General features: G+C 37.4%; 12 protein-coding genes and 5 long non-coding RNA genes across 38 annotated transcripts; 13 read left to right on the top strand and 4 right to left on the bottom strand.

Moving 5' to 3' along the window:
* Positions 1 to 1626: 1626 nt before the first annotated feature.
* Positions 1627 to 6066, top strand: LOC139982615 (serine/threonine-protein kinase pim-2-like). The gene is made up of 5 exons (XM_071995930.1): positions 1627 to 1740; positions 2427 to 2526; positions 2780 to 2891; positions 3507 to 3890; positions 4561 to 6066. The coding sequence occupies exons 1-5, from the start codon at positions 1701 to 1703 to the stop codon at positions 5305 to 5307; spliced, it is 1383 nt and encodes a 460-aa protein (XP_071852031.1). The 5' UTR covers positions 1627 to 1700; the 3' UTR covers positions 5308 to 6066.
* A 2148-nt stretch (positions 6067 to 8214) lies between these two features.
* LOC139966802 (neuron navigator 2-like) lies at positions 8215 to 320584 on the top strand. Of its 15 annotated transcripts, none has more exons than XM_071970193.1 (29): positions 32659 to 33031; positions 35495 to 35599; positions 183749 to 183866; positions 185684 to 185736; positions 201829 to 201901; positions 203580 to 203761; positions 204754 to 205237; positions 213566 to 213706; positions 214874 to 216932; positions 251131 to 252711; positions 252996 to 253158; positions 254385 to 254513; positions 298112 to 298331; positions 300540 to 300682; positions 301432 to 301449; positions 304091 to 304251; positions 304790 to 304940; positions 305549 to 305678; positions 306119 to 306166; positions 306483 to 306583; positions 308162 to 308263; positions 308391 to 308559; positions 308918 to 309089; positions 309805 to 309915; positions 310373 to 310546; positions 311015 to 311330; positions 312120 to 312320; positions 313188 to 313215; positions 316395 to 316534. In XM_071970193.1, exons 1-28 carry the CDS (start codon positions 32909 to 32911, stop codon positions 313203 to 313205), a joined length of 7446 nt encoding a protein of 2481 aa, XP_071826294.1. In that variant the 5' UTR covers positions 32659 to 32908; the 3' UTR covers positions 313206 to 313215; positions 316395 to 316534. The 15 variants fall into 15 exon arrangements, with proteins under 15 accessions (XP_071826328.1, XP_071826309.1, XP_071826294.1 ...); XM_071970184.1 differs by lacking the exon at positions 313188 to 313215 and adding an exon at positions 314351 to 314439 and having other exon boundaries at positions 316395 to 316532; XM_071970200.1 differs by lacking the exon at positions 316395 to 316534 and adding an exon at positions 314351 to 314439.
* Positions 205762 to 383879, top strand: LOC139966892 (ras-related protein Rab-21-like). Of its 2 annotated transcripts, XM_071970364.1 has the most exons (8): positions 205762 to 205773; positions 365173 to 365417; positions 372127 to 372186; positions 373189 to 373296; positions 376205 to 376268; positions 377400 to 377454; positions 378446 to 378534; positions 380273 to 383879. In XM_071970364.1, the coding sequence occupies exons 2-8, from the start codon at positions 365289 to 365291 to the stop codon at positions 380407 to 380409; spliced, it is 642 nt and encodes a 213-aa protein (XP_071826465.1). In that variant the 5' UTR covers positions 205762 to 205773; positions 365173 to 365288; the 3' UTR covers positions 380410 to 383879. The 2 variants fall into 2 exon arrangements, with proteins under 2 accessions (XP_071826465.1, XP_071826456.1); XM_071970355.1 differs by lacking the exon at positions 205762 to 205773 and having other exon boundaries at positions 365115 to 365417.
* On the bottom strand, positions 240685 to 248178 carry LOC139966876 (serine protease 23-like). The gene is made up of 2 exons (XM_071970330.1): positions 247736 to 248178; positions 240685 to 245501 (listed from the first exon to the last, which is right to left on the bottom strand). The coding sequence occupies exon 2, from the start codon at positions 244917 to 244919 to the stop codon at positions 243789 to 243791; it is 1131 nt and encodes a 376-aa protein (XP_071826431.1). The 5' UTR covers positions 244920 to 245501; positions 247736 to 248178; the 3' UTR covers positions 240685 to 243788.
* LOC139966796 (metallophosphoesterase MPPED2-like) lies at positions 325480 to 361930 on the top strand. Its single transcript, XM_071970160.1, has 7 exons — positions 325480 to 325850; positions 328320 to 328501; positions 348125 to 348271; positions 351962 to 352190; positions 355221 to 355336; positions 356563 to 356817; positions 357222 to 361930. Exons 1-6 carry the CDS (start codon positions 325840 to 325842, stop codon positions 356814 to 356816), a joined length of 939 nt encoding a protein of 312 aa, XP_071826261.1. The 5' UTR covers positions 325480 to 325839; the 3' UTR covers position 356817; positions 357222 to 361930.
* A 550-nt stretch (positions 383880 to 384429) lies between the features above and the next one.
* LOC139966861 (TBC1 domain family member 17-like) lies at positions 384430 to 412129 on the top strand. 3 transcript variants are annotated; one of them, XM_071970308.1, is made up of 14 exons: positions 384430 to 384605; positions 391564 to 391656; positions 392655 to 392772; positions 393320 to 393539; positions 394533 to 394644; positions 395141 to 395455; positions 397145 to 397248; positions 398268 to 398362; positions 399678 to 399749; positions 400062 to 400285; positions 401489 to 401588; positions 406421 to 406518; positions 407003 to 407119; positions 408912 to 412129. In XM_071970308.1, the coding sequence occupies exons 1-14, from the start codon at positions 384585 to 384587 to the stop codon at positions 409098 to 409100; spliced, it is 1878 nt and encodes a 625-aa protein (XP_071826409.1). In that variant the 5' UTR covers positions 384430 to 384584; the 3' UTR covers positions 409101 to 412129. The 3 variants fall into 3 exon arrangements, with proteins under 3 accessions (XP_071826409.1, XP_071826400.1, XP_071826419.1); XM_071970299.1 differs by having other exon boundaries at positions 384432 to 384605; positions 393317 to 393539; XM_071970318.1 differs by lacking the exon at positions 399678 to 399749 and having other exon boundaries at positions 384434 to 384605; positions 393317 to 393539.
* Positions 384615 to 391543, top strand: LOC139966903 (uncharacterized). 2 transcript variants are annotated; one of them, XR_011792790.1, is made up of 4 exons: positions 384615 to 386852; positions 388070 to 388180; positions 388423 to 388503; positions 388712 to 391543. It is a non-coding gene; the product is annotated as an uncharacterized lncRNA (long non-coding RNA). The 2 variants fall into 2 exon arrangements; XR_011792788.1 differs by having other exon boundaries at positions 384615 to 388180.
* On the bottom strand, positions 410980 to 425003 carry LOC139966885 (GDP-L-fucose synthase-like). Its single transcript, XM_071970343.1, has 8 exons — positions 424838 to 425003; positions 420821 to 420990; positions 419944 to 420058; positions 419367 to 419569; positions 418596 to 418729; positions 417413 to 417624; positions 416101 to 416200; positions 410980 to 415539 (listed from the first exon to the last, which is right to left on the bottom strand). Exons 2-8 carry the CDS (start codon positions 420973 to 420975, stop codon positions 415484 to 415486), a joined length of 975 nt encoding a protein of 324 aa, XP_071826444.1. The 5' UTR covers positions 420976 to 420990; positions 424838 to 425003; the 3' UTR covers positions 410980 to 415483.
* A 4687-nt stretch (positions 425004 to 429690) lies between these two features.
* LOC139966917 (uncharacterized) lies at positions 429691 to 434391 on the top strand. The gene is made up of 3 exons (XR_011792791.1): positions 429691 to 429847; positions 431124 to 431313; positions 433947 to 434391. It is a non-coding gene; the product is annotated as an uncharacterized lncRNA (long non-coding RNA).
* A 1021-nt stretch (positions 434392 to 435412) lies between these two features.
* LOC139966926 (uncharacterized) lies at positions 435413 to 471614 on the top strand. 2 transcript variants are annotated; one of them, XR_011792795.1, is made up of 3 exons: positions 435413 to 435506; positions 468692 to 468881; positions 471533 to 471614. It is a non-coding gene; the product is annotated as an uncharacterized lncRNA (long non-coding RNA). The 2 variants fall into 2 exon arrangements; XR_011792796.1 differs by lacking the exon at positions 435413 to 435506 and adding an exon at positions 467440 to 467652.
* On the top strand, positions 452729 to 457223 carry LOC139966912 (struthiocalcin-1-like). The gene is made up of 3 exons (XM_071970388.1): positions 452729 to 452887; positions 454261 to 454441; positions 456906 to 457223. Exons 1-3 carry the CDS (start codon positions 452778 to 452780, stop codon positions 457116 to 457118), a joined length of 504 nt encoding a protein of 167 aa, XP_071826489.1. The 5' UTR covers positions 452729 to 452777; the 3' UTR covers positions 457119 to 457223.
* A 1331-nt stretch (positions 471615 to 472945) lies between the features above and the next one.
* Positions 472946 to 477659, top strand: LOC139966921 (uncharacterized). The gene is made up of 3 exons (XR_011792792.1): positions 472946 to 473089; positions 474353 to 474542; positions 477215 to 477659. It is a non-coding gene; the product is annotated as an uncharacterized lncRNA (long non-coding RNA).
* A 1024-nt stretch (positions 477660 to 478683) lies between these two features.
* On the top strand, positions 478684 to 483927 carry LOC139966932 (uncharacterized). The gene is made up of 3 exons (XR_011792798.1): positions 478684 to 478821; positions 480085 to 480277; positions 483487 to 483927. It is a non-coding gene; the product is annotated as an uncharacterized lncRNA (long non-coding RNA).
* Positions 483928 to 484974: 1047 nt separating this feature from the next.
* On the top strand, positions 484975 to 503681 carry LOC139971950 (calcium-activated chloride channel regulator 4A-like). Its single transcript, XM_071978810.1, has 8 exons — positions 484975 to 485850; positions 489098 to 489407; positions 489779 to 489911; positions 495965 to 496133; positions 501300 to 501429; positions 501771 to 501880; positions 502789 to 503016; positions 503496 to 503681. Exons 1-8 carry the CDS (start codon positions 485593 to 485595, stop codon positions 503679 to 503681), a joined length of 1524 nt encoding a protein of 507 aa, XP_071834911.1. The 5' UTR covers positions 484975 to 485592.
* LOC139966962 (calcium-activated chloride channel regulator 1-like) lies at positions 502771 to 513144 on the top strand. Its single transcript, XM_071970484.1, has 9 exons — positions 502771 to 503016; positions 503809 to 503995; positions 504288 to 504394; positions 504654 to 504777; positions 505532 to 505647; positions 507767 to 508058; positions 509102 to 509305; positions 509848 to 510096; positions 510687 to 513144. The coding sequence occupies exons 3-9, from the start codon at positions 504356 to 504358 to the stop codon at positions 511097 to 511099; spliced, it is 1437 nt and encodes a 478-aa protein (XP_071826585.1). The 5' UTR covers positions 502771 to 503016; positions 503809 to 503995; positions 504288 to 504355; the 3' UTR covers positions 511100 to 513144.
* A 249-nt stretch (positions 513145 to 513393) lies between these two features.
* LOC139966952 (uncharacterized) lies at positions 513394 to 523318 on the bottom strand. Of its 2 annotated transcripts, XM_071970461.1 has the most exons (4): positions 520744 to 523318; positions 516744 to 516887; positions 514922 to 516148; positions 513394 to 514087 (listed from the first exon to the last, which is right to left on the bottom strand). In XM_071970461.1, the coding sequence occupies exons 1-4, from the start codon at positions 520919 to 520921 to the stop codon at positions 513930 to 513932; spliced, it is 1707 nt and encodes a 568-aa protein (XP_071826562.1). In that variant the 5' UTR covers positions 520922 to 523318; the 3' UTR covers positions 513394 to 513929. The 2 variants fall into 2 exon arrangements, with proteins under 2 accessions (XP_071826562.1, XP_071826570.1); XM_071970469.1 differs by lacking the exon at positions 516744 to 516887.
* Positions 523319 to 523472: 154 nt separating this feature from the next.
* Positions 523473 to 539989, bottom strand: LOC139966935 (solute carrier family 28 member 3-like). 2 transcript variants are annotated; one of them, XR_011792811.1, is made up of 11 exons: positions 539829 to 539989; positions 537025 to 537177; positions 535813 to 536099; positions 532603 to 532744; positions 531707 to 531898; positions 531254 to 531415; positions 529950 to 530206; positions 528987 to 529155; positions 527395 to 527571; positions 526023 to 526150; positions 523473 to 525188 (listed from the first exon to the last, which is right to left on the bottom strand). XR_011792811.1 is itself a non-coding variant. In XM_071970435.1 (11 exons), the coding sequence occupies exons 1-11, from the start codon at positions 539868 to 539870 to the stop codon at positions 525121 to 525123; spliced, it is 1830 nt and encodes a 609-aa protein (XP_071826536.1). In that variant the 5' UTR covers positions 539871 to 539989; the 3' UTR covers positions 523473 to 525120. The 2 variants fall into 2 exon arrangements, 1 of the variants encoding a protein (XP_071826536.1); XM_071970435.1 differs by having other exon boundaries at positions 526023 to 526203.
* Between the last annotated feature and the right edge of the window lie 12376 nt (positions 539990 to 552365).

Consider the following 552365-nt stretch of genomic DNA (forward strand, 5'->3'; position numbering starts at 1 on the left):
GGTACAAATCCATCATGTATGTACAGAAATCCCAAATTCCTGTCGACTGACTGAACTCAAAAGAAAAAAAAAAATTACATAGAGGAATATAAGAGTTGTAAAAACTTATGACCCAGTATAGGTAAGTGGTTTACAAATGTGCACAAGTCGGGGGAACATTTGATATTGTGTCCCCTCTCTCAAAAAGTGGGGCACATGTCCCCCTCCCCCTCCCCAGGATTGACGCCCATGGGTATAGGCACTATGGGGTAAAATGCACCCACCTCCATAAACAAATGTTTGGCGCCCTCAACTCCCCCTTCCCAATTGAAATTTGCGATGTGTTCAGAAAAAATATCAGAAAGATACACGACTCTTTCGGCTTCTACTGGCAATAATTGAAATTCGTCTTCTTCAAAAAGTCTACTTGTCTGAAGATGATAAAAGTTCTGGAAATGATGAAAACCGCAAAGCTTCAGGTGCATTGGCCCCCTTAACCTCGATCGAGCCGACAGGGCTCCGCGATCGCGCCCATGGTGCCAGCTTGCATTGCCTGCATCATGTGGTGCCTAAATGTTGCATTCATTTTGCTGGGCCCCCTCCCCACCCCACCTACAAATGTTCGGCGACGATAAACCTGCAATTTCCGTGTTTCTATATGCAGTTACTTCAAAAAAGAGCAAGGGAGTAACATACAGCTGAAAGATTTGAAAACATTTAAAAATGACTGACCACCATACTTCATCGGGTGAACGAGCTACCACTACATGTGTGAGGTCTAAACTGCTGGTCTGTTCCCATCACGCAAAGCTCCTAATCCTTCTTCCTGGGAGGGGGGGGGGGGGGGGTTGAAGATAACCAGCACAGCCCAGCCGTTTATGAAGAGCTTTTGACACAAAACTTCATATGTAACAGAAATACACACACACGGACATCGTTTTACCCCTAACCCATATATGGACCCTACCATGGGTTACACCTCGAGACTCATTACTCAGAAACATTAACCGTCATCGTGGAAACGGTTGATATGGCAACCGAGATGACTTACCGACTCCAATATTTTATCATCTCTATCGGAGTGATGAGATAACAAAGAGTATGGATGAAAGAGTATGGAATAACAGTGTAAAAACAGTATTGCTGCTGTCGGGCACAATATATATTGTTGCCACCCAATAACGCCATATAAGTACAGCTATGTTGATATGAGTGTATGCAGAAGCCGCGTACATAGTAACCAAGCAACGGGTGCGCATGTTAGATTTAAGTCTAGATATGTTACAGCGCGATACAAAATCGAGCGCAATATACAAATGCGCGACGTATAAGCGACGAAGGGGCCAGACGCCGTACCTTATCTCTGCTCTGCCCACTGTACAACGGCAGCTCCATGTGTGTATACACTCAGATCTGGTGTAGCGCAATACGATATCTTTGTACGCATCACGCAGAAAGTTTCTAGACGCAACACGTACAAATCAGCTTCGATATATACATGTAACACTATGTAGATATTTGCGCGCGTTCTAAGGCATCGTATGCGCACGAAAACACTAATTTACATATGTGACGAAATAAAGGTTGTGTACCTTATCAATGACAACAACAACATTCACATATAATCACACAGTATTATACGCGTTTTGCTATACGACTGTTACACACGTACTTTCGAAAGCTTCTTGAAATCTTCGGGTTTTAATTAAAACATCATCAGAATGAATCAAAAAATTACTCTTGATTTGCTTCGCTTGGCTGGTAAGTATGTATAACTTTGTGAATAGCCTCTTTTGTTTCCAATAAAATGTTAAACTGATTTTACCAATCAACCAGTGCAAAGAATTTCTGCCTGCCCACATATAAAAAAAAAACCACAAACAACGTGCAATTATTAGTTAATAACAATAATAGCATATGCCCGATTCTTATATACAAAGTTGATTAGGCAAGTCGTTGGGCCAATAGCGTTGCTCCTTGGTAAAGTAACGTAATTTCTCGAACATTATCGATGTGTGATATGTAAGTAGCGAACGTTATCTGTTCTGCGCATTCTCACTACATGCATGTGTAACGATGCAAACACATTCATGCAGTTATAGCCTGTTCTTAATATTTTTGACGGGTTGTAGGCGGGATTTTACGAATTAAAATTAAGGGTTGTGGATGTTGGTTCGTTGACCCACATAGGTGGGGTGGGGGGGGGGGGGGCTGGTACACCAGAAGAAAATTTCAAAGCTTACACGCCAAATGGTGCATTCAGAGACTTATTTAAACTATAAGTTTGGTCTTTAATTCGGTCTAAACGCGAGTTGGTGCTAATAAATACTTTTGAATGGTAAAACTATCCAGTTTGTACGCCAATGAATGAAAGACTACAACATGATACGACAATGGCTTCATTTTACTTCATCATTCGTAAAATAACCTTTAAAATCCTTTTACAGGATTACTTGGCTTCTGTAGAGACTCCAAAAATCGCCATGTTGGACGAGAGATAGATTCAGTGTTTGATACACTGGCCTCAGATGTTAGCTCTTTGTTAAAGTAAGTATTTGACGACACAATGATAAGAGACACATGTGTTGTAGGATTATCAGTCGTTTATCAAGGACTCGGACCGGTAGCTGTGCCTACCCCCTCCCCCCTCCCCCTCCCTCTCCCCTCTCCCCCAAAATGTGTCTATTTTATTAGCCGTTTGGGAGTTGTTCTTCACCAAGATCTCCGTCATAATAAGCCAAAGATGATGGTTGGGTTTGAGTCGACTCTAATCTGGAAATTATTTCATCATTTATTGCAGGAGTTATCAGGAGATTGAAGATCAGAATCTCAAATTGAGACAAGACCTTCGTTCCTGTCGTTGCCGAGGAGCAAGGTCCACCCACAATGGACCAAATGACAAGAAAAGGAAGGTATGTTGCTTATGTCTATATAATCGATTTGTAAAATATTCAGTGACCATCTTGACTTATCATGGTTTCTATGTGATTGCAAGGAAGGAAGAATATGCATTTGGTGAACAGGAGCGCAACCACGTAAACTTTGGTGGTGGGGGTGTTATCCTCACCCCTCCCCACTCCCTCCCCGCTGGTTGACAGAATATTGCAAAATTCTTAGACAGATATATAACATGTATTTGAGGTACAACCTAAACAATCGAAAATTCTTCAACATCGTTTCAAAAGTTTCTGGTCATTTTGTAGAAATGAATTTCTAATATCCATTTGAATGGAGTGTTACTATATATTGAACAAATAAAGTACAGTTTTAATGCGATTTGTTCGAATGTAGTCAGTATACTGTCGATAGTGTAAGCCAGTCTTATAATTATGGCAACTTTTATACCTGTATATGCATTCTCGATATTAATAGTAAGCCGGATACGTAACTCTAGTGATAAAAAGAAGTATCACCAAATCACCAACGCACACGCCCTCCTGGACCCCTTCCCCACCCCTTCCCACCCCTTCCCACCCTTTATGTGTTTTTGTGTCAAAGTTTAACACATTTGATGTTTGTCTTCACAGAGGAGACATCAAAGCACTTCATCCTCTGGCCGAAATTACCAGCAACGTCACAGCCACAGGGCTGTCGTAAACGCCAACGGCGGGAACTCGAGCAATGGTAGCAATGGTGGTGCTGCTGGTAACATAAGTGGTGCCTATGGTTACGGCAGCGTTGCTCGGACCAATGGCAGTAACAACCACAGTCACACAAACGGTAACAGCAACAGTAGTGGCTCCAACTCTAGTTCCAGTCACCAGATAGTTGTGCCACATGACGTCATGGTCAAGGCGCAGGCGGAAATGCGAAAAGCCGGTTACGAGCTTCTTGATCAGCTTGGACACGGTGGCTTTGGTTTGGTGTACAGAGGACGACCACTGAACAATACTCCATACACCCCAAGTCAGGTAACTATAAATATAAATATATATATATATATATATACCTATATATATACATATATATATATATATTTATATATATATATGTATATGTGTGTGTGTGTGTGTAACAAAGGTTTTTTCTTCGACGTATTTGCCATACAGTATATGCTAGAAATCAAATAATGGTCAACCGTGACCAGACTTCAATAGGCACGTCCCTCCCATCCTACCAAAGCATTTCCTCTCGCTGAGAGGATTTAGTTATCTAATTTAACTCTCCTTTAATTAAAGTCTCACAAATATGAAATGAAAGGCTTCAATCTTAAGACGAGTGAAAACTTTAGACATTTTTGAAAAATTTAGAAATTTAGCTTTTAATTTATAGCCTGCTAACATTTTTGAGTCAACCCTGACAACAATATTTGTTTCATATCTTGAACATTTTTGATGTAAATTACTAAAGTGCATTGTCCGTTGACCTAAAATACTATAAAGCTTTTTAATATCACGATAGTATTGGTGTCACTTGTCAGGCTTTCATGGCTTTTGTATAATCTCAATATAATATGATATCGTCACACTTTGCACCCATCACGTGACTTAATATAATTAGTTCGCATCATACCACTATATTTGGAATATCTTATACTTGGTGTAACACTGGTTTAAGAGTCTGTATTCGTATCTTTTACAGGAGGTTGCCATCAAGTTCACCAAATGCAGTGATATTCACTTATGGACCACTCTTCCCAATAGCCCCGATCAGATACCGTTAGAGGCAGCAGCTCTTGTGGCTCTGGAATCTGTAACCAGTGTTGTGGACCTTCTTGGCTACGGTAAAATTTCCTTAGGCAATGATGACGTCTTCACTCTTGTGATGGAGAAACCAGCCGGTTGCCTCTCGTTCGCTTCATATTTAAGACGACAAGCACCGCTGACTGAGTCTATGGCTTTCTTCTTCCTCGAACAACTCGTTTCCATAGTGATGGCTATCCATCGACTTGGCTGGGTACATGGAGACCTGAAACCCAGTAACTTGTTGATTTGTGATCAAGATCAGCTGAAAGCCATCGACTATGGACTAGCCAGGGAGGTCGTCAATGATCAATGTATCGTACCCGCAGCTGGTGGTACATTGTTATGGAACATACCTCCCGAGCGAATAAACGGAGCGTACGACTTGGTCAAGTCTACAGTCTGGTCTGTGGGTGTAATCTACTATTGTATGGTCTTTGGAAAACTGCCATTTCCATCTCTTAGGAAGGCAAAAAACAGCCCTCTAAGATGGCATCACAACATCTCTAGTGGAGCTAAATTTATGCTACAACGTTTATTGGATCCAGAACCGAACAGACGAGTGGCAATTCAAGATCTAGAACAACTGATCCAGACAAACGCTCCTCCGAGCGGCGTCCTGGAAATTCGTAGACTGCTTAATTAATCAGCCTCGGCTCCATCAAGGAGAGAAACTTTGAGATAATTGACTCAATCTTCTATTATTATGTAGTAGAGGAGTACAATGCACGATGGTGGCCAATCATTGTTTTTCCTAGTGGATCGAACAGAATAGGAAAGATTTTGAGAAAAGTGACTCATGATCCTTTGGAATATGTAATAGTTGAGTGCAATGCATATTTGGAAATAATCTTTGCTTGACTTTTGTGAAAGAAAACGGAATTTAAGAACAGGAGAGTGGTTCTTCAGGATCTATAACAACTGATCCAGACACATAGTGCTGCAATGCATCTGATAGCCGAGCCTAAGGCTTGATCCTCCGCGGATCAAACAGAGAAAGAGAGAGAGAGAAAGAAAGAGAAATATTTTGAGATAATTGACTCAATCCTTTTAAATTATGTAATTGCTGAGAGAAATGCATGATGGGAAATAATCTTTGCTTGTCTGCTCTGAGAGACAAAAGAATTTATGAACAAGAGAGAGGTTCTTCAGGATCTATAACAACTGATCCAGACACACAGTGCTGCAATGCAGCTGATAGCTGAGCAAAAGTTTGGATCCTCCGTGGATCAAACAGAGAAATAGAGAGAGAGATTTTGAGATAATTGACTCAATCCTTTGGTATTATGCAATGGCTGAGTGGAATGCATGATGGGAAATAATCTTTGCTGGTCTGTTCTCAAAGAAGAGAGTGGTTCTTCAGGATCTATAACAACTGATCCAGATACACAGTGCTGCAATGCATCTGATGGCTGAGCACAAGGTTTGATCCTCCGTGGATCAAACAGAGAAAGAGGGAGAGAAAGAAAGGAATATTTGAGATAATTGACTCAATCCTTTTAAATTATGTAATTGCTGAGTGCATTGCATGATGGGAAATAATCTTTGCTTGTCTCCCCTGAAAGACAAAGGAATTTATGAACTAGAGAGAGGTTCTTCAGGATCTATAACAACTGATCCAGACTCATATGTGTTGCAGTGCTACCTATAAATTAGCGGAAGGTTTGACCCGCCGTTGATTACGGAGATATTGACTCAATCTGCTATCTATGAACTGGTAGTAAATGCATGACCAAGTGCATCATGGGAAGTAATATTTCGTAAATACCTTGTGGTTATTATGTTCACCTGAATGGTGAGTTAATGTGATACAAACATTGCCAATGCATTCTGTACGTGAATGCAAAATAAATTAATTAATGAAGTAAAAAAAAACTCGTGTTTTTTGCGTATAATTTTGTTCGTTTATAAATGTCAGAATTGTGAGGGGAGGGAGGTAGGGGGGGGGCAGTTTATAGCAGTCTTTCGCCAATTAATACAGCAGCAGGAAAAATTCAATTCGGCTGAATATGCACGTAACTATGGACAATTCGCATTTACGTAAGCGTAAGTACGCGATTTACAACGACGCGGAATCGATCAATTAATAATAATAATAATAATAATAATAATAATAATAATAATAATAATAATAATAATAATAATAATAATAATAATAATAATAATAATAATAATAATAATAATAATAATAATAATAATAATAATAATAGTAATAGTAATAATAATAATAATAATAATAATAATAATAATAATAATAATAATAATAATAATAATAATAAAACATCAATCCAGCCACCACCAACTCCTTCATGACACGCCCTCTCCTGTTATAAAGAATAAGTTAGCACACTCCATACAAATGCCCCGTTGATTTACGTCAAAAGTCGTGCGGTCTTTGAGAAAATCTACGTTTGCTATTCGTTGCACCCTCAATTTTTCGTACCATGTACGTATAAACAGGTCCCAACTTTTATCTGAGAGAAACAAGGATATTCATACTGGAGTTTGATATCAAATGTCTGGATTGTAGTCAAAGATGCTTGTCAGTGGCGGAAGCAGCCCGTCAAAAGTTTTCTTTCAATCTTAAGTGTGCCACTACAAGGGTTTAAAGAAACACATCTTGGTTTATAAAAGTGCCGAAGAGCATCATGTGATCATCTTTTTCTTTATGTTATCAAAACATAACCTACTGTGTGGTTTGAATGGGCGTGAAAGAGCATTAGCAAGCTGATAAAACTTTAGACCACTTTGGGTCCTCCAAGAGAAGCACACGAAAATGATTTACCGGAGTCAGTAAAGAGGCTTGTTTACAAGTGACGAAAACTTTGAGTTCTCATAAATAAAACCCAGTTGGGACAATTTTTTTTTCTATACTGTAGTGTCATGTCCCACTTCAGAGCACTCGTATTGTCAGTACGAGCAGTATAAATATCATATTTCTATCAAATTAAGGTTAGGAACTGTTTGTACTGTCAATACCAGTGCTCTGAGAGCATGATATTGGAGTACATTTTAGAGAGATATTATCATTAGGAAATTTTCCCAACTGGCTGAGCATTTTTCCTTAAACTGGATATTCATTGTACGTTTTGCATATTATTTAAGTTATGCTGTGTAGCTGAAGAGCTGTTTAATTAATGCTTTGTTGAAAAGAATTCGTGTTTGCATAAGATGTACACTATCAAGTAGCTCTACTAGTACTTGGTTCGTTTAAATTTATCCTGCTGATATATAACATGCCTATATACTACTTAACTGTTGCTTGTTTTGAAATAATATTAATTCGTGAATTCTCGACCTATTTTATATTCTTCCCATGTGTGCGTGTGTACATCGTGTCATTGAGCCACCGTTAAGAAAAGTAGAAGATTTGGTCAATTTGACATGCGTGATATGTCGAACAGAAATTTATAATATTGAAGAGCGCCACGATTATTGAAAGTTTCCGTAACCATGCAATCGCCCTACCGTCAAGTGTTTACGCAATGAAATATTTTAAAGTATTGTGTCTCTCGTGCTTTCCCTGATCCCGGGTTAGGAAAGATTCATTGACCAACACCATCTCTTTGCTCCATTAATTCTATCTGTTTCCAAACGAAGGGCTATCATAAACCAAAAATTGAAGGTAGGTAACATTCTTACATTCTTGTCCTAGCCTAAGTCACATGCGGTCCAATTCACAACGTTACATTAACTTTATATTATAGGCGTAGGCCCAAGTTAGGACATAGAATAATTATTAAATATATGTTGATAAAGGGCCTAGGCTAGACCTTCCTGCGATTATTGCAGGATGATGCATGAACAGGTGTAAAACGCATCCAGAAATAGCATTATACACCAGTGAGTACAGTTAGTGTTGATTTGAGTCGTTGCACCTATGCTTATGTGAACAGTTGCAACAAGAGAATTCTCAAGTAAACAGTTAAATCTTGTAGTTATCATGGATTTAACATGGAAGGTATTTGATCAAATTGTTGCCACCTAGGCATATGGGAACAGTTGTAACAAGAGAATTCTCAAGTAGCCTAAACAGTTAAATCTTGTAGTTAGCATGGATTTAACATGGAAGGTACTCAATCAGATGGAAATAAGTGTGAACCAGCACTTGCAACAATTACTTTAGTTTGGATAATGATGTTTACTGTCACTTTACACATGTTTCTTGTACTGTATTCCAGATCATTATGGAGTCATTGCTGTAATGCAAGGCCTAGGCATTGGTAAGTCAATTGGTGTTTATTAAATGTCTTTTAATGGTTCCATTCCTTTGGATCACTGTTCCCAGGACATTTGAACATTTTCTCCTTTGCTGAATCAAAGCCTCCATTAACTTATGATACTAACGTTAGGCCTATTTTAGTTTCTATGTTTGCTTCGTATGCCATAATATCAATATTAGAAATGCAGTGTTTGATGCCAGCATTGCTAAATGAGGTTATCGTTGTTGCTGAACACCCTCCCCCCCCCCCCCCCTATGGTTAGTGTCCTTCAGGCTGAAACCATGCTTTCTCAAACATTTTGATCATGATTTTGCCAACAGTTGTTTACAATAAGGGGCTGGCCCCCTATGATAAGTATGTTTCAAACTTAAAGGGGGTACAACAAAATATATATATATATATATATATAAGGCAATTATATAGCGCCATAACTAAAACGATATTCTATGTCTATGGCGCTTTACAAGGAAGAAATAAATCATACGAATAAAAAAAAACAGCAACAAGACAGAAAAGAGAAAAAATAGGATTACTTAAAGGCCTTATTAAAGAGAACTGTCTTCAGAGCTTTCTTGAAAGAGAGAAATTTGGATTGATCAGCAACCGAAGACGGCAAGTCGTTCCACAGCCTGGCCCCAGTAACAGTAAATACACGGTTGCCAAACTGTTTTGTGCAGGTGGCGGGAAAGTTTAAAAGAAGTAGCAGATATACTTCTTATACGGTATGACAAAACATGCTTAGTAAGCAACTAGTTAACACAAAAAATCAGGGGCCTGTTTATTAATACATATATGATAAATCAAACAAAGAACCTTGAATGTAATGTGTTGCTCAATGGGGGAGCCAATGTAAAGTGAAAAGACAGTCAAATTGTAGGTTTTGAGGAAATCGACGTAGAATTCACAAGATGCTGAAAGGAAATGAAGATAGATTTGTCTGTTTAAATGGCTAACATATGTATACCATAATTTTTTTCACTCAAGCACTCTTAATTAAAGAAAAACTTACCAAAATTTTAGGCTCTTCCCTATGCTACAATTTCAGACAAAAAAAACAGGTCAGAAATGGAATTCCTACCAATGTTCTGGTTAATGCCCTGATCTCAGTGATAGCAAATATATGCAGGATAACATGGTGTCACTGAACTCATCAGTAAGATGAAAAGTCCCCACATCAATCTTTGAAAATAAAATAGGAAAAGACTGGACAGGTCTGGAAATAACTTCTTTATGATGCATTGCAACTTTGTCAGTGATAAATTGGTATTAATCCTCTGATAAATTCCTGCTTGTCATTAACTAACTACAAAGAAAACAAAAAAACGGACAGAACCAAAAAACACATACATGTGACAGATTATCAGAAATAATAAATGATTGGATTAATATTTAATAATTAAGCCTGGATGGATGAGCTGACACCATTATAAACATTGCGGGGGTACAAAACAGACATGTGCCTCAGTACATGACAAACCAAAAGAAGGGAAACAACAGACTATTTCATTATGGGAATGTTTGATTGTGAAAAGTTTTCCTGGCAGTTAATGGGAAGCCATAAATGGGCCTCCCCCTCCCCCCCCCTCCCCCCCCCCCCCCCCGAATAAGCAGCCACTCATGGAACTTAACCCACAAAAGTTTAGTGTTCTACTTTGTAAATTTCTCTCCATTTTCAAAATGAAGAACTAGTACTAAAATTCATTCACTAAATTTTAACCTTTAAGACGTAAACAATATTTCATTGAAACATTGGGCAATTGGCATAAAGATTCTCAATATCATAAATTGTGAAACAGTTTGTTTAAGTTTTCATTTGCAGTGCAGCAGTTCATTTTATGTCCATTGTACAGTAACTTGTTTGTTGTCTTTCTATGATAATACCCCCAGACAGATAATCTAATCTGAATAATATCAATAATTTAATCTGATCTGAATGTTATCAAGCATCTCAGAGGAGTATAGAGAGGGTCAGGTAACAGAGGTAGTGGTGGGTCATAGCCAAAGTGGAATGGTAGGGATAAGGGAGCAACCTTAGTGTCAAAAGTATGGATTAACTAGATAAATAGAGAGGATTAAGGTGTATACAGTTAAGCCTCCCCCCTCTCCTTCCCATAGTCAGGATTAAAACTAACAATTAACTTCTACCTTCCAACACATTGAGTGGAGGCTTGGATAAAACATTAAAATTAACTTGGGTTTTAGCTTTGGGTCGGGGATGTATATATATATATATATAGAATATTTAGAAACAGCTTAATTGAATACATTCAACCGTTACAAACAATTAGCTATTATCTACTTTTAATGAACTGCAATCACACCTCATTTGCTTATTTACATTTTGTTATTAAATGGACAAAGGTTATTTACTGATAGATGTCAAATTGCCGACTTATCAGTGCTTTTAAGATACCACACGACACCAGCTGTCCGGCATTTCTCCCGTTAACTAACTGCTGGTAAAATAACAAAGAAGTGACGATACACGACGAATGAAACAAAGGGTTAATTATGTTGTACTGTTATATATGATCTACATGTTCAGCATTCTCATGTACTTTGCAACTGGACTGATATTATGAGTGAAATTGGACTTAAATTTGTGGGTAAGTTCAGTGAATTTTTTTCCGTCTAAGGCAGTACTTATAGAATGAGTTCCATCTTTTTTAAGTATCTGACAAGCATAACTGTGACAGAAAGAAAGTTTTGAAAAATCATTTAACCATTTATGTGAAGTGATGTATAGTCGCGTCCCCCGATATCATAAATATCTTAAATCGAAGTATAATATGAGAGTAAAACATACGATAGATTATACCCAAAGAGAGGCATAATTTTAGTCTAGATAGAATTGATACAAAAATCACTTAAAAATATTGACATATTTTTGCTTGAACGGTTCACTCGCACCAAGGTACTGTCTAGTGTACAGGACTGTGCACTATACTGTCCATAAAGTTATGACAGATAATCTTAGGGTTAACATACTGTATCTATAAAGTAAGAATGTTCAAGAGGTACGTTACAGTCTGAACCATGCAAAAATGCTAAGATACAATTTTTACCTAGATATTAATTTATCAGAATTGGTACCCAAGTTAATACCAGAAATGTTTACATACAGTGTAAATATAAAGAAACATTGTGTACCCGATGCAGATGGGCTAAGGTATGGTAGTTGTAACTATGATTTATAACCCAATAATGCAAAATGTCCTCATATCTAAATATTAAAGAACTAATGTAGCCGGACACATAAACCATTCCAACATGCCAAGTTCTGAAGAACCCTGAATTGTATAAATTTATATCCCAGGTATTTAAAATGTTTGCATGTCTCAATTATAAGAACTACTGCGACATAACAGTACAGACATATTTATGCCATATGTACTATGAAGTCACCTTATATTGATGTTCCAAATGTGTTAAATGTTTGCATACGTGTGTTAAAAGAGAACTGTTGTAATATAAACTATGGAGATATGCCATGTTATGTATAAAGTCTATACATTTAATAACATTGATATCCCTGTTATATGTGTATTAAAATGTTTGCATGTCTAAATAAAAGCTCCCAATACTTTATTATATTAACAGATATCAAGTATATTATATGCGTATTCGCAAATTTATTGATATTTCAGATGTTTGCATGTCTAAACAATATAAACCATGCTGACCTGCCAAGTTTTGTATAGTGTAAAAGTAAGTTGGCCTGACGTTTCGATCCTAGCAGGATCTTCTTCAAAGGCTACATGACAAGTAACAGTAACAGAAGGGACAAAAACACGCACAGAATACAGACAGGTTAATGAGCATGGTGAACACAAAGAGATGTAGACAAGGGATGGAGAGAGGAAAGAAAGAAACCAATAGGGGAAGAGGAGAGGTAAGAGATAAACAGTGGAGGGACAAAGAGAGGATTAAGGGAAGGGGATAGGGAATAGAGTTTTGTATAGCGATGAATTTATCAAAAATGGTATCCCACTTATGAAATATGTTTGCATATCTAAGTAAGCGCAATTGTAGCGGCTTCTTAGCCTAACATATATTCAGACATGTACCAAGTTATTTAAGTCTTGACTCTTGATATCATAATCTATGTGTTTTCATGTCTAATTAAAAACAAATGCAGCCTAATATACAAACTATGTAGACATGCTGTTATAATGAGTAACTATGAATTCACATTCTACAGTTGATATCCAAACTACAACATTTTTCCCGCAGATATCCATTTAATAGAATTTGGTAAAATAATATTAGCCATTCAGACATGTATGCCAAATTATGTATAACTGGATTTATTGTTTAAATGTTTGAATAAAAATATGTATAAAATAAGGAGTTGACTTTAATAAAGGCTATAAACCATACATACATGTCAAGTTATGAATTCATTAGATTTATTACATATGCCATTTGTAATGCAAAATGGTATAAGTGTATTAAATAAGCCCTATAATTTTCATAAAGGATGTAAAAAAGGATGTAGCCAGGGGGGAGCAGGGGGAGCGACAGCTCCCCCCCTTTCAGTGTCGATTTTTTTTTTTTTTTTAAACTGTCGTTTTTTTAGCATGGTATTTTGTCAGTGCTCTTTTGATCTCGATTGTAATCGTAGTAACATTCACGCCTACTGATTCAACTACTTACTTAGTTTGGCAGATGCAATTAGCTAAATTTAGCTTTTTATCAATTTTATCAATTTTAGCAAATTTAGCAATTACAAGCCTACAGTTGGCCACTGCGTTATAAAATACATATTGCCTACCTAACCGCACTCTATGGAATGTCACGAACTGTATGCACAACAACGTCGACAACGTTCGTTCAATGAGTCGTCCTAAGTTGTTGCACGAACAGCATGTTATGAAGCTAAGCTAGCAATCGTACGTGATACGCACTTCCTATAAATAATTATTACACTGCTAATACACTGCGATAACGATATTTGTTTTTAGGCCACTGCATATCTGGCTGTATTACAAAATATGAAAGTTTATATTGTCCATCAGTTAAGTTCGTCAAATGTATTAAAGTCCAGACATTGGACAATAAACAAGAATCATTCTACTGGAAAACTTGTAAAAGAGCACTATGTTTGTCTTTCTGATATATTATGTAAAAGAACATGTAAAAGAATTTAAACAGGAAACAAAATCTGCTGATACTGATATCATATGATCAGGGCGTAGCCAGTATGTAGCACGATAGTTTCATTCAACACTCTACCTGCCGAAAAAGACTATAGGATCCGATCTTGTCAGTTTTTTAACATGTAGTTAAGAACCCGTTTACGCAGATAATATTTCAGTTGAGAAAACACTTGAGAAATTTGCATCAGATGGCAATCGTCGGATAGCTCTCGCCTTCTCTTATTAGGCTAACTTAAACATTTACTAGCTACAGTTGTATCAAAGACATTTCTGGACTATCTTTGTATAGATCTACAAGTATCAGAAGTTGAAAGGTAAGACTACTCTGTACATGTACCTTCAAGGGCGGCGGAACCGGGGGGCACAGGGGGCAAGTGCCCCCCCACTTTTCCTCAGGTTAAAAATGTGCCCTTTTTCTACATAAAACTTGTACTCTTGATCACCTTATTAGGTCAGCGATATTTCAGTAAGAGATCTAATCCTAATTTAGAACTATCAGGGGCGTAGCCAGTATGTAGCACTGTAGGCCCGGGCCTACACTCTTTGGCCAAGTTATCTTTTTTATTAAAACACCCATAATTCAAATCCATAAGCTTGCTGGACGAGTTTAAGAGTCTAGACAGGAAATACTATTGAAATGAACGTAGCAAGATTATGGCTAAATTAGGTGACCTATTCTTCTGTCATCTAGGCTGTCATTCATATCGCGTGCCGTTTCATTCAATACTCTACCCTCCGAAAAAGACTAGGATACGATCTTGTCAGTTTTTTAACATCTACTTAACCCGTTTACGCAGATAAAATTTCAGTTGAGAACATTCCACAGTCAAATAAGCCTATCGTTGATTAACAGACTTTATATGTATAGAGCTGCAGCACTTTGTTGCCTGTTGTTGTCACGATCGGCGTTCCAAGTTCCAACACAGCCTTTTCGATAAACATTTACTAGCTACAGTTGTATCAAAGACAAATACTGGCTATGGTTGTATCAAAGACATTTCTGGCCTATCTTTGTATCTACAAGTATCAGAAGTTGAAAAGTAAGACTACTAAGACGGGGGGGGGGGGGGGGGGGGCGTTGATGGAGTGATGTGTATACGCAAATAAGATAATACAATAAGATTTATAAAGGGTACTAAATATCAGGCTGCATCAGTCCAATCGAATTTCTGCAAAGTGCCCTTTGACGTCGGTGCCCCCCCCCCCCCCCCGAGATTAAAAGTGCTTCCGCCGCCCTTGAGTTACTTGCTAATTTTAATACATTATGTATTATTGAATTACGTACTATTTTAACTCGTTTGTTTTTTGGGTTTAAAAGTGATATTGAATGAGGTGTCTCAAGTTAGCAAGAGGCCAGGGAACCAGAATGAACACTAGTGAAGGGCCGTTTCCGGCCATCTGGGGGGTTTGTAAAACCAAAAATTTTCTTGTACGCTCCGCGCCAACCGATGGTGGCGCTCCGCTCAGATAGTCGTGCCTACAACTTTGAAAATCCATATCAATCGCAAAAAGTGCTCCCCCCCTTTCAAATTCCTGGCTACGTCGCTGAGTGGCGTTAGCTAGAATTTTTGGGGCACCCGCTAGAGTTTCTCGGATATCCGGTACAAAAGTGAGGACTGGGTTTCTTTGCACTTACTTTCTTCTCAACTGCCCTTGACATTGAGCCCCCCCCCCCTTTAATGTAAAAACTGCAAAGCTCTACCTAGATCTTTCTTACTTGACTGACAATCGTTGGCTCAAAATGTCAGAACCAACCTTTGGGGGCTTCTGAATATCCGGGGCCCTGGTCAGAAAATACTTTATCCAGTATTCGCATTGCAAAGTGCTATACAAGTGTTAAGATGTAGGGCAGTTTTTTTGTACACAGGGGAACATATTATTTTGTAAAGGGACAGTCAGAGGCTTCAAAGCTGCTATATAATAATAATAATAATAATAATAATAATAATATTTGATATTATATAGCGCTTAACACCAGCGATAGGTCTCAAAGTGCTTTACAGACATTTTATTACCCCTTGTCAATGATAACCTGTCTCAGAGACAATCCCTCCAGTCGGCAGCAGTTATATACTGCGCCCAATGACAAGTTACCTCACAGGTACCCACTTAACCCCTGGGTGGAGAGAGGCAAGTGAGATAAAGCATCTTGCCCAAGGACACAACGCAATGAACTAGGCAGGAAATCGAACCAGCAATCCTTGGATCACAAGTCGACGCCTTAGCCAATTGGCCACCAAGCTCTCAAAACTTTGAGGACTAAATGATTCCTTGGCCCTGGTTTCAATAAACCGTCACAACTCTATATTGCTACGCCTCTTAACTTATAAAGGATTTTAATATCGGAATGGATATCCACAGATTATGAGTAACGACAAACAAACGTGTAAATAATAGTGTTTACACGGGTCCAAAAATCGGGAACCGGGTACCCGAGGGCCGTTACCCGTCGGGTATCCGGGTACCCGGAAAAAAATTTTTACCCTCGTGTACAGTATCACGATTTTCAAGATATTACATATTGGATGCTGTAATAAATGCATTATATTCTCTACTGACAATGTTTTCATGTTCAAATAAGTTAGTGTAAGATAAGGTATAAAACCTCCCTCAATAATTTTTATATGCTTCTGTTTCTTTCATTAACTTGTTAATAAATAAATTATTTAATTATAATTAGCATTACTACTAACATCGCACTGCCGCCGCTGCTTATGCTAGCTCGTGCACGTCTATTGGATCAAACCATATAGATATCCAATTTAGCTCTTAAACAGTTTTTAATACTACTACTATCTATTGTGCAGGCCCAGGGTTCTCATTAGCCGCGAGATCGCGCAATTTGATCGCATTTGGAATAAACGATTAGTAAAAAGCCAGTTGCGATTACTATTTTTTAGTTATCCAGTCTATAATCCATAAACATCGCGTAAAATTTCTTGTCAGCCTTTCCTTCTTTGAAATAAACGAATGAATAAATAATAATTTCTTCCGCATGGTAGCCTAACACCACACTAAGTCAATGAGAAATCTAGCTAAGCCTAACCATCTGTTTGTTTGCTGGAGATGTGACGCAGTTATAAGACATCCATGGAATACTTTCGTAATTGCTGTTACGTTCGACCACATGGTTGCCTAACACCACACTAAGTCAATGGGGGCAGTTTAGCCTAGCCATCTGTTTATTAGCTGAAATTGTGACGCAGTTATAAGATATCTATGGAAAGCTTTTGTTATTGCTGTTATCTTCGAACACGTGGTAGCTTAACAACACTAAGTCTATGGGAAATCAGCCTAACCATCGGTTTGCAATTTTTTTTAAACAATCACACTTTGCGTAGGCCTATGATTCGGGTAATAAATTAGGAACCGGGTAGTATCGCGTCGAACAGGCCCCTTCGTTATTGCTGTTATCTTTGACCACATTGTAGCCTAACACCACACTAAGTCAATGGAAAATCTACCTAACCATTGGTTTGCCAATTTTTTTTTTTTTTAAATCTCACTTTGCTTAGGATTCGGGTAATAAATTAGGAACCGGGTAGTATCACGTCGGGCGGGTACCCGGGTACCCGGATAACCCGTGCAAACACTAGTAAATAAGAAGGTGCATGTCAAGATGGGAGGGTAGGTGCTAGGGGGCAAGGGGTATGGTCGGGGTTAGAGGTGTTACATTACTATGAATTTGGATTGCACTGTCATGTTTTCATATGTATATACAGTGTATATGTTTAGATAAATGCGCAATGAAAATAAAAGCATAGCAAGTGTTGTATTATCAAGTTACATTTGTATTGATATCCAGGTGTGGTCAATCTTATTAAATGGTGTACCTGGTCACTTGTATTCAAACTTTATTGCTTGCTTGCTTGTTGACACCAGTTTTTGCCTTGATACTCTTGGCAAAGCTCAGGTGGCGGTTGTTTTTGTTGTTGTTGTTGCCAGAGAAGGGGTCCATGTGGAGGATGTTTCTCCTCCCATCTGCATTTTTAGTTTGTCATATGACTAATAGTGCTTAGTTGCAACACTTAAATCATATCTTAAAACTCTTGGAACTATGTAAGGTTCAAGACTTTCCCACCATTTTACTACACATAACAGGCAATTATTTTTTTTCTTGTAAATATATGACGACTCTCTAATACATTTTGGCCCCATTGAAAAGGGTTGTGAACCCGAGTTTGAATACCCCGGGGTGTAGGTGGATTCACATCAGGGTTACATCAGCTGAACAAACATATCAGTGAGGTATACCTGCATGCATAAATTATTATCTTAATTCTACAACATATAAAGATCAGAAAAAAAAAGAAAAAAAATCAAAACAATATAACCACAAACATCACTTTTGTGTTGATGATATGATCTGTTTTGTATTGATGATATAATCTATTTTGTATTGATGATATAATCTATTTTGCATTGATGATATAATCTATTTTGTATTGATGATATAATCTATTTTGTATTGATGATATAATCTATTTTGCATTGATGATATAATCTATTTTGTATTGATGAAATAATCTGTTTTGTATTGATGATATGTTTTTGTATTAATTATATATGTTTTTTGTATTAATGATATAATCTATTTTGCATTGATGATATAATCTATTTTGTATTGATATAATCTACTTTGTATTGATGATACAATCTATTTTGCATTGATGGTATTAATCTATTTTGTATTGATGATATTATCTATTTTGTATTGAAGATTTAATCTATTTTGCATTAATGATATAATCTATTTTGAATGGATGATATAATCTATTTTGCATTGATGATATAATCCATTTTTTATTTGAAGGTATTATCTTTTTTGACTTTTATTTTGTTCAAACACATTTCAAATTCATAAAATCCAAATAATAGTCTTTAAACCCCCTTTTATTCAAAACTCGGAAGTTTATATTTCAAATATAATACTTTGACATTTTGTGATGAATAGAAGAAGATGAAGATGAAGAAGAAGAAGAAGAAGAAGAAGAAGAAGAAGAAGTAGAAGAAGAAGAAGAACAGAAACACACACACACAGAACACCTTCTCATCCACTCTCATCTATACCCTCCAGTACAGTAGCATCCAAGAAGACTACCTCGACGACGACACTCTAGAATGCACTTTAACGATGGTTTTCTAGCACGCTCTCGTGATAAAAGGCCGAGAGGAGGCCAACCAGTTCCGACGAAGTAAACACTCAGAACTCGGAAGATTATATACAGTTAGCATCACTTTTCTCCGAGGGGAAATGTGGGTGACGCCTTCGCAGCTCTTTTTTATTTTTGGGCGAGTGATGTTAAATGCCAAATTTGAGACGAGGGGGCCCACAAGAATCAGATCTTTCGGTTCGCAATTAGTCGGCAAATCGTACGGAATAAGCGAAGGTGCGATCAGACTCGAGAGAAATCTCGACTCATGGTGGATGATTTATACAACCTTTAAATCTTTAAGGAAAGAAATTTTCTGCAAAATAATGCTCTGTGACAAAGATGTCTAAACTATGAGAGAAACCTTTGATCGATTTTGCAAATTGGGATCTGACAACAAAATTTTATATTCATGCCGGGTAAAAATTTGGGTTTGTATTATAAACGCAAACAAGCTTGCTGCTCAGGTAATGACACTGGTCTTTCCCTGTCGAGAGGACTTATTTGCACTTCTAAACGGGAGTGTTTCATTCTCCGAAGACGACCAAAGACAAATAAAAAAATACAAGAAGGAAGATGCCAGTGGAAATGGAATAACCCGCAGCACTTTGCATAGTTATTAACCTTTTGTCAGTGTCAAGAATATCGTCTAAGGTTTCCAATAGATACACAGTCATCCTTGGAAGATGATTTTCGGATTCTCTCATTGGATACGGAACGACTACGTGGTAAATGACTCTGCCGCTATTACATTACTGCGGTAATTAAACGCTCCGCTTGAAAAGCATCGGGGAGTTGTCAAACCTAACGGCAGGTGGCGGTAGAGTAAGGGTAAACAGGCACACAACCGTTACGAGTCTGGCTCGTAAACAACGGATGGAGCATGCAAAGAACACCGTACTGTGTAATTAAATGAGTTCCTCGAGAGAAGGAAAAATTAATTTCCACTCTAATTTCGGATTCCACTAAAACTATCGGATTATATCGTCGTAGTGTCATTGCAGTAGTTAACGGATTGTTATTTAAATCGCACAGGAAATTAAGTAGATATCGGGATGAGGAAGGTAAGAGATTTTTATATATTTATTGTACTTGACTCATTTATTAATGTAACAACTTGTTAATTGTATTGGTTATAAAACATGAATCTTTCATTTGGAAGAAATGATATTTTCAAGTTAAAATGAAAAAGGAGGCTGTTTCTGATATGACTTGTTTGATCTTGTTTCGTTAAACCCCTTTAATAACCTTGCTCCTTTCAGAAATGTTTTTTTTATAATGCTAGCTTCAGTGACCTGTTTTAACGTAGCAACATATGGTGCATAGTAAAGTGCATTATATATAGTGATAAGAAGTATTTTATCCAATGTGAATTGAAGTTCATTTATTGATTTAATTGTTGTTTTTGTGTATTTATTTTCTGATTTTGCTTTGACTACTTTATTCCTTTTATTACTCTGTATCTTATATCTGTACTTAAGAGTTTACTATAGTCCAATGTAAAGTGCTTGGAGATATTCTTTGATGTAAAGCTCATCGTCGTCAACATCGACAACCACATCGACAAGATAAATAAGTTGAAAGTCAACAACAAACTTAAATGTATGTATTTATGTATGTATTTTAGATCCTCCTGCAAGCAGGAACTCGCGAAGAAGAATCATTAGCTCATCCAGCTGACTGAAGTCAGTCTCTTAGATTCATATTTAACGTCCATGATTATGAATTGTTAATTGTCAACAACTCTGTAACTGGACGGCATATACATTAATCTTGGAGTGACTTGAACTGGGGACCTTATGATTGGATGGCACCGGCGTTAACCACTGAGCTAACACTCCTTGTTTACTTAAATAACCTTGGTAAACCCGTAATAATGGTAAACCAGTAATCACCGTCATTGGTCAGAGTAAATGTGTGCATTTTCCTCTGGACTTCTAGGCGACCCTTCAATTTCTCCCTACTTGTGAATAGTAAGGTTTTAATATATACTGATAATTCATATTTATTGTCCTTACATTGATAAAACACGCATATCTATACATGGCCATTAAGGGCTCCCGTCTCAAAAAGAATAGCTGCAGCAGCTGCAAGATCCTGCTCTGCTAAGCATGAATTAAATATCAAACAATAGGTATTGTCTTTGCAGACCAGCAGTGTGATCTATTGTGTGAAACTACAGTGCCTATTGTGTGAAACCACACAGCACAAGTGATTCCATCCTTATGCAGCCTGGCTGCAAGATACTGCAGCCCCCTCAGCATCTTACTTTGGACATCCTGCTCTGCTAAGCATGAATTAAATATCAAACAATAGGGTATTGTCTCTGCAGACCAGCAGTGTGATATGTTGTGTGAAACCACACAGCACAAGTGTTTCCATCCTTATGCAGCCAGGCTGCAAGATACTGCAGCCCCCCTCAGCATCCTACTTTTGACATCCTGCTCTGCTAAGCATGAATCAAAAATCAAACAATAGGGTATTGTCTCTGCAGACCAGCAGTGTGACCAGTTGTGTGAAACTACAGTGCCTATTGTGTGAAACCACACAGCAAAAAGTGTTTCCATCCTTATGCAGCCTGGCTGCAAGATACTGCAGCCCCCTCAGCATCCTACTTTTGACACTCCTGCTCTTCTAAGCATGAATCAAAAATCAAACAATAGGGTATTGTCTCTGCAGACCAGCAGTGTGACCTGTTGTGTGAAACTACAGTGCCTATTGTGTGAAACTACACAGCACAAGTGGTTCCATCCTTATGCAACCTTGCTGCAAGATACTGCAGCCCTCCTCAGCATCCTACCTTTGACACGATGCCTATTTAACAAATTTCATTGATTGATAGTCTCACCAGGAGGCAACTAATAGTACAGTATGACCTTTATGAGTAATTAATGAATCAATTAATAAAGCAGTAGAGTTTCAATTATAGAAGGCCAGTTGTTATGGTGATAAAGTAATTACTCAACATCTTGTAAATAGACCAACACATCGACGGCACTATACGCATGCACGGAACTGTTTTGGGATTGAACGTATATTACTTCATTTTGAATGGACTTTATATCAGACTCGTTAGTAAGTAGTTAATCCGGGACCCATACTCATGATCAAAGCTGCCTGCAATGTGCTCAAAACTTGTCCTCGTGGAGTTACACAAGTTTGTTCTCGTACTTGATACTAAAGCCTGGTAAGATTTTAAATAGATTTAAAAAAACAAAAAAAAACAATAAGTGTTAGCTTAGTGGTTAACGCCGGTGCCTTTCTATCATAAGGTCCCCGGTTCGAGTCACTCCAAGATTAATGTATGTTGTCCAGTTACAGAGTTGTTGACAATTGACAATTCATAATCATGGACGTTAACTATGAAACTAAGAGACTGACTTCGGTCAGCTTGCGGCTTTGATAAGCCAATGATGGCATCTTGGCGAGTTTCTGCAGGAGGGTCTAAACTACATACATTAATAGCTGTACTTGTATGTAGAGCCTTGTACTCATAACTCGGTAGGCATAACAAGGGTAGTTCTACTTGTACTACTCACATGCATGATGGTGCTGTTCTCATAGTACAAGTTTGCTATGAAGAGAACCAAACTCATGGTCTCCCCTGGTATTGATTTTGTGATGTGAACTCTCTGTTTTTTGCGACTGCCTCACAAAATTATTTCCAACATCGCCGCCTCCTCACTGTCTCAGAGAAGGATGAAACAATGCAATTGGTTGCAAATCTAACTTTTGTAACCCATGCCATCATCTGACTTTGAAAAATTGGCTGTGAACTCTAAATTATAGCAACAAATAATAAAAGTTCTTCTGGCTATTTAATTATCATAGCAATGTTATCTAATTTATTGTTAGGATGATTGACATTAAGATATTTAAGAACATTTTCTGGGCCCATGCCACCAGACAAAATAATAAATATGCAAAATTGAAATATGCCAAAATGGCAACTAAACTGCAGTATGAGGTATCATACATGAGTAACATGTTTATGCCATATATGTATCTGTCTCAAAACACCTATAAAATATGTAATTATATCAAAAACACTTGAAACAATCTTGAGTGGCATTGCTAACCAAACTGAATGCACAATATAATTTATATTGCTAGTACATGATAATACAACATACTATACTGAAGGGAGATTAGGGAACGTTGCGGGTATTCATTATCTGTTGGCATAGCACTAGCCTCAGCAATGTATCGGCGCATTCCTCATTCAATTTACTCTACAAATAAAATAATCCATAAATCTTATTTCAACCCTGGTGAAATTTTTTTTTTTCTTTGAGGGGTTTAGCAGATGTGGAATAAAACATTAATAACTACTTATCTCATAGCACAATGTTTGCGTTCCTTTAATGAGATACACGAGTCATTAAGAGCCTGATAGTCCTGGCGCCAACTTGAGTCAGTCACTAAACCTGGAGGGGACATTTGATATTGTGTGCCCCACCCTTCAGAAAGTGGGTGGGGGCGATGTGCCCCCTGTCCCCCTGTGATAGACGTCCCTGGTAGTTATACTAGAGTGTACTAACTATCAATGAAACATATGCAGTTCATAATCCTTTTTGATAAAGGTGAATCATGCACTACAAACACAATCATGTCCATTGGAACTTCTACGTCTCTATTGATACTAAATTATAGTTGAAGAACAAAATAAAACAGTTTGATTTCTTTTTAAGGAATGCAACGGTTCTAATCATTTCTATCAGACCATGTATGACGCAGAGAGCTGAAAGGTTGTAAAAATAGGGGATGAACATAATTCATGGATTTAATTGATAACATTGAGAGGTGCAGAATGAGAGGGGATGGATAACTAGCCTACATTAATGACATTGTGTGCAAATGTATATACTGCAGGGCTGTTAAAATGAGGTCCGGTAGTGTCGTCATATTAAAGTGGTATATACTTAGAATGATGTCTCAAAAGGTTCCTTATCAAAGTTGAACTCATATTAAAGTGGTAAAGTTATTTAAACAAATATTTATATTAAAAATGAGGTCCTGTAGGGTTCCTTAATATTCATGTCATCATATTAAACTGTTTTATGGTCATTATTATTAAAGTCAAAGTCATCATAAAGTAGGTTAGCTATTAGTATGAGGTCCTGTAGAGTTCAATAATATTCATGACATCATGTCATTTAAGGGTTTATATAATTAATAAAAGAGGTCCTGTAAGGTTCCTTATTAATGTTCAAGTCATCATATTAAAATGAAATCCTGTAAGATTTAATCCTTATTAAAGGCATCATATACCAGGTGATATATTGTAGTATGTTGTATATAGTATGTAGTGATGTATATGTAGTTGGTTAATGCATGTACAATGGTTAGCTGTGTTTGATAATATCCCCAAAGTTTGAGCATAATTACTGATGACATCATCTTAGGCATTTTAGGTTTTATAGTGGGATGGGTGTGTACACTCAAATACTGTCTATATTTGCACCAGTGGTGTATTTAAGAGGGGGGGGGGGAGAGGGGGGGAATGGTCGTGAGTAGGGTGTTCAAAAGGATCAGTCAATGGATTTTTGTACAATTCAGTCATGGCAGGAATGAAACCACAACTATGGCCCAGAACACACTTTCATAAATGTTCATGCCTCTCCATAAATCAGTGGGGATAATTTTTCAGAAGTTGCCACCCCCTGCTGTCTCCCTCTCCCTACCTTTGAATCATGCATATTGACATCACTATATCGACATGGTCAAAAACACTTAAAGTGTTCATTTTAATTTTTTCCTCCTCTCATATTCAAATACTCTCTTGCCCATCCGTTGAAATTAACACGTACTTGTCGTCTGATTTTGCTACAAAATATTTTTGATGAAATAGATTTCTATCATTTCATTCCTTAAGTTACCTATCCGCCTACATTTCAGGAGGTTAAGTACTCGAGGGTTCCCATTATTTAGTTCTGCTATTTTTCATCGGTAGTCTTGATGAAACACTCGAGTCTTCTGCTTGAATCTCTGCAGCATGTGTCAGTTACGTCAGCACCGAAATACTCGTCTCCGCTCCATTCACACCTCATCAACGCCGTCGTCGTATCACGTTTTTATCAGTCCCGTCCTTATCACCGGTCACAGCATCATCATCATCTTCATCTTGGATGATTGATGAGTCTTTCTCCCTCAGGTCAACCTCTCCATCCTCTTCATCCTATTCTTTATATCTCGTTCCCATCATCTCGTCAGGATTTCCCCACGTCTTTACACTCCTCTCCGTGGTTTTTTGTTTATGTGCATTAATTATTCTCACGAACGCAGTTTGCATCGGTCTCGCCACCCGTAAGCAAAATATACACGACGAGGCAGAGGCCGACGATCGATGCAGTATCTCGTGCACCATGCGAGTTCTGCCGTTTGTAATCTCTCTATCGGCGGCGGTTTTTTCACGGTCCGTATGCATCGCAAAAGTTGTCCGGGATGACAGCATCTCTTTTTATTATTTTCTTTTCCCTCGCACCCGTAAATGGATAGTTTTATCATCTTCGTCTGTGTTAGGTAGGGGATGATGAAATTATTCAGGTGAACTTTGTTTTTTTCTAAATTTTGAGTGAGGGCAAAAATTTTGTTTTTTTTTCAATATGAAACAAACCAAAAATATTTGATTGCAATTTAGGAAAGGATGGAAAGAGATTGGTGTGGAATATCTGACAATTTACTTGTTGAATTATGTAAATTTTTAAAGTAGATCTGAGAGCGGAGTGCACTTGCCTCTGTGCTTTATAGTCGCTGAGTTTGTCAGTTAGTCCACACGGAAACTCACCGGAACGAACGATGGAGAGAAAAAAAACAAATAACGTTTGAGCAAAAATATTGTTCGGGGTGTTTTGGGAGGAAAGATGAATTAGCCAGGCAAATGACCTTATCAAAATATATCATTTAATGTAATATTTCCCTTCACATATATGATATGAATTAAAGGAAGTTCTTTCCTTTGCCTAGCATGTTCGGCTTCCCTGTCTAGTTGGTAAAGGTTTGAGCCCAGGCTTTAGTTAGAATCCTGGTATTAAATTTGATGTCTAGGTTTGTGCCTTACTTTGAATCCTCATCATTGCAAATGGTTCAGGCAGGATTCTGAGGGGACAGGCAATTACCGTCAGGCCATACTGACATCACTGTGGAGGGTTCTACTAGGTACTATTAAAGCCTAGAACAGACTATATAGTTTGTATCGTGAAATGTGAGAAAGAAGTATAGGCTATCACAGTCTTTTAAGTTGCATGCTACATTTCATAAAACATGCACAAACTGATGCCCATCCTGATAGTGTAAATCACATCTCTTTATGTTTTGACAGGTTCTTTACAATTCCATCATTATAAGGAGGTAAAAGAAGAAAAAAAAATATGGTTAAATGATTTGAACAATTAAGCAAAAGATAGAAAATTTCTGCTCAGTGTAATATCAGGGTTTCTCTAATATAGATACACAGCTGAGCATTACGTTCTGCCAAATTTGAAATATGCAAAGAAATTTTTTGGTTAGGGATGGGATGGGAACCAGTAATAAACTGATCTTTCCAGCATTTTGTTGTGATCCCTATTCAGCCATTTCTTTCCAGGATGGGACGGTTGGGATGGTGGGGGAGAGGGGGAGTGGGGGTGGAGGAGTCGGAAGCCACAGTACCTGGCTTACTGTGTCACTAGGGATGACAGTCCAATTTTGATTCCATGCAACCTGTAAAGTGGTAGAGGGACATGGATTTTCAAGAGTAAATTATCAAATCAGTTTTGTAATATCCCAGTCAATTTTTTAAATCCTTTGTTCATTTTTAGGTCAAAAGTTCTTACCCAAATCAACTTCTGTCACTGTAAGTTCCCTTTATGGGAGGGAGTAGCTGAGTTGTGTGTAATGTTATACTTTAAATTTGCCATTGTAAGAAGACATTTTGGGGTCAACCAATATTGTCAGGGGTTTAACCATCCTACAGAGCTCTAAAGCTTTGTAATTTCCGAGATCAAACAAAACTCCTTCCCCCCCTCTAACTCCCTGTGGACTTTGGCATCTGTCAAAGCACTGTAAGATATGAAACATGTAGGAATTTTACCACACATGGTAGAAGAATTTTGAGTCTCCATAGATGATACATATAGATGATACATAAATATGTTTTGGTTCGTAGCAATTCCTCGAAAGTAAAAAAAAATGACTACATTATGAAATGACAGCTCAGAAAGGAACCGCTCTGACTTCCTGTTTCTTCCTAACTTGATGACGTTTTCTAGATAAATCAAGTTTCAAGAAGACATAAGCTCATCTTTATTTGCAAAAAGGAGGTGGCAATGAGTGAATATAACTGACTAGGGGGGGGGAGGTGGCATTTGTTAAATGGCTGCAAATGGTTGCCTGAAGATGAACTTATTGTTAGTAGTCTTGTCTGAGCAGTACTGCAAAAAACAAGCCGTCCCTTACCTATATCATTGGCATCCCACCCAGTGCACATCTTCATCCCAAACACGGTTTCTCACATGCTCCACACTCTCCCACATTATGTGGCAGATTTCAGATTCTTTTCATTGCATACATCAGTATGAAACACTCAAGTTTCTATTCATTCAACCTCTCTACATTCATGATTTTTTCAAACCTAAAGGGAATGGTAGATTTTATCTTCTAAACAGCTTAAATGTCTATATATTGTAGAAAGGCAACACATCTTTACTAGTAATGTTACCATGACAGTGTGTTGTTGTGCTCTCACAAGGAACTCTATCATCCTTTAATCCTCTCCTGTAAGGGATGATCCCTTATCCTCCACCCTCATCCCTTGAGTATCACTTCCCCTTATGTCGTTTCTCCTATCCCTCATCCTTTCCCTATCCCCCCATCTTTCCCTACCCCCCCCCCCCCTAACTCTCCATTTTCCTCTTTCCCTGGTTCCATGGATTCTAGGCAAACTGGATCAAGGGTAAATGACACGAACAGCAACAAGGTGTTTAAAACCATGGAGCTATGAACATCTGTTTATAGCTCCATGGTAAAACGTAACCCCAAAATGTCCCTAACAAAGTCCACATCATTTGCTGGTGGTAACTTAATAAATCAATCCCTGTCAAAGATAAGGAGATTAAAACAGATTTTATAGATGGTATATTTTGCTTTTCATCTCTGAAATGAAATAAGAACAGATTAACTTTCCTACCAAGTTATTTTAAAAATATCCCACATCAAAAGGTCTATAGATGGCAGTGCTTTGTAGATACCTGCAGGGGGGGTTTTCTAGGGTATCTTCTTGAACTTCATTGACCCTGGGTGATTACTCCTATTTGCTCACGACAGACACCTGGGGCTTTTACAAGCTAAGGTGAGATGAGCATGTAGATTGCGCTGTGAGATATTAGTGGCTGTCACAAACTGCGAGGTGGCATATATATGTGTATATATATATATATATATGTGTATGTACAGGGGTGTATCCAGGGGGGGGCGCAACAGGCGCGCGCCCCCCCTATTGGCCGTCACCAAAAAAAAAAAAAAAGTTTAGCAAAAAAAAAAAAAAAAAAAAAAATTGATGACGACCTTTATGTGAGATGTCGGTGATCGCTTAACCCCCCCCCCCCCCTCCCGTATGCTTTATTTTTTGTTTGCCAAAAAAAGGTTCTGGCGAAGTTCGGCGGCATAATAGTTTTAGAAACATAGATGGTAATTGTGTTTGTATTATCACTATAAACACTAAATGACATGCCAGCCATACTAAATTGTGCATTTTGTGTCCATATTTACTGGAAATGTTGCTTATTATTAAGGTCGAAAAATGGATCACATATGGCCATGGGCGGCGATCCTGGGTGGAGGGGGGATATATCCCCCCATGAAAATGGGTGGAGGGGATGTAATGCACCATATCCCCCCCCCCCACCAAATGCCAGGGATAAGAATATTTTCATGCCTACATTTATGCATCTTCGTTAATGTACGGCTCTTTTTTAACTTCATTTCTCGCCTACCATAAACGCAGTGCGATCTTTTCAAATAAAGCGTCTTTATAAAGCAAAAATAGTTGACTGTAGGCTTCATTGGCCCTATAACAACAAAATGTATTATTGCGCCCACGGTATTGATATAGTACATATATGCACCCTCATAGTATTCATATAGGCCCTATAGTAGGCCTACACACGTACATGTTCCCTCGAACAGCTGAGAATCTCATGTAACCAGGGTAATGCTTAATACACGTTTCACCTGGATGCCCTAGCAATCGGTACCTAGGAATGTAACTATGTGTAATTGTGTATTGCATGTGTATAGGCCTATAATAGCCTGCATGAGGCATGGGCGTCAACAGGTAGGGGACGGGGGGGAACATGTCCCCCCCACTTTCAAAAGTGGAGGGGATATCATATCATTTGTCCCCCCCCCCACTTTTCAAAGCAGTTATTAAAAAAATCACATGCATATGCGCGATTTTCTATCACAATTGATGAGCTGATTCAAGTAGAATCTAACTTAAGAATCATTATCAATAAATTGCACTGGAAATTAGAACAGTGCTTGGCCCTTTATCCCCCTTCCTCCGATATTCACCCTTCCCGCTTCGTCCGAGACCTCTGATAAAAGTTTGTGCGATGTTTGAACGATGTTTTAGAGTGTTTTGTGGAAGCACCCCTTCTCGCCAGAAATGGAATTCCCCTTGCCCTACACTGTGAATCAGAGAAAACGACGCATTTCAACTTGAAAACAAGTCGAAGACCCCACCAGGAAGGTAATATCATATATTTTAGGCCCTACAGACAGTATTCTGCCTGTATGCAGGGTATTATATGATACCAAACTACCGAAAATATTTCGTTTGAGATGGACGCTGTGTAATTCGTCTCCCTTGGTGTCAGAACGGCATCTTTCTACCAGTACTTTCTGTCGGAATTTAGTTTTGTGAGACAAAATTTCTCCTCACAGATCTGGTTCTGATGTAACTAAAAACGACTCAGGAAGGCCGTCTCCTGCGATCTAGGTCTTATGTACCCAAAATTTTCTGGTACGCTACGCGCCAACCAATGGTGGCGCTCCGCTTAGATAGTATAGTGTCCCCCCCACTTTCTGAAACCTACTGACGCCCATGGCATGAGGCCATTTTCTTCATCGAATAATATAACAGAGCTCTCGAACATTCTAACGTTGCGCCTGAAACAAGATTGACAGGGGCAATTTTCCCAAAATAACACCCGAAATTAAAAAAAAAAGTATTTTGGATCCTAATTATGAGATATTTCGGACATGACATCCCTATTTTAAAGTTGGGTATATGCCGCTTGGGAACCTCGGGAAGTGCCGTTTCCGGCCATCTAGAGGGTTTGTTAATCCCAAAATTTTCTTGTACGCTTCGCGCCAACTCATGGTGGCGCTACGCTTAGATAGTCAACAAGGTCATATCCCCCCCCCCCACTCAGAAGTACGGATCGCCGCCCATGCATATGACACCATTTTGCATTTCAGCCCTTCTTTGAAAGCAAAAATTGTACACCCCTCCCCTTAGACCCATCCCCCAGGACGGCGATCATGCCTGGCGCCCCCCCTATTGGAAAATCCTGGATACGCCCCTGTATGTATGTATATATATATATATATACACCTGTCATATTATGATATGTTAATATATTATTTTATTCTTACATGGTGTGTTACATATGGATATACATATATATATATATTATATCATGATGTAATAACTACCATTTATCATATTATGATATGATATGATAATATATTACTATATTTAGTACACATGTGTATTAATACAATTTGTTTGCAGTCTATCTCAGAGTTACTAATGTAGATGGTTTATAATTATATTGTTATATATGTGTATTACTTTGTATTGATATATATTATATCATGATGTGTTAGTGATATGTATGTACATGTATGTATTCTAGATCCTCCTGCAAGCAGGAACTCGCGAAGAAGCCATCATTGGCTTATCAAAGCCGCAAGCTGACCGAAGTCAGTCTCTTACATTCATATTTAACGTACATGATTATGAATTGTCAATTGTCAACAACTCTGTAACTGAGCGACATACATTAATCCTAGAGTGTCTCGAACCGGGGACCTTATGATTGGAAGGCACCGGTGTTAGCCACTTAACCTACACTCCATATTTTTTATGATAGAAAATTTAAAATCTATAGTATATTGAACATATGCATAAAAATATAATTGTTGCTGTTTATATATCAGTGTGGATAACAGATGATTTTCAACTATATTCTTATGTGGTTATATATTATATCATGGTGTAAGTACTGATAATTTGTCATTATGACATGATATGATAATATAAATATATATAGCCTATATACGTAGCCTATATGTAGCCTATATCTATACTATATAGTCCACATGTGTGAAAATATATTTGTTGCTATCTTTATATCAGTGTTTCTAATGTAAATGGTTTATAATTATCATATTGTTATATGTGTGTATTACTTTGTATGGATATATATTATATCAAGATGTAATTACTGATCATTTGTCATATTATGATCTGATAATATATATAAATATCTATAATATATAGTACACATGTGTAATATTATAATTCTGCTGTCAATATATACCAGTGGGGATAATATAAAATTATATTCTTGCAAAGTTGTAACTATTGAATAGATATATATTATATCATGATGTAATTATTGATATTTGGTCATATTATTTATGTTACAGTATTATTGCATAATAGAATGTAATCTGGTTTTATGTATATTCCTATAACTCTGCAAGTTGTGGAAATTGAAGATTGTTATTGCTAATATTGTGCTTTGCTGTATATTTTTTTCGTGATTTATTGATATATAAACAACAGATTTGCATGTATGATAGACACATGCAGAATTATACCCAACAGTCTTTCTGATCAGGCTAGAACTACGATAATTGTTATCAGTGTATACTTAATTTTGGAGGTATACATATTAAAAAAAAATTATGGTCAGTAGAAGTCAAAGAGTTATGTGTGTTCCTGCCTATTTTTCTTTTTTCGACATGGCAAATTTCATTGGAGGAGCCAACCCTCCCCTCCCCCTCCCCCTCTCCCCCTCCCCCTCCCCCTCCCCCTCCCCTCTCTCCTCTCCCCCTCCCACTTCCCATCCCATCCGGGATGACCTGAAACTCAACATTTACATTTCAGACTTTTCGTTGCTCATACATCAAGATGCGGTCGACTCTAAAGATTTATCAAAACCACATCTGCAGTATTCTGCAGTATGGACGTATTACCATACATCAGACAACCCACGATTTACGAACACTGCCTCTTCAGTGCTAGTATCAAAAATTATGATATCTATCATCTGAAATAATCTTATCAGATGCAGTTTGCAGTTTAGATCTACCAGTGCCATGGCAATAAATTTGTAATATGAAAGCTGTTGTACATACATGCCTGAGTGTAGAGAAACTCTAATACATGTGTAATACATAGGTGAGCTTCAGATTCATTATGAATATTTCTCTCCGACTGTTCAATTCGAGACCCTCCACATAGCCTCATCGTATCTCTTGGGAAGGACACAGAATGAGGGAAACCTTTTTACAAAACTGTCACTAGAATCAATCACATTGCCTCTTGGAGCCAGCATTCGATCCTTTCGGAAACGTAACAGACCGTCTTGGCCGTCGTCGTCGACTACTGTTGGATTCTTACTTTGGAATATTCTATCGATCTAATTTTGTTTTCTTGGATGTTGACGGTGTTTTCATGCCTGCGTATCTCGTCTGTCATCCTTCGTTTCCTTCTTCTTTTTCTTCTTCTCACCGTTGAACGGCTAAAGTGCGTCAGCTCTTGTACCCTATCAGCAGTCAAGGTGTGTTTCACAGATGTTATATACCTTTCCTAGCTATCTCGATTATATTCATACATCAGCCACATTAATAATTATGTGCGTTGTCATGATTCGAGAGGAATCGGTTAAACCTCTCTAGTCTCAGAGCGGAATTTCGTAACACCTGTGCATTGGATTTTAGTGTGTGAATGTCGAAAACGATTTTCCATGCCAGGACTGTAATATTTTGTAAGACAAGTTGTGTTTTTATTTACTATTTAAATGAGGTCAGGAAATTGTAACAATTTTTTTTTTGTATCTTGTCTTGTGAGAAATCCTTTTAGTGTGTATTCTAACATAGCAAAACACTTGAAACATAGTACTGTAGACTGCAGTGTACCTAATTGACTTCTACTGCGGGTGTCATCTGTACATCTGTTGTACCAGCTGCCAGAGAGGTGTTAGGGCAAGGGAAAGGAGTCAGGCGGGAATTAAGGAGAATAGATTAGGGTCATGAGGATGGTAAATGCTGTGGTGGGATGGGTAGGGGGCCGGGGGAGGGGGGAGGGTTGGAGCGGAGCCATGGGAGGGGAGAAGAAAATGGTGTGAAGGATCCAGAGTGTTTGTTTGGACTAATTCCTAGATAGGCCTACACAATTGGTTGTTAGGTTTGTTCTTTAATATGTCAATGTTGGTCAATCTGTAACAATTTAATGTATCAATTAGTATAATTATGATTGCAGTATGAAGAACTAAGGTTATATCTATTGACCTACTCAACAGAGGTAGAGGTTGGGGAGAGGAGGAAAGAGGGGAATACTTCAATTGTTCAAACCTAATAAAAACAGCACAAATATCTGCTGATTATGGATCACTAAGATGGTTGTCATGGAAACAGAATCAGGGAGTGAGAGAACTGTGTCATTACAAAAGTTTCCCACCATTCATGATCCCTCTGGTGCTGCCCTGTTCATTTCTGGGGACACATAATATAAAATAAATGGCCATTTTTTGTTCCATTATGTAGGGTGCTAAAATTTCTGAGGGTCCTTTCTTATACTTGCAAGCATTTTATTGACTTGGCTACTCTCTTGCACTGGATGACATTAGCCTGTGTCACAGTGGTGATAAGTCCTGTTTGCAAATGTCATGATCACACAATGATTGCTCATCGCTTAATTAGCAGTGCTGGTCTTCATCTTATAAACATTGTCCACATTGTAAGCCCCTAAAATGATCCAGTAATGAAATGCTGTATCCTTTTGCATTACTATCGAACTTGTTTTATATTTTTCTTCTTTTACCAAGGAGTCTTCTACTCTGTTAAGCCAATTCAGGCTTAATAGAAGACCTCCTTTCACATTGTACTTTTATTTGTTTGTGATGAAACAAATAAATAAACAAACAAACTATTAAACAAGCTTTTTTTTGACATGTTTGGTCAACAATTTTTCTAAACCTATCAAAAATTACTCTTGATAAACTAAGATTGCAAATGGTCATTATAAATACTAAGAAACTCTTTATCTCCCCGCGTTTTTTTTTGGACCGAGTAGAAGGGGTTAATAAGCAAATTGAGTTTGATAAAGTCGGTCCATTTCTTGTCGTTTTATCGCCCCAGCGCGTATGTGACAATAATATTAATTTCATGGGAATAGAAAGATGAAACTTCATTTTTACTATAGCATTTTAAATATTTACAGATTTGCATCAGCTTAAAATTTTTTTTTATTTTTTATATAGGAATGTATCAATGTTGTTCAATTCTATATTAAGGTACATATCTATGTATAGAGAGATTAACACAATGACAGATGGCTGTCATGAACTTTTCCCCAGCGGATCTGTTAGTCCAACATCACCCTATAATCCATGTCATAACAGTGTCTTTGTATAACATTTCCCTCAGACTCAAACATGGTTGCCTAATAACCAAGAACAGATGGGGGAGGTCATCATTAGGGTAAACATAACAGATGGACCACCAGTAAATGGCTTCCAGTAAGGAATGTAAAGAACTTGAGCGATCTAGCTGCTCAATATTGAAGAAGAGAGGAATATATGGTCATCACATAATGTGCATAAAAGCAATATAAACATCTAAACAGTATCCACAAAGCTGGGGATGGGGGGGGGGATGGTGTGACCACATACAGGCCATTGCTCACAATGTTATCTTCACAGTAATGATAGATATTGCGCCGCGTAACCACAGGTGAAAATGTCAACATGACTGAATTCTTGTTCTGATTCCTGCGATCTCAATCTGAACCTGTTGGGTGGGTTCAGGGCGGGGGGGGGGGAGGGGTTGGGAGGTTCATTGCTGTGGAGCAAAAAGATGCTTTATTAAACTATCAGTGAGAACAGCTTCACCCCAGTCCCATGCTATTACTGTACCAGTGATTTACGATCATTTATCAGATCGACGACAATTGTCACTTTTCGGTCTTAGTTGCTCGCGTTTGGTTAAATAGTTTTGAACACTTTCTTTGTTTTTATCATCAGAAAACAGCAGGACAAATGGCCGCCCAGGCCAGAGGGAGTAACCGGAATTCCAAGGCATCGCCTATCCATGGAGTGATACAGTACACGCCTCAACAACAGAAAACTGTGAGTTCATCATCTCCATGTGGTTCTTGTGTTTGGTGTTTTTGTCATCTTTCCTATGTGTATGTGTGTGTTTGTCATTGTGAACTGGCATTTACAAACTAAATCATCTGTACGTATCATACAGAGACTATATTTGAATACATATTTCGTCCCATGGAATAACTTAGTAAACTCGCAATCCACCTGGTTAGTGCACGCAAGAGAAGTACATCCACCAGGGACCGGGGAGAACGCGGCCAGTGTGTGTTGGGGGGGAACGGGAGTAGATGTAATGGGACAGGGGGAGGAGAAGTATTGGATTGAAGAGTTGGCAGGGCAAGATACATGGGAAGCCAATTATGCAAAAAAGGGTATTGACATATTTGTCCTATTATAGAGCCAGACTAAAGAAGCTATAGCTAGGTTTCCATGGTGACCACTAGAGTGACAGTGGCAGTTGCTATAGGCTCTGGAAGAGTCAAACATTTTGATCTGAATCATGATTTTTCATAAAAAATCAGGTTCATGTTGTTGTGTATCTTCAAATGTGTAGTGAGTTAAACATTTATGATACATTATGTATCATGTGTTATAGTGTGTGTGTACAGTAAAATATGTGTAAATCATGTAATTAATCTGTTTCAACTCTCATTTGCCTACACTGTATTTAGTCTCTGATAGCAGACATGTATTGAGTCCTCATCTGTATTAATATCATTAATAACATAGTTACCCTGTACTTGTACTTGCTCTCCTGGATTTGTACCTGTTCTTCTACTCCGGGCAAAACTGTAGCATATATGTGTATGTATACTCATGCAAGAGTACCCATAAATGCATTTTCTGGCTTGTAAAGCAACAAGGCTTGTACTTGTTATCACACTCACGTTGTAATACTTGTAAGTACATGACTGTCTGATAGACTGTAATGTTACAAAAGTGCTGTCTGTTTGCGCATATTGTACAGGCAATTCCAAAATGAGGAAAAAGTTAACCAACCGAAAGAGCAGTAATTTTGTTTGTTTCTTGTGATTTCTATTTGTGAATTTAGGTCATGAACCAAATAGAGAGACTGACGGGAAATCTCATAGGACAACTAGTATATTAATACATCTTTAATACAAAAAGTCACGAAAAAAGGATATTTAAAGGGACTGTAGAGAGGAGTAAAAAATAAGTGTCACTTCGTGGTAACAAAAGACAGTGAAATAAGACATTCATTTGGTCAGTTCATGTCATCAAGGACACTTCGAAACAAACGCATTTTACAAAATTATGAATAAACTTGCAAAATAGATATTTTTGCAAAACTGACAAGTACAGTTAAAAGGAAGATCATTTTGTGTAAATCTCCATTACTAGATCCCAAGAAAGCACTCGGGTGAAATGATCGAAACTCTGATGCCACGTGTCACATGATCATTTTCATTTACCCTGGTTGATTTTTGTTTTTCAACCTGTCATATTTAAGCACACTCTGTAAACACTCGTCGAGTGTTGACTGAATTATGATTAATATTGTGTATTAAATACTGTATTATGTACTTAACAGTGAACCCACAACTACACCCACGGACCTTTGTTTTACGATACACGAGACACTCATGTTCTCGACTGGGGGCACGAAATGCTTGACTAAATCATTCGCTGTCAGTTCATGCTGGAGTGAATCATGTTTTTTTTCCAACATCACTGTCGGGAGAGTGTAGGACGTGTCTTTTAAAGTTTTGAAATTTACTTCCAGTCAAATTTGTACTATGTGTATCTAGCAGTTTCTATGTCACTGTATAGTCCCTTGATTGGGAACAATCAAATTGTGACTTTCAAGAACTGTTGAATAAATACAACTTTTCATCCTTGTTTGTAAATAATAAACAGATATATATATATATATATATATATATATATATATATATATATATATATATGTATATATAAAATGAACAAGTTACCAGATCACATTCGAACATGCTCTAAACTTTCTACATTCAAAAGTCTACTTAAGACCCATTTTTGCCAGTTTGTTCTTTTGTAAATTATTCTGCTTTCTTTGTAAAGCGCCTTGAGCAGTGACTTTTGTCTACTGATTTGGCGCTATATAAGTCTCATTAATTATTATTATTATTATAGTAGATATCAAGTTAACTAATACCACACAAATTGTTTTAAAATATATTACAATAGTCAGTATTGATGATGTGCACAGCACCTTATAGTCACTGTTCCTAGAATTGTACAATCACTAATAGATCACATCCATAGTCATATCAATGACTCAGCTCTCATGCCATTGGTGGCATCGACCGACCGTAGAAGTGGATGGAGAATCTTGCCGGTATCCCTTGAAAGGAGCTCTTTTATTTTAATACTGATGAGGGGGAAAAAAAACAACATTATAATAAATACCATATATTAAAGTGCTGAATATCATGAAATAAAACATGCTCAAGAGCACTGTACAAAAGAACCAATACCTGGAATATAAAATTACCAAACTTAAGAAAACCTAAAAGTAATAACAACAGCAGTAAAAGTAAAAACATGATATAAGACAGGGAAACCACAATGAAGAAAATAAAAATAAAAATATACATAAAAATTGGCACAGTTATGTGAATAAAACAACGAATAAGATTAATGCCCATACTCAAGCCTAAAAAGATAAGTTTTCAAATGCTTCTTAAAAGTGTTAATAGATGTGACATTTCTCAAGTTGAAGTTGTTATTTCTCTTTGATGACATTACTTAACCATTTGTATGGCTATTTACCAAGGTGCACAATAACTGGTTGAAGTATATAGATAATAATTAATAGTATTCACTATTCAGCTCTGAGACAGAGGAGGCCAGGGCTAGGGAAGCACAATAATCCTCCAATAAATTTTCACATCAAGGATTTTCAAGTGGACATGGTGTACCCACGGGCAGCAATGTCGACACTACTGAACATTGGTCTGACTTCTACCCCTCCTACTCCCCCCACCCCCACCCCCACCCCCACCCCCATCCCCATCTCTCATCTCCCACAAGTCTCAAACGTGTCAGGTTTGAAATGCCAAGGTTAAGGTTAAGGTTAAGGTAGTAAAACTTGGTATAGCGCACATTAACTGTAAAAAAACACTCAATGGCGCTGAACAAACAAAACAATTATCAAAACGATTTCTTAAATAAATGAGTCTTTAAAGCAGCTTTAAAAGTTCTGATGGTCTTTGAATTTCTTGTGTCGACGGGGAAAGCGTTCCAAAGTCTAGGGCCAGCGACGCTGAAAGAGCGGCCTGCGAAACAATTGCTGCGTGTGAAAGGAACCTTAAGAAGGATGCCCTTTGACGAGCGTGTTGAACGACCAGGTGTCTTAATTTCCAGCAACTCGGACAGATAAGCTGGTGCTGAATTGTGTATACACTTATAAACGAGGAGGAGGATCTTGTATTCGGCACGGACATTGACGGGGAGGATGTGCAGCTCCTTCAATGCTGCGGAGGCACTATCATATTTTGATCTGCCGAGAATAATTTTAGCCGTGTAATTTTGGATCCATTGTAGGGGATGAATTGTGGAGGCCGGGAGGTTGATAAAAAGACCATTGCAATAGTCCATATGTCAAGAGCATTCAGTCAAGATGATACTGTGTAGCACTATATACTGGCTATTTTTGTTCATTTGGCAATTAGTAATTAACCATAAATACTAAGCTTTCAGGTCACTGGATGGAGGCTTGCATGGTAAGGGGGCATTTAGTACACTGCAGTGTTTATAAAAGCTGTAGTACAGTCCGATGCAGACATGTGCAAGATATGCCCTTATCCTAAGGTTAAATAAGGCAAAATTATGGTTATTATGTATTTGAAGAGTACCTATAATGTAGTAATTTTTACACACAGTGGTCCAAATGCAACTGTCCTCAAATTACTGTATATTTAAAGCATTATGTCAATTAGTCCCCTCCCCACCCCCACCCCCACCCCCGACAAAACTATGCCACCTCAATACCTAATCAGTAGGCCTATATAACATTTAGGTAACATAACATTACAGGTTAATGGGCCATTGAAGAAGGGCACATGCCCCATGGAAAGCTCAACCATAGAAAAGCCCAGAACAGGAACACAAAACATTCGTTTCTCTATAATGCATATTGCCGCATGCCACAGATCTCCACAATCTTTCCGTTTCTTTCATTATCAGTGATTCTCACCAAACTTTTTTTTTTAACCAAAATTTGCCTTGTAGGTTTTTTAATCTTCCTTATTTTGTTGGTGAGCTGCCAAAAGTTGGTAAATTGTTTTCAAAATATTTATGTAGCCTTCCAACCTTCTCCCAAATCTTCCCAAAATGTCAACAAGGAAATTTGATATCCTTTTCTGTCAATGCTGAAAAATATGGGTACAGAAGAACTTGACTACATTCAGGACTGCCAAAAGAATTTGATGGAGGGGAGGGATTATCTTGTTTGCCATTTGATATCAAAATAAAATATATTGTGAAGAGAAAGTGAAAATTATTTTCTTGCACTGTGTCAACCTTTATGAGTTTTTTTTTGATATGTCAGGAATATTGGAAGTTATGTAGGGCAGAGTATAGACAAGGCTCATCAGTTTCTCAGTGTTTCCAAAAGAACTGGCAATGGTAAATGCTACTTAGGAATAGCAGGTGGCAGTGATCAATATTCTCTCTCCCCCCACTTCCCCACTCTCCCACGCAGGTCCCTTGCGCTGTTCAACCTTATTCGTGTTCAGACTTCCTGCAAGTCTCTTCACGTAGGCCTAAACTTCGATGGTATCACATCGTGGAAACCGGGGGCCTCTCTCACGTCTAACGAGGGTAAGGCATAAATCTTGTTCGACTACAACCTCCAGCGACCCTCCAGAAAATTGATGAGTAGGTGGAATCGGTGTCCCATTTCTCAATACTCAAAATTGATGGGATCCCTTCAAATTTTATTGATTAGATAGTAATAAAATTTGCAACATTCCCAAGTTTGTGAACTGGTGCAATAAACCGATTTGAGTAAGATCCAAAGTCTTGCACAACCTGCTTGTGTAGGTGGCTTCGTACACATCATCACCTAAGGGGTAGGTGATAGGCGAGGGAAGGATGGGTCATTGATTGTTTGAAATACGTTATCATCATTTCACATGACATTGTCAACATGTTTTTCTTTGGTGGTGACCATTTTACCGTAGGCAGAATTGCTGATAAGTTTTGCTGTATCAGCCAAAATGCTTACAGAGGTGCTTACAGCTTTATCACCATCCTGGTTAGCACCAGCTCCCCCCCCCCCCCCCCCTATCTTCTACTTCTGGACTCATTGATTGGTTTTTATTTTGATTTAAGTAATGGGGCTATGTCACATGAAGACAAGAGAAATGTCAACTAATGATTCTGAAATTAATAAAAACAAAAAACCCTTTGCTTCATGCTGCACTTGTCTTTAATACTATAAAAAATATTTGGAACAAGATTTTAAAATACAAAGAAAGTAATTTCAAAGGAAGAGTTATTTTAACGTCTATTATTCATCTTTTATATTTATTTATTTGTTTGAAATTAATAATATATTTTTTTTTAGGACACACACCATTGCAACTTAGATCATGCATATAGCATGACAATCTCAATATTTTTGTAAAAGGAAAGTGGACTTGTTGTCAAACATTTGGCTGCATTAAATCCCCGGCCTATAACAAATTTAACTTGTATATTCTCATCTGTTAGACTTTAACCTTTGAAAGCCTTTCGGTTTAAGGGTTTTGTCCTTTTTGTTTTATTTGCTTGTTTCGGGATTCCTCCGTGAAGCTTTGTCTTAAAGATGAGAGATATGGACAGTCTACACATCTTGTTTTAAGGCAGAAGATCTGTGTGATAGTACTGTATCTACAGTATAAAGAAGGCCTACTGTAGGTTCACGATGAGTAAGCAGTCACGCGTACATGCATCTACAGAGAATTAATTCAGCGACTGACGGTCTGTGACAGTACTCTCGGTGACAAATCTTTCGAAAGTCGATTCGTGTCCGTCGAATCTAGATACATGTACAAGAGAAGGACGAGGAGGGAATTTGTGATAACGGGAGCAGTTCGGAGGAAGTTATTTATGGGCTGAAGGGGTCTCACGTTAAAACAAGTTATTTATAGTCTAAACAATACCTGAGTGACTACGTAGGAAGAAAGCAGGCTTGAAAGAAACCAAGAAGGGGAGATAAACACAATTAATTTCTCGAGTTGTAAATTATGACCGGTTTGTTTCAATAATTTAAAGCGGTCATTGGTCCAGAACGCTCCAGTTGTGCTTAAATAGGTAAAACATATATAATTGCTGTCTTTCACTCGTAAACAATTATCATTACGTTTGATCTCTTAAAGCCTTGAAAAGGTCTTTCATTAGCTACATGGTATCTCTCGCTGGGGAGTTGACACATATTAGCCATTCGTGGCACCTCGAAAGGGTCTGTAAAATTCTGTGTGAGTTAGCCATCTTTTGAATTACGAGATAATGTAGGCATAAATTTCTGGTTGAGAAGAAATTACTTAAATAGCGATGACGGCAAATTTGTATGTATTTTTTTTCTGATTGTTTTCTCGTTTACGACCGGGTCTTGCTCTTTGGTTTACTGTACAGCAGTTTCGATTATCCAACCAAAATGCATCAAAATAAAGAATGACCTTGAACTAGTTGTAAGTACATTGCAGGAGAGATGTGAGGGTTCTGGTGTAAACAGAACACTCGTGTTTGGGCCAGTAAAACTCCCTTTAGGTGGATCCACTATTCTTTGTATGTATTTAGATCCTCCTGCAAGCAGGAACTGGCGAAGAAGCCATCATTGGCTTATCAAAGCCGCAAGCTGACCGAAGACAGACTCTTAGATTCATATTTAACGTCCATGATTATGAATTGTCAATTGTCAACAACTCTGTAAATGGACGACATACATTAGTCTTGGAGTGACTCGAACTCGGGACCTTATGATTGAAAGGCACCGGCGTTAAGCACTGAGCTAACACTCCCTAGCGATTTCTGAATGATTTCAGAATCTCCAAAGTGATGGAGGGTGATACCAATTTACCATTTTACCTATTTAAGGGTGCTACTAGTGGTCTACCAGAAGATCTCCAAAAGCTTGATTGGGCACATCCTATCAGATATTTGGGCCCCTCTGATGACCCGACGACATTCAAAATTTGCCCTGGTGATGATATGGAACGATGCAATTCTTACTGTAGGTTACTGAAACAATGGGTTCTAATAGTAGTTATATGTAGTGGAAAAATGCAACACCCGAGGTACTTTATGTAACCATAGCAATCAAACTCTATGGATCCTCTTAGAAATCATATATCTTGAAGTTCACATGGCTATTTTTTTTTCTTTTCCTGAAAGTATTCACTGCGGCCTGCTGACATATTATTCCGTAAGTTAGACCCCACTGTTTGTTTAGCAGGGGCAACCACTTCTATTCTGTTTAGATCGTGGAACCTAAAAGCCGTTTTTTTATTTACTTTAAGAGTACGATGCTATTCCCCAGAGAGTACAGCCTCCCTTTTTTTCTTCTCATTTATTACTGCTCAGTACAATTCTGACACGAATAAGCCTTTTAGGATCACGTTACCAGATGAGTAAGACTTAGATATCATTCCGTTTTCCCGACGGATTTGTCAGATCTCAACATTTCAGCGGACACACAGCCGTGAATCTTTGGACAGAGGGAGGAAATTCTTGCAATGTTAAGCGGCCGTCAATCTCATTCAAGTCACAGACTGTCTGGAGAGGTGTGAATGTCTTAAAACCGCTCAGAATTTTCGTCCCATTGCCGAGAGGGCTTTCAGGTTCTGCTGCCGTAATTCTCGAAGATAACGGAAATGTTAGTCTAGGAAATAAAAGTGGGAGGTATCATTGAACAGGAAATACAAAAATATCATTCAGGTTTATTGACAAACGTTAGGGTAATTGCACAGACATGATTAAGAATTTAAGACCCATGGCTTATGTAAGCTGTGGAGTCATGTTTGCTTGGGTAGATCAGTTTTGGTATCCATGCTTAGGTGACTCATAGATAGGGATGAATTTTTCTAATTTTGCTTTGGAAGGAAAATGATTGAGTCAATTTTTTATTTTTTAAAATTCTTTGTGTCTTAAGTTCTTATTTTCAGCAAATATTACTATGAGGCTGATATACGCCTGAACGGAGAGTAATTAACTGATCTGTGTTGTAATTCAGTAAAATGCCAGGAAGAACTTGGTGTTTTTTAAGCCAGTAGAATGTTTAAGTACTAGCAGTTTTGTATAAAATATTATAAAATGTTTATAATAGAAGGTTTAAGTACTAGCTTTCATGAGCAAGTGGCTAAACTTACTATTGCAATTGGTTTTAAGAGGTGTTTATTGATAGAGTGACACAACTGTTTCACAAAGAACGTAACTTTTGTAGTCCTGAAGAATATCCATACGTTACTACTTTCATCGATTTCATAGTTCAAGCAAGGTTTTATGTGCATTTTGAGCATCGATAATAGGTGTGTGGGGGGGGGGGGGGTGTCTGGTGGGTCCTGATTCAGTCCTCATGGAAGATCCTGGGTCATGGTATCAAACTTTAAAGGTCACCACTGGTGTAAGACATGTAGAAAGGACATCCATACGTAACTATTTATGACCTTAAAGGGGGACGGGAAGGGGGGGGGGCGGGCTAATATAAAGAATTGACATCGGTACTTTATTCTCCATCTCTGTTGACAAGTAATTTAAGGGAAAGATTTTGCAGTCAATTTCCATTGTTTCATTTTACTTATATAAGTTTTATATGTGTAAAAGTAAGTTGCCCTGACGTTTTGATCCTAGCAGGATCTTCTTCAGAGGCTAAATGACAAAAAGCGTACAGTAACAGAAGAGACAAAAACACGCACATAATACAGACAGGTTAATGAGCATGGTGAACACAAAGATTTATTAAACAATCAATTTTATATATGTATATAAAAAAATTGAAATTATTTTCTCGTGAAATCCCTTCCCTGCAGTTGTCTGAGTTGTATCAAATGAAACTGGGTTTACTTGTGATGCCTGGTTACAGGGTATGCAAGGTACCATGGCTTCTGACTAGTCCCCCCCCCCCCATAAAAGAAATGGCTATATAGGGATGGCCACCAAACAAATGTTTCCCGATGTCCATCCTGGTAAGTGGTCCACATCCCCTTTGAGAAATAGTTGTTGGGATAGTGAATAAAATGTTATCGTATCCTTCATTTTCACTTTTTTAACAACATTTGTAAGTGCAAGCTTTAACTTTTTGTATTTTTAACTGTAAGCAATTGGAAGAAAGTCTGATTTCTGGGGGGGGGAGGAGGGGAGGGCGGGGCTGGTAGGGTAGACATGGCCATATCCCATTCCCTATGGCTATAAGCCTGGCAGTGAGTCAAAAGTGGATGCTTGCATGCAACAATACTCGATAGTTTATTGATCCAGGAGGGGGGCTGAGTGCGGTGGGTGCAGGGGGGTGTGGATCAACTAAGAAGAAGGTGGAGCATTGCAGAGTGTGCCCGAGACGTGAATTTTACTTTGAAAGTAACAAAATAAGTGAAGTATTACCTTGTCAATATTTATTAATTTTTTTAATTTTCATTAATATATATATTATTTGTTGTTACTTTGTTCCATATATATATTCCTAAGGAAATAAACTTTCATGACAGTAGGGGGGGGGGCTGCACCCCCCTTGTCAAGGTCTCCTCTCTTGGGCTCTTCCAAATCTGACTCACCCTCCCCAAAGATGGGTTTAATCACAACTGAAACCCAATCGTGCAAATTATCTCTCTGTAAAGTGGTAATTGTCAGAGAAATTATCCACGGACATTAAAACTCGCCACTTTGGCAGCCGCAGGCTGCACGGACTGTCTCCCGATAGCTAGAATCGAAGAATTTAGCAGTGTCGCTATGGTTACAGGCTTGCACCGTCTGCTGTGAATCACAGCCGAAGGAAGAAATCTTGTGGTAATTAAATTTTTCATCCTTGAATGAATTCGATTATATATCTAGTTAGACAAAGCTTCCCGTCCTCATAATCTTTGCGTGACAGGACTATTAAAATTCTCAATTTTCTAAGTTTGTTATGTTTGTCTTCTCTCTTCAATATTTGAATAAATATATCTTGTTTTTCCAAAGATTAAATTGCTCTCCTTCCAAACAAAGTTTGGAAGGATTGTAGCAAGGATGAGATGTCTCCTACCATGATCTTTCTCAGAAGAGTCAACATGAAAAAAAAAGAAGAAGGTGTTTTGAAAACAGAAAACAAAAAGAAGAAATATGAAATTATCGAAACGTGTTCTACAATTTTATCTTCTTTGCTTATTTAGACTTGTTGCTTCTGAAAGTGATTTATCCTGTATCGTTTGGGGCGTTTATTGTTTTTTTCAAAATTGATTATATAGATGACTGTAAAACCAATAATATACAAGATAGGGTAGACCTCATAAACCTCATGTATGATAAGGTTTTTCTTCAGGTTATTCTGTCACATAAACTGGTAGTTGAATAGCTTTTACGATCAAAATTGGCACTGTGCCACAATACCCAGAGTTCCTGGTATAATGGTTATAGATAACCATGGGAAGAAAGAGAGGGCGAGTAGGGGGGGGGGGGGAGGAGGTGTTTGTAGGTTTGTTGTGGATACCATTTCTAAGCTGTCATCCTGATATAACAGGCCTGATGTAGCTTTAAAAAGAGGAAATTCTGAGATTTGACAATAATACCAAAGGTTACATCTTTAAATGATAAAAATTTGGAATAAATTTTGTCTGTGTGGGTCAGAATGTACTTCATTCCTGATTCCTCCCTAACCCTTACTTATTCTTTCCCCTCCTCTCCCCTCCCCTCTTCTCACCTCCCCTTCCCCTTCCCCTTCTGTATCCTTATTCACCTTGGCTATGTTCATTTTCTCCTTTCTTGCAAAATGCCACTGAAATATGTCTTAGTGTTCTGGATATAACTGAGGGCTAATGTATCTATGGCTACATGCAAAGTAAAGCGTGAGGTATAGTCATTGGAGAGGACGGTAATACAGAAAACTGAAGAGGACAGTAATACTGGACACAGTAGGCAACTGTACATGTAGATTTTATTGAGGATGCTAATTCTGCAGGGACAGTGTAACATTAGGAGTACAATATTGACCAATGAGCAAGTTACTTGCATGCACCATTGGTAAAAGGCAGATGGGTCCACTAAATGGGAAGGGGAAGGGGGAAGGGGATCAACAAACCCTTGGGAAAAGAGTTTTAAGAGTAGGTTGGTGGTTCATACCCCTACCCACGGAAATAAAATTAGTTGAGGGAATTTATTGGGGACAGTAATTTGACAGGACGGTAAGACACCATAGAATACAATATTGGCCAATGTGCAGTTCACTTGCATGTTCTATGTGTAGAAGTCCTCAATAAAAAGAGGATTTGTAACAGTGCTTTTAGTTGCAAGAGTGTAGTCACTGAAAGACATGATGAGGGAAGGGGCGAGGAGGAGGAGGAGGAGGGGACAGGTAATCAGAGGTAAACTTAGGGTGAATGAAACATCCGACAGAACGTTTGCACCCGTACTGAGTACTGGGACATTTGGAAGTCTAGTATAGTTCCTAGTACAAAATTAAGTACAGTTTGTACTCGTATAGTTCCTAGTACAAAATTAAGTACAGTTTGTACTTGTGGTTTAGATCTTTGTACTTAAAAAGAGAATCCTATGAGTACTCATTATCATGCTCATGTACTTGTATTACTACCAGTCTGTCGTATTACAAACAATTCATGCACATGCCTCTTGGATATAATCCTCTCGAGGGAATTTGCTCCTAGCCCCACACCCCCTCCCCACACCCCTCCTCACATCCCCTCCTTCTAAGAACAAATTTGGAGCTCTTGCACATGACTGTTTTTAAAGATAGGACACTATGACATGGCAGTATGACACGGTAGTTTGTTCTATAGTGACCCGCGCACACAACATCCGCCAGGCTTGAGTTCAGTATACATAGCAGCATTATGTAGAAGGTTTGAAGTACTTAATTAATGGTTATGTCAGCATTGCTCCTATAAACTGTATTAGACAAAGAAACAACTATGGTTCCCTGATGATACTCTGATTAATTGTTTTACCTAAGAAAAAGGGGGGAATTTTTCATCAGATAACCTTTTAAGAGGAATCTTACTCCAAGGTTAAGTGTATTTTTGACTGAGGAAAGAGGCCCTTATTCAACTGTTGAAATTTGATATCATGTTCTATATGCTGTGATAGAGATGTTGATGATTAAAAATCGTACCAAACGTAAACTTGAAGCCAACAGGTGTGATGTCATAGGTGAAGTTTGCTGTATTTTTTATACTATTTTTTCACCATGGATTGGATGGGTGGCCCTAAGTTTACCTTTTAGAGTGTGTCAATGTAAATAACTACTGAATTAATATGGTCTGTTGATATTGTGGATGTGGTGCATCCAAATTGTAAGTAGAAAGTTGGGTTCAAGCCTTGAAGAACCACAACCCCATCCCACCCCAATCCACCCATCCCCACTCCACCCCACTCCCAACTCCCACTCCCAACTCCCAGCTTAAAAAAAATTGTTAATGAAGGACATCACACTTGTTTGCTTCAAATTTACTTTGGTTATACAGAAGGTTAACCAATTGATAAAGGTTCAATATCTTGAAAAATTGTACATAGGAATTGACTGGAATTTCACCAGGATGCTTAGAATAATATATATATTACTCTTTCTTTAGTCAAATATGAATTTGCCCGGTTCTTTAATGGTGGGCTGCCTTTTGCACAACCTCAGATTCTAAGAATTTTTTACCGTTAGAATTTCTCCAGAAAAAGTTTTTTTTTTTTTCCATAGAAAAAGTACCTGCGATTTCTGACCCTTTCAAAATCTTTCCAAGTTTTTAAAAGCAATGTATAAATCTGCTGGGGAAAATATTTTGCAACTTAACGCAGAATTCTTGTTTAAATTTGCACGTGAGTGACCGACCAATAGTCAACTTTATATCGTATTTAGAGGTGACATATACTGATGAACTTCAGAATTGAATCTATAGAAGTAGTACATGTATGTCTGTCATGGCCCAGTGCCAGCAATGCATACTCTACATAGGTTTATGTTTTAATTACAATATGATAAACCAAGTAGCAGTTCAGTAGAGAGTTGCATCATGGATGGATGGCCACGATACAGCAGCCGGCAGCAGTGATGGAAGAAACCTGCTCAACTGAAGTAGATTAGGCTTGATTATTTATCCAGATACACTCTCAGAGGCTTCTCTGAGTGTTATACATAGCTTAATATTGCTTTGGAATGCCAGTGTGACAGGTATTAAGATTATGATCAATGTTGTGGTGGGGGGCCCTGGCCTAGCCTCCCATAGCTTTGTTTTAAATTTATATAAAGACAGGCCCGGAGTGATCGTACTCTTCATCAGGGGTCGGATGCAAGGATTTTGTGGGAGGAAAATTAATCCCTACGTTGCTGTGGGAGTACTTTGCGACTAGAGTACTTTGCGACAATTTAATATCTATTCATAATGTAGTTAATTGTCAAGGATAGGAGAAATAGCGCCACTGCCGAATTGTTCTGTGTTCACCACCTGATGCCCTACATCTCCCCTCTCTCCCCTTCCCCCTCCCCTTCCCCTCCCCCTCTAGCAAATGGAATTTGAAGATACACAACTCCTCTACTTCTACAGACTAGATGTATTAGAATTTGATTTACTTCCAATTTGCCAGTGTTAAGTTTTTTGAATGAAGGAGACACCATCGGTGAAATGGCTTGGTGCTCCTCCCATGGGTTCAGCTTCCATCAACAGCATTCTGTTCCCCTTCCAAATGTTACTCTAGAATGTTACTTTAAGAATAAATTGATGATTACAGCAGCTTCTCAGTGTACTAGCCTAATAGTTAAAGTTAATCCATGTTTTAAATCTAATAACTCAACCAAAACATTCTCTTTTAATGTCACATATACAACAGCGCATCCTTGGATGACATTCAACAGCATTTGTCCTCGATAAATTTGCATTGCACAGTAAACATCTGACTTTGAGGCCATAAATGTCTTATGCTTTTTCCATCGAGTGTTGCGTTGTATCTGATGGTCTGGTGTATTAGCCTTTATAGTCCAGCCACTTGCATTGATGAGCCACATTTTGAGAGGGTCATTTCTCAAGAAAGTAAAAGTGGTGTATAGGAATACAACCTTGAATGATAGCAATATTTTCTATGGTAAACAACATATTAACATAAATTTTTACCCACATTAAAATTAATTTTGTCCCAAATTAAGTCATCCTTAAAATGCATAAATCTAATAGGGTGTATGGTACAAAAGAACCTTCCAGCATATATAACACATGTTACAACGATTACCGAATAGTTTGAATAGTTCAAGACAAGAGTCATAAATGCAGACAATTTTCCCTCTCCGATGATCGAAGTACGTGTGTTATGGTTTTGTTGATGATATCACCGTTCACTGGCAGCTGACTCCGATACCAAGCTCTACTGATTATTCTCCCATGAAGCATCCTAAGAGCCTGTCACAGTGTTATTGATAGTTTTGCATTAATTACCACTTTGTTTCCATGGTAACAGAGAAGTAAAGCATGGCATGTCATCCCAAGTCCTTGTACCATATCCCTCCATTTTTTGTTTTGTTTTTTGTGACCCAATTCTCTAACCCTAGCTGCATGCTCTGATTTTATGTGGAGTTTCGTCGTCGTCTGCCTTCTGGTCTATCTTCCTTTTTTTTTTCCATCTGTCTGTCATGTATGACACATCAACGTGATCCTTATTAACCATGGAACTAGATTACATCACTTTATCTCCCCTCCACCCCCCCCCCCTCCACCCAAAAAGAAAAGACGAAAAAAGAAATGAATGAATGAGAGATTTTTAACAGCCATCTGGAATAAGCGCTGACGAAATGTAGGTTATATTAGCAAGACAAACAAAAGAAGGATCGCTAAACACCTTAAACCAATAAACTAAATCTATACAGCTATACAGCATCAATTAAAAAAAACTGGACAAGGTGAGGTTACTTGAGGTTGAAGAAAAGGGAAATCCATTAGGCAATTTCCTCCAGACTTCTGTGGATTCGCTCATATAGTTCTCATCACTGCGGCGGTTCAAGAACTGCTCGAAGGGAGCACACGAGTAAGAACAGAACACAGCAATTAAGTTCTACTCGATGCCGCCAATATTCCTGCCTTGAAGTGAAGGCAGAAATAGGGAAAAGGAAAAAAGAAAATTGCTTTTTATCTAGAACGATGATAAAATCCCAAGTCTTGAGTTCACTGCATGAAGTTTTTTAGTCTCGTGAGGGGGAGAAAAAAAAAATTGTTGATTAATAAATGACTGTAGTCTGTGTAGAGCCTATCTGACTACATACAGTACATATGAGACCAAGAAAAATGAAAACCAAAAATAATTGGTTAATGGATTTTACATGTTTTAGTAGTCCCAATTGTTTTTTTTTTCTTTTTTTTCCATACTAATTATTATCAACATGCAGCATTTGAAAATGATTAGGTTTCAATATATCTTTTATCAGGGAGTTGAACTCTATGGTTGTACACGTTGCCATACAAAGTTGTGACAGAGCCGAAGGTGAAAAATAGAGGGCAGTAGATCATTTTAAGTTCAAGAGTTGTAGCATATATACTCATTTTATTTATTCATTTTGAACTTAGAGCAGCTTGAGGGTTCCATTTGTTTCCAGTTCTCTCTGGAGAAGAGCAACTTCAGTATTTATAAGATGGATGTTGAAGCAGACCTCAGAGGAACGCTACATAATTGCCTTAGGTTAATGAAGTCTGGTAATTAATTCACATCGTGCATTATTTAGCTGAAATAAGTCTCTTAACAAGAGAAAGATTTTTTATTAATTAAACATAAACAAAAATTGAAAATAAAAGAAGGGAAAACATTTCAAACATTTGTAATAGAAATAAAGCAATTATATTATTTCTTTCTTTATTATATACTTTTTAAAATATTGTTAAAGTCTCTTCATATATTCTTTTTTGCAATGGAGGTTGGTGGGAAGAATTGTATCACCTTATTCTCTTTGCTTTTTATGTATCTTCTATTAATTAATTCCAACTTGGGCTTATTAGCTGAAATATTTTCTGACCCTCCCAAAAAAGAGGGCAAATTCTCTCCCAGAAAAGGAGCCAACCCTCCTAACCCCCCCCCCCTCCCCCAATAAAAAAACAATGAGCATTCATTGTAGTAATAGCTCAAATTCTTTAATTTGTTCTTATCGCATTTATCTTTTCATCAAGACAGTAGCTATGTGTCCAGGTCTGGGTCTCCTCGTTATCCAAGGTTTATTTGGGAAGAAATTAATACATTTCCCAAATATTTTGCTGAGGTGTCCAACGTGTGACATATTTTGGTGATTCATGTTATTGGTGAGGAATTAGTAAGATACCTTCTGGTTATTTGAAGAACTTAAAATAAGATTTTTTTTTTTTAAATGATTGGTTGGTACTGGGAATATAATGGAGACACTAAAATATGCCAAAGATATTGAGCCCAATTGCCTAAAATTGAATGATTCTTACCATCTTTGAAGTGACAAAAAAGGGATTTGAAAAAAAGAAAAGGAAAAGAGATGCCCTCTGTTCCCATTTGCGAAGTTGTGGTGTTCATTCCCTCCATTTCCCTGAAGTTGCCGAATGTCTCAGCGGCAATAGAGGGTCGTTCAAAGAAAGTCAAATTATCTTTTTGTTTTCTTTCGATATTCAAACACTCGTAAAAATTATCCACATCCCTCCCAAATTAACATCGGCTTCTTAAATCCAATTTCTTCTCAAAATAACGTTCTTTCAGGAGATGGTGAAGTCTGCCGCACTGCTTGGAGATGTTATTGTTAGGGACTATATTTCAGATTTTTATTAAAAATGGAATTGACATTGACTTTACTTAAAGCAGCTCTTTACATGATTAAATTTAATAGTGCTTAAATATTCTTTGATATTTAATTAAATACCCCCCCCCCCCTCCCCGCCTCAATTCAGTATCTAAGTATTAAACTCCTAGGAATAATGCAACTAATTTATTTTGACTAATAAAGCTTGATATAAAAACTTAATTTGCCATCTATTTTGAAACAATCATACTTTTTGAAAATTTCCTGTTTGGTTTTTGCATGTTATTCAGCAGGTCCACAAATTATGATGACTGATTCACGACCCAGCAGAACCCCCCTCCCATCCCCTCCACCCCACAGAATCATGCTCAGTATGTATTAAAGGTAGATTAAACTAGTTGTAAGTCTACTTGGTGTTATAAAAATAACTTTAAAACATAACTCAGATGATTGCAGTTCCAAAAACTGTAGATCTTAATTTTCTGATGTCTGGAAAATTCTTTAACCCTCCAAAAGATTTTCAACACTCAGTTAATTTTTTTAAAGATGTAGGAAATTTCTGGAAATGAATGAATAGAAGGGTTTAATTATTCCTTAAATGATCTTCATTTGGTGATGAAACAAAAAGTCACGTTGTGTTTAGCTTGATCAATCGCGACCCTGACATATTTGAGTACTACTAGCTATAAACTTGTTTAATTTTACCCCAGAAATTGTCGAAGAAATTCAAATGGCCGCTTTAACAGAGATAATTGGCATCCAAACCACACGGTAAACCGGTGAAGTGGGAGGTACCCTGGAGTACACAGCTGGGTATAACATTCCATCTCCAGTGAGAAACATCAAGTTCAATCAAAATAGAGATGGTATTTTAGGCAAATATTTTTATGAGATATTATTCAACATTAGTACTCTTTGTGTATGTATTGCAACACCCAAGAGTGTGTTTTTCTTTCCGGATGACACCCCTGAGGTAAAAACCAATTTGTTGTATAGAATTATAATACTTTGCAAGGTGCTTTGTGTACTTGCAAGGTAGACATATAAGCAAGTGCAAAGAAATATCTGGTCCAAGTGATAGGCAGTTGGTTTTGGTTTAATATTCTGGAGAGGAAGTAAGGAAGAATTGGGAGTGGGGGAGGTGAGGCGGGAGGTGAGGCGGGAGGTGAGGCGGGAGGTGAGGCGGGAGGTGAGGCGGGAGGTGAGGCGGGAGGTGAGGCGGGAGGGGAGGCCTTTTGTTCTGAAAGTCATCTTTGACCTTTTTTTGCCTTTCTTGGGCATTATACCACTAAAAAAAAAATGTTGAATATTGATCTACTATAGGTATGTTCCGTCCCATTACCATAGTACATTCTGTGGACATATGTTAAATATATACATTCAGTACAAAAAAAGCATATTTTTACATGCTTTTCATGAAATCACAGAATTCAGTTCTCATATAATTATCAGTCACAGATAGGATTGAAAATTTTACTCCAAATTAATAGTTAGAAATTTTCTATCTATTTAACCATTTGCGCTGTGTGGGGTGGCTATAAACTAGCCTCGTGGTAAATCGGACGTTCGTATATCTCGGACAGAATGATTGAGAGGAATACAGTAGCTCCACTTGCCCTTTCTGTTCTTAGTTTTCCTTCTTGTTGATGCTTTTTTTTTTGATGAAAAGAGCTAGGTCATTGCTCCATGTTCATTGGGGCTCATCCTCTTGTTGCCACTAAAGTGAGCCTCTTGTAAATGTCGTTGTTAGATGTTACTTGCCATGGAAATCTTTCAAGAATCCCATCGACTGAAGGATTTCTTAATGTATGTATTTTAGATCCTCCTGCAAGCAGGAACTCGCGAAGAAGCCATCATTGGCTTATCAAAGCCGCAAGCTGACCGAAGTCAGTCTCTTACCTTCATATTTAAGGTATATGATTATGAATTGTCAATTGTCAACAAACTCTATAACTGGATGACATACATTAATCTTGGAGTGACTCAAAGTCGGGACCTTCTGATTGAAAGGCACCTGTGTTAACCACTGAGCTAACACTCCCACACTTAATAAATGGATTCAAAGGTTTAGAGAGATACCAACTATTGTTCATCAATGATCTGTTTGGCTCGAAAACTCGACAAAATCTTTACAGATTTTCTTGGAGAATGAAAGGACCCAGAGATGTGTACTTTAGTTCCCAGGTATTCAGACTGAGTGTCTCGACCCTTTGTAGAGACGCCAAGATACGATATTCTAGAGCGTTGCCAAGAAATTTGGAAGAAAAAAAGTAATTGACGGTATTTTGTGGGGGTAGAAAATAGTCTCTGAACAGAGATTACTTCATAACTTGTAAAATACAATGTCATTTTGGATCTAAACATCCTTAATCACATTTAAGAAGTGCTATAAGGTCAGAGCATCACCTGCTGCACGTAGACCCCTTCCCCAGGCCACAAAATCAGTACCTGGTGGGTCGCCCAAGATCATCAAGCTGAAAATTGGGGTCACGCAGTTAAAGAAACTTGAAATATCAGCTGTTTAGATGCTATAGAAAGAAATTGCATTTTATTATAGCTAGCTGGAAAGTGCTGTATATAGCAAACATTTCTTGTTATTTAGTAACTATGGGAATTACAATATCATAGAAATTTTACTTGATGCAAATTGTTCTTTTATTGGCATAACTCAGGTTACCTATCTTTTCCAGAAATCTTTAGTTAATAGACCTGCCAGGTGTCAGAGATGGAAAAACAATGTTTACATTCAGATATCCCCCCCCCTTCCTCCCCTCCTCCCCCTCTTGATACTAGAGAATTTCCTAATTATTTTCCTGTACACGTCATGATATTGGCAGGTCTATTCAGTACCCCTTGAAATTAGGTATGATTGATTTAATATCCCCTTCCCAAGGGATGCTGAGCTTTTTCCAATGTCAGGAAATATCCTCAGACAAAGGTATAAACAATACTTTGAAAAAGGGATGCACTTGTCAAGAACGTTGATAACTTTACCTGGGCCTCTCAGATTAAAACGGCGGGGGGGGGGGGGGAGGGGAGGGAATAATTTATCACAGAGTTGTGCGAGTCCTGGCTTGATTATTTGCAAGTACTCTGAGTAAGTTCCTAACTTTTTACTTATTTTGGAACAATTTCGTGCAAAGTTCCTGTGAGCAGATGATGAAGAGTTCTGGAAGGCAAACATACTGTCAAAAGTCCTTCTTGGGTGGCACTAACTACACCACCTTGCAGCACCTTGTAGGACCCTGTAGCACCATGTAGCACCTTATAGCACCATGTTCAAATTCATTACAAATGTTATGACAGCTGGCACTACTTGTTATTTGGGGTATAAGAACTCAAGGTAGCAGTTAACTGTATCAGGTGGCCAAAAGAGTCCCCCCAAATCGCCCTTAATCGATTATAAGCTATTGTTTCCATGGCTACAAACAATACCAAGATTTCAGGTGGTAAAGCACATATCTTCAAAGGCTCTATACATCTTCACAGTGTACTTCTTTCTCCATCTCTTAAACACCTCCCCCTATGCAACCAATACTACTGAAAGTTTGATGCAAACAACATAGAAACTCTTGAGAAACACTGAGAAAAACACACAGGCCATTTATTTTTCATGATCATTTTTGTAAAATTTATAAACTCAAATACTGCCCTCACTCACTTGGACTTCATTTGCCCACGAAGGTTTAAATTGCTTGATGCCACATATCATCATCAAGTCTGTGTTGTACAGCATAGTATCATGGACAGTGTGTAAAAGAGGGATTTACCTGTGATTTGTAATTATAGGCTGTATGCATACAGTATACATCAGACATTTATAAGGCTTAATCCTCTTACAAGAATTCTTTTGCAAGGATTTTTAAAGGAACTACTCTGAATAGCACTGGTGAGTTGTATATCTTTTACAGTATATATATTGCTTTTACTGATGTTAATTTTTAAGCGCCTGTGTCTTAGTATGTTGAATCTATATGTATACATTATATGTATGCCCATATATCTTGTGTTACAGCCTTGTAGGGTTAGTTGCACTAAAATGCAGTAATATGCACGGTTGATTGGATCATGGAGGTAAAAACCTCCATGATTGGATTCAGTTTATCTTGGGTCATTGATATTTATGCTCAGTAGAAACTGTTGCATGTAAAATGTGCAGTAACTTGGTAATATATATAGATATAGATATAGCTTGATCTGATTTGTTTGGAAAGAATTTGCTATTGTTGGCTGTTTGGTTGAGACCTAATTTTGTGTAACGGGGAGTGTTGTATTGTAATTAATTACATGGGGTGCCACCTAAATTTAAATTACTAGGGTTATCAAAGAAGGACTAAATAAACAAAAAAAAAATATGGGGTATCAGGTCTGTAATTTTAAAAAGATTTGAAAAGTTAGGCAACAAAGAATGACGGGGGGGGGGGGGGGGGAGAAGCTCTGTAGGGAGAAGGGGCATATCTGTTTAATAATTGGGAGGGGAAAGGGGAAAAAGTTCTGTGGGGGAGAAAAGGAGGATATGTGTGTTTGATAAGGGGAGGGGAAGGGATGAGGTTGGAAAGTGGATATGTGTGTATTCTTCTTCTATGCAAACTGATAATGATGGAAATGATTCCATGACAGATGGTAAGGTAATGGGGGTGGGGGAAGGAGGGGGCTGTAGGAAGGAGCTGTAGGAAGGTTGATACTTTGGATATATGGTTGGAATGTGGATGTGAGGGCTCTCCTATGGCAATTGATAAAACTTTCAATGAGTCTATAACTAAGGAAAATGGATAGAGAAGGTTGGCAGAGAGGGGGGGGGGGGGGGTGTCGGTGGTCTGGGATTCGATGTTTCTTCACAGTATCGGAATGTTGGAAATTTCATATTTCCAAGTCTTGATTCAGATAGAATTCTGGACATTGCATGAGAGATTTTTTACTGATGTTACGTAATGTTCTGTATATAACTGTGTGCAGGCATAATTTGTCAACAGGGTCTTGAATATAAAGTGCACATACTGTATATATATGTTATTCGTGATATTTATAATGATTGCAGTGGTGGACATTTGCATACGTACTGTACAGTACAGAGGGCGATACGGTCTCGTTACCATGGAGACCTCCCTATACCGTACTTTGCTGTTAAAACTCTGTGTATTGGCATATGTGACATATATGTGTCAACACTACAAGGAAACACACAATATACCACTATCGGCCAGGTCCAGATCATGTTATCTCATGAATGTTTAACTTTTACCCCATTTAAAGTTGTGAATGCTGATAAATACCCTTCTGATCCAGCGCAATACATACTTGGTGTAATTACATGTGCAGTATTTGCTCCCGGCGGGGCCATTTTGAAGCCTATAAAGCACTTCTCTCCAGAATTAGTCCAGTATCAGGTAATTAGATCGAACGCACATATGGTGAGATATGCAAGAATGCGTTCGAGTTACACTTCATTTGTCGTCGCAAGGATTCGAGAGAACGGTTTGGCGAATCAGCGATAAATTTTTGTAATCGTCTTCCTTCGGTATATAGGCATTACGATATTGCAGGGGTATCCATGCATGTTGCCAGAGGATTGGTTGCCATGGTAACTAATAGCAGAACACTCATCAACTGTCATAGCAGATAGCTTTTTACTTGTGATTAAAATACTAAATATGAAAAAGAAAAAAGAAAAAAACTTTCTGGCTATAAAGGAAATTTTTTCAGAATTGGATGGGAATCAGGAACGAATTGACTTTGAAGCCGGTCGATGTTCACGTTGTGAAAAAAAAACCAAACATGAATGAAGCTGAATGTTCCTAATTTAATCAATCCCCCTTCTTGAAACTTCCGGGAACAAATTCCAGAAGTTACCTCAACAGAACTGTGACAAGCTTGTCAAACGATGACAGTCCCAGATGTGAGCTCTATCAGGCTTCCTCCCATGGATGCATGCATCCTGCTAAATTTTAATATTCAACTTTATGACTTAAAAGAAGACAATATAATACCTCCATTCAAGAAGTTCAATATATATTAGCCTCCTAGAGTTTAATGTGTCATTAATCCGTAATGGTATTTCCATATGTGGGTGGGTGGTGGTGTCTTACACACACAGGCATGGTAAGAAAGAATCCAGTGTCCTTATTCTATTAATCTTAGAAGCTTTTGTATTCAACCTAGGAAAGAGGAGAGAGAAAAAAAGTCAAAGGTGATGCTTAACCCAGCCACAGTCATATAGAGAGGTGGGTGTACTTATGTCCCCTGTGGCATGGAAGTGAGATTTTAAAGAACTCTAGTGTGTCCCTGTTAACTGGGAGAAGCAGAAAACAAGGAAGAACCACAGAATGGTTTCTTGGAGAAGAGAAGGTGATTTGGGTTAATGGAATGTTTACATTTACTGGTGAAGTATGTGTTTATATGGGATGATGATTAGCTTCCATCATCAGGTATTGGGCTACATCAGGATTAATGAATTGAGCTACTGTTCCAAGAATTCCAAGAAGGGGAGAAGAAGCATTGACCCTTGCTATCATATTTATTAAACATCCAAAATTGTTTAGAATGAGTTTTAAAACACACATGTACTGTATACACACCACAGAGGTTATTACAGTTCGTGGGTTTATGGTATTATAATCAGGCAGTCAGTTCTACAGATGCCTAAGTGACCAGGAATGTGGGAGAAGCATGCAAGGGTTAAATGGATTACAACTTACACACCGTCCTCGGGTGGGTTCTGATTCAATATTTTAAGTGAAATTTTGAATATTTTCAATTAAGAAAGTCATTTCAGATGGGGAAACCATAGATCTTGCTCTTGGATGAAAAACCCACCTTAGTATGACCCGGCCGGGGATCGAAACCCAGATCTCCCGATTGCTAGGCCTCATTGCTTCAAATGTCACCGCCTTTATCCACTCGGCCACAACACAGAGCTCTAGTGTTTGTAGGTTGCACTGTTGCCCACAGTATTGCATTGTAAAATGCAATGCACAGTGGACCAGTTGCTATAGTACACAAATGTCCAGTGCAAAGATGTTTATAGCAGTTCTTTTTTTCAACAGGGACCATTTTTGTAAAATTAAATTTTTAAGTGGCACTTCATTAACTGCTACAAAAGATATGAACAATATATGATTCCCCTGAATTAATTTCATATATTCATTATGACCTTGTTTGCAATATGACCCTATAAGAGCAAAGAAACTAAAATGTACAAAAAAAGACATCCTCCCCCCCCCCCTTTTTTGCATCTTATTTTTAAGTTCTTCCTTCCTGCTTTGGTGGTTGACAAAAATTTCATTTTGCAAGCAATGTCTTCTCTCATTCCCACCTCTCTTCCCCCTCCCATCCTCCTTTCATCTCCTCATCAGACCAAACTTTTTCTACCGTGTACCCCAAAAAAAAAAAATGAAAAAAAAAAAAAAAATGGTAGGGGTTGGATGTGTGTCTTAGCATGGCCACTTTAAAGGGGTATCCGATTTTCAGAGATGTACAGTAGCAGATTCATTTTGTGGATAAAACCCAGTGAAATCACTGGTTTGTACTAGACTTTTCTCTTTAGGATATCCATGCATTTGTTTGTATACATGTTGTATTCAAAATATAGTGGTTAGCTGTCCTCACACTTTGTAACCACTAGGGGGAGTCCCAACAAGCCTGCTGGTCAGCTAGCTGCTGACAAGAACCCCATATCTCAAATCTCTTACATACATACAGTAGCTTAAAGTTACATTAGTCGAATGCACGAATCACTGAACAGGACACAACAGAGAAAATGTGTCAGGACTCTTTTAAACTTTTGTGCTCTTTTATACTTACCATAACATTTTATTTGTACATTTTTAAGTGATTTCGGATAATGGTTTAACATTAGATATATTGAAATCATCTTAACATGAATCAGGTGTACATCCTGTAATAGTACTTAGGAAGGGAGACAGAATGCTAATTAATGCTAATTGCTCAAAAACTAATTGTTTTTTTTTATCGGTTAAAGTTAGGGATTGGTAAAATAAAGTTTAATGGAAAAGTTTTATCTCGGTGTCCAATTTTGTCACTCTAGCCTAGTTTGGGTCAGCTTATCCACTTTCAGCAAATTTGACCTCTAGGTTTGAAATGTGGGAAGGATGCAGGGGAGAGAGGGGGGGGGGAGGTACACAAGTTAGACCATTGTCCAGGGGTATGGAAATTGCTACCTCTTGTGGCACCACACTCACTAGAAACTCATTACTGTGAAAATCATTGTGGCCTCCATTGCCCCACCCCCCTCCACACCCCTCAGCGGGTGCCCTGACTTTAACAGACATCGTTGTGGACCAGTTTTCAGTGCTCTAAAAAAATTGTTATTAAAACTTTTCAACAAGTTAATTCCTCCTGACTGGTAGTCTGACATTTTGAATTTATTCCTGGGCATCGAATCTGAGTGATAGAAGGCGACATGAAATAATATACATGTTTTGGAGAGGAGAAATACTGTTTGAGGGTGACAGTATAACGCTTGTTAGAGTTAAGGGGATATTGAGTGACCATTATTTGACGTTATAGCATATTTTGGGCCAGTACAGTACAGGTTAGTAATATGATCTATTTTAATATGAGACGTATATATTCTTCCAGGAACAAGCCACTTTACCTCTGTCACGCTGAAAGGAAGAGGATGTTAACATTAGTCATGTTTTGTTTCAGGAGACTTGAATCTGATGGATAAGCTAATAAAAACAACCAAACCCAGCGGGGTACAGTAGATCTGCTTCCAAAAGCAACTTTTGTTTATATAGTTTTACAAAATGTTATATCCAACTCGTGGGTTATCAAATTTTTGTCGTTTTCAAAAAAGTTTATGCGGACAACAGTGAAAGGTCATGGGTAGTAGTTTACGGAGCTAAAAATTTGCTCGCGTTTTCATAGCATCATATTCTGCTAGCATATCCAGAAACTATAAGGGTTTATATGTACTAGTAACCTGCTCTGAAAGAATTTTAATTTTTGGTGGTCGTTCTCCTACAAGGACGGCTTAACGTTTTACCTCGAGTCATCTTATTGAAGTGTTGGAGAACCGCACGTTTACCGTCAATGTGCAAGGAAAAGATTCGACGAGTTTACGATACAAAATAAAACAAAACTGTTAGCAAACTGCTTATCCACTAAAGAGCCTGTGTAAGAGAATTTGTAAAAGTAAGTTGGCCTGACGTTTCGATCCTAGCAGGATCTTCTTCAGCTCTAGGCTAAAAAATCAGTTTAAGATATGTCGGAGGCACGTGTGTAGAGCGTAATTTTTCATCTCTGTATCGTATTACCGAATAAAATGCTTCAAGTGTGTATGTAAAAGTTGTTATAGTATTATTGGACCTGATACCAGCTGCATTGCAAGAACTACCATTGCTGTAATGTATGTACACAGAGTTACAGACACAGTGGACTTTTAAGCTATCTGACATTAAAAAAAAAAAAAAAACCTCACCCTAATGACTTTTGCAAGGCAACCAGAATTTTTATGTATTAAAAGCTGAAAAGGAAAACAGTCTGTGGTTTCTTTGCAGACAAATTGCCCCATATGGAAGTATTCTAAAGGTTGGTATTTCTTGCTCTATCATATATGGTCCTGTCTGTAAATGTATATCTTGTTGTCAGTGCAATGTCCTAATTTATTGACAATGTTCTGTGTTTGCCATTAACCTTTGTCGTATCTAATCATTTAACACATGTACATGGGTTTGGGTTTATCCAACTATCGTCTGCCTTCTTGATAGATATTTCGTCCAGAACGAAGGGATATTAGTGACAGTTAAGGAGAACTTAGCACGCAAAGATAATAATGTTTATTTTGGATAATAATATCCAGTCTGAAAGCGCAGAACTTTGACTAATATTTTCAAGCTTTCAATGGTTAATGTCTGTGGCAAAACAATCATTGAAAGTACATCATTTGATCTTGGAAGAATCGACTCGTCCTTTATCTGCTTCTCTAATGAGAAGGTGAAGAACTTTGGAAGTGTAATATGTTGTTGTTTTTTACCTTCCATCTTCAAAACAAATTATCAGAAAATCAAGAGGGAATGACTTTTTGAAGTTCACCAGAACAGATTCAATTTCCCAAAAAAGTTAAACAGGGAGAGATATCGTTGTTTTCATACCTGAAGCTAGGCTCTCTAACTGAAACCAAATTCACTAGCATCACTATAGTATAAAGACTTTGAACCTTTAATACAATAATAACAATGCTTGCCTGCAACTTTTCCAATATTATATATTTAAGAGAAAATGGTAGGGATGGAAATAATTTATCTGATTCTGAATAATTTTGAGTGAACTTACCCCAAAATAATTCCTTGAGTTTTGAGCTATACGTGTACATCTCCAATACACGTTTACTCGATAAATTTGCTTAATTGTTACAATTAAACCCTTTTTTAAACTTCTTTGGCTGATATTCGAGCCATTCAGAGTTTATTTTCTTCTTGTATACATTTTTAGACAAGACCTTTTCCCTACAGTAGTCTGTAGTCTCCTCTAGCAGCCTTCCTGATCTATTTTAATCCTATCTTTAACATTCTCAATAAAATTTAAACCGTAGTAAGTTTCTGAAAACAATGCCTTTGGAAGACTCGGTCCCCCCTGTGAGTTTGTCTCCAGACAAAAGTACTTACAAAAATTACTTTAATTATGATCGTAAGCTCAAGCCCCCCAAAAAACAGAGATGGAGAAAGAAAATTAGAAAAGCAAAAAAATAAGAAGAAGGATAACAGTAACTAACAACTTAAAGCAGAATGGCCTTGGGGGTGTAATTGCAAAGGTCTGTGGAAATCGAACATATGCAGCTCACTATTTAAACTGGGCAGTGAACACATTGATACAGTTTTACAGTACTTACAGTACTACGTGTTTTGGACGTGTTTTGGACGTCGTGTTTAACTAATAGTTCTGGCCACTTGGACTCTCTTTACATAGTTAACTTTAAATTTTAATTGTTAAAGTGTTTTTCTGTCCTAACATTATACTTAGCATCACTGTGAGATAACAGGCTTGTAAAAAGATTTTCAGAAAGTTTTACTTGATATTTTATCAATTTTATAATATTAATAAAAAAAAATAAAGGTTAGATTGTTAATAATACCAACTTTTACAAATTTTACCCCTTGAAAATTTTCATTTATTTGCTGGTTGATTTGTGTCTATAAGTTATTTTGTATAATATTTTAGCGCATATTTTTTGTTTATAAGTTTCTGTTAAATTTAGCTCAATTTAGGTACTTTAGGAGTTTGTAAACCTCCCTAAGGTTGAATGGAGGTCATGTCAAACACTTAATTGATAGAGTAGCTCCAATTTTATCAGGAATTGTCAGTAAACTTGGTGACCAAGTGGGGCCTCTTATCCATGAGATCTCGAGGCCAACCAAAGGGTGAAATATGTGAACAGAAAGTAAAATTCTGGTCCAAATACAGAGTTGCACGGTTTGTACACACATTTAGTACATATATATGAAGTGGGAAACCTTACTGTTACTGTAGAATGTTACGACGATTTATTGTTGACGTTATTAAAGCAGACTCTTTTATACTGAATTTATTACCGTATACGGTCAAAGCGATATATTGGATGGTAACATAAAGAGAGGCAGGATACCTGAATACATTGTCTGTAGCTTTAGTCCACCAGAAATGATGACATTAGAAATAAAGTTGGAGGTGAAACAAAACAATAAATTTAATTTGCAAATATTCTGTATTAAGTAATAAATGAGTCCCACTAAGCAGAACAAAAAGAGAAGTTCACATTGTAACCATACTGTATATATCTTAATGTTAGAATGAGAGTGTGATGCAATGGTTTGGAGGCAAAAAATCATTGTCGATGTATTTGTGGCAAAAAGTGGCAAAATGTCTTGAATGTAAATTAATTAAGTACTTCAAAAGTTGCAAAGTATAATGCCATCTTTTAACTTACAGTAGAAGCATCCCTTTAAAAGTTTCTCAAATGTGAGGGGTGGGTGGGTGTGGTGGTGGGGGTGCCATGGGGGTGGGGACACCCTCTACCCGTAGGTCCCTTTCCCAGTCCAATGGGAGTCTCGATCAAGGTGAAAATTGGGGTCACCAAGCAAAAACAGTTTGAAATACCAGGGTTCTAAGCATTATTTGTATCGCTTAGAATAAACTGTCCAAGAGTAAAGAGAGGGAAGGGAGAAACATGGATTGGTTTTTTTGCTGATACATATATAAAATGCCGATCAGACCCATTTACTGAATTACAAGTAATGATCTGTGACATTTAAACAAGCTCTTGAACAAGAAGGATTATATATGCTAACACCGGGGGTTATGATAAAATCCAAAGACACACGGCCGTTTATACAGGATACATTTGCATCCAACCGGTAGGCGTTGAGATTATGTTCCTTAGTCATCTGTAAAGATACAAGTCCAGCAGCCGGTCGGTCTCCATTACAGGAAGGAAATTGTAAATGTCCCAAAATCCTGCAAAAGCTAAATAAACTGATTGCAAACCAGGAATTGATAGAGCCAGCCATACATACAGTATAGGCAGAAAGTTTGTAGAAACAAACTAAACCCTGCCATGTTATTGCCCCCTTCAATTAGTTTATTGAGCAATTAAGCCAGTTTGCAATCTGAATTTTCGGACTATCAGAGGATTCTGATGACCCACTCGATCCGTTAACGACAGTGGACATGTAATATAATCAAGTTTGTTTTACTTGTTAAATCTGGTCGATGCCATTCTCACGACCCGATCTACTTTAGGAAAGGTAAAGTGGATACCGCGGAAACAATTGGTGTACCTGTTACACACATCTGTCTGTCAAGACTCGAGAGAAATACGCAGTTCTAAGGTTCGACTTGAATTAGGTTCAACTCGAATTTGGACTAATTTGCTATATTATCAAGAACATTGTCAGAATTTTACAAGTTATAATCATTTTGTTTTATACCTTGCCAGAGGCAAAAGGAATATATGCAACGTTGATGTGATGTGATGATGTGTATGTGTGCATGTGTGTATGTATGTGACACTTGCTTCATGTAAACGCAGTAACTCAAAAAGTTAATTGTGGATCAACTTCATAATTGGTATTTGGATCCATCTTATTGAGTACAAGAAGCCTAAATATTGTTTTTCTGTGAAGTTCATACATGGTCATTTGGGGTCAACAGCTCTAGGTCAAAGTCTGAAAAGTAAGTGAACTCGATAACTCAAAAAGTGCATCTTTGTTGAACTTCATACATGCATGCAGATTCAGCTTGTTGAGTATAAGAACCCTATTGAAATTGGTGGAGGTCGAAGGTCATTTGAGATCAATCGTTAAATGAATATGTGAAAAATCTTGTAAACATGATAAAGCAAGAAGAGTATCTTTCTTGAACTCTATGCTTAGTATGTAGATCCAGCTTGGTGAGTACAGGAATCCAAGTGCAAAATTGGTAGAGAACACAGGTCACATTAGGTCAAGGTATCAAAGTCTGAAAACCTTATTATTCATATTTTTACCAGGATGCTAAGTATTTATATATGTTCTCCTTTTGTTTTTGGAAATTTTTAGATATTTATTTTCCCTCTAGACTATATCCTTTTAACTAGCAAAATTTTGAATGTGGTCCAATGTGTGCTCAGCTGACTATATATGGTCACTGTGTGTCAGATTGCCATCAAGTTTAGCTTTTTTTTCAGTCTCAAAAGATTAATGTACAAAGATTATGACAGTTGTTAGGAAATGAATTAAAGAGCAACGATCAAGTTCAAGGACAGGCTTACATAAGTTGGAATGGATCCAAGACCGGAATACAAGACTCTTAATAACTTCATCTTGAAATGTCGGATTAAGATGGATTTGGAAACAGGAAAGTCTGAAAGCTTCACACCGTACCCTATCCAAACTTTAGCATCTGTTGCATTCTACACCCAAAAATAAGAAGAGGAATAAATGAATAGAAGGAAAGAAAATGGCATTTTTGTGAGCTATGTATTACCGTCATCCAAAGGTATATATACCATCTATATGTACAATGACCTTCACATGGTACAGTAGTTAAAACAAACCTTTTTATTGTTATTTTATACTTCTCTGGAAACTGTAAAATTGGAAGAAGAAGAATAAATGGAAAAAAGGAAAGAAAATGGCATCTTTGTGAGCTATGTATTACCATCATCCAAAGGTATACCATCTATATGTACAATGACCTTCACATGGTACAGTAGTTAAAACAAACCTTTTTATTGTTATTTTATACTTCTCTGGAAACTGTAAAATTGGAAGAAGAAGAATAAATGGAAAAAGGAAAGAAAATGGCATCTTTGTGAGCTATGTATTAACCGTCATCCAAAGGTATACCATCTATATGTACAATGACCTTCACATGGTACAGTAGTTAAAACAAACCTTTTTATTGTTATTTTATACTTCTCTGGAAACTGTAAAATTGGAAGAAGAAGAATAAATGGGAAAAAGGAAAGAAAATGGCATCTTTGTGAGCTATGTATTAACCGTCATCCAAAGGTATACCATCTATATGTACAATGACCTTCACATGGTACAGTACTTAAAACAAATCTTTTTGTTGTAACATATATTATATTTATCTGGAAATAACTGCAAAATTGAAAGATGAAGACTCGAACAACTTATGAAGACTGATGGGGGGGGCCCGGGGGGGGGGGAGTGTTCTTTTCTGATAACTTTTGAAGTAATTGAGAGCACAGATGTAGGTGAAGGGCGGTCGATCTAGATGCTTTGTAGGACTGCATGGATTCGAGAATAGTAAAACAGGACTGTAAATTAATCTGGAAGATCATGTGCATCCATGCAGACGGATTAGTAATGTTCAGGAAGTTATATGCCACCTCACTGGAACCGCTGTCTGCCACGAAGAAGAAGAAGAAGGAGAAGAAGAAGAAGGGAAAATAGTGTTTTGTTTTTATGATATGTGTGTGATATGTACATGCTATTTACATGTCATATAATGACCTTCACCTCTTCCTTATACTCATAGGCGTAGGAGCCTAATTTGATTTGGGGGGGGGGGGGGGCTGTATCGACTTACCCGAAAAATATAACCAACATGTTAATGTGCATATCATATAGGCATTCATCGGTTATTACATCACATGCCAATAACATACAATCATTTTCCGCGTTAACTACCCTTCCATATTGGTTATAATTCTTGGGGAAGTCGTTACAATAATAATGATAATAATATAATAAGTTTAACCATTGAAAAACACATTGCAAATTATTCTTCTTTCATTAGGTGCCCGAAAAATTCTCAGCATATTGCCTAAATTTTCACAAACATTTTTGGTTGGGGGGGCTGCAGCCACCCCCCCCCCCCCCCCCAGCACCCCTGCCTCCTATGCCTATGCTGTATACTGTAGAGTAAAAACCTAACAAAACAAACCCTTACAAAACTTAAGAAATTTATCACAAGAAGGAGAGATATAGAGAGAGCATTGACAAAAAAAAAAAAATAAGAAAGGGCAAGGCAATGATGAAACTTACCTAAGTTGTTATTTAAATTATTTAAAGTTTATTGAAGAAAGGAAAGATCGACGGTAGATCAAGGATAGTTGATCTATATCAAGATGGATCTGAGGCAGGAATGTAAAAAATCATCTTAATTAGAGTATCTGATTCAGATGGATTGCATGTTAGGAAGATCTCTGCTACTTATTCTGTCTCCTCCTACATGTTTAAAGGGTGTGAAGACTCGCGCAAAAAGAAATGTCTAATGGCGGTAATCTTACCAAGTTTCGAATGAGGTGTAACAGAAATGTTAGACACCACCATCGATCCCAGAAAAAAAAACACACAGCTTGCTACCGTCGGTAATTAGACACTAGTGTACAGTCAGTACATACAGCTGCGGTCAATACCCACAGCACAGTGTATAAACGATACAGCGATGGACATCTCAGGTCCAGCTAAAGATAACAAGGTATCACGTTTCATTACTGTCTGCATTTTGTAGCGACACGAACAAAACGTCACTTGCAAGCAACCGAAAGTTAACTTTTTCAGATGGCCGCATGTGGTTTGGGGCGAGTCTTCAATGCCTTTAAATGGAGGTGGGCGGATGTCTAGGAGAGGAAAAACAATTTTGGGGGTCCAATATCTCTTACTTGTTATAGGCTGAGTATTGAGTCAAAGGAGTCGAGATGATCTCTGGAATCGTAGAATTTCCTTCGGAACAAGAGAAATGGGACAAAGGTCATGGGGCAGCAGATGACGCTTAATTCTCAAGCAGAAGCCACGACTTCTGTCTAGAGCGGAATTATTCGCAAATATCTAACCGTATTAAAAAATAATGAAATTAAGCTCATTTAGCAGTCCTGAATTGTTTTCAATAATCGTAATTAGTCTTTCAGAGATTTTCCAAGGTACTTCTTACAGTACGCTGATAAAATATTTATTCCAAAAGCTGCAAATATTTGTTTTTTTACAAAATGCAGATTTTTTTTTTCGTGCAGTGAAAACCCTCCCCCATCTGTTTGCACTTTATTTCTCTGGAGGTAAAAATTACGTTTGTGACGATAACGACAAGCAACCAGCTTTGAAATCTTGTGCAATTAATTTTTAATCTGCTCGTACTTTGAACAAGGTCGGTGGGAATAGGAGCAAAGCGTGAAACTTGCTGGCTGAGATAATGAAGTTTGAATAAATTATTACTGTCATGAATATTTATTAGATCAGACTAGAGCTGTTATATTGCATGAGATGTACCAGAGCTAATGAAATCTGTAGATTTTTTTAGTTAAGCATCTGTGTGTTTGTTTAGAAAAGTGAATTAGCTAATGGAAAATAAGATAGATGAAATTAAAGTTCACTTTATACTGTACAGTATTTAGGTCTGTCAGAGTTGCATTGCATTGGCAGTCCAGTTCTCAGGTTGGATTTTATTTAAAGTTAGGCAACAGGTTAAATTTTACAAAATTGTATTTCAAGATTTTAAAATTTCAGGACATGTAAAAGCATACAAAGCAATAAGGCATTTCCAAATGATAACTAATTCTAGGCGTTTTATTTAAAGTAATGTACATAGATTGGTCATATGAAATAAGAATCCATTCTAAGCTCCTTTAAAGCAATCTTCAGGGTTTTATTCAACTTTTAAATTTATTCTGTAAGAGGTATGTATACACAGCATTGTCCATATGAAGCAAGAACATCAATATTCTAAGCTCCTTTAAGTCGATAGTTATGGTTCCATTTTGTTTTAACACATATCCTGTTAGTTGCATACTAAAACACTGTCTATATGAAACACACGCTAAGCTGCTTTAAAGTAGCTTTCAGATTTTTAAATTCAGCTTTAAGAGTCATTTTATAAGAGGGATACACAGCATTTCATTGAAATGAATATTTTGTAGTCAACCTAATTGAGTGCATTGTTTTTACTAGATTTTGGTACAGAATAGTTATCTAAACTATATTTAAATTAACTAAGAAGCCTCGTTAAGTAACAACTTAAGATCTTTTGTCCAGTAGAGCATCAGCAGCAGCATTCATTTGTTCTTTATAATCAATCATGTACGTCTTCAACAGCTAAATCTTTAGCCATTGTTCCTAGTTGGTTCAGATTACTGTTACTCAGACTATTAACTGAATCTTTATTATAACCTGTAACGTATATTTTGAATAGTAGTACCAGTAAATTTTGGAACTCACTCAGCCAGCCCCCATACCTTTTATAATACCTTAAGGCATCTTGAGTACCTTGCAAAATACATTTAAGGGTCTTGAGCAACCGAGAAGGAGGTGATTATTAAAAGGCTTGCTTAATTGAGAGATACTTTCATAAAAACCAGGCTTAAATTGAAAAAAAAAATCAGTAGGCTTTGTTTTATATATTGCCTAAAATTGTTGATAGGTTTAACTCGGTATCCATTCTGTTACTTGATCTATGCTAAATCATAGATAAAGGAAGCCATAGAATACAAATTGCTGGTAACTAGGTAGCGAGCAGTGAAGTGTTTTGACTGTTATGTATGTTGGGTACTATATCGCAGACCTAATTAACGCCTATCGTTCACACTCAGCATTCGGCATACGAAATGGAGACATTTTTTACATGCTGGTCCTGATATTTACACGACACACATTGAGGGAGAATGCACAGGGACGGTAACAAGCTGAAATACCGTACCCAGTGATTTACCAGGTAACTTGTCAATCACCGTATATGGTTCTCTTAAAGGGACATGGGCTGAATACGTAGAAGGTTACTTGGGCTCCTGGGAGAAATTTATCAAAATATTGATGAAGTCATTGACAATAGAAGAAGGTTATGGTATGGGTTGTACAGTAGCTATTTACATCTACAGGCTATTGAAATATCTATCATCTAAATGTTAAAGTATTTGGTCGATCCTGATGCGCTGCAAAGTGAAAGTAGATAGAGAAAGTGTTAATTAATTTGAGAAAGAAGCGCAGGGTTAAGTGCTGCATGGGAGGGGGGGGGGGTTTGGAACTCCTCACATCCACAGTCCACAGACACAGATGTAGGACCGACAAGTTAATTTACTTCACTGCATCATCTTCTAAAATGTTTATAAATAGTGGATATTACTTTGAAGTTTGTACCCTGGGATCTTGACTGCCAATGTATGTCCCTTTGTTTGTGTGTGTCCCTTTAAGAAAATAACTGCAGACTGTAGACAAACTTTATAAATCTTAAACCTTTGATTTATCAAACATATTTTGACTAATTATTTATCTAACGGTGCAAACATAAACAGGGTGAAAATACCCCATTCATTGATGTGACATAAAAGGGATACCGTGCTTTAAAGTAGAATGCAGGAACTGGATATACGCATCTGACATCTGTCCGAAATTTTTTTCTGTTTAGAGCTCAATCGTGAAACAATATTTTCCTTTATGCCCACTCAATCAATCCCTGGAGGTAAACATTTGTGATAACAAATGCAGGAAGTCTTTTAAATTCCTGGACAGCCTCAATAGTCTCTTTTACCAATTAATAGCATTTATGATAATGATAACTTTGTCTGGATTTTATCTTATTATTTCTTCACTTCAACTTGTCCAGATTTTTAACATTGATATATGTATTGAATATGTTCTTGTTATAGCTGCAGACAATTTAAGGTTAGATTGTGTTTTTATAGTTCTGAGGGTGTTTCTTGAAGCTGAATGTAACATTTGTTATAATAAATGTAGCAAAGTCTTGTAAATTCCTCGACAGCCTCTACAGCCATAACAGAATTATAATAATGAAACCCTTTGTCTGGACTTGAGTTTATTTCTTCACTATTACTTTCAGATTAAATGTTCTTTGTTAGATGCAGACAATTTAAAGTTTATATTGTGTTTGTATCATCCAGAGGGCGGCGGTTCTTGACGCCCGAATGTTAACCATTTCTTTGTTAAAGGAGACACAAACCCAACCACGATGTGACAGAGACCTTTGTGCTAAACAACCCCCCCCCCCTAACAGCTATTAAAGAAAAATCTCCATTTTGGAGATATCCAAGTTTATATGTCAGTGTCTGGAAGTCATCATTTGTATAAAATAATGAGAAACTGAAAATGATACAAACAAATCTGTTTATGCTTTTGGAGAAGTGTTGTTTTGAATTTTGGGGGGGGGGGGTTATTTATCATTAACATGTGAAAACCTTGGGACTATTCCTTTAGGTGCATTGTCGGTCAATTATTCATATACGCTCCCCCTTTAAAAATGCGAGAGAGCGTTTTAGGGGAAGAAGTGAGCAAAAAGTCATTTTAATTCTGTTTTCTTTCCATATTACTGGGTCAAAATTCAACAGGTAAAGCAGAAGGGCTTGACATGTTGTGTGTTTACATAGGTAGTGTTAGGGTTAGATGCTTCTGCAAATTGGCCTAACATGATCATTTGTCTCCCCAGACCAGGTGGGCTGACAACATCAAGGTCGGAATCCGAAATTCAAGTAGGAAATGGGAATTATTTAGAGATATTTCATTGTGACTCTCTTGGGAGCGAAATAAGGGACTCTTTGATTGCTTGAGGATAGACACGTCAAGAGGAATCTTGAAATATTTTAGGAAATGAGTTTTGACATTGTATTGATAAGAGGACAGATTCACTCCATTTAACAGGGTTTTATGGTAGGAAAATAGTATTAAACAAAAATTTTGGAAAATTAGGTCACTTTATTATTTATGTGAGGGTCAGGGTTCCTACTTTTTCCGAAACATGTGTTCGGATCATGTGTAATTGGACAGAATCTGTATGGATGGTTTTTTATTGTGGTCTATGAATATGAATATATGAATATAAATATAATGAATATAAATATAAAGCACTCTTTTGTGAACATACCATGGAAGGAAGATTTACCAGTAGAAGAGAAGATTTAATTACATTAATAGTTACATCGGTACTCAACTACCCCCCACCCTCCCTATCCTCCTCCTTCACTGTGATAATTCACATTAATAAAAAAGTATACTGTAGCACAAGTTATATCTTAAAAGGTAGTTTTCAAGTATTCCCTCTCTTTCTCTCTCCCCTTCCCCCCCCCTGCCCCTAGAAAAGATTATTGATATAGTTAGGGATTACAAATTTGAATTTGAAATGAATACTGCAACTGGTAGTGCCGTGCACCAGGTATAGCTGCTACTCTCTAAGCACACTACTTATAATGTCAGGTATAGGCTAAGCTCTGGTCATCACTTTAACTATGACAGTGTGGTACCTACATCTATCTCAGCTAGGTCATTAAAGAAATCTGGTTTTGGTAAGGAACAAACTCAACATTTTAATGGTCAGCAGTATTAATCTAAAATATGCTAAAAAAGTAAAAATATAAATTGCTGATTTCTCATAATGAAGTGATAATACTGAGTTGAGGAAACTACTGTACTGTATACTGTAACATATTAGGAGTTATTAGCAGAGGTGTTGAGAGCTGAGTTCATATCCCAAGGCTCCAGTTTTGAAACATTATTCTTTATGTCATATTTCCCAGCCCTGGCTGCATTAATTTATGCTCCCCTCCCACAACCCCCCACTAGTCAGGCCTGGTTATTTCATGCATCTATTGGGGGCTATACTGTAAACCCCGCTGCTTTTGACATTTGACATTTTTATAAAAAAGTTACTTTGCACATGCGAATGTAAATTTCACCAATTTGGGAAGGAGAAGGGGGATGGGCGAAAGGACTTTTTCGTTCTTCCTTCTTGTTGTGACTGCGACGATCTACTTTTTACTGTAAGTATTAAAATCTACATTGGGCTCTTTTACGATCTAGCTCACACAACCTTACATTAATCACTATAACGACCGTCGAGTACCTAGACAAACGGTGCCGTGGCGAGTGAGCACCGACGCCGAGCGGGCATTCCAACGACAATTCATTGGTATTTACTTCCAGCTGTCATCCCCAGTCACACTACGCGCAAAGCCAAAACGGACGAGAGAGTCAAATTGAAGTTAACGAAAGATATCGGTCCTTATTGAACTCTATCGCACGGGGGTCGTATTTTCATTCTGACTGGTGCGTTGTTTGATAAACATTTTGAAATATTCGGGTCGTGAGTAATTTCCATGGCAGTACAATAAAGTACAGGTTCTTGTAACAACACTCTGTGAGTGGTACATATTTGCTTTGATAATGATTGAACTGTTGCTTGCTTCAGATTTATGTAACTTTTGTTTATAAGGGAAGGGAGGGATCAGGCGCGTAGCCAGGAATTTGCCAAGGGAGGGGCGAAACTGTAGATTCGGCATTGCAAACTATCTAAGCGTAGCGCCACCATGGTTGGCGCAAAGCGTACAAGAAAATTTTGGTTGAAAATGCCCCCCAGATTGCTGGAAATGGCACTTCCCAGGCCTTGTAAGTTGCATCTAAGCATTTTCTCTTTTGAAAATACTAGCGATAACATAAAAACATTAAAAAAAAATATAAAAAATATGCTCAAGGGGGGGCAGCTGCCCCCTTCACCCCCCCCCCCCCCCCTTAGCTATGCGCCTGGGAGGGATGGGGGAAGGGAAGGGATGGGAATGTCTTACAGCTTACTTACAGCTAGTAGAGCAGTGATTGTAAGTTTAAGAAAGTGCTGAACGGAAATACAAACATAACCATCATTATTGATCTACGTATGCGATAGAGATAACTGTCATGAACAACTCCCCCCCCCCCCCCGTGCTGCCTCACCCCAGCCTCCACAGTCTCCACAGCCAGGAGACACAAGGCAACTAGCTATCATATATTGGTATTACTGTCATGAACAAAGTTACTCAAACCTTTGAGCAACATCTTATTCCATCTGGGAGATTTATTATTCCTTCACAGATGAGACTTGATCAAGTCTAATAAGTGACATCAATTGTGGAGCATCCCCCCCATTCCTCCACTTCCCCCCTCCCCCTACCCCTCTTGGCTGCTCCATTATCTTTTTATAATACCATATTTACTTTACCAGTTTTAGCTTGTTTGGCAATATGCACAGAGCCGCATGGCCATCCAAATCAGGAACGCTTTACATTCGTTAACAACTCTTTGGGATCAGCATAAATTACCAGGTAAATGTATGAAGCAATAAGTCCACAGGAGTAGATAAATAAGCATTTACTCTCCCTTTCCTTTTAGCAGTCTTCCCTTACACCATTGCCCCCCCCCCCACCCCTATAGAATGCAAAATGGTGGACCCAGAAGGTGTAAGAACTTTATACCTTCTACTATTATACATACGTTGGAATAGATTTCATGTTGTTTTCGTTTGATAAAACCATATTTTGCAACTTTTCAGTTTGATTGCTTTAGGTTAGTTGGAGAAAGCATTTTACAATTTGGAAATAAGGCTTTAATATCATGCAATTTATTTCGAAGGCTTCCGTTTGCTTTGAAATGATACAGTTGTTACAGTGTATTGTAGAAAAGAATTGAAATCAAATAGTTGAAAGTTTCTGAGATAATTTATCAGTGATAAAGTAATGGGATCCCTCTATGAAAGTTATAGGCAGAAGACAATACCTACATTGTACTGAGGTTTAATGTAGGGTGGTGACCATGTATTTATCCACCTGCCCTTTATAAACATTGTTCCAGTCGATTCTCTTGAACAAAGGATTTTGCCAGCCGGAGTAATGCCCGTGACCGCACCCATTGACACTTGAACCAATGAAATACACAGAGAAACAAATATAATATTGTTGCTATCGCCGTATATGCATTACCTTTTGTCGTTATCCTATGAGGTGGAAAATTGCACCTAACATAGAAATATCTAAAATAAGTCCCTCCATTGATAGTACTTTTATTGTAACAGGTTTTTGATGTAAACAAGTATTGTAGAGGAGACCATGACTGTGCAGTTTGATCTGGCTGATGCCTAGCAACTGTGAAAGTTACTTCACTTACCTATCTTCTCACTACCAAAGCACTCTTGTCTTGACTAGTGTTCAACCGATTAACCTAATCGGAATCGGAATCGGTACGAATATTGCATAATCGGAACATAATCGGAATCGGTAAAAATTACGTGGAATACCAGTTATTTCATACCGATTATTCAAAAACATATGGAAGGTGAAAATATCATTATTCAAAAACATATGGAAGTTGAAAATATCAACTGATGTATTAGGTTTGTTCTTTTACTACGAAATATTAAAATAAGACACCCTCTATGGGTCTTTCACAGTGTATACTTTCATCAATTTACGCTGCCAGGGTCGCCGATTTTGCTTCCCTCGTGGTTAGTGACTTCAAATTTCTTGGCACAGTAGGCATAGCAGCAATACCAATTTCGCGAATTAACGAATGTGCTTGACAGGGTCGGAAATAAGCAGGAGCGATGTGCTAAAAAGCCCTCCTAAAGCACAATTACGAGTGTGAAAAAGAAATATAAGAAAATCACCCTCGTTATATCAGGTGTCTGTGTAAAATTAATTGTGACATGCGTTTGCTTTAGCTAGGAATTGCAGTTGCAGCGCGAATCGCGCAAACAGTTTTCACATCCTGCATCAAATTTGAAGCAGTGCGGTAGGGTCGCGCACAATCCCCGGGAAGTTACCGTGGAAAATTACGGCGTGCACGAAGCAATTTCAGTACCAGCGAAAATAACCTAAAATCCTCACAAATCTCCGACCACATGGTAGCCTTACTTCACACTAAGTCAACTGCATGGAAATCTAACCTTGCCATCTGTTTATTCGCTCTAGTTGTGTCGCAAATAAAAAATAAAATTATCCACGGAAACTGCAATCTTCGACCACATGTTAGCCTAACAACCACACTAAGTCAATGAGAAATGTAGCCTAACCATCGGTTTGCAAAAAAAAAAAAAAAATGCGTAGCAAGCTTTCAATTTGCTGGAAATCGGCATTTGTTTGGAAGGTACTGTAAGTGATATGTCTTATAGAGGGAATGTTATATTTTATATTGGAGTAGTTTCTAGTTGTTATTATTTCTTTACATCAATCTGGTATTACATTTTAGAGTAATTTTAAACAAGTTACGATGGTACAATTTGCTTTTCAGTTTGATTGGCCTAAGCTTACGTTTTCTAATTGAACCTGAATAGAGTTAAATAGGTAACGAATAGGTATGTTTAACTTGAAGTTCGTAACATTTCTATTTGTTCATAAACAGTATAATACTGAAAATAAGTAGAAAATAATGTCGGAATGAAGGCAAAATGTCATTGAAATTTACACTTTGGTAAAGATTGAAGATGGATGGTTTGTCTGAGATACTTTTTGAGATGGATATTTTAAGTAACTATTCTTAGCCCATTGCAAGCCATTAACAGGTGACATTCACGTCGAGGTGGTTAGGCCATTCGCTTAGCACAGTACTGACTAGGTGGGATGTCATATTTCCGTATTTTGGAAATTTAAAAAAAAAAAACTTTTTTTCTTTCCGAGAAACTCCAGAGGTAATTTGGTACATACAAAATGATACCTTAGAGCCTTGTATAACAACGAAGCAAAAGGAAACAGGGGAAAATCACAACAATTATTGTTTCTGTCAAACTTTATTGCCGATTTCGTATATACGGGATATTTTCTCATTTTCAAATAATCGGAATCGGAATCGGTACGATTATGGAAAAAATAATCGGTAATCGGTATTTTCTGTTATGCATAATCGGTTGAACACTAGTCTTGACAATACACATTGTTCTTCTTTGTTCTTTTAAAGAGATTTCCTATCGTAGTAACAGCCAACAAAACCACAGGTTAAAGAATAAAATTGTTTCAAGGAAGAAAGCAAAGTGGATCACTTTCTCTCTTACTTGTAATTTTCTTTATAAACAAGAAAAGTAAAATACAAGCAAAATGTTCAAAAAACAAGAAATATCAAACAATTGCAATTTTAAACCAAGATCTGAAATAATTTGTAAATCTGACTTCCCCTAATTTTTGGGTTTTTGTGCTCTCTCATAACCTTTTCTGTACCCCACCCCTTCTACACCCAACCCCTCATGTACCATATACCCATACCTCATGCATTGACTGGCTTTTGTAGTCTGCGTAATTGTTTTGATAACTCGTCATCTAACCAGAGCGAAATCCTAATGCATCATCGTTGTCGTGCGCATCCAGCATCCTTTGTTACCACAGTGAGAGTGTCACATTCCCCGCCAGCAGGACAATAATCATGCCGTCTCCTCGTACGAGTCCGAACCTTCAGCGTATCAAGTTAACTCTGGACTTACTTCTCTCTCTCTCTATCTCTTAAATGTCTGTAATTGAATTCTCTCTGATTTTTCTTTCACCCTCTTCTCTCATTTCTCTCTGCGTCTCGATGTGTCACTCAAGAACCCCGATTCCCCGGGGAAGGAAATTTCTCGCACATTCTGTGACAAAACGAGCAAAACACTCTTCACAAAACGGAGAAATTTATCCCCACTTAATCTCATTTTCCCCGCATCTCATCACCCCAGCCTTTTGTCTGAAACTGGTTTTCTGGAGAGGGATGAGACATACATCTTCCTCGGTAGGGCTATCGTTATCCTCATCCTCATCCTCATCGTTCAAAGAATCTCTTTCTTCTTCCCTCGGGCCCCCCCCCCCAAAAAAAAGAAAAAAATGAACCCCACTTTGTGATACATTGACTTGGCTAGGATCCACTTTAACCCAGCTATGAACTGGCTAAACTATGTAAATACTACATAAACACATTGCTCTGTATACAAAGGGAAGGTATTAGCGTCAGTACCGTGATACAATGTTTCCTTGAACTCTCTCATTATCGTCGACGACGACTGGCACGTGTCGTCTGTCGAGAGTGAGGGGGGCATTAATTTGATGACTTCTCAGCTCGCGTCAGTGTGTGGACGTTGCAGGCTATTTCCAGCTCTGCTAGACATGTATGGCTCAGGCTTGACTTTGGGGTTTGTTAATCCTTTAAGCCTCTACCTTTTGTGGCCGAGGAGAATAAAATAAAAAACAAAGACCAGGGTTTTTGGCTGCGAGCTGGTTTCATAGATTCAAGTGTGTTCCAAGGCTATTATAGTGACATTGCTAATATACATATATATTTTTTCTTCATTGATATAGATTGTGGTTTGTTGTGATTTATAGGTGGTCTGTGTAACTCTTTTGTGAAGCCAAAAAATGCCTGGGAGGTGTTGGGTGGTTTTTCTGCCATTTGGTTGATAAGTGAATGGAAAGTTGATGTGGATTACAGACTTAACAACGCCACTTGAAGATATATCATAATGCCTTGTGATATGATTCATAAAATTGTGAAAAGTTTACATTGGAAGCCGATGACCTGACGGAAAGGATGATCGGAGAATTTGCTCGCTGTCGTTAAAGAACGGATTTTGAAGGATCGTGTGATTTGCTTATTGACAGAAATTAAGCCTGCTCAGTAGAGTTGATATATTTTATCCTCTGGATTTGTACCTACATTGGATATTGGATATAGGATATGTGCATGGATATTGGATATATCCATTGTACAGAGTACACACGGTCAACGACTTGAGACGTGAGTAACATTTATATGTGTAATGATATTCAATGTTAAAAAGATCTCCTATCAGGCCTCGAAATTCAGGCTTCTGGACTGCCCCATGAATAAGCCTGTAAGCCTGTAACTAATGTGTGCTTTAATTCAGGAATCTGTCAGTTGAAATTTGGTTAATTTTATCCTGTAGATTTTTTAAGTTCAAATTGCATTTTTTACAACTTTAGAGGCTAAAATTATGCAAAAATATAAGCATTTACTAACTCTTCTTTGTTTAAAACTCTGTTTATTAAAGCATGCTTGAGTTCAAATTGTCTCATTATTTATAGTATGTTTGTAGATATGTCACTAAATTACCACCGAGTTTCCTTTTCATTCCTTAAAAGTATTTCAACTGCATGCAAATTGTGTGAAAGCTTGTAGTTCTTACCCAATGTAAACATCATCGTCGATGGATATTGCACAGTGTTGACTCGGTTTCACAATTGACACAGAGAGGAGATTTATTAGAACCGAATTTTGCCATTTTTCAGACTGCATTCGGCAAAATGGTTATGATCAAAACTTTCTGAATTCTTAAAAGTCATTTGAAGAGCTGGTGAAGGCTAAACAAACCATCTCAGTTTGTTAATTTGCCCTTCCAAAAAAAAAAAAAAAGTATTTATTTCACCACTATCCAATCTTGCTCTCTGCAAAGACAATATTTACAAAGTAGATGATGGCATAGCAAATACAGTAGTTCGAGGATGACCTTCCAGGTCAAAAAATATATGGGATATCTTGTTGGACTGCTAAAGTCCCTATCACTCCTGTAGTGCTGTAATGATATTACGATATCATTTGCTTTAAATCGATATGAACTTTAGCGTAAGATAATCGTTTGAAAATCTCACCAATAGATATCGATTAAAAATATAGTATTTGACACAGTGTGTCACAATCGTTAACTGCCAATTGCCGATTACCTACATTTCACATTCTGGACGATAAAAATATAAGGCTTCCATATGAGCTAAGGGTTAAAACCCCAAAGTATCGTAAACCGAATATCGAAAAACGTCGTCAAAACAACTGACCAACCAGAGTATGCGACACTCTCTAGGACAGCATGTTTAGCCCTGTTAGCACTCGTACCTGGTTGTACTGTGTACGTTTATACAGAAGACACTATTGACCCCGGGTCACATATGTAATAATTGAAGAGCATTTTTACGTACAAATCTAATTCATAACTCAGTGTTTCACTATTGTTCTTTCCGGATTTATAATCTTGTCATTTGATCAGGATAAAACATTGTGTTTTAAGTGAAAAAAGCAAAGAGCTTGATTCGTGGCTCTGTGTGAAACTCGGAGCATCTCTGTGTTTGCTACAAATATGTTATGTATGTTCTCACATATGCAGGCCGTACTAGCTTATAATATTCACAGCACGTACTCCCTCACCTCATAAAACCTTATGCGCATGACCGTATTAACCTCACTTTAGCATATATGAATTTTTCTCTGTACCAGTCTACAATCCAATCTGTATCATAGCTTACTCACTTTTTCTGCTTTCTACACATTAATGTTTGCTTTTGAATGTGATCTGAAGATCCATAGATACAAAAGAACTGACACGTCACTTGTTCCCTCTATCACGGTTTCTTTTCGAAATGTATTTGTGTGTATTTTAGATCCTCCTGCTAGCAGGAACTCGCGAAGAAGCCTCATTGGCTTATCAAAGCCGAAAGCTGACCGAAGTCAGTCTCTTACATTCATGTTTATCGTCGATGATTATGAATTGTCAATTGTCAACAACTCTGTAACTGGACGACATACATTAATCTTGGAGTGACTCGAACCGGGGACCTTATGATTGAAAGGCACCGGCGTTAACCACTGAAATGACAATAGAAATTCGTTGGTTGACTTCTACCAAGATTGGCGGAGCAGTGTTGTTAGCTGAGGGCTTTTTTCTATAGAAAAATAAAACACACATGGGAGAATTAGGGAGTATATAGTCATAGAAAGTGGTGTGTTGCGCTCAGTGGGTGTTACCTGTGCTGGTTTATCCATAGAGAAAACAGACCCTGTGGAGAGGGAACCTTGAAAATACAAGGGGTAGGTGTTAAAGCCCTCAACATTACACAGAAAAACAACATATCACACAGTCAGATCAATTCTATATACAGGACAATATGGTAGATGCCAGCATGGTAACACTTGAGTGACCTCAGAAGAAGAAGGCTAACAAACCTGTCTACCTGTCTTAGTGTATAATATTACTGAAGTACACAAACGATATGGACTGAATTAGCACTGCTACTATATAAACTGGCCATTTAGAAGGTCATGGGCAAACAATAATAGGCTTGGTGGAACAAGGTCAATTAATCTATTTAGTGAACTGGTAGGTAGGTGTCTTTGGTATACAAACATTAAATTACAGGTGTGTGTGTATGTGTCATATGACATGGTGTACTCATCTAGGGTGCTTTTACATTAGATCCGGATCAGATCTCGACGTCAGGATCACTGCTGTAGTGTAAACGCAGTTCAGATCCGTATCTGATCCTCCTATTTTGATGCTGGCAGAGACCAGGATTTGATCCAAACTTCTAGAGAATCCATATACATGTGTTTTGTTGTCTTTTTTCTTCAATTCTTAAGTTTGTGTCACATTAGGATTGTTTGAAATAGAACCACAGAGTTTGTAATTAAAAATTAAAAATTTACTTTAATTTAAATTTTTTAGGCAATTGAATGTTCAAAGCAAAACTCAGAGGAGGATCAGAGTAGAGCCGGAAAAATTACAGGTAAATGAGAAATCAATTTATAGTCGTTCTTTGTTCGGATACGTACTACGCTATGTATATTTAACCTTCCTCGAGACCCGTTTCTTTGTTTGAAAAGTCGATTTCACCCACCGCAGGACAGGAGATGAAACAATTACCGATCAGGGGGAGGGTTGCTTTAGTAGAATTGGAGCAAATAAAATCGACACTATTCACACAAACTGACAACCTTGATTCCAAACACAATTACTTCATCAAATATTGAATTCTTGTTTGTACTACATAAAAAACATTGAAAAATCACAATCCCGCAAATAACCCTTGGAGGCATTCGTCAACGATTACCGCGAGCATCCAAACTTTGTGGATTATCAATTCGAAACCCTCAGAGCCATTGATCCGCGGTTCGTTTCCATATCTGATGGAACGACAGGACAGAAAAAATTTGAATTCGCAAGTTGGCTTTAAAATCAGTTGATATTTCAAAGTTTTTATTTTAAGCTCTGCTTCATGAAACAGCGAAGCGATGCCTCCTTAGAAAGAAAAAAACCAGTAAGAAGAAATAAAAAAGAGCGAGAAGAAGAAGTGGGGGTTGAATTCCGATGGGAGGAAAGTAAGATTTATATCCACAAAGTACAGAAATTTGAGAAGTTTTAATTAAAGAATAAGGAAGATTTTGGCATAAATTTTGTTGAAATTTTTTTTATGTGATTTGAGATCTTACTTAAATTGCAAGTTCTGGTAGGCAATGTTAAATTGATGTCCAGCTATGGTAGGGAATATGGAGGATTGATTTATAACAGAGAAAATTATTGCAACCAGGGGGAATATAGACTAATGAGGTTGAGGCAATTATGCAGTATTTATTTCCCTGGTAACAGAGAGAGAGAGAGGGATTAGAGGATATGCTCCCAGGGCCCAGGGGGATATGCTCCCAGGGCCCAGGGAGTATGCTCCTAGGGCCCAGGGGATATGCTCCTAGGGCCCAGGGGATATGCTCCTAGGGCCCAGGGATATACTCCTAGGGCCCAGGGGATATGCTCCCTGGGCCCAGGGGATATGCTCCCTGGGCCCAGGGGATATGCTCCTAGGGCCCAGGGGATATGCTCCTAGGGCCCAGGGGATATGCTCCCAGGGCCCAGGGCATATGCTCCGAGGGCCCAGGACAATTATGGTACCCCAGAAAATGTGGGATGAAGAATGTACTATCATTTTCATAATATTCTGTAATCAAGAGATTTGATGGGCAGGTGACATGATTATCTCTGGGCCAGTCATGCAGCCTGCCTCTATCTTACTTCCACTGGTACTACCCATATATATTTTATCTTTGAGATTTTTTTGCTGTTTAAATCTTTAGTTAGATTAAAGGTGACCAGTAGAGCTTGTCTGTCTAGATCTGGACATCACAGGTTGAAACTGTTCTAGTTTAAAGCGGTTAAATTACAGCGTTAACAAGCAGTGGAATCATTTAATAGTATAGGGACCTCTTGCCATGGTACTCTTCTAAGCTGCCCAAACTGACCCGATCCATTGAGTTGTAAGTACATGTGTGTGTGTTTGTACATATGTGTTTGTGTGAATTATTTTGTAGGTGTTTTGAAGTATGCAAGGTTTGTGAGAATGTCACAGTTGACGAGTTACATGTTTTTTTTTTTGTCGTCAAAGTAAAACAATTTTTTTTTAAATTAGTCTGTCTTTCCTAATTAAGTTAATGGGAACGTGTCAACACAATCGTCTAGTTTAAACATTGCCGTACAACCCAATTGCATCTGAACCATGGACATCTGGTGTTGAATTAATACATCCAAGAATTGAGTATATACCTTTCTACCAAAATTCCTACTACAGCTCTATTTTCGACAGAGTTGTTTGCTAAATTTGAGCATTTTAATGAATGCTGCTGCATGCTGCACCTAGCATCGTTTTTATGCTGGTAGAAATATAACTACTTGAATAACAACTCCTTTCCCGGTAAAAGGGTGGACTCTCCGACTGTTTTATTTCTGTTCCACAAAATGTCGCTGGTTGGTACAGTCCATGTGGTAGGTTTTCGCCATGCTGGATGGCCGCATTGCTGCATTGCAAAAAGGTTAAGTCCATTTTCAATTAGTCCAAAACTACTGTATGCATGTAGCAATTTTGTACACAGAATTTATCATAGAACTATACCATTTTCAGTAAGAAATCAAGAAACCTGAAAACCTTATTTTTCCCCAAAAAACAGTTGTGGATATTCGGGGAATAAATTGATTCTGTGTATTGCATAGCAAACTGCTGTAATGTAAAGTGGGCCAAATTGCTACACATTTATGCAAATTTCCAAGATTTCTATTTAACTTTACTGGTACACAATATTTAAATCGGTTGAATTTAATCAATTTACAAATTAAGTAGTTTTACTCCTTGTGATCATAGGATGCAAATTAAGTACTTTCTCTTCTCCCTAGACTCAATCTGACTTTTCGATTTCATTTCCTGCCAGACATTGAGCAGTGTTATATTTTGCAGCGAGCGAAAATGCATGGCTGCCGTATAAATGCTTGTCGAAGTCTGAAAACATGCAGATGAGACCATAATTTGCATTAAGGATTATTTCTAGAACAATATGGGGTTGACCTGTAAATCACCCACGATTTTCAGAGGAGGGGATCTGTTGTAATTCATGTCCTTACAGATCGACACCTGCAAGGAATAATTTATCCAGTATCGCATCACCAAAAATATGCTAGATCCAGATTGGTCAAGTTGCTATATATAAGTGTAAAGATGTATAGCAGTTTTCTACAAAGGAATCAATAGTATTCAATGTATGTATGTATGTATGTATGTATGTATGTATGTATGTATGTATGTATGTATGTATGTATGTATGTATGTATGTATGTATGTATGTATGTATGTATGTATGTATGTATGTATGTATGTATGTATGTATGTATGTATGTATGTATGTATGTATGTATGTATGTATGTATGTATGTATGTATGTATGTATGTATGTATGTATGTATGTATGTATGTATGTATGTATGTATGTATGTATGTATGTATGTATGTATGTATGTATGTATGTATGTATGTATGTATGTATGTATGTATGTATGTATGTATGTATGTATGTATGTATGTATGTATGTATGTATGTATGTATGTATGTATGTATGTGTGTATGTATGTATGTATTTGAGATCCTCCTGCAAGCAGGAACTTGCGAAAAAGCCTGATTGGCTTATCAAAGCCGCAAGCTGACCGAAGTCAGTCTCTTAGATTCATATTTAACGTCTATGATTATGAATTGTCAATTGTCAACAATTCTGTAACTGGACGAAATACATTAATCTGGGAGTGACTCGAACCGGGGGCCTTATGATTGAAAAGCACCAGCGTTAACCACTGAGCTAACACTAAGAGGAAAAATTCAGAGACTTTGTAAATGCTACACAAACATTAAACCCTACCCTATAAGTTACATTCCCTGACTTATCTAGTTGAATGATGTTGGTTTAATTTACAGAGAATGTAGACCACCAAATGGTTATCGTTGGAAATTGAAGTTTGTGACGACAGGCACCTGCCTGCAAGTACGGTGTTGGTTTTCTCCGGAGTATATATTGACCAAGTGGTTATTAATGCAAATCAAAGGTACATGTTTATCCCAAATGTAGTATATTGTTACAGGCATAGAGTGTCACTAAAACTTGATCCTAAGAGAGTGACAGCTTAGCGGTCTCAGCAAAGTATTCACATTTTCTTTTCTGAGGCCACAGGAAGACGACGACGTTCAATCGCTTCCCAAGCAATTGATTATTGATCCGCGCGGATATACATCTTAATTCCAAAGTAAGACACCGTGTGAAGGAAAGGTCGCTATCGACAATTTCTCGAGGGGGTTGCAGAAATGCCTCCATGTTGTACTTCGTTCATAATATACGATCCCAGAATGGCTTTAGATTTAATAAAGTCTTATCTAGTAGAAGGTCAGTTCCCCCACAGCGATCCAACAATGACCTAAATTTTGAAATCCTTCTGATGCCGTCGAAACGAGCCCTTAAGTATGTTTTTGTATACGTTGATGCTGAAAGGGAAGATTAGTTCTTGAGAAGAAGAGGAAAGTAATAAAAAACTACATGCATCAAGATGCTGACTGAATAAACTACTTATAACAATATAGATCGGCCCAGTGTTAGAAATAACTCCTCTTGGAAAAATGTCAGAAAGACATAATATATTGGCCACAAAATGTCAAATATTTTACTAATTTTGCTGATTGTCAATGTACAGACTGCTCACTGAACAGATATATACTTTACTTACTTTTAAGTCAGTTCATGCAGTTGTAAGTTTGTGGCAAGCGTTAAGTATTTAGAAGTTTATTGGGACTTGAGGTACAATTAAACTGCACGATTGTGAGAGTGGTCATGTTTCTTGGGCACGTTATTATCAGTGCGAGGATTTATGGAAGTCCGGCCTCTATGCTTTTTTGCTTTTTCCCACCCCCACACTTTTCCCCATCCCCACGCTCTTTCCCCATCCCCATGCTTTTCCCCACCCCCACGCTTCTCCCAGATGTGTATGCATTATCTTCTCCTTCATGGGCATTTTGTTTTATACCACCTCTATGCTTTTCCCCACCCCCACCCCACGCTTTCCCCACCCCTACTCTTCTCTTAGATGTGTAGCATTATCATCTCCTAAATGGGCATTTTGTTTTTATACCACCAAAATTGTAATCGTTCTAATAAGGATTCGTGTCAAAAAGAAAAGCTGCAGCAGCTGCAAGTTCCTACTCAGCTAGGGATGCCTATTGCAGTACCTGTTGTGTGAAACTACATAGCACAAAAGATTTACATCTGTGCAGCCTGGCTGTAGTATACTGCAGCCCCTCAGCATCCTGCCTTGACACAGTGCACTGTAGACTGTTTGAACAATGCATAATATAACTTGAGCTTGTTTTCTACAGTTGTGCATGAATAAAAACTGTTGATATTATTTGCTGCAATCAACAACACAGAGACATTTTCTCGTTTACTTGATGCATGGCAAAAGTTGAACTAAAGCCAAAATGGGGGAAAAAGGATTTAAAAAGGATTCTATATCATCTCCATCCAAGCATCATCAATAAATTCTCAACCCCTTCTCACAATATTTCTCCTCCTAAAAACTAAGAAAAGAAGGACGAGTAGAAAACCGCACAAGACGGGGAAACAAAAAGAGTAGCTATATTTTGTCATCTCCACCAAACTCAGTCTGTAAATTTGGAGACAACAATTCTTGAAGGGTGTCAAGAAACTGAGAAATTGAGCAAATTGGGAAAGAAAATGTCAATTTGGCTCGAAGAGAAACGAAGAGGAATGAAAGAGACAGCATGACGAAGAGTTTTGGGAAACGGACGTGAAAATGACAGTTGTGTAAAACAAGCCGAAGACAGAGGGGGGGGGGGGGGGATGAAGGTTGCGAGAGAAACGTACATTTGTGTGTGAGCAGAAGAACCTCAAAATTGTGAATGAAAAAAAAAGTAAAACGATACGCAGTAGCAAGGATGTCAAGAGAATGCGGAAGCCGCTAGTATAAAAAAGTTGAAACATTTTTACAGAATGAATGAATGAGATTTATTGCAAGGATGAGTATAAGAAATGGGAACGAGAGGGAGGAATATGCAATTAATTGAGGGGATGGAGCCTTGGGGATGCTCTGAAAATATCAAATGTTTGAAAAAGGTCAGTTCTGGGAATGCTTTAGAAAGCACTGTTAAGGCATCATGATGTATTTCAAACTAAGAAGGAAGGGTGTACATACTGTTTATATACGTAAGTGGCTTGGTGGCCAGATTTACGGTATAAATTTTTCATAATCTATCTGAGACACCCAAAAGTAAGCTAGAACCAGATTTTTGCACCGAACTAGCACATCTATGAAGTTGCGTACATTTGTACTAATGCAGGAAACTGTCTTTCTGCTTCTTGTATGCGATAAGTGTATCATATCATATCATTTATATCAATCATATCATATCAGTTATATCAATCATAAGGTCCCCGGTTCGAGTCACTCCAAGATTAATGTATGTCGTCCAGTTACAGAGTTGTTGACAATTGACAATTCATAATCATGGACGTTAAAATTTGAATGTAAGAGACTGAGTTCGGTCAGCTTGCGGCTTTGATAAGCCAATGAGGCTTCCTTGCGAGTTCCTGCTTGCAGGAGGATCTAAAATACATACATAGAAGTGCTCATATCAAGTTGCAGTGTAACGAGTTGTAACGAGTCACTGTGTGTTCGCTGAGTCAACCTAGTCAAGTCAATTGTCAGTGATTTGTCTGACTCGAGTAGAGTGGAGACTATCGGCCTGATCGAGTCAGGATACTGTCTCCGTCGGGGAAAGGGTCGACAGACTTGCTCAAATCACTTCATTATGACATTTAGTTAGTCAAGTCCATACGACTCTTGCAGTACAATACCGTAAGTTGATGGGCCACAAACTTTATGAATGAAAAAGACTTCAGTTTTGTTAAGGTTTAGTCGCTGACATTGATGGGAGCAGAACATGATGGGAGCATGTTTTTTTTTTATATTCTATTGGGTTTGCTACAATCGTTGAACGTTGGGGACATGACAACATGGCTGCACTTTAAACCACTTGACATTTCTAGCTTCCATCACTGGTATGTTTTACCCAACATACTTTGCTTTGCAACTTCTGAATAAGTTAAATTCTCTTTAGGACTCACAAATTGACAAGAATGATCTGGTAGCTGAAGTTGATTGCTTAGGAAAATTGAAAATTTTCTGAATCTTTAGGCAAAAACCACGTCCTCGTAGCATAATTTGTATCGCAAAGATATAAATTTGTGATATTTGGTAAATTATGCATCTGGCAACAGTAGAATTGATGATGTCTTCAGGGCACTTCAGCTGAAAATGTCTTTGTTTTGCTTTATAATTTGTCCATCATTCATCATCCACAGAGGAAAAACAATATTTCTACAAAAAAGGATACATTGTTATGAAGTTCAAAGTACTGAGAACTTGGACAGAATAAGCAAACATCCCAAATGTATCAGGTTTCTAAGATCAATCAACAAATAGATTATAAAAGCCTTAGTAAAGCTTTTGAAGAGCAATCCCCCTATAATGTGATCAGACTTCCTGGTGTAGTTGAGTCAGTCTGTTGAGTCAGGGGTTGGGGGGGGGGGGGTGGATAGGGAAATGGGGACCGAGAAGTTTGGTTGGTGGAAGTCTCTGTAGTGGAACAGTGCGATGGTTAGGTTTGTGATTTAAGTGACTTGGGCTTTTGTAGCTTTGTGCTCACAGATCGAGAATATTTTGAAAAGAAAGGCCAAGATGAGATATTGTATTAAAAAAGATAACGAGATCAAAACTACAGCATGAATGTTTCTCGAAAGGTAATGAGGACGGTATTGAAGAACTTAGCATGCATAGACTCCAGATGTGTGACCAGATGAATTCACTTTGGCTTCGGCTTTGAGTACAACGTTTCTGTATGTTCCAGTGTTGGACGAATCTAAACCGTAATAGTAATCAGGTATCGACTTTGCGATCCACGTTATAGTCAGTGCCGACTTTGCAATCTGCGGTCCCCTTCACAATTTTGCAAGGTGGGTAAGAGTGACCCCATAGTTTTCCCTCTTGGGAAACCAGAGACAAACAAACAGTCATTAGAAAATCCTTTTAATTAACTGTTATACTTACAGTGTGTATGAATCTAGTCCTCGAAGTCAGAGAATCATTATGTCCTCCATTCTGCCTTCCGGTCTTCTGACTAATATTCGATAACACCCTCATTTCTCAAAAATGTAATATCTTCACTGGATGTTGTTTGACTACAATACTTATGATTTAATCTCAACTCTATAGCAATTGGCCTGAAATGAGCCTAAACTTTATAACACAAGAATCTATATGGTTCTCATTCCACAAGGCAAGATTGAAGGCAAGATTTATTGTCTTTATAACCGACTTTTTCCATCTGTGGAAGATCGAGTCCCCGGGCTCTGACTGTTACAGCGAGGGAGCATACATGTGCTTGTTTAGATACCTAAGCAATTAATCTTATGTCACTGTGAAATGTGGGTATTTATTTTTACTTTGGAAGGCTTTAGAAGTAAACAGGACCACTGTTCTCCCATGCAGTCCATCCAGCTGTGCTGGACAATGTTCGGTTGTAATGTCTAATATATTAATGGGTTAATACTTCAAGGTCCCTATTATGGCCATCATTCCTGTTTGTTTACAATAGTTTATAAACAGAACATAACTCAGAGTGGTGTTTTTAATTCTGTGAATAGGCTAAAAGTATGACAGGGGATTTTTTTTCTGTTGAATAGTATATTTAGAGAGATGATAATTTATAGTTTCGGATGTAGTTAAAAGTATCAGTGAATGGTGTTTAATCTCTGACTGACTATGCTGTGTTGATGTACCCCTGGATGGACTCTGGCTTGTGAACCATAAAAGGTTTAGACAATTTATTTTACCCCAGTCTAACCTAGGGAAGCATTTGGGGGGGGGGGACTGGGCGGGGCAGGCGGGATTTTTTGTAAATACACCTGCTGATGGGGATTAAACCATTTAAATAGTTTTTTTGCAGTTTTTATTAAGTTTACAGAGTATAACTTGTAACCCAAATAGGGATTATGAAAATTGATGAAAATATTAATCACACCATGTCGTAATAGTTTTGTCACCAAAAGAAAGCTATAAAGGTGTAAATAGTGCACTTTTTCGATCTTTCATCATTTTGTTGCCCAGGAGACACATGTATATGTTAGCATCAATCACATGTGAAAAGCAAACTTGAAATGTTGGCAATTTTTATTTTCCACGTTTAAATAGTATTATTCCTTGAATTGATACTTGACCAGCAAAGCTATAATGACTTACAATACATCATTTGATATATTATTTTGCATTTCATATTGCTGGAAAATTTCTGAAAAAAAAAAAACAGACTCAAGAAGCTGCTTTAAGACAAGGGTGCTAGCTCTAAATTTTCAAACATTTTTCTGATTGCCTGCTGATAGGAAAGGGAGGGTGAAGGAAGAGATGTGGGGCGGGGAGAGGGGGTGGGAGGAGAGGAGAGGAGAGAAATGGAGAAAGATGAAGGTGAGGAATGGGACTGAATTGGTTGAGGGAGAAAAGGTTAAATAGTTCATGTATTTTGTTTTTTGTTCATTTGTTTGATGGTATCAATGCTACATCAATGCTTTCACAGTATATACCATTCACCAATACCGGGGTCGTGAATATTCATTGGGAAGTGTTTTATATATATAGTACTGGACAGTCTATTGGATTTGATCCATTGTACCGTTTGCCATTTCTCCTTCTTGCCATTAATTTTACTCTTCTGTTTTCTGTTTGAATACTGACTTCATACTTGTAAATGTCCTTTTCATGACGGTATACAAAACAGTACAAAGTTCCACACATTAGTTTCCGTTTAGAATTTCCACAAGGATCAACGTACCACTTCCAATTATCCTCCTGTTCGTCTCTCCGTTATATCCCCCCCGGCGACTCGTACCACGGTCTAATTTACAGCTAACGGCAAAACTTCCACTCCACGGAGGAGTAAGACAAAGTTGTAGACAATGTTTGTGCAATTTACAACTTTAATCATTTTCGTGTTAATTCACTGTAATGCCAGCTGCAAGGTTCAAAGTGGACAAAGACACTCACTCTGGGACCTAGGCCGTCTGAGGTTCAGGTTAAATTAACGAGGAGGAGAGAGACGGTTGAAAACGGTTAAAACAACATGGAATCCGTAATATTCATGAATCTCTTTAATGGCAGTCTGGTTACATAAACATGTCTGATTTTGAACGAAAATGTCTGAGTTTTTCTGTAAAATTTCAAAGTGAGTCATGTCACCGCTGGAAAGTTTCTGTTTCAGTAGGGACAAAGGGAGTTCCCTAATTTGCGGTTGTATGGTCCTGGTTTTCTTTGTTTTACTAAGTACTGCATGAATATCGGTGTTTAAAACTAATCATGTCACAGTTTTGCTTTGTGCTATCGGAATTGGGTGTCATAGGGGAGAAGAGGAATTAATGCATGGGTGGTATAGTGAAGGGATGAAGGTCGTAAAGGGAGGAGAGGAGATATGAGGTGGGTATGGAGCCTTGAGGAGAGAGACCTTGTGGACGATGTGGGTAGAATAGAGATGGATAATGGAGAGGGGTGGGGGAGGGGGTGGATAGGGAATGGGGACTGAGAAGTTTGGTGGAAGTCTCTAAAGTGGAATCGTGTGATGGTTGGGTTTGTGATTTAATTGACTTGGGCTTTTGTAGCTTTGTGTGCATAGATTGAGAATATTTTGAAAGAAATGGCCAAGATGAGATCTAGTAATAAAATTGGAATAGGAAGCTATCGGTGGCCTCTGGAGGAAGGATATGAGTGAAATGTCGGGTCGGAATCTGTAGGGCAGGTGGGGATTGTGCAGGATTTAGTGGACAGAGGGACAAGGCCAGGTAATCATGCAGCTAGGCCTCAAAATTCAGGCTACTTTAATACTGGCTATCTTTTCAGTGGATTTTGCCCCTTTGTAAAGAAAGACAAAAATAGAAAGGAGCACTGGCATTTGGAGGTATCTGATATTATGTAATTCTAGGCCTGGTGCAGGTTGGGAGAGAATGGAGTAGGGGGGCGGGGGTAAATCATTCACTATATGATAGAAGATGCCGGTGGTAGGATGTAGTTAAAAAGTGTTAAAATCTTCAATAAAAATGGATTGAAACACGGAGAGACATTTAAAACCAGCTGTGACTATATCCAGGGCTTGCAGTTTCAGTGCTTGACCAATCAGACTTACCACATTTTTTGCAGACTTCCTTTTTGCGTTAATTCAAGAGCTGGCGAGCTTTCGTTATAGTTTCGTTATACTAGTACGGTATGGTACGGTCGGTTTCAGAGAGATATTGTTTTTTCCAAATATTTACTATATATATTCATTGTTTTTACTTTTGTATCGGTTTGTTCAGACACATCCTGTTCTGCTTCAGATTCAGGATGTGAATATTATTAAAAGCAATACTTTGTATTTGATTGATAGTCTGAGGGAAATTTTAAAGTTTTGTTTATTGATCTGGAATCAATTATGGTTGTCAGTGATCTTAAGACTACCTACTCTTTGCTTGAATAATAATAATAATAATTATAATAAAACCAAAAAATACCCTAAATTCCTTTACCTTCTGAAATGATATTTGCATAACTTTCCAACTTAAAACAGGATGGGACTTTATAAATGGAAAGAAAAAAAATATCTTCAGATTTATTACAGGATGTGAATTGCTTAAAGCAAACGCCTTGTACTTGCTTGATAGTCTTGAGGCAAATTATAAGTAACTGATCTGCTAGATCTTGAATTGAATTATGACTGTCAGTGATCTTAAAGGATGTAAAGACTCGCGCAAAAAGAAACATCTAATGCCGGTAATCTGACCTAGTTTCTAATGAGGTGTAACAGTAGTGTTAGACACCATCATCGATCCCAGAAAATACACACACAGCTTGCTACCGTCAGTAATTAGACACTAGTGTACAGTCAGTACATACAGCTGGGGTCAATACCCACAGCACAGTGTATAAACGATACAGCAATGGACATCTCAGGTCCAGCTAAAGATAACAAGGTATCACGTTTCATTACTGTCTGCATTTTGTAGTGACAAGAACAAGCTAAACACAGGATGGCACTCTATAAATGGGACAAAATATCTTGGGGTTTATTACATAATTGCTTCGTTATGCATATTTTATAAGTGTTTTGATTAAAAAACAGTGAGTTTTACCTTTTTGAGCTATCAAAGAAAATTGCTTAACTTGACTCATTGTTTTTCATTAATTTCTATATTTCTAAGTAGGTTTCGGTTTCAGATAAATGGTTGGCTGAATTTATAATTCTGCACCTGGCGAAATATGGTTTCATTTTTGATGGATTTGAGAGGGATGTGATACACCTTCCTATCTACACAGGCAGGCTACTATAAAATGTACTATTTGATTCATTGTCAGTATAGAAGCACAGGGAACTTGTTGATTTTATAACTTAATGACCGTGGCTTAACTTTAAAGTCACAGTTTGTATTGAATTGTATAAAAAACCAGAACGTTAGGGAATTTTATTTTTTATTTGATCAGAATTTACAAGATTAGGCCTTTTTTCTTTCAAGAAATTTCTTTCAAGAAATTGCCCTGTAGGGTAATTATTCTAGGCTCTTTTTGGAACGTGGCTAAATGACTGCATAACGTAGGTTAGCTCACAGACAATTTTAACCATCGTTGCAAAGTTCTATTTATACAGTACTCAAAAGTATGACCCTTCATTAATCTATTAGAAAACGTCTCTTCACTTTTTACTTTCCCAAGAAAATGAGATTTAAAAAAAAAACCAAAATATACACTAAAACTAAGTTATTGGCACCGATCACTGTTTTGATTTGGCGTAGAATTGTTTTGGTTTTTTACCGTACACCTGTAGATCAGCGACTTTTATGCTCGTCAATTCTAAGATGCAAAAGCATCCTCGGGTATCTTGACAGCTGGTGACAAAGGTTTATAAGCGATAAGAATCAACCTGGAATGAAATGTCATCGTGATTCATTGTCAATCCAACGGATGATTTTGTAAAGATTGGAGCAGGTAGTTAAAATTCGTCCCCTTCGAGCGACGTCTCACACTGGCCTGATTTTTCGAGCTGTCCGTATAGATTTGTGATGGGTCCGAGGGGGAATGCTAATGTTTTCACTTGTTCTGTAACATTGGTTCATTTCCTGATAAGGAATCTGTTGGGGTGAAACTTTGTAATAACTTATTGGTCAATTCTTCGATATATTTCAATTCAAGCCGTTGTAGATTCTGGGGAGCATTCTGTTAAGACGAAGATGATTCCATATTCTGAATTGAGAAAGGGGTGTGTGTTGTGTTACGTTTGGAGTCTTACTCCAAACTGCATAACCAGTAAAGTATATAGTTATTAGATTGTGGGGGAGGAGGGGGTGGGGGGAAGAGGATGGATTGGGAAAGGTATTGGGTAGAGTATGGGATAGGGTGGGTAGGATAAGTAGCAGTGCCATGTGGTGATGAATATGTGCAGGGGAAACATGAAAGAATCATTATAAAAACATGAGAAAGCAGGTTATTGAGAAATAGTGTGTTGATTTTGTTTGGAAGCAACATTCGGTAAATAACCAGAAAGTGTACATATGTCATCGTTGATATAATATGGTTTTTAAGTTCGGAGGGGGGGGGGGAAGGGTTCTAGATTGGAAGGGTATGGGGGTGTTGGAGGGTAGGAGAAAATAGCAGTCTGTCTGGTTAGGAATTTGTAAGGGAGAGAAGATGAAGTATTTTGCATTGTACAGACATGTATATTGATTAATCAAGATCATCATCAAAGTAACAACCACTATAGAATAAAATCCAACAGCACATTTAGCAACAAATTATCAAGAACGATTAATGATTTACACTTAATAAAAAATTAAAAACATAAACAGCACTAGACAATTATATCCGATTAATAATATATTAACAGAAGGAATATCTGGATTATAAGGAATTTCCTCAATTTCCCAAATTTATTGCTTTCGATGAGGAAATTTACCCACTCACTCTATATAGTTCTTATGAAATTTTTTTTTCTTTTGCGTTCAAATTTTTTTACTTTCCGTAGTCATATTCTACCTATTAAAATGAATTCACGTAATTATTCCGTCACACGTGGCATTATTTTGCAACGTACGCGGAATTATATGGCCATTGTTCAGAATTTTTTTGTCACATGGCCACATTAATTTTTAACTTACTATATGTTATTGATTCTATTGTATTTATGGTATGACCATGAAGTGGAAAGAGCTGGAAAGAGATACAGGTCGTATCGCCGAAATATGCCAGCAAATATTGGAAACAAGGACACTCAGGTAAACAATGGAACTCCCTTTGAGTCATAGATAAACTACAAGCCCCTGACTAATTGTTTAGATGATGACTCATCACTACCATTGTGTGGAGTTGTTTTCATTTGGGGATATTATCTGGTCTGGTATTTATCTGGGCTACAACAATTTTGCATATCATATTGTTTCAGTTCCTTGTTTGAGTGAAAGTCTCATATTTGGGAGAGAAAATGTTGTTATGTAGGAAGGAGACACATGGTGGTTGTGTTTGCAACTTGGTTGCTGCATTTCCAAGAAAAAAGAAAGAAAATAAGGACACAAGAATGAAACAAAGAAGAAAATTAACTAATTAATATCCATTGGTGTGTTGAAAAAAAACAATCGTTTTTTTTTTTTAATTTTTTTTTTAAATTTTTGTTTTTTATTACCAAGGATGGTTTCTCAGTTGATACAATGCTTATCAATGCAAGATATTTGTTCCCATGGCAACATGTGAGGACAGGAAACTAGTTTTTGTCTACGTAGAGTTATAAGTGTTACTCATTGTTCTCCAAACAAAATATTTTTGCGGAAGCAAAGACGTTTGTGTAAATTTAAGAAATATATAGTTGAGTTGAATATATGAAAATATAGATGAAAATATAGATGAAAATGAACCAAAATGACAAAACAAACAGAGAGACTTGTACAACATTTTGTTGTTGACTTGCTAGCATTCTCCTACATCCTCTATAGATTATATAAAGCTACTATAAGTAAAGCCTTCCTTTATACCACGGCAAGCTTTTACCAGATCCCAAATCAAAGGACTTTGCCGCAGAGGTATGTGGGTCAGCTAACTGCTTTAAAGTGATTTTTTAGTGCCAAAGCTTAAAGAGGTAGTATATGTGGTACATTAGGTTTATCGAGGGTAACAATGCAGTTAGTAAGGATGAGAAGTTTTTCCCCTACCCCATTCTTTGCTTAAAAAAGAAAGAAAAGATGAAATTTTCACATGCAGAATCTAAACATATTGAATCTCTTAACAATCTTAATACTAGGTTTCAGATCCTAGTGGCACTATGACATCACTATGACATCACTATGACATCACAGATTTACAAAAGGACAGCTGCTCCCAGACATGACAATTGAACTAGGATTTCTCCTCTCCTGAAAGGCACAAGATTTTTCTTAGCTGTTTGGGGAAGTAAGATCTTCATGACGTTTATCTCCATCACTTAAACCAAAATCATTATGTTAGCGTTTGTGTCCCCTGCGAAAGCAACTTGAAATAGACCTGAATTTTGCTTTTAACCCTGGTCAGTGTTTACATGTTTTCGGTATGTACGTTGTAACTGAAATTTAGCTCAGCCTGAAGCATAATTGTTGTAATTGAACAGAGTTCAGTGAATTAATACCTCCAATATTTTAATAATTGGGTCCGGTGACATATGGCAATATGTTACATTTTCAGCTTGACCATGCTTTAATCAGTAGAAAGATGAAATTCAAAGATCTGAATTTTCTATGACTTGTCAGGTCAAGCATCAATTTTTCCTCTGTGGAATTTAATTTAATCAAGTAAAGGACTTAATTTGACCTTGTAAGTTGTAAATCAGCTCTGTACTTACAACGGTGGTTAAGAAAAAGTTTCCAGAAACATGTGTGTTACTTTTGGAAATAGGTTGTCCAATTAACAAGTGTTGACATTAAGTGCATGGGGTACCCTGCTAGATTGGTAAATGCACTTAATATGAAAGAATTGAATGCCTGATGAGAGTAGCTTCTGTTAAGTAGGGGAGGTCACGTAAAAGGTGTTTGGGAGGAGGAGAGAAGAGGAGAAGAAGGAAGGGAGGAAGGATACATGGGGACGAAGCCAGATGAATGGAGATAGAGAGGCAGGGAGGTAGTGATGGAGGGGTGGAAGGAGGAGGGAGAGGAGAGAGGATGGAGGAGTGAGGAGGGAGGAGGGAGGAGGGAGGGAGGAGGGAGTGGTGGAGGGAGGGAGGGAGTGGTGGAGGGAGGGAGTGGTGGAGGGAGGGAGGGGTGGAGGAAGGGAGGGGTGGAGGAAGGGAGGGAGAGGTGAAGTAAAGTGGAAAAGTTAAGCTGAGTGAAAATGGAGGAGTGCATGGTGAGATCAAGAGAGGTGTTGGGTGGGGGTAAAGGTATGCAGTAAGGAAAGGGTATGGGGAGGATGAGGGAAGTAGGAGGAATTATAGAGCTGAGGAAGGGATACCACATGGAGTGAAGGCCTATGTGCAATTTGATATTTTAGTTCTGTACAGGGATTGTATGGAGTCGAATAACACGTTTGCATGGCATTTTAAGCTTGAGTCTTTAAGTTTGATCAATTAGCTACTTCAAATATAAATTCAATCTTGTAATATTGTTGTCTTAAATTCCGTCCATGCATTGTTCTTTCCCGCTTAATTACATAATTAGAGGTTTTAATATTATTTTCCAACTTGCTAATCCCCATTTTGTATCATGTTTGTATATAGAGTGAAAACAAATTGTTCAAATGTTACCACAGGTTTTATACCATGGTCTGTGTCAGGGGGCCGGGAGGGGAGGAGGGGAGGGAAGGGGAAGAAATTACACTAAAGAGCCAAAGCAATGTTTAACTAGTGATGTAGAAAGTATCTGTTCTTTTGGATGTAAAGGCTATTCTACCCTATCACTGCTTTTCAATCCCTTCAGAGAGAAATATACTTAGCAGTTTGTTACCTTTATATTATCTTTTACCCATGACTAAAGCTGCAAGCAAGTAACATCCTTAATAAACAAAGAATGCTAGATCCATTAATTAGAGTTTATGAACCGGCTCTTAAAGTACGAGAAAGTACCAGGGATTGTTTTTTATTTGGATCGTTCATTTCCCCCCCCCGAACAAAACAAAACAACGGCAGTCACTCACATCGTGTGAACTCATCACGAAAGATTTATATACCAGGAAGTAAGACAACATATATATTTCGTCATCGATCAAGCCACGGTGTTAAAGCACAGTAATATTTACCGGGGTGGAATTTCACTTAAAAGTTTGTTAACATTAGAGAATGTAGAATAACGGTTCAGAGTATAGGTTCAAGGATGTGTTATTTAAACAAACATTCACTTTGAAACGTGTCAGAACATCAAAACTGACATTTTGGCAAGATGCTTTTTTTTTTTTGGTGTTTAAATTTGAACGTTTAGAACTTTAGATACACACTCATAATTAATGTTTACGATCATCTGTTAAAGTGGCTGAACCACACAGTCTACAAAAAGACCGTGTAAGGTTCAGCTGCTGAGTATGGCACCTGCATACAAAACAATTGGATGTTTTCTATGATGGGAATTAATGGTGTAATTATGCGGATTATATTTCCCCTTTACAGTAACATTGAATCCCAGTTTTGTTTGTAGGAGTGGTGAGAGGGGTGCAGGTGGCTGACAAGGGATCATAACCCTGCCAGACTTCAGATGGGGTGCGGATGAGGGGGGGGGAGGAGGTTGGGGAAGGCAAAGGGGAGCCCTTGTATGAACTTAGCTGCGACATTGTGATATTTTTCTTGGTCTCTTGGCAGTAACGAATTGCCTTTTCAATTTGGTTCTTAGCAAATCTGGGGATGGGAAGGAGTGGATAAATTATCCCATTAGTTCCCAATTACTATATGTTTCTGTTGTTGCATTTCATCCTTTGATACCCTTATGTTAGTTATGAGAATATATATACCAAACATAAATAACTATATCTTACAAATTTATCAGTCTTGATGCAGAAACTGCATGTCCAGTGCTCAAGTATTGCTATTTTTTGGTGAAATTCTGTGTTAAAAATTAATCATTTATTGAAACTCCAATATGGAGAAATTAACAGAAAAAATCAAATATAATTGTATCGCAATAACTGAAATTATATTTGGCATGCTGGCAGCTTTTACCACAAACACACAAACCCACACATCCCAGCAAATGGCTGTGCTTTTCTTGCAGCCTGCTGGAAAAAACAACAGTTTATCATCTGTCCAAAACAAATTTTGTGTCAGAGGTTATCTATATTCTTGGGATAAAATATGGCAAAGTAATTGTAGAATACCTCAGACGCAGGAAAGCAACAGTTTTGTGTTGGTTTTTTTGCAGAAAATAAAGACATTATTGAATACCACTTAACTCAGAAAACATTTTTAATGGGATTTTAAACATGCAGTATAACATCTATAGATGCCACATTTCACTTCAAATCTGCTTTAAATACATTAGAGAGTTTGTGATGATCCAAAGAGCATTGTAGCTGAGAATTAAGCCTCTTTGTTTGGTAAATAAAAGCAATAATCTCTTCTGAAATTCTACTGTGTTTTTAATTTACTTTTTATTATTGTTTATATAGCACAAGTGTATACTTTTAGATGTATTTGTACCATTTCTTAATGCAGTCTATACTATTTATGTGCAACACAAAAGTAAATGCCACACTGAACTGTTGCTATGGTAACCACATGCACTGAATTAGTAATGGTATCAGTTGCAAAGAGTATACACACATACAGTATGACTGTACAGTGAGCTGTGATATATATGCGGTACATACATGCAGTTAACACGCAGTTGGTTATAACTATAATAATCAGATACTAATAAAACTTAATTGCATTGAATATTTATATGATCTTGTACAGATGTTGGTATTTGATGAATAATAATTAATCATCGGTTTGTAATATAAATGAACAAACCTGAACATGTATGTACAACTCAACATCAATATCTATGTTAGGTTTCATTGTGCACACAGTTTGAGAGATATATTTTGAGAACTATGGTAGTGGTGGAAATTAACCCTGGTTGTTGTTGTGGTCACTCCTTCACCAAAATGGGTGGGTCCTTGAGGTCAGGCTTGGTACCAATCTAGGGTAGCAATTAGCTTTATACAGTGAAACTTGGGAGATTGTACTTGATGGCTTACTTTTGACTATAGATAAGATGCGGGTGTCTTTCAATCATGAGGTCCCCGGTTTGAGTCACTCCAAGAGTAATGTATGTCGTCCAGTTACAGAGTTGTTGACAATTGACCATTCATAATCATGGACGTTAAATATGAATCTAAGAGACTGACTTCGGTCAGCTTGCGGCTTTGATAAGCCAATGATGGCTTCTTGGCGAGTTCCTGCGTGCAGGAGGATCTTAATAACATACATACATACATACATACAAACAGTTAACTGGACGTGAAATATCCCTTTAAAGGTAGTCAGTATAGGCCACAAATTATAGCACGCTATAATTGCTAGAAGTTTTCAAAAAGTAATTTCGTGGAGGTCTTTACTCTCCAAATTGGTCTCAGACAATTTTTAAGGAACACACAACATGACTGAATGTCCCAGTGAGGAAACTTTCCTCGAAGGTCGTAATAAAAACAGTTTAAGAATTTTGACCAAAGGTGACCAAATTTGAATATCTAGCATATTTGTGGCCAATACAGCATACCTATAAACATACTGCAATATCACGTTATCAAACACAAGCTGTGTGTAACAGAACCCCCCCCCCTCCCCTCCCATATTTATTCTTTTATAACATTTATTTAGACTATCAATTTTCATATCTTGGAAGCATTTGCTATTCCATGCATCCTTTTTTTCTCGTTGATGTGAACCTCCCCTGCCCTCCACCTTTTCTCTAGAGGCTTTTTAGTTCTTCTCTGGCCAATATATAAACAGTAATAAAAAATATAATTATATTTTAAACAGTAGTTGCTAGTGTTTGTGGAGAACTCTGTGACCTAATCTTGAGAGAATTATGGTCGCAAAGGGAGAATCAAGTCCAGCGATTGGAAAATGAAATATTAAATTTGGCTGCTGATTCACTGAAAGGTTTATTATCTCCCTGAGTATTGGTAACTTGAAACTGACCTCACAAATTTTCCAGGGATCATCCATGTAAGTACAGTACCCTAGCTACTGTACTAACTGTGTCGATGTTTATAGCACACTAAGATGGCCACTAGTGTGATGACTGTCCATACTATGTATGTATGTATTTTAGATCCTCCTGCAAGCAGGAACTCGCCAAGAAGCCTCATTGGATTATCAAAGCCACAAGCTGACCGAAGTCAGCCTCTTACATTCATATTTAACGTCCATGATTATGAATTGTCAATTGTCGACAACTCTGTAACTGGACGAGATCGATACATTAATCTTGGAGTGACTCGAACCGGGGACCTTATGATTGGAAGGCACCGGCGTTAACCACTGAGCTAACACTCCATAACACACCATACTGGTAATGTTGTGACAGATATGTTGTGACAGATATGTTGTGACAGATATATCCATGTTGTGAACTCCTTGATATGATAAAGTAGAGACATTGACCAGGGGGGATAGGAGCTGGGGGGGGGCACTGGGGGTACTTGCCCTCCCACTTTTTCAATTGACATTGACCCTTGTAGGGGTTGCCAGTAGCATTATGGAGGAACACCAGACATTCTTAAATATTGCCATTTTGTCCCATATTCAGTACATTTGTTGTGTGTGATAGTCTCATTCAAAATCTGTTGTTGACAGTTTTCGAAAAGCTCTTTTTTTCGTTTCCGAGATAAACAGGTTTGAAGTTTTGATAAATCTGGGAAACTCGTTAAATATGTGCAAACTACGATGTGTTGCACTCATCAAACTTTTGTATTTCAGGCCTTAATTGGTTAACCCCTAATTACGAGCCCACATATATGAATTATGTGATGTTCCTCTTTGCAAAGAAGACAATAAAAATATGTATATATTATACATATATATATGCCCTAGAGTAACCAATACTTCACTGTAGCAAATATTCTGATGGTAACATTGATGAACTGAAGAAGTTTGGATGTTTTTGCAACCCATTGCAAACCCATTGCAGTTCCAGCCAAATACTACATACATACTACGGAAAGCCAAGAAGCTCCACCAGAAAAATTATTCTAAACGATACGTTCATGTAGTAATAATTATTACATGAACCAATATGTTAACATATTTGTTGTTGATTATGTCAGTCTTTAAGTTGCAGGGTTGATGGAAGTGGGATGGGGGATGGAGTGGGGAGAAGGAGTGACCTCACTGTTTCCTCACGGCTAAGCTTCTTGAGTGATGTTTCTCTCGTTTCAAACGAGAAAGCGTTATCATCCAAACGAGGAGTTTCATTTTAAGATGTTTATGAGAGAAATAAGGATGAACTCCTTGTGATGAATAATGACTTAGAAAAACCCCCTTAAGGTTTGATGTAATTTGACAATTTACAGAGGAGGCAAGCATTGGATCTTCTTGAATTATTAATCGAATTGTAGTCAGCATGTCTGCTATAAGACCGTTTTTTTTCACCGATGTCTTATTGGTTTTCAAATTGAAGTTTAGTGGAGTTTTCATGCCTTCATTTCAAGTATGCACAGCTCCGAATTAATATCCAATAGCTATTTCGTAGGATGTGACTTTCTTGTATCGATATGATCAATCATCAACAAAGATGCATTTATTCTCTTTCTCTCCAGAGAGAGGAGGGAGAGAAACTCAAGGTCATTTTCATTAAGGAAGGTGACAGTTTTTTTCCAACTTCAGATCCCCCTTTTGTATTAGTTGAGTGTTGTGATAATTACAAAACTTGTATTGTAATATTAACATGGGAATTAGTAATCAGCTTTGTAACTTCCTCCAGTTGAAGTTAATACAAAGCTTGCTCAAAGTATGAATTGCGTTGGTTCGTTGTACTAACTCTGCAGTTTCTAGTAGTCATAATTATATATTATGATATTTATATTAATATTATTACATTTAATTTAGTGATATTAATATTACCTTTCAAAAATATATTAAAATATATATAAATATATAAAAATTTTGTCGCTTTTTAAAAAAAAAAAAGATGCTCTTCAAGAAAGGTAAGGACCTGAAATTGTGGGATGTAATAATGTTGAAATATGTGGGATGAAAACTTTAAATTAACTCGGAATGGACTATTTGATGGTATATCTTGAAGTTTGAATTCTGATACTAAGGATCTGGCTTCATGGTAGATTAGTTTCTCACTCCATCAATTGCCAGCATATTTGGAGACAAAACAGGGATGATCTTTTTGACTAGCTCAACATCCTCGTAATTTAATCATGAACATTGTAATACTTATCTTATTAAAGGAGAAACAGACCCGGCCATCGGTCTTTGGCTTTATTAAAGACGGAGATCTTTGTGAAGAACAACTCCCTCAAACAGCTTAAGGAAAAGAAACTTGTTCCATTTGGGAGATCTTACAGTAGTTTTAAAGCTGTGTCTGAGAGCTCTGGTCATGTTGTAAATCTAGTGATTTCATAATGGTTCATGGATCCTTTTTTGGGGGTTTTTTCTTTTCATAATTTTCAAAATAATCAAATTTAAAATAGCGATGAATATTAATTTTTAAATACAATCAAAATATAGTTCAAGGGGCCCTAGACATTTGGAATTATTTAAGTGGTGCAGAGTTAACGGTCAAAGGGATCTGTCAGATGGAACCAAAGAAATAAAAAGATTATTTTTCAGGGCATGATTGTGTAAGTTCAGGAGTTACCTCGCTCAATGTTTTGAAGTCACACTCCGTAATCGTGACTCTGACAGGGTAAACGCGAGAGATGTTAACAGCCCGAGGTAAAGAATAAACTTGGATTCACGTCAGAGATGTTGATTAACTTTAGCGACTGCACGTAGTATAGACTGTCTGAACGAGCAATTACTAGAGACGTTTTGAACTCTTATTAAATACCGTTGGAAAAGGCCACCCCTGCAACTGTTGCAACTTGTTAGATATAACGCTCTCTGATGTTTACCATGGCACGGACAACAGAACAGGGTCTTGAACTCGGATTAAATGAGGTAGATGCATGCTGGGATAGCTCTATGCAACGACACCCTTGGAATAGCTGTCTGCAAGTTTTCACTTCATTTGTGAAAATATTACATAATTATTGCTTCTTCTTTTTTAAATTTTGTTTTTTTAGTACAGTCGTGATTAGTTTTGGAAGATATAACTGATGATGACAAATTTATGGGATAATAAAGTTCCTAGAAGTTTTTCTTAATTATGTCAGATGGTAAAAGTATGTTTAACAGCTGTAACAGTCACTGGTATAACTAGCTGGTAAATGTAGGGTTAACAACTGTATTAAACATGATCAACTAAAAGTCCTTTTAACTTCAAGAATATACTACCAGTTCAAATATCAAAGCTAATAATAACAACCATACTATACCCAAATACCAGTAGCTAATTAATTTGATATATATATATATATATATATATATAGCATTCAGCCAATTAGTCTTTGAAACGTTACTACCAACATTGAGCATAAATACTCAATTGGATGATAGTTGGGTTCTCTGCTTGTGTTATTTGGTAATATAATAATATAATAACTACACACTGGATCGTTTTAGCACTGCGCCCTCGCTCCCTGGGCATATAACTTATTAAATCACAAAAGGGATTTGGGGATGTAATTTATTTCCTTACCCTATAGACATTTATGGTCCAGAGAGCTCTCTGTGAAGCCTGGCAATAGTAAACTATTTGTACTCAAGAAACTGTTTTCTCACCCTTCTCTGTCTCTGTTTCCCCCCCATTTATTCTCCATTCCCTCCCTTGGACGCCTCTCCCTCCCGAGATCCCTTCCCCTCTCCCTTCCGTTTTTCCCCTCTCCCTTCCGTTTCTCCCCTCTCCCTTCCTTTTTTCCCTTCTCCCTTCCGTTTTTCCCCTCTCCCTTCAGTTTTCCCCTTGAATTCCATCCATTTTTGCCTCTCCCTCCCTATCCTCTCCCTAAATTCTTCCTCCTAATCCCAATCTCCTTTCCTCCCCCCCCCCCCCCCTTTTTCCTCTACTTTGGTTGTCCAGTTTCATGCTGGGTGAGATGCTTGTAATTGCATATATATACTGTCATGATATCCCTTCCTCCATGCATGTTTAATGGTCCCCCTGTATGTTATATATATATATATACTGTAGTAGTCAAACGACTCATGACCTGACCTTGACCTGACCTACCTTAACCTGAATCTGACATTAACATATGATCCCCCTATTATTATCATAATTATAAAACAGGGAAACAGTTCACCCGTAGCGTCAGTCAGTTTCCTTCCAAAATCTCTGAATATTTTTCTCTCTAATGGTACTGGGCCGGGCATTGCATACACTAGATGGATAGACAACCGATGTGTGGTATAATTCCAGAGAAATTTACCTAGGTCTCCATCATGTTAAAAGAATCAAGAGATTGCCGTCTCTACTAACAGCAGAGTAAACAATCACGTCAATTAAGGAAGTCATTAAGCATAGCGTTAATTAGGTGTGAAAAATCAAACCGATGGTCAACTTCGCATGGAGTTCTTTTAAATTTGATGTGAGAAAAGAAAACAGATTTGAAAGAGTGTGTTAGGTATTTATAGAACGATCTCTGCTTGTTCAAACACATTAAAGGGATTTTAAGGGTCAGTTCTCTTTTGATTGCACTTTTTGTTGAAGGTTTTTACATTTTTATAGGTTTACATTCTAGACAATTCATTTAATAGGTATTTATTTATGAAATGAAGCAACAGATTATTAACATTCAAGGTTACCTTCAAGTACATACTAGCATGTTATAACCAGTTACATACTAATACGAATGACTTCGAGCGTAAAATGTCGACGTTATCGATTTTTAATCGTTTTGTTTGTTTGTGTAAGTTTTATTTGTATGGTGCTGAATAGAATTGCAGGGTTTCCCCCCTGCCATTCATTTTGTGAGGTGGCAGCCTCTCTGTTTACTGGCGACCGCATCGCAGAAATAGTGCCAGTATCGCCGCCTCACTGTTTCAAAGAAGGAGTAAAAGTGGTGATTGCAATCTAACTTTTGCAACTCACGCTATCTTCTGACATTGAAAAATTGGTTGTCAACACTAAATTATAGCAACAACTAAAAGTTCTTCTGCCTATTTTACATAGCATTGTTAGGATGATGGACATTAGGATGTTTATCAACATTTTTCCGGGCAACCATGCCCCCAGAACCCCTCCCCCTCCCCCAGGTATACTCATGCCCTCCAGTGTCACAAACCAATGACCTGCCTCTCACAGGAGAAATCCCAGGGGTAACCTTGGAATAGTTATGTAGGGACAAAACCTAAAAACATTTGAAGAGGGCTATTATCTACTGTAAAAACAGCTGTTTTATATGTAAAATTATGTATACTTAGTTTAGAAGACTGGATGTTTCAATCCAAGCAGGACCTTCTTCAGAGGCAGATCGACCGAAATAAAACAGAGAAAACCAAAATTTGGGGGAAAAATTACTTTTTTGTTATTATAGTGTGATTATTTACCATACAAAGTAATACCAAAAAAATTCAAGTGTTAGGGATTGCTATACAAAATAGTACCAAAACAAATTCAAGTGTTAGGGATTGCTTTAGATTGTATTTGTAAATGGGATTTTATAATGGGACTTTAAATGGTCACATGTTACATTTAACCTTGTAAATACTTCAGTATATCCAGGGTAGTACTTCAACTGTTGTTGACCTACTTTTATAGTCCAAGTGTCTTGAATCCAAAAGCACTGCACAGATGTTATCTGAAGTTGATCTCTATAGGAAACAGAACTTATGTTACTGACCTAAAAGTAATATTTTTCTAGTGTTTTATAGTAATCAGAGTACACTTTAGACACGTCTTAGAATGACCAGATTTCAAGAAATATATTATTACTTGTATATGTTTCTGACTTTTTAGATATTTTAGTTAAATTCCTTCATGTGGATCTAATTCTGGCTTTTAGTTGCAGTTTACCAGTCCTCCGAGACAAAAAATATATATATAGCCGTATTGTGACTTCTTGTCATTTACACTTTTGTACATAAACATAGTGTAATGTCTTCAGAATAATCACTATGTATTTTTTGACCAAAACAGTTAATTTAGTGTTCTTATATTTCATAAGAAAAAGTGATAATAAAAGCTTTGTTTAGATTTGCATACATGAACAAAATCAGTAAGCCTTACAAAATCTGCTGTTGAAAAGAGAAAGTTAAAAAAACAAAACATTTTAAGGCTACGGCTAAAATGAAATATTCTTTTGAGAAATTGGTATAAACTTCTTCCTAAATCACAGTTAACAAGACAATAGCAATAACTTGTCCAGATTCACATTGCAAAAATAAGCTAATACAAATGTGCTATAAGCAGCATTTTAAGCCTAATTTAAATCAGTTGTTAATATCAGTTTTTAGAGCAAACAAGACTTTTGAAGGTTTTTAACATCTGTTGTGACAGAGTATTTATTTATAGTGGGAAGTATTTTGTATTATGTAAAGACAACCCACTGCTACATAGTGTGTACTTTATAGCTTTCTATGATATTTTCAAAGAATTTGCCATATAGTTGGGAAGAAAACATGAATTTCACGAGTATAGGCTTTGAAATCTTAAAATGAAATATTTTTGTTTTTCATAGTATTTTAATTAAAATTTTTAAGTTGATTAATTTGATTTCGCTCAATTTTGGAATTGCCATTAAAAAACTTAAGTACCATCAGAAACTATTACAGTGCGTTAGATTACCTGTAGTAAAGTTTCTTTTCATATTAAAGGAAATGCTGAAAATTTTTGCAATTTGGTTATTGAATATGAATCATACATACAAATATTTTTGAGGTACATATTGTTTGTATGTCATAAAATCTTTCATGTCAAAGTCAGAAAAATCATCTTAAAGGTTTCATCGTCTATTTACCATTAGTTCAGAAATGTGTATCAGTGACACAGTTGTGATCACATTATAAGTTGACAATATATGCAACTGCAAATTAGTGAGAAAGTCAAACATTTGTGATTCATAATCACATTTTCTATTCTTTTGTTTTTTGTGGTTACGAGGTGGTAATCTCTGTTTAAGCTGAGTTGAAAACCTGTTTGCATTATTTGGATGATTTGCTGTAAAGTAGTTGTTTCCTGTGACAAGCCTGACAGACAATACCTCTTATTGTTTGATTAAAATCCTTCCCCCTATCCTGATATGTATCTTTATTTGACCACCACAAAGAGACTGACTGTTTTTCCAGTCTTGTCAAGAGCCTGGCAAACAGATCATTTGTAAAATCTGACAGAGATGAGCTGAGGATGGCACCAGTCAGTTAGTTTATTCATGTTCTTGCTGCTGTAATGCATAGGAGTGTTTGTTGTGGTTCAAGTACTGGTTGGTGAGTTGTATTATTCAATCTATATATCCTATATATTACTACTATATTGTCTAAACCCTCCCTCCGTATTCACTCTTATTTTTGGCTGTCTGATACACCAATTTTTCTTATTCCTCATCTTGGCAACCTTCCAGTTGCAGATGTTGTCACCTGGAGAAGGGGGTCTTCTGAGAGGAGATGACCCCTCCCCCACCCCCAACACTGCCCCTTTAAGCAATATTGATAAATGGTTGAGGGTACTTGTAACTGGCAAAATGGTTTTCTTTTTTTTCTTTGAAAAGTACTTTTTGTTCAGGGTTTCTCCAATATATTTTTTTTCTACTAATGTCAATGTTGTCATCCCCTAACAATTGTTTGGCGATCCTTATGGGTGGGGACCCCCCCCCATTACTTTATGAACTTTAAAACCCAAGGTTTGCTTTGATTATATTTATATGTTGTTGCACTGATATTTTACCTCTACAGTTAAGGCCTAGCTATTCACAAGACATTGTTTCTGTTTATGTGAATTTTTTCAATGCATCTTTGAGAGAATGAAACTTCCAGAATAGAAAAAAACTTAAGCACTTTGAAAGGTCTAGCAGGGGGCTCGGATCCCCGGACAAGGGTTTGTGGTTGCAGGAGGGTTAGGGGTCAGACTGGGCATTTTTCAGTCATGTAGACATGTCCACATGAAACTTATTGTTGAGAAAATTATTGCAGAAGGAAGGGGGGAGGGGGGGGGGGAAGGTGTGATAAGGAGAAAGGTTAGGACGTAAAGTTGCTTTTGTGAATGATGTATACTTAATCAGTCCTGGTTGTTTGTGGTACCCTTTCTAAAATGTTTTTATTTTGAAATATTATTTTCAACTTTTGAGCTTTGTCCCATTCATACCAGCTAATTGTTGCAGGCATATAAGTCTTTTGATGAATGTTGTAAAGCACGTAATATGTGGAGAGGGTAAATATGATGAAATTTTTGCCTTTTGAGAATAAGACCTCTTTTTGTGTCATTTAGCTTCTCTTTTCTTTTTAGCTCTACTCATTGCATCTACAAATGCATTTACACAAAAACATTGCATGATCAGCTACCTCTTCTAAAATCTTTTTCTTCAGTTTGTACGTTTTTCTTAAAAATAATATGACTTCTGTATGTAATAGTCCTCATACCGGGTTTTAACGTAAATGTCAAAGTCATCAAAATTTTTAATGATGTACAGGCATAACCTCGCCTCGATGGAAAAAATGTTTCGATACCTCTCATATCCAGTACTGTACCTCAAACATTTGTATCAGGCTAAAGACACAAGGGAGTAGGTATCTTTTTATCCTTCATGCCACGTCAAAACTATCTTACCGCCAGGAGGATGATCCGCGACCGCCTCCTCTCTCACCCGTCACACATGTCCAAAAACCGAGATGAAGCGGTGAAAAAAATCATCCCTGTATTTAATTTGATGTTAAAGAACCCATCCTGTCATTTAGATCCGAATTTGAAATGACAGCAGCTAGGCAGCTCGACAAAATATCTATCTTCGATACCTTTGAAGTTTGAAACAAGTCCGATTTCAGTCTTTTTTTTGGTTGTTGTGGTTGAGATTTTTCATCTTGAAAGGAAGTTTTTACCTGCTTACCTGCTGACAGTGTAGTGGGAGGCATGAAATGGGGTACTTAATTTGTTTCAATAATTTGCATTGACGTTACATGAGACTGTTGACAGAATGAGAGTTTTAAATACGTTGAAGAAGTATAATACTAAAGTGGTCATAGTAGTGAGTATGAGAGGTACCGTACTTAAGTGAATGAAATATGATACATATTTCGTTAGGGGGGGTAGGGGGGTGATGATTTTTCATCTTTTTTTTTTGTAATAAATTTTACATACTTCCCGTGGCATTTTATTGAATAATTTGTTGTGTGTGTGTCATGTTAAAGTGAAGATGGATTAGTTTACTGCATTTCTCATCTCCTCATGGTGTCGCGTCACCACCGATGCGTAGCTATGACCTATGACCTATGACCAATTTCTTTGTGATGTGTTCGTGTAATAGAACATAATTTAGATGCATGACATTTTTAACATGCACAAATGATGTTGATTTTTCAGAGTAGGATCCAGTAAATTTTGTTTATCAATTTAGCTAACAAAATAGTGTTTTTTGGGGATTGTTGGTTTGAAGAATGTAAATCGGTGAATACTAATTACAGGACTATTAGCATGACGCAAACATCGGGGAGAGTGTGAGGAGGGAAGGGTGATGGGAAGGTCCCCATTTAGTTTCAGAGTGCTCAGTGATATTATCAAAGGGGCACTTCATTTCAACACCACACTGAACATTGGGTCCAATTACCTCTATCCCCTTCCCTCCCCTCACCCCACAGCACTATTGCAAACCTGTGTCTGGGTTTTGATTAGGCCTTGACATCCAATAACCTCTACCCCCTCCCCCCCTCACCCCACAGCACTATTACAAACCTGTATCTGGGGTTCTGATTAGGCCTTAACATCCAAGGTGATGCCACCATTATGTATGTATACATGATAATTAAAGCTGCAAAATTAATCGCAATATGTGAGGTAACTTTGTGTCAGTCTGACCAAGTCATGTAATATTAACACATAATTGGATGCCAATCAATCTGGCTGAGAGATCTATAGTCACAACCTTTTAAATGTTCCTAAAGCAACATGTTCAAATAGTTAATCCTCTAGATAAGAAAAATTTGTGTCCCACACAATTATTTGTAATGCTTCAATGGTCTTTTATTAGCCTCCATTGGCTTTCCTGGTGATATCTTTCAATAAACTAAAGTAATAGGGGCTCAATGTTTCCGGGTTCATTGTCTTTTTCTTTAAACCTCTCTGTGTGGTAACCATAGCAACAGATTGTGACAAAGTCTCATGGCGCTTTAAAGTCCGAGCATTCCAATCATATTTCACACATTATTAAAGGTGAATACCCTGAAGACCAAAATTTATACAGAAATAATAACCTGAACAGAAAATAAGTTGATACAAATGTTTTAATATTCTGCCTAAAGCCTGAGTTCATTATCAAAGAAAATAATCTGCTAAAACAAGACCGATAATGGAAAACAAACAAATACAAATAGGAAATGTAGAGAGAGAGGGAGAGAGTCGGAAGAAAATGAATGCAAAATTTTGTTCTTAAAACGTGTTGTTCCATTTCAAATCATATTTCTTCAGTAATATGTTCTCCATTTCAAATCATTTCCTTGTGCTTAGTAGAGAATCAGAAATGGAACCCCGAGGAAATCACATCTATTTCTTTTTGTCTTCAAAATAGATCTTTTATAGCATCATTAAGTTTCCTTCGCTGTAGAAATGAAAGTTCACGATTGATGAGTCTGTTCAGAAAGCCAAGGATCTTATTCAATATTTCATTAAACCACAAAATACTCATTTCTGATTCTTTCTTTAAATATTCCTTTCTTCATGTAAACTCTAAATGACACTTTCTGAAAAGGGCAGAATTAAAATGACAGTCATCAAGCTTCAGCTTGAATTTTTTTTCTCTCATTGCCATGGCGATATAGTAAGTGTGTTTTTGGCTTTACTTGTTTGCTAACTTACAGTGTAACAGTTTATTGATAGTGACATCAAATGTACATTATGAGGACGAAGGAGATAGAGAGAGAGGAAGGAAATATCAAAAACCAGAAACCTTTATTTTCTGGCGACAGGAATGAATTTCCTGAATAATTTTGCATAATATCGATGGGTAATATAATCTGTTATATTTTGTAATCGGTATATTTGTCAGTGACTGGAATCAGTTTGATACAAAACTACATTGGGCACTTTACATATATATGATGTCTGTATATTGCCAGAAGATGGAAGGAGATGATTGATAAATTTTTATAGTTACAACTGCAGACAGACTGGCTGCATCTGGGGGATGAAAATAATTCATTCTGTAGAGACTAACTGATGAGGGTTATAGCTGGACTTAAAGGGGATGGATGTGATCTGCTCGATAATTTGATTAGGAGGGAGGATGTGAAAGAGATGGCGCCAGACGGAGACGAAGACAGATGGAGGGAAGGCTGTGGGAGGGGCTGGGAGGTTGAAGGGGAGAGGGTAAAGGTGGGAGAGAGATGGGGAGAGTACTGCGGGAGGGGTTGGAAGATTGAAGGGGAGGGGTGGGAGACGGATGGGGAGAGTACTGCGGGAGGGGTTGGAAGATTGAAGGGGAGGGGTGGGAGACGGATGGGGAGAGTACTGCGGGAGGGGTTGGAAGATTGAAGGGGAGGGGTGGGAGACGGATGGGGAGAGTACCATGGTAGGGGCTGGGAGGTTGAAGGGGAGAGGGGGAAGGCGGTTAACTCAAGCTTGAATTGTTACAGATGGTATCAACAACATCATCAACAAGAAAGGCTTGGTGTAAGCCCATGGTCACCAAGATCAACCATTGGCAAATACTAGACCAGATTCAACCAAAGTTGTTAATTGTGATGTACCTACCATATCCTCAAAGCGTGATTATTTTATTGTTGAGATAGGACCTTGACTTTTACAGGGTGGTTCAAAAACATGTTAGAATTAAACATGTGTAAGCAATCGTATAATCTTTATCTTTTAGTAAAAAGAAATTTTCCCTCCTAAACTCGTGAGTGCAATTAATGCTCTACAAAGCAATCAGTATTTTGCCTTAAGTTTTTTTTTGTCGTCTGTGAATGTTTTAAAAATTGATTTTTCAAAGTTAAAGGTAACCGAATGTGCAGTTAATTTGAAAACATTTATGGAGTTTATGTTTTGATACATCGGTGCATTTTCTCTTTTGCCTTCCTTTTTTTTATCTATTAATAGCATATAATGCTGATTAATCTAATTAATCCATTTTTATCGTCATTGTCTGGAGGATGGAGACCGAAACATTGATTTTCTTAACCCTCAGACAGGCTGCTATGAATTAGGAGATGAAAAGATGCAATCGAGTGAAAGAGAGATGCCCTTGATTCTTTGTCTCGTATCGGTAGAACCTTGCCAGGAGATTGCGAGATGATAGCAAGAGAATATAAGGACATCTTTGGTTGTAATCCATAACCATAGCTGGTGTTGTAAAAATATTGTTAGTGAAAAACAATAAAAGCTTAAAAACTTAATGAAAAGTCACGGTATACTTGTTTCTTTGCTGTCCAGTGGCAAATTAACATTTACAACTAAAGGGTCAGTTTTTGGTGGCCATTTTTATGTCATTCAAGACGGCACCCAAACTGACACCAGTTTCAGCACTAACAGTTGTCATATTTTGTTGACACCTAACTAAAAAGTTAGGTCACCTAAATAAAAATTATATACTGATGAAAGTATTCATATTCAAATTAACCCCATGGGTTCTATTACATAAACAAAAATTATCTTGTAAAATTAATTTATTGCCTGAAACTTTGCCATAGTCTATCCAGAAATTCTCACCCAAATATTTTAAAGTTTGTTTACAACAGAATTCTATCAAAATGTATCCACAAACTCTCACCCAAAACTATTTTAAAGTATGTTTACAACAGAATTCAATCAAAGTATATCCGCAAACTCTCACCCTGGAAAAGATTGTAAAGTGTGTATACAAAAGAATTCTGTGTTTTTTTTTTACTGTTTTATATAAATAGTTTAGTCAGTTTAGTTACATGGGAATTCTACAGTTCTTTTGGAATCAAAGTCATAGTTTTGAGAAACTACTTCCAGAAATTCTAAGATGATGTCATCTGGCATTTGTACATTGTTTGAAAAGTGTTAGCAGTAGGCATTCCCTTTAAAACAGTATTATGCAGTTTGTCTGGCCTTTAGATAATGGCGTGGATAAGTTATAATTCATTCTTTAACAAGTTTTACACATCTTTAATTATGAGATAAAGAATACGATGTTTGATGATAAAAAAACAAAAAACATTACAACAGAGAATTAAAAAAAATCGGAATGTACATCTGATATGATATATGTCGAATTAAGTTAGAGCTTTTTCAGACGTCGTCGAGAGGAACCAAATTTAGAACAAGAAAAGGTTGCGAAGAATTAAGAAGCTTAATGAGATGTGGGACAGATTGGATCCTCTCATAAGCCGAGCCAGTCCGCGTACTTACGTTGGTTCAGGTTTTGATTACGACAAGTTAATTAGTTTGGCATTGATATTTACCCCTAGGCTAAGCAGTATGCAGTGAATTACACCTTCACAGTTTGCGAGGGTTCCCGTTCGACGAGTCGATGCCTTAGATTAGTTTCGAGAAATACTGCGCTGCGACATGTGGATCAAGCATGCTGTGGGTGCATAAGGAAGTAAATTACATTCTTATAAAAGAGAGCGATTTCTGTTTCTGCTTTTCCCGGGACATCTGGGATGCAGAATCCTTGTTTGACGTCAAGTCATTCCAGGAGTTAGCGGTCCAATTTGGTGGCATATATCCGGTTTCCATGTTTTAATTTGTCATTAACAGGACCGACTAGGGTGCCCTTTAAGTCTCGTAACCAGAAAATAAGACCAGTTGTATTTTGATTATCTTCTGTGCAAAGTGTTTTCTTAGTTTTAAGACATTTGCTTTTCCTCTTTAAGTATTTCATTCTAAAATGTGGAGACTGTCTTTCTTACTCACTGAGGCACATGCAATAATTGGCCCCCTAAATATAAATGGAATGATTAATATGATTGGCTTCATAGTTGGTTAACATGGGTTACATGCATTTTGCAATGAATCCCATTGATGCCCAATATACAGGGGAAAAAAAGAAGGAAAAGGAAAAAAACACTACAGCCTGAATGAAAATATCTCTTTTGAAGGCATAAAATGATTTCTAGTTTGTAATAGGTAATGTTTATGGCAGTTTTAGTACGGGTGACCATAATTTTACTTGCTAGCATATGCGTGGGAAATATAGCCAATTTACTTCCACTTCATGACTGTACATAGGAACATTTTTAAGTGTTCGGCCTCTGAAAAATAGTGAGAAACGTTATATGTAAACAGAATTGAGTTAGTAAATATGATTGATGGTGACATATATGTTACTTTATTCTCAGTCATACCCCCTCACCCCCCCACCCCTCCCCTGTTTGGAAAGTATTATTTATGCTTTGTAGCTTTGTGGAAAATTTGCAAAAGAAAGTCGAAAAATTACATGAACAGTAAATAGAGAATTGAAAGGAGTAAAAAGGCTTTTAATATGTAAGAGATGTTTTTAAATTTTGTATTTTTATGATTATTTAGTTATTTATCCCTTTATTCTCAATTAGTCATGTGATGGTACTCCATTTGATACACTCAAAGTGAAAACCATTTTTAATACAACCTGAACTGATATACATATCTATATATATATAAATAAATATATATATCCACTCGTTAACGCCTACAAGATTTGAAAAATGTATCGAAGTGATTGTTAACATTCTTTAGTAAAAGTTTTGGTAGATAAAAGTTTCCTAAATCTTGAAGCAACTGAATTTTTAACAATTAACACAATGTTTTCTTGCTGCCAGGTTTATCTCAGAGAATAAGTTTTTTTTTTAAAAGAGCAAAGAAATGTTTGTTTATATATTTCCCAGTCAGGGCTCCTATGGGCTAGTCTCTGTCATTTTATTCTCATTTGTCAATTATTCAGTTACCAGAACTAAAACAAAATATATATTTATGATACTCGGGCGCTGTTCATTTTTTGGACTGAGGGCGCTGTACATTTTTTGTATAGCTCCAAAGGTCAGTGATTCCCAGATGGAAAGTGTGGATAATAGTGTCAGTGGTCCAGCTTATCAGTTTACATGACCTATTTTAAACAGGCATGAACCGGTTGTGTGTAAACAAAGCAATGACATAGATTTGTACTTTATTACTTTTCCGGACGATGTCGGATCGAGTCGAAGAAACTATCATTGGCTTATTTTCACAGTTATTACTTCTTGATATAACCAGATCAAATGGTTTAGTTACCTTCTTATTTTCTTTGTGTTTCGTTTTTCATACGCTCAAGTTGTAACAGACAACCTTAAATCACTCAGAGCAATCCAGCAGGCCATTCTTGTTCGTGTCCAAACATTTACCGCATAGCTGTTATGTATTAGGTTTGTAATCAAAGATCTCAACTCTATGACCCATTTTTTGCCTTAAAAAATTGTTCTATTAAGGATGCACGAAAATGGGATTTAGCTATTACGGGAATGAGTCTAACCAATTTAGGCATTTCCTTCCAATAGGTCTGGTTATTAACTCAAGGGTAGTTCTGTGGGATTGTCAGAATTTCCTTAAGTGGTAATAGTCTCATTATGAGGGCAGAAGGGGGTAATTGATGAACCGCCTATGCGACTTACATTAATGCCTATATTGCTACCACAGAGACATACAGTGATCACATTTAAAGATTCTACAAGCAATTAAATCCTGGGATGATGAATTTTACAAACTTTTACAAGGACATTTATCGGTTTTTTAATGTTTACCGTCTTAACTTTTACGACACACAAAACAATTTTTGTTTGTATGCAGGACGACGAACTAATTCAAAGTCTGTGGTAAAGTAATTTGTAACATTGTGTTATCTGCAAATAGGAGTCTGAAGAAGAGATGTCAATGTTAAACCATCTTGCTACTGTACTTCTCTACCATATTAGTTTTGCATTTGGTCGGTCTTGCCTATGTCAGGTGCTAAAGAGGCAAATTAGATATTTTGGAGAGAGAAAATGAGAACGCATACTTCACAGGGAGAAGTTATTACGTGCAGTAATTTTGAAGGATCTAAATTTTCTCTTCATACGATACTATCATTCCTATATCTACCAAATCTAAATTTGTAACACCCTTTGCACTTAAAGAGCAATCTGACCATATTTTGCATAGCATTGGGATGTAGGATTAACGTGTTTCCTCGTACCTGCTACACATAGAATTAATATACCATTGATTTTGGTGGGACCGTACAATTTGTAACTAATTCTGCTGACAAAATATTACTATCATACACAAGGGCGTAGGAACCGGGGGGGGGCTGGGGGGCGCCAGCCCCCCTAGTGAAAAATATGGAGGGGCGGAAGTATCATTCCGCCCCCCACTTTCGCAAGTCAGAAAACCCCTTTTTCATTTCCAAATGAGAAAAAAAATCTCATTTGGAGCACCAAATTGCATCTAAGGCCAGGTGAAAATGCAAAATTATTTACAAAATGGAGTGGGTGTTGAAGTGTGCTATATTGCACCAAATTGCATCTGAGGCCACCTGGAAATGCAAAAAATTCCAAATGGGAGGGGGACACCCCCTCCCTTTAGACCCCTCCCCCTGGCCGGCCATCAATCTTCAGCCCCCCCACTCAAAAATACCTTACTACTCCATTGATCATACAGACTGCTCCAGCCACAGTATGCATCTCACCAAGTACAATAGGAAACCTTAAGTGCTTGGGATAGAGGGCGCTCTTAGAGAACTGTATCGGCCAACTTTCAATTTTCCACGAAACGGTCGATTAAATTAATGAGTGAACACAGAGTGACTCGGCTTACGGGAAGGAGAGAATATATCGATGACGGTGTTGAAAGTAACCGATTGGACGATGTGTGTAGTCTGTATGACATTCTCCTGTAGATAAAGTAAGATACAGTTAAGAAAACTGTGACTTCAAGCACAATTCGTGAATGGCTTAGCAAGACAAAATTGAGTTATGATTTTGTTCTGTTTTGTTAGTTGTTGTACATGCAGATTTCAAACTATGCCTGAGTATATGGAGAATTAGAGACTGAGAAAAAGCTGTATATCTAGATGGAAATTCTTGCTGTGAAAAGTAAACAGAATATTTTTTGGGTAAAGAGAAAAAAGGGTAAAAGTAGCAGTCTGTCTTGCTTGTGATATTTTGATCTGGGTTGGACTTTTCCTAGGATTAATCGTTGCATTTTGCTGCTTTTAATTCTGAAGAGTCAAAAAATGGTATGTCCTTCCTTAGCGTGGTGAAGAAGAGAAGGAGAGAAAATGGTTCGTTAGGTTAGGCTCTCTTCAAGTTCCTGTATCCTTTGCAGGGTTGGGGATTTCAAGCAAGATTGCACCCCATGGTCCTTATTAATGATTTCATTGAGAGGATAGTGATTTTGATGACAAATAGCAATGCTAGATGGAAAGAAACAAAGTGACTTAATTGGTATAGCAGGATTTTTTTTTTTGGGGGGGGGGGGGGGAACCACAGAACTGTAATTTATTTCAGTATTGTATGAGATATCATATTCATATTCAAATCTATAATCACATCAAATCAAAATCAAATCACATCTATAATCAAATCTATTCAAATAAAAAATAATCAAAATATCATATTTAAAATCCTCAAGACTGAGCTCATAAAAAATGCAAAAGCTTAAGTTCAGGGATAACGATTAATCTTAAATCGGTGACGAATATTTATTCCCCTCATTCGACTAGGATCGTGTAAACCAATCAGTTGGTGCAATTAACTAACCTGGGTATTTGGGAATCAAATATTATGACTGTCGATCAATCAATCAAATAAATACAATCAGTAATCAATATTTTTATCCTGTAGCTATGATGCTAACCAATAAGGACAATTTTCTAAATATGCTAACACCACTCTATCCTGTCCGATCATATCATGCTTCGAAGGACTCGTACTGACAGTACAAACAGTTCCTATGAACCTTCATCTGATAGAAACATGAATATTCATAATGCTCGTACTGTCAGTACCAGTGCTATGAAGTGGGACATGTTAGTATAGGATAGGGAGAAAAAAAATCACAACTGGGTGACTGTGTTAGGATATGGTAAGCCATAAGTCATTGGAAGTGCTGTAACAACACGTCCTTGGAGTTAATAGGAACCGATCAAAAAATCAATATTTACATCCTTATTTGTAATAACAACCATTCAGAAGTGATATTAATGTCCTCTCTGTGGTTCTGGTAAACCATCATGAATTATGGGAACTCTCTTTAATAACAAGGGTAAACAACACTGCATATTACCATTGGCGTCGTTCTCAAAGTGATGGCCGCAATAAAGAGCAACCAACACCAGAAATATTAGAAACAAACATGCGTAGGTCTTCCTTAATTTGAATATGAGAGGAAGTATTCTGACTGAATTACGTATGTGATTAAAGCTTGCCACACATCATCTACTCCTCAAGGGCATTTACATTGATAATAACACATAGCTATAGGGTAGTAGTTGAGCTACAATAGTTCAAAATAAATAGGATTAGTTTAGCACTGTGACTTGAATTTAGCATCTTGAATATACATGTACTTGCAAGTTGTAGTTGCTGAAGGAGTTGTGGGGAGGAGGGAGGAAAGGGGGGGGGGGTGTTAAGGAAGGTTTTGTGTTGTGGTTTGGTGTTGGGGCCACAGTGGGGGGGGGGAGAGGTCGGGAGGTTGTTAGTAGGTGTAAGTATGTTTTGGCATCCAGAACTTTTGAAACAATTGCCCCAGGATTGCAATTACACAAATTGGTGTTTATAAGAAAACAAAATATGTTAAAGGGATTTATAACACTTGGAGGTATAGGAAAAATTTCTTTCCTCAAAATGTAAAAACAAATATTTATTTATATGAGAAAATAAAAAGAATATTGTTGTGTTTCTTGCAAAAGAGATTTATAATACATGGAGGTAAAGCATTAATTTCTTTGCTCAAAAGGCAAAAACAAATATATATATTTATAGAATGAAATAAAAGAACATTGTTGTGTTCCCTTAATGTACTTGCAAAAGTATGTTGCTGAGGCATTACAGTATTTCATACGGTTTCAGTCAATCCTATGCCCCTTCCCAGCCTTTCTAATATATGTTGATAATCCATACAGGTTTACCTTGAGCAATAAATTACAATGGTTTCAATTATTCGTTGTCATCATTTGAAAAGTTTTAGAAAAGAGAATATGATCAAAAGTGAATTTGTTCCTTCTGACTTTCTTTCTGATCACTTAAAATATGGCTACTTTATTTTATATTTTTAATTGGTTAAAGTATGCCAAAGGGAAAATTTTATTAAAGCGAGGTTAAGGAAGTCTTGCAGATGAGTAGTTTTTAAGAGAATCAGTGAAAAAGATAATATTTTAAGATGTACGTGCAAAAGTGACTATTTTTTTTCCGACTCTCTGATCAATAAAATATGGCTACTTTATTTTATATTTTTAAATTGGTTAAAGTATGCCAAAGGGAATTATTAAAGCGATGTAAAGGAATGTCTTACAGACGAGGAGTTTTTAGAGAATCAGTGAAAAATATATTATTATTTTAAGATGTACGTGCAACATTCATTTGAGTGACAGCAATGAAAACAAAAGAACAGGTAAAATAAACAGGAAAGAAGGAAAGGCAAAACGTTGCGGTATTAAGGTACATACATCCGTGTCATCACAAATGTCAAGAATTTTTTTTTTTTTCCAAAGTTCAATGACAGATAATGAGAACATTTTATGCAAGATTAGAGAAATCCATCTCTCTCTGCAGCCAAACGTGATCCTTCGCTGCAAGTTCCTTGTCTACCAGGGTTTTGCTCTCGACCATTTCGAGCAAAAACATCAACAAACGAATTTCCGCTTATAACGGAGTATTACTTCCTGTACGAGATTGGACTACTTTAGTAGTTCAAGTAAATTTGCTCATCTTTGGAATTTCAGTGTCTGGAAACCAGAGCCAATCCTCCTAACCTCATAAGAAACCCGGTCTTACGTCTGTGTGGTCAGTCCATGGTGAGGTCATCGAGGGTCACTTTGTCGTCAATGGGTTCTCTAGTCTGTTATCTGGTTAACCACTCATGGATCATTTTGTCACCAGTTCTGTGGACCTCATTTTTAAGGATGGTTTTGCTCAAAGATTGTGACATTTTGGAGCACAAGGAAATTTCAGGGCCTGAATTTTGATCATGTTAGTTAGTAAGTTGAATACAGCCTCTTTTTGCTCCTTGAACCAAGAATTCCATACCAAGTTTTACTTTTACTCGAATGCAGGATTCAGAATCTGTACTAGCACCCTCTGTCGGTCGTTCTGCCGTTTTAACAACTTCATGGTTTCGAATTCATCGTCATTACAGGGATAGCCAGGTACTGAGTTTGAGAAGGTTAGTTGAAAATGTATAAATCAGCTATTTTGTTTTCCTTCATGCAACAAGTAATTTGAATAATCTGCACATTTTCTCTTTGTCGAGAATTTTCATGAGACTATTCCGTGTTTTTACAATCAGTAAAGATGTGTAATATAGCGCCTTCTTTTAACGATATCATTCTGGTTTTATTGTTGAAAATTTCATCATTTCAGAATCATTCTTTCAATGAATAGACATGCTGGTACTGTTATAAGAGGTATTGATAAATTGTAAAACATTTTGCGATTTTTTTTTCCTTCTTCCAATAAGAAATTGCATTATGTGACTTTGCAAGACTTGCATATTACTGAAAATCAGTTGTAGCGCCCTCTATTGGTCATTTTAACTATTTGCAACATTTCTTCATAATTTTTGCTATCATCTAACTAAAGATAACCAGGTACTACTAGCCTGACTGTGAGAACATTAATCAATAACTTGAAAACACTTTGCAGTCTCTGGGTAACTACTGGAAGAAATTGCTCACTCTGGTAAGATGTTAGCACTTTGCAAAATGCATTAATCTGTACTAGTGCCCTCCTTTTAATGTTCTTGCTGTTAAAATAAATTTGAGTATGTTGGAAAGCAATTTGTGTGCTATATATTGAATAGCTTACGAGTTCTGTGTTAAGAATGTAACGATAGGGGGATACCGTAGGTAGGTAAACAGTCTGTTACGAGTTTGGTGTCTCCACTTTGATATCAGTCCCCTCCCACCCTTCTCCACCAACCCCATTCCTCAACCCCATTCCTCTACTCCATTCCTTTATGTCCTCAACTAAGCCATGTCAAATAGCTGTTTCCTTGTAACCATGGTCCCTTTATTATAATTTAGTGTAAAGTTTGTCTGCAACATATATTGTTAGTGCAAAGGGAGTGGGGGAGGGGATGAGTTGATGGAATGAATGGGTTTGCAGAGATGCCAACCAGTACGATTTTATCGTATTTAGTACTATAAAACAAGTGAAATACGATAATACGATATTGCCTCTTGAAAATACGATTTTTCATCTTTCAAAAAAAAAAAAAAAAATTTTTTTTAAAGGAAGCGGAATCGCATAGAAACATGTACAAGTAACGCCCCAAACCCTGACAAACACGTTGAACAACGAGCCTACATGGGCGGGAAATACGCGGAATCGGCAGCTTTACAATTTTTTCATTAAATGTTAATGAAAAAGCAAACATTTTACTTGCCCGTTCTTACCAGTAAAACATTTTTCTGACATTTTACTAGCCCGAGGCCAACAGGCCAGTGGTAGTGTCGAGTTTTCGTGAAAGTGTGATTTTTCTCTCCAAAATCTGATTTTTTAGGATATTCAGTCTGTTTTTTGTGTCAAGAGGTTGGCATCTCTGGGTTTGGTATAGGTAGGCAGTAGAATCCCTGTGAGTAATCAGGTCACTCATCCAGAGTCTATGCAAATCAAGTTCTTCAATACTGCCCTCATTTCCTTGGGACAACATTTCATACTGTAGTTTTGATTAATAACCCAGGATTAAACTTTGATGAAATTGTATATAACAGATTTGTGGCTTTTAATTCATAAACAGCCCGGTGATTATGAAATGGATTTACTTTTTGGGGTAATTAGGACGCTTTTGCCGATGAGTAATGGGACTAAGCTAGATCGGAAGAGTGACCTTTGTGGATGCTATCAATCATATTAAGGTTAATTTGAATTATGAATCATTTTTTCAATCAAACTGTTGCACTTTTCATTTGTATCGTGGGTAGAGATATACTTAAATGTCTGAAAAAATTAATTAGTGGTATCTAGTATAGGATATATGACATATATTGTAAATGTACTTTAGGTGCAGACGATGCACTCTGTGAAAGTGCCATGAAATAATTATTGCCATGTGGATCTGAAAATGAATTCCTTTTATGATTTATGGCATCATTATTGTCATTGCCCTTTATTCCAACGGATATTCCAGTGTTAGATTCAGTGATGATGGCTTAATTTAATTCCTTGGAATTTTTTTCATCTTTAGGTGAAAATTACATCCTCAAATCAGTTTTTATCCATAGTGAAGATATCAAATATTTCAAATTGTTGTGATAGTTTGTGAATGCATCTGGCAATATTTGGCAGAATGAATGATGTCATCACCGTGGCAATTGAGTTGATATTTTATCTTATTTTTTTTGGCGATATGTAAATCATTTTATTCCAAAGAGGAAAGTCATATTTTGACAAAACATTGATGAAGTTCTAAATACAGTGATCATGGAAAGGTATTATTAAAGCAAAAAATTCCAAATGTATTAACATTTCAAGGATAAATCAATAAGAAGAATATAATAATCAAAATTAAAATGAAGCAATTTTACTCAAAATGTTTGAGAAAGCATTTGATGAAACTAAAATGCACCCCTTCTGAACAATTGTTTTCACAAAGTGAATGGTTTTATTTACCATGCAATTATAATTACTTTCACTTCTTAACATAATTTATCACCTGGACACCACTTTGCATAGTTACCTTTCTGTCAGTCACATTAAAAGTTTGACATGTTTGTCAAAACTTTAGCAAAAAAGAAAAGGAAAAACAAACAAAAAAGGTCACTTTCAGCAAATTATTTGGAAAGAAATTGGACTTGAGTCAAATTAAAGAATAAGATTATAACAGGAATTGATCTCAGAAAAGGAATTGAAGTTGAAATTGTTTATAAAAATTGACTCAAAACTTTGATGAAAGCAGCTGTTTTACTTTTGGAAGCTTACATGGTTGCATGAGAGGAACAGAGGAGGTTTGTATTTGGGGGGAATCATTCACAACGACCAGCTGCTTATTAAACTGTTTAAACTTTACAAAAGCTATTGTGTTCGTGGCCTCCACATTTGCGTGCCCTTGGCTGCAAGACTTTGTTACAGTTTTAAGTGTTCAGGGTCCTTTTCGTTCTTCCTTTCATTTCTTGCATTGATAAATATCGGTTCAACTTTGTGTTTGCATCAAAGAAGCAAAAGTACTGTGAACCCTATGGCCTATTATATTGTACACTTTTATGGCCATGACTTGCAAGCAAGAACTTTAGCACTGCTACATCTGTAAAAATGTCCAGCTGATTGCCGCCGCTCAGGGAAATGTAACTATACACTTAAATTGCAGGCTTAGTGCTAATTTTGGTCTAACACCCAAATAAAAAAAAAGAATTAATAAGTAAACCAACCAAAGAAAAGAAGAAAAAAAGAGAAGTTCAGCATACATGTTGAATGTGAAATATTGTTATGCGATTAGAAGTGTACACAAAGATCCATTCCCATGTAATTGGTTCCTGGGAAGCATTGATCTTGTATACCAGGTTGTTCACCTCCGTTTTAACTTGTATGTATATATATATTAGATCCTCCTGCAAGCAGGAACTCGCGAAGAAGCCTCAATGGCTTATCAAAGCCGCAAGCTGACCGAAGTCAGTCTCTTACATTCATATTTAACGTCCATGATTATGAATTGTTGATTGTCAACAACTCTGTAACTGGACGACATACATTAATCTGGGAGTGACTCGAACCGGGGACCTCATTAACCACTGAGCTAACACTCCATATAGATATGGTGTATTACTTATATAGATATGGTGTATTAAATATGATGTAAATGTAAGTTTTTTCAATTCTACGAGAGTAGATGTGAAGTGTAATTTCCCCTCTCCCCCTCTCCCCCTCTCCCCCTCTTCCCCTCTTCTCCTCTTCTCCTCTTCCCCTTTTCCCCTCTTCCCCTCTTCCCCTCTTCCCCTCTTCCCCTCTCCCCCTCTCCCCCTCTCCCCCTCTCCCCCTCTCCCCCTCTCCCCCTCTCCCCCTCTCCCCCTCTCCCCCTCTCCCCTCTCCCCCTCTTCCCCTCTCCCCCTCTTCCCCTCTTCTCCTCTTCTCCCCTCTTCCCCTTTTCCCCTCTTCCCCTCTTCCCCTCTTCCCCTCTTCCCCTCTTCCCCTCTTCCCCTCTTCCCCTCTTCCCCTCTTCCCCTCTTCCCCTCTTCCCCTCTTCCCCTCTTCCCCTCTTCCCCTCTTCCCCTCTTCCCCTCTTCCCCTCTTCTCCTCTTCTTCCTCTTCTCCTCTTCCCCTTTTCCCCTCTTCCCCTCTTCCCCTCTTCCCCTCTTCCCCTCTTCCCCTCTTCCCCTCTTCCCCTCTTCCCCTCTCCCCCTCTTCCCCTCTTCTCCTCTTCTCCTCTTCCCCTCTTCCCCTCTTCCCCTCTTCCCCTCTTCCCCTCTTCCCCTCTTCCCCTCTTCCCCTCTTCCCCTCTTCCCCTCTTCCCCTCTTCCCCTCTTCCCCTCTTCCCCTCTCCCCCTCTTCTCCTCTTCTCCTCTTCCCCTCTTCCCCTCTTCCCCTCTTCCCCTCTTCCCCTCTTCCCCTCTTCCCCTCTTCCCCTCTTCCCCTCTTCCCCTCTTCCCCTCTTTCCCTCTTCCCCTCTTCCCCTCTTCCCCTCTTCCCCTCTTCCCCTCTTCCCCTCTTCCCCTCTTCCCCTCTTCCGCTCTTCCCATCTTCCCCTCTTCCCCTCTTCCCCTCTTCCCCTCTTCCCCTCTCCCCCCTCCCCCTCTCCCCCTTCTCTGGTATGCTGTGTATTTGAGTAATAACACCACAGTCTCATATTTGATACACTGTTTCAGGTATTTGGCTTAATTTGCATATAGTATTAGCCATTATATCATTATCCTAAACCTGAGTCAATGACCCTTGGGTAATCATAAACAATTTCCCTTCAAAAACAGGGAATTAATATTGAAAAAACATCATAGGACTGATAATCCAAGTTATGCAAAAACGTGACTTTTTAGTATTCCTCTTCAAATTCTAGAAAGTAAATTTTGCCTTTCAATTGATAAGGCTTCCTAATAATGGCTAGAAGTTTCCAAAATTAGTTTACTGGTGATCCTAACCTTGCCCCCCCCCCCCAGGCTATTTAGGAGTGGTGTACAGTGTTTAAATTATAGATGATTTTCTCAATTAGGTTTAATAGTAAAATACTCTGATTTAGACAGTAAAAGTGAGAGGTTTTAGTTTGAAAAAGCTGACCATTCCCCCCCCCCCTCCCCATCTTTCTAGCATATTATAGGGACCGTATACAATTAAATGACCTTTGTCCAGCAGCTACTCGTTAACCATACTTATATACAGTGGAAAATTACATCCACACAGAAGTCTTCCCCTTTCCTCCCCCTTCTCCTTTGCTTTGTCTGGAATTTGGCCAAATATGTTTAAGCTCATTTGTTGTTTCTAAAATACTTTTAATATGAAATCATCAAGTTTGGCCCTTCTAATCTATTCTTTCGTTAATCCTCTTTGTTTGATGAGAAGATTAGTGAATCAGGGTTATTCATATTTTCCATTGTTAGTGTATTATAGTGTGTCATTGACACCTTCCACTTACAGCCCATTCACTGTAGCAAATAGCACAATTTAACCTATTTTGTTAAAAAACTTTTTCTTAGTGTTTTCAACACCCCTGTTATCACAATGGACTATTCTTGTATTTAAGTGTTATGAACTTGTGAAGGATAAATCTAGTCTTTTTTGAAGACCTGAACCCATGAGAACCTGATAATGATGAGGATTAAAATGTTTAATACCTACACTACCCTCCTCTTCCATCCTTCCCCCTCCCCCTTTCCTTCCCCTCACATCCCTAACTCTGACATTGCTTCATGTTGAAAACCTTATACCATTAGCACAGAAGATAAAACTATCGATTATTCTTGTAAAGTTTTGCATTGAAAGTTATAGAGCTCTGAAAATTTGGTCGATCCAACTTTATAATGGGGATCAGCAAAAAATATAAAAGCCCAGTTTGTGGCCAGTCTAAAATGACAATGAGTCACACTCTGCTACAAAGTTTATGAAAAGTTTCTCTAACAAAGTTTTTGGGTTTTGAAAGATGAAACACATTTCAAATCTGGATTTCATGAGAGAGAGAGAGAGAGTGAGTGAGTGAGATAGAGAGAAGAATTACAAAAGAAAGAAAGAAAGTGAGAAGAAATGATTTAAACTTTATAGGAAGAACAAATAAGGAAAGAAGTATAAGGAAGAAGGTTTGATTCTTTCTATTTGTGAAGGAGGAGGCTTTTTTTATTCAAGGATTATGACTGGTGAAGAAGAGATTGATGATAGCAGGAATCCATTGATTCTTCTTTGTGATAGATTAAAAGGAAAGGTAAGTATCAAAGTTTGTTGTAGGAGTTTAATTTACAAAAGAATCCATGTTAATATACAGTCTTTAGATTGTTACAGGTTGATACAGGTGGAGGTTATTTTGGGGTAGCAGTGATTGTTTATTTGCAGTGCAGAAGGAGTAGAGATACAGGAAGTGTTACAACTTCATGTCACATGTTAGTTTGATGTATAACTGGATGGAGGAAAGGATAGATGGCATTTGCATTTGAGGAATATTTTGTCAAAATGGAGGAGGAGGTTGAGGAGGAGGAGGGAGAGAGTAATAATGTTGAGTCGAGCGTCGCTGGTCATATTTCTGAGGTATGTTAAAGGTAGAGAAAATAATTGACATAGAAAAGGTACATAGAAACTGATCTGTAAACAGTTTTGTAAATTTTTAAACACTTTTTTTTTTAGTAAAGTGGTACCATAATTGCATATTGACCATAATTTTGAATATGTTTAACAGTGTAACTATTTTTAATTCATTGAAGTGTTTTGCAAGTGCAATTGTAAAATGGAGATTGCATGTGTGTAATATTCATGAGCTTGGGCTTACAAAGGAGGGAGGTTGGGGGGGGGGACATAGGGGGTAAGGGTTGGGTTAGGGGTTAGAGGACTAGGATGGACAAATGTTAATTAATCCCAGAGACTGTTTCAGGCAAACATTGGATAATAACGTATCTAGAAGATGCTAAGCGGTTTTTCAATTTTTGTGGCAAAATCAGAGGCTACAACCACAGGGGCTGTGTAAATAAGGGGAGCCTGGGTACATAAACGGACATGGGAAAATATTGAGGGGGCCCAGGAAAGTACCTTCATCTTTCTCCTTTTCATTCACATTGAGTCAGGCAAAATAGAGAGCTAAATGGGGCCCAGGATATAATTCTCCTTGGGGCGTGACCTGGCTCTCAACGGCTCCAACCCCAACCCCCAAAGTAAGGATTCACAAGATTGTTAACCATTTTGTAAGGTATGATTTGCATCCAATTCCCCCCCCCCCTTTATATATAAAACCTATCAAGCAATAACCATGTTTAACTGTTTTTGCTCTTTGCTGTTTATGTTTGTTCTGAAGGCAACATTGCAACTGAGATTACTGAAGTTAATTTGCTGGTTGCATATTATAGAAAGTGTTCAAAATGACATTTTATTTCAGGGATCCATTGTCCATACAGATATTGATATGTTTCTAAATTAACAAATTCCTATCATAAATTCATAATAAAATGTCTTTTTGGTTGATCCTGTTTCCATAAAAAGACAATTTTCTCTCTGGTTTTCCAAATGAACTCTTAGCTCTTTTGGCAACATTGTTCAAGTATAGCGCCCTCTTTTTTTAAAGAATATTCAGGTTTGGTGATTCAAAAGCCATTCACCACCAGTTATTAGGATACAATAATTTTTAATTTCAACCGTGAAAAGTTCATTACGAATTTGAAAATGTTAAGTAGGATAGCGTGGATTTTAGAATGGAGATGAAAGGGTGTTAGTGAGGATTCTGGAACAGTGGGAGAGGGGTGGAATGGAATGGGAAGTGGGAAGTGGGGAGGGGAGAGAGGGGAGAGCTGTTGGAGAGGAAGGAAAAAGGAGCTTAAGGTTGGTGGGATGTCAGAGACTTATCACAAAGGTACATTCCTCTCTTGTCTGTCTTCTATACCTACAGTATGCACTCGTATCTACTTACTGGTAGCTTATAAGTATAACAACTACAGTATTAACATTCTTGCACTGCACTTCCCCCCCCCCCCCCCCATGCCCCTTTACAAATTTACTATCCCAACAAGTAGAGTAGGGGTTGTCTCTATATTTGGCAGGTTATCATTGACTAGGGTAGTATTGTGATGTGCCCTGAGCACAGTTATCAGTGGATATGTCTGCACTTTATAAATCTAAATATTATTATTACTAGTATGAGTACAGAATAAGTATATATCCTTGAAAGTGTTCATGTTTTTATGTGGGTTTGAGCTTTATAAGTTAAATTTTGTTATCTCATAAAGTACATTATAACCTATCATGGAAACTCACTGCACCGTCTATATTCTCTTTCATTAGATACCGGGGTGAACTTGTTACGAGGTCATTTGCTTTGTCAAAAATAGTGCATCAGCATTCATAGTTCTCTTCATAGTCTCACATAACATTTGAAAAGGAAAACATCAAATGCCAAAAAAAAGGAAGAGATAAATGAAGAATATGCGTAATCTTTTTGATTTTCATTCGAAAAAATTAAGTATGATTTATCATCTGAAACGTAGTGACTCATCATCGGTCTCAATGGAGTTGTGCCGGTTCAGTCGTGTCGTCTAGTTTGTTTAATAACCAGTGACATTTATATCTGCTCCGAGAGAAAGAGTATACATCGAGTTTACTCTGTAACGAAGGGAAAGTCTCAGCGGGCAAGCACTATGTAGTTTAACTTGGGTCACTGAGTTTTCCAGATATCTCTGAATAGTGAGAGAATGCAAACCCAAGGTGTGGAACTGGCCCCCGGCCAAAAAAGGTTTTTATTGATAATTTATTCATGATGACATTGGTGGTGTGGTCTGTGCCAATGTTTGAATAAATTAGAATAGCTCGGGTGTTTGGGATTTCCCATTGAGGGAAACTGGAATGTGCTGTATTGTCTTGAGAACTTATCTGGTTACTTAGAAAGAAACTTTGGTGATTTGCTGGTCAGTTTTCTACAACTGCTATATACTTCTGAAAATCATATTACAATTATTCAAGCTAAATCCCCCCACACCCCCCTCCTTCCTTGATTGTATCAACAATTATATGAAGGTTCATAGGTGAAACTATCAGGCAAAATATAAATATTAATTAGTGAAGAATTAATGGCACTTTGCTTTGATTTTAGTATTTGTTATGAATCACATATACAGAAACAGAGATGACATTTGTTTACATTTTCAAAATTGATTTTTTTTGCTCGGTTTAGAGAAATTAAAGTAAAAGGAATTTTAACAACAGGTGTAAATATCGTACCAACAGTTTATCAGGAGCAGCCCAGCTGAACTTGCATGTTTGTGTGCTAGTTGGCCTAATTTACTACCCTTATATGGCAATGTGTGAAATGTTGTAAATCCTTCAGCGTCCTTGTTTGACATGGAACAGTAGTTAAGTCTTCAGCTTTCCTTTGCTCCTGTTATCCCATCATGTCCACCTGCCTAGCGCCCTCTTGCACAAGTTTTATATGCTATGGAACCCGTACCTCAAAAAGAGAGGGCTCAGTACAGGTTGTTCAACCCTCCCTAACCCGCCAACACCAACTCAGCCCCTCCCACCCCCTTCCCCTTCCACTCACACATAATTTGCAAAATAATTTAAAATTGAACATTTTACTGTGTGCTGCATCAGTTGCAGATAGTCAATTTATGTTTATCCCCCCCTCCTACCGGTCGCCCTCCCCTTCCATTCCTTAGAATAAATTAGCAACTGCTGTATATGTAGTTGCATGAACTATTTTATGTCTGTTAAACAGAAGCTAGAAAAATATTGGAAAGAATAAAATACAAGCATAAGAATTTATAAGAAAAATGCATAAAGAATATGAAATTGTCTTTGATTAGTTTAAAGGAGGCATGAGGAAAATTACCTTTTGTGAGCATATATATATATATGTTTATATATACACATACACACACATATATATACATATATATATGTATGCTATTTTAGCAATCTACTGTATGACTCATTGGTACTATAAGCTCATTAATATTCATGGGAGTAGTGATACTTAATCTACCTTACCAGTCATCCATCTGCAGGTATACTGTCAAGGTGTTGAATCTGTCACCTTGTTGTGAGTCTGTGCAGCTGAATCACCGTGGTAACGGTGGTTTAAGCCATCTTCTTGTGCAGTATATTCATGTATGATATTTTCCCACAAAATCGTTATGTTTTGTTGAATCCATGTTTGATAGACCGAAAAAAAAAAGAAGAAGGAGTAAGCGCAGTTGATTGGATTTCTTTGCATAATTAGCAAGACTAATGTTGGTCTCATTTGAATTTAAGTTTGTGTTTTCTTTGTCAAATGGGCTGGCTGGTGGTAAAAAAAGCTTGAATCCCAAAAGGAAAGGCAAATGTCCCTGTAAACATACTTCTTAATTTTAGTATATCAAACATCACACCCACAAAAGATGAATATTTAAGCTATTAACTGAAAACTTAATTGGTCCTCAAATGAAAAATAAAAAAAAAATGACATAAAATGATTTTGTGGGACACATATATTAAAATATGTTCAATGAATGGAAAATTATGATGACCTTTAAGAGAAATGTTTGCAACCACATAGAATATGACATATATATAGATTTGGTGTATAGGCCTATTGCTAAAGAATGTCACAAAGTTAATACAACCCTGCGCTTTAGCAGAGTCATCCTGTACATAGTTGGTGGCGATCCATCTATTTCCCAGGTTTGAATCTCATTCTAGCTAAAAATGTCTTAGTTCTTTGCCTTGTTTATAATTTTCAAGTCAGGTTTCTGTTGTGAAGTTTACCTACTGTATGCACATGAAAGGCCAAATTTCTCTTGAAATTTCATGCCTATTCAAGCTAATTTCTGAGTAGAATGGAATTGAGATTGTAATGCCAGGTTACAGTACATGGTATGCATGGTAGTGTTCCTCAACATTTTCTGCAGTGCGTAATGTACAAAACTTCTCATTGTACATGCATCCTCCAGGCATACTTGTCAGATACGTAGACATTTGGGTCTAGCTTATGAATATGCAAATCTATGCTAATTATGGGGAAGTTCATTGATTTAGCCTAGAAATGTCTATATTTAGGTAATGTGAACCTTTAATTTTCAACAATTCTTTGGAATGATTTGAAAATGAATGTGTTAAAGATGTCTAATTACTGTCATTGAGAAACCTACACATGAAAAGATTGTGAAAAAGTGTAATGAACTTAATATCTTAAGTCTGGCATGGTCTGAAATGCAGGTATTTTCCACAACTACTACAAATTCAACAAAAAATGCTCAAGTTTCAAAAAGCATTACTATACCACCTTTGGAACAGTTCTCATGTCATTGGCTATATACTGTTGTTGTGTAATTTAGAGCTAGGGTAATAAGAACATTTAGGAAAGTGGGTAAAGTCCTCGACGATGTGGGATTAGTGGGCGCAAAGAATGGTAATGCTTTACTTCTAAGGTTAAGGAAAAAAGACGTAATTAGACTTGAGATTAGTTAGTATTATTGCTCATTAATTCCCAAAACTGGTAAGGTTTAGGGGGTGCAGAGAGCTATTAAAGTTAAGAGAATTTGGGAAAGAAAAAAATATGTTGATAAGATTTTTAGCATGCCAGAATTTTATCAAAAATTGCTATAAAGGGATGATATTTGAAGTCCTCCCAACAGGTACCAATTATTATGCCATGATGGTTCTATAGCTTGTGGTATTATCTGGTATACCTAGTTCCCCTCTCAACTAGCAGGAAATGTAAACATAATTCATGGAGAGGTGTATCCAATCGTGGCCGTAATTATCCTCAAAGGTTTTTATTTCTCACGGAATGCAACCCGGTTCATCTTCGTAGCCTTGGTTCTCTTGAAATTTGTTTGATGATAGATTTCCTGCTTGTGTAATTGACAAGACCATAAAAAAAATTTTTTAAAATATGACAACTTTGCAAAATTGTTGGTCATTGATGACAACTACAGATTATGAAGTGCATGAAGTGGATATAACTATAAATATGAAGTTAGTTACAGCCAAGTTTGGGGAGGGGAAGAGACGGGGGGTGGTGCGAGGCAGGGCAAGGAAGGTCAAAGGAAATTTATATTATGCTCATAATCATTTCTACAGTTTGTTTGATATGAATTCCAGAGATACTGTAACTTACCACGAGAAGGCTGTGTTTGTGAAGGGAAGGGGAGGGGGAAGGGGCAGTGAGTATATTCAAATAAATCAAATAATACAGACGACAACATATCATATTGGTTGCACTGCACTATCTACTAGGCTTTGGAAACAGCAAAATCTGTAACATGCCGTAACCCTAGTAACCCTAGCTACAGTTATAGGGTAGTAATCTCTCAAAATTACGATCCTGGCTCCCGGTTTCTGTATTTTGAAAAAAAAGAACAAAGAGTGATTTCGAAAGAGAACAGTATCTCTATAAAGTCTATATTCTGCTGGAATCTGTATTATTATTACACTTATGATCATCTGTATGTCTCCTTCTATGGTAATCTAAACTACCTGCTGGGCCCATTAACGGTGTCAAAACTGTCACATCTGAGGCTGCTGCGGGACAATTTATAATCTAAATGGGAGGTTAGAATAAGTTTACTACAGGTGATAGTCATCCAATAAACTATGTAAAGGCAACACCAATAAAAGAGATGAGCAGTCACTGTGTTTTATAAGGATATTTAGGCTGTCAAAGAAGAAACAAAGAAAAATTCTTAGATGAAGAATAAAAGTGAAGAGGATTCCATTTGACACTTTAATGGGTGTGCATGGGAGGAGCTGGGGCAGGTTTCTTACCAAAGTGGGCTACTGTATATAAAGAGGTTAAACTTGTGAAACGAAGACGTGTGCAGGAATTGTGTTTGAATTTGTGGTAACAAAAAACATTCCTCCCCCCCACACCGATACATTAAGTTATGAGGTATGGGATATGTGTGGAATTTCTTAAACAAAGGGAAATCTGTAAATATGTTTATAATTTGTATGTTATTATTCTCTGCTTTTGTGTATAAAGTTTCAAGCTTTTGTATAACTTTTCTTTTGTTGAATTATAGATGTGGTTTTTTTTTAATAGCATTCTCATTCACTTCATGCCACATTGATTTCCCATTTAGGAAGTTATCAGATTGCAGAATACTACAAACTTACAAAGCTCAGTGTAGAGTTCAAGGAGGATAAAATATTAGCTTTGCAAGTTAGGTATTAACCCAAACAAAGAGATGTCCTTCAAACTAGTTGTTACAAAAAGTGCAAATTTCATTCAAACTTAATCATCATTTATTGTGCAATAAGTCGAAGTTGAATCATCTCAATTATTGATCCCCTCCCCCTCCTCCCTCCCCTCCTCACCCTCCTCCCTCCCCTCCTCCCTCCCCTAAGAGGTCCATGTAAGAGTTTTGGGGGTGTTGTTGGTAAATCTGGTGTAGGTACAGCAGGGTCTGTTAAACACCCTATGGACAATTTTGAATTCTATTAAGTTATAGTCAAAACATATATCTCAGGGTACACCCATCTCTGGCAAAGAAAAACTAAATAATTTTCCTGACCCCAGCCCAGCCATAGTGTGGCTTAGGTCATAGGGGTCATAGGTCAAACTGCATCTTTCAGCACTATATTTGCTTGCATAATACAGAAAGATACGGAAGAATGATTTCAAAACCGTTTCCTCTTTCTCATCATGTGCTTTGTCAGTAAGATGGTAGCTATCGCTCTTCGATGTGAAGATTATTCTTGAAGTTCCATAATCACTGCAACAACCTTCTTCTTCTTCTTCTTGTTTTTTTCATATCTGTGGTGGTGGTTGCTTAGCAACCTTCATTGTTTATCTGACCTGTCATTTGCACATTATTAAGATAAATTTGTTTAGAAATAGCTTCAAATTAGCTAGGATGAATTGGACAGGAGTTTACGATGAGATGACGAAGGTTCGTGCTCTCAGTGACTAAATAGATATTTAGTGCCGTGAAATTTGATATTAAGAAATAAGCCTGTCCTTATAAGGATCAGAATACCTTAAATGTAAACATCACAAAAAGCACCATGACAAGTTTGTAAGTGGGAAAAAACGTTGAGTGTGATCTTCACCATCAGGATTTATCTTTTTAATTTGTAATTTGCTTTCAATTTTGAATACCTTGAGTTGCAACTTGCCACAACCTGTTGGTACCGATTAATGCTGTTCAAAGAAGGGCTTGGCAGCTGAAAGTATGCAATAATAATGAAATGACCTTTCACCCGAAATGAAATCATAAATAAAATTGACACAAGCGTACAAATTTATCCATACAGTAACGCATCAAGAAATATAAAATACAAAACTTATCAAATTGCCTAAAATCTAGTCCAAAGATGAAAAGCCTTTTTCTCTTTCTGGGGGGGGGAGGAGGGGTGGGGAGGGGAGGGGGAAGGGGATTTACAGAGGAACCGTGAAGTTTTTTGTAGGAGAGAAACTTCAGAGAAGTCAAAATGGCTATGTACATAAAATTTGAACAGTGCACTATGTCATATGATAAGAACATGTTTATGTCTTAAAAGAGGAATTTCACAAAATAAGCGACCCGAATCGTTACCAAGTACCAACAGTTATTAATGTGAGTTATTCCCTCACAAGTATCCCATAGTTACAACCTTGGTCAAATGAAGCAATTATTAAAATGTTGCTTAAAGTGGGTAATGAGTATAAAATACTCCTAGTGTACAGTAACTGCAAATACTTGTTTATGATCAAACTCTTGATGGCAGTTGTCAAGTTTTACAGTGAATTCAGTTTACTAAATTAATTTAGGTCAGACTAGCTTTAAAGGATTGAATGAAAAAAAATATATAATATACTAAAATATATTAAAAAAATCAATTGTTCTTTCAGGCGTGTTGAGCTAGCTTAAACCTCTAGCTGTGCAAACTAACGGTCTCACTAGATTACCTAAGTAAAAATGTTGCCCACTAGATACATCAGAATGGTCACACTTGATACAACTGACAGTTCACACTTGATATAACTGAGATGTCACATTTCATATTGCTGAAAGGTCTCATTTGATACATCTGAAAAGTCTCACTAGATACACCTGGAATGTCGCACTAGATACACCTGGAATGTCTCACTTGATACAACTGAAAGGTCACTCTTAATGCAACTGAAAGGTCAAACTTGATACAACTGAGATGTCACATTTCATATTGCTGAAAAGTCTCACTTGATACATCTGAAATGTCACTCTTAATGCAACTGAAAGGTCAAACTTGATACAACTGAAAGGTCGCACTAGATACACCTGGAAGGTCAAACTTGATATAACTGAGATGTCACATTTCATATTGCTGAAAAGTCTCACTTGATACATCTGAAATGTCACTCTTAATGCAACTGAAAGGTCAAACTTGATACAACTGAAAGGTCGCACTAGATACACCTGGAAGGTCACACTTGATACAACTGAAAGGTCACTCTTAATGCAACTGAAAGGTCAAACTTGATACAACTGAAAGGTCGCACTAGATACACCTGGAAGGTCACACTTGATACAACTGAAAGGTCACTCTTAATGCAACTGAAAGGTCAAACTTGATACAACTGAAAGGTCGCACTAGATACACCTGGAAGGTCACACTTTCAACACCTGGAATGTCACACTTGATACAACTGAAAGGTCACACTTGTTACACCCGATGCTTGCTGATACAATATGTTCCCTCTCTTAGAGTTGGGTATGTAATATCAAATTGGTGTAAAACAAGCTTTACCGGCCACTGCTACAATATACTGTATGTACACAAAGCTATCCATCACTGTTAATGGCAGGAAACAATAAACAATAATATGCTTTGCCAATTCTTTGCACCTTCAACAGACCTAGCTGTTATGAAATACCTTTAGATAGAGATCTCTGAGATATATTAAAATATGCCATCCACTAGCTACTACTGTACATGTTTACAATATTGGCAGTTTGATTTTTCTAAGAGATACAGCCAGTCAGCCCTGAGGACATACAAACTTCATTTCAAAGCTAACCAACCAAAAATTCTTCTTTGATTTTATTTATATATTTTTTCCCCTGCCAATCCATGTGTGCGTGCTTATAGTCATGCCTGTTTGTATTATTCGCTTTGCAAGACATACATCCCTAATGTAAAAGAAGTACATGTGTTATTTAGGTCCTTGTTGACCTGTCGGTCGAAATTCTGACAGCTTCAGGCCAAGAAACCAATTTCCAGCAATTTAACCGACTGTTCCTTGCGTGCGGACGTCGGTGAAAAACACGGTCCACACAGAGTGATTATACACACAGGAATGGTTTAGTTTTTAGATCTCCAATTCATTAGAATACTGTTGTCAGGGTGATCGATTTTTCATGAGATTATTGTCGCCATGGTAACTAAGGCTTAAACTTTATTGTCTTTTTTTATTTTTTTTAAACTCCAATTTGGATAACATTCCACTTGATTTACAACTAATTGAAGACTAGTTTATAGGAAGGATCTTTTATTGTAGAAAATGGACAAGATGATGTTATGAAGATTTTCTGTTGACATGTGATGTATGCATTGCTTTAAGTCATTTTATTTTTAATTAAACTGTTGGAAACCTCAGTATATTGAACGAGAACCAACATTCCAAATTTCAGGATGACGTATATCATTTCCTTAATCTTCAAATACAGCTGTACTCTATGAATAATTTACTGTTGGTGCTTACGTGTCGTACTGTCATTTTATGAGATATATGGTACCGTAGTTCTAAGGGTTAAAGTTGTCCTATTTAAATCTTGACGTATTATTGTTTAGATGCACAGATATACACTACACTGCACGGATACACACTACACTGCGCAGATACACACTACACCGATATACACTACACTGTGCGGATATACACTTCACTGCACAGATACACACTACACTGTGAATATACGCTACACTGTGCGGACATACACTACACTGCACTGATACACTCAACAAGTAGTGACCAGATTATGCAATTTAGGTAGATGACCATCCCCAAGGTCAAGGGTCCTCCAAACTCAAGTGACCTAAAGTTGTTAACACTTTCATGCACCAGGAACCAACACTTAATAAGGAGGAGGGCGGGGAGTGGGCGTGGATATTGCTATGAGGCCGTAGAGAGTGACGGATGTACTTGCGGTTTTTACCCAGATTTTTATTTAGGAAGATTTCAAAGAAGGGGGGTCCCTGTGATGTCCTCACGGAAAGATCACAACTGGACTTTTTAATTTTATGCATGTTTCTCACAAATGTACGTCACAAATCCATCTCACAGTTTGTGTGAGATGTTAGATGTATGTATGCTTTCCATTGCATGTAAAACCAGGAACACTACTTTCTGAGCTCAGTACTGCATGTCATTCCCCCTCACCTCCCCCCCCTCCTCCAAAAAGATACAGACTTTAATTCCTAATGACTTACATTTTATAAAACTGGCATACATGGTAATGAGCATGGCATCTAGGACCTGATGACAACACAAAAATTTCTCAAAGGGAAGTGACATCCCTCTCCTTAGATCTCTCCCCTTACATCCCCTCCCCAGAAACGAAAATTAGCCAACATTTGTGTCTTTCCTCCTCCACCCCAACCCCCCTCCCCCCCAAAAAAAATATATATATATATATATATATAATAGTTTAAGATAATTTTAGCTCTTGCTATATATGGGGCATGTTTACTCAGGTCATATTTTGAATAATATTATTTTAATTTAGGTATGAACCTGTCCCACAATTTCAAGTACAGTTTATACTTTTAAATTTAAGAAAACTATAAGTTGACATCTGTTGAAACATTCAGAAGCAGGTAAAATCACCACTCTTATTGATGTTTAGTCTCCATTTACAAATTGTCTTGTCCCGACAGGAAGGATATCACATTAAGCATTACATCATTGACGTTAATATATCTGTCTGTGCATTACAAAATGACAGACAAATGTCAAAGAGGGTACAGATTAAGAGATAAGGCTCATCCTGGCCTCCTGGGGATCAGAACACCGGTAACATGGTTTTTTAGCTCCATTTAATCCAAGTAATTTATAACCTTGGACTAACTTTTCTTTAAGAAAAAAAAAACTGGCCTTGCTGCATGCCTGGTAAATTTCAGCTGATGGAGTTTTGCTTTCCTCATTTATGTGGTGTCATGATTTTGGGAGACCACATAATGGATCTAATTTCCTCCTGCAAATGCAGTGCAGTGTCTAGAGTTAAATCTGTAAAAATGCTTATTTCTTAAAAAGCTGAATATGCAATAAATTGTCGATTTTTTTAAAGAGCAAAATATTCATTTCGCTCCAAGCAATTTTGTTTAAGTAACTTAAACTATTTGAAATTTTTAACGTTTGTCCAAAAAGGCCAGTCATGTATAAATGCAATTAATTCAGAATTTGGCCAAATTGCAGTATATTAATTAATATGGTATTACTCTTCCCCCTTTTGGGGTAAAGTTTGATCAACATGCTGATTCTGTTGGCTGTAGCAAAAATAAGATGTTTTTTTGCAGATGGTTAATCAGCACCCATTTAGTATACTTTCACTATGAATAAGGGTGAAAAAAATGTGGATATTTTCAGCTTTCCTCTTAAATGTATTTAATCATGAAAAGTATCAGTCGCTGGGATGGAGGACGGTCAAATATTTAGGATTGAAAAATTTGTAAACTGCTCATCTTAATTTTTCTTTTCGGTGAAATTTGAACTGTTTATGGATATAATCTATCAAAGCACAAGAAATGCTTTTCTTGACAAATTGATCTCTCACTGAGCTCAATTTGCCAGCCATCATCATTGATATTTACCGTTCCAGTATTCAAACTTCTGTAGTAGTTTCACCAGCAGTCATCCCACCCCTCCCCTATCTTGTACCCCTCTCTCCCCTCCCTCAAAACCCCCCACATTTCATGTCATCCCAAAGATTACACCGACCATCCTTATCCCAGTCGTACGATGATGAACTTTCGCTCTGACGATGAAAAAAACCCTCACCAAAATTTGTTCTTGAGTTTCTCACGGATGTACAGGTAAGCTGCTTCTGGCTCATCATTTAGACGTTATACCAGTGATTCATCGCAGCATTCAAATTGGCATTTTAACTAGCTTCCACTGCAGTTAGGGTAGGATGCGCATTAACACCATTCCACCTGTCAGCAATCGCCTCCTCAGAGACTCCTCACGCACCCTCGACTCGTTACCGGTCAGTTCCCATCAAATTAACCCGCGGACAATTCATCTCCCTTATATTTCCAAACAGTGTATAGGACTATGTGCAGTATATCCATAAGGCTACGTATCCCGCTATCCTCATAAATATTCCATCGTAAAGTGAACCCATTGATTTTTTTTTTTCTCACCATTTTTTTGCTGTGTGGTAATTAATCCCCTTGGCCTGTGATTCTGCCTTGGCAGTTTTTGGAAGGTCTATTATATTCCGGCTACCAATCCAGCGTTCATAGCACGCTGTACGTAGACACACACCACCGTGAAAAATGAGAGAGAGTGAGATATAGAGTGGAAAAGACAAGTAGTGAATTCACTGCCCTATGACAGCTATTCGTTTAGTATTGCGATCTCGGCGTATAGCTATATTCCTGTACATATTGGCTCGCATTTAAGTGGATTTCTACCGACTAACAGAGCATGCGAGATGAGATATCAGGAGTGAGTTTTAGTACGATTTTGGACAATTTTTGTTTCTCCTCGCAAACATCTGCTGATGATATCATCTGTTTCAAAATGTCTGTCCGGTCGGTTTGGTGTTCTTTTTCATTCCGAATTTGAGCAAAACATTTTCGTTGACTGATTGCAATGGCTGCTGTCGCCCGAGGGGATGTTAGATTGGACTAAAGAGAAGCCAAAATAAATGTAGGAGAAAGAAAAATGATGAGTTTGTTTGATCCAAGTATGTGAAATAACAGCATCGGTTGTGAACTCTTCTGTATAACGTGACTCGTACTAAGACAAGGAGGATGTAGTCTGTGAAGAAATTTGGGGAAATCTATTTTTCTGCGTTTTGTTGTTGTTTTATAATTTCTTGCTTTTTTAAGTCGTGGAGTTGTGAGCGAAAGAGATAGAGAGTTTCACTGCAATGGCAGGTGTAATGCTCTGGAAATGGGATTCGAATAATCACAAGATTAAACAGGTGAGTACATTACTACACAGTATTTGAATAAATGTGGAATCTGATCAAATTACGCCTCGGAAAAACTTAAAGGTATCACTTTTCATGAGATGATGCGCTGTAACGTGTGTATGGGTATAGGTTTATCTCCAATTCTGTGTCTGTCAATGTAATGTTCATTGCTATCTGTGTGAGCACTATTTACACGGATATTTTTATCGTCGTCATCGATGTTTTTTTCCTTTTGTGTTGCCACGGTAACTTATGTTGCGTGATGAAATAATTGGCACAAACACAATCATTTGAATATTGATTGAAACATGTGTCCTAGCTAGTATCACTTATATAATGTAACAGACTGTACATAAGAGCAAAATTCCATCGTATGTTTTGGCTGTTAATTGTGACAAGGACCTACATTTTCAAATAGAAGAGTTGTCAAGGATCTAAACTTGACAAGAAAATAAATTTGCTTTGAAAATTGGAGATGTGACCGTCTGAAAGTTTCGGTGTACATCTTAAACGGTCATATATAGTCTGCCCAGAGCTACATACCTCTAAACTGTAGTAAATGTGTAGTAAGTGTGCGCAAGGGACTTCCTGTTGAAGTACGACCTAGATTGGGTTCTCACCAGCTTCAGACTTTTTATTTTTCCAAATTACGTCGTTTTAATTATTGTATTTGAAGGCATTTACTGGTTTTTCAGTGCGAATTAAGGAGATTTTTGTCTTTAATATATAAGTTTGTATAATAGTATTTGTAAAATATGAACAGAAATTTAACAAATTTCACTGTTGAATATAGAGTGACTCTGTTAAATTGCATTACATCACAATTTATAATCATTATGAATATTTGTTCTATAATAAGTAATGAGGAGGAGGAGATGGAGGTTGCCATGGGGTCTGAAGGTATGAGGGAGGGGGAAGGAAGAAGGGGTGGGAGTTATGACAACATTTTAGCATGACTTTGGTTTGTGGTGACAACCTGAAACATTCCTGAAATTGGATTATACGAGACATTTTCTGTCCCTATCTATACATCAAAGCAAATACGTCCAAATGTTACCATGGTAACTTGCTTTTGAGGCAATTAACGATGTATTGTAATGTCAAATACAGGATATATACTGTAGGATTTCAAATATTGTTCAAGTGTATGTTTTACAACAACAGGAAACTTTCCTGAAACTCTTTTAGGCTTGATCACAAAATAGGCAAAAAGCCCAACATTTTTCACATTTTTTGTGTTCTTTGGAAAATTTTAAAAAATTGCGAAACTTTGTTCATATTGGGTGTTCACATTGGGGTCATTCATATCATATGTAGTATGACCATGCAGGTGTGTATTAGACAAGTATATATATGTCCAATGGTAACCCCATATATTTGATGGGAGGGAAAAGGGGGGGGGGAAGGGAGGATTTGCCAGAGATTAGTGGAGAAACAAGATACATGGAAAGGAGGGGAGGGAGTAGGCTGTGAAGGGATGGAGGCTTCATTTGGGGGGGGGGAGATATATGGGTAGCACCCTGTTTTGTTGAACCAGGGGATGTTGTCATCCCCTCATTTACCTAGCTATCGCACTCCCAATTGGGGAGAGATTTCCTGTAAAGCAAGTCTTTTTTTGAATTTAATAGTAAATTTATTTATAAACCAGGTATCATCTCCCGATAGATTCACCTGCTAGCTGTAGGTGAATATTAGTGAATAATATGAATATTCCGTAACAATTAACTGAATGGTATGCTTTGTCCAGACCGAAAAAGGTCAAAGTAACTTTTAATAGCCTCAATACCAGTTTTATTTAACAGCAATTCCGACAAGTTTAACGACATTACCACAATACAATCGAAGCTGATTTTGATTCAAAGTAGACAAGCTACCTGTAGGATTGCATACGTACGGAGTACCACAAATGTCTTGTCAGCTCGTCCGTGGCTGTAGCTAGATGTATTCAAAGTTAGCCTTATTAAAAGTAACATGCTTTCTTCAAAGGTAAGTTATCAAAAATGAATTTTTATAATGTGGATATGAATCCAAGAAACTAAACTTACCTGTTTTCTGTGCTCAATTCATGCATCCTTGCTGAAGGACAGACAACGAGTAGAGTAAATAAATATAGAGACACATTCAGCTACCTTTATCAATCATGTTACTTCTGTCGTACATTTCTTTGGTTGTGTATGATGAGAAAGCTTTCTAGAAAAGCTTCTGAGATGTCAAGAAAGTAGGGCATTGCTAAGGACAAAATGGAAATTTTCTCCCAACTGATTGCTTCATTTTTTTTCCTCTGGGCAAGTTACGGGATGGGTCAATATGTTGGGTAGGGTGGGGGCGGGGAGGGGGTGCAGATCCTCTTCTTATCCTTCTATTTTCTCTTTTATTTACATTTACTTAAATTGTAATTAATCATGTTATGGTCGGCTTCTTGTAAAAGCTGTATGATTTGTAATAGACACTTCTGCGTGGGATATTATATCAGGTTTTTGTAAACATTGTCAAAAAAATGAGAAATTGGAGTAGATATTGCTGTACCATAAATAACAGGTGTGTCCTTACATTGTTTAACTAAAAGTAAAGTTCTATAATTCCTTCTATAATTTCCGTTCCAATTTCAAATCTTTTCATCACTTCCTGGTTTTTAAAGGTAGTAGCTTTTTAGTACAATGACCTTTCAGATGTAAATCTGTGACGCATTGGTTTTCCTGATCGTAAGGAAACATCCCTTACAATGCATAAAACGCCGGGTCGGTGAAATCATATCAAATTCCAATCCTTCCCGATTGTATATTTTGGAAAGGAAAGGGCTACGGTGACGTCCTGATAAGGTTTCCTTCTGAGAATAACAATGAATCACATAATCATTTTTCGCCGAAATTTGATGCTGTAGTTACTGTTTGTACCAACTGGGAATGACTTTCAGTCACAAGTAAATGTCATTCACACACTGGAGTTTTCATTCTGTGGGTGGAATTTTATTTAAGGAATTTTATTTTTGTGCTTATTTGGTGGGGTAAGTTGCTGATTTTTTTTACAAACTTTTTGATAAATTTGAAACAGTTTTTAAGCAGCTTCATTTTAGGGTCTCACAAATTGCACTTATCAAAATGATGAATACAATGCACAATGATTTGTTGACTGTTGTGTTATCACAAATACCACAATAGATTTTTATCATACGAAGTATACCAGATAACCAGAGTATTTCTACTACAATTTTGGACAAGAAGCAAGGACTTTTCTTTTTTCATGCGTTGGTAAGATTTTGGGGAAGTTTCCGCTGCATTTTACTATTCTCACCTCTCTTATTTTTATAGTGTATTACTTCTTAAGTCATATCTTACACTAAATTTTCTTGTTTAAAAATCCTGTTCAAATTTGCATCGTTACAAATGTGGAAATGAATAATAATAAATTCAGTTCAATAAAAAGTCTGCCAATTCAGCCGCTCATCGAAAAATGACAGAAAGAAAGAAAACAAAATTTGTTTTGTTTTTGTTGCCATGCTCATCTTCAAGAAGCATTTTGATTGAAATTCTCGCATAGAAAGTATTTTCTATTAAAAGGATTGTCTGATGGCCCAAAGAAAAAACCTTAAAAAATGATAAATAATTTTCCAAACATGTTGCCAAAGAATGAGAAGCTAATGTTGCGTTTGACAGAGAAAAGATTTTTTAATGTTAAGGATGGACACTTCCAATATGATTTGAACAGTACAGAATGTGACGTTAACTATGCTAATGCATGATTGCGACATAACCCGCGCTCTGTACAGTACCTACAGTAATCACAACAAAAACCACGTTTGTATACAGATTAATTTCTTCCTTAATTTTTGGTGAAATTTCTTATAAATTAGATATGTTTTCAAAAACTCCTAAATTCGCCACATACAGTATGTAGTAGATCGGTGGTTTCGTGGTCTTTTGGTAACACAAGATAAGTTTTAACAGCAAACTCTTCGTTGTTTATACGTCGCGCTATCCAGATCCAACGCAAGGAATGTTCGCATGTAGGCTACAGTAATCACAAAAAAAAAAAAAAACGTGTTTGTATACAGATTAATTTCTTCCTTAATTTTCGGTGAAATTTCTTATAAATTAAATGTTTTCAAAAACTCCTGAATCGGCCATATATGTAGTAGATCGGTGGTTTCGTTGTCTTTGTGTAACACAAGATAAGTTTTAACGGCAGATTCTTCGTTGTTTATACATCGCGCTATCAAGCTCCAGTGCGAAGAATGTTCGCATGTGTAGGCTACTCTAACGTTTACAATCGGACAGTTCTGCGAAGCCAGAAAAACCAGATTTCTACAAGAAGAAAACGTCGAATGGGGACACTTTTTACATGGTTAGAAAGAGAAAAATAATAACTACAAGGACAATGTATCAAAATCTTCCACCAGACAATTCCTTTAACTCTGATTAACTATGGTCTAATTGTATAGCATACTTTCTGAATGTCCAAACTAATTTGTATGAACTAATAAATTATCTCCAGGGAGTGTGCTTGAATTTGCAACAAAATCTAGAACTTATAAAATGAATCTTTGCATGAATTTTGTTGACCTATAAAACATTGTATAAGGTTAGAGGGCCTTAATTACATTTTTATCTCATGGTATATACAATAGTATATGCAATAGTATTATGCAGTAGTATATGCAATAGTATATGCATAGTATATGCAATAGTATATGCAATAGTATATGCATAGTATATGCAATAGTATATGCAATAGTATATGCATAGTATATGCAATAGTATGTGCAATAGTATATGCATAGTATATGCAATAGTATGTGCAATAGTATATGCATAGTATATGCAATAGTATATGCAATAGTATATGCATAGTATATGCAATAGTATGTGCAATAGTATATGCATAGTATATGCAATAGTATATGCAACAACAAGATCTACAAGGGCAGTCTACAATAAAAAAGTAGGGATCTCCCTATGCCCCATCCCCTTTCTAAGTTTTGTTTGATTTTTGTAAGAAGAAAAATGAGAAAATCCCTACTTGAATCAAAAGGTCTAGGCCCACTATTAAACTTTTTTTTGCAATAACCTTCTCTAAGGTTTTTTTTTGCAATAGATAAGTTATCACAGTTTTTGCTATCAAACATTTTTTCTCCCCCTTGCTCTTTGGCCATTTTTTGAAATGTCACAATTTAGTGGTTGAGAAGAGAAATAAAGTCAGACCCATTCATTTCATCTGTCCATCGCCAGTTAAATTATTTCACATCACTCTGTGCGATATTTCTGGCAGTTCCTACAACAACATGCCAACCGTTTGTCTCGTTTGTGCGATCCCTGACTGTGTTTGAATGAAAATGGAAATGCTCTGTTGGAGACTAAAAATGAAAAAGTCTGCACAGTTTCTTATTTTTTGTATATCTCCATTCGGTAACATCATCAATCCTTTCAAATGTGCGCCTCTATTGCGAAATATCCTCCGTCGAATTAACGACAATCATCTTGATCCAGTCATATCCAGTCACCGAAGATTCCAAACGAAAGTCGTCAGGGCCGGCAGAATTCCGTGTGCTTTATCTCTTGATTGCCCCAAAACTGAAATCATTTCCTGCTAATATTTTCTCTCCAGAAGTTTTAGTAATTTTCATCTTTGGATGAATAAATTACAGATGATTGATCTCTGGCAGTCAAACAGCATGAAAATCTTGGGGCACACACATTTAGTGTCATTTCTCTTTGTACTAAATACGTACAGCAAAGTGAGAGAAAGATGGAACATGTTATGCATCTAAAATGGTTGGGGAACTTAGAGGGGGGAGGGGTAGGGGGACCATAACAGAGAGTGCAGTATGCTTTGTTTTATATTCTTATCTCCAAAAATGTTTCTTTTTTGTAAAGATTTAATTTGACTTCCTTAAATATGGGCCTTGTAATAAAAACTTAGGATTTGTAACAAATTATATTAAAAATATTTTTCTTTATTTTTTTGCAAATTAACTCTGTCAAATTATTTTTAGAGCGTCCCTAGGACCATCTGCCACATAGTTAACACCTTTCGTCAAAAGAACAGACTTTTAGTGAGTCTATCCTTGTACTGGTCTTCTAGTATCAGTGGTCTGATATACTCATATTTTCCCCCAGTGGATTTTTACACAATAGTAACTCAGGTATCTTGGAAACCTAGTATATTGTAGGTACTATAATTAGTACCAAATGGTACTCTACTTGTACTCATGCTGTTGTACTCTTACTGTATTATCCAAGTCTGATGAATTAGATGTCTAATGTACTTGTATTTCCCCCCAATGGATTTTTACTCATTGTAACTCAGGTACAGTATCTTGTAAATCTAGTATACTCTACCTCCTGTACTAATAGTACCAATGGGTACCCTACTTGTACTCATGCTTTTGTACTCTTACTGTAATCCAAGTCTGATAAATTAGTTGTCTAATGTACTTGTATTTATCCCTAGTGGATATTTACTCGGCAGTAACTCAGGTATATTTTGGAAGTCCAGTGTACTGTAGGTACTAAGAGTATCAAATGGTACCCTGCTTGTACTCATGCTTTTGTACTCTTACTGTAATCCAAGTCTGTTAAATAAGTTGTCTAATATACTTGTATTTCCCCCAGTGGATTTTTACTCGGCAGTAACTCAGGCATTTTGGAAATCTAGTACTACTGTAGGTACTAATAGAACCAAAGGGTACTATACTTGTACTTGTACTAATGCTGTTGTACTCTTACTTTCTCCAAGTCTGATAAATTAAGCTGCTGTTTAAAATATACTTTCAGTTGTAGTTTTGTTGATAGTTTGGGAGGCAGAATGAGGAATTCATTGCAATGTACCTCCAGGCAACATCTAAAGACCAAACGATTACAAACGGTTCTTAAAACAAAAGAAAAATGTATGACTTATGAAAATACGATTTTAAATCTAAAAGCCTATTACCCCTGAATCGATATGTTACCTTTCAAATAAAAGATGAAATTTTAAAGCTATCCGATTTTTAATACTTTAATAATTAATGATACTTCTGCCGGTCTAATCATCATCATCCTTAAATTTTTCATCCTTCTGTATGTATTTACTATTAATACAGTCCAAAGTCTAAAAACCACTTCTGGTTTTCTTGGCTTTTTGAACGGCAATATTTTGTATTCCTGCGTGACCGCTTCACTTCTGTTAATGAGTCCTTCATTCTCCAGTAAGCTACTTTGTAATGAGTCTTGTTTTTCTACTTGAGTCAGGGGGGATGGCTTATTTTTTTTCTTCTTCCTTCTCATATTCCATATTTCTTTGCTTTTTATTTTTTCATAATTTATTTTTCATTTTTTATATACCGTGTTTCTAAGGAGAACACGATGAAGGTTGTTCGTGCTACGAAAGGGATTATGTTACAAACATTCTGCCTCCGGAACCCGCACGTTTGATTTACCTGAGCCACTCGAGTTTTTTGAGATGATAACTCGTCGTGTCACGTCGTTTTGTTGCTTCTTCAATTTCCCGAATCAATCTGCTCAGTCTATGACCGAAATCCCTGGTGGCGAAGGTAGAACAGAGGTTTTATGACCGGCGTGCACACTAATCGACAAATCACCCATAGGGTAAAGCTTGCCGAGGGTACTCTGCAAGTCGCATTACGCTCTATGTGACTCACGTCTTGGTGGAGGTCACGTTCAAACTCACCTTTTAAGAATTAGCAGCTGTATGAAATGGAATAATCCCCCCATATTCCCTTCACAGATTAACTAAGGTATTGCTAAAAGCATCAACATGCGTGCCCAATAATCTCTCATTATTTTTGATTCTATATTTTTCCTCCAGTGGTCTTTTTTAATATATTTTGCTGGTTGATATACAGTAACGGTCATGAAAATTGAAAAGTAGTAATTTTCATCTTTTTACCGCTGAACATTCTTCAAAATAAAATAAAACTGTTAGCAAACTGCTTATCCACTAAAGAGCCTGTGTAGGAGAATGTGTAAAAGTAAGTTGCCTGAGTAGCAGGATCTTCTTCAAAGGCTAAATGACAAGAAACAGTAACAGAAGGGACAAAAACACGCACAGAATACAGACAGGTTAATGAGCACGGTGAACACAATACAGTATACTAAATATTATAATCTACAGTAACTTGTCCTTTTGACTGTTTGCTGGATAAAAAATGATACAACATCTATTCTAAATATTATGAATCCTCGAAAGCAGAATCATCCCTCTTTGTGTAATGTACAGGACAACATGTGTCACATCTGGATGGCATGATTATTAAAACTTTGTAGAGAAAATAACTGCTCTGCTATTTATTCTCAGATGAAAACCTGGCACCTTTCAGCGTTTCTTGTCATTTCTGTAAAGTGACAGGGTGTAACAAAAGGACATTTAGTATCGTCAGTACACATATCGAATACATCGTGGGTAGGGATTGTTACTGTCATAGCCTCTGGCTGTTTATTAATAGTGGATCATGTTGCCCATGGCGTTAACTCATTTGGTAGAAAATGACAAGGACGGCTATCTTGTCATCTTTAGAAAGAAAGGATTAATTCTAATAAAACAATTTTTTTTCTAGGGTGATGAGTTTATTCTTTAATAGTTACAAGCTGCTTCCACATTTCATATGTTCAAATTATATTCTTATTTAAACTGGGCTTATTTTATTCAAATTAAAGGTTGAAATGGACCACACCTTTAAGACTACCTTAGAAGGTTTATAAAGTCAACCCTAATAATTGTTAAGTAAGGAAGTTAAATTAATGGTGGCATCGAATTTTGTTTTCAATTTGTCAACCAGGGTCACTCTGTCATAATGCTTTTCATAGTATTACATCATAGGGATGTGTAATAATCAGCTGTTATTTGTTGATATGACTGTTTGTTTCTCTTTGGTTTCCCCGAAGGGTGAACAATGGAATCACTCTTACCTACCTTGCAAAATTTTGAGGGGGACCTCAGGTTGTAAAGTCTGCAATGACTATAACGTGGATCGCAAAGTCGGTAATTACTATTACCCTTAGATTCGTCCAACACGGCAACATACAGAAATGCTTTACTCAATGCCAAAGCCAGGAGTGAATTAATCAAGTCACACATCCGGAGTCTATACATGATAAATTCTTCAATATCGCCATCATTATCCTTTGGGAAACATTTCATATTGTAGTTTTGACTTTGAAATGAGAGAATGAAGTGGTCAAAGCTAATAAACCAAGGTTATTTATGGTTAATACATAAAACAACAAAAGCAAGGAGCCGCCTCTTGATGTTAACTGATATTTATAAACAGGGCTACCCACTCCCCCCCCCCCTCAATAATATTGACAACAATTCTCAAACAGGGCCCGATGAACCACAGCCAGCAATTTAAGCACCTCTGCTTATTAATGCTTCAATGACTTTTGGAGTTTTGGGAATCTCAAAGCTATATCAGGATCCCTGCAGAAGTCACAATTAGGGTTACATGTAGGAGAGAAAAGGATCCCAAGAGTTACATTGATTGATTATAAACAAAAGGTTAGGAAACCACCAGGATTTAGATTATAGTTGATTGCCATACAGTATAACCATATATTTGTGTCTATTTGTGCTGTAGTGAATGCATACACATTTCCACTGTATAATCGTATAATAAAGGAAGTTACACATACACCGTTGACTTGAAGCAGCTGATCATGGAACACAATACGTATATATCTATGAGTTGTTTACCCCTTATTGCCTGTTGTTTTGTAACCTCGATGTGTTTATTTATCAGGAAGTGGTTGATGATGACATCACAACTGTATTGCTATTGTATGCATGCTGATTGGTTTAATATCTGCTTTCATATGACATCTCACATGGTTTGCTTTTTGTCCAGAAAAAAGCATTAAACAGTTGTCTGTGACTATACCCAAAATGTCCCATTGTCAAGTTATTGAATTGTAAGTTGGAGTTTGGAGGGGTGGGGGGGGGTAGGGTGAGATGGGGGTGAGATGGGTGTGGGAAGGGATGAGAGAAGGGATGAGAGACAGGGTGATAGATGAATAGAAGGTATGTGATTAAGGTATGGGGATGTGTATAGAGGGAAAGGAATGGAAAGGGATGGGAGTCGAGTGGAATATAGGATTTAGTGAGAATGGGATATGGGACTTAGTGAGAATGGGATAGGAGGAATGGGGTGGGATATGGGATTGGGAGAATGGAGGATAGGGGTGGGATATGGGATTGGATATGGAGTTATTGTGGGATGGGATATGGGCTGGGGCTGGATGTGGGATGGGACTGGATATGGGATGGGGCTGAGGAACAGGTGGGATGATGATATGGTATCAGATGGTTTGGAGTTAACCTTTGATAATAAAAGCATCTCCATTATATAAGAAATCAACCAAATTTCAGTTGCTTAATGTCTCCATTAGCATACACTGTATTTCTTAAAATGTCATTTTTTTTTCATTTCTGAAATAAAATGTTAGCTGCAAAAGAGTGATAATGCAGAGTGATTAATCACTCTACGATCTCTCGACAGATCTTTGTCTGAAAACGTATTTTTGTCATCCTTGAGGTCTTAATACTGCAGAAGTGATTATAGCACGCTATACATACAGTAGCTGCTACGATGCAATGACTAATGACTAATATTAACAAGTTCTTTAAAAAATCAAACCATTTATCAGAACCTCATCACCGCCATGACTAGTCGACTAGTTCTAATTAACTGCACTCGTATTTAAAAACCTGGTCTCTGATTTTTCAAGGCCAACATTACAATAACTGTATTGATTGAGTTGTTTGAGGGCTTTACGTCGTTAGCAGAGACTTTGCCACTTGCTAGAATTTTTGAGGGCACACTGTTTTGAGAGAATGCTGCCAGGTACAGCTGCAGATATGACATACTTAGGCTTTAATGTTTGATTATTCTGCAGATGCTAATTAAACAGGGATGGAAACAGCTACTCAAGCCTTTATGATACCTGGAGGCGGGGGAGGGGGGGGGAGGGGGAAGGAGAAGCACAGAGTGCAGACATGTTGAAAGCTGTTTTTGAAAGTGGAGTCATTGTGTAAGCTTGCGGTGAAGATTAATTCCATGATAGTAATAATTTGTACATTTATATACATATTTATAGTATTTATATTACACAAGGGAAACTACTTGAAAAATAATAATTAGGCAAGTATGAGTGTTATTAAAGGAAGACATGAAAAGGGATAAACTCATGTTGTATTAGCTGCAGTCCATATGTAGTAACTTGTCCCCATACAATAATTAATGTTATCTTATGTAACGTAAGTACAGTTACATGGTTTATTTGTTTGTGCAACCTTTGTTTTATTGCATGCATTGTTTATTATTTTTTTTCTTTTCTTATTGCCTTTGTACGGGGGGTCTGCTTCGTAAGAGCCTCGGCTTTCTCAGACCACCTCCACTTGTCGCATACATTTTCTTCTATTATTGTGTATTATATTTTGAATGTGGAAACAAATAAATGAAATGAAATGAAAATGCATTATTACGTTGGTGATACAGGTTTTGGATTCTTTAAGGTTATAAAGAAAGAATTGAATTGTGTGTAAGGACATTAGGCCTGTTAATATGTCATCATAATTGTGCGCTATCTGTAGGCATGTAACTGAAGCCCACAGGACACTTATCCAAAAAAATACAAAAATACAAAAATCTATAAAGTATAAAGTTGACTGTGATGAGTTCAATATTTTGACTTATTAAACTGTTTATTCATATTTCATCATTTGACCTAGTTCTTTATATGTGAGACTGTGGTTTGTGTGAATGACAATTATAAATGTTAACCTTTGTCTAAAAATTTTCCCCCTGTTATCTGGGAAACATTTTCCTACTAAATAGCACAAATTCCAAAAAATAAACCCATTTCCTATTTTTTGTTTTGTTTTTCTTTGTTCAGAAAAGAATTCTCAAATCTTTCAAAATTGAGGTCTATAATTTTCAGATCAAATGGGCTTGGGTGCAAAACCAGCTTTTATTAAAGTGGATCATCTCTAATTATTTCCTCCTCCCCCCCCCCTAATGTTTTGTCACTCTTCATTTTGCCTCACAATACTTCTCCATCGGTGTTAAGTGGAGATACCTCTTTTAGCCAACAATAATATCTTGGCGGATGACCTAAAAATATTATGATTCGGGCAGGATATTTTCCAATTAGAGTTTGCATTTAGTAAATTTACAAATTGTTTTTTAAGGTTTCTTAAAACTCCCATCTTTTATTTATTAATCTTTACTCATCCTACCAGCTTACAATTCCATTCATATCATAATTGAACTGTCTAAAGTCTAGACACTAAATATGCAGGCCAAAGAACCTGGTTTTGTAGTTCAACACCCTTCTTTTTTTAAACTTTTAACAGTATTTTCCCTCAGTTTATAAATTTATGGTCAATCAAAGTTCAATTGGCAGTATAATTAAAAGTTCTGCTCCATTTAACCTGGTCCCATTTTCTTAATCTCTCCTATTTCCTTTATTGTTGTGATTTTGTCCTTCAAACCACAAAGGGTAGGTATAGAAGTTGATTGTTACCACAGAACAAAAGAAGCTCTGTGGATATTTGGTTGGAGAAGAATAGACCAAGGTATTGTTAAGATGTGTGTAAAGACTATATGTGTGTGTAATAACAGGCCATTGTTTATTGGCTTCCCTTGGCATTACATTAGAGAAAATTATTTCCAGGAAATATTAACTTTCTGTATCTTACCTTTCACCACCTCCAATTTGTTTGTATTTGCTGGAGGTACGCAGTGACTCAAAGTCCACTTGTATTTGCCTTGCCAGCAACCTGCCCCAACTAATTTAAAAAAAAATTAAAACATGATGGAATTAGAAATAAATAAAGTAAGAGAAAGAGAAAAAGGACAACCACAAAAGCATCTCCCTTAATTTACAATAAAATAAAACTGTTAGCAAACTGCTTGACCACTAAAGAGCCTGTGTACGAGAATGTGTAAAAGTAAGTTGGCCTGACGTTTCGATCCTAGCAGGATCTTCTTCGGAGGCTAATATTACAAGTAACAACGTGATTTAAAAGTGGATATTTTATTAAAAGAATTACTAATTTCACAGTTTTCTTATCAGTTTGCCTTTTAGGAAGATCCTAGCAGGTTTGAAACATCAGGCCCTCTTTACTTAATACACATTTACCTATACTGCAGGGTTTTTGTATTAGATAAGCAGCTTGTTAACAGTGTTTCCTATCTTTTTCCCCTTTTATTTTTATCAATTGCAAAGAAGTAGGGTGTAGCAGGTGATGATGGTGTGTTTGTGGGTCTGGTATAAACAACCTAGAGGTGTGAAGATTTCAGATTACATGGAAACTTCAATAATCAGGGAAGAACACAGCAGAGAGATTTATGAGGCTACAGAAGCTGCTTACCAGTGCATGGGCAGCTTTGTATGAGCTGAAAACCTGAACCACTGACAGTTTGTTTACAAATAAACAAACCATGTAAATAAATAAACAATAATGTAAGCAAGGATGTTACCCTTTGATGTGGGGTATTAGGACATTGTGTTAAGTTAGAGAAGTGACAATCCTTGGAGGCCAAGGAGCTGATGACAAGGGTCTTGCATATTTCTCAGATAACTAAAATACCAAGTAAAGGACATTTGGTTATATGGTCAAAGGCATTCTGTCAAACAATTTAGTGTCCTGAGGAGAAAAAGCAAAGCCTACTGCCCTAATGGTATACCGAGACTTGATGATCATATTTTCTGAGCAGCTTTGCATTTGGTCAGTAATTTTTGCCAAAAGTACAGAGTATTACTCAAATTAAAACCTGTAATTGAATCAAATAGGAAATTACCCTTGTAGATTAAGTCTCAACAAATGATCTTTAATGAAAGAAGAAGTATTTAATTAGATTCAATTAACCGTCAACATTTTAATTGCCAAGACATTTGATAATATATAGTTAAATGCATGTTAAAGGAATGTAAAAGATTTCAAACTTTGTTATTTGAAATGTGAACATGGCATGAACTTGTGACAAACTTTTTCACTCTTGGGTTTGACTGTGGAGGGGGGGGGGGGGTGAAGGTGGTGTAGGGCTCTTCAAGGAGGGATGGATGAGAATTAGCATTAATTGGGCAGCCTTGCGTGTTGTATGTGTTGTATTGCAGGTCATTAATGATAATTATTACGGAGTACTTTATCACGCCATGTTAGTAGAATTAACATAAATTTTAAGTACCAAATATTGGATGAAAAAAATATGAAATTGGTCTGACATTTTTATCCTAGCAACAATTGATCTTCCTTAGAGAAAATCCTCCTAGATGGATAAACATTTTGTATCAATATTTGAGAGTAATCACATTGTGGTCTGCACTTATTTGCATTTCCTAGGAGTATATATGCTACCAGACAAAAAAAATCACAAATATCTGGGAAACTACCGGGATCACCAAAGTGAACAGGCAAATGTGTTACAGAACTTTATAAGCTGTGATGCAAATTTATGAACATAACCTTATATACTTTGCCTCTTTGATATTTAGATATTGATTCACTGTTAAACTGTACTCTTTGGTGTAATCTTATGATCTGTTGTTTGCATGCTTCATTTACTCTGTATTAAACAGTTTTTGGTATCAAGACGGCAACCTTTCCTGTTTCACTGATTTTAACTACAATTTCTCAGAAATCCTTGAGATGTCTTTTCACACAGTTTGCCTAACACACACCAATAACCTGACTCATAGTGACACACACATGTGTTCATGCCTGTATTGTATGTTTGAAATGCTGGGATTTCTCTCTATTAAGAAAAGTGCTAGGACTGTGTCTATGAATTTAAGTAGAATTGTGTGGATTGAGTTAGGTAGAGTAAATGATAAAATCATCTCCAGTTCCACAGTACAGTATTAAACCAGAAATAAGGTGAGAATTTTACTAAATTTCAGGACAGGTTTTAAGTTTAAAAAAAAGTTTATTTTTTTAGTATGTTCTGTATAGCATTATGATGATACTTTTCAAACTTTGACAAACTTGCTTTTCTATTAAAAAAAATTGGGGGTGGAGAAAGGGGGGGGGGTCATTGTGGGATGAGCAAAAAAATGTGTGTGATACTTTCGTAAACTTTATAAATCCTGAGCATAAAATCTTTTTCAGAAAACAAAAATGTGAGGTTTGGCTGGTAAGGTGCTAGGCATTATTATGTTTTATTTTGTTTATATTTTATATTTATAATTGTATTTAATGGGGGAAAAAAATGAAGAACTTTCCAAGAAAATTTTGCTTGCAATAGAAATTTCCCAAATTGAACTGAGATTTTTGATACTTAAAAAAATAAAGATAAAATTCTTCTCTATCTGTTGTAATTTAGAGCTTAATAAATATTAAGGTCATATTAAAGTGATAAGATGAAAAACAACAGTAACTTCCATGATGTGCGGCATTTACTCCTATGCCTGGTGTTTTATATAGATTAGGTAGTTCTCTCTGCACACAGTGCTGTATCTGTATCTTAAAGCAGAATCCCTTAAAGTAGCATTCGGGATGTGCTTACAAATGTCCTATCACACAAAGCAGTAAATTTGCTACATTTTCTATTTTTACAAATAAATTATGAAAACCTTAAAACTGGGATGAATACCTCTGAGGTCTTTATTGTAATTTTTTCCTGTGGGCCCTATACATGCAATAGAAACACAATAAAATACCATAAAATATCATCTTGGAATTTCTGTCATTCAGAATATGTTTTTGTAATTAATCATTTTTTTGGCTAATATTGCAGTCCTCGGAAGATAAGGTTAGTCTCATGTTGTTTGATACTGATTAAGAACTGCTTTAAATCATTCAGAATGTGTTCCTTTAATGATATTGTAAATCCTGTAACACACGCCTCAGTGTCAAGATTGATAGGTTTAGCTATGAGTCAAATCCTGGGAACACTCAATTTTACATTTATTTTAATTTTTAATTTCTTTTTATGCTGTTTGACATGATAATCCTACTAAAATGTAGATTTCAAAGAGATGGATTTTGACATTTTTAATATCAAATGATAATATATAGTTAAAGTAAAATTTTGGTTTGTCATTCTCAGTGTTTTGTATAACTGAAAAAGAAGGCAGTGAATTTAAAGGAGCTTAGAATGTGTTCTTGTTTGATAAAAGGGCAATACCGTGTATACCTCTCACAGGTGTAAGTCTCAAAACTAATGAAACCCTGAAGGCTGCTTTAAAAGAGCTTATAATGTGTCCTCTTTGATATAGATAATGTTGTGTATGTCTCATATAGCACAACTCTAAAAGCTGAAAAGAAACAGTGAATGCTTATTTAAAGGAGATTAGAATGTGTTATTGTGTGATATAGGCAATGCTGTGCATAACTCCCACAGGAGTGAGTCTTAAAGCTGAATGAAACCCTGAAGGCTGCTTTAAAGGAGCTTAGACCGTGTTATTGTTAGATGCTCAATATTGTGTCCATATATACCTCATAAGGAGATTTGATTGAAGCTTAGCATTTTCATTGAATATTGCTTTAAATGGTTGAAGTTTCTTCAGGCAAGTCATTTTGTCAACAATGGTTTGTGGATGTTGTAAATCTTTGAGCGATAAGGTAAACTATCGCTTTCAACCAAAAAAGCCATGAATCACAACCGAAAGCGCTGGATACATTTCACCTCCAAGATCTTGGGAGATTGCAATTAAAAACTAAAATCTGTCAAATAAAAAAAGAGAAAGTTTCATATAAAAAAGATGATGATGACATCATGTTTGTTTGATCACTTGTGAGTGGTTTGTTTTAAAGTTACCGATGAGTAAGAATATTTACAGGTTTGTGGCAGTACTTAGACCATGCTGCCCAGGTAGTTTGGTAGTTTGTTCACGTCTTTGAGAATGCAAGGGGATCGGGATATATGAAGCCAACCTCTGACCTTCCACACTTGGGGAGGGGGGGGGGATGTGTGGTGGACCAACATCGAATGTAGTGGTATATATTCAAGCTGCGTCCATTTTATTTTTCGTATTCATATTTTAAGGGGTTTTGACATTTTGTTACTTAAATTTACTTAAATCTCACTTTTTTCTTTATGTAGGAATTCCACTGTAAATCTATATTATTTTTAAAATTATTCCTTCGTATTATATTTTTTTTTATATTAATATCCAAGCTGTGTCAAGTTTATTCTCCATATTCATATTTTAAGGGTTTTCTCAATTGTTGTCATAATAATAATGATATATGCAGGTGCGATAAACGAGCTGGTTAAAATACTGCGCATCTGTCTAGTTATGACATGTGTCTTACTGTCTGTCTGTCTGTGGTTATACAGAAGTGATGATGACCAGTAACAGGAGGTTTCGGATCACATGAACGCCCGAGCGTTCACGCTAGGATCTGAATCGCTCTTGTGTGGTCAGCATCCTCCCCTTAAAGGGAGATGATGATGATGGGGTTTGATCCTGAGAGGTCGACTGTTCACACTAGGATATTGATCCCCTTGCGATGTCTGATCTTCCCGCATTTTCTAATGTGAACGAGGCTTATTCATAATACTGTTTGGCGAATGCTTCATAGCTGTATGTTTGGTTGTGTGGAGGGATTTACATTTCTCTCTAACCTAACCATGTATTATTGTCACATAAACCAGATAATCCCTTAATCCGACAAACAGGATCTAATGTGTCTAAAACAACTTGACTATTAATAATCGGCAAATTATTAAATGGTTAATCCAGAACTCGATAAGATCTTTTTCTTTTCATATTAAAAATGTAGACAATTTTTTGCCTAAATTAAAAGACAGTAATTTAAAGCAAGTACACTCTGTTTTAATAATGTATTCATTCGCACACATTTTAGAGTAATACAGCCATAAAACTGTCTGCCACTTTGAACAAGAGGACATATTCAAGAACCTATACTCATTAATGTTAATATATATGCATTCACACTTGCTCATTAGCATTGTATCATTCACTTGATTTTGCTTCAAATAAAACCTTGGAAAAGTAATTAGATTGACACTTTCATATTTCATTTTAATTTATTTCTGTCATTAATTTTGATGACATGATTGCATATTTGATTCATTGAAGTTTATGTAACATTTTGATTGCTTCAAATTTATGTACGAATTATAGAGTGCATATAGAGGGCACTGTTTAGTATTGTTGTCCTTCATCAGTCATTGAAATTTACCTCCCATTGTCAATTGAACATTCTGGAATGCTACCCTCTTGTTCTGACATTATTACACTACTATTGCATCGACCAATCATATAAAGTGTCACTGCTGTTTCTGTGTACCATTCGGCACAATTGGAAGCTTGCTAATTATATTGGTGTGACACCTTACATGTGAATCCCTGGTTACCATAGTTACTGGAAGGGACCTGTTTTTTTTGTCATGCAGTTTGTTGAAGCTTTTATTATTATAAGATTGGAGTAAATTAATGAATTCTTCTGTGACAAAAAAAAAAACCCATATGTGTAGGATTGCACCATTATACCTGGAGGGGTAGATGGATGAGTAGGATAGCAGGTTGGAATTTTGTCGACATTTTGATCGTGAAAGATTAAGATATGAGGAGAGCTGGTGTAAGGGTAGGGGGAGGGGACACAGGGAGAGGATGGTGGGATGGTTAGGGAGGATATTCAATATCTTATGAACTAAAAGAAATTTAAAATTATACTTCTTTCCATAGTCCTAGTCATAAAATTAGTATAATAATAATAATAATAATAAAATAGTACTAATATAGCGCGTTCATCAGCAACGCTGCTCGAAGCGCTTTACAGGAATTTAAACAATTAATATACAGGAAACATATGAGTGGCTTCATTTTACTTGCAGATGTCATGTTTTTACTCCAAAATTTTACTAAGCCACCAGAGGAACGAAAACAAACATTACAATGTTGTCTGTTGCCATTGTAAAGATCGAACGAGAAAATGTTTTCACACATTCGAAGATGTGTCTATGCTCCAGACTGCTATGAAATCTCAAGGTGAAACATTATGAGATCTCTGCTAGTACGTACGTCGCTTTTAATTCAGATATTCGGATCAATGTCGATACAGCCATACTCACCTACCAGTTACCTGTAAATACCATGCAATATGCAAATTAGAAAGAAAATGGCGATGCAGAGTTTTTTTTCCTTGAAAAGTGGTAATGTTTGGCAATAGGATTTGGAAAATGTTTAAACGAAATGGGCGAGTGATATAATCTTATTACCATTCCTTGTCGGTATGTCCTTTCATCATCTATATGTCAATCAAGCCTTCGCCATGAATTTGAAATCGAAAGTAATGAAAAAAAAGAAAGGGAGACAAACGTAATTTAGAAATATATGGAGACTTTTAGATATGTTGTTTTGTCCTATTCATTGATCTGGACGAGTGTTTGTGTGAAAACTATGAAGCATCTCGCATAGAACAAAGTAAAATCAATTGGTATTTTGGAAGGTCCGTAGCAAATAATTCTCCGTATTCTCAAATTCGCGCGTTGCCGTGGATTTTGCTATTGTTCGAGTATCGACTCAAAAAATACCTTTGTGGAATGACTGACAGCGTATGCAATTTGTTCTGAGCTGCAAAAAGCCAGAAAAGAAATAAAAATAATAATAAATAAATAATATAAAAAATGATATCATTTTATATACAGTAAGACAATTTACTAAGAATTGTATCATTTGGATCGAAGCGAATTAAGTCTGACACGTTAATCGGGCAAATTTTTAAAATCATGATCGAGTTTTAATAACAGATGGCTGTTTTGTTTTCTTTTTGGAGCAATATCCTGATATTTGAAAAATGAGACATCTGTGAGGAATACGTATCTGTTTGTGTCATTTTAAAATGGATTAGTTTTTGCTTGTCACTTCAAAATCTGCAATATTTGAGTTTGTTAGTTTCCTTTGGATAGAACCAGAATAACATTTCGCATCTGTTTTGGGGGGAATATTTTATATTTTACCGCAGAAGATCCAAACCTGATAACGGTGTGGAGTGACGTTGTAAAGAAAGTCTGTAACTAGTGTAACTAATTGTTCATTGATACATTTAATAAGGAGTTTGTGGTGTATCTCCTATCTATTTATTTCTGTAGTTACACCTCCGATGATATCTGTAAATGTTTGAATCAGAGTTCCAACCTTAAAATTCATCCCTTCATCAGATGTGTTCTGCCGGAATTTCATGAAACTGTCTAAAAATATTTTTTGGAGAAAGGACCAAACTGAGGATTAAACTGGACACATATATTCGGTGTTTTTCACTCTCTGTCGTAGTTTTGATATCTTTTATAAGTCTCCGATCTGTCAAGTAAGATGTAGCTCCGATAACAAACTGGATTGAAATTGCCGCAAGTGAAAAAAAAAAAACGAAAAGAGGGGATATAATAAAAAAAAAAGGGAAAAAAAGGCTATTGCAAAGGCCACCAGAGGAATTTACAAGTTCTTGTTTTATGACACTACTTCACATAATTTAAGAGGTCCTTTAAATGTAAAGTTGACATTTGGATAAAATTTATGACATGTGTATCACTTGGAGTGTTGACTATGGGTTTGTTGACTAATAGGTAAACATTGCTACTTCCTTTACAACTTCTGACTGCATCGAGATATGTTTTAGATATATGCTCTGTGCTGCATTGAGAAGTGTTTCTGAATATTATCCAGGGTCAACTTACTTGAAAAGACTTGTAAAACTATCTGCTGTAAAATATTCAGTGGATTCGGATTTGGCCTGTAAAGATCACAGACGCCTTATTTGGTAGGCAGTTTGAAGGAGTCCACGTTAGTGAGATATCTGAATATGTAACATTAACTCGAATGTAATATTTATTCGAAGGAAATAACGGTTTTTAATCGGTATGGAATAACACCCCAATGCGATTGAGGTATGGCTGTTGCAAGAGCCTCTACGAAGGTAAACAATATTGAATTATTCCTGTTTCTACATTTTAAAGTTTGGGGGAAGGAGGGGCAGGGAGGGAGGGCAAGGGGAGGGAGGGGAGAAGGGAAGGCAGTGGAGGAGTAGAAAGAAAAGGAGAAGGGTTGATTAATGGTAAATATGATGAGGGGTGTTTTTCTCTTATTTGCCTAATCTCCTCATTCCACCAGTGGCAGAGATTAAAACCAGGATGGTATATTCAACTAGTTGCATCAGGTTGCTTTCAAAAATTCTAATTTTAATACATTCCTATCTCACCAAATATACACTCACAGTGTGCGTGTGTGTGCACAATATTCCGTACAAACATTCTTTTCATCCAGAAAGGTGCAATTAGCTGGTAATTAATTATTCTTGTTACCAGTTAACTTTTTTTTACAGTAATAACAAACATCTGTCTGTTAATACCACGATATATTCATTTGCTATAAAGTGGTGTGACAAAATAATAAAATCAATTTTGATGTGTTAATTTTGGGAATTTTGTCGATGTAAAGTTGTAAAATTGAATGCCTGGTATTAAACATAGAGGCAGCATAGAAACAATTAACAGCAGAGTGTTGACGAGCGGTTACTCGAAAGTTCCAATTCTTTCTTCCCTTGGTCTGTTAAATCTGCTATATACACAATTGAAATTTCACAATTCGTATCTATATAATATATATATATATATATATATATATATATATATATATATATATATATATATATATATATATATATATATATATATATATATATACACGACTGTTTATCCAATAGTCGATGTCATATCCTCGCTTTCTTCCATTTCAAATTAGTCCGACAGAAAATTGATTATTTTGTAATCATCTGGGAATAGATTTGTAATCATTTGTCTTAAATTGACCAATAAATCACCCCAACAGATTTAACTCCCTTATCGTAGAATGCCCAAGCCCTCCACGACGGACGAATAATGATCTGCCACTTGAACTGCAAAATTACTTTTCATTTTTTTGGCAATCAAACTAGTCTCTCTCCCCTCCACGAGATACAAACAAACGATATCTTCCAATATCTCATCTCAACTCAGGGCATCTTTCCATCAACTTCCAGCTGACTTGCCTCTGCCTGTTACCCTTCCTCTATATATTCCTCCAAGACTGACTGGAGACACCAGCAGTATAGTAACACATATCGGCAGGCTCATCCTGCGATTCCTTCTCTCTCTCTGTCTCCTGTTTTTTTTTTTACTTTTACCGCCGTAAACACATAATTCATCTGTGCGAGTAATTTGTCAGCTAAGCCCTGAGCCTATGAATGAATTTTGCGGCTCGGAGGGTGAATCTTTAGTAGCTTGGAAAAGACCGACGATAACGTTTCGTTCGTTTCTACGACGAAAGGGCTGTTCAAATAGTAGTGATCGAGGGGTACTAGTAGTAAGAAGGAGACTATTAGCAGAAGAGAAGAAGGAGGAGGTGGAGGTTTGGGGATTATAGCTCGGATGTAGTCATGGTGGTGGATGAGAGATCGATTCGAAAATGGCTAGCAGAGTGGTGGACGGGAGGTTATACTCCTCGCCGCAGATCGGCAGAGCAGGGAAAAATCATAAGAGGAAGATGTATGCCACTCCGGGCAAGAAACAGGTACCTGTGTGTGTGATTAACACATGTATTCACTGCATATATATTTATATACTGTAGGGTACATAGACCGTAATACATATATTGTTATTGTTCCCATCCCAGTAGGGAAGCTGGTACAATTTTTGCAGTTTTGGTTAAAAATATTTATTTTTGTAGCTGGTCTTTTGGTGATATATCAGATAGAAATGCAAGTCAACAGTTATTTTGTTTGTCTTAAACCATGATTTATTATTATTTATATATGTGTATGGAAACTTTATGCATCAGATGTATAATTAGTTCCGTCTCTAAAACAACATGTATACTCCATGGAGTATTTGTAGCAGTTGTTCAACTAATGTAGATTAAGTTGTACGGTAATGTTAATTGTGGCGTTCCAAGCATGTCTGTAACTAAGTACTTCGAAAGTTGTCACGTGACCTATGATGCAACATTTTCTTGGAATCGTGTATGTACTGTATATGTGAGCCAAGATATAACTGGCATGAATATTCATAATATAATACATTAGATTGCCAGATACTCCTTCTTAATTGGTATTTTTTCCCATTCGAGTCACTTGTATAACTGTAGTTGCATGGGATGTGACCTATATGTACAGAGATTTAATATCAGTACGTTAGCAATTTTAGTCAGGTTTGTGATGATTTAAATGTTCTGCCTTTGTTCATATACTGAGTCATATTTTTAAGTGGTAATTTAAAAAAAAAATACACTACATTTGATATGTGAGGAACATATTGATTGTAATGTTATATCACACATGGTGATATAATAATTGAGATTTAATGAAGTTTTTTTTTCAAACAGACAGTGACTTTTGTTTTTTTGCATGCAAGTGCAATATGAACTTAGTAGTAAATTAGCTACTGCTTTTGTAGGTACATGTATGTTCCTTTGGTTCATGCAACTGAATTTCATAGCTAAAATCTTCGATACATGTGTAGCGTAAAAAAATACAATACGCTAGATACATTTCTATAGTACATGGTTCTGTCCCACATAGTCCAATTCATTACCTTAGGGTCTTTAGATTCGGATATCATGTGCTCGCAGCGTTACACATATTAGATTTGCAAATTCCTTTCTGGTTTTCAATGCAGCTGTAAGGATTTTTTTTATAAGATATCATATTCATTGCATTGCATATATGAATATATGAATAATAATTAATATGACATATAGTATCTCTGAATCACTTTAGAAGTATACTTTTCAGTTGAGAAGGCTATATGGCAAATTTCTTTTGGCATTGAAATGAGGTTTTTGCAATTCTAAATGTGTTATGCATATTCATAGGAAATACAAGATACAACGTTGCATTCTGGGAATATCTCATGTGACTTTTGTACGTTCATAGACATGGGGATTATTGCTAAATTTGTGATGCATAAACATACAGAAGAAAACCGTAGTAAAAATATGGTAATTTATGAAGTGACTGTGTACACATAAAATCCAAGTTAATTTTCACATCGTGTCACATTGTCTATAACACAGTATAAGTAGCAGCCGTTTTATGGGATGAGGATGGGCTGCAGGGTATTGTGATGTGGAGATAGTTGTTGTTAAATAAAACAACCTGGATGTATTTTGGTAGACTACTTTATTCTATAAAATTATTCATAAAGCTTGAGTTACGTGATAAGTTTCCATACAGTGATATACTTCTTTCAGTGCTGAAACTTTCACTTTTGGGTAAATATTACAAATTAAACTCCATCAATATCAAAAGAAGCGATAAATTTAATATTACAAAATTTGATTCAGTTTGTTTCAAATTGTTAGACCTTGATTGCAACAAATTTGTTCTCATCTCCCCAAGTGATTTACAACAGACAAAACTATGAGTTATATCACCAGACGGTGTGTGTGACCCTTTTCTTCTTAAAATTATACCTATACATGCGCCCCTGGCTGGAGAAATTCATCCAACTTAGCACAATTCTGCCAAAAAATTCCCCAATCACTTGCGGTTTCTTGACCCCTTCTCTTTGGAAATTGATTGGAAAAACTCTGTACTCGTATCGGGATTCCTTTTATTGATTTTTCGCATGGTCTGTAAGAAAATTGGACAAAGTGATCTAACAGAGATGGAATCTTTCTTTTGTGCCAATCCGTTACCGAGCCTTGAGGGCGAAAGGGTTGTAGCAGTTAGATGTAGAGCCTAGGACATCAATTAACTCCCCCCCATCCAGATATAAAGGGGCTTCCCCTTCAGGCAGTTGATATAAATGATCCATCTAGCAAAAAGTGCAAATAAGTGATTTTCCAGCCGTTGGAAGAGTTTTCTTAGTAAATATCACCGAACTGGATTTTCTTTCATATTTAATAGTTCGTAAAACTATGATATTTCCAACTAGCCCACTGTATTGGTTTCAACACTATGGGGAAGTATAGGCACTATTAGTACGTTCAGGCTGATACGATTATGTTGGACTCTCGTACGCTGTTGTGACACGAAGAGATTCAGTGAAATATGGAGAAGCGAGAACAGGTAAATTAAAACAAGATTTAGTCTGGTAGCGGTACGAAGTGTGAAGTCGTAATATTTATATGTTGATGAAAATGTAGTCATAAACATTCTACGTTTTGGTATATAACAAATTAAAAATTAAAAAGATTGCATCGACAGATTAGTAAGGACATAATCTTTCCTATATTGGAAAGTGGTTTATTACATGACTAGTTAAGTGAGATAACTTTACTTGCTAAACTGCAATTTAACATTCCCTTTTTGAATATATTATGATGTAAACAATGATTTGTCATCAACAGTTAAATTATAACAGTATACTGTAGTAAGCATAAAGTCCAAATAGCTTGATAGTTAAATTTAACCTGTATCCACTACTTTGTGCTCCAGCTATGACCTATTGTATTATATTATTATATTTATTATTATTATGAACTATTGAGATAATTGCTAGGACGTAGGGGTTAATTTGGTGTCATCGTGCACAGTGTTTGTTTACAAACACTCACTTTAAATAGCTACTATATGGAACAGTGTACAGGGGTAGATGCCGGATTTCATAAGGGAGCACAAGTGGCATTAGGGTTGTTGAATCTGATTTCCCATTTAGGTGGGGTATGCATGGGACCATACCTCCCCCCCTCGCCCCAGTAAAAAAGCATTTGTGCTTTTTAGATACTTTTTTCAATTTTATGTGAAGTTGAGAAAGGTGCGGGTTGTGGGGGGGGGGGGGGGAGGAGGGTGATGACAAACACCTCTACCGGATGGATCCATACCATAGTAGAACAGTGCATCTAGATCAATCTATGGCACAGTCTGATCGTCATTATGCACCAAAAATACTCAGTGACATAAAAAAAAAGGAACCTGATGAACAGAGCTGAATTTTAATAACTGTAGTTTGTAACAGCTAGGGATACACTGTCAATATCATGTAATATGCAGAGAGAAACCTTGAACACTAAACTTTAATGAAGGAGCTGTGTGTATCATTTAAATTTTACCCACAGGTTGAAAAACTCTTTCACCGTCTTGTTCACCACATTCTCTGTGGCATTTTTATTCTCTCTTTGCTTCTCTGTGAGATTGATATCTGTAAAATTAAGAAAATCTTTTATACACCTCTGGGCTAAAGAAAGTGGCATTTGGAAAAATGTCTTTTTCATATAGAATACGTGTGTCAATTCAGAAGGTATCTGTAACCAATAGACGTATCATAACCCTCGCAGGATGTAAAACACTGTTCTTCCAATGCTGGAACAAAAACAAACGAGCCACAAGCAGTTAAGAAATTGATACATACGAGAAATAGGATATTGGATAATTGAAAAATGGTTTTAGCAAACTCTTCAACAGCTTTTTCAATGTTGACGTGAAATTCCATCGTGAAGCACAGAGAAGATACTTCCAGAGGGGGAAATGTGCTTCTAACTGTTTAATTAGATTGTGAAGTAAATAAAAAACACGATTGCTTGTAACATTTCACCAGATATAATGTGAAACCTAGTTTTGCCAAAGAGAGAGAGAGAGAGAGAGATGGATTTATTCGATCACATTTAGTCTAGTACCTGTTTAAAAGTGAAGTATATCTGTGACGAGCAATGCAATGGAAATGTAAAGTTTGTCGCAATTTAATGCCGAGTTAGGAGAGAGGTTGCAAAGAAGGAATGGCAATAGGCTAGCTTAGTTGTATAGCAAATGCGAAATGGAGGCTTAAAAGATGTATTAAATTCCCCCCCCCCCCCCTTTTTTCAGTTTATTTGAACTACTTAAGTGTGTAAATAGCTAAGACTGGGAACAGTTAGTATCAATACATACAATACATACATACATCAATACATACAATACATACATACAATACATACATCAATACATACAATACATACATGCAATACATACATACAATACATACATCAATACATACAATACATACATGCAATACATACATACATACAATACATACAGGAGAGCTGAATATATGCTAGATGGTTGCTAAGGCAGAGCTAGCTCCCCTCAGTTGACAGAATTTAGAGCAAAAGATCATGTAGAACTCTGTGATTTCAAAGAACGTGCGTGCTAAACACTACATTGAGGCGAATTACAGGGAAAGAGAAACAAAATAGTAAATCAAAAAATTGTGTGTAAACAGCTGCTTATAATGTCACATTAACTGGCAGGTTAACACAAATCAAACAAAAACTTCAGTTTATCATAATTAAGTCATAAAGATCAGTTTATCCTAATTATGTGGTAAAAGACAAAAGAAAGCAAGTAAAAACAAGATTCACATGAACAAAATCGAGGGCTCAAAGCAAAGATTTATTCTTTCCCTCAGCTACAGTATTTACACTACAAGTTGATATATATATATATCTATATATATATATATATATCTATATATATATATATATATATATATATATATATATATATATGTATAATATCATGTAGTGCAATCCCTGCTCACAAACAGCAACACATTCTGATTTGTCGAGTGCACAAAACTACACAATAATCATGCACGCATTGCTGATAACGAACTTTTCAACTGTTTGATTTCCATAACTGCACCCACTTCATGAATATGTAATGAGCAATTACATAGAAACAGAAAACGACCTATTTAAGCCTATGTATGTATGTATTTTAGATCCTCCTGCAAGCAGGAACTCGCGAAGAAGCCATCATTGGCTTATAATCAAATCCGCAAGCTGACCGAAGTCAGTCTCTTACATTCATATTTAACGTCCATGATTATGAATTGTTAATTGTCAACAACTCTGTAACTGGACGACATACATTAATCCTGGAGTGACTCGAACTCGGGACTATGTAATGTGGCAATTTATGTAACAAGTACTTATTATGGTAGATATATACATACTGTCAGTCATAGTACTAATGATGTAATATGATATCACTCATCACAGAGCTTTGTGTCTGTCGGTATCAATTATGTTCATGTCGACTGAAATTGATATCATAGATCAATACCGGCAGCTGAGAGACCCGAGGTATATGTCTGTATTCATTCATGCGCTTGAAACATTTGATGTCATTGAGGTTTTTTTATTCGTTCAAATTACTTTTCTTAAGAATTGTCATAATTTGGCAGTATGTTTAGCATCGAGCAATATAGATTTTGTTCATTTTGGGTCATCAATAAATGTTTTTCAGTACATGCATGTTAATTGAGAGAGCTGAGAGGGATAAAGAGAAACATGCTATTTAATCATGATAGAAAGCTCAAAAACCCTTTAGTTCTTTGAACGGCCGGCCTAATCAACCATCTTATGATGAATTATGAATGATTGTGTATAAATATTATCCTCGCCAAAATTTTATTATAAATTGCAAAGTGCTTAGGAAAGCGGTGCAGTCATAATACTTATATAGGTAATGTTGAGGGTAGATATCTCACCTTTGGGATTAATACAAATATATTCCAATTTAATGAAAAATGAGTTGTTTGTTCACTAGGGTATTGTTCCATGACATATGTCTGTTGATGATTAAATACCTCCTGGTACGAGCTATGTATATTAATGTATATATATATATATATATATATATATTTATATATATATTTATATATATATATATATATATATATATTTATATTTATATATATTTATATACATATATATATATACCTCATGGTACGAGATTATGTTTATAGCATGTACCACAGACACTACATGCATGTGGCAATTAATGAGTTCTGTAGCTTTGTGCATTTAGACAAGTACCAAATATATGTGCACAATATATCATCCGAGCAAAATGCAAATTATTTTGATATTTCTGTGCAATGTGGACTAATAATGGACAGGGTTTGACTCATTGGTCTCTGAGGTATAATACCTGATGAATAATCATCCTGTGGAAAAGGTAAAATATTGTTGAATATTCCTTTTGTAAATTAGCTGACAAATTTTGAAGCATTCTCATTCAGACATTTTTTGGATAATTCTCTGCAAATTGGGCTAATTTTGCACAGGGATTGACTTAGTGGTCTCTGAGGAATAATAATATGTGATGAACATTCATACTGTGCATAATGTAATTTATACACATTAAATTGTTCTATGCAAAGTATAACATTAGTTTTTGACAATTTTATATTTTTATTTCTATAAAGACTAAAAAGTGACAAACTTCCCATCAAAAAAAATATAAAAAGTTTTGTAGATGTTCTCTGAATTGATCTAACCATGAGTTGCCTCAACAGTTAACTATTTTGAGCTTGTGAAGCCCAGTTTATTACATAGACGTGTATGATATCAACACACTTCATGTATACTAAAGAGTGAATCTCATCAATAGGATGATTTAATGGTATGTCATAGAAGGTATTTCAATGAGCTGCCTGCACAATCATGTCAACATGTCAACGCTGTGTGGTGTAGAGTATGATAATAGTGCCTTGCACCCTGCCATGGTAACTGCTGGCCACAGATATGTAATAACCTGATTGGATAAGACTTGTATAATGATGGTCTGTATACTCATTCATACTCTAACATAACATAGCTGCCTCTCCTTGTCTCCGTGCTAGTCATCATGGATTTGTACTAATGTTTAGGCCATTTTAGAAGTCTTGTACGCACACTAACAGTCACGTACTCATACTTGTACTTGGTTTCAGTTGTTTTCCGCATACGTTTCTTTCCGCTGATTACTTTCCGCTGAAAAAATTCTTCTGTGGAAAACACCTCTTTTTTCACTTTCTTGTATACTATATTTTTCCGCAATTTTAGTATACCAAATTCAGGCAGGATGATTAAAATAACATGAGAAAGTATCAAAGAACGTCGATAAAGGATGGTTAGACTGAGTTCATGTCAGAAAAGTTAAGCTGCTTATAATATAGAGGAGGCTTGGGGGTGTGTAATTAGGGATTATTAAAGAAGTATGAGGCAAAAGGACGCCCGCGTTATGAAGGATTGACTATCTAATAAAGTATTAAGACTGCGGTCTGCGTAATGATAGTTTAAAAAAAAAAAAGTTGTAAAAGGCGGTATCTTTGATTTTCGCTGGAAATGGCTGTATAAGTAAGGGCTGTTTTAATAACCGAACACGCATTTTGCACCACCTTTCTCACAAGTTACATCTAAAATCATGGCCGATTTATCCTGTTACAGTTAAATCCTATCTTCTCCATATTCCTAAATCATTCCATGTGCCTAATCAATTCAGTAAGTTATTCTGTTCCTCCAAAAAAAAAATGTTACTTTCCGCTGAAAAAAATGTTGTGTTCCGCTGACAAATTTGTTTGCGGAAAACACCGTTTTGTTTCAGCGGAAAGTAACGTGTGCGGAAAATAAATAACGGTACCCCTTGTACTTGGTTTACTAGTACTTATGCACATGGTACTCATACTACAAGCCTGCATGGCTTGGATCCTTGAAGTAACTAGAGTAACTATAAATAAATGAAGAAATCCTTTGCAATCCAATCTTCCAGTTTCAGACAATATACACCCAACCATTGTTGACATTGGTCCACACGTGAAAGAAATTAACTGTGAAAAACAACAGAGAATTCTTAAATTCATATTGGGAGATATCCCAGATTTTAATGATCCTTCACACACAAGGCTGGAGACTTGATCAAGTCTAACTATGACATCATCAAGATGCATGTGGTTTGACTTTATATGTATTTCTTATACAATGTTTATTTCTTTTTGTCTTTCTGTATAAGAGATGGGTTTTGAAGATACTGAATGTTAATACTTATATTGAATATGATAATATGGTCTATAAATGATGTCATTAGTTTCAGTTTCAACAGTCACAGGTAACATTCTCTCTTGATAAACAAAGAGGAGGTATTAAAAAGGACTTCAGCTTCTAGTGGCAATGTGACATCACCGAATTACTGAATGACAACTTCCAGTCATGACTTTTGAACTACAAGATATTTGTCAAAAGAAACAAGTTTTTTTTTTTTCGTAGCCATTTGGAGGAGTTAATTGTTCATCATGAAGGTCACAGTCAGAAAGCTAAAGAAGATGGCTTAACTTTTTTCTTTGTATCTCCTTTAAAATGAATATGAAATGGAAAACTAGGTATTAAAACAAAAATGGCTCCCTTTTTTCCTCTTTGCTGCAAAATTAATTGTGAGGGATTCCCTGCTTCTTTATGTTATTCATCTTCCGCTTGGTCGTAAATATCATCCCATGCATGCTCTCCAAACCAAGCTCCATTTCGGATCAGAGATTATTCCGGCAATAACAATCACGTAAACAGAGACTGCAACTTAATGTTTCCTCATTCAGGTTGTCATTTATCGTTTGACTATCATTTGGAACTTGGCTTCGTGCCAATTACGCACCAAGATTTTTCCCTTCATATACTGTCACTTAATTCATCGGGTTATAGCGTCGTAGCAGTAGATTTCAGATCATCAGAGTGATATACTGTGCCCAACCTAACCACATAAGGCTATACTATAATTCGATTGAGGCATTATAGTCTTAAAAAGAAATAAGTGGGTAAAATGCTATATGTAACCTGCATGTTATAAAACTGTTAATTTTTAATTGCATTTTTTTGTATGTTTGTATTTTTTTTTTGTCTTCAAAACTTTCAATTTTTTGTCAGTATTTTCATGAAAGGCAAATTTCAATAACTTTTGAATTACCAGTGTACCTTTATAGCAACAGTAAACTATTCCCTGTAAATCCATAGGTAAATATTGGACCTGCATGTTAAAAGTCCCATCAATTAATCTATACAGTTTAATGATCCATGAAGGGAAATGAAAAATGAAAGCTAGTCACTGTTAGACCTTTTCTATCCTCTAAATTACTCCAGTTTATGTGGGTTTAGGCTTTACATTAACTCAACTTGTGTGACTTTAAATACATGGTATTTCCTATACAAACTTTAAAATGTCATCATATATAGATCTGTGTTCCTCAGCATATATTGTCAACAGCAAATACAGGCACAAACTCGAGACGAACGCAATCAATCGTAGGTACTCCAAATCTAATGGATTGATTGATTCCATAAATATACAGAAGACTCAGAACTATATTCAAAGCTTGACAGATGTTCTGTTACCATGGTGATAGATATAATGCTCTTTACAGGCAGTGCTATTTGGGGAGAATGTTAGTTTTTAAGAGACATGGCGAATGTATGTGAGGACTGTTATTGCTGTCATAAGTATATGTTCCATATACATAAATGTAATTGTCAGATAACATGAGTAAATGTTTTGATCTGTATAATGTAAGTTGAACGTCTGCCTTTGAAAACTTTGTGTCCGTTTATCAAGACAATATCGTCTTTGATAGGTGATGTATACAGTTACCTTCAGATAGATGTGATGACGTGAGGAGGATGGAAGAAAGGACCTTAAGGAAGGCAGTGGAAATTTTAGTTGCCATTCCCAAATTGAGTTTCTGTGTGCATAAGCTTTGAAATAATTTGGACCCTGATTAAATCATTTTCCTTAACACCATTGACCAAACTTGTCACATTTAGGACTGGATAATAGTTTAAGATATTTTCCTTTAAAACAATGGACAAAAGTTTGCACATTTGGGACTAAATCAAATTTCAAGCTATTTTCCTTTAATAACGATCATCAAAGGTTACCAGATTTGGGACTGGATCAAATTTCAAGTTATGTTTAATCGACACAATTTGCACATTTGGGATTGGATCAAACTTAAAGCTATATTCCCTTTAATAATGCCATTGACAAAAGTTTGTACATTTGCAACCGGATCAATTTTCAAGCTATAATGTTCCTTTAAAATGTTGACTGAAAAGTTTGCAAACGGCAAATATGACAGTTAGCTTAATTGAAGGACTTTGAGATCTCATTCAAAATTCGGTGTGTTAGTTTCAGCGCGACAGGCTCGCCGTCGAATGTTACCATAGAAAACATCTCGTAGATTGCTAGCCTTCTTTTACTGATTAGCAATCGAGTTACCTTGGCAACCGTTGCTCATCTGGGAGAGCAATGACATTGACAGGAAATTTTCAAGGCATTTTTATCAATCAGTCGTGTGGAGTAAATAAGAGGCTAAAAGAGACATTCGTCCAGGAGAGAAGGTTTGGAACATTTGTTGAAAATTCGAAAAGAGAAGTAACATTGCTGTTTAAAAACAGAAGAATAAAAGCTAAAAAAAAGGATAAAAAGTAAAGAACAGGGGGGGAAAAATGAGAGAAAAAATGCCATGATTATTTGATCAGTGGATATACACATACATTTTGCAAATGGCTATAAATAAACAACGTAAAGTGAGTGAAATGAAAGGTTTTGTACAAGTTTACTGGCTTCGGGTTACATGATTGCTTGTTGTAAATTGATCAGTTTTGCCTTTAAATATAGATCTGCACTCGTTTTCGGATGCCTATCAGTAAGAGGTGTCGCTTTGCCATATATAGAAATGGAGCTACGTTCAGCTTTTCAGCTAGGTAAAGAAAAAATCAAAAACAAATTGGTAATTTCACTTTACTATCATGGCATAACATGAATGAAAAAATCAGTGTGAATGTGACTCAACCTGATATATTTTAACCAAAATAATCATAAAAATGAAAGTGAGAAAATGATATTTTTAGTATACAGTAGTCAGTATTTTTTCAGATTTGGAAATTGTTGTTAGTTGATTGTGCTTGTGCTACTACAGTAGTTGCATGTGATATTCAACTTTTTTTCCATGTTTTTGAGTAAAATTATAGAGATTGTTCTCTTAATCCCAATTCCATGCAGGTGCGATGATATGAGTATTACTAGATTTTGTTTTTTATAGCCAAGGTTTAGTAAAATTATAATTTAAGTGTACTACTCCAAATACACGAATGAAAATAAACTGACAAAGGTGATGAAGCAATAACGTTATGCATGGGTCATCATGTGTCAAGCAGCTCCAATAATCCTCCGTTTGACCAGCTGTACAAAGCTGCGCAATGTGTACATTAAAAAGGAATATTTTCACATGAGTTTTTGTAACTTAAAAAGAAAAGGATTCATTTATACTGAGTTTCTTTCACTTTAATAGTTGACTTCAAAGTATAGATTTTATATTTATAATTTTATTTCTTATTATAAGGTAGTTTACGTAACAACAAAGAGATGAAAAAGCCGCCCCTCCTCCCTCCCTATTCCTGACGTATTAGCCGGTAACGCCATTATCCCTCATTTGGAAATTCCTAAAATTTTGGGGCAATTTTAGCAAAAATAGCAGAATTACTTAAAGAGACTATATAAGTTTCACGGCCGATAATGAACTTTTCAAATATTCATATCTCGATCTTTTCTCTATCAGAGACATCGTTAGAAGAAAGGAAAACGCAATAATTTGTTTACCTGGGTATATTTAGGAAACACAGCAACTTTCCATTTAAATTGTGAAATGAAACCATCAGCCTTTCCAATTTAGAGATGGAAAATGGTTTGAATGGAATTGATTTTATTTATCAGATGGAGTACAGTCAGTGGGAGCAATCTTTTCATCTTCCAGTCTGTGATAATTATTTAAAGCAGAATAGGCCGCAAATCTTCATCAAAGCTGGTGTTTGCATTGTAAATCTTAACGGAGACACTTAAAGGATAAACCAGAAGAATATTCAAAATGATAGCATTTGTCTTTCCGTTCTTTGCCGTAATGCTCTGTTGACATAATGGTCATCCGATATGCTGCTAATGGCATGGGTCGTAGGTGATAGCAAGGGGGGAAAAAAATTGTTTATGCGGTGAAGAGAAGTTTACATTTCCAAGATGAACGGCCATAAGCCGTAAGCGTTTTTTATGCTCAGTTTCTGAATGCGGATAGCCTATGTATAACCGTCGATTCCCCGAACGTCCTGATCGGTAATTATAAAAACTTGTATGGGGTATCCGTATCGCCATGATTTATAGCCAGTTTGGATATTTCTTAAAGTTGTTGTGTTGTGCGTGGTCCAAGTAATAGCTGTAGAGGAATTTGAAAATTGAGGTAGCGATGAGGGTCTCTTTTTAAAGAATGTGCATGCTAACATATGACACAGCAATGGCATTGCAGTTTTGCTTGTAAAAAGAAAAAAGGTTAAATAACCAAATGAAATACTTTCTTGTGAGGTTCCTTTCACTTGAAAAGGTCAGATTGGGAATTGTTTTAATAGAAGGAAGAGTTTGGAGGATGCAGTTGATGTGTATTGAGGTGTCATCTACATAGTTTTAAGTGACAGCTATGGTTTAGCTGGAGCAAGATTTGGAATGGGGTTGGGAAATAAGGAGGGAGTGAAGGGGTCTGCTTTATTCACTTACTAAACGCTCCCAAGTAGGTTTGTTCATCTGATTAACTGGTGTACAGTATATAGAATGTGACCAGGCAAAAAACCGTTGATCACTGAATGGAGTCACACATATCTTGCTGACATTTACCAGCATTTCTTGTAAAAGCAAATTAAGAGGGAATTATTAGTTTGATCAACAACAAATTGTTTTTTAGTAATAATGCGTTCAAATTTAGCCCAAATACTTGTATAACAGTTGGTGAATTATATGCTTAAAATCAACAACCATTAAGTGCCATAATCTTGTTTAATATTAGATATTTCTCAAGCCTAAGTTGTTGCCTACAATGTTGTTGCCTAGTTCATACCAACTGTGTCCATGTATCAATAATGACCATCTTAATTAGATGAGCACTGAGTGATACTTTGCAGTGCAGTGGACTAAGCCTAAGTTGTTGCCTACCATGTTGTTGCCTAGTTCACACCGACTGTGTCCATGTATCAATATTAATGAACATCTTAAATAGACGAGCACTGAGTGATTCCTTGCAGTGCAATGGACTGTCTCCGATTAATTAACAAGATTCAGCACCGAGGAGTGAATTCCATCTCTTTGGGTTCAGAAGGTGGTTTCCTTCCAAGTTTTCTTCTTTACTTTTCTCTTTATTCCTTCTTTCCAATGACTAAGACTGATTGACATTTCTAGGCCTCTCTCTAATTCTTTATTAATGAAACCGGGATGGCACGGAGGTTTACTTTTAGCGAGATTGAGTAAATGTTAAAACTGTTCATATTATGTACTTAGCAAAAAAGCTAAGCAAATATGGAATAGCCACTGTGTTTATATGAGTGATTTTTTGAAAATATATTTTTAGCATTAATTAAGGGCTGAGATATTGAATTGGGAGGGAATGGTGTTATTTTGTAGTTGATTACCAGAAAAAAGAAATACTACTATGCAGTAATACAGTGTCAAATTTTGCTCCTCTTGAAATTTGAGGTGACAAACCATCGGGCCTCGTTTCATGCATTTTGCGGCTGGTTCTGGATATGTTTAAAGTCACATGTTGTATTGTTCATGGATCTGCAGGAGGAACATTCCGCCATGCATGATGTATGTCATCACTGCGTGTTTGATGTAATAATATGACATTACCCTGTAGATTTGCACTACAGTCGGAGTGTGAGTACATTGTAGGATTCCCTTTGGTCTGAGTACCAGAACAGGTGCGTATCCAGGGGGGGGCATTGGGGGCGCGCGCCCCCCGGGTAAGAAAAAGAGGAGAGAAAAAAAAGAGAAGAAAAAGGGAAAAAAGAGGGGAAAAAGAGGAGGAGGAGAGGAAGGAAGGGAAAAGAAAAAGAAGAAAGAGAGAAGAAGGAGAAAAGGAGGGAGTAAAAGAAAAACGCGAAGACACCGGGAAGAGAAAGAGGAACAGTGACATCATTACAGCGCTGAAGGGTAGCCAGTGACGGATCAATGATTTCGTAAAAGTGTGCCTCACCCTACCCCTTACACCGACAACTCCATTTTTTGACGTTTCCATTTTCCTCTCTCACTAATGATCTATATATATACTATATATGGTCTATCATAACGCGTGTGTAGAATTGTGCTATGAAACCAACTGTGGCTGGTCTCGAACTCGACCGTGTCGTCGGGAAACATGACGCATTTTGGGATGGGGGCGACCGCCCCCCCCATTCAGCATTTTTTAAATAATATCGCTAAGTAATTTCAAAAAAGAAAGTGCTTAGATGCAACTTACAAGGCCTGGGAAGTGTCATTTCCAGCGATCTGGGAGACATTTTCGGCCAAAATTTGCTTCTACGCTTCGCGCTAACAAATGGTCCTGGGTAGTGCCATTTCCAGCGATCTGGGAGGCATTATCGGCCAAAATTTTCTTGTACGCTTCGCGCCAACCTATGGTGGCGCTACGCGTAGGTAATTTGCCTACAGGCTTCGCCCCTCCCTTGGCAAATTCCTCGCTACACGCCTGTTCGAATTTGTAACGCAAACAGCAGATATCACATCATATCAGTGAGCATGAAAATGGCGTTCCAGGATGAAAATCCTCAAAACTGTCCGACTTGCCTGAAAAAATAACCAAAAATTTTCGCGCGAGAAGCGCGCGTTCAACGTGTCAATGTCAATATCATATAAGCAAGCATCGGTTATTACATCGCATGCCATCATGTACCGTATGGTCCGTTAAAATTGCGCAGTATACCGCGGGATGCTAATGTAAACAACGACATGTCTCATGTAGATGTATAAAAAGCATGGAGGTCCAATTATGTCAAAAGTTTCTTTTACATTAGTAATGGCGAATTAGGGGTTGCACCCCCGCCGCGCAGTGGCGGAGCGTCCATACGGTCAGGGGGCGGATGCGCCCCCTGACGGACTCAAATGGACTGCTGGCGCCTTTTTCAGCTCTTTACCTCTTTTTACTTATTCTAGATTATTGACTTTTTTATTGCGCTCTCATCTACTTATTGACATTTGTCACATTTTGTTGGTGTAATTTGGCGATGACACCCTATTCTTCGTTTATCTGCAAATTAGCCAGGCCCTGAAAGGGTCATTTCCGGCGATCTAGGGAGTATCTTTACTCAAAATTTTTCTGTGCGCTACGCGCCAACCAGTGGTGGCGCTCCGCTTAGATAGTGTCGAAAGCGCCCCTACAGACCATTCTCGCCCCTCCTGACCAATACCCCTATAGCTCCGCCACTGCCGCCGCGCCTCCTACGCCTATGTGTGTAGTGTTCGGTTTCGGAAATATCTGCTATTTTTTCATTTCCTTCAACCAAGTTTTATAATAGCCGTTATAAGAGGTTTAATATTTGTACACCAATAAATTAACTGTGTCTGAATTTTCGAACATTTCTGACCAACATTCTGCATCACACTTCCCTCTACTCGTGCAATTTTGACCGGTCTGTTAGGGGTTGAAGGTAGTTTTTCTATATTGGTTGTCCATAGATGAAATTTTGTACAACATTATGGGTATGTTTTGAAGTGAGTTTATTCACGAGAAATGTGAATTTTCAAATTCTGAACAAATTGGGGCTTAAAACCTTGAAAAGTGGGGCTGACGGGTATTGTGGGCCGCGACGTAGGATCACCTACAAAAGCAAAGACCCACAGGACATGCGATCAGGTCGAACATGACGTGTGCCGGGTTGACAATCTTCAAAAAGGTTATGGATGGAAAAAAAACTATTAGGAAATACTTGGTTCTCAGGCCAAAAGTGTACATCTGGTTGGTCATTTCAAGCCCGAGAAGTGCCGTTTCCGGTGATCTGGGGGGGTATCAAAACCAGAAATTTTCTTGTACGCTGCGCGCCAACCGATGGTGGCGCTCCGCTTAGATAGTAATTCGCGCCCCCCGGGTTAGAAAATCCTGGATACGCGCCTGCAGAATGAGTACAAGTTTCTAAGGGCAAGCACAAATAATTATATATATTATACACTAGTGAATATGTATACTAGATTTCCAGTATAAAGTACAGATCCACAATGGTAAGCACACGTACAGAGTAGAAGTACAGGTCAAGTTTTAACAGGATTTTTTTGTTCTGGTCATTCCTAGGACAACCAGCTCTTTCGGTCTGGTTGTCCGAGCAGCTAATTTGGTCGTCCGATAAAATGTAGCAGACTCATCAAATAATAGTCAAATATGTTCACTTGATGAAAGATGTGTAGGTGTGGTGAGTATAGACATACGCCAGCTTTGGGCCAGTTAAACTCTCCTTCGAGTGGATCATAGGTCTACCACTAACTTTGTTTTGATTTCAGTATTTCCAAAGTGATGGAGGAATTGATTTCTCCAATGTCCTTGGGAGACCTTTACTTTTTTAAGCCCGTATTGGCTTTTTAGAGGACTTCCCTCCACATTTACATATTTAAATTATGATCTGTGGAAAATCAAATAAACAAGCAAGCAAACAATTAATTTATCATTTTACATATTGGACAACCTCCAATGGACCAATGCTCATTTTGGTCGTCTCGTCCTCCGAACATCTCCTCGGAAGACCAGAAGACCGTTAAAAATTTGCCCAGCTATATAATTTGAGAGTCAGTATAGAAACCCTGTACAATTCTGTACCCTCTGGACTGATGACTAATCCATCCCCCGACACAATTAGACACTTATATTCTAGCCAGGTTATGTCATCTCTGTGTCCAGTGTGACTTTTATTGCTTGACACCTCCACCAAGAGATGTGAAAATGTCCACCTCAGTGACAGCATGGTAGCTCTAGAATGGCAGCCATAGATGTTTTATTTCTGCATACTTCCTTGCTTGGTACTGTCACTCAGATGTTTCAGACCTCGTCGTCGAGGAGTAACGTTAAACTGTGTATGTATATATATATATATATATATATATATATTATATATATATCTATATATATATTATATTTTTATATCTCTGAATAAAAGTCCTTATACTTTGTAAAGAAATTTTGCCCCAAAATATTTCAAGTTTTATTATAGATATATACATATAAAGTATACATGTAAACCTAATGTTATCTCTAAAAGCTTGGCCTGTGCATGTAATTGTAATCTCTACAAGCATGAGCACTAGCTGTAATTGTTACAATCAATCGAGTGAGTAAGCACACTGGCATGTGTTATCATAGTCCATTCATATATCGTCGAATCTCTGAGTGAGTGTCTTAATGGTAGAATACTCTTTACTATACTACCAGTATAGAAACTATGTTACCTCGCGTGAGAGTTCGGGAAAAGAAAAAAAAACAGAATGGGTGAATCACTAAGTAAATCTATTAGTTGAAGAAAACCAGCTCCGAGCTTGGAGCTGCCGCGCTGTGAACGAATCGAGAGGTGTTTGAACTTTTTGAAAGCTAGAGATGGATTCTGTAGCATTTCATTGATGAAGCCATTTTATCTCTCTCTTTTTTTATTATTTTAATCGTCTTTATTCACGATGTGACTCTCAGCGTTAGCGTGTGTTCGCAGCGCTCTTGTTAGAAAGCCACGGGGCTCGTGAAGGTGTAGTGATGTGTGAAATGTTTCGTTGGGAGAGAAATTGGTTTGTCAGGAATAAATACCGCGGTAGAAGAGTTAAGATAATTATTGGGATTGTACTGTACCTTATATGCTCCATGATTCAGTACATGATAATACACAGTAGCTATACCGTTGAATAATTGTAAATGGTACATGGTTCAATGTTGGAGTTTTGCTTTAACAACATTGGCAGTTTAAATGGTCGTCATTCATCTTGTATAGTAAAATGGGGCTAGTTTTGTTAAATATTCTTGCTGTAAGATTTAAATATTTAGATCACAAGATTATTATAATTGTCGAAAGATTAAGAGGGAAGGGGGGGGGAAGGGTGCGGAGAATTAATACACATACATGTGCATATACCATCATAAACGAAGGATTACAACAAATTTAAAACAAATTGTGATTACAGATGGCATTCTGTTCAGTGTTTTAATATCTTTTTGAAGACAAAGTGACTTATTGGACAAAATCATTAAATTCCAATTTTACACGATTTTGTTCTCAATATTTTCTTGTCCTCTCTTTATCTTGGTTGGTATTTAAGTAAAATTTGAAACGTATGTCAAGTGAAATTAAAAAAATGAAAGAAATTCTAAAGCAGAGAGCTGAGTGGACAGTTGAAAAATAAATGTCAATGGAATGAAAAGAATTTATTGCTGCAAATGAGATTGAAACCAATTAACCCAGAATTATACACTCTTCTAAAAGAGCTATATATATTTCACCCTAAGTATAGTGACGATCTTTGCTATCGCCGGGCACTCTTGGATCAAAATGTCTGCATTGTAACTGCTTCTCATGATTATTTCTAAACTTATTTCAAAAGATTTGTAAATAGCTGAACATTTCATGAGAATGTGCTACAAAATATACTTTTTTTATATCGTTCTTTTCTGTTTTAAACTTATTTCTTTGATTATTTTTTAATTCTGATATATTAAAGATATGATTAATAACAGACTTGACAATTATTTTTTTTCTGTGCCATGAATATGCAATATGATTTGTTTGCGGTTGTAATATGTAGTGGTGTACATCTTTTGTGGGTCTAATTCTTAATTGGTTTATCTTTTCTTTGGTTTTCTCAGATATATACAGACTGGGCCAACCACTTTCTGGAGAAGGCTGGTAGCAAGCAGGTTATAGCAGATTTACAAGTTGATGTTACTAATGGGGTTTTATTGGCCAAGGTTATTGAAGCTGTCAGTAAGTACATTGTCAAGTTATCATAAAAAGGTGTAGATTAGGTGTGGGTAGGGGGGTGTAGATTGGGTGCAGCTTACAGCAGATTTACAAGTTGACCATCACTAATGGGGTTTTATTGGCCTAAGGTTGTTTAAGCTGTTAGTAAGTACATTGTGAAGTTATCATAAATGGGGTGTAGATTAGGTGTGGGTAGGGGGTGTAGGTGGGGTGCAGCTTACAGCAGATTTACAAGTTGACCATCACTAATGGGGTTTTATTGGCCTAAGGTTGTTTAAGCTGTTAGTAAGTACATTGTGAAGTTATCATAAATGGGGTGTAGATTAGGTGTGGGTAGGGGGGTGTAGATGGGGTGCAGCTTACAGCAGATTTACAAGTTGACCATCACTAATGGGGTTTTATTGGCCTAAGGTTGTTTAAGCTGTTAGTAAGTACATTGTGAAGTTATCATAAATGGGGTGTAGATTAGGTGTGGGTAGGGGGTGTAGGTGGGGTGCAGCTTACAGCAGATTCACAAGTTGAGCATTACTAATGGGGTTTTATTGGACTAAGGTTGTTCAAGCTGTTAGTAAGTACATTGTAAAGTTATCATAGAGGGGTGTAGATTAGGTGTGGGTGGGGTGCAGGTTATGTGTGGGTGGGGTGCAGGTTATGTGTGGGTGGGGTGCAGGTCATAGCAAACAATTTATAGCTTAATGTCACTGACAGGGTTTTATTGGCCAAGGTTATTGAAACTGTCAGTATTAGTGCATTGTTAAGTTATCATAGAGGGGTGTAGATTAGGTGGGGGTGGGGTGCCGCTTAGGTGTGGGTTGGTGGGGTGCAGGTCATAGCAAACAATTTACAGCTTAATGTCACTGACAGGGTTTTATTGGCCAAGGTTGTTGAAGCTGTCAATATTAGTGCATTGTGAAGTTCTCATCAATGGGTGTAGATTTACATCTGTAGGAGGGGTTCGTATGACATGGTGGATAACAACAATGGACTTTGCTTTTTCAACTTTATTGTTTTCATCTTGGTACAGGTATGGTTTCGACTTTATGTTAAGTGTTTGTGATGGTCACAGTTTATAAAGGATTATTGCATTGTATTCAAATTTTGAATCAACCTAATTTTGAAGTAAAATTCTGGAGGGAAGTCTTATAAAAAGTTACAAACATTGAAACCTTATTTTTTCTTCTTTCATAGTGTACCCCTATCTCTTTTTTCCCCTATCTCTTATTAAAAATCATAATCTATTCACAGATTATCTTTTACACACTATTTGCTTGAAGATTATGTAAGACTAAAATGTTTGCTGTAGCAGAAGTTTGTGTTTGACAATTTTTTTTATGCTGAAGTTTGCTATTAATAACAATTTTTTGTTTCAGTTGACCTCCCTCTTTCTTTGTCTTATTTAAAAAAAATATTTAAAAAAAAGCATTACTCCTAGACTACCCCTTTAACTATATTTGGTTGAAGATTGACTAATTCAAAAGCTAAAATATTTGCTTTTTGTACAAAGTGTATTGAAGAGAATTTTATGGTGCTGCATTTTGCACAAAACAATTTCATGGAAAATCTCCAACCTTATGTACATGTATTGTTAATAAATGCAGGCTATAAAACTGCTCATTTCTACAATTATATATATTCAATGACAGCCTGATTGACTCATACAACGATGAATCAGAAACAGGACAGTGCAAAATCTGCCATCACAATCAGATTTTTTTCTTTTTTGATCAATCGTAGAGATGGGTTATATATATTGGGTCCTTTAGTGATGTTTTTGTCGGTGATTAAGTAAAAACTTGTCTTTTCGTTTTTCTACATTTCAGTCGACGAGAAAGTCCCAGCTGTAAATGGCTCTCCACGCACCAATACTCAAATGGTAAGTCAATTAGTTTTCCTTTGTCACATGTACAGAATCGGTCTGTCAAAAAAATATTAGTGAATAGTTTACCGTTGAAAGGAAACTATTTATGACAACGATTAACTGTAAACTGCAGGTAAACACTGCGTGCTAGTTAAGTGGGAAGATATGTTTCTTTTCATTTCGAGTGAAATATTTCGTGCAATCGTCGCAAGACAAAAGAACCGAATCGGTACGGTAAACAGAGTTAACACAGTGCGGGTGGGTGTCCACATGGCAGCTGGGTTGCACCAATATATTGTAAACCTGTAACCCGAAGCCAGATGTGTGAAATCGCCCGGAGCCATATCGGACAAAATAATCGAAAAGGTTTGTTGTTTTAATCATTTTGCCCTGAATTTGTGCTTGTGACAGTCGTTTCTACCATGTAAAGCAGCTAGTATGTATAAATAAATATTCCAGTCAGAATACATGGTAGGGACAAAGGTAATTAAAAATTTGTTGTCATGTTGTTTTTAAACACCATGATCTTACTCTCTCTCTCCCTCCTATGAAATGGTCTTGATTTTTTGGCATGGCGCGACCTGTGACTGTTTCACTTATCGGAATGACCGCGACCTCTCTTTCTTATTTTTGATTGGGAAGGTTTTTTTCTATGTTTTAATCAGTTTTGTCTGGTCCTTCGTCACCTTTAGTTCTCAGCGAGCTTGCTGGTAAAATTGGATTCTCGGTTTTCTTTTCTTTGTCGTGTTACGTACAAAAAGTCATCAATGTCGTGCTCGTGGTGAGGATCTTCACCTCTGTATAGGCCCCCCTGTCTGTCCTTCTGAGATGTATAGGGATATTATGTTTCAATAACTTGAGGCAAGCACATATTTATGGCAAAAAATTTGTCCCGTAAATGCCGGGCTCTGGACCCGAGTTTAATCTTCGTTCCACACCGAGTTAAAGCCAATCACTGAATAATAAATGGCTCCAACGAAGCGAGAGGCACGAATTAGGTCAACGTCGATCGTCGTCAAGATCGTGAGGAATTACGACGTATCGTCCAGAAAGATTGGATGAAATATTACGAAATATGACGAAATATAATAATACCGATCACAGTAGATTGCATCTGTTGACGTTTGAGCAGGGATCAATTTGGACCTCTCAAATTGAGTTTCAGCGGACAATTTAACGAGTCTCTCTGTTACTCGCCGGGAGTCCGTTCAATACGGACGGAGACGCGGGGTATACGGTTCTCACTCTCGGGAATCGATATCGATTCTCTGAGATTGAGAGCTTCTTAAGGCTGTTAGAGAAACAATCTCAAGTTATTGAGCTGTCTACTTAGCAGTATATATTGAAAGAGACACATACTTGAACGCATATGGTCATACTAGAGGGGGGGGGGAGGGGGCGGTGGAGGGGTGATCTACTTATATAGCAGCAGATCCAAATGATGAGATAGCATCCGATATTATTAACAAAGACAAGGTTAAAATAATTGATCTATTGAAGTTATCTCTTACAGGGACTTTTACCACGATTAGAATCATCATCTTTCCCATCACATTCTCCCCTCTAGATACTTTCTGGCTTTTTGGTTGTCCTCCTAAATGGGCTGCGATGCCCGTAGCTACCTATAGCCTCTCTGCACCGACTACAGCTTCAACTTACTTAAAGAGTAGAACGACTGAACCATGAATGATACTTAAGGCAATAGGCGATTGATTTCTCCAACTTAATATAGAAAATATGTCTCACTCAAGTTGTGTCCCAATGTAACTACGTTTAAGGGGGAGGGAGGGTGGGGGGCAAAGTGGAATGGGAGGAATAATCCAACCTCCCTTCTTTAGATCTTTTTTTTTTCGTGGCTTTCATCTGTCTTAGTCCTTCTTTCCCCTTCTATTAATAATGCAGTCAATATAATTAATGGTTTGATAATATCTATCTTTCACAATTCTTGTTCATCTTCTGGAAAAGCCCTCCCCATTCCAAACCTCCACCCCCTCCTTCCCATCCTTCCCATTCCTCATCCTCACATCCCTCCCAGCTGTTGGAGGCGGTCCCTCTTTCGTCCATTCACCTATGACCAGGATGCAGTAAACTATTCTAGACTCCCTTCTACGGGTAGTGCCACAGGAAGTGATTTCAACTTATCTTTAAAATTCTCTCTGGGTCTTCTTTTAATGACCCTCGTACTCTCAAACAGTCTTTGTTTTTGTAGTTAATTTGTTTCCTACTCTGTCTTTGTTAAAACAATTCATCCCGGGCTTGTTTGAATAGCCAGAATCTTTAATCGACAGGTCACCCGGACTATAAGACTGACCTGTTAGGAATTCGATCAAATCACTGACCGTTTGAGTTTTCTGTAGAAATTTCGAACTGGTTATAAAAAAGTTTGAACTATTCCCAGGAAATTAGGCCGAAGTTTGTCTTTGTGCAACCACAGATATTAATTCATTCACCTCTAGCTGCATAGAATTTAGATATTTACAGCAATGGAGGGTCTCGCAAGAGGGTGATATAGAGAGAGCTATTAGCTGGTTTGCATGCAGAAGGCTGGGCGATTATTTATGTAAATTACATGCAAATTAATTGTGGCATTAATCACTAATTTTGCCAGTTGAAGTTCACCAGTGACTTAATAACATGTGAGTACGTACATTTTCAAACGTAATTTTCTTGCTGGTTCTGAAGTTCTAAAGTTCATTCAAGTGTGAGTAATAAGACCAAAAATAGATATCAGTGGATAAAAAAAACACTTTGAAGGTTGATCAAAGGAAAATGGTCGTTGAATGTTGAGTCTTTAATTCTGAAGCAACATATATTCAACCTTTCTAACATATTTGGTGCCAGGTACTGATGATCTGAAAAAAAGAGGCTCTTGCCTTGGAAAATTATAATTGTTTCTTAGGGTCCCTAATATCAGCAGTCCACAAATTTTGAGGCTTACGACCGGGGTGCTTCCATGAGGAGCGAACCACAACGCAAGAGACACTGCCACCCATCAGAATCGATGCTCAGAATGTGTGTGAGTTAGCTTGGGCTATGGACTTTGTTCAAGAAAATATATATCCTAATTGATCTCTGTTGGAATGAGAAAACTAAATAAATGTTTTGACATCTCAAAAAATCACAGGACTGGCACTGAAATTATATTTCGTGGACAATCATCATTGTGCAAAATTTTAGAACCTTTTGCGAAATTCTTACTTAAAAACTGAATACAAACACAAGTTAAACAAAAGTTTTGACAACTTGAACGAATAGTGAAACAGGTTTTTTGCATTTATTTGGCAATTTGATAAAAATCTATGAGTTTTTCTCAAAATAAGACTTGCGGTCGATCAAAAGTAAAATCCATATGCTAGATTTTTTCACCAGATCAAAGATTAATTATTGAAAAATAATAATGAATAATTCACGACGATCTTGGACGTGATGTTGCCCAGATACTCGTACCACCAACTGTCAAATTGTCAAACATTGACATGAGTAATGACTGCCTCAGATCACATGATCCACATCATTATATCAAACTTGTATCGCAAAGTATATATATATAATAAAAAAAAATTAAAATGTAAAAAAAAATTAATAAATTAAAAATGAGTAACTTTGGTCAAGAAAGTGGCTTTAAATGAAGAAGATCAACAGTGACAGTATACAAAACTTGTACTGAGTGAGAGGAAAAGCTGGGCCTTTAAGCTTTCAAGCTGCGTATCAGTACATAGATAGAAAACGTGTAGAGACTTTGATTCAGTATATACAGTTATTCTGTGATGAAAAGAGTAGGTCACAAGTCACTGTGACCAAAGAAACAGGTGACATTCCTGTCCTCTCCAAATACCTCCTCATCTGCCCCGAGCATCCCTCCTGGCCTCCCAATCTTCCGGACCCTTCCCGGCACCCTCTTCTCACGTTCTGCTACATTCTCACCTGTTCCGTTGGTATTCATTAAGGGTTGCGTGTGTAGGGAGGGCATGTGATGAAAATATTTGTTTGTACCGCTGGTTAAGCCTCCCGGACAACTTCTGCCAGTTTCGGACGGTATCTCAATTAAACGTCAATACAGGGACCCTTAATTTGCCATTTGGGAAATACCTGCTACAATATAGGGGCTTAAAAAAGAAAATTCTTTCGTTTTCTAAATTTGTGAGGAAATTATGAAAACATGTCTTAAAGCTATGATTTTGCATGAAATGACCAACACAGCCGCCCTTTGAAGAAGAAATAACTGCCCAGCTGGGGTTTTACAGTAGATAACTTAACCACCCAGTCATTAACCTTGAAATCCAGTCACTCTGATATCATTGACAGTATTGTGATGTCATGTTTATATAAAGTAAATTTAGCCACTAGCCATTTGGACAATATCTATATTGTAGGCCTCATCCATCCAGTAAAGCCATCTTGTTAAAAATAATATTATGATTTGAAATCAACCTTTATAAACTTGCTTACATATTTGATACCCTGCTGGTGGAATTATGACAACATCACCAAAGTTTAGTTTGATGTGTGATCATGCCAGAAGGGTGTTTTTTTACAGAAATGAGAAAACCTCCCTCTTTCGAAAAAGGCTACATTTTAACGGAGGCTCTAGTTGTTTTTGCAGTACGGGTTTAATCGATGGTCAACTATGCCTTAAAAATGAAAAATATAAATACGATGCAGAAATATAATACCGTCTTGAATTGTACGAACGACCGATCTCTCATCGCTACTCCTTGCGTGGAAGTTGACTCGTTGTATTGGTACTATGCAACTATGTAATATGGTACTATGCATGGTACTATGCATGGTACTATAATACTATGCATGGTACTATGCAACTATGGTACTATGCAACTATGGTACTATGCAACAGTGTTCAGGAAAATAATCAATTGTGACACCACCCACAACAAAATAGAAGAAAAAATGTTATTAGACCACCAAATTTAGTAAGCTAGACACAATTTTTCCTGCAGTGCATTAAAGGGTCATTAGACAAGCAGGGGTGGTGGACTTAGGACTTTAAATAGGAGGGGGTGTACGGAACGTGAAGTCGCTAGAGCTGCCTCCTATGTGGAGTGGGGGGTGGGGGGGGCCAGTGGGATACTCCTCCAGTAAAAAACAAAAATTTAGACATGAATTCTGGTGCATACTGAGGTATATTTTGGCTATAAACTAGGTCAATAATTGGTCAACATGCATGGTTTTGCTAATAACTACTTTTGATGTTTTTTGTGTGGGTTTCAAAGAGGGAGGGGTGAGGGGGAGGGGAAGTGTGTGTGCACTTCCAACACTCCCCTTGGATCTGCACCTGTTAGAATATAATCGAATAGATATATATGTTAGGTATAGATCTACACACAATCAACCGTGTGTCACATGTCACCCAGCTGTCACCCTGCATTAGTCACAGTGACACAGAGCCTCAATCCAACCCAGAATGCAACTTTCATAATCGTAATGCAACCGTTTGCCATAAATAGACCGGCCTCCATATACCACAGTGTACATGATCTGTTTTGTGCCTAATCTATTTGCTATCGTCAAGGTTTATCTATACAGATCTCCTTACCTAATCGTATACCACCGATGCATTTGCAATTACCTGCAGTCCACACAACCTTCCTCCCGAAATCTTCCCGAAGATGTTTAAAAAATTATTTTAAAAGATGGAGGGATCATGTTTCCACCCTGACTAGAAAAGATTATTAGATTTCCCAGGGAAGATTCTAAATTAGGTGTTACACACCATTGAGCTCTCACTTCAGATAGATGCCAACCAGTCCAACCCCATCTACACAAACTGTAAGTCAGTCATTTTGGGCGATAAATTGGATTGAATCGTGTGGTAACATTATCGGTATAATCAAACTGTGTTGCCATGGTAACTGCACGGTTCCAGTTTCATTGTCATCATGTGGGGCTGTGCAGTTCAGATGCAAAGACTTCCCAATATGAGATACATATAACATTGTTGGATATATAGCACCTTATCTCACTTTGAAACAAACAGTCGCCACGACGACCATGACGTAAGGTATCGATCGCTTCACCGGTTTTAATCTCGGTGATTAATGTAATTGTTACTGGCCACATATTCCCAAAAAAATTATCAGGAAAAAAAAAATTATTATGTGAGGACTTCATTTTCTTTGAGTGTTAAATTGTACATATATGTATCTATATTGGCTTGATGATTGTGTAAGGCCGTGCAAGTACTTGACAGCCAGCTAGCTAGGGGCAGTAAGGCATAAATTGTATGGGAAGGATCATTATTGAGATAGCAACTGAAAATTCATAGACATTTGAGAGAGACCTTTTACCCTTGACTCAATTGGCACATTTATTACTTTTTTTTTTGTATAAGGTCAATATTCTGCAAATTTGGCAAAACAACTATGTTTTAATTGTCTTCTTTCTTTAGTTCATTTTTAAGCGATGGTGAAAAAATTTAGAAGCATATTATAGATTAATATACTGGTTGACCCTGTCCAGTCATGCAGATTAAAGTATTAAATCAATCCCAGAAAACTGAGAAAATGGAAATGTTGGGAGGGGGGTTGGGGAGGGAGGGGAGGGAGGGGGGCAGGAGAGGTAAGCAGATTGAGGATTTTTATCAGAGGGGGCTGGAGGTGCATGGTTTACTGTAGGTGGGCAAGCGATCAACATCTATGCAGCTGAAGTTGTATTCCCTTGGGTATGCGACTGTCCACTCTGACTATTTACTTCTAGACATTCAATTTTTGTTTGCTTTCTATTAAATCATTTCAGGTTTACAGAAAAATCCAAATTTATTTCCATATGACTTAAATTCTCTCTTGAACTAAAACTGAACTGTAGATCAGAATGCACAATTAATGGAATTAACTTAAACAAGGTGCATGACTTTGTTTAGAGACAAATGGACAGAGAATATTATGTAGTATAAAATTGGTGAATGAGAATTATTGATTCACATATTGGGTTCAGTACATTTGTTGATCATAATGTATAGGTCTAAGGATTACCAAATGAAATGGCAGTGTTGTCTACTGATAAATATAACAGGGTCCTTAATTTTTTTTTTAAAGTTTATTTAATTATTTTTTTAATGACAGATTAAGTCCAGAAATCACAATACGCTTGGCAGTAATATCAAAAAATGATGCAAGTGTATTAAAGCAATTAACTCAGTTCAATATAGCACAAGCACTTGTTATCCTAGGGTTTAATACTGTAGTTAGTTCAAATTCTGTTTTAGCCAAAACTCTCTTTTGTTTTCAATTTTGCTAAGATTATTTTCCCTGTCTGTAACATTGTTCATTTAGGCGTTGTATCAAAAAAAAAAAAAAAAGCTGCAACATCCTTCACAGCTAAAGATGAATAAAAAATCAAACAATAGCTTGCATATCTCTGTACACCTGAAGTGTGTCTATGGTGTGAAATTACATAGTACAATAGATTACATTCTTTTTGTCTTTTTACAGCTTGGCTGCAAGATACTGCAGCCCTCTCCTTAATAATATTGATACACAATGCATAATCAAACAATAGCCGACTTATCTCTGTACACCTGCAGTGTGTCTATTGTGTGAAATAACATAGCACAATAGATTACATTCCTTTTGCAGCTTTGCTGCAAGATACTGCAGCCCTCTCCTTAATAATACTGATAAACAATACATAAGACTGAAGATGTAGAAACTTTACCGTGGTAGTAGTAGTGAAGGGATGCTGCAGTTAAACTATTATTTTTGCATTATGCTGTCTGCCGTTCTTTTAATATTGGAATCTGAAGTCCTTTTTGTTCGTTGGTTTTTACCAGTTTTCCTCTCATCCTCTCTCTCTCTCTCTGTTCGTATCTGGTAACCGTGGAGACATATCAGGCATTGCCTCGGGAAAGAGACGCATCTCCACAGTCGTCAGGCCTCTCAAAGCACTTTATAGGAAATGATTAGATTGGTAATATGCCACATATCTGGAAGTAAAAAGGCGGTGTGCCTCTGCCAAACCGTTGTATATACAGGCTACCGGAGGAAACCTTAATTTGGTTTAAGAATATAAGCAGAAACATCCCCTCCCCCCCCCCCAAAAAATCATAAAGGAAATCATGCATTGGCCGAGAAACTCAAAATGTGAAATTCTATTGTTAGATAATTTGCTCATAAAGGGTTAAATGATGTATTATTGCTCATATTCGACTGTGAAAATAGTCTACTCAGACTCATCGGTTGCCTCAAGGAAGAAACTGATAGGCTGAGAATCGTGTTAAACAAAGCACGTCGGGTCAAATTTCCAGCATCGAATTCGACAGCAGACGAAAAAAATGTACAGGCTTTTATAACTTCTCAGTTTGCACTGTTAACGGTCGTAGAAAAAAAAGGGAAAAAAGGTTTACGGAGGTCCGACTGATACGCTGTCAACTAAAACATTAATCACTGTTGACGTTGTAGTTCCAGCGAAGAAAAGAGCACTTTTTAGCCAGAAATTGTCGGAGAGTGCCTGTCTGTACGATTCATTGAACCGCAGCTTCCCCCCAGAGGCTAAGCTAACGGCACCAAAATAGGAATTAGATCTAGCCGAAGAATTGGGGAAGGAAAATGCCGAGATAAAATGCGGAGACTAACAGCAAAATGCCACGGCACGCGACCTGAATTGAGCTTCTTCGTTCTCTCTTCATTCTCTTGTAAGGAGAGACGGGGTTGTCGCAGGAGTTGATTGTTTTCCGTCGGACGACGACAATGCTTCGCTACATATCTGAACCGACGGTCTGGCCGTGATGAATGGCGTGGCTGTTAGGGCAGTTAAAGCAGATTGAGTAATGGGTGGTGACTGCCTGGGCAAGAAACCCAGTGGGAGGGCATGCATTGGGGGCATCTTAAAGAGAGTGAATTAATTTTGTATCTGAGAAGGTCCGTAGAGGGGCTATGCGAGGAATGAGCTCCCGGGATGGACGTGTGTGTTATGCCAGGGGATGATGGTAATTGTATAAAGAATTTTTAAATGGCAAGTGCTGTACAATACGTGTATACAGACCCTTAATATGTATAGCTGTGTACATGGGATGCACGCATACCTTTATCCACAGTAGCCAGCAATCAATATTCACTTTGTAAGTAGTATACAGAGAAGGTACACGTCGGGTAGACAACTTTTTTTCAGGCCTCATATAGATAGGACTATACTCTTGGATCGGATCTAGTTCTTCCACAAACTATTTTTCAGGATTAGTTCTTCGGGATCTTTATTTGTAATTCAGAGTTAAAGATAACTTTGGTAAGTTTTCTGGAAGCAACTTTTCATCTTGATTTTTGAAAAATAAGTGACACTAAATTGATAGATTAAATCCCCAAATAATGTAGGTTCTGCACATCAATAGAGCTCGACTATATGTAGGTGAGAAGTAACTAGCAACAGCTAGTACACCGAGAAATTAGCCCAATTAACCTTGCATTAATTGCTCTTTGTACTCTTACGAGGAAACATACTGCCTAGGCGACAATGTTTTCAGGATCTCGTTGGTTATAGGAATAAGACGTTTTTCATGAATATTCATTTGGTACAAAAATCTGTGTGAGAGAATATTGGTAGTGAAAGCAACTCGGAGAGCCGATTTGGCGCCAGTTAATACCGACAGGACAATTAGAATTTTCAAAGACTATTAAATAGGCAGCTTCTTCTTTTCTTTTGAGACTGGCTTTTTTAAGGTTATGTGATATTTTCTTGCTAGTCTGTTCTTGCTAGTCAAAGGTCCCTCATCCATAATTTAAGAGCCATTACAATGGTTGTTAATCATATAAGACTGGGTAACAGTTACACATGGGAAGATAAATTTTTTGATAACTTGTTCGGAATTGCAGCCTCGTTCACATTTTAAAATGCAAGTGGGGATCTGTAGCTTTCTTCTCCCTCGATCAAAGCAATAAAGCCGATCCCCGACTCGTCCACGTTGGAGCAAGGCTGGTGGATCTACGTCGAACAAAAGAGCATCAACCAATCACAGAAATGTCAGGATGATCGTGTACGAATAGACTAGCTAGTTACAGCATATTAATAGCACTCGCCCTGTAATTTTACTGTATGCTGAAGTGACGAAAGAAAGAATTTGCAGAGATCTCGAGTCACATGATCCCCGAGTGTTCACACCACCATTTCGATCCTTCGTGTCGGTTCAGGATCCTCCCCTTAAAGCAGGGATGGGCAACCTTTTTGAATGAATGGGCCAGATATAAGGAGTGACAAATTGACTGGACCTCATCTAACCAACGACTAGCTGTTGATTTCAAACCTTTGATTCCGAGGACTTTCAAGCAATAGGTGTTTGTGTACTTTAGAATCTGTATTCACAAAAACATGATGTCAATACAGTACAGTTGATAATTAATGGGGATAATAGGCCTACCTGACAGCATCATTAGTGCCTATAAATTCTAAGCAGCTAGCTAGTTTTTTGTGATGATGTAAAATAGATTGATTTATTTTCTTTTTCTTGAGAAATCTCACAGGCCGCAAAAAAATCACTGGCAGGCAGCATTTGGCCCGTGGGCTGTAGGTTGCCCACCCCTGCCTTAAAGGGAGGTCACCACCGCGGTGTCTGATCCTGACTGCAACCAATCAAAACACACACTACATTACCCGATCCCCCGTAGCCTCAAATGTTGTCTCAAATGTGAACAAGACAAGCCATGCACTATTTATAAATCAACGACAAATGACAGGTTTTTTTGGCCATAGAATGATTGCCAATTCTTCTTTTGCGACACAATTAAACCTCAGATAATTAAGAAGGACATTTTTGATGGATCATTAATATAAATTACTTTTGAACTTAACAGACAGACTGAGAGACAGAGAGGGAGAATTAGTTTATTATTCTATACGTGCTCATAAAAATCATGTGACATTTAATGAAATGTAACTATATTGTGCTGATTGTATTCACTTTATTTATCATGATTGGGTTTATTTTTTTTATTATTTTTTCCAAATTGCAATATGCTGCTTTTCGATTGATTTTCCAAACCTCATAGGATGCCTCGTCATAGCTCAACTTAAAGGAGCATTCAATATATGATCTTCGTCTAACAGACGTTTTTTATTCGTACAATACTATGTTAAAAGTCACCCAGTATTTGTCCCTATTAACTGCTATAGCTCCAAAAACTTCATGACAATTTTTTCACACTACATTTTCCCTGGAGGTGGAGTATATACCTATTCCCAAATGGAAGTGAATGGTTAACGTATATATGATTTAAGGACTGATGGTAAAATAATTGTTGAATTTGCACAATTTGTGGCAAGACTGACGAAGTTCACGTAGGAAAAATTCCAAATGGTAAAATTGATTGGGATTTATTTTGAAAGAATAAAGGATATGTTGCTGTTTACCTGGATTCGAACCTGTCTCGTTTAGGATCACATGTCTTATGCTCCAGCGACTGAGCTACCCAGCGGTTTGTCGGGAGCAATTTATGAATCCATTTGAAGAGCGTGAAAGGGGGGAGATGTCCTAGTCGGAAGCCAAATTACCTTACCTTGCATACAGAATAATCATGGGATCCCATTCCAGTTTCATTTGATACAACCCTATACAGCGGCTGGAAGAGGTATTCAAAGAGAAATTTAGCTTTGCGTGTGTAACATTTAGATTTATGATAAAATAAACCAGGAATGAAATGCTGACTGCTTGGAAAAGGATGAAAAACCAATTTGAAAGACTTGCAAGAACTCCAAAATAAAAAAATAGTAAAACAAAAAATAGTAAAGCAAAACAGAGGAAAATAAGGAACTTGAAAAAATGAATGATAGCTTCTTTACCCAGGTCCACATAATATTAAATTAAAAAAAAAAAAAAAACCCATGCGCACCTTACATACTGTGTTTTGGTTTAATTTTGATTCATGTCATGCATAGTGGAATTTCTATCGTAGGATGAGAGATTGTAAAATTGATGAATTAATGCTACTGGTGCATTACTCGTGGTATCCATGCAAAGCATTTTCCCAAAATTCATTTTCCTTTGCCGGTATGAATAATGCGGTACCTCTTGCATTACTTTTGGATGCTGCACCCACACGAAGGTGTGAAGGGCTGGCTGCTTTAATCGAATCAAAAAACGAGACGAAGCTGGGATGGTTGTAACCGGACTAGGGAGCTGCCTCTCGCTCAATCAGATCGTATCAAATTCTTTTCCAATGTGATTGATCCAGAAAGTATCATGTTCGTCGAATAGTACAACCGTGGGTTCAACGGCAGGGCACGTACAAGGGTACTTTAATAACTTCGCAGATACGATATTAAAGGTATAGTCGATCAGAAACTGAATCAGATGGACGAGATGCCTGTCGTTTTGATAGATGTATCTGATACTTAGATGTCTACTTCAATTTGATCTGAAGAGATGATTTGGCAAGCTCTAAATCTCAAAGTGTTTTTTTTTTTTAAAGTAATGAAAAGTACAGAAAAATCGACATTTGACTATAAAATTTGGTTGCGGGACATCATTTTTCCGTATTAGACTAAAATAGTGGAGCACTTGGTATCATAAAGGTGTATATAAATGAATGTCAAAAAGTGGAATTTCTCTTGAAATACCTTCCCTGCCACTTTCTGGGTTTTATGGAATGATAACTGGGGTATGATCCCTGGTTACACATGATATTCAGGATACTGTGGCTTATCCAGACCGCCACAAGCCCACAGCAAAGAAAGGGCTATATAGGGGTTTGCCACCATCTTATCAAGGGGCTGGATATTTAAGTTGGTAGAGTGCTGCATGGGCTTGTTAAGGCAGAAGTCACTGTAGTTGCTAATCCTGTTCTAGTCAAGTATATTTCTTATTAAACACTCTGTTCCATAATAACTGTGTAGTTAATTAGATGTGCCAATTAATTGTGCCGTGCATGGGGTTTATTCATTAAGATTAAGGGTTAAATGTAGTACAATTATGGAGAATGTTTGGTCTGAATATCAAAAGTTACATGACAGGTTGAAAAATACACATAGCTTTAAGACTGATTATTCGATTCTAACTTGCCTTCAGAAATGTCCATTTCCCCCCTTTATCGTAGCCTCATCGTTCAACAATTCAGGTCTCTCGTAAAACTAAGACTAAAATAACGCCTGTCGCTTTCAAGAAACGGTTGTGAATTTACCGACTGTGAAGTTGACTGTAAATTTTGTTTTGGTTTTTTGCCCGAAATCTTGTCATTTTGTTGATGCTGTGGGCCAGTGGAACGATTGATTTTTTATCTCGTCGTACCGCTAGCTCTGTCTTTCCAATTTAAACTGGAGTAAACCCATGCCATTATTGATCAGTGATCGTCTCCAGCTATAATTGTTTCAAGGCCGCACACAGCTTTTACCTCGCCTGGTTAAGTTTCCATTCTCTTACTCTCGGAATTCCTTCGAAATGCAAAAATGAGGTTATTGGTGCACACGAAATTGCGAGTAACAGCCCTTCTTTTTTGCCGTCTTCGTCTGGAGGCGATATCGCACCGTCATGCATAAGAAACACAATTATCCTCATGTGCCTGTAAATTACAAAAACTTTTCTAACCGAAAAGGAAAAAAAAAAAAAAATGTCAGACAACTTTGAAAAAAATAAAATAAAAATAAATTCTTAAACGTATTACATTTCCATCGATGTGCGAGAAAATTGGAGTCTTTTCTTTCAGACAAAGCAAACAGGAAAAAAAAGCGTTAATAATCGTTCAGGTTTAACCTTGATGCGATAATTTTAACAGAGTAATATCTCGTCCTTAGGGGTGTAAGACATAGTTCAATAGGCACTTTCATATTTATGAATGGGGAGGGGCCACCGATGCGTTACAAAACTAATATTTGGTGCGAGGTGGAATCACCATGGGTAGGTGATTTCCGATGAGTCATACTCGATCGAGGTGCATAATTTGGCGTCATCTCCCGAGAGCTAGAAGATTATCTTAAACAAAAGGAAAAGGATTATGGTTAATTGGATTAAAAATTAGACTCTAACTTTCGATAGGGACTTAATCCTCCCATATGCTTTGCTCAGTGTTACATATGGATTTAATGCTGTGAATACTCAGGATTAGATTATTTTATTTTATCCCCTTCTGTGTGTGCAGAGAGATTTTCTCTTTCTGGTGGAATATATTGAATTATTTTAAATTTAAAGGTGAACAAACACATACAGAAAATGTTTAGGTCTATAGTAGGTGTATGGAGCAAAGTACACTGTACATGATATAGTTTGAAGTTGTACTTCATAGATGCGAGTTGCATACACATTGTTTATTTATCGTAATGAGCACAATATCCAAGATCTGCACAGCTGTACGAGGGTTGAGTACTTCTGTTGCAGCCTTAATTCGGTCACTACTCTTTGGACATGCATTAATGAACGCTGTTCTGTATTCAGTATGGACTGTGTGTACTCAGTAGTTTGAAGTTTCTTCATGAGTCAACCCTGTGTAAGAAAATATGGTGTACAATTAGTGACATCACCACCAACTTAAGGATGGACATAACCTGTGGAGTAGGTCTATCTTGCTGGGGAGGCCTAGGTTTCTGATGTCGCTGATTTCAGTGATTTGTTCCATGTAATGTAATAATTCTTTTGCTCTTGCAGTAAGATTACTATGTTACACATATAACGTTATTCTTTTCTACATCCCTCCCTTCGCTTCCTATCTTCTCCCCTGTCCTTCCCATCCCATCTTGTCCCTCCCAATATCTTCCCTTCCCATGCCATTCCTTTCCAATCTCTCCCTTTCCCTTCCCTTCCCTTCGCATTCCTTCATGCCCTTTTCACTCCCTTTCCATCTTATCCCATCCTGTCCCTTTCCCTCCCCCTCCCTCCCATCCTATGCCCCTCCCTCTCCCTTCCCTCTTTCCATGGATTGCTATATATACTGTATATAGATATGAATATATCCCTCCTATCGTACCCGTACCGTGCATAACTAATCCAAAGAAGGTTACAAATGCCTCGAGTCATCATCAAGTATTAATATGCTCACCAAAATCAGGGGTGCATGTACCTACTAAAAATAACCCTGACTGTAACACACGCTCTGAGCTCTGCTCTGTCCGTGATTATATCATCCAGGAGGGATGAGTCACTCGATATCAAAGCCAGGAATTTAATCAGGAGGTGTAAATGTCTGGCATCTCCCTCTCCGCTATTCCTTTAATTGCTCTCATGTTAAGAGGTGACTATGCTTTGCCCAGGTTCCGACCTCATTCTTTTCTTTCATTTTTTTCTTCCTCGGATTTTTTTATCCTTTTACTATTTTCAATTATTATTGTTTTTGTGTTCTAAGAGGAATGTGGAGCGGTGACTTGGTATGAGTGGTCATACAGCTAAAGCTATATATATTCATTGATGAGTGCTGCAGTATTAGTCGGCATTAAGTTTCATATCGCTGGCAGGTCAAGACTGTTGTGTTCTTAATCCAATAATGATGCATGCAATGCGTGCATGCCTCAAGTCATTGTTTTCTGAATTTGTCATATTTTAAAATGAGACATAATTCATTTTAATCCTACTCTCGTCATGATATCGAGTCAGTTATTAAACAAGTCTGGTTGACTTTTTATGAATTTCAGTTTATGAAAAAAAATGATATGCAAAGAATTATGGCAATACAGTTAACAAACAAAAATGCACTTTTTATTTTTTTTATTTTGTAGGATGCTGGTCATGTTATTTATTGTATTTATATCTTTTTATAAATTCTTATCTCGTCGTAGCTGATAGTGACTACTTGCCAGCATAAAAATTCAAAAAAATTATAATTTTGGGTATTGATTTGAGAATTTTTGCAAAGACAATGTCAATCATGTTTTTTTTTTCCAAAAGGGAGAATTAATGCCCACCATAACAGTATTTCGATTTCTTTTCTATTTGGAGGTAAGGGATGGGGGGGGGGGGGAGAATTGGAGGTTATAAACCAGATCAAATGTATGATCCAAAATGATATTGGCATTGTAAATTGAATATTGATGCTGAAGAAAAGAGGCCCTTTAATACGATAATTTTTTTATAAATATTTTTGTTCCCTTGAAGTTGGCAGCAAATAACACTTGGTATCTTTGCAGTAGTTTGGTCTTTCTTTCGTGATCTTCCACTAAATGTTTGTTTCTCTTCTCATCCAACAGCTTGAGAACCTGGACAAATGTTTACAGTTTTTAGCCAAGAAAAAGATCAATGTTACTGGAATAACAGCTCGACGTAAGTACCGAAGCTACACCTAAGTGTGTTATCATCTTATGAAAAGGGAACAATTCTTTAAGAAAAATAAGCAGAAAGAATTTGCGCTCTTATTCAGTGCGTTTATACACTTTTTTAGCACAAATTCTTGGATGAAGAATGGGCATCACATGTCGTCACTTGTTTGTTCTGGCGTTTGTATAGAAAGAAAATTATATTAAAAAAAGGGAACTAAAAATATGATTTTGGGAGTTACCTAAAAACAATTGAGTAAGAGGGAAAATAACATAAGAGGGAAAATGAAATAAGAGGGGAAATAAAATAACATAAGAGGGGGAAAAAATAACATAAAAAGGAAAATTAACTGAAATGAAATTTTTCATTACAGGAACACTGAGTCGAGAATTGAATATCATCTTTAAAATTAAAATGCATATTATAGCATAACCTAATAGGAACTGTTGTTGTCATGTCAACAATAAAAAAAAATTTTTTTTTTTTTTAAAGAAAATAAAAAAATTAAAAATTGTGTTGCAAACTAATCCTTGATGTAGGTAGTATCATTGTTGCACTGGTATTCGGTAATGCTTGATAGGGAAATATGTGATACGCTTGGTGTCATGGGGAACTTCCAAACTATGGCAATTTTTGTGGCCCGATGAGTGTCTTTATAAATTGACTCACTGTGTTGTGAGCGAGAACTAAACAGCTGTCCTTAACAGAACAATGGGACATCGGTATGTAGAAATGGTGTTTTTATGCCTGTTAGAAGGAACCAGGGTTATGTTGAACACTTTAGACAGTGCTTTCCTGTTTGACTAAAGTTGTTAAAGTAAATATTTGCAATTTGAACTTCATTGGAAGTACCAAAGTAAGTCACATGAAAGGTATACTTTTTTTGGCATGTACACATATTGCTCAATTTGATCAGAATAAGTTGATGGTGGAACCAGTTTGTGAAGAAAAGTGCCACTGCTTGGCAGGGTTTCCCAATGTGATTTGAGGCAGTGACGACATCAGGAAGAAGAAGCCATGTGCTCTTGTAAACTGATCTAATTTAGACCTCAGCTAGTCTATAAATAATATTTCTTCACACACCTACAAAAGTTTGTAATGTTTCGTACAGTAAGACGTCAAGTAATATAAGGTACGTATGGGATTGTTATTATTCCGGGCAGTAAAAGTACTAAATGTAAGCAACTAGTATTAAAGTGAAAATAAATGAAAGAAGCCTGTAGTATTGTACTGAACAGGACTAAGTATGTTGCAACTCAACTTTCTGGGTTAAGTTTTGAAATATTCTGGTGTCTCATTTTATGGCACTTTTGTGAGGTACGCATGGGGGGGAGGGGGGTTGGGGACAGGGTGCAGTGGGAGGGAGAGTTTCTTATTAAGTTTTGACAAAAAGTAATGTACATTTTCATGAGTGTTTGATTATTTACACTATACAACAGAACAAAAAAATAATAATAATAATAATAAATAAATAATTTTAAAAAAAATTGAAAAAGATTATTTAGGCCATGAAGAGTGAATGCACCATGAAACTTTATGAGAAGCCACGTGACTAATTAATAACCAAATAGATGATCTCTAGGTGTAAATTAAGGGGGGTACGGCTAACTATTTCTGAAATCTGAAGCATGTACGAGGAGAAGAAACAACATTTCGCACCTCTTGTGTTGTTTTTATCCGGCAGAGTTACGAGAGGGAAATCTCAAGGCGGTACTAGGTCTCTTCTTTGCCCTGTCCAGACACAAACAACAGCTGCAGCAGGAGGACCAGGCCCGCAAGAAAGCTGCCAAACAAGGACCGCTCAGTAGCAAGGCAAACCACTCAGCAATACCTCAACAGAAAACAGCCTCTTCTTCCACGGAAAGGGTGAGATGTCTCTGCAAACATGAACAGACATGCTTGGAGCATTACATGTATAGTGGGGAAGGGGTGGGGTGAGGGGGAGAGAGGTAGGCTAGATGAGGTGAAAGAGGAAGGGGATGGGGGGAGGAAGCAGAAAGGGTGACATTGCCAAATATACTTGGAGCACTATATGCATAGTGGGGGTATGTGGGGGGGGGGAGAGATAGGTTAGATGAGGTGAAAGAGGAAGGGGAGGGAAGGAGCAGAAAGGGTGACACTGCCATGAAGAAACATACTTGGAGCATTACATGCATAGTGGGGGAGGGGTGGGGTGGGGGAAGAGGAATATGTTAGATGAGGTGATAGAGGAAATTTTAAAGGAAGAAAGGGTGACATTGCCATTGTCAAACATTCCCGGAGCATTATTTGCCTGGTGGCAGGGTGAGAGGGTGGGTTAGGTTACATGAGTACAAATGAAAAAGGGAAGGTGTGAGTGGGGTGGGAGGGGTGTGAAATGATGGTGAAAATACTATGAGAATGTCACAAAAATAGGACCCTGGTTTTTTGGGATTGCTATAGTAACAGTAGCTAGGAGGGAAAGAGGGAGGTGAAACAGAGTGTTGGTTGGCCAGGGAGCAGAAAGTATGGATTTTTTTGCCACAAAACTATAGGTCATGAGAATACGTATGGTAGCTTTGAAATGCATTTCAGAATATCGAATTGAAGAAGACGGGGATCCCAAGTAGTAAGAATGAGGCTGATAGAAAAGGAAACAAGATCGGATAAAATTCGCAAGGAAGTGAGTAGCAGGGTTTGGGGCATGAGTCAGGAAATGGACGTAAGAGTACCACTGGCCTGAATCTCAGGAGAGATATATTGCTACAAAGTTGTGTGTGGCCAGCAGGAAAGAGCTTGGGACAATAAGGTAAAAGAATGCGAAGAACTCATGCGGGAAGTTTTTGTCCATTTTTTGATTTAAAGTGTTTTTGAAGTATTTTTGTTTCTTTTTCTTGCAGGCACCAGCATCCTCAGGTAGGCAAGTCTCACGACGCCAAACAGCTATCCCATTATCTTCCTCCAGCCCCAAATCAACGACATCCTCGTCTTCCTCCAGACCTTCCATTCCAAGGGCCCAGTCCAGGCCCTCCAGCCAGCTCACCGGAGAGCTCAGCGGGCTACGGACGCCAAGCAGTCGGAGTTCGGGCCCAGGTCGATCCAGGCCGCCCAGCCAGTCATCTCTATCGGCGGCCGAGGTTGGTTCATCCAGATCCTCAGGTACCAGGTCGACCAGTCAGGGCAGGTCCTCTAGGCCGAGCAGTCAGATCTCTGTCCCGGGGGACATCGGCGGTAACAAGACCAACAAGACCAGGTCGCCCACCAGGACGTCCAGACCGACGAGCGTGGTATCGGAGAGCGGGGGACTGAGGAAGTCATCGGCCGGAAGAGGTCAAGTTACAGGGGGGTTGCAGAGGAGGAAAACCTCTCTAGCCCAAAGCTCAGGTGAGGATTTGAAAATTAAGCGAAAGGATTAAATTATTAAGATAAAAAACTAAAATACCTTCTAAGATCCTAGATACATGTATCAGACGATCGTTGCGAAAGTAGCGTCGGAATGCAGAGAGATGCTCTCCAAATCGGAGACAGGAACCAATGCCACCCTCGGTCGGTTTTAAGTTTCTGTCGGCTCTCGTCCCGGCGTCAGGATATGGCCGTTCACTCTTGAAGTCGAGGAAGTTTGAAATTATTATTCAAGCTGATGCTCTCCAAGTCTGACTCAAACCTCTACATGACACCACCATCCTGATTCTGACCTCAAAAATACGTTTGAAAAAAACGCAACTGACTCCTCAGGCTATAGGATTTTTTTTTATTAAATGAAAAAGTTAGTAGAAGCCGTTTTTTTTAGGATTGGATTCAGTTAAACTGCTTGCTTTGAGATTATTTACCAAACACTTTATCTTTTCTCACAAATAATAAGCAATAAATGTCCCCCCCCCCCCCCGTTTAGTCAATATGGCCAAGCAACTAATATTTTATCTAAGATGTTTTGGCATAAATTTTAGGGAACACAAACCCAACCGGCATCTTTCAGCTTTTATGAAAGAGATCTTGCGAAGAACAACTCCACGAAACAGCTAAGAAAAAATCTTACTCCATTTGGGAGATATATCCTAAAAAAAAAAAAAACAAAGAAAAGAAAAGAAATCCTTGTTTCCACTACAGAAAACATGAAGAAATATGAAGCACAGGTGGTTGAAGATGATATCATATTTAGGCTTGATCAAGTCTTCAACGTAGTTTGTTAAGGAACATTACTTTAAATCTTTGCTGTCTACCGAATGGAATACGGTTCTTTTCTTAGCTGTTTTGGGGCAGTTTGTCATGCCATTTATAATAATAATAAATTACATTTATATAGTGCTTAATACAGCATTTCAAAGCGCTTTACAAAGTAGGAAAGAGACAAAGGAAACCAAGGAATCAAACAGAAATGTTTTAAGTTGTCTCTTGAAAATACAAAGGGCGGGAGAGTCATATCACACGGACCACTGTTGACGGTTGGATATCTCTTTGCTTTATAATCTCTGTGTCTTGAATCAAGAACGAAAGGACAAACAAACAAACAGACAAAAGTACATACACACGTCAAGATTGACGTCAGGGTTGACTATTGGTAAACGGTGATGAGAAATCTGATCAGTATGAATTATATGATTAAATATGTAAGGGCTTTCGTGTAAATTGCAAGAACAGGAATGAAAACAAATACAAAAACACTATCAGAAAATATATCTGTGAATATCTGTGGTTTGTTTATCAACCGTCACATTGAGTAGAAATATTTCAATTATACAGACATTTTGCCACGACTTACATTTGTTTTGGTTTTCATTGGAGAAAGCGCGTCTCCCCCCTCACATAAAATGGACAAATTATCATGGCAGAATAAAGTAAACAAACAGAAGTATGTGTGAGGCTGTTTAACATCTATTTTCGAGACCCACTCGAAACATGGTGTTACCAACAAAATTGCCACTCTAAAAATTCATATTCTTCAGTTCCTTGCACTCATTATTTATTTTATATTTAAGGTCATTCACCCTCTCATTGTCTGTGTCTTAGTCTGTCTTACCGTCTGTACGTAACTCAAAACTGACCGGAGAAAGAAAAAGAAGAGAGGTATTAGTTTGAGTTAGCCCTGATGGGGGCCACCCCGAATTAAATCTTCGTCGATTTATCCTTCGCTACACATAATCATCAATATTCACTTCAAAATTTGAAAGAGGAAAAAGAAAAAAAAACTGTAAAATAAAGAAGGTACCCAAGTGGTCGTGACAATGAGTTAAAATTATCCTCCAGCGCCCAAAATTTGGTACCCCAAGCGAGCCCCGTGTTAATAGATGGGGAGTGCGTAACGCGATAGCTTCGCTCGGAGCAGCGGAAAAAACCCCGAAAGAAAGGCTTCTTCTCGTCCGCGGTGATGGAGGAAATCAAAAATGTCATTTCCTTCCCCCCCCCCCAAGAAAAAAAGATAACGCTCGATTTATGTTCCTCGTTTGATGTCATCGAGTGAGCTTTAATTCTTAAACGGGGCAAAAGATGAATAAAAAATACAAATAAAACAAAATAAATATGACAGGCATGATCAAGGGGATTGAGAAAGGCTGCCTAATGTTGTCAATCTTATTGTCAGGATTGATTTGGGAAATGTTGAGGATTTTGTCAGAAGTTTCACTGGTGATGTCCCTCCGGTGGGTTTTATAGTCCCATCTAATAGGTGTTAACCATCGTGCTTCTGTGGCGGATTGACTTTTGTGTGTGTGTTTGATCGTTGTTAATACGAGAATGGAAAAATCGGGGAGAAAAAATATCAAGCTCTGACTTTGTGTTTCATGTTTGTAAAACTGTTTAGGAATGTCTGAGACAATCTTTTAGGAGTTATGTAGGATATAACGATCGTGCAAACATTTCTTTTTATTATTATTAAAACAATAAAGAATCTAGATTACCGGATTGTTATTGCTCGTATTGCAAAGGAAGTCTGTTCTTAGAGATCTGTATCGTATCCATAAGAGATTATAAATGAATGCATTGAGGAAATCCCTGTTTTTGTGCTCAGGTGATCATGCAGTTTTTCGAGGAAAGTTCACTTGAAAAAACAAAAACAGATCATTATTCGTGGAAAGGTTTTGGTGTAAAAGGAAAGTTTATATTGCCATGAAATAGGATGCAATGCTTTGAAGCAAAATACTAAAAAAACAGAATAGTTTGACGAAGGAAGTTATGGTAGATTTTATAGAGGGGGGGAGGGGGTGTTTGTCTTCCTGATTGGTTACTGTCAGTTTTGTTAAAATGCTTCTCAGCGTGTTTCACACCGTTGAGTCAAACCCCTCATCACTACCTTTAATTAAGTTCTTCCAAATCATACAATTCAGAGGTTGACCCCCTGTAACTCTGCCTGTAGGTAAAAGTGATGTACAGCTGTGTTCATAACTGTGTGTATTTTATACTAATGTCTAATAGATGACAAACCTACTACACGGCTTCGATGTCTACTTCACCTTTCCCTCGGATTTATTCCTACCACGCTTTCATCATTCTTAAAGAAGCAGGCAATTACGTTGCTGATTCTCTTACAATATTAATCTTTAAAACAAAAAGAAATAAAAGAAAATCATGTTTAGACTGTAAAGAAAAAAGGTTAACTCTCAACTTTGGTATTATTTAAAAAAAAAATTTAAAAAATGAAAAAAAAGAAAATCATGTTTAGACTCTAAAAATGCATTGTTGCTGATTGTGCCATAAGTGACAATTTCATGTGCTATGTTACACATGCAACATAATGTAACCTGTAACATTCAATCATCAACTCCTACTAATAATCAGAGAGAAGACTAGCACATTAGACTTACCCTAGTCACGCTGTCTGAAAATAAAATTTAAAAAGAAAAAAAAATAGGTTTTCAAACCTACAAAGCTCCTGTGTGACTTAGAATGGCTTTATATCTAGGTCTCTGTGGCAGTATTTCAGAAAGAGGGCAGTATTTCATTTTCTATGTGGGATAATGGTATTTTTAACAGTTTCCGTGTCCATATGCCCCTGGTATTCAAACTTTCTTGCTTTGTGGCCCTAATATTCACCTTCATAATCTTGGTGACCCTCCAGTGGGGTGGGGGGGGTTGGGGAGTTTTTACTTTGGGAAGGAGAAAATGGGAAGGTAGTTCTCCCTCCCTTTAGTTTTAGTATGTAATTTAAGTCATTAAGAGTTCTAAGTTCCAAAATGATGTTATTTCGAGCAAATTTTGAAGTAATTGATGTTAAAAAAAATTCATATTTTATATCTTACTAAAACATAAATATGAACTGCACTTTCGTGTCTCCATACTCGCTAACAACTGTTTACAATTTTAAACGGGAAAAAAAAAGGTTAACTCTCAACTTTGATATTATTTTAAACTGTAAACTTGCTGTGTTGGGTTATCCTTTCCTGAAAGGTTTATTGATTGAATTCACCCTTCCTTAAAGGGTTAATAAATGCGTGCAATAAAAGGTATAAATACTTTTACATTAAAAGTTAAAGTCTGCAAAAATAAAATAAGAAACATACAAAGAAAAAACACCCTGAAAACGATGGTTAAAGCACGAAACTTGAGAAGAAATGACCAAAGGTAAATCCATTCAACATATAAGAATTTGAACAGTCTGCAAAATAAAATAAGAAACCTACCCCAAAAAACCTGAGAAAGATGCTTAAAGCACGAAACTTGAGAAGAAATCAGAAAAGTTAAATCCATGCAACATATAAGAACCTGAAAAAATTAACAAACCTAAAAATTGACAATCATCGTTAAAGTTCTGTTGAGTAGTTCTCAAAATAAGATTTCAATTTATCAAGCTTAAAGTGCTGGACATCTTTGTTTCCACCAAATAAATATTATTAAAGCACTGATTTATGATTCTAGTCAACTCTATAAGTGTTGTCGCCCTAACATTTATGATGTAGAATGTTTGTTTTTCTTGCTTCTTCTTCGTCATCTTCTGCACTATTTAAATTATTTTGACAGTTTTAAGAATAATGAAATGGGACTTTCTTATTAGGCAATACTTACTCAAATGTACCAAAAATCTACCCCAAAATATGAAACGTTTTTTTTTTTTTTTTTTTTTGAGAAATGTTAGACAGCAAATGTGAGAATCTGAATATAGAGGGCACTCTTTCAAAATTGTTAGCTGGTGATCTGGTGTTGTTTATACCTGTATCATTACTTGAAAAAAAAAGGTTTGGATTTGTTTGGGCTATGTTACTTCCTGTGTTCAGTCTGTGTTTGTTAGTGAATAATGAATGACCCAATTAGGAGAGGCTTGATGAGTACTCTCGTTACCGACCATTCAATTATTAAGACTGGCACTTTGTTAAATGAAATCAGGAAGTTTATAAAACCATGTGAAGGTGTGAGATAGAGATCAGGATATGGGAGTAGATTTATATTGCTTCTCAGTAATATACAGTGGGTTTTTGTAAACACTTCAGTTTAATTCACTGTAGGGTGTAGATTAACAAGGGCTTGTTTTTGCAGCAGAGTGAAGCTGTTGTTTTGTGAGTGGCATATTTAGGACATTTAAAATTAAGAAAACAGAGAGGGCTTAAGAAAACTTTAAAGTTCAAAGGACTAGCTGGCGTGGAGAAGATATTTTTAGGATGTTCTCGATTCGGTATACCTCTGCGTAAAACCCTGCATTTCGTATTTTTCACGTAAATGTAAACTTTCTTCTTCTTGTCTTTCTTCTTGGTGAATTTTGGAGAGGGATTCTTTCCTTGAAGTGGACAAGGTTGGTGAGATCGAATTTGACTACTTTTGCTGGAGAGATTGCCTCAAGGGAATTTGGCTATGAATAACTATAGAAGTGCTAGTTTTATTTATATTTTCCTTGATGGTGGCAAAATTCCAACACTATTTGTCTGCATAAAGTCCTCCTCTAAAATATTAGTGGTCTATACTGTTATGTCATCAGCATAGTTTATAATTTAAGCTTAACAGAATTTTGGCTACATACAAGGGAGAAAATAATGCATTTTTAGATACCTTCTTGAGAATGCTTAATTTCAAATATATTTTCTAATTTCCATTGTTCCATAACAAAACATAAATTTACTTAAAGAGGAGGAAAAATTATTGAAAATGTTTACTTGTTGTTATTTTGTTTCCAAATTACAGGAATGTCTTACACCTTAATTGCATTACAAATTCTTTGTGATGGCCAAACATTTTAATTCTTGGAATCATTTCATAAAACACCAGAGCCGTTGTGGTTTCGTAACCCCTCCGTTCTGGCATCCTCTCGAATATAAATTCTCTGTGGTTTTCCACTTTCACGACACAGCCTACATACAAAGCCAAAGTTACTAATAAACCAGATCTATACATTCAATTATCACATACTTCATACTTTTATCTCGCAACCTCAATTTCTCGCCGTCTGTATATTTTATACATATTTTTGTTTTGTTTTGTGTCCACTGGAATGTTTGATGTGGCTTCTAGGACCCAGTCAAGTGGGAGAGGTTAGAAATCCGAGGTGAAATTCAATGCCCGCAAACGGATCTTAATGGCTCAAGATTGGCAGAGAATAGCTCTGCCAAAGCTTTTAATTTACGAAGTAGCTCATGTTTGCCTTTTCTGAGTCACTTTCTCGACAAATGACTGGTTAATATCCTTTGTTTGAATTTATCGTCGGAGAATAACATCAAAAGGTTTCAGTGGGAATTCCTTTTTTTATATTTTTATATCCCTCAGTCTAGACATTAAAAAAAGTATGGTCTGTGGAATTAAATGATAGTAGCATTTTGAGGAACTGCAGGGAGGGAGCATTATTCGAGGCTGAAATTGAGATTGGTTATGGATGGGTGGGCTTTTCATTTTGGGGTTCTTCTTTATTGAATAATGGGAGAGGTGTATTGAAGTGCCATCTTGTGTTTTTAGCTCTCTGTTTTGGTGCTTTGTATCGAAAATGGGACAAGCTTCCTTAGTTGGAAAGTCAGGTGAGTCATCTCATGGAATGATGGATAATTTATTCTGTGGTTCCTGAATTTTTCTGGTTATTTTCATGAAAAGTCCGGAACACGGTTAAAATACTCGCTGTCCATTGGTTACGGATTTTAAGGAGGAGGATCTGGTCTTCGATTGTGTTTTTTTTTTAAACCGCTCCTTTTGTTGAGGAACCAATCTTCCTTTGGATGAAAAGCAAAATTTCCTTGTCACTTGAGGAAGAAAGGAGTGTTTTTCTTTTTTCGAACGTTCTCCGATCCCGAGACCCTCCCTGAGTGCAAAGGTCATATGCCGTTGTCATTGACGATGTAGCTCCTGGATCTTACTCACTGCTATTGATAACTTTCTATCATTCTCTTTGCTTTTCTCTTCTTTTCATGTTTGTTTCTTTGTAAAGTACTCTAAAAGTGTCAACTTAGAGGACTTAAAAGGATCATTGTATTTTCTAGATTGTTTGTAAAGCACACAGATGCATCCCGCGTAGTGCGCTATATAAGATTTTATTTACATTTACATCATTAATTATCATGAAAATTAATAATAATATTAGACTTTGACAACAAACCTGCTGCCTAGAGGTTTTGTCAGGGGTACATTAGTGTTAACTAATCTGAATGTAGAGATCAAAATAGGAACAATAAGGCTAATACAAAGGCAAATATAAATATTTTTTTAGTTTATTAGGTTATATTTTGAAGTAGGAGTTTTAATTTGATGATATGCCTATATATATATATATATATATATATATATATATATATATATATATATAGTTTAATAAGTAAGATTTTGGTTTAGTTGAAAAGGGTAGATTGTTGATACCACAATCATGTGTAGTATCTGTTCTTTTCGAGGGCAATGGTGATACACACCCAACGATGATCACATGTGTCACAGTCCCGATGCAAGGGGACTGGGGTTGAGAGCAGATCAGTCGTTCGGTATTTTGGTCTTCGTGCCCAGGTTCTTTCCTGGGTGACTTTTCTTAAAAGGTATCAAGTAAGATGAAACAGGTCATGGCTCTGCCTTTGGAGTTAATATTTCACATGGATGGAAGGACAGTTGAATGTTTCATGGCAGGTGATGATGCTAATATGAAAGCATTTGTGGACTGAAGGAGTTTTCAGAATGGAAATGGAGTCACTAAAGTACTTAGAAATTTAATGTTCATATTGGTGAAACCATCCAAGGGGTGTTCTTTTCTCTTTTTTAATAATATTGGAAAGGCTTTTGTAGAATTGCTTGAAACTGTCAAACAGATCGGTGAAAACAGTCGCTTTGATAACATTTTGTACTGTCCATACAAGGAAATGAGCCCCATATGCCTGCATCAGTTGGTGCTAACCCTTGTCAACTACCACTGTTTGCACTTTGATGCCAGTTTTACCATGGGCCGGCCGAGCAGTCATGTTTTCTGAAACTGGCAAACACAAGCAAACTCACTTTAATGTTGCATTCAATTACGACCGGAAGTCACCACACTATTATTCCTGCCTCCATGAATATTAATTTAATCACTTTGCCGGTACAGTATTGCTTGTATAGCAGTGACAGCAACATCCAAGCCCAGCCAAGCAGTCACGCTTTCCGAAATTGACAAGCAAGCAGACTACGAAAAATGCTGGCTTTTAAACAACTATAGTAGAAGTCAAATCACTATTCCTGCTACTGTGGATATTAAATGTGCTTTGCAGCTGGCCAATTGTATAACTGACAGCTTTATCCAAGTCTAGCCAAGTAGTCTTACATTTTTCTTCTCTGCATGTCTCGTCTTTTCAGGTTCCATCAGCACCAGGAGCTCGGCTTCGTCCGACATGAGCAAGATACCGATGAGAGGGGGGTCGCCTGGCCCAAACACCAATCAGAACAGATTGAGCACGGACAAGGGCCGAATACCATCCTCAAACAAGAGTTCTCAGGGTACGTTTGCCCAATTTAAGAGGGCGAAACTAAACCCGACAATATAACCTTTGACCTTTCCTAAAAGGATTGATTATTAGTAGTTATCTCTGTATTCCCTCCCCTTCCCCCTCTTTTCCACCTATCTCCAAAAATTGATGTTGATGAAAGCATTTAGACACTAATTGTAAAGTCAGGATACCACTGTGTAGACAATTGTCTGATATCGTAATCTATGCCGGGGCGAAATCTTTGTTTTTTCACTCTCCCTTCAATTTTTTCTTTCTGTTGATATTTTAATTGTCAAAACTAAAGGAATTGTGACTTTTATAATACTAGCCCCCCCCCCCCAAAAAAAAAAAAAAATTATCATTGCACATCAATACCACTTTTATCAGAGAATATTTTATGACATATAAATAGAAAAGTATAAATTTGTGTCCCAAGCAGGTTTGCGGAATCATTCGTACAGTCCGCCTATCTTGTCGTCTTTCCAGCATGGGATGCGGTATGCCATATAAAGAAGTGTTCCAGTGGCATAAAAATATAAATGCTTAGCCATTTGAGTTACTGAAAATCGATGTTGGATATTCTAGAAATTTCCTCCCCCACCCTCCTGCCCCTCTCTATGTAACTGAAAGATCTATTTGGCTACATTTTTTTTTTTCAGTTTTAATTTTCACAAGTCTTACAATACAGAAAGACCTTTCACCTCAGAAAATTGAATGTAATGTTTGTATTTCTCCGTTTGTGAAGTCTGCCTAAATACCACCATTCCTGTTGCAATTTCATTTCTTTTTGACAAAATTTGAAATTGCTGTCCTTAGGTGCCTATTCTTTCCTATAAAGGATGATTGCAAGGGGGGGGGGGGGTGGTATGTTTACACCATACCGTGACAAAAACAAGTTATATTTCAATTCTGAATGATGCTTAATTCAATCATTCTTTTTGCAAATCGATGTGAGCATGAATAAAAACTTGCATTGCTAGAGGTACCCTTAACTGTCCTGACATGTTGGAGTAAAATGCCACCAGATTTTGGGACAAATTTTTTCTTTATTATTGAATAAAAACTTGCATTGCTAGAGGTACCCTTAACTGTCCTGACATGTTCGAGTATGATGCCACCAGACTTTGGGACAAAATTTTCTAAGTCTGAGTTCAACCTTTCTCGTTTTTTCTCGCAGGTCTTAAACCGTCAGGTGGGAAACCACAACAGTCTGGAAGTGCACCGCCGGGCCAGAGAATTGGGAAGCCCACCTCTAAGCTTAAAGCACCCACCTCAGCGGCAACGAAACAGGCGGCAAAACCGGAACCACCGCAGAGGACGACGTCGATGAGACAGAGCCAGGCCGAGATGGAGAAAGCTCAACAGCAGCAGCAGGCCGCCAAGGGATCTATGCTGACAAAGCTGAAATTATTCTCCGACAAGAAGGACGGCGAAGTCACAAAGTCGTCGGGCCTCAAGGCTCCCTCTGCGGACTCTAAGATCCCTGGGACCATACCGGCTCCGACGGCCGACCCGCCAGCGGCCGCCTCTACCACCCCGGTAGTAGCCCCATCGGCAAGTCAGGGCAGCAGACTGGCCCAGCCCAAGAGCGGATTGAAAACGGCCGCCGGAAAGGGCACAAAGTTGCAGGGACCGCGGAAGAGCGGCGACTTTTCCAAACCGGGATCCAAGGCGATAGCCGCTCCCAAGAAGGCCGTGGTTCAGAAGAAGTCGGAAATGCCGGAGCCCCACGCGTCGCCTTCCCGCAGCGCCCTGAAGGCAGTGGCTCAAAAGACGATAGGAAAGGCCTTTGGGGGCGGGGCGTCGGCGAAGACGAAAGAATCGCCAAAGACTGTTCGCAAGGCAGAAAATCCACCTCAGGAGTCGCCCACCAGCGACGTCGCGATCTACTCCGACACGGGGTACGAGTCGATGGATCGATCGAGGGACGGTTCCCTGCCCAAGAAGGAGAAAGGTCAGGAGAGTTCGGACGATGGTTATCTCAGCGCCAGCAGCATGCAGAGGAAGTCCAAAATAGGACTGAGCAAAATGATAACACCGGTGTCGACTCCTCCGACCGCAAGGTCAAAGCTGAAACCACCTCAGAAAGGAGCGGATGGTAAGTCAGGACTCACGCCACCGAAGGTCATCACCAGCATGGCGAAGGTCAGTAAGGAGATACCCACCCCCGAGTCCTCCCCGTTCCAGCGTGGAGGTGTATATAGTACCTTCCCCTCACCCGCTCCGGGGAAGGGAAAACCCAGTGCAATAACCGCAGCAGAGGCCCCGACCTTGAATAGCGTTCCAGAGAAGGCAATAGATAAAGGGAGCCCCCTCCCTGCTTCACCGAGCCATAAGTCGTCGCTGCCAGCATCTCCCAGCAGGATACGGACACCGGCTAATACGGCCACGGTCGCCCCCTTCAACTACTCTGGCGGGAGGACCCCCAATTTGGACGGGGAAACGACATCTCCTCAACCGGCGGCCGTGTCGATGAACACACAGATGAGCGTGTCGTCCACGACCAGCCAGTCGTCGGATAACAGCGTGATCTTCAAACAGAGGAGTCTCGAAGACGAGGTATGTACCACAGAGTATGAAAATGACAGAGCCATCACTACCTTTGGTACCCCAAAGCAACAGAAGACCCCCAAGGGTCCTCCCCCCAATGGCGTATCCCAACAGGGCAGTATAACGGTCATGACCGTACAGAAGGACAGAGCCTCCTGTACGGTCAAAGAGACGACCTTCGGGGACAGCGTGACCACCCAGGTGAAGCACCCGAGCAAGAAAGGTGGGAGCGCAGATCTGACCACGCCCGAAATCGATCAGTACCTTTCCAAGAAGTCTTCGCCGGTCAGGTCCAAACACGGCGGCTTGACCAACGGCGGGGCCCAGTCCGGAGCTTCCTCGCCGGGACAGAGGCGGGTTCACCCGGCCATGAGCAAGTTTTACGGAGGACCCAACATGAAGCGGACCTTCTCCAACAGGTCCCACCTGAGCGACCTTCAGTTCTCTGACCTTCAGTCCCAAGAGGGGAGCGAGTGCACCTCGGAGGACACCAACACCGGTTACCTCAGCGACGGAGACATCCTGCACAGGCACAACAACTACGGCGAGCTGAGTGGTTACATGAGCGAGGGAGGCAGTACCCTCTATGCCAGGAGGATGGGGACTCTGTTCAGGAGTGGGGACGGCATGGCGGCCCTGAGGGAGTACCTGCAGAAACCCATGGAGATGAGTGATGACGACGAAAGGTAGGTTCTTTTGTCTTTTAAAAATATGGAGACGGTTGAGTTTTTAAAATGCTAATTGCGATGATGTATGCATTAAACAGATATTCTGGTGACGGGATGTGTTACACATATCTTAAAGAGAAAACATTATTTCATAAGTGTTGGTTGACGACCCCAACGCAATATATCCCCCCGCCCCCAAATTCAAAGGTTTGGTTGATGGAATGTAACCTATTATGACAGGCTAAAAGTTCCCTTTCCTCTGGGAGGGGATCGCAGTATTATGTGATGTATATTATGGTAGCTTCTTTCTGATTAAATGAGATTTCCTCATGTGGACAAAGGATTTAAATATTAAGAAGTCAAACAAACACATTTACAGCAAACATGCCATCATGACATCATTCCCTCTGATCAATGCATTCATTCACAAATTTGCATCTTCACCATACAAAATGCAATGAGGCTGATAGAAATTTTCAGCAATTTTGTTGAAAAAAAAAATCTCCAGAATATGTCTTTTTATATGCCATTTCCAAAACTGGTTTATCCACCAAAGAATCGTTTGTGACGATAGCAAGAAATTTTCACACACCTCCAGGGTTACTAAATTGATAGGAACATGAAATTTTTTAATTTGAAAGTCATGCACATCCTCTATGGTGGACATATTCTGCAATAGAATAGGTTCCAAGTTTGAACAGATATTCCCTCCACCCTTTCCCCCACCCATATCCTATCTTTAAAATGGTTATTAAACTTGCTTCACACATGCCATGAATGTAATGTTAGTTTCTTTCAATGTTTTTTTGTGTGTGTTTAGCAGCTGTGCCCTTATCCCCAATAAATTGGCTGATAGCCTCTAGATGACTTGTCCCCCTCCCCTCCCAGGTTAGGAACCACTGCTTGAAACTATAATGATTGCATGCACTGAAAAGAGGGCGCTGTGTAACAACAACTAAAGTTTGCAATATTCTTGGACTACTAGGCATTCTGGCGAGAAAATAAGAAATCGTTGTAGGATTATTATTTTATTGAGTCACGGTGGAACGAAAACAGAGTAACATTGCCTAGAAGGGGAATTGGCAGGCCAGAAGATGGAGATGAGAGGAAAGGTTGCTCTAAATTTATAGAAAGGCAGAGTGGTCTACTACCTGATAGATATTGAGTAGCAGAGAAAGGGATTTGAATGATCTACAATATTTCTGATGGAATCTGACAGTAAACTATGTCTCTGTCATTTATTGTTGAGGTCCCCAAGTTTTGACAAATGTGGGTAGTACATGTTGGTATGTGGGTGTGTTTGCTGTTGTTAACTAAATTTCAGTAAATGTGCAATCAAGTTGCAGTTTAACCGTCATCAATCACCACGGATACATGTTTGGGGCGAAAGTAAAGCCCTAGAAATTTATGGATCGGGATTAGTTCGCCCCCATAAAAATGATGACAGAGGTCTCCAAGGGAAAAGTCTGGGCAACAGGACTATAATGGAATACTTGTTTTGACCGTTTTGAGGGGTACAAGTTTCATCTCTTGCATATTAGTTCAGTTATTACTGCAAACCACAAAGCCAAAGGGTCAGTGCACTCCCTTAAAGAAATTATTTCTGTCCTTTTCCCCCTCCCCCACCCCGTGTCCTTCAGCATTGAGGGGGAGGGTTAAAAACTGTCTGGCATCTAATATTTTGGGTCTATTTTTCTAAAAATTTCCAGCTCTAAACCTTTGCAGAAAAACTTGCCCAATTAACATAATAATAATAAGAATAATAAATTACATTTATATAGCACTTAATACAGCGTTTCAAAGCGCTTTCGCAAAGTAGGAAAGAGACAAAGGAAACCAAGGAAAAAAAGAAACTAGGAATCAAACTGTCTAGTAGTGGCAAATTATTTGAGAGGGAATAATGCTGACCATACATAAACTCATAGATACCTGTATTTCCAATATGCAAGCAGTAATAAATTGTTTAACAAAAATTGTACGACCCCTCCCTCCCTCCCCTCACCCCATCCCTCATATTATCCTCACCCCATCCCTCATATTATCCTCACCCCATCCATCCATCCATCACATTAACCCAACCCCCTCCTCAAATCCATCCCCTCCAAAGTCTCCCCAAACAGACTAAGAGAAGAAGAAAAAAACATGGCAACAAAAAAAGCCAAGTTTATTCACCTCTCTGATATTCTGAACAATTCCAAATATTTGAAATACTATTATTGTGAATAGTAGTTCCCTGTATATTAGTGTGAATAGTAGTTACCCCATAATTTGTCCCTCTTAGTGAAAAGCTATCAGGGACACCTTTGATGGATGGTGGTTTAGAAGGAAAGAGGAAGTCTTCATAAAAAGGAATTCTTCTGAATGAGCTGTGAGACTTCTTTTGTTTTGATCATAGCAGCAGGCTTTCCCTGAAACCAATCATATAGTTCTTGGCTTGGCTTTGACTTGGATTGAAACATAAATCACCATTAGAATCCCTTAAGGTTCTATTCATCCTAATCAAATCAGCTCACAGGGCTTAAAATATCTCATTTACAATTAAAAAGAGGGGGTAATAAAAAGGAAAAAAAAGGGAAAAAAAATCCCAAACAAAGAATAGCCTTGATAGGGTGGACATTGCTGTGGCTTTTGCAGGCTGTGTTGCTCCAAGCAATTGCAAAAAAAAAAAAAAACGTCTGGTTCATTGTAAAGGGAAAGAGAAACAGACCATGGGCAATATCTATTGAAAGAACAGAATGGGTTAGGTTTCTATAGTTTGTAAGTGATAGGCTAGGTATCAGTGGCAATGTGTATGCAGAGGATTGAGAAGACCAAAAAGGAATGTGTTGATACTTGAGAACCTCAGAAGAAGTTAAAATTGTGAGTTTTGTGACAGTGTGTTATTGAGAAAACGGTCAGTAGTTAGTAGTTTTTTTTTTGGCAGAGAGAAACAATAGCATTATGCATCAGTCATTGGGATAATATTAACACGAATATTTACTCGCTAAATAAACTCTTGGAAACCCTTGGAATATTTTAAAAACAGGATAGGTGATTTTGATGTCGGTATTTTATCCTTCCTTCGTTCTGAAGAAAAGATTTCAAACTCTGAGCAGTTTGTGAGACTTTGGAGTGATGTGTTTGTTGTTGGTAAGTGTTAATTTGGCAGCAGTGCTTGATTACTGTAGTATTACTGTCTGGGAATTACTTCTATGGTGGGTCACCCCCTTCATAAAATTCAACTGAAACACTTAGTTACTAAATGTTTGCATAAGCAGTTTTCAAAGATCTTGTTAGCCTTGTATTTTGTGCAAGCAGAGAGTAGGCAATATCCAGCATTTTCATTGCAGTTAACTCCTTTTTTTGATTGATCATCTTTTACTTTGCATGGGGGGGGGGTAGGGGGAACATTGTTGCTGACAATGCATTCCAAGGTGTTACAATCACCACATCAGATCCAATTATTATATATTATTACATATCTATTTTAAGAAGCTTGTGTTGAGGGTTGTCAGAAGATCATCAAACATGAAATTATAAATAGATAGGAGCCTGCTGGCTTGGGAAGCAGACATTTAAAGAGATTTTTGGTCTCTCAGAAAGTTATTTTCAGTGGAGATTTATGTATGGTGTTCTGAAGGTTAAGTCGCCTATTCCCTCTTGTGGAATTTGTCGAGTGTTTGTCTTTAATACAGGAATAGGAATTTAACTTTGTTACTTTGTAATTCTGTTGAACTTCTCTTTATGGATTACCAGTTAGTAGTATACAAACACAGAATTAAGTTTTGAAGTTAGTTCTGCTGCTCAATGTACTGTAGCTATTGCAGTAGAGGATGGAGGTGTTGCCCTGTAAGTATTTGATGCCAACTCACATTCGTGGGGGAGGGGGGTGGGGGTGGGGAACGGTCTGTTGGTGGTCCTTCCCTCGAAAATGGAAAGTTTGGGACATCGGATGGTGCATTATGAGGCATGTTTTATGGCATATTTTATAAATTATGAATATAATTATGAATTGTATAATTAGGTCTAATTAAAGTATAGTGCTGATAACTACTTTAGAATAATTGTGTGAAGTTCAAGATGGGGGTGGAGGATGGATGCACTGCCCTCCCCCCCCCCACCCGCTCACCCAACCTCCCCTGGAATTGTACCTGTGTTTGTTGTACTGCAATCTGTTAAAACTGTCAACAGTTTAAAGAAATTCAGCTCCTCGGCAGATCTATCTTTCGTCCTATGAATAACAATCACAAAAGAGTCTGTTTTGGACGTTCACTGTTGAAGGCATTAATTGCAATCTCATCTCAGCGGGATGGTTCACTGATTCTGTAAAGATTAACAGCTAAATGTACCCCATCTTTAGCTTGTGGTCTGTCTAATTCCTTTCATAATCAGTGAGGTGAAGCCATCAATAGAGGTGGCCCCTTCTTTTTTGCCATTTTCCTTTGCCTTCAATGGAAACCAAAGGGTAGAAATATTTGGCTAGAGGTATAAACAATGTGACTGTTACATGATCTGACCAAATTAGTGATGGAACAGTTTGAAGATCTATGTTATTGTTAATGGTTCTTTGTGTAAAAGATCACACAGGGCTAACCTTCCATGGGTACAATGATGTTTTTCCCTCTCTGACTGGGTTGGAATTTCTGTTTTTTTAATGTACTTGTTGCCTGTATAGAGTCACATTACATATATATAGTGTGATGTTCAGGCTTTGAGGTGAGCCACAACATTCCATCATTTATCACATTTTGTTCATGTGTAAGTAATGTTCTTAGTAGATCCAACGTGAATTTTTTGTACCATGTAAAATGGAATTATATCAAGTTCTTGGTTTTAATGATATTTGCATGGATCATGGCTTGGTGGAGTTTCTTTAAAATAATGGACTTATTTTAATTGGTCAGTGGAAGTTTTTAATGGCCGGCTAAGGACGGGATCGAAATAAATTATCCAAGTGACCTGTTTTTAGATCGACGAATGAACATGCACTATAGAGGGTCACGTTGCGTAATAACGCCTTTGTGAGGAATCCGTTACCAGTTTTTCACTTTCTCTGATCGATTGAGGAATAACTCACTAAAATTTCACCATTTTCGGTGATATTAAAAATTTGTATCCTGAAAGAATTAATTTTGAACATCCAGTAGATCCTATTATTAGTGATCCCATCATGTGATGTTTCTTATAAGGTGGGATCCATGATTTATCAACAACCTTCTAGAAATGCCAAAGGTAAGTGCCAAATCCTATCTGGCAAGGTTAGCAGTGCAGGTTTCGATGGTAGGCATTCTATTCTGGGCAAACCCTTTCAGAAAGGGATTAAATTTGTGTAGTGAAACGAAAGGCACCACTTTGATGTTACTAAAAATTTGTTCAAAGGCTTGCAAAAGTACCACAAGTCGTACTGGAAACATAGGGTTCTCTCAGGGGCTATGAATGTTTATGAAAAATGAATTATTCTCAATCAGTTCCGTACATGATCTGAGAAGTCCTCAAGGGTACCGTTGTCATTTTCAAATTTCTGTGATCATTTTAGCATATCTAGCAATTTTTGGAGAACATTTTACAGTCGCCATCCAATTTGCGAAAGTATGAACAGTGACGAACAGGTATATTTCTGTAGCGCTATATATTAGTCAGAACACTGGGAACTCTTTTCTGTTATTTTGCTTTGCTCCAGTTTAATCAATAAAAGCCAACAAAATTAAATATTGTGCGACCATTTCGCACCATCCCGATCTCTATGTTCTAGCCATGCATCCCCCACAAAGAGTGCGCAAAACCGTAGCACACGAAACAACACGCTAAACAACAATATGCAATGATGGCTGTGAAATGGTGCAATAAAACAACCGAAATACATTATACAGTCTTGTACGAGTCTCTCTGCATGACTACTTTTCCCTTTTAACGATTTTGCTCTAATTTTTTGACAAATATGCCCCCTCGTCGAGATGGGTGGCTCTCTTATTAATGAGAAAAACTGATAAAAAAAAACCAGCCATACCTTCAAAATAAAAGTAAATGTAAAAAAGAAAACAAGAAAAACGTTCTATAATACATTTCTGATTCATCGGTGCACTCTTTATATTTATTGTCGATTTCTGACACCAACGTATATATATATATTTACCGACGTCGCCTCGGGTAACAAATCCCTGCCTCATTTTCAATGAGAACCAATTATCTGTTTACTACCGTCTCACCTGCCACATAATGGTACGACCCAGCCCTCTCTTTTATTCTCTCTCTCTCTCCCTCTCTTAATGCAAGTTAATATCACATCGGTGTATGCTATTATGGAAACAGCTTGGATGTCGTCGTAGTAGGATGCAGTAGCGTGTGTCATTATTGTCAGCTACCACCGTTTTACACACGTGTGTTCTCTTTAGTTTTGTGTCCAAGTGGTAGTAGTACTACACCACAGTGTTTTGTTAATTAACAAAAGGAGATAGGTTGCTTTTATCGCGGTGCTTTGTGTAAATATTGATAGCGACATATTGGGTCTCCCTAGATTTTCGGAGGGTTGATATTTTCGGAGGAGAGACGATATCGTCTCGGATTAATATCGGATTATACGTCGTAATCATTTTTTCGGAAGAGGACAGAAGTTGGTGAGTAAACAGGAAGCTTTTCTCTTTCCAGGCATCATGAAAAACAAAACAAGAAAAGACGACAACAACAACATTAGATGGGGTATATGATTAACTCTGCATCATAGATCAATGGTTGTTTTTGATTGGTTCAAATTAGGGTTGGTCATCATGATGTCATCACCCTTTGACGATGCATATTAATTTCTTTGTAAACAAGAACTTGCACGAGTTTACTGTTTTAGTCTTGTTAGTAAAAGAAAAATATTGACACAGTAAGTCATGCGTATAGTTAATGTACTGTTCTGCTGTTAGCACACTTGTGTAGCACTAAAAAAAAACACATAACAATAGATGGAAAGTATAGGCGTTCATGAAAATGCCAACAGTCAAAACGATAGAATTCAGCTCCATGCAATACACATGTTAGCTCTTATTTCATGTTTTGGTGGACCCCGTGAAAACCAGCCATTCACGATTGGTCACCAGTTTTCTGCAAATTTCTCCCAAACCTGATGAAAATTAACAACAACATACGGCTTTTGAATCATCAAACATTTATGTTTTCTCCACAAAAAAAAAGCAAGAAGGTCATTACTGATATTAATAAATAAAAAAAAATATTTTGAGGATAAAAATTTTTCCAAATTAATTTTTGTCGTCAATTTGAGTTCATTATAAGCATTGACATATACAGTACAAGGGTTGACATCAGCTTTGAGCAGCATTTTGGGAGGATTTTCCAAATTTCATCGTCATCGTCACGTAGGGCTCCCCACTTGTCACAAAGTATTTGATTTGAAACTAACCATGAGCAGAGGTGAGAGAGAGAGCAAAAAGTACTCAAAATATTCATCTCGTCTGGTGGGAGTGACTTTTAAGTAAAAGTAATCAGAAAAATTAAGACTTAATTTCACTTAGTCTTTTTTTCCGATTTATAATGAGAGGAACTTGGCAAGATGCTCGTTCTCGGCAGAGGACTAATTTCCTGCATCTTGTATAATGCTACACCCAAATCTAATTACAGAGCAACGACGAAGAGGTGTCCATTAGTAAATAGATGCACGCACATAAAAGCCACACACAGACTAGATTGTACTGATGTACAGTAGGAGGAGAAGCCTGACAAGTGAGATGGGGAGGTACGAGATGCAGGGTGTGGGGGTAGTGGGAGTAGTGGTGGCGTACTGTAGCTAGGTGGAGGGTGTGGAGAGCTCCGAAAATTGTCAGGAAGTTGTTGTTTTTTTTTTTTTAGAAAACAGGTTTGAGCAGTTCTCTGCCTGATCTCTCCACCCCATAGAAAAGTATTCCCCTCCCCCTAAAAGAAATGTCTAGGTATCCCCCTGGGAGATGGGAAGGGTTTAATTTTTATCTCTTCAAATGGGGGGATACTTTAGCTGTCTTTGCCAATCACTCCAGTGGAGAATGGTAGTGAGTGGATTAATTAGGCATAGTTTCCATTGGATCGAGTCATGAGCACTACAAACTTAAGAATTCTTTTCACATGTGTTAATGTGCACAGTTCACTTTGAACATCAGTTTGAACGAAAACATCTGGGTTTATAACTTATACCAACATGAGTCGGTAATGCAAGAACATAACACATGTGGTGTGCTGAGTAGTCCTGACGTGTGTGGCTGTGTACTTTACAATTGCACTCAAGCTGAAGGTGAATGTGTTTGGTATGTTCATGGAGGTGTTATGATATGGCTGGCTACTCAAGTTTGAGATGATACAGGTTTGTATCTCATTTCAGATTTGTTAATATAGCAACTAGCCACAAAATCATTCTTTACTTGCAAATTCTGGACAGCTACAGTAGTAAATATTGTAAAATAAATTGTGAGAAAATAAGTCACCATAAACATGAAGGTCTGCTATATCAGATTGGAGGACCAGCTTTTGATATAGAGGTACAATACTCAAGTACTTTAATTTATACTCGAGTTAATCTGTATGCTCTACAGTATATAAACTCAAGTGTAAGATTACTATAGAAATAAAATATACAAAATTTTGTAGGAATGTTATAGGAATGATAAAGTTAAGTATGTCCAGGTTGAACACCAAAAATGGCAAGAATGAATGAAGTATAAATGTCCATACTGAAAACAAATACAAATACTCAAGTATCATGTCCAAACAGAACATCAAGCGTATGTAATGAAACCAAATATTTTCATACATGGAGAATTGGAGATCATCAAATCATCATCACTAAATTGTAGAATCAGCAATACTCAAGTATGTCTACACTGAATGCTAAATACAAGTATGTCCCAAGTGTATAAGTCTACACTTGGCAAATTAGCAGTAAGTGTAAAACATGTCCACACTGAAAACAAACTACCCAACCATTTATAGGACCAGCAATACTCATGTATGTACACACTGAGTACTATATTTATACAGGCACTCAACTATATGTCTACACTTACCAAATTTGCACTACAGTGTACAAACAATGAATTCTTAAGTATTATTTAAGTCCACACCGCCGGTATACTAAATACAAGTATATAAGTACACATCCCCACATTCATTTAAACATTTTATCGTGTAACATCAAATTAGAAGTTTCTGAAAAGACCAAAAAGTTTCTTGGCACACAAAATCGCAAAATTTCTTATTTTGTGGTAATTATTTTTTTCCCCAATTAACGTTTATATAGTTATCTTCAAACTAAAGATCTCTGTAGAATCTGTCCTGGCCAGCAGCTGTACAAACCTTTCGTACACGTTGGAGTTGTACACACCGTGGGCGGGTATATGTTAACGAAAAGTCAATACTGCAAACTATCATAGAGCACTTGCACTTCAGAACGCTGCTGCAATTTATTGATCGTTATTGATCTGAAGAGTAATTATTCTAATAGTCACTTTGTGTTTACAACTTTTCCATTGTCGAGGTGTCAACGTGAAGTTGGCTTTAATTGTGCCAAGGTTCGTTACCAACACATTTACAATATATCATAACATATGTGGTCCTATTTGGCAGCCTTGCAAAGCAACAGTGAAGGTCAGTTAAAAATTACGTAGCTCCATCGTTTGAGGTCATAAGTATTTTTCTCCAAAATGTTAGAATGTCCGATACTGGTCATCCACGCTCGACCGTTTACTGCCACTTTTCAAGTATAGATATCCATGCACACTCAGACATTGAATTGCCTGCTTTAATACCTCTCAATAATAATGTCAAGGAACAGAGCCTCTTAGGAAAGTATACTCTTGAAAACTTTTGAGCTAAAATTTGAGGCCAAGGTTTATGGACTTTAAAGAGAGGATACAGTTTTAAGCCTCCGAATGGCTACTGTAGATATGCTAAAATGGCCACAATGTTTCAGATCCGTCGAAACACATTTTAAGCACATGTCTTTGAAGGTTCTGGAATGTTCATTTGAATGATATATTTACTTTTGTGTCTGAATGAACTTTTCTGTTCACATCTTGGTGGTATGCAGAGTCACAGACTGAGATACTGTATGCAGCATTTCACATAATTCAGTTCTATCAAGAGATGATTCGTACTGTATTACTTCACTTTGTAGTCTCTTTTAATTATTTCCTTTAATACAATGTATGTATTGTATTATAACCCATTTATCACAATTTATATTCAATCACTTTATATAGTACAATTCTATGAATACCACACAAAAGGGAGCTTTGTCTTCAATAAGATAAGGGATGCAGTTAAGGAAGGAGAGAGGGAGAGCAGACTCGGCTAATCCTTCTTCTTTCCTACCCCTCCCCCTCCCTACCCCCACCCCTCCCCACCTACCCCTCAAGCAGAATTTTGACATTGTGACAAATTTAGACTTGGTAATGAATCGATTTTGAGCAAATTATCTTTTAAAAAAGCTGACAACAGCTAGGACATTCAGAGTAACTGCTAGGCATCCCTGTGATGTACAAAAAAATTTGTGTCCATAATGATTTGGTACGGAGACAAGCTGTAGTACAGTAGATACTGGGTGAGCGAGGTGAAATGAAGTTTTGTACGTTACAGTAAACCCATCATGTCCCGAAATATGTCCCAGCTCCTACGATCATTGTTTTCCTTAAGGTTCGCATTCAACGAAATAAACCAGTTCAGCTTACAATTGTATCCGTTCGTAATTCATCACACATAAGTGGTGACGTCAGTTGCCGGGTAACTGCCGTTGCTTTCCCCGTATGAAGCCCCCCATGACCGGACTGAGTGACTCTAGGTAACCCCGGGAACGTAAGCTATTAATCCACATCCAAGTCTATCGGTGTAATCGCTCGGGTCGTGGACGTTAAAAACGTAAAACCCTCAGTGGAAGCCTCATGTAGGGTTAACAGATTCCACACATTCTGTGGATGCCAGCACTTCAGGCTTTGCCAATGATTGATGCATTAAGAACCCAAAGAGTTCAACTCCTCGCAGTGTGCAGTAAAATCGCTGTAAATCTTAATCTCGATTACACAGTCCAACAGAAACGTTTTTACTGCAGAATTTAAATAACAATGCTCCGTCTGCGTGATAATTGACCATGTGTGTTTGAATAGCAAAGATTTGTTTTTGGACTTGCTATAAGTCTTTGGGCCTTGCTATAAAATGATCTGTCTGTGTGATAATTGACCATGTGTGTTTAAATAGCAAAGATTTGTGTTTTGGACTTGCTATAAATCATTGGGCCTTGCTATAAATCTGTGGGTCTTGCTATAGAAGTCTTAATATGTGACAGGGAGTCTGGTTGCCTTTCATAAGTTAATCTTTGAAAAATGATACATTCTATTAGGCAGTACATTAAATGTGTAAAAAAATGTATCATAATTGTGACCAGTTTTAGACTCTGTAGCGTACGGTATATCTTTATGATCGTTTGTGAAATTACCCTTACTCCGTGTTCTGCAAAATTGCAGCGCAACTCATATGTGGGCCACATTTCTGTGATTGGCAGGATTTTTCAGATGTCTGAATATTTACCTACAGTTTTCGATGATTATTATTATTATTATTTTATTAACATCAAGTCTCAAGCTTGCCTTCATTCATTCTGAGCATTATTTCTAATGGTAGGGGTGTGGTGGGTCGTAGCTCATACCCCGTAGAAGTTCTTTGGTGGATAAAAGTTTGGAGACCTTTGATGGCCAATGAGAACATATTGAATTAAATTTAATTGCCAAATGATAATTGTAAAAGTTTGCATGGGTAAACTGTTATTTATTTGACATAATGTCAGTTATGCTTTTATGGCCATATACTGTACCTATTTAAAACTACCATACATGATACTGATGCATATATGCTTAGTGAATGTTGGGGGTCTGTGTACTTTGTGACCTTATTTACTCTTGTTATTATCTTGTTGCCTGATAGCGTTGCCTGGTAGAGACTTAATTAAAAGTGAATGGTTTCAATTTACTGTATGATGATAAATGAAGAGAATGAAAGAGACTGATATTTAATAGATGTAATATTAAATTGTCATGCCCGCAGTCAATATTTTGTAATATACAGCCAGCTCTGTATACATTATGAATACTATATAGTTTTGAAGCAAATACCAGCTTTATTCACGTCGTGGAATATTATTACTTAATGGTAATACCAGATGCATATATACATGTACAGTAGCATAAACGGAGACTTTTACTATTATATGGATATCAGCTGTGAGATATATATATATATATATATATATATATATATATATAGATATATATATATATATATAGATATATATATATATATATATAGAGAGAGATATATGTATAGATATATATGTGTGTGTATAAACACGCTATTCCATTGCGTTGCAAGTTACTCAGAGTTTCACGCACACATATACAGTTCTTTTCACGGCGGCGATCATCAGGCATGTATTTATATTTATCTATATATATATAAGTATATATATATATATATATATATAGATATATATATATATATACATATATATATATATATATACATATATATATATATAGATATATATATATATATATATAGATATATAGATATATATATATATAGAGAGAGATATATGTATAGATATATAGATATATATGTGTGTGTATAAAGTTACTCAGAGTTTCACGCACACATATATAGTTCTTTTCACGGCGGCGATCATCAGGCATGCATTTATATTTATCTATATATATATAAGTATATATATATATATATATATATTTATATATACATATATATATAGATATATATATATATATATATATATGAGTATATATATCTATGTATATATGTATCTATATCTATATATAGATATGTAGTTTACAGAAAGTACTATATATGTATATATATCTAAATATATATCTATATATATATATATATCTATATATATCTATATGCTTCTATATGTATCTATGTGTGTTTAGACAGTACTACATGTAAGATACGCACATAGCTATAAACATAGCTATGTGTGAATTGAACAGTCCGTAACGACAGCTATTTTCGCAATAATATTAAGTCCTCAGATTTGTACCTAGATTTAGAAATAAATTGAATATTATTATACTGTACATAATCTTTTCTTTTAGAATAGCATACAATGCTCATGTTGGTATACATTGAGGAGTAAATATGTGATTTTAATCATCAAAATTCAACCATTTTGATGTGTATTGTATACAAAATTACTTTGTAAATTTTTCCATGAAGCTGCAACTTGTAAATGTACATGAGAAAAAAGGAGATTCCAAAACATTTTCAAAACAATGGGATGATCTATCTGCAAAACTGGGATTAATAGCAATTCTGGGATGATCTGTACTGCAAAATAGGGATTATTTCAACAGCTGCTGCATACTGTATTTGCCTTTCTGATGCGATTGATTTAGCTTTCATTTTGTTCGGATGTTTTGTGTGGGTATGTCTGCGTGTGTGTGTTTGCATTTTTTGAATGGAACAATCACTGAAGCAATTGTGCTTACCTTTTAATGCAAACAACCATTGATAAAATATCAGCTATTTAAAAGACAGTTCCATTTCTCGAAAAGGGAATGGGAAAAAAAAATTGATTTGTGGCAATGAATGGATGTTTCATATGAATGTAATGGATCTCGAATGTGTAAGAACTTGTCGCTTAGAGATCTATTTTTTGGTACCCGAAAGACGGATCTGTAAATCGACTGAATTGCTAATTGGGATAATTTTACCCCGACCCCGCTGCTTAACTCTTTTACCTCCATCTTCCCCAAAAATTTCAAAAAGACGCAGAGAAGCGGTAGCTGATCTCGTTAGCGAGATGGTTGTTTTGATAAAGCCGAAATTGCCTTTAGGCTGTATTTTGGTTTGCCCGTTTTGACGAGAAGAGGAGAGTCCATGGGTTCTGAAGTTAGGTTTTTTTTTTCCAGTCGGTCAATCTTGCATGACATGGATGCATGCCTGCAAGATTGTGACTGAAAAGTAGCACGTCCCAGCTGGACGTCGTTAGCTGTACAGAAGGAGGATGAGGAGGGAATATTTGTAAACTGTGCGTTTCAGCTGCCTGGGAAATACTTTGGGATAGGGTGTGGTGGTTAAGCACGATGAAGGAGGCCATGTACAGGAATGGGGATAGGTGGAGGGGTGTGGGATTGGTAGGTGGAGGAACTTGGGGTAAGGGGGTGGGGTATTGGGAGTAGAGATAGAGGGTCAGCCAGATAGTGTCAAGAGTAGAGTAAATTTGACCTTAAATTGGAGGTATAACTTTATGTAAATGACTTATAAACTTAACAGTTAATTATAACCTTGAAAGATCTTGGCTGTATACTTTTGACTGATCTGTTTTGAATTTGAATTTGAATTTATTGTCCACAATCGGAAATTTGTTCACATTATTTTGGCATAAAAATTCATATGGTTAAGACATATAGTCTTTTCAATAACTAGAGCTGGATCAAGATCTGTTAGATGTCAAGACCGCCTGTCGCATAATTTATAGTCAAAAGGGATCAGAGAGTAGCTGCTAAACAGATCGGGACTCTTGCAGATGTTTGCCAACTCATCGGAAGAATGGTGCCAGAATGATCTGCCATTACTGTTTCATGTACATAAAACGAGTTGGTTCATTCTTGTATCTTTGCTATTGCAATAATAACAATAATAATAATAATAATCAATGAGACTTGTATAGCGCCAAATCAGTAGACAAAAGTCACTGCTCAAGGCGCTTTACAAAGATAGCAGATTAAATTTACAAAAGAACAAGTGAAAAGATGGGGGTCTTAAGTAGACTTTTGAATGTAGAAAGTTTAGAGCATGTTCGAATGTGATCTGGTAACTTGTTCCAGAGATAAGAGCCAGAGTATTCGAAGCTTCTGTAAACCATAGGTCTTCAAGCAAACTCGATGAATACGTGCATTTGCGACATGTGTTTTCTGAATAAACTACAGTACATCCCCATACAGCGATACTCTGCATTACATACTTTGACGCAAAAGTGGCATAAATTACAGAATAGCTCAACAATTCTTTGTGATGTAAAGATCAAAGACCACGAGACCTTTTCCATTTTATCGTGCATTCTGCTCATGCCTCACTCACACTTATGTGTAACAAGAAATGAATTTTCCCCTCCAACACCAATAGCTAAATTCAATGCAATTTTAATCACATTTGCAAATTAGAAATTATCAAATTATGACTGAAAATTAGGCACTGTGTCTGTTACTATGGCGACCAGCCTCGATACGTGTGTGTGTGTTTGTGTGTGTTGTTTTTTCCCCCCTCCTTTCACGTTTGAATTATTAATTTGTGACTTAATCACCAATTCGCGGTACGATTGAACTGTACACATGTAGCAAGCGGCCCATTGTGCTTGGTAACCATTTCTACGGTATAGTTCATGTCTTCCGTAAGTATCGGGTTATTACCGATCTAAACGTCAAGTGGAGCAGAAAAATTACAGTTTTTAACAGAAAGTGCTTTGAATTTTGACTGGGTATAGTGAGGTAGAATCAAACTAGTGTCTAAGAATTGGACGATCTTATTCTCTTTTTGGTTTCGATGATAATCGTAACCTATGCATTCATGATGGCGTATATGTGTATGTGTGTGCGTGTGACATGTGTGTGTGTGTTTGTGACGCCCATGCTCGTAAACAGGATGTTTAAATTATATTTAACTTTGCTGATTCAGTCAGAAAAGTCGAATCTGTAGAAGTCTGGCAGCATGGCAAGAGGTTCCCTGACACACTGAGTTTCTTTCCCCTTCCCCTCCCACTCCCCTCGCCACCCCTCACCTCCCCTCACCTCTCCTCACCTCTCCCTTTCCCAGGATTATTGTAATGGAAAACCTCTTGAAATATGCTGTAAACTTTACTTTGGAGAAACAAACAAACATTGCGTAGTACAGAGTGCATTTTGCATCAAATTTGAGCTTTCGAGATTACAATTAACCTACTGTACGCTGGAATTTCTGCCTATTATATGCATCAGATAGACTCTAGATATGACTGATTTACTGGTATCCATGCAAGTATAAAGTTAAACTATAGTTTGGTGGTGTTCTTGCATTGAGCAGTCCGCGTGTGCTCGTATTGTAAGTGATTAATACATCGTTCTTAAAACGTGAGTCATTCTAAATCCAACAGCCATAAATAATGTAGAAGGATAAGGACAAGATTCGTAATTCACCTCATTTGGTCATAGTTATTTTCTCAAAATGAGTCAAGTTTTCTTTTATTTGTATAGTTTTTATTGTGCAGTGGGGGGGGGGGTGAAAATAGAAGAGTCTGCTTGAAAAATACTTAAGCAAGAACAGCAGAAACGGTTTGCTCATTGCTGGAGGGTATTAACTCTCAAGATGTACTATTGGGAGATGAACAATAAAAGATAAAAAATTTGGAATCGATGAAGCTTTAACGTCAGATGAGAAACAACAATCAAAAGGCCACCAGGTATCATTGTAGATACAACATTTTTGAAAGATACATGTGGTTAACGTTTGTTCAAAAGTTCATTCGTGGAGGTGCCTGTAAAATATATATATATATATATTTATATATATATATATATATATATATATATATATATATATATATATATATATATATATATTATGCTCTGTAGTTATTCACGTCCTATTTATAAATATGCACTTTTATGTATTTATACTGGATTTTTAATAAACTTGAAACATGAAACAGATCTATTTAAAGAGCGACATAAAAATTCTCGACTTTAAAGACACAGGGCAAAAAATTTAAGATGTTGACCATGCAGTGTCATTGCATGCGGTAAACACAAATGCAAATAAATAATAAATTAATTAATCTGCAAAATGATAAAAAGTAAAAAAAAATGTGAAGAAAATAAAGAAGTAAATATTTTGGCTTCATACATCAACTCACCCAATATCCTTGAACTGGTCTTACACATGTGGTTTATATAAACCCTAGAAGTGCCTGCCTGTAACTACATAGTTACCGAAGTGACCAATCAAAGTCTTGTTTGATACAGGGGGTAAATAATCATCACATCGTCAGCTCAGTTTATACTGAGGATGCTTTGTACTGCAGCATAGCATATACAGTAGGTATCCCATCATACACCAAGAGTTCAGTTAAGTTCAGTTAATATTTCGCATATACATAGACATACAAAAACAGTGCAGTAATTGTTATATAAAGGATACTAGAAAAAACATAAAATGTTATCTAAACTAGTAACCCTAAAATTGAAATCGCGCAATTGGAATCACACACTATATTAAACTGCTGCACTATATAATATCTTGAGGAATGCAAGTTTTAAGCACACCAGGCTACAGCACCCCTTAATCTCTCAAGGAGCTTGAATTTTAGCATGACTAGATTTTTGAAAAGATGAGGCCTGCCAGAACTGCAATTTATACATTCGCTTGCAGACATGGGCAAATGCATTTGAGTAACTTGCATGGACATACAAACCCAGTTTGTGAACGTCACCTTACGTTATAATAATATGAACCCAAAGCAACATGAATCTCTCTCTCTATCTACGCTCTCTCGCTCGTTCTATGTACAGCGAAGCCTGAAAATTATCCACTGTAGGACAATCTCCTTAATCATATACTTAGTGGATAAATAAGTAGGATGAAAAAACTGACTAAGATAGAGTAGCCTGTCATCGTACGTCTTTACTTCCAACCCAGTTCCCGCTTTCGTCCGGGAATCGATTTTCTACGACGGTCATTCTCTCATTTTGACAATTCTTCGTTATAATCACTGTCAAGATCAAAAACAGCCTTCGGGCTTTCTCTTTTCCACCTGGCCGCAACGGACATGTCAGTTTTGATAATTGTGACTCTCATCTAGGTCAATCGGGTTTTTTTCCTCGTTCGTTCGTCCTTTTTGTCAAACTCGGCTGTTCAACCCGAAAGAGATTCATGCTTCCTCTGCCCGATTTGTGTAACTTGTAATTTTTTCCGGTTATCTTGTTTAAATCTGACACTGTACAGTACTGTGTTTTTCTGTACCTTTCGTGATTCACTCTCAAGGTAGCTTAGTGTCTTTTGGTCTACAATTTTGCTAAAAACCTCCAGAGTATTACTACAAAGTCAGATTGCAAATAAAATCAAACTTACTAGATCCCGAGTTCCTGGATGTTTTTTTCACCAAAATGCAGTTAAATGTGTTCAAAGTAGAAAACTTAAGTTTGATATTGTGAGCCTCAACATATCTGGGACTTGTAGATTCTTGGTCATGTTTTTAGCCTTGTTTCACCTGAAATAGCTCTGACCCCTTTCTTTGTGTTGTTTTCACTCAGGACTGCTCTAATTTTATTATCTCATGTTTAGACCTATTTGTATCTTGTAAAAGGGGTTTCCATGTTTATAAGCTTCTTGTGGCCTCTCCTCGGTCTCTTTCTCTTTAAAATTATCAGGTTCTGTGTATTATTATGTTGTTTATTTCAAAGGTGACTGAAATAAAGTTCTATGAATGAATAAATGAATATCTAGACCCAGCCACATTTCATATTAATATGTCATACAGTCACACATGCAAGAAACGAATGGACAAACAGGTTGGAAAAATTTCCAAGAAAACTGTCTTCATTGTCCCGATATGAAAATGACCTGACTAATAAATATCAAAGCTAAAAGGACGACACAATGGTTACGGGAAGATTGGCCAACCGGTTTCTGGCTTGGAACCGGTTTGCTACCGGGTCGGAACCGGTTTGCTACTGTGTCAGAAGCCCACGAAAGAGCTGCAAGGTTTATATGCAGGCTGCACGGCATTAGTTGGCTTCCATAGCCATAAAGAGGCGTCGAATGTGCCACTTGAAAGAATCTGTTGTTGTTTCAAGCCCCCCCCCCCCCCCTCCCCCTATTGGATCACAGAGCCATACTCCAGTTCGCCCCCAGGTTACGCAATTTTAGTATCGGATAGCAACGAAAGAAATGTAAATCAAGAACAACTGGGAGGGCTGCTTCAGATCGATACTAACTATTGTGAAGTGGTACTATAGCTTACGTCAGACCTAGAGAATTTTATCTTTCATTTATAGTTTAGCAACAAGAACTAAAGATCTATATAAGAAAACTCAAGAGTTTGAGAAGTTTGAACCTTTGTCGAGGATTGTGTTTAGCTTTAATATGCCTATAGCGCCTCCAGTTGATTTTCTGTAGTATATATATATATATATATTAAAATTGTAATTAGTCGGAAAATCAAGAACAGTGAAAAAACATATATACTGTGTATATATATATATATATATATATATATATATATATATATATATATATATATATATATATATATATATATACAGTATATTGATAGATGATTTTCAACCTCTTAGTCTTAAAATCATTCCATATGAAAGGCTTTGAAGTTTAAAGTACTTTGAAAGGTTGTTTATTTATAGCAACTTGATCTTTGAATGAAAGTTAATCAGTGCAGCTGGCTGGCTTTTATTTTGGTAGAAGAACGAAATATATTTTTATCCTGGAGTCGATCAAGTGTTCAACCTGCAGGGTCACACGTTACACAGGCTTGAGCAGTTGAGCATTAATAAGAGTTGGTCGGATTACACATGTAAGGACAGAATTTTAAGTGGGAGGAAACTTGCCATAAAATGCTAAATTGGAAATTTATCTTGTGATATGTATCTGCATGGAGTAGGATGCATACAGTACAGATGCAATATCAATATTATGGCAATTGCAATGTAAGTACTGTAATATTTTAATTTTGTTCTTTTCCTAATTTTGAAGCAAAATATTAATTGAATTACAGTGTAATTGGTAACAGTAGACCAAGCCTTGGTTCTCCTCTGGCCATCCTTCTTCCTCCCCTCCCCCCCCCCCCTCCCTCTCATCTCCCTGGACCTTAGAGAAATGAACATTCATAAATGACAATTCTCTATGAACCAAGAAAATTTAGACAAAATAAGCAACAAGAAAGTTCCAGATGTGTGAATACGAATATAGATCCTTGTGGGTAAAATGACATGTCTGTAACAGCTCTTTTCCTTACTATATTAAGTAACCAAGTTATAGCTTCACGACAGGGAAATGGTGTGGTACATCAACCTCCCCCTTCCCTACCCTACCCTCCCTCCCCGATTTGACAGATTTGCTGGAAACAGGTCATTTGTCACTTGCTAAGAAATCTATATATTTACATATATATATGTCAATAAAGATATATATATATATATATATATCTGTTTGTATGGTATCTTAGAATGTTATTGATCTATGGGTTTTACATGTCTTTAACCTAAATCAAATATTTCTGTCTCGGTAATATTTCATAGGGTTATAGATTTGCTGGGATTACCCCAAATTAATTAAACAAAAAATTAGAACTGAACGTTACCATAGGTTGACCTAAAGCCAATTTAAGTTGGGGATCATTTGCAAAGGTCGCCCCCTTTTGTAAAGTCAGTTATGCATGGCTGCCCCCAAAATAACCCAGTCTTTGCAGTCACTCACACACACAAAAACAAAATTGTCAATCTTACTGTGTTATATTTGTGACCTATAACAACTAAGAGCTCATTGGGATTTTTGCCTTTTCGCAAGTCTAGCTTTAAGCAAAGACTATATTTTCTCAATGCAGGGGTTCTTTTGTTACCGTTTATTGCTTTTATCGCGACTCTGTTTGCCTGTGTGGCGGATTGGCATTCAGTTGCCAAAGAGCCATATAAAAATATTTGAATACTTGTGTGAACACTCCTCTATGGAGCTATGCAAGTTTTGAAATGTATACTAAACATGTAGTTATGGGATTCTCTCAGACATTTTCAAATTTTTTGGTGATCTGATCTGCAACACAAGACCGAGAAATTCAGATCGGCCAAGCCGTTCACTTTGTGATCAACTTCAGTCAATCGTGACCAAGTTTACCTCACTCGGTCAGGTCGTGATCGAGTCGTATTGTGTTTCGGAATTTCGGGAAGTATGGAATTTTGTTGTGAAAATGACTGCTTATCGGAAAATCAGGCCAATCTACTGTTGCCTTATTCATTCTTGGAATTGAAAGACCTGTTGTGATTTCTAAAGTTTTCGAAAAGTTGTAAAGCTTTTCATTTATACTTTTCAAACTTGTTTGTCAACTGATTGAGTTGTCCTGATAGAGGTAAGGTTTATTAATAGTGGTTATGACATTATATACTAACTGCATATGCTGGGTGTAATGGAGTTTTGACACTATTTCACCCTTCACTGGCATGGTTTTTTACCTCTTTAATAGTTAATCCTTGTACAAAAACCTAAACACGCTGCCAAAAGACCACTAGTCTTACAAAGGGATATTTGTTGACTCCAGTTTTTAAAAATTTGGACACTTCAGCGAGCCTCCCTGAAGTAATCGATGGGAAATTTTTCTATGGTGTTCGCAACATGCTCAAGAGCTGTTTCATTGATGGACGTATCTGTCCCCCGTTATCGTTTGACATGACTCTCAAGGACCATGGCGACGAGGACGAGGAAAGGAGGTCCGTAGGAGATCAGACGTCCGGTAGGAACGGAGCAAGTGGGACCAGTGGAGGAGATATGGCCGGTGATACCGGAAGAAAGTTTGGAAGAGATCTGATTAAACCAAGAGAAGCCGAGAGTGTGGAAGAAGCAGAACTGACATTTGAGGAGGAGTGGGAGGAGCAGGAGGAGGAGGAGGCAGACGATCAGAAGTATCATCCAGATGTATATCAGTCGTCAGGGTTACATCAGGACATTTCGGAATCACAGGTCAACAGACGGCGCATGGTTTTCGACCCGGGAGATACAGGGAGGTTTTCTCCTTCCAGGCATAGCAGGTATCAACCCTACCCTTACGATAGTTCGCAAAGAGAGATTCAATCAGGTCGAGAGCCTACGACATCCCTTAAGGCACAGTACACTGTCGAACATCTGCGAGGCCTTCACAGGGAGTTATCCGAAGCCGAGACCATGCGCAGATGGAAAACCGAACTCGATTTGAAAGTATCGCGGCAGAATGTGTCCACAGAGAGAGATGTTTCCTGGAAGCAGACAAAGTTAATGCCATCTTCACCGAACGATTTGCGCAGACAGACTTTCACGGACGGCGATCGTCCGTCTCTCGGGACCCTCCGACGAGAGGCTCTCACTCACGACGACTTTTCTGGTCGAGTGGATGTACATGATGACGGCGTAAGAGAGAGGAGAATGGATAATCAGATTTATAGAGTGAATCTATCAGAGCATTCCTCTGATGAAGATAAGGTCATCCTGCCTCCGTCTCTCAGATTAGATCCTCATCCGCTGGACAACGGAGGGAGAAGACTCGTCTACCGAGATCATTACAACTTGGGATCTTTAGTCCGCCGAGAATGCGATAATGAAAGGGTTGAGGGCATCGGCGACGCAAATGAGTGGAACATTATCCCCGGTTATCAAAATAACCCCGATGGGTATCTGGATGACGAAGCTGCGTTACGAATCGATGAAGAGTTTATTAGAAGGTCAAGGGAATTGCAATGTAGCAGAGAGACGGACAGGTACGGACGGATGGATAGAGGCAAATGGCAGAGACAGCAACAGGGAACAGGAGGAGGAGGAGGAGGAAGAGGAGGAATAGAGACTCCGTTATTATTAAATCATGTGACTACAGAAATGATGAAGATGCTTCCGACGAAAGATAAATCTGTAAGTCGATCCCCAGAAGGTGGCCTAGATAGTAGAGAAACTCAAAGAGGGAATGGGGAAAGAGATTTCAGGACCCCAAGGCCCTTACAAAGCCATGTTAGGATGAGATGTATGCTAGAGAGATTGGCAATGACATCCCCTGGACCCGCGGAAGATGGTCCCGCTATGGCCGAGGAATTCTTGTTTGGATATCGCAAGTCTTTCTCATCTTACAGTGATCGGGTAGACCCGGATCGGGGGCGTGGCGGGTACAGGGAGCGCCCATACAGTGATATGGACGTAGACCTGCTGGATGGGGGGCGTAACGGGTACAGGGATCACCCAGATGTAGCAGTATTAAAGATGAAAATTGAGGAGCAAATGCATCAGTTATCTCTGCTACAGAAGGAGAACAAAGACAAAGGTCGTCAGAGTCACGGTCTAGGATCCGGAGCTCGGCGTTACAAACAGATGGATATGGAATTTGATGATGGAGATGATCCTGCGGATCAGAGACCATTGCATGACCAGCCGAGATATATAGTGGACGCCTACTCACGTCACTTCGAAATAGACATCGAAGGGGACATGGATACTGGACATATCGAGAGTGAGAATCCCTTTCCAGGAGTCAATCATGATGATGAAATAGTGGAAGTAAAAGTGGGAGGGGAAGACGAGAAACAACTGGAGAACGATGACAACGATCCAGTTGCTGCAGTAGCGATCGGTCGTGCAAAGAATAGCGTTAGCAGACAACAATCCCCGCATCGGCGTGAGAGGTTTGAGAGCTATTTAACCCAGCAGAGGAGAGCCAAATACCGTAGAATGTCCAAACGTCGGAGGGCGAGACGGAAGATGAGCAAGAATCGATTATCAGCTCTGGACCAGGAGCGGCATCCTGGACTAATTCCTACAAGTGTATCTGCAGACGATCAAAACTGGACTGATCGCAGTGCGACACCATCAGAACGCTATTTCTCGGAAGGAGCCGAGCAGGGTGCTAGTGATTGGTCCCATGGTCTCCTACCTTCGACCTTTTCACCTCTCTGGAGGTCACACGATTCTCTCGGTTCGTTTGAAGTCGCGGTCAGCTACCACGCTGAGTAAGTCTTGTTTCTTTTATCAGAGCGCAATCAGAGAACAGGATTGCACAACACTTTTATTGATTAGGTTTATATAGAAGGGGGGGTTGGCAGGGAGGGTAGTGGTAAACAGATCAGCAGTAAGCAACTCATGTAAAGAAATAATTTTAGGGAGTGATGGAGACATTATTCCTACGTTCAACAACAATTTCACTGTTATCAGAGTATCGAGACTGTAGCAATGTGCATCTGCTAAAACCTCCACTTTGTTACAGTTTCGATCCTGCTAGGATCGAAACGTCAGGCCAACATACTTTTACACATTCTCTTACACAGGCTCTCTAGTGGATAAGCAGTTTGCTAACAGTTTTATTTTATTTTGTACCAGTAAAGTCGGTCATTTGGGACAAACCTAAGCGAGCTAAAGTATCGACCATTTAATACAGTATCAGACCAAAAGATTAAGATTACAGTCAGCGACCAGTTGTTTATTCTGTAAAAGATGTAAATTTAATTTGTGTATAGCTCCTTGCGAGTTAAAATGTCCAAGCCCTTCTGGGTAGTAGAAGACGTGACCAATTGCGTATTAAAAAAGATAACTTAAAGGTCATCAGTAGGTCATCAGTAGATTGCCCACAAAATATACTAGAAAGCCAAATAATGGTCATCCATGTTTTTAATATGAAGCATTTTTACTATCAAGTTAAAGCCATTTATTATCTCCCTGTGGTGTAATACTCTTCTAATTATAGGTATTGGCTTGGGTGGGGATGTGGGGGGGGGCTGTACTGGTGACTTTAAAGAATACCTAACCTGTTCCTAAATTCAGTCCACCAAGTTTTGCCGTAGACATCAGATTGGGTATATGTGTCGTGGAGTTGTGAATCGACCAAAATGTAGTACATCCCCTTTTTGTTTAGACTCCAAATTTCGTGGGTAAGATTGTTGTCCATGACTGGCCTTTAACAGGTTAAATCAAATGATAGTAGCCTTGTACAACTGTTTGAGCAGGTTTTCAAATTACATGGCTTTATTTTCCAACTTACTGTCTACTGCAGAAGAGAAGAAGTCCTTATATACTGTATTTAGATCGTGACTGTTTCTCTTAATTCGTACCCAACCATTTTTTTTAAATTTTAAGAACAATTTAAGACAAACAATTGAAGACCAGACTGGGAAATAATAAGCTATATAAAACAGGTCAAAGAAAAAGAAAAAAAAAGAAAAGAAACTTTAAAAAGTGACAACAGATTGTGTTTCTTCTTTAAATTATTGTGAAATGATGATCATCAATCATTTTTTGTTGCAAATTCAAAGGAAAGTTTTTAAAATGGTTCTTACCAACAACAATTACTTCTACTGTACCTTCACCCATACAGTAAGCCTAGGTTGGATTTGTTAGTTAGTCAACACACCCCTTGTTGCCTAGGTAACCAAGGGCAAAGCACTTTGCATGGTCTTGTGTTCCAGTCAACCATGAAAGCTATATTTGGTATTTGAATTTGCATGCATGACCAGTATATGTAATATTACATATTATATTACTATGATGTTGACTACTTAGTGTATATATATATATATATATATATATATATATATGTGAGATATATATATATATGTGAGATATATATATATATATATATATATATATATTGAAATCGAAATGAGTTGTAAAATCCAGAACAGTGAAAAAATTTCCAGTCTCCACCGGGATTCGAACCCGGGCCTCTTGCTTATATGCGGACACCCTAACCACTAGGCTATATATGGACGCTGATTGTATGTCCAAAGGTTGAAACCAGTAAGGAAGGTTGTAATTCCACTGTAGGCGTTTGTCACCTGTATCGAACAATACTAGTTCTGTTTTGGTGAGACTATATATGTCCTACACTTAGTAAGAAAGGATGGACGAGATGGGCACAATTGCCAGCATGACCCAAACCATCAGAAGAATAAAAAAGAAAATCATTGCCATTTCATCCACTTGTTTAAATATGACTTTGAATACCTGAAAGAATATGACCATATACATTTAAAAACCTTTGCATATTCTGGCAGATTATGGCATAATCTTTATGGTCACCCTGTAATTTCTCCATACAGTGTGAAAACTTCATGCAAATGACAGTCATAGTCCCAGTTATTATAGAGGGCGCTATTTACTATTCTAGTATTTATTATTCTACATCCTTCTGCACAAACAGTATATATATGATAATGAGTCATTGTACATGTTTCTCTGTTGCAAAGGGAATCTCAGCATGCCATTTCTTGTCAGGTGAAGAATCCATTGTCTGAATTCTACCCACACCTGTTTGTAGAGCTATATAGTATACAGCGATACAAAAAATGTCAACAGAAAACAAATTCTAATGGTAATGATTGGTCTATAAATAAGAACTAATTGCCAAATTAGTTTCAAATTACATGTGTATTTTATACCTAACAGCTAACTGCATACATGGCTTTACTGCACTCCTACATAGCAACACAATTAAATGGTTATCAGTATTTGGCCCCTCACCCCATATATGCTAGAAAGCTAGAAAGTCAAATAATGGTCACCAGTGCTCAAATTTAAACAAACATTCTACTGCCACTGTCAGAGTAAGTTACCACCCCCCACCCCAACTGAGATATTTAAGTCTCTATTTTAATACTTGTTAATCTCCCTGAATAAGTATGTGGGCCAGAGCGCCTGTAGGAAAGCGCATTTTAAGACTTCTAGCAATTTTTAGCCTGCTAACATTTAGGGCTAATACTGAAGATCTTCAAGATACATTTCGGGTAGAATATTAGAAAACTTATCAAGCTATAAATACTATACACTAGCATCAATTTGCTTTCAAAAGCTTTGTATGGACCAAATTGGTTTCTGCATCCAATTAAACATTATAGAGCAAAACCATAAAAGAAGAAGAAGTAGTTTAAGGAAAGAAATGTCCATGTAGTCCTTTGCTCAACCCTTAACAAAGTGAAAGGAGGTTCTTCCTCATTCTGACGTCTTATCTACATAAGAAAGATCAACATATTTGTTCCTGAGTGAGGTTTTGATCCGTAGAAGATCCACTTGGGCTTGTGGGTGGCAGGGATTTGTGGGTTAGAGGAAGGTTCGTCACTAACAGCTTGTTAATATCTGCGAGGATGTCAGTGAACAGTATTTCAATCATTTGCTCGTCAAACACGGGTTGGATATGAGTCCCTTCCCACAGCTCTCTGGGTCATCACTCACCCAGAAGCAGATCTGAGCGAAGACCAGTGGTGTGATCCGAAGATCCTTCCCTACGGCCGTCAATTCCTCCACCCCGGTCACGTTGATCCGCTGCTGCTTGTTCGATTTGACCGCGATGATCTTCCGGTCCCAGTTTTTCTCGGGACCCTTCCAGAATCGGAAGTACATCCCGGCACCTCTCGCCTCCGCGGTGGCGTCGCACCGCTCGTAGATGTACATCGTAGAACTCTGTTCCATGTGGCAGTATCGATACATCAAACGAGGCTCCCCTTGCCGGTTCAAACGCTCGAAACTCGAGAAGTGGATCCTGTTCGGTCTGGACTCTTCCAAGTCGGCGTTACCCTCCAGACCCATGCAGCTATTGAAGTGAGCATTGCTGACCCTCAGAACGGCGTAGTTGTATCTGTTTGAATCCAGACGCCACCGCCAACCGTTCGGTACGAATACCTTACTGACGGTGTGCCAGGTGATCGCTCTGGTCCAAGGTTTGTCGCCCTCTCTGGGATCATACGCCACATCCTGGTCGTACAGACCCACCCGTAACTTGTCGACGGTATTGAGCAGATCGCTACCGTCGTGAATGCACTCGGCGGCGGTCAGGATGTACCTGTGTCCGATGACGGTCCCCGAGCAGCCCGGATGAACCTGGGCCACGGTGTTAAAGGGAAACGTCCGCTTCTGTGTGGGACTCAGTATTATTGATCGGGTGTCGTGGCGGTAGAGCGCCCTCGCGGTTCTCTGCCTTCTCTGCTGTTTCTTCCTTCCCTTGGTCTTCTTCTTCCAAGCTAATGCTATGCTGGCTTCAGAAGGATCCAAGATGAAAGATTTGAAACCGGACTGAATCTCGTTGCTGTAGACCGTGTAGGATAAATGTTTAGAGATTCTTTCGAGTGCCTTTTGAGATTTCGGTCTGATCTGAGATTGAGCTTCTTGATAATGTTGTTGTTTCAGTTTCGCCTCTTCCGTGAATGGGTCTTCTTCGATTTTTCTGTCGTCCCCGGAGGATTTCAAACAAAACAGGGCCATCAGCAACATAAGAACGATGTAAAGTCTAAGTACCGCCATCTTAAATAAATAAGGAGTGTCCTTTGCACAGTCTGTAACAGCAATCCTCACCTATGTAGTAGCACTTCTGAGCTTACCAAAAAGAGACCCAGAAAGTTTCAGTCTAACACAAAATGAAATGTGTTTTTTGTAGAACAATTTATAAATTCCGAATTTTACAGAAAGTTGTTCCATGGACTTCCAAATGACATTATGTAGCCAAACGTTATGCTAGGATAGGATTAAGAAGCTTCCTGATGAGATTATTGCCAAGATATCGAGAATTATTATATTAGAGGGAGAGAACAGACCAGAAAACAAACTTTCAAAAGTGCTCTGTTGAAATCGGCTAGTGTTTTGAACTCTGGGATAATACAGACCATTGACACAGAGTCCTGTCAATCAGAGTGTTAGATGTCAGGCAGAGCGTTAAGAGGTGTCCCTGCAATGTCCAAATCACTGAATCGAAGATGAGTTTGACGTCTGTCAGCAGATGCGAAAAGACTGAAGTCCAGCAAGTTTGTTTATTCCTTATTGACAGAACAAATTTCAAGGTATAATCCAGGGAATGACCGAAACTCGTGGATGGCTTGGAAACCAGTGCTGACAGAGAGAAAAAATTGATTAAGCAGAATTGAGTAACTTGAGGAAAACAGTACAATTTATAATGGAATTAGGATAAGGGAGGGGGTAAAATTGAACCACGGTGTGAAAAAAACCACACTTTAACAAGGTCGAGTTTTTTAGCCCCAGAGGGTTGTTGCACAGGAATGTCTGACCATGAAATTACCCTCTCCGCGGGGATGTCAACTTTCGAAAGTTGATCAAACTTCGTGGATATTTCGGAACGGGAAGGAAATTGAGAGAGACAGTCAGAAAAAAACACAAACATGTCGTTTTTTTGGCCATCCAGGGTGTCATGTCAAAGGTCGTGTAGACAACCGTTTGAGGAATGCATTTCTTCCTGGAGTATTTCTGCTGCAGCAGGGACCGAGCTACTCGGTGCAAAGTTTTATTAGATTTGTGTCGGGGTTAATCAATCTGTTTGTATTTCAAACTAGTGTCTTTTCCCTGGCATGAGGTAATTTATCATCGGGCCGAACCAGGGCTCAGGGAGAAAACAAGGATAGGAAGTGATACACTGTCAAAAAGTGAAAGTATTATATAAGTACATATAAGATCAACAAACTGTGATGGGAGAGTAGAAGAGTTGAGGATGACAAAATAGCAAGGAAATATTCTTTAAAAAAAAAATACCTGTGGTAAATTATGAACTAAAAATATCACAGGGTTTATAATATTAATTTCTCAAATTATGGGTAAATTTATATAAATTCCTCTGAGTACTTTCACTTCCACTTTAAACCTCAGAACTAAGCTTCTATAAGAAAGTATTCTTTATTCTTAGTTGTCCATAGCAACAGGAGGTTTGGATTTTGTGTGTGTGTGCTTATGTGTGTGTAAACAGCTAAAGGTTTAATTTTTTTTTTTTTTTTGGTATGACCCATATGACACAAAAAAACAAAAAAATTCAAGAAAAGACAAGTGTATTTTTCTACGTTCATGTACCCTTTGGATTAACCCATTGTTTTTAATGCTTTTATTCTTTAATTGAAAACAGATGTATTTTTTATGTTTGAAAGGCACGCTCACCATTTTGTAACATAAGAGGGCAAATGCGTGCCCTCCCTAACCCCTCGCACCAGCTCCCCTCTCAGACAAGGAATGTCATTTATAGATTTGATAAAGTTTTAGATGTTTCTTGACATGGTGTTTACAGTGCTTTCAGACCGACAACAGCTTCCGATAAGTATCAAGTTTGCTGGAACACGCAGTTATCCCTCGCATGGGGGCATTTTTTATATTCTTCTCATTACTTGCACTATTTCATAATTGAGGCCATTGTAAATAGGCTGAATATAAGGTAAATAAGTAGATGAAGTGGTTTTTCCATCAACAGATTAGTGAAAGTAACCCCCTCCCTCCTGTTTCCCCATCCCCCTTTCTCACCCTTCCTGTTTCCAATAAAAATGAAGTGGTAAATTGCAACAAGCACTCTGACAGTTTTGACGGTAATGAAGGCAGGCCTGCATCAATCCTGATTTGACTTACAAGCCGACAATAATTGTGGCCTTCTCTGTCACATCAGATGGGGCTGTGTTTAGTCTCAGACTTATTTCAGACATGTATTGTAACCATTTTATTATATCTATGATGTAATCATTTAAAAAGGTTTTTTTTTTGACTGAAGTATTTTGCATAATATTAATAAATATTCAAAATCCTACAAATGGACATTACTTTGACCCCCCCCTCCCACCCACATTACGCATCACCTGTTCATTTCTATAGTTCATTGCATTCCAGCTGAGAATGAATTCTGCTTCGAAGTCTGTTTACATCATTTAAAATCTTTAGTAAACTTAATTTTTAAAGTTTAGCTTTACTTTAAGCATGCAATGAATATTGGCAAATATATGTCAGGATCTGTCGGTAACAATCCCCCCCCCCCCCACTCTCCCCTAACTTGGGCTTTTTAGTCAAATTGCAGTTGACAAATTTCCATGTCATAAACATTGTATGTAAAGTGCCCAGACAAGAACTTGTTTAGAACTTAGTATTAATTAATTATATAATTCTTATTTAGCAATTCATTTGGTAAAAAGTGTCACAAAATTTCTGTCTTGGAAATTTCTGTCTTTGATTGGGAAGTAGCTTCACAATGTCATATATAAAAAAAAAATCTATGAACTAAAACTTGGTAAAAATTTTTTTTTTAAATAATAGTTATAATAATAAAAATAATAATAAAAATAAATAAAATAAAACAAACTTACCAGTATTTTCAGAAAAGATGCCAAAAATGTAATATTGTCCAAGAAGCTGCAAGTTAGTAAATGAGGTATAGTTTGCATTCCAACATCTTTAAACGGATAAAAGGAAAACGGGATCGATGCAAGTCTGACGGTGTCTGGATCATCGACCAATCAGCTTTCCCCCAAAAAAGAAGGAAAATTTGGAACCAGTATAAATCACGACAGAAAAAGAGACAAGTCGACCCCCAAAAAATCTCTCCTGCTGACACCGAGGAGAACTATTTGGAGGATGTTCTGAGGCAACGGCAAACTGCAGCTCACGAATTGATCTCCTCGGCTGGGAATCATGTCTTGTAGTAATTTCCATTTATTTAGCAATCACTGCCCGAGGGGTGTCTGACTGTCAAGGACGCCTTGACATCCAGGGTTTCTAAAAAATACCCTTTAAAGAACACGTAACTGAGGTGTGCTTATCTAGGTGGATGGGGGTGAACCTTTGGGAAGGAGGGGGGTGGGAGGGGCAGGGGATAGGTGTGGTATGATTCATGGTGGTAGATAAGCCTTGCTTATCCAGGAGGATGGAGTGAGCCTTTGGGAGGGGGTAGGTGTGGTATTATTCATGGTGGTAGACAAGCCAGGAGAAGTAATGTACACATTAAGGTTAACCACAAGGGCTGGCATAAGTGAAACATTGAAGGGGAAAAAAATTGAACCAATTTTTGTAACATTTCCCTGCTATTTTGCTGGATGCAAAGGAGAATGTGATCAACAAGTTGGTGAGTTTGATAAATCAGCAAATTAAAACAAGTCCAGGAGCTTAGGAGGTTCTGTGGTGACTTGATTCAGGATTTCAAGATTGTATATGGTTTTGACAATTTATCCTTCACTGACTTTTTCATGATTGCTAATAGTAGTCATGTACCAGAGTCATTGTCTTAAACTCCGAAAGTCACAAAGTAGGATTAATATTCGGCATAACTTATAGGGTTGTGAATGAGTGGAACGGTTTGCCTGCGAAAGTTGTACTTGCAAGTAATGTGAATGGGTTTAAGAATGCTTTGGACAAGCACTTTAAGTATTGTAATCAGGTCTGAGTGTTTGTGTCGTCGGTTTTTTTTTCTCTCTCCTGTAGGGTCCTTCTTGATCCTTTTTTTCTACTAAACTAAACTGAACTAAAAAGGAGGGGATGTGGGCCTGGGGTCATTGAATCCTACCCCAGAGAAAAGTATCAATGGAATCCATCTCCCCACCCCCCTCCCACCCCAGCCATCTCAGTCAAAGAGAGATATCTGTGTCATTGTCACCTTAAGTTTAAATCTTGATGGTTCAATCCTTCCTGTTGAGATTTCAATAAACTAGAGTAACATGTTTTCATGTACCCCCCTGACCTCTCTCCTACCCCCACCCTGTCTTTGCCTTTGAGTACTGTGGGATTTGTGTCAAGTGCGGGGCAAAAGTACAGCCTGGAACGATCTCATGATCGACAGAGCCAGGGTTACCTCTGACAGATATAACTGCTCAAGTGAATGATGTAAAGCCATCCTCCCTCTCCAACCCCTCCAGCAAATGAACAAACAAACGCAGTCATACATTGTTCATTTACCTCCATCAAAGTGTAAAAGATTATTGCCTTTAGCAGACATTCAGAAAATGTCAAACAACTTGCTGCTGGTCATATCCTTTTTGTTTTCCTTATGTTTATTTTACTTTTCTTGAGAGAGCTCTGTCATTCAATTAACAACAAAAAAAGTTCTGTTTTAGGGGTCATGTGATGACATTCAACCATGTCTGTATTTTTGTTCAAAATATGCTTTCTCAAGTGTTTTTTTTTTCTTTTAAATCAAATTTTTAAGTACTTTTGAAGGTTTAGCAGCTTCAGACTTTCCAGACTAGAAAGTTCTTGTTTTACAGACACAGCTAAAAAAAAGTAAAAATGAAAAATAACAAGGAAACAGAAATACATCAAAACCATCTTCTTTAATGTTTAGGAAGTGGTGGTGGAGGTGGGGGGGGGGGGGGGTTGGCTGGGGCATGGGTTGTTCAGTCAATTATCAATGGACAATTCTCTCCATTCCTATTCTCCTAACCAGTGAGTTAATAGCCTGACCCTTGACATTCTATGTTTGGCTTGTTATTAATTATTAATTTTGCCCAAGAGCATTGAAATTTAAGCATTTAGATAAACCCTATAAACAAGGCCATGACATTTCACATACTATAAAAAAAAAAGCAGAAATAAAAATAACTTTTTTATGCCCTGTTTGGTCTTTAGCTGTATATTTCTATACTTTCGACCAGTTGCCCATCCAACTGAGAGGTCAGGGTTTAAATTGTGAGGGGCCTATTATTTGAAGGGATCCTGTTGTGGGGTTAATACACAGCTGCCTATATAGTGAATTACAGCTGTATGGATAGTTGCTGGCCATTCTCTTTTAACATCGGTCGACTGTTTATTTTGCTGAAATATTATGTGCACACTTTCATTCAAATTAAAGGTAGAAGAATCATTTTAAAACCAAAAACAGAATTGATGATCAAATTTGAGAGAGAATATTTTGATTTGATTTGATTTATTTGATTTTCCACAGATGATAAATACATAATAAATATATACATATTACAACCTGAGTCAAGGGCATTTCCTGTTTGCATACACTGTACCTAACTTTATTCAGTATCACAGAGATCAATTGAAAGAACAAATTATGGAATCATATTCACAGAGGAAAATATGAATATTTTTGCAAAACAGTTGCATCATTCTGTATGAAATTCTCACTACAGAGAACAACATTGACAGTAAAACCTTGCAACAGATATCACATTTCAAGGATAAATCAACAGAGAGTTTATACTTAGGGAAGGTATAGCCTTTGCAGAACATTTGCTGTTATGACATGACAGATCACTTAATGTGATGCTCTAGCTCCCTCAAGGAATCCAGCTGGGAGCTGCTTATCCAAGTAGCAGCTCCCTGAATCCAGGGTTCAAGCCTGTCAAAAGACGTTACATTCATTCCATCACATCTGAGTTGATAGACACAAGACATCATCTGAGGTGGGGTTTTCAACTAACAGTGTGGAATATTGTTCTCTTTCAGATGAGGGTTACATTTTTTTCTGGTACTGGAATATCCCTTTCATACTAATCCCATTTCAAGGGTAATCTCACAGAGAGGGAGAGATAAACATATATATATCACATAGTTTTACATTGGAGTTGCCAGGTCTTCAGAATCTTAGTATAATGCCTTCACAAAGAAACTTATTAAAGCTTGGCCATGTACCACTAACTGTGATACATCTAACACATGAATGGTCTGCTCTGACTATTAAATGTATACAACTATTATTGGTATCGTTCCATTTCTCTACTACGGATGCCCTAACGTTCCTTCTTTTCCATTTCTCCGGCAGTATCGACAGCAGCTCCATAAGCAGTGGTGGACTGAGCGACACCATCAATGAAATCAGCACTGACGACAACGTCACCGGCTCCTCCTCAAGGAACTCCTTCGAGTCCGCCAAGAACTTGGAGATCTTCTCCGATAACATCCAGTTTGAAGATTACGAGCTGGACGGGCTGGGAAAGAACGATGGCTATGTGAGTGACAGTAAGGTCAAGGTACCCCGGTACCTGAAAACAGGCAATTCCTACGTGCAATCGAGGCGTATGTCCTCCAACGACACCAGGCTACTGAACGATAGCGATCCAATGAACAAGGTCGAGTTACCCAAGGGGGGCGGCGGCGGCGCATCGGGTAGAAATGCCCCGCCACCCCCCAACTGGCAGAGAAGCCTGGATAGGTTGGCAGCCCGCCAGAGGCAGAGAGCCAACCTGGGCTTGGTGAGAACAGACAGATTGCAAGATGGCAAGGAACAGCTAGACGGCAAAGGGCTGCCTCTCAGGGGTAAAGCGACCACACCCACGGGGAGGATGCAGGGCGGGTTCGGGTACCGCAAACCCGCCGGGTACTCGAGTAAATCGGGACTGTCGCCGGCGGGACTAGCCGCTCAGAAATCCATCAAGGACACGATTGACAAATTAAGTTCCAAATCGAGTAAATCCGAAGCGGGTAAGAAGACGTCACCTTCTGGGCTGTCCAAGAAGACCAGTCCGGGTAGCGGTTCTCAGTCCAGACTCAAAGCCAACCTGGGAAAGTCTCCACCGTCTAGTGTATGGTTAAAACAGAACGGTGCCGCGGAGGGTAAGACGAGAGTGTCCGGGGGAGGATCGAAACCGGGGAGCAGGAAGACCTCCCCGATTAAGATGGGAGTCTCCCAGAATGCATCGGGAATCGCCGAAAAGAGCGATCAGAGCCGAGACCCGAATTCACTGAAAGGTCTGTTCGCTAGGAAAGGTAGTGACCAGAGCAGGATGTTGAAAAAGGACACCATCATATCTAACCCTCTGGCGATGGATAAGGGACACGGTACCCCCGGTTCCATGAGCGAGACGGACACGTCGTCCCTCAGCAAACATAGAACTTCGACGGCCGAAGGTTACGGCCGGTTGCAGCTGGACGAGTCCCGTTTCAGCGGCTACGTCAGTGACAGTTATACGACCAGCAAGGGTCTCGGTGGGTACACCCCCATGGGATTCCGGCACGACAGGTACCGCACCGGCGGGGGCGGTGGGGGCCATTCCTTCCTCAAGAAAGGTCCCGAGAGCGCCAGCATGGAGTCCCTGGAATCTAACACATCCAGTGCATACTCGGTCGCCAGTCACGCAGCCAGCGAGATGGTCGGACCTACCTACGGGTCCGGTCTGTCCTCCAGCATCTCGAGAAGCACCAGCCTGCGGTCGTCTCTCTCGGACAGGACCTACAAGCCCCCTCTGTCGCTCCTGGAGAAGAGCGCCGGTCAGGTAGATTGGCTGAACGGGTCCTACAGTCAACGTGGCAGCGACAGGTCATCGGTGCAGCTGTCGCCTACGGAGTCGACCACGTCCCACCCTCCGATGAACTTCTTCCCTATGGCCAGTATGGGAACGCAAGGGTGAGTTTTTGTCTTTCCTCCCTCACAGATGATATTAGATAGCTGGAACTTTTGTGAAAAGGGACTGATTATTACTAGGCGAAGACTATAAACGATCATTACAAATTTATGTGGCAAATATCTCGTTTAAACTTGGCTCTTATGTTAACAATAGCCACCGAGAGTCTTGAATATATTTTTCTGAAAATGTTGAAAAACTGGTGCACTTGAGGCATGTATGACCTTGTTCTAACCTTTTCTTTTGTGTTTTTATTATTTTTTTAAATTATTTTCTTTTCTTACAGAACTCAACCACCGAACCTCAGTCGTCATCTGCGCAATGGATCTCTTTCAATGGATGAGAGACAGAGGGCAGCACTCAGCATATGTGCTCTACTCAACGAAGGAAACGAGGAGTTACACGGATCCACCATGTCATTGCAGTCAGCTCCTTCATTCTACAACTCGGTGAGTATAGCGGAAACAACATTTTGTGGAGGTCAAATGTCATTTGGGGTCATCAGGGGTCAAATTGTGAAAACCTTGTAAACACGATATCTCAACGAAGGAAATCATGGGCAGACCTCTAATTTAGTGTGTAGAAGTACCACATCGAGTTAAAGAAGCCGAATGTTTTTGGTGGCGGTCAATGGTCATTTGGGGTCATCAGAGATCAAATCATGAAACCCTTGTAAACACTCACTAGACATTACAGATTCATGAAGAAAACTACTCAAATTACATCATCGAAACCACAATGCATTTTGGCATTCTGGTTTCTTGTTTACCCGGTCTATTTCGTATCACAAAGCACAAAGCCATGCTTGCTAACACAACAGCCTGTGATCCTGATACAACTTTGAGATTGGAGATTAAGGGAGGGGGGTTGGGGAGAGGTGGGGAGGCAGGGGGTAGACCATTGTTTAGTGGGGGCAAAATGACCACCTGTGTTAGCATCATCTTTAAATAATTGCTGGGAAAATTATTGTGAGGTCTTGTCTCCTGTTCCCCTCCCCTCCCCCTCCTCACCCCTCCCATTGTTGTGACACAGAAAGCAAAGATCCATAGCAGTACTATTTTGTATTTTATTTTTTAGCAGCACAGAACTTACAATTTTCAGTATTCCATGGGAAGCAAAAGTTCTTAAACTTATATAAAACTGCTTGCTATTAAAATTTGAACAATATTTAACAGACTCACTGAAACAGTCAGAAGTACTGAAACTGGCAGTTTGTCAAAGATTTCACTGTCTAGTAATGTGAATTGAGGTTTGCCTGAAAAGGTCATCAGTAGTAAACTGTTTTCAAAAATGTGTACCTTCTTGGGAGTTTTGACCCTCCCAATTACTCCCAGACCTGAGGAGTGTTACAAATAGAGAGTCAGATGTCTCGGTGAGTGGAAACAAAAATTGCTTTTAAGGATTCCAGTCCTGTTTGACACTGGTTGTTGTTAAAAATTGCTCAAAAACTGATCAGTTTAGGTTAAATTAGAATCCATATTTTCTAACAAACAACTTATAGACTGACACTATCACTGAGAAAGCATATAAAAAACATTTCTTGGATGTTAACATATTGTGTGAAATGAGTCTATTTATGCTAGGTAGATATTTTTGTCTTATCTAGAAAAAAGATCAATGCTGAAAGATATTTTGATGTTTATTAATATTTTTTCCATTTTTCTTTACCCCTCAGATGACCCCCACTGCTTTCCCTACGGGTAGACCAGGGGAGAGATCCGCTGCGGAGATTGAACGCCTGAAGCGGGACCTCGAGAGGGAACAGGACCGGGTGAGCACCTTATCCAGGGACCTCTCTGCAAACGTGAGTAAAAACTTGTCGGTTAGATACAGGCGGGCTCGGATTACAGCAAAATATTTGCAAACAGAAAAAAGGGAAGGAATGAAGATGTTAGACCTGAGGATATAACTTGTAATAGTATCTGTAAAACATGTGGAGGTACATCACCTGTAACATGGCATGTCTGGATATGTGATAATGATTCACCAGGAAGAGGAAGAGGAGGTGGAGGAGGGTGTTTAGTCTGGAAGAGACCCCCCCTATCAAATACCTGGGAGCCTTGTTCCTTTTAACCTTACTGTATAACAGAAGATAAGAGGTGATAAAATCCTCTGCTTGGTCCTTCTTAAGGAGGGAATATCCTGCCTGGTATGTGAGGAATGATGAAATTGTTGTGAGAGCTTGCTGTGATGGGAGAGGATGGGGGGTGGGCATGGAAATAGGGGGGAGGAGAGCAGGGCAGGGTTATGCCTTCTCTCTCTCTAAGACTGTCTTGTATCTTGAAAGTAGTGCCTTGCTTTTGGCGTAGATCAATTTTCTCTTTCATTCGCTACCGTACAAAATCTCCTAAATGTACATTCCGTTAGGGTGAACTATTCTGAGTTTCTTTACAACGGATGATGAAAAACCCTTCAAACTGTCATATAGCTTCTGATTTTGACTTTCTATCTGTGACTGAAAGTTGATATTATTAGGTGTCCAGGGGAAGAAGTTTCAGAATCCAATTGAAATGCTAATTACACGCTTTTTTACATGCTTTTTGAAGTTCGTTTAGGAAGCTGCATTAAGTTTGAAGAATTCTAAATCAACATTTTTTTTGGGGGGGGGGGGTATAAATCACAGTCAAGCAAATATCTCAGACTTTTAGCATCCCATTGCACAGATAATTGGTGGGGGGGGGGGGGGGGATGCGGAGAAGCAATATGTAAGATTGTAATACAGGATGGCAGACATTCCTTTGACTTCACCATGAAAGCTGAAGTAAAAATAGGATCAAGGACCATTCTATTTCAAGTCAATTTGAACCTTTTGTGTTGTCCCCCTCTCCCTTCCCCTAGATTGAATTGTCATACCCTTTTCCCAAACAGCACAGGGCCCCCCTGACACAGGGGCCTGGGGGATCAAACTCCCCACAATCTTCATAGCAACGATTTTTACAAGTGCCCTTTACCACCACTCTACATATTGGGCTTACTCCTAACCACTTGTTCCCCGTCCCTCTCCCCCATCTCAAACCTGTATCCAGGGTCCTCCACCCTGCTAGGGACTCACAGTGTCCACGTTTGCAGAATATAATGGAGAAAAGCCTCTCACCTTCTTTTCAGTTCTTTCTGTTTAATGTCTTTTCGGTTTGATGGTGCTCGAAAACAGCAGACCGAGAGGCGTATAACTCTACCTAGATCTGTCTGTCTCTTTGCAGTTCTCGCATAATATCTATATTTAAATATGTATTCTATTGATCTTACAATTCCAGACCAGTAGTACAGCTTCCCTGTAAAAATACCCCCAGGGTTGCCTCTTGAACCTTTAATCGAGGTACTGTCAGTGGGAAATAATCTTGTCGGAAATGTGACATCCACTTGTCACCAATTATCAACTCAAGATCCATCAAGATGGTGGACCGGTTGTTATGCCAGAGGATCTGGGGGTTTTTTTCTGTTTTTTTTTTGGCCAGAAGAAGATGAAAACTTCTTTTGTTTAAAGTATAACAGCAAGCTGATGTTATGGTGCTCATTGCTGATTATTTAGGGTGTTAACTCTCTGCCAGCACCACCACCCCCACCACAACCTAAATTTTCCTTCAATTCCCTCCACATGTAAATATAAATGTATGCCTCCTGTAGTACGATGTGTGTGTTTTTCTTACCCTCGTAATTCCGTCACAATTTGTTAAGAATAGTTATTGGTATCTAGCGCCCTCATTTCTGTTCACATCTGTTCACACATACCCTGTGTTAAATATATAGAGGGTGCTCTTCAATAACACTAACTCCAACAGAGTGATTACGCAGAGAATCAGAGGTTGTAAGGAAGGGGGTAGAATCTATGTTGAGCATTGATATTTATAACAAAAGGAACCAAACATGGCAACTGTATGGTTACATTTGACTGTTAAATCAAATCATAAAGAGGAAAAAGTAACCCTAAACCATGCCAAACTAGTTTGGTTCAATGCATGTAAAAAGCACCTTGGATTCTCTGAAAGACTTAGAACCTTTTTCCTTTTTTTTTAAAGGAAGTTATATATAGGGATATATTCATTATGTTCAAGCTATCAGATCAAGGCGTTTCTCCTGTATAAATATTTCTCACAGAGCTTCAAGTGCCGGAAGAGAGGTTTCCATGGTTACAAAAGAAATCAGCAAATATTATCAGGTTAGACTTTGGAAGTTGTTTAGCTTGTTCTTACGTGTGCAATCTTCTCTCTTAATTGGACTCCCCGTAGTGCAGACTCGTTGGAGAAGCAAATGTTTGGGCGATGAGAATCACGTACATACGGCCATCTTTCTCACTCTGTTTGCCTGTCAGGTTTTGAAGAGATTGATTTCCTGGTTTAGGAGAAAGAATACAGTGTTGTTTGTTCTCCTGTTTTAATCTTAGCAATTCTCTGTTTCACAACATTTGGATGAAGCTTTGCGAAACACACCAGCTGCGTGTAGGAGCGCACGTCCTGTTTGCGTCACACTCTGATCCTAACAGGTGAAAGTCCAACAAGTACATCAGCACTCTGCATTCATAATTAAGAGAAGGTGGTGTACGTGTGTGTTTGTTTTTTTCTGTTCGTCATTTTAAAGCAGCTTTCCCTATCAATACTTGATCCACATATCAGATCGTTATAGCTCCACAGGACTGGTCGCTTTTAATACAACAAACATAAAATTGTCAAAGTTTCCGATTTGCTTCATCCATGAAAAGTCTATGAAATAATCTGTCAGGGTGACAAAATTTCTAGAATGGAAGAGAATAATTATGAGGATAGTCTAGAGAGAAAGTTGACTTTGAAAATAATAAAAGAAGTATACACATATACTGTACTATGCCCCCTGGTGACCTTCCATGCAATTCCTACATTTGCATATTCAATCGATAGTTAGTATCGAAAGTTGAAATTATCACAGTCTGTAACACAAGTGAAAACTTGTAGCCAACTGCTTCGACGTCATAGTAGCATCACGGAGAGGAAAATGTCTTATTTTACTTATTTTTGCACTTTTGACATTTTGACCTTGGATTGGACAGGGTCCCCGAGTTTGCTTTTAGTAGATGTAGAAAAAAGAAATAAAAAATGTTGGGAGAACTTCTTCATTGAAACAGTTGCAATCTTATTTTGAGTAGTTCTTTGAAGCTTGCTCAAATTTGGAATGGTTCTGATAATTTTACGTATTTTCACAACAACAAGATCTCTGTATATATTCTTTTCTGAAAAGAAATAAGACATCAAATTTTAAATTTGATATAAGTGATAAACCTTGGTGGCATTGTGTCTTTCTTCTTGCCATAATCTCGTTAGAGGATCATCAAAACCCACTTGGCACAACAGGTTTTATTGATCTGCTGTTTGTCAGATTACTTGCTCTTTTTCACCTTTGTCACCCCCTGACGAATAATGGACTAATCCTGTGTGTGCCAACTCTGAACCAATAGTTGGTGAAGTTGCCTGCCTTTGATGTATGAAAGTCTCTAGGAACAAAGGTTGTAGGATCGGTTCATTTCGTGAGTAGGTGTGACAGTCATTTGTTTAACGTCAATAATTTGGGTATCACAGCTGAGAAAGAGGCCCTTTGTCAGGTTATTAGTATAAAACCAATATTTGCTTTCTACTCCCCAGTACAAATGTAGGTAGTTGGTAGTGACCTTTGGGAGTATTTGTGGTCATAGAAACTGTCCACAGAACTGACTGGACTGTGCATTGTTAGTGTGGATTTAATTTAGTGTGGTAGCAATCTTACATGTAGAGTAATATATATATATATAATATATAGATGTATATATGTTCATATTTATAGATATATAAATTTATTACATGGAATTGTTCATCGGTGCCTGAAATTAGATCATAGATTACGGAAAACATCTTGGCCTGTTTTGATGTGAGAACACACCCCCTCTCCGTATGCCACAGTATCTCTCGAAAGGGAGAGATCATCGTGGAGAATAAATCTGTTAAGAGAATTAATTGCCTCAATTAGCGTGAGTGGAAACATTGAGTTAGCAGAAGTCGAACATTCACTGAATTGGAAGGAATTTATCGATCAAATTTCTCCAAGGTACTAACTCGCGTCTTGTTCATTCTGTCTCGTAGTGTTTACAGAAGAAAGACCAAAGGTCGCCCTTTTCTGGATTTTTTAATTTTTTATTTCTTTTAGTGCTGGTGCGGGTGATACCTTAATCGCATTTATCAAGTCATGTGAGTGTCGGTCTCTGACGCTATGCATTCTGTTACCGAGATTAGAACGAACAACAGCAAAAGTCGTCCATATTTCTCTGAGTTTTCGTTGACAGACGTACGTTGGATTGATTTTGAGGATAAAATATACGAAGAAGAAATTGGATTGTTCGGGGAAAAAAATTAAATTGTCTAGCGCAGTCCAGTTTCTAGTACAATTGGATGTGACAATTTAAGAGAAAGTTGACATCTTGTGTTGACAGTTGATGTAGGATTTTTGGAAAGTATGTTTCGCCATGAGGGATTGGTAGTTTTTTGGGTTATTCTACATATTTTTGATTAAATTTTTCATTTATGATTGAACTTGAACTACAGTGACCCCATGTCACAAAACATGATGGATATTGTGATCTCTAGAATTGGAAGTTCTATGTAGTGATAAATTTAGAAGTTGTTTCAGGTTTTACATTTGTTTATCCAATCAGGAGGGGGTTTCAAATTTACATTTGTTATCAAATCTGAGTGGAAGAATATCCTGAACTTGGAGAGAATACGGATTCAAATGTAGTTCCATGATCCTTCCAGAGAACAAATCATCTGGAAATTCGACATTTGTCGTGTGAGGATTTGACAAGCGATAAATACTGGATTAAAAAATGTAACAAGATTTAGAAATTGGAAATAAGATGTGTCACATTTAGCTTGTATGGTGAAGAGGCGGTGATAGGACATGAAATCAAAAGATAAAATATTAGAAATACCAAGAAACAAAAAACTTTTGCTTACATTTGAGTTCATGTCCATTATTCAGTAACATTGTAGAGAGAGAGCTAGAATTTTAATACTTGTAATTGCTGACTGTTTTCTCGAGAAAAATTTGATGGTACGGCTTCCTGGGTGATGCAGAGGATTTTACTGTGATCGTTCCTGTCACTCATACTATTTTGAAATATAGTTTGGAAAATATAACTTCCACTTTTCTCTTGGACTGGTCAAGAAAAGCTTAAGAGTGTAGCAAAGGAAAAGCAAGACATTTCTATCCTGTGTAATATGAAATCTGCTTGTTAAGTTGTTTTGTACTTAGCCAACTATCTAAAAGTAGAAAACTATATTGAACATTTGTAATTCGGGTCAACCAAATACTACAAATTAAGTTGGGCTTTGATATAGTTCAGTTGAGTCATGACATAGTTCCATTGAGTCGTGACGTAGTTCAGTTGAGTTATGACGTAGTCCAGTTGACTTGTGACAGTTCAGTTGAGTCGTGACATAGTTCAGTCGAGTCGTGACATGATTCAGTTCAGTTGAAGTTGAGTTGAAATACGGACACATTGAAAATGGATTGGAAGTTGCATTACTCCTGTTCTACTATACCAGAAGATGTGGTTTGTAACTTTGATTCTTTGGAAAGAAGGAAGAGATATTCCTGTCCCGTGTCGTACGAGGTAGGTCCACCTCAACAAAAAAAAACAAAATATAGAATTTGGAAATGCATTTGAATATCTATTGTAAGCTTAATTGATGATTATTGTGGAACATCTTTAACCTTTGGTGTGGGGAGGGAGAGATGGTGGGGAAAGAGGTGATGGTGGGGGAGGGGAGGGGATGATGATGTAGACAAAGCTTGATATTTGACAAAACTGAAACTTTGCTTTCAGCTTGGCAAGCTTTATAAAAGAATGTGATTAAAATTGCAAAATATGACTACAATTGTAATTAGATGGTGTAATGTTTACAGCAAAATAGTTCTCAAATCATTTAGGCTTGTTTGCCCCCCTTTTGTCAGAGAATAATTAGGGAATCCTCCAAGATCAGTGGAACAACAGCATTGTGATAAATATCATTTTATTGAGTTTTTATGACATGTGTCTGGTCTAAACATCCCATGCTTTTCATCTACAGTAATTCAACTCAAAGAAATTCTACTGGCGATTTGTGAGCAATTTGTCAGTGAGCTATATCAGAATGGTCATAAATAGACTTTGACCTGGTAAAGAAAGAAAACCCCTCTGGACAAATTTGTTTACATTTTATAAATAATATCTCTCTAGTATCCATAGAAATCATAACAAGGATTAATAGCTGTCGCATTTGAAAAAAGCCGGTCAATATCGGCCCATCCATGCGGTAATCTGCTACTTCCTAATAACTTATAGAAACTCAAATTAGCAAATTTATATCTTCTTCTTATCGGTTGGGGAGAGGGAGGGTGGGGGGTGTGGGGTTTGTGGATATCAGCTACATAACAAATTGCAAGATCCTTCCTTAATTATACTAAATTTAATTGTATTAAATGGGAGGAAAAAAGTAATCAGCTCATAGGTATAATAGGGTCCTAATATGTCACCCTTGCTCACCCACCCGCACCCCCCTACCCTCTCTCTCTTCGAAGAAATAAACTAAAGCTACTCATGGTTTGTGTTATATAACGTATCACTTGCCTTCGCCGTACCGTAGGTTTTCGGAATTGAGTAGTCCGATTTAAAAAATGCCTTCGGTTCTTTTAACTTTAAGATGGAGACTACCCCGCAGTATATTTAGTCTGATGAATAGATGAAGACAATCCAGCAGTGACATTTATCCCTATACCTAATTATGTGTCTTTGATTATATTATGATGGCAACACTTCCAAAACGTTAAGAAAACCACCACAGTTTTGCTCAATTTAGCATGATTTTTATAAATCTATTGTTACTACTGTAGTACCCAATATTCAGTTGCAGTTTATGATCTCAATTGTCTAGAGAAATACTTCCACCGGGCTAGATAACTTTCAATTCACAGCGCGTACTCCCTCACCTCGTATAACCGTATTGAATACCTCGCTCTAGCATCTGGCAATTGTTTGTGTGTGTGTATGGCCATCTCCCTTCTGTAATTGCCATCCTCTTGAGCAAGCATTGCTCTTCTCATATTGCTCTTGATGATCCTTATCAATCTTCATCATCCTTCACCTTTTCGTTGCTCTTGATTCACCAACTAACTGTTCATCATCTGGTCAACATTTTTGTGGTTCTGTGTTTGTGCCGTCTGATCTGTTGCCATCGGCAATCACAATTTGAAGAAAATACTGGGTATAATATTTGGTCAATATTGTCCAAAATTAGCGCCTGAGTGTGCGAATTTGCAACTCCTTGATGTTTTGAGCCTGTCTTGGAATGAAAAAAAAGTATAAAAGATAAAAAAAATCCTCCCCTGTGCTCATGAGTGGGTACTGGTTCTATAACCTGGTTAATCTCCTGTCAACAAACTGAGAGCAAATAAAAGAGTAAAATTTTATGATCAGTTTTCATAATTAACTCCCAGGAGCTACCTGCCAATTATTTTGTTGTCCCTCCAGAAGTGGTGACCAGTTTTGTCATGGGTATTCTAGGGACTCCCTAAATGCCGATAATAACATTTTTGGGGGGACACAGTTTCCAAACCTGGTCAAATGTTGTACCTTAGAGGGGTTGATTTATACTGACACTGTGCTTCCTAAACTGGTTAATATGTTTGACCGGAGTTTCCAGGAGGTTAACAACCTCTGATTTGAGTATCAAAGCAACAGCAAGTTTTGAACAAGTAGTGTTAGAATGTGGCCATTTGTAAATAGTCAAATCTGCTATATAAGGTCATCTTTATTTTACCATATTTCAAGTTCATATTTGTAAAACTCTGCTTACTTTAGAATTTTCATAATAAATAATACAGACCAAAAATGTGATCAAGATGCCCCTGTTTAGATCCCCTTACTGGAATAATCTTTAGACAAGGATTAAGAAACAAGGGATAATGCTCCAATTGCAATGCTCAAGATTTTGGTCCATTAGGAAAAATGTTTTAAGGGTCAAAGTAAGACTTCAGTTGATTTGTATTTAAATGTATCAATCCAAAGGTCTTTGTAATTGAACCTGGATGGAAAAGCTGCTTTCCTTCCTACTTGCACAGTAGATTTTCTTGAATAGCACCCTCTATTTTAGCTGTTCAGTCTTGCTAAACGTTCTTTCCCATTAGCTAGCAATAGAGAGTTACACATGTATTTATGGTACTGGATGTCAAAGTCTGATAGCGCCCTCTAATTTGCCTGTATTCTGAGTTGGAAGTTTTGTGAGTAGGAGCACATAGTTTACCATCACAGGATCATATTTTCATGGCATAGGTGACCATGCAGCTAGCTACATAGAGTGGCACATGACTTGGTGTTAAAGCATGGGGTTGTCCAATTGCAGTATACACTGTACCTTCTTCTAACTGTAAAGTGTCCAAATTTTCTTCTGCCCATTATTATGTTGTTTATTTCAAAGATGACTGAAATAAAGTTCTATGAATGGATGAATGAATGAAAAAAAGTGACAAGGAACCCCTCTAAAAGTCATTACTCCAACTATATTTAATTCAAAAATTTAGATCCCCCTTCCCCAACCCCTGATGATATGGTACCATCTTGGGCCCTGGGTGTAAAGAAATGGTCAGTAATAACAACTAAACTATCATAATTTTCTTTTAAACTTCACTCATAAAGGTTTCCAGCTTAGGTTTGTCTTTCCTTGTTTGTGTATAAATATATTTAGTGTGTGAACCCTCAAATAGTCAAGGATGTATTTAACTTCTTTTTTTTTACCTGGGGAGAGGGGTTGTTGTTTTGCAATGGGTGTGGATGGAGAGGGGCATTGAAAAAGACTTTGGAAAGAGTCTCATAAATTGAAGAAAAAGAAAAAAGAAAAATAGTAAGATGAATGTTTGAACGTGCTTTCCCCGTTGAATATACCCCAGTGGTAGAGGGGAAGGAGTGAACCTAGGACAAAGTTAATTGGGGCGACAGGGTGCATGGGTGGAAAATTGCACTTTTATAGCTGTTTTGAGACTCTCAAAATATTCTGAAGGTCATTTATAGCAAAGTTCTCTTTCATTCCCCAGCTGCAATTTGATCAGAAACCTTCCCCAATATATATTTTGTTCCCCTTTCATATGCCTCCAGTTTCGAAGCCTCGGTCATCCATTGACATAAATATGCTCGAATGAAAAAAACAATACATCTATACCAACAAGATGAACTCTTGTTGTCAAAAAAAAAAAAAACGAAATAAAGAAGGGGAAAAGAAAAACAGAAAGTTAAACTTTAATATATTGCCGCTTTTCTCGATAAAGATTCTTTAAGTATTCTACTACTTGAGGCCATATGTTGATGACTTTACAGCTTTATTGAATGTCTGTCATGCTTGAGATTAGATTATACAGTTCAAATGTACTCTCACAATGAAGAAATCATGACCCCTTGCTGAATGGGATCGATAAAAGATCTTGATTGAAAGACTCTTAAGACATCCCCTCGAAGGGGGGACGCCTCTCGCCGGTATCTCGCCTACGTTGCGGTCTTACGCTTGTTTTGAACTGGCAAACTCCGCTCTGACTCAAAAACAATCTTTAACCACGCCGTCCGTCCAGAGGGGAAGGCGGGTCGTGGAAAAATTGTTGAACAAATTCACAATGAATGGTTAAGATTATTAGCCTACAAAAACGTATATTAGAAGTTGCATTCTCGGCTCTCGTTGGATAACTTTATCGATCGTAGCTTAAATATGTGACAATGACTGCTTGCAAAGACGTTTCGACTGAAATCTCCAAAATTTGTGATGGCAATTTGATTAAATAGGGATGTGTGATCATGTGTCACATTTTGAAGTGAATCATTAGGGAAAGGGATGGTGGTGAACGGGGGGCGGCAGACGTTTCAAAGGAATCGCTGAAATTACATTATTATCTGATGTTAATTGGTTTCACACTTTATTCTTCGCACAGCCTTATCTTTATTTTTAATCGATTCACATCTAGTAGCATTATATCGGCAGATGATCGTTTTCTACTCTATGCTCTCAACACCATTACTTTGAGATGTGAATGTTTTTCCACATGGCTTCAAAAAGTTCCCAAATGCTGTTCATTTGCAGTTCAAATCATTAATTTCTTATTTCAAGTTATGAAGAAACTTTTTCATATTTGTGATTGACTTTAATAGTAAAGTTTTTCACACATGGTAAATACAGTGAAATATGATGTATCCCATATCGCATTGCAAACTGCTATGCAAAATGAATTACAAACTGCTATGCAAAATTTACAAACTGTGCAAATATGTATAGTAGTTCTTGTACACAGGAACCAGGATGGTAACATTCAGAGCCCTCAAAACTACTACGCAAAATATGGAACACAAAATGATTCCTGGAATATTGTCAACGAAAAACATTACAAAGGTTTCTGTACAAACAGATGTATTAATAGAATCAAATGGGAATTATTTACCACAAAAATAAAAGTATTACTATAGGTTAAATTTGATAAAATTAATCAAGCTTTCATAGTTTATTGTTCAGCTAGGTCATTGTGCCAGTCATATCTTAGATCCATACTCAGTAATTTATATATTTTTTTATTTTGGGGGGATAAATTTCACTGAAACCCTTGCCTTGATGAGGGGTGATATTCCACAGGATTTTGATCTTGATAAGTTAATAGCGGAAGAGAAATCAAATTAATAAGGTCAGTATTGAACTAAATTTCATCCAATAGAGAGTCTTGTACAGATTTTGTTGGAAAATGTGGCCAACCATTGTTGCATTTCTTCAACATATCCCTGCCCCTTCTCTGGTTTTCTGTTACTTCTTCCCCTCCCCCCCCCTTTGTTATGTGCATTAATCGCCTCATATCCTCCACTCTTTTACCCATCTAGCCTTTTCGAATCTTGCCTTTGTCAAAAAAAAAATTTACACTTGTCTGCACCTCAGGTCGGCCAGCAGGTGATGGCACACTTTTACCTGCTATATGTACATAACATATGGAACGGTATTGAAATTCTAACAGATTCAGAAAAATGTAAGTGTACTGTTTGTCGCAGTACTCACACAATAGGATTTGAATGAATAAACACCGCATTCCAGATATTGTATAGGGGACCCTGATTTCTTAGCGCGTAATCTAAACAAAGCAAGCCGATTTAAACACATTCCAATTGCTGACAACATACCTTATAAGGATACTTAGACAATAGGAGAGGTATTTGCCTATTGTCATGCTCGCTCTGATAACGTGTTTATTCTTCAGACTATGTCATCTCTCTCCTAGGTGTCGGATTACAGATCATAGGGCGGGGTACCTTTCTATTTTACACTCTAAACAACAAAAGTTTTAAATATTCTCGCAGAGGTATGTGTCCCCATTGTGGATAGAGAGCATCGGGTGGAGCATCTTTACGTCTGAGCAGAATAGTAGTATGGGATTAAAAAATTTGATTACCGAAGCCATTTCCAATTCAGTCCAACTTGAGTTGGGCATAAGGACTTCTTGAAATTTTCTCAAAGTATAAAAAAAAAATAAAAAAAAAAAGTATCGAAAAGAAAAACAAACAAGAATAAAAGAAATTTGCTGTCAGGTGCAGGGAAACTGTTTAGATTTGGTTTTGCAAAATAGACAGAAAAATGTGAAAGAATTCTGGAAACTTTGACTTTTATGTAGCACTGATAAACTTTTGAAATTTTCTCAGAGTATAAAAAAAATATATATTTCGAAAAGAAAAACAAACAAGAATAAAAGAAATTTGCTGTCAGGTGTAGGAAAAAATTTTAGGTTTGGTTTGCCAAATAGACAGAAAAATGTGAAAGAATTCTGGGAACTTTGACTTTTATGTAGCAGTGATAAAATCTCTGCTAACGCCATATGGGCACATGATTATAACTCGATGTTTTGTAAATTGTCCTATGCATAGTCCACACACCTTTTGAACAAAGAGGAAAAGAAAGAAAGGTGTAAAAGACATTGTTTTGATCTCATGCTTGGTAACCTATGATTGTGTCACCACAATAATGACTCGCTATCAATAGTTTAGAGGGTTCATCGGTTCATAAGTTTTGTCTAGTCACTTTAAGGTGTCATCTTTAGGCTAAGTTGTCATGACAACCATTCCATTTTAACTTGTCTTATTATGTGGGGGTGTGTTTTGGTATTTTTAGTCTTTGTTATTTATTATTGTTGTTAATCCTGTTTCGGTTATTGTGGGGAATTGTATTTATCGCCGAGGCAGAACCTTCACGAACCTACATAGTTCAATGCCGACTTTTATCGAGTCAACTGCAGTACGTCCAACCACAGGCTTTCCACACCAACGGGGTTGTCCTGCTGTTCAAACGTAGGTAGTCAAATTTATTATACCCCTGGTATCTTGGCAATAACATATAATTTGCAGGGAAGATCATTTCACAGTCAAATTCTCAGCTTCTGTTTAGGTTTGATTCTATTTTTTTTGCGTGATATGTTTGAACACAGAGGAACGATTCAGATGTTTGCACCCAGGGCAAACTGTTCCAAGCAAAAGCACTGTTCCATACAGTATATACACGTCATAACAGAGGCATGGCTGGTTGTATATTGTCAGTCACGTCTGCTCAATTTCAAAAGAGTTTTTATTAACGTAGGTCGTCGTAATATGCAAAGCTGATAACTGTTCAAAGGGCAAATTGATTAAGGGTGACTGCTCGTTGTGCAGACCTGAAAAAAGAAAAAAGTATAAAATTATATGTGGTTCTTGAGTTTGTGTGGTGAGGGGCAGGCAGATCCATATATACCATTGTGGGCAAACACAGTACGCCGAAGTGTGTTTATAACCAGTACGAGGGAATTAGATAAAGTTGACAAACAATTGACTGGCGAAGGGTAAGTAAAATATGTTTACGCTGTCGGTCATATTTTTCGTCTTAATCTTATGTTGATACATCTGTAAAAGTTGAGTCACAAATAGTTCACAGCCCACAGGCTGGAGTTTATTCAGAATTGTAAATTGACAGGCATAGATCGTTCTGTAGAATTTTTAAGTCCTGGATCGACCTCTGGGGCCGCCTCCCAATTTGAGCATGGTTTTACAATAAACTTGAAGGTCTCCAACATGTGTTACTTGCTTTACGTTGTAATCCACAAGAATTATTGTTCGAGATATAAACTTGCTGTCTCACATATCATGCATATCTGCTACATTTGTCACTCTTCTTAATAATGAATTAAGACCCCCCGCTAGATGTAAATTGGCCAATGCAACAAGGTGCAAAAAGGTCACATGCACTCTTACTGACCATCTTTGGGAGCTTTTTAGCATATGATATGCTGAATGACTTTAAGCCCTGAAGTAATAGTTCCTACATTTGTCATTCTTGTGGGGGGGGGGGGCAGTCATTTACAAGTTCACTGTAACAGAAATAATAGTAATAAAATAATTAGATTATAATAGATTAACTGAAACTGAATTACCCGGTTATGAATGCTTTCATTTTCCCTTTGGCTGGGCATGTTAAGCCTAATGTTCACAGTAGAGAACTCAAGGAGGATCTGAACCCGAAAGTAAAATCAAGATCATAGGGTGGACGCTGGCGTATTCAGGATCAGTCCGGGTTTAGTCTTTATTACCTATCTGGGGGAAAGACAGGATCCTGATGCTCCCTTGCATTCACAAATGTAAACAAGGCTTAAGAGGCCTACTGGTGAGGTCATTTACTCATTGGATTTGTAGGCTAAAGGGTAATATTGCCTTACCTAGGATATGACCCTGGATTAATTTATTACCTGGTCGTTAGCAATGCGGGAGCAAAATATGACACTTGTCGACCTGACGGTAAACATTTGTATCATCCATTTACGATTGTTTGTTTCTTTGGGTGACAATTACCGGCAATCAGCAGCTTGTACAATTGGCCCCACATAATACTGTAGCATGTTAACACTGTAGGGTGTTGAGGGAAATCAAACATATAACCTAGAGAACAAGAAATTCAGTGTTTAGTCTCCTGTCTGCATATATCTGTATGGTTCAGAATCGTGCCAAGACCAAAGCTTGTTGCTTGGGACCATTGGATCTGTCGGGGATGTGAGATTTTATGGTGAGCCATGTATACATACCACCTGCCCTGCTATCCCACTCTACTCTTTCCCCCTCCCCCTCACCCCCCCTCCAATTGCTCTCTGATTGAATCTAGCTTTTCTCCTTGCTATGCATGCCCTTGTCTCTGCTGTAGAAATTGTGTTTGAGCCATGAGAATGTCAAGAAAAGAATTCCAGAACCGCAAAAGTCAGGAACTTCCAAAATTTGCTAGAAGATTTATTATTGACATCTCAAGACAAACATGGCCACAAATACAATTTATAAACACCCCTTCATGATGAAGTATGAATGTATGTATGTATGTGCATAAATTTTGTGTGGTTTATTATATTTTTAGTAAAAACAATTCTCTAACCACAAAACTCCTGACTCCTAAAGCAAATTGATGGATTTTGTCAATTTGCAAAGTTCAAAATTTTGTTTACGGAAGTAGTGCTTTTGCACCGAATATGTGCGCAATTCTATCCTGCATATATGTTGATTTTACAGCTCACAAATCTGGTTTTGAGAATGAGGAAAAATGTGGTAAATTGACTATGTCGAAAGAAACTTTTAATCTAATTAAAGGAGATGATAATTAATTAATGGCTGAGGAATTTGTCGTGGTGATCGCCAACCGGGCCCTTGTGGGAACCGTATATACCCAGATATATCAGGTTTAGTCTTCTTGATTAAAAGATTAATGAACTGTCAATTGGACACAAACTATGTTACTATCTGCGGTAAAATTTAATTGGCTATCACTAATTGCCTAAACGTTCCAATCTATATATCGAGAGGTAAATTAAGAGAATGCCTGCGAGCCAGTATTAAGATAGTCCGTATAATTATACCCATTAAATTGTCTGTCTGGAGTGGTTTCCCCCGGCAACCTTCTCTACTTTATCGTCACCTGTTTGAAATCGTCGTTCGGATAAATGGGACGGTTAGCTTCTGAGTGGATATACGTCCGATCTCGTTAAAGGGCATCTCTTGTGGTCGGACTGTCGAACATTCTTTCATGGTAGGGTTACTCTAGTCAGACTCGCTACAAGGTTTAACTAACATTTAACTATACTGTACAGGCTAGAAATGAGGTCATTTAGGTCTACAGTTGTCTGGGGGGCTGATTCTGGAATGTGTGTCATGATATAACCAGTGCTAGTTATAAGCATTCTTATGCTAATGACAAAGATTTAAAGGAGCTTATCAATTTGTCAATGATGTGTTATCTGCGCTCAGATTACAGTATCATATATGATAGACAATGATAGTATCTCGGTTCAACTCAACGTACAGGATGTAGGTATTTCCAGGCCCTGTGGAGGCCCTGTCAAGGCCCTGTCGAGGCACTGTGGTCTAGCTACACAACAAAGGATATATAGTGAAGGTCTGTTAATTCTTCTTCGGAATGTCAAAGAAGACATAAATACCATACTGCTTACTACGACTTTAAATCTTTTACTCTCTCTGTTTATCGTTTTGTATTTTCAAGGTAGAACGACGTTAACAGTGTTGATATCTGAAACCAATGACATCATTAGGTCAATGTTCATATGGTTCAATATTTTAAGATTTAGGAATTTGGAAAAAAAACCTTTGCAAAGCTGCTTAACGAGTGCTCTGTCAACTTCCTTGATATGGTGCAACTTGTAATGTTAATTTCCTACCAGATATCAATTGGGAATGTCCCTGGAATTGATAATCCTCTTGTTGAAAGTAAATGAACAACAGAAAAGTGACTGGGGAGTTAAAAAACAAACTTTTTTAAAATTGATCTGTATTTCCTTAAAGCTCACTTAAAAATTATCCCTGTTTACAAGTTTTTGTGTTAGACATAAAATCCTGCTTCTCTTCATTAGTGGGAAAACCAAGATCTTAATTATAGTTCTCTATGTTTTATGAAATAGGGAAGGGGAACTATATATTTTATGAAATAGCTGGAAAGTGGACGTTGAAACAGGCAAAATATTTTCAAACTTGAAATATTTGAAATAAATTCCTAGTTTCACAATTCCCCAAAAAGGGTTATTGTTCAATTGTTCTTATTTGAATCATGTTTTTGTTATTATTATTCCCCTGCTTAGTTTGGAAAGTGGTAAACTTACTTTCCTGTGGTTTTGTTGTTCCACAAAAAATACCTGCCAATAATTTTTATTAAAACACAAAGCACTTAGGAATGTGGTAGTCGGATAGCACAATACTGAAAAGACTGTTTTAGGCTTTAATATTGATTAGAGCTGAAAATTGGAATCCACTAGCAAATTTTTGTTCCTCCTTTTCACATGTAACCAATTTACCCTTCTATCATGACTATTCTTAATCTGAATCTGAAAGCAGTTGCCTTTCAACCCACCAACCCCCCCTTGTTGTTTAATATTGACCCGGTCAGACCAGGCACCCGCCTCTCCATATTCCCGGTGCCGAGGATTTGTCGATTTGCCGCCCTGGCAACTAACGATCATCATCATCATCCTAGGCAGTCTGCATTCTGTACAAGGTGGTAGTGGTTGGCGGTGTATGATAACAATAAACACACTCACTCACCCACTGCATGCAGCAGTACATTGTGTGGTGTGCTAGCTTACATTGGTTTAATACTTAACAAGCCCAGTCAGCCTTGATGCTAGCAAGCACAGTTGAAGCATCATGATGGAAGATTAGATTTACATACAGCATTGAACTCAAGCAGTGCAGACATTCCCATGAATAGGCCAAATCTCTCCAAGGGATTAAGCTAACTTCTGTTTGGTCTACGGACTTTTCTTTTAAGTACGTACTCTCCACAGGTTAACTTTTTTGTTGGATTTGTGCTGATGTAGCTTGAGTTCGTTGGGGGAGAGTTTACTCGGGGATGTCAGTGAGATTCGATCTTTTAATAGAGATTGGTCAATACAAGATTTCTGGTTTCCCGAAACAGAGCATGTCTCGCTGTTCTTGACACTGTCAATTTTGAAGGAGGAGTTGTGTTTTCTTGTGGACTCATATCAGAGTGATAAATTTCTGTCATTTAATTGACTCAGAAATTTTTTTTTTCCCCCATTACCCAAGTTTTGTTGCGAGTGAATATACTGGCGTTTGTTGGGGGTTTTTCGTTTTGTTTTCTGTTGGAAGGTTGTTTTGGCCAAAGCATTTCATAGACAAGTGTGTCGTATAAACTAATCAATATGCCAGTCGGAACAGAATTGGATTTCCCAGAGAAAACTTGGGACGAAACCAGCATGGTGAGTGTAGAATAATCTTGTAAACAGCGACCGATTCACATGCTAGCATGCAATACTATTGTTCTGAAATATTTTAAAAACTAACAATATAATTGTTATCATAATGTATCATAATTGTACTATATTATACTATATGCAACAATATTATATGTTTTATATGATAATATTATGATACAATATTATTGTATGATACTATGTGAATCGAGTGGGTAACAGCTGGAGGATGCCAAAAATTTGGCAGATGCTGACAGTTTTGTTTATATATTCAGTTAATCAAAATGTTTGGTACCGTTAGAGAAGGTGTGAATTTTGTTTTTTCGGTGTTGATTTTTTTCTCTTTGTTGGTCACCAGTATAAGGCTGTAAGCTTTTGTTTATACCAAAAGTACATATAGCTGGCCAGATGATATGAATATTAATTTATAAATTATATTTTTCTTACTTTTTTTTGGGTGGAGGGGGGGGGGGGTTGTTTGCATGTTTGTAATGTCTAGAAAATAACAAAAGACCTAATAATTGACATATATAATGAATGAAATTGTTTCTGGGAAGATAATGGTTATATAATTTGATTGGGAGGGTTGGGGGGAACATATTTTTTTGAACTTCTGGAAAACTGTTAATGATTGTGAATTAACTTCTTTGATTAATGAGTTATTTTGTTAATGGCACATTTTTCGTCATTATTAACGGCGATTAATCCTCTCGACTCGATCCATGCAATAATAAAAATTACCTAATTACTCCCAGTTCATTGTTCAATGTTGGATCAGTTTGTTCCAACAAATTTTGTGGACCATATTAAAGGATACCACCAAGAATGCAAGAATGTTCTCCAATGCTGTTTAAGAAATCCTTCGAACGGTCTCTTTGGTAACAGCTTTTTCCAATATCATCATCTCATATGATCCACGCACCCACTGCTACGTTCACATCAGAAGGCCGCACCGGTTTGATTTTGCGGACCTCTTGCGGAGTTGAACAGCGGGTAGGCCTAACACCTTGCCTGTAGGTAGTAAGATGAACCAATTGATAAAGGCTACGGTGAAACTTTTGATAACATGTGGTGTCCCTCCCCCTTGTCTGGTACAACCTGACTACAAAAACAAGGTTCAATTTTTTGGGGTCTTTATATATGTTAGATTTAGTCTAACATGTGTTTTGCAAACTTTTAAGACCAAGGTTGCTCCCGATTTACATAAGACTGGCTCATTTGAGACTGGCTAATTTTGTCTCAAGCAAGGAATTGTGGCATGTTGATTTGCCAATTATATCAGTTACCCCTCTAGCAACTTTTGGAATTGATGTTTAAACTTGGGGGTGTGATTGTGTGGAGGGGTAGGGGGAGGGAGGGAGTGATGGTGGAGTGTTATATCCCATAATATTAGTGTCTGTCACAAACCTCCAAAAGCTTTTCACACATGCAACAAAACTTTTGGTTGCAAAAATTGCAAAATCAATTATCCATCAGCTAAAGGCACTTTCAATTCGTCAAATGTTTTCCTCCAACAAACTTTGTAAATATATGATGCATTGTAATTGAATTTATGAAAACGATATGACTGTATTTGACACATGTAATGCATTAATATGCATGTTTTACCTAGTGAAATTGCTGTCCCCCTCCCCCACCCCCCCCCACCCATCCCACTCTTAACAAAGTTCAAGTACGTAGTAGTTTTGAGCAAGTTTTATTGAGCAAGTTTTATTGAGCATGTTTTATTGAGCAATATGATATATAGTGTATAATATATTGGTAACAGGTTGATCTCTGTGTTGTGATTAGTTAAAACACATAGTATATATGACCTATGATGTATATTATCCCAAGTTTATCGTGATTCAGCTATATATACGTTCTGGCTAAAGTGCACACTGTGCAGTTAGTGAATATTTAATTATATATATCAATTGCTGGTATCATGCAGAAACACACATACTGTACATACCCCGTCTTTGTATTCTATCGCTCAGAGGTTATTAGATTGTAAGCTTTAAAATTTGTTCCATCATTGCCATGTCATCCCAATATTGGATTATTCATAATCTAAACAGGAACCTCGATATTTAGTCAACAAAGACCTATGAAATCCTCTTGGATTGCAAAACATATTGCCTGATTCTGTTAAAACTGATATCAGCTTTAAATGATATAAATCAGTAAAATATTTGTCTATTCTGAAGTTAATGTGCATAGCATAATTGACTATTTATACAGTACATATGGGTTAAATGATACCCATGTTCATATTGTATGGCAGTTTGCCAGACACGTTCCAACATTCTTCGTCACAGATGTAAATCATGGTGCAATCGTTGCCAACTTACACTGGAACATGAAAGAAAAGAAAAAAAACCTCAGTCTTTGTTAATATTTACAGTAACAGGCGAGGTAATTAAATAATCTAACGTACCAGCTGTTTGAAACAAAAGGGAGGAAGGCTTTTAAATTAGTTTTATTTACTGTAACATGTGATTTTAATAACATTTTGAAACTTTGAAAACATTTCCATGCTATCAGAAATTTGCGTCTGATTTGTTGCATCAGTGAACGGCTAATTGATTTAATGAATCGTTAATGTCAGTCTGAATGTACCCTTTCCATCGTGTCGTAATTAATTTAACGAACATCTTCACAGTTTATCTACGGTCACAAAGCTTTAGTTTTCCTTTACTACACGAAATAATCATTTTTTTTTTTGGGGGGGGGTGGAATAAACGCTTATTAAGTTGCAGTTAATTATACTGTTGAGTAGTCATATTGAGACTGGTACATTCAGTCGTGCCCTGTGGCTTTCATGTATTAATACATAAAAATTCCCATAATGTTAGTCAAATGGGAAAATTTAATAAAGGACTGAAGAACTTGATCAGGCGATATGGTTGAGTTTAATATGAAGAGGAAGAAGGGAAGTCAGATTAAATTTTAATGTTGAGTTTTTATCTCGAATGGGAATTCCTTCAAATTTACAAATATTTATCCCATCTTAAAGACAGACATTAAAAAATATCAGGAGTTGTGATTTATTTTTACACCTAAAATAAATATTCTTCAAATTAAAGTATCAGAAATGAACTTTTGAAGAAGAAGAAATACCTTAGCCAAACATAAGAGCTATCCTGTCAGAGATGATATAGTTAAGCCAGCTGCGAGTCACCAGTTTCACTTCTCCTAATGTTACATAATAACCCTATTCCAGCCCCACCCCCCCTCCACCGCAGAGGCACTCCAAATTAAACTAAATGCATGGTGCGATATTATTCGTTCGAGATGATCGAAGGCTATAAGATGCCTTGATCTCGACTCCGAGTGCGACAGTATGTAATCAGGTGATAATCGTCTCAAACATTTCCGATGACAAATGACAATTCACATCTCTACCTCATTTCTGAGATGCAGCCGTTTAACACAACATTTGTACTACTGTATAGACATAACGTTCCTCTGTCATGCCTTGTAGACACAATGTAGCCCTTTTCCAGGGAGTGGGGCACTAAAAGGCAAGTGTTTCAAACTGCCTGACAGAAAAGTTTGGCACTTCTTTCACATCCTTGTTAACTTATTTTGATTTGCCTTTGTCTTTTTTTTAAAGATGAACATTATTGCCCCTCAAACAAATTGATCAACCAACGAAGCCCTTCCAATGACCATATTTTTTTTATTTTATTTTTTTTTTTATTGTGCCCCATCACTTTCTGATGTGTAAATTAAACTTGGCCAGACTACCAGATTTTATGAAAACCCATCTAGGCATTATTTTTTAAAGTGAGACATCAGTAGCGATATTTCAAACTACTTGACAGCTGAGAGGATGGTATGGTTTTGTTGCCTCTTTCACGTCCTCGTCGAGGTGGTATTGATCGTCACTCGTCCTTAAAGACGATCAGTCTTGCCAGATGTATACGGTATTTTCAGCCGCCCGAGTATTTTATAAAATGACAAAAACAATTTTTGTCTCCATCCCATATATCGGATGTGTCAATTAGACTTGGCGTGTTCACTGTATACATCTATTACACGTTACCGAGAGTGAGACATCAGCAACATGTCCAAACTATTTCACAGAGGAATGATGTTGCGGGCATCTTTCATGACCCTGTAATGTGGTTTTGAGTGTCACTACTCCTTAAGATTATCAGTTTTACTCCCTGAATGTGTGAAATGTGACTCTTAAAGCAGTTTGCCCTCAGTGAGGTATTTAAATCTCCAGGTCAACTCAAGCTATGGTAATGACTCTGGTGATGATTAAAATTTCTTCCAAGAGATCATTGATACTCTGATGATATATACCACCATTTTTGTGAGAATATGAGGCAAATGCACCAATTTTAGCAGCTTAAACAGATTCAACTTTGTTCTTCAAAATCAACCTAATTTGTCCAATTTGGGGTTTTTTTTGTTTTGTTTTTTTTGTTCTGTCTAGACCTAAATTGAAGAAATCTTTTGATTGTCTGCTATAATCATTTTCTGGGATTTTCCATCTGATCTAGATGACTGCAAAACATGATCTGTTTTGTATAATTCTCAGATTGCTGGGTTGTTTTCCTTGTTACCATGACTACCAATGTCATATGGTGAATACATTCCAACCATTGTTACGAACCACCTTGACATTTTGTCCTCTGTTTCTCAGATGTCTGCGATGATATCTATAGTCAAAGGGAGTCTTCTCTCATTAGAGTGCTACCATCTGCAATGCACCACACCTTGTTTTCCTGGTTGTGAAGGAGTACGATTTCACAAAAACAAGAGGGAACAATAAGCCATCTGCTCATAGACATGTATCCTGACAAACATGTTTTGGTTACAGTTAATTCACAATCGGGATCTCTGTACTTTTGGGAACCGAAATAATATACTTTTATATCTTGAGTGTGTTTCTAACTAATATATATAGATATATATATATATATATATATATATATATATATATATAGATATAGATAGATATATATATATATATATATATATATATATATATATATACAGTATGTGAAAGTTTGTGTAGGAATATGTTGTAACATAATACATGCAGTGTTTAATTTTGCTGCACCTGCAGTCACAGCTGCTGCACAGTGAAGTGAATGAGCTTAACTTGCTTAATTGGATTTTTGTTATTACATTGTTATCTCCTCTATTCACAAATTCACCTATAGAACATAACTGCATTATGCTGCATCTTAAAATGTTCCTCCTTTGTTTGTACCAGACAATGAAAAGGCCTACTTGACCTCACCCACTCACCTACCCCCCCCCCCCTATATCACAGCAACACAGCTTCTGCATTATTATCTTCCAGTCTCCGTTCCTGATTGTACTGTTTAAAGAAGAAATCAATATTTGTTATTGATCGTGTTCAGGGTAATGTTGTGGTAGAGGATTAGCTATTTAGGTGCACAAACCTCTGATAATAGCTGACTCATAGAGCAGACTATAAAGAAGACCAAACCAAAGTGGTCAGGGTTTGTAGAAAATGCAATGCATGCAACAGTTTGTATTGATCCCGCCATCGGAGGTGTTGTCGTTGTCCATTAGGGTTCTCGATAGCCGGTTCGTACAAGGGGTTTAATATTTCACCAGTCGTGGTCTGTATGTATATTACATTACATATTCCAAAGAGCAAGCTTGTAAGAGATTTTTACTGCCAGAAATTTTCAAGAAGATGTTAAAGACAGAGAGAGAGATTTATACTCATGGGGTGAGTGTCTTGTATTGATTCTTTCGAATTTTGGTTGATATTATTTTATCAAATTCGGTTGATATTTTATGTTATACTGTAAGAAGACTGAAACATTTTAATTCAATTTTGACCAGAAAAGGAACAAGAAAAGGGATTTGAAGACCTGTGACTTTTTAATAACTCTGGCTGTTTATAGGAACACTGTGCCCTTGAGGGAAATGCTCATTAATTTGTGCTTTTATGTAGGAATTGGGAGCTTTTGGTTTTGCTGAATTTTATTAATATCAATAAAGCTTTAAAAAAGAAAATTGACAGTGAAAATTATGAATAAATTTTGAAATCTATGCAAAGATGTTTATACTGGCTGGAATGGGATGATGCATATAATTGCTGAGTGACCACAGGATTAGAAGTTGTGTACTCTCCTTTCATACTACATAGGAGTGTTAGCTCAGTGGTTAACGCCGATGCCTTTCAATCATAAGGTCCCCGGTTCGAGTCACTCCCAGATTAATGTATATGTCGTCCAGTTACAGGTTTGTTGACAATTCATAATCATGGACGTTAAATATGAATGTAAGAGACTGATTCGGTCAGCTTGCGGCTTTGATAAGCCAATGAGGCTTCTTCGCGAGCTCCTGCTTGCAGGAGAATCTAAAATACATACAAATACATACATACTACCTGAGCTATCCAGCCTTTTGCCATAATTCCCAACATTTGATTGAGGTTATTTTCATAAGAGTGCAATAACCGTGAAATTGTACGGACAGGTAGGCAATTCTGGTCGTATTCGTCTGTTTTCTGGACGGTGCATGTGAGGGTGGGAGTTCTTTGGTTCATGAGCCTGTGAGCCTTTCATATCTCAGGTCGTAAGGGTACGTCCGAAATGAGAAAGAAGATATCTGTGGATCAGAGATCATGGTCTCTTCAGATTGGTACCTCTCATGATGTAATTTAATTTTTTTTTGTACAAGAGTTATTTTGGAAAACTTGTGGGTTTATCTGAACCTGTTTTACCTCTCTCCTATTGTTTGGTTTTTGGGGTGTTTCTTCGCTCAACCTCATTCCCACGGCGCTTAGAGAAATGTTTTTCTCATCGTCTTCTTCAAAAATGATAAGAGCGGTCACCAAAGCTTCTTCCGTCAAAGGCTTTCTATTTGCCGCAAGTTTACCCCTACAGGGACCGAAGCGGTGTCAAGTTGGCGATCGGCTATTGTTCCGGGGTGGACCAGGGGCACACAATCTGTCAGTCTTTCTCAGTTCCTCTATTGTCATAAACCGTAATATCATCGCCCTAAAAGTGACAAAGATGACGGCTTGGTTTATTTGTCTTTGCCATGCTTTTGTACAGTAGCGATAAGAGCGGAGTAGCTGCTCAAGGAAAAACAAGAGGTACCTACCATGATGGAAAAAAAACAGCAGCAAAAGAATGTACAAAAGCAAAGTCGGACACAAAGCTGTAGATCGAACCTGGAGGGTTTTGGAATTCCTTATGCAATATGGATTGTTTTTCCCTCGACAGATTTATAAAAAATATGTCTATATATTAGTGCACAAGTAACTTTATAGATGGTATGTACTATATATGAATACCTCAATCCACCTTATATATATGCCCCCTTCCCAATTACCATGCATGTCCTCCCCAAAATGCCTCTTAAAACATTTGCTAGTTGGTCTCATACTCCTGAGCTATTTTTTACACTGGCTCAAATCTAGTTCTTTCAAAGTTCAAAATTATTCCAGTGTTTCTGAGAAAAAAAAAATTGGGGTGGGAGGGGGGTTGGGTGAGGGGGTTGTATAGGAGGAAAGAAAGCCCATTATAGTTATTTTATCGGTTGCACATATACCGGAGACTTTACGATGTACAGATATAACATGTTTTCTACATCATATGTTGTACCTCATCCCCCCTCTTTGATTAGGCATCCAGGTGCCCCATTACTTTGACATACACCTGTTCTTACTGCACATTATAGTGCTGGTATATCACATCATTTTAATATACCACTGCTCACTCCCTTCCCAAACATAGCGAACATTACCGCAGTATAAAGTATCTACTTCCATTGGAATAGGACTTTAGTCTGTATGGTTGACTTCCCAACCATATAATTAAACTATTTATAGGCTTAATACAGCTCAATCTTCCATTGGCATCAGCATCTCTTCATGATAAACATTATATACCTTGTCACTGTAAGACAAAACTAATGTACACATTAATGTAGCCTATGCATAATGTGAATTAAGTGTCATGCAGTGAGCAGTCTTGTTCTTTCTGTATGTATATATATATATATATATATATATGCATGTCAGAGCTCACATGACTTGTGTATCACTTAAGTGCACCCTCCGTCCCGTCCTGCTCCCTGGAAAAATAAATGAGAAATGGCATCCTGGTCGGGAAGTTAACTAAACTCTTTGTGCGGGAAGTCGTATCAGATTAGCGCTGAGTGAGAGAGGCATGTGGCTCGGGTTTTTTTTTTTTCCTTTTTTTTTTTTAATCAGTAGGTTAAATAGGTATCAAAGACAGAAAGAGACTCAGGGATCGAGATGGTTAGCAGAATAGAATGGAGCAAAATTCCAGTGGGAGCAGTTAAAGTGCAGTGCCCTGCAAAAAGACACGCTACGGCCCTACTGGGACATCTTGTGACTAGCTTTTATGCGGTGTTTTACAAGATCGTTTGTCCTTTACCTCGACGCCATTGTAAATACCGAATCAATTAATTTAGTGAGCAATTTTGAAGAGGCAAGGGAGATGTTCAGTTAATTGACATCACTGTTAAATTTAGAATTACACAAAAATATGCAAGAAGAAATATGTAGCTCCCCTCCCCTCCCCCCCCCCCCCCCCCCCCTTCGCCTCCTCTTCCCATACCTTGGAATTGATTAAACAAAGGAAGGTAACAAAACCTTGGTGAATTGTGTCACCTTTTGAATGCTCATTTCTCAATGCTTGGACAAATTACTCATTTGCAATCTCTCATCTCTTCCCTTCTGCCCCCCCTCCCTCCCCACCCTCCCCCGCCCTCCTAGTGAAGCTGGCTGTCTGTGTCCTCACAAAGCTTTAGTCATAGTCTACAGTTCAATGTTCCTTTGTCAGCAATCATAGTGCGTCACTTTAAAGATGCTGATCTGGTAATTGCTATCTCTCAACAAGTACGTTAGGATATCATTCTTGATGGAAGAATGTTCATTCCTGCTTTATGCATCTTTTGAAGAGCATATATATATATATATATATATATATATATATCCCCCTCTCAAAGGGGCCTCGTCTCTCATGCTATGCAGCCATCTCGTAAAATGAATATGTACTTGTCTCAAGCGGTGTTGTAACATACACCCGAGACATGGAACATGGCCGTACCTTGGAGCGCCGAAAGCCAAATGTTTGCTTTCCGTCTCTCCCAACAACAAAAAAATGGGAGAATTAAAAAATTTAAAAGACCCCCCAAAAATTTATAAAAAAAAGGGAAAAAAAAACCCAAATTTGCTGCACAATGGTATGGATGGATGAATCACATTCTGCCTGACCGAGGCTTTGCGTTAATTGATGAGTCATGTTCGAGCAAATAAGTGGACAAAGATACGAAAACGGCTGGAGAGATAATGGGTACGATCTTCTCGAGGGCTTCATCAGCCACCTCCGTTTTGTGGTGAGGAGAGAGAGGCTGGTTGGTGCTGCGACTGATTAATCATGGCCCCTGGGATGAGCTAGCTCTGGTTACAGTCACCACTGTAGGTAGTAAGGATGAGGGAAGGAAGGAAGAAAGAAAAAATGAGGTAAAGAGAAAGGAGAAATCACTTCTACAATGTACATTGCTCCTTGCAGGCATGATGGGGAATTTCAATAAATCACAGATAAGAAATTGTTATTTAATAGAGAAGCTGGGACTGAACAACTTCCTTAAAAAAAAATATTTAAAAAAATCAATTTTTTTTTTTTTCAATTTTTTTTTTTTCAATATTTTTTGGGGGTTCGTCGGTATGTTAGCTTTTATGAAGTATGGTGTTGTGTAGTCCTAAGTTGTGACGATAGGAGATTGGGGTAGGATTGAGAGTATGCCTTTTATGGGTTCAAAAATTGACTACACGACTGCAAAATGTGGAAGATCATTTTATCGTAGAAGTATAACCGTTGAACGAAGAAATGATCGTAATGGAATATGGTTAAAATAGTAAAAGTATAACTTTGCATCTCTTTACACTCAGGGTTCCACCCTCCTTGGCTCCAATCCCTCTTATTTCCGAAGGGACTTGTTATTATAAAAACAAAAAGTGATTGCTGTAACAGAATGTTTTGATTGTCTTTTGAGACTATATTTCATCTAGTCCTTTCTTATTGGCTAGTTTTTGTGATAATATCCCCGAGTCCTTTGAAATTCGATTACGCTGTTGCTACGCTAGCTCTTTGCTCTACTGTACAGTATACATTTGTGTTACTTAATTCTTTCTGTTCTGCAATTATTTTTTGCCAGAGAGCTGCTACTGCAACGACGACGCACTCCTTGATGTTGTACATATTAAATTATGAACACTGGCAAAATAATTGCACAAAGTTGAATTAGGAGATTTAGGGGGCTTGTAGTGTGAGTTTGTTACCATAACAACCATGCGCTCCAAGTTCACCAGAAACACCATCTAATCCTTCAGGCTGGGTGTATCGTTTCGTAATAGGATTTTTTTCATTACCTCTGCTTTTTCCACAAATTATCAAGGTGCCACTTAAAGGAGCATGCCAAGTTGACAAGAGTTCAGATGAAGTCATTTCGTCTAATAGTTAAATGTGCACAGTAGTGCAGAGCACATCCAGGCCCCATGAGGGGGGGGGGTTGCTGAGTCAGAGTAGACTGGTGCTTAGTGGGCTGGTGTCTAGGGCCAAGTGCCTGGGAAATATGCTAGAGGCCTGCGAGAATATTCGCGAGAGAAGTAATAGTGCATTCTCATTATCATAGTAATTATAACTTTTTAGGGCAAAATAAGTTGTGCCTGGTGATTTTATTTAAAGAGGGGGGGGGGTGAGGAATTGACTAGGCATTCAGAATATCTGAACTATATATTATTATATGAAGATTTTTAATATTTTGTTGGGTTTTAATGGCAGATTATTTGTAATTTAATACTGAGGAACAATCGTAGTACCTTTTACATATGGCATACCTTTACTGAGAAAAAGTTAATTTAATGCCATTTGTTAACAAACTGTTTTAGTCAATTGTATCAGATTACTCATCCTATCGTTTAGCATATCAATCTTTATTTGCTTCAAGTTGTGTTTTTTCCTCCTAGAAAAGCTTTATTTTCTTTGAACTCAATCAAGCAGTTCGATCAGATTGAACTTAGGCGATGAGATGCACTTTTTTGTTTTTTTGTGGCAAATGCTTTAGATTTCTGCGAATCAACACCCAGACAAACCAGCCACAAATCAATAAGGACTTTACTTGTTTGCACATATTTTTTACAATTTTTTTTTTCTTTTAAAAGCTAAGATTGACAGGCAATTATTATGATTCAGTGCGGTTTTACAGGTTTTGATGCTGAGGAGACAAAGGAAGGTCAAGGCCAGTGGTTTTTATGCAAATATTCATGTTTTGAAATATTTGGTTTAGTCCAGAGGTGATAGCGTTACCTTGGAATCCAGGTGGAATCTTAATTATTATTAGCCCCAAAAAATCGGGTCGGGATCGAGACAAACAACCTGGTAACTGCATGTTTTTGTCATAATTTTGGTTAGGGCTATGTGTGTATAGAATCAAAAGTACAGTAGTTTATATACAAAGAAGCATTTGTTTCCATGCGGTGAGGAGCTCTGTTGTAGTGATGTATATGGAAGTGAGTTGGGACTGTTCTGGGTGTTACAAGTAGTGCAGTTAGAACCAAACCGTTCGGTCATTTAGTATGCGGGTAAGCCGGAATTTTGGAAAAACCTATACGAGTAACTGGACGAATATCAGTCTTACAAGTAAAGTGATTGTGTGAGTTATACATTGCTGTTTTTAATTTGTCAAACATATCACCATAATTTGTTTATACTATACTTAACATTCCTCTGATCAAGGGGAAAATTAAAAATGCAACCATTTCATGATGTTCAGAGGTTTGCTATAGAGGCATTTCTGTTATGTATCCTTCGTTGCAAATAGAACAGTTCAAAGAAGTGCAAATCAATTTTGAGACGGGTATAACAAATGCTATTGGTGTGAAAGAAATGTCCACCTGTGCTGTGGTGTTGGTGTGAGCTTTGAAGTGGTAAACATATATATACTATTTGCATTATGACCTGTTTACAGTACTCAAATCGGCAGCCAATAAAAAAAATATGGGTCATCTGGGATAAGTCGAAAGTTATCAATTTTGGTTTGAAGTTTCCCTTTTGTCAATTTAGTGTTTACAAGATTTGTCCGCCCTTTTTTTCTTCCATTTTGGGGTATTTTGGTCATCAAAGCCCAAGGGGAAAATTATGTTTATTGATTAGCTGAATCTGGTCAAGAATGAGCAGGGTGAGAAACTGTCTTGTCCGACACGCTTTGCCATTTGTAGAGGCCACTAAAAGGAATTAATTAATATAATTGACACGTATGAATCATTTCACACTTTACTTTATCAATTGTGAAAGTGAAAATTTCCCCCTCCTCCCTCCTCACCCCCCCTCCCCCTCAAAAAAAAATATAGGAAAATATAGAGACAGGAAGAATTTTTCTCTGCTCTTCATTGTTTTTGGAAATAAGTGGATGGACATTATTTAAAATAATAGAAAATTTGTCTCAAAGCAATGGAAAATCATCTCATGTTGATGGCTTAAGTTTAAAGACCCTAAAAAAAATATCCATAGGTATTTTTTATCTTTTTTTTTATTTTCATTTATTTTTATTTTTATTGTCCCATTAGCTGCGGGGAGAGGGGGGGGGGGGTAAAACCACACCAATGAAAGATTTCTTATTAAAACACATAGAAATTATTGGTAGCAATATATAGCAGAAGCTGCTTCAAGAAATGAAACTGTTTTATATGAATTCTCCTACTTACAAATTTCATCAAAAAAGGATATTTGTTATGGCACTCAACTATTTGGTTTAGGGGGGATGATTTTTGTTCAAGAGGGGCTTGAGTATGGAATTACATCGAAGAATGACTACGACACTGCCGTAACAGGCAGGGAAAAACAAAACTAGAACGTCGACGAGGTCATTAACCGCCTCGTGTCTACAAACATCGTCGGCAAATGGGGGGAGGGAAATACCTGCAGTCGAGAGGAGTTTCATTAACAGGGTCTGACGTTATAACTCAAAGCTCGTCGACTTTATGTGTCGCGATATTTGTAAGGACTTGTACATAATAATGCAAGAAGATCATAAAATATCATCCGTTCGTAGGATTAGATAAACAATCTGTATTATTAACAATGCTCTCGACAGGGTCTCCCGGCAGCATTTATGACTGAGTCATGTGGTATAGGATGGCAGGCTGGCAGCTTCGTTTATGGACCAAAGCTATAAAAAAGAAATAGGAATTCATCCAATTGTTACTTCTTAGAGAGTTGCAGTTTATCAAGAACTAGACTAAGTGATGTCATGTGATAAATGTTGTATCAAGATTTACTGTGATATTTAAAGGTGATTTAAGCAATGAGGGGTATAATTGCCAAATCAAAATTTTATTGGGAAATAATGGGGCTTTAAAGAATTGCAGATGAGGAGGAGGTCAAGCAACCATTAATAGGATCTCCTAGCTCATTTTCAGGTTCTGGGAAATTGAAAAAAGATCATAGTTCATGACTAGTAGAAACAAAATGCTCCTGGGGTTCTTCTGATCCCATGGAACAATTATATCACTGGTTCCCCCTTTTTGAAATCTTCAATTTCCTAAAGTATTTTATGAAAATGAAGAATATCTTGTTCTTTATCCCACATTTTCCTACCCCCCTGTCCCCTATTTGACCTGTACCATGGAGCTGTGTTCACCCCCTCTCCCATTCCCCCTCTTGTCAGGCCTGATTAGAGAATGAACTTTGACTGTTTCATGAGCTGGCTGGCCCTACAGATTTAGAGAAATGGCTCCTCTCGATATTTTAGCATAAAGGCTGCCGGCCGATTCATTCTCCGGACATTTTAAACTGGGTCGAAAAAGGTGGCGTGATATGCACTTCTTCTCTCTGCTTTTTGTTCCACTAACAATTGAAATCTTTTAGAGAATGAGAGACCTATATAATAAATGAAGAGAAGTGTGGAATAATGTAATAATAGATTGGATGGTGTAGACTCCTTCCTACTTCTGACTTGTCAGCCATGGTAATTCTTCCTTTTATCTTTTAACCGCCCCCCCCCCCTTCATACTTCTAAAGTCTGTCGCCATGGCAATCCTCTAAGCCCTTTAATCTGCTTAACTTGGGACTGGTATTGTTGTCCAAGGCTCCAAGCCCCCTTGTCAGTCTTAAAGTGCTCATTTACTGTGAATAGTCGAGCTTAGAGGATTAATTCTGTGCCAGATAGTTAAGGCTTCCAATGAAGTGAGAATGAGAAGATTTACATTCTCTGCAGATTAAATGCTCCAAAAATGATGCAATAATGTGTGAATTCGAAGGTGCCCAACCGAATCGGTCCATGCGCATAAAACGTTCGATAAATCTTTCTGATAAATATTGTAATAGACTGTCGAGTGGCCTGGGATTTGTTCGAGTCGTTAAATAGCGTGATTGCCTCAAATTCCAAAAAGATTACGATCTTTTTCCATTGCAAAGTTATTTCATCTTCCAAACTTTACAATATTAATATTCAAAATTTCAAATTACATGTGAACAATGGTACTGTAGAAAAGTGGGAAAGAAAATGTTCAGAGTTATATCTGAATGTCATCATGAATCATTCACCCCCCATGTAGAATAAATTTAAAAACCCAAAAAGTACTTAAAGGACAGTCTATGACATTTTCGAATCGTCCCGGTCGTCGTTACTAATATCACGACGATGTCTGAAGATCAAGATAGAACTGTGCACCTCGAATCCCTGCGACGTATGCATGATCTATATAAAGGCCCTCCAGTTATGATTTGCACCAATTTGGAAAATGAATAAATAATTACTACTGTTTTTTTGGGGGGGGGGGGGGGGAGAGGCTCAGAGGAGTAGCAAAAATTAGGGCAGAGACTTACCCTGTGCAGTTAGTGTAAAGTAATGGGAATGAAAACTGGATGGCTCGGGGCAGCGAAATGCTCCGACTAATTAGGTGGTTTTAAGGGTGCTCCTTAATAACGGTGATGACAATGATTTCAAGATGACATTCCAAGCCTTCTGACCACATCTCAATGTGATAGGGAGCGTGATAAATATAGCCTCGACCCGGATAGGTTCGCTATGTCGGAGTCCTCGCAACGGTGGTATGGAGCTGTTAGGAAGAGAAAATACATTGCAAAAATTAAAAACCAAAAATTTTTGAAGAAGTGGTGAATAGTTTCCATAGGGGGTGACAGCAGGACATGGCACGACAAGCTATTAAAGGGTCGAAGGCTCCTAATTTTCATTCTTACCGTAGGGTATGACCGCAAGGACATCCGTGGTCAAAAAAATACCATCAGAACAGGGCCAATCGCCTATCACTTCTTTAGTGGTCATAGGCGTTAACGACTTCAATGCTGGAATATGTGCAACTGAGTCGGGACAATCACATGATCCATTTACCTATTGTTACTAGAAGCCTAGCTTCTTCTTTTTTTTCTTTTTTTTTTGGAGTCTATAGCATTCCTTGGTAGATCTCTTCACTGTATAGGTTTTCACTTATCACCAGACAATTTGAAAGGCTAATTATCCTGTTCTCTTTGAATGGAGGTATAACATGACAGATTCGGCTATTGTGTCTCCGAGGACGACGTTGACCTAGGAGTAAAATAGTGGGGCTCGTAAGCCGATCAAGGTTAACAAACCTTGAATACCGGTATATGTATATGTACCTTCTTCATTCTATTAGGATTATTTAAACAGCTCAGAGAAATCGACCACATCATTCTGGTTTTAAGAGCGGGCAAGTGTAGGTGTTGGATCTTAAACAAAGGATTTTATTGGGTTTGCTTTGTAACTGGTGAGTGTGCTCAATCTCTGTTGTCTTTTAAGTGTGTCAACTTCTCGTAATTGGAAAATTTCAGTAAAAGTTATGTTTTGAATTAGTGTTCTTTAGTGAGAAGAACTTTCTAATCCAGAAATGATTTGTCTCTCTGTACCAGTGAATAATATCTTAGTAAATTTTCAATATGTTAACTGACAACTTTTGTGTAAATGACATAACTTGTCGTTACTAATATCAAATGAAGTATGGTTAAAAGTAACATTCAGGGTTTCATGTAGCTTCAGCGTTAATTGAAAGAGAATAATTTGAACTTCCAATTAGAAATCCTGCAAAAGAAACTTGACCAAATGCAGTCTTGATGTGACAATATTTTCTTGTCCTAACTGTCCAGCTGTCAAGAAATTAAAAAGAAAACATATGTAGATTTCACCTGAAATTTACTTTTCTCTTTTCATTTTTTTTTTCTTGGTTGATAGTACCGTTTAGGCCATAATCATGTGACATCACTTAAAACAAGTATTCCCACATTATTTTGTCAATAACCAATTAAACGTTGTCTCATTCGAAGCCGTGACACTGGAATATTCACAGCACGATTTTTGTTCTTGGCAGAATGTTAGAAAGAACTATAAAATAGCTGCTAACTGCATGAGGGGGAATATGCGAACTTGAAATATCGTACTGCTAAGGGCCATTTGTCGGATTAAGTTGGAATTAACGATAATTAAAGCCTAAATCCCTCGAGGAATTCCAACTCTTTGCACCCTTCAAGAGTCAGTGTCACAGTCAGCAGTTGTCGTTAGAAACAATATTGGATGGATTTTTTTCTTCCTCTATGAGCTATTCAGTCTAAGGGTGGAATTTCTACCTTTTGAGTTTTATACTAAATACTGCTTTTCCTTTCAAAACTGCTTAGTAAATTTCTTTGTGTCAGTTTGAATGTAAATTATCTATTATTCCCCCTATCCATTGGCATTAACCCATTGGGCATAGTACGTACACTTGACTTGCATAAATCAGTCCCGAGTGTTACCATAGCAATAACACGGGCAATCTTCCCTGGAGGTTCTCGTAGACTTGCTTCAAGTAGGTTGAGAGGTATTGAATCACAAATTCATCTGGGCTAGAAGAGGAAAAATAACACGGCATCAGATTTCAAAATTCAGTCTGAAATTTTTGAACCCCTTCGTCAGTTCATCCTTTCTATGTCTGTGTCCGTTCGTATTATTTTCGGAGGAGGTTTAAAGCAGGTCACTTCAAAATTAAAAGCAGAGGAGGAAACATACACTCTGTTGCTAATTGTGTGGAAAATTTAGGTGTATAGATTTACATAGGGTGAGTCACATGTCTGTCGTTAATGAATGCAAAGACTTGTAAATCATGAATGTTATACCGGATTGGTAAATTATTTAACACCATAGTTTCATGACTAATAATTATTTGTGGGGGCAGGATGGGGGAGGGGGATTTTGGGATGGCGAGGGGTCCGTCGGGAGAGGTTAAAGCACGTCGAACATGTGATAATTAAAGGTTTCACATGAAAGTTTGAATTTTTAGGGAGACCCTGAAATGGTTTTGGAGAATATGCAAATGAGGCTTCATTTTAAGCATTGCAAGTTTGGATAGTTTGTATGAGAGCAGAAAGTCCTGTTTTTTTTTGGGGGGGGGGGGGTTCTGTTAAAAAAAGAAACCTTGGGGCAATGTTAAACAGTTGAGGCAAGGAGATGGGGGTGAAGAAAACGAAAATCCCAGTTTCTTACAGTTGATGTGTAGTTGTGACAGTCAGATCCACGGGAGATATGGGGTATCCCGTGGAATGTTGGGATCTAGGTTATGAAAACTAGGGAAGGTTTCCATGCCAACCCTGTTGCCAGCAGTTACCATTCTTTCAGTATCCCTGGTTCAATGCACTACCCACATGGTTCCAATACCCCTCCTTTAAATGCAGAAAAACAAACCTGGGGAAATTCAGACAGTTGGAATTCCTAAGGTTTGCATAGTTATATATATCATATTTGTACAACCCCCCATTGGCGACATAAAACCTTCCAGGCGTGACATATAAGTGTGCCATCGAATATATACAAAATCTATTATTATCCAATAAACCCATACATATCAGTTCAAATAAGGCATATAGTTGGAATTGAGGAGACATCCCAGGGGTACTGTAATATGTTAGTGCCACCTGCTAGTTAAGGTTAGCATTTGTAGGCATGTATACTGTGTCAAAAACTTTGTTCATTTCCTGTTTGGAGTGGTGAGTGGAAGAATGACAATATCCAAGATACTATATAGTGTTTTATTGTGAAAGGTTTTTTTTTGGAACAAACTGAAGAAATAGAGAAGATCTTGTCCAGGTAAAAGCATTTCAGTTTGTTCTCTCTATTCTGACCTATTCTGTTCCCATTCGCTGTTTTATCGTGTTTTCACTTCATTTGAGATTTCATTTTGTTCACCATGTTCTGTTATTTCACAAGAAAATGGACAAGGGGAAAAGTAACCAGTAAATGATAAACAATGGAATTTGTTTTAAAAAAAAAAATCTGTGCTCTTTTTCATACTTTATTTTACCTGATTTTAACCTTTCTGATATATATATTAATATATATGACCATGTAGTCTAGTTCAGGGTTCTCATTGGGCAGACAGCAGCCCAAATCCGGGCCACAAAGGATTTCACACCCGCCTAAGGACTATAATCAGCCGGCAAATAAGGTAGCACAATCTTGTACCCTGCCCCACTAGCATTTGACTGTGTGCACCCCCTTAGGGCATACCATGCACATTGCTCTGCTTAGATGTATTGTAGTGAATTTTTTATACTTTCTGGCCCATTGCTCCAGCTTATTTCTTTAATTCTCTGGTCAGCCTCTGCATGGGCGGCGATCATGGGGGGGACGGGGGGGACATGTCCCCCCCAATATTTTTGTTGGGGGGGATATAGTATCTAATATCCCCCCAATATTTGGTGGCATAGTTTTTTTTTAAGCATATGTTTTGTATTTTTTTATGATATGGCTAGTAATTTCAAAATAGAAAATGCTTAGATGCAACTTAAAAGGCCTGGGAAGTGCCATTTCCAGCAATCTGGGAGGCATTTTCGGCCAAAATTTTCTTTTGTGCCTCGCGCCAACTTATGGTGGCGCTAGGCTTAGATAGTCTGGGTACAAGCTTTGCCCCTCCCGTGGCAAATTCCTCACAAGGCGCCTGTTTAACTGTGTCACAATATGTTACTATAAATGACCGAAAGTAGTTTTTACTCTTTTTTCGAAATGAATAGCTAGACGGACCGCATCCGTAATGAAATTTGGTTGGAATCTTGTGTATGAGTGTAAGTACGTACAATCACACATATGATCCACATCGATATGGGTTCACTGGGTTTCCATTTGGCCTGTTTCCTACAAGATTTCTAACCGCAGGTGCTTAGCCAAGGGAGGGGGGGTGAAGGGTGGAGACCGCCCTCCCCCTCGAGCATATTTTTTTGGTATTTTCTATGATATCGAAGTTTTATAGTAGCCGTTATAAGAGGTTTCAATATTTTTACACCAATAATTTAACTGTGTCTGAATTTTCGAAAATTCTTTGAACAACATTCTTCATCATACTTCCCTCTACTCGTGCAATTTTGACCGGTCTGTTAGGGGTTGAGGGGGGTTTTTCTATATTGGTTGTCCATAGATTAAATTTTGTGCAACATTATGGGTATGTTTTGAAGTGAATTTATTATTCAAATTCTGAACAAATAATGGGCTTAAAACCATGAAAAGTGGGGCTGACGGGTATTAAGGGGCGTTACGTAGAATTACCTACAAAAGCAATGATCCACAGGGGATGCAATGAGGTCGAACATGATGTGTGACTGGTGACAATCTTGAAAAAATGTATGATGAATGAAGAAAAAAATCTATTAGGTAAAACTTGGTTCTCAGGCAAAAGTGTACATCTGGTTGGTCATTTTCAAGCCCGAGAAGTGCCATTTCCAGTGATCTGGGGGGCTATCAAAACCAAAAATTGTCTTGTACGCTGCGCGCCAACCAATGGTGGCGCTCCGCTTTGATAGTAATTCGCCTGCATCCAAGCAAATGTCCCCCCCAATATTTGAAACAGATCGCCGCCCCTGAGCCTCTGACATAGTTAATGTAGAATCTCTGGTGGTTAGGTACATATGTACTCGACATGTCTCAATAATTCTAATAATTACAGTATAACAGTGTTGCTTGCTTCTACAGTACTTAAGAGTGTTGCTTGCTACTACAGTAATAACAGTGTTGCTTGCTAGTTGCTAACTACAGTAATTAACAGTGCTGCTTGCCACTTTAGCACTTAATAGTGTTGCTTTTCACCATTACAGTAATTAACAGTGTTGCAGTGCACTACTACAGTAGTGTTGCTTGCTACTACAGTACTTAACAGTGTTGCAGTTCACTACTACAATAATTAACAGTGTTGCCTGCTACTTCAGTAGTTAACAGTGTTGCTTGCTACTACAGTAATTAACAGTGTTGCAGTTCACAGTTACCACACATATACAACTATGCTATTGTATAGTGTCAATGTATTTATCTCTCCATGTTTTTGTTGTGCTAATCCTCAAAGTACAGAGTTCATTGCATTCTCTGGCTCACTGCCCATTTAAATTGGATCAATTATTTTCTGGGGGAATAGTAAATAATGACTGGCCTTCCTGGAAACAATAGTAGCCAATTGATAGATGCAATTGTTTATAAATCAATAAATAAATTCTCTTAAATCCCATCACTATTTGATCTGAGGGTCACTGACAATAGACACGATGAACCTAATACACATTAAGGTGTAGTGGACAAGTGTTTGCTAATAGGATGCAGTCAGTACAGGTAAAAACCAGGAGACCACCTGGTCCTGTAAACATGGCTGACAAAGCACTACCCTCAGGTATTCATGTAAACATAAAGATCTGCAATATTTGAGGTTAGCCTATGCACTGTTACATATAGTCCGTTGTATTCATTAATATCCTAGCTACCGTGTGTAGGGTAGAACTGCAATGGAATTTGGGGAATGCAGCTTTTCTTTTTTAAAGAAATGTTTCTAACTTCCTTCTAGTATCAATTACCAAATTTTAGAACCCCATTAGATCACACATAGAGAACTTTCACACTAGATCCCAAGCGAGGGATCTCAGCGATCAGTGATCCGGATATGATCCTCAGCTCAAAGTCAAACTTCCTGGCGTGAAAGTTCTCCCTTCTTAATTCTCTTTTTGAGGAAACATGAAAAATCAAAAAGTTGTAGACATATATACAAGGAAAACTTGATCTGATGAAATGCAATTCATTGTAAATGTTGAGAAAAGACCTTGACAAAAAGGGAAAGAGTTAAAGTTTTGAGTGGGAAGAAAGTGTTCAGGACCTCTCTTGAACTGAAAAGTAACAGAATTGTAAAAGAGTTTCAAATATTTCCCCAAGAATTAGCATAGATGAGATCTAAATATAACAATAACACTGTTTAAAATAGAAAAAGAAACCAATTTCGAAAAACCAAAAGGTAAAGATACCTCGTAAGAGCTGTGGAATTTCCATCCCCTTTTGTCGGGCTAAGATACTTGTATTTTTCCTTTTCAATGATGGTCAAGAGAGTTTTAAGAGAGATCTTCTCTCAAACAATCAAGGAACCAAGGTAAGATGCTTTTGAGAAATTTTGACAAAAGGGTGACGGGATTTGATCATTGAACCGTGCAAAGGAGGGGTGGGTGTGATGGTTCCTCAAGCTGCTTAAATTGAGATTGATTCTCTTTTGAGGACAGAGGGGTTTAAAACATTGTACTGGCTTCATCCATTATTCTTTAGTGTTTCTTGCATGGAGGCCGGAGACAATCAGTTGGGGTGACTGTCTTTTATACCCTCCACAGAGAAAGTCAAGAAAATCACTATCTGGCTGCTTTGGAAAGACTGAAGGAGAAAAAAGTTGTGAAAAGTTTGTGGTTTTTGTGGTGAGGCAGTGATTTGCCACCTGTGACAGAGTTTGTAGTTTTCAATGATATGTGTAACATTTTCTTTCCAAGGAGGAGAAAACTTGTGTGGATAACATTATAAACTGTAACAAATTTATCTTGTTCGATGAAACTTGATTGTGCAGTTGCTCCGTTTCCTCTTCGTATTTTGGGATGGAGATGGGACGCTTACAGGAAAATATCTGATCTTTGAAAAGTTACATTTTCTGCTGGAATTTGAATGCGATATTATCACTTATTCTAGCTGACAAAGTGTATATATGTTGCTTGACTGATCTAAATTGTGAGGAGTCCACAAAAATATCTTAAGGGCTTCTCGGACCTGTAGGCTTAAATATTTTAAGGATACCATAACGTAATAGAGACCATAAAAGAAGAGAAAAAAATTGTGGTCGTTGAAAATTTGCAAAAGAGAAAAAAAAATACCAAATATAACCAAATTTCACGGAAAATATTTCCAAAATTAACCAATTCCAGAAAACTTGTCCTATAGCCCGAGAGCAACAATCCAGTGGTTTTTCATGAGTAGGGAGGAGACTTGAGATACATCCTAGCTTGCCCTGGAGGGTCTTATTCGTTTTTAAGATTGGTGAGACGGGTCCAAGCCTCCAAGGGAAGCCATGTAGTATATGCCATGGATTAGGAACAGTTTGTTAAAGGCCAATATCAGTGAGGGTTTTAACAAATTAACTTGAATCAAACAGGGGTCTTAGCTTTCCTAAAGATGGACTAAGCCTAGTGTAGATCTTAAAAACAAATTAATGTGTTGATTTTGATCTAAAGCTATCCTAATGCCTGGTATAGGGGTTCGTATTACCAGGACAACCAAGTAAGACTTTGGTATCCGAGTGTCTCTGGGACGTTTAATTTTTAAGACCGTGTTTGTTCGTTTGAACGGTGCACAGCTATCGCTTACTCTAACAAGAGTCTGGAAAAGGCTGTATAGATTAAAAGAAACGTTCAAGCAATCTGCTGTATTTTTCGGTTGGTGTTGTACTTCCAGTACGGTGTGTTAGTGGGATTATACAGCCTATTATCTTCAGTGGATTTTTTGTAGAGGAAATCAGCTTTTTGGAATCATCTAGTTCAAATACTTTTTTTCAGAAACTTGTATCTGGATTCACTAATTTAAGGACACAAAGTTTCCATCATTGCACAAGAGTTGGGAAGATATGAAAGCTTGATCGATTTTCAACAGAGAAAATGTCATTTTCAGTATAGACAAGATTTGTGCTAAACTTAGGAGGTCATCTGTCTGTAGACCACTGTATGGTCTACATATGGATGTTACAAACATTTTGCAAACGAATATTTGAAATAATTGAATTACAGAAAATTTATCAGCAAAAAGTAGGGGATTTCCTCTGTTGTTTTCTTGTTTTGTTTTGTTTTGTTTGGAGACAGAAAAATTTTAATATGTGAATGTATCAAAAGTATTCACAATTTTGCGATAGGTACATTTTGATAGCCATTGACCAATTGGCATTCTTGATCAATTTTCTATACGAATGTTGATGTAAGTTGTAGCACCGATGTATGACACATTGGATAGCCACTCTGCCCGAGGGCATAAACTCAGTAATCAACACACTCGTTACGGCCAAAACTATCACGTAACACAACCGCCGGCGAGGTACGGCTCACTAAATTCTTTCTATCGGAATTACTCTCTCGACTCTATCCTGGAGGAACGTGAGGCCCGCTTTGGTAACGTAAGTGATTTTGAGATCTCGGCAGAGAGACCCGTCTCGTAATTGTTATTTTCTTAGCCAAGTGGATGTTGTTAGGTCACGGAATATACTCTACACATTTGAAATACCGTCGATGGGGGCATTGACATGTGACATGGTCCATTTAATGTTGTCTTGATCCATCTATGGTAGATTGAAGTCAGTAAATTTAGGGATAAATGTTAAAAAGGTTTCAAGTTAGTCATCGAGTATTGTTTTAGTAACTTAGCAAAAAGTATTCACAAGTAAAGAGGGAGAGGAAGGTTGCTGGGGTTATAGGGGGGTTGCTGGGGTTTTAGAGGGTTTGCTGGGGTTTTAGAGGGGTTGCTGGGATTATAGGGTTGGAGAAGAGGGATAAGACTAAGAAATAATAAGCTAAAACTGTTTCAAGACAACTAAACGAGTCTGCTTCTCGAAGCCCCCTGCCTCGTCAGTCGGGTGGAAATTAAGCCAGCCTCCAACCAGGGAGTTGCCCATGGCAACTCCCTGCTCCAACCGTCTTTGTTCACATAGCCTATACACCAGATTGTGTTATATTGCTTGATGCTATCATTTAAGACATAAGCATTACCCAAAAAGCCTGTACCTTTACTTACATAGTGCACATACATAGACACAGTGCACCCCTGAAGTTGAACCATGTACCTTGGTTATTTATAGAGTTTTTCCACCGCCCTTTGAATGATTGATATCATGTACTTGCTGTGTTTGCCAGTTCTCTGAGTCAGCTGTGTACACCTTCCATCCGTGTGAATCAGGTGTTTGTCTAAGATTGGGTTCCCTACTATCGGTTCTCTCTTCCTGTTTGCTCAGAGCCATTGTCTCCGCAGATTATCTCTCAGATATCAGTTTCTCTAAGTGAATTTCATAATAGTATGTTTGTTAAATCTTATGTTCATGTTGACACCATGGTTACACATACTACCTAATTTGCGAATGACTTGATCAAAACTTGTAGTGTGCATTACTTGCTTCTTTCCACATTAAAGTTTGGTTTATTTTGATTAATTTTCGTTAGTGTCTGCATTCTACCAGACCAGGGGTTCTCAATTGTCAGACCATGGGCCAATCCAGCCTTCTCACACCCCCCCCCCCCACCCCTCTTCCCTGAAAGATTTCAATCCTGCCCAAAAAAGTAAAAAACAAATCAGCCCACAGTCTTGCACTAATTTGTAAGGAATAAAGGACCCTTCTAATGCTTGAGGGTTGAGCCCCCTTATCAGCCTATACCATGCACATCGCTCCATCTAGGTATAGTTAAAGTTTTGTTATTCTGTTTTGCTCAGATTGGTCTAACCAATGTCTCTCTTGGGCCCTCTTAGAAAATAATAAACAGCCTCTGTATTATACCAGAGACTTAACTCTGTCTGTATTTTCGCCCCTATCGGAACGCTTGCTTTCTTTCTTCGCTCACCACTTAATTCGAGCGTGCCATTGAAAACCTGGTCTATTGGACATGTTTTTGTGTTTTAAGTTAATTCAGTCTCCAGTCCTGGTCCTTCCAGATTGTCACTCACCTCTGGCCATGGTCGGTCCCGTCTCCCTTTTAAGACTTGTAAAGATGTCTCCCTCGAGATTTGTTTTTCCCCCTCAGAGTTGTTTGTTAGCAGTGCCTAGCTTAAACCCAGTGTGGTTTCCCATTGTTAGGCTGCACTTGACTCTACCTCTATAACCTCTCTTACTTACTGTCTTTACTTTGGGCCCAATATTTGTCTCTGATTGCTTGTATAGATTGCTCCTTCTGATTGGTCGAATTAATCCTTGGAGGGGTATTTTTGCTAAGGTACAGTACATCTGGTACTAAAAAGGGATCCATTAAATAGGGGAAAGAAGGAGAGGTAGGAAGGCTAATCCTTTTATTTGTATTTAAAAGCTAATATGTGTTTGTGTGGTTGAAGTTGTTTTGTGGATTAATCTTAAGATTGAGGGCACACTATGACCCACTATATACTCCTTCATGTGTGATGTACCAGCCCCCACAGAAGTGTACATAAATTTCTAACCCCCCTCCCCCCTAGAGAGAGATTCTTCACAAATTTTAAAGAAATGTTCCCCACTTTCCCTGTCTCTCCAAATCAAAGCTATGTTTTCAGATTTATTAGTTAATTTAAAAATACAAAAAAACATGGAAGTATTGAAATTATGGATGTGCTGTCAATTTGATGACTTTTTTTTATGGTTTTTTAAGACAATTTGATATTGATGTGTTTTGATTTCAGAAATACACCATTGACCAGTCTGTCAATGACCTCGTCCTGTGATCTTCACATTTTAAGTAACGTAAATCACAATGTAAAGATACCATCGTTCCGTAATCTGTTTATCATTCGTTGCTGCTTGCTTTCAAAGATCTTTGCTTCGGTCTCGTGGATGATGATTTATCCCAGTAATAATAAAGTCTAGACCGATTAAATTACCCTTCATGCATCACTCGATTTATCGCTATCAATATTTACCTTTTACATCGTATTAATATTTATTTACTGCTCAGCTTTATGCACGATCGATAATGATTTTTTTTTTTTTTTTTTTAGCATACGATTTATTTTTGAATGATATTGGATTGTCACCTGTCATTAATTATAGTCGATTATGATTTCTTTTTCGTTTGTCTTATGTTTGGAGTTTTCTTTTTCCGTTCTGTTTTTTAGGCTCACGTGGTGGCAGTGTTTGAGCAGAGCCTGACCGGGATGACAAGTCGCCTGCAGCAGTTGACGTGTAGCACGGAACAGAAGGACACTGAATTACAAGACCTTAGGGAGAAGATAGAGCAGTTGAAGATAGCTCATACGGAAGGGAGAAACGGATCCCTACGCAGCAATGGTACGGACCTACTCAGGAAACATTCGATAGGAAGCAAGGACCAAATTTGTAAGTCATTTTATGACCGTCCTCACAAACCGTCATGATGATTACTCTCCCTCCCCCCACCCCCCACCTACTTACCACTTCCCTCCCTCACTCTAAAAAAGGGAGTGTTAGTAATGTGTCTGTTACTATTCCTGATTTTAAGATACCCAGCTTGAAAATATTCTACATCTCTGTAAGGCTCCTTGAAGGCTAAGAGTGCAGGGCCGAAAAGTTAACATCAATCCATTGTTAACGTTACCTTTAATAAGTCAGTTAACATAAATTCATTGTTGAATGTTAGCTTTAATAAGTCAATTAACATTAATCCATTGTTGAACGTTACCTTTGATAAGTCAGTTAACATCAATCCATTGTAAACGTTACCTTTAAAAAGTCAGTTAACATAAATCCATTGTTGAACGTTACCTTTAATAAGTCAGTTAACATTAATCCATTGTTGAACGTTTCCTTTAATACTTAGTCAGTTAAAGCAGCATTTTGCGTCCTTTTCTATGATTTTTCTCAACCTCACTGATTCCACTTTGCCATAACGACATACATAACTAGCTAATCTATTTATATTTTACTTCAAGTGGTGGCATAAAAGTCGAAAAAATTGCAACTTTCAACTTTGTTGTTCTCCAAGATATTTTCCGTTGGGAACCCAATAAACCTCGCCCATAATATGAATATTTAAACACTACGAACGTCATTGACAGATACGTAATATAACACCAAGCTTGATTTGTGTACAGTCTATATGGCAGTTGTACCAGGGAGTTGCATAACAACTCCCTGGTACAACCAACGCGAAGTCTTGAATCTATTTTTAGCAACGGCTCATAACTAAACCTGCATCTCTGATTGGTTGAATTCAAACTAGTGGGTTTGGCGGAATTGTATGCGATTAATTTTAACTGTGAAATTTGTCGAGGACACTCTTCTCATTTATCGACATAAATCGTTAATTACTCGCTAATTAACGCTCTTGGCAGGGTGAAACTTGGATGGTATCTTAGATTGCTGTTTTATGATTGATACATGTAAAATAATCGATGCACATGTTAAAAAAGTGGAAAAAAGCGACCCAACGCAAAATGCTGCTTTAACATCAATCCATTGTTGGACGTTACCTTTCATAAGTCAGTTAACATCACTCCATTGTTGGACGTTACCTTTCATAAGTCAGTTAACATCACTCCATTGTTGAACGTTGCCTAAGTTAATAAGTCAGTTAACATCAATCCATTGTTAAGCGTTACCTTTGATAAGTCAGTTTACATAAATCCATTGTTGAACGTTGCCTTTAATAAGTCAGTTTACATCGATCCATTGTTGAACGTTACCTTTAATAAATCAACCATTCCCTTTTCTTTCAATTTCGTATAAGCAACAGAGCATAGTTGGATGACATTCCACTACCATTTGTCCTTGAGTTGTAGCACATCGTAATCATGTCTCTTGAAGGCTGTTAAAGAGTTTTCCTACAGAGTTTTGTGTAGCATGGAAGGAACTGGCCTAGTGTTATCTGTGTTAGACTGACTAGTCCAGTCACTTTTATTGATGAGCCTCCCCCACCCACCCACCCCCTTCCCCCCACCCACCAAGTTTTAGCAGCTCATTTCTTAAACATTAGGGTGTGGTAAAGAACAGAAATATATCCTGGACAGATCTAACGTTGTTCTTCTTATAGTCTATAAGATATCAAAATTAATTGTCACCCTTTAAATTTAGTTATAACATATACACACGTATGTTAAGTACAGTATATATATGCTACTGATGGTTGAGTAGCTCCTTAAACCGTGAAATGGGAAGGTCAATATTGTGTGGGTGTTTGTGTTTGTTGAAATACTTGTTTTTCAAATTCATATACGAAAAATTCAAAGGGTACATAACTTGCAACCAATTGATGAATTTATTGATCGCTCGGGTACGAAGATCCCATATTCTAAAGAAAGAATTTCCTGACAAAAAGTTTGAACAATGCTTGGAAACTTAAAAGGTCATCATTATTGGTTCCAGATTCTAGCATGCTAAAAGTTTGCTAGAAGTTTTCAAAAGAACTTGGCACTGGTCCTTCAATTTTTATTTTTTTTGTGGGGGGGGGGGGGGGTTAAGTATGAAGTGATAATTCTGTAAATAACCAGTATTTTCTATCTGTTCATGAAAGTAGAAAAATTCTTGGATCTAAATTTTTCTGTTTTTCTCCTTTCGTCTTCTCTACAGTGGGGGAGACCAGACTGAGTCGCCAGACATCTTGCGAAAGCATGTCTAGTTTAGCGAGTATGACCAGTATGTCATCAGCTGGATCTGCTATGACTGATACTGAGACGTTAGACTCCAAAAACAAGAAGAAGAAGAAAAACTGGGTGAGTTTGTCCATCGTTGTCGTCGACGCAAATGTTTCCTTTAGCTTTAAAGAAGTATTAACATCTGTGTTTGGTGTTTATATTCCACTTTCTTGAAGAACAAAAAAGTCCTGTACAACAATGCTGCACTCTTATTCACATGCCTAGGAACGTTGTTGCCGTAGTAGTTATTTGTGAAAATTTTAGATTAGCTTTTGATGAGAGCATTTAAAGGGCAAAGCTTTCCCAAAAAAATGCTGGCAAAATTAACGTGCAAGTTTTCCTCACTGCCGTGGCTTTCCCCGTAAAAAAAAAAAAAAAAAAAAAATGTACTCTTTAAGCTGTTGCACTTTCTGGCATCCTCTTCCCCTTTCATAGTCTCTCAATCTAACAACCATCTCTTTAATTCAAACCCCGCAATATATGAAACCGCATGCCCTGTCCGTTACCGAATAGAATTTGGAAAAACAGAAAAAAAAAATCAGCCTGTTTGTGTCGTCCATTTTATCTTTGTCACCGACGAGGAATAATGACTTTAGTAGGATGCCGGTCAGAATGGATATGGTGTCACACCTCCCTCATACGGTCCCAAGTTTAAAACAGAACTTAAAAAGTTCCAAAGAGCTGGTTTGACAGACTTAACACTTCCTCAACTTTCTTAAGAAAATGGTGGAGCTGATTCCCTAATAAATGAATTGGACGGCACCTTTAATATTTCTTACTCTCTCTTCTTTCTTGTTTTCTGCTGATATTTTGGGATCCTTTTGTAGGTCTCATCTAGCGAAAAGGTATTTCCAATAACTTCCTTTGGAATGAGCACATTTTGTTTTTTTCCTTGAATGAAGGAATTTCTTCACCTCATTTGTAATCAGACCTTCAAGTTATTATTACCTTTGATTTACAGAGTTAATTACAAAAGCCTTAACCCTAGGGAATGCTTCCATTCTTCTTCTTCTTCACATTATTATTATTATTACTATAATCCACACGACTGTGAGTTTCTCCTGCTTGTTTTTTACCTGGGAGTATTTTGCCATCTTATCCTTTCTTTCTCTATCCTTCTTATATATCTCTTCCTTCAAACCCCCCCCCCCCTCAACCATGTTACTCGACATGCCGTGTCCAATTCTTACATGCATGTGACGTTTAAAAGTTTATACAATTTATCGTTTATTTTGAGCATTTTGGGGTTTTTTTACTGACGTTTTTGCCAGTGAATTGCTTGTTCTTGCATTTGTGAGCACTGTTCCATTGTATCCACTTACTCATTGTTAACTTGGATTGTTCGATTCCAGATTTTGGGTGAAACAAGACTGCAGACTTTTCTAGTTGTTCTATTTGGCATGTTTGCTTCACATACAGTATTATGTCAAGGAAGTAACACGTTTCTTTGTCCCTACCTATCTTCGTTTTTTCCATTTCCGTGGCATTTTCTAAAGGTGATTTTAAACTTATTTGTAGGATCAGTTGAATATTAAAAGTGACTGGGGTACAAAGTCTAATACCGCCTCTGTCGTGAATCATATTTGAACACATACACACTGATCGAACAAAGCTTACTAACGTACCTGCCAACACACACTGATGATCAGAAAGAAGAGAAAAAACTAGCCAGGGCACCTCCTTCCTTTTGTGAACAAATTTCAGAAACATGTTTATTTGTTTCACTCAATCAGCCGAATATGCGATATGTACTCTTGAAACATGTCGATTTTGTGAATTTAATCCCTTTAGCATGGTTTTCTGTTCGAAATTGTTTTGTTAACTTTGATTTGCATGGTTAATGTTATTCAGGTGTAATGTCCGTTGTTCCTTTCAAGGGTGACAGTATAGTTCTACCCCCTCATCCCCTCCCCATCTATCCCCTCCCAATCTACTCCCTCCCCATACACCCCCTCTCCCATCCACCCTTTATATATATATACTAGACACTAGTAGACAGGTCCAATCAATGGCTGTAATTATACATCAACGTCAGAGAGATTCTTGTGAACCTATTGGTGTGTATCACCGTCCCACCTCTGCCTTCCGAACCAACTCCCACCACCACCCACTTTCCCACCTCTTGTGGCTACAGGAGTTGAATATATATTAATTTCCTCTTTTGAACTCGAATGGAATCTGTTCATCCAAACATTGCCAGTGGCACTTGACCCATAAGTGTCACCCATATGAGACGGTTTGCGCATTTTCAAGTTAGGGAGAGAACCTCATTCTTCAGGTAAATCCTCACTCCGTAAATAACCACCGTCTCGGCGAGGGATATAAGATTTTACCTTTCTCAGATTGGATTTAATATTTCTTCTCTGAAATTTGCAAAACTTGAAAAAAAGATGCCCCCCTGTCAAGTAATGCTTCCAAGACAAACTCATCTGACAGAAGCTGGTCTAGAATTTCACAATTTTAGCCACGCACTTTTAAAAACCAAAAAAAATATGTCCCAGTGCCTTAAAAACATCTACTGGCTAAAATCAAGTTCCCAATGGCATTTTCCTGAGTTACAAGACAAATCTGTTTCTGTACGGGCTTACGAGAGCAGCCCCATAATACTGGTTGCTGATAGTAAGCAGTGATACGTACAGATTATTACTGTATATTTTGGTACATAAGTCATGTGGATTCTTTGAACCGACGACTGTTTACAGACTCGCCAAGTATTTAAGTTCCTAATGTCTACCGACAGGGAACTGCAAGCACCTTTTCTTTCTCTACCCACGGGACGACAAACTTCGCTGGTAATTTGGCCAGTAGAAAGCACAAGTTTAGAGGCCTGATGATAATGTACAGACATAGACTGTCAGAAACAGGAAACTACGCCATGTTAATTAGTGATTTATTCTTGCATTTCGAATGGGACTATCAGGAAGTTCAGAACTAATAATATCAACAAAGTTCCATCTGCAACGCTCCCAAATTGCTAATGACTTGCACTAGTGTAACTTCCAACAATAGCTTGATTTGTCTTTGTGAGTTAATGAGCTGTTAGGGTGGCAGTAAATGTATTTGGCCATTTGTTTGTGAATTATTTTGACTTAATTTGTGTGTGGGGGGGGGGAAGGGGGAGGAGGGGGTGTGGCAGAGGGGTTTTTTCTATATGGGATAATCACATACACTCCCTCTCACACTTCTGTAGACTTCCTCCGTGGTATTCATCTCTCTATATTTCATTTTCTCTCTTATCAAAATGTGAACATGTCTCTGGGAAGTTTTTGTCTCTGTTCTTTAAACAATTCTGTGGTGGCGATGAAAGGATAATCAGCAGTGGTGTGGGGAGGGGGGGGATAAACATGGCACACTCCAGACGGTCTGGGGGTACCCCTGGTTGTTACCTGTGATTTTTATTTTGTTTGTCACTTTTTTCCTGTGTGTTTTTTTGTTCCAACTTCCGAACTTTAAGTTAACAACATTTTTTTCTCTCTCCATTTTCAGATTCGTAGCTCCTTCAGATCAGCTTTCGGTCGCAAGAAGAAGGCCAGTGGAACCACGACAGATGTAGAAGACTTGGATAACAGCATGACGTTTGTCAACGATAGCTTGTTGGACGCCACGCCACCTCCGAGCCAGATGAAGCAGTCCGCTTCCACATCAGCGTAAGTAGATGCTAATTTATTCGGATGAACTTTGAGATGGTTACGGATCAACAGTCATATGAATCTGTAGTTTACATGATGTCTGCCAAGGTTTGATAAAAAGATTGCCAATTACCGCCAGTTGAATCAAAGTTGTTTATATCTTTCATAAATGTAAACCTGACTGGGGATGCATTTATTTATTTATTTATTTATGATTTTATTTTATTTATTTATTTTATTTATGTTTTTATTTTTATTTATCTATTTATCTATCTATGTATCTATCTGTTTATCTATCTATTTATCTATCTATCATATATTAAACATAACTGGAACTGTATAAAGTTCCCTCTGAAAGTATAAACTTGCAAATTTAAATCTATGTTGGTGACTCCAAATCTTGTTTTGTTTTAATGTTTTGTTTTTTTAATTTAATGATTTTGTTTTTTCAAAATCTGATGATTTTGCTGGAATTTTTTTTCCAGTTGGAATGTTATTATTATTATGGTAGCTATAAGATGTTTATGATTCTCTCTTTCTCTCTTCTCGCCTTTAGAATATATGATTCCGAGCAATCCGAGGAAACAATCACAACCCTGAGGCGGCAGCTGAGAGATAAGGAAGGAAAGTTAACAGATATTAAATTAGAGGCCTTGACGTCACAACACCAGTTAGACCAGATGCAAGAAGTGATGAATAAAATGAAGGTTAGTAAAGTCCACAATACTGAGGATAGGTTCATAGAAAGGTAGTATGAGTATAATATTAAAGATAGGTGCAGGGAAAAGTGTACCATTAACACTGTAAATGTTAGTATGGGAACAATACTCAGAAAGAAACACGAAATGTTAGTATGATCATGAGGGTTAGTAAAATCCACAATACTGAGGATAGATACAAAGAACTGGAGTATGACAATAATACTGAAGATAGATGCAGGGAACAGTGTACCATTGACACTGTAAATGTTAGTATGGGAACAATACTCAAAAACATACACAAAAATGATAGTATTTTAATACAGTATCATGAGGGTTAGTTAGTATATCATCAGTACTGAGATGCTAGTTACAGCAAAAGTGGTCTGAAGGCGATAATTGATAGTAGAAATGGGAAAAATTACTTAAAAGTGAGATAAATAATACCCAATATTAATATCACAAATCTTAGTATCAGAACAATACTGAGAATAATGAGAATTATATATAGTACTGTAACATAAAGCTATTGGATTATTAATATATTATAAGTTTCAAGCCATAATTCATACTATTTTTGTGATTACTAGTCCTGATATTTTCTCCTCCTTTCACAGAACGAGATGATGGTCCTGAAGCAGGAGAACGAGAGATTGCAGCGACAGGTCCACACACGTAAAGATAACTCATCCTTAAACTCTCTCAATTCAACAGGGTCTTCAAAGCGCCTTAGTAGAGATTCCTTAGGTAAGTCAATACATTTTGCAATCGTTTCCTCATTTCTCTTACTACCAACCGAAACTTGACCTTCCTAAAGGTGGAAAAATATTGTATAGTCTCGCACTGTGCATTTGCTTAAGATTTACGACTGAGCAAGAATTTGCCCGGTTTACATCACAGCGGCTAAAAATTGATTACAAATTTATAACTCTGCTTTAAATGTTGCTGTTATATGTGTTAATGTCATTCCTTGCACACTTAATATATTTTTGATTGTATTATATTATTTTGCATTGTATTATATAATATATATATTATAGCTTATATTATATATATAGATATATATTATATTATGGTATTATATTATATAATATTATATTATATTAATTATATTATATTATATATATTTATATACATTCCTGATAAACTATAATATTGTTACACATAATTTTCTTTTTCTTCCATAGATCGGCATCGATTAAGTCTCAATTCAGATCATGGTAGTGGAAGTTTAGGTGAGTCAGACATATAAATAGGGATGCATGGAGTTGGGGGTATTTTTGGGGACGGTGGGGGGGTGGGGGAGTGGGGGAGTGTCTTCTACACATTTTTTGCCTTGGAATTTTGAATCAGTGCCCCTGCTCCTTTCAACTAATTCCAAACCTGAAAAAATTACAGCAACAACAACAACAAACATTTGTTATAAAGAGTACTGTGAAACAATGAAACTTGCCAAACAAAGAAAGAGAATTAAGGCAAAAAGAATAACAGTGATAGGTGACATAAGACAAAGGAGCAACATTATAACATGATCATCATTCTATTCCGCAGACATTTTAATCGACGATAATTCCGGCATGACGAGTAACTCTCAGCGGATAGTCGTCACGGTCGTCATGGGGAATACGTCGTCGTCCGAGGGGGATAAAGAGGTAAGGAGAGGATTCCAAACAGATACATGTGGCATTATTCAAATATCCATGCATACCTTGCCAAACTAATGTTGACAATCTTTTGACAAAGGAAAATCAAATTTGGTTTTGGTTTGGTCATCCAGCCCCATTTACTGGCCCTGATTTTCGACTCATAACATCTAGTTGAGCTGTCGATTATTTTGAACTTGATTCTGAGACGAAATAAATCCAGGAACTCTGTGATTCTACTTTCATGTAGTGTATTACTATAACTTGAAATTTTAATGAAAGAGAGTAGTAACTCTTTCACTAAATTTATTACTTTATTATGAAATAACTCCCAAAAATAATCGCCTGGATCATGCAAAAAAACAGATCAAAATTGAGGAGTCTGTGTTAGGTTATGAAATGCGAGTTGGTTAAGATAGTCTGCAGGCAGGGAACATGGACAGGCTGCCGTAAATGTCACACCGTTGATGGTAATCTTGCCTGCCGGTCTGTCCTCCATCCCAGAGATGTTGTTTAGATTGTCTGTCAGGTAGTAGTTGTGTGTGACTGGCTTGGGGGCAATTTTTATCACATCTTCTTAGAAACTCAAAACTCTGCCTAGCTTATCTGTACAATGGGTAATTATCAACAGATGACTGTGTCATGTTGACCTCGGGTCACATGAATGTGTTTCAAATGGGTAGCTGTTGCTATGTCGATTGTCAAGATAAAGAGATACCAGACAGATGACTCACACCTCTGGCACTTCCAGGCAGAGCAGCCGATCCATTACAGTGCTCTCTGAGGGGGCTGACTGATTCTCATCTGCGTGATTTACGACCAGCCTTTCAGCCATGATTCAAAAAAATTAATATCTTTCCTCCATTTTTTTTTTTTTTTTGAACCTGGGAACATTTTTTTTATCATTTTAGAACCCACCCCCCCCCTTTACTGAGTTTTGCATGGCACCCAGGAGTTTACTTTAATACTATCTGGAGAATTAACTAAGTGTCAGAATTTCTTAAGGAATCCCAGTTTTGCAAGAGTTGCTGATAAATAATTCTACAGGACTGCTGTGCTGTTTTGACAGGGAATTTGATAACAGTTTTAAGGACAAAGATAATAATATAAAAATGTAATACTATTTTAACAACACCCTGGGTTACATCAAGATGTAAACAAACAGTCATAGAGGATTAAGTTACTGTTTGAATGACTTATGTGACTTTGTGGAATACAGAGGGTTCTTTTTAGCATTTTGACAGAAACAACTGTTTTGGATATGAAACCGCATTTCTATCCAAGAATTTATCCCGACAGACGATGATGGAAGTTTTACCACATTCTCAGATACTGGTGGCAAACTGAATTAATTTAAAGCCAATGACAGAACAGCATCATGTTTTTACCCAGCATGCATTGCTGTGAACGATGCATTGGCAGCTATTTGTATCAGTTTTCATATCGTTTCTTCTTTTCTTTTTTTTGGAGGGGAAATGAAGGGGAGAGGGAGGAGCCTGATGCATGTATATCTTAAGTATTGTTGAGCCAAATTATTCTCATGTTTATTCATCATTTTCCCTCATGTTTATTCATTATTTTATGCAGGCATCTAATGGCAAATTAACAGAGGTAATGATCGGTACCATTGGCATCAGCAGTAAGACCAACTGGGATGCACTCGACAGTGTCGTAAGGAGAATATTTAAGGTGAGAAAGAAAATACTGAAAAAATGCCGAATTTAATCGTACGGACGGTCACTCCTTATATCTAAATTGTAAGAGGTCGATAGATCTTAATTCTAGTCGTTAAGTTAATTTTTTTTTTCCCTTCCAGGAATATGTTCTTAGAATCGATCCAATGACAAACCTGGGTCTCAGTGCAGAGAGTGTACACCATTACATCGTAGGAGAGATCTCGCGGACGAAGGACGCAGACCCTCCAGAGTTACTCCCCTGCGGATACCTCGTAGGAGATAAAACATCTATCACAATAGCATTGAAAGGTAAGTTGGGGAGGGGATAAATGTCAGCATATGGGTGGTGTAAAAGAGGTCACACAGGTGAGGGCCAGTAGGAATGATATACTATGTGTAGGTTTGGAGAGTGGGGGTAGAACTGTGAGGGTGGGGACCTAGAACTGTGAGGGTGGCAAGTTGGCAATATGCCAAGTCCACTCATCCCCTGCCCCACCCTCTTCTTCCCCTACCTAGAACAAATTCTTTGTTCAGCCATCAATCTTATTTCTCATTACTAACATATTGATTGATATTCCTCCTTAAGTACTGCCACAAAGTAGCCTAATAGGAAAGTTACTTGTTCGATCAAGAAATGATTTCACTGTTTGTTTCATATTCGCTACAGATTACAAGAACAACAGCTGCGATGCCCTGGTATTTGAAACCCTGGTCCCCAAGCCAATCCTTCAGAGGTATATATCGCTACTGCTGGAACACAAGAGGATTATTCTCTGCGGACCCAGTGGTACGGGCAAGACATACCTGGCCCAGAAGTTAGCCGAACACATAGTACAAAGGTAAGTTAGCCAACACATAGTACAGAGGTAGGCTAGCCAAACACATAGTACAAAGGTCAGTTAGCCAAACACATAGTAAAAGGTAGGCTAGCCGAACACATAGTACAAAGGTAGGCTAGCCAAACACATAGTACAAAGGTAGGCTAGCCAAACACATAGTACAAAGGTAAGTTAGCCAAACACATAGTACAAAGGTAGGCTAGCCAAACACATAGTACAAAGGTAAGCTAGCCAAACACATAGTACAAAGGTAAGCTAGCCAAACACATAGTACAAAGGTAAGCTAGCCAAACACATAGTACAAAGGTAAGCTAGCCGAACACATAGTACAAAGGTAGGCTAGCCAAACACATAGTACAAAGGTAGGCTAGCCGAACACATAGTACAAAGGTAGGCTAGCCAAACACATAGTACAAAGGTAAGTTAGCCAAACACATAGTACAAAGGTAGGCTAGCCGAACATTTAGTACAGAGTTAGGCTAGCAAAACACATAGTACAAAGGTAAGTTACCGAACACATAGTGCAAAAGTAGGCTATATTCAAATTGCCATTGATATGAAGGGGGTATGCAGTTCTTCGAGTTAAGGAATCTGCTTCCTGCCTTCTTATGTGTGCTTGATAAACAGATTATTTTACCTTTATTTGTTTCAGTCATAAGTACCATTGCAGTTTTATCACTAGATTACCCTACTTTTGTCATTACCTTTTCCTTAGGAGCGGTAAAGAACCGAACGAGGGTAACATCGCCACCTTCAACGTGGATCATAAATCCGGAAAGGATCTGCGTCAGTATCTTACACACATTGCCGATCAATGCGAAACAAAGTGAGTGGCCAGAATTTCTCTTCCTTTTTTCCCGTTTGGAGCAAAATCTAAATTGCTCTTCAGAAGTACTGTAACATGTCTATATATTCTCTGTTGTCTCTGTTGAGTCCTAATGCCATCAGAAAACTTTTTTTTTTGTTTATTTATTCTTGTTAGGGTTAAGATAAGATTTCCTCAAAATGTGCATGAGGATTAACTTTTGAAGTACAACACTATTAAAAAGTTATTTTGAGTTATTTTGACTGATCAATATAGAGCTTGAAAGTGTTTAATTTACAACCAATGAAACAACTTGTTTCCAAGGTAACTGTCCTCTTCCTACTAGTCATATGCAGGTTCTGAGGTAGTAACATTTTGCTTGGTTTTATTTGTTCTTAATAGATTTGAATAATAGATTTGAAAAAGAAAAGAAAATTAATTTCTCTCTTTTTACCCCCCCCCCTTTTTTTCTCTGCAGTGCCTTAGATTTGCCAACAGTAATTATCCTTGACAACCTGCACCATGCGGGTTCCCTCGGGGAGATATTCACGGGGTTCCTGAGCTATAAGTACCACAAGTGTCCTTACATCATCGGTACCATGAACCAGGCCACTTGTCAGTCCACCAATCTGCAACTTCACCATAATTTCAGGTAACACTTGTTGGCACTATTAAAAAGGAGCAAAAATTTTTTTTAAAAAGGATTATATTATTGTTTTGTGTTTGTGGTGGTTTAGACTAAGTAGTTCAGAAATTTCGTAGTTTGGTTGCTATGTCAACAAGGATTATGATGATGTAATCCGGCCAGTTTTTTCCCTGAAAATTTGAAGCAACATGAAGTGAAATGTGCTCTTGGTATGTTCCAATGGTTTTTTCTTTCCGCGGAAATAAAAGTCTTGAATCTTAAACAAAGGGTTACCCGAGAGAGCCGTTTGGTGAAAAGCCATCAGATGTGGTTGTTGTGACCACAATATTTCGTTAGCAATTCAAAAAACAAGAATTACCTTATTTTTCAATGCTTCATGGGTTTGGCAAATTGACAATCATAAGCACAAGAAAGCTTGGTGTTCGGTAAAGTGTTCATTCTTTGAAAATGTTTTCTTCTCCCCTCTCCTCATAGGTGGGTGCTTTGTGCCAATCACATGGAACCAGTGAAAGGGTTTCTAGGGAGGTACCTGAGGAGGAAGCTGATCGAGACGGAGGTCAAACACAACACCAGGAACAACGACCTGAATAAAGTCATCGAGTGGATGCCAAAGGTCTGGCAGCACCTGAATAAATTCCTGGAGACGCACAACTCTTCCGACGTCACCATCGGCCCCCGGCTGTTCTTGCAGTGCCCCATCGACTTACCAGGGTCTCAGGTCTGGTTCACAGACCTGTGGAACTACTCCATCGTGCCTTACTTGCTGGAAGCTGTAAGAGAGGGTTTGCAGGTACGAATAAAAGTTCCAACCTATACAGGAGGGGTCAAGGATCAGATCGAGACCATCTCTACAACTCTCACATTCCCGCCCCCCCCACCCCTCCCAAACCCCTTTTAGAAGTCTTTATTTTTTCTTAATATCTTATGAAACATGGGAATGTGTTATTCTTTATCTCATATTTCCTCTGTGCCACTGTATTGATCTTAGATTCTGGGAATGTATATCCTCCTTCCCTACCCCCTTCCCCCACCTCCTGCCTTGTAATCAGGTCTGCATCTTTGCAAGTGGGTAAAGGGGGGGAGGTTTAGATTATTATATTATATATTAGAAAATTTCACATGCATGGTTGCAATTGATTGAAAAGTGGTTATGTTGGAATGAGTTTCTTCCCAAGGATCAAGGGTCCATCACTGTAAGCGACACCTTTCAAAGCTGCATGCTGGTTTTCATTCTAAATTTTGCAAATATATTTTTTCTTACATGATCATATTGTCTAGCATATTATTAATAACAATAGTTTCCTTGTTGTCATTAAAGTTGAAATAAAAAAATTAACATTTGATGTCGTACAAAGTCGTGAGAAGCACATTTGACTTGATTTCCTTTCACTTAGACTATGTTTTTTGTGCAAGAATTCTGTTATTTTAGTTAATGAGAGTTGTTCTCGTTCTATACAGTCACTTTTGTTCATTCTATGTAGCTAATCACCTTGGTGACGATGCACAACCTCATAAATTGTTGTATTGTGTCTCACTCTCCCTGTCCAAACTTGTTAATCTATTTTGTTTATATCTGTAGCTCTACGGCCGCAAAGCATCATGGGAGGATCCGTCGGACTGGGTGTTTGAGTCTTACCCGTGGACCTCGTCAGGCAGCCAGGAGACCTGGCCCTCACTCCTCAAACTAAGACCAGAGGATATCGGCTTTGACGGTTACAAGGTGCAGGGTACTAACAGTAAATCAACAAAACCTCAGGGAGAGGTTGAGGGCGACCCACTGGTAAGTAACTTAAAGCCTGCCCTCGGTGAAGGGGATCGTTAGTGTTACTACAGGATAGATAACCATGGGTCTGTACATTTGGGAATAAGAAAGTTTTTGGGCAGTTTTGTTGATAATGAGAGGTGAGTAATTTCTATAGCAGAATAGGGGCTTTACCTCCATTGCCTCTCTTCTCCCAGGTGTATAAATGGGGACTTGGGAGGTAACTTGTAAATATAGTTGTTTGCGCCGGTTTGTGACTGCACCCTATGGGAAGTCCCCCGGGGGACACATGGTTGTGATGCACTGTGGTGCCCCAGGAGAGATTGATTGAATTGTGCACACTTTAGTGTGTAGGTGTGACATGTTACCAATGACCAGGGTTAAGTTGTTAAGTCGTGTGAGAGGGCCTTGGCCCTGAACAAGACTGTAAACCTAAAATTATAAATTATAATTATTATATAAAAGGGCATAGAGGTGAATTAGGACGGATAGGTGGGGGGGGGGGGGGGGGTGTAGGTGTAATGGAGTATAAGTGTGTATGCCAGATGTGTGTGTGTGGTGGTTCAGACTCGTTTTAACTGAGAGTAACTAACATAACCTAACTTACGATAAGTGTTGTAACATGCCTGTGTGGTAGAATCGTTACAGCTTAATCCTTACGGTTTTCAGTAGCTGTTTAGACAGTGTCAGGGGTTGTTGCACGACATCTGCCAGTAGTCTGCCTGTGGTAACCGTAGTAACGGCTTGCTTCTCAATGCACTGTATTACATACCAGATCCTCTGGTTTGACCTGTTTTTGGACCTCTTTGCTCCACTGACATTATTAGAATGTTGATGTCAAATGAAGCACTCTTTACTTTCCTTGTTTTTGATCAATTTTTGTAGAGTCCGATATTTGTCTGACCGAGCCGAGGTAATTATCTACAAAATGAATTGAAACCAAAAAATCAGAGGAAGGGTTGCACTGAATCGCTTTATAGCTTGCACAGAAGTTTTGAACAGTGGCGTAACTGTAGAAGGATAACAACCCCCCTTACCCCCTCTCTACTCCTGACCCACACCATTTGAACTCTGGCCTCCTTGACCTTCCTATCCCTTAACTACCAAATATTTTTTAATTTTTCCATATCTTTCTCTTGCTTCCTTTGTAATGATCGCCAAACAAATTTCCAAAAAAAAATACCACCATCGTTTTAGCAAAATTGTTAAAATGACTGGAGCATGTCCACTTTAGCTGGGCGGATCCGCTCACCTTCATACCAAAACATCTTGTTACGCCACTGTCACGGATGACTGCTCATGCCAAGTATGGCTAAATAAAGCAAAAACAAACAATATGGCTGCAGTTTGGACACAAAAAAAAAACAAGGCAAAAGTTGAAGGTGAGAGAGAGATACAAGACCTTTCCTCTCTCATCTGATGTTTTTGCTTTGAGGTTGGTGTCATGGATCATTAGTAGAAAATAATTAGCAAAAGGTTAAGGGATCTATTTACCTTTGCTGGACACTTTTTTTTCTCTCTTTAATATGAGGATATCTACTCCTTGCATTTATATATACATATAACAACCTCATGGGTGCTTTGTATTTAGTAGTGTCAATTCACAGGTTATATATATATATCAAATAAAACAAAATTTCCAAATATTTAATCTGCTTTTTACACCAGCTTTATTAGTTACATACTAACTTTATTTACACCCTAGTCTTGTATTATCTCATATGTTATCCTCCATCCTCATGTATTTGTAGTACGGTAGGGAGGAAAAATATCAGACTCACCCGATTACGCTTTTCTTCCGACTCTAATAAACTAATCGAATCGCCGTAATTTTTCACAGGTGATTTTATTTTAAAGTTTGCTTTCGTCCCTCAAGTTATTACATATCTATATAGCATCCCCATCCCCAAGATGTTTAGTTAATAAAGATATCTTTCTCACCACTCGGCCGATATCTAAAACCCTCCCCCCCCCCCAATATTATATTTTTTGGGGGTTTGCTGGTTTGAGGAGAGGGGTTTATTTCTCATCCTCTTCATTCTCACCAGCTGAGCATGTTAATGCATCTTCAGGAGGCGTCGGGTTACTCCAGTCCGCATAGTTGTGACAGTCCCACTATGTGATCGTATCGTCATCGGTAGGTTAGCATCTTCGGATGACCTCAAAAATCGGGTCGAAAGTCTCCTTTCGTCTGAGCATGCTTTTCGTTTCTTCTGCTTGAGAATTCCCCCCCTGGATGTTCCCACCCCTCCCCCTCCCTGTTTTGGTGCATCGGTTCTTCTCAAGGTCGTTTAAATTAACCTGTTTTGTGCCTCTTCCTGTCCGCTTTTCCCTGCTTCATCTGTAAGATTTGGAAAGATCTGCCTACCTCCACCACCTCAACACACTCTGTCTCTCTCTTCTCTCTCATATCATTTCTCTTACTAGAATTTTCCTTGATGGTCATTCGTGACATTGCTTTAATAATATTTATCACATTTTGGTGATGCATGTGGATGTTATAAAACAAAAAAACTTTGGATTTGGATTATTCATTTCAAACATTTTCAAACATTTTACAAGTCTACAAGAATCACCTGGCACATATTGTCTACTGGGTAGGCGGCAAGCAGAGACGGATCCAAAGAGCAATATTAACTTCAAAATATTGATTACCTTGTCGGTCATTATTTCATATTTTTTAATTAGTCTTTTTTATAATTCTATGATAATATTTTCTGCTGAATACTTGCATCATTCTTCTAAAGGTTTCATGTCGCATTTTGCCTCTTAATAGATAATATGTTTTACTGCAGGGGTTCTCAATTAAATTGCAACAACGGCCAGAGAAAAATAAAACACTGGTTGGGACCAAAGGGGCCCGATGGAATCAGAGATTTCACTTTACCTTCAAGGGGTGCTCCTAGCCTGGAGCTTAAGGGTGTGATAGGTTTGTGACTTTCTTTAATGGTGAGATTGAAATCTATCAAGAGCCAGAGTCGGCCCACAGGGCCCACTGGCCACTTATTGAGAACCCCTGCTTTACTGGTTACATGTGTTTTTGTTCAATTAACTGGATTGGCATGGTTGTAATTGCTTTCATAAATGGTCACTTGTTGTTTCAACCCAAAAGTTAAAAATTGCTGAACATTTTTCACATAAGCAATTTTGGAATATTCACACATTTCCAGACAATCGATGCCAAAGAATGTCGTCTCAAAGGATGAAGCGTAATTGTAAAAATGAGGGTAAAAAAGCTTCAACCAAAATTGATCAGTTTTTATGGCTTTTACATCATACATTGTACTATTGTTGCATATGAGCAGAAGTAAGCAGTTATGTGTAGATGTCGATGTATAATGCTTGATGTGTTGTGCAAACGGTGAGTGAAGGAGGTATATTTATATCAGTTGCTTCTTCGTCTGCACAATTTTCCAAAAAAAAACATGTTTTCAATTTTGTATTTCATTGTGCAGTTTAGTGTCCTTTCATCAAGTTTTCTGTTTGTAATGTAATGTAAATAAAATCTTATATAGCGCACTACGCGCGATGCATATGTGCGCTTTACAAACAATCTAGAATATACAATAACAAAAAAAAGTAAATACATAAAACAGTAAATACATATACAGATATATTCAGGAATATGAGATCGAATATGATTAAAAGCACTTGTGAAGAGTAAAGCGATAAAACAGATTGACTACAAAATCTACAAATTGAATGCTTAAAAGTGAAAATTGCAATTGAAGCTAGAACCTAAAAAAACCCAACATGTCAGAACATCATAAAATCAAAAAAATCCTAGAAACCATCATTATAGTGCTCTTGAAAGAGATGTGTTTTCAGGTGTGACTTGAAGGAAGTGAAGTCTGTGGTCATGCGAATTCCGGGAGGCAGCTCGTTCCATAGATCAGGTACGGCGACCGAGAATGCTGTAGGGCCATTGTGCTTCTTGTTATTGGTGTTGCGAGGAACGAGAGTGAACGGCTTAGTGCGAAGGGCGCGTTTATCATTCGTTTCATTAATTCAGACCTTTTTCAGTACTAATTATGCAACTTCTCGTCGTCAGTTTTAAGATGTTTCTTTCTCTCATTCCATCTTCATCTTTAGTTTGATATGCTGATGAGATTACAAGAGGCAACCAACTTCTCCAACCCCCAGAGCTGTGACAGTGACACCAACAGCCTGGACAGCTGTGGAAACAGCACAGAAGACCTGCTGGTAGAGTCTGTCATATGATTGGTCAATGAAATGGACGATGTAGATTCCGATAGGTCCAGGAAGTCACATGACCACAAGATTCGGTCTACGAGGGGAAAAAAGTCGTGAGCTCGATCGCGCCAGATTGAACTTTGTCGATGAAAGTTATCATGGTTCTACCAGCAGAAAATGATTACATCTGGACAAGTCGACAACCGGAAATATTAGAAGCTCATTTTATATTTAATACACTGTGTATTCATAGGCCACAGAAAAAAAGTAAACAGAAAGATACAACATATAACTTTGATCTTCAAAAAAATAATCGTTAGTATGAAATGAAGCTTGAACACGAGAAAAGTTGCAAACTCGTTCCAAGATCGTGATGAGAACTACAATAAGAACAGAATGATTGCCATAAAAAAATATGGTATTAAAGAGGTATTTGGAAAGAGAGAAGGAAGGGTGGGGGGGGGGGGGGTGTGAGGTGGGTAGTTATTGGATCTCTTGTAGACAGGGGACATGCAATTATCATGTTGGCCACATATTTTTTAGTACATATACCAACTATGAAAAAATTGATAATTATCCATATCTAGTCCAAAATATGTCCAAGTGATTCCTGGAAAAAAAAGTAAACAGCAATAAATTGCCAGTCAAATGAAAGAGTCAAAAACTCTAATTTGTCTGAGTCAAAAGTTACTTCTCCAAGACTTGATTCAGTCTCGAATCAATTTAAAAAATTTGTAATTTTTTTTTTTTCTTGATGAAAATGGATCTACAAGATTATTGAAAGAAACTGGAGAATACATTTATTACTCTCGCATCTGTTTTCATACAAAATAATAAATTGAAGGTTGACTCCATTGAAGGATGAAGGCCAGTTTCTTAGTATCAAAGCCGATTGGTGCTTTTAATGATCATAAACTATGCAATTCCTATGGCACCAGAGCATTTCCTTGAGGTCACAAACTTTCTGTTTTTTTAGTTTATCTTTTGCACCAGTCATGGATTACTATTACTTAACAGCCATATGTTGCGAAGGCCATTTTCTCTCAGCTGGTGCCAAACACATTTTTGCATTCGTCAATCACTTTAGAGGATGAAAAATCATCTGTATTACCCCCCCCCCCCAACCACCCCTCCCACCAGTGGAGGTAAACACCTAAAGATTTGTCAGATATGATCAAACCTGCTCTCTCTGGTGTTACTTCCTCCTTCAGGGCATATCCACCTGATAGGGACATTTGATTGTCTGCTTAGGCCCTCTGACAACAAAACATACTCGGAAATGGTCACACAATAATCAGCAAGATATCTTTTCAGGCATCAATAACAATAAAACTTTCAGTGATTAATTTGAAAAACATCTTGATTTTCAGCTAGTTTGTTTTAACCGTAGAGAAAGGTTTAAGAGATATGAAACATTTGAATGCAAGCAATTTCTGTGTGACTAACACGATTCATAATAATCGTAGAGACTGAGTACAACCACAGCAGGTATGTGACACTGAATGGTAAATAGTATAATATATATATATATATATACTGCTTATAATTGAAGTGTAATACTTGATTTGTAAACCTTCCATTTCATAACACAGTTTAATATCAATGTTATTAGCCGTCGTCTCTTACATACCGGAGGGTTCCTCAATATGTCTGTTTTACCTAATAGGTTTGTTTCTTACCTGTACACAGTGAACTCATATTCTCTTTATTATATTATCATAGAGATATAACCTATTGTGGCATTTGTGTCCGCATCATATATATAGATATACATACAGTACCACAGTCATTTGTACCACAGCAGTCTGTGTAATGTGTACTTTTCTTCTGGGGCATAACCATCTGTTATACTGTAGGATCTTTTGGTATCAATGAGGGATTGGATGGTCATTCACTTCACTGTATGAGGAGGCATCAGTAGTCAACATGTGAGAAATTTATTTGGTGAAAGTCATGTGACCTGCATGAAAGGGTCATCAGGGGAAAGTCATGTGACCTGTATGTAAGGGTCATCAGGTGAAAGTCATATGACCTGCATGTAAGGGTCATCAGGTGACAGTCATGTGACCTGTATGTAAGGGTCATAAGATGAAAGTCATGTGACATGTAAGGGTCATCAGGTGGCAGTCATGTGACCTGTATGTAAGGGTCATCAGATAGAAGTCATGTGACCTGTATGTAAGGTTCATCAGGTGAAAGTCATGTGACCTGTATGTAAGGGTCATCATGTGAAAGTCATGTGACCCTCTCATGCATATCTATGCATATTGTTTTGTATTTGGATTTGATCTTTTCTGTTAAATTACCATATTGCGTATCAGTTGTTTTTTTCTGCATGTAGAGGTTCTTTCGGGTGGGTCGTACACAAATCTCCGATCGCCAGACACATAGTCGACGGGCGACCTTCTTTCTTTTGAGTTCTTTATAATCAAGGCTGCCGACTCAGTGAGCATGCCCAAAGAACTTGCATCGATTTTGCTTTTTTTTAAGGAACTGAAATGTGCAATCGAGAGGTTATGTTTTATTACGTTGCTGCAATGTTTTATGTATTATATCAATGTTGAAAATCACTCTCTTACGAGCTGCAAATATTTTATGTTGCATGGAATCAGTCAACGATTTTGTTTTCCTAGAATTTTAAATGGACAATTTTTTTTTTGTACAGTAATTAATTAGTGAATGTTTCTTAAATCATATGGAACAACTTTTTTCCTTTTTCCTTTTTTTAGACTTCACTTGCTTGAACTGCTGTTTGATTTAGGTCGACATGGTTTGAATTGTTTTTATACAAATTCTTAACAACATTTGAAATATTCTCATCATCTTGTCTCCATTAAAAACGATGATTGTTTTTGTCAGCAAACATTTAAATGGATGAAAAAAAAAAGTCTTTGCGTTTTCATAGATTTAAAAGCAATACGGTGTAAAAAACCATATTTGTATGAGAGCAGTTTTAATTCCATAAGAGATTTGAAGAGTTGTTTTATAGAGTTTTGACATCAGAATGGAAGTAATTTAATACTATAGCGGGTTCCAAGGATGGTGTCGTTCCAACACCACGTAAAAAAAAAAAAAATTGGAAAGAAAAAATAAAAACCGTGCGAAATGAGCTTCCATCAATTAAAAAATATAGAATACAAGAAACATATCTTGAAAGTCTTTGCTCAAATTTTTCATTTATGAACTAGTTACTGGGTATGTCTGGATATTATTTTTTTCCCCCAATAAAGGGAACGAACGGGTAGGGGCAATAATTGTCAAACATTCATACGACAATAATACAGTTTGCCAGATTGCATCTTAAACCTTCAGTCCTAAAAAGGCTCTTAAAATATACTAGAATATTACTTTGACCATGTAGGCATTAATAAAAGAATTAAAAAATTATTTAATCAAATCTTTCCATCGAGGGGACAGCAGAAGCTACATAGAAACCAAATTTTTTTTTTTTTTTTTTTTACATCTATAGTTGGTCATTTTTCCCAATCTCAAGCCTTTTGTCGGACTAATCACAAAAAAATATCTGATTAAATATCATTAATAATAACCAGTATTCTTAACCACTCGAAATCCAAATTCATTTTCGAAGAGTTTATTCCAAATAAAAGGTCTGGTGATTTTAAGGTATTACTTTCCATGCTTTGTTTGTTTGGGGGTTGGGGAGGGGAGAGGGGGCTTGAGAGACTAAAGGGGAGCATAAGTTCTCCTACTAATTTACATATTTGTTTCTCTCATTCTGTCTCTTCTGCAAACAATCATTCTTTCAATCTGCTGAATAGCCAAGTGGTTGGGTATCTGAACTAAAGGGATAGAGAGGAAAAAAGTTTTTTAAACAATGTCACCAATATCCCTTTCCTTTTTTGGGGGGGGAGGGGGGATTTATATACTTTGGTACAATCAGGTCATTTTTTATAGGGGATGTCATTTAGAGGACAGTCCTGTAAATTTAGAGTACTTTTGTATGATTGTATTTGTTTACAAGTTTAGATGTAAATAAAACAGTATTTATTGCCTGTGCCATTTTGAAATTTGTCTTACATCATGTACAGTCATAGAAAAGAGAAATATATAGTTTCTTGGGAATTCAACTGGAATTTGTTTTTTTCTTCTTTTCTTTATTTATTTAATCGTTTCCTTGCCGAATGCAAAAGGAATCTATGCGATAGTGATGGTGTGCGTGTGTGTGTGTGTGGCGCAGCTTGTGAACACGATATCTCAAGAGGTATGAGGGATCTCATACTTGGCATGCAGATACCCCATATTGAGTACAAGAACCTTATTGTTTTGGTGGAGGTCAAAGGTCATTTGAGGTCACCAGAGCTCCAACTGTTAAAACCTTGTAAACTTATCTTTGGTAGTGTAACCCTGAGGGATCTATAGTATGTGGATCCCCATGGACTTCTGAAGAATTTTCAAACATTCCTCCCTTTCTACTCCTTCCCCCCTCCCCCCACCACCCCCCCCCCCTTCACAGCTTTCCCTCCTCTATACATTTACTGCTCAACCACTTAAAATGGATCATATCCAGTTGACAGTGCAGCAATGCTACTGGAAATTTTCTGATTTTCTTTCGATCAATACCACATCCTCCTAGCATTTTCAATTGCGAAGATATGACGTTTTGAAATTTGTAGATAATTTAAGAGAGCATTTAAAAATGTCTTGTCTTTCAGACAACAGGGTGGAATCTGTTTCTCTTCAATGTATGGTGTAGATTGTGTGCCCCAGTATATATATATATATATCCCTTACGAGAATAGTCGAAAGGTTAGTGTATGTGACAAAAAACTTCTTATTAAACTGTTGAGAAACATTCCCTGAAGGTTCAGGGAGGTGTAGGTGTTTATAGTCATAAGCGAGAGAAACCTTACCCTTGGCAGTTATTGCAACAAATTGTGACTACCCCTGGCACCAGGCGCATAGCCAAGGGGAGCATATTTGTTTTGTTTGTTTTTATGATATCGCTAGTAATTTCAAAAGAGAAAAAGCTAAGATGCAACTTACAAGGCCTAGGAAGTGCCATTTCCAGCGATCTGGGAGGCATTTTCAGCCAAAATTTTCGCGCCAACTCATGGTGGCGCTACGCTTAGATAGTTTGCAATGCCGTATCTACGGCTCTGATAGTTTGCCTACAGTTTCGCCCCTCCCTTGGCAAATTCCTCGCTATGTGCTTGCCTGGCACCTTGAAGAAACATGAAAACTGTCGGAGAAAAATATGCCTTATCACTTATTATATATTGCAACAAAGTGTTAAACTCAATAAAACACACACAGAAGACATACATCAGTTAAGTAGGTGTGCACAAGCACTTCACTGAATTTCGAATTTTAATGGATGTAATATGAGAAAGACAAAGGAGAAAAACCCTATCCTAATAAAATATTAAGGATGGGAGAAACGTCCTTTGAGAATCCAGAAGATGCATGATGTACAGGTAAGTGCAACAAAAGTTGAACAGTTTTCATAGTGTATAATCTGCTCTCCCTCACATCATTTCCATGTAAACCAGAGGTTCCCTAACTGGGGTGCATGAACCCGCAGGGGTGCGTAAGTCCATCCCAGGGGGTTCGTGAGACGTTTCTGAAAGTCAAAACTAGAGTACTTTTTGTTGAACTAAAATCTGATATATAATTTAGTAATGTACAAAAGTCGTACCTATCGACAAACTCTTTTCGCGTTCCATACGCATATGTTGCCATAGTAGTACCGTACCGTGCATGTGATAAATAACTGAATTATGAAACAGACACAGGATGCATGACTTTGGTGAAGTTGATGTACGCATGACAGTACGTTGTAAAGATAAAGAGCTGATCTGATCTTGAAGTTTCCAAATAAATATTTGTTTATCTCTTGTTTTTTCATTACAATATTCATGCATTACACTACGAACTTGATCTTTTACGAACCACTGTTATGAGTATTAAGAATGACCCAGATCATGTCTCGAAAAGTTGGGGGTTCGTGGACAACTCTGGCATCCACAAGGGGTTCGTGGGAGGATAAAGTTAGGCAAACCCTGATCTAAACTATACTTTGTGATTGGTCAAGTATATTCAACTGGGTGGTATTATAGTCGTTGCTAACACTTCATTCAAAATTTCATCAGGATCAGGGTATGAAAATGATGATTCATCCGTTACTGAATATTTTACCAATTAGTATACACTCCGTTGTGAAGTAGCCTTCCATGTTACATACAGCTGTTTTCATTTTATAGTTAAGTGTGTGCGCAAAGTGTGTGAATTTACATCGTTTCAAATAGTGTGTTGGCTTTTCAATGAATGATGCACTATACATTTTCTATCCACAACAAGTGATATGTCAATTTTATTGATTGTAAAACCCTAGCTTAATATGTTTATTTTCAATGTTTTGGGCCGGAGCTCATATTTTCCCTTGTAAACTTCTCCAATTTGGGGTTTACTTTAGAGGTGGCCTTGCAAGGTTTTAGCTATCACACCATTTAAAAGTGGAGTGTGTACAGCCAGAAATCTATACAATTCATGCAGTGCTCTAAGTGTCACAAGTTTTGCGTTGCTAAGGGAAAACAACTCGTGTTGTCCATTTGCTTCTCTTGTCTATGTATATTGTGTGCAGTCTTGAAAAGCTACGTGCCTAACAGTTGCCGTTTCGATTCTTTGAGAGAAATTACTCCAAATGGCCGGTTTTGGTGTTGACAATTGCGATAAACATTGGAAAAAATATACCACTAAGCAAGATTCCATTGTTTGCGTAGCTTCGCTAGGAATTGTGATCTATAGCTATGAGATCAGACATATTAATGTTAAGTACAAATTCAAGGAGTATTTATAAAATTTAAGTACTACAGTGTAACACGTCACATGACCCTCTTTAGTTGGTTTAGTATTTATTTATTGATATTGCACGTCTCCTCCAACATGCGTCACATTTGCCGAGCTCAATGGTTGGTACGCTTTCCATACCATGTAGGACTATACCATTTGGTAATAAGTTGGCATACGTAAGGGATCTCAGTCGTTTTCTCAAACATGATTGGTACTATATAGATTTATTGGTAAATATTACTAGACACATAAAGAGGTGGTTTAAAATTGTTAATATCACCCGACTACCAACACGACGCACAACATACAACGTTCAGTATAACGACTGTGAGATTCTACACAAATACGATACAGACGAAACAAATGTTAGAAACACCCCTCTCGTAATAGTGGAATATGCCGGTAGACATGAAAAGTTGATCCCACTTTCTTACCGTGTCCTCATTGACATAGTCGGTCCAGGTTAAATTGTAATCCAATGACTGCTCGATTACTACTACCAAACCTAAAGTTAATAAGTCTAGGCCCAAATTATAGCACGCTTTAATTGTTAGAAGTTTTCAAAAAATACTTTCCTTCAGGTCTTTACTCTCGAAATTGTTCTCAGACATTTTTAAGGAACACACAAGATGACTGAATGTCCCAATGAGGTAAATCTCCTCGAAGGTATCATAAAAAACAGTTTAAAAATTTTGACCAAAGGTGACCATAATGATTTGAATATCTAGCATATTTGGGCCAATACAACATACCTTTAAGACTAGTGTGACGTTATATGGCAATGGCATGCAGGTTTCTGAGTCTGTACCCGGCATTGGTTTCCAGCATATATTGTTATCTATACTATTATACTCGGCCTGGTGGATTTGTACTCAGATTTTCAATAGAAGAATAGTAACAAATTCAAAAGTTTGTAATCTTTAGTCATGCTTAAAGTCTTGAACTCCTGCTAACGTGCTCCTTTTTCAAGTATTTCAATTGGCAATTGGTTTGTATTCCTCAATCTAAACGGTTGAATTGTTGGGAAAAGGAATGAATTAACGTCAACCCAGGGGTGTCGATCCGTTTATTGGACTGGAAGAGTAAGCTTACATGAATGCACATACACTTGATCAGAACCATACACAAATTGAATGTAAGATGTATCTCCTTCTACTCCCCACCCTACTCCCCTACCCACAAATGAGTCCAGTGTTGTAGGATGTAACGGGTACTTCAGGGGGGCAGGAGGTAGAAAACTGCATGGTGGCCAGTTTGGGAATCTTCCCAAGAAGAATTTACATTTGTAGATGCTACTGTGGCCCAGGCGGATTAGCTTATCTCAGCATTTTGACTACTTTATCTGAAACTTTAGCCCTTGTCCTTAACGTTTTGACAGTTTTTCGGAATCTCATCTTTTTTTCCCTCTAAATTACATCCTACAATTAAACCGAAATTGCTCATTTTTATCCCAAAGTTTTATTATTTCAGTTTTCAAATGTCCATTTCTTACACTTTTTTCTCAGGCTAGATGACAAGTCACTTGTCATTTAGCCTTTGAAGAAGATCCTACTAGGATCGAAACGTCAGGCCAACTTACTTTTACACATTCTCCTACACAGGCTCTCTAGTGGATAATTAGTTTGCTAACAGTTTTATTTTATTTTGATTTTTTTTTTCTCGACATTACGAAGTGAAAATTCCCTTCCCACTCAAATAAAGCAAGCCGTATTCCTGGAAAAGATGTCTTGCTCACTTAAATCATACGATACGCAAGATTTGTAATACTAAATCCTAACAAATGCTTGCTTGTTTTAACAGCATTTTATGTCTTACAACCTTTTTGCAACCATAACCTTTCCACGTAACTACCTACGCGCGAAGTCGCAAATGTACGTATCCGGTTGGGCATGGCAAGCAAATTACAATGAATCGGACATGCCTAGTACTGTGGCCCAAACCGGACAGTAGACATAAAGTAAAAAATATTTTTGTCAACTTTTTATCACAAGTCATGATTTTGTAAGAAGAAAACGTGACAGTTTTAAACCTGAAGTTAACCTTTTATCTCGAAATTTCAACTTTTAGTCTCTAAATTCGGATTGAAATGCTATTTCACATGTCCCTTCTGGGCCACCGTGGAAAGTAAGATGCCGCATATGCGCTGCATGTTTAAATGCAATATTTTATTAAAGACCAAGCTTGACATGCATATTTTGAGGACTTGCAGGTCATTGTCGTTGCTGCACTTACAATGAACAAGGATAACGCTACTTCGTAATCTTCGACATTTAATTTCACTTCAGGATCGTAAAGAACGTTAAGTGTGTACGTTTACGCGAAGTTATCGCTAAAATTTTGTTAATCAAGTGTGAGGATTGTAAAGCACCGTGGATGGTCAGATCATCTGTAGTGGATAGCTGCCAAGGAAGTTATGCTCACGCTGCACACCGGGTGGTATATAATAACACTGGAGGAATAATTTACAGGCAGTTGAACGCTCTCGAACAAGGATACACGTACGCTTATAATAAGTTCACCTGCTGAAAAGACAATGTCGTTTCGGTAAGCTAAATTTTAGTAATAAATATTGTAGCCCCAGTAACGACTGATTCTAAAGTGTGCGCGTATATCCGATTAGGCTATACCATCTGCAAAGTAGCCTATTCCATAGGTTCTAGTTATATTGTACCGTAGCGCGCCAGTTTGTAGGTGGGACCAGGCCGTGCCTAACTGGTTAGGTGGACTTGACCTTTAGGCTTTAGTTTTACGAGACTTGAAGTTGAAACTACTGATAGACTAGCCTAGGCTTCACAAATTTTCAGTAATGTTACATTAAATTAGAACACAGAAAAGACCTAAGTAAGGTTAGCTATAAAGAAAAGTTGCGGTTTACTATAAGTCTAAATAACATTTTGCCCTCGACCTTAACTTTAAGTTAACCTAGCCTAGGCCTAACTTTATTTAGAAATCTAGCAGTAGCAGTATCACATTTAAGATTGGAGTTAAGTATTAATACAGTCTACAATTAAGAGCACATTTTAGCAGCTTAAATTGATTAATCAGCTTTTGCAAAAGCAACAGAAAACAGATAGAATTTAGAAAGTACTTGCCTACCAACTAAAATAACATATATTGCCATTATTGGCTGATAGGCCCTATGGTTTCTCAGCAGGAAACCATTAAAGTTACCACAGAAATTCTGAAGATCTGACCAATATTTAATGATAGTGAGAGAAAAGAACAAACATTCATTGTATTGTATTGTCATAAAATCATGATATTTGACCAGAAACTGCCTCATTTACCCTACTGCACTGGTTATTTGTTAGGCAGTAATTGTATCTGATACCTTTTCATTAAAAACAAACTGAGAGACTGGATTTCATTCAAAATGTGTATTACCCAATTAAGCCTTAGGCCTACTGGTCACTTTAATATGGTAGGCTATGTGTGAATACATTAATTTACTTTTTCCTTCAAATTTTATACAACATAATTGTACCAATATAACTTGTATGTATGTATTTTAGATCCTCCTGCAAGCACTCGCGAAGAAGCCTCATTGGTTTATCAAAGCCGCAAGCTGACCGAAGTCAGTCTCTTACATTCATATTTAATGTCCATGATTATGAATTGTCAATTGTCAACAACTCTGTAACTGGACGACATACATTAATCTGGGAGTGACTCGAACTTGTGAAGTAATAGATAAATAATAGATCAATTTAGTATCTATATATATGTCTTGCTTAATAGGCTGTACTCAGTATGCCGTCATAATATATTCTGGATGCAAATCATTTTAATTTCAAATGGCAACAGAGATAGATAGCAATAAGGATGAAGGAGTTCAAGCAAAGACCTGCCATTTCTCTTGAGGAATAAACCCAGATTAGCAATGGTTACACTAGTACAGTACAGTGAGATTATATGCTTCATAACCCACAGGATTAACATATATCCTTATATATATTGCATGCATTCCTTTACTATGAATATTTTAAGATTGTGACCCCGAAAATGGAAAGAGATTTCAAACATGGAGAAACCTTTATATGAAATATGTATTTGACTGTCTTTTTACAAATTCTATTTGAAAGGTAGCTCTAGTATTTTCGACAAATGTATCAAGATAAAGTTCTTTTTTTCCTATCCTATTTATTGGCTCATATTACATGTAATTGTTACAACAAGTTTTTTGCTGAACTGTGACTCTCATGCTTAGCAAATATCAGAGACAATATTTTCTTTTTCTTGAAAATGAAATACCGTCATAATTACTTCACTAATTCTATTAAAACATACATGTAACGTTATAGACTGTTTCGCTTTGTTAAATGAAGTCTTTCTACATGTAGTAAGAAGACAAACTTCAGTCGAAAAAAGCTGGACGTAGCCTCTGGTGGTCTGTCGAGTGAGTTCATGTCTAAGAATACAGCTGTCACTTGCTCAGCTTCTTCAATTTCAAAACATCCACTCTGCCAAAAAATTAATCAATAGAAGTGGTCAGTAGCAAAACACTCTTTGAATAATATTTTAAAGGCATTGAAGACTCGGCCCAAACCGTGTGCCGCGACCTGAAAAAGTTAACTTTCCGTTGCTTGCAACTGAAGTTTTCTTCTTGTCGCTACACAATGCAGACAGTAATGAAACGTGATACCTTGTTATCTTTTATCTGGACCTGAGATCAGGTAGTTCCATAACAACTCCCTGCTGAGATGTCCATTGATGCTATATACACTGTGCTGTGGGTATTGACGTAGCTGTATATAGTGACAGTACACTTGTGTCTAATTACCGACGGTAACAAGCTGTGTGTATTTTCTGGGATCGATGGTGGTGTCTAACACTTCTGTTACACCTCATTCAAAACTAGGTCAGACTACCGGCATGAGACATTTCTTTCTGCGCTAGTCTTCACACCCTTTAATATATTGTATTGCTGATGTCTATTAACAGCTTACAGAATGTTTTGTAAAATACTGTAGGTACTAGCTTACCCAACGCATTTACATCATTTTTCACTTGCAGTCGTTTTCTGAAAACTCCTGGCGGGGGTCGATCGATCGGTTGCCCAAAGTGTCAAGACGGCATATCTGAGGTGTTGGTTGATCCAGGTACCACCAACCCAGATGAAGCCTGGCAAAGACTCTCCTGTAAACACAGTGTGAAGGAAGTTGAACCATTTGACCCATCATCACCTAAAGAAAAAGGTAAGCTGCAGCAACTAAGTGGCAAATAAAAAGTTCATTTTTTATAGGTCACCCCTCCCATCCCCCCCCCCTTGACCAACAGAAGCTGTTTTCTTTACAGCAGAAAAGTCCAAGTTTACCCCCATGTGTCAATTAAGGCCATGGGTGTCCTGGATGATGTTACGACTGATAACCCCCTGGTCACATGTCACACCCAACCAACCACCCAACCAACCACCCAAACAACCACCCAACCAACCAAATGTGAGCACCACATCTGCATCCCATAATGTAATAAACAAATCTGGAATAGCACAACAGACTAGATCTATATATCTTTAAGCCTTTTTTTTTGTTAAGGTTTAATACCTTGTACGTGCAGGGAATAATTTATTCGGTATCGCATACATGATGAAATGTACATAATAAATTGCTATACATGTGCACAGATGTACATAGCAGTGTTTGTGCACAGACGTACTGCACCATGTATACTATATTGTAAGGGACACATGCAGAACCTTCAAAACTGCAAGATACAACCGGGCGTAGATGGGTATTGAACTTTTTTTGCCATCAAGGGGAACATGTGACGTATTGGTGGCCCGCCAGTGCTCTTAGCTGGAATACAGGTCTACAGTAGAGGGGGGGGGGAGGTTAGTCCATCTCCTTAACAACTTGACCATGGTGTTGTCATTGTTCTTGTATAAAACAATTTAATACTAGGCTGAGCAGAAAACAGCACATTAATTTAAACCTCACAACGAAGACACCTGTGCTCTTGAAGTTTGTGCTTTTCCACAGTAATTATCTTTAGTTATCAGAATTGGGTGTACTGTAAATACATAACTGTTTATAAATAGTTCTCTTTTAATTTCTTTTAGAGACCAATTTGAAGGAGAAAAGTACAGGTAAACGTCGGCCAGAATGTCAAATTTATTTTAGATTTCCCAGCGAGCTGTTTTCGTTTCGATTTTGATTTTTTAAAGTTTTCAAAAAATGTACACAATCGGTTGTTAAGAAAATTTGTAAAGATATTGCAACACAGCTCATTTCATATAGTCACCATCCTTTACACCTGAGGTGGTCAGATTGACCAACATGTATACCTATATATATTAGTGTGGAGAAAATAGTTGCTAGTCATTTACTATCTAATTTCAGTTCTTCAAATTTGAGTTTTGCAGCCGATATAACTAAGTAGTAGAGTACATACATATTCTCCGAATTAGTTTTAAACCTAAATGTTGAAGATTGAATTGCATATTATTTTTCAGAGAGAATTTCCATTAAATATTTTTTAAGTATTCTGTTTGAGCATAAGCATGCAGTTTGGTACTTTGCTCCTAACTGTAACTCATGTCAGAGGAATTTTTCTGGCATACTGGTTACCAAGCAACATCGATCAGCCATTTGCCAGCTAATTATGCATTGCGACCAAGCTCCAAAGTGCTACAACATAGTCATTTTCACAGTATGTATCACCACAAAGGACTGAAGACCGTGGGCTGAACTAATCAAGTCATTAGGCCTGTAATGAATAAAATGATTAACGTTTGGCGTAAACCTAATGAAACCGATACCAAAGCTTTGGCAAGGACAAATTTTTTTCTTTCGTTTCTGATTTGATAGACAAATGAAGAAACATAGAGTTTGCATGCATCAATCTAATTAGACACTTCATTGTAATTGGCAGTGACTCACAAGGGTGACTGCGTTTAATTTGTGATATATTCTACATACTGACACTGTACATCTCAGAGTGCTTTGAAAATTATAAAAATTGGGAAGAATGCTAAGTACTGTTTTCTTTGAAGTCTCCAAATGATTGGAGAATGAACCGTGTAGGTTATTTGATGTACTTTGTAAGAAATGTCACAAAGGATAGATCCTGGGCACAAAAAAATAAATAAATATTGATTCACTCTCAGTTAACCCCAGTGCCATAACGATGAGACTGTAACCATCATAAAATAATTTAATATGTATCTTATCGGAAAATGCTGTTCCAAACGTGGCAAATTTTGGCTAGATAGAACAAAAGAAAAACTTGCAACTTAGATGAGTGTAAAAGTAAGTTGGTCTGATGTTTCGATCATAGCAGGGTCTTCTTCAAAGGCTGAATGACAAGTAACAGTAACAGAAGGGACAAAAACACGCACAGAATACCGACATAAATTAGTAGACAGAGATTAGTAGACAAGGGATAGAGAGAAGAAAGAAAGAAACCAACAGGGGAAGAGGAGAGGTAGGAGAAAAACAGTAGATGGACAAAAAGAGGATCCTCCTCCGTTGTCTACTGATCCCCTTACATTTATCTCTTTGTGTTCACACTGCTCATTATCCTGTCTGTATTCTGTGCATGGTTTTGTCCCTTCTGTTAATGTTACTTGTCATTTAGCCTCTGAAGAAGATCCTGCTAGGATCGAAACGTTAGGCCAACTTACTTTTACACATTGTCTTACACAGGCTCTCTAGTGGATAATCAGTTTGCTAACATTTTAATTTTATTTGAACTAAGATGAGTGGCAGTTTTTGTACACAATAACCATATCAACATATTCTATACGAGACAATAATTTAGACCCCATTGTTCTGCTACACAAACATTGCACACTACACTAAATTATTCTGTGTCGTCATGATGGTGTGACATCGAGCAGAGTGTCACAAATCCATTGGAAAGTGAACAGATAATATAGACAATCCCTGTTTAAAAGATGAGCGAATGCTCTTTTATATATGTATTGTGGAATCTGAAAAGAACTGTTACTAAACACATGATATAAACCCCAAAAAATGCTGACATTTACTATTCTCCTTGTAATTAATATCTCATAAATCAAAACATTGTAGGCTGAATAATTGTAAAAAAATAAAACAAAACTCATAAGAATTACTGATATTAATTCATTTTGTTTCACACTGTTGCTCACGCACCTTCAAATTGAATTTTGATTTAATAACATTTGCAGCTGCGTCGCATGGACAAGTACATGTATGCAAGTTTCAAAATCGATGCGAATTAAACGTGCAAAATAAGTGATTTCAAGGTTGAAACTTATAAGTATTTATGAGCAATCAAAACATGATTGGGATTCTACCAGTCAAAATGTGGAAGATAAATAATGAATATTCATAGGACTGAGGGACTTAATGTAAACTCTAGATTTATAACGATACGGTAGATCTTCAGTTTAACTTGTCCAACTACTCTTTACATCATTGGCCTTCAGCAGTAATTACCCTTAAATTACCTACATAATCTAGTGGAGGAGTAATGTGATTAATGTAATCATGTGTAGTCTATCTATGTTTATTATTTTCTTGGGCAAAATCGTCAAGGTTATAATATTAAGCAGTTCAATTTTCGAGGACTGCAGTGCTAAATATATTTCCAATAAGAATTTTCATATTTTTACAGTACGCATGGTGGGACAAAATGAAAGTGTACGTTTCAGTTCTGAGGATTCACTGCTGCTGCTGCTGCTGTTTTGCCATAGTCCTCATAGAACTGTCGGCATTCTCTTGTTTGCCTTTGCTCTTGCCACGGCCATTCCTCCATCCGTCCACTTCCTGATGTTATCGATCCATCCTGTTTTCCTACGTCCTGGCCTGGCCTTCCCTTCTACTTCTCCTTCTACTGTCATCTGAATTAGGCTATCTGATCGGCGGTTCCAATGTCAATACATGGACAGCTTCCTCTTCCTTAACTGGACAAGTAGACCTTCCTCTTCTGAAACTCCTACCTTTGGCGGATCCAAGCATTTGTCTTTCTATCTTTCCAGTTGACCTGAAGCATTCTACGCCACACCCACAGCTCAAATGATTCTATTTTCTTCATGTCATTCTGTTTTAATGCCCAACTTTCTGCACCATAGAGAGCTACACTCCACACAAGAGATTTCACCAGCTGTTTCTTCAGTTTCAGGCTGATCTCTTTTGCCTTCCACAATCCAATTAGTTGGCTGGTGGCATCTCTTGCAATTGCCAACCTAGTACAAATCTCTGGTGTAGAGTCTCCATCAATCCTTACCATTGAGCCAAGGTATTTGAAGCTGTCTACCTGGTTGATTGCACTTCCGCCAAGAAAGATCTGTTCTTTGCTACCATGAACCATAACATGAGTTTTGGCTGAGTTTATATGGAGACCAAAGGTGTGGCTGCATTTCTCCAATTCTACTGCTTGCTTTTCCAGTTCCGTCTTTGAGCGTGCAATCAGTGTGGTGTCATCAGCATAGCGTATATTCCATATTGCTCTTCCACCAACAATGCTACCCGATCTTTCATCTAGTGTCTCTTTCACCTGTCGCAAGATGGCTTCACCACAGGCATTGAAAAGCAAGGGGGACACAATGCAGCCCTGACGAACTCCTTTCTCAAATGGAAACTGGTCTGTGTGGTCATCTTCGACTCTAATAACTCCAGTAGCTTCTAAGTATAGTCTCTCCAGTAGCCAGACTAGGTGTTTATGCGTGCCATAATCCAAGAGAGTTTTCCACAGGACAGCATGGTTGACTGTGTCAAAGGCTTTGCTGTGATCAACAAACATCAGCCACAATTGTTGATCTTGTCTTTTCACTGTTTTCTCAATGATGTTACGTATGGTGAGGATAGCATCAGTTGTCCCTTTGCCGGCAACAAAACCAAACTGCTCCTCAGCGATCTGCGGCATTACAAAGTGTGCTAACCTGTTACGAATAACTTCCAGCAGCACTTTAGAAGCGTAGCACAACAAACTGATGGTTCTATGCTTGGAGCAGTCCTGTGTTCCTGGTACCTTTGGTAGGGTAATAATTTCAGATTGTGTCCAGTCGCTTGGCCAAACACCAGTCCTCCAGATGTTATCACTTATTGTTTTCATGGCTTGTACTACGGTCTCTCCTCCTGCCTTTATCATTTCTCCAGAAGTCCCATCCAGACCAGCCGCTTTGCCAACCTTCAGTTTCTTTATGGCTGCTCTAATTTCACTTGGCATAACTTCTGGTTCCAGTGCTTCTGGTGGATGTTCATCAGGAGTGTGCCCTGGTATGTCTGAGCTAAAGAGTTGTGTGCCATACTCTAACCATCGGTCTTTGATCTTATCGGCTTCATAAAGCATATCTCCATTCTTATCCTTGATACCAATGCCTGGCTGAGGAGATCTCCTCCCACTAATCTGCTTTATCAGCTGGTAGGTACGCTTGGTATTTCCAGACCTGAATGATTGATCTGCCTCAGCACTCAAACCAGCCAACCACTTCCGTTTTGCCTTGCGACATACTGTCTTGACAGATTTGCATAGGTTTCTGTAATCTGCGCCTTGAAAGTTGGTTATCTTCGCTTGTCGTCTTTGGTCAATCAAGTCTTGGCAGTCTGGGTCATTTATCCACGGTTTCTCTGTCTTCCTTACAACCAGACAATGTTCTTTTGTTGCTGAAGTTAGTGCATCTGCCAAAACTGGCAATGTGACATCCTTGCCTTTTAGATGACCTTTGACACTGTATTCGAATGCAGCTGCAGTGACTGGATCTTTCAACTGTTCCAGATTTAGCTTGAGCTTCTTGGTAAGCAGTTTTTTGTTGTTCCAACTGCGTCCCTTCAGTTTCATCCAAACTAGTTGGTGGTCTGAACCACAGTCAGCACTGCGTAATGCCCGGCTATCCTTGCATTCTCTTCTGTCACGTAGCCTTATGGCAATGAAGTCAATTTGGTTCTTCCATTGACCTCCAGGGGAGCACCAAGTATACAACTGGTTCTTTCTGTGTTGAGAGCAGGTGTTTACAGCAATTAATTTGTTATCACTGAGCCAGTCAAGGAACATTTGCCCCCGGTCATTACCTTCTCCGACACCAAACTTTCCACAGGACATGTGCTGGCAATTTGCACCAATTTGAGCATTGAAGTCTCCCATCACCACAAGACGGTCTTTCTTTGGACAATCATCCACTACCTTTTGCAACATTGCATATATCGAAAGCACCTCATCATCTTCTGCCTCAGATGTTGGCATGTAGACCTGGATAATTGTCATTGGCCGTGGCTTTGCATTGAGACGGATCACAATAATTCTATCTGAAATTGGGTGAACTTTCAGTACCGTTTTGACAGTCTTTGGTGCTACAAGGAAACCCACACCTCTTTGGTGAACTTTGTCATCGCCTGTGTAGTAGAACATCCATCCATTTGTATTCACCTGTCCAGATGATGTCCATCTAACTTCTGCAAGCCCTAGTACATCCAAACTCAAACGCTCTGCTTCCATGCGGACCTGATGTAATTTGCCACAATCATTCAAAGTACGGACATTCCATGTTGCGATGTTCAGATATCGTTGACCTCTACCAGAAGTTGCCTGAGAAGTATCAGAACCATGCCTCTCAAATGAGTTTAAGCGTGGCTCGTCATTGTATGTCTCAGAGCTCCTATCTTGAATTGATCCTTCCCCAGGAGCTCTAGGAGCACGGTCAACCCTGGGGGTCCTAATTGCCGACTCCATAACGTTCTGTTCATTATCATACATCATTCAAAATACAAGAGAATTTTAGACTAATAATCCGCTGGGACGTCAAACCGCTACGGATGCAGCTGGCCGGAACATACTAGCAAGTACAACCGCCCTTTACTACATGCACACCTACTGCTGGTGCTGCTGCATGCCTTCAATACCGTAGAACGCCAATTCCGCCATGCAGACTGCTCCCAACCCAACCCAACCCATGGGCCCGCTCGGTTTTATGGCGCCGACTGACTCGCCAGTCACATTGTAGGTAAAAATGGCTTCTTGTGCGCTTTTTATAGGACGTTGGCCTGGGACTGACTAACCCCACACACAGCCTCCCCACTCTGCCTGGTTGCAGTTTAACGTCATACCCATGAGGATTCACATGAACTTTTAATTTTAACGAACAGAGATCACAGGTTTGGAATAAAGGAGAAGTCAGATTAATGCTAAGTGATGTTGAAATTGTTGCCTGTGGTGGCACTATGTGTGTGTGAAATAGCTGTTGTACAAATAATTGGAAGGGGAGGGGGAGAACTTGAAGCATAGGCCCTCCTCCCCTGATGTCATGAGATCAGTGTATGTAAATGTTTCTAACCATTGTAAAAGAAGAATTTATGATGTAGTACTGCAAATCATAATTGGCAACGGTTTGGGAACGACACTAATTAAAGCCTCACTTCCCACCTGCCCCTCCCCCCCCCCCCCCCTTTCTGCTTGTGCTTAGGAGCCCTTAATGGACATTCCATATTAAAAGAACTTTCCACTCTCTTTTAATTGGTGGCTTGAATTACTATTTTATTCTTCATTAATTAGCATTCCAACACAAACATTTAAAATTGCCCACACACTGGTCTAAGCATTGTCAAATATTGCACACTTCTACTTAGACCCATCCCCAAGTATTAAAGACATTCAGCATTCACTTTGAAAATTTTAAATCGACACTTATGAGTTCTGCTTTCCTCTAGTAAACTTTTAAAAACTTGGGAAAAGTAACTTTAAAAAAATATCAATGCAATCACCCACAGAAAAATGTCCAGTGTAGGTTGACGTCGGTCTGTAGAACTTAACAAGTATATTTTTACCAGTGCTGTATGGCGCGAGAAAGCGGAATATATTACGTACAAATATATATATGCTGTACTTGCAAAATATATACATGGTTAACTTTATTATATGTTTCTATGCCGAAGATATATATATTCTCTTAGAGAAAAATTAAATATATATTCTCTAAGAGAAATATATATATATATATATATATATATATATATATATATATATTATCTAAGAGAAAAAAAATATTCTCTAAGAGAAAAAATATATATTTTCTACGAGAAAAAATATATATATTCTAAGAGAAAAATATATATATTTTCTAAGAGAAAAAATATATATATTCTCTAAGAGAAAAAATATATATATTCTCTAAGAGAAAAAATATATATATTCTCGAAGAGAAAAACATATATATTCTCTAAGAGAAAAATATATATATATTCTCTAAGAGAAATATATATATAAATATTATCTAAAAGAAAAAATATATATATTCTCTAAGAAAAAAAATATATATATTCTGTACGAGAAAAAATATATATATTCTCTAAGAGAAAAAATATATTTATTCTCTAAGAGAAAAAATATATATATTCTCTAAGAGAAAAAATATATATATTCTCGAAGAGAAAAACATATATATTCTCTAAGAGAAAAATATATATATATTCTCTAAGAGAAATATATATATAAATATTATCTAAAAGAAAAAATATATATATTCTCTAAGAAAAAAAATATATATATTCTGTACGAGAAAAAATATATATATTCTAAGAGAAAAATATATATTTTCTCTAAGAGAAAAAATATATATTTTCTACGAGAAAAAATATATATATTCTAAGAGAAAAATATATATATTCTCTAAGAGAAAAATATATATATTCTCTAAGAGAAAAAATATATATATTCTCTAAGAGAAAAATATATATATTATCTAAGAGAAAAAATATATATATTCTCTAAGAGAAAAAATATATATATTCTGTACGAGAAAAAATATATATATTCTAAGAGAAAAATATATATATTCTCTAAGAGAAAAAATATATATATATTCTCTAAGAGAAAAATATATATATTCTCTACAAAAAATAGAAAATTGAGTGAAATGCGCCCTGCACCACTGACGTAACAGTTTACCTGCCTTACAGATTTCAATAGGCACTAGCGGTAGATCGCAGGAAATTTGAGCTGTGCAAATGACTTTCCCACGTTCGTTTCCTTTGCAAGATTTGGCAAACTGCTTACGTAACACACCGGCTAACGTTCCAAACTAATAACCTTGAAATGTGAAGAAGTGAGCAGTTACTGTTAAGCCGGCTAGTTACGTACGGTACAGAAGGCTTCGCTGTCGAACGTACCGTAATACAATCAGGGAGTTGTTATGGAATAATCCCTGGTACTATCATGTGCAATGTGATATCGCAAACCCACTAACTATGAACTGCATTAAGATTCTGAGCAAACATGTGCGTTTTATGAATGGCCAGTGTCATGAACAGGCTGGTCACTGCTGAAGTTACTGAACAACTTAACAAACATCTTGGTCAGCACTTACAGAGCTCCGTACTTTGTACAGCATATATATTTTTTCGCACAGAATAGGTCTTGAATGTTAGAGAATATATATATTTTCTGTACACACAATAAAAATATATTTTTGCACAGAATATAATTTTTCCTGTAGAATATATATTTTTTCTGTCTCAGAATTTATATATTTTGTTAGAGAAAAATATTTTTCTGTCAGAGAATATATATGTTTTGGTACTTTGTACAGCATATATATATTTTTCGACCAGAATATATTTTTTCGCACAGAATAGAATTTTGTTGTTAGAGAATATATATATTTTCGTACACACAATAAAAATATATTTTTGCACAGAATATAATTTTTCCTGTAAAATATATATTTTTTCTGTCTCAGAATTTATATATTTTGTTAGAGAAAAATATTTTTCTGTCAGAGAATATATATGTTTTTTAACAAGATATATATATATATATATATATTGAAAGAAAATATATATTTTTCTCTTAGAGAATATATATTTATATTATAAATGCTTTTGTGTCAGAGAATATATTTTTGTAGAATAAATATGTCTAAAATGTATTTTTGAAGTAAACCATGTATGTATTTTGCAAGTAAAGCATATATATTGTTGTACATAATATATTCCGCTTTCTCGCGCCATAGTGCTGCAATTCAGTTTTCTCATCTTTTAATCAGAATTAACTCTCCTCTCTTTAGCTTTGAGCCCAGATAGTACCAGAGGAAATGGATGTTTTTCCCTTTTTCGTCTAAGATATAGCACACTGTGGTATTCCCTCTACACCAGTTCCTTTTTTCTTTTTCTCATTAATTATTGACCTCCGTGCCTTTACTGAATTTCCTCAATGTACCACGCATCCATCCGCTCTCGTGGTTCATTTACAGTACGTCCGTTTTTTATCTTCAACACATGAGAATGTAAACCTTCGATTTGCTTTAAAGAAACGCTCTATAAAACCATGAACATAATATGTGGTTGCATCTCATGTTTCCTTCCATGTATTCCATCCTACTGAAAGAGATGCACTTAAAGCAACTGTCTGCTAACGATTCGATTCTTTATACTGCATATTTTCACTAATTTTGGAGCAATTTACCACAAACATCCCAAATACTGCTTCATAGTTCATAATAATGTTTAAAATGATGATAATGATGATCATCCAAGCTTAGATGGCAGGATTGAAGAGGTATTTTCGACAAACAAATTTATATTCGTTAACCACTTAACTTTACCAACATTAATGAATTCATTCAGTAAATGCAAAGCTTGTTACCCCAGACAATGTTAATTGCAACTAACCACATGCCGAAAGCAAATTCAGAAATATTCAAAATATATCCCTCATTGGTTGTAATGAAAGCCCATACTCAAACTTACTGTAGCTTACTGTGTAAGTTCTGCATTGTCATACTTTAAGAACGAAGCAGACCAACGACCCACAGTCGCCACGAATTTTAACCAAACATTTTCAGCGCTGCATCGTATTTCAAGTGCCCTGCCGAAGGCCTCATACTGCGGGAGGTGACATTTTTCTTGCATAATTGTAGTGCTATCGAGATTTAAGTGTGTCACTTCATATACTTCCGTTAAAGGCAGGAGAAACCGTAGTGGGGCTCAGCAAGGGAAAATAAAGCACACATACATATAGATACAGCGCATCTGGATGACAAAAAAAAAAAACAAGCCAAAACTGGAATTTCTGCAGGGCAATTTATGGAGTTTTGATTCTTAATTTGTAAGGCATGAATTGCTATATGAGGCATGTATCAGGTGGAAGGTGTTCATGAATGTTTATAGTAGTAGGCAATGCATGCATGCATAATTCATTAGGAGAAAGCGGATGATGATGGTGATGATGATTGTGATGATGATCATTATGATGATGATGATGATGATGATGATGATGATGATGATGATGATGATGATGATGATGATGATGATGATGATGATGATGATGATGATGATGATGATGATGATGATGATGATGATGATGATGATGATGATGATGATGATGATGATGATGATGATGATGATGATTATCATGATGATTATCATGATGATTATCATGATGATTATCATGATCATGATGATCATAATGATGATCATGATGATCGTGATCATGATGATGATGATGATGATGTTGATAGTGATGATGATGTGATGATGATCATGATCATGTTGATCATGATGATCATGAGGATGATGTTATGATGATGTGATGATGATCATGATGATGATGAATGTTGATGATCATGATGATGATCCTGATCATGATCAAGATCATCATGATCATCATAATGATCATCATGATCATCATCATGATCCTCATGATGAATGTAAATGATCATGGGCATGATCATCATCATGAGCATGATCATCATGATGATGATCATGATGATCATGATGATGATCATGATGTTGATGATGATCATGATGCATTAATTGTTTATCTGTAATTTTCTTAATTAAAGCATGATCCACAGGTGGTAGTAAGAAACTTGTGGGATGTTTGCAGCTGTTGTGTGCTGGTAATTTATAAATATCTTTGCTTTCTTGCTTACCTGTCCCATGACAACTTTTACAATCCCACTCTATTATGTTTGTAGATTGAGCTGGTAGACAAAGAAAATTCTATTTATAATGTATCTTTCTTTTTTTTGTAGCAGCTATAGGCACATTTCCATATTTGTTCCCTAAATTCATTTATAACTCACCCCTAAACATAATGTTTTAAGTTTGTACAGACTTCTACAGACACAATTGTATTGCGGTGTAAATAAGTAACGTTATTTTAAAGCCATAAATAGTCTAACAAGTTTTACTATTGAATTTCGTGTTGCATCCGAAGAACTGAATGGTCTGTATGTTAGACTACGTAACCCAGCCACATTGATTGATGGGCCTTAGCAGCTGATTAAAGGGTTGTTTCTCAAATATTAAAAGTGGCATGTACACCACCTAAGTAGATTGATAGCAATTCGTTTCAACCATCTACAGCATTCACATCAAATTTAAAGTCATTCATGAAAGTACAGTTAGTTTCTTGAGTTCAATTTTTTTTTCTTTTTCTTCTTTTTTCGGATGCAAATTCTGATACTCAACTCAGTTAGCATTTCGTCAAGTTTTCCAGAAGTGCAGCAAAAGTAAAACACAACAAAAATAAAACATATTTCCCATTTTGACTTTTACAAGTGATTAATTTACTAATGTACCAATCATGAAAATCAGTAGTTTCTGAAATGTTAATTGATTAGGAAATCAACATTGATTGTAACATTCGGTCCTATGTACCACAGACGGGCAAAATGCTGCCTAAATTTCCAAACGTCTTGCCACCACGAGATTTTCAAACCCTTACTGATGGGGTCTGCTTATCTCTATGGTATTGAATGGGGAAAACATGAAATATTTACAGGCCCTATTTAGAATAATATTTGTGATACCCTGTATTCCAACCTACAGTATTAACAGATGGACAAATGTGTATGAATTAATTGTAGAACGTCTTTAACTTTCATTTGACTATGGGGGTACAGTGAATACACTGATTATTGTTATTAACTGTGGAGAGGGTACAAATTCTCACTTTGGCCGGCTGTCAGATCAATTTCTTGCTTATCCTTATAGTCTACACTACACTCTTTTTCCCATGTATATATATAGCAATTACTATATCTTTTAGGCATATATAGTGCTCAATGTATAAACAGAGCATGTATAGGTTGCAAAAGAAGTGAGATCATTATTCAAATTTCACGTTCTTCGAACGATCATCTCCTTATAGATTGTCTTTCGAAGAACGTGAAACTCGAGTAGGTGATGTCAATTTTTTTGTCACCTACATATATGTACATATATACACACACACAAGCTTGATTGGAATTGCAAAGATGTGTTATACACTGTGCATCATGACAACTTGAGGTTCCGCCTGATTTGTCATATTCAGTGTCATGCTGTCACCCTGGTACATATACATTGTATAAAGGCTTGGAATGATATATCAGTATGACACGAAGTCTAGAAAATGAAGAGTAATAATAATTAAAATTAATCCAGGGAGATTCCTTTGGTGACATTGTTTGCAGGAATTTCTGCAATTTGTTGTCATAACATTATATCGATTGCTATAGCTGTGAGAAATGGGTATTGGGTGGTATATAATTAGGCACGTCCTAAGTATTTAGTACTGTATTGATGATACTTATTGTCTTTGTACGGGGGGTCTGCTTCGTAAGAGCCTCGGCTTTCTCAGACCTCCTCCACTTGTCACATACATTTTCTTCTATTATTGTGTAATATATTTTGAATGTGTAAACAAATAAATGAATGAATGAATGAATGATAGGTAGCCTGTTAAGAAATAATGATTGTAATATCATTTCAATAGCTATGATATATAGGTGAGTGTGGAGTGGGGCAGGGGGAGGGGGGGTATTATATATAGAGGACATTCATAATCAAGGGCAGATAATGCAGGCAATAACATTAATTTGCCTTTTTGAGCTTAAACGTATGTCTATAAAAGCTAAGTTTAGTACATGAATGCCTGGAATATTGTTTTGTGTAATTGTGACGTAAAATGCTTTTCATGATGTGTTCTGACAAGAGAATTTATACATCAATATTGTCCATCTTCATGCCGGGATGTAAAGGCAATGTTCAGTGATGTTGAAATTGCTATATGAAAATCAGTGAGCTTGATGTTACAATTATTAGGAGGGTCATGGCCCACCCCTGGTCACCTGGTGTCACAGTACAGTATATATCTTATTAGAGCTAGCCAATCAGAAGTCACTACAGTAATTACCAAACCAGCTGTATCTATAGATCTATTCTAACCATCTTTGGGGAGTTTTTAATGTTCGGTTCATGTCCTGGAAGCACAGAGCTTACAGTTAGCTCTGGCACCTGGGAAATTACATAAATTTGGAATTTCTACTTGATAGTAATGACAGCACAGGAAGCTTTAATAGAGCACCATTCATGCATGCTATGTACATTCCAAATTTTCATTGATATAGCTTTTCATATATATATACACATGTACAGTAATTAACATACAATCAAGCTTAACTGGTATTTATTTTACCTCATTGGTCGTATTTTGTGGGAATTAGGTATAAATTAAGGTTATCAATTGAATACACTAGTATACTGTACTGTGGCTTCTGACAGGCAGTACCACTGAGCTCCCAGGGGGATTTTTTTTATATTATAAATGGATTGACTCTCAACTGCCACACTGGCCAGATAACTCAGTTGGCAGAGCACAGTTCTTGTTACCTCAGAGGTTAATACAGTAGTCCAAATCCAATTGTTGCCAATTATATCATTTTCTAATTTTTTTTTTTCTTTTTTTAATATTTTTTTTTACAGTTTACACAATTGTTTATTTACATGAAAAGGGAGCTACTGTAATACACATTAATGTTTTCATCAAGCTTGACGAGAGAGACTCATATTACGAGAACACAACCAGCTATACCAGTGAGTTCAATAATTGCATAAATAACACTATATGTAATAACGTGAACAAAGACAAAGACCGAGCTACAACTCTTCCACCTCCCTGGGAAGAATCGTTTGATCATGTAGTACTTACCAGACATCGCAACCAAAACTGTGCTGCAAATTTGAGCTTATAATGTGTGAGAATTATTATTTACCTTGATGCAAAGAGAGCATTAATTGATCAGAAGGACTTCTGAAGTTACATATCATATTATTCAGTTTTTCCATCAAAGACAGATTGGTTTTTCCACTGGATAAATTCGTTTCAACAGATGGAAGTAATCACCATGCCTCCGTCCGTTAACAGAGCCGAGCTCTGTCAGCCAGCCAGCTTATATTCAGTGACGAATTCGAGATTTTTTTTGTCTCGAATATGCACACCTTTCATTCCGTCTTGACATATTAATGTGCAGGTCTCATGAATGTGAGAATTCTGTTAATGTTATTATAGATCTATGGAGAGTTGGGGGGGGAGGGGGGGAGGGGATTGCAATGGATCACGCGTGAAATGCCAAGCTCTTAGAAATTAAACGTCCCTTAAAGTAGCTTTCTGCCTTTTCTTTGTAATTAGTTTCCTGAAATATTAAATGTTCCTTAAAGTAGCTTTCTGCCTTTTCTTTGTAATTAGTTCCCTGAAATAGTCCTTGATTATTAATCTAAAGATCTTGTTGCCAATTAAAGATACTTTTTTGTCATAATTGTGTTGATGATATGCAAGAAGTAGACTTGACTAGAAAATGTAAATAAAATTCACTCTTTGAAGTGAAACCTGACAAGTCATGCATGCTATAAATTAATGAACTTCAGTACTATGGGAACCTTTAATCACAGATTTACGATATCCAACATAAGAAAGCTCCTTTAAAGTGTTTGATGAATCCTGTCAAGACATTATTGAAGTTAAGGAACAGAAGTTGTATCAGATGATATGACAAGCTATTCTGTAGATCTGAAATTAATTGTCTCCCCAATTGTAAAGCAGATAATCATTTTACTGTCATGGCTCCTATTTTAGCGAACGAATGCAAATTTTAACAGTGATGGAGATGAGAAGAAAAGCAATTAATAGTGACTGCAGAGAAAGTAAGGTGTTTTCCCCTCCGGATTGCTTTCTTGGAATTTGGATATTTGGTTGAAAGCCTCGATTGTTAGAATGCTTTCAATTTTGACGGTCTTTCTTTTTTATGATATTCTATTGCGTGTTAATAATCACACAAATCATGGTTTTTCTGCCCATCAGCAGAGTTCAAGGGATTGAAACTCAGACGATATAATACACCGCTTTGTTTATCCAACACAATTAACCTGGAAGCAATGGACAGACAGACCTGTGTACTGACCTTTCTGTTCATAATGGTACATTGGTATGTCAGGATGCTGGAGTACTACGTAATGTTTGCAATCACTGCAGTATGCCTGCTTTGTGGCACCACTACTGTTGGCATCATGCAATGCCATTTCATTTTTTCATTTATTTATTTATTTCCAGTATAAATATAAATACTAAATATAAACAGGACATCAAAAGTGAGTACGTAATAAGAAATATTATTTTAAAATGTTAGTGTACAAAAAAAAAAAAAAAAATTAAAAAAAAAATTAAATTAAATTTTTTTTTTTTTTTTACAATATTTATACAAAACGTATAAGTGCAGCTGTCTACAATAAATTATCCAGATTACCGTTTTGTAAAAAAATAGCAGCACGATAAATAAAGCTATTTCTATACACATTAGTTCTGTATTTTGGTGTTATTGCTTTGTTTCTCAAATTTACACATAGTAGTTTCTCAAAATAAAGAGTTAAGTCTGGCCATCTCATCCTCTCTCTTAAATAACGTAGCAGAGCAAGCCAATCGAAGGACACATTTAACAAAACAAACACAAAATCAAGTCATAAGATTTTTTTTGCTGGTAGTTGAATCTGTGACTATATACAAAGTCCAGCTATAAGTGTTCACTGTGTGCAGCCTACATATATATTTTTTTGTTGTTCAATATTATGTTTCAAAGTTTTATTCTCACACATGCGCTCATTTGATATATTGAATGGACCATCACGTCTTGATAAACAAAGGACACAGTGTTATTGTCCGAACTTTTCATTCACTGAATCTCTGCGAATGGGATGAAAGTTTTGCCTCCAATATAGTATATATATTACCATGACTGTGTGATTATTAACTCTACACAATAGTACTGAGAAAAAAGTGCATATAGTTAGGGATTGGTTTTGTTCGTGTTTATAATGGATTGCATATCGAGACTTAATTGGTTCGGCTAAAATGTCGCAGCTGTAGCGTAAAGCTGTAGATTTCAAGTCGAGATAGAGATTTTGCAGAAATATGTAATTAAAGCTGGGATTCGTATGCCAGGTTTAATCATCTGAATAAAGTTTGCTTTCTGACTGTATACATTGGCTACAGCTTAGTTGCTGCCAAAGTACATTGATCTGTATACATGTTGACGTAATATAGGAGGACAGCCTGCCTGGGTATATTTATAAATTTTGATCAAATGGGTGTCCTTTGCATGACATCTCAGGGTACCGTAGGTTTGTTATAGATGAGATAATGTCATCTTCCTGGACCAATCAAAAGCTATTTAAAAAGGCCAACCCCTAAGCTGCAGTATTAACGAAACTTTGAGATGCGCTTTATGAGTGCAAAATAAAGGTACCCGCACATGTCCATGCAGCTGTCCATAAATTGATCCGATAACCAACTTTGCAGTGAAGATATATAGCCCCCACTAAAGTACTTGAAAATGGCTTGAAATCTCTGCTGTGTTTAAAACAATACAATTATGGATGCTCGAAAATGAATCAAAATTCTCTGCTCTGTTAACCTGTACAATGAGTTCTTGAAAATGGGTTTGAAACACTCTGCCCTGTTTAATACCAATACAGTGGATGTTTGAAAATGGCTAGAGATGTCTGCTTCATTACATATTACAGAGGAGCTTGAATATGGCTTGAAACTTCAGCTCCGCACTCATACATCAGTGCTTTATTTGTGGACTGACATCGATTCTGTTACCACAACAACAATAAATTGGAAGGAATTGTATATATTGGAAGAAACAATTTTATCTCATGTTTTGGTGAAACATATTTTCTGCATTTATAACCAAACTTACATTATCTGTTATGTTTCAAGTACCTCAGCATTTATGTTAAGGCATACTGTCAAGATTCTGCAACATCCATACCCTTGTACATATCCACAATCATGGTCCCCAACATAGGTTTGAGGTTGCAGGGAGTGAGGAGGGGGGAGGCATACACCAGGGATCAGAACAATGTTCAGTCGCGGTTAAATTACCACCTGTGGCAGTACGATGAGAATCATTGGTGTGTGTCAAAGGTCCTGGGAATTACCAATCCAGTGATTTCTTCTATTTGTGAGATCTAGTAAATTTAATTGCTTTAGTGCTAACGTCTGCCAATTATGATTGTGACACCCCCAATACCATACATACGTACACTCCTAACAATGTCAGGTGGATATATCCTTGTGAATTTGTTCATGCCTTTCTCGACCTTACCAAGTTCAAGTTAGCAACGAACTTCATCGTAGTCAGCACGCACACACACACACACATACTGTACTGTTATAATGAACAGTTCATCTTCTTTGGTTGTCCAGTAATGGGTCATTGGTGTGTACTGTACATCTGTGCGGACTGTAATTCTTCACACAATTTTTCTGTGGAAGGAGGGGGAAGATATCAGCAAACTTAGGAATTTGAATTGATATAAATTAAATTTGATAATTGGAAAGGGCACGCACGTTAGCATAAGAGCAAAATCAATATTGGTTTGCTGGCTGTTTTCAATTATGTAAATGGAGTTCATTCGACATTTATCTCGTGTACTGTTTCTCAAGTTGTGTAATAAAACGTTGGGCTCAAATATAGTGCAGTTTAAATTGGTATGGCTTTGGTTTTAAAATGGTTTACACAATCGAAACTGAAATGTAAATAATGAAGTTCTTAAGCTTGACTTATCAAGTTTTTACTTCAAGCAGGAAGGAATATTTAACGTTCAGTTTCTTGTTGTGTTGGTAATTTCTACTGTTTGATATTTATTCAACCTTGGTACAGGGTATTTTGCAGCTGCTGAAAGCTTTTCCCTTGGACAGGATACCTTAATAGTTAAAGGGTTAGTTTATGTAGAAGATATGTTTAAGAACCAAAAAAAAAATTGATTGCTGTTTGTAAACAGCAATCAATTTTTTTTTACTAATGTTTCTATATAGGTTTCTAATATATTCACCATTACAATAGGCTGAATCTCTGGAATGCTCCTTTCAAAACTAAAGAGATGAATTGGCTAATCAGTGCAAGCCTAATTAATTATGTTAATGTAAGTAGGATTCCTATTATAACTTAACTCAAACATGCTTTCTATCTTCATATTTATATAACGCCCATGGATAGCATTCATGAACAATCAAAGGCGTGTTCACTTTGCTGTTTTTGAAATATTGCAGGGAGTGATTTTTCAAGAAACCAATGCAATTTGTCTATAGATGAATTGGTGATATCGACCTTTCGGAAGAATGGAATAACCTTCTGCAATGTCACATCGACAGGTCAATAGTCAAAATTATTACCATCGAGGACTGGGTTGGTGAGGGGGAGGGTGGGGTGGAGGGGTTGGAGAGGAGAATGGGGATATGGAAATAATATGTTACACGGTTAGTATTTCTTTCACTTTTTGTTGATCAAAACATTTGAAGTCAAATTTGGAAGCAGGAATATGAAACATGTAATTAACTACTCCTTTACAATGCAGAGTTGCATTATTTTGCCATGGCACACAATGTTCTTTTAATTTTTGCTCCATCATACAGATCTATGAATGATGTGCTAGAGTTGTTGGTATTCGTTTGTTTACAGTATAGACAGCAAGAATAATATTTGATTATTCTACCTCTCGGTCTTCTTTTCTCTCACTCTCTCTCTTTCTTATATCTTAAATCCATCTTTCTCTCTATCTTATATCTTAAATCCATAGGTTACACTAGATTTGTCTGCATCTCAGATACCTTCTCCAGGACAGACTACATGCCTGCCATTCCTGACGGTGACGTGCTATTACACACTGGCAATTTCAGCAACCTCGGTATTCCCAGGGAGGTTGAAGCGTTCAACGAGTTTCTAGGTAAGCGAAGGCCTGCACTCACACCCCTGGATTTAAACACTAATACTAATTGCATGATTCCCGCCGCCACGCAGCCTCCACTTTTTAGGACTTACAAGTTCACATCGAGGAGCAACTCATGCAGGGAGCTCGTTCGGCATGTACGTACACAAAGAAATATAAGATTAAAGGGGGGGGGGAAGAAAAAAAAAGTCAACAGGACAAAAAGAAACATCAGCTTGTTGTGACTGATGGTCTGTTTCGGCAGTCAGATTTAAGTCCCTGGGAATTAGTGTATAGCATGCTGAATATAAAGTCATTTATAATTTGTAACTTCTGAAACCTAGTTTTGTTTGCTCTGATGTAAAATTCTAAGAGTCTGTCATATTTATGGGGAAAAAGGGCGACTTGTGATATACTTGCAATTACAGGCTCGTGTCTTTCGTTTCGATGCAGAACATCTGTGTCACTAACTGCGAGGTTAAAAGTTGAAAATCCAGGACATGTATGGTTTATTTAATATGTAGATCTCTGTCTTTTGTTTTGATTTTGTCCAGGTGGAAGTGAGGGGGGGGGGGAGGGGGTTGAGTAGGTTATACCCTCGATTGGATTTCCCTGAAAATCAAGGGAGGTGTATGTATCCTTGTTGTTTCTTTGTTTTATTATGTCCTATATCTTTGTTTTTCTCGTTTTGATCTGTTCTATCCTTTTTTTTCTTTCCTGTCTTATGTTGTGATTTTGTCGAGGTGGAAGTGGGGGGGGGGGGGTGGGGAGGGGAGAGGGTTGAGTAACTGATACCCTAGATTGGATTTCCCTGAAAATCAAGGTAAGTGTCTATATCTTTATTGTTTCTTTGTTTTGTTTTGTCCTATATCTTTGTTTTGGCGTCTTTTATCTATTCGTTCCTTTTTTTGGGCCCCCTCAGCTTTGTCTTTGTTTTGTTTGATACTCGATACTTGATACTTGAGTTGTATAACAGAGATTTCGAGTTTGCTTTCTGCAAGTTCATGTCAGAGAAGCTGAACGGCAAACTTTTGAAAAAGGTTCAGAAATTCATCTTGATTTCTTAGTAAATGAACTGACCCTGTTCTCTAGAAAAAGCAGATTCTAAATTGATAATTTGAAATTGGAGCTGATTCTTATACTAGTATCTATATATATGCTTGGCCAATAAAGTAACTCGACTCTCAGTAATAAAGAGAATTGGCTCCTGCTTCAGAGTCGAATATCGATTTTTTTTACTCATGAATATTCAGAAGAAAGTTATTCCGCATGTCATCTTCACTGCAAGACAATGCGCAATTAAAATCGACTGTTCCTCAACTATTTACTTCGCTCCTCGCTTACTTGTCTCCTCACAACCTCTGCGGACCAGGCTAAGGTTGTGAGGAGACAGGTAAGCTCGTCACTTGTAAATATCTAAACCAGTAAGTTTTATGATATACGGCTGATCTTGATAGGTCAAGCAAAACTTACATGGATTTAAAATCAAACAGTTGGACAAAGCAGATGTTGCCCAAACACAAGACTGTGGATCAGGTGACTGAATTTGAAAATTCTTTGCCAAAATATTATTGTATGTGTCAAAGTATTGTATTTAGGAGTGTTAGCTCAGTGGTTAACGCCGGTGCCATTCCATCATTAGGTCCCGAGTTCGAGTCACTCCCAAGATTAATGTATGTCGTCCAGTTACAGAGTTGTTGACAATTGACAATTCATAATCATCGACGTTAAGTATGAATCTAAGAGGCTGACTTCGGTCAGCTTGTGGCTTAGATAAGCCAATGTGGCTTCTTCGCAAGTTCCTGCTTGCAGGAGGATCTAAATATTACAATACAATACATGATGATGGACTTGAGATGGCACTTGAAATTGCTACTCCTACAGGGAATAATTTATCCAGTACTGTCACATCACAAAATCCTTTGCAAAATGGGTCAAATTTTTACACATGTCCAAAGATGTATAGCTGTGTTTTTTTTTCTCGTAGGAACGGTATTATTTTAGAAGGGACAGAGTTCAGAGCGTTCGTATTAACTGCGACACAACAATTCGAACACTATATTATTCATGTCCTAAGGCCGTGGGTAATGAACTCCAAAATGTTAAGATTTGCCCAGGCCTCATTTTGATCATGTAACATTTTGTTGCCTAGGGTGCATGGTAACACAAAACCACAGTACCATGTTCTACAGTGTGACAAAAGAACATCCCAAAACTGCATTAAGGACCGAAAAATGGATTAGGTGCATTTGGGATCATTAATGACGAATCCTATGATAAATAAAACAAAAGTTTTTGTAACTTTTTTATTTCAATGAGGAAAGAGCTTGAGTAAACAGTACTCACAGAACGTCTCTTAAATAACTGTTTTTAGATTCTGTACCTGTAAGCGTAACTTTCCGTCTTTGATCCGAAGTATTTTTTACAGGCTTTCGAAGATTTAGATATTAACATTGCCCATACATATCAGTCCTCCCCTCAACCAATTGACAAAATGTGCACTGCAAATGTCACTCTTGGAAGACGGCCATGATGCATCTATTAGCATTATGCATCGTATAATTTGTCAAGGAATATTCAGCTAGCTGCCTAGCTTGCTAGTCTTGCTTGTCAATGCCTTGGCATCCAGCACAGGCTCCAGATATATATATGTGTGATATACAGGCACCTGGGCTGTATATGCATTCTCTCATGGTAGAATTGATTTTGACAGAGAAATCAATTTCCCTGGGTAAACTACCTTGTAGCTTATGGCCGGGTTGGGAAAGAGACGTGCAGGTCGTTTTTAACCATGTGACATTGTACGACGACGAGGATTTATGTGTTTCCAAGTGTCCAATCTAGAAGCTAACAAACACGTACATACATAATTAACCACGAAAGTCGATCTTTCCTCAACTTTCTTGCAATTTGACGGAGCGTAGTGAGTTTGAGGCCAAAGCACAAAGTAAGATTGCTTTGATCAAGCTTGCAGGTATTAGCAACGAATAATTCATGATTCTTATCAATTCTAAATAATTCTCATCTATCTTGATCACTCTCACAGTTAATATACTGTAATCCCATGCAGAAGTGTTTCTTTGTCGTATCATTAATTTTTAACTTCATTTTATTTACTTCACTCCTCGCTTACTTGTCTCCTCACAAACTCAGCACTTTCGTTCTACGGCGCCTTTAATTGTCACAAATTTGTTTGACCAACAGAAAAGAAATGAAGATGTATAAAGTTATAAAAGGAAGTAGCTAAGGTGATAACGTAGATCATTGTCAGATGGTTTTAAGTATAAGAATTTTACGGTTCCTCTTGTAGACATTTTAAAGGGAAATTGGATTTGAATAAAAATTGATGAGTAAAAGTAGCTATTTAAATTTGAATGGTTCTTCTGGTAAATCTACTCATGAGAGGAAGCTTTGTGCTCAACAGAAAAGGAAAAAAAACTTGAATTTACTATTTTCAAGATTACTAATGTTTGAAATCATACGGCTTGCTGCATTGAACTAGGAGGGGGACAGTGGTGATGGGTGGAGGTGTGGGGTGGAGATGGGATCGGGAGGGGGGGCTAGCATTGAGGGTTAGTACAGTACAGTATAGTAGAATTGGGTTTGTATTAGTTTGGATCTATTTAGCAAGTTTTAAAATGTATCATGTCGGTACAATTATCAAGATACATTTATTTTATTTTTTTCTGTCGCTGCTTTTACCTACAGGCAAGTTACCACATAGGTACAAAATTGTTGTCGCTGGACACCACGAGGTGACCTTTGACCCGCAGTTGATGACTGACCGAAATAGTCACGTATTCATTAGTTTCGCTGCCGCTCTGGAGGAGGTCGAGGAGGAAGCGTGGAAAGATAGCAGACAAATGCTGACAAATTGTACTTATTTGGAGGATGAAGAAGTTAAGGTCCAAGGCTTCAGAATCTACGGAACTCCTTGGTAAGAAACGAACCCCCCCCCCCAGTCCAATCCAAATCTTTTTATTGTTGTCCATACTGTAATTAGGTAATTACTCCAAAAATGTGTGTCAGTACTATATGGACTCTAGATACTTAATGCTTTAGCCTTCTTCAGATCTGAGCATTAATACGAGGGCGCTCTGAATTTACTTTGCTCCTCGCTTATCTGTCTCCCCACAACCTTGGTTACAGTTCCGTACGAAAAACAATCTGGGAAAAACCAGACGACTAATTCATGTTTTAATGTCTTAATGCCACCTGTTCACACCTCATACAGATCTGTACTGTATATACTGCATGGATACATTGGTACATTGCTTGCTTAGGCAATACTGTGGTATTGAATTGATCAAGGGGTGGCATAAATGGTGTATGTTAACATCGATACACCTCTTGTGGTTGTCAATTAGAGCTGATATCACATTAGATCTGATGTCACATTTTGATTCGGAAGAGCTAACCTATATCAGGACACGAAACATTTCAGATTTAGAGATCCACCTTCCATCTTGGTCTCTGCCTAACGGTTTTACATGTGGATCTCTGAGTTGGATCCAGATCAGAAGTGTGTTTTTACCCTATAGACTAAAATTGGCGGTCCATGTTGAACTCGGATCGGGATCAAGTGTTCTATAAAAACAGGCCCAGAGATTTGAATGTGCTTGAATAATTTTGTCTGACTTGAATGCAGTGACCCTTCTTAATATATATCAACTAAAGAGTAAAAAAAGAATCCTAAAACCCTTTTCCATTATCAAATAATTTTAGTGATATTAGACCTTTGACGATCGTTTTTGACAACTTTATTTTGCATATTTTTTTTCAACGACACCTATGTACCCTTAAAATATGTTAATGAATTAAACTCTTTTTTATTATTAACATTTATTGACATTTTACTTATAGGAAGAAATATGTGTGTGTGTGTGTGTATTGTTCAAGAATAAAAGAGAAAAAAAGCAGACAAACAGTAGCCAGAGAAAAACTGTGTAAGAATTGATGGTAATTAAACTAATAGTTACAACGTAGATACAAAATGATCCTTAGTGACTGAGTTACCATCAAATTTGTCAATTATGTGGTAAGAGAAGCTCAGAGTTTCATCATGAATAATTCATGTCTGAAGTTTGACGTAGGATGTGAAGGATATCTGTACCCTTTTTTTTATTAGTGACGTTTGAAGGAATTTGAAATTGGAAAAAAAGAAATTGAGACTATACAAATTTATGTCATTTTCTTCCTTGTTCTCACAATGGCCTGTCAGATATATCCTTCATTATAGCAAACAATATAAATGAACTTTAATGTAATGGATCAAACCAGAATAACAAAATATAAGAAATGAATTGCTTAACATACAGTATGTGGTATAGGCTTCTAATAGCTACTACTTACTCATACAATGAAATCTATGAGTGTTAGAAAGTTGTAATATTGAGGCTTTTGAAGATAAATGAGGCTGAAATAGAGTTTGATGTTAAGGATGACCACCCAGAAAACATTAATTAAGCAAATGTTAAAACTGATTTTAATATTTTAATCATTTATAATTGTGTTAGTAACCCTTCTTAATATATATTCAACTAAAGAGTAAAAAAATAAAATAAAAACCCTTTTCCTTTATAAAATAATTTTTAGTGATATTAGACCTTTGACGGTCATTTTTAAAAACTTTATTTTTTCACCTTTTTTTGCAACAGCACCTATGTACCCACCCTTAAAATATGTTAAAGAATTTAACTGTTTTTATTATTAGTTTTTAGTTACATTGTACTTATTAGAAATATATGCCATTTAATAATTCATCTTGTCTTTTGTACTAGCATTGGAAACAAGCCAAATGGGCATTTTTACCCCAGTTTACCCTGTTTGATATATCTGGATTAAATTTCTAACTAGCACGTTCATATTTGTTACTTGCTGCCAGATCCGAATATGGTCAGCTGATCTTCACTACTTGGCCAGCCAATTTATATTTATATCTCTAAAGAGGGAAACATATATATACATATATACAACAAGCTGGCAGATTTGAAAGGCATCCGATGTTGTCCTTCAGATAGTCAAATAATGAACACTTCATTATATACAACAAGCTGAATATTTAATTATCTCTCTGTACGATCATCAATGTCTTGGGTAATTCCAATGGATGCCAGAATGGCCAGGAATTGAAAGTACCTTTTGAAGCTTTTAGCAATATTTAACCACCTATTTTATGACCAAACAGTTTCACATTTGTCCGAGCTTTTAGGACAAAGTCAATGTATGTGGTATTTCTTACATTGATCTGTTTGATATGTCCGTACAGTATATCGATTGGACTGTCACTGTTAACTATAAAGAAGAAATTCAAAATTGAAGGATCTTCAGATTTAAAGATATACAAAGTATTGAGGATGAGCTTGAGAGAGGCTTTTGAAAGTTAGTTTCATCAATCTTTTGATGCTGTAATGTGCTAAATGATGTTAAAGCAGTACCAGGGTTAATCAATTAATAATATGTAGTTTAAGTACCTATAACAGTGTGTGTCATTAAAATGGACAACTTTGTTTGATTATAATCAATCATTTTAATTGCTTACTTAAGTAAGTTTAGTTTCCCAGAGGTCACTAAGGTTACAGTTCCTCATTTCAAACCCCACCCATGCAATCATCATGCATGGATAAATTAACACTGAATTTTACCAAACTTCCTACTTTGGATGGAAAATGTTCACAGATTACTACAATAAGTCAGCTGGCATATCATTTTCTCTTCTCCAAATTCTCTCCTAATTTCACAGCTCATGTCGTATCTGCTGTTCTGTTATGATGTTGCCAGATACTTAAGTACAGTTTAAGAGTTCATTTCTTTCCCACAGGATAATATATATAGCTTTGCATGCATCAAACCATTTCAATTCTATGACTGGAGATCTACCGATTAAAATTGGTCCTTTTTATTATAACCTCACTTTTTATTTTATTTGATAAAGTCTGTCACTTTTCTTCAATTATTTCTTTGACAGGACTCCGGGCGCTGGCGACTGGGCATTTACTTTAGCCAGAGGTCAAGCATGTCTGGATAAATGGGACAAAATACCACATGGAATTGATATCTTGTTGACCCATGGTCCACCACTAGGTAAAGCCCAACAACTGGGTCCACTTATTTACAAAGTACTCTTTGAGTTTCTGCAGATTAGATTGCCCTCTTAACCATGTCTTAATAATATTTCATATATTACATAAATCATGTATTACATACCAGATAGCATACTACATCTATCCATATGTATTGAAATACATCATTGCATAGCATACGTTTTATTGTATCATAGCATATCAGATCGTACTGTACAAGCATATATTGCACATCATTATTTCATATATCACTTCATTCAGTATCATTTATCACTAAATATACATATCCTAGCATATCATATCAGATTATATCATATAATATCATATATCATTCCTTTTTCCTTTTTTATATCATAACATATATCATATCCTAGCATAGCATATCATACATCATTATGTATCATCTTATTAGATGGTATCATATCAAACATCATGGCATATCAATTATCCTATATCTTATCATATATCATATCATTACATATATGTCATAAAATAAAGTATGTCATATCTTAGCATAAAATACATCATTACATTATCATAGCATGTAGCATATCATGTATGAGATCATATCATTGCATATCATTATCATATATATTCTATATTAAATACCATAAATTATTACATTAATGTCATCTGTCATATAGTTTCAGTATAACACACATTGGTAGCAGAAGATCCCTCTACACTTAGTTTCTTCTGTTTTTGTCAAATATTTTCTTGCAATTGTCATAATTTGATTAATGTGTAAATAATTAACTTTTTTGCATTTTTTATTTTAATTCCTTGGTTTACTTTATACCTTTCGCAGTGCTTTGTTGTTGTCCTTCTCCTCGTGGACACCAACTTTTATAAACAACCTTTGTTGTTTTATTGGTGCTAATTATATCACATGTATACTTGTTGTTATTTAATACCATACTACTTCACACAATATTAATATTTAGTGTATTGAATGGGAGGCAGTATCTTATATACCATTTTAAAATCACACTACACAATATTAACTTTTAATGTATTGAATGGGAGGCGATATCTTGTGTACCATTTTAAAATCATACTACCCAATATTAAGTTTTGTGTATTGAATGGTAGGCAATATATCATAAATACCATTTTATAGTCATACTATACCCAGCATTAAATTTTACTGTATGGAATTGGAGCTAGGCAATGTATCACATGAATACCATTTTAAAGTCCATTTTCGCCTGTCGTAACTTACTCCAGGCTACTGCGATCTCGGTCAGGACGCAACCCACGAGGGGTGCGTGGAACTACTGAACACAGTCCGCAAGAGAGTCAAGCCCAAGTATCATGTGTTCGGACACATACCGGAAGGTCATGGCATCACCTCGAACGGGACCACAAATTTCATCAACGCTTCCATCTGTACAAGGAATTACAAACCAGCCAATCAGCCGATTGTGTTTGACCTTCCTACGCCGAAGGTCCCCACAGTGGAAGCCGAAAGTTCTGTATGAGGTCCGTGTTCTGAAATCTCTCTCTTCATTCGTTACTTTTGATAAGATAAAGATTATGCCATATTGTGTATGGCCATGACCCTTACCGCAGAGAGGGGAGGGAATGGGGAAAGAGGGGTTGGGAGGTACCACGGAGACCCCCGATAATTTCCACAGCGGCAATTTGACGACATGGGCGTACGGGCCAACAGAGACAGGATTGATTTCGTAACTTTTGACATGGGCAAGAAATACAATAGTTCCCACACTTCCTCTCCCGCACAAAATAAACTTGAAGCAAACAGTTTATTATATATATGTCATAGATGCACACAATATGACAACAGACCTTTTTTTTATCTTTTTTTAATATTTTATGATTTTTCTGAATTATTTTCGAACTAATGCTTTCTCATTATTTTAAAGGTTTCATCATGGCCATCGGTCTGATATCCTTGGCAGCTAAACGAGGACCAATCTTTTGCAGAATCTTCTGTTTATGAAGGCAACACACCAGCTAAACGATAAGGAAACATTATAAGACTTTATGTTTCATATGTGATGAGTCGCTTGAAGGAGGAGTCATTCTGCGCTTACTACATTTTACCATATTTATAGTCTAACCGTGCTCAGAAACGGGGGATTGCTATATATGCCACTGATAAATCTAACTAATATGTTAAACACTTACATGAAATGTATAAACCATTGGCTAGATGCAGTCTGGATTACAAATAATGTTTTGTGCTTAACAGGATGTTCTGGTGGCCACAAATTGTAACATTTTAGCGCATCTTATAGGGCAGGATATTCCACGCTATTAAAATTAAAATAGAAAGAGAGAAAAAATGTAGCTCAAATAGCTTGTTGCGAACTAATGATTGATTGAACGTAACTTTATTTTGACTGGCTATAAGCTATTCTTCAACAGCAGAAAGTGGATCAAAGTAAGTTGATTATGATGTCATTATGCATGGTTTTCTTTAAAAGCTTTTCCTTTCATATTTTTTAGGATTATGATTTGAAATTATATATGATTTGATATGAGAAACATTTAGAATGTTTGCTTAGCTGTCAATATAATCATTGTGGTTACATCTTCTTCAAAATGCACATTTTTTTTTGGGTAGAAGTTAGTAATTTTTCTCTGTGGATAAATGATTTTAAACATCGTCAAGTGTAAACAGAGACATTTTCAGCTCAGTGACTTTGCCATGATGACATCATTCTTTGTCATTGTTGCCAGGTGCTTGCACAAAACATAATACCAAATTTGACAAAATTCATATATTTGCAGTACAAAGTGCTTTGAGAAATATAGTTTTGGCATGCAAACAAAGCATCAGCAATTTTATTAAGCAGTCAACTTCTACCATCATGATATCTCTTTGAAGAAGCCCTGGGTTATGTACTAAAGCATTGTGGAAGATTAAAATGAGGTAAAGAAGATAATATCTATAGTTAAAGGCATTGAAGACTCGCCCCAAATTGCGTGCCGCCCTCTGAAAAAGTTAACTTTCAGTTGCTTGCAAGTGAAGTTTTTTTCTTATTGCTACAAAATGCAGACATTGATGAAATATGATACCTTGTTATCTTTTATCTAGACCTGAGATGTCCATTGTTGCTATGTACACTGTGTTGTGGGTATTGACCGTAGCTGCATGTATTGACTGTACACTAGTGTCTAATTACCGACGGTAGCAAGCTGTGTGTGTATTTTCTGGGTTCAATGGTGGTGTCTAACAATTCTGTTATACCTCATCCAAACTAGGTCAGATTACTGGCATTAGACGTTTCTTTGTGCGCGAGTCTTCACACCCTTTAAGGTCCACAAGTAATTAAGTTTCTCTATTTATGATGCAATATCTCAGAACGTTTATAACAATGATCTGTGCGGCTTATTTTTTAATGTGAATGTATATATATATATATAGTCAATGGATGACTTGACTTAATAACAGATTTTGAGGATGTTGTTGTTATTGTCTAGAACTGTGGTCCTCAAACTGTGTTTTACAACCTAAAAGAGATTGGTTGCAGAAATTATTTGGTGGATGGTGAGGAAAGAAAGAAACACCAAAATATTCTGTGGAATTTTCAAGAAAAACCCTTTATTACATGTAGATCTCACTGTGCTAGATGAATCACATGCCTATTATTGCTATAAAACTATATGTCTGTATCCCATTCGTCTGGTCAGTCGTGTGTGGCATTTTACCATACAGAGGCCTTCCGTGCATTAATTAGCCGAAGGATATGCATGATTGGGAAACCGAGGTGGGCCCATATTTTTGGAGACAATATGTTGCAAGGGGGAGGGCAGAGGGGGGTTAATGCAGATGAGTGAAAATGAACTTATAAAGGTTACTTTAAAGTACTTTCAACTATGAGACAAGACTGAAATTAGTCTGGATGAAAGGTAGTGCTCAAAATTATTAGTAAGGGCATGCTTTAGAATGATCATGAAGGGCGAAATTTAACCTGTTGTTTCTCGCTCACCAAGTTACTAGAAAATTTGTCTACTTTTGCCGTTCTTTATATGATGTGCTGAAGGCTTGAGAGTGTATAGCAATGATCAGCAGAAAATTACTTCTGTAAACTAAGGTTTTTGGTAATTTAAGTATCGTAGTTCAAAACATGGGACCAATTTATATTTCCATTTTGATCAGTTACACCACTGCATGCGACCAAGCTTGGAAATGTTATAATGTAGAGGAGGGGGAGGGTGTGGGGGGGGGTATATCTTTCAGTAACATTGACCTAAAGTTCTTCTTTTAAGCTTTTAATTTCAATTCCATTTTTTGTTTTTGCCTTTTGGGCTGGGCTGGATTTACCATCTACCCCCTTTTTTATGTTAATGAAAGGTAGAGAGTCAGTCATACATTAGGTTAATTGTTTTTACTGAAAACCTTCAAGCAATGCAGTTTTGGTGGTTTGTGCAATATATGGAAGTGGGACAAAGGGGCACTGACATCCAGTAATATGTCATTTGTCTGTTTGTTAGCTTCTTCGTTCGTTCATGTCTTAATTCATTACCTTTTAGAAATATGTAAATAATTGAAGGAAAAAGAGATTGTCATGATAGGTTTAGCCTGAAGGAAGAGAGAATAAGTTATCCATCATGTAGGCCTAATTATAAGGTGACCATACGCCCCCGATTTTCGGGGACAGTCCCCGATTCCAAGTGTCACTGAAAATGTCCCAGATTTAATAAGCAGTCCCTGAAATTTTAAAGTACGACATTTTATTCACAACAGATTTAGACATGTCGCACAATCTACTGTCCGCCCTTGCCCGTTAATTTTTAAGTAAATGTACATTTAAAAACCATAGATGTACACAAAATACCTCGCACAGAAGATCGCAGAGATGGAAACAAGGACCACTATAATGTAGGGTATGCCTATCTTACTATATATGTATACACAGAGTAATGTACAAGTAATGAAATTGAAGTTGTGTTACTCCTGTGCTGACCTTTAGGCCTACTCTTGGTTATGACATGTCTGTGCTCTACTAGACTAGGGGTTACCCCTCCATTAAGACCCCTTCTCCAGGCTATACACTTCACTTTCAACATTTTTGTCCCAGATTCCTTTAAAAAAAAATATGGTCACCTTACCTAATCATGAAACAGTAATATCCTACTGAGATTTATGTGAGAGTAGGAAACCGACTTTAAAACAAACAAAAAAGTCCACTGAAGCAATTCACAACCAAGATGACCCACCTGAACCCACCAGTAGTCCTCCATCATAGACATGGGTGGGATTGATGGTTAATACACCTCTGCATGTCACAATTCATCCCTTTAGATTTTTATCTGTTGAGAATGGTTTTGTGAGACTGAGGCTATGAGTATGAGATCCTCTGGAAGTCGAGAGCGGTACTAATAACATTGAGAGCCCCCCTTTTTTTCCCCCCATGTTAACAAAATCTTACATCTAGATGATGCGTTTCTATAGTAACGACTGCCTGAGGTGAGATGTGAGGTAGAACATTTTAAGACCTATAGTTTCTGGATGAAAGATTCTTTAGTAGGATAGAGTAAATTTAAATTGATCACATTGAGAGGAATTTGACTTTTTTTTTATTGAGTCATTGTATCCATGGTTACACCATTATTTAAGTGGTTTACCAATTAATGTCTTAATTTTAATTTGAAGAAACTGAAGTAGCTTTGAGACTTTCAGCATTTTAAAGGGACACAAGCCCAACCATCATATTTGCATAATATTCGGCAGAGATCTTAGTGAAAACCATCTCCCCACCCCCACCCTCCCCTCTCTAACCAGCTAAGAAATATCTCGTTCCGTTTGTGAGATTTACTCGTTTAATAGCTCTGTCATTTTGTAAATCTGTGGTGTCATAATGTCACTAGGATCTCAAAGCTTTTGCTCTCTTTGCTTCTGTGAAAATGGTTCAATATTGTAGATTCAGCATTTTGCAAAACCCAATTACAGAAAATAAACATCGTAGCAGATAAAGACAAACAGCATAAATTGAATTCCGCGTGGCTCAAATGATGTCATATTTAGACTTGATCAAGTCTTCTGCCTTGAGTGTGAAGTAACATTAAAGTTGTGATACCTTCCAAATGGATTAAGATTTCTATTAGCTGTTTGGAAAAGTTTGTTCATGACAATTATCTCCATCACATAGATCAATAAGGATGGTTGGGTCTGTGTCTCCTGGCTGTGGGGTCAGGGGGGGTTCATGACAATTATCTCTATAATATAAATCTGTGTCTCCTGGCTGTGGGGCAGGGGGGGGGGTCATGGCAATTATCTCTATCACATAGATCAATAATGATGGTTGGATCTGTGTCTCCTTGACGAACCACGCAATGAATCACACAACACAACACCGACATAATTTAATTCAGAAGTGGAAAATAGAAATAATCCTGATCAGTTTTTCTTCTTTCCTTTTCTTTGTGAAAGGTGTGTGAGAAATATCAAAATTGAGTTGATTGTCTCAATTTCATTACAAAAGATACTGAGAAGGAGATAAAATCAAAGCCAACCAGTGTTCAGCTATGTTAGAATTTATGGGAAAATGCCAGCTTTAATGATGCATGTCCATTTAAATTAGACATTTAAATATATACATGAAAATAAAATGTCTCAACCAGATATTTATGGGTTGTTTCTTTTCTTTTTTCATCTTTTTCTTTTTTCTTACTTCTCTTGTTTGTTTCTTTTATTTGGTTAACTTAATCAGTTTTGCCTTTATTAAAAGTGATAAAAGCTGGAAAAGTCAAAAATAACAATGCAAAAAGAATGATTTAAAATAAATTCAACAAACTTAATTTTGGCAAGTTGTAGGCCATTAAAGAAACCACTGCTATGAGTCCAGATTGTATTCATATTTCACTTTACATTATTTTGAGAAATGAACCTATAAGCACCTAAGGCTCATCAATTAAAGTGACTGAACTATGATAGTCTAAGACAGAGACCATTTAGGTAGGCTCGGCAGTTGCAACAATGAACTCAAGAAAGAAAGCAAAGGAGTGACTATTATTACTTACAAAAACATGTTACAAGGCATTACTAGATTTGTCAAGGATAAAGTAAAACGAACATTATTTTTTGAGTTAATAGATTTTATAAAACGAAGGGTTATCACCAAAATATTCCTTTAAAGAAATAAATGAAAATAAAGTAATATTGTTGAAGAATTTTCAACTGAAGTTTAACTATGCTGTCCACACATTTTATGTGTTTTCACACTAGAACATTTTGTATTTTGTAATATACTGTTAGTGGGCGGGGGGGGGGGGTGTATGGGCCCTTTAATTTATTCTAGGGGTCCACCCCCCCCCAGAAGTATAACATGGTTGCACCCCTGATGTGAGTCTTTGATAAATGAGGCCGTGATCGTATATATCTGCCAATTGCAAACCGCTCCCCTATGTACGTCTACTGTAGGCTTTATTGAGGAACAACCTGTGAAATGGTTTCAAAGCTGACTTTTCCGGAAAATTAAGAGGGCGGTATACTCTAATGAATGGTCTTTTGAAAAGCGATAGAAATATAAAGCAGGTTCGGGGATGCATATCAGTGAAATGAGCTAAACTTAAGTTTCAAAACTTTGGAGGGGAACATTTACAACGGAACATCTTTAAAACAGATTTAGTAATAGAATAGTTCATACCAAGATATGTATTCCGTAACTGCCGTTTATTGATCTATCCCCATTCATTCTTCTCTCCCCTTCCCGTTACCCCTCGCCCCATCCTGACCCATACATCCCGTATGCGAGTATCATGACCGTGAGGCAACTACTGTGACAGATCATAGAATCAAGAGTTTAAACGTACGCGTGTTTAAACGCATAAAACGCATAAAAAAAAGGTTTATGGAATTGTGTGGCGCTCTTCTTCTTTAGAAATCACGGTTCCCTCTGAATTTGGAATAAGCCACGAATGAAGAAGCAACAATACCCCCAACAAGACAAAACCAATCTCACAACTTCAAAGCAAGGTTACTCTATTGCTTCTAAAACTGACAATAATGATGAACGAAAGTCCACTTAGGCCTGCTTGGTTTAACTTTATGAAATGGTAAGTAGGCCGAGTAAATTCAGAGAACGTTATAGACTACTCCAGCATATAGGCTCAGTACGTTATGCGATTTGGGGATGGGGTACGTGGTGTGGGAGGAATCGAAAAGATCATTAACCATAGAAGGACGAACTTGACACCGGTAGAATGCCTATATGTCAAAGTTCAAATGAGTAGAATTAGAATAATGTGTTAAGGAATAAAATATATCTATAGCAGTCAATACTTTGCGACAAAACAATATAGAATCAGACACACTAATTATACGCATTAAAATTCTACTCCTGGAACAAGAACGAAGGCGATAACTCCTGAGGGACAGAAGAGACAAAATCCTCGCTCGCATGTATTCATAGGATATGTTCTTGTGTGTGAAGGATATATTCGCAAAGAAATGTCTTCCTTTTGTTCAGGAAAATTCGTATTCTATCGGAAGCCTATAACCGTCTTAAGGTGAAACGAGATGAACTATACGGTTTTGTTCGTGTGACAAGACATTGTAACAAAGTTTATTCGAGCCGTCGAATTTCGGGAATAAATATATTTTGACGAAATTTGCCAAATTGTCGAGTTGCGGCGTTCCAGAAGAATTTGAGATTATAAGGCTACGGTGGACTAGATACTACATTTAATTATGAAATTAGATGTTTTATCACGACTAAATTCGACAATTTTCTCGGACCGTGCTCCCAAATTTCCGACTTGTATAAAAGTTTTACAATGAAAACTCAAAATTCCTACTATTTACTCGAGAATTGGACTTTCTGCTTTTACTTTTTCTCGAATTTTCTGCGATATGCAAAGTATCAATTTCGACAATTTATATCCCGAGCAAACTTTTGACTGTGTCACTTCTGAATGTTCCAATATATTTTGTCTTGTATGAATTTTTTTTATTGTTCCTCACAACCTCGATTTTTTTTATCAACTCTTTGTCTGACTATCACCAAACACAGTTTACGTTATCTCAAGTTGTCAACTTTCCCTGAAATGATTATTTTTTGCCCAAAAAATGTCGTCGTTATACCGTTAGGCTATGTGTCGAAAATTTGAAATACATATTTTATTTTGAAATTCCGTCCTTGTTTTGTTATATTATCAATTTCATTTTATTTAAGCTTTCTATTTTCATTATTACTTAACATTATGAAGTTTAAGCACAGCATGTTCTGTCGAGTTGCTGCATTACATAGAACTAAGGCTACACTTAAAGAGATGGTATTATAAGGTGAGGGGGAGCGCAGAGGGACGTCCCTCGAGCAGTTTTGTGATAAGCCTCAATTAAAATGCAGAGGGCCCCTTAGAAGTGAAACATACTCATTTTCCATTTTGCAATAAAAAAAGTACACTTCTGTAGAAGTACCCTGCTGTTGAAGCAATAAGAATTTGTGTAAACAAAGTACACAAAGTTTTCCAGCAAAGAAATGTGTACTTATTAATTTTTCATTCAAATACTTCAGTGCGTTTGAGGTATTGTAAAGAACCCACAGATGTCGGAACGGTTTGAGGTGAAAATTGTACTTTGTCGGCCTTCGCATCAAGATCATCTACCCGCCGACGTGTGTGCCCCTGTTGCCATATTGAACCCTGTTCCGTCGACGCTTTATCCACGAACAGAGAAAGCGCTGGTGGTTTCGGGTGATATACTTCAATCACATCATGCCTTTACAAAAAGCCGAAACCGTGTTGCCATCATCATTAGCATTCATACCTTAGAAGGGTGACCAAAACAAGACCTTTGGATATAGGCTAGACATTGCCTCTGTATTATATTTTCGTATGCGCAGTGTAATGCATCACTAATATTTTCGGAAACGTCGCTCGCAAATTGATGGTTTTGTGGTGGATTGTAAACATACAAGTCATTTGTTCCTCGTCAGTTTCTTAAGCAGTTTGATATATTTGAGAACAAACAGATTTTGAAAATGTCTGCTTCCAGTTCTGGGGCTAATTTCAAGGTGGTGCTTCTCGGTGAAGGTTGCGTAGGGAAGACGAGTTTAGTATTACGATACGTGGAGAATAAGTTCAATGACAAACACATAACAACTCTTCAGGTATATGAAGCTTGAAATTTGACGTTCGTAAACTCGTAGAATGTCAACTAATGTCTCATAATGCATGCATGATTAATGAATTTGATGTTCACCAGACCAGCCCCTGCGAACGTGGTGGTTCATATTCACTTTCGTATAACTATTATAACATAGCCTAATGTTAGGCTATGGCCTTTTGCGTGTTGTTCCAGTGATTCCCATAGGTAGTAACTAAGGCTAGCCTATGTTAGATCTTAGCCTAACTTAGGCTGCTATGTTACTGATACCAGGCTAGGCATAATACTACAAAACTATAGCCTGTCATAATTATTCCCTCTCTCTTCTTGCTTCATGGGTATGTCATCCAGGTAGGCTACTCTATGCCCACACAGGTAATAACAGTAAGGAGTGGTGCATGTTCATATAATTATAACTAAATGTTAGCCCTAATGAGTATCGTCTATGGGCCTAGTAATAGTCTGCCACTGTTGGACACCTTCCTGAAATGAAGCTCCGTCCCAGTAAACAAACTTGAAAAATGACCAAGTTCACTTAGCCACCATCTTGGTGTGGAGGTAGGCCTACTGTCGCAATTAATGTGGGAAATCGTGCATACTGGTAATTTATTGTTGAGTGCATATAGGGGAGAGAAATATTACATAAGGCCACGAGAATGAAAGTTATAGATTTGTGTCCGGACTTTTTTGAAAACACATGAGGCTTTTTTTCATTATTCATTATTCATTATTTACAACTGCGCATGCGTAGCTATCTACATAAACCGTTCACGCAAGTGGTAATGGTATATAAACGACTTCAAAATACCATGTCACAGTAGGGGAGAATAAAACCCTGGCTTTGAAACACAACTTCTACTACTGTAGTACTAGGCTAGCTGGATGGGGATGCATTGAATTTATAAAAATGTTAAAATACCGGGCTCCTGTCTGCAATATGATGTACACAACTAATGATAGCCTTCATGACTTGGTCACTACAGTGCATTGACCTGGAACAGTACGTACGTTCGTAGGCTAGGCCTAGATCGACTGCTTGTTATCCTATGCTTTAGCATTACATTGGAGACGATCAAAAACACCGCCGAACATCGACCAGTGAATCGTAAAATTTCACATTCTGATCATGCCATCCATCAATATTTGTATATCGTATGCAATGTCAATAAACTTTGTTATAGTTTAGCCCTTTTATTTCAACAATTCGAGTCTTCAAACTATAGGTAAGTATAAAAGATTGACAGGATTTCTTACGTTTCGTTCCACGAGAACAATGCATGGTATCAACGCACGTGTGCGCGTGGAGACATTGCGAGAATCCGATGCGCGGTTGGAGCGATTTGACCTGTGACCCCGATGACGCCGCGACACTGGCAAAGCGATGATACTGTTTTCATAGCTGCATTTATGTGATAAATAGATCGCCTTTCCGCTGTGCGCGATTTGGATTTTTTTTTTTTTTATAATGAAATTGTTTGTAATAATGAAATTTTTGGAAATAATGAAAATTTTCGTGCGGTAGCTTTTCAGGCATGCGGGCGGTGGACGCAAATCTATAACTTTCATTCTCGTGGCCTAAACATGGTTTGGGTCGTGAGAATGAAAGTTTTACATTTGCGTCCACTGCCTGCATGCTCTGAAGCCTCCTGCCGAAAAGTTCATTATTGTAGAAAAACATGTATTATTTACTGTACATATAAACACTCTCAATCAGAAAAATTCAAGTTTTAAATTATGAACAGTTATAAAGGGTATAGTTAGTTCTGTATTTATAACACAGTATGTGTATGCAGTATACCATCACCAACAAGCTTCGATCTTCACTAGCAGTTAAATACATACATATGAACCTGTAGATTGCAAATAAATCGTGGAAGAAGCTCGCTAGAAATAAATGGAGTTAGTACTTAGGCCTAGTGCAACTCAAGTTAGGTTTAGGCCTTCTTCCTGTAACTTCTCAACAGTAATTGTGTCTCTTCTTTATTTTCCACTTTGGTTCAGCCAATATGATGAGCTTTAGATATTTTTCTTTTTGCTAAGTGGATATTTTTGCCTCAAAGTGATTCATCTTTGAAACAAGATCTACAAAGCTCATTCCCTTATTGCAAGTTACTGTACCTCCCACCCAACCCATGGAATGACCTAACAGTTGAGGAACTACTGTATTAATGCAAAGCTGCAACTCATTCGGTTGATATTGAAGGATATGTATTTTTAAATTGTTTCACATTGTTGCAAGCATAAAGTATTAAAGATATGTACAACACTAGACGTGTAGGAACTTAGCACAGATTCAAGCACACAAGTTTGTTACAATCCTCAGGTAATAAGTCAAGGTATTGCTCTGCAAAGAACAACAAAGTGGAGTGAAACCTTTCAGTTATCTGGACACGGTTGAACCTAAAGTTGTCCAGATGTAGCAAGAATTCTCCTGAGTTTTAGACTAGTAATGATTTACCTTGCATTGTACATACTGTACGTAATAGCTTGTCTCCACGATGTGACATATGGTATGGTAACATAATCACACTGATGGCTTTTGTACTAGTTGCAAAAACTATTCAGAGGTGTTCCATTGACTTCTATCAGGCATTTTTTTCTTCGTCCGATAGAAATTCATCATCCTTGATTTTACTTAAACTTGCCTTTTGATTGTCTGTACATTCAGTAGTAGGTCTTATATAATGTGAGGCAGAGCACAGTAAACCTGGTCACTTTAATATCTTTTGAATATTGCTGGGGAAAAAATGGCCAAATTTGCTCTTTTGTTTATTTTGATAACAAGCTGTGGTATTTGTGGATAGACACTGAAGGTGCTGGAATGTAGTGATGTTAAATGTGCAGCAACATTACACAGAATATGAATGGTTTTATGGTAGTTGTGAATTATCCAGCTGTGGATGAACTAGTTTTTACTGTACTCTCGAGATGATGGAATGGTAGTAGATTAATGATGACAAGACTTGCCTAATCTCTTAATCTGTTTTGAATTATTTAATCTGGATAATCCAGGATTCGGATGAAACAAGGTTTAACCATACCCTCTCCAGTTGATAGTATGATAGCAGATTATGTTGGTGATGACAAGACAGACCATACAGTTTCTAAGAATGTTGACATGGTGCGACACCTACAATAAGACAGCTTCAAATGTCTCCTTTATATGCTTCGCAGTTAGTGAACTAGATCAATGGACATCATGGGATGCCTGCAAATGACTTTTCATTTATATTTTGATCTCGTCACTCATAATCTTACTGTACTGGTAATTACTTCAGTAGATATGTAATCAGTGAACTTCATAGTTCAGAATCAAGTTAGACATGCTCAAAGTCATCTAATCCAGTTTTGACAGGTTTCCTACAATGACGTTATTATGATGAGGTACTTCTTATCCACAGGAATTAGCCCTTTCGCAAAGAATGAGTGAACCGATACAGGCATCATGTTTTGTATAGTGTTGACTACATGCAATACGCCTGTATTGTATCGTGTAATTGCTAATGTACATGACAGCTGTCCATGCTCTGGTGGTTGCACATGTCGGAAATGTGAAAGAGATGACTAATAAGCCATGGTGATATGCATCAGAGCATCGATATGTTTGTGTTTATGATGGAATGCAACATATCGTACATGTATTACATAGTAAAATGCCATGCAAACCAGATAACTTGCTATGCAATTTGCAAAGGTTTTTGTACACGGAAACCATATAGCACTTTAATGTGAGACAAATTACAGTGCCTTTGAAACTGCTACACAAAATTTGACCGCTAAATTATTCCCTGGACTGTACTGTATATTCCTCCCCTTTATAATATTGTCAATTGGCCATGGATATTTCAAGCCTTGTTTGAGGATCACATACTGTTGTGCCCTGTCAATATGTTCTGTAGAATTATTATCTAGCCATGGATGTGTTCTAGCTCGTTGGAGATACAGTAGAATAATTATCCAGTGTCCTTTGTCATGGATCATTCCATCAATGTTCTTACAATTTTTTTAAATAGTAGCACACATCCTTCGATATACTGTATGGAAATCAACATTGGTTGGTCTTTTTCTTTAATGTTATTTTTTGGCCAATAGAGGATAACAATCTACAGAGACAGTAATTTGAAAATGTTTCTTTACACTTACTGACATCAATAAGGTTAAATATTACCCCAAGAGTGAATCACTCATGATTATAGATGTGAAGTTTTTTACTGGTCACTGATAATTCTGTTTATATAGGGGAGAAGCTTTTCAAAAGTCAGGTAATATGAGGGATTAAACTCACTTCCAAATCAAATTGCAATTCAGAAGAAGTTTTTGAGTTTACTTACTGGAATGTTCAGTCCTTCAGCTGCTTTAAAACTGTAGCTGTTACGCAAATTTCTTTTCATAATTAAACTGCGGTACTTACAATGTTCTGTACCATGGGCCTATGTTACCAAACGATTGTAACCACGCACAGTAGATCCCTTAGTAAGATCGATGGCTATGCCAATTAATTTTATGATTATTATATCGCTCTGTCAGATTTCACACAAACTAACCAATTCCAATATGCAGCTTTTAACATCATGTAAACAACGGTGTACCCAGAGATGATTTTCAAATGTCATTTATCCTATGCTATGTTATTTCCACACTCAATTACACTAAATTAAACTTGAGCAGACTATGGTGGTAATATGTAAGGCCATACATGTAGAAGTGTTCAAAAGTACAACATACCCCTGACCTCTCACTGGATAGCTCATGTGTTGTTCATGGCACTCTCCAATTTTTCCTTAATCATGATAATCTAGGCATTTAAGAGTGAGTGTTGAAAGTTTTCGTCAAGTGCTGGGATCTAAGAATCTGTACTCGCCAATAAACAGATTTCCTATGTGGTAATAGAAGGCTTTACCAAGGTCAAACATTTGCTTTGTTTCCCCAAGTTTCGCACGTCACATACTTCCATTCATCCTCTTCAGCATCCATAACCAGGGAAAAACCATGTTTTGTTTTGTAACTCTCAAAACAGATGTCTTCATGTTCCCTTTGGCGCTCTTCCTGTGGGAGAATGCTGGAGCAATTGATGTTAATGCCAGATGGAGTAGGCCACCAGCTAAGAGTCTTTTTGTTTTGACAATGATTATTGTGTTGCCTCTTAGGAGTTGTGTTAGTCATGGAAGTAGTTCCTTGATATGACCTTTGATATGACTTGCATTAGACTAAGTAGACCAGCCACTTTGATCGATGAGCCTAGTTTTAACTGAAAAATAATTAGAAAGGAAACAGGATATTATGAAGTCACTTTTTATTAGAGGCATTTCTCCTGGTTTGCGAAACATTTTAAGCTATATTTCAAAGCTATTTTAAGCCATTTTAAGCTACACTTTAAGCTACACTCCAGGCTGGGTTTTAATTTTTTAAGTCCCTACTGTGAAAATTAAGCGTCTTTTTTTATCTTTCCGGAAACAACTTCCCCGAAAAGGGAAGCCTCCACAATGTTACATTAAAGTTTAATCCACCATTGACATAACGAAGTTGATAATGACCTTTCTGAATAGTTTAAAATAGATTTAGTGATCATCTCTGAAATCAGAAGTTTAGTCATGTGCTAGAAGATGTGACAGGTTACGTATTTGCTAATATTAAATTATTAACCGCGTGGAAAAACTTGTTAGTGTTACCAACAATATTTAATTTTCATTAATTATTCTCTAAAAGTAAATACTAATGTGCTTTTAACCTTTCTCGAAAATCTGAAATCTTCTATCAATGTCTAGTCTTGGAAGTGAGCTCTCAGCAAAGCATTTGGATAACAACTGATTGCCAGGGTATAGAATGAACTGAATCACCATTGTGACAAATGTGGCCAAAATGATTTAAAATGTCCATTTTGATGGTTGTGTGTGATAAATACAGGTGTGAAAGAACTTAATGGGATGGAAGATTGCTTTATACTGTCTTAATTACCAGCCATTTAATGAGCAAACTTTGCATCGATTACAATCTTTGATTTGCGTGATATCCTCATCATGCATCTAGAAAATTCTCTCTAAATCTGTGATCAAAGTACAAAACCTGTGTTAATATCTGAATGTGTCATTTCTCTTGTTGTTTGTGTATCCATTCTCCGTAATCATGTCGTCATTTCATCTCCGTGGAAACGAGGAACGGCGGCACTTTACCGAACGTTTTGCACAATTGGTCTTTTGTAGTCCGGTGTCAGTTAACGTATTAACCCTTCAGAAGCATCGAAAATTCTCTGATTTCCCTGTAGAATTCAGATGATAACGAATGTAGACTTGTCTTTGAAGCAAAACTGTCCAATTTACAATTGTAGTAATTGTTGAGGTCAGGAAGGATGTTTCTGTCGTTATCAAACGTAATCGGGTATTCTCCAGCATCTAACCTTAAAGCAGGTTGTTTTTTGGGGGGGTGGGGAGGCCGGGTGAATTAGCATTTACTCTTCTCTCTTCTTTGTTATCTTAAACACTACAGTACACTGTAGATTTTCTCTCTCTTTGTAGTGAGAAGTTTTATAATCAGATGTTTCATCACCTCTCGTAGTCCCTCCTCGTTAATTTTTCGGTAACTTCTCTGTTTTGATTGAGTGTCCTTGTTTTGTTCGTTTTCATTTGTTTGAAGAATCACGAGTAAACGATTGAAAGCCTCCTCCCGCTGATTCAACAGCTGATTTTTGTCTTCTGCTATTTCATTTCCTCTTGCAGGCCTCGTTTCTCAACAAGAAATTAAACATTGGTGGCAAGAGAGTTAACATTGCTATTTGGGTAAGTTTCAGACGTTGGTGTCGTTTCGATCGCCAGATGCTTTCGTAGTTAACCTCTTTGATTTATAAGGCTGTGCATAAAGTTTGTGCCTCTAGTGGAGGTAATTTTTATTCAGCCATGAATATCTCTATGTGTAAGAGTAAGTTGGCCTGACGTTTCGATCCTTGCAGGATCTTCTTCAAAGGCTAAATGACAAGTAACAGTAACAGTAGAGACAAAACACATACAGAATACAGACAGGTTAATGAGCATGGTGAACACATATAGACACATATAGACAGAAGAAAAGTTAGTCATGTCCTTCCTGAATGTTGAGCCCATGAAGTTGAATGGCGCGAAGGTGTTGAATCCACAGCCTCTCTCTGCTGATTCGTACTAGGTCAGGACGGCTTCCTAAGGATTCAATCCCCTGTAGGGACATGTCGTTAATGGTATGGTTGGGAAGGTTAAAGTGTTCTCCAACTGGTGTCTCAGTCTTCCACGTTTTCACTGTGGATCTGTGACCATAGAATATCTCTACTCAGGAACATGGCCATGACCAAATAATCACTTTTCCTCTGAGAGTTGACAATATTAGAATTGAGAAAGTTAGAAAGGATTGGATTTTTGTTACGATTCACTGGGAGATGGGGGTAAAAACAATAGAGTCTCATTCAGGGAATTCAATTTGTTGGTGGACTCTCCATTTGCATGAATTAACTATATAGCTAGATAATATTAAAGTGGACACAAGCCCTACCATAATCTTTGGCTTGAGTGACAGATATCTTTGTAGAGTACAACTCACCCAAACAAGTTAATTGACAAATAACTGTTGGTTTATCAGCAAAAGTGCCCATCTTTCTGTGTCCAGTGAGATCTACAGTTGCTATTCCCTCGACAGGTCTTGCAATTTCCCAAAGTCTTCCTCCTTGACTATAAATGTTTGGTTTAAATATGTTTAGAAAGCTCTGTGTTGTTATTTAATACCTGTGCACCCTTATAACGCATTTTATTTTGTAGGACACAGCCGGACAGGAGAGGTTCCACGCTCTAGGTCCAATTTACTACCGAGACAGTAACGGGGCAATATTAGTCTATGATATCACAGATGAGGACTCATTCAGTAAGGTAAGAGGAAAAGGAATGTTGGATGGTTTGGAGGGAACAACATTTATGGCTCCTTGATGATACCATGGCAATTACTTTACTCCTATCTTACCCGTCTCTACTTAAAACATGTACTGTACTTCCTCATCTGTAACATTTAACACAATTGTTTTTTTTTGGTATTGTGGAATGCAAAAAGAATCTCTGCGATCTTGATCTTGTGTGTATGTGTGACACCTAGTTTGTATGTGTGACACCCAGTTTGTATGCGTGACACTTTGTTTGTATGCTTGACACCTAGTTTGCATGCGTGACACTTTGTTTGCATGCGTGACACTTTGTTTGTATGCGTGACACTTTGTTTGTATGCGTGACACCTAGTGTGTATGCGTGACACCTAGTGTGTATGCGTGACACCTAGTGTGTATGCGTGACACCTAGTGTGTATGCGTGACACTTTGTTTGTATGTGTGACACTTTGTGTGTATGCGTGACACTTTGTGTGTATGCGTGACACCTTGTGTGTATGTATGACTTCTTGTGTGTATGTGTGACACCTTTCCTTGTAAACTCTCTAACTCAATTAGAAAAAAATTGGATTTACTTCATACTTGGGACATGGATCCACTTAATTGAATTCAAGAACCCTGCTGTTTTCTACAGAGGTCAAAGTTAATTTGAAGTCAACAGAGTTCAAAGTCTGAATACCTTGTAAACTCTAACTTCAGAAGTACAGCTTGGATAATCTTGGTCCTTGGTACACTATATGGATCCACCTTATTGAGTACAAAACCCTATTGCTTTCTACAAAGGTCATTTAAGGTCAAAGTCGGTAAACTCTAACTCCAAAGTACAGCTTGCATTAAAACATGTGCTTCCTCATCTGTAACCTTTAACACAATTGCTTTTTGCTTTATTGCTTTATTGCTTGTGGAATGTAAAAGGAATCTCTGTGATTTTGATCTTGTGTATATGTGTGACACCTTGTGTGTATGTGCAGGGAGTTGTATTCCAACAACTCCCTGGTATGTATGACACCTTTCCTTGTAAACTCTATTACTCAATAAGACAAATTTGGATTGACTTCATACTTGGGATATGGATGGTCTTAATTGATTCAAGAACCCTAGTGCTTTCTACAGAGGTCAAAGGTCGTTTGAGGTCAACAGAGGTCAAAGTCTGAATACCTTGTAAACTTTAACTTTGAAAGTACAGCTTGGATTATCTTGGTATCTGGTACAGTATATGGATCCACCTGATTGAGTACAGAAACCTTATTGTTTTTAGTGGAAGTTAAAAGTCATTTGAAGTCAAAAGAAGTCACAGTCTGAAAACATTGTAAACATGATAACTCCAAAAGTAGAACTTGGATTTACCTCACCCAATACATGTGGAACCACCTAATGAGTACAAAACTTTCGGTGGAGGTCAAAGGTCATTTGTTGGATGTCAACAGAGGTCAAAGTCTGAAAATTGTTTGAACATGATAACTCAAAAGTTAAACTTGGACGAACGTCACACTTGTTTCTTGGATCCACCTTATCATACATGTATAAAAGAGCCCGTCTACGCATAATTTACAGTAAATGTTCTCACACAAAATTATAACATGGGGCAAGGAATCACTAAGCCTTGTGGATTTCTGGGGGATGACTCCCAGATCCCCCCTCTTAAATGGGAGTCGCCTTCAAGGATCCAAGGGCCACATCCTTAGCCCCTGCCTACATCAGTCAGGGGAACTTTTGGACATGCTGCATCCCCCCCTCCCCCCCCCCGTCAACTACCTATTGAAAACCTGCTCAACTTGGGTAGTATACCTTGAAATACTGAGATCAGAAGAAGGTACTGTAACAATGCTTCCATCTATACAATAGTTTAACTATATGCACACTTAAGAACACACACACACACAAACAGGTCCTTTAATCTACTTAACATGCACTGAGCAACGTACTCCCAATCAATTGCCCTTTGACCTTACTCATTAAGATGTTACAGTAAACATATACACTGTATGTTCAGTAGGAATAGTGGCACCTGGCAAAACAGTAGTTCTGTTTGGCTACGACTCACGTAAGCCTAATTCATTATTAGTTATACTACAAGGCTTACATAAGAGTTTGAAGTTTCAATTCCATTATATGGTATTTATTACAATCATTACCTGTGCAGTTACTTCTAACTTACAGAATAATTGTAACTTTTTGTAAGAATGATTTGGTTTGTGCTGGAAGGGTCTACCGCCAGTCTGTTTTCTGCAGTTGGCCGAGTAGTATTTGAATAATTTTATCAGTGACCTGTGTACTTGAGGGAAGATGAGGACATGATGAGAATTGAATTGGGGGGGGGGGGAGGAGGTGGGGAGCAGAGGTGGGATTGGGGAGAGCTATAAAAGTTGTATCCACCTGGGAATGGTGTCTTGAATAATAATATTATCTTGTCGTGGAGAGCGATTGTTAGACATCTTCAGTTTGGCGTAGGTGTGGCAGATTGGTGATATACGTCAAGGTATTGAACACAAAAAGAAAAGAAGAAAGAAAAAGGAAGAGAGATTTTATATGACAGACTGGGTGTTTGGTGAATTTGAATAAATTAATTCAGCTGTGTGTTCTGTTGGATTTGCTATTCAGCTCCAATACCCCCCCCACCCCTATAATTTGTTTCTTTAAGACGACAATTAAAATTATGTTCTATACAATATGTTTCTGTGGCCCCTACCACCAACCTTTCCCCCCCTTCCCTTCACTCCAAACTTTCTTCAAATGCTTTGACTTTTGAAAAGATACTCTTTGGATTGGTTCACTTTGAATTGCCCAACCCCCCCCCCCCCCCCTATCGTAATTAGCATCTACTTGCAGTAATTATTGTTGTTATACCTTTGTTTTATTGTCATAAATTTATGTACTCTCTGATTGTTTTTTTCAAACAGGTTAAAAACTGGGTGAAGGAACTCAAGAAAATGCTAGGCAATGAAATAAATTTATGTATAGCAGGTAAATTTTCCTTTTGATTTCTGTTTTTGATAATTATTCAAAGACAAAACCGCATCTGTCAAGTTAAGCAACGTTCTTAACAAGTTTTAATCATACTCGGGTTTTGGAAAAAAGTAGGTCGCGTAGAGTCTCATTTTCTGTCAATCACCTCAAATTTATAGTAAGGGACCAAAGGACGGCTAAATTTCATGGTAACGGAATAAATGAATCAGTAGTGGAATTTCTTTACTTTTAGTCAACGGTCCGTGAAAGATGAAAATCATATTTTTCCATAAGATGACCGCATTTTAGTGCATGCTGGGATAACTTAGCGGGAAATATGATTCACAGATTCAAATGTTCAAGATTTGTCAGGATAAAATGATGAACGTTCTATGGCAGGGGTGGGCAACCTACTGCCCACGGGCCACATGCGGCCCGCCAGTCATTTTTTTGCGGCCTGTGAGTGAAAAAAATCAATTTATTTTACATGATCATCTAGCTGGCACTTAGACTTTATCTGCACTAATGATGCTGTCAGGTAGACCTATTAATTATCAACTGTACTGTATTGACATTATGTTTTTGTGAATACAGGTAAGTACACACACCTATTGCTTGAAAGTCCTCGGAATCAAAGGTTTGAAATCAATGTTGCAGGTCGTTGGTTAGGTGCAGCCCTGTCAATCTTTCACTCCTTAAAGCTGGCCCATTCATTCAAAAAGGTTGCCCACCCCTGGTCTATGGTGTTCACTTCCTCTTAAGAAAAGTTATTCTGTGGAACATTCTAAAATGCAAGTCAATACTGGTGAAATTGTTGGGTCATCCATGGGATCTCATGATTTTATCCAGTATCGCAAAAATGCTATGAAAGATGGTCCAATTTACTATACATATCCAAAAGACACGGCAACTTTTTTTTTTGTTACACAGGAACCAAAGTATTTTATAAGATACAAAATTCAGAGACTTCAAAACGGCTCCCAGAAAATGTGCGCACTCAATTATTACTGTAGCTGCTAGATAAAGAGAAATTGTCTAGTTTGTTAGAAATATGAAAATTATACTCTTTTGTTTTCATTTCGTGGAAATATTAGAAAGGACCAAACAGAAGATAGAAGAAACAGTTTTGTATTTTTGTTTCCTCTTCAGGTAACAAAATTGACCTAGAGAAACAGAGAAACGTCACTGTGGCTGATGCAGAAGAGTAAGTTGGCAACATATATATCTCAGTGTTGGATTTTCAGGAATTTGAGAAGGTTGCCCGAAGAACTACCAGTTTCAAAGACTTTCAAAGATTTGGTAGTCCTGCAAAAAACTTTGTAGTCCTTCCAAATTGAAAATGAACACAAATAATACAAAAGAAAATTTAGCGATAGTACCTGTTTCCTTATTAATTACCCGAATCCTACACAGTGTGATTTTTTGTTTGTTTTGCAAACCGATGGTTAGGCAAGATTTTCCATTGTGTTAGGCTACCATGTGGTCGAAGATAACAGCAATAACGAAAGTATTCCATGGATACCTTAACTGCGTCACAAATTCAGCGGAATAGGCTAGATTTCCCCCATTGACTGTTAGGCAACCATGTGGTCGAAGATAACAGCAATAATGAAAGTATTCCATTATAATAATTATATTTAGGCTCAATAATTCTTCAAAGCCTTCATTTTTTTAGGTCGTCCGAAGGACTACCAAGAACACAACATTTTGAAAGATTTGGTAGTCCGACGTCGGACGACCGTGAAAATTCTACACTGTATCTTATGTCTGCATTACTTTGTTGTGGAGTTGGTTCTGTATGTAGGATGGAATATTCATGAAAAGGACATATGTCTGTTTTGTAGTTACCCAAAACGTTAAAAAAAAAGGAGAGAGTTTTAGAAAATAGAAAAGAATTAGGAAAGAAAGAAAAAAAAAAGAGAAAGGAGAAAAAACACAATTTTTAAAAACAAATCAGATTGAATGAAGTAGGGACCCTAGTAGGTGTTTACAATATATCAGTCACTTGCCTATTGAATGCATTGTTTGCTGGACAAGGTTTTTGGAGATATCACCCGTTATGCAGCAGTGACGTGTCTTAAATTACTTGAAGAATATATGTGATTCCTGAAAGGTCTAATGTTCAATTGCTATGGTGAAAGGTATCATCGTTGAAGTTGATTAATGGAGGATGTATTTTTTTCATTTCTCATCAGATATGCTCAATCTGTCGGTGCTAAGCACTATCACACATCAGCTAAACTGAACAAGGGAATTGAGGAAATGTTCTTGGAACTAAGCAAAGGTAAGGGATAGTCTTCATTTCAGTCTTTAGTTAAGGGATAGTCTTCAATTCAGTCTTTAGTTAATGGATTGTCTTCAATTCAGTCTTTAGTTAAGGGATTGTCTTCAATTCAGTCTCAGTTCAGGGATAGTCATCAGATGAGGGATAGTCTTCACTTAAGCCTTCAGTTAAGGGATAGTTTTCAATTCAGTCTTCAGTTAAGGGATAGTCTTCAATTCAGTCTCAGTTCAGGGATAGTCTTCAATTCAGTCTCAGTTCAGGGATAGTCTTCAATTCAGTCTCAGTTCAGGGATAGTCATCAGATGAGGGATAGTCTTCATTTAAGGGATAGTCTTCAGTTAAGGGATAGTCTTCAGTTATGGGATAGTCTTCAGTTATGGGATACTCTTTAATTCAGTCTCAGTTAAGGGATAGTCTTCAGTAATTAAGCAAAGTCCTTGAACACCATTCACTTTTCTTCCAAGCTGTCCTCTCTCAATTTTAAAATCAGATTGCTAGTGCATTGCAGGTGCCTTTGTCTACACTTCTCCCTTCCTTAGCTCCCTCTTTCCCTACCTCTTACCTTCCCTCCTCCTTCCCTTCCCTTCCCTCCTTCCCTTCCCTCTCTATTGCATTCCCTTTCCTCCCTCTTCATATTCATAGAGATAGGGGAACATGTTTGAAACAAAAGGAAACAAACTCTTGGTGTCTTTGTCTACACTACCTTGTTAATACAGATTTTATATGATGCCATTAATATTCACCACAACCAATGTAAGCAGAGAGGGTGCAAAGGTTGTTTGCTCTGTGACAGACTTGGAAGTTTTATGTATTTTCCATCAAAAACTGAGTGCTTAAGGTTTAAGTGGTCATCAGTCATTTTCAAAGTAGAAGTTTGTCTTGACTTTTGGCCCCATTTTCAGTACCACTTGATGCTCAAATTCTATAACACATTACAAGGTTTCCTATCAAATAACGGAATAAGAAAGACCAAAATTTTGAAACTTTCCTGTTGTTGTTTGTCATATTGTAGGTATTAAACATGTTTTTGCATGTGATAAATAGTATTGAGATAACTTTTCAGGACAAGGGAATCTTTTAATCTAGAACTGTTTTAAAAAAAAAAAAATTTAGAACTGAACCTTCAATTATTTGCTAACCAACATTCATTTTGTTGAACAATTTTTAGAAATGTGTCTTACTTTGATAATTCACAATCAAACCCAGATTAATACTGGGTTAGATAAGCAGAGTGACTGCAAACAGAGTAGGGTGAGGGTAAGGGTAAGGGAGGAAATGGTGGAGGTGGGTGGGGGGAGGGGTTGGTGGTGGTGGGTGCATGTCAGAGTCTAAAAAACTGGCCAGCACTCTGCCATTTGTTTCCTTTGCTTTGGAATATTACAAGTCCTGTCCAGTTCACTATTTCCTAGTTTTTTTTTCTAATGGTTTAAGTTTTTCAAAAAGAGAAACATCATATCTGTTGCTTGTCCCAAATCCTTTATATATGCAAATGAGGTCATACATAGGTCGATCTGCTATGACTGTCTTCCTCGATTGGCTAATTGTATTCAGCCATCAAACAGAACAAATTTTAAATTCGTTTGAGATAGTTAACTCTTCCGACACCATCTGCAGTCAAAATAATGAAATATCGCTTTTGTGGCTGAAATGGTTACTATTGTACACTATCCTATATTCTTCATGGGTTACCGTGGGAACACCTCCATCATATTTTCTTTCCCTCTCTGTCTCTTACCAGATATGCTCGAATCGAGCTCCTCCGATCTCTTGGGTGGCGGGTCCAGCAGTGGCAGCAACGCTCGAAAGTCTAAGACCGTGACCATCGTAGACGATGAAGCAGCCAATGAGAGCTCAGGAGGGGGCGGGTGTTGCTAGGCGTAACAGAACACGTCATCGGCTTGGAGTCTGATTCCAAATCTTCCGTCGTACGAGGAGAAGAATTGGATTGAATCGGGGGAAACCATCGATGTATTTGTTTCCCCGGAGCAGAAATGATGCTTGCTATGAGTCTTTCTGTCTGTAGTTTAAAAAAAAATTCTAAAAAAAAAATTGTAGGAAAGATGAGGAGGTATAAACAGCCTCAGGTTTCATTTACCTGTCTGGTTGTTTGATTGAAATTTGAGAAATAATTATTGATAATTAGTTAATCATTCATGCAATTGATTGAGGATTGCTAAAGTTGAAGCATGAGCCGTTGAAACCCATCTCTGATGTGGTGAGGGGGAGGGGGAGGTGAAGGGGACAGGAAATTTGTCTCTCAAGATTATGAAAGGTTTACTGTAGGTTACAGATAATTTTGACTCACAGTGAGTACGATATCTGACGTCTGTAATTTGAAAGTCTATGGGTTGTAGGTGTAAATACTGAGCAGCAGTTTCATCTAGTGGATGTAATGAATTTATAAAGCTGACCGTGATCCATTGATTAAGCTTAAGTCAAAGCCGGACTGATTTCTAAGGATACTCCAGTGTTCTGAGAAATGTTAGATCGTAGATGTTGTCAACAAGACAACCCAGTATTGTTTACATAGAGTAAAGGCTCTTAGTGTTGGCTTGTGTTGCACCTTGTTAATCATAACTACCTGCTACCGTAGGCAAATGAGCGAACGGATGGTTCTGGGGTCTTGAAACAGGCAGTGGCTTCTGTGCTGCGGACAAAACTAGCACTAGCCGAGACTACAGAGCAAGTCGCCGCCCTTCACCATGTCAAATCCTCAGGTCCTTGATTGTCCAGGACCAGCTGTATACCAGTACCGAACCAGTAAGCTTGTAGGCCAAACAGCCTGAGATTCCAGGTTGTCCAAGAGAAAACAAGAAAACTTTCTTTTAAATCAGTCCCATGAGGTCTGTCGATTTTGCTTGTTGTACAGTTTTTTTTTCGCCCTTTTTCTAGGGTATTGTCATGATATCTTCAAGTGCATGTAAAAACTTTCATGAAAGTGGATGTATGATTCTTATTCATAGCTAATTTTTTTTTTATTATTAAGTGTTTAGCTTCAGTCTATTATCGTATTTTTCCTAGATTCTAAATATTCAAGAAAGAGATTGAAGAGAAAATGAGTTTGGCCCGTTATATGAGATACCTGCGATAATTTATTGATTTTATCCTAGATATTCAAGCATCTTTATATTATTCTTATTTTAATTGAGTTTGGTTTTTTTCTAATTTTAACATAGATTTTTATTTTGAAAAAAAAAATAGGGCAAAGATTTTTTCAGTTCCTATTAAGTCCTTTTGTTTTAGACTTTTATCGATTGATGGAATGTGAGTTTGGAAGTATCGCATTGATTTTTTTTTTTTAACCTTAATTAAAAACAAAGATTGAATTCTACTTTTAAGGAAAGTTTGAATGACAGAAAATAGACAAGATTTTATGATGATCGTGATGATATTGCAATAGTCTGAAATTTTGCCCGGTTATTCAGAATTAGCCTACAGAATCGCTGGAGTTGTGATCAACCAGTGTCATGGTAACCACTTCTATGACAACCAAAAGCAAGGAATTCCTGTGCTGTCAACCACAAATCTGCTTAAAAGCAACCTTTTTTGGGCTACTATGAAAAAATATTGAAGTTCCTTAACATTGCAGTTAACTAGCATAAGCAGTCATTGTTTGTAATTGTTTTAGCGTACCGTCAAGATTTGGGATACCTTGTGTTAATTCAATAATTTTGTTGTTTTCTGATCATTGATTCTACCACATTTTGTTGTTGTTATTATTATGAAATGATACAAAATAGTATTTTATATGATTTCTTTGGGCAGAATTCATCAAGTTTGGATTTTTTTCTTCTTCTCATAAACTTGGGTCGTCTATTGTACAATATAAAAATTGCTTTCTTCAATTTGTGTCATATTTCGGTTTAACATGGCTTTATGTTAGCTGAATATGCAACTTGTCTAATCCTTGGAGTGTCCATGACTACTGGTCCACAAATTTGTATAATTAATAAAAGTTGGATTAAGTTTATGAAAGTAGATATGGTCCATGGTATTTATTTTTTCAACTGATGTTGTGGATGGTTTGATGGAGGGATGTTGGTTAAGGAAATGATGCACTTATGGTCAATAGTTGGGCTTATATTTTGTTGTTAAACAGCTGTCCATACTTTTAATACTTGAAGGGGATTTACAGGTGAATTTGGCAATTGTGTGAACATGAACTTTACTGTCATTCATGAACGACTTGCTTTAATCTTCATTCTTATGGGTGATATATTTGATTATTTCTATCTGATATGGGTTTCTATTTAAACTAACAAATTGTGAAGTCAAACTCTAATTTCTCTTGTTGATTTTCTTACTCTTTTTAAAGGTTGACATGAAACCAGGAGCACTGTCTCCAAATCAAGTGTGTCCTGTTCCTTCTAGTAACTTTAAAAAGGAAATATTCGTCACGGATGAACCAGTGTCGTGTTTCAGTTTTTACATCTTTCACTTTTGTTCATTTTACGAATGCACCAAATTTTTGAAGGACCATTTCTTTTGTTTTAATAATCTTAACTCTGAACTAATATGCTGTTTCAATCAGAAGGGAAAGGGTACTAATAGGTTTATATCAGTATTTTAGCTCAATACAATATAAGATGGACGTTGATCAAAGTAGCTATCATAGGGTAACTGGGAAGTGCAAAATCTCGGACCAGGATTCATAACCCTGTTAGCATTAGCTGTGTAGTTTGGACATTTCAAGGACGACAGTGGTATATGCTTCAAAATCACCAGTATTGGCACAAACATTTAGTATGTAAATATTGCTGGAAGTTTTACAGAAAGAACCATTGCAGTAGTTCCCCAACATTGCAGGTTACTCCTTGACAGCAAGGAGAGCGTCTAATCATCGTACCTATCATTTCTGGCACTTTTACTTTGAGAGTCACATTTTCATGCTTGGTCGTATGGTGGGATCTCCAAATTTCACATGCCAAAATCTTAACCCCCCCCCCCCAAAAAAAAAAAAAAAAAAACTGAAGTAGGCCTACATTTAGGCTGGAGTTGTGGATATAATATGTTTGTATAGTACATGAGTTTTATTTGAATTTAGAAAGCTAATTAAAATTTGACAGGCCTGCAATATTACCATACTAAAGTTTGGGACCAATACTGATGATGTTTGGGACGTAGAATTTAAAAATTGCTTGATGTAGGGCCTCAGCATTACTGCGTTTGATTCGTCTGCAACGTAAAGAATACCATCAGTTTCATTTTATAAAATGCTAGCTGTCTGCTTATTTACTATCCCGCTTGTTTGGAATAATAGATCCCTCACGTGTGTATGTATGACTGTGGTAAGATTATATTCAAAATTATTATTTGAAAAGAGGAAAAAAAATGTAACAACTCAATTGCACTGTGTCGTGTTACATCTTTACTTTCACAGTTTTTTAATTCTCTTGTTATTACCTCAATAACAACATTACAAAAGATCTGTTTATTGTATATTATTGTGCCGGGTTCATATCTTTAAAGACATCCTCGATAAAATAGACTTAATCCAATCCCTTAAAAGGGTCAGTCATGTGTGTTGTGCATACGTATACGGTAGAGCGGTAGTGGGCGTATTTCAAAACCTAGAAAACCCAAGCCGAAGACGACACCGCCATCAGCAACGCAGCATTACTTTTCAACTTGTTTTACGAAAATAACTCATTCGATTTCATTCGTCAGGCCTAAATTAGACTGTTATCCATGGATGTACCAACCCGTGATGATGAAACGTCAGATAATTTGTGTTAATTCTATTGGAAATATGTTTCCGTTATTAAAGTTGTGAGTAATGGGTCCAAAGTCTGTTAATTTTTGTCAACCACTCGTCATGATCACGTCTACAGTGATCATCTGACTAAAACAACCAGTGACGTCATTTCTAAATTTTACGTTTACTGTACCGTACCTACTTTGTCAACATAACTTAGAGTAATGTAAAGTGTAAATGTAAAGTGTAAAGTGCAAAATACCTGATATACAAAAACATCGTGCATTTGTGGCTAATACCCAACATTGTAAGATATGTAAGACAGATCTGATACAGTCAGTTACATGTTGAAAGAATGGATTCTGTGGAAAAGCTGGTAAGCTAAGCAACTACAACCTAAGATAAAGCTAGACTAGGAATCTTAGGATGAGTTCTTATCGTATACGGTCCTAGGCCTAGCCTAGGTCTACAGATGGTGAGCCTATACAATATGTAAGCAAGTAATAACTAGTAATATAGCCTACTAGTAGTAGTAGTATGTAGGCCTATATCATTATTAATAACCTACGTGGTCTAACTCTTAGCTACAAAGCGAGATGTTATGTGAATCTTTAAATAACGTTACACATCTCAAAACTTAGGCTACTATTGATGCCTACAGTAACTTGGCCTACATGATTAAAAGAAAGCAGTAAATGTAATGTGACCATATTATTTCCAGTAGAGAGACTTGTAAGTTGTAGTCTACATGATATTTTAATCAGCTAAAATGTTTTAGACTTTGTTTTCCAAACATTTCTTCAAATGGTATGAGGCTTTTTCCTCTTTTTTTCATTTGTCTTTATTATTTACTTCGTTCTAGAGGGCTTCTTGTAGGTATTTCATTACGTTTACTCTCTCCTTATTTGGTCAAGTTGTGGCAGATTAGAAACGGTGCTCAAGGGAAGCAGTGTCACTGATGCAGTTCAGTTGTGACTACATGTGGCCGTGGGTACTATAGCAGGGCTCATTTTAAGAAGGTTGTCCTTCAGGGAACCTTGTCTTCATGTTTGGTGGTCTGAAGGATTTTTTTGGTTGTCAAAATGAAATCACTTGGATTTTTAAAATGGCACGTCTTGCGCATAAGTAATACTAAAATGTATCGATTTAGTTTTGTAGGTGAGAACCGTAACGTTAGGCTATGCAGGCCTAGTCAATCGGCCTGAGGCTTAAGCCTGCTCTTGGTGACTAGTCTTATGGAGAGTGTAGAGTTAGGTTGGTGTTTGACACTGTTCATGATTAATCATGTTGGGTAGCGGGAATTCTTTGGTAGTGAAAAATGATTTCCTTAATCGTTTCCGATCATTTCCAGAGACAGAGGGTAGGCCCAGGGTATAAACATAAATGAGCATGCGATATGCCCACATGCACAGTATAGTACTGCATACACATTGTACTCCAGCAAGCTTGTCATACATGTGTGCGGCCGTGAGGTAGAATGCAAGTGTGGTCACATCCACCAGGGTCTGTACTCTGTAGTGTACGAGTGTACGTGTAGGAAGTATACGGTACTGTACGTAGCCATCAGTGCATTTGGGTGTTTCTTTTTTTATAGGGGCCAGTACTAATATCTGGAGATTACCTAACATTTCCCTAATTAATTAGCTGCTAGTACTAATCCAGATAAGTTGATCCATGATAAGTTATTCATATGGTTCAAGTGAACATAAATATTAACATTCTTAATAGTTCACATGTTTTAGACGGGCTGGTAGCCACAAACATGTTGTGGTGTCTCCACAATTTATAGCAAATAAGTGTGACAAATATTCTACAAAATTATAAAGCTTGTAGCACCTATTTCTTTAACATCATATTAACCATTATCTTTATTGAAATGATAAATAAAACTCATATAAACCATACTACACTAAACTTCCAGGTGTGTGATTTGTTCTCTTTATTTTTGACACACTGCCACTTTAAACTGAAAACGTAACATTTAGTGTCCCACGAAGTTACGTATGCAGACGCGATTTTGTGTTATAATAATCCAAATATTAAATATGGTTGATCAACTTACTATGCCCTACATATACTTGCAGGTACACAAAACTAATTCAGAATAACGATCAATATCATGCAGTGTTCAGTTCATAATTTATGGCCAGATTAATTTTTGTAAGAAACATGTTGTGTCCAGTGTAGATAGTTACGTTTTCACTAGTAAGACTCACACGGTAGTCGCTATGAACATATTAGCGTATTGAAAAAACAGTCGACAGTAAGGCCATACAAGGCGGGAACGTGGCGACAACAAATTGAGCCTCTGTTTAGGAAACTTAAGAAAGGTAATCTATATTGTGATTTGTGTCCATCTCGTTACGCTTTTATAAATGTTACGTTTCTAGACATGAAACAATAACATAATATATATGAATAATATATATATTTTATGATTGTTAGAGCGAACAATTAATTGTTGTCTATATTATCATACGTCGGATAAAAGTACGTCGTTCGCATCATAATACACCTGGCAAAACGAATCACAAGTTGGCAAGATCTGATTTGGAAACCACGCAATGTTGTGTACAGAATTACGTTGGCTTGAATTACATTTACAGACAAATATTTTACCTACGTGAGTACTTTAGTGCTTGATATATCGTTATTATACCGTATTTATTTGTTTATTTTGTAATAAGTTGCACTTGATACTTATTTGCGAGTAATCTAAATGGATTTATTAAAATTTCATTCAATACGTAACCATGATACCCAAAAGTATGTGGTGTCTCGGCATGCATTTACATTAGTTAGGCCCGCGTTAGTTACGTTAGCTTCACGTTAATTATTATTAGCGTAGGCCTATGGCCATACCATTTTATCACATTGTACGGTATGTAGGGTTGATGCTAACTTTTATTGGAGGGGGAATTGTCCCCCATTACATGCGATAAAAAAAGAGATATATATCCTCTGAATTCATACTTGATCCTAGCCTAGCCTAGCATATGCCCACAACGTTGTAGGTATAGCCTAGGCTAGTTAGACTAAGATTCTTTAATTTTTTTTTTGGGGGGGGGGAATTAGTCAGTCCCGCTGCTGTGCAGTATAAACAAACCAGCCTAGCCCTAGCTACATGTATGTTAGATAAGTTAGATAAGATATTTAAAATAGTTGCCATAGGCTAGGCCTATATATTGTCCAATTTTGTTTTGCATCATCACTATCAACTATCACAGTAGGCTAGGCTTATAGGTTACCAGCCTGTTCTTATATATTACTCTTAGTCTGACCCTGGGGCCTGGGCCTTCATTTCCACAAAATGTGCCCGGTTATAAAAAAAATGGTACATTGTGGCCGAAGGCTCTGTCCAAATTTTTGTTGCATCGATCGTATACATGTTATCCTAGTCCGACACTACATTGTCGCATTATCGTTGGGTTCTTTTTCCATATTCAGTATGGCGCCTATCGCCTCGGGGTTGGTGTGGTAAAAGGTTGACTACAAAAATTACCAAACAAAAAGAAGTTGATTTCAATGTTTTATTCGCTCCATGTTCGATAAGTAATCAACTCAAAAATTTATTTGGACAGATTATACAAAAAATTACAGCAGGCTACTACCTGTATAAAAGATTATTTCCATTATATTATATTTTAGTGTTTTAAAAATAAAGTTTAGAAGTAAGAAAGGAATTTTGATTGTGCTTGATTTGCTCAAGGAATTGTGTTTAGTGCACCAGGCCGGGCAGTAGTCATGGGGGGGCTAACTGTTTCCCACCCCCCCCCCCACCCTAGAAAATGTTGGATACTGTGCCTATCTGTTCTAATTCCCTTTGCTGTTTACTTCCAGCATACAGTACATGATTTGGAATTGTCAGCAGTGGGAATGGTATTCCAGCTACTTCATCCACCAGTCCAGAGGGAAACTTGCCTAATGTTGCTCAACCATGCCATCCGGAATGTATCCTTTATACATTTGTTTTCATTCTTGGCATCATATCCGATTTGAAGTGTGTGTGTGTGGGGGGGGGGGGGGGAGGATAGCCCACCATTCCAAAAAATTAGTGTGTACAATATTTAGAGTCCATGGAGACGACCAGGGTTCATGCCGATGTTCATATAACTTGATCATTAAATTTTTGATTTTATATTAAGTATTTTAAAGTTCACGAACAATCCATAATCTTTAATTAATAACTACAGTAGATGATGATACTTCAACGGCACATCCTGAGGGAAACATGTCACCATTGCCCAAAGCTGCCGAACCACGCCATCCGCAGTGTATCCTTAATATATTTTATTGTTATAGTATTCATTTCAGTTTCAGACCTATCAGTAAGTAATACGTACTACAGTAGTGCAGTGAAGTTGCAGTTTTCCTTCCCACAATCCCAGTGAATAACTACATCCACCCCAGTTGACTGCATTCACTACACATTTTTTTTAAACCATATTACCATATCTTAAATATCCTTGACATAACATTCAGCTGTTCCTCTGCACAATACGTGGACTCGTGGGCAGTGGGTGGCTGTAATATATGATGAAGAGTGGTGGCCAGGTATTATCACGGATGTTGATAACGGATCCTGTTCTATCACTTTCATGAAACCCACTGGCTCCTACAATAAATTTATTTGGCCGGAGAAGGAGGAAACAGACCTTGTGTCTTCAGATTCAATATTAACAGGTCTTGATGATCCTCCTGTACCGATAAGTCGCCGTCACTTTGCTTTAAACTCAGTACAAGCGAAGGATGTCACTAACAAAATGAGAATGGTTCTAACACAATAAGTTTATGCAGTTTCTTGCAGGATTTTATCCAATGCCTAGGACAGCTATGGCATCGTGATCAACATTATTAATACTTTTTTTTCATGTTTCACCATTCTAGGATCTATTAACACATTGTTCCTTCCTTCCTTATGTTCACGTTACAATTTGAATGCTTTTCTTCATGCATTATGAACATTTTGTTACTGGTTTATTTGTGGTTTATAATGAACTAACAACCTTAACGATGCCATAACTGTTTCGATCCATAAAGGTTAGTATGTTATGGAGACGGCTATAATTTAGGATCTCCTGCTTGATGATGCCAAGCAGAAATGTATTATTTACATTCATCAGCTAGGCTAACCATAGCATTGTTGTCTCAATTGCATGCAAACAAATTTGAAATTGGCCGAACAATGCAAATGAAAAAAACAACAAGAAATTAATTAATAAAGTGATTAGTGAATAATTATTGGCAAAATTCATATATGTTATTAAATGAAACAGATGAACATGAATGAAATTAAATGTAATGAAATGACTCAATTTGGATCTTGAAAATTTAAATGAATCTATCCAGTACTGGTATTGAATGGGAACAATTGAGGAAATTATTATGGAGTTTTTTATATCGCATTTATTGTACACTAATTTTGTTTACCGTCCATTTATGCGGTTGAATATTAGCGAATCACATTTATTTGTACATATGATTGGAGTTGAACATACATTGTTATTTTGTTGTGTTAATCTGTACTATATATAAAGTTTAACATGACAGCACAGTTCTCTGATCAGCCTCTTTGTTTCATTCCTTGTCCTTCTCTTTTATCATTCATTTTGTGAAACATAAATTATGGGATTACAGTAGAATTAATTGTAAATCAGCTTGATAGCATTGCTTTCTTGCAGAAAACGCACAGACAATACAGTACCTTTAGAAGTAAAGGAAAGATAATATAATATGCAGCAACATTATCAATATAAAAAATCAACAAACTACATATATAACTGAGATACCTGTAAGCCTATGTCGATGTAACAGGGACACCAAAATATTGGTGTCCCGTTACACGTTCGGCATTGTTCATTTGGCCACTGGTATATTTGTTGATGTATTCTGAATTAGCTGTATGTCAATATCAGAGGGAATTAGATCATTATTTTATAATATGGAAACACATTTTAAGTGAGTATGAAGGATTGACAACATCACAGAAAAAAAAAATCACTTTCACAGTTGCCAAATATCCAGAATTTGTAACGTGTGAAAAATAAATCAAGAATTACTAAAATATTATAGTTGTGCATGACAATAACTGATGTCTTGGATTATGACCATGTTTAATACCTAAGTTAAAATAAATAATATAACAGTGTATGCTGAATTTACTATGAATGACATAGATGAATGTATAATGTTTGGTGTCCCTGTTACACGTGATATTTTGGATATTGTCTTATGACTTTACCTATACTATTTGCATTGCAAGCTAGCTATAAGCAAAATGTTTTTTTTAGTTGGCTTTGCATTTGTTGTAGTACACATGCATGCCATTATCATTGTGATATCACATATTTGAAAATTTTAAGCCTATGTCACAAGTTGGCACCCATATTAAAATAAACACCCATATGTACAATATGCACGTTCAGCTGAAGTGTAGGATTTTCCCCTCATTATGGAAAGTACCAAATGTTTTTATTTTGTACGTTGTTACTAACATGAATGGAGGGTGATACCAACAAGCTACTATAATTTTTGGGGGGCGGATTTTATTTCAATGAATATATGTATTTTTGAAGTGTTGAACACTTAAGGCAAATAGCTAGTCATCTGACGGACGACCTATGCAGGTTTTTTTAGGTTGTTCTAAGCCCTGTACAGTATGTGATAAATGCATTATATAGTACCTTTACCCTTTCACTAGAGTGTTGATAATGTGGATCTTGCATTTGTTAGATAGAGAGTCCTCTTCGTGTGAATAAATGCAGTATTTTGAAACATTTTCGGAGGGAACATTTGGAGCACTTGGGTGGTAGACACATACAGTATCTAATAATTTTCATACTCTTAGCAGAAATGTTAGATCATATTCATGCAATTAAATTTGACTAAAGTTGAAGGAATTTCACAGTACACTTGAGCTAGGGTTTGTGCATGTAAAATGAAGTGACTACTATTTAGGCTTTCCAGAGTGTTTCTAGTATTTGAGTCTTTGCAAATTGTTTAGAAATTAAAGAAAGGGTTCATGCTTCTTACTGACAGTATAAGCCTATTAAAAACAACGCAGGTTTTAGTAACAAAGATCTATATCTTACTGTACATTGGTATAGGTTGCTAGCCATTGAACTGGCAATAGAGTTCAACAAAAGGTATGAAAAGATGTCTGTTTTACCTTCTAAGTGTATTTTACAATTTTTCTTACCCAAGTCATGAAATGTAATCATGAAAAAATATCCTGACTTTTTTAAAATTTAATGTAATCTCTGACTTTTTAAAATTTCATATCTTTCTTAAGTTTGTTCCATAAACTGTAGCGATTCCATCAATTTTTGTTGCAGACGGTGTTTGAAGTTTCTGGAGTTTTTATCCATACAGCCAAAGCAGAAAGTGAGGATGTGTTGCTAGCAGGGAAGGTACAGCTGGTTTTACAGGTAAAGTTAAAAAATATAATTAATGCATATAAATAATTAATTCATAGAGTAATTCATAATAATTAGTATGTATCCCTTGTGTTTGGAGGAGGAATGAAAATGGTTGTTGGGAAGGGAGACTAGCCTGCCTGTCTGCTTGTTTTTTTGAATTCATTAAAATAATATAAAAGAAGAAAGTGCAAGTTACATGTTGGCTGAATAGTACTTGCAAAAAGAGAGACCATGTGATGGTCCCGGTCCTGATGTAGATCCTGGTCCCGATGTAGATCCCGATTAAATCACTTTTTGGGACATATTTGACGGATAGGATTCAATATCCTCAGCATGCTTTAGGAAAAAATTATGATTAAAAAAAAGTTCAGAGAGAGGGTTAAAATTTGTACCATGGATTCATGGATTGTAGATAATATCATGGAAAGGATGCTATATAGCATGTATTTTGCCGGTAAAAAGCAACATGGTTGTATGTCGTGTGGTATGCGGTTCTATCCGTGCTAAAACATTACCCATTTCAGAACAGTGTATGGTTTAGTATACTGACACATCACGATCTTATTCTTGCTTTTTCTGAATTTTTAATGAAAAATCTTGCCCACAGGTGTGCATTTCTGGTCCTACTGTACATATGGAACTTAGAGAATTGGTTTTGGCATGGAACACAGAATAGATTGCAATGGATTTTATACTGTACCATGCACAAGAGGGTTTGCAAATAGTCTGTTATTCTCCAATATTCTGAAGACAAAAAAGAAGAAGAAAGAGATATAAGTTTACATTAAGAAAACTGGTATTATGAACTTCCACTGTATGTCAATCAGTCAAGGATGCCTCTATCAAATTCAGCTAATAGGTTTATCCTATGTGAGTGAACAACATACTCAGCATTTTCATTTCATGGGCAAAGTCAACTTATAAACAACTCTCGTCTTGTCTTGTTTTGATAAGGTTACCAATTTAATTGCCAGTAACTCATGTTTGGTTATTTCCTTTTCGACCAGGGAAAAGAGTGCTATGTTTTTTGGAATCCTCTTCACCATGGAAATGCTGTAGAGCAGCCTGACCCCGATTGGACGGTGGTCAATACGAGATCAGACCAGGCAACCAATGGGAACGCAGGTAATTAGTAAACACAGCCGGTGAAAACAATCGAAGCTCCATTTTTATAACCAAAGAAAAATTATATGTAACCAAGGTTCAATGCATTTATGAAAACCAAACCCCTCTAGCAGCCTATCCCTCAAACTTACACTCAATTTACATTTACAATTTACATTTACACTCTATTTACACAAATGCAATTTACATTTACACTCTATGTACACAAATTTACACAATGTTGAACACTGTGAATGATCTTGGTTTACTTTGAATATAAAAAGTTAACACATTAAAGTCTACCAAGATAACTGTCATAGGTTTCTAAGCCTGATCAAAGTCAATTTAGTTGACACATTAAAATATGTTTGCAAATAATTTTTCCATGTTTTCTTAATTAACTAAGATCAGACTCTGCTTACTTAGGTATACTATTAGATTTAAGTGATATCGTTAACTTCAATTTGGGATTTGAAGATGCAAGCTTTGAATTTATAAATATATCTTTTCAGCAAATGCTTGAAGGGTGGCATTGCCATGACTTTCTTTTAAATCTTTTTAACAGAAGAAGAAGGAAGAGCAAACCAAGCTGGGCAAAGCAGAAGTAAAAACTCTCTCTCAATCGACTTGGCTGCGGTCCGGAGCATCAGAATGTCGACTCCAAATTTAGGGTGGGCCTACTTGGTATTCAGAATGACGGACGATGAAGATATGCCTCCGCTTCACTTTCACGAGGGGGGAAGTCGGGAGCTGATCTCGATGATCCGGAAATACGTCACAGTCTCCAGGTACCTTGAATCGTCAATGTATAAAGTCTTATGGGTATTCTGGTCACAGGTTCCCTAAAAGTGGGTTCGGGCAACTGCGTCCGTTAAAATCTCACCAGAGTCAAAGGAGGATCGGAAATGCTGGTTAAAACACCTTAACGATGCAAGGAAGCATATTATTGTCCCATCGTTCATTGTTTGGACTCTTGATGGAATGATCATAAAAACAAAAAATAAAATAAAAATATTATTGTCCCAAAAGTGGGTTTTATTCCTGAAACTGATGCTTCTCTCATAGGTTGGGATGCAACATGGGTGTTGAATGAAGAAGCTCAAGTCTGAGCAAATCTGAACGATGATATTGTGCATGTAAGCAGAGAGGGGCACCAACACCATCTGTGGGAAACCAGATTTTCACTGCAGGGTACATAGTTTACATGTAAATGTTGGTTGCAGTGAGGAGTGGATGAGGAGTAAAGGTCATTTTTTGGAAAGATAGAAGTTGCTCCTCTGGGGAACAACTGTCCTTGTTTTGGTGTAATTTTTTTTTGGAAGTGTTTTATAATAAAAGACCACCGAAAAATAGATTTTCAGTACACAAGCTTGTAGAAAACTTTAGGACAGCTTGTATGGCTATCTATATTGAGGCTGTTGAGCTAACCAAAAATGACTCTGTATCATTCTTTCAGAAAGTCTGGAACTTCCTTCTTGCAAAATGACTAAAATTTGGATTATTTTGATTCTCCAATATCCCCCCCTTTGTTTTGATTCTCCAATCTCCAAAATCTCCTCCCCCCCCCTTTTCAAACTCCCAACCTCACCCATTATGCAAGGAGGTAGTTTTTAGACTTGGTCTTCTTATAACGTTACTGATTCCACTACCCTAGTCACATTTGTCAGTCTGAGGTTCACAATCTACAAAGAGCCTTTTCATCTCGGTAATTAACTGCATATTAATTGGTTTACACATTAATGATTAATTATATTTCCTTGGTTGTCTTCCATTCCATGCAGATCACCCACCGACAGGGACTTACTCAACGTCCATCCTAAGAACACAGATGCTCTTTCTACGTCGTTCTCCGAATTACAGATTCTGTCAGAAACCAGCGGTAACTATGTCTCGGTGAGTAGGACTGTACCATCATTTTAATACTTTGTGAAATCCTCACAAGATGGCAGGGAAACTTCATTCATCAGAACTCTTCATTTATTAACTAAAGATATCCCTCCAGACTTATTTCTCTACACATGGGTTGTTTATGTTAATAAGCAGGATTTTGGTTGCTAGCATGGGTCAGTTCGCATATTGATAAGGGTGTGAACGTCGTTGTGAATAGAGGAGTGGTTAGCCACCGTCCTATTCTCTACTATTTTACAACCTTGGTCGATTTACTAGAATTTTTTGGAAATAATGGAATAAGCTGACAATTTAAGCCAGGGAATGAGAACCCAACTAATCATGGATAGAAGAGTATTTCAAACATAGCATAGCACATCTTTTAGGAAACCGGAATAACTCTAAAAACATTGCTAGCATGATAAGCAACACATATTAACATTCACCAAAAAGTCATCCTTTTTTAATGTTACAATAATATCTTCTCCTTCTGATACCATAGAAATTTTTCAAAGATCCCGTCACGGCGACTATGGGGGGTTTCTCGAGGGTCACCAGCTTCGTCCGAGATAACATCCTCCCTTCTTCGAACATGCTGAATCGACCCACGGAGGATTACTCCCAGATTTTCCCGGACATTACGACCTTTAAAGTGGAGCAGGACTTTGATCTCATCGCAACCACCGAGAACAAACTGGCAGATCGTCCAGAGGTCACCAGAAGCAGTCCATTGACCGAGGCAGAGTGGCATGCCTTCTTAGATGGTGAAGGAAGGGTGCTCAATGTACCAGATCTAAAGGAGAAAATCTTCAGAGGGGTAAGCATTGACTCTGTTAAAAGGGATACTCCGGTGGCAGACTATGTGACACCTTCATCGAAAAAGAAAAAATATTGCCTACTCAAGGATGTGCCCACGCTGGGCGGCACTGGGCAGCCCCGCCCTGCACTAAAAATTACCGCCCAGCACTGTCTTGAAAATCGTGAATCCCGCCCAGCACTATTTTCATCTAAAATCGCGACATTCCTAACAATATATTCAACAAAAATTGGGCCTAGTCTATGCCAAAATTATACAGACTAATAATGCATGAGTTACGCATGCGAGAAACATTACTTAAGGCTCTCAATCGGTCCCTTGTAAAACCTCTTTGAAACAAACTAATAACTTTTACCAGGTACGTAATATATTTCACTAAAAAAAAATTTAAAGATGTAAATTGTTAGCAAAACTAGTGTATGTGCTTGAAAAGCTACACAAGTGCCAGCATTTGGCATCTGAGCACCTTCAAAAATCGAAAAATTTCTCAAAGGGGTGGGGACACCACCTCCCCCTTAGACCCCTCCCCCAGGACGACGATCAGTATACCCGGCACTCAGGAAATCCTGGGCACATCACTGGTACTGTTAGTTGAAAACCCTATCTCAATATCTTGTTCCTAACTCAAGATATAGTTGATTGAATGAAATCTTGACTGGTTAAAGCATCGATTCTTCCCTGGAGTAGATCGCAGTACGTGGACCGTTGATGTCATATTGTGCAAATGTTCTTTCAAAGCTGTACATTTCTATTGTAATCTGCTTGTTGAATTTTTCCTTGAAACCTGAAACCCTACTACTTCCACAAGCCATGGCTGCACTTCATTGATGAAGAACTTGGGGCCTTCCCCTCCCTCATTATGTGAGAAAGTGGTCAGATGCTTAGGTAGGTTAAGGATGTTACTGGAATTGAGAATGGGTGTAACAATTACACACCTACCTTGTGATTTCTCTGATCACGCATTGAAAAGAGAAGGCTTGTTGTTTAATCCACAATCATCAAATGAGCCTCTGTTGGCTTTTCACCCCTAGGCGTTACTAAGCTAACCTTAATCGAATATCAACCGCTGTCCACAGACTTGGGACGCTTACATGGCAAATGTGATCATATGGAAGTGAAAAACTAATCAACCCTAGTGGGAATTAAGCTAAGGACGTTGGAACATATGGTAACAACCAGCTGCCTTCTTTACTGCAGTGCAAAAGTCTCTTTATGGTTACTGTTTGTCTTGATGTCAACCGGGAAGTTTTTGAAGTCAATCCTATTTCACTTACAAAATATCCTCAAACAATGCAGTCCATTAGATCAAACTAGTCAAGGTCATGTTCAAAATTTGAAGAAAAAGAAAATTCCAAATATTTTTGCATGATCGAACTTATTATTGTTATTGTTATGATGAGTAATACTCAATAGGTTTGATAAGATCACCAGAAAGTAGTGCCTTAACCCCAAACGCCTGATCTAAGTACCCCAGTAACACCTGACTTAGTGGTGCACCGACTGTAACCCCAAACTCTGCTCTAAGTACCCCAGTATCACCTGATGTAGTGGTGCACCAGTCTCAACCCCAAACTCTGCTCTATAAGTGCCCCAGTAATACCTGACATAGTGGTGCACCGGTCTTTGTGGCAATTGTGCATGCAAAAGATACAAATAAGATAATTTCCATCTTTCTGATTCGCTACACAGGGTATAGAACCTTCCATAAGGAAAGATTTGTGGCCATTCCTGCTGTGTTACTATTCCTGGAACTCCACGACGAAGGAGAGGATAGATAGCAGGAAGCATAAAGAGTAAGTCTGTTATGCTATTTTTAAAACTGCTTTGAAAACATATAATTGTAGGCTAGCTTTTACTATGTAATTGACTGTGTTTTAACTTTTATTATGCATAGATACTACGTTTGGAACTACTTACTTAATTCTTAACATTTTTTTTTTAATTCATTTTTTATTTATTTACTACGTGTAGGGTTCTATTTTTTATCGTTTAGTATTGGGTGTTTATTACCATCTGTTTTAGGCTTTTACAGTAATTGTCTTACTGTACTGTAGTTTCTCATACTTATATATATTTAAACATTGACTATGATTTAATCTATTTTACTATTTACATACTTCTAAAATTGTTTTGGACTATATGCATTTTAGTGTTTAGTATCGTTTAGTACGGGTGTGTTTTTTATATTGTTGCTTTTACATTTTTTGCCTTATTGGTTCTATATATTTAATATTTTGGTTTTTGTTACTATTTTTGTTTTTAGGTTTTACATTTGTAAAGCGCTTTGAGCAGCTGTGCTGATTATACGCTATATTACTTATTATTATGGGTTTGAGCTAATCTCTGCAGCAGAGATAGCAGTGATATAGGTATAGGGAAATGGACTTTAATGTACGGGCTGCAGGAGGATCAAGAATGTTTAGAATGAGGGGTAGGGGCGGTGGTTTCGTCGATTGCAATACCCATGTAGGGGAGTGTGGGTGTCCTCCCCCAGCCCAAAAAATGTGAAAGTTTAGAGGTCAAAAGTTGCATTCTTAGGCTTATTTAGACTATAAACTAGAGATTGCTGTAATATGGTTGGTGGCGTGTGGACATTTTCGTGACCAGTTTTAGTGTAACAGTATATTTAGGTTTAATCCTGATGATTTTTGAAACAGTTTTACAGTTTATAACTGTAAAACCTACAATGTTTGTTCAGCATGGAAGTTTCCTCTTTTTGTTAAATGTTTTGGCCAAAAGTGAACTCACAATGTTCAAAGGAGATGTGTTGATAAAAGATTTCACACAAATTGTTGTCCTTTCCTAATTCTAGGGATGAGTATTTTGGTATGAAGGCACAGTGGAAGACCATCACCACAGAACAAGAGAGGAGATTTTCAATCTTCAAAGAAAGGAAGAATTTGATTGGTCAGTATGAATGCAGACTACAGCCCCTACATCATACATATTCATAACTTTAACTTGCAATGTTTGTCAGTGGTATAAAATACTTTCATTTTCTTTCAAATTCATGTTTTGGTGACCAAATATTTTCATTTGAGATTTCTTATAAATATCATTTCAATTCATTGAGTTTCTCCCTCTGCAACACATATGCAGATTGAAGCCAAGAATAAAGACGTAAAAAATTGAATAAATGAATAATAAATAAATTAAAAAAAAGGTAAAAGTAAATAAAAATGCCAAGGGAAGAAAATGTTATAAATGTATGACATCTTAACATTGTTACATAAACAACAGTAACCAAAGATCCCTGTGACCTGTTTTTCAATAACTTTTGTAATCTTGCAATAGGAAAAAGCAAGATCATATGTGGTGGAAGATAAAACATTTAAGTATTAAAAAGCAGTTTAAATGGGAGATGGCTGTTGCTAAACAATATGACATGTCAGCAGTGTATGCACACTGGTTCCCTATAATGAGCAATTTGACACTAAGTACTTAAAAAGCAAATTTTCTCAAAGGGAAACCAAACTTTCCCTTTCAGATACCTTTGGTAAGCTTCTCTTGTTGCTCATATGTGGGTTAGGGGCAGGGGGGGGCGAGGGTGGGGGGGAACTAGAGGGAAAAAACTACAGATGTAGAAAATTAAGAAATTGTAAATGAATATTATGTTGTGACTTGTCTGGTTAACTTAGGACAAAAACTGTTAACAGTTGGTTACATATCTGACTTGAATTTACATTAGCATTAATGTGTAATGAAGTGAGTAAGGATGTGTGATTAAAGGTATTGACCGTGGAAATTAATACATTGTTCTAGTGCAGTAGAATAGCTCTCGACCAGATATGGCCCACAAGAGGTTTCACTCTGACCCATGGCAAAGAATGGACACATAATCTTTACACTCATTGGTTGGTATGCAAACCCTTAAGCCCTTTAGACTTGAGCATGCTAAGGGCCTGCTGTACACGTTACTCAATCTAGGTACAGTGAGTTTGTGATTCTGTCTGACGCTTTGCTCCCAAAACAATGTTTGTTCTCTGTCCCTTAAGGCAATTAATTAAGAACCCCCCCCCTCCCATTCAACGAAGTGTTTGTGGATATACTAAATATGTCCAATAAAAATCATAGGAGAAATTTGTAAATATCAAAAGTAGACCTTGTGAATTCGCTTAATAAGTCTGTCTCCTAAATTGTTCAATATCTCCCTGAACTTTGACCCTCGGCAGTAGGCACAAACATTTTCTAAAAAATAAGTCTCAATCCGTCTCTTCAATAGGTAGTAAATGGTCTCGAACACTACTCTCATTACCTGGCATCACTCGTTCACAATTGATGACACAAACGCTATGTAAGTTGATACCTTGTGGAAAACAAAAAAAACCCTGCATGAAGTGTCTTGTCTCTTGGCTAATTCTCCCTTTGCTGTCAAATTACAAACCTCTCTTGAGAGCGTAGAACAAGATTTCGAAACGAATGTGTGTTGGTGTCATTTGGGTTTCTTCTTTGATGAGAGTTCTATTCGTTATCACCCTTCATGGCATCCATTTTCTCTTTATGATCTTTCACGGCTCATAAAAAAGAAATCAACTCTACTTTCACTCATTTTTTGCACAAAATTGTTTGCAAGTTTTTTTAGTTCTCGTCCGGTTCGTCTCCACAGATAAAGACGTCATCAGGACGGATAGGATCCACCCGTTTTTCGCCGGGGAGAAGAATGTGCATTTGGACCAACTGTTTTCCATTCTAATGACCTACACACAATTGAACTTTGACCTGGGCTACGTGCAAGGCATGAGTGACATCCTCTCACCGATACTATTGGTCATGGAGGACGAAGTCGATGCCTTTTGGTGTTTCGTCGGTTACATGGATAATCTGAAATTGGTGAGTTTTTTAATTTTTTATTGTCATGCAAATTAATATCACAGGGAATGGGTTCTCCGCAAAAAACGCTATGCAAAGTGATCAAATTGCTATACAGATTGCTGTACATGTGCAATGATGCATGCCAAAAACTGAAACACAATACTTTCATCATCAATTATTTCCTGTATTTATGTACATTTAACCTGCACTCTGAGCTGATTTAGATTTTATAACTCTTTGAAGACTTTATACCGCAAACTTGTAACAATGTAGGTTTTTAGTTTGATCGCTTAATTTTTTATATATCTAAATAATTAATTAAAAAAGTCCAATATTTCAAAGTTTTGAAACTTGCTCTTTGCATGTGGCCAATACTGTCATTAAAACAGTTGTGTGGGAGACAAACCCCCCCCCCCCCTGGAAATCCAAATGAAAGGTTCAATTCTTTACCATTTGTGAGATGTGTTCTTTGACAGCGCCCTCTTCTACGTAACCATTATTCCAGCAGGTAGCTCTCATTGAGATTTGAAAGAGGGGGAGAGATATAAAGATATTGAAATTTTCAGCAGACATTCCATGAATTTGCTGTGATTGCATATTATTATACTTACCAAGTGTCCTGGTATGAACGAGAATGTCAATACATCTCCCCGCTCAAACGTCCAATTCAATGTTCTTGCTTGAGATTGGCTACATAATGGGGCTTTGAATGTCACCACCCAACCCCACCCTTCCCACTCCCCCTCCCACCCCCACCCTGGAAAATCAAAGAAATCTAGGAAGTATGGGTAGCTTTGTATTATGCAGTGTTTGATGTAATGTTCATTCATACTTAGTAAAGATTCCTAAATCCTATTGGTCCATTCAGGTCAGCTGACCGTGGTTAGTCCTGTGAGTAACGCACGGTAAAATTACGGGGCATCACTTTAATAAATCTTTGGTTATATGTAACCAAAAATGTTTTGTTTTATGATTTTTCCCCCACACTAATGGTAGTGTATGAATGAACGGGGTTAATCAACGATCTAGCGTGCGTTACTCACATGATTAATGCTATCGCTGGATGCACTCGGGCTCCGCCCTCGTGCATCGCTTGCATTATCCCCCGATCGTGCATTAATCCTGTGAGTAACGCACGCTAGACCGTTGATTAACCCCTTATTTTTGTAACATGTTAAGTTATAAAACTACTTATTTTTTTCCCCCCTTTTCCTTTTTCAGGAGCAAAATTTTGATATGAAGCAAGAAGGGATGAAGAACCAACTAATTCAACTCAACAAACTGGTTCAGGTTATTGAGCCAGAACTTTATGGATTTTTACGTAAGTTTCATTGAAGTTTTTTTTAAATCTGTCAGTTTAGCCAGTTTTTTGGCAATTTTTACCGAAGCTACAGAGTGTTCTACAGCAGGTGATTAAACTAAAATCTTATTTTCCCATCACATGAACATAAATTAGTCTATAATAAATGTAGATTGAACCTTAAAATGGTGTTAGCTGGACACTTGGAATAGTAATAAGAGTGAAATTTCAAATTAAAAAAGTTATTGAGAATAAGGTGACAAGTCAAGCTAATCGGTCTGCATCATTATAACATTATCATGTTGAATCCTGTCAAAACCTGATCCAGATTCAATGCAAAAATATTGTTTCAATTCAGAATGAAACATTAGTTAAACAATAATAATTATTAATAAACAATAACAATTTACAATTAATTAGATTGAAACATTAATTTAGACAACTATAAATATAGATTGACCGTAAAAGTTTTGTTAGCTGGACACTTTGAATAGTAACGAAGTGAAAAGTGAAATTTCTTTATTATTTGAGAATAACGTCACATTAAAATGTTGAATCCTGTCAAAACCTGATCCAATTTCAATGCCAAAAATATTGTTTTTCAATTCAGATGTGAAGCATGAATTTTAAAAGAGGTTGCATGTTTATAGAGGGCGCCTGTCTCTCCTGTCAAGTTTGATAACGTACAGGACAAAATCAAGGTCAAATTTTCACTGTAGTAAACAAGTTTGTTATGCCTGGCTATGAGTAGTTGCATGCACGAGTACCATCGGTTGAACTCTGAAAAATCACTTTACAGGGTAATGTCAGTATCGAACAAGGTGGCAGCAGAGATAAAGAAAAACTAGTCAAGCAGTACAAAAATATTACAAAATAGTCCTTAGTCAGTTACAAAACTTTTGTTGCTATGGAGAAATTTTACATTGCAGATTTCTTTTGCCAGACTTTAAAGTTATTTGACAAATTAATCAAACTATGTTTTGATTTGTTTTGAAATTGTTAAAAAATTATTAAAACTTAATTTAGTAAATAAGAAAGGGAGAAACTATTTATATAATTTTAAATATTGGAGATCTAATATATTTACATATATATATAATTGATATTTTTTGGCGCCAGATTGGCAATATTTGTTTATTTTTAGCCAAATATACTTCTTGCTAGTTTGTGGTTCATGGTTAACTAGTTATCTTGTTTTGTATGGGTTGATTAATTATACCAGCAAAAAATTAAAACTGATTATGATCATGCCAACTCAGAAAGCAGCAATATATATGGAAAGAATTGTGCAGTGCAGATATATAGTCAGACTTGTGTAACCACAAATTGGAATTGTCATTTTGCTGTGAAGTTTAAAGTTGGTTGCTCTGGTGCAACCAGAATGCACTTAATTGATTTTTGCATATATATACTCTTGCAGTTGTCGTGACAACTTATTCCACTGCAACTGGCAAGCAATCATAATAAGTACAACCTTTTTTTGGGTCCATTGTTGGTAACTTCTTGGTAACAACAGCGACACAGAAATTTCCATAGCTTTTTAGTTGCTTCACTAGCCATGTTTCATTTCAAATTATGACAAAAACTTTCAATTCTTGTTTGGTATTACCAATATGGGACAATGTCCGAGCAAAAAAAAAAAATTCTTAGAAACAATCGACATTGTTATTTACCGACTGAAGTTTGATTCATGAAGATATTATTTTGATCGGTTGCAATCTTTATTGTGAGTAATACTCAAAATTGGAAGATTTTTGAAAATTTGTATTTGGACTAATACTAATAGAAAGAAAAGTGTTTGGCCCAGAAAATCTCTAGAGCAGATTGGTACCATTAATAACTCACAAATTAATATTCATTTGGTATAAAATTTCCAAACATGGTGTCTTAGTTTGATTAATTTCCAGTCTAACGTTGAGTACTAGTTGTAAGGTTTCGTTAGAAATGTCAACAATTTTATAGCGATGAACACAGACGTATGCTTACTCTCTCGTGTAACCTCCTCTCAGCCTATTGGTTGAGATCATTATGTAAGACAGAAAACAGTAGATTGCTCACCAACCTTTAACCTGTGTAGTATCAGTTCCCTTTGGAAAGGACTTGTGATATTCACTTTGCCGTGACATGTAATGATCAGTCGCGATGTAAGGGGACTGGGGGTTGCGAGTGGATCAAGTCGGGTTGTTTATATGCTCAGACTCTATCTTGGTTGACTCTGTTGGTTGACTGTGTTGTTGGGTAGCTCCGCAGGTACGTGGTGGTGTGTGTGCACCATCTTCAGTACAGTACTCTCTTTTGGCTGTTAACTCTGTAAACGACCACTCAACCCATACAGCCCAGGAAAGTTCTAGAAATTACCCCAAAAGTAGTGCACATATATAAATTACTCCCCCCCCCACCATCTTATCCGACTCAAGAAAGAAGGAAAGGAATGTATGATGTAAGAGTGGGGGACAGGGGCAGAGAACTAGGACATGTTGCCTATCCAAAATGAACCATTTCCACTTTTTGTCAATAAATGCTTGATTGTTGTCGTAAATGTTTTGACGTAGTTCATAATGTAACCACTGCCATTTTAACTGAACAGGATTTATTAATGCTTGTCTTAAAGGCAGGAAAGAGATCAATGTTTTGTTCATGCCTGCCATTATCAAAATCGTTCTGAATGTCTGCAGTACACAAAACGGATTCATTTTGTACTTCAGTCAAAGTCAAAGTCGTCATAAACAAGTCTGCAAAAAAAAAAGAACAAAAGTTCATCAAATTTGAAAGTGGATAACCACACTTGGGTTTCTGCCAAGTTAAAGCAAATTACATGGTAGATATTTCATTGAGTCATTATTGGAGGGTTTCTGAAAGAAAAGGGTTGAACTAACTTGCGAACGAACCCGTTCAAGTCTGTGTTAAATTCACGATCCTGGCAGTAAACCACCGCGCAGAAAATGAAAGTATACAAACTAAAATAATATGAAAAAGTAACAAAATATAATAATGAACCTAGGAATGTCTGAAAATTGTCTGAGGTATTGACAAAGATTTTAAAAGAAGAAATCATCAACAGAACGTTCAAGATTCCTTTCCATCGTAAAGCTACGTTAACAGAAGGGAAGAATTGATGGTACCTTCTTAACAAGAATTCAGCCGGGATTTGCAATTCCTAGTTTGTCAGTGGTTGCCAATCCTAGTTTGTCAATGTAATCACTGAGCACTACTGTACTAATGAGGCCTTGACCTGGGCAAGGAAGCACAACTTTTATGGATTTATGGATGGATTAGTTGAGTATTTTAAAGCATAGAAACTCAATTTATGAATTTTGAAGTGTGATGTTGGTAGTCAGTGACTGTATAGTAATATTTTGAGATTGAAAAGAAATTGAGAAATATGAATTATATTTTTGTACTTTTTGTATTTTTCTATACTTATATGTGTGTTATATTTTTATACTTTTTATATATAGATATTTATAATATAGTTGTAAAAAGTTAAGTCTTAAACATGAAGTACTCGACTACGGGCAATAAGGATAATGTGAGATCATCTGTCGTACCAGTGGGTAGAAATGTTTTGCAATCGTTAACTTTTCTGGGTACTGACACAAACGTCACTATTCTGGGCACTATCACACAATTTACTTTTGTCTGTGATGTCACAAACGTTGCTTATATGATTCCTATCACAAACATTTTTTTCATGGGGTCCTTTTAGTTGCATTGTGGTAGAAACAAGCAATTTCTTGTGAGGAATAACTTACAACAATATTATACATTTTATAATGTGAACTTCTTGTTATGTTTTGCGTGATATTTGATGTTATTTTTCAGCCACCATGCAAATGAAGGACAACGACATTTTCCTCCAATCCTTACTGAAATGAACAAGAACAACCTTCATTTGTATAACATGTTCCTATGAATACACATGCTTTGTGTATGCTATTAATGATATCTTGTTGTTGTTACCTATTGAATTATTTTGAGCAAGTAAATTCCAAACATCTGTATGGAGATGGTCCACAGTGCCTCCAAATCTAAACATGCTACAAATAGCAACGTAAACTGGGACAGTTTGCGAGGTTACATGTAAGCATAACTGCTATAATTTATGGCCATGTTGCTATGATTTTGGTTGCTATTAATGAAAATCAGAATAAGTTGCGTCTGTTTTGCTGACGATTTCAAGGAGATTCGTTAAGTTTACTGGTAGGTTGGGGTTTGTTCGACAATAAATATCAAATACAGAAATATATTTTCTGGCCTTGAGTAGCCACTGTAGGGGCATAGATTCTGCGATCTAACTGACGTTACCATGCTAGTTGAGTGGATTTATATTTTACTTTTAGAGATCAGATAGATGACCCCCTGGCCTGCGCCTGAAAATTTAAAATCTATTTCTGTTCTTTGCTACTATTTTCCTTGCTTTGAATGGAAAGTCTGAATAAAACTGGTAATTTTTACACAATAGTAGAATTGCAATGAATGGTTAGTAATAGTACAAAAAAATTAGTCTTTATTATAAGTTACAAGAAATTGGACACTAAATATTTGTCATCGCAAAAAGAATTCTCACTGAAATGGAGTAGTTACAAACATTGAAAGGTTTCTTGACATTATCGTAAATAGGACACTCATACCCATAGAACAACAATTGTACCGTTTAAATGCATAAAAATAGAATATTTTGACATTTGCGTCTGTAAGTTTGACAGGAGAAATTTACATTGGTAGGCGCTTCATTTGAAAAAATAAAAAGTAAAACCAACTCAAGTCACTTCAAGGAGGGTGTGCTTTGAGAGGCAACCATGTGGGTGATTTTTTGGAGAGGTAATTTTCATCAATAATGTTTATTCTTTCAGAATCCAAGGAGAGCAGTAACATGTTCTTCTGTTTCCGATGGCTGCTGATCCATTTCAAGAGGGAATTCACATTTGAAGATATTATGAGACTATGGGAGGTAAAGAGATATGTTTAACAAATTTATAACCCTCTCCCAAAATAACCCAAACACAGGATAAGATTGGGGGTATCTGGACTATGGTGTGGGGGGGGGGAGGGGGGGGTCAGCAGACTATCCTCTACCACATATTCTATATGATGGGATGCTCCTCAATGTTTGAATCCTTTTAACAATCCTCTGCCACCTTGCACTCTTTGCTATGTACAGTTGTGTTGAGAAAATGAAGCATAGGTGATGTCAAACCACAAAGGTGTGATTGAGTGGGAAAGTAGAAAGCAGTGAAAATGCTGTGTTACTAAACTTATGCATTGGTATAGGGTACTCACACCACTGACCATAACTACACATATCGATATGCATTGGTCAATGAAACTACCAAGTACTAAGTGAATTATTCAACCACTGGTTCAGTTGTGTACCTTCAATCCTTGTTGAACAGAGTTTGTATCTAAAAGATGTTTTATTCGCTTTGCTTGTACAGGTGATGTGGACAGGGCTTCCGTGCCAGAACTTTCATCTCTTGTTGTGCTTGGCGATCCTGGACGGACAGAAACGGACCATGACAGAACAAGATCTAGACTTCAATGATATTTTGAAGGTGAAAACTTATTTCTTGTGATTTCTTTCTTTCTATGGTGGCTTTAAAGGCATTGAAGACTCGCCCCAAACCGCGTGCAGCGCTCTGAAAAAGTTAACTTTCCGTTGCTTGCAAGTGAAGTTTTCTGCTTGTCGCTACAAAATGCAGACAGTAATGAAATGTGATACCTTGTTATCTTTAGCTGGACCTGAGATGTCCATCCCTGTAACGTTTGTACACTGTGCTGTGGGTATTGACCACAGTTGTATGTGCTGACTGTACACTAGTGTCTAATTACCGACGGTAGCAAGCTGTTTGTGTATTTTCTGGGATCGATGGTGGTGTCTAACACTTCTGTTACACCTCATTCGAAGCTAGGTCAGATTACCGGCATTAGACGTTTTTTTTGCGCGAGTCTTCACACCCTTTAAAGAGACTTGCCAGAATTGCATTGTAAGCATCTATTTTTCCACAATTAATGGTTGATTTGTGATGATTCTGAGGTGCTGATGTAAATGGACCTCTGATGTTGAACAAAGGGATTTTCTGTTGAAAACTTAGGTGAAACAGAGAGCGTTGTGATCAAGTCGTCAACGCAGTGGACTTGTGATCTAAGGATTACAGGTTCGAGCCCTGGCCAGATCATTGCGTTGTGTCCTTGGCAAGGCACTTTATCTCCATTGCCTCTTTTCACCCTGGTGTATAAATAGGGACTTGTGAGGTAACTTGTAAATATAGTTGTGTACCCTGGTTTCTGGCTGCACCCTATGGGAAGTCCCCGGGGGACACGTGGTTGTGGTGCACTGTGGTGCCCCAGGAGAGATTGATTGAATTGCGCACACTTTGGTGTGTAGGTGTGACAAGTTACCAATGACCAAGGCTAATAGCGCCTTTGAACAATTTCTGTTGACTTTGGCGCTATATAAATGTCTTCTGATTGATTGATTGATTGAAAACTACATCTTCGCACAACATTTCTTCTAGCAAAGATATGGATTTTTTCAAATTTTGTGATAGTTTGTAAATGCACCTGGCAACAGCAGAATGGGTGATGTCATCAGGGCACTTCAGCCAAAAATGTCTTTCTATTTCTTTGGGATATGTAATAATCATTTATCCACAGAGGAAAAGAGTATTTCTACAAAAATAAAAAAAGATACATTTTGATGTAATTGTAAATACAGAAAACTTTACAAGTTAAGCAAACATTCCAAATGTAAATCAACAAGATTACGATAGCCTAAAGAAATCTTTTGAAGAGCATAAACTGCACAGAAGACATCACAAACACCTCATACTGTGATCCAAATTTCTGTGAAGGTTTAGGCGGTCAACTAGGTTTATGTACTATATTCAATTACCCATATCTCAAGTTAGGGATGGATAGGGGATTTTCGACTAAAAGCTTGGAATATATTTCTCTTCAATTTAAATTTGACTTCATTGTCATCAGAATTATCACTTTAAAGGGTCATTCCTCAAGCACTGAAAGTGTTATGGAAATAGAATCTAGATTGCTAGAATATTTTTTTTTTAATTCTCTGTTTACATAAACATATTAATTTTTCTCAACAGACATCCTGTATGGAACAAATAATACTGACAAACCTATTTTTAATATTTTAGTTGGATGTTATATTACCAAATATTTGGTCAACCTTTGTCATTAGTCTTTATGATTAATTATTATTAATTAGTTGCAGAGTCTGTTATTAATAGTACTACACCAGCATAGCATATATATAATTGTGTCATTGATTAAGTCTCTCTTCCTTACTAATTCGTCACTCTTTTCATCAACCGGTTTTCGCAGTACGTAAACGAGCTCTCGTTGAAGCTAAACGTGGAAGAGATCTTGCGGAATGGTGAAAGCATCTTCTTACAGCTGAAGAACACTCCAGAAATACCGGCCGTGCTCTGGGAGATTGTATGTCAGAGCGGAGAGGAAGAATCGTCGCAGGCCTCTGAGAGTAGCATAGAGGTCATTGCAGACCTGGAATAAAGCAACCACCGGCGGCAGCTTTTAGGATAAAAACAAGTTTGCTATTCTTCACCCGTCTATGTGTAATGATGGTAGATGGTAAAATTTGCAATGCTTAAATTACGCCATATTACATAACGGAAATTTAAAGCCTCATCCCGAACATATGTGATACGGTTGATGGTTCAGTCAGCTTCTGCCAAAATGACATTTATCACAAACTGTAGAAGGTCTTGAGTAAAGTGGTTCCTGGCATGCCAAATTGTTTTGCAGGATTATGTGGAGATTGTCAAAGGTTATTGTATAATATTGGTAAATGGGTTGTTAAATGATTCATGCTGCAAATGCTTCAGAATACAAAATTAAGGGTCCTTTGTTCAATGAAGTTTTGGTTAAGACGGTGTAGGGTTTAAGTGAGCATTGAAAAAATTGTTTGCTTGATGTGACTTTCAAACATGGTAACTACATTGTGTATACCTGGTGTAAATGGTACAGCACAGTATACATGTGAGGTCAGGAGAGAGGTAATCTGATGTATTGAAATCTATGAATTGTAACAGTATATAGTAAACAGTGAAGCCTCAAACTTTGAGGCAAAAATGACCCAGCATTTCTCATGAGGAGAGGACCGAGTCACAACTCGCAATACCCCTAACCCTCAGAATCGATGCTCAAGAATACATGACAGCTAGTCTACAGTATGGACTTGATGTTGATGTCTGTAAGCTCCAAAGTTTAAAATATGAAGTTTAAAATTTCATGTCTGGGAGAAATCCCTTCAGCGCACCCAAAATTCTTTAGTGCCACATTTCGGGTCGCGCCCATATTGTTTCCGGACTGTCATACTAGGAAGCATCTTACTGAAAGTAATATACTTTATTGTGTGGGGGGTGTAGAGTAGTATCCAGAAAGGCTTTCAGCTTGCAAGATTTGTGTGCCTGCAAAGGTATACACTATGTTCAACAGGAGTACTTTTAAAGTTGTGTAGAACTCTTCTTATTGCAGCTTCAGTCTTCAAACTGGACTTTGAACTTGAGAAGTGTTGAGTCACATGAAACCTGGCTTTGAACAGCAAAGCAATTCTGATTCATGCTGAATATGGCTTTGAAAGTGTGTTGAAGGTCACATTGAAGGAACACTAGTTTAATTTTGCTTTGTACTGTTCAAGTCACATTAAACTTGACTTTGAACTCTGATTCATTGTGAGTGTGGCTGTGAAACTGTTTACAGTCACATTAAACTTGATTTTAGGCTTAAAAAAAACATTTTGATACATTTGAATTTGGCTATGAACTTGATTTATGTTATCTTGAACTTGAACTTAAAAGAGCAATTTTGGTTCATTTAAATTTGTGAGGTCTGTTGATTAGTGGAAGATGGCTGTTTATTTACATGACTAGTTGTCTTCTGTCAATGCTACAGATGTTTGTCGAGCTGTATACATGTTGTAATATGTTATTATGTTTCATCGTAGTACACATATGATGATTCTATGTCTGATAAACTACAAATTGTTCATCGTATTGTAGGTTACATGTCGTATACCAACAAGGCTTCTATGCAATATTCAAAATTCTATGAATAAATGCTACATTTAGTAAATCTATGTGAATGACATACTCTGTAATTAACCTTCCATCATTGAAGGCCTTTTGGATATTTTTTTCAAACCATAGCTGTTTCTTTTTAATTTTCCTATTGAGCGGCAATGAACTGTTGGCATTATAACAAGATATTTTGTTTGTGACCATTCATTGGTACCAGCATTTTCTTAGTTGTTTTTCAGAATATTGCATATATTCAGTCTCTCTGAAATTACCAAATTTGTGTACCATATATGTTTTGAAGGAATTATTCATACAAAGAGGTCTGGCATAGAAATTTTGGATTTTTTTAAAACTTTTATGTCATTAAAAAAATATCACTCAGAATTGGTAATGTATTTTCTTCATCAAAACTGCTATCTTTTTAACATTGCTCTCCCTTCTTTTTTATACCTTATTGTCAAGCTTTCAAAAAAGCCGGAACCATTGATCCTTTTTTTGTCCGAAATTCATCCAAGATGGATGTCTGTAATTGTGTGATTGCAGTCTCATCACAGAGAGAGTCTGTAATTGTATGATTGCAGTCTCATCACAGAGAGTCTGTAATTTTATGATTGCAGTCTCATCACGGAGTCTGTTATTGTATGATTGCAGTCTCATTAGTCTGTAATTGTATGATTGCAGTCTCATCACAGAGTCTGTTATTGTATGATTGCAGTCTCATTACAGTCTGTAATTGTATGATTGCAGTCTCATCACAGAGTCTGTAATTGTATGATTGCAGTCTCATCACAGAGTTTGTAATTACAACATTGCAGTCTCATCACAGAGTTTGTAATTGTATGATTGTATTCTCATCAGTATGTAATTGTATGATTGCAGTCTCATCACAGAGAGTCTGTAATTGTATGATTGCAGTCTCATCACAGAGTCCGTAATTGTATGATTGCAGTCTCATCACAGAGTTTGTAATTACAAGATTGCAGTCTCATCACAGAGTTTGTAATTGTATGATTGTATTCTCATCAGTCTGTACTTGTATGATTGCAGTCTCATCACAGAGTCTGTAATTGTATGATTGCAGTCTCATCAGTCTGTTATTGTATGATTGCAGTCTCATCAGAGAGTCTGTAATTATATAATCGTAGTCTCATCAGAGAGTCTATAATTATATAATTGCAGTCTTATCACAGAGAGTCTGTAATTGTATGATTGTGAAAGTATTCTTCTATTTATGTATAACACAAATCCTTTTGAACTACACCAGGTAAATAGCTAACATGACAATTTCTGTTATGAGTACTTGATACCTCAATCATTTTCCTTTAGCATACTTTTAATGCCCGAGCAACTAGAATGACAGGCAATGTGTTGAATGAATGAATCTTTATGAGATTTTTGGTATAATAAATTGTATATAAATCCGAAATAATTTTGCTTGCAGTTGTGATATGTACAGCAAGTCGTAAATTTAAAAAGAAATATAAATAAACAATTATCACTGGCTGGTACTTTTTTGATGAGTGTTTTTTGACAATGTTCAATAAATGTAAGATTCCACTCCTCCCCAATCCTGTGCACGTCACTGGGATCCGAGGGCTAGGGGCACATAGGGAATGTCCCCACAATGTTTTTGTGAAAAAAAGTGTTCTTTTGCTATTCAAAGTGTGCCCTCTTATTGAAAAAAATGGTTTTTAATGAACAAGCATCCATGTTGTTGAAAACTGAAAAAAACAATGTAATTAAAAAGTTTCCCTTTGAGATAAAACTTCATATACTTAATTATTTTATACAGAATGCACTGAAGATACATTAGTTTGCAAAGGGTAAGTTTGGGCCCCCTTCCACCACCTCTAGGGTCAGGAGTCTCATCAGGACCAGACATTTCAGCACTTATGGAGATGGACTTAATTAGAGGTACTAATGAGGTTATACTAATGAAACACAGCTATTAGGTAACCAATTCTGTTATTGCAGAAACACGGTCCGATAGAGAAGTATCAATATTACTACGTTTTAATACCAATCCGAATATCAAGTAGCCATTGCTCGTCCAAGTTGATCAAATTTTAAATGCATCGAAAGTTAAGAATTCCTACTAGCCATCGAGTGATTTCGCTAGCTGCCAAAACAGCAAACAACTTTGTCTACCAGTACAAAATCACTGTCCCTGATGGGACAACACGGATGGCTGCTTCACCATCATCGCCCATGGCAACGGCTATAATCTCGAGATGGAAAAGTTAAAAACGCAGGGCAAATTATTGATCTGGAAACAAGATTTTGGTGACAGCTGTGTGATATCATCCATTGACGATTAAACCTGGTACCATTTAAATCCTTCCCAGCCCAGTTTCCACAGAAAAAAAAAGAGACCTGCTTTTCACTTGCCACGGAGAAAAAAAACAGCGTTGGCAACTTGGCATAATGCGAAAAGTTGAGCAGTACACATCTTCACAATACCAATGAATTAAGTTGAAAATATATGAAGTTGTTTGCTGTACGAAAAAGGGTTGAAAGTTAAGTTGATTAATTTCGGAAACGAAATTCAAAGACGACAAGACAAGCCGACAGAATTTCAACTGCAAAATTCTTGTGAAGTGACAAAACTATACAAGTTTCACCGATATAAAGAAATACTTAAAATAAGTTGACAGACTAATCATTGCAAAATGTGTTAATACAAATTAAATGTCACAAATGAGAAAGAACAAATGAAATATTAGCACAGAGATTCATGTCAAAGGTAGAAAATGTTTTAAGTGGCCTGAATATTGCCTGATTGATCATGACCCGACTCGAACATTGTTTTGTGTCGAATCATGACAAGATTTTGCCACTTTTTGCATTAAATTCAGGAAAACAGCAGATGTAAGCATACATCATACAGACTGGCAGTCAGCAGTGAGTGTCAGTGCATGACTAACCCTGCTGTTCTAACATATGTAACCAATCAAGGGGAAACAGATCTGAGCTCAATAAAGAATAACTCCACATGTGCATTGACTAGTGATTCAGTGTGTGCAGAGGGCCATTGCAAGAGAATGGTGTGTTCACGACTTTGAGTTGCATCGAACAGTCTTGCATTAATTGTGGCTTATTTGCTGTGCAATGTTTAAAGTTAGTTTATGGCGGTGTAAATGATATAGTAATTTACAATCTCGATTGAGAGTAATTATAGGCATTTAAAGTAATTAAAGGCATTCTGGATTATGGGTGTGCATGTGGGCAGAGGGCATGGGGGGGGGGGGAGTGGGGACTAAACCACATGGTTAGCATTGTTCAACCTGCTATGTACAAGGTATAACTAGGGTTCTCAACTTTTTACTACCATGGCAAAAGAGGAACGGTTAAAGCGATGGTGCTACACTTACCTAGATTAAACAATATGCAGGATAGTAATAGTTAGTACAAGGTTGTGGCTCCATGTTTACTGACAGATGTTTGTTGTTTTTCAATTACAAGATAACACCTTCCTTATTTCCTCCTCACCTCCCCAGTAACCCCACTGTCTGCTTTGATTCATAATAATATTTTATTAACTTACACATTAATCTTCACTGAAGTACTGCAATATTGGCTTTCCACGTAAGTTTCAGCATACAGGACTTGACTGTATTGGAACAGTCCAAATACCCAAAATATAAAATCTGTAAAAGGCCATATTTTAAAGGTCCTGGATCGAGAGATCGAAATGTGTGCAAGTTTATACGTATGGTGCTTAAAGCAGCATTTTGCATTTTGTTGCAGTTTTCCACTTTTTTGACAAGACTATCAAGTTTTTTACATATATCAATCACAAAACAGCAAACTAAGATATTAGCCAGGTTTTTTTCCCTGCCAAAAAGCGTTAATTGGCGAGTAATTAAGGACATTTGCAGATAATGAGAAAAGTGTCCTCCGACAAATTACACATTTAATATTAATAGCATACAGTTCCCCCAACCCACTAGTTTGAATTCAACCAATCAGAGATGCAGGTTTAGTTATGAGCCATTGCTAAAAATAGATTCAAAACATTGAGTTGGTAACTTGGTAACTCTAAACAGCTCCTTGGTACAACTGCTATAGACAATATACACAAATCAAGCATGGTGTTGTATTACGTATTGGTCAATGACGATCGTAGCTTTAAATATTCATATTATGGGCGAGGTTTATTTGGATCCCAACGGAAAATATCTTCGAGAAAAACAAAGTTGAAAGTTGTCAATTTTTCGACTTAAATGCCACCATTTGAAGTCAGATTTGAATAGATAAGCTAGTTATGTATGTCGTTATGGCATCGTGGAATCATTGAGGTTGAGAAAAACCATAGAAAAGGACGCAAAATGCTGCTCTAAGTCTAGAAATTATTATGGAGTTTTTGTGCCTCACTATGTATTTGTGTGGCACAAAACATTACATTGAAATACACCAGATTGCTTTTCAGCAGTACTAACAATTTTTATTTTTGTAGTTAAAACACTTGTATGAAACACACAAACTAAATAAAGCTGATTTTAAATGGGATTACACAGTCACAAGTAATTCCATGAAATATGATTTTATAATTGAATATTTTATACATTATTTTTCATTAAATATCTTGACCTTGATTGCATTTGTGATTCAAAAATATGCAAATTACGATGATGTGTTGAGGAAAATATTCTAATAGACTTTACAAGAAAAAACAATGAAAGAAATGAACACTAAAATACAAAAACTAAAAAAGGGTTTTACCATTAAATATAATAATATATCAAAAATGTAGAAAATATCAGGTTGACCTTGAACGTAAAAAGAGGGTACATATAAATACTATTTTTAATCTATAAGGACCTTTTCAACTGACTTTGACAGAGTCTTACTACAACGTTACTTCCTTGCGGTCTCGTAATTCTCTGTGAACCAGTCCACCGTTTCTTTGACAGCTGGAATTGGAGAAAAAGAAAAAAAAGAGGGAAAAAGGTAAATAAAGATAGCAGCTATTTGAGATGTTTAGTACATTAACTAATGAATAGTAATAGGATGAAGGTGTCTGTGAGGAGGAGGAGGAGGAGGAGGAGGAGGAGGAGGAGGGGTAGAGGTTGCAGAGTCTAGATATGATTTTGAATACCTTGACTAATATCTAACACACAAATCCATTAACAATCACCTATCCTCTCCCTAGTCCCTCCTCCCTCTCACTACCCTCTCCCTATCCCTCACAATCTCCCTACCCTACCCATCTCCCTACCCTCCCCATCTCCCTACCCTCCCTTTCTCCCTACCCTCCACCTATCCTACCCCTCTCCCTACCCTCCCCTCTCCCTACACTCCCCTTCCCCTCTCCTTACCCTCCCTCTCCTTACCCTCCCCCTCTCCCTATCAACCCCCTCTCCATTACCTCCTCCACTCCTTCACTGTCTGTGGTCATAAGTCATTTTAGAATCAACTTCTAAACCCATGCAGAGGAATATGCAACACGTTTGCAAGAAACTATATACTTTTACCTGTTTCCAGTGGGGTGAACTTGAAATCTGGGAGGTACTTCCTGAGTTTGGCATTACTTGCTGTTTTCTTGAATTGGCCATCTGACTTGCTAGTGTCGTACTAGAGACCAACAAGTTAAGGAAAATTATATGAAATATGATTAAAATCAGGACCAACTGGAAAGTCAGTCAGAAATACTACTTATAGTGTCGTAACATGCTTTCAGGAGTTGTCTCAAGATCACGCGTACGCAATTCAAAGCCTACTTTGGCATAGACGCTGTTAATAGTATGAACTACATGATATTGAGCAAGTAGCATGTACACAAACACATGCAAATGATCAACAATGCTTTCCACGCATTAGCCTTTCATCAGTAGAACATAATTCAAGCATGCCTCATACAGATGGCATGAATGGTATTCGTAAATATTCCATATACCCCTGCTACATTTGGTGCAAACTATGATCCCAGCATACAGGGATGTGCTCAACGCCGGGCAGCGTCCCAGCACAAGCAGTATTTTAAACATTTCCGTTTGTTTAATGATTAATTTCACAGATATTACCATTACCAAAATATGGGTGAATACTTGGCACAGAAGTTAGTGCCAGAAATAGGAAAAGGATAGCGCCATTTGCCATCTAAGCATAAGAGGGGAGGGGAACCTGCACCCCCTGAGACCCCTCCCCATGATGTGGATCACACTACCGCATAAACCAACCTGCACTTAAATATTCCTGATCACATCTCTGTGCGTATTTGCAATGTAACTGTATATTGCTACACAATACTAATCACGATCTTCCTGATTGGCAAACACTGTGGCGACTACAATGAATTAGCTCAATAGAAATGTGTGATAAATACTGTATATACTTAACTTCATACTAACCCTACTGTAATACACAGACATATATATAAAGCTTTGGTAGCTTGGTTACTAAGTAAAATGACTAGAACATAGGTAGAGCAACATGGAACCATGGCCACTGTATTGACTAATAAACTGACTGAAATATGCAGACCCATTGAAAGCCATAGCAACTGAATTAATAAGTGGCACAATAGTTGATGCTGCACCTGGATATAGTGCTCTGTGATCAGTCCTAGTTTTTCAATGTGGATTGGTTTTCTTTTGCTTACTCTTCATCCTACCAGCATCTGTGAACATATTCGCATCTTCACCTAAAACCAGCACCTTTTTCATCTACATAACTTGCTTTCAAGCCATGAATTTGCAACAGATTTTACTAAAAAGTACTCTTTTCCACAAAATCTAAAAAGTTATCCTGAACGGAAGAAACAACAGCCAATGTCTACAAGGATACAATGACCTCTCCAGTAAAGTTGAAGGCTTTGATGATATTCTCAGCAACCTCTTTGATAGAGACTTCATCCTCTTCTCCGACCGATAAGATGATGGGGTCCACTTCATCGTACTCCCTCAGCACCCACAGGAAGAGGCGGGCCAGGTCTATAGAATAGATGAACTGACGAAGGGGCGCTCCTGTTCCCCAGATTGTAAACGGAGTACTATCCTCTATTCAAAGATCCAAGAAGAAAATAAAAACAACGTATAATCATAGAATCTTTTCATTTTACTTGTGAGAGAATATTTGAAGCAAGCTACTGTAACAGGTGGACCCAATTGTTATTAGACTTGAAAAAAAAAACTGTAGACATTTTAGGTGGTAGAATGATAAGAGTGGCCATAACCTGGGAAAGAAAACCGAGAGAGGATTGCACTAAAACGGTTACCAAGTGCTCTAATTACGAGTTACTGTGAGAGTGTGAGAAGAGCTATTGTGATGATACAGTGTGGAGTGAATTAAATACTTGAAATGTGATTCTCCAGCGATTTCCATGTCATATAGGTTATGATAAGAGTAATCAGTACTGTTTGCAGATCCCAGAATCAATGAAACACTATCTTGTGAAAGCACTAACAAGCCTACGAAAATGCTGGATGAACTTGCATAAAGACCCACACGCTGGTTGATTGACCAGTTCAAGGTTCCAGTTTGGACAACGAAATAGTGTTAAGTGGTTTGAAAAATACAAGATACAGGAAGGTGCTTAAAGCAATAAGTTTGACATGAAACTTCAAAAATATGTATCAAAAATATCTCTTTTTCATTAGTTAAATACAAAATTGTTTGTTCTACTAGTGATCGATTCGAGGTACTTAAATAATCTGCAGTTAGAGAAAGCAACTTGTCAAGTTTTGTGGACCTTGATAGCTCCGAATTGACAGCGAGCTCTGTTGGAGAGACTTACCCCATTCAGCTTGCATTTAATATGTAGCGAAGATTGATACATAACAAGGTACAGTAAGTTAAATATTTATCAAATGGTCATGGGTTGATTTGTCATATCTAGATACGACTTTATTTCGAGGTCGTTTAAATATTACAACACAAATGGATTATCATAATATCATCAAGATGTGCTAAAAACAAAATTAATTGAATGCATGCTATCTCAATGTGAGAAAAATAATCAACTCCTTACTTTTAGCATTGTAAACTTTATTCATGAGACCAGGAATAACATGTCCGTCTTCAAGGTTGAAATTGTCGTGTGGGCCAAAGACGTTGGTAGGAATGACGGAGGTGTAACGGCGTTTGTGCTGAACAAAGTATCCCCTGATTAAAAAAGGAAAATGATAATAAACCCAATAAAACAAAAGTAGACCTAATGAGATAGATATTATCTTATTTTTAAACAATACCAGCGACCGTTTTTACACAAGCTTCCTCAAAAGCCATTTAATCTTGTTACTGGGCAATGAGCATAGGCAGTTCATGCATTAGGAAAACAAAGCATTAGCTACTGGAGTGAGAGAATGACCAATGTTTTGGTTACAGAATGCAACTAGCTATTTTTGAAGATGCTGTTTTCTGTTTGGTTGTCATTCCTTCAAACAAACAAAATATGAAGACCTATGATCAAAATTTGAAAAATTGATGGTTGTACCTGAAAAAGTTTCTGATATCGCAATTGAATAGCAGCAAAACAATGATCAGAAAGCTGTTTTTAAGTATTGAATAATAAACATTAACCCAAATAAGTTGGTAAAAGGCTACTTGCAACTATTAATTTAAGTATCTTAGTAAGGAGTCTAAGGACAATGGATATCACGAAACATTTTTACACTTTATTTTACAAATAACATTTTAACATGAGGATACCTCTCCAGTGATAAAGACTATCATGTTTTGTTCCATCCATGTACCCAGTCAGAGATCAGCCATGGTATATAATATAAGGGATTATACTTGCTTGTTCTGCACGTCAATCATTCGCTTTGCATATGCGTATCCAAAGTTAGAGTCGTGAGGCGGTCCGTTGTGGATCATGGTTTCATCTATCGGATAGGTCGTCTTGTCCGGAAAGATGCAGGTGGATAAACATGAGACGACCTTCTCCACGTCGTGGAGGTGTGCGTTGTGAAGTACGTTGTCGTTCATCAGGCTGTTGTTTCTCTGAGGTATATTAAAAGTAACATGGAGTCTAAGTATCGTATGACAAAAAAGTGTAACAGTTTTTACAATGACTTTTGTAATGGATGTAATTTTAGGTAATTACAATGGTAGGTAAATAAGCAATTTCCAGTATTGAATACAGGAAAAGCATTTGTATGTAACTTTCCAAAAGGGAGATGTAAGTCTTTACTAACCAGAAATGCAAAAGTGCAATTGTGACTTCGATGATGATGAAGTAATTAGCAGCAACTTCTTTAGAATCTAATACCTGAGGACTCCACAGCACTGCATGTTTACACATGTTACACTTTGAACATGAGTGATATATACAGGTGACTTTTAGCAAAGTGTCTTAGAGCTTTAGAGAAACTTACCCAAAAGTCCAAGTTGTACTTCAGGTTACGGAAGAGGCCTCCCACCATGGCTGCCAGATGGATGACATGAGTTGGATGGTGCTTCTCAAAAAGTGCAGCTGTTTCTGCAGCAGATCTAACCCCAAGAAATGTAGAAATAACCAATTTTGAGCAAAATATATTAAAACAGATTCTCTCCAATTTAGTAGAAGGGTCATTCCGTGTCAAATCATGAATGGCTGTTGCCTCACCTTCTCCAAAATTCTCTTTTTTTCTTTGTATGATTGAAACACCATGTAATAAGCATATTCTGAAAATTTCAGAAATGAGACCTCAAAAATCATGAAAATGCTATGATGGCGACAAATTGTGGAATTTCAAAGTGTGATAAATTTATCGGCCAATTGTGAAGCAATGCAACTGAAATTTCAGAATATGCTTATGTCATGGTGTTCCAATCATGCAATAAATTTGGGAATTTTTAAAAGATGTTGAACTACTGTACAACATACTCCAAAATTTGGTGATTTGATATGGAATGACCCTCAAGTAAGTGGGTGCTTCTGGCTGGACTTCTTCTAATAGATTGCCTAATTAAATCAAAATATGCTGTCTGTGGGACTTTCTTGAGGACAACAGTGTGTGTTTGTTTAGGAGCAGGGATGGGGATGGGGGTAAGTGGAATAGGGGAGGGAAACTGATGGTTCTAATGGAGTGTTCTTAATATTTACTAAACAGAACCAGTTCTTTTGCAATTTTCAGTCAATACATTTAATTCCTTATGTGGAGGAAGGATGTGGGTGAAGATAGATATTGGCATCACGCAAACCTACGGTATCCCGACAACAACAACAAGAACAAAAGAGCATTTGACCTCTACTAGGGTCGTTCTACTTACGTCAAGTCAGCATCTTTAGATGAAATAAAGACAAATCTTTCATCTGGTCTCGGGTCCTCTTCAGCAACCTTCTGGATGGCTTTGCCCACCAACCCTGAGCTGCCAGTCACCAAGATGACCTTTCCTTGTCGAGGTTTCTTGTCAGTGCTCATCATGAATATTCACGATGCCTAAGAGAACGATATTTCAAACTGAAAAATCAAGAGGTTTAAGTGATTCCTTTGAAGTTCAAGTTACCAAATACAGTTGACGACTCAAATGTCTGTCACTGATTAATCGTTGCTCTACCGTAACGTACAGTATCTAAATTAATTAACACAAAATGTCTAAATGTCAATTTTCTTCAAATTTGGCCCGGTGAAGAGAACAGATATCATACTTTAGAAGAATAGATATCACACGTTATCATATCATACACAGAAGAACATATATCATACATTAAATAAGAATGTAAGAGACTGACTTCGGTCAGCTTGCGGCTTTGATAAGCCAATGAGGCTTCTTTGCGAGTCCTGCTTGCAGGAGGATCTACATACATACATACACGCATACATACACGCATACATACATACTAAGACACTGATGTTTTACCGGCATCATACACATGTACTGTTTCATAATCTCTTGACTTTGATCAATATACTGTAACAGTTTTTCACTTCTCACATATATAGTACCGAGCACAATTTCAACAGATTCCAGAAAAGACAAGGTTAATTACAAATCTAAAACAAGCATTTCCTATCACATACAGTACAAAGGCTAGGATCGAGGGTCACAGGTCCGGCAAGTCTTGATAATACAAGAACGTCAAGTGCCTTAAACTTTGAAATTTGGGATAAAGGAAACATCTGTCTCGTTAACTGTAAACTTTAAGTAATTAATCTCAGCCAACCTGTTATCTGAATGATCATATCATCGATAGCTTCCTCGTCAGGACCTACCCCAACATTATACTGTACGAAACGCAGGAAGTTTGTCTGGGTCAATTCAAGAAGATTAAAATGTAGTCTGGAATATCCTTCTATATATCAGTACTTTAAAGTACCTGTAAATACCTCAGGGGCAATTCCATGAGAAAGTGGACATGATACCCAAACAATTAAAAGTGTGTGACAATAGTAAATTTGGTGTCAAATGAAAGCTAAGAGTCCATATTTTCCAGAATCAGGTTCAGAAATGCAATTTTCATGCATTTTGAAATGAAAATAGATGGGTACTGTAATGAAAATTCAGGAGTTGATACAGAAAATTGGATGATTGGTAATAAAAACTATTCATCACTGCTAAGTGCTAATTAACATTCATATTTCCAAAATGGGAAGGGTTTGTGTAAAAAAAAAATGTGGAAATTGAAGTACATAGTTATAGCTAGTCAATGATGACAATTATTTGTTGTAGTTAATGGGGATATACATGATATACTTGTTTAATGTCAGAAAATTAGTCCTAATGTCTTTCCGATACCATGGAATTGCCCTCAGTGTTCTCTACATACATACTTAAGTATCCCAAAGCTGCTACCATTTGATGAATTCCAAAATGAGGAGGCTATTAACTCAGTCCATGGAAATAATTTAATGTTCATACTTTGCACAGCAATTTGAATTTTTAAGTTTATGAATTTTGATTTCTCATAAAACATTGAAAATATTAGTTGAGTATAGATCGAGATACATCTTTTCACAAATCTGAGTCTGCAATTTTGCCCATTTTGTATAGATCTAGATCTTGCATAAATTTGTGCAACGTGGAACTCGATAAATTTTTCCTCGCAGTCTTATAATTCAAACAAGTTACATGTTCAGCTCTCTGACTAGGAATAATTTATCCAGTATCTCAAAATGGTCAAAATTGCTATATGAATTCCAAAGGTGTACCATATATAGCTGTACTTTGTTTCACATAGGATCCAGAGCATTTTATTAGCTAAGTACTTTCGACAGGTTCAGAGCCTTCTGAAAACTGAAAAAACTTCTAAACTGCTGCACAAAAAATTTGAACACTATATTATTCCCGGAAAGTACAAGTATTGATCGTATTGCCCCCAAAATATGCTAGAGAGTCAAATTATGGCCATTCAGACTTCCAAAGGCATTTTTAACACTGCCATGCACCCTCAAAAGAACTTTTTAAAGGGTGTGAAGACTCGCGCAAAAGGAAACGTCTAATGCTGGTAATCTGACCTAGTTTCGAATGAGGTGTAACAGAAGTGTTAGACACCACCATCGATCCCAGAAAACACGCACACAGCTTGCTAACTTGGGTAAATTAGACACTAGTGTACAGTTAGTACATAAGCTCTGCAGTCAATACCCACAGCACAGTGTACAAACGATACAGTGATGGACATCTCAGGTCCAGCTAAAGATAACAAGATATCACGTTTCATAGCGACAAGCAGAAAACTTCACTTGCAAGCAACTGAAAGTTAGCTTTTTCAGATGGCCACACAGTTTGGGGGATTCTTCAATGCCTTTAAACTATTGAATTGAAAATTCCTCCATGGATGTCTGTGAATAATCATGTGAATAATCTGGCCAAAATTATGACTTTCCACACAAATTCCTTTGAGAACTTTTGCGGCAATTTACATCATGCTACAAATTGCGAGTGCTTATAAAACTCTACTGGCTATAATCAAGTACCCATACATGTGCATTTTCCTTAGTTATATGGTGAATGTGGACCTCAAGTGGTTTCTGTAATTATGATTGCTATCCTTCTTATCATGTTTTTATTGCCCACAGGCAGAACACGTTAATTGTGTCTTTTTATTCTACAAACAAAAAAGACAAATTCCGATAGCATTTAGCCTACATGTTCTAAATTTCAAGGTCTGAGTACCTTTACATGCATGGTCAGGTAACTGTCTGAAATTTTGTTTTAAAAGCATTCTCTGACAGGGGGTATTTTTTAGTTAAAATGTCAATGTTTGCAGAAGTTTTGTCACAAGCTCATTCATTTTTTATTTGATCTAAACTGGATACATACCAAATATATTAACACCTAGTTACAGCTGTGTGTACATAGTAGGCTCACAATAGAAAACTAATCAATTTATATTAAATGCCACATAAGACATGTGAAATGGAGAGCAAAGATCAATAAGCGCTCCCAAGATACAATTTTCAATACAACCATAGATACTAAGTACTAATGCAGTGGAGGGTGGGGTACAGAGTGTCTAATACTCAAACTGCAGTAGTTTCACTAGCAGCTACAGTAGTGACTGTTGTTTATGCAATGTCACTGCACTGGTACTGTAACCGACAGTAGGGGATACAGTGCCCAGTATGAAACAATGTATGTGAAACATAATGGTCTTATGTATATCACAGAATGTGTTATAACATATGTCCAGTAGTTACACTAGCATCTAATGATTGGTGTTTATGCAATGTCACTTATCTGATACTGTAATCTGTTGTGAAACTTTACTAATTCCATGATTACGCAGGCCTTAACTTTACTAATTCCATGATTACGCAGGCCTTCTTTTTTGACATTCACTGTGTCTATGATACTTTCCCATGTTATTTTCATCATCCTGGATTTGGTAGCTAGTGAAACTTAAAACTGTAGAAAGACATTTATGTGGAAGAAAAGTTGTTTTCCGCACAAGAAGTTTGGCAGCGGAAAGTACCGTGTGCGGAGAATAACTGAAGCCGACTGCATGTATGTTTGGTTATGGCCCTGGGTTAACCTATATCTGTATGTTGATAATTTATAGTGTCCCAGTGGCACTGCTTTTGTGGTGTTAGCCTAGCTTAACACTACAGTTAAGTAGCCTAGGCTAGGTCAGTACTTGTTATGTTATTTCGCTCGTAGGCTGGCGGCTGGGCGAATTTCACGTAACTGGTACAATACAAACATGCAGGTCTTATTTATCTTTAGGCTAGCCTATAGAATGACTTGTAGAACTAGCAATAATAATAAGTTAGGCCTAGCCTACGTTTAGGCCAAGTTATGCCTTACTGGCTAGGCCACGTTAATGAATTTAGTAGCAATAGATACCTGGAAGTAAACTAAGTGATATGCACGAAAGACAGATGCGAAGGTCGGTGCAGCTCTTCTTTCAATTGCTGTACGATTCGTTCACGCACTTTTTACGAGCAGAGAGGCCGTTCTGCTACCACTAGTACTACAAGGGAAACTGTACAGAGCCACTAGAGGTAACGTTACTGAGTACGTAGTACTATACTAAACGCAATTTTGAATAGTCATTCCGAGGTGCCACGGAAGTGTCCACGTGGTATTTGTTGTCGTCTGCTTCTGAATGAGCCAAGAAAACGACTTACCTGCTACCTACTTGGTAAATTCTTTCTTTCATAGGACTCAAGTGTCTTAGACTTAGATGAACATTCATTATTCTCCTCTAAATGTGAAGCATGTTTGGTAGCTGCAACAACTACCAATTTCATCAAGAGGGACAACGTTAAGAGCGAAATAGGAATTATACAATAAAATTACCGGTAGATGTTTCAGCCTAATAAAATTTGTTTTACGTCTCAATGTGCTATGAGTTCGCCAGGTATAATTTGTGTTGTTAGTTGCCCAGGGCGAACTATAACAAAATTAACTTGGGTTCTGCAAACTCCTTGCTGGTTCGTGAAAAATGTTTTGATGTTGATGAGTTTTGAGGTTTCACAGGGGGTACTCGCAAAATATAGGCCCCAAACGATGGTGAAGCGACAGTCCAATTTTTATTCCATATCAGCGGCGCAACGAACTATAACTTGGGCCCGGCGGGCCGAAAATACATAGGTCTATGATCGCAATTGCGAGAGGCTGCACTAGGGCAATAATTTTGATTCCCATATCTTCTTCATGATATTGTACAGATACTTTTGAACACTATGTGCTGTGTTCATCGTTTTTTCTTCTACAGAAACCATAAACAGCTAATTAAGGTCGGCACTATAGGGCCTTACCCAATTCCTCATGCCCTTGGCGTGACGCCGCTTCTCCCTGTATGGGTCCATGCATGATTCATGGGTATCCATTGGGGAAAGTTTTGGAAGATAGGGTATTACGACTGCAGAATAGGTGTAGGCTGTACAAGCCTGTCATTGATGTTCCAGGAAAGGGGCATTTCAAAGATCCGTCAGGGAGAATTAAAAGATATTAGTCATGTTCGAAAGGTCTAAATGTTCAACTTCCCATTGCGCTGCAATCGCTTTTTATCGCTTTTTATCGTATATGCATCCAATGAAATTTCGCGCACCGAATGAAGCACTTTCTTAACTGTCTCAGACTATACGTGGTATACAGCGCGTCCTGTTCCTGACTTTTTCTCTGTTAAAATTACTTGACAGGTTTGAGAAGGGATGCAGTGGGTTGGGGGGGGGGGGGATGGGAGGGGCACGGGAATCAGATTTTATAGTTTAGTGGTGATGAAATTGCGAAAAATATGATCCCCTATCTCCGTACATGCATGCCTGGGACCTGTGTTTTGGCAACATGATGAAGCACAGTGAATTGCTTCAATTGATAGTACGAAGTTAACATTTAATTTGACACGCCTCAATGTCCTTCAACAATCACTGTTCAAGGAATAGAAAGCCCATATGCTCAGAATTACATGGAAGCTCTAGTTCGTGTATTATAACATCGGATGGCGATTTCGAAGCACACCCCCCCCCACACACACACACAAAATATCAAATTGTGCAAGCTTGGAATGCATGCATGTACTTCATATACGTTCTATTTATTTGACCAATTGCCTTCACATTGACTACACATTGACCACAATTAGTATACTAGCGTGCACAAACGCTGAAAAAACACTGACATCATTTTGACTATTTATGCATTGCCTCTGCACATTTATTAGAATTCATGTATTGAAATGAATAGTTTGAAAAACACTAAGGTAATATCTGCAATCCCTTTTCAGGCTACTAACTCAGATTGACGGGCGACTGCAAGCATAGGCGTAGGAGGCGGGGGGGGGGGGGGGCTGCAGCCCCAAGCAAATATTTTTGTGAAAATTCGGGCAATATTAGGATAATTTTTCGGGCACCTACTGAAAGAAATATAAATTGCAATGTGTTTTTCAACGGTTAAACTTATATTATTATTATCATTATTATTGTAACGACTTCCCGAAAATTTCAATCCGATATGAAACGGTAATAACACCGCATATGATTGTATGTAATTGGCATGCGATGCATAACCGATGTATGCCTATATATGATATGTAGATCAAAATGTTGATCGCGCGCCAAGCGCGCAAAAATTTTGGTTATAATTTTCAGGCAAGTCGTTACAGCCCCCCCTCCCTTCCCCAAATCAAACTAAGCTCTTACGCCTATGACTACAAGAGCTCATTATTTCTTAGATTACAGAGAAATTTCATTACATATTGAAACTTGCATTTTTTGAAATAAAAGTAACGCAATTTGTTTGCTAAATTCCGAATTGTTGATCAAATTAAAAAGTGAACTTGAAATATATAAATATATCATTCACATGTTGCGGATGCAAAAGAAGGCACGCCATATGAAAACTAGAACCAAATAAAACTATAAACGAATATAGGCCTAAAACTAGCAATAACTGATTAATAACTAACCATAAAACTAACTATTAAACTATAAATATAACTATGAATAACTAATAACTAACTATAAAAACCTTACTAAAGAACTATAACTATATAACTAACTTAACTATCACTATCTATAAAACTAACTATAAAACTAACTATAATATAACTATAAAACTAACTATAAAACTATAAATATATAACTGTCTAAAACTATCACTAACTATAAAACTAAATATAAAACTAACTATTAAACTATAAATATAACTATGAATAACTAATAACTAACTTTAAAAACCTTACTATAGAACTACAACTATATAACTAACTTAATTATCACTATCTATAAAACTAACTATAATATAACTATATAACTGACTAAAACTATCACTAACTATAAATCTAAATATATAACTAACTATAAAACTATAAAATATATAACTAACTGACACTATCACTAACTATAAAACTATACATATATTACTAAAGCTATCGCTAACTTTAAACTAACTATAAAACTATAGCTATAACTAACTAAAACTATAACTAACTAAAACTAAAACTATAACTACCAAAATTATCCGTATGTCAGGGAATGTAGAACTACAGAGTAAGCTGCAAGATTTACAGAACTTATATAGCCTATACCAGGTGTGGGAATTTATGAGCAACGTTTACTCACGTATATGTGTTTTGTGAACTAATGACATGCGTAAAATGTGATTTCTAAAAGCTAGATAATTTCAAACGAAATTAAAGAAAATGTTTATCGGTTACTGAACTATTTAAATTTCTTTAAGATCAATGTTTCTGTTTGCTGCAAAAGACTTCATACATTCGCATTATGGTACTGTTAATTAAAAAAAATATATATAATAGGATGGGGAAGGGGACATCCTTCAGACGGAAGCTGGTCACTTCGCCCAACAACCATTTGCCCAACTGCCATTTCGCCGAACCTTACCATTTCGCCCAACCAGCCTGGTCATTTCGCCCAACCTTGCTGGTCATTTCGACCAACCTTGATTAAATATTATAGCCTACAATAAGGAAACGTTCGGAAATTGTTAACGTTAGAGGAAACGAACCGAATATTAAGGAATATTGAAGTCCTTTAGTTTGTATAACTTAAGGAAAGTTCGGGAATTGTTGACGTTACGGGAAACGAACCGAATAATTAAGGAAACTTGAAGTTTATTTATCTACCCTATAGTATAACCCAACATAAATTAAATTGAACTAGTGAAAAAGAAAAGTTGATATTATTCCACACCGATCCCCCTTTCTTCGTATAATAAAATAACTTCCATTGTATGCGTTATCGCCTAAAGTAATCCTCACATTATACCCGAAATAACTGCTCAGAATCCGATCGATACGGTGTCGGACATCACTTTATTTACCTACGACGAAGTGATATAACCCAAAATAAATCAAATTGAACTAGTGAAATAGAAAAGTAATATTATTCTGACTGAATATGAATAAAAAAAAAAATGGTTGGGCGTAATGACCATGCTGGTTGGGCGAAATGACCATGCTGGTTGGGCGAAATGACCATGCTAGTTGGACAAGATGGCAGTTGGGCGAAATGGTTGTTGGGCGAAGTGACCAGAAAGCCTTCCGACCCTTCCCCTATTCTGGCAGTCCATAAATACAAAACAAAAATGCAGCTTAACAAAGCCTTGTACGAACATGATGTACCTTAATGTACCACGTAACTTGCAGCTGACAATATTTTTAACAGTAAAGAAAACTCCCTGCCCACCCCATCATGTAATTTCGAATTTCGAAGCACCCGTAGTTATTCAGATGAAAGCTCCGGCAAAACATCTGAGGCAATTTTTAACATTATAGTTACACAGCAAATAATAGCTGAAAAGGGTTCAGTCCCCCCAAAGAACATCGATTTCAATCATTTCACGTTGTTTAGTTCGAAGCAAGGTTTGCAAGCTAACCTACGCTTCTATCAAAATCCAAATGTAAATTTTACCATGTTTTACTCCACAATGGTTCAGTGAAGAGATCACAGTTGTAACCAATTGTGACCCCACACAATTCCAACCCACTAACAGGATCAGTTGTCATAAAAAAAAATAAGAGTAAATCTGTACTTTGAGGATTGCCCAAAGGGCATATACATTTGCATATGCATACGCATATGCATCAATTTGGCCGGTTGCGTCACAGAAACACGTTGGTTGATTGGCTATGATATAACAGTAGCCGAATCAGCAATACATAGGCTATATAATACATCGTCTACCTCTATCTCTCTCTGCTCATGCGCACAAGTGCAGTACCAGCAAACTTGTATGGCGATCTGGTAATTGGTCACTGACGATTATAAAGAGTTATTCGGGAATGAATCACAATCATTGTATCTGAAAACGTCGAACTGTCAACAAGACCAAAAATATTTTCTATTTCACTCAACCCAATATTTCGGGAAAAAAAGCTAACAATGGCCGGTAAGTTTGTGCTGTATATTTTAACTATTCTCTTATTGCTCATAAAAAATTCAAGTTTATCATTGTAGATGAGTAAATATATTTATTTCTGTATGTAAAATCCTTCGTTTTGTTCAAAGCCACGACACTTTGAATTGGGGGGGGGGGGGGTGGGGAATCTTGGCTACTAGTGCTTTATAAAGCTATCATATTCCTGCGGGCGTGCATGGTGCAGCCATAGACGGCATTTCGTGCATGTGGTATGTCTTCTGCCCCAACCCCACCCCAACCATCTTAAACAAGTGTAGGAGTCCATGGCCAAATTATGACTTTAAAGTCATACAATGACAAACATGCCTTCAAGCTTATGTGATGTAATTTCACCCGTTTCTTGTTAATCGGCATTTAAAGGGGTATTCCGGTGGCTGAAGTAGATTGTTTAAAGAGTTGCTGGAATTCTTTTTGCATTGTTTGGTCAAACATCATATCATCATATATGGTTTTGGGGCGAAGTTATTGTTCAAATGTTGTGGTATATCGTAAATGCATTTAGCGACAGCAGAGTCCACGTTGTCTTCATGGCACTTTCAGCTGTAAACGGTTTGGCTTTGTCTAAGATATATTTAACAGATTAGAGGGAAATGATAATTCTGTAGAGAAAGTTGCACTATAATGAAATTCCGAATACTGCAGAGAAAATGAACAGAAAGGTAGACTTTCTAAATTTTTATCACATATAAATGATAATTATCATAATGATTATGATACAAAGGTAACGCTTTTGAAGATCATTTCGTTACATTTCAGTTTAACATATCTCGACTTAGGTCAAAGAAAAAAAAACATCCCTCGTCCCCTCTTTCATCTTTTTCTCTCTCTCTGTTTTTGCAAAACGTTTTAAAGTTGATTTTAAGTCCTCTCAAACATTACTTGAAGGTAGTCACCTAAGAACTACCCCGTAAGTGTGGATTGTATGCAACAAGGCAAAGCTCTACATAGTAAGAACATAAGAGTATTGTGGATTCTCGGCACCAGCACACAATCTGAGTAGAAACTGTGATATAAAAAAGCCTCAGTCCTGCCATTTTATGAAAAACTTCGGACGAAAACCTGCTATGTTTTACTTTCGTCCTTGGGAACAAATGATTTACATGACGTTTTTCAACTGACAGTGGCAAATATTGATCTCTTTAGGAGAATTGTTGCCTTGTGTTTCTATGTAATATCGTTTTAATATGAACTTTTAATCCATCAAATGGAGCTATTATAACGTTGACATGAATATTACTTCTTTAAGGGCTCAACCTCCGTATTCTGTTCCTCCTGGTGGTATTGCTGGTTGCTATGATGATGATCGGACTGGTCTCTTGCGAAGACGAAGACGAAGACAACTTTGAGATGTTCGCACGTAGAGGGAAGTGTTGTCCCGCAGACGATTGTCAGGAGTGGTGTGCCTGCTGCCGCGACTGATTTCCAAGATTGCAATGGTAAAATTGCACCTTAATGTTTCACCATTTCGTAATATAGCGTTTGAATATTTTGCACAATTTTCATATTTTTTAGAAGCTTTTTAGTTAATAAACAAAAAAGCGGGCATATATGACGTAGACGTGTATATATAGTACGAGTGTAACAGCATGACTACGAGTACAAGTAGAAGTTTCTTTTGATTACAGTACAAACATACGACCCCCAAGCACAGAAATTAATACATACCTAAAAGGATACATATCAAAGCTACTGACAAACAACAGGCTTTGCAGCGGATTTGAAGGTTACTCGCGCCATGAACAGCGGATAGGGTTACTTCGTCGTAGTAACGAGGTTGATACGAAATCCTGATCTTATCGTCACAATATCTTTCATTTCACCCGATACACACAGAGAACACAATATACATCTTTTAAGTTTTGTACCAGCGTAAAAACTTGATCGTGCTATAAATCAGTACCAAGTGCTATTAGGATGACAGTCAAAATATGATATACGATATGTGTCATCCCAACAAATCCAGTTTGATTGATTTATCGGCATCAAATATAATCCTCGGTTTTTACATATTAACCTAACAGCACTTGCTAACGATTTATCGTATTTATCAGCACGATCCAGTTTTTACTATGGTACCATTTTTTTAAAAGATTTACGGTAGTTATTGTAATTTCTCTGTGAATCGGTTGTCCATTTTCATATATAGAAACACTTGATACACCAGACTAGCTCGAATGTTTTGAGCAAAATTTACATTAGTTGAAATGAATTACAACTCACGAATATTTAGACGCTGCTTACACTGTTGTTCTTACTTTTTGAAAAATTAAGTATCCTTGCATGTTCTCAGATGTAATTACAATCTTACGTTAGGCCCTTAACTAGATACAAAACCCAGCCATCTATAGATTGCTCACCATGATAATTTTGAATAGACCGAAATGTAGGGGAGACGGATATACAGAAATGTTTGGGCCCCTGGGGAGCAGGTACTCCAAGTTGGAGGGGCACCAACAATTATATATACAGGGGCACTAATAATTAAAAGAGGGGCACAATACTCACGTACTGTTATATTTGTGAAGTTTTTGTCCACAGGATGGTGGAAAAAATTAAGGGTGTGATGGGGTGGAAGAAAAATATTCTAAAAGTGGAGGAGGCAAGCCCCTGTGCCCAGCCTGGCTACAGGACTATACTGGGAAGGGATTAATATTCAAATGGAGCCTAATAACCACCTTAAGCAAATACTCACTAATTGACACAGACTGATATACACTGCACAGTCATTTTGAAGTAAAACGTTTCTTGGCAATGTCAGTCTCAAAAGCGAGTGAAGCTCAGCGAAAGATTTTCGAAAATTGCTGCATTTTTTTTTAACTGAAAGGTACCTCACAGTAATAAAACAGCCAAGATGCCATTAGAAAATAGGTTAAAACACACTCATATACCATCTGCAAAACGATATTGGATAGAACTTCCCAAAAAAATTTCTCTGTACTTCCTGACTAATTTCAATGTAAGTTATCCGACTGTCCAAGTGAAAACTGGTATACATACTTGCAAAATAAAGTCAGAGTGGAAAAAGTCTCTAAAATATCCAACCTCCCCCATCCCCCAATTAAATGGTTATAGACTTTATTTTAAAAATATGTCGCATAACAAGGATTGACATGCTGTTTCTATATTTTGTTTACAATGTGCATGCCTTTATTGAAGAATATAAAAGTTACAATGGAACAAAAGGCACCATCATAGATGAAAAGCCTCTAAACGTGTATTGCAGCATTTTAGTAGTCTGCCACGATACATTAGTTTAGATAACCATTACTCAAGTTGATTTCTACTTTCCTATCCTAGCAATTGGATATTGCCTAGGCCTATAGGTGCTACTGTAATTTTAATATATACTAGCAGTACATATCGAGTAGCAAAAAACAAAGTTTGTTTTTTAAATAAAGAACATATTAAAGATTCCTTTTCGTTTTCCATGACGCATACATATACCCTTAGAAGTGGCTCACAGTTCTGTGTATTCAATAAGTTTGTTTTAAGAATTTCTCACAATCTTTAAAATCAACCGCGCACTTCATTGCCTAACGTTTAGATTCTAGGTAAAATAGTGTGTAGGTTGATGCTTTTGGGTGAGCTGTTCGTCTTCAAATTGCTGCAAGCGACAAGCCAGAAGTAGCTTCTATGTGTTCAAGTTCAGTGGTCTTAAGCAGTAATGATCCGCTGGAGAGCGATCTTGTTTCTCCGCGTGAATGGCAAGGCCAACGTGACAATAAATGATGTCTACTCCAAGAAAACAACCAGTGCATCATTTTCATAGATGTGATATACGTTACAAGGTATTTAGCGCACTCTGCATTAACATCTGTGGTTACGCATCATCGAACTACGACAAGCCGAGGACAAACGTATCACATGAGCTTTAACGCTGCACAGATGATTGCTTCGAGCACGCATATCGAGCACGCATATCGAGCACGCATATCGAGCACGCATATAGTAGACAGCCGTTACAGCCCCGCTGGTTTGCCGATACGCGTGACATTAATTTCTTAGAATGTTTTTTTACCCAACTAATTTTTTTCACCTCTCAACAGATTTTTTCTTTTTCAACCCACAGTCGCAAGTTTCCTGGACTTTCTCTCGCGCCAGTAAGAAGCTTCTCCAACAAACCACAATCGTTAGCAGCCGGCTAGTTGCATGTTATGCTAGAAAAACACCATCGACGTAAATTGAAATATCATATTAATTAATAAAAAAGTATTTCTTTTTCTGTTCTCATGCAGAATCTGATGTATAGAGTAAACCTTGTTTTCCATATTGTATGTTATCCGTAAATATGCATGTTAACAACGGGTATTTTACAAATAAGATGGTTTTGTCAATCGTAAAGAACTGGTGAACATGTTTAACTGGTTGTAGATGTATTAAGTCACTATGCAAATTTCGTCTTAGAAATTTAAACCACTACAGATATGTGGAGGGAAAACAATATCATAATTCTCTTTGCTAATTTTACAATTAGTGAAAAATAGAATTTGAAATAAACATGCAAATCTCTTTAATTTTATTATTTTTCTTTTCTGAATTCCTAGTCATTTTATTTCCTTCTGTGCCACCCTTCCTCCTTCCCAGTTATTGAAAACGTCAACAGTGCCTCCTTACGGCAATAATATTTCAAAGTTCCACTTTTTGTTTATGGAAATTACCCTTTTCATAATTTACAAATGTGACGTTTTTTTGTGAAATTAAAAGAAAATATTAAAACGTTTAAGTGTTGAAGAAAAAAAATCAAATACTGGATTTACGGTGACCAGAATGATGAGAGGGTCCAATTTTTCGCGACTTGTTGAGGTTATTTATCGGTTTGCTTTTCCAAATCAAAGTAAAATATCCCACTAACTTTTGAAGCTCCCCCCCACCACCCCCACCTTTCCTCAGACTGAACCCTCTTCCGCCGACTCACTATCGAATTTTTATTTTATTTTCCTGGGCATTTTCTCAAACCAATATACAGAATTTTAGCAGATTTGAGGCAATTTTTAACTTATAAGTTACACAACAAATGGGAGCTGAAAATGGTTCAGTCCCCCCAAAGAACATCGATTTCAACCATTTCATGTTGTTCAGTCCGATGCAAGGTTGCATGCTAGCCTACGTTTCTATCAAAATCCAAATGTAAATTTTACCATGTTTTACTCCATAATGGTTCAGCGAAGAGATCACAGTTGCAACCAGTTGCGAACCCACACGATTCCAACCAACTAACAGGATCAGTTGTCATAAAAAATAATATCAGTAGATCTGTACTTTGCGGATTGCCCATATATGGGCATAAACATATGCATCATTTTGGCCGGTTGCGTCACAGAAACACGTTGGTTGATTGGCTATGATATTACAGTAGCCAATCAGCAATACATAGGCTATATAATACATCGTCTACCTTTACCTCTCCCTATCTATATATATATATATATATATACTGCTCATGCGCACAAGTGCAGTCAGACCAGCAAACTTGTATGGCGATTTGGTTATTGGTCACTGACGATTATAAAGAGCTATACGGGAATGCATCACATCATTGTATCTGAAAACATCGAACTGTCAACAAGAACAAAAATATTTTCTATTTCACTCAACCCAATATTTCGGGAAAAAAAGCTAACAATGGCCGGTAAGTTTGTGCTGTATATTTTAACTATTCTCATATTGTTCATAAAAATATTCAAGTTTATTATTGTAGATGAGTAAATATATTTATTTCTGTATGTAAAATCCTTCGTTTTGTTCAAAGCCACGACACTTTGAATTGGGGGAAATCATAGCTACTAATGCTTTATAAAGCTATCATATTCCTGCGGGCGTGCATGGTGCAGCCATAGACGGCATTTCATGCACGTTGGTATGACTTCTGCCCCAAACCCACCCCACCCATCTAAAACAAGTGTCGGAGTCCATGGCCAAATGATGACTTTAAAGTCATACAATGACAAACATGCCTGTAAGCTAATGTCAAAACATCCGTTTCTTGTTAATCGACATTTAAAGGGGTATTCCGGCGGCTGAAGTAGATTGCTTAATGAGTTGCTGGAATTCTTTTTGCATTTTTTGTCAAACATTACATCATCATATATGGTTTTGTGGCGAAGTTATTGTTCAACTGTTGTGGTATATCGTAAATGCATCTAACAACAGCATAGTCCACGATGTCATCATGGCACTTGCAGCTGTAAACGTTTGGTTTTGTTAGAAATATATTTAACAGATTAGAGGGAAATGATAATTCTGTAGAGAAAGTTGCACTATAATGAAATTCCGAATGCTGCAGCGAAAATGAACAGCTGGGTAGACTTTCTAAATTTTATCACATTTAAATGATAATTATCATAATGATTATGATAGAAAGGTGTAGCTTTTGAAGAACATTTTGTTACATTTCAGTTTAACATATCTCGACTTAGGCCAAAGAAAAAAAACATCCCTCGTCCCCTCTCTCACCCTTCTCTCTCTCTGTGTTTTTTGTAAAACGTTTCAAAGGTGATTTTAAGTCCTCTCAAACATTACTTGAAGGGAATCACCTAAGAACTACCCCGTATGTGTGGATTGTATGCAACAAGGCAAAGCTCTACAGAGTAAGAACATAATAATATTTTGGATTCTCGGCACCAGCACACAATCTGAGTAAAAAATGTGATATAAAATAGCCTCAGTCCTCCCATTTTATGAAAGACTTCGGACGAAAACCTGCTATGTTTTACTTTCGTCCTTGGGAACAAATGATTTACATGACGTTTTTCAACTGACAGTGGCAAATATTGATCTCTTTAAGATAATTGTTGCCTTGTGTTTCTATGTAATATCGTTTCAATATGAAATTTGAATATGATCCATCGAATAGAGCTATTATAACGTTGACATGAATATTACTTCTTTAAGGGCTCAACCTCCGTATTCTTTTCCTCCTGGTGGTATTACTGGTTGCTATGACGATGATCGGACTGGTCTCTTGCGAAGACGAAGACGAGGACAATTTTGAGATGTTCGCACGTAGAGGGTATTGTTGTCCAGCAAGACGTTGTTTCTCTTCGTGTCCCTGCTGCCTCTCCGCCTGATTTCCAAGATCGCGAGGGTAAAATTGCACCTTAATGTTTCACCATTTCGTAATATAGCGTTTGAATATTTTGCACAATTTTCATATTTTTTAGAAGCTTTTTAGTTAATAAACAAAATGGCGGGCATATATGACGCAGACGTGTATATATAGTACAAGTGTAACAGCATGAGTACGAGTACAAGTAGAATTTTCTTTTGATTACAGTACAAACATACGATCCCCAAGCACAGAAATTAATACATACCTAAAAGGATACATATCAAAGCTACTGACAAACAACAGGCTTTGCAGCGGATTTGAAGGTCACCCGCGCCATGAATCAAGTAAAGGGTTCCTTCGTTATAGTACGAGGTTGATACGAATTCCTGATCTAATCGTCACAATATCTTTCATTTCACCCAATACACACAGACAACACAGTATACATCATTAAAGTTTTGTACCAGCGTAAAAACTGGATCGTTCTATTAGTCAGTAGCAAGTGCTATTAGGATGACAGTAAAAATATAACGATATGTGTAATCACAACAAATCCAGTTTGATTGATTTGTCGGTATCAAACATAATCCTCGGTTTTTACATATAAACCTAACAGCACTTGCTAACGATTTCTTGTATTTATCAGCACGATCCAGTTTTCACTCTGGTGCATTTTTTTTTTTTTTTTTAAGATTTACGGTTGTTATTGTTATTTCTCGGTTGTCCATTTTCACATATAGAAACACTTGATACACCAGACTAGCTCGAATGTTGTGAGCAAAATTTACATTAGTTGAAATGAATTACAACTCACGAATATTTAGACGTTGCTTACATTATTGTTCTTACTTTTTGAAAAATTAAGTATCCTCGCATGTTCTCAGATGTAATTACAATCTTACGTTAGGCCCCTTAACTAGATACAAAACCCAGCCCATCTATAGATTGCTCACCATGATAATTTTGAATAGACCGAAATGTAGGGGAGACGGATAAACATAAATGTTTGGGCCCCTGGGGAGCAGGTACTCCAAGGTGGAGGGGCACCAACAATTATATATACAGGGGCACTAATAATTAAAAGAGGGGCACAATACTCACGTAGTGTTATACTTGTGAAGTTTCTGTCCACAGGATGGTGGGGAAAATTAAGGGTGTGATGGGGTGGAAGAACAATATTCTAAATGTGGAGGAGGCAAGCCCCTGGGCCCAGCCTGGCTACAGGACTACTGGGAAGGGATTAAACTGGAGCCTAATGACCACCTTAGACAAATACTCACTAATTGACAAAGACTGATATACACTGCAAAGTCGTGTTGAGGTTAAACGTTTCTTGGCAATATAAGTCTCAAAAGCTGAAGCTCAGCCAAAGATCTTCGAAAATTGGTGCATACTTTTTATTAACTGAAAGGTATCTCACAGTAATGAAAACAGCCAAGATGCCATTAGAAAATAAGTTAAAACACACTCATATACCATCTGCAAAACGATTTTGGATAGAACTTCCCAAAAAAATTTCTCTGTACATCCTGACTAATTTCAATGTAAGTTATCCGACTGTCCAAGTGAAAACTGGTATACATACTTGCAAAATAAAGTCAGAGTGGAAAAAGTCTCTAAAAATATCCAACCTCTCCCCATCTCCCAATTAAATGGTAAGAGACTTTATTTTAAAAATATGTCGCTTAACAATTATTGACATGCTGTTTCTATTTTTGTTTACAATGTGCATGCCTTTATTGAAGAATATAAAATTAACAATGGAACGAGGCACCATCATAGATGTAAGGCCTCTTTACGTGTATTGCAGCATTTTAGTAGTCTACCACGGTACATTAGTTTAGATAATCATGTTTTAATCACCATTACTCAAGATAATTTCTACTTCCCTATCCTAGCAAGTTGATATTACATAGACCTAGGTGCCACTGTAGTTTTAATACAACGATTAATTTTATACTAGCAGTACAGATCGAATAGCAAAAAATAAATTCGTTTCATAAATTAAGAGCATGTTAAAGTTTCCTTTTCGTTCTCACAATCTGAAAACTCAACTGGGCACGTCATTGCCTTACGATTAGATCTTACGTAAAATAGCAGTGTAGGTTGATGCTTTTAGGTGAGCTGTTCGTCTTCAAAATGCTGCAAGCGACAAGCCAGAAGTAGCTTCTATATGTTCAAGTTCTGGGTCTTAAGCAGTAATTTTCCCGAATGATTGAATCCCTACTGGAGAGCGATCTCGTTTCTCTGCGTGAATGGCAAGGCCAACGTGCATCATTTTAGATGTGATATACGTTACAAGGTATTTAGCGCACTCTGCATTAACATCTGTGTTAACGCATTATCGAACTACCACAAGGCGAGGACAAACGTATCACATAAGCGTTATCTCTGCACTGATGATTACATCTAGCACGCATATCGAGCACGCACATCGAGCACGCACATCGAGCACGCATATCGAGCACGCATATAGAGCACGCATATTGAGCACGCTTATAGTAGACAGCTTTTACAACCTTGCTGGTTTGCCGATACGCGTGACATTAATTTCTTAGAATGTTTTTTTGACCCAACTAATTTTTTCCCTCTCATCAGATTTTGTCTTTTTCAACCCACAGTCGCAAGTTTCCTGGACTTTCTCTCGCGCCAGTAAGAAGCTTCTCCAACAAACCACAGCCGTAAGCTGCCGGGTAGTTGCATGTTATGCTAGAAAAACACCATCGTCTTAAATTGAATTATCATATTAATTAATAAGAAAAGTATTTCTTTTTTTTGTTCTCAGCGCCATTGAGTGTTTTAACAGTAATGTGCGCTTTATCAAGGGTTACTTCCTTAACCTTAACCTTTTCACGCAGAATCTGATGTATAGAGTAAACCGTGTTTTCCATATTGTACGTTATTCGTAAATATGCATGTTTACAACGGGTATTTTACAAATAAGATGGTTTTGTCAATCGTAAAGAACTGGTGAACATGTTTAACTGGTTGTAGATTTATTAAGTCACTCTGCAAATTTCGCCTTAGAAATTTAAACCACTACAGATAGGTGGAGGAACAAACAATATCATAATTCTCGTTGCTAATTTGACAATTAGTGAAAAATAGAATTTTATATAAACAAGTAAATCTCTTTAATTTTTGTTATACTTTTCTGAATTCCTTGTCATTTTATTACATTCTGTGCCACCCCTCCTCCTTCTCAGTTAGTAAAAACGTCAACAGTGCCTCTCTACGTCAATAATATTTCAAAGTTCCACTTTTTGTTCATGGAAATTACCTTTTCATAATTTACAAATGTGAAGTTTTTTTTGTGAAATTGAAAGAAAATATTAAAAGGTTTAAATGTTGATATATAAATCAAATACTGGACTTTCGGTGACCAGAATGATCAGAGGGTCCAATTTTTCGCGATTTTTGAGGTTATTTATCGGTTTGCTTTTCCTAATCTAAGTAAAATATTCCACTAACTTTTGAAGCTCCTCTACCCTCACCTTTCCTCAGACTGAACCCTCTTCCGCCGAATCACTATCGATTTTTTATTTTACTTGCTGGGCATTTTCTCAAATCAATATACAGAAATTTAGCAGATTTGAGTCATATTTTATTTTTTAGTTACACCACAAACCTCCCTGCCATCTGATCACTGCACTTAATTACCATTTCACCAACCAAACAGGAATAAAGGGTTTCTGTAACTACTTCACCTGCCATTTAATATTCTATCAAGTCAGTAGGCCTATACCTATAACCAACACTATTACTGTAAGTGTGCCTCATGAATATTCAGTATGTGAGGTCATGCCCTCTGTTTGGATATTCCTGCATGTGCAATTGAGAGTTCCAGGGACCTCACTTGCATTCCAGAGCTGAGTAGAGTCAGTTGTGACCAGATAGCTTATACCTTATACCTGTACATACACCTACTGTAATACTATACCTGTAACTTGTGCCAGGGTGTGGCAGCCTGTGCAATATATCCACACTGTGTGACTTTGTCACTGATTTGCGTTTGAATAAGAGTAGAGGATACCAAAGAGGTACGTTTTAATTATTGCGGTTTATAGAGAATTTATATATATTTGTAGAATCTATTTGAGTTGCGTCTTTGAGGTTTGCGTTGTATTTTCTCGTATTTATGTGTTACTTGTATGTTTGTGACGATTGCGATTTACTGATTACTTTGTGATATATTTGTACGTTTATAGACAATTTATATATATATTTTTTGTAGTTTTCACGGATTAAAATAGACGAGTGCGTAATCCAGTAGAAGCCTCAGTGTCCTCCTTACTCTATACATCTACCTCTACACCACCACGGCTACAATTACATTATTGTACATATCTAAGTGTGGGATATGCTCAACAGGGGCGGATCCAGGATTTTGAGAAAGGGGGGCCGACATCCCGATGGTAGCACTTTAGTGATCTGCGTCCTAGGGGAGGGGTCAAAAAGGGAGGGGAGGGGAGGGGGCCACAAATTTCCAAGGGGGAGGGGTTGTCCCCCTCCCCCTTGGAAATTTTTGGTTAATTGTGAGTGCTTAGATGCAAAATGGTGAAACATTTCGCCAAAAACTAGAAAAACCAGAAACGTTGCAGACACGCTTTTTTGTGCACATATTTTTTCTCGATAGACACATATTTAACAACGCTCAACAGTGCATGTACAATGGATACACTATTATTGCGTCGATTCGTTTTTTCTTCTGCGCGAAAATTATGACACCAGATTCACCCCAAGAAAAAACATAAAACAAGATATATTCAATGAGATAATTATGATATACTCATTAATGAAAGGGGGTGTAGGCGGTTTTACACTATCTAACGCAACGTTGTCGCCAAGAACCTGAAGTATTTTTAAGGGAGGGACCGATAATAAGCGGAAACGGATCACCGACCGAAAAAGTATCGGAATTTGTGGACTATTTCTTGCTTCCTATTGTATTAAAACAAAGCACCTACGTGAAAGACACAAATGACATTCTGAAAATTGTGGAAGCCACCCCGTTACCAAAAGCAGTAGTACTTGCTACACTCGATGTCGTCGCCATGTATACCAATACTCCCCAAGAGGAGGCATTAGATGTATGTTAAGAAGTCTAATGAAAAGGCGGAAAAAAGCGAATATGGAATGAATAAAATATCTTCCATATCCATGCGCAAACTAATTCCCAATAATTCCCAATAACCAATACTATCTACAAAAGATCGGTTGCGCCATGGGTAGCCAAGCCTCTCCGGAAATCTGTGATATCGTCATGTATAGACCGGAAAACCAGATTTTACCGACAGATAATAAATCTTAAAATGGCTCTGCTCTAGAGATGAAATTCTATTGCTTTACGACGGTTCACCTCAGGCACTTGAACAACTAGTAAACAGGTTGAATGAAATTCACCGCTTCTTAAAGTTTACGGTAGAAATATTACACACCGAGGTAACATACCTAGATTTGAAAATCTTCAAAGGTCCAAGGTTTGAAACCAATGGGCTATTAGACACCAACGTCTACACCAAACCCACGGAAACCTTCCAATACCTCGACAGAAACTCTGCACACCCACTTGCCACTTTTAAAGGCTTCATTAAAGGGGAAGTCTTACGATACGCACGTCTATGTAACAATGAGACTGATTTCTTACAGAAATAGAATGCGTTCACAGAGAAACTGGTACTCCGTAACTATAAGAAAGAGGATATTGCCTCAGCCACGAAAGGCATAAAATTTGAAAACCGTGGGCAATACCTCACTACCAAACATTAACAAAAGGAACCACCAATGGTGTTCAAGCTTACCTATACACCCCATATCAAAACCACGCATTTGAAAAATGTACTTTTGAAACATTGGCACTTAATCTCGCAACACGCGGACAGGGGCGTAGCGAAGTTCTTTGTTGTTGGAGGGGGGGGTGGGGGGTGTGGAGGATTTGATTTGCGGACGGATCTGGAAGTGGTGTCTGAAACGGGGGAGGGGTCTAAGGGGAGGGTGTATCCCCCTCCCCCTTTGGAAAATTTTTAGTTTTGAAACGTCCTTAGATGCAATCTGGTGCACATTTTAATTTAATTTTTTTTTTTTTAAATTTGGCACCGTAGAATTTCCATTTCGATATTATTTTTATGGCAGTCGGCAGAAGAAGAATTAATTGGGACCAATTATCGAACTGTGTTTTCAGAAAACTTCCCGGTAATAAGAAATAACTACATTCATTGATATACAAGCGAGAAACGTTAAATATTGTGTACAATTCGTGAGCCGTGTCCTTAAGTTTTCCACGGAGAACGAATGACATCTACGATGACGTCATTCTGAACAGAGGATATTAACGACACGTTGTCACACGATAGCACGACTCATGGGCTGCGGCCTATACGGAAGCCTTTAATTCCAATTCTTTCACTGAGTTGCTGGCGATTCTGGCACTCGTCTAGCTGAGCCTGGCTACAGTAGCTATACTGACGGCCGTGACATTATCAGTTATTTGCCGAGAGGTTTTTAACTTGCAGGCGTCGGGTGATTGGATTGGTGAATGAATTTATCAGAAGAACTGGAAAATCGAAATAACCGATAAAGAAGCTCCCGTTCTCCTTTTCTCTATTCAGCTTTCCTTCTTTCTTCCCCTTCCGCTCTCTTCACCTTTTCTCCTTTTGCCGACTACGCCCCTGCACGCGGATTTATCCAAACCGTTTCCAAAAGAACCGATTCTAGCCTACAAAAGGGCCCAAAATCTTAAAGATTTACTTGTTAACTCAAGGTTTCATACTAACGAAGAATCAGCTGACTCTCAAGGTTCACACGAAGCTCTTTTACATGCTCTTATAGCTGCACTTTGAGTCCATAAAAACTCGTGCACAGAAAATAGATGCATTTTGAGAACGAGACGCCCAGGCAGAATATAAAATATTCAAAGGCTACTACTGATGAAGCTACTCCTATAAAGTTTGAAAGCAGAAACCGGTCTAGTTGGTCATAAGAACCTACACTAGTCTCTCCTACACTCAATTAACCTAATAGGTGCAATTACGTTTCACCACGAGGAGCATGCTATAAGTTCATGTTCCTCGGGCCCTCCCTTAAAAATACTTCAGGTTCTTGGCGACTACGTTGCGTTAGATAGTGTAAAACCGCCTACACCCCCTTTCATTCAGATAATTATGATATACTTGCTAACTGTGCATTGATTTTCCCTGACAGTAATATTCAGCACTATAGTACTGAGCCGTATCTAATTAATACGTGATGTCGCGTTGGCCTGATAATTGCTTTAGTTTCAAATTTAGAATAAAAACGATAGCGTTTCAGGGAAGAGCTGCTGGATATATATTAGGCTTTTCTTTCACCAAGTTATGCCTATTTGGAATTTGAAGTACTCCCACATAAACAAAACGCAACTGATTTCCAAAAAGGGGGGGGGGCCGGGCCGGTCGGCCCCCTGGATCCGCCCCTGGTGATGGCTTGAACAAATCAAAATATTACAGACCGGTTCTCATTTGCATTGATTTTGGTAGACTTATTATTTATTGCAGTACCTATTTTCCGTTATAAAGTTGGGATTCCAAAAATAATGGTGGATCGAACATGTTGAATTTCTGAGCATGTACCTAATAAGTTATGCTTTCAATGTTTTCAGTGTCAAGTGTGTAATTCCACCTTGAAAATGGAAAAGGGGGAAATGAAAAGAGAAGAAAATGAAGAATATAGCTAAGGGAATATCCATGTTTTCACCTCCTGGCAACACTTTGTCATCATGACCTGACAAAGTGAGACATTCACGACACAATTTTCTATCCTGATATCTGCCAAACATTTCGATGTATCCCTTGAAATTGTAACGTTTTAAAGTTCAACACACTATTTTCATCTCAAAATATCAACTTTCCTTGAAAACTCGGGATAATTATATAATTAGGTGGTACTCTATAAAGCAGGAGAGTGTATGAGGGTGTAACAAAAGGTAAATAAACTGTTGATAACCAGGGAGAACCGGAACATATTAGTTATTCCTTGTGCTATTTTTATGTGCTATATCTCAAAAGATAGCCTAGGGTGCCCTGATGAAATCTGAAAGGGCTCACTCTCAAATGTTCACACAGCCCCACCCATGGGGGTGGAGAGGGGTAAAATTGAGATTAGTATGGCATGGTGGGTATCAAATGAAAGGAAATGCTACTAGGAATTCGTATTTTACAATACTGAGAGGGGCATCCAAATGCTCTAATATTCACCATGAATTAGGGAACCCAGGGAAAGGTCAAAATGGTATTTCATATAATATATTAATTACATAGATATTAGATATGACTATCAAATGAAAGGAAAAAACCACAAGGAATATTAATCTACGTGTTACTATGCTGCAAGGGCGTAGGAACCGGGGGGCTGGGGGCGCCAGCCCCCCAGTGAAAAATATGGAGGGGCGGAAGTATCATTCCGCCCCCCCCCCCGCTTCGCAAGTTAGAAAACCCCTTTTTCATTTCCAAATGAGAAAAATATCTCATTTGGAGCACCAAAAGTTTTTTACAAAATGGAGTGGGTGTTGAAGTGTGCTACATTGCACCACATTGCATCTGAGGCCACCTGGAAATGCCAAAAAATTCCAAAGGGGAGGGGCACACCCCCTCTCCTTAGACCCCTCCCCCAGGCCGGCCATCAGTCTTCAGCCCCCCACTCAAAAGTGCCTTCCTACGCCACTGCTATGCTGAAGAGCTAAACCTTTACCGAAAGTATTAATCTATACCCACTATTGGCTAGGTTGGGCAACGTGAGTGGGTGGGGATTGGAGGGGTATGAAAGGAAGGCATAATGGGTATCAAATAAAAGGACATAACATTAGGAATACATTCTCATAAGAATAAAAGTGATACTCCCAAACTTTGTCACATATGCTCACTTTTAGGATGCGGGTGGGGGGGGGGTGGTAGAAAACTCAGCCAGTTTGCAGATATGTAGTCAAATTTTTTAAAATAAATGGGGTAAGGGAAGCCTGTGTCATTAGGAGAGCCTCCAATGAGAAGCATAGGTATATTCAGACAAAATCGGACCCCACGTGAGAAAAGATGTTCAGGACAATGCCAATAAGACAATGTAGGTGAAATATGTGACTGTTTCTCTATGAAATACATGTTAATAAACCACACAATGGGTTTGCATCACTTTAAGTACATCACATTTGACTTCAGTTTACCTCTTATTTATTTTGCAATGTAGGTTTATCCCTCTTTATACTTCATTTTCATCCATGTATGCTAGCACATCAATATCGTCATCTACAACTATGTCCATCAAATCAAGTTCATCTATATCGGTGATATCACTTCCTTCATCTGAACTGTCTTCTTCCGACATATTTTCACTTCCGTCTTTCGAGTCATCAACAATCCTACTGCAGGTGTGCTGTTTTGCTTTGCATCCACACAGAACAGTACATGGTACATTAGCTGACCTACATTCGCATCTAGCCTTGCACTTACTTTTTGCACAACACAAAAGGTAATCCTTTGAGCTCGGACTGGGAAGGCTGGTTGTGTTGATGTTATAGGTTCCAGGACAGCATTTTCATTGATTTTCCAGCCCATGGTTTGAGCTGCAGGTAGTTCAGGCTGTGGTAGATGTGCATTCTTCATGACCAATGAGGACAAAAGTGCTCTCTTTAAATGGTGCATAAAACTATCTTCAGTGGGCAACAGACCATGAATGTCCCTTTTGGTAGTTGTTGTGAATTGGTGAATTCGGTAGGTCCTCTAAGAATCAAACTTGCAACCCTCGGCTCCTTGACAAAGAAGTTGACGAGCTTCTTGAACCAATGTGTCTGTGATTTAACCAGCGATTTAACCAGATTTAACCGCAACCTTGTTCTCCGTAACTTGCCAAGTGTGCTGCATTCTATGACCTTCCTAGCCTTTCAAAACTTCTTTCCCCCAACGTTTCGTATCTAACTGTACGGAAGCGTAGAAGGGACATTGCAATGACGAGTTACCAACTTGACAAAACAACAATTATCTGCAAATTGACGAGTTGACGAGATGGTAACGTGACAAAATTCAGAAAATTGACGTTTTGACGAGATAACGGATCTCGTCAATGCAACAATTTTCTGCAAATTGACGAGTTGCACACTTACTACCATCTCGACAAGATGACAAAATTCAGAAAATTGACGAGTTGACGAGATAACGGATCTTGTCAATGCATCAATTTTCTGGAATTTTGTCATCTTGTCGAGATGGTATACGTAGTAAGTGCACAACTGCTTCACACAAGCATATGTAAAGTGATAATTATTTAGAAAGTTGTTAAATGTCATTGATAAAATCAAGTTTTGCTTATGTCATTACTTTGCAATGTTTAATTATTGATATACCACTTTTATTTACAATTATTAAAGCTAGTTAACAACGTCATCAGATCGGATGACTAGTGAAGTATACCTGCCTGTGGTACCCTGGTGGTCATCAGCAATAACAGGACAGTGTTGCCAGATGCAAATCTGTACTAGATGCAAATTTGGTACAAACTTGGTTTTCTTAAAAGAAAACCACTGCGATAAATGTTTGCAATGGATTGCAATAAAAGTATACTCAGATGAAAGATAAATACTGAAATAGGGTAGAATTTTAATATCAAAGATGTTGAAAATACAGTATTTGATAAATGAATGCAACCAAATACAGCATAAGGTTTATTTTCCCTATACCCCAGTACAAAATATGATGTTTGCGACCCTCTGGTGGGGACTGTGTGTAATTTTGGAAGTTAGCCCATATATAGAGAGCAGATGCCAGTTTTTACATAGTCTTCAAAAATGTGAGTGAGACAAAAATAGCAGGAACAACCAATTTTTCTGGTTGAATGATTTCGGTGTTTTCCTCAAACTTTCGACCTTTTACAGAAAGTTTTTAGGAAAAAGCCAAAACTTCCACGGACTTTCGTAGGCCTAAGATAAAACACAAAATGAAAATTTGACGGTTAGCTAGCTGTTAATTTCCTCGTAGAAATGAAACCGGGCATTGCTTTTACGTCGGTATACCAATGTGCTATGCAGAGATATTTACGTGTTACGTTGACTCGAATTTTCAATGATTACAACAGCCTGGGTTGTTGCTATACATGTTTAGACATGGCACAACAAAAAGTGACGGATAAATCCAAACCGCAGCTCCCCTTCTCCGTCGGACCTGTAGAAGGTAAATAACCGGCACGCGATTATAGTAGGCTTTATATAGAATTGGTCAAACTCGTGCAGAAAAGTGTGCTGCAAAGTTATTACTATAAAACGGAAATCCTTCGAACGCTCGAGCTTTTGTGATTGTTTTTGTGACTGTTATGTTTTCATGTAACTTTGAACCTTCGTGGTTCACGATCCACACGCTAATGGTTGTCTGATTAATTCTTGCGTCACATCTTGGTTCATTCTCCTCCTTTAGTTTCGACCTCTAACGACTGTGTTTTAGTACATTGGCTCTATACAAATCGCCAGTACACACGCTTTGTCTTTATCATTGATTACTTGCAGTATGTTTTATAAACCTTACACACACATGTATCATCGATGATAGATGCCATTCATTTTTATCCCCGACGATTTGAGCAAATAACACGTAGGCAGTGTCTGTCTACCCACCTCATGTCTATAAACTTGATAAAAACAAATAAAAAACGCCGAGCTTTAATTCGATCTAATTCCATTGTATCTGCATTCTAGCTGAAGTAAAAAGATTAAAGATCAGGTTGTAAATGGTGTCAACTTTTGCCCTAAAAAAATCCCGAAAAGCCTGATTATATTAAATATTAGACGAGTATTTCGTACAAAAAGAAAACGTAGAGGCTCCGACACTATTCCGCAAATCTATAAATAGTATTGTAAGGGAGAAGAATCTGAGGGGTGGACAGCCTATATGAAATATCACAATCACAACTGCCTCAAATGTTTGACCAATTAACATGGTGTCTATACAATTCAAATCAGTGGTTTAGAGGTAGTTTGCATCTAATATGTTTATTTATTTCATATTTGTTTAAAATCATTATTGGCCTGGTTTATAGTTTTCTATATGTGATTGAACTTATTTTATATTTATTTGAGAAGAGGAGAAGGCAATAAATTAAACAAAATCAATTATTTTGTTTAGGTTTTTGTTATGTGATGGAAGTGGTGGTAATTTATATGTTAAGTATCCTCACAATTAACCAAACTATATGGCAAGTCCCATGTTCTTTATCCTCCCTGTATAGCAAGGATTGCCACATGTACCCTCCTCCCACCCTCCCCCTCCCTCATAGAAACTGTTGTGCCTCCCATCTGTCCCATCATCATGTACAACAATTCACAGTTGATATTATTCTACCACTGCTTGAATTGTGCATGGCTGTCTCTCCTTGAAATGCTGCTTCCCATTAAACTCACAATTCTTGGCTACTGAGTCCCGTCCCGTCAAACGACAGTAACAAATTGGGGAAAACCACACTGGTTAAAAGTATGCTACCACTTCACGCAAATACGTAATTCTACCAAATCTACAATGCCATTCCATGAGGCTCAAATAACAATTTTTGCATATGGCAAATGAAGTTTTATTAATTTTAGAGATTATCCGCCCAGACGACCATCCACCTAGACGATCATCCACCCAGATGACCACCCGCCCAGACGACCACCCGCCCAGACGACCACCCGCCCAGACGACCATGAAAGGGTTTTAGTGTCAGTGGTTGCAACCATCACTAAGTTAGCGCTGTACCAACGATGTGTATGTATACATATAGGCCCAGTAAATTAATCCGTCTTATGTTAATGTGGGTGAGGCTATGGTTTTTTCGAAGAGAGTTAGTCCAGACATGTCCTGGCAAAGTTTGTGAATATAAAACAAACCACGAAACGGACCATGGCACGTGCCATGGTCTCAAAAGAAACCGTACCTTCAATGTGATTGGCTGATTAAATACTGGGATAGGCCTATATTCGATTTCATACGGGGAGATATACTTGGTTTTTATAATACTGGGATATATTTTATTTAAGAATGTGATATGTTCGGTTTAGTACTGTGATATGTTCTATTTAGTACTGAGATGTATTAATGTTACTATAATTTGATTGAGTTAACACAAATATATATTAATACTGATTTTGTCCCACGCGGCTTGCCATAGGCGAAAACAACGCCTGCCAGTGTCTCACACAAGTGTCGCCATGTCCGGATTTGTAATGCCACGGGGCTTGGCACGAGCACGTTCATTCTTTATTACGAACTTGTAAAGATTTGATTACGATATATAATACCTGGACAAAATTGATCATGGAACTGGTATGTAATCTGAGCAGCTAAAGAAATATAACTACAATAAATATATAAAGGTCAACTTCAAAAGATATTTCAACATATTACAAAGAAAAGCATGTAAATCACACCACCCTTCTCTGGCCCGCAACTATTACACAATTACTGAAGGTCATCCTATATTTGCCACAAAACTTTTAACTTGCCAAATATTGTCAACACGTTTTAAAACTATTTTCCTGAAACTTTCTGAACATTCAAATTTAGTGCGAAAGTTAGAGAGCCTGGCGTTTCGATTCTAGTAGGATATTGTTCAGAGGCTAGCTGAAACGAATTTAACCTAAGAAGACGATAAGAATAGTGACGAGTGGGCGGTGGTGGGGGGTAGGGGTTGGTTTTTGACAAGTCTGATCGAGCTACAGGTGAGCAAAACATTAAAAATCAAAATAAAATATGGCATATTAGTAATTTACAGAGGAGGATAGAGTCGTTGTGAAGAAGACAAGCTAATCAATTTTCAGACTGGAAGCGTAAACTAAATATAGAATAAAGAACATCTGGTGTTAGCCAGAGGAGGAGAAAGCTGACTTCACTGGGAGGCTGGCCCAGCCTGGCTATACCACTCCCACCCCCTCCCAGGAGTACCGAGAGATTGACAGATACTTACGTTGGACAATTAAATGAGCCATGGATATAGCAAAAATAGATTCAACAAAGGAGAGGTAAGAATGATGAGAGGATAATGGGCTGTAAAAATGGTAGCGCTCCTCCCCTCTCTAGATGGGGGGGGGGGGGCTATTCAGGGGAAATATGTACTCTATACGGCACAGCAGTATAGGGCAATGTGGTCTTCGTATAACATGCTAGGTGTGTTTAAACAAGTCTTCGAAGACACTGATAAGCGTGTTGGCATCAAAGTATGGTTGTTGAAATTTGAGATTGGCGGTCATATCGATTTACTTTCAAGGATTGACAAGAGTAGATTTCCTTTCAAGTGTCAATTACATTCAAGGTTGTTGCAAGGACAATAACCCCGAGGAAGATGTTGGGGGGGGGGCACCCACAATAAATATTATACAGAATGCCCTGTTTTAAGCACTGACGTGACGACCTTTTCTTCCACTGAACAACTTTGGTTCAACCATTGAAACGTTATATCCACAACATTTCAGCAAATTTGGACAAAAGCTCTGGGAGGAGTAGCATTTTATTACGTATTCCTTTCGTCAACTCCAATGACCTTCAAATTTATAAAATATGATCCCGTGTATGAGAACTAACACAAACCTCTTAGGAAATATCAGCCAAATCGAATGAAAAATGACGAAGTTGCAGCCATTCAAACACGGTGCAAAAAAATGAAAGAATTTCGGGAAAATCGCATGATAACTATACCTCAGCTGAAATCTTTCAGCTGAGCTAAAATGTATAGTTTTTCCTTCATTTGTTATTTGTAGTGCGCTTGCGCTCTACAATACTGGGACTTATAACAGTCCTGTTCAATCATCTGCTTGGCTGATCGGTGAACTTTCAATGAAGCTTGGTATACATTCTGAAGAAATTTCAATTGCACAGGTTCGTTACGCACTAAATCTGTAGCGGATCAGTGTTGACTCTATGCACGCAAAGAAAATATATATCTTTGAGAACTGACATACTACTCCAAAACATTTAGCCTAATTAAATACTATGGTTCAACATTCTCGAATCAAAGCAAGATAGATAACATTTGAACAAACTCGAGTTGACAAGCCCAATCACAAGAGGCAACTATCAATCATATTAATCCGGTTTTGATCAATTAATTTTATTTGGTGATCTCAGCCACGTCCACCTAGTCCGTAATGACATGCATGGCATTATATGTAACACAGCTTGCTGCTCCGTACGTATATGGGGTTGGCCGTGTATGGCGTATTATATGTGCTTTGGGATGCTGAGAAACCAGCGCCTATTTTTATGCAAATACATTTTTTCTAGTTTGGAGGAGGGTGTTTGGTTGCTGAAAATGCCAAAGCTCGTAAGCAACTAGCATATCATTTGACTTCCTAGCCAACCGTAGGTGAATGTTGTTTAGCTTTCAAGTTGTTTACCAAAGAGCCTGTTCTGCTATGTCATAATCGTATAGTTTGCTTAAAATTAACATTTGATTACCCGAACAAGTTTCATACCAGTTGTGTACAAATTTAAAGGTCACCTGGAAAAATAAAAAGTTTCATTGTACTATTCAAATGGACCTTGACCTTCAGTTGTTATGGAATGTTAGAAAAAACTGATTGAAATCAAGTTATCATGATGCATTGAAAGTTTGGTCATGTTCTGTAGTTAACTTAATAATGACATTTAAAAATATATTGGTTCGATTTGAAAAGTATTTTAACAAAAAAGTTTTCATCACTTTATCTTCCTTATTACCAATCTGCCAGATTATTGCCAAACTGGCAGGCTCGAACGCTGGGACAGTGCCAATTTGTAAGGATATACACCCCTTAACTGTAGACGAGTTTGACCGTATATAAAGGCATGACCGTCTGGATTTCAATCACTTTTTCTCCATCAATACTGAAACATGAAGACCAGTCTTGTCGTTGTTGTTCTGTTGGTTTCTGCGTTCGCAGAAACTTACGGTGAATTCCGATGTCCGAAGTTTTGGACGGAATTCAATGGACATTGCTACAGGTGAGTTCATAAACTCTTTACTGAAAAACAGGCTAAAATATCAATTTTAATTAAAGTGTAAATCTCAATCCAATATCGTCTCGCTGAAATATTTGTAAATTTCCAAATCTCTCATTTTAATACGTTATGTTCACTGTTAAAAAATATATATATATTATATAAAAAATTAAAGATGAAATGTTGACTTCATATTACTGTGGCTCACCGTTTGTATCAATAACAGAGTTTATGGCTAAAATAACATGTGCATTCGCCGTAAATTCACATTCACTGCCCGTCCTGTTAAATGACAGGACGTTTTGGACGTAAAAGTACCATAATACCATATTAAATTAACATTCAACATTTGTCGTAGAATAACAGTGAGGACGCACTTTTAATTAAATAACGTTAATTAAGAATAACTATCTTTATCGTGGATATAATGACTTGATACCTATGTTATTCAACCTTTATTTGTATGTAGCGTTATACTTCATTGCCGTTTTGTATGAATTAACACACACCGAGACACTGTTCAATTTGAATATATAGAATATATTCATATATAGTGAAGGTGTTACCCAAATTTCGTTGCTTAATTATGCAGATAATTTGTCTAAATTAGGATTTAGGTTGTTAGAAATAATACATTTGATATGAAAGGATGTATGTCTATTGCTTGAAAACTTGTTTGTGCTCAAACTAAAGTGAAAGTGTTCACTATTATCATAAAAACACAAAATCGGTATAGGCCTAAATATAAATATATATATATATATATATATATATATATATATATATATATATATATATATATATATATATATATATACAGCTGACTTCGCTTAAAAGCAAATAAAACTTAAAAAACTGAAATTCATCCAAACATTATGTGTTACACGTTGAGCAGTTGTGGTATTCATTCGTATCTACACGAAATCAATTGCCGAATTAAGAAGTTAGTATACAATTAATCAGAAAGTTACCTGTTGACAGTAGGTAAAGTTCTTTTGACGGAATTCTAACGACGTAATTTTTCGTTTTCAATGTACCCGTTAGAAACCGTCCCACCGATTTTAACAAACTGCTGTTAAATAACATGGAGGCACATGCGTCCTCCTAGCTGCCGGTAGTTCACGTAAAATACAACTTCTTCTAATGGTGTAATTGTTGGATTACTCGGTAGTCAGAAGTTAATATCTTGCTCTTCAGCCCTCATTAACATCATAACAAGTAAATACAAGAATTAGGTATAGAAATGAAAACAATAGAAATACGCCAATAAGAAAGAAAGACATCCACTAAAAGACATGAAATTAAGAGCACGTGGTAAAGAGAAGTCGTAACAGTTGATAGTTCTTTGTAGCACTTGATTTGTTTGGAACACCCAGGTATTTCAACCAGCCTCGCCTAAACTTTGACGCATCGCAGTCCTACTGCCAAAACTTCAGATTGGACCCTGACAACTGCTCCTGTAGGCGTGCTGGTCTTGTGACTGTCGACTCATCCGAGGAGAACACCTTTCTCCATGAATGGTGGAAGTCAGTAAGAGAACCAATTTCCGACAGACAGGTACGTCATCAATATGTTAGAAAAATAGTTAACCCCGCTTTTACCAGGTTTATTTGTCTGGGGTATGAACGCTGTGTGGGGTGGGGTGGGTTGGGGTGTTGATGCTTACAATTTGAACGCAGTATATCAAACATATGCTTCAAGATGGTCTTATCTGTTCCACGTACTGAAAGCCTCAGTTGTGTAAACGTGTGAGACAATCTAGACACAATTTATACATCATTTGAAAGGTGGATGAGTGGGGTGGCAGGATTACGATTCTGATTTCCCCTTCCGAGCTAAGGAAGTATTTCATGGCCATGCTGGATCATTAGCTATTCTTTGTTTTTTCAGATATATTTTTAAACGAGTATTTTATATCCTGAAGAACATGTCAAAGGGACCGCAAGACAGGGTGGTGATTTAGGTTGCTCCCCTCCCCCCCCCGTTTCTTACAATGCAAACAAACAATAAGTAAAAGAGAAAGATATACGAAAGAGTTAACCCATGCTATTCGTTTGACGTTGAGAAAGTTTATTTGATCAATTATGATTGGCCTTCACCCTTTAATTCGCATATTTGCAAAGTATGCAACCTAAGTGTTTCTTATTCTTCTTATTGAATATCACTCCAGAGGAAAATTTATTTTATTGAATGATGAAAAAGGAGCACATTTTAAGAATGCAAGAGAGAAATTTGCATCCTATTGACAATCACTACATGTCGTTCTCAAGATAATAATGGTAGAAACTGTCATAGTTCGTACCATCAATGGACTTGAAGCAAACAGGTGTGATGCCATAGTTGCACATTGACAGCAAAATATTTCGTTTCAATTAATTTTTCACTCTATTGTTTTGAATTTGGATTGGGTAAGGATTCCAACTTTACTCAAGAGGGTGTGAAGTTAGTGTATAGCACCCCCAGTTTCAGTGTCTATAGTTTTGTTACTCTGTATGGCATACCTCCTCCTCTTCACATTTTTCCATTTCCTTGTTGTCCTCTACATCGTTATGTCTACAGAGGTCAGTGACTCTGTATCCGTATAAGCCCCATTTTTTGCTTGTTTCAATTCTGCTAAAGAGGAGCACATTCTTCCCTGTTGTAGTCACTGTTAGGTTTTACCACAAGCTAATGTTACGCCTTGTCTATTAAGTGTCATATTTTACTCTTATATTAATTAATATTTATTTAATAAGTATTCTGTGGGAGACTGTGTAGTTAACCACAGTTTTCCGAGTCCATGTATTAATACGCCATGGCCTTGTTTTATTCTTCCCTGAAGAGTTAAGAGTAATTTCATGCTTTGTGTAATCTCTGTGTCTAATTCCTGGATAATGAGTGGCCAAGTCTTAAGTAAAATCTTGTTTGGTAGAGTGGGATAACTCATTTCTTTCAAAGCTTCTCTTTGCTTTAATATTTCTTAAAACGCCTAAGTTTGCAAGCAAGACACTCCAAAATGTCATGCATCTGCAATCTAGAAATTTATAGAAATTAATAATATTAATTTCCAAACAGGTAAGAGTTCATCCTTTAATATTGCCCAGACCTCTCAGGAGCCTAGTCTTTTTCATTGTGCATACCTTATATATATTATATAATAGTTTCTTGATGGCAATGAGCACACAGAATAGCAGCCCCTTACTAAGAGGGTATATGTCGCCCTCCTCTTTGAGAAATGTTTGTTATGTATCAGCTGGCTTATAGAAGCTTGGGAATTATCATTCTTTAGTAAATTTATTGTGGGGGGGGGGCGGCGGCATGGCAACCCCTGACTGGAACCCGAAGAACCGCCCATAGCCCCCACCCCCACATCGTACGCCACTGTCTCTCTTTTCTCTTAATTCTAATGTCCTTTTCTCTTCCTTCTTTCTCTTCTTATCCTCTCTCCTTCACCTCGTTTTCCTCTTCCCTTCATTTTGCCGAGTGGTGCAGAATTTGCCGCTCATGGGTGAATATGTTGTGGGGGGGGGGGGTCGGTTTAGCCCTGCTTGTAGTCATATTCTCGCAAAGGTATGTGACTCGTTGCACAAGTTGCCACCCTGCTTCCCTTGATCAACTGTATGTTGTAGTTGCATTACAAGCACGTGCCGGTTCTTGGGCTTTGTGCTCCATTAGCAAAACACCAATGATGATAGCGTATCCATAGTGAGATGCAACTCAGTTTTGAAGCGCTTGTGATATTACACCTGCTTAATTAGCAAAACACCCATCTCTAGTGTATTCACAATGAGATACATGTCAATTTTGAAAATTGCAAAAGATAAAACATAGTTGTTAATGTGCTTCTATGACATTACGCCTGCTTACTTCAAGTTCACTTCTGTTGTAAAATGTTGTTAGAATCGGGAAAATGATACATAGGAATCGAATGCAAATTTCACCAGGATGCTTTTAATTATAATTCCTATCTCATCTGTAAATTGTAAAGTTTTCCTCTGGACTATCTTCTTAACAAGTTCTCGTTATAATATCTTTTAAAAAGCATGTCAGAATCGGTTACACTGACAAAGGTTCAGAGGGAAGATGGCGGTGGATCGATGGAAGTACTAGCTCCTACACCAGATGGGATAGTGGTCAGCCGGACAATGCCGGAGGGGGTCAGCACTGTGCGGTGATTTGGAAAACATCTACTGACTTCGGAAAATGGGATGATGAAGGCTGCGGCAGCAGCCGGGCATTCATCTGTGAATATTAGGATGATGATAATGAATACGTTCTAAAATTGAAATCCAATCAGTGGTAGAGTAGTTTGGTGATTGGGAACTCTTTTCTTGGCTAATAAAACGATCTCAGCAGTGAATTTGTTGTATCTCTGTTGTATCTCATTTTTAAGACGCAATGCCGTGGACAAACAGTCCACCGGTTCCTCCGTCCGTCCCCTCGATTATTAATCTTTTATCTCAGATGAATTTCTTTTCACAATAGATCGGAAAACTAAACTCCTCCTCACCGAAAATATCTCTTCTTATATATAGCGGGGGTTTAATCTCCCGAAAGTTCTTTTCCAGGAATCCTGACGGAGTAACATCGAGAATCATCCATGTCTCGAAGATACGACTGACAGTTCAATGAACGTACAATGAATATAGTAGTTCGTGACACTAACCATTGTCCATATACTAACCATTGTCCATATACTTACCATTGTCCATATACTAACCATTGTCCATATACTAACCATTGTCCATATACTTACCATTGTCCATATACTTACCATTGTCCATATACTTACCATTGTCCATATATTTACCATTGTGCATATACTAACCATTGTCCATATACTTACCATTGTCCATATACTTACCACTGATGTGCATATACTAACCATTGTCCATATACTAACCATTGTCCATATACTTACCATTGTCCATATACTTACCATTGTCCATATACTTACCATTGTCCATATACTAACCATTGTCCATATACTAACCATTGTCCATATACTAACCATTGTCCATATACTTACCATTGTGCATATACTAACCATTGTCCATATACTTACCATTGTCCATATACTTACCACTGTCCATATACTTACCATTGTGCATATACTAACCATTGTCCATATACTAACCATTGTCCATATACTAACCATTGTCCATATACTTACCATTGTCCATATACTAACCATTGTCCATATACTAACCATTGTCCATATACTTACCATTGTCCATATACTTACCATTGTGCATATACTTACCATTGTCCATATACTTACCATTGTGCATATACTAACCATTGTCCATATACTTACCATTGTCCATTTACTTACCACTGTCCATATACTTACCATTGTGCATATACTAACCATTGTCCATATACTAACCATTGTCCATATACTTACCATTGTCCATATACTTACCATTGTCCATATACTTACCATTGTCCATATACTAACCATTGTCCATATACTAACCATTGTCCATATACTTACCATTGTCCATATACTTACCATTGTCCATATACTTACCATTGTCCATATACTAACCATTGTCCATATACTAACCATTGTCCATATACTTACCATTGTGCATATACTAACCATTGTCCATATACTTACCATTGTCCATATACTTACCATTGTCCATATACTAACCATTGTCCATATACTAACCATTGTCCATATACTTACCATTGTGCATATACTAACCATTGTCCATATACTTATCATTGTCCATATACTTACCATTGTCCATATACTTACCATTGTGCATATACTAACCATTGTCCATATACTTACCATTGTCCATATACTTACCACTGTCCATATACTTACCATTGTGCATATACTAACCATTGTCCATATACTAACCATTGTCCATATACTTACCATTGTCCATATACTTACCATTGTCCATATACTTACCATTGTCCATATACTTAACATTGTCCATATACTTACCATTGTCCATATACTTAACATTGTCCATATACTCACCATTGTCCATATACTAACCATTGTCCATATACTAACCATTGTCCATATACTTACCATTGTCCATATACTTACCATTGTCCATATACTAACCATTGTCCATATACTAACCATTGTCCATATACTAACCATTGTCCATATACTTACCATTGTGCATATACTAACCATTGTCCATATACTTACCATTGTCCATATACTTACCACTGTCCATATACTTACCATTGTGCATATACTAACCATTGTCCATATACTAACCATTGTCCATATACTAACCATTGTCCATATACTTACCATTGTCCATATACTAACCATTGTCCATATACTAACCATTGTCCATATACTTACCATTGTCCATATACTTACCATTGTCCATATACTTACCATTGTCCATATACTTACCATTGTGCATATACTAACCATTGTCCATATACTTACCATTGTCCATATACTTACCACTGTCCATATACTTACCATTGTGCATATACTAACCATTGTCCATATACTAACCATTGTCCATATACTTACCATTGTCCATATACTTACCATTGTCCATATACTTACCATTGTCCATATACTAACCATTGTCCATATACTAACCATTGTCCATATACTTACCATTGTCCATATACTTACCATTGTCCATATACTTACCATTGTCCATATACTAACCATTGTCCATATACTAACCATTGTCCATATACTTACCATTGTGCATATACTAACCATTGTCCATATACTTACCATTGTCCATATACTTACCATTGTCCATATACTAACCATTGTCCATATACTAACCATTGTCCATATACTTACCATTGTGCATATACTAACCATTGTCCATATACTTACCATTGTCCATATACTTACCATTGTCCATATACTTACCATTGTGCATATACTAACCATTGTCCATATACTTACCATTGTCCATATACTTACCACTGTCCATATACTTACCATTGTGCATATACTAACCATTGTCCATATACTAACCATTGTCCATATACTTACCATTGTCCATATACTTACCATTGTCCATATACTTACCATTGTCCATATACTTAACATTGTCCATATACTTACCATTGTCCATATACTTACCATTGTCCATATACTCACCATTGTCCATATACTAACCATTGTCCATATACTTACCATTGTCCATATACTAACCATTGTCCATATACTAACCATTGTCCATATACTTACCATTGTGCATATACTTACCATTGTCCATATACTTACCATTTTCCATATACTTACCATTGTCCATATACTAACCATTGTCCATATACTTACCATTGTCAATTTACTTACAATTCCTTTTTATTTACATTGTGACAACCCAAGTCTTGAAAATAACTAAACAATTAGCAAAAGGCCAGCCAAATTTGCTCTAACCAAAACAACTGCTTTAACTGGAAGCTATAGTATCTCTCCCTTAATGTTTAATGATCATACCATAGATGTTAATAAGGTTAAAAGCTTAAATCAAATTTTCTTCAAACCTAGCTGGCATGGATTTATCGCTACTGAAGTTTGGCATTGTACTCAGATATTTCCAAAATATTGGATTGCCACAAAATAATTGTTTACATACAATGATGAAGCACATCATTTAAAGTACTCTTCCAATCAAACAAATGCTACAGCAGCATGTTGAGCAAGGAAGTCAAATCGATTAAAGAAGAAAAGACAGAAATAAGATCTTGCAGATAAAAATAATACTGCATCAGCAACACAACAAATATAGCAGAAACATCACACCCTAGCCCTTAATCAAACCAATACCCACCATTCCCCTACAGCCACAATTTCTTATACCTGCCCCCTCATATGCAATAGGAAAATGAGAACTGATAATAGATGAGATAAGACTGCTTCGTTGATACTTACTGTAGATAAGCAAGACTTTTAAGATATTGTTTTATCCCAATCACCACTAGCAGCTACTTTGTTATGTTGTCCATACTTACCATTTATTCACAGTGGTAATCAAATATGTCGCAAATAAAATCACACAACTACAAGAAATACCTCAAGGCAAGCCAAGTTTGTTTTGAGCAACAAAATCAAAATTGTGTTTCAGCTGTACTCTTTGACTTGTAATTGTGTATTTTGGTTTGGGTTTTCACTGATCTGACTCTAAGATATGGCACATACTCAGTACATGGTGAGTTGGACTAGGCTTGGTTTTATACCAAGTGGACGTGCCCTGTTATATGTTACTCAAGACAATAAATATTGTATTAAAAGTAAAGTATATGAACATTGAAATGGTAGGTTGGAATATCTCCAAAGATGGCTTGCCTGCATGGAGGCAATGTTACTGAATTGTTTTGATAGCACTCCTCCAAACCAACCAATGTCACAGCATGTTAGGCAAGAAATGATAGCTAAATAGGAGAAGAACAGAGAATTTAAAAATAAATTACAGATAAAAACAACTATAACAGCAAGAACAATTGCAACAATATTAGAAAAACACGACAACATATTAATTGCAACATATTAATAGCACCATACTAATCAAGTTAACTTTAAATGGCTAATTTACAAAGATAATTAACAGTTCAGTGAAAACTCTTCCTGCATGATTTTCCTGAAATGGTACAAATGGAATATAGTATAATTGCCACCAAACCAGAAATTCCTCTTCGAATTCACAGCCACATGATTGGAGCAATGTCAGTCGGGATTAAATGCCATGATTGCTTGACTGCATGGACTATCCACGCGAATATCATTTCTATAGCATTTCTCCCTTACACAGATTACATGTGTAAATAAATAAGCATAAATGCTAGCCTTCACAAATCCATGCATATACCCACAACATTAATACCCTGATTCTTTGTAGAAGAATCATCGAACATGCGCATAAACCACAGGATGATGTCTGTTAATATCAATCATATCATACAAAGTCCTTAATTAGTTGCAAAGTTGCTAGAACTTTTAAGTTAACTTATTTTTAAATTGTTTTGTTGAATAGGCAGCCAGTAGACTAGGGATTTCAAGGTATCACTAATGTGGCAAACTTTAGATGCGTGGAAATCAACTGAGAAGCACCTTCCATAAGTCTGCTACCTTTCCATGGGACACAGCAGCAAGACCTACAGTAGCTTACACCCATGTCATGAAAGTATTATTCTAACCGAGCTACTTCACCAGTTATTGAATGAACCACTTTGATCATGCTGCAAGTCCCATTGGACATAGGAGTAATGTATATTGCCAGAATGCTGAGTCTGTAATTAAACTGTGAACAGGACATTACCCTGCTTTGTCAAGTCTAAATATTCTATTGGTTCTTGTGAGGCACAATCCATGGCTTGCACAATGGCAGACTGACATGAGAATAATCCATATTCACATTCTCAGCCTGGAACTGTCTGTATACAACTCCTTCACTCCGCCTGCCATCTCCGAGAGTTTCTTCATCTGCAAGACTTGGTTGGAGACAGTTTTCCTGGCAGATGTGCAAGCAAAGGTAGATGCTGGCCGGCCCTGTCAAATACCGAGTTTCCTGCAAAAAGCAAATCAATATGCGCGAATTATGCCAAAATCATGCAGAGAAAATGTAGGTAATGGTTCTAAAGTACAAATGTAATCTTGTAATAAACCGTAATGGCAGCAACATCATCTTTGTAGGTTACATTAGTATCCAATGTTAACCTTTTATTGTAGAGACTACAAGTAAAATACTTAATAAACATTAATGCTTACTAAGAAGGGCAAAAACTTAATTACCTTCATATGTTATGCTTAATATTTCCTTGTTTATAGAAGAAGAAAAAATTCATACCAATGTTTTTTAGTAGATCATAAACTTTATAGTCATTTAGCTATAAAATAATCATTCTTTATCCCAATGAATTTGAGAATTTAAACCTTTGAAAATGAACCATTAAAATTTTTCGCCAAGACATCATCAACTATACTCTTTTAGCTCTTAAATAAATTTAAATCTCTCAGGACAGACTATGTTGGCTCTGCCCTATCGATCAACAGGCCCCTTCGTAGTAACCACCCTTTCATAATGTTTCCATGTCGATTACCTCAGTGCATATTTGGAACAACATTATTCACCATTGATATGTACTTTTTCAGATTAATGAGACATATACATATTAATTATACAACACAACGTTACACTGACTTAACAAAGGCAATCTATGGACCATAATTGATGAATTACAGTTTGACTTGGCCATGGTGAAATGGCCATACCAATATTTAAATGGGTAGTCACAGCAAGAGACTACTGTATAAAAACGACAGCAAGGTGAATTGACATGGTGCAAATTGTCTTGTTGATGATAGAATCAATATGCCATACATTCCCTGGATAGTTTATAACATACTTCCATCTATTTCTGTCTTCGCAAGGGTTCCTCCCAGTGTATATCCATTATTGTTTGCATTAAGACACGGGTAAACATAGGACTTCCCCTCTGTGAAAATATTAGTAAATGTATACTATCTGAGACACTTACATTATGCTGTGTTCAATAAATTATGTATCCCAATGTTGACATTTTGCTACAAAACATCATTTACAGAACTTAACAAAAGCACTTCGAAGAAATATATATGACACAAAAAATAGTATTTGTATTGCATGTGTTACCAAGACAGCAAAGCCATTTTCTCTTTAATTGGTGTGTCGACAGTAAGGAATGGCCTGAACCTCCCTGCCATCTGATCACTTCACTTAATTACCATTTCACCAACCAAACAGGAATAAAGGGTTTCTGTAACTACTTCACCTGCCATTTAATATTCTATCAAGTCAGTAGGCCTATACCTATAACCAACACTATTACATTATTGTAAGTGTGGGATATGCTCAACAGGGGCGGATCCAGGATTTTGAGAAAGGGGGGGGGGGCCGACATCCCGATGGTAGCACTTTAGTGATCTGCGTCCTAGGGGAGGGGTCAAAAAGGGAGGGGAGGGGGCCACAAATTTCCAAGGGGGAGGGGTTGTCCCCCTCCCCCTTGGAAATTTTTGGTTAATTGTGAGTGCTTAGATGCAAAATGGTGAAACATTTCGCCAAAAACTAGAAAAACCAGAAACGTTGCAGACACGCTTTTTTGTGCACATATTTTTTCTCGATAGACACATATTTAACAACGCTCAACAGTGCATGTACAATGGATACACTATTATTGCGTCGATTCGTTTTTTCTTCTCCGCGAAAATTATGACACCAGATTCACCCAAGAAAAAACATAAAACAAGATATATTCAATGAGATAATTATGATATACTCATTAATGAAAGGGGGTGTAGGCGGTTTTACACTATCTAACGCAACGTTGTCGCCAAGAACCTGAAGTATTTTTAAGGGAGGGACCGATAATAAGCGGAAACGGATCACCGACCGAAAAAATATCGGAATTTGTGGACTATTTCTTGCTTGCTATTGTATTAAAACAGAGCACCTATGTGAAAGACACAAATCACATTCTGAAAATTGTGGAAGCCACCCCGTTACCAAAAGCAGTAGTACTTGCTACACTCGATGTCGTCGCCATGTATACCAATACTCCCAAGAGGAGGCATTAGATGTATGTCAAGAAGTCTAATGAAAAGGCGGAAAAAAGCGAATATGGAATAAATAAAATATCTTCCATATCCATGCCCATTCCCAATAATTCCCAATAACCAATTCTATCTACAAAGATCGGTTGCGCCATGGGTAGCCAAGCCTCTCCGGAAATCTGTGATATCGTCATGCATAGACTGGAAAACCAGATTTTACCGACAGATAATAAAATCTTAAAATGGCTCCGCTCTAGAGATGAAATTCTATTGCTTTACGACGGTTCACCTCAGGAACTTGAACAACTAGTAAACAGGTTGAATGAAATTCACCGCTTCTTAAAGTTTACGGTAGAAATATTACACACCGAGGTAACATACCTAGATTTGAAAATCTTCAAAGGTCCAAGGTTTGAAACCAATGGGCTATTAGACACCAAAGTCTACACCAAACCCACGGAAACCTTCCAATACCTCGACAGAAACTCTGCACACCCACTTGCCACTTTTAAAGGCTTCATTAAAGGGGAAGTCTTACGATACGCACGTCTATGTAACAATGAGACTGATGTCTTACAGAAATAGAATGCGTTCACAGAGAAACTGGTACTCCGTAACTATAAGAAAGAGGATATTGCCTCAGCCACGAAAGGTATAAAATTTGAAAACCGTGGGCAATACCTCACTACCAAACATTAACAAAAGGAACCACCAATGGTGTTCAAGCTTACCTATACACCCCATATCAAAACCACGCATTTGAAAAATGAACTTTTGAAACATTGGCACTTAATCTCGCAACACGCGGACAGGGGCGTAGCGAAGGTTTTTTTTTGTTAGGGGGGGGGGGTGGGGGGTGCGGAGGATTTGATTTGCGGACGGATCTGGAAGTGGTGACTGAAATGGGGAAGGGTCTAAGGGGAGGGGGTGTCCCCCTCCCCCTTTGGAAAATTTTTAGTTTTGAAACGTCCTTAGATGCAGTCTGGTGCACATTTTAATTTTTTTTTTTTTTAAATTTGGCACCGTAGAATTTCCATTTCGATATTATTTTTATGGCAGTCGGCAGAAGAAGAATTAATTGGGACCAATTATCGAACTGTGTTTTCTCTTTTACCGATCGTTGAAATAGTGAAACTTCGTGATGAAAAATGTTCAGAAAACTTCCCGGTAATGTGAAATAACTACATTCATTGATATACAAGCGAGAAACGTTAAATATTGTGTACAATTCGTGAGCCGTGTCCTTAAGTTTTCCACGGAGAACGAATGACATCTGCGATGACGTCATTCTGAACAGAGGATATTAACCACACGTTGTCACACGATAGCACGACTCATGGGCTGCGGCCTATACGGAAGCCTTTAATTCCATTTCTTTCACTGAGTTGCTGGCGATTCTGGCACTCGTCTAGCTGAGCCTGGCTACAGTAGCTATACTGACGGCCGTGACATTATCAGTTATTTGCCGAGAGGTTTTTAACTTGCAGGCGTCGGGTGAGTGGATTGGTGAATGAATTTATCAGATGAAGAACTGGAAAATCGAAATAACCGATAAAGAAGCTCCCGTTCTCCTTTTCTCTATTCAGCTTTCCTTCTTCCATCCCCTTCCGCTCTCTTCACCTTTTCTCCTTTTGCCGACAGCGACCAAATTATTGGGGGGGGGGGGTGACACGCCCACACCGCCCGCCCCCCACCCGCTCGCTACGCCCCTGCATGCGGATTTATCCAAACCGTTTCCAAAAGAACCGATTCTAGCCTACAAAAGGGCCCAAAATCTTAAAGATTTACTTGTTAACTCAAGGTTTCATACTAACGAAGAATCAGCTGACTCTCAAGGTTCACACGAAGCTCTTTTACATGCTCTTATAGCTGCACTTTGAGTCCATAAAAACTCGTGCACAGAAAATAGATGCATTTTGAGAACGAGACGCCCAGGCAGAATATAAAATATTCAAAGACTACTACTGATGAAGCTCCTCCTATAAAGTTTGAAAGCAGAAACCGGTCTAGTTGGTCATAAGAACCTACACTAGTCTCTCCTACACACAATTAAACTAATAGGTGCAATTACGTTTCACCACGAGGAGCATGCTATAAGTTCATGTTCCTCGGGCCCTCCCTTAAAAATACTTCAGGTTCTTGGCGACTACGTTGCGTTAGATAGTGTAAAACCGCCTACACCCCCTTTCATTCAGATAATTATGATATACTTGCTAACTGTGCATTGATTTTCCCTGACAGTAATAGTCAGCACTATAGTACTGAGCCGTATCTAATTAATACGTGATGTCGCGTTGGCCTGATAATTGCCTTAGTTTCAAATTTGAATAAAAACGATCGCGTTTCAGGGAAGAGCAGCTGGATATATATTAGGCTTTTCTTTCACCAAGTTATGCCTATTTTTGGAATTTGAAGTACTCCCACATAAAAAAACGCAACTGATTTCCAAAAAGGGGGGGGGGCCGGGGCCGGGTCGCCCCCCTGGATCCGCCCCTGGTCGTCCAACCTATAACAGTGACGTCATATGTTTATTGTTTATTCGTTAAGTATTACCTCTTTTAGCATCCAACAACTCTTCAAGTATTCTAGGGACATTTCTTTACAACATCCAACCAACAAACCTTGTTTCTAAATAGGTTTAGTAACATTTAAAAACTATTATCATGTTGCTGTGAATAGTCGTTGCTGATTTTCAATGTAGCCCACCCTTCGTAGTGAGGTAATTTGTTGTTTACACGCAAGATAACATCTTTCCAAGCATCCAACAACTCCTAAGATTATCTCAGGACATCCCTCTATACCTGTCAACAAAAATATCTTGGTTCTAATAAGTTCAAGACCATTTACATGCCGTTTTCGTGTTGCTGTGACAAGGAACTGCTTTGTTGTAATGGTCGTACACCGTATATATGTATATATATATATATACATATATATATATATATATATATATATAAATACATATATATATATATACTGCTCATGCGCACAAGTGCAGTACCAGTAAACTTGTAAGGCGGTTTGGTTGTTGGTCACTGACGATCGATTGTAAAGAGCTATACAGGAATGCATCACATCATTGTATCTGAAAACATCGAACTGTCAACAAGAACAAAAGTATTTTCTATTTCACTCAACCCAATATTTCGGGGAAAAAAAAGCTTACAATGGCCGCTAAGTTTGTGCTGTATATTTTAACTACCTCTTATTGCTCATAAAAAAATCGAGTTTATCATTGTAGGTGAGTAAATATATTTATTTGTGTATGTAAAATCCTTCGTTTTGTTCAAAGCCACGACACTTGGAATTGGGGGAATCATGGCTACTAATGCTTTATAAAGCTTGATATCCTGCGGGCGTGCATGGTGCAGCCATAGACGGCATTTCGTGCACGTGGTATGTCTTCTGCCCCAACCCCACCCCACCCATCTGAAACAAGTGTCGGAGACCATGGCCAAATTATGTCATACAATGACAATATGCCCGCAAGCTAATGTCATGTAATTTCACCCGTTTCTTGTTAATCGGCATTTAAAGGGGTATGCCGGTGGCTGAAGTAGATTGTTTAAATAGTTGCTGGAATTCTTGTTGTATTTTTTGGTCAAACATTATATCATCGTATATGGTTTTGGGGCAAAGTTATTGTTCAACTGTTGTGGTATATTGTAAATGCATTTAGCGACAGCATAGTCCACGTTGTCTTCATGGCACTTGCAGCTGTAAACGTTTTGGTTTTGTTTAAGATATATTTAACAGATTAGAGGGAAATGATAATTCTGTAGAGAAAGTTGCACTGTAATGAAATTCCGAATACTGCAGAGAAAATGAACAGAAAGGTAGACTTTCTAAAAAAGTTGATTTTAAGTCCTCTCAAACAGTACTTGAAGGTAGTCACCTAAGAACTACCCCGTATGTGTGAATTGTATGCAACAAGGCAAAGCTCTACAGAGTTAGAACATAATAATATTTTGGATTCTCGGCACCAGCACATAATAATATTTTGGATTCTCGGCACCAGCACACAATCTGAGTAGAAGCTGTGATATAAAAAAGCCTCAGTCCTGCCATTTTATGAAAAACTTCGGACGAAAACCTGCTATGTTTTACTTTCGGCCTTGGGAACAAATGGTTTACATGACGTTTTTCGACTGACAGTGGCGAATATTGATCTCTTTAGGAGAATTGTTGCCTTGTGTTTCTATGTAATATCGTTTTAATATGAACTTTTAATCCATCAAATGGAGCTATTATAACGTTGACATGAATATTACTTCTTTAAGGGCTCAACCTCCGTATTCTGTTCCTCCTGGTGGCATTACTGGTTGCTATGATGATGATCGGACTGGTCTCTTGCGAAGACGAAGACGAGGACAATTTTGAGATGTTCGCACGTAGAGGGAAGTGTTGTCCCGCAGACGATTGTCAGGAGTGGTGTGCCTGCTGCCGCGACTGATTTCCAAGATTGCAATGGTAAAATTGCACCTTAATGTTTCACCATTTCGTAATATAGCGTTTGAATATTTTGCACCATTTTCGTATTTTTTACAAGCTTTTTAGTTAATAAACAAAAAAGCGGGCATATATGGCGTAGACGTGTATATATAGTACGAGTGTAACAGCATGACTACGAGTACAAGTAGAAGTTTCTTTTGATTACAGTACAAACATACGACCCCCAAGCACAGATATTAATACATATATAGAAGCATACATATCAAAGCTGCTGACAAACAACGGGCTTTGCAGCGGATTTGAAGGTCACTCGCGCCATGAACAGCGGATAGGGTTACTTCGTCGTAGTAACGAGGTTGATATGAAATCCTGATCTTATCGTCACAATATCTTTCATTTCACCCGATACACACAGAGAACACAGTAAACATCTTTTTAAGTTTTGTACCAGCGTAAAAACTGGATCGTGCTATAAATCAGTACCAAGTGCTATTAGGATGACAGTCAAAATATGATATACGATATGTGTAATCCCAACAAATCCAGTTTGATTGATTTGTCGGCATCAAATATAATCCTCGGTTTTTACATATTAACCTAACAGCACTTGCTAACGATTTATCGTATTTATCAGCACGATCCAGTTTTTACTGTGGTACCATTTTTTTAAAAGATTTACGGTAGTTATTGTAATTTCTCTGTGAATCGGTTGTCCATTTTCACATATAGAAACACTTGATACACCAGACTAGCTCGAATGTTTTGAGCAAAATTTACATTAGTTGAAATGAATTACAACTCACGAATATTTAGACGCTGCTTACACTGTTGTTCTTACTTTTTGAAAATTAAGTATCCTTGCATGTTCTCAGATGTAATTACAATCTTACGTTAGGCCCTTAACTAGATACAAAACCCAGCCATCTATAGATTGCTCACCATGATAATTTTGAATAGACCGAAATGTAGGGGAGACGGATAAACATAAATGTTTGGGCCCCTGGGGAGCAGGTACTCCAAGGTGGAGGGGCACCAACAATTATATATACAGGGGCACTAATAATTAAAAGAGGGGCACAATACTCACGTAGTGTTATACTTGTGAAGTTTTTGTCCACAGGATGGTGGAAAAAATTAAGGGTGTGATGGGGTGGAAGAAAAATATTCTAAAAGTGGAGGAGGCAAGCCCCTGGGCCCAGCCTGGCTACAGGACTATACTGGGAAGGGTTTAATATTCAAATGGAGCCTAATAACCACCTTAAGCAAATACTCACTAATTGACACAGACTGATATACACTGCACAGTCATTTTGAAGTAAAACGTTTCTTGGCAATGTCAGTCTCAAAAGCGAGTGAAGCTCAGCGAAAGATTTTCGAAAATTGCTGCATTTTTTTTTAACTGAAAGGTACCTCACAGTAATAAAACAGCCAAGATGCCATTAGAAAATAGATTAAAACACACTCATATACCATCTGCAAAACGATATTGGATAGAACTTCCCAAAATAACTTCTCTGTACTTTCTGACTAATTTCATTGGAAGTTATCAGACTGTCCAAATGAAAACTGGTATACATACTTGCAAAATAAAGTCAGAGTGGAAAAAGTCTCTAAAATATCCAACCTCCCCCATCCCCCAATTAAATGGTTATAGACTTTATTTTAAAAATATGTCGCATAACAAGGATTGACATGCTGTTTCTATATTTTGTTTACAATGTGCATGCCTTTATTGAAGAATATAAAAGTTACAATGGAACAAAAGGCACCATCATAGATGAAAAGCCTCTAAACGTGTATTGCAGCATTTTAGTAGTCTGCCACGATACATTAGTTTAGATAACCATTACTCAAGTTGATTTCTACTTTCCTATCCTAGCAATTGGATATTGCCTAGGCCTATAGGTGCTACTGTAATTTTAATATATACTAGCAGTACATATCGAGTAGCAAAAAACAAAGTTTGTTTTTTTTAAATAAAGAACATATTAAAGATTCCTTTTCGTTTTCCATGACGCATACATATACCCTTAGAAGTGGCTCACAGTTCTGTGTATTCAATAAGTTTATTGTTTTAAGAATTTCTCACAATCTGGAAAATCAACCGCGCACTTCATTGCCTAACGTTTAGTTTCTAGGTAAAATAGTGTGTAGGTTGATGCTTTTGGGTGAGCTGTTCGTCTTCAAATTGCTGCAAGCGACAAGCCAGAAGTAGCTTCTATGTGTTCAAGTTCTGTGGTCTTAAGCAGTAATGATCCGCTGGAGAGCGATCTTGTTTCTCCGCGTGAATGGCAAGGCCAACGTGACAATAAATGATGTCTACTCCAAGAAAACAATCAGTGCATCATTTTCATAGATGTGATATACGTTACAAGGTATTTAGCGCACTCTGCTTTAACATCTGTGGTTACGCATTATCGAACTACGACAAGCCGAGGACAAACGTATCACATGAGCTTTAACGCTGCACAGATGATTGCTTCGAGCACGCATATCGAGCACGCATATCGAGCACGCATATCGAGCACGCATATCGAGCACGCATATAGTAGACAGCCGTTACAGCCCCGCTGGTTTGCCGATACGCGTGACATTAATTTCTTAGAATGTTTTTTTACCCAACTAATTTTTTTCACCTCTCAACAGATTTTGTCTTTTTCAACCCACAGTCGCAAGTTTCCTGGACTTTCTCTCGCGCCAGTAAGAAGCTTCTCCAACAAACCACAATCGTTAGCAGCCGGCTAGTTGCATGTTATGCTAGAAAAACACCATCGACGTAAATTGAAATATCATATTAATTAATAAAATAGTATTTCCTTTTCTGTTCTCATGCAGAATCTGATGTATAGAGTAAACCTTGTTTTCCATGTTGTATGTTATCCGTAAATATGCATGTTAACAACGGGTATTTTACAAATAAGATGGTTTTGTCAATCGTAAAGAACTGGTGAACATGTTTAACTTCTTGTAGATTTATTAAGTCACTATGCAAATTTCGTCTTAGAAATTTAAACCACTACTGATAGGTGGAGGGAAAACAATATCATAATTCTCTTTGCTAATTTTACAATTAGTGAAAAATAGAATTTGAAATAAACAAGCAAATCTCTTTAATTTTATTATTTTCCTTTTCTGAATCCCTAGTCATTTTATTTCCTTCTGTGCCACCCTTCCTCCTTCCCAGTTATTGAAAACGTCAACAGTGCCTCCTTACGACAATAATATTTCAAAGTTCCACTTTTTGTTTATGGAAATTACCCTTTTCATAATTTACAAATGTGACGTTTTTTTGTGAAATTAAAAGAAAATATTAAAACGTTTAGGTGTTGAAGAAAAAAAATCAAATACTGGATTTACGGTGACCAGAATGATGAGAGGGTTCAATTTTTCGCGACTTGTTGAGGTTATTTATCGGTTTGCTTTTCCAAATCAAAGTAAAATATCCCACTCACTTTTGAAGCTCCCCCCCACCACCCACCTTTCCTCAGACTGAACCCTCTTCCGCCGACTCACTATCGAATTTTTATTTTATTTTCCTGGGCATTTTCTCAAACCAATATACAGAATTTTAGCAGATTTGAGGCAATTTTTAACTTATAAGTTACACAACAAATGGGAGCTGAAAATGGTTCAGTCCCCCCAAAGAACATCGATTTCAACCATTTCATGTTGTTCAGTCCGATGCAATGTTGCATGCTAGCCTACGTTTCTATCAAAATCAAAATGTAAATTTTACCATGTTTTACTCCATAATGGTTCAGCGATGAGATCACAGTTGCAACCAATTGCGACCACACACACTTCTAACCCACTGAAAGGATCAGCTGTCATAAAGAAGTAACAACAGTAAATCTGCACTTTGTGGATTGCTCATATATGGGCATAAACATATGCATCATTTTGGCCGGTTGCGTCACAGAAACACGTTGGTTGATTGGCTATGATATTACAGTAGCCAATCAGCAATACATAGGCTATACAATACATCGTCTACCTCTATCTCTCCCTATATATATATATATATATATATATATTGATCATGCGCACAAGTGCAGTACCAGCAAACTTGTATGGCGATTTGGTTATTGGTCACTGACGATTATAAAGAGCTATACGGGAATGCATCACATCATTGGATCTGAAAACATCGAACTGTCAACAAGAACAAAAATATTTTCTATTTCACTCAACCCAATATTTCGGGGGAAAAAAGCTAACAATGGCCGGTAAGTTTGTGCTGTATATTTTAACTATTCTCTCCTTGCTCATAAAAAAAAATCAAATTTATCATTGTAGATGAGTAAATATATGTATTTCTGTATGTAAAATCCTTCGTTTTGTTCAAAGCCACGACACTTTGAAATGGGGAATCATAGCTACTAATGCTTGATAAAGCTATCATTTTCCTGCGGGCGTGCATGGTGCAGCCATAGACGGCATTTCGTGCATGTGGTATGTCTTCTGACCCAACCCCACCTCTGCCATCTAAAACAAATGTCGGAGGCCATAGCCAAATTATGACTTTAAAGTCATACAATGACAATATGCCCGCAAGCTAATGTCATGTAATTTCACCCGTTTCTTGTTAATCGGCATTTAAAGGGTCATTCCGGTGGCTGAAGTAGATTGTTTAAATAGTTGCTGGAATTCTTGTTGTATTTTTTGGTCAAACATTATATCATCGTATATGGTTTTGGGGCAAAGTTATTGTTCAACTGTTGTGGTATATGGTAAATGCATTTAGCGACAGCAGAGTCCACAATGTCTGCATGGAAATTGCAGCTGAAAACGTTTTGGTTTTGTCTAAGATATATTTAACAGATTAGAGGGAAATGATAGTTCTGTAGAGAAAGTTGCACTATAATGAAATTCCGAATACTGCAAATAAAATGAACAGAAAGGTAGACTTTCTAAATTTTTATCACATTTAAATGATAATTATCATAATGATTATGATTGAAAGGCATCGCTTTTGAAGAATATTTCGTTACATTTCAGTTTAACATATGTCGACTTAGGTCAAAGAAAGAAAAAACATCCCTCGTCCCCTCTTTCATCTTTTTCTCTCTCTCTCTGTTTTGCAAAACGCTTTAAAGTTAATTTTTAGTCCTCTCAAACATTACTTGAAGGTAGTCACCTAAGAACTACCCCGTATGTGTGGATTGTATGCAACAAGGCAAAGCTCTACAGAGTTAGAAAATAATAATATTTTGGATTCTCGGCGCCAGCACACAATCTGAGTAGAGACCTTGATATAAAAGAGCCTCAGTCCAACCATTTTATGAAGACTTCGGACGAAAACCTGCTATGTTTTACTTTCGGCCTTGGGAACAAATGATTTACATGACGTTTTTCAACTGACAGTGGCAAATATTGATCTCTTTAGGAGAATTGTTGCCTTGTGTTTCTATGTAATATCGTTTTAATATGAACTTTTAATCCATCAAATGGAGCTATTATAACGTTGACATGAATATTACTTCTTTAAGGGCTCAACCTCCGTATTCTTTTCCTCCTGGTGGCATTACTGGTTGCTATGATGATGATCGGACTGGTCTCTTGCGAAGACGAAGACGAGGACAATTTTGAGATGTTCGCACGTAGAGGGAAGTGTTGTCCCGCAGACGATTGTCAGGAGTGGTGTGCCTGCTGCCGCGACTGATTTCCAAGATTGCAATGGTAAAGTTGCACCTTAATGTTTCACCATTTCGTAATATAGCGTTTGAATATTTTGCACAATTTTCATATTTTTTAGAAGCTTTTTAGTTAATAAACAAAAAAGCGGGCATATATGACGTAGACGTGTATATATAGTACGAGTGTAACAGCATGACTACGAGTACAAGTAGAAGTTTCTTTTGATTACAGTACAAACATACGACCCCCAAGCACAGAAATTAATACATACCTAAAAGGATACATATCAAAGCTACTGACAAACAACAGGCTTTGCAGCGGATTTGAAGGTTACTCGCGCCATGAACAGCGGATAGGGTTACTTCGTCGTAGTAACGAGGTTGATACGAAATCCTGATCTTATCGTCACAATATCTTTCATTTCACCCGATACACACAGAGAACACAATATACATCTTTTAAGTTTTGTACCAGCGTAAAAACTGGATCGTGCTATAAATCAGTACCAAGTGCTATTAGGATGACAGTCAAAATATGATATTCGATATGTGTCATCCCAACAAATCCAGTTTGATTGATTTATCGGCATCAAATATAATCCTCGGTTTTTACATATTAACCTAACAGCACTTGCTAACGATTTATCGTATTTATCAGCACGATCCAGTTTTTACTGTGGTACCATTTTTTTAAAAGATTTACGGTAGTTATTGTAATTTCTCTGTGAATCGGTTGTCCATTTTCACATATAGAAACACTTGATACACCAGACTAGCTCGAATGTTTTGAGCAAAATTTACATTAGTTGAAATGAATTACAACTCACGAATATTTAGACGCTGCTTACACTGTTGTTCTTACTTTTTGAAAAATTAAGTATCCTTGCATGTTCTCAGATGTAATTACAATCTTACGTTAGGCCCTTAACTAGATACAAAACCCAGCCATCTATAGATTGCTCACCATGATAATTTTGAATAGACCGAAATGTAGGGGAGACGGATATACAGAAATGTTTGGGCCCCTGGGGAGCAGGTACTCCAAGTTGGAGGGGCACCAACAATTATATATACAGGGGCACTAATAATTAAAAGAGGGGCACAATACTCACGTACTGTTATATTTGTGAAGTTTTTGTCCACAGGATGGTGGAAAAAATTAAGGGTGTGATGGGGTGGAAGAAAAATATTCTAAAAGTGGAGGAGGCAAGCCCCTGTGCCCAGCCTGGCTACAGGACTATACTGGGAAGGGATTAATATTCAAATGGAGCCTAATAACCACCTTAAGCAAATACTCACTAATTGACACAGACTGATATACACTGCACAGTCATTTTGAAGTAAAACGTTTCTTGGCAATGTCAGTCTCAAAAGCGAGTGAAGCTCAGCGAAAGATTTTCGAAAATTGCTGCATTTTTTTTTAACTGAAAGGTACCTCACAGTAATAAAACAGCCAAGATGCCATTAGAAAATAGGTTAAAACACACTCATATACCATCTGCAAAACGATATTGGATAGAACTTCCCAAAATAACTTCTCTGTACTTTCTGACTAATTTCATTGGAAGTTATCAGACTGTCCAAGTGAAAACTGGTATACATACTTGCAAAATAAAGTCAGAGTGGAAAAAGTCTCTAAAATATCCAACCTCCCCCATCCCCCAATTAAATGGTTATAGACTTTATTTTAAAAATATGTCGCATAACAAGGATTGACATGCTGTTTCTATATTTTGTTTACAATGTGCATGCCTTTATTGAAGAATATAAAAGTTACAATGGAACAAAAGGCACCATCATAGATGAAAAGCCTCTAAACGTGTATTGCAGCATTTTAGTAGTCTGCCACGATACATTAGTTTAGATAACCATTACTCAAGTTGATTTCTACTTTCCTATCCTAGCAATTGGATATTGCCTAGGCCTATAGGTGCTACTGTAATTTTAATATATACTAGCAGTACATATCGAGTAGCAAAAAACAAAGTTTGTTTTTTAAATAAAGAACATATTAAAGATTCCTTTTCGTTTTCCATGACGCATACATATACCCTTAGAAGTGGCTCACAGTTCTGTGTATTCAATAAGTTTGTTTTAAGAATTTCTCACAATCTTTAAAATCAACCGCGCACTTCATTGCCTAACGTTTAGATTCTAGGTAAAATAGTGTGTAGGTTGATGCTTTTGGGTGAGCTGTTCGTCTTCAAATTGCTGCAAGCGACAAGCCAGAAGTAGCTTCTATGTGTTCAAGTTCAGTGGTCTTAAGCAGTAATGATCCGCTGGAGAGCGATCTTGTTTCTCCGCGTGAATGGCAAGGCCAACGTGACAATAAATGATGTCTACTCCAAGAAAACAACCAGTGCATCATTTTCATAGATGTGATATACGTTACAAGGTATTTAGCGCACTCTGCATTAACATCTGTGGTTACGCATCATCGAACTACGACAAGCCGAGGACAAACGTATCACATGAGCTTTAACGCTGCACAGATGATTGCTTCGAGCACGCATATCGAGCACGCATATCGAGCACGCATATCGAGCACGCATATCGAGCACGCATATCGAGCACGCATATCGAGCACGCATATAGTAGACAGCCGTTACAGCCCCGCTGGTTTGCCGATACGCGTGACATTAATTTCTTAGAATGTTTTTTTACCCAACTAATTTTTTTCACCTCTCAACAGATTTTGTCTTTTTCAACCCACAGTCGCAAGTTTCCTGGACTTTCTCTCGCGCCAGTAAGAAGCTTCTCCAACAAACCACAATCGTTAGCAGCCGGCTAGTTGCATGTTATGCTAGAAAAACACCATCGACGTAAATTGAAATATCACATTAATTAATAAAAAAGTATTTCTTTTTCTGTTCTCATGCAGAATCTGATGTATAGAGTAAACCTTGTTTTCCATATTGTATGTTATCCGTAAATATGCATGTTAACAACGGGTATTTTACAAATAAGATGGTTTTGTCAATCGTAAAGAACTGGTGAACATGTTTAACTGGTTGTAGATGTATTAAGTCACTATGCAAATTTCGTCTTAGAAATTTAAACCACTACAGATATGTGGAGGGAAAACAATATCATAATTCTCTTTGCTAATTTTACAATTAGTGAAAAATAGAATTTGAAATAAACATGCAAATCTCTTTAATTTTATTATTTTTCTTTTCTGAATTCCTAGTCATTTTATTTCCTTCTGTGCCACCCTTCCTCCTTCCCAGTTATTGAAAACGTCAACAGTGCCTCCTTACGGCAATAATATTTCAAAGTTCCACTTTTTGTTTATGGAAATTACCCTTTTCATAATTTACAAATGTGACGTTTTTTGTGAAATTAAAAGAAACTATTAAAACGTTTAAGTGTTGAAGAAAAAAAAAATCAAATACTGGATTTACGGTGACCAGAATGATGAGAGGGTCCAATTTTTCGCGACTTGTTGAGGTTATTTATCGGTTTGCTTTTCCAAATCAAAGTAAAATATCCCACTAACTTTTGAAGCTCCCCCCCACCACCCCCACCTTTCCTCAGACTGAACCCTCTTCCGCCGACTCACTATCGAATTTTTATTTTATTTTCCTGGGCATTTTCTCAAACCAATATACAGAATTTTAGCAGATTTGAGGCAATTTTTAACTTATAAGTTACACAACAAATGGGAGCTGAAAATGGTTCAGTCCCCCCAAAGAACATCGATTTCAACCATTTCATGTTGTTCAGTCCGATGCAAGGTTGCATGCTAGCCTACGTTTCTATCAAAATCCAAATGTAAATTTTACCATGTTTTACTCCATAATGGTTCAGCGAAGAGATCACAGTTGCAACCAGTTGCGAACCCACACGATTCCAACCAACTAACAGGATCAGTTGTCATAAAAAATAATATCAGTAGATCTGTACTTTGCGGATTGCCCATATATGGGCATAAACATATGCATCATTTTGGCCGGTTGCGTCACAGAAACACGTTGGTTGATTGGCTATGATATTACAGTAGCCAATCAGCAATACATAGGCTATATAATACATCGTCTACCTTTACCTCTCCCTATCTATCTATATATCTATATATATATATATATATATATATATATATATATATATATATATATATATATATACTGCTCATGCGCACTAGTGCAGTCAGACCAGCAAACTTGTATGGCGATTTGGTTATTGGTCACTGACGATTATAAAGAGCTATACGGGAATGCATCACATCATTGTATCTGAAAACATCGAACTGTCAACAAGAACAAAAATATTTTCTATTTCACTCAACCCAATATTTCGGGAAAAAAAGCTAACAATGGCCGGTAAGTTTGTGCTGTATATTTTAACTATTCTCATATTGTTCATAAAAATATTCAAGTTTATTATTGTAGATGAGTAAATATATTTATTTCTGTATGTAAAATCCTTCGTTTTGTTCAAAGCCACGACACTTTGAATTGGGGGAAATCATAGCTACTAATGCTTTATAAAGCTATCATATTCCTGCGGGCGTGCATGGTGCAGCCATAGACGGCATTTCATGCACGTTGGTATGACTTCTGCCCCAAACCCACCCCACCCATCTAAAACAAGTGTCGGAGTCCATGGCCAAATGGTGACTTTAAAGTCATACAATGACAAACATGCCTGTAAGCTAATGTCAAAACATCCGTTTCTTGTTAATCGACATTTAAAGGGGTATTCCGGCGGCTGAAGTAGATTGCTTAATGAGTTGCTGGAATTCTTTTTGCATTTTTTGTCAAACATTACATCATCATATATGGTTTTGTGGCGAAGTTATTGTTCAACTGTTGTGGTATATCGTAAATGCATCTAACAACAGCATAGTCCACGATGTCATCATGGCACTTGCAGCTGTAAACGTTTGGTTTTGTTAGAAATATATTTAACAGATTAGAGGGAAATGATAATTCTGTAGAGAAAGTTGCACTATAATGAAATTCCGAATGCTGCAGCGAAAATGAACAGCTGGGTAGACTTTCTAAATTTTATCACATTTAAATGATAATTATCATAATGATTATGATAGAAAGGTGTAGCTTTTGAAGAACATTTTGTTACATTTCAGTTTAACATATCTCGACTTAGGCCAAAGAAAAAAAACATCCCTCGTCCCCTCTCTCACCCTTCTCTCTCTCTGTGTTTTTTGTAAAACGTTTCAAAGGTGATTTTAAGTCCTCTCAAACATTACTTGAAGGGAATCACCTAAGAACTACCCCGTATGTGTGGATTGTATGCAACAAGGCAAAGCTCTACAGAGTAAGAACATAATAATATTTTGGATTCTCGGCACCAGCACACAATCTGAGTAAAAAATGTGATATAAAATAGCCTCAGTCCTCCCATTTTATGAAAGACTTCGGACGAAAACCTGCTATGTTTTACTTTCGGCCTTGGGAACAAATTATTATCATGACGTTTTTCAACTGACAGTGGCAAATATCGATTTCGTTAAGATAATTGTTGCCTTGTGTTTCTATGTAATATCGTTTCAATATGAAATTTGAATATGATCCATCAAATGGAGCTATTATAACGTTGACATGAATATTGCTTTCTTTAAGGGCTCAACCTCCGTATTCTGTTCCTCCTGGTGGCATTGCTGGTTGCTATGACGATGATCGGACTGGTCTCTTGCGAAGACGAAGACGAGGACAATTTTGAGATGTTCGCACGTAGAGGGTATTGTTGTCCAGCAAGACGTTGTTTCTCTTCGTGTCCCTGCTGCCTCTCCGCCTGATTTCCAAGATCGCGAGGGTAAAATTGCACCTTAATGTTTCACCATTTCGTAATATAGCGTTTGAATATTTTGCACAATTTTCATATTTTTTAGAAGCTTTTTAGTTAATAAACAAAATGGCGGGCATATATGACGCAGACGTGTATATATAGTACGAGTGTAACAGCATGAGTACGAGTACAAGTAGAATTTTCTTTTGATTACAGTACAAACATACGACCCCCAAGCACAGAATTAATACATATATAGAAGCATACATATCAAAGCTACTGACAAACAACATGCTTTGAAGCGGATTTGAATTGGTTACTCGGGCCATGAATCGCGGAAAGGGTTCCTTCGTTATAGTAACGAGGTTAAGACGAATTCCTGATCTAATCGTCACAATTTCTTTCATTTCACCCGATACACACAGAGAACACATAAACAATTGTATACATCTTTCAAGTTTTGTACCAGCTTAAAAACTGGATCGTGCTATAAATCAGTACCAAGTGCATGCTATTAGGATGACAGAAAAAATATGACGATATGTGTAATCCCAACAAATCCAGTTTGATTGATTTGTCGGCATCAAACATAATCTTCGGTTTTTACATATAAACCTAACAGCACTTGCTAACGATTTATCATATTTATCAGCACGATCAAGTTTTTACTGTGGTGCAATTTTTTTTAAAAAGATTTACGGTAGTTATTGTAATTTCTCTGTGAATCGGTTGTTCATTTTTACATATAGAAAGACTTGATACACCAGACTAGCTCGAATGTTGTGAGCAAAATTAACATTAGCTGAAATGAATTACAACTCACGAATATTTAGAAGTTGCTTACATTGTTGTTCTTACTTTTTGAAAAAAAAAGTATCCTCGCATGTTCCCAGATGTTTTGCAATCTTACGTTAGGCCCCTTAACTAGATACAAAACCCAGCCCATCTAGATTGCTTACCATGTTAATTTGAATAGACCGAAATTTAGGGGAGACGGCTATACAGAAATGTGTGGGCCCTGAGGAGCAGGTACTCCGAGTTGGTAGGGCACCAACAATTATGGCGGGGCAATAATAATTAAAAGAGGGGCACAATACTCACGTAATGTTATACTTGTGAAGTTTTTGTGCACAGGATGGTGGGAAAAATTAAGAGTGGGGTGGAAGAACAATATTCTAATTGTGGAGGGGGCAAGCCCCTGGGTCCAGCCTGGCTACAGGACTACTGGAAAGGGATTAAACTGGAGCCTAATGACCACCTTAGACAAATGCTCACTATAACTGACAAATACTGATTTACACTGCAAACTCACGTTGAGGTTTAACGTTTCTTGGCAATATAAGCGAAAGATCTTCGAAAATTGGTGCATACTTTTTATTAACTGAAAGGTACATCACAGTAATGTATGTATGTATGTATGTATGTATGTATGTATGTATGTATGTATGTATGTATGTATGTATGTATGTATGTATGTATGTATGTATGTATGTATGTATGTATGTATGTATGTATGTATGTATGTATGTATGTATGTATGTATGTATGTATGTATGTATGTATGTATGTATGTATGTATGTATGTATGTATGTATGTATGTATGTATGTATGTATGTATGTATGTATGTATGTATGTATGTATGTATGTATGTATGTATGTATGTATGTATGTATGTATGTATGTATGTATGTATGTATGTATGTATGTATGTATGTATGTATATGTGATCTTCCCGCAAGCAGGAACTCGCGAAAGAAGCCATGGAGGCTTGTAGACTCGCAAGCTGACCGAAGCCAATCTCTCGGCACACATCCATTTAACGTCCATGTCGGGAAGTTGTTATTGAACAACACCCTTGCCAGACGACACACATTGCTGTCGGCGGGGAATCGAACCGGGGATCTCATGACTGGGAGACGCCGGCGTTAACCACTAGGCTATACACACCGCCTATACACTCCGCCTCCGTAATGAAAACAGCCAAGCTGCCATTAGAAAATAGGTTAAAACACACTCATATACCATCTGCAAAACGATTTTGGATAGAACTTCCCAAAATAATTTCTCTGTACTTCCTGACTAATTTCAATGGAAGTTATCAGACTGTCCAAGTGAAAACTGGTATACATACTTGCAAAATAAAGTCAGAGTGGAAAAAGTCTCTAAAATATCCAACCTCTCCCCATCCCCCAATTAAATGGTTAGAGACTTAACTTTAAAAATATGTCGCTTAACAATTATTGACATGCTGTTTCTATTTTTGTTTACAATGTGCATGCCTTTATTGAAGAATATAAAATTAACAATGGAACGAGGCACCATCATAGATGTAAGGTGATCTTAACGTGTATTGCAGCATTTTAGTAGTCTACCACGGTACATTAGTTTAGATAATCATGTTTTAATCACCATTACTCAAGTTAAATTTCTAATTCCCTATCCTAGCAAGTTGATATTGCATAGACAAAGGTGTCACTGTAGTTTTAACACAATTAACGATTACTTATATACTATAGCAGTACAGATCGAATAGCAAAAACAAAGTTCGTTTCTTAAGTAAAGAACATGTTAAAGTTTCCTTTTCGTTTTCGTTCTCACAATCTGAAAAATCAACTGGGCACTACATTGCCTAACGTTTAGATTCTACATAAAAAAGCAGTGTAGGTTGATGCTTTTAGGTGAGCTGTTCGTCTTCAAATTGCTGCAAGCGACAAGCCAGACGTAGCTTCTATATGATCAAGTTCTGTGGTCTCAAGCAGTAATTTTCCCGAATGATTGAATCCCTACCGGAGAGCGATCTCGTTCCTCCGCGTGAATGGCAAGGCCAACGTGCATCATTTTCATAGATGTGATATACGTTACAAGGTATTTAGCGCACTCTGCATTAACATCTGTTTACGCATTATCGAACTACGACAAGGCGAGGACAAACGTATCACATAAGCGTTAACTCTGCACTGATAATTACTTCTAGCACGCATATCGAGCACGCCTATCGAGCACGCATATCGAGCATGCATATCGAGCACGCATATCGAGCACGCATATTGAGCACGCATATCGAGCACGCATATCGAGCACGCATATCGAGCACGCATATTGAGCACGCTTATAATAGACAGCTGTTACAACCTCGCTAGTTTGCCGATACGCGTGACATTAATTTTTTAGAATGTTTTTTGACCCAACTAATTTTTTCCCCTCTCATCAGATTTTGTCTTTTTCAACCCACAGTCGCAAGTTTCCTGGACTTTCTCTCTCGCCAGTAAGAAGCTTCTCCAACAAACCACAGTCGTTAGAAGCCGGCTAGTTGCATGTTATGCTAGAAAAACACACTCGAAGTAAATTGAAATATCATATTAATTAATAACAAAAGTATTTCTTTTTCTGTTCTCATGCAGAATCTGATGTGTAGAGTAAACCGTGTTTTCCATATTGTATGTTATCCGTAAATATGCATGTTAACAACGGGTATTTTACAAATAAGATGGTTTTGTCAATCGTACAGAACTGGTGAACATGTTTAAATGTTTGTAGATTTGTTAAGTCACTATGCAAATTTCGTCTTAGAAATTTAAACCACTACAGATAGGTGGAGGAAAAACAATATCATAATTCTCTTTGCTAATTTTACAAGTAATGTAAAAAAGAATTTGAAATAAACAAGCAAATCTCTTTATTTTTTTTTATATACTTTTCTGAATTCCTAGTCATTTTGTTTCCTTCTGTGCCACCCCTCCTCCTTCACAGTAAGTGAAAACGTCAACAGTGCCTCTCTACGTCAATAATATTTCAAAGTTCATTGAAATAACCTTCTCATAATTTACAAATGTGTAGTTTTTTTGTGAAATTAAAAGAAAATATTAAAAGGTTTAAGTGTTGATAAATTTTTGAGGTTATTTATCGGTTTGCTTTTCCAAATCAAAGTAAAATATCCCACTCACTGTTGAAGTTCTCCCCCCCCCCCTCTCACTGAACCCTCCTCCGACTCACTATCGATTTTTATTTGCCTGGGCATTTTCTCAAACCAATATATTTCTCCAATATATTTTCATATTCTACCACTACCACAAATTAAGTACTCACTGCTATATTGTATCGTCTAATTTGACCCTTTTCTGTTTATCTTAAAGTTATTTTAAGGAAAAATGAACTGAACAGGAAGAAACACACAAGCAAAGAAACAAATAAATGCAAACATATTCCATTATACAATATAAATTATCTATATCAAAAATATACAAATCGTATTTCATCTGTATTCTCTGTTAGTTACAATAATCAAATGTCGCCACGAACGACCGTCGGACAATATATATATATATATATATTGATATATATATATATATATATATTGATATGTATGTATGTAAGCAAACAACAGATTTACAGATCACATATTAGATATTAGTTTAAAAGTTGACTTGTTCTAAAACAAATACTGTATTACAGCTGTTATCCCAACCTAGGTATTCCCTTTGAATTCTTTAGTTTTTGCTAGTGTTAATAATATATTTGTTGAATCTATTTCCCATTATCACATAATGCGGCAGTGGCGTGAGAAAAATATCGAGGAATGTGTGCGTGTAGAGAGGCACTGTCTCACTACCTATCGTCAGTTGAGGTGGGGGGAGGGGAGGGGGTGAGGGGGCACGGCTCAGTCGGGGATTTTGTATTTGCAGCCAGGGAAAAAATTTGCTACTGGTGTTCATCCCACTCTTTTCAACTTCGCATATAAAAACAAGAGTATTTGCCAGTCCAACCTTCAAATTATAGACCTAATTTATAATCGAAGCATGAGGCAGATTGTACCATTTCCCGTCCTTTTTTCCGAGAGAGGACCCCTATACATATAACCGTACACTGAATTCGGCTTCAATGACCCAGGGCTTACACCCTTCTCTTATGAAATCCTTCATTTGCCTCTGACCCTTCCATAAAGGTTCATAGCCATACCTACATCGGTACGAATCAGCACGAATACTATACGGCAATAGTTATATTCTACTAAGTTAACAACTGGAATCATACCTCATCTTCATTTGCCTCGAAGACTTTAATGTACACATCCACTGTGACAAGGAAAACAACATATACCAAACAAATATTGGTTGCTATTAGAGGACTAACACGTAATGTTACCACATTCGAATATTGGAATACGATCTATAAAACCTTAACTAAATAAGCCTATAGATACTAATCTAAAACTTAAAGTCATAAAACGAATACGTATAAGAAGACTATAGGTAAATATAAAACACGCCAAAGATTCACATGGTGTTCACTCGTCAGTTCAGATTTATTCATACCAGGTGTAAAACCAAAAAGTGAATTTTTATGATTCAAAACTCGCGATTCGCTGCTGTGTTAGTAATAGAGGTTATAAGGCAACCCTTAAAAAAAAATACAAGAATGGAATTTCTAAGAAAACATCTGTTTCTTGTATTCCTCTGTTTAGGATTTTTACTTTTCCATAGTTGTAATTCATTGACCAAACGTACCTCGGTCAAGTTGGAGAATAACGGATACACTGGATTGGTTATTGCGGTACACCCGTACGAAACGGAGGATCAGAATCTGATTGACGCCATTAAAGTAAGTCTGACGTAGCAACCCCGCAGTGATGTAGAAGGGAAAACCATCTTATAGAGGCAGGGAGTGAATGGAGGGGTGGGTGTGTTGGGGGGGGGAAACAACCGTCGGGATTTGCGGAACTTCCCCAGGCGAATGTTTGTTTTATATATCCTACATATACAGTGGCTCAGATGGAACACTGGAAATTTCGACATTTTTGTACTCGAAATTTCTATTGATTTGTCAATTTTTTGTCTGTCGCCAAATTTCCTTTAATTTCGCTTCAAAATCTGTCACTTTTTTCTCGGAGTCCAGCGTTGTTTTAATCAACCGTCATTTCGATTTTTTTTGTTCCGTCTTAAAACTTCGATAAAACTGGACGAATTATTTGGTAAGTGGAACTGTATAAAAAATTGATCATTTAATATTTGCCTGAGAATGTTATTGCTAATGAATAAGATTCAGTTGAATTGCTACGTTGCCGTGGATTAAACAATGGGGGGGGGGGGGCAGGAAAAACTGGTGTCCACAATGTGGAAAGGAGAGGTGTAAATGGGATGGGGATGGGTGTGTCCATTTAGCCATTATAATTACCGTCACCATCATTTTGCAATCTGCCAAATTTAGTCTTATTTATTAAATTTCAGTGTAAACAATGTGATATCAAAACATCATTTGTTGATGAAGTTAAAAAAAAAAATCGTATGTTACTAAATTCTTTTTCTTCGGAACAATAAATATTGGAAAGAGCCTATATTGTCAGACATTGCTTGGACGTCAAGTAAACGGGGAACGCAGTCTTCCTATGAAGCACATGATATGCGTTACACGCGATTTCTTCATAGCACCCGTGCAGTAAGCCTTTTACACATATTTTAGGTTAATTATTAAAAGCAGCTTGATGCTTTTTTTTATTTTATTAAATCGATCACAACAGAAAGGCACATTTAAGAGACAACAAGAAGGAATCTCAACACAAATAATTCAGATTATTTGATGAATTCAACCTTTTATTTCATCCTGTGCATCTACAATCATGCATGAATAGTGAACTACAGCCATGATGTTTTAATTGTTGTTGCCAGTTATGCATGACAGTTTGCATGAGATACATTAGGCGGCCGCAACCACATTGGTTTCATACTTTCACGGTTGAAATTTTTCAGCAAAGTAAATCTCACTTTTTACCTATAATAAAAAACACTACAATAACGATAACATAAACAAAAGGTAATTAAAAAAAAAACACGAACAAAAGGTACTATCTCTTTAAGGTGCATGCTTACGAAATTTAAATGATTTACTTTTTTAGTTTCTGAGATGCATGTACAAAAAGCATTTGGTCGACTTAGGAATTTTCACCAAACTTCCTCAACATGTAAAGATATTTGAAAGCTCCCAAAAATTAATATAATCAAATGTCTGATTGCAAAATTTGTCAAAGATATAATTCTACCCTCGTAAAATGATCTGTTCATATTCACTTTAGTTTCGATAACAAATCATCAACCCTTGAACGTTACAAGAAAAATATAATCTTCGATGTCATGTGAGCTTTGCAACTTAAAACATGCTGGTATGATTATACCTATAGTATTAAGTCAAATATATATAGATTTTGTAGATTTTGTGTTTACATGATAATACCAGAAAAACTATCATTTGGCCCCGCCAATCATCAATATTTAATTAGCAAACCCAACATGGCAGTGAAAACATAGTGATGATGGACCAACGCTCCACACCAAATATTAAGTAAATGTATTAAGGTAATATTTTGATCATGCAAATGAGAGAAATTCATCATTTGCTTTTAATTTTTTTAAATGTTTGATACTCTCTTGTCAGTATTGCTCGCATAAGAGTTTGTATCGAAATTTTGAGCCAACAGATCACAACTGCCAGTCCATAGGTTTGCCTGAATAAGAATGAGTATACCAACAAACTGAATGCCTTAGTTTAGTCTATTTTATTTCAATAACAAATTAAGTTGCCCATGCATGAAGCTTAATGCTTCATCATTTATTGTAATTCATAATAATACGGCTTTCGAAGTCAAGTGCAGTTCAAGTGAACTAAAGAGTCCCATTAATCACGCATGAACCGGGCTCTGGAACGCTATATACGCCACATAACAGCCTAAATACGGATTTGTATTGCGACAGTATGTAAAATATATGTTTAATCAATACTGGCATTGGCCTATAGCTTTATCAAATTGAAAAAAAACCCTACAAAGATGGAAACAAAACCTAACATTTATTGATTTGAAAGGACTAAGGCATTATGGTTGTTCAAACATATTCTAACCGGGGTATACAATACTAATCATGCATGTTAACTTAATATGCAAACATTGAGCCCATAGATCGTTAAAAAAGTACATTCCTGATGCACTGATTATAATATAGTGTTAAAAAATTGCATATAAAGGTCCATGCGTGTGTTGTTATGATGGTCGGGTGTACATGCAGTTTACTCTCTTACTGTATGTATGATTGCAACCGTGATGCGAAAGAAAATATTTGCTTAATTGTGAAAAAGAAATGCATTTGTTAATATAAACGGTAAACACATGCACATCTGCATAACAATGTATCTTTATTTCATAGTGAAATACAGTTTAACGCTCAGCTATTATTTTGAGGTCATTTAAATTATTTTCTTCGATAATTTTCGATACTAAAATCTCATAATAAATTGGAAGCTTGATGAATTCCTTTTCAAAATACGGATATATCTATTTCGTAATTTCTATTTCTTTTATGTTATTAAACTAATTTTGTAGAAAAAAAAAACGTATAGGGATACGGGAATGTGAGAACTCAGTGATAACATCACGTACTTGATCAGTTGATACGTACTTGATTGTTACTCAGATAGATTACGTCTTAGCTCGAGAGGTAGTTTGCTAATTGACGACCGAACGCAGAAAAGAAAAGAAAAGAAAGGAAAAATGCAAAAAAAGCTAACTCAGAAACCCACAAGTTTACAGAACCCTTGCATAATTACTTGCTTTAACATTGCCTGTGGAACTCACTTCCAGAACATGTAAAAATGTGCAATACTGTGAACGGTTTCAAATCAGCTCTCAAAACGTATCTTTTCACCAAAGCATATATGTTATAATTGTTAGTATTATGTTAAGCGCTACGAGAATTATTTCATAGTTTGTTTGGCGCTATATAAAAATTATGTATTAATCTTATTCTTCTTATTCTTATTCTTATTATTATTATTATTATTAAACCTTATATACTCCGTATAGACCATGGTGCGTGATGCGTCATCTTATCTGTACCAAGCGACCAAGAAGCGCGCATATTTTAAAAACGTCACCATCTTGATTCCTGATACCTGGCAAGACAAACCAGAATACGAATCTCCGAAGAATGCCACGTTTGAAGGTGCTGACGTCATCATTGCTCCGAGAAACCCCAGATACGTCCCTGATGCCAATGTACCACCCACACCTTACACTAAGCATTACGAGGGATGCGGAAAGCAAGCCGTGCACATACATTTGACGCAACAATTTCTACTTGAACCGTTTTCAGAGACATTATATGGGAACAGAGGTTAGTGTTGTCATTATAAATGACGTAATCAGTGCTAAATGGAACATACATAGGGAAATAAAGATTGAAGATGTTACCAAAATGTCATTTGTTTTTGAGCGGGAAAATTTGAAACAAACAATCGATATTTTGAGACAGTCATAATTATCTCGAATGTTGTCTTTATAGATTTAATTTAACTGGCCAAATATATCCACAAGGGAATTTTAAGAAGTGTTTTAATTGGGCATCTCTTTACCCATAATTAATTGTATGTTAACATTACATGTCTTGCGTATAGAGTCTGCTATATATATACTGCAGTCAAAGTTCCTCAAACACTCACCATGTTACAAATACATTTTTTTTGGTGATTTTTTTGCCATCCGTAGGGAGAGCTTTCGTCCACGAGTGGGCTCACTTACGTTGGGGACTGTTCAACGAATATTCAGATGAAATCACCGATACTGACAATGCTCAAAATTTTTACTATTCTCTTGAAGAACAAGTCTGGAAGTCTACAAGGTATAATAGAAGGCTTACAATTCATATTATGCATGTCTAACGCCCATAACCTTCCCACACCCCCAAACCACCCCACCCCAAAAAGAGGAAAACAGAATTAGGAAGAAAGATTAAGTAGGCACATGAGAAGAAAAACGAAAAATGCCACCTATTGAAAAATATTAGGTTATCGAAATATGTATGTATTTATTTTTAGGTCCTCCTGCAAGCAGGTACTCGCAAAGAAGCCATCATTGGCTTATCAAAGCCGCAAGCTGACCGAAGTCAGTCTCTTAGATTCATATTTAACGTCCATGATTATGAATTGTCAATTGTCAACAACTCTGTAACTGTACGACATACATTAATCTTGGAGTGACTCGAACTCTGGACCTTATGATTGAAAGGCACCGGCGTTAACCACTGAGCTAACACTCCTATATGCCTCTAACCTCTAAATGGTGGTACAAAGACGGGTTTGAGGGACTTCCCCCTTCTTCTCCCACATACAGAGGAAAACAAAAGGGGCAGAGGACGTGTACCACCTCACACATTCTGTTTTTTATCACGATTATGAATATAATATTGTACTGCTAACACCCAGTAAAATAAATACTATAATAAAACTTGATAAGATGTAAATACGTAAATCGTTTCAGGTAGGTATTCAAAGGAGAAAATGCCTCTTACTTGAATATGGTGTAAAGTAATCGAAGGAATCACCCCCCCCCCACTCCCTCGAGCATGTAAGGATAACATTTGACTCCACCTAATTTGATATATCTTGTACCGTATTTTCATAGTTCTTTATCACAAACATGATAATGTTATGCTAACACCCAGCACATGTGAATATTATAATACAACTGTATGATAACACGTATACAACATACAACCAGTACACTGATGTACTGCTAATTACTCAGAGAATAAATATGATTGTAATATGAATGTGAATGAAATGTACTTGAAAGGACTCATTCCCCCACCCCGTCTCCGACCTACCCCGGGACGTACAGGCTAAACACTTAGTACACTGTTATATATGTATTGTTCCGTTTCTCATATTCTGTTTGTTTCCACAAATATGATAGGCGCAGTAAATATGCTGTAATAAAAATTGATAAGACTTAATTTACATACCATCAGTAAACCCGTTCTGCTATATTTGCTCAAAGCATAAATATGAATGTGATGAAATGAATAGTTGAAGGGACTCCCCCTTCTCCAGCCCGAAGATATAGACCAAACATTTATTACATTTCATTTTATAATATATGCATTGTTCCGCTATACTCATATTCTTTTTTGTTTTTACAAGCGTGATCATGTAATGCTAAAATCCCTGCGCAGTAAATTCTGTCGTAAAACTTGATAAGACTTAACGTACAATCAGTCCATTTGTTCTGCTTATTGTTCAAAGTAGAAGTATGCGTGTAGCATGAACGTGATGTAATGTGGTTGACGGGACTCCCCTTTCTCTCCCCCTGCAACATTCTTAAAGAAACAATGCCTTTATCTAACGTGTTGACTATTGTTCGTTCCTATAGACTACGTGTCCTTTCCATTGGACACTGTATAATCTGCAAACAGAGAGTGTTATCGTGGTCAGGCCTGACCAAAGGGGTGGGGGGGGGGGGGGGTCAGAGGACCTATATTTCCCTGGGGCCCGAAACATATAAGAGAATACATATATTTTCATTTTTAAAGTAAACTTAAGGAAAAAATCAAGACTTCAATAATGGGACCCGGTTTAATTTTCCGCCGCCCCGGGATTCCGACCTAACCATCGATGCAAACCGAATTGGTCAATGATATAACAATATAATTATTATTAAAATAGCATTGTGTGTTTACGTTGTTTACTTCGTGTCAGTCTGACCAAGCTATGCATGTAATAGTCACATATAAATGGAAACCAATCAATCTAATTGAGAGTTTTCACTCACATCAATAATTTGGCTGTTTGTTATAATGCTGCGACTCACTAACTGTTAAAATCCAATACAAAACAAAATTGTCCTAGAAATTCAAATGAAATTTATGATATTGTTTTATAAACAGATTAGAAAACCTCTGACGTTATATCTGAGTTCATTATTAATGGTGTGATATTTCGGCGAAGGTGGAAGAGGGTTTATAGTAATTTGATGCTTTCGAGCACATTATAACCCTTCGGCACGGCATGATATTGAAAAACTTAAACGAAAAATATATAACTTGGGGGTAGTTCTATTATTGTTATTTTCATCTCTTTCCTACCCCGCTCATCCAGCTAACATCCACGGAGGAAAGAAAGAAACAAGAAGCAAGCAAGCAAACAAACAAACAAACAAACAACAAGCAGACTAAAAGAAACAAGCAAACAAGCAAACAAAACAAACAAACAAACAAACAAACAAAACAAACAAGCAAACAAACAAACAAACAAACAAACAAACAAAACAAACAAGCAGACAAAGAAGGAAACAAGCAAACAAGCAAAAAAATAAACAAGCAAACAAACAAACAAAACAAACAAGCAGACAAAGAAGGAAACAAGCAAACAAGCAAAAAAATAAACAAGCAAACAAACAAACAAACAAAACAAACAAGCAGACAAAGAAGGAAACAAGCAAACAAGCAAAAAAATAAACAAGCAAACAAACAAACAAACAAAACAAACAAGCAGACAAAGAAGGAAACAAGCAAACAAGCAAAAAAATAAACAAGCAAACAAACAAACAAAACAAACAAGCAGACAAAGAAGGAAACAAGCAAACAAGCAAAAAAATAAACAAGCAAACAAACAAACAAAACAAACAAGCAGACAAAGAAGGAAACAAGCAAACAAGCAAAAAAATAAACAAGCAAACAAACAAACAAACAAAACAAACAAGCAGACAAAGAAGGAAACAAGCAAACAAGCAAAAAAATAAACAAGCAAACAAACAAACAAACAAAACAAACAAGCAGACAAAGAAGGAAACAAGCAAACAAGCAAAAAAATAAACAAGCAAACAAACAAACAAACAAAACAAACAAGCAGACAAAGAAGGAAACAAGCAAACAAGCAAAAAAATAAACAAGCAAACAAACAAACAAACAAAACAAACAAGCAAACAAACAAACAAACAAAACAAACAAGCAGACAAAGAAGGAAACAAGCAAGCAAACAAAACAAAACAAACAAACAAACAAACAAACAAACAACAAGCAGACTAAAAGAAACAAGCAAACAAGCAAACAAAACAAACAAACAAACAAGCAAACAAACAAACAAACAAAACAAACAAGCAGACAAAGAAGGAAACAAGCAAACAAGCAAAAAAATAAACAAGCAAACAAACAAACAAACAAAACAAACAAGCAGACAAAGAAGGAAACAAGCAAGCAAACAAAACAAAACAAACAAGCAAACAAACAAAAAAGCAAGCAAGCAAACAAGCAGACAAAGAAAAAACAAACAAGCAAACAAAGAAGGAAACAAGAAAACAAACAAACAAACAGAAAAACAAACAAACAAACAAGCAAACAAGTTAACAAACAAACAAACAAAGAAAGAAACAAGCAAACAAGAAAAAAAACCCAAAACAGGCAAACAAACAAACAAGCAAACAAGCAAGCAAACAAACAAGCAAGCAAACAATGAAAGAAACAATCAAACAAACAAACAAAATAAACACGCAAACATGCCTTGGATTTGATCACAATTTTGAAACGTCCCATTCTACCTCTTTGTCTTCTAAACAAAATGTACGGGCAAAATAAAAACTCATTTTTCCTACTCAATTTTAACTGTAAAGACGTATATAAAAATCTCTTTAAGAGTGTCCAATATGATATCGCTCTCTTGGAATGAGTTCATTCTTTTCCTGATAGTGATATTCTTATAAGTGTATCAATTAATTGATTGATTGATTGTGTATAGAATAATAATCTCCTGATTCGCCCGAAAAAAATCACTCTTTTCTTAGAATGAAATGCAGTCCTCCAATGATTTATCAATCCGGACACTTTCAGAGAGTGAATTTCAACTCTTTGGATCTAAGAGTGTTGAAAAAGGATGAATACATTTATTTCAAAATGAATGTAAAATATCAACGTTAGGTATTACGTAGTTCCCAACTATACCCGTATCCTATACAGTGGATATAATACCTACCCTTATATACTCTGCAAAAGTTGGGCAAACATTTTACCAAACACTGGAATACGTTTGTATCCAACCGAATTTTGGAAATGGTTTGCCCAAAAGCAAGTAAAATTACGACAGTTTTACCATGGTAATTGGCAATTAACAAAATGTTATATATTGGTCAAAATTGTCTGCATTTTACCTTATTTGTTATAGAAACAACGTTACCAAAGTTTGTTTGGATATCAATACGTACCCACCAGTGTTGAGAAAATTATTTGACAGACGTTTCTAGATTGTATACCCTGAAAGAGAAAGGTTACGTGTAACGTCTGCTGAAGGGGGCTTCCCATTTTCATCCCGAAATTTCGATAAGAAATCAATGGAAACAAGAATAATAGAGATGATTGATATCATAAAGTTATCAGTCATATTTACTTTGTTCTTGACCTTCATAGATATGTACATATATACTTCAGATTTCAATACCGCAGTAAGCTGAAGGAATTTAGAAGTTCTTTCAAAAGAAGGGAGTGCTGGTATGATTTATTTAATAGTCTGTTGTCCACAAAAAAAATGCTAAACTTCAGGAGCCGTGCTTTACATGGCTCGATCAGGCTTGTACCCCTGACACTATGATATATCTAATGGTATTACATAGCTCATAATACGTGTACGCAGACACCTGTTGGGTCCTGATCAATATGATAGTTCAAATCTTGAGCTGAATATAAATTCTAACTTCAAATTTTATAGATCGTCTATATTGCATCCAAAGTTCAGTTCGAAAATTTAAGAGTGCAAGTTTTATGACTGATTGATCGATATTGAAAGGTAAATCATTTTCTTTGCCTGGAATTGTTTTCAGAGGTCATTGGTGGCCATTGGCATAGGCGTAGGAGCCTAATTTGATTGGAGGGGGGGGGGCTGTCACGACTTGCCCGAAAAATATAACCAAAATTTTTCGCGCGCTCCTCGCGCGTTCAACATCTTTAAGTGCTATCATATAGGCATTCATCGGTTATTACATCACATGCCGTTAACCGATGAATGCCTATATGACATGCACATGAAGATGTTGAACGCGCGCGGAGCGCGCGAAAAATTTTGGTCATACTTTCCGTGTTATTACCCTTCTATATTGGTTATAGTTATTGGGGAAGTCGTTACAATAATAACGATAATAAAAATATCAGTTGAATCATTGAAAAACACATTGCAAATTCTTCTTCTTTCAGTAGGTGCCCGAAAAATTCTCAACATATTGCCCGAATTTTCACCAAAAATTTTAGTTGGGGGGGGGGCTGCAGCCCCCCAGCCCCCGCCTCCTACGCCTATGGCCATTGGTCTTGCCACATCTGCCTATAAGAGGGGTGGGGAAGGGGAGGGGAGGGGAGGGGCGGGTGAGGACAAGCAAGAGGAAGAAGAGATTTGTATTCGATATTGATACTTAACCGTACAGTTCTCACGACCAAAACTTCTATTAAACATGTGGGTTGTGATTCCTTATGGTGATCCAAGCACATGTAATTTTCTCTTTAACCCCAAAACCTTAGGGCTTTGCGCAAAGTTGTGCGTCGTGGGAAGAGGCGGGGGGGGCGGTTAAAAAAGAGCTACATGGGAAATACTGATACCACACAAACACAGAGGTGTGAAGGTTTAACGTTTTGAGGATTATAGTAAGTTCATTGGTTGGTATGTATTTGGATACTCATCCTCTTCCACAGAAAACCAAATGGAACTTTTCTGCTTCGGAGGAACAACGTGCATGTTACATCTTCATCTCTGGATCAACCTTTTTTGCCTTACTCTTAGCTTTTCCCGTTAAATTATAACAATTCTCAGTGAGTTCGTGGAATAGGTATGTTAAGATTCAACAATAATGTAACTAGTAAACAAGATCGTAACGTGTCCATTAAATCTAAACATTCCTTCTTCATATTCTTTTCTTTCTTAGATGCGCCAGTGGCTATAAATCCCAAAACTTCATTTTTGACAATGGCAGGTATCGAAATTGTTACGGCGATGAACTGATAGGCTATGAAGACGGCTGTGTGAGTATACCAGACCCTATCCAGGACGAAGTTACGTCATCTATCATGTCAGGGTATACACATATCGATCAGGTACGTATGTCTCTATGCGTGTATGTATGTATGTATGTGTGTATGTATGTATGCGTGTGTGCATGTGTGGGTGTACGTGTGCAGCTGCGTGTGTGTATGTAGATCGTTATCTTTTTACTAATCCTCTTGTGCTTTTACTCGTACGCGATCTAATGGAATTGTACTCGACGTCCTTAGTTTGCACTCGACCTCTTGGATTTGTACTGGAATTGTACTCGAGCTCCTGGAATTGTACTCGACCTCGTACATTTGTACTCGACCTCCTAGATTTGTACTCGACCTCCTACATTTGTACTCGGCCTCCTAGATTTGCACTCGACCTCCTGGAATTGTGCTCGACCTCCTAGACTTGTACTCGACCTTATGGATTTGTACTCGACCTCCTAGACTTGTACTCGACCTTATGGATTTGTACTCGACCTTATGGATTTGTACTCGACCTCCTAGATTTGTACTCGACCTCCTGGATTTACTCGACCTCCTGGAATTGTACTCGACCTCCTAGATTTGTACTGGAATTGTATTCGACCTCCTGGAATTGTACTCTACCTCCTAGATTTGTACTCGACCTCCTTGATTTGTTCTCGACCTCCTAGATTTGTACTCGGCTTCCTAGATTTGCACTCGACCTCCTGGAATTGTGCTCGACCTCCTAGACTTGTACTCGACCTTATGGATTTGTACTCGACCTCCTAGATTTGTACTCGACCTTATGGATTTGTACTCTACCTTATGGATTTGTACTCGACCTCCTAGATTTGTACTCGACCTCCTGGATTTGTACTCGACCTCCTAGATTTGTACTGGAATTGTATTCGAGCTCCTGGAATTGTGCTCGACCTCCTAGATTTGTACTCGACCTCCTGGATTTGTACTCGACCTCCTGGATTTGTACTCGACCTCCTGGATTTGTACTCGACCTCCTGGATTTGTACTCGACCTCCTGGATTTGTACTCGACCTCCTGGGTTCGTACTCGACCTCCTGGGTTGTACTTGACCTCCTGGGTTTGTACTCGACCTCCTGGGTTTGTACTCGACCTCATGGATTTGTACTCGACCTCCTGGATTTGTACTCGACCGCCTAGATTTGTACTGGAATTGTATTCTACCTCCTGGAATTGTGCTCGACCTCCTAGATTTGTACTCGACCTCCTGGATTTGTACTCGACCTCCTGGGTTTGTACTCGACCTCCTGGATTTGTACTCGACCTCTTAGATTTGTACTCGACCTCCTGGGTTTGTAATCGACCTCCTGGGTTTGTACTCGACCTCCTAGATTTGTACTCGACCTCCTGGATTTGTACTCGACCTCCTGGATTTTTACTCGACCTCCTGGAATTGTGCTCGACCTCCTGGATTTGTGCACGACCTCCTGGATTTGTACTCGACCTCCTTGATTTGTACTCGACCTCCTGGGTTTGTACTCGACCTCCTGCACTCATGCTCGACCTACTGGGTTTGTACTCGACCTCTTGGATTTGTATTCCACCTTATAATCGATTTTTTTCTAAGCTAATAAGCTAGTGCAAAATAACATATGCATGTGTACTCGTAGCAAGAGTCTTGAATTCGTAGCAACATCATGGTGGTGGTGGGTTGGGGGGGGGGCATTGTAATCGTATACGTAGCAAGGAATATTTGTAATCACGGTGCTCGGTACTCATTCTTTAGTACTCGTTTGCATCCAGCTCATACAACTCATGAAGAATCGCTATAGGGTTTTTCCACCGTCGCTTTGGAAGAATATCAAAGAATGCCAACGTTTTCTGAACATGACATCACAGCCATGAGGCAATATGATAGTGCTTTAAGTTGTTAATATGTTTCTTTCCTCTCCATTTACTCATTTCTGTCCTATTCCTTTATCATGAAAGCCATTTTCCCAGTATATATATAATCACTGAAGTTTAATACCACGACATTACATTTACCAACAGGAAAGTTTACTTTCTCTATCACGTGGACCAAAAAAGCAAAAAAAATAAGCTAACAAATGGAAAATAAAGAAATTCATACCTCATGAAAAGTGTGACATCATGGAAAAAAAAAATGAGCAGCGAGTATTCAGCCATGAGGTTTATCGTTCGTGATGTTACACACAACATGTACAGGGCCTGCTTGTTTTATGTTACATTTAACATCGTATTGACTATTACGTAATCCATTCCAGCCAGTCATCCTGTCCTATTTTGCTTTTGTATTTTATGTTAATTGTAAATATCTCGTACGTCCGTCATCTTTGTTTGTTGTATTAGAACCTTGGGCGTGTTTGGGTGATGGGGGGGGGGGTATTGAGGCTGAAGGGGTGGGGTAGGGGCGGCTGAAGGGGTGGGGTGGGTATGCGTAGCGTAAGGTTGCACGGTTGGTAAAGAATATTGTTCTTGTTTTTATAACCGAACAGTAGACAGCACACCAACCTTGAAACTGATACTGTGTAGTATCTTTTCCCTTTCCCAAGGGTCTCTGGATACTTACTTGACACGGCTACAGTCTCTATGTAAGCGGACTGGGGATTGATAATGGATCAAGTTGTTTATGTGCCCAGGTTTAATCTTTCAATGTAGCCCTCTACACAAAAGTATACATTTTCGGAATTTCCGACTCGGAATATGTCATTGTAAACACAACACAAGAAAACACACAGGACAACAAAAGTTTCGTGACCTCATCTTGGTGATAACATGGTAGCTGTTTGGTTGTGTGTGGGATGGGTTGAGAAGATATCAGTACAGTAAACATACTTTACTTGTTGTGCTTATGCAGGTTCAAAATCTTTGATGCTCGTGTATCCCCATTTAAAAATAAAAATAAAGCGCCCTTCATTAGATCCAATTTTAATTTAAAAATGCAAGCGTGTGTGATAGTAGAGGGCAGTATGTTTAAATAGCTTTGATATGGTATTGGCTAAATCCTCTTATCGGTTTAAGTATCTATGAAGAACTTTAGCAATTATTCTTAGAATATTTCTGAGCCTTCTAAGAATGCCTTCCAGCTCTGCTATTACTCCAACTAAGACGATAGCTGTTGGTATGCCTGTGTGTATCGGATTTTACCGGCTATACATTAACATTGTACGGTGACTAAAATCATATATAGGCGTACACATGTTGGTAGTATACGTAAGGTAGGCCAGTAACATAAACCAGTCCTGCGTGGCATACGCTGCGTAAATAATACATACAACACAGTTATTGTAAATCAGTACCGCAAAACACTTTATCATGTTCTATAGGTAGCTGCTTGAGTTCTAGTTTTAATATCCACAATCTATGTCTCATCACATTCTCTCATATTGCAGTTACGGTACTGTATATTTTGAACCATATGTAACTGTTTCCAACCATATGTAACTGTTCCTAGCCACATGTCATGTAACTGTTTCCAGTCATATGTAACTGTTTCCAGCCATAGGTACTGTTTCCAGCTATATGTAACTGTATCCAACCATGTGTAACTGTTTCCAAACACATGTAATTGTTTACAACCACATTTAACTGTTTCCAGCCATATGTAACTGTTTACAGCCATATGTAACTGTTTCCAACCATATGTAACTGTTTCCAGTCTTATATAACTGTATCCAACCATGTGTAACTGTTTGCAACCACATGTAACTGTTTCCAACCATATATAACTGTATCCAACCACGTGTAACTGTTTCCAACCATATGTAACTGTTTACCATATGTAACTGTTTCCAACCATATGTAACCGTTTCCAACCATATGTATCTGTTTCCAACCATATGTAACTGTTTCGAACCACATGTAACTGTTTCCAACCATATGTAACTGTTTCCAGCCTTATATAACTGTATCCAACCATGTGTAACTGTTTCCAACCACATGTAACTGTTTCCAACCATATATAGCTGTATTCAACCACGTGTAACTGTTTCGAACCACATGTAACTGTTTCCAACCATATGTAACCGTTTCCAACCATATGTATCTGTTTCCAACCATATGTAACTGTTTCCAACCATTTGTAACTGTTTCCAACCATATGTAACTGTTTCCAACCATATGTGACTGTTTCCAACCATATGTAACTGTTTCCAACCATATGTAACTGTTTCCAGCCATATGTAACTGTTTCCAGCCATATGTAACTGTTTCCAACCATATGCAACTGTTTCCAGCCATATGTAACTGTATCCAACCATGTGTAACTGTTTCGAACCAAATGTAATTGTTTCTAACCACATTTAACTGTTTCCAGCCATATGTAACTGTTTACAGCCATATGTAACTGTTTCCAACCATATGTAACTGTTTCCAGCCTTATATAACTGTATCCAACCATGTGTAACTGTTTCCAACCGCACTTAACTGTTTCCAACCATATGTAACTGTCTCCAACCACGTGTAACTGTTTCCAACCATATGTAACTGTTTCCAACCATATGTAAATGTTTACCATATGTAACTGTTTCCAACCATATGTAACTGTTTCCAACCATATGTAATTCTGTTTCCAACCATAATATAACTGTTTCCAACCATATGTATCTGTTTCCAACCATATGTAACTGTTTCCAGCCATATGCAACTGTTTCCAGCCATATGTGACTGTTTCCAACGATATGTAATTCTGTTTCAAGCCATATGTAACTGTATCCAACCATGTGTAACTGTTTCGAACCACATGTAACTGTTTCTAACCACATGTAACTGTTTCCAGCCATATGTAGCGGTTTCCAGCCATATGTGACTGTTTCCAACCATATGTAATTCTGTTTCAAGCCATATGTAACTGTTTCTAACCACATGTAACTGTTTCCAGCCTTATGTAATTGTTTACAACTATATGTAACTGTTTCCTTCTCAAAACATTACAAGGATAGCTGGTAGAAATATCAGCCTCAACAGTTATTTAAAAATGAACTCAGTATAGATTCTTATATTCAAATTAGGCTAGGCTATGTTTACCTACTTTGAAAGTGTAGTATAGTCTTATTATCAGTGTTGGCATTTGTTTCAAATGACTAATTGCTTTTGCAAAAATTATGACCATCCAGTCTCTTATGACATTCATGCAAACAACCAAACAAGCAATAATTTGTGTTCAAGCATGTTAAATACAAAGGTAAAACACTTTTTTTGTATTACCTATGATATTTGACGTATTCTTCTTTTTGTTTCATTTGTAATATATTTTTTAAGATTGTCGATTTTTGTGATGAAGATGTCGCTAGGTCAGAACGACACGATCGGGAGGCTCCGAACAAACACAATCGACTTTGTGATTCCAGAAGTAATTGGGAAATTATGCGAGAGCATCCCGATTTTAATGGTAAGGGTAAATGATCTCATCTAGAGAGGGGGGAGGGGGTTAAAATTTAAAACTCTACTCCACCCCAAAATAAATGAAAAGAAAGTAAAAACAGAGAGAAATAGACATAAATACTCAAAATCATCCTTCTTTGTGAAAGAGATTTTATCTATAGACACGCTAAAACGGAAAGAACCCACATGGCATGACATACTTCATCTGACTCCACAAAACAAAGCAAAACCAGTTAAAATCTTCTCATCTTTTGAAAATATGTTATGAAACTAGTTATTTTATTCCATTATATAGTTTCTCTACCTTTTCTTAGCGATAACACTGTTACTGTTTCCTCGACATTTAAGGTAATGCTAACCCACCACGAGTCATATCTGACGTGATCCCAACCATCAGGGTTGTCAGGACTAAACCAGTACGAGTGGTACTAGTTCTGGATACATCGGGTAGTATGAAGGTAAGTTAATACCACTTCTATTTTCCGATAAAACTCTTCTCGTTTTAATGATATTGCAGAAGTTCAATATTTTCAAATATTTTGGTGCATTATACAAAATTAAGAACAAAATGAGGTTCTTAAATCAAATTTTGACGGAGGCTTTAATGAAGAATGACGTATCAAGTTATATATTCAAAATAAAACTTATATAGGTAAATGGAAAACAATATGACCCTTAAAATATTTGATTTGCTAATGATATCAATCACATTTGATATGCGGAACAGTGGTACTTATTCTGGAAAGTCACGATCTTTCATATCGATGCAACAAGTTATTTGTTCACGCTAGTTATGTTCAAATCTATGTGAGTGGACAGATACACGAAGTGGCTGAGGACAAGAAACTGTTACAATGAACTAGCATACCGCCACCATATTTGACATAGTTTGTAAAGCGCCATTCACTTCTTAATCCGTAATGGTATCCTATCATATTTGTATTATGAAATTTACCAAACATTTGTACTGATTTTAGCTCATCAAAAAGCAGCAACATACGTTTTCACCAGGACGGTGTAAGAAGATTCAATCTGGCCGACGGAGGTTGGGCGGGGTGGTGGGGGGGGGGAGTGGTGGTCAGAGGGAACACAGATTTCGAGGGGAATTGGGTCATGCAACAGTGATTTTATGGGCAAAACCACAAAGTTACCTCGAAATTTCCCACAAAAATGGAGCCTATTTTCACATTCCGTACTAAAAATTTCACGAATACTTTCCGAGCATAACGACGCTTTTTAAGTAACAATAGGACATGTGCCCTCGGTTTCTATCCGGGTCCGCCGCCCTTGGTATTGACATTTTGTAGAGACTGCTCTGGACGTTTCATTATTATACTCAAATCTCTTTCTATAACTAAATCGACAGGATTTGAATCGGATTTCAAAACTGGCCTCATCTGCTCGAACCTTCATAAGCTCAGTCGCTATCGACGGTAGTTACGTAGGGATTGTCACCTTCTCCTCATACGGTAGAAATATCAAGAGTTTGACCCTGATTGACTCGGATGAAACACGACGGCAACTGGCGGAGCTGATACCGACGACGGCGAGTGGGGGAACGTGCATAGGATGTGGGCTAGAAATCGCACTACAGGTACACTCGACGAAAATGCATTTTCATTATTTGTTGATATGTATATGTATATATATATACATGTGTGCGCAGTTTGCCCAATGCTAGGTCACATGTCAGTTTCGCAATTTTGACACCGCAGTTCTCAATGAAGCTATCAATATAAACCACGATTTCAAGTACTGGAGGATTGGGTGACCCACCATTATTGCATTATTCATGGGACTGACTTATTATATACAAACCTAGTTAGCTAGACATCCCATGTTGCATATAACTGATTTTTACTTAAACATGGTTTTGAATAATGATAATAATAATGAATAATGATAATAATAAAAAAATTGATAGTGATGACGATGACGCCGAATTGACGATGAACGATGACGGAGGCAACAATGAGGATGACGATGACAATGAAACAATGAGGATGACGATGACGATAACGATGACGATGAGGAAGGCAACAATGAGGATGACGATGACAATGAAACAATGAGGATGACGATGACGATAACGATGACGATGAGGAAGGCAACAATGAGGATGACGATGACAATGACGATGACGAAGGCAACAATGAGGATGACGATGACAATGACGATGACGAAGGCAACAATGAGGATGACAATGACAATGACGATGACGATGACGAAGGCAAAAATGAGGATGACGGAGGGCATTAATGAGAATGACGATAACAATGACACAACGAGGATGACGATGACAATGACGAAGGCAACAATTGGGATGAAGATGACGATGCAATATACGAAGATAAAAATAATACTAATCATAATTTTGTATGTCTAGATTTTATCCGAGGAGGGAAATTCCCCAGCTGGTGCGAGAGTACTTCTAATTACTGACGGCCAGGACAACGACCCTCCGTTGACAGAACCTTACAAAGACATATATGTGGCAAATAATGTTGTCATTGATGCAGTGGCCTTTAGTAACACCGCTGAGGAAAATTTAATCGATCTCCAAGAGGCAACAGGTTAGCTTAAGACAGTCGCCTGTTATTTGTCAGTAAAAGAATGTTAATGAGATAATCACCGATACAATTGATATCTTTTTAAGTTATTACTACGCATACTTATCTTTATTTCTGCAAAAGAAAAACAAAAAACAAAAAAGGCTATAACTGGTTCTCTCTGTATGAATCATCACTTGAGACTTTGCTGGCCTCAAAATGTGATATAGCTAAAACAAAGAATACAAGAGTAGAAGTTCTTGATTCAATAAATATGCTTTTTAAAGTAATTTCCTGATGTTTCCCAATTTTTCAGGTGGCAGGTTTTATCTTCAAACCGATGATCCTGGTTCTACAGGCCTACACGAGGCGTTTCTAGCAACCATGCAATCTGGAGTTAAAGAATACGATCGCCGAATAGAGGTTAGTTTGGAGTTAGTCCCCGTATTTACAGATGACAAAGTTCACATGAAGAGAAGTAGGAGGTTTATGTTGTAAAAACAACACTTCTGTTCAGTCTAATACCGTGGAAGTCCTTCTCAACAAATATTTCTTTCTAACCAGGAGTTTAAAATTTTAGGAAAAGCTTTAACTGCAGTATCATAATATCATTTTCTTTTTAATATTTAAGAAATTGTTACCTTTGAAAAAAATGGTCACTTTCGAATTGTAATTCTTTCAGCTCTTTGCGGACTCAGCTGTATACGGAGTTAGTGAATCGAAACGTCATGGAGTCTACCTAGATCCAACTGTCGGTGTCAAAACCTCATTTGACTTTTCTTACCTGGTTGAAACCGCATTTTCTGGTTTGTATCCATGCTTATTTCTTCGTAACATTTGTACATATTTACTTGTAAGAGTTTCGTTCGCTGATAAAAAGTTTGTCAAAGCAGTGTGAGACGATATTATGAAATCATCAAATGTAAATAACATATCATAATAACATAAACATTTTCAATAAATTTAAAGGTCATCAGTATTGTCCTCAAATATGCTAGATAGTCAAATCATGGTCACTGATGCTTAAATTTCAACAAGATCTGTTTTAAGTCTAATTCCCTTGACAGGCAGATTTGTGGGAGGGCGCCCTCAGCTAGTGTTATACTTCGACGATTATTTATTTCAAGACCGAACGTCTTGACCAAGACTACACCAAACCACCTCGAAATAGAACCAAACAAAGTGAATCGTTAATAATTGATCAATTATTTTAGCACTTTATTGTCGCCCTCAAAGCGTTAAATGACTAACTACATCCTGAACCTCTGAACCCTCCTCTATGTCCAATTAAAAAAAAAAACAATATGGAGGATCAGAGCCTCGAGGAAAAGATCATTGAAAACTTCTAGCCAATTTGACCGTGCTCATGTTTTTGGTCAACATACTGTCGACCTTTAAACGACATGCCATTCAAGAAATATTTTTGCTGCGTCTCCTAGGAAATCCTGAAGTTAAAATTGCCACAATGTCATTTTCGAGACACAATATAAGTCAGCCGTAAAAGTTCTCGAAATCCATTGTATAGAACAAATATTTAGTTTTTTGTTGTTTTCTCACCAGCAATCGACGTCATTATTAAGTCACCATCTGGAAGGGTTTTCACCAATGACTCATACGAAGGATACGGCGTGGATTTAACATTTAAAGTTGTATCGGTGAAGTTTGAGTTCGCAGAGGTGAGATGTAAAAAACTGACCCAATATTATTTCTGTGGCGTAAGAGGTTACAAAATTGCGCAGTTTCTACTTATAGTTTCTACTTTCTGCACGATAAGTGCAATGTCTCATAAATTGCTAAGACCTCAGACATGTTAGTACCGATACACTATCCTAATGGATGATTGCTGTTGAGAGTGCAAATTGAATGATTTCAACTCCTGACTGTCAAAAGCTTGGTGACCTTTTGCTTGAATCGCGTCCCATATGTCTTATACATATTTGTTAAAGGAATAACGAAGGCAGGAATCAAAGGCAGTTTATATTATTCAGTCACCTCAAAACTATCTAATATTCGATTTCTGAGTAAACCGCTTTCTGTTGGACTGAATACGCTCGCTTTGAAAAGGCCTAACCACAATGCACAATAAGCCACCATTTATTATCCAATTCGCCTGAAATTCCATATTGATGACGTCAGTGAGGATCAACTCTCGTAACAAAGTCTTTTACCGTGTGGTAAAGACTCTCCGTGGAAAATATTTAGCTGTTGTTGCTAGGGCTAGAACTTTTGAAGGGCTTTCAAGTTCCTATAAGCACAACGCAGTTTAAAATATTTAAAGATGCACCTGAAGGTCATAGTAACGATAAAATCAAGTGTTCTCTTTTTAAATAATTCGTTAAAAGGATGGCGTAGTCTACGCTAAACGAGCACACTTAAGCTAGGCCTAGTGTATGCTAAAGTAACAGTAACAATGTAGGCTGACTGTAACGTTAAGCATACAGTATTCCTTGCAAGACTTAGGCTTACTTCGTATCCAATTCAAATGGAATGTTCCTTGCGTGGCCACGGATGTCGTTCCTCATCACTAAGGTATAGCTCTTAGTACCGCTTTATTTTGGCAAACGGTTTCAAAGTCTGTATTTACTGTTAAACAGCCTTCTGGGGATAAAAGAAGCTTCGCAAAGTTATCCACTTCGTGGCAACAAACACACTCCACCTCCGTATAGGTATCCGTATATCATACTGTTCCCTGTTTACCTTTATGTTTTCCCTTGCCTGTAATTCCTCTGCTGTGATAATCGGATCAAAATCACAAGGCTGCCGCCTTGTTGAGAAATTCTAATGGAATTGTTGTTTACTGACTGTGCATTAGTACAGCACTTGTACGGAGAAAGCGCTAATACTCGATTGAGTTGTTCCTCCGTGACGTCTTCAAGGTGGAATTTGCGTAATGAATGGCGGCTTACCGTGCATTATGGTTAGGCCTTAGAAGACAATTTTCAAAGCGAGCGTATACAGTCCAACAGAAAGCGGTTAATTTTAAATCGAATATTAGATAGTTTTGAGGTTACTGAAAAATATAAATTGTCTTTGATCCCTGCCTTCGTTATTCTTTTAACGCAAGGAGCATCAGGATCATGTTTTTCCCGAAGAGGAAATAAAGGCTGAACCCGGATGCATCCACATTTGAGAACGAAAGGGGGCTCAACGACAAACACAGAACATTTACACAATCACCAAAAGGTCATAATGATTGCTAGCAATTCACTGACATGAGGGCTTGCAGTTCTGTGTGCTCGTATATGTGTAACTTCTGAAGTGACAAGGCCAAGTAACATGAGATCTCAGGTAACTTGATCCCCTGGGCGTCCCACACTTCAGTCTTGATCGCCCTGAGAGGGGGAGAGATCTGGATCCTCTCCTAAAGGGAGATCACGATTGCGGGGTCTGATCTTGAATATGCGAGCGTCCACCCTAGGATCCGGATCGGCTTTGCGGTGTAAGATCCTCCTTGCGTTCTCAAATGTGAACAACGCTGTAGGTTGGGAAGCGTGGCTGTAGAGAGTGAAAGTTGCTTTGGTGTATGCCACACACTTTTCATTATGTTACTGCACGTGAAACACCTTTTGGACGGGAGTTGGGTGGCTGAATAGATGGACAGTGGCCTTCATAAGACATAAGTAGGTTCATTTGAAAGGGAATAATAACACATGTATTACACATGCACACATGCAAACTGAAAGGGTAGAATGGCCGGCCTCTCCGGCTACGAGATGACTAAGACCCCGTAGAAAGCTCGCTGGTTTGATGTGACCATTCCATCTTGACGGTGCCGTTGTTTATATCCTTCTGCAGACTGGATTTTGGTCCTATGAAGTATTCAACCGTCATACTTCCGAACACGAGGTTTTCGTTTCCATATCAACCTACGCCTCCCAAGAGGGTGTCGACCCTATCATAGCAACGTCCGAGCTAAGTGGCTCAATCACAGATTTCGCTAACGGACAACCATTGATCGCTTTTTCCGAAGTTCGCCAAGGATTCAACCCCGTCATCAGAGCTAACGTAACTGCTACGATTGAAAGACCTGATGCCAACGGAAATCGCTATGAATCCATTATGCTACAATTATTGGATAACGGTGCTGGTAAGCGAACCATAAATGAAAACAAAGTACATGCTGGAAACAAACAAGTGTAACATAAATCAACACATCAACTCTCTAAATAAAAAAGTGATTTGATTACTGTAAAATCACCGTATATCATTCTATGTTTTCTTTTCTAAACGTTGTTTTAAGTTGAGAGTAGGAAAGCATCATAACTTTACTTAATGGGAGGGTGGAGCCGTCATAAGACATATGGTGGAGAGGAGGGAGTAGGGGGTAGGGGGTGGCAGCAGCACACACACAAATGGTTCGAAAGGAGTATATCTTGTTTGTTTTTTTGATCGGATGACCACAACTCACCATTTCTCTCTAATTGAGCTTTAGTTGAGTTTAGTATGGTAAAAGACGAGCCAAAAAGCACTTTTCACTTTTTGTGTGAGAACGAAGGCATTACTTTATAAAAGGGAAGATGTTGTGATATACCACCTTAACGAAATGACCTTTACGTATACGTAACGACGCCGGATCACTGTTCAATTAAGGCCCCAATATGCATTCTATTATAAACACTAACTATCTGATCCCGAGTCTAGTATTATTGTATTGTACATAGTCACACATTTATGACGATGTACTCCCCCCCCCCAAAAAAAAAAAACAACTTTTGGCCCCTCGCAGACATCAAGCGAATCAGAAATTGAAACCAAAAGAAAGTGGTCCCGTTCTTTGTTATTGCTTTGGTCGAGATGAAAACATGATTCCCATTAATGTTTTCATCTCTATGATTTGAAAGTAGATCGTATTGATTAATTGATTATTTACTTTACAAAAAGAAGAATATTGTTTAAACCATCGATATTAAATGAATACTGGGACTTTACATTAGTAATTACCGTTAAATAAGTCACAGAAATCGGCAGAAGAGGAACACGTCATCAAATGTTTAACTCGGATAATCTCTTGAAAGACACAACTTACATCGTTTCACGAAAGATATACTCGTGAGAATTGAAAATGTTTATTGAATAGCCAGTCTATAGATATGTTCAAGTAATATACATAACTTATCATTGCATTTGCAGGAGCCGATGTAGTTAAGGATGACGGGATATATTCTCGATATTTTACGGAATTTACCGGCGTCGGTTATTACGGTATTAAAATTAATATTAATAACGACGATGGGACCGCCATCATTCTCAATAATGGAGATTTATTGTCGTTTTCTCGTGCTCTGAGCTATGTAGAACCCGAAGAACTTTTAGAGGGGAACATTCCAAAGATTGGTAAGGCTCTTTGCAAAACCAAAAAAAAGCAATTGTAATTTAAAGAGACCGATAACACACACAAATATAATGTATGTATGTATTTTAGATCCTCCTGCAAGCAGGAACTCACGAAGAAGCCATGCATCATTGGCTTATGAAAGCCGCAAGCTGACTGAAGTCAGTCTCTTAGATTCATATTCATAATGCTAGTTCATTGCGTTAATTGCGTTGGAGAATTTTGTAGAACCCAAAGAACTTTTAGAACGGAACATTCCAAAGATTGACAAGGCACTTTGCTAAACCTCGAAGCAGTTATAATTTGTATGTTTAATAACACAAACAAAAAATAATGCCAGTTTATTGCGTTAATGTTGGAGAATTTTGGCAACAACGTCAAATTACGCAGTATTGTAATATATTACATTCTCTATCTGATTTCTGCTTCTAAACGTGCACAAAGATATACCTGGTTCTAAGTTTTAACTGACAATACAGCGTAACACACTAAACAGGTTGGGAATCATAGACGACACCTATTCTGCCTATTGTAATATCAACAGGTGACTCAAATGTGTATCTACCTGGTATGCCGGTGCCAGAGACAAAAGGTGAAGTAGCCCCTCCATTTACCCGAGGGATCTCAGGCGGGTCTAGCAGGGTACCTGAAACACCAGCCGGTTGGGAGCCCGGTGATGACATCATTGCTCCCAGTAAGATAGTAGATCTACTGGTGACGTCATCCTCATACAATAACGGAACTGTCACTCTGGAATTTACGTCACCAGGAGACGATCTTGATCGAGGAAACGGTAGGCATTTTAATACATTGTATGTAGCAGGGTGGTCCTCAGGGATGTTAACAGCAATGTTGAAGTGGGTCGTCCATGAGAAAACACATAGTGTCACATATATAGTCCATTAAAGTAACACCATACTTGTAAACAATTTATGAAACAGAAACAATTAAAAGTTTATAGATTCATGTATCTCTCAGGGATTATATGTGTAATTTAATATAGATAGGCCGTGGGGGTCGAAAGGGTGACCAAAGAACTTTTGAAGAAATAGGGGTGGGGTTTGAAACCGAGAGTCCAATTGGATATCAGAAAATGTTCTTTCTGATTTCGAAAATACTCCTTTTGTTTTCTTCTAGATATGTTTACTTTTTATACTAAAATTTTCACTTGACTTTTCAAATACAAAATATCGACTTTCTATATATATAGATTTTGATTATTTATAATTGAATATTGACTACAATATCATAAAGTTTCGACATATCCCTCGTCCCCTCGCCCAAATCCAACCCATACTCTCTGATAAAATGTTATTCTAATGGTACATAGGTTATAACATTAGCCTACTATATCATTACTTATATACGTTTCCATAATTTCAGCTTCATTCTATAGCATCCGAGTTTCTACATCGCTGACTGAGCTTCGGACTAATTACGGTTCAGCCACTGAAGTCAACGAGACCGATATACTGATCGGTGACTTAAATACGCCAGGCAATTTTGGTGATCGAGAAATCTTCGTAATACAGGTAGCAGTTCCACGAAATGAAAATGTTGTATCATATGTATTTGCGATGCACGCTGTGGACGAGGAAGGTAATTCCGGTGGGATGTCCAATGTTGTTCAAGCAACATTACGAAAGTATATACCTACTCCACCAGAATCAAGAAATTTAGCTTTGTACATTGCAATGGGTGTGCTTGGGGTGATTGTCATTTTGATGGTATGTTTGGTAGGGGGAGTCGTTTTAGTGAGGCGTCTCGCCAAAGGTGATCAATCGGTTGTGGTGTGAAATTCTTATAGAATTGTGGAAAACCTACGTAAATCCGTGAGAGGACACCTTTAAATCAAGAGACAGGTTAAAAAGAGAAAAAGGTGTAACGAAAGAGGCGGATGGGGATCGAGTAACCTCAATTCCAAAGTTCGCTGTAATACCACCTACTTTTTATTTGTAAATGTTTAACATCCAATAAAATTACCTCTAAAAACGTCAGGGAATAACTAATTATTGAATGTAAAGCACCGAAAGGTTCGATTGATGATGAATTCAAATGTAATAAAACAATGATTTTGTCTACGGTTTTATATGATTTAGTCGCACTTTGTTTAAAGTAAAGATAGAAGAATATGACTCATACAGATCTGTTCAGACTCACCGTCGTTATTCTTTTATGTGTAGAAATGGTTCAGCTAATCAAATATTTCAGTACCCAGAGGTATAGAGAGAAAGAAAGGGTTTATGTCTGAAGTTTTCTAGTTGTAAACCTATCAGATGTAAGAAAGTGTGACTGTTTTGTCTACGGAGTTACATTATTAAGGAGCATTGTTAAAAAGTAAAAACTGTATTCTACTGTATAACTCATTCAGCCTAGTTAACTTTTCGACAAGCATATATCAGGTTTTTATCCCTTTTTGTATCACTTATTCAACAATTAAACGGAAGGACGGATATATAATACCATATTGTCTCACTTTTCATTAGTCATATCGGTTTAATTGTATCATTGCACAATAATTATACAAATATTTAGCATGGAATAGTGGCGGATCCACCAGTGTATTTTTTGGGGCTTATGCTTCTCTCATGAAGGAGATAGAACATACCTGTCCCATTCCGCGAATCCATGATTTTAAAAATAGGGGATGACCGTGGGTCGTTAAATCAGACTCTCATGTACGGGATGTCTAGGGGTCATCTCACAGAAAAACCCTTTAAGACGTGACATGGTGATTTCTGAGGCAGTATTACCTTTAATGTTCGTGTGAGGGGGTTAATTTAATAAAAAAGAGAGGGAGGATCTACTCCCTAGCACCCCGGGATCCGCGCACGTGTAAGACAACTTCAGCGCTAACCGCATATTGTCGATCTTTGCGTTTTACGATCGCATATATTTCCTTATGTGCATTACTTTGCAATATTCTGTAAAATACTCGTACTTCAAATCCATTTTCACGCTTGGTCCGAAAATGAAATATTTATAATATATTATATCCCTGGTTTGTTTACACTTCCTTGATATCATTTAAATGTTCAGTGTCCGACATGAAAAGTGCAGTTACTATAAAGAAACTACAGTCTAATATTACATGATTGTTAACAGTTACGCATAACCTTACATCTGCCGATGAGACCAGGGGCTGATCCAAGAGTTTTAAAATGGAAAGGGTGACCCTGGGGTCGTTTAGGCAGACTCCCATGTAGGGGTGTGTAGGGGTCGTCCCTGTGAAGAAAAAAAGAACGTAAAATGGTGCATTCTGAGACTTATTTAGGTTACAATTTAAAAGGAGGGGTTCAGCCCTGTGGTCGTTGAAGCAGACTTTCATGTAGAGAGGTGTGCCCCCTCCCCAGAAAAAGAATAGACCTGGAACGGGGTATTCCGAGGCACATTTAGACTATAAATTAGGTGTTTAATAAGGTTCTACAATGACGGTTGTAAACTAATAAATAATATTAAGTCTTGTGCTGCCCGCACCTCTGCATTCGCGCCTGGAGACATTCGACATTCTAAAACTCCTTCTTTATACCATATAACGCATCAAATGTTCCCACTTCAACTTTAGCCCTTCTAAGTGCATGGATACACTATTTAGCCTTTGCTAGCGGATACACCATTGCCTTAACGTCACATGATAAATACGTCATGCATACATTTGAATTCAATGTAACAAACAAAGCTGCATGCTGTCCATAACGTGTTGTTCCTCGATTAAGGAAAAAAGGGAAGAAAGGTATTGAGTTTTTCTATATCTTTGAGACAACCATCAAGTTAGGAAGACAAAATTACACTTGTCTGGAAGACCAGCCAGAGGTTTACTTCACAATATAAATTCGAAGAAAGTTTGCAATTATTATATTATATTATATCATGGTATTTTGTTATATATTAAAAGAAAGAACGGAAGATGTACACATTCATTTGTCAGCCAAATATAAAGAGTTCAGTTGAAACTTCCCTTTCGAATCATCTGTTAAGGTTAAAAGTCATCCTTAGAGCGTTTGTTAGAAATCAATTAGAGGCGCTCATGATTGAGTTTCAAAAAAAGATTCCTACAACCACTCTCATAGCATTCGACCACAATCAGACGTTTTATTTTGGTAGTAAAAAGAATTAGTGGGTCCAAACATTCCTTTTTTTGGGTGGGGGGGGGGAATTAACAATTTCATCATGCCCACATTTGGGACCAACATTGGTGACGTAAAACACTTCCCTGTAGGTTACATCTAACCCATACATAGATGACAATGAAGAAAATAAAGAGAGAGAATTGTTTTTATATGGTTGACAACGAGATCTTCAAAGGAGGAACAAGCCCAGGCCTGCATCTGATAATGAAAGTAGATCTACTTATACCATGGCAGTATTGGACCCACCGTCAGTTGCACCTGGACCCACCTTGGACCCACTGCAGTATGCGTATAGAGCTGAGCAAGGGGCACTGTGTCGTGCCGATGGACCAATATGATACTTGTGTCATATTATATAAGCAACCTATGAATCTTCTCTAGGAAAACTGGTTCACAGCCAACTCTTGGTTGTGGAATTTCATAATATCATAGGCCGTTTAATCTCGCGGGGTTTGAAGAAGGATACAAGTAGAATGTCGACATTATACAACTTCTTCTAATCTGAGTCTTCGCCATTTTCACTATCAGCATGTTTCTTCTTTTTCAACTTTTGTAAAAATATAATACAAATCACGAATACACAACTGATTGCACAAACGAGAGCCGAGATGCGAAATAGATTCTTGAAAGATCCATAAACGTCGTAGGATGCTCCTATAAATAAATAAATAAATAAAAACATATAAATAAAACTTTTAAAAATGGATCGAATGTAAAGTAGCCAATGATACGGAAATAGACTGCGACCTAAGTAGCAGATAAATATGTCACACTCTATCATTCAAAGTTCAGCTACTAGTTACAATCCCAGTGTATAGAAATGGAATAAACTTGGAATCCATATGGAAAAAAAGGACTATAGATCGTTTTTTATAGTACCCTATATGAAAGGATAACTTTAGGTACACATTTATTTTAAAATAATAAAAATAATAATAAAAACACTGCTATCGGTACAGGTTATTATTCTATACCACTTTTAATTTGTTTTTGTGGAGAAATGACCCCTTACAGATATATGCCTCGTCAATGGAAGTGCCTGGGCTATAAAGTCTAACACACAGACACAGTTCTTCGGATGCAACTCAAAAACTCAATGGCAAACTATCACAATTTTATGGTTTCAGATAACCCTTTCATAATGCATTATAAGATTGACCAACGCGGGAGATGACAGAAAAGGCCTAGTTTGCAACAACCAGAATCTTTTTGAAGATGCAACTACCCGTACGGATGTAATGAAGGTGAACGGCAAAGCAACTAACGGTAACGCCTCATAAACCACAATGACCTACCTGCCCAACGCAATAACCAAACACAAATACATTCCTTCGACCACTTACAACGTGTGGAAGGACTATCCGCTAGCATACCACAATAACGACATCGTAAAGAACACCCTCCGTACCACAACAGGAACATGTATACATTAACAAACATCCATCTGCGTGGCATAAACCTTCACTTCTACATTTATGGATTACTTACCCGATATGAACCCTGTTAATAGGGAATAAACACCGCATCCACAGTCGACGAGTCCAAAGGCCTGACGAAACGTTTCAGCCGTTGTGAGATGAAGCAATATTCCTGATGTCATACCAGCCTTTGCAGATAACAGAAGTCCGCTGAAAAATGCACATATGCCTAGAAGGATAACGTTCGTCGTCGTTGGAAATAATGCAAAGATGAATGCATCGCAGAGGTAATATGTTGCAAATAAAGTCAATGGTGATATGGTTTTTGAAACTTTGAAAGAAACAGCTGCAAGAAACCTACCCATGATACCCCCTACACCTCCAATAGCTGAAATTATAACTGCTGTTTGCTTGGTCACACCAAGTTCCTGGCTCAAAGGTATCAGAAATAAAGTCCAAGAATTTGATGGAAATTTTCTCATATTTACTGTTATGAAATATAAAGTGAACACAACATCTCCGAACAGTTTGAATTGTACAAGAAATGTCTGAATGAAACTTTTGATTGACTTCACAGTTTGGATGATTCTCTCAGCAGCAAAAGGGTTTGTAGTTGTTTGAATTTTCGAATTATTACTTTCCCTATCAGTATTCAACTTGTCTTGTACGTTGTTCGTCTCACTCTGGGAATTACTTGGGTAAGTGATTTCAGATTTAACTGCAATGACTGCTTCAAGACTTGATGAACCTTCCTCTGCTCTCGATTGAATGTTACTTTCAATACCTCTCTGTTTGGAAGGAATGGTTTCACTTCTGGACTGAACACCGGAGTTCGAAGTGTTACTTTCCCAATCAGTATTCAACTTGTCTTGTACGTTGTTCGTCTCACTCTGGGAATTACTTGGGTAAGTGATTTCAGATTTAACTGCCATGACTGCTTCAAGACTTGATGAACCTTCCTCTGCTCTCAATTGAATGTTACTTTCAATACGTCTCAGCTTGAAAGGAATGGTTTCACTTCTGGACTGAACACCGGAGCCCTCTGTTGACTGTTTACCGCTTCTAACATCAGATAAAACTAACCCACAAGGAATTGTGTTGTACGCCAAAGCTCCAAACATGCAAAACGTTGCGTGGAGACCATAGTTCTTCAAGAAAACTTCAACAATGCCTGGTAAAACAATGATTCCTACGTAGCTTCCAGTAGTTGCTAATGGCATCAGACTTGCGAACTGACCTGAAGCGGTCTCTTTCAAACACAACACTGCTGGTAGAAACAGGAATCCAAACCCAACACCTGTGAAAAATATTATCGAGATAAAAGTGGTTTAACAATGGACTTTTTCAAATGTTTTGCATCACTTCTGATGAGAAGAAATTTCTTTCGTTAAAGGTATAATGAAGTATAAGGTTTAAATATAAATATTCAAATGTCTCTTAAAGCCCAAAACAAAACAAAATGCGTTAAGTTCCCATCCCTTTCTTAACATGTAAAATAACATGTCACATATTTAGAGTTTTTAGTTATTCGAAACTTCGGATAGGTACATTGCAGGTAATATATGAAAAATGCGACAGGCGTGACAATGGTGAATTCTATGACATATCTAGGCTATCAGTTAGATCAATAGAAGTATCCATTAGTAACGAAAGATGTTGGTAATGACTACATGCAAAATTATATATATATATATATATATATATATATAAATATATATATATATATATATATATATATATATATATATACATATATATATATATATATATATATATATATATATATATATATATATATATATAAATATATATATATATATATATATATATATATATATATATATATATATATATATATATATATATATATATATATATATTTAATACTTCACCTGCGGTAATTGAGAACAATAGAAAGTGTAATCCATGTGTAGCAAATAAACCAGAGCCAATGAAACTGGTTCCGACAAGTACGCCACCGACTAGCCCAAGATGTCGATGAAGGCAGCGGGAAGAAAACGCACTGACAATTGGTGCTTAAAGACAGAATATTATGGTTTGTCAAGATAAGTAATAATTCTAAACCAATAAATTTGGAACAGGATTATAGGCCTATATGAACAAATGTTTCATATGTAATTAAAAAAAAAAACAGTTACGAACTTGCTTGTTAAATATGCCCGAGACATGCTTCGAGGTTAAAAAAAAAAAATGGTCACGTGTCTGTAAACGCAACAAACGTCCCAACATCCCCACATCTAAGATCTCTCATGTTGAAAGCACTTATATGGTTTGATAAAGAACATTATTGGTTCGGACAGTCAAAGTGGATACGATCAGACTGTAATGGGAGTTTGCAAGGTAGAATTTGATACGCTTAGAGATTTATTGCAGAATAGTTCTAAAAATAGGTTGTGTACAAATTGTACCCAGTACTGCGTAGTACGTATTTTTATCCAATAAAATTTGGATAAAGTGTTGCCATAAAACAAAATAGAATGCAGAAAGGTTTGACCAATATATTAATGTTTGCCACACTAAATTGGTTGAAACTTTTGTAATGTTACTTTTTTGGGGGTAAAGCATCCACGCACGTAACCACTTGTGGGTTAATGTATTAACCCATTTTTTTTAGAGTAAGAGAATTATCTTGTGACGTTTACGTGTGTTTTGTCGTATTGAGTACCCGACTATACAGTTCCTTATCAAAAAGTCTTTATACGGTACCGGTAAATATTCCCCCAAATATGCTACAAAACCAAATCATAAGTTCTTTCATCCTGAAACGTCAAACATTATTTTATGCCGCCATCCCCATCTCACTGCATTTCACCTATCAAAATCAATCTTCATCATAAACTACCGACATTAAATTATCTTCTTATAATGCATTGCTTGCCCAATAATTATAAATTATGTTCATAGTATGGCAGATCGGAGCCTGTATGCAGGAAAGTACGTTTTAATGGACTTTTCTCAAAACTTAGGATACTAAACATTTTTTACTGAACGTTCATAACTTCCAAAGATTTCACCAAACCGCAAAAAAGAGGATATTAACAAACAAATTTCTTTTAGCAGAATTTGTGTACAAATTATGACTATCATAATCTACTTTACAAGATAATAACGAAGTCCAATATGATATGTATATGAATAATCTGTCTTATTTATCGTACCAAACAATTGAACACTTTCTCTGTGTTTTTCCCCATATCATGTATTTATGTTTACATTATCATCGTGTATATGCCTAAACAAAACCCTCGTCAATGTTTACATTATCATAATGTGCTTTCATATTATCACGTACTTTATCGTCGTTGACTTTAACACTATAATACTAGTAAGTTTTGGAGCTTTGGGGTTCCTCATATATCTGTGCTGTTACTTCAGTGGGAGTTTTGCATATACGACTAACAAATCATATTCCATGATTGCAACCCGCAAAATCTTATATCACAATAAATTTTTGTCGACATGGGATATCCTAGTATTGGTTGCGATATGGTTTATAACGCTGTTACACTGATAGCAAAATGAGGATATCAGATGACACCTTTATGAATTTGAAGGTGTATATTATTTATAGATAATCATATGAATAATATATATACATTCAAATATAGACTGGTTATCTGTTTAATGAATTGAGGCCGAGTGCGACTCGGATTCTTAGGATTACTGCTATACCGGTTTGTTCCTTCTTGGCCGGTGCTATACCTCTGACTCCAGGTTTATTCACGTACATTGGTTACACTGTGAATGCAGAACTGTTTCAGTAGTCGAGTAATGCAATTAAATTAAACTATTTATCAAATCAGTTATGCAGTACTACGAAGCTCCAGATGGGACAGGGTTAAAATGATTTTGTAACGTAGGTAAGTGAGAATAAATTAATAAATTAAAATAATAAGTACGAATGTAATAAATTCACGTACATACGTAATGAACTATCACCTACGTACGTACGTAATATGATTACGTCCTTGCGTACGTAATATTATTACGTACGTACGTACATGGTACAAAAGCACGTGTATAACGTAAGCGAGCCTACGTGATGTGATGCATGATATACATCTACATTCCTGAGATGGATAACGATAAATTAGTCGTCTCTTATTTGATTTAGGGTTTAGTCAGACAGAAATCCTGTTTTATCTGGTTGCCACACATCGGATAAGTTTAAGCCATAGACATCTGAAACGAATTCTGCAGAGCCTAATTTTGTACCAATTGAAACATTCAGACATTGTGTATCGGCCTTTAATATGTTGGACAAATAACGAACGTCTTCGCAGTTACATGGATATCATTGAATGAACTCGAAATATGTGGCTAAAATGACTGAACTGAGGGTATGACAAAATGATATACGCCTCTTATTGCGAGTTCTGGACCCTGTGGCAGCAAACCAGAGCCGTCGACGACGACTTCAGAGGAGACGCTACCGTGATGTTGGGCCACATTTTACCTGGCATATAGATTCGTACGACAACTAAAGCCGTATGTTATTGTACTGACGGATGCATATGTACGAATGCCAAACATAGGCTTTCTCCTATATGCGTGTACAATTCATTACGAATTTAGACTATTTTATTTTGGTTCATTCCATGTTGTCGTTGATATATTTCATTGTACAAGTGTACCGGAAAACAGAAACCCTCACATCGTTCGGGCTGACAGATCACTTTACGGTCAAACAGTTGTATCTTAAGGGATTCATTTTACATATGATTAGCTCCCTGCCATATTCATGTTCAAACAAATGAAGATTGCAGTCAATAGGAATACACTTCATATTCATTGACAGTATGTCACCATCATCTCGCATTTCCAGTGTATGTATATATATATATATATATATATATATATATATATATATATATATATATATATATATATATATATATATATATATACGAAAGTGTCCTACCTCGAACCAGCACTTCTATAGTTAAAGCTTTCCGCTTTATGCTTCATCGTTTGAACAGATGAGGGTACGTATATGCGAGATATCTTCCCAAAACAAGTCGATGATGCTAACATTATAGGTATAATCAAGGGACGCATTGAGAAAATACCGTTTCTTTAAAATGTTTTCTTTTTGGGGGGGGGGGGCAGGGGCAGGGGGGCAGATGTGGTGTAAGAATTTATTAATAATGACACCATTTAAGAGAAAACAAGGCTAATTTAAACAGAGCTTGAAAATTGTAACGTAGCGAATGGTTAGACTTTTGTAGCTCAACGATATAAAGGGAAGGCTCACTCTTTCCCGAGAAACTGTTTGCTACTTTGATGATATACATAAATATTAGCACAAAGCCTACAGCTAAGAGCAAAGCTGCATGGCGAGCCACACAACCCGATATGATATCTTTATTTAACAAAATATATACATATTTTTCACGATTAGCGGTTGTCTGAAGTTTAATACGAATTTTCTAGTGAAATGTATTTTGGACGTTGTAAGAAATTAGTTCGAAGAGTATCATTAACTTTTAAAGAAACATGTGACCGATTAAACCTGTGCAACTATATACAAAATATTAAAATATATCTATATTACCTTCTGAAATCTCATTCCATAATACGGTATTTCATAAAAAAAACTTGTAATTAAAGCATAATTGAAAAACAGCAGATGATGAGTTTCATTAACTCGCTTTGCATAGGTTGCCTAGATTTAGATCTAAATTTCATTTTTAAGCCCTGTCGACGGGAAAGGTATAAGTCCCAAAACGTTTCATTTGATTTCAATTTGTTTCGCAATGGGTTAGGAGATTGTGCATATGGGTAGGTTCCATTGCTCTGTAATGAAGTAGTCAAAATATTTGGATGCCCTTAGGACGACGACGACAACGATGCTCCTTGGATGTGACTTACCTACACAATGTGAAACTGCACTAGGTGCTACAAATATTAGGCCAGCTAACAAAGCGCTAACTCCATCCACCGTTTCCATACTTTGAAAGAAAATTCCGCAAACTTTCATGGTTCCGGAGGCAAACATATTGATAACGAATAAGGAACAAAATGCAGCAGTCCATTTTGGTAATTCCATGCTAGGAATCAACGGTATATGTCATGGGAGAACCAACTTCTTCACTCCTTACGTTCTCATTCAAGTATACTGATTCCGATTCCGTTTTTTAGTAGTAGTAGTAGTAGTAGTGAATAGTAGTAGTAGTAGCAATAGTAGAAAAGTCACCAAAGATAATACCTGCAAACGAATACTAAAAATAAATGATTTCGCTGTTATGCCCAGCCCGCTCTTGCACATCGAGACTGTAACCATGTGATCATCATGATTTTACGTCAGCCTTAGTATCCCCAGTAAAAAATACATACGAGGCGAGGCGAGGCGTATAGTTATGTTGTTGTTAAGTATACTTGTGGCTTATGATACGCATACCGACATATAGCACATGTATACGGCGAGATGTGTACACAAACGCTGCCCATGACATTGTGCTGGTATACACCTATCAATCCGGAATCAATTAGGAAAAGTGCCTAAAAAAGCAGGAAAAGTACATCTTTTTTGTTATGTTTTCAATCATAAACTGATTTGTTGTGGCTTGCATGTTAAAGAATATTAATGCACATACATGTGTTGCAACAATTGGATCAATTGAGGCAATTTAAGACCCCTTAAGGCCTCCCAGTAAATTGAGTAAAGAGGAACTTACAAGTGACGAAAAGTTCAGGCTCTCATAGCAAAAGTTCTACAAGGTCATGCTAAGAAAAATTGATAGTGCCATGAATGACCAACTTGTCATCTATCCAGTGATGGGTACCGTTTAGTTAGTGAGAACTTCTATATATAATTATAGACCACAATACGTTGATGGTTTAGTGTGTAAGCCATAAAGGGTTTTCAATAGGCATATGCTACCTTATAAATTTACCAATATAAATCGCATATGTACCCGCATTCATTCGATAATTTATATTAAACTCGATGCTCGTTTCAACGAGATCTCTACACTGAAGAATCTAGTGAATCCTGTCCATATCAATAGCTGACCGACTATACTGCTAAATCTGAACCCTAAGGCAAAGCCAGACCAGCACCTGACAATGGTTACAAACCTGCCGATCACTGTCTGCTAATGTATGTATGTTAGATTCTCCTGCAAGCAGGAACTCGCGAAGAAGCCTCATTGGCTTATCAAAGCCGCAAGCTGACCGAAGTCAGTCTCTTACATTCATATTTTAACGCCCATCATTAAATTGTTTATTGTCAACAACTCTATAACTGGACGACATTCATTAATCTTGGAGTGACTCGAACTGGAGAACTTATGATTGAAAGGCACCGGCGTTAACCACTGAGCTAGCACTCCATCGTCCGGGAGGATCAGCTGGTCTAAACCTGAACAAGTGGGTGTCCTTTAAAAATGCTTTGCTCCAAGAGAAAAAAGTGACCATTGTGAAAGACCCTATTGACACCTTTACACAAAAAACAATAGTTGATTACTCAATGCCTGTCCAAAGCAACTACAGAAATCTGAAAGACCGCCGGGTCCTTATCTTCCTTGACAAATTGTTGAAGTACCTGATGAAATGTCAGGTACATGTTAAATGTAGTGTATTTGAACTTACAGAAAAGGTCCTACAATCAGCATTGTTAGTTGAAACAAAGATTCTGCTTGCATTAGTTGCAAGTCAAAATCACTGTTGCCGACAATACTAACAAGTACATCAAAGTTTTATACATCAAGCCTACCAAGAACAATGTTAACATAATATTTTGAGCAGGTGTAGCGGTCAGTAATGAAATTCGTAAAGTCATCTTCAACTGTGGTAATCGCCTCAACATTGGGCTTTTATTTTGCGTAATCTATGATCTTTTTCTTCGTGAAACGCTGTCACGTCTATCAAAGGTCAATGTCCAACACCGTCCCCAATCCCTCAAGCGGCAAGTGTAGTGGAAAACATGAAAGTGTGAATCGCCTGGCACCAAGTTTTGTATTAATTGTAACAAAAAATGGCTAATTACCCAAAACAGTGAGTCTAATGCTGCCATTACTTTGTCATGCCAGAGCTACATTGAGCAACAGCAAAAATAAAAAATACGCACGACAAACCAATTTTACTGCAATTTAAACGAATGAGGTCCAAATAGGTTCATGGTGACAATTTGCTTCATTCATTTTCTCATCTGGAATTAACAGTCGCTGTGTAACTAACATGATAATGATATTGAATTTTCTCTAGAAGACAACATTGACATAACTCTATTTACTGAAACCTGGTTATCTCCCACTATGTCGTTAATAACATTAAAGTGAATGGTTTCAACCTTCATCACATTTACCATACCCTATAAGTTTGTCCATGTGAAAAAGTATACGTCGTTCAAGTACAATGAGAGGTTATAAAAAATTGAGTTTTTTCCGGAAACTGGTGGGTATTCTAAAGGTCATTATCCATACCAAGTAATGTAAATGAGTTAACTAATCTTCTCGAGTACTTGGTTGTTCTTTCTGCAGGGGATCTAATTATGTTATCCATCTAAGTATGAATGCTGATATCATAACATTTAATAATATACTTAGCATCTTTAATCATCGACAACTAATAAATGTTTCCACTCAAGTCAAGGGTCATACGTTGGATGTACTTTATTGTAAATGTTGAATGTCATAAACAGTTAAACATAGATGTTCTTATTTTATCTACTAAGTATTCATTACCCTATAACCTTTGACTTGCTTCGTAAAATACCACGGATTGAATTCACCACGTTCCCATTTACAACGGTCTAGCATATCGACTAATCTGTGTCAACTCTGACATTCAAAGTTCTCTCGGTCATATGCCCACTGCTAACATTTTCGATGAAATGTTTAAACTCATTTTATACAAACATGCAACACTCGTATTAACTAACAACAGTAAAGGCTGCCACTGAAGCTCGTTGGTTGGATAATTATTACTAAAGTCTGCGAACGGATTATACCTGCCTTTGACACGGTTCTATTGATTCCCATACGTCGTTATGAAACTGGTCTCACATGTGGTCCTGCTCTGAAGTGGTTTATGTATGTCATTACTGATCGCAGCCATAGAGTGTGTATATATTCTAATGAAATTAATGTAGGATTTGGTGTGCCACATATTATGTGCTAGTACCTGTGTTATTCAATATATATCTGAGATTTTTCAACTCTATGGTACATAACACGATAATTAAAGTGGCAGGGTTTGTTGGTGACCATCCGATTTACGAACCTTTTCCTTGTCAAAGTCAATTATCTGTCCTAACTACTGATATTTTGTCCTGATTACATGTTGTCCAGTGTTGAATGTCCCACTTCTTACTTTAACTAAAACCAGATAAAATCGAAATTATGTTACTTATTAATAAGTAATAATATGTCACCAGAACAGAACTGGCATTGTTCAATAATAATAATAATAATAATAATTACAGTGGAATTTCTTTCCGGTTTCGAACCTTTTTACACACAATCAGTGTCCATAGCCTAGTTGGTTTGAGTTCCGCATATGAAGCGCGAGGCCCGGGTTTGAATCCCGGTGGAGGCTGGAGTTTTTTGTCACTGATCTGGATTTTCCAACTCTTCACAATTTCAAATATATGTATATATATTTATATGCGGAACCTCAGCCAACTAGACTATGGAAGCTGATTGTGTGTCCAGAGGTTCGAAATCTATAAAGAAGGTCGTAGTTCAACTGTAGGCATTGATATAATATATATTTATTAGTTGGCCATTGTCGTTTATTTCCGTTTCATTTTACTATATATGTATATATATATATCTATATACATTTTTCTATAACTTCATTGCTATATATTCTTTGCTATAAAGTCATTGTGGTACACTCCTTGCAATATCTTACTAGTTATATATACCTTAATGCTATACGTTCATACTTACATACTTTAATTGCTATAATGTCAATGAGATCTTATACCGTCAATACTTGAAAGTCATTGTTTTCCATTCATTGCTATACACTCATTGTGGTACATGTATTGCTATAAAGTTGGTAATGCTCAAAGAAAGGTTTTGACCTATTTACTTTAATTGTTATCTTCATCGTCATTTACTGCTATATATGTCATTGATAAAGTTAAGATATTGCTATAGGTTAAACTGCTATAGATATACTTTGATAGGTAAACATCTTATACTTTCATTGCTACTTATTCATGTAGTCAAAATGGTCAGGTTTGACTGATATTAATTATATTGGTCAAAGGAAAACACATAACACAACATGAAACAACTAAGTCTCTGTAGTGTTACCGCCGATCAGATTCGCAGCGTCGTAAGTCGATTCGTCGTATAAAACACCTGAAAAATATGAAAATGAAAAGGATTGATATTATCGGTTAAAGATGTTAAACTTAACAGTCATTTCCCGCTGCAAGTGATATTGTCATTCTTCGGCAAAGATTTCCGAGTGTTTGTTTAACATTTACTGCACTAACTGGGCTGGGCAATGGGGATTGGGAAGGGGAAGGGGAAGGAAAGGGTTTTGCTGAAGTACGCGCATATAAGTCTTATATCTTACTAACTTAGTTATAATTTCCCATAAACCTTTAGTTTTGGTGGTTCAAGGTCAAGCAAGTTGATCAATGTTGACTATTTATTGAATATTATGACCAACGTTGGGCATCCTGCTATTGGGATACATATTCCTTATTCCAATCAGAGAGAATTTATTACTTGTCTTATGTCTAAACCCAAAGCATTATGACAATTTATTTTTACCTTCTTCCGTAAATGATCCAATAACTTATATTAAGATTTCACTTGATGAAAACAGTCGTGATAGAGATGAATATGATTATAAATAAAGGTAATGAGATGATAACGGCGGAAATGTACTGGTACTGATGATAGGGGATGGTGATGGTTGTGATGATGGTGGTTGTTGTGGTGGTGGTTGTGATGGTAGTGGATGTGATGACGGTGGTTGTGATGGTGGTGGTTGTGATGGTGGTCGTTGTGGTTGTGGTTGTGATGGTGGTGGTTGTTGGGTGGTGGTTGTGGTGGTGGTGGTTGTGGTGGTGGTGGTCGTTGTGGTTGTGATGGTGGTGGTTGTTGGGTGGTGGTTGTGATGGTGGTGGTTGTGATGGTGACGGTTGTAATGGCACTGTTATTCAATACGTTGTGCACAGATACCTGCAATACATGCTGTCATGAAACATGCGATAGAACCAGCAATCAACGCCCGCAATGCGACCGACGCGAGGTCACCTCTTCTCTCTGGCGCCATTGGTGTAAGCCCGCCCAACTGAATACCGATGGAGCTAAAGTTTGAAAATCCACACAAGGCGTAAGTGGCAATTATTTCAGATCGAATCTAAGAGAAAACACGACGCAAAAAAACCCGATCAATCTTGCATAATCATCCGTCTTTCCATGCATCCATCTTAACGTTAACTTTAAAATTTGTATGGAACATGTGTTTATCTTCATTAGACTACAATTCGTTTAAATTTAAAGATTATTCCAGTTGATTTTCCATTTATAATAACTAGAGCTTTTTGTTTAGTCACAAAGCAAAATCCTTCCTTCCAATCATTCATTTTGTTTACTTTGGACCAACTGCAGCATGTTCGTAACAAATATATATGGGCTTAAACACACTTTCCATAAATCCTTTCAGAAGGTTTTCCTTTTCTTGAAATATTCACGATAATTATTAACCACGGAGCGGGAAGTGAAATAGAAATATATCAATGCCTGATACCGTGTTGACCAAATTTTCACTCAGATACAGTACCAGTGACTCTCCTCGTGTAACTTTTAATCAATAACAGGACTGCATGCCAGCAAAATCCCAAGTTACCATAGTAACATAGCTCAAATTAAGCGCAGTGATTAAATGACCCGGAATTCAAGTTGCCTTTTTAATTTTCACTCCACAGGTCCCAGCTAAGCAGAATCAGTCCTTGCAGTAAAAATCGTATATATCAAAATGCACTTCTTAGTTGTGTTAAAAACGAAGTAACACTTGTACCTTTTAATGCACTTTTTAATTGTGTTAAACAGAAATGACAAAATCAAATAAAACTGTTAGCAAACGCCTATTAACCAAAGAGCCTGTGTAGGAGAATGTGTAAAAGTAAGTTGGCCTGACGTTTCGATCCTAGCAGGTCTTCTTCAGCAACAGTAACATAAGTGACAAAACACGCACTGAATCAAGACAGTTTGATGAGCAGAGTGAACACAAAGAGATAGCGGAATGAGTAAAAATAAAACAGAAATGAAAATGGAACCTCAAGCATACAAATACAGAGTAGATAAGGTGGATCACCCGAAGGAGCATCATGTTATAAGGGCATCAACTGATATTGGTCCTATATTTTAGAAATGACATTATACTAACTGCAAAACCAGAATTGATTTAAGGCGATTTCGATCATTTCGTTATGGTAATACAGTTATTTTCAAACTCAATAGTTTAACACAGAAGGTGAAATATAGACAAATATTGCGAAGAAATCTCAGCTGCGTCGGCCTGGTTACAATAAATCAGATATTACCTTACCGACATATAGTCTCCACTTTCATTTTGACGGTTTGTAATGTATTCCGCTAGTTTTCCATACGCAACGAATTCGTTCAGAAAAGTCTTATAGCCAAGTAATTCTGCAACGATACGGCAGTCCTTTACTTCAACACCCATGAGAAGTGCCAGGGGTACAAATACGTATGAACAGATAAACTGTGAGGAAAGTAGAACATTTGAAAACATATTATTGTAGAAAAGAAAACAAGACGGAAATGTTTCTCATTATTGCAAAGGAAGTTCGAGGTAATAAACTGCACTGTGGTGAATTTTAAGAATCCAATATATTTTTGTTTTCGATTGGTGTATGACCGATATGAAGACGATGGTCGGTAATCGATTGGCAATAGGTCGATAATCGTTCTCAAAATACTTCTATTTCACTGTTATCTTGTTCGAAGTAATGAGGATACATGGTGGCGTGGGGGGAGGTGAGGGTCTTCGCCTGTAATCTTAGTATGTAACTTCTTACATCAATCAATCAATCCATCAATCCATCAATCCATCCTACCATCAATCCATCCTACCATAAATCAATTAATAAATCCATCAATCCATCAATCCATCAATTCATCAAACCATCAATCCATCAATCCATCCATCCATCCATCCATCAATCCCTCCATCCATCCATCAATCAATCCATCAATCTATCAATCAATCCATCAATCCATCAATCCATCAATCCATCAATCCATCAATCCATCAATCCATCCATCCATCAATCCATCAATCCCTCCATCCATCCATCAATCAATCAATCCATCAATCTATCAATCCATCCATCAATCAATCAATCAATCCATCAATCAATCAATCAATCCATCCATCCATCCATCCATCCATCCAGCTATCCATCCATCCATCCATCCATCAATCAATCAATCAATCAATCAATCAATCAATCCATCCATCCATCAATAAATCCATCAATCCATCCATCCATCAATCAATCAATTGTGCTTGCACAATATGTTCTAACCTTCGTGATATAACATACCTATGTCTTATTGTTTTTCTGTCTATTTTAATGTTTCTACTTTGATGTTTAATATTATCTCTTTTAAGGTTTGATGGTATCGATTGATTGGTTAAAATAAAATAAAATTGGAAAATGTGACATTCTCTCGACAACATTAGTGTTGCTTACTAAACCTGATGTTCAACGTACATTTCAATGTACCTGGTCAAGTTGAAAATTTGAAATACAAAACAATGATGCATGTTACTTTTTCAAAGTCATTCTGACATTAAACATTAGCTGTAAACTATAAATTTGCAGTTTGATATCCTTTTCTGTCAGATTCTTGACTCTACTCACAAATAACTGGAACAGTTATTTAGTACTTACCCCGTCCCAATGCCTGATGAGAAGCAAGACTAAGGTATTAACATTTTTATAAAAAAACTGAATGACAAATGAAGGCTTCAAAAAGGGGTTCCCGTCGGGCCCCACCTGGAACTCGACGCCTACACCCAACTGCTACATCCCACATATGCACGTCTCTTGAAAGGAATGTTATTGATATTGTCATTTAGAACCATTTGGTCATAAAACCATCGTGACTAACCTCAAATGAGAGTTCGTCCCAACCTAAGAGACCTCCGATGTATCCCAGAATGCCATTCATCAAAGCCAGCAGTGCGATGAATGCAATCAAGTTACCGGCGATGTTAAGGGCTAACGGTATGGCGGTATAAGCACCGTATGAAGCAGCTTCAATGATATTTCTTTGTTCTCTGTAGATTTGGAGATAACGCAATTTTATAGGACGCGAATAATTTACCTTGCAAGGGTTGTCGATTGCATTATTCGCTCAAAATAAGGCTATTTGACACTATTTGGATGATGATCTCAACAGTATATGGCGATGTAAGCTCCGATATAGCTTTAGCTAAATTCCTTTGTTATCATCATAGGTATATTAGACAACAAACGTGATATTAATAGATCTGTATCTCTCATATGTTAAATTTCAACATTTGTTTAGATGATAATCTCAAGTGTCGACACACAAAGAAATGTCATCTAAGTTCTTCATAGGCACTAACAGTAACGACCACATACGAACCATGCGGTAGCTTTAGCATGCCACCATGTTATCGTTCCAATTGGGCTGTATTGGTACAGATGTTTAACTTTACACTTTACAGTAAAACAAATCATGTAAGAAGTAATACAGATTAAAAGTATGAACGACACTACAGAGATGGTACCTCATAAGCCACGGAAAATTTCGTCTCCTTGTTTGTAATCTTAGTATTTCCCAATTGCACTAGCTGCATTGCATTAGACCCTGGTAGAGTAACCTTTACTTCTTTACCCCCCTCCCCTTACAAAAAAGAGAGAAAAAACGGAAAATATACTCATTTTTAATTGATACTTTCAGACTTGGTGTTCAAGGTGGAGTTGTAATCAACAACTTAGATATTACTGTGGCCAAAAAAGAACTGAACAACAAACTATAAATGGATAAATCTAACTTTTATATATTTGTATATTTCGACAAAAAAGTCACATTGCAATCCTTTACCCTTTTGGTAGGTCCATTTTGTCAACATCTGCATGCCGTGACTTCTCAGTTTCTGGGTAGAAGAGTTTTGAAATAGCTAAAGCCGCTGGAGCAGACATCACAGATGCGGACAATAGATGAGAAGCACTAATTCCAAAAGCGATGAAGGCGCCAAGGACCCCGCCAGCAATGGTTGCAAATCCACCGGTCATAACGGCATGAAGTTCTGACTTGGTCATATCTTTTATCATTGGTCGTATCAGTAAAGGCGCTTCCGTCTGCAAAATAAGAACTACCGTGTTAACGAAGCTGGTTTCAAAGCGAACATTTTACTCCCTCGGAGTCGCTAGAGTTGTGCAATACCGAAGTGATGCACTTAGACACATTAAGACACATTCACTAAAGAATGAGAATTTCAAAACATAATCAGTTCAAAGTTTTCTCAGTGTTTTTCTCATTTCACATATAAACCACCTTGCAATTATATAGGGAACGCATTTCCCCCAGGACGGCATCCCCTGCATGGGGTAACAAAGGAAGGATCCGACCGGGTGCCAATTATTCTAGGTACGCCACTGCGATGCCGTGTAAACTATCGGACTTGGATAAAATTTTAAAATGAATTATTACACAAGCAAAACATCAGCAAACCATGTCATGATAATGTCACCTCTGGATAAAGAGAGGTTAACTTCTATGTTACTAACTTTAAAACTTAAAAGGGTTTACATGGTTGTCGTAGTAAGAACGAATTATTTCCGAATAGTTAATGTTTAATCTCAATTCACGAGGTGAATTATTTATTCGTAGGAAAGAAATGAATAAGATAGAGGGCATGTGTCTCTTCGAGTTTGAAGTATTCTACTCATTTCACAACATGAACTTGGTATAATAATTTTAATTGTCTTCTTTTCTCTTGCAAGCTGACATGTTCTACGTTTATAGCTCTTTTATTTATGTCAGCCATTTTGAATATTATTTTCGAATACAATTCGAATGCACTAATCTTCCCTTTGTATCCGTACATAAATCTGAGGCACCAGGCCAATAGAAAAGGCTTCAGCAGCTGCGAAATGCGCTCCAGCAAGGCTGAACCAATGTCAAACAATAGAGATTATTACAGCGGACAGGCAGTGCCTATTATGTAAAACTGTTCGGCACAAAAGGTTACATCCTACAGGACTTGCAATCTGCATGGCTGCACCGGGAATACTGCAGTCTCCCAGGGCTCTACTTTAGACACAGTGCCTAAGACGAAGAAGGTGACTGGTGGTGATTGGGAGAGGGGAATGCAATTATCCTTTTGAAGTACCAATACTGTTTACCTGTCCAACAAAGATGTTGCCAGCAGCATTCAAGGATTCAGGGCCTGATGTCTGCATTGTTTTCTGCATCAGCCATGCAATCTTTTTGATGATTACTTGCATCACCCCCAAGTAATAGAGAACAGATATCACGGTACTGAAGTATATCACAACAGGCAACACCTACAAAAAGATAATGCTCTTTTAGAATTGATCATAAAGTTCCGCCGTTATACTTCATAACATTATACATTTTCATGGCTAATCCTTTTCTTCGTCGTTCGTTCTAATTGCTTGCTAAATGTTCAACACTAACATCCAAAGATATAGTTGATTGTACACTACGTTTAGATGCATTCCTTAAAATCCACATTTACGATTTAAGTCATTTTCCACTTCCACAGTGACTAGAATTCCATAAGTCGATAATGTCAACGTTCTACCAAGATAGAATACGATAAAGGCGGCTCTTACTTTGAAAGCGAAGAAATGGTCCTGAAAACTATCCCCGAATACAAACTTGGCTCCTTCATCAGAAAAGTCGAGAAATATTTGGACGACGTCTCCCAACCATTGGAAAGCTCGAAAACCTACTTGGGTTCGGAGAATGACTAGTCCAAAAATGAATTGCAATGCGAAACCCCAAAGAACTGGTCTCCACTTAACCTAACATGCACGGGGAGAAATATAGAAAAACGTTGTGTCGAGTAACATAGAAATATAGAATTGTTCTCGATACGTGTTACATGTTTGACAATCTATCTATACCATGCAACCTACGTGAAGCATGTACGGCATCCTCGATCAACAAGTAATAGCAATCAAAGAGCAATTTGAACTGTCTGTATGCTTCGGCAGAAATAACGAACCACATATGTCTTGCAGGGGGATGTTCCGGAAAGGGTGTATTCCGGGCACGGGTATCATATTATGAATGGTTTTGTTTTACTACAAAGTACATTTCCCAGCTGGAAAACTTTACCATGCTGCTCGTGCGGGTCATTTCTCACTTCTGTATTTATGTCGGCAACTAGCATTACTATAGACGCTACGGTCTCGTCTTTGGAGAACTGGGTTCGTCATTGTTTTTTGTTTATATCATGATAACAAGAAGACTTTATAAGATCAGTTTGCCTTTAGCTTTATACTTTGGTTGCTACGGCCTTTAGCTTTATACATTAACATAGAGGGCAATGGTTCTCTGAAATGGGTGAGGGTGAATAAACTCAAAAACAGGAAGTCAGATAATAATTGATAAAAACTTATTAGACAAAGGAGTGATGGCTTAAACTTAAAAAATTCATAACATATGACACTATCATAGAGATATTATCTCAATGATTGTGGAGAGGCTTGGTATATAAACTCACTTGTCTGGGATATTTGGACGTCACGTAAGTAATGAGAATGAAGACAACTAGACCACCAGCAGATACCAGTTGTTTGGGGTTTTCACGACAAAGTACAACCACTACAGCAATAACAATAATCAGAAAGACAAGACAGAGGGTCCTGACAAAGAGAAGATATAAACAAAACATAGAAAAACAATTGAATTACAAGAATCTTACTTTATATAAGTTTTAATATTATTGTACGTGTTACTTAAAATTTGATAATTTATACAGTCACGTGCTTTAATTTGAATAAATTGCATATCTAGAATAATAAAATACATCTTTCTTATTGTTTAGTTTTTGGACATCCGTACAGTTGCCATACCTACTGATTAAGTCCAATCCCCTTAAATGAATAAAAAGAAGAAGATCTGTGCCATGGGATGGTAATTATGCAGTGATTGGGATAAGATAGAGGTGTTTTAGTACAATAGCCCGGCCTTTATATTACCCAGAAAAAACATCTTCAGTACCATCTGCTATACAGGTGACCCATGAGGCTTTCAATATACAATTAATACTGCCAATTGAACCCTGTGATGTCGGACAATAATCTATTCCAACCATAAATCAACTGAAGCAGTGAACTCCATTGTTGAAAGCAAACATATGAATGACTAGGAAATCTATTTATATGGCCTTACTGTGGTAGGCTATTCAACATAACAGATATAACAATGCACATGTATGAAGAAGTTTCTGGGTTGTATGTGTTTGAATGACTGCCATTTTCTGCTACTTTCGTCATTTTTTATTCGATTTGACTGGAATTTCGTGAGTGGTTTTTGTAAGTTAAGATGTCATTGATGCGATCATACTTTGTAAATGTGAAGGTCATTTGATGTTACTAGAGGTCATTTTTTGAAAACGTAAATATGGTAATCCTCCTAGAGTACCAATCATAAATTCCAATCATAAATCCCTGAAGCAGTGAATTTTATTGATGAAATCAAACACATGAATGGCTAGGAAGTCTTTGATATGGCCTTGTTGTGATATGCTACTCAACATAACAGTTGGACAATGCACATATATGAAGAAGTGTTTGGGTTGTAGCTCAGCTTAGCTATATCGATCGTGCGATTCTGCCGAAATTCTGTCACTTTGTGCTACATGTGTTTGAATGACTGCCATTTTCTGCTACTTTTGTCATTTTTCATTCGATTCGGCTGGAATTTGGTGAGTAGTTTGTAACACGTGAGTTAAGATTTCATTCATGTGATCATACTTTGTAAATATGATGGGCATTTGAGGTCACGAGAGGTCAGTTTCTGAAAACGGTGAAATGGTACTCCTCCTTGAGCGTTTGTAAAAATATGCTGATATGTTATGGATATAACGTTTGAATGGTGGTGAACCAAACTTGTTAAGGAAAGTATTTTTGATGTTATGTGAGGAAGACCAAAACAGAGCCTTCTGTAGAGTTTTCAGATATAATGAAATATAGGCCACAGATCATATGCAATTACCACGAAATTCGTTTTTCAATTTTAATTTATGACCAAGACGCGTTTTCGTGTAATTAGTAAAATTTGTTTGATCTTAATTTTCCCGTCATTTTGAGAAATAATTCCACTCGTGGGAGACTTGATCAAGTCAAATTGTTACTTATTATTCAGGCTTCCTATCTAGTTGTCATTCCTGTACAAGGACTACTTGCAGATTTGCAATTTGAACTTTTCCACAACTGTGTGTTTAATACGACATGTGAGAATGGCCTATATTTTTGGAACTGATTCCGACTTCAACTTTTCGCTGTGGTACTTCGATTGTAAACAATTTTCACACCGTTCTGATATTGTATGGGTGCAATTTTCGTGAGCAATTTTAGGTCACTACAGTTATTACATGATATCCACAACAATTTAGCAGATTAAGCAGAGGAATACTTATACTTATATGAGCTTTTGGTAGACGCTCTATTTGTAATTGCCAAGAATATGTTCTTTCTCCGTTTGTTTTAAATGTTTTTTAGTCTGCTAAGAAAGAGCAAAAAGCAAGGGAAAAAAGGAGACTAGAGGCGACAAAATCACACCGTTATCTAGCTTATGTCTGATATTTTTTCGTAAACAGAGGCAAGGACAAAACTGCTCAGAAATATTGTCGATCAAAACAATTTTTCAAATAGAGGCTTGGCTGTGCTTTTGCTGCTGCTGCTTCTGCTTTGTCAATTTGGTGTATTTCCCATATAATGAATTACTTCGAATCAGTTTTATCATGTGAAACTGTTGCTCTGAGTTCTCTCTAGTTCCGCTGACTAGCTGCGGTCTTTGAAATCACGGATAACTCTTTTGAGGAATCTCTGACGGACACTTATGAGCAAAGTACTTGCACATTCCCGCATTTCACACATAGTGTGACATATTCGAACTAACTACGTGTTTTACCACTCATAACTAACATATTGTATCCACGATATGTTGCGCTATACCGTTCATTTGGCAACTTTACACACATCTGGTCGTTAATCAATACGAAAAATTCCTGGATTTTTTTTTCAATCTTTCCGCTACACTAAGTCTAAGCGTTGAGCGTTAGTACAATTACATCCGATTCTCCAAAATACAATATACTGGTCCTGCAATTTGTCTCATAATTATTGCAGAAAAGAGATTTTTAAACATATTTCACAATTAGCTCATAGATTGAGGTATATTACAGCGCTATACATTTTTTTGAGATCTGTAAACAGGATAGACCACGTGCATTAGGACCAAGGACCGAGATTGATATCTACGGCTCTGTTAGGATGTGACAGCGCCCTCTGTTTAAAACGTTAAAGATCCAAATCAGACTATATATAACACGAGTACGACGACGGACTCACTATACATCTACCATACAAATATTGCAATACTTTTGAAATTTAATATTTCGATTTTTTTTCAATCAGCACGCTTTGGCTTTTCATGTCAGATAGTCTTGTCTCAACTTAGTGTTTAAATGGGATGTAATGGTACACCCCATCCAATAAAACTTGATGCAACCTTACATCAATCTCTTCTCCATTACCAATTAAGAAGTAAAATTTGGTCTTTTCACGTAGTCATATCGGAAATACGCTTTTACTTTTGATGACGCTGGTGTCACCCTCCTTTTACCCGCTGATCAAAAGCTCTATCACACTTAATGTTAAACGTTAAAAGAAGCTGATAACTGCATAGCTTTGAATAATTGGCTTACCATTTCACCTTGCTACCCATGTTCTCCGAGATCATTGTAACAGGGCGTTGTAAGATGTTATTCCATATGGCCTCTCCGTGGAAATCTCTGATAAAGGTGTACACGGCAGCACATACTGCGAGGCCAGTCAAAATCAACATCACTTTGGCTTCCTCGAAATCTCTGCTACATGCGTATATCAGACCAGCCAGATAAAGCAGTAAGGCAAATAGCAGTATCGCCCGTTTGACGATCACTTTATGCTCTTTAACCGCCTCCAGTACCGGCTGAATAACGCTATCGATGTACTAGTTTAATGTTAAAACGAAGAATTAAATAAATAAATATACTATTCCAATGAGTGTGAATTCATTCCTTAGAGTGTCGGATATGAAGATATAGTGAATTCAGTCTTTTTCTCAGATTGCAAATGAAGGATAACTTTTTAATAACCAATTCCGCCTTCGCCCACCTCACTGCCTGGGGCTTTACTAAATATCCGCTGAAATCCGCTGAATTCCTTTTAGAAATGTATTTGTATGCATTAAAACGTAAAGTTTAGTTCACGGAGGCTGAACTTAAAAGAAATGGGAATTAAAGACACGTTTCATTACAACTAAAAAGAACTATATTTCTTTTTGCATTTTCAATGCTTTTGTTACATTTAAAGCCAATAATTTTGAATTGTTTTCCCCGTTAATCAAATACAATTTATATTACTAAATTATAATGGTAAATATCCGTGAAATTATTAACATACTCTACAATTCCAAAGTGTGAGAAATTATCTGTTTTAGAGTCTCCAGTTTGATGACTATTTAGAAGAATCATGAAGTTTCATCTGTTTTCAGAGCTGTTAAATAGACATCATTTTAGAAAAGGGATTTCACTCTGAGCAAAAGACCAAATCCAATATTCGACAGAATTATCATTGTGAACACTCTCAAAGAGTAAAATTTCACTCCTTGGAGTTAAGAAAATTGTGCCATGCGAAGTGAATTATTATTTTGTATATTGACAATATATACACCGGTAATTCTACGAAACTTTATGTTAAAAAGTTAACGTTATATATTTGAACGGTTAGGGAGGGGCATTTGAAGGAAATGGAAGGAAGAAAAAACAGACGTGGGAGCTAGGGACGGGCAAGAAAGGGAAAAGCAAGGGAGGAAGGAAAGAAGCGGCGGAAACGACTGTATATTGAAAAGTTGAACTACATGCACGTTAACTTACCTTCCACATTATAAACTGTACACCGTGCTTGTCAACTTCGCTATTTGTCAAGCAGTCGTCGCCAGCTCCAGGTGTTTTTTCTGGATCATTTCTCTTAACGTCGCTGACGTCATTTTCTGGATCAAAGCTTGGATTGTCAAATCCCTTGCCGTGCTTCCAAATCGAACCGGAAAAGGTACCGTTAAGAGGTGAGTAAATAACAGAAGGCAAATCGTTTGTCATGGTCATGAATTATACATGCAGTGAACGTGTGCAAACTGTTGGGCGTTACAAATAATGAGTGAACCATTGTCTTATAGATTCCGTCATTGATGACGTCATAAGATGTTCTTCCAACAGATTTCGTACATACCCGACATTGATTAAATTGTCAGTTAAATAAACCTTCATGTTTACTTACTTATAATTATGGTGCATGTAAAACAAACGTTCATTCATATCATTAAAAAGTAATACTATGTAACCAATATTAAAATGTGTTATGGATCAAGGCGAAATTACATATACATTAAGAGCAATCACTTGTAACCTAGATCCACTGAGTATTAGAACTACAGGACGGGTCCAGTTTCTAAATCCGTAGGTTTAGCATTTCATGTTGTAACACCAACATTAAATTTGTATACAATTGAACCTCGAACAGAACTAAACAAAGTGTCACATAGCTCATAACCTATATAATCGTTAGCTCTGAAACCATCGAACAGTTGTTTTTTGAGTGTAGGATTAACACTAGCAGGGAGCTCTGACACATGTGTTACAGAAAACGTAGTAGTAAATAAATTGAGATACTCCGCCATCGTTTTTCACCCCTGTATTTCCTTATAAACATCTACATCGTTCCTCAGTTCTGGTTTTATCTTACTTTTATGGTTCCTTATTTGTACTGCGTAAAAGAAATACGTTTTTGGTCGCCATTTTAGAAACACGGCAAAACACTCACTCACGAACATCCGAGTGAAGCGAATAACCGTGTAAGTTGGCTTCATGGTTAAGCCTAAATGAACGCGCTTCGTGAAATCGTATTTTCAAAACGTGTGCAAACGTGCGTGCCTGTATGTTCACTCTTTTGTATGTAAGAAGTATAGGAGTCATGAATCTGCCTTCCAAGCTATACAAAATCTTTGTATTGACTAGACCAAGGTTTCACTTTGTGCAGTTCCACAAAACGAAAACATGTTTATGAAAACACAAGTTAATGTGTTGTGTTAAACAGTTAAACTGCTTTGAGACTTCAAATGGATGTATTTAGCCATCAATAATTACGAACTAGTATATTATAGAAGTGATCAACTCATGATATCGCCTTGCAACTAGACTTGTCAAGTTTCGCCGAACTAAATAAGACCGATGCGAAAGCGCTATCTGTTAATTTGTCCACGATTTGTGAGCCCATACTTCCATGATTTTAGAGTTCAGAAAGGAAGCCTCATAATTTTCCATGTTCAGTTGATATAATTGATGATGGATGTAGCCTATAGATTGCATGTGATAAGGATCGTCGTGAGTTCCATTTGACACGTACATTTGTTTGGACACGTACGTGGTTTTATTACAATATGTCTGTTCGACTCGCTTGGTTTACCCACTCTACAAGTGTAATGTACAATGTGCTGTGTGCAATGTTCTAAGTACAAAGTAATATGTGCAATGTTCTAAGTACAAAGTAATGTGTACAATGTTCTACATGTGTGCATTGTTCGATTTGTACTGATCTTGTTCTTTGTGCAGTGTTATATGTGCAAAGTTATATGTACAATCGATGATATGTACCATATTCTATGTGCGATGTTTACAAACAATGTTCTGCATATATAATATTTTGTACAACGTTCTACTTGTATGTGCTATTTATAAGATGTTCAACGTTTTATGTGTCTTTCTCATTTAGGTACATCTACAGTGTATGTGTTGAATGTCTATACTAAGTGTTGAAGGTTGTTTTTCCGTAAAAGATATTATCAACAAATTTTTAACGTTTAGCCGGTCAGTAGAGCACAGTAAACGGACAGCATAGTAAGGTGCAATTTCATTTCCTAAATAATAAATTAATTAAAATTACCGTTGAAGCACAACTACCGTTGTGCCTGGGTTAACTACAGAACGATATTTGTATCGGGCTCTGTGTGAAACGACTGACCAAATTGATCTGGTTAAACTAATGTTTGCTACTTAACGTGTACCGTTAACACAATCGACTTGTAGTGGGAGTACAACAGTACATAGTTCGAGTACATTAGGCTCGTATTGCTATGAGTATGAATAGGAGTAAAAGGCTCATGCGTTAGTACTGGTACTAATTGATCTTGCTCTGCATATCTACACTGGACTTATAACAAAAAGCATTAAAACAAGTAAAACCTATGAGTTTGAGTACAGGCAACTATGCTAAATTACGAGTAAACGATTGTTTTTGGTGTATTACATGTCTTACTAAATGTGTAAAGTAACTAGAGCTACGTTTCACAATACAGACCAACGCGTAAGCTTAGGCCTCTAAGCTTTTTACAGCAGATGTATAAAACAAGCTTATACTTGCCTATTAAAATCGAGACGACAGCTTTAATCGATAGCCATTAAACATATTTTGGCCCTATAACTAACTCTGTTGTTGGTTTTGCTTTTTCGGTGGAGGCGAGGCAAGAAGATTATTTCATAGCTTTCTAAAAGGTATTGAGCTAGTTATATTTAAGCTAGTATTGAGCTAGTTATATTTAAGCTTATTTACTTGGAAGGACTGGACATGGCAACTCTAGCTACTTTAATATTGTAAAAAGAAAATTAAAATCTTTCGAAAAGCTTACGTATGATTGCTGTCCTGTGTCGGTTTTATCGTTTCCACTCATTTTGCTTAAGATGGAACGCTTAACATGCACAGACGTATGCGATCTGCTCCGGATAATTGAAAGGACTATACGTTAACACTGTGTGCCCTGCTGTACACTGAAAATCTTGTATAAGGAACCTTAATGTGCATATTACCATCGTTCACTGTTTATTGACAATTTATAGTATTTATGATAGGATCTTGATTTAAGTTTAAATTTACAACAGTTCTATTTTGAAGTACTCCTTGATGGTGGTAACAGGCAAACGATCTTGCAGTTAAGTAAATACTGCTTGTATTGCTAAGTATACATGTTGGACCCGATGTTATGTTTGCTAACCTTTCCATCGAGGCTGTATATGAGACACTGTGATCTTGGTTATCGTCACTCCCTGTTGTATACCTTTAATACCAGATGCGCTTTACAACACTCTACTTCTTAAAGGGGCTCTATAAAGTGCTCATTTATGCAAACTATTCACACAGTTGCCATATGTTTGAGAATTACTTCGTAATCACACAACCCTCGGCCTGCATACTATACACAAATTACAACTAGTTTCTTCGTTTTGCGGGAAACGATACCTCTCTAGTCTGTAGGGATCTTCAAAATGTGTTAATCACTCGATGGTATATCAGCCAGGTGCATTTTTGTATTATGTACCGTAAAAAATATTTAAAAGGAAATCCACTGACTTCGAGATTTGATAAATAGGATTTTGCGTAAGTTACGGCGTCCGCCAATTTAAAACTACAATTTATCCTTCCATACATACATGCACCCACCCACCCACCCACCGATTCATCCATCCACCCATAGTTCCATCCATCCGTCCATCCTTCCATCCGTCCATCTGTCTATCTGATGTCTGCAATATGATAAAGGTGTGGAAGATAAAGAGTATAGTTTACTTTAGTATTCCCAAGTGCTAGGAAGCCACCAGAAATTGGAAACACACATGTAATGATCGATGATGAACAGCGTCCTATACCAAGCCATCTCTTTTTGAGTGTTCAGAGATTTGCGAGGCAAACTTGTGACCGTCGCACCGATTCCTGCTCCCGGGACCACCAGGTCCCCAGCCGATGGACGAGATTGTACCTCAGCATCTGACCACTTTCTTACATACCGAAGGAGATAAAGACATCTCATTCACCATCATTGCAGTGCAAGTTGTTTCGAAACCATTGAAAGAACAGAATCACTTCTAGTGTCCAGTTTGCAACCACAAATGCAATATCAACGAAAATCTCCCGTAAAATACACTGCAAAGCATGCATTTGGAATAGGTCAAGAGCATCTACTACTGGTGAGGATGGAACCTAGAACCTAATGATCGTGGGCGGGACACTTTAACCGCTATACCACGCCTTCAAGTTTTACAAAGGCCTTTTTTTGTGGAGTTTCGGAATCCCAACTAATTTTAATAACTTTCTTTCAAAGTTGGCTAATTTTAACTTAGTTGTGAGCACAAGGACTAATTTGACGTATGTACATACATGTCCATGGTTTCAGCTTGAAGCGCCAATAAATGTATCATATTTTCCAGTGTTGACTTTAGGTCTAAGTAATTGCACATCAGTTTCTTTACTTCAAAACAAAAACTCTTGTTACTGTCACTGGCTCGAGTGTCTTGCTTTAACTCGATCTTGACATCAGTCAAATGACCGCCGACTGCGAGTCAAGTCAAGTCATGTTCAGAGGTGACTTGAGGCAAGTCATTTGGGTTATCATCCATCTCCAGTGAAATTATTTTGGGTTCAGGCACGAATCAACTTATATCATATACTGGGGTTGAAACCAAGGGCGGAATGGAGTACCAGTTTACTGTCTCGGAACCGGTACGCCGCTAGTTCCAAGCCGTCGAGCGGGCCACCATGTGAGGTATCGACGGCTCAAATTTCCTGATGCTTGCGCAGCTTGTTTCAAGTACCCCATTGCAGCAGGTAGAAAGATTTACTCATTGTTTGTTTCATATCAATTCATATATTTAATAACCTTGTTCAAGTTTTAGTTATCAACACTTATATATCGAAGTATTTGAGCCTTTTTCTAGTGTAAAGTAACTCGACATTGCTGTTAAAAAACATCATACCATATTTGGGGAAAAGATATTTTTGAACCTTGTCAGCTCAATGCAATCGTCACCGAAATAAAAGTATAAAGTCCATGCTGCAAAACGATATACGTGCCTGACTTGTTTGATGTTGTGCATATTCCAAACAATAGACTGCCTATCAACGACGAACTCATCGAAGAAGGTGCCTGTACCGATCAACTTGCTGCAAGGAGACATTTGATGGGGGCGCTTGCGCTATCTTGGTACAATGAAAACAATGACTCGCGCAAACAGCTGCCTACTATATAGTAACGAGGCTTCGACGGAAGCGTGATACTGTCATCGAAATATCTTTAATTTTAACACATAGAAACACTTGAAGCACCAGATTAACAGTCTTGTGGGTTAAAATTACTATTTGAATCGAGTTACAACTCACGGCTGTTTAGCCGCGGCTTACACAGTTGTTCTAAGTTAGGCTCTTACAACGGGCACATAACCTACCGTCTACTGCATATTGTTCACCATGCTAATTTTGATTAGACCTTTATGTCGGTGAGACGGCTTTACACAAATATTTGGGCACCAGAGAGCAGGTACTGAACCAAGTACTCTGAGTTGGAGGGGCATCAACAGTTTATGGAGAGGCATCAATAATTGAAGGAGGGGCACATTACTCATATCTCTTTATTTGTGAAGTTTTGCACACATGATGGTGGGACAGATTGGGGGTTGAGTGGAAGAGCACAAGTCTTCAAGAGGAAGGGGGTGGCCCATGGTTCCCAGTCTGGCTATGGTACTGCTGGGAGGGGTTAATATTTAAATTGAGCCATATAGCCACATTAGACAAATATCACCGACTGGTATAGAATATGCAATGTCATGTTGAGGGCAGTTTAAGTTTACAAGTATTGAAGCTAAGTGAAAGCACATCCAAAAACTTCTGCATTTTTTTAACTTCAAGGTACGTTACAGTAATAGAACAGTCAAGATACAATAGTGCTGTGTATACATTGATGATTCAGGTGCTTGGAATAGAGGTCAAAACTAGGTACGTTGCAGCAATAGAACGGTCAAGATGCAATAGTGCTGTGTAAAAACTGATGATTCAGGTGCTTGGAAAAATAGGTCAAACCAACTTTCGTTCCATTCTGCATAACGTTTTTGGATACAACTTCCCAAAATTTAATTACCTCTGTACTATATCACACTGCCAATGGACCTATCAGATTGCCTGAGTGTTAACAGGTAGATTCATACAATAACATTTCAAACATGGAAGAAAAACTTCGGTTACATCCTACGAGATGTGTATTTGTGCAGTGAAATGCCACATTTCAATTTCTTGGCACCTTGTCGTCGATATATGTGAAGTATGCTTCCGTATAGATATGCAATGTTAATTGTTGTTACGTCCAAGCAGTACAGATCGAGCAGCAATCGAGCCCAACAGACTTTGCGTGAAACCAACTTTAAAACTTTAAATATATGTTCAAGATTCCTATTCGCTGTCCATCTCGTGAACACGTTACCTTAGGGTAGGAGGATCGTATAAAATCAACTTTTCTTTTCCAAGACCTACATGTTTTTGTTGACAACGGCAGTGATATAACATTGCAGTGAATGGTTACCGATTAATCCGTGTATAAACGTCACAGACAGCACATGTAGGAAGTTCCTTTGGCTGCACAGGATGTCACAGGATGTGAGCCTAATTCTACATTCTCTTCGAAGATCACAGGGTCTCAGCCATTACTTTGCAAACTCCTTGATCCTCTAATGATCATGGTCCATCTATGAAGGTCCAAACCAACCTTCATCATTCGGGGGAAATATTTTATGAAGCTTCACGCGGCGAGGGCATTCGATAATTTTCACCAATTGTTTAAGCCATTAACAATATTTTGATTGCCCATAATTACGGTTTATTGATGACTTGCATCAAAATCTTGTGTAAGGCCTAATGCTTTTATAAAAAGCTATACTCTATGGACAGAAATGTTTCATCAACAAAGGTTGATACAAATCTGAATCTACATCATACAAAATCTTCAGCTCGGAACAACAACTGGATTCAGAAGGATTGCTTACTACTGGGGAATGCAGCGATGCGCTTTTTTCTATGACTTTCAATAAAGCACCTGGCTCGGAATGCCTCCCTGTAGTTGTGAATTCCTTAAATCTTGCCTTTCAAAAAGGTTTACTTGCTGATAAGCAAGGACGAGCAAACGTTATATTGATGCTAAAGCCTTCTAAAGAGCATAGACATTTGAAGAATTGGAGACATATTGACAAAGCTAAATGGTGTTGTGTTATATAAAGTAGCCAGAGAGAGAGAAAGCGAGCGAGCGAGCGAGATTGAGAGAAATCCCCAATTGCTTACATCAGTATGTTTTAGGATATTGCATGCCAGTGATTATCAGAACATTGCAAAGACAGTTTGAAATACCAATGTCAGTTTGAATCACAATCGTAATATTGTTACACTATATATTTCTGCTACAGTTGTGTAACAAACTTTTCACTGCTGATGACATGGTATTTCTATACAGCAGCATTCTAATAGCAGCTCACATTCCTGCTGGTGATACATGGATCGCCACAAACAAGGCCCCTTGATTATAGTCTCCATATAAGAGGAAAATTGAAATCAAATATGGCCCCTAGTGCAGTACCTACCTTAGGGCAAGCTAGACAGCTTGGTTTCATGGGTTTGTGGAACAGTGGGTTGTCAATGCATTGAAAACTATCCAATCGGTTGCACATGAAACAGAACTCTATAAAGGAGCTCTTCGAGAGCAGTGAGTTAAAAAAAATTACCTGGATTTTAATTAAATCTTAAATGAAATGATATTTGCAAACATGCAGTCATTTCAAGCTAAGGTCCCAACTCATGACGTGGTAATTCTATATGTGACCATGTAATTGGAATTATTAGTAAAACCACTTGAGTCCATAATATGATCAAAAGATGCTGCCCAGTTGAGTCCATGGCTGATGACGTTTTCCCAATCCCATAACTTAGTCACATATGTATTTGCTAGGCCGAGGACCACTAAATTAGGCCATGCTATAGTAGTATAGGCCTAACTTGGCTAGGACCAAATTACTAAATGATGATAGGCGTATTAAGTTCGTTTCATAACGATCTCTCATCAAACTAATAAATGAAATTTCTGTTATACTTTTACCCCTCTCCCCCTACAAATGAAGCACATACTTCAGTAGCAAACTTCATATAATTGTGTTTCTGTAAATAGGTCGATGTTTCAGAAAGTTCTAACAACAGATTGATATGTAAGAAATAACATTCACGGCATGATAACGAATTTCAGGCTCAAAGTTTTTCACAAAGATACTTTTGGTTTTCGTGAGTAACACACATGATCACTCTGTGTTAGATACTTTTATAATGACGTCATGTCTCTCGGAGGTATTTTCCTCCGCAAAACTGCACGTTCGACTGTACCTATTCTACGCAATATAGCTATACAATAGTGGACGAGCTGGGTGCATGTGTGCAGTCAATGCGTATATTCGTTCGGGTTACGCGCTCTGTTTGAACAGATTCTGCATACCCGTGTATATTTTGCACATGGAATGGTAATTACAATATAACTGCAATGTTATCATTTGGTTGCATAACTATTTTTATTTATATATAATCATACAAATGCCGTTGATAAGACACCGTGTATTGTGGCTGGGCTTTTGAATAGCCAATGAACACGTGGCCGTTTGCGCGCGTGCGTTGCATGTTGTATGTGTTGCCGCTAGACATGTATAGCATGTTCTGGTGGCTTAGGCCTCCCACACGACCAATGAGGTTCGCATTAAGGTGCGGGGTTATTGACAGCTTAGATGTTGGCAGAAGAAATGCGACTTTCCCATTGAAACACATTGACTTGGAATGTCTGTATTTAGATATATGAAAATTATAGCCCCGGCTTTGTGAACATGTTCACGTTACAATACTATCAATTCAGTCAAGCGCGGTTCGGGTCAGGCTACTGTTTCACCTGCAAAGTGTCTCGGATGCCTAAAAGTTTTGCGGCTATTGAAAAGGTCCATACTGTATGCATATGTCGTGTACGTTATAGACTGATATGTACAACAGAAGCAGACAGCTTTCTGTTTACACAGCGTTCATAACAGAGACTATCCATAATCCTGGGTAATCTGTCTGACCATAATAAAAGAAACTTTAAGGAAATTGAATTGATCCTTAAAGTACGTTCACACTATCATGGTCTCAATAGGGATATACAAATAACTCATTTATTTACCGAATGTGATACAGGCATAACTTCTCCTTGCCGTGTCGGGCACTAAATATATCTCTGTTGACTTGACATAGGCTTACAGGCTATACATTACAGTCAAGTAGGCATGGATCCTATATTTGAAAGCGTTTTCCCAGATAATCTTCATCTATGGCATGAAATTGCTGGTGACGTAATGAAGTCATGCTCAGTTTTCAAATTGTCATGATTTAAAGGGACAGGCTTCATACAAGTTTGCTAATGGAAATGCTAAATTAAATTATCTGTATGGATAAGAACCAACATTGATGTTTGAGGATGTTAGGTTGCACACTCACAATTGAGTTCTTGTTCAAATCTTCAAAGCTCTTGATAAATCAACATTAAAACAAATGTGACCATACTATGGAATAGCAAAATGCTAGCAAACTTCTCTTACTGTTTAGTAGTTGATAAGCATCAAAATTTGCATTGCATCTGATTCAAAAGTTTTGATCAGTTCACCATCAAAATAGTAAATCTAAAACATGTTAGCGAAACTTCCAGAATGTGATAAGGCAATTCAGATTGGAGGAAATATGCACACACAAAAAACGGGTAAAGATTATGTATCTTTATTGTTGCAATAAAGATTACATCTTCTTGTATGTAAACACTAATAAGATCATGACTTAAATGTTTCTTAAGATTCTCAGTTAAAATCATCACTAAAAAGTAGCACATGCAACATTATAACTTTTTAGAGCTGTGTCTTTTAGCAACATTGGTTTGACAGAATAGATAAACAGAACAAAATCACTTTGCTGATGAATTTCGGAAAACAAACTTCTGAAGCAGATTCAATGTTTCTTATTCTAAATGCACTCTGACCAGATGGTTTTAATGGGGAAAAGCTGTCCCAATCGAAAGAAAGAAATTAATTTTCTGTTGCCCTGATGGTGTGAACGATTTACCTTGAAATCACTAAGACCGCCCATATCATCATGTTCATCGAACAAATGTAACCTATATATTCTATCGTACACTCGTGAGTCCTATGCTTAACTGTCCTAAACAAAACAGAGAGATTTAATTGGAGCATAATCTGTACACTATAAAGAGTCCTTAAAACTAAGTAATTTTCATACATACCGACTGTTCTGTGGAAGATTCTTGACGACCTTAAGTTTCTTTCCATCTGTATCTGCTCCTTGAGAGAGATGCAGAGTTTGATAGTAAATTCTGGTCTAATTTGTCACATTAAAACTTAGTATTTGAATGCACCATTACAAAATTGTGCAGTTTTACCCTATAGACATCAGTTCACAGTACTAAAAGTTTCATGATAAAGCTTCATTTTAATGTACCTGCATAAATATTTCTCCAATATAAGTATCAATTCCAAGTTAAATTAACATCTTTTCCAGAGTAGCAACCAGATTATGCAAGCAGTAATTCTTAAAATCAGTTTGATTCTATGTTTCCCTAATGTACCCAACCAAAGTTTCTATACATATACTAATGTGTGTACAGCATTAATACAATATATTACTGTGTCTCCCAAATATATCAAATTGTCGTATACATATACATGTTACTTGTGTTATATAAAAAATACCAAATGTAAGCAATGTTCCACAAGAAATTGAAATCAAGTTGGTGATGTGTGCAGGAAGTGTACTCTGCCAAATTTTCCAGACAAACAGTAAGGAAACTGTTAGAGCAATGTGACTATATCTACATCACAGCTTAAGTCCACAAGATATGCGAACATCTCAATATATCGCTTTGAATATATGTCTACAAACTGTGCCTTTTGGAAGTGAGTGTACATAAATACTGTAGTTTGTACAGTAAGACAACACAGTTCAGGTTAAGCAATCTGGCCAAAATACCTTTACTAGTACTTAGTTTAGCAAGAGCACTGAACAGTAGCCGTAATTTTATTTGATGCTACCCCTCCCAACAGCCCCACCTCCCCAGCTGGTTTTACATTTATTAATCACTTATGACCTATTGTCTTCCTACCACAGAAGCCATGGTCTTTCTAAGAAGATTACTGCTGGTAATTACTTCTGGAACAGTAGCCGTAATTTTAATTCATGTTACCTCCTCTCACCAGCCACCCTCCAAGCTAGTTTTACCTATGGGTCATTCCGTGTCAAATCACGGATGGCTGTTGCTGCACCATATCCAAAATTTCCCAAATTTATTATTTGCTTGTAACACCATAAAAGGAGCATATTCTGAAAATGTCACTTGCATTGCTTTAAAATTGGCCGATTTATCACACTTTAAAATTCTTCAATTTGTCGCCACCGTGGCATTTTCTTGATTTATTAAGTTTCATTCCTCAACAATTAAACATTTTACTAAATTTGCTGATGATCGTGTGTATACAATAATGATAGTAATATTGGAGACTTCACTTTGAATGAATCGTGGCCGTGCTCTTATAACAATAAGTTCAATATCCGGTGTTTAGATGGTTGAACATATCTTTGGCTTGCAAACTGACCAGTCCTTGGAAATATAAGAGATAAGTCCTCCTTCGTTTGCAGAGAATTGTCTGTCCCAACGAAACATATGGTAGTTATTCATTTTCAAAGCTACATTCGGTAATTTATGTTGCGGAGCTTCATTCTGCCATTCTTTATTAATGTAGACGCTGGCCGGAGTTAAATTAAAGTTAATATCGGGGACCTGCCACTGGCAGTCACACTTGGAGAAACAATAAAGTAAACGAAATAATATAATAAAGACGACACAGTCCGTGCGTAATCCGTATCCTCTCGTGGTCTACAATGAAGTCCTTGCCTCAGTTTAACAGAGGCAAGACTTTTACATAGTTCATTGCACATTGTGAATTGGGTATAAATAGTTGGCAAGCTTTTAAAATAATTAGTCAAATTAGCTAGTTGCCTTTAACCCAGTTGTTTATAATTAAATGCAGTTTTCAGTCGTTATTTTACTTTCTACATTAATATAGCTTGTAGCGTAAGTGCCTGTACTGCTATAAAACACAAGTTCAATAAATTTGCAATCGTCCGATCCAGATGCAAAATGGAGACTGTTAACATTCGCAGTAGTCCATACGGAAAAGTGAAACTATGTGGTTTTGTTGTTAACTAATTACACCTGCATTCTTTCTCTGTTATACCTCTGCATCGTCTTAGAATGGAGTCTTCTTTCATGTATTCATTAACTGTGAATCAATTGAAAAGGTTTGCATACCATTTCGTATGCTATGTAAAGTCTTCCACTATAGTATAGGCTTCGATGCCTTTCCGTTGGTTCTGTGTTACCTGAGTGCAAAACGTGTAAACGACAGTCACTGCAGACAACAACAAGAAGAAAAAACCCTCAGACAAAAGAAAAGAGTTTAATAGCTCACCCAATTCTTTCATATCCCAAACGAAAGCATGTTCAGGGTTAGTATAACAACATCAAGCGGTCTACCGTCACCGAAATTACAAATACGCATCTCGAACACAAAAACAAGTAAAACTATATGAACTATATACATATACAGGCAGCTCAAATCAAGCGCCCTCATTATTTTATATCACCATGATCAAGTCTTAGTAATTTATTTTACATAGCATTACTTTACTGTCATATCAACGCAAGTATGAATCAACCAATCAGGCTATTAGATACAGCGTTAGAAGGGCAAAAGTAGCTTGACGGCTGCAGACTGTCTATGGGTTAGGTTAGCATGAAAGTTATTTTAGAATGGTAACAATTGCCCAAAATGTATAATGTTTCACATCGCATTAGTTCAAATTTACTTGTTTCTCGCGGTTAATAGTAGAAAGTTAACTATTGTGCTTCATGATATCTGAGAGATGTCACGTGAAAATACATGCTGTGTTAACCCCGTTTAATTAATGAACGCACCGAACGTAGTATGTATTTCGATGTGACATAATTTAAAAAAGAAGCAATCAGGAAACATCAATCAATTTTTAGTGAGTAAAACATATTTTATTCCGAATAATCTGTGATTTGTTAATGTATGTAACCTAAGAATTCAAAAATTTCTAGTAAATGTAGTAAAGGAACCTTTGCAAATAGTCTAAGTAACCATGTTGGACGGGGAAGGGGACGTGGACGGGGACGGGGACGGGACAGGAACAGTATGACACCATCATCTCGTGTTCCAATATATATGTATATATCAAAGTGTCCTACCTCGAACCTGTAATAAAATAAATAACGCACTACTTCTATCGATAAGTCTTTCCACTTTATACTTCATCGAGTGAACAGATGAGGGTACGTTGCGAGATATCTTTCAAAAACAAGTCGATGATTCTAAGTTTTGACATGGTATAATTAAGTGACCTATTGAGAAAATATCGTTTCTGTGATTTTTTTTTTGGGGGGGTGGGGGATCGTAAGACTTTAGTAATAATGACACAATTTAAGAGAAAAAAAGGCTAATTTAAACAGAGCTTGAAAATTGTAACGTAGCGAATGGGCAGACTTTTGTAGCTCCGTGATATAAAGGGAAGACGTTCATGGTTTAGTTCGTAAGTCAAGGGGGCTTTAAATAGGCATATGCTACCTTATATAAGATTAATCGCATATGTACCCGTATTCATTCGAAATTTGGTATTAAACTCGATGCACGTATCAACGAGATCTCTACACTGAAGAATCTAGTGAATCCTGCCTATATCAATAGCTGACCGACTACTGATAAATCTGAACCCAAAGGCAAAGCCAGACCAGCACCTGACAATGGTTAGAAATCTGCTGATCACTGTCTTTGAATCGTCCGGGGAGGATCTGCTGGTCTAAACCTGAACAAGTGCTGTCTTGAAGAAGTATTTGCCCTCAAAGAGCAGCAAGCGACCATTGTGACAGACCCTATTGACACTAACACACTAAAAACAGTAGTTGACTACTCAATCCTTGCAGACCAAAACAACTACAGAAATCTGAAAGACCACCGGGTACTTATCTTCCGTGACAAACACTCGAAGTACCTGATGAAATTTAAGGTGCATGTTAAATGTGGTGTATTTGAACCTAGAGAAGAAAGCTCCTACAATCAGCATGTTACTGATTCCTATGACTTTACCAAAGATTCTCTGCTTACATCAAGTGTAAGTGAAAACCACTGTTGTCGACAATACTAACAAGTACATCAAGTTCTTTATATCAAGCCTACCAAGAACAATCCTGACATAATATTTCAAGCAGGTGTAACGGTCAGTAATCAAATTCGTCATCCACAATCGTGGTAAACGCCTCAAAATTAGACTTGCGTAATCTATGATATTTTCGTCGTTAAACGCTGTCACGTCTGCCAGCAGTTTGGTCAGTTCAAATGTCCACAATCCCTCAAGCGCCCATTGCAATGGAAAACTTAAAACGGAGAAGTATCAATTGCCCGGCATCAAGTGTTGTATTAATTGTAAACAAAGGCTAATTACCGAAACAGTGATTCCCATGCTGCCATTACTTTGTCATGCCAGAGCTACCCCGAACAACAGAAACAAAAATATGCACGTCAATCCAATTTTACTGCAATTTAAACGAATAAGGTCCAAACAGGTACATGGTGACAATTTGCTTCATTTTCTCATCTGGAATTTACAGTCGCTGTGTAACAAATGTGATGATGATTATGAATTTGCTCTAGAAGACAACATTGACATAACTCTATTTACTGAAAAGTGGTTATCTCCCACTATGTCGTAAATAACATTAAAATGTGTGGTTTCAACCTTCATCACATTTACCATACCCTATAAGATTGTCCATGTGAAAAAGTATATGTCGTTCGAGTACAAGAAGAGGTTATAATAAATTGAGACCATGGTAGTTTTTTTCCTGAAACTGGTGGGTATTCTAAAGGTCATTATCCATACCAGTAAATGTAAAATGAGTTAACTAATCTTCTCGAGTACTAGGTTGTTTTCTCTGCAATATACACTTTGCTATACCTCCATTGCTATATATGCATTGCTGTAAAGTCATTGTGGTGCATTCCTTGCTATATCTTTCTCGTTATATATACCTTAATGCTATACGTTCATACTTACATACTTTAATTGCTATAGTGTCAATGAGAGCTTACACCGTCAATACTTGAAAGTCATTGTTTTCCATTCATAGGCCATCAGCTGAAGCTCAAAATGTGGCTGTAAAATCAGTTTCGTTCCAGCAACACCGGGTCTAGATTTTTAATGCATTTTTGGG

This window comes from Apostichopus japonicus, chromosome 1, assembly GCF_037975245.1.
Source record: "Apostichopus japonicus isolate 1M-3 chromosome 1, ASM3797524v1, whole genome shotgun sequence".
In the NCBI taxonomy this organism is placed as follows: Eukaryota; Metazoa; Echinodermata; class Holothuroidea; order Aspidochirotida; family Stichopodidae; genus Apostichopus; species Apostichopus japonicus.

Bases quoted from the DNA above. Each gene is read 5' to 3' on its own strand.
- LOC139982615 (XM_071995930.1), top strand. From the start codon at position 1,701: ATGAATCAAAAAATTACTCTTGATTTGCTTCGCTTGGCTG. The intron at 1,741-2,426 runs GTAAGTATGTAT...ATCCTTTTACAG, and splicing joins TGATTTGCTTCGCTTGGCTG to GATTACTTGGCTTCTGTAGA. The intron at 2,892-3,506 runs GTATGTTGCTTA...TTGTCTTCACAG, and splicing joins CAAATGACAAGAAAAGGAAG to AGGAGACATCAAAGCACTTC.
- LOC139966802 (XM_071970168.1), top strand. From the start codon at position 32,909: ATGTTGACGGTGTTTTCATGCCTGCGTATCTCGTCTGTCATCCTTCGT. The intron at 306,167-306,482 runs GTGAGTCAGACA...TCTATTCCGCAG, and splicing joins TCATGGTAGTGGAAGTTTAG to ACATTTTAATCGACGATAAT. The intron at 311,331-312,119 runs GTACGAATAAAA...TTATATCTGTAG, and splicing joins CTGTAAGAGAGGGTTTGCAG to CTCTACGGCCGCAAAGCATC.
- LOC139966876 (XM_071970330.1), bottom strand. From the start codon at position 244,919: ATGGCGGTACTTAGACTTTACATCGTTCTTATGTTGCTGATGGCCCTG.
- LOC139966796 (XM_071970160.1), top strand. The intron at 352,191-355,220 runs GTAAGAAACGAA...TTTCTTTGACAG, and splicing joins AGAATCTACGGAACTCCTTG to GACTCCGGGCGCTGGCGACT. The intron at 355,337-356,562 runs GTAAAGCCCAAC...AACTTACTCCAG, and splicing joins GACCCATGGTCCACCACTAG to GCTACTGCGATCTCGGTCAG.
- LOC139966892 (XM_071970364.1), top strand. From the start codon at position 365,289: ATGTCTGCTTCCAGTTCTGGGGCTAATTTCAAGGTGGTGCTTCTCGGT. The intron at 373,297-376,204 runs GTAAGAGGAAAA...TTTTTCAAACAG, and splicing joins ATGAGGACTCATTCAGTAAG to GTTAAAAACTGGGTGAAGGA. The intron at 376,269-377,399 runs GTAAATTTTCCT...TTTCCTCTTCAG, and splicing joins AATAAATTTATGTATAGCAG to GTAACAAAATTGACCTAGAG.
- LOC139966861 (XM_071970299.1), top strand. From the start codon at position 384,585: ATGGATTCTGTGGAAAAGCTG. The intron at 391,657-392,654 runs GTAAAGTTAAAA...CTTTTCGACCAG, and splicing joins AGGTACAGCTGGTTTTACAG to GGAAAAGAGTGCTATGTTTT. The intron at 392,773-393,316 runs GTAATTAGTAAA...TCTTTTTAACAG, and splicing joins GGCAACCAATGGGAACGCAG to AAGAAGAAGGAAGAGCAAAC.
- LOC139966885 (XM_071970343.1), bottom strand. From the start codon at position 420,975: ATGATGAGCACTGACAAGAAACCTCGACAAGGAAAGGTCATCTTGGTG. The intron at 419,570-419,943 runs GTAAGTTTCTCT...AATATACCTCAG, and splicing joins AGTACAACTTGGACTTTTGG to AGAAACAACAGCCTGATGAA. The intron at 416,201-417,412 runs GTATCCTTGTAG...GTTGGTCTCTAG, and splicing joins ACTTTACTGGAGAGGTCATT to TACGACACTAGCAAGTCAGA.
- LOC139966912 (XM_071970388.1), top strand. From the start codon at position 452,778: ATGAAGACCAGTCTTGTCGTTGTTGTTCTGTTGGTTTCTGCGTTCGCA. The intron at 452,888-454,260 runs GTGAGTTCATAA...TGGAACACCCAG, and splicing joins TTCAATGGACATTGCTACAG to GTATTTCAACCAGCCTCGCC. The intron at 454,442-456,905 runs GTACGTCATCAA...TCTTTTAAAAAG, and splicing joins AACCAATTTCCGACAGACAG to CATGTCAGAATCGGTTACAC.
- LOC139971950 (XM_071978810.1), top strand. From the start codon at position 485,593: ATGATTCAAAACTCGCGATTCGCTGCTGTGTTAGTAATAGAGGTTATA. The intron at 489,408-489,778 runs GTTAGTGTTGTC...TGCCATCCGTAG, and splicing joins GACATTATATGGGAACAGAG to GGAGAGCTTTCGTCCACGAG. The intron at 501,430-501,770 runs GTAAGGGTAAAT...TCGACATTTAAG, and splicing joins AGAGCATCCCGATTTTAATG to GTAATGCTAACCCACCACGA.
- LOC139966962 (XM_071970484.1), top strand. From the start codon at position 504,356: ATGCAATCTGGAGTTAAAGAATACGATCGCCGAATAGAG. The intron at 505,648-507,766 runs GTGAGATGTAAA...ATCCTTCTGCAG, and splicing joins TGAAGTTTGAGTTCGCAGAG to ACTGGATTTTGGTCCTATGA. The intron at 510,097-510,686 runs GTAGGCATTTTA...CCATAATTTCAG, and splicing joins CGATCTTGATCGAGGAAACG to CTTCATTCTATAGCATCCGA.
- LOC139966952 (XM_071970461.1), bottom strand. From the start codon at position 520,921: ATGGAATTACCAAAATGGACTGCTGCATTTTGTTCCTTATTCGTTATC. The intron at 516,888-520,743 runs GTAAGTCACATC...TCTGTCTTTAAG, and splicing joins TGCAGTTTCACATTGTGTAG to CACCAATTGTCAGTGCGTTT. The intron at 514,088-514,921 runs GTAAGTAATCCA...ATTTATTTATAG, and splicing joins ATTAACAGGGTTCATATCGG to GAGCATCCTACGACGTTTAT.
- LOC139966935 (XM_071970435.1), bottom strand. From the start codon at position 539,870: ATGAGTGGAAACGATAAAACCGACACAGGACAGCAATCATAC. The intron at 537,178-539,828 runs GTAAGCTTTTCG...TCGATTTGGAAG, and splicing joins ACACAGGACAGCAATCATAC to CACGGCAAGGGATTTGACAA. The intron at 531,416-531,706 runs GTAAGAGCCGCC...ATCTTTTTGTAG, and splicing joins ACCATTTCTTCGCTTTCAAA to GTGTTGCCTGTTGTGATATA.